General features: G+C 38.4%; 4 protein-coding genes, 3 long non-coding RNA genes and 2 pseudogenes across 17 annotated transcripts in view; 5 read left to right on the forward strand and 4 right to left on the reverse strand.

Moving 5' to 3' along the window:
* Window positions 1-15,117: 15,117 nt before the first annotated feature.
* On the forward strand, window positions 15,118-38,740 carry LOC101008437 (calcium-activated chloride channel regulator 1-like). Of its 2 annotated transcripts, XM_031650480.1 has the most exons (14): window positions 15,119-16,096; window positions 17,239-17,379; window positions 17,589-17,736; window positions 18,445-18,553; window positions 20,508-20,688; window positions 24,165-24,392; window positions 25,530-25,754; window positions 29,382-29,559; window positions 30,728-30,828; window positions 31,171-31,395; window positions 31,692-31,962; window positions 32,521-32,685; window positions 33,530-33,769; window positions 37,794-38,740. In XM_031650480.1, exons 1-14 carry the CDS (start codon window positions 15,863-15,865, stop codon window positions 38,132-38,134), a joined length of 2,787 nt encoding a protein of 928 aa, XP_031506340.1. In that variant the 5' UTR covers window positions 15,119-15,862; the 3' UTR covers window positions 38,135-38,740. The 2 variants fall into 2 exon arrangements, with proteins under 2 accessions (XP_031506341.1, XP_031506340.1); XM_031650481.1 differs by lacking the exon at window positions 33,530-33,769 and having other exon boundaries at window positions 15,118-16,096.
* A 47,442-nt stretch (window positions 38,741-86,182) lies between these two features.
* LOC110744162 lies at window positions 86,183-87,461 on the reverse strand (annotated as a pseudogene). The gene has a single exon (XR_002524415.2). The product of XR_002524415.2 is annotated as a mitochondrial import inner membrane translocase subunit TIM50 pseudogene (transcript).
* A 41-nt stretch (window positions 87,462-87,502) lies between these two features.
* On the reverse strand, window positions 87,503-88,646 carry LOC103886468. The gene has a single exon (XR_004176068.1). It is a non-coding gene; the product is annotated as an uncharacterized LOC103886468 (long non-coding RNA).
* SH3GLB1 (SH3 domain containing GRB2 like, endophilin B1) lies at window positions 88,554-133,217 on the forward strand. Of its 4 annotated transcripts, none has more exons than XM_021943605.2 (11): window positions 88,554-88,976; window positions 100,255-100,396; window positions 104,025-104,153; window positions 107,074-107,207; window positions 108,873-108,965; window positions 112,941-113,027; window positions 114,553-114,576; window positions 119,063-119,152; window positions 119,532-119,632; window positions 127,221-127,449; window positions 128,146-133,217. In XM_021943605.2, the coding sequence occupies exons 1-11, from the start codon at window positions 88,905-88,907 to the stop codon at window positions 128,251-128,253; spliced, it is 1,209 nt and encodes a 402-aa protein (XP_021799297.1). In that variant the 5' UTR covers window positions 88,554-88,904; the 3' UTR covers window positions 128,254-133,217. The 4 variants fall into 4 exon arrangements, with proteins under 4 accessions (XP_021799297.1, XP_003892198.2, XP_021799299.1 ...); XM_003892149.5 differs by having other exon boundaries at window positions 112,941-112,979; XM_021943607.2 differs by lacking the exon at window positions 114,553-114,576.
* Window positions 133,218-136,894: 3,677 nt separating this feature from the next.
* On the reverse strand, window positions 136,895-144,494 carry LOC103886474. The gene is made up of 3 exons (XR_002524418.2): window positions 141,443-144,494; window positions 138,780-139,022; window positions 136,895-138,051 (listed from the first exon to the last, which is right to left on the reverse strand). It is a non-coding gene; the product is annotated as an uncharacterized LOC103886474 (long non-coding RNA).
* Window positions 144,495-188,679: 44,185 nt separating this feature from the next.
* LOC116268872 lies at window positions 188,680-217,686 on the forward strand. The gene is made up of 4 exons (XR_004176070.1): window positions 188,680-188,759; window positions 191,266-191,365; window positions 193,991-194,089; window positions 216,603-217,686. It is a non-coding gene; the product is annotated as an uncharacterized LOC116268872 (long non-coding RNA).
* Window positions 217,687-232,914: 15,228 nt separating this feature from the next.
* On the reverse strand, window positions 232,915-283,807 carry SELENOF (selenoprotein F). Of its 2 annotated transcripts, none has more exons than XR_002524419.1 (5): window positions 283,663-283,807; window positions 272,214-272,381; window positions 251,156-251,219; window positions 238,479-238,528; window positions 232,915-233,800 (listed from the first exon to the last, which is right to left on the reverse strand). XR_002524419.1 is itself a non-coding variant. In XM_003892151.4 (5 exons), the coding sequence occupies exons 1-5, from the start codon at window positions 283,325-283,327 to the stop codon at window positions 233,669-233,671; spliced, it is 489 nt and encodes a 162-aa protein (XP_003892200.2). In that variant the 5' UTR covers window positions 283,328-283,642; the 3' UTR covers window positions 232,915-233,668. The 2 variants fall into 2 exon arrangements, 1 of the variants encoding a protein (XP_003892200.2); XM_003892151.4 differs by lacking the exon at window positions 283,663-283,807 and adding an exon at window positions 283,253-283,642.
* A 57-nt stretch (window positions 283,808-283,864) lies between these two features.
* On the forward strand, window positions 283,865-485,627 carry HS2ST1 (heparan sulfate 2-O-sulfotransferase 1). Of its 4 annotated transcripts, XM_009212248.4 has the most exons (8): window positions 284,298-284,395; window positions 366,753-366,911; window positions 442,057-442,295; window positions 453,348-453,433; window positions 466,812-466,950; window positions 472,157-472,254; window positions 477,725-477,882; window positions 478,780-485,627. In XM_009212248.4, the coding sequence occupies exons 3-8, from the start codon at window positions 442,107-442,109 to the stop codon at window positions 479,007-479,009; spliced, it is 900 nt and encodes a 299-aa protein (XP_009210512.1). In that variant the 5' UTR covers window positions 284,298-284,395; window positions 366,753-366,911; window positions 442,057-442,106; the 3' UTR covers window positions 479,010-485,627. The 4 variants fall into 4 exon arrangements, with proteins under 4 accessions (XP_009210497.1, XP_003892199.1, XP_009210512.1 ...); XM_009212233.3 differs by lacking the exon at window positions 366,753-366,911 and having other exon boundaries at window positions 283,865-284,395; XM_003892150.5 differs by lacking the exon at window positions 366,753-366,911 and having other exon boundaries at window positions 283,865-284,395; window positions 478,783-482,512.
* A 19,313-nt stretch (window positions 485,628-504,940) lies between these two features.
* Window positions 504,941-506,428, forward strand: part of LOC110744164 — a 5,582-nt pseudogene continuing 4,094 nt past the window's right edge. The window contains exon 1 of the transcript XR_004176071.1: window positions 504,941-505,963. The product of XR_004176071.1 is annotated as an uncharacterized LOC110744164 (transcript). The remainder of the gene's footprint in view (window positions 505,964-506,428) is intronic.

The raw sequence follows: 506,428 nt of genomic DNA on the forward strand, positions 1-506,428 counted from the left end.
ATCACACATCTAAATATGCTATCTAATATTATAAAACTTCCAGGAGAAAACTAGAGAAAATCTTCCTGACCTTAAAGTAGGTAAATGTTTTAGGCAGAACATTAAAAAAATAAAATTTTCAATAATGGAACTTTATCAGAATTAAAGTCCTCTGCTTTTCAAAGGACATCATTAACAAAATACACACACACACAACCATAAATGTCTTTTAATAATAAGATGACAATAATAATAAGATGCTCAATAATAAGATGACAAACAGTGGAACTAAAATTTGGCAATATATTTGAAGAAATACTCTATTAAAAAAGACATACAAATAGCTAATAATTAAATGAAAAGATTTTCAAAAAAATTTGTCATCAGAGAAATGTAGATTAAAACCACAATGTAAAATTGCTATGTAGCCATTACACTGTACAAAATTTAAAAGACTGGCAATACAAAAATTAGGCAAAAATATGGATCAGTTGGAACTCTCATACATTGCTGGTTAGGCCTGGTGGCTCACACCTGTGAGCACTTTGCGAGGCCAAGGTGGGCAGATCACGAGGTCAGGAGTTCAAGACCAGTCTGGCCAACATAGTGAAACCCTGTCTCTACTAAAAATACAAAAAATTAGCCGGGTGTGGTGGTGTGCGCCTATAATCCCAGCTACTTGGGAAGCTGAGGCAGGAGAATAGCATGAACCTTGGAGGCGGAGGTTGCAGTGAGCCAAGATCACACCATTGCACTCCAGCCTAGGTGAGACTACAAGACTGCATCGGGGAGGAGGGGGAAAGATATGCAAATAGCTAACAATCAAATGAAAAGATTTTCAAAATAATTCGTCATCAGAGAAATATAAATTAAAACCACAATGTAAAAGTGCTGTGTAGCCATTACATTGTATAACATTTAAAAGACTGGCAATACGAAAATTAGGCAAAGGTATGGATCAATTGGAACTTTCATACATTGCTGATAGGAGTGTAAAATAGTAAAACTACTTTGGAAAACAGCAATTTCTCATAAAGTTATACATATATTTGGTATTCTACTCTACAATTCCATTCCTAAAATTACCTGAAAAAAATGAAAATATGTCCATTAAAAGACTTGTACACAAATATTCATTGTAGCTTTATTAGTAATAACCAAAAAAAGTAAAAGGAAAACTAAATGTTCACCAGTTGGTGAATGGATAAGCAAAGTGAAATAGCATTCATGCAGTGAAATGCTGTTTAATGATAAATAGTAATGAGCTACTGATACATGCAATAATATGGATGAATCTCAAAAACATTATGCTGAATGAAAGGAACCAGACATTAAAGAATACATACTGTACAATTCCATTTATATGAAATTCTAAGGCCGGGCAAGGTGGCTCACGCCTGTAATCCCAGCACTTTGGGAGACTGAGGCAGGCGGATCATGGGGTCAAGAGATCGAGACCATCCTGGCCAACATGGTGAAACCCTGTCTCTAGTAAAAATATACAAATTAGCTAGGCGTGGTGGCATGCTCCTATAGTCCCAGCTACTCAGGAGGCTGAGGCAGGAGAATTGCTTGAACCCAGGACGTGGAGGTTGCAGTGAGCCAAGATCGCACCACTGCACTCCAGCCTGGTGACAAAGCAAGACTCCACCTCAAAAACAAATAAATAAAAAATCAAAAAAGAAAAAAGAAATTATAATAAGTGTAAACTAATCAATAGTGACAGAAATTAGATTAGTGGTTGCCTGAGAGTGGGGATAGGGAAGAAGGATTGATTAAAAAGGGATACAAGTGAACAGTTTGGCATAATGGAAATGTTCTGTATCTTAACTGTGACCATAGTTACATAGGTACATAATTTTCCAAAATTTACAGAAATATATGCTTTAAATTGATTTTTTGTATGTAAGGTACACTTTAATAAAGTTGATTTTCTTTTTTTTTTTTTTTTTTTTTTTTTGAGATGGAGTCTTACTCTGTCGCCCAGGCTGGAGTGCAGTGGCCGGATCTCAGCTCACTGCAAGCTCCGCCTCCCGGGTTCACGCCATTCTCCTGCCTCAGCCTCCCGAGTAGCTGGGACTACAGGCGCCCACCACCTCGCCCAGCTAGTTTTTTGTATTTTTTAGTAGAGACGGGGTTTCACTGTGTTAGCCAGGATGGTCTCGATCTCCTGACCTCGTGATCCGCCCGTCTCGGCCTCCCAAAGTGCTGGGATTACAGGCTTGAGCCACCGCGCCCGGCAATAAAGTTGATTTTCTAAAAATATCATTCTGGCTGCCATGATGAAATTGGATTTTGGCCAGGCAAGGTGAAAGCAGGTATGCTAAATAAGAGGCTATTGCAGAGATAACAGCAGCTTGGATTAGGGTGTTAGTCACAATGATAACGGTTAATGTGTAGATAGCATTTATTAGATGCCAGGAACTATTCTGTGTATTTTTCAGGTAGTGATTCATTAAATCCTATGAAATAGGTACTATTATAACTCTAAGGTACAAGAAGCTTAAGTAACTTGTGAAAAAGCTCATAGTCTGGGTTCAATTCACAGAATTAACCATTATGCTCTAGAAGATAGATTCAGAGCATATTTTGAAAATACAGCTGCCATAATAAACTGATATATAAGATGTGCTATGTAAATTCAAGAGAAGACTCAAAGATGGTGATGCCATACTGAGACGAGGAAAACTGGAGAAGGATTGTGTTTGTAGGTTGTTAAAGGAAGAGGCTTCCATTATGTATCTGAAAGCAAAATCTGACTTTTTGTGTGTGCTAGATAAAGAAGAGCTGTGTTTCTAGGCGAAGACTCTGAAGAAAACAAACTACTGATATATTTGATTTGAGGAAACATAAAATATTCAAAATAATGAAAAACACTTAAGAGGGAGTGTTTAAAGATTGATTAATCATAGGATTGATGGCCATAAAAGTGTGGTCATTGGAGTGAGGCTGTTGCTCCTTTGGCCAACTTTTTTTTTGAGACAGAGTTTCGCCCTGTCGCTCAGGCTGGAGTGCAGTGGTGTGATCTCGGCTCACTGCAACCTCCACCTCCTGAGTTCAAGTAATTCTCCTGCCTCAGCCTCCTGAATAGCTGGGATTACAGGCATGGGGCACCATGCCTGGCTAATTGTGTTTTTGTATCTTTAGTAGAGACAGGGTTTCACCATGTTGGCCAGGTTGGTCTCGAACTCCTGACCTTGTGATCCACCTGTCTCGGCCTCTCAAAGTGCTGGGATTACAGGCACGAGCCACCGCACCAAGACTCTTTGGCCAGCTTTTACAGGTGTGTGCTCTGGTAAGAAGCTGACATTGATCTATGAGATTAGTAAAATCTGTTGTTACTTTTTTACTATAACCAAATATCATTCCATCTCTTCCTAACAGAATAAGTATTTATTATTGTTAATAAGGAGATAAATTTTAATGCTCTATTTAATGTATGTCATGTTTGGGATACCCGTTAGCCATCCAAGTAAAGATGTTCAGTAGATAATAGGTTATGTCAATCTGGAATTTCAGGTACACATCAAGTCTGAGAGTTATCGGCCTATAAATGGTATTTACAACTACAGATTGGATGAAAACACCTTAGGGAGAGAATGTATCTAGCTAGAGACGTGGATGGGGAGAGGTCTCTAAACTTAGCAGGATACAACAAAGTTGTATGACAATAATGATCGGGAGGTCCATAAAAATCCTAAATATTTCATGAAGTATTACAGTTAAATACAGAAAACATACAAGTACTTTAAAGAGTAAAATTGACCCAACTTTACTTGAAAATTCTGAGAATTAAACTGCAAGTAAGTCATAAAGGAAACATGTTTATAAAAATGAAATTTAATGATAGCATTCAGTACACACTCCATACCTGGCATTATATAAGCACTTGGAGAATGAGATGAGTGGGAAGACTTCTCTCATGAAGCTTTGAATTCATCCTTCCATTCATTCTATCAAGAAATACTTAGCCAATGTCTTTGAGGTAACTGATACATGCTTAAGTCATGGGATATAAATGAACAAGACAGACATACTCATGAAATTCAATGGAAAAGATAGCATTAATAGATAGTACTGATAGGTGGATTAATAAAAGATAGAATATACCATTCAAGTGCAACATATAGGATGCTATGGGCACTTTTATATCAGGGAGAGCTAACATAATCAAGGAGTCATAGAAAGTTTCTCAGAGGAAGTAAATTTTTAGCTAAAAATTTAAAGAAGAAATGAGTAGAGAGTCACTAAGAGTGTAGAAAATAATGCCCAAGGCAAAAGGAACAGCACGTGTAAAAAGTTTGAGAAGAGAGCCTCAAGCAGTTGAGAAATAGAATAATCTGACCAGATGAGACTGAAGGATTAAGTATGCGGGCTGTGATAAGGTGGGGTCCTTGCAAGTCTCGCTAAGGATTTTAGACTTTATCATAAGGTAACTGGGAATAACACAGTAAGAACTTGTTTTCCAAAGCTCACTATTGTAGGTGATATAATACATACAACTAAAAATGTCTGTAGAATCACAGAGGAGGGAAAGACTAATTGGTCAGGTGGGCTTCCCAAGAAGCAGCATTTTAGTTGAATTTTGAAGAATGTGAGAGATTCTACCAGGCAGCAAAAGAGAAAGGGCATTACAGAAAGAGGGAATGACAAGGACAAAGGCACAACCATCTTAAAAAAAAAAAAAAGAGCTGGGCATGCTGGGAACAGGGAGAAACCATAAAGTATAGCAGCATAAAGTGGCATGAACATAGTGAAAAATAAGGCTAAGAGGCACAGTCCTAACATTTGTGTACAAATGGAACAATGTGTGGCACAAGGAACATACATTTAAATATTTAAAAGTTATAAATCATGTTAACAAACAAAATTTGTTCTCCTCTCTACATATCTTCAAATTCAAAATATGGTGGATGACAGGCTGTGGAGTACAGATAAATACGATAAATTTACTTTTATACAGGCCTTTATACTTAACAGTCCAAGCATTATATCTTTATAGGAGTTTAACAAGTCACTCCAGTTCTAAATCAAAGTTCATGAACTGTATTAGTCCATTTTCAAACTGCTATAAAGTTACTACCTGAGACTGAGTAATTTATGAACAAAAGAGGGTTAATTGACTCACAGTTCTGTATGGGTGGGGAGGTCTAAGAAAACTTGCAATCACTGAGAAAGGGGAAGCAGTCACCTTCACAAGGCGGCAGGAAAGAGAGAACGAAGGAGGAAGTGCCGCTTTTAAAACCATCAGATCTTATGAGAACTCACTATCACTAGCACAGCACAGGGGAAACTGCCCCCATGATCCAGTCACCTCCCATTAGGTCCCTCCCTCAACACATAGGGATTACAGTTCGGATTACAATTCAAGATGAGATTTGGGTGGGGACACAGAGCCAAACCATATCATGAACTTTATGATTAAAGTTACATAAATCTTATCAGAAAACAATAATTAACAGTAAACTTTTGGGTTCTAGGACCAGTTTTTTTTTTTTTATGATTCCAGTAATTACTGTGTATCTGATATGAATAATTAGATATGAACACAAGACTGTATAAGACTGGAAAGTTTTCAGACTCTTTATTAAATATGTGAAAATGGAAAACTGCCATTGAGTGAGGTTAACTCCACTAGAATCTTACAGGGACTTACAATGGTATCTAAACAAATTCTTTACTCTGCAAATTCATTTATTTAATGTTTCTACTCTCTTCTCATGCTGTTTTCCATAGCACAAAATTAGGTATCCAGTATTTAGGCCTTCTTGATGTTTTTAGGATGTTTTTGAATTTTTTATTGATATATCATAGTTGTATATATTTTTGAGGTACATGTGATATTTTGATACATGTATACAATGTGTAATGATCAAATCAGAGTAATAGGGATATCCATTACCTCAAACATTTATCTTTTGTGTTGAGAACACTATAATTCTTCTCTCCTAGCTTTTTGAATTATGTAATAAATTAATGTTAAGTATAATTTCTCGATAGTACTATTAAATAATTCATTCCTTCTATTTAAACGGCATTTTTGTACTCATTAACCAATTTTGCCTTAATTTCAGTCATATATTCTTAACCCTTCCCTGAGTCCAAGTTCATTTCTCTCCCTTCTCTGCACACCAACTCACTTATTTTAACATTTAAATTAGCTATTTATATATATAGTTTATATGTAAACTGTATATAAATAGTTATATATAGTTTATAAATAGTTTGCCTATAAACTATATATAATTTATTTAAATGTTAAAATGAGTGAGTTGGTGTTCAGAGAAGGGAGAGAATAAACTATAGATATATATAAATCTACGGAAACTAAATTTCAAAAAGGGAAAACTGTTCCTATAGGAGGCATGGGCATAAAGATAGGGTGTGTTTTAAGCAGAGGAACTCTGCTGAAGGTAAGGCAAAGCCAGCAGAACTTTTAACAAACATGCACACTGATGTAACGGATTGGAATCTATAGGAGCCCCAACTGCAGAGGTAATCCTGCCTACCTATCAGTTCTCTCCATGAGACTTTTGTTGAGTAAGCAGCAGCACAATAGGCTGGTGGCTGGGGTGGAAAGCAAAAAGTCTTAAAGTGCTTAGGTCTCAAAATCCTTTTAGAGGGTGAGCCCTGTAATACACACAGAACAGGTAACACTCTCTAGATATTTGAAACTAGAGGTGAACTGAAATTACCTAAAGCTGCAACTCAGCACTGACTCAGCTTGACTCCTCACAAAGAAAGGGCACACTTTTCCTGGGAAGAAATAATACTTACTTGAATCTCTATAATTATTTTTAAAGCAATTAGGTTTAAGCATATAAATTTTAAAATGTCAATATCAGTGCATGTAATTTTTTAAATGGGAGACATGTGAAGAACTGGGAAAATATGAACCATAATTAAGAAAAAAATTATAAATATGTTAAAGAAATTGATGAAAAAATGAAGAATTTCAACAGATAAATTGAATCTCTAAAAAAAAATATATCTCAAGGCACAGCCCACTTTTTATAAATAGGGTGAGGGAATAGGAGAGTTCAAAGTGTGGCCTTAGGCTATATCCTTTCCAGGTACCTCAAGATTTGACAGCTTCTGTAGACAACCCCTTGGCAAGGACATCAGCATATAGAAGTGTATGCTAGTCACAGTGGTTATGATAAAACTCATCTCCAGTGACTCTGAGGACAAAGAAGATCAAGGAGAGGAAGGATTTAGCTTATGTTATTTCAGATATGCACCTGCAAGACATACCTAGACTCTTTCAGGGAAAACTACTTAGACTTGAAGAAAAACTAGAGGTCAAGTTTGGAAAAAATGCAATTTCAATTTGAGTTGTTATCATTAGTGTAATCACATTTATATATATATGGTATCTAGCTCTTTTTCTATTTAGAATTAATAGACTTATGATTAGGAAACATCACCTTAAACATACTATACATAAAGCCCAACAAAGAAATTACCACTGGGAATCTTTTGAACTTACCTTCTGGCATACATCAGACAAAAAATTGGAAAAGCAGATATCATGGGAAACAGATTGAAAAATAAGCAGAATAAGGTATCACGTGACAGTAGAAAACTTCTTGATATCTGCCTCCTGACGACAAAATAAGTACATTTCCCACCATGAAATTCTCAACCTTCTCCATATGTATCGACATGCTCTGCCTTCTCACCTATTTCAAATGTTCCAAATTCTTTCCCATAATGTCCTCTCTTTAGCCCTACATCATCAAATGTTGTTCTCCAGTGGATCATTCCCATCATTATAGTTGCTACAATAGTTCCTATCTTAAACTACCTCTCTCAGCTACTGCCCATTTCTGTTTCTCTTTGCAGCAAAATCCCTTGAAAAGATTTGTCTATATTCACCATCCTGCTTTATCACTGTCCATTCTCTTCTAGACCTGTTCCTATAAGGTTTCTTCTTGTCAAGTTTGTTAATGATCTATATCTTGGCAATGCCAATAATACGTTTTTATTTAATTTCTCAAAAAATCGACTACTCCAGCCCTTCTCCTCCTAGCCTGTCTCATCTCAGTGAACAATAGTATCATACATTCAAGGCTAAGGTAAAAAATGTAAGAGTTATCTTCTTCTCACACATCACACCAAATCAAGTCCTAACAGCACTACCTCCAAAACAAATTCAAAATCAATTCTTCACCTTTTCCATTGTATAACTGTAGCCCAAGCCACCATGACTTCTATATGAACTATTAAAAGAACTTCCTAACTGATTTTCCTGACCCAGTTCTTGGCCTCTACCACCTTTTCTTCACAAGGTTATTATCCTGAGGCACATATCAGGTTATAGCACTGTCACTCTTAAGACCCTTTTAATGTCTTCCCGTTATACTTAAAGTTCAGCTCCTTTCCATGACTTTCAAAGCTCTATGTGATCTAGCCTCTGCTTATCTTTCTGTCTTCACCTCCCTCCTGCATTGCATTTCAGCCACACTGGCCATCATTATTTCACTCAAATATGAAAGCTCATTTTTCTCTCAGGGACCTTATACTTGCTGCTTTTCTGCCTAGAATATCCTTTCCCTAGATATTCACACTGATAACTCCTTCTCATCACTCAAGCCTCAAGCTAAATGTCACTTCTTGATTGAGGCTTTCTATGTTTATTATTCCCACTAGAATATAAGCACCTCGAGTTCGAGGTCAGGAAACTATCCAACTTGCAAATTACTTTATTTTCAACGCCTGGAATAGTGACTCACAGGCACTAGATAAATACTTGTTCATAAACTTAACTCCTTTAGAATATTTTGAGCATTCATTATAATTATAAAGGCCATCGACATATGTATATTAAATGTTCATGTACCAAATCCTGTGCTTTGTGCTAAAGATAAAAAGACAAATAAAATTCTATCTAGAGAGTGACATCAGCAAGATTGTGGGATAGAAGGTGCCAACCCTCAACTCCCCAGAGAAGCACCAACTTTACAACCACCCATGGATAAGAATACCTTTCAGGAGCTCAGGAGTCTAGCTGAGATGTTCTACAATCATGGTGGAGCAAAAATAATTCAATAATATGTGCATTAAAGTAGGTAAGAACAGTTACATTTTATGCACATCACCCCCTACACAAGATGGCACAGCTGAGTGCCAAGGAAGAACCCCTTGGTTGATGATTTCTCCCACAGGTGGAAATGAGGGCAAAGTGAGCACCCAGCTCTCCCAGCATTGAAGGTTGAATCCAAGAAACCCAGTTCTATCTTGTCCCATCCAGAACACTGAGGGGATTAGCACAACTGAATTATCTGGCAGCAAGAAGCAGTGTAAAGGAGCAGAAGCTCAAAGCAGCGGGCACACAGATCTCAATAATTGGCCACAGATGTTACTGGCTGGCCTGTAGACACCACCCATGAACTCTGTGGGGGTGTATCATATTTGAACCCCCAAATTGACTGACATGTCACAGCACTCCATGCACACACTCCCACCACCACCACCATCACCAGTACCTTGCACTCCTCCACAGATGGCACCCCAGGTTCCCCTGCAGACAGTACATGTGCTCCCCTGAAGATGGCAAACATGAGCCTGCAAAGACAATGCACAGATATCAACAGATGGCTCAACTCTGCTAAACTTGGAGAAGGTACACAACTTTGATCACTCCAGATCACAGCCCTAGTGAGAGGAGGTGCCAGCTGGGCTTCCTGGATCAAGTAGGGGCTCAGAAAGCTGTGAAACTCACTCATTTCCTGCATTCAGACTTACTTTGGTCCTGGATGAATAATATTGAAGATACCTGCTTAAAATATTCCTAACACCCAGATTTGTGCATGTGTTTTCTTCCCCAAGAAAGCTATAAACAGTGAAAATTTTGCTAAAAGCTTCCCTGTGTCCTCTCTTCCTCCTTCCCCAAAACTAAAAACGATGTTAACTGCCCATTTCTCTGTGACCAGCAGACTTTACCTATGCTCCCAATTCCAATTCCTTGTAAACACACTTTGTAAAATCCTATAAAATCCTGTCTCCTTTGCCATGCCGCTGCAAGGTCATAAAGTAGATAAAACCTAAGCTGCAATTCCAGTTTTCCTCAAAAGGAAATGTTCTAAGACATGTCACACAATAACTTACTGCCTTTGTTTCTCACTCTGGTAACATCTTCCCTCCACCTTAAAGAGTTTAAAAGGCAACTGCATAATCTAACTCTGGCTACCCATTCGGGACCCCTTCCACGCTGTGGAAGCTTTGTACTTTCACGTTGCCCAGTAAAGCCTACAGTTTTTTCTATCAGTCCGTGTCTCTATCACTCGCTGCGGGCAGCTGCCACACCAATTCTTTGGCCTGACTAAAGGCAAGGACCTTTGGTGTTACACTAGGAGAAGTAAATGGAAAGTTCTTACTTCCTGGCCTGGTTTTATGGGATCAAGGGAAAGCATACAATCCTGACACTATCCCCCAAGAAGGAATAAGAACAGTAGGGGGATACATCAATTGAAATGGTCTGGGACATCTCCAGATCTCTAGCCAGGCTGAATGGTGCAGATTGTTCTCTCCCAACGCCAGTAATCAAAGGCTTGAGAAGTTTACTCCTTCTTCAAATGAGAAGGCAACAAGGCAAGGCTTCCAAGAACATAAAAAATCAAGGAAATATACCACCAAAATAATAATAATAAAGCTCCAGTGGCTGACCCCAAAGAAATAGAGATACATGAATTGCCTAAAAAGAATTCAAAATAATTATCTTTAAAAAGCTTAGTAAGCTACAGGAGGAAAAACTAAGGGATCATGATGGATAGGAGGCAGGACTAGACTGCACCTCCCCCACAAACAGAGACTTGCATTGTGAACTTCTGCTCCAAAACTACTGCAGGAATAAACCAGAAAAGCTGAGAGAACCCACAGACCCTCTGAAGGAAGCAGATTGCTCCTGCAGGAGCCAGGAGACACCCCAAATACAGTGAGTGCCCAAGCTGTGGAAGTGGGAAAGGAGGATTGTCCATCTGCAAACACACACCCTCACTGGGGAACCTGAAGGTCTGGATCATGGGAGAAGATTCTGGCCTTACCTGGAACTGAGTTAATTTAGAGAGTCAAGCTAAATACAGAGGTAGAGGAAGCAGCAGGAGAAGACCCTCTCTAGGTCCCCTGGAGAGCCGTTTCTGCCTTGTCCACAGAGGTCCTTGGAAAGGGCTGTCAGAGGTACTGGGAAAAGACCACAAGGAGAAGGAAACCTCTAGCTGAACTTTGTAACAATTCCAACCAAACACAAAGTCTCCTGGCCAGAACTCTGGGGAGGGCATGAATCCAGTGTGCAGACTCCTCAGGTGGGAAGGCACGAAAGTCCTGCTTACTTTCACACATGGGAGGCTAGTAACTTGGGGCAAGTTCTCAGTCCTGCTCTTCCACTGCCTGGAAACAGACTTGGTGTCTTTTGGGGGCCTGGGGGCACGATGGAAGTGAGACCAGCCTTCTGGGTTGCTTGGGAGCTGGGTGAAGCCTGTGATGCTAGCTTTCCCCTACTCTCTGACAACCTGAATGACACAGCAGAGGCAGCCATAATCCTCCTGAGAACATCATTCCATTGACCTGGGAACCACAGCTCCATCCCCCACAGCAGCCGCAGCAAGAGCCACCCAAGGAGAGTCTAAGCTCAGACACACCTAGCTCTGCCCCCACCTGATGGTCCTTCCCTACTCACCCTGGTAGCTGAAGACATCAGCATTCTATGAAGCCAGTATCTTCCTAATACCAAAACCAAGAAAGAATATAACCAAAAAAGGAAACTACAGATCAATATCTCTGATGAACATAGATGCAAAAATCCTTGACAAAATACTAGCTAACTGAATCCAACAACATATCGAAAAGATAATCCACCATGATCAAGTGGGTTTCATACCAGGGATACTGGGATGGTTTAATATACACAAGTCAATAAATGCGATACACCACATAAACAGAATTGAAAACAAAAATCACATGATTACTCCATAGACACAGAAAAAACATTTGACAAAATCTAGCATGCCTTTATGATTGAAACTTTCAGCAAAATCAGCATACAAGGGGCATACCTCAATGTAATAAAAGCCATCTATGACAAACCCACAGCCAACATAGTACTGAATGGGGAAAAGTTGAATTCATTCCCTCTGAGAACTGGAACAAGACAAGGATGCCCACTCTCACCACTTCTATTCATATCGTAGCCAGAGCAATCAGACAGGAGAAAGAAATAAAGGGCATCCAAATCAGTAAAGAGGAAGTCAAACAGTTGCTGTTTGCTGATGATGTGATTGTAGACCTAGAAAACCCTGAAGATTCCTCCAAAAAGCTCCTAAAACTGATAAAAGAATTCAGCAAACTTCCAGGAAACAAAGTTAATATACACAAATCAGTAGCTGTCCTATACACCAACAGTGACCAAGCTGAGAATCAAATCAATAACTAAACTCCTTTACAATAGCTTCAAAAAAATAAAATAAAATACTTAGAAATATACCTAACCAAGGAGGTGAAAGACCTCTATAACAAAAAGTACAAAACACTGCTGAAAGAAATCATAAACGACACAAACAAATGGAAACACATCCCATGCTCATGGATGGGCAGAATCAATATTGTGAAAATAACTGTACTGCCAAAAGCAACCTACAAATTCAATGCAATTTCCATCAAAATACCACCATCATTTTTCACAGAACTAGAAAAAACAATTCTGAAATTCACACGGAACAAAAAAGAGCCCACATAGCCAAAGCAAGACTAAGCAAAAAGGACAAATCTGAAGACATCACATTACCTGATTTCAAGCTATACTGTAAGACCACAGTCACCAAAACAGCATGGTACTGGTATAAAAATAGGCACATAGACCAATGGAACAGAATAAAGAACCCAGAAATAAACCCAAATACTTACAACCAACTGATCTTCAACAAAGCAAACAAAAACATAAAGTGGAGAAAGGATATCCTTTTCAATAAATGGTGCTGTGATAACTGGCAAGCCAGATGTAGGAGAATGAAACTGGATCCTCATCCCTCACCTTATATAAACATCAACTCAAGATGGATCAAGGACTTAAATCTAAGACCTGAAACTATAAAAATTCTAGAAGATGACATCGGAAAAACCCTTTTAGACATTGGCTTAGGCAAGGATTTCATGACAAGGAACCCAAAAGCAAGTGCAATAAAAACAAAGATAAATAGCTGGGACTTAATTAAACTAAAGAACTTTTGCACGGCAAAAAGAACAGTCAGCAGAGTAAACAGACAACCCACAGAGTGGGAGAAAATCTTCACAATCTATACATCTGACAAAGGAACTACTATCCAGAATCTACAATGAACTCAAACGAATTAACAAGAAAAAAAAATCCCATCAAAAATTGTGCTAAGGACATGAATAAACAATTCTCAAAAGATACATAAATGGCCAACAAACATAGGAAAAACTGCTCAGCATCACTAATGATCAGGGAGATGCAAATCAAAACCGAAATATGATACTACCTTACTCTCCCACAAGAATGACCATAATCAAAAATGAAAAAATAATAGATGTGGGCGTGGATGTGATTAAAAGGAAACAGTTTTATACTGCTGGTGGGAATGTAAACTAGTACCACCGCTAGTACTAGTTTTGTAAACTAGTACAAAACAGTGTGGAGATTCCTTTAAAAATTAACAGTAGAACTACCATTTGATCCAGCAATCCCACTACTGGGTATCTACCCAGAGGAAAAAAGTCATTATATGAAAAAGATACTTGCACACACGTTTACAGAAGCACAATTCGCAATTGGAAAAATGTAAACCAACCCAAATACCCATCCATCAACGAGTAGATAAAGAAAATGTGGCATAGATATATGATGTAATACGACTCAGCCATAAAAAAAGGAATGAATTAATGGCATTTGCTGCAACCTGGATGGGATTGGAGGCTATTAATTCTAAATGAAGTAACTCAGGAATAGAAAACCAAACGTCGTATGTTCTCACTCATAAGTGGGAGCTAAGATATGAGGATACAAAGGCATAGGAATGACACAATGGACTTTGGGGACACAGGGGGAAAGGGTGAAAAGGGGGTGAGGGATAAAAGACTACAAATTGGGTTCAGCATATACTGCTTGGGTAATGGGTGCACCAAAATCTCACAAATCACCACTCAAGAACTTACTCATGTAACCAACTACCACTTGTTCCCCAAAAACCTATGGAAATAAAAAACTTTTTTAAAAGAAAAACTGTTACCCAACTTTTGGCTTCCTGGCACTGTGTTTGTAGCTGTCTTACAGAATTTTTTCTTACTTCATCTTCTATTTTAATTTTTTGTATTCTAATCAAATCCATGCAACAAATTGTCAAGTTCTTTGGAAGCAGTGACTGTGTTTTACTCATTTCAGTACTCTCTAAAGAGCAGAGCACTGGGCCTGGCACATAGAAGCACTCACATATTTTTCATATGAATTATAAGGAATAAGGAAAAGAAAAAAAATAAATTTATTGAGGTTTATGTACCAGCACTTATAATGGGTGCTTTCCCATAGGTTATTTCATTTAACGTTCAAAACATTTCTTCTAGATAGCTATTACTGTCCTCATATAACAGTTAATGAAATTGAGATTGATAGGTTACACTCAGAAAAAAATAATCTCTTTCTTCCAAAGAAGAGTTTACAATCTAGTAGGGAGATATACTATGTATATTAATAATAACAAATGCTATACAGGTAGTATATAAATATAGTGGTTCAAACAAGTACAAAGGAAGTAAGATTACTTTTAGTGCAAATGATTTGGGAAGATTTTACAGGTAAGGCCATACTAAACTGAACCAACAAGGATAGGATACTGTCAATAGATGGAGATAATCAAGAGCATTTTTTAAAAGGTTATAGTTTCATTCTGACAGTTTTTCCTCTAACCATTTCTCAGGCAAGCTCAGGCAAGTTCGTTCACCTGTTAAACACTGGAAGACTATATTTTAAAGTTTTATAAAATAACAATGAAAACATAGAATTTAATTGGCAAAAATTTACAGCAAGCTTTGTATTCATAATATATAATATTTAACAATAACGGATACTATGTCTTGAATGCTTACTAGGTGACAGAAGTCTTTTATGGAGTACTTTCCATGGATTATCTCATTTAATTCTTCCAACATTCCATAATTAGTCTGATATCACAGAAAAGAAATTAGCCTTAAAAAGAGCCACACAACTCTTACAAAGAATAACTTGATTGTTGAGTGACCAAGGCAAGAGTCAGGTTTACATGTATCTGACTGCGGAGCCAGCTCACAATGCTGAGTACAACTCTTCCAAGCTAAGGAAGATTTGCATTCAATCCAAAAAAGAAAGCTTAATTGAAGCATATTAAGTATCAGTTACACATGTATGTAAAACATTCAATGCTATCTGAAAACTGAAATAAATATACAACTAGTTATTGTAAAAGATAAAAATAAAATTCCCTTTAGCTATTCCCAACCACTGTGCTTATATTACTCCCATAAAGAGTGAATATAAACCCTTAATCCACTGCCACTCCTACTCCAATCCCTTTATTCTTTTTTTAAACCAGGCCTTTTAATCTACTGTTTCCTGGTTCTTTTAATTATAGTTCCTCATCCCTCCAGATTGTACTTCTTTATAAACAAATACCATCTCTAATACTATTTGATGGTGATTATGATGACAATTATGATCTCCCACCATTATGATGACAACTACACAATCTAAAAGAATTACTCAATCCAATGAATATTAATGCCCAGCTGTCTTAGAAAGTATGATAAATGTGTTCAGCATAATCCCTATTGCTACTTAGCAACTCCAAGATATTTTAGTAATTTACTATACTAACTTTATGCAAATATTTTGGTCTTGATGCAAATTCCTGAGTTAAGCAGATACATAAATGCCCTTTGTACATTTCCAAAAGGTTTGTTGCAACGTGCAAAAATGGTGTTCAGTCTGAAGGTGATTCTCTTCCTATCCTTGCTTCTCTTGCCTGTATTGAAAAGCTCGCAGGTAACTTTAAATAACAATGGATATGATGGCATTGTCATTGCAATTAATCCCAGTATACCAGAAGATGAAAAACTCATTCAAAACATAAAGGTAAGAGAAAAATTTATTAGCCACATATTTTTGTTTCAATAAGTATTTTCAACTCATGGTGCGTAGGTATTCATTGAGTGATAACTTTCCAAAATTGCTTCAACAGCATTTATCATTTATATAGCATTTATCTAAACTGTCAGATTAATACCTGCTTAGTTTAAATGTGTTTTATTATATGTTAATACTATTGGCCATTCCCCAATGAATTATTAAAAGGCTGAACTAATATTTTTTTTCAACTAGTTAAGCTAACAGAAAGACATTACAGCAAGTAGAAAATTATTCTCAAATTTTATCTTCATAAAGTTACTTTTATAAAGTTTAGCTAACTAATCTACACTAAAGCCCTAGAGTTTTATCCTATACATTTTTTCAGTTGTTCACACTTGTTCAAACTCTGGAAAAGTAAAAAGTCATATGTATCTTAAAGAAAAAATGACACATTTTTAATGGATGTACCTTCTTTATTTGTATTATTCAGTATAATAAAAAACACTTTATACTTATCACTTTAATATATACTGTCTTCTTTGATCCTCCCAATATCTCCATGAGGAATTCAAAAACAAGAATTATTACCTTTGCATAAATGAAGTGATTTGTAAAAATCTCACAATAAGTGCCAAAACTGGGATCTGAAGCCAATGAAACCTAGGTATCTCTATTTTCATTTCTATTTGGTAAAACTTTGCCTTTTATGAAAACACTACATAGGAGAAGATAACCAAAAATAAATCTAGCAAATTATTTTTTCAATTGACATCAATTACAATAATCTACCAAACTTTAAACTCCCAGTTTATCTAAACAACCAGAAGCAACTCTGTTTGATCAAATAAACAACTTTACCAACAGGCTCCCAGTCTTAATCACCTTGACATCTCACCCAACACCCTAATTTCCATCTCCAACCCATCATGCTGAATGCAGGTAAAAAATTTTAAAAGGTGGTTTTGAGCATGTGAAAATAAGGAGTTTACAGACTGAAGAACTATAGAAAACTTCAATGTATTTTTCAGTTAGTTTTTCCAAAATGTTCAGGGAAAAGAGGCTTAGATTTGCTTCATCTAGTTATATATGTACTGTTATATTCATTTCACTGTGAAATTATTACCACAAGGTATTTTAAATTTTGTCAGGAAATGGTAACTGAAGCATCTGCTTACCTGTTTCATGCCACCAAACGAAGAGCTTATTTCAGGAATGTAAGCATTTTAGTTCCAATAACCTGGAAATCAAAATCTGAGTACTTAATCCCAAAACAAGAATCATATGACCAGGTAGGCTATTTCATCTAACTCCTAAACTGCTTTTTTCCTCCTGTGCTTTTAAAAACTTAATATCTGTAATTGTTTAATAATTACTAATCACTAATTTAGTGATTAGTAATATAACTTTTCTTAATGTATATGAAAAAAGTCCTGTTTTCTAAAATCTCTTGTTTCTATTGCTCTTGGAATTTGTTTTTGTTTGTTCTTTTGCTTTTTAGGCAGATGTCTTAGTTGCTGATCCTCACCTGAAATATGGAGATGATCCCTATACACTTCAATATGGACAATGTGGAGATAAAGGACAATATATACATTTTACTCCAAACTTCTTGTTGACTAATAATTTGCTTACTTATGGGCCTCGAGGTAGAGATATCTAAGATGTACTTCTGTTCTTATTTCCGCTGGTGGAAAAAAAATAACACTATGTTTAATGGTATTTTTTAAAAAAATGTAAAGAAGCCAGGCACAGTGGCTGACACTTGTCATCCCAGCAACTTAGGAGGCTGAGGTGGGAGGATCACTTGAGCCCAAGAGATAGAGACCAGCCTGGACAACAGAGTGAGCCTTCAGTCTCTAAAAAACTAAAAGTAAATTTTAAAAACTAGCCAGGCATGATAGTGCATACCTGTAGTCCCAGCTACTTAAGAGGCTGACACAGGAGGATCACTTGAGGCTAGGAGCTTGAGGCTGCAGTGAGCTATGATCATGCCGCTGCACTCTAGTCTGGGCAACAGAGCAAGAGCAAGATTCCGTCACTTAAGAAAACAAAACTAAGAAGAAAAAAATAGGTAGTAAATAATACCTTTACTTGAAAATATGCTAGTTATGTTCCTAATTATATTTCTTTGTGCGTGTGTCTGTGTGTGCGTGTGTGTGTGTATGTGTGTGTTTAATAACAAAATGCGTCATTTATTGGCACCAACTCATTTCAACTTTTTTGGCCTAATAAAAGGCATCAATTTCTGGAGTACCTTGACTCAATTAGGTTGGGGAGAGGTTTAAGAGAAATATAAGGAAACTGTCTTAAAATATTGTAACTATAAATGTATAAGTGGCAGTATTCTCTCACAGGTAGAGTATTTGTCCATGAGTGGGCCCATCTCCGGTGGGGAGTATTTGATGAGTATAATGTGGACCAGCCATTCTATATTTCCAGAAGAAACACTATTGAAGCAACAAGGTATCATTGTATTGAGCAAACCTGTTTTCAAAATGTTTTACTTATGACTCTTTAATTTTCTATGCTAGGCAAACAAAGGCTATCTCAGGTAACTACCTGAGAATGTTCAAACAGTTCATTGCAATATCCAACCTGCCCCATCATGTATGCCACCAATTAAATCTAGAGATTCTACCTTGGCATCAAGATGAATCAAAAACAGGAAATAATTTCAGTATTCACAGGGACTGTGCTGTAACATGTTATGGGCAGAGGAGAAAGGAAAAAGCTGTAGCCTAAATCCCAACATATCCGAGAATAGGTATTCAACCCTACCCACTCTTTTGCTACACTTGATTCATCACTTTTTAAGGTAAATCTGTTTCACTGAAATCAGTTAGGCTGCTAGAGCTTCTTTGTAAATATCGTATTATACTTTTCATTTAATCTTGATCTTCAAGAAAAAGTACTTTTCATAAGGATAAGGTAGTAAGTTGATTTTTTAAAAATATAACTCTAAGTGCTGCAGGCACTATTACAAATAGATGAGATGTTTAAACTTAGTTAAAAATATCAAGCATATAGAGTATTTAAAGAATATTGAAGAACAATGGAAGTTATGTAACAGGAAATAAGTCTTTGCGATGAAAAATGTATTCGAGGAAAGAGGGGTAATGGAAAAATGCCTCTCGTCATCTCCATTGTGTTGTTCGCTTGATCTCCACTGAGCTTCCTGCAGTTTTTCACACAGCCTGGGCTCCTCTCAGTGCAGGACATTCATTTCTTTCAACCTCATCCCACACAACTCCTCACTTACTCAAATAATGCCTGTTCATCCTTTAAGATTCCGTTTAAATATTTCTTACTTAAATGTCTTTCCTCTCCCTCCATTTGGGATTAAATTCCCTTAAGAATGCTCCCACAGCATGTATGGGCTTCTCTCACACGTATGTCGCTGGGCAGTAATTGTCTATACAATTTTATTCTCCCCATTAGACTTTAACATTCTTAAGAACTGCACATTTTTTTAATCCTCTGGTCTTGGACCTGGCGTATAGTAAAAGCTAAACAAAGAATGTATCAAACAACACATTTTTTATAAATTCATGAAAAATAAATGAGTTTCCTTATAATCAGTCATAAAAATAGATACATTAGTAAAAACAAGTATCTAAAACATTTATTGAGCTCCCACTGTGCGTCAGGCACTTTCAAGCAGTGAAGTCTCGTCATATGTAAGTTTAATTTTCAGGCTTACTCAAGAACTAACCCTCTGGGAAATATGACTCACCATGTCCCTAAATTCTTGCAACACAAATTCATTAAAATTGATTAATGTCATGAAGTTTAACATTAACACAGAATGGTAGGATATCCTGCATATAAACAGAAACTTTAGAATCCTGTCCCTGTACCCTGCCCCCTATTCCCTGCCAGGGACTGGACAATTATTTTTACCATAAGGACCAAATGGCTTGAAGGCACAAGCCTTTTCATGCAGGGTTTAGTTTTATTTCTTCCACCAGTTTAGTGAAGTGGTTCTCAAAATACAGATTACAAAATGCTATAAACACAAAACTGTGAATACCACATATGGAAATTGAAAAGGATTTTAAGCATAATATTGACTTTCCCTTTCCTATTAATAAGCAATTCCACTGTACCTTTTAACTCATCTAATCTTTACAACATCCCTCTGATTAGGAATTATCATCTTTAGCTCAAAGTCACAAGGATAATAGATTTATTGATCACAATGATCAATGCATGTTTAATAAATATGAACTGACAACATTGTTTCTATTGAAACTGATTACAAATTGAGGTAGAATATTGTGCCTATTTCTGTCAAAATGTAATGTTTGGTACATGATCCATGGCAGTTGTCACTGAAGGAAAAATTTTAGGATGTTGGTCTTCACTCATGATTTGCCAAGTCTTCATATACATATATAATCTAATTCTTTCCTCATAGATGTTCCACTCATATTACTGGTGTTAACATGGTTTTGAACGAATGCCAGGGGGGCAGCTGTATACAACGACCATGCAGACGTAACCCAAAGACGAGGCTGTATGAAGCAAAATGTACATTTATCCCAAACAGATCCCAGACTGCCAAGGAATCCATTATGTTTATGCAAAATCTTGATTCTGTAAGTACCTTTTTTCCAGTCTCTCAAAGGAATCCATGGGAAAAAACATTAATTAGAGAAACTGGATTTTCTACTGTGAAATTATGGGTATCAATAGAAAGGCAGAAAATTACTCAGGCAATTAATTAGAGGTCATTTTCTCTGGCATGTATCAGGGTGTCTCTGGAAATTACCCTATCTTTTCTTATTAACCTATTTCTTTTATTCAAATGTAGCACTGTAGCCTTCTCACTGGAGTCACACAATAAATTCTTAGAATACATCTCTTCCTTCATTGACTTCTGTGGACTTCTGTATAGAGTTACAATTTTACTTTTAATTTGTTTTCTAAGTGTTAGCCATACTACTTTTCTAAAGTAATTTATAATGTAGCTTTGAAAAGGATTGACATTTTAGATTTTCCATTACCTTCACACTAAAGCACGCCAAGCTATTGCAAAGTGGTATTGTGAAAATACATAGGGCTCTTCCTCCACTGAACAGACTTAAGAAAAAAAAAAATCACAATTACCAATGTGTCTAACCAATTAAATAATAACACACCACAAAAAAGTTGAAAACTAACGTTTGACCTGAAATATCTGATTTAAATATGTAAAGCTTAGTGCATAAGAATAGGTACCTTGGAGTCTTGGAGTCAGATAGAGCTGATATCGAAACCCAGTCTGTCATTTTAAAGCTATGTCCACTGTGGGCAAACTGCTAAATCTGAGATTTAGTTGTCTTATCTTTCATATAGGAATTATAATACCTACTTCACATAGTCATTCATGTTGGGTTTACAAGAGCTAATGTAAAGTATTATCATAGTGTTTAGCACAAGTTGAATGCAATATAAACTTTAAATTTTTAATTTTTAAAATGTGTTAAATATTTGAAAAATAACCAGTTGTTTCTTCCCATGGATAAGCCTAATCTTAATTAATCCAAACATATTGTACTTACCTAATGAACATTTCTAAACATATAAAAATATTTTAAAATATGAAATATATGAAACTTATCAAAAAGAACAAATCAAAACAAAGTACACTACCTCTAAATAGTGGGACTAACTTACTTCAAAGAAGCAAATTTTTACATACCAAATTTTCACAGGTATATGCCATATACCTTTCTTTATAAACCTCTGTATTTGTTGGTAGTGATTGGTGTTTTCATATACCAATACCAAAACAGTTCTTTAGACAGAAGTTTGTAAAGGCCTAGTATCTCTGATAAAATTTAAAATTCCTTTGGACCTTCGGGCATTAATGATAAAAGGCTTGACTACATTTGACACTTGAGTCAGGAATGTTCCCTTTTATCTGCTAAATCTGGAGCAATGCGTACAAATAGATATCAAATCATGTGACAGAAGAGGATAACTACAATACTGTATGTACTGCCTGATCCATACTATAAATTCCAAAAGCATTTGACTATCAGGAGATAACTCACGCTGCCTACATGGTACCTAAATAATACTGAAGAAGATTGTGGAGCTGAAATATGGAGGGCAACTAATTATATAAGACATGGCCCAGAGATAAAATGGTTACATTTCCAGAATAATACTAACTTCTAATGATCATAACATAAATATATTGCATAGTATCTGTACTGAGGGCATGAATTCAGAGCTAGGAAAGATATGATCTAATATGTTGAATAGTCATCCTTATTATTTATGATTCTTATTTCATGCCTAGTATTTACTGCATTAAGAACTGGGAACACAGATATAATTAAAGATGACTGTTCTTGAGAAACTCAGTTTAGGGAGAAAGAGATATGATAAAATAAGTATATATTATTAAGTGGGAAGACACATAGAGATATGACCCAAGTGTTATGAAGCAGTAACCATTGCCAACTGGAAGACAGAAAACAGTTTCTGAAGAGTGAGTTTTGAGCTGGGATTTGAGAAAAGTGAGTATGTATTTGCCAAAGTGAGAAGGGGAAGAGTATTCTATACAAAGAAACAGATTTACAAAAGCAAAGAGTGGAGTAAGGCAGGAATGCTGTTCATGATTCTGGAAGCTCAGCATTGCCTAAATTATTTGCATCATGGTCATTAAGATTTTAACATTTATTAGAACAATTTTCTGGCAGATAACAGTAAAAGAACTTGAGAAAGTGGTGCTTTTTCTGATTTGCACGAAATTACCATTTGGGCTAGCAAAGACCCTAATGAAAGTTTCTGACATATTTTAAGGATATAAAGAAATCCAGTATGGTAGAAGCAAAGAATACACGGTGAGTAAGAGGCAGGAAATGAGGTTGAAACAAAAAATGGGGACATACAGAGCTAAAGTGTTTGAGTTTTATCCTCTCGGTTTTAGAGTGGTGATAAGTTTAATTATTTCAGGAAGGTAATCCTACTAATTGTAAAGGATGAGATAGAGTGAGCTGATAGTGGAGGCAAGGGAGACCAGTTGGAAGGCCATGGCAACAGGTAGGTAAGAGGCCCAAATAAAGGCACTGGCAGTGGTAGGGGAAAGAGGAACCAGGTTTGATAGACATTTCATAATAGCAAGACTTGGTTATGAATCACTGCTTTGATTGTAAACTACATTTTTCTCCCATCCAATATAACCCCATTTGGGAAATGTATCAGCCATATCAGAAACAAAACAAATTCATAAAACTTAGATAAAAGGTATTCAAATGTAATAATTTAGTTCTTCTAATTCTGAGCTTACATCTGGATATTTTACATTGGGAGGGCATTAAAATAATGAAATGACACTACTAAAAATATTTCTTGTAAGCTGAGGCTCATCTTGCAGTAGCAAGATGAATTCCTTCTTGGAGACCACATTTTTCCAAGTTACTACGTTTTCAATACTTAAAACATTTTCACAGATTCTATAGTAATGAAATATTCATTGGCAGAATTACTGGATGCAATTCACCACTTGCCTCTAAAAGACAAATAATTACATTTCCTCATTTTCTCCCTATACTTTCATTCCTTTTTCAGGAGTATTACTTTATGTCAAAATTTGCCAGAGCCAGTAGCGATCCAGGTTGTAGAATAGCTGTCCTCAAGTTTTTTGATCAACTATGATGATATGGAACATACCTAGACAATTAAAGAAGGCCATTTTCTCTATACCATTTTTAGGAGGTAGCTAGAAATTATCACAAGCCCTGTCCCTTTTTCCTCAAACTTAATTCAAGGCTTGAGCTCCCTCAAAGTTTAGAAGGGAAAGTAAAAAGTTAACATAAGCAGTCGTGCCAGCTGCCACAATGCTCCACTGATGTTTCTATCTATAGCCAAAAGAATCAGCAAAAATCTTTACCAGTACATATTGATAGCTTTACCTTGCTTCTGTTCCATTCAAGTATGCAAATGGATGTCAGAATGTTAGATTATAAAGTAGTTTTTAACAGGAGATAAAATCTGTGGAGGCTATGTATGACAGATAACTACATATTTGATGCCTCACAAGTTATTGTAATCTTGTCTTCTAATTGATTTTTTTTTCCAGGTGACTGAATTTTGTACTGAAAAAACACACAATAAAGAAGCTCCAAACCTACAGAACAAAATGTGCAATCACAGAAGCACATGGGATGTAATCATGAGCTCTGAAGATTTTCAGCATTTATCTCCCATGACAGAAATAAATTCACCACCTCGTCCTACATTTTCATTGCTCCAGTCCAAACAGCGTGTAGTCTGTTTGGTACTTGATAAATCTGGAAGCATGTATAGAGTAAGATAGTTTTTGGTTAACTGTCTTAAATTATTTAAGTATTTAAGCTACTAGAAATATAAGTATTAAGTATTTAAGCTGATGGAAATATAATCTTAGGTTCAGTTCTAGTAACAAACATACATATGTATTTATGTTCTAATAAATTTTAGCACATAATTTTATATAGATAAGTACTAGAAGACAATATGCCAACAGAAAAATGTAGGCTGGGTGCAGTGGCTCACATCTGTAATCCCAGCACTTTGGGAGGCCAAGGCTGGTGGATCACCTGAGGTCAGGAGTTCGAGACCAGCCTGGCCAACATGGTGAAACCCTGTCTCTACTAAAAATACAAAAATTAGCTGGGAGTGGTGACACATGTCTGTAAACCCCGCTACTTGGGAGGCTGAGGCAGGAGAATGGCTTGAACCTCGGAGGCAGAGGTTGCAGTGAGCCAAGATTGCACCACTGCACTCCAGCCTGGGTGACAGAGCAAGACTCCATCTCAAAAAAAAAAAAAAGTTGTTATATTAAGGTATTGGATTATGAATCATTTTTATTCCTTAACTTTTAGTTCTAACTAGAAAAATTACAGCCAAGCAAGAAAATGAAAATCATCCATAATTCTGTCATTGAAAATATGATACTTTAGTCTTTTCTTTGCTAATGTATTTGCTTTCCCTCTTCAAAAATATGATTATATTTTATATAATGTTTTATAATCTGATTTTTTTACTTAATATATCTTTAATACTCCCCACGAAAAAAAAAGATTCCATGACATAATTTTTAATGCTTGTATAACATGCCCACACTATAATTAGGCAAGCAATCCCCTGTTGTTGGACAGTTGGGAGATTTACACTTGCTATTATTAAAATGAGCATCTTTGTATGCATTTTTAAAATTATTTCTTTAGGAGAAATTCCTCAATGTAAAACCATTAAATAAAAAGGTATCGATTTTTAAGGCTTTTTCAAATATAACTGAATTTTTAAGATTTTCTTTAAATTTTTTAAATAAAATGAAGAAGCTAAATTTTAAAATACAACCAATCAATTATTATCATGATCTATGGCCTATAAATGATTTATCGTTCATTAATCCATCAAGATTTGGAGAGTCTTGTGAGTTATTCACACCTTTTTCTTACAGGAAGACCGTCTCTTTCGAATGAATCAAGCAGCAGAACTGTACTTGATTCAAATTATTGAAAAGGGATCCTTGGTTGGGATGGTCACATTTGACAGTTCTGCTGAAATCCAAAATAATCTCACAAAAATAATTGATGAGAACACTTACCAAAAGATCACTGCAAACCTGCCTCAAAAACCTAGTGGCGGCACTTCAATTTGTGGGGGACTCAAAGCAGGATTTCAGGTAAAATAAAATATTTTTAAAATATCATTTGCCATTTACTATCATTTTTAATTTTCTCCAATTACCTTTGCACAAAGGACAAGCATTCATGGGCCCCTCAATTAATATTATTATGACCTGATCAAGGTAAATCATTTATGAGAAGAAAAAAATAACCTCTCCTAGTATCTGTTTACAGCCAGACCCTCTCTGAGGGTGGCTATTCCAATGACATACTCCTGAGGTGCTAAGTGCACTGCGGAATGGTTAAGTAAGGGGGGAAAATTTCAGGGTGCACACAATCATGGTTTTATTGGAGAGCTCCCCATTTCTCGAACACTCCCACAGTCTGAGTTTCAAGGAGCAGAAAAAAATGCCACTGAGGGGATTATGGAAAAGGGAAATGAGTAACATTTCCATATGATGGATAAAGAAAGACCCAGTTTATCAAGTTAAATTGAATTTAAAAATCACAAAGAGGCTGGGCGCGGTGGCTCATGCCTGTAATCCTAGCACTTTAGGAGGACGAGGCAGGTGGATCACCCAAGGTCAGGAGTTTGAGACCAGCCTGACCAACATGGTGAAACCCCGTCTCTACTAAAAAACAAAAATTAGTCAGGCATGGTGGTGCAGGCCTGTAATCCCAGCTACTCTGGAGGCTTAGGCAGGAGAATCACTCGAACCCAGGAGGCAGAGGTTGCAGTGAGCCGAGATTGTGCCATTGCACTCCAGTCTGGGCTACAGAACAAAACTCTATCTCAAAAAAAAATAAAAATAAAAAATACATTAAAAATTTTAAAAAATTAAAACGTCACAAAAATAAGCCAGACATGGTGGGTCCCCCTGAATCCCAGCACTTCGGGAGTTTGAGGCAGGCAGATCGCTTGAGCTCAGGAGTAGGAGACCAGCTTGGCCAACATGGGGAAACCTTGCCCCTACAAAAAATAAAAAAAATCAGTTAGGCATGGTGGTGTGCGCCTGTAGCCCCCGCTACTTGGGGGACTGAGGTGGGAAGATTGCTTGAGCTCTAGAGGCAGAGATTGCAATGAGCCATGATCATGTCACTGCACTCCAACCTGGCCAACAGAACAAGACCCTGTCGAAAAAAAGAAGGAAAGGAAAGGGAAGGGAAGGGAAAGGAAGAAAGGAAAGGAAGAAAGGAAGGGAAGAAAGGAAGGAAAGAAAGGAAGGAAAGAAAGGAAAGATCACAAAGATAGAAGCAGCTCTGTAACCAGTATAGTACCTAACCTAACAAATATAGATTGAAGTTTAATGTAATTAAAATGGTGAATTCGAAAAATTGGGAGCACTCTTGGAGCACTATACCCAATTGCCTCCAGTACTCATTTGAATTGCTTCCAACCTAACTTTCATTTAAGCCTATTTATTGTCATGCTTTAAGTCACAAAAACAGAAAACTACTTCCTTCACTGACCTCTCCTTGCCTCAAAATGGAGCTTGCTAGTCTTATCCAGGCTATTGATTAATACTACATCTCAACTTTCTTCATTGTGTCTGTGATTAAATGTGTTCGTTTAAGAAGGCAGGACCTGGATGCAGACAAATGTGGTATCTTGGCTCTAATGTTTATTAGCTAAATGACCTTGAGTAAGTAACTCAACTCAGAACATCTGCTTCCTCAACCAAGATAATGTGGATTATAATAGTACCTATCTCATTTAATTGCAGGCATTATGTAAGATAAATAAATCCTTAAGAAAGGTTTATTGTTATGATAATTATAATTCTTACTATATATGTTTATTCACTTCTAAAATATGACAAGCACTGTAAATTGGGAATATGTTAGAATGTTTACACATATTGGTTCATGTATTTTTTAAAACATATTTTGATATATATCTTTTTTTTTTTTTTTCTGAGATGGAGTTTCACTCTTGTTGCCCAGGCTGGAGTGCAGTGGCATGAGCTCAGCTCACTGCAACCTCCGCCTCCCAGGTTCAAGCAATTCTCCTGCATCAGCCTTCTGAGTAGCTGGGATTACAAGCACCCGCCACCATTCCCAGCTAATTTTTTGTATTTTTATTAGAGATGGGGTTTCATCATGTTGGCCAGGTTGGTCTCAAACTCCTGACCTCAGGTGATCCACCTGCCTCAGCCTCCCAAAGTGCTGGGATTACAGGGATGAGCCACTGTGCCTGGTCTTGATATATATCTTATGATACCTTGACCACAAAGTCTATCACTGAATAGATGGTGTCGAATCACATTCAGAGCTATAAACAGCTCTTAATTACTTATATAATAAAAATAATCAATAAATAAGCATTTTACTTACAAAATTCTAACAATAATAGCATAATAGCTAACATTTACTGATCATATTATATGTTATTGCCTATGCTAAGCGCTTTAAATGCATGGTCTTATTTTACCCTTACCATTACTCTGTAAGTTGAGTAATATTAGTATGCCCGTTTTGCAGATAAGAAAACTGAAGTGCAAAGTAATTAAATCTTTCTCAGTATCATATAGTCAAAAATTGGCAGATGTAAGATTCAAAACCTGGTCTTTCTGACCCCAAAGTCCATAAATTTAATCATTACACTAATCTATGTATAAAACTCTGTTATAAATGTATATAACCCTTACATACATGTATGTACTATATAATATACATGTATATACTTTAATATAAAGTCTTGAGAAAAACTAAACACTAGCTATTCTATTTAGCAAATGGCAGAGCTGGAATTTACTCTCAAGGTATCTAACGCCAAATCTCTTGGTAGGACTTAGGAAAAGATGAAAAGAAAAAAAATACATTTGTAATAATTGATTCTTCTTTGTGGTAGGTCAAAGTGTTTTTGTCCAGGGAATCCTGAGATTCTTCAGAAGTGATCAAATAAAATGTGTTTTTAAAGCACATAGTACACTGTTTAAATTTGCACACCCACCTTTGGTCATGACTTTCCAAATAATATCTAGTCTGCAGTCTTTTAGAACTGCCTGACTCACTTGCCTCCACCCCCCCACCTCTTAGATAATACTGACAACAATAATAGCTAATATTCAGTGAATACTTACTGTGTGTCAGGCATTGCTCTAAGTGCTTACTTTTCCTCTCTTTGGTAGCAAAAGTATATTTGAGAGGATTAGAAGAAGTATTGACACTTTAGCTTTGAAAACTTACAAGACCACTGTAAATTACACTCATTTCCATATGCCAACTCAGACTGAAATGACTTCGCTGAGTTTCCTTTTGCTTACTCTGATGCAAGGACTAGAAGAACAGGTTTACTCTTATTTTAAATAGATTAAGACATGGGCCAGGCACAGTGGCTTATGCCTGTAAACCCAGCACTTTCGGAGGCCAAGGCAGGCAGATCACCTGGGGTCAGGAGTTCGAGGCCAGCCTGGCCAACATGGTGAAACCCCATATCTACTAAAATATAAAAATTAGCCAGGCATGATGGTGGGCGCCTGTAATCCCAGCTACTTGGGAGGCTGAGGCAGGAGAATCACTTGAAGCCGGGAGGTGGAGGTTGCAGTGAGCTGAGACTGCACCATTGCACTCCAGCATGGGTAACAAGAGCAAAACTCAGTCTCAAAAATAATAGATAGATAAGTAGATAGATAGATAGATATGACATTCTACAATTAACAACCTGGCTTTTTCATTATCAGGCAATTTCCCAGAGTAATCAGAGTACTTCGGGTTCTGAAATCATATTACTAACAGATGGGGAAGATAATCAAATGAGCTCATGCTTTGAAGAGGTAAAACAAAGTGGTGCAATCATCCACACCATTGCTCTGGGGCCGTCTGCTGACAGAGAACTGGAGACCCTGTCAAAAATGACAAGTAAACTTTTGGAATATAGTTTGAATTAAAAAATTAATTTCTAGTCTCTCCCATTCCAGGAGCTCTTTCTCTACAAATCTGCTTAAAAATTTCCTATCCTAAAAATTAATCTTTGTCCCTTCTTCATCCTTTAGATTAAGTTCTTTTCCTTTTCTTCCACTTCATACACCAGTTTTTTTCTGATGTTATTTACCATTTGCTGTCTTCATTCCCCACTTACTTTCTGCCAATGCTACTAAACAGAAACTTCTTTCTCTATGGTTACTCAACTGGAAGTCAAAAATTATTGCTTAATTCCAAAATACTACTCAATCACACAGTAGGGATTTTGACAATCCTCTTTTATAGATGAGGAAATGGAAACCTAGAGAGTGCAAATGATTTGCCAAAGGCCATAGAGTCCTGATTATCAATTCAGAGCTCTTCCATCATACTACCCTATTCCTGCTTCACCAAATCTTGCTAAATCTTAGTTTGAAACAGTTCTGTATTTCACCTTTCTATACACAATCCTTCTACCACTGCCATTATAATCCAGCTCTTACAATTCCTTGACTGGGATACTTCAATAACCTTCCAGCTTATCTTTCTGCCATTTATCAATTCAATAAATATATATTGATTGTTGTATTTGTGGCAGTCACTTGTGTTAATTCTTGCCCTCTGCAATCTATTCTTTCCTAACTCCTTACACCTAAGTAATCTCTCCCTTCATTAATTTCTACATTATTTATTTCCTTCACTTAATTTTTACTTTATTGTAGACTGTAATTGTCTAATTGTTTTGGTGTACCTTAGACTCAACTAGAAAATAAACAGCCGGTTCAGAAGAACTATCTTAAATTTCATTTTTATAACATTATTTAGTGCTTACACCAGTTTTACCAATGCAGCGGGCACTTACATTTGATGACTGATTGATGTAAAGACAATACAATTTGGCTCATTCTTTAAAGTTTCTTTTAATCTTACTTATCTTTCTTATTTTGAGCAAGGTTTTAGTTATTATTGTAGGATTACATAAGGGACACTGATATACTGAAAGTTCACAAAGTGCTGGGAAGTTCATCTTTTGTAAGTTTAAAACAAAATTTTAAAATAGATTTTAAAGTGTATTGATGAGAGCAAAATAACAAATATGACTTTTCCACTTAAAATTCAATTTTAGGAGGACGTCGCTTTTATGCCCATAAGGACATAAATGGCCTTATTGATGCTTTCAGCAGAATTTCATCTAGAAGTGGCAACATCTCTCAGCAGGCTGTTCAGGTCAGTGTAATAAAAAAAATTATTTTCTTTCTCACAGTTGTAATTTATATTATCCTAATTACTAACTCCTATTTCTCTAATAATTAGTTTGCCCGAAAATATTTCAAATATGCAGAAGAAAAACATCCTTACTGAATTTGATTTTCCATAACACTGAAAGCCATTTTTTCTCTTGAATTTTTCTATTCTCTTTATTTGGAAAATTATTTAAAATAATTCTTATTCTAAATTGAAATCTTAAAAACAAATTTAAAGTTACTCTAAACTGACTAAACTCAGAAATTTCATTAACTATGATAACAAGTGGATTTCATATGTTTATTGTTTTTATTTATCCAACAGTTGGAAAGTAAAACCTTGGATATCCCACGGAAGAAATGGATAAATGGTACAGTGCCTGTGGATAGTACAGTTGGAAAAGATACTTTCTTTGTTGTCACATGGACAATACAAAAGCCAGAAATAATTCTTCAAGATCCAAAAGGAAAAAAATATACTACCTCAGATTTCCAAGAAGATAAACTAAATATTCGGTCTGTCCGTCTTCGAATACCAGGTATTGCAGAGGTAGGTCTATTATTTTATGTTCTCTAAGCTTTCTTAATCAACTTCTATTTTTAAAAGATGAAAATGACATAAATAACACCTTATACATTGCCAATATTAAAATGATGACAGATCATCTGTAATAAAGAAATCAAATTGAATAATTAGGGATTCATATTCATACTGTTTGTGAAATTCAATATTAAAAATCATGATTATTATTCTGTTTAAATTTGTAAATAATTTTGTATTCCAAACAAAAAGTAGGAAAATATTACCAAAGCTCTCAGATATATATATTTTTTTTAATATTTCAGACAGGCACTTGGACTTACAGCCTTCGAAATAATCATACCAAATCTCAATTGCTAACTGTGACAATGACCACTCGAGCAAGAAGCCCTACCACACTCCCAGTAATTACAACTGCTCACATAAGTCAAAATACAGCTCATTATCCTAGCCCAATGATTGTTTATGCACGAGTCAGTCAAGGGTTTCTGCCTGTTCTGGGAATCAACGTAACAGCCATTATAGAAAATGAAGACGGACATCAAGTAACATTGGAGCTCTGGGACAATGGCGCAGGTAATAAGAATCTGCATCAACTTCCACTAAACTTAAAATCCTCCTATCGTTCTATGACCTAGAAGTCAATATTTCCTGTATTTTCTAATGAATCACATTTTTAAGTAAATGAATTTTAATCCTAATGTTTTAAAAACTTTTTTCTCAGTTATCTTGACAACTTGTAGACATAGCACATATGCCATTTTTAAATTTTATGAACAATTTTACTTTTTCCATGGAACTTAAGAGCACAATTTTTCTCTATTTTCATTAATGTCAGTGTTTCATATATGCTTTCTCCAGTTGCGTTTTCTTATTTTGATAAGGATTTTTTATGAAATAATAGTAACAGCTAATATTAATTGAATGCCTACCATAAATTAGACTTTTCCAAAAACACAGAGTTAGCAAGTGGCCCAAGCTTTCAACCAAAATAGTCTGACTCCAGAATTCATGTACTTAAAACACTGTGCTACATACTGTCTCCCAAATTACTAACATTATCAGTGTTCATAAACAGATATGACTGTCATTTTTACTTTATTGGATGACTAATTTTTACATTTCATTATCAAGGTGCTGATACTGTCAAGAATGATGGCATCTACTCAAGGTATTTTACAGATTACCATGGGAATGGTAGATACAGTTTAAAAGTGCATGCCCAGGCAAGAAAAAACACAGCTAGGCTAAGTCAACAACAGAATAAAGCTCTGTATATACCGGGCTATGCTGAAAATGGTAAGTAGCACTAAAATAGAAATGTGCCAGCTGTTTAGATAAATTGCACATGGCAAACATTGAAAATATAATGTACTACAGAAAGCCCAAGTATATAACGTTGTAATCATCTGTATGTTTCAAAGCCATATTGTTATTAGTAGACCTAGCAAAGACCTATGTTTCCACATATTTTGTTCACATCCCCCTGAGTTCATTTCATTTACATTGAAAAAAAAATATTTAGCATCTACTATGTTGCAAGCACTGTGCTAGGTGCTAGAGCTACAAAGACAAAACATAATCCTAGTCCTCAAAGAATTTGCAGTCAAGTAGTAGAGACAGATAGGTTGAAAGATAGTTTTAACATAGCATAATGTTTCCTCATCAATTTTAAAATATCAATAAACAAGCTTTTTCTCAATAAAAGCTGTTACTTTTTCAAAGTCTGCCATCAATCAATATCAATCCTCTACAGCTACAAGATCAGCTTGCACTATGAATAGACATGGCGGCTGGGCACGATGGCTCACACCTGTAATTCCAGCACTTTGGGAGGCAGATGAGGGTGGATCACCTGAGGTCAGGAGTTTCAGACCAGTCTGGCCTACATGGCGAAACCCCATCTCCACTAAAAATACAAAAATTAGCCGGGCGTGGTGGCGGACGCCTGTAGAACCTGCTACTCTGGAGGCTGAGGCAGGAAAACTGCTTGAACCCAGGAGGCGAGGGTTGCAGTAAGCCAAGATCACACCACTGCACTTCAGCCAGCCTGGGCGACAGAGAGAGACTCCGTCTCAAAAAACAAAAACAAAAAAAGAGTAGACATGAAAAAATGAAATATTACAAAAGTTTTTCTTGGTAGGAAAAATTATACCGAACCTACCCAAACCTGAAGTCAAAGAAGATGTGGCAGAAGCTGAAATGGAAGGCTTCAGCAGATTCTCCTCTGGAGGGTCGTTTACTGTATCAGTAGTGCCTCCTAATGGTAATCATTCTCAGGTGTTCCCACCTGGTAAAATTGTAGACCTGGATGCTAAGTTTCAAGGAGATCATATTCAACTTTCATGGACTGCCCCTGGCAAGGTCCTCGATAAAGGAAGAGGTAAGTTTGACATTATATTTTAAAATATACTAAAAGAAATCCCATTGACTTTCATTTCCTGAGAATTTTCTAATGTTCCGTTTATAAATAACATTTATGAACTGTCTACCAAAGGCCATTTTTTATTTTCAGATGTGAAAACTAAAGCTGTAAGAGTTAATTGGACCAAGTTCTTTCTATATTTAGTAATTTACAATTCTAACCCAGTCATATCAGATTCTATTATGCCAAATTGTCTGTCAGAAATTGAAGCAGCTTAGAAATTAAGAGGACAGTTAACAGCTTTCTGTTGCATTATCTTCCCCCAAATTTTAAGTATTTCTGTACTTGCACAGTTTCATTCATTTATCAACCTTCTGTTGAGCTTTCACCCTATTAGTATTCCTAAGAAATGATCTATACTCTCAACAATCAATTAAGTACAAAAGACACACAAGTAAACATATAATTACGTATAACAAGACATATGCTTTTATAAACAGAGAATCATGTGGCAACCCATAGGTGGGCCACAAACCCCTAGTTAGAGGCTAAAATCAGAGTATATCATAAAGCCTTCCCAGAGAAGACTACCCCTGAGTATTGAAGAATGAGAGTAGTTACCCAAGAGAAGTGAAGGTGTCCACGGAGAGTGTTCATGTGCACAGAAATTCACTAGTTTGAAAGATTTGTTCATGGAGTTTGAATAAAGTTCAAGGTCAAAAGATCTCATTTATTCAAAGTTCCTAATAATAAATGACCCTCATTCCAAAAAGTTTAAATTACTTCTATCATTGCTTGAAATTTAACTGAATTCAATCAGTATTTATTGAATGCCTACCATATTCCAGTATTGTGTAGGTTAGTAGGTTTTTATGGGATAATGCCAGTCTTGCTGTTTTCCCTTTAAGATTGGGAAAATGAAAGCAATATGCAATATACATATACATAATACCTCAGAGATTGCTAGTGCTAAAACACCAGTGTTCAGTACTCTTTCTCCTGGGTTACAATAAACCCCTCATTGTACATGCTCAAAAGAAAAGATGCTTCTTAATCTTTCACTATGTAGCATTTTCAAAGCTGCATTTCTTATCATTATTATACAAGAAGAAAATCATTCTAAAGTCAGAGGAAACATAGAATATGCACAAACAGAGCTTTTGTATTTCAGTGTTGAAAATCTTATGACAGCTTTTGAAATACCTTATTTTCTCATGGTATGACCCTTAAACATATGGCAGAATAAAAAAAAAAAGTGAAAAATACCATTGCCACTGAAAAAGCCACAGATGAAATTTCTTAACCAAATATTTAGTTCTATAGTGAATTCAGTAAAACCAAACTTTCAGTTCAAGATTGGGTTAATAACAAATATCCCTCATGCTGATTATAAGAACTAAAAGTAGCAGTAATGTATAATCACAAATGCCTAAAATAGGTGGCATCTAATCTTGTCTTTCCTTAGGAAGAACAGGAAGAGGTTGTGGTACCTGTTAAATGTTACCTGTAGATATTCCAAAAGTAAGGTAGTCGCAGTTTCTTAAAGAATAAATGAATGTCTATGTAAACCCAAACGAAGCACTAAATTACCTGGGACACAATTTCCACACCTGTCAAATATACAAATTAGATTAGATCACCTAAAATTACTAAAACAAGTAGATATAATTCTAATATTTTATGATTTTCTAATTTTATCATGTTGGGTGTCAACAACTGTATTGTTGGTCAAGTAATTAAGGAGATCAAATACATGTCAACACAGGACCAGGTACCCTGAGTGATACGAAGAGTACAAAACACAGTCTTTACCCCAAAAAATAATAAGATCTAATCAGAATGAAAAGTTGAACCTCTACTAAAGTATCTGAAAAACTCCATTCCATGAAACAGAAGTTCATGAAGAGAGTCATCAGGGTGAATGAAATACTTGGATGGAACTTCATGCAGTTGGGCTTGGTTGGACCTTAAGGAATGAATACAATTTGCATACATATGGAGAAGGAGGCACAACCCTTTTGGAGAGAGAAAGAACAAAATTATATGAGCAAGGTCAAGAAAGCAAAATTTCACAATGGAATATTCTAATCAAAATAAGGAATAGATAGGTGGAGAGGAGAGAGAGAGAGAGAGAGAGAGAGAAAGAGAGAGAGAGAGAGAGAGAGGAGACCTACCTAAGTGGAACACAGGGTTTTTGTGAAGAATAATAGATGGATTGATAAGGCCTATTTAAGAGGAAACTAAATGTTAAGCAGAGGACCTGAATTCTTTTTAAAAATACACTAAAAGTTATTCACCACACACTTGAAATACCTTCGATATTTAATGGAAAAATTAAAAACAAAGTCCTTACTTCAAAAAAGAACACCTGGTGTTTTATTTTTCATCACATTTCAGAATGTGAGAATATATTTTTACATGAATGGTAGATATTGAAAAGCAGTGTAGAAAGAAATATTTATGTTGGCATCTTCTTTTCCTTTCTTGATAAAATAACAGCCAACATTTCAAACATTTATTAATTTATCGTTTATTAAATTGTAGTAAACGTGCATCATGCATTATCATCTATAATTCTTACCACTAGAATAGTAGGCACTTAATAAATATTTGTTGAATAATTTGAATAACTGAATCTCTATTTTAACAGATAAAAAACTAGATATAAGAAAGCCTAAGGCCGGGTGCAGTGGCTCACGCCTGTAATCCCAGCACTTTGGGAGGCCGAGGTGGGCAGATCACAAGGTCAGGAGATAGACACCATCCTGGCCAACAAAGTGAAACCCCTTCTCTACTGAAAAAATATATATATATACAAAAATTAGCTGGGCGTGGTGGTGCATGCCTGTAATCCCAGCTACTCAGGAGGCTGAGGCAGAAGAGTCTTGAACCAGGGAGCTGGAGATTGCAGTGAGCCGAGATCGCACCACTGTACTCCAGCCTGGTGACAGAGCAAGACCCTGTCTCAAAAAAGAAAAGAAAAAAAAAAAGAAAGAAAGCTGAAATATATCTCTTTTTATTACACAGCTAGCAAGTAAAATTAGGGTGCTACTTAAGGTCTGTCTAGGTCCTTAGCACATACATACTTTCATTTTTTATTCTTATATTTTTACATTTTTAATTTTTGTGGGTACGTAGTAGGTGTATATATTTATGGGGTACATGAGATTTTGATCCAGGCATGCAATGTGAAATAATCACATCATGGAGAATGGGGTATCCATCCCCTCAAGCATTTATCCTTTATGTTACAAACAACCCAACTACACTGCTTTAGTTATTTTTAAATGTATGATTAAGTTATTATTGACTATTGACTATAGTCACTCTGTTGTGCTATCAAATAGCAGGTCTTATTCATTCTTTCCAACTATTGTTTTGTATGCATTAACCATCCCCACCTTCTCCTGCCCAGTCCCCCACTACCCTTCCCAGCCTCTAGGAACCATTCTTCTACTCTGTATGTCTGTGAGTTTAATTGTTTTGATTTTTAGATCCCACAAATAAGTGAGAACTTGCAATGTTTGTCTTTCTGCTTAGCACGTGTTTAATTAGTACACATTCCAGTCTCTCTGCCTCCTTTTGCTGGTTATCCTTATCCCTGTTTCCCACTCCATTTATCATCTCTCTTTCTCCTCTATCCTATTACTTTCTCTTTTAACTTAATAAGAAATGACACAGAGATAGGGTACTGAATATCTTCACTATCCTAGAATACTATTATGTTCCTTGTTCTAAAATAAAAAGTAGATGCAACTCCTTATATTTCTCTTCCTAAAAAGGAATCTAGATTCTGACTTTTTAGTATCATATGATTTTGAATTAAAATTTCCTGGGATTAGAGAATTCTACATTTTAAGAAAAACTGTTCACACATTTGTCCTTACAATAAAGATGGAATAACCAGACAAAAGCTAATGGGATTTCCATAATTAAAACCTAATATGCTTTTTCTGATAGGTTTCTAAATGTAAGGCAGTGTGGTGGCAGCAAGGCCATCCTAGTGATTTTAATATATCTGAAGTATCTATTTGTTTTCCAGCTGACAGCTACATGATAAGAACAAGCAAACATGTCCTGGACCTCCAAGAAAATTTTGATAAAGCTGCTTTAATAAATACTTCTGGTCTGATACCTAAGGAGGCTGGCTCAGTAGAAAATTTTGAATTTAAACCAGAACCTTCTAAAATAGAGAATGGTACCACATTCTATATTGCAATTCAAGCCATCCGTGAACCCAATGTCACCTCAGAGGTTTCAAACATTGCACAAGCAACTAACTTTATTCCTCCACAGGAACCCAGCATTCCTGATCTGGGTACCAATATTTCTGCAATCAGTTTGGCAATTTTTGGATTAGCTGTAATTGTATCCATATTTTAAACTAGAAATTATAATGTTATACATACTTGGTAAACATTTATTTAGAATTTAATTTACTATACTTATTGTCTAGTATAAAGCTCATTATAATATAAAAGTGAATATTAAAAAGTTGTAAGTTTTCTAATTAATTAATACTACTTGAGTTGTGAAATGTTAATCAAAATGAGTATATCATTTCTTGTCTTTGAATAATCCATTCATTAATTTTTAATATGAAAAGATACATATTTGTACTTGTAAGCATTTTAAGAAACATTTTTAGAGTGTGCTACAGATTCATTTGGTATACTGACATCAAAATGTATCCAAGCCATTTAAAAAATATTTGTATATACATAGTAGCAAATAATTTTATAGATTTATTTGTATCACATTTTTTATTACAAATGAATACTTCATGTTTATATAAGCTATAATTGAAAGGACTAGTAGTAAGTAGTAAGGAAGTCAAATTTGATTTTTTATCATTGATTATAAGTGGTATATTTGTTTTTTGTCATTGATTAAAAGTGATTTTAGCCGTAGGCCTGAAATGACTAGCAAAAATCGCTTTCTATATGAATTGTGGAACATCATAATAAAGTTATTTCTATGCTGATGCCATCATTAGGTCCTAAGACTATTACCAAGAAGCTTGATTGAGACAAGGATTTTTTCTTTTTCCTATTACTGTGTCCTCAACATTTAGAATAATAATTGACACATAGTAGATATTCAATAAATATGTTTAAATAACTTAATGAATATTTTCATAACCTCAAAAAAATTCCAAATTTGACTTCATTACATTAAAAAAAACCACAAAGTATCATGTGCACATGGTATTATGAGGACTTCATATAATGAACACTAACCCCTTAATAACATTGTTGAGAATCAACACATAAAGTTTCAGAAAGTTAACTATTAATAGAATGTAAAAACTATCTAATAAAAGGTAAATTGAGCTATTAATATAGCAATGGGGTGAGTTTTCTTAGAAAGAGAGAGAACACCACATTGGTAGAAAATCCTTTGTTTATAGACAAGAAGATTATTGAAACTCTTTAGATATCTGAAACAAAGACACTGTATATATCTGGAAGAGTCAAGAAAAAAATGATAAATCATTAGCAAACCAAATCCAGAAAAAAATATGAAAAATAATAATATATCATGACCAAGTTGAATCTATCTCAAGAATCCAAATGTGATTTAATACTAGAAAATTAAAGTAACTTACTACATTAACAGTTTTTGTTTAGTTATATGATTATCTCAATACATGCAGGAAAGTATAATTCAACCATCATTCTTCAGTCAAAATGAAACGTATGAAAATTATTAACCTGATATTTTAATCTTAAAGTCAAAACCTCACCTTTTAAAAACAAATAAAAACGGCATTAAATTTTCAAGTAGAGATAAAAAATTATACATCAGAGGGTGAGACTTCTAAAGTCCTAAGAAAATAAATCACTTAAGCATCAGTAAATAATAAAAAAAATTATTGATTATGAAAACCTCAAAGAGTCAGGAGATAGTTAACTTATTCTTAATACATGGTCACTATACTGAATAATTTATAGAGCTTTAGAAGTTAATAAGGGAAGATTCCTATGCAATAAAAAAATAGAAGATACAATAATTCAAAAGAAAGATATAAAATTGTAATTACTTACAGATGAGATTGAAATCCAATAAAATCAACAAATAACTAAAATGAGAGAATTATGAAAAATTCCCAGATACAAGATCAATTTACTAAAAATCAATAGCACTAGTCTGATATTTACAGAGCTTTGAAGTTGTCACTCCCATCCTCACAACAAGAAAAAAAAAGCTGAACTGAAAAATAAGAATTCTTCTTAGATTCATCAGAAAGTTGAAGTCACACTGCAACCTGCTACAAAATATTGGAGAGACAGAAAAATATAGAATCACAGCTTACGAGGAGCAGAAACCCAGTAGCAGAAACCTGTCAGTGAAGCTAATACCAGTAGGAACACAAACTGTAAACGAAGATGTGCCAGAGGCTAAGCGTGAATGAGGCTGAGCGTTAAAAACCCTCAGAGGCCTTAGAGAGACCTCCACACTTCCCTGAGTTTTTCTTCCAAGAACTCCATGAAGTTTTCAGAATGAGGATTAGAGAAAAATCCCCTCAGACTTTCAACATGAGAGAGTAACGATTTTGAAATACACACAAAGTGTCCTGTTCTTAGCAAAAGCCTGTCCTCAAGGGAAACTGTTTTACCAGAGTCTGACTAACTTAGGTTTTACAAGAGCCTAACTAGCTCGGGAGAAGAGAAATACCCAACTCCAATCTCCCCTAGCCTTCCTTGTCGCAGAGGAAGATACTCAACTCTGAAGCCCTCTAACATTCCTATCTGATCAAAGAGGGGGAAAAATCTGGACACTAAGAAGGAAACAACAGACACTGGGGCCTACTTAAGGTTTGAGGGAGGGAGGATGGTGAGGATCAGAAAACTACCTAACAGGTACTATGGTACTAGATTTATTACCTGGGCAATGAAATAATCTGTACACCAGGACCCTGTGGCACACAATTTACCTATGTAACAAACCTGCACATGTATCCCTGAACCTAAAAGTTAAAAAAAAAAAAAGCAGAAAAGCATTTGTGAAGGCCACGGCCCAGGGAGACAAGCACAATAAAAGACCGAGACCTATTCCGTTCCAAGATGGCCGAATAGGAAGAGCTCCAGTCTGCAGCTTCCAGTGTGATCAACACAGAAGGCAGTGACTTCTGCATTTCCAGCTGAGGTACCTGGTTCATCTCACTGGGACTGGTTGGACAGTGGGTGCAGCCCACGAAGGGCGAGCCAAAGCAGGGTGGGCATCGCCTCACCCGGGAAGTGCAAGGGGTTGTGGGATTTCCCTTTCCTAGCCAAGGGAAGCAGTGACAGACTGTACTTGGAAAATCGGGACAACCATCCCCCCACATACTGCACTTAACCAATGGTCTTAGCAAACGGCACACCAGGAGATTATATCCCACACCTGGCTCAGTGGGTCCCACGCCCATGGAGCCTTGCTCACTGCTAGCACAGAGGTCTGAAATCGACCTGTGAGGCAGCAGCCTGGCAGGGAGAGGAGTGTCCACCATTGGTGAGGCTTGAGTAGGTAAAGAAAGCAGCTGGGGAAGCTCAAACTGGGCAGAGCCCACAGCTCTGCAAGGCCTGCTGCCTCTGTAGATACTACCTCTCACAGGCAGGGCATAGCTGTACAAAAGGCAGCAGAAACTTCTGCAGATTTAAATGTCCCTGTCTGACAGCTCTGAAGAGAGCAGTGGTTCTCCCACCATGGTGTTTGAGCTCTGAGAACAGACTGCCTTCTCAAGTAGGTCACTGATCCCCCTGTAGCCTAACTGGGAGACATCTACCAGTAGGGGATGACTGACACCTCAAACAGGCAGGTGACCCTCTGGGATGAAGCTTCCAGAGGAAGGATCAGGCAGCAATATTTGCTGTTCTGCAATATTTGCTGTTCTACAGCCTCCGCTGGTGATACCCAGGCAAACAGGGTCTGGAGTGGACCTCTAGCAAACTCCAACAGACCTGCAGCTGAGGGACCTAACTCTTAGAAGGAAAACTAACAAACAGAAAGGAATAGCATCAACATCAACAAAAAGGACATCACACCAAAACTCCATCGGTAGGTCAACAGCATCAAAGACCAAAAGTAGATAATAACCACAAAGAGGGGAGAAAACAGAGCAGAAAGGCTGAAAATTCTAAAACCCAGAGGACCTCTTCTCCTCCAAAGGATCGCAGCTCCTCGCCAACAACGGAACAAAGCTGGATGGAGAATGACTTTGACAAGCTGACAGAAGCAGGCTTCAGAAGGTCAGTAATAACAAACTTCTCCGAGCTAAAGGAGGATGTCTGAACCCATCACAAGAAAGCTAAAAACCTTGAAAAAAGGTTAGATGAATGACTAACTAGAATAAACAGTGTAGAGAAGACCTTAAATGACCTGATGGAGCTGAAAACCATAGCACAAGAACTACGTGATGCATGCACAAGCTTCATTAACTGATTCAATCAAGTATAAGAAAGATTATCAGTGATTGAAGACCAAATTAATGAAATAAAGTGAAAAAAGAAGTTTAGAGAAAAAAGTAAAAAGAAATGAATAAAGCCCCCAAGAAATATGGGACTATGTGAAAAGACCAAATCTACGTTTGATTGGTGTACCTGAAAGTGACAGGGAGAATGGAACCAAGTGGGAAAATACTGCTCAGGATATTATCCAGGAGAACTTCCCCAACATAGCAAGGCACGCCAACATTCAAATTCAGGAAATACAGAGAACACCACAAAGACACTCCTCGAGAAGAGCAACCCCAAGACACATAATTGTCAGATTCACCAAAGTTGAAATGAAGGAAAAAATCTTAAGGGCAGCCAGAGAGAAAGGTTGGGTTACCCACAAAGGGAAGTCCATCAGACTAACAGTGGATCTCTTGGCAGAAACTCTACAAGCCAGAAGAGAGTGGGGGCCAATATTCAACATTCTTAAAGAACAGAATTTTCAACCCAGAATTTCATATCCGGTCAAACTAAGCTTCACAAGTGAAGAAGAAATAAAATCCTTTACAAACAAGCAAATGCTGAGAGATTTTGTCACCACCAGGCCTGCCTTACAAGAGCTCCTGAAGGAAGCACTAAACATGGAAAGGAACAACCAGTACCGGCCATGCAAAAACATGCCAAATTGTAAAGACCATTGGTGCTAGGAAGAAACTGCCTCAACTAATGGGCAAAATAAACAGCTAACATCATAATGACAGGATCAAATTCACACATAATAATATTAATCTTAAATGTAAATGGGCTAAATGCCCCAATTAAAAGACACAGACTGGCAAATTGGATAAGGAGTCAAGACCCATCAGTGTGCTGTATTCAGGAGACCCATCTCATGTGCAGAGACACACATAGGCTCAAAATAAAGGGATGGAAGGAGATCTACCAAGCTAATGGAAAGCAAAAAAAAAAAAAAAAAAAAAGCAGGGGTTGCAATCCTAGTCTCTGATAAAACAGACTTTAAACCAACAAAGATCAAAAGAAACAAAGAAGATCACTACATAATGGTAAAGTGATCAATTCAAGAAGAAGAGCTAACTATCCTAAATATATATGCATCCAATACAGGAGCACCGAGATTCATAAAGCAAGTCCTTAGAGACCTACAAAGAGACTTAGACTCTCACACAATAATAATGGGAGACATTAACACCCCACTGTCAGTATTAGATCAATGAAACAGAAGGTTAACAAGGATATCCAGGAATTGAACTCACCTATGCACCAAGCAGACCTAATAGACATCTACAGAACTCTCCACCCCAAATCAATAGAATATACATTCTTCTCAGCATCACATCGCACTTACTCCAAAATTGACCACATAGTTGGAAGTAAAGCACTCCTCAACAAAGGTAAAAGAACAGAAATCACAAAAAACTCTCTCTCAGACCACAGTGCAATCAAATTAGAGCTCAGGATTAAGAAACTCACTAAAAACTACACAACTACATAGAAACTGAACAACATGCTTCTGAATGACTATTGGGTAAATAACTAAATGAAGGCAGAAATAAGGATGTTCTTTGAAACCAATGAGAACAAAGACACAATGTACCAGAATCTCTGGGACACATGTAAAGCAGTGTGTAGAGGGAAATATATAGCACTAAATGCTCACAAGAGAAAGCAGGAAAGATCTAAAATTGACACCCTAACATCACAATTAAAAGAAGTAGAGAAGCAAGAGCAAACAAATTCAAAAGCTAACAGAAGGTAAGAAATAACTAAGATCAGAGTAGAACTGAAGGAGATAGAGACACAAAAAAACCCTTCAAAAATCAATGAATCCAGGAGCTGTTTTTTTTTTTTTTTTAAGATCAACAAAATTGATAGACCACTAGCAAGATTAATAAAGAAGAAAAGAGAGAAGAATCAAACAGATGCAATAAAAAAATGATAAAGGAACTATCACCACCGATCCCACAGAAATGCAAACTACCATCAGAGAATACTATTAACACCTCTATACAAATGAACTAGAAAATCTAGAAGAAATGGATAAATTCCTAGATACATACACCCTCCCAAGACTAAACCAGGAAGAAGTTGAATCCCTGAATAAACCAATAACAGGCTCTGAAATTGAGGCAATATTTAATAGCCTACCAACCAAAAAAAGTCCAGGACCAGATGGACTCATAGCTGAATTCCACCAGAAGTACAAAGAGGAGCTGATACCATTCCTTCTGAAACTATTCCAATCCATAGAAAAAGAAGGAATCCTCCCTAACTCATTTTATGAGGCCAGCGTCATCCTGGCAGAGACACAACAAAAAAAGAGAATTTGAGACCAATATCCCTGATGAAATTGATACAAAAATCCTCGATAAAATACTGGCAAACCGAATCCAGCAACACATCAAAAAGTTTATATACCACTATCAAGTCTGTTTCATCCCTGGGATGCAAGGCTGGCTCAACATACGCAAATCAAAAAACGTAATCCATCACATAAACAGAACCAATGACAACAACCTCATGATTATCTCAATAGGTGCAGCAAAGACCTTTGACAAAATTCAACAGCACTTCATGCTAAAAACTCTCAATAAACTAGGTATTGATGGAATGTATCTCAAAATAATAAGAGCTATTTATGACAAACCCACAGCCAATATCATACTGAATGGACAAAAACTGGAAGCATTCCCTTTGAAAACTGGCACAAGACAGGGATGACCTCTCTCACCACTGCTATTCAATATAGCATTGGAAGTTCTGGCCAGGGCAATCAGGCAAAAGAAAGAAATAAAGGGTATTCAATTAGGAAAAGAGGAAGTCAAATTGTCCCTGTTTGCAGATGACATGATTGTATATTTAGAAAACTCCATCATCTCAGCTCAAAATCTCCTTAAGCTGATAAGCAACTTCAGCAAAGTCTCAGGATACAAAATCAATCTGCAAAAATCACAAGCATTCCTATACACCATTAACACACAGAGAGCCAAATCATGAGTGAACTCCCATTCACAATTGCTGCAAAGAGAATAAAATACCTAGGAATCCAACTTACAAGGGATGTGAAGGACCTCTCCAAGGAGAACTACAAACCACTGCTCAACGAAATAAAAGAGGATACAAACGAATAGAAGAACATTCCATGCTCGTGGATAGGAAGAATCAATATCGTGAAAATGGCCATACTGCACAAGGTAATTTATAGATTCAATGCCATCCCCTTCAAGCTACCAATGACTTTCTTCACAGAATTGGAAAAAACTACTTTAAAGTTCATGTGGAACCAAAAAAGAGCCCTCATTACCAAGACAATCCTAAGCAAAAAGAGCAATGCTGGAGGCATCCCACTACCTGACTTCAAATTATACTACAGGGCTACAGTAACCAAAACAGCATGATACTGGTACCAAAACAGAGATATAGACCAATGGAACAGAACAGAGGCCTCAGAAATAACACCACACATCTACAACCATCTGATCTTTAACAAGCCTGACAAAAACAAGAAATGGGGAAAGGATTCCCTATTTAACAAATGGTACTGGGAAAACTGGCTAGCCATATGTAGAAAGCTGAAACTGGATCCCTTCCTTACACCTTATACAAAAATTAATTCAAGATAGATTAAAGACTTAAATGTTAGACCTAAAACCATAAAAACCCTAGAAGAAAACCTAGGCAATACCATTCAGGACATAGGCATGGGCAAGGACTTCATGACTAAAACACCAAAAGCAATGGCAACAAAAGCCAAAATCGAGAAATGGGATCTAATTAACTAAAGAGCTTCTGCACAGCAAAAGAAACTACCCTCAGAGCGAACAGGCAACCTACAGAATGGGAGAAAATTTTTGCAATCTACCCATCTGACAAAGGGCTAATATCCAGAATCTACAAAGAACTTACACAAATTTGCAAGAGAAAAACAAACAACCCCATCAAAAAGTGGGCAAAGGATACGAATAGACACTTCTCAAAAGAAGACATTTATGCAGCTAACAGACACATGAAAAAATGCTCATCATCACTGATCATCAGAGAAACGCAAATCAAAACCACAATGAGATGCCATCTCACACTAGTTAGAATGGTGATCATTAAAAAATCAGGAAACAACAGATGCTGGAGAGGATGTGGAGAAATAGGAACACTTTTACACTGTTGGTGGGACTGTAAACTAGTTCAACCATTGTGGAAGATAGTGTGGCAATTTCTCAAGGATCCAGAACTAGAAATACCATTTGACCCAGCAATCCCGTTACTGGATATATACCCAAAGGATTATAAATCATGCCACTATAAAGACACATGCACATGTATGTTTGTTGTGGCATTATTCACAATAGCAAAAACTTGGAACCAACCCAAATGTCCATCAATGATAGACTGGATTAAGAAAATGTGGCACACATACACCATGGAATACTATGCAGCCATAAAAAAGGATGAGTTCATGTCCTTTGCAGGGACATGGATGAAGCTGGAAACCATCATTCTGAGCAAACTATCACAAGGACAGAAAACCAAACACCACATGATCTCACTCGTAGGTGGGAACTGAACAATGAGAACACCTGGACACAGGGCAGGGAACATCACACACAGGGGCCTATCATGGGGTGGGGGACAGGGGAAGGGATAGTATTAGGAGAAATACCTAATGTAAATGACAAGTTACTGTGTGCAGCAAACCAACATGGCACATATATACCTATGTAATAAACCTGCACATTGTGCACATGTACCCTAGAATTTAAAGTATAATTAAAAAAAAAAAAAAAGACTGAGACCTAATCATATGACTACACAATGCTTCTCCTTCCCTCACACCTTGCCAACACATTTTTAAGCTACTGTGTACGAACAGGAGATTATAGATGAAAGAACTAGAAGCCTCAGACCCAGTTTGAGACAGAGTCTCTAGGGAAACCCAAAGACGAGGGAGTCAAAAACAAAACGTTAAGGAAAATTTTTGCCTCTGACACAGCTACAGCAAACAGTGAATATGGTCTAACTGCTAGCCAAATAACATAAAACTTCACACTAATGGACTATTTATGACAATTTTTTTTAGCCAATATATTATATCAGGCTTTAAACAAAAAATTACAAAGCATGTTAAAGTCATAAAACAGTCTGTTCTACTTGAAGAGCATCTTGAAGAAAAAAAAAATCAGGACCAGATTCAGATATGTCAGAAATTTTAGAATTAACAGATGAAGAATTTAAAATAGTTATGATTAGGGAGGAGGCAGAGCAAGATAGCCAAATAGAAGCCTCCAGCAATCATCTCTCTCAGAGGAAGACCAAATTGAACAACTATCCACAAAAAAGGCCCTTTAGAAGAACAAAAAACTCAGATGAGCTATAATAGCACCTGGTTTTAACATCATATTAAGGAAAGGGGCACTGAAGGAGGTAGGAAAGACATTCTTGAATCGCCTACCCCGCCCCTCCCCAATTCCCTGGCAGCAGCTTCATGGCACAGGGAGAGAATCTGTGTGCTTAAGGGAGGCAGAGCACAGTGATTATAGGACTTTGCTTTGGAACTCAGTGCTGCCCTGTCACAGTGGAAAGCAACATGGGGCAGAACTCTGCCAGAGCCCATGGAGGAAGTATTTATACCAGCCTTAGTCATTGGTAAATCTTCCATCTCAGTAGTTGGGACCTGAGTACCAAGGCCCACCACCATTGGCTAAAGGGCTCTGGGTTTCTAAACAAATTTGCAAGGCAGTCTAGGCAACAAAAGACTGGAATTCCTGGGCAAGTACTGGTGCCATGCTGGGCTCAAAGCCAATGGACTTGGGGAATATGTGACCTACTGAGACACCAGCTGGGGGAGCCAAGGGAGGGCTTGTGTTACTCCTTCCCCAACCCCAGGCAGTGCAGCTCACAGCCCTGGGAGAGACTCCTTCGCTCTGCTTGAGGAGAGAAGAGCAGAGAGTAAAGAGGACTTTGTCTTACAACTTGGATACCAACTCAGCCATAGTAGGATTAGAAATGAGGCAGAGGAGGCCCCTATTCCAGACCCTAGGTCATGGAAACATGTTCAGGTAACATGGGCCAGAAGGGAACTTGCTGCCTTGAACAGAAAGAACCAGTCCTGGCAGAATTTATCACCTGTTGACTAAAGAGTCTTTGGGCCCTGAATATTCAGCAGTGGTGGCCCGGCAGTACTCGTTACAGGCCTTGGGTGAGACTCAAGCCTGTACTGGCTTCACGTGGTAGCTATGGGGGAAAAAAAACCTCCTTCTGCTTGAGGAAAGGAGACGGAAGAGTAAAGGGGACTTTTTCTTGCAACTTGCATACTAGGTTGGCCACAGTGGGGCAGAGCACCAGGTGGGCTCTTGGGAGTTTCTGGTTACAGACTTTGGGTCCAGGATGACATTTCTAGACCTGTCCTGGGACAGAGGGGAACCCACTGGCCTGAAAGCAGAGACTCAGGACTGGCAGAATTCACTGCAAGTTGACTAAAGAGGCCCTGGGCCTTTGATAAATATCAGTGGTAGCCAGGCAGTACTCACCACAGGCCAGGGGCAATGGTGGCCATAGGAATAGGCCCCTCTGCTTAAGGAAAGGGAAGGAAAGAGTGGGAGGGACTTGTCTTATGGCTTCAGTGCCAGCTCAGCTGCAGTAAAATAGGGCACCAGGTAGATTCCTAAGGTTCTCTACTCCAGACTCTGGCTCCTGGGTGGCATCTCCAGACCTGCCTGGGGCTGGGGGAACTCACCACCCTGAAGGGAAGGACACAGACCTGGCTGGACGCACCCCCTTCTGATTGTAGAGCCGTTGGGCCTTGAGTGAATGTAGGCAGTAACCAGGCAGTGGCCACTGTGGGCCTTGAGCTATACTCAGTGCTGTGCTGGCTTTGAGTCTAACCCAGCACAGTCCCAGTGGTGGTGGCCACAGGGCTGCTTGTATCACCCCTCCCCCAGCACAGAGAGAGAGAGAGAGACTCCATTTGTTTTTGGGAGAGTAAGAGAAGAGAACAAGAGTCTCTGCCTGGTAATCCAGAGAATTCTTCTAGATCTTATCCAAGACCACCAAGACAGTACCTCTACAAGCCTGCAAGAGCTGCAGCATTACTGAGCTTGGGATGCCCCTTAAAGCAGATATAGCTTCAGTGACCAAAGACTTACATCACAACACCCAGGTCCTTTTGAATACCTGGAAAGCCTTCCCAAGAAAGATAGGTACAAACAAGCTCCCAGACTGCAAAGACTATAATAAATACTGAACTCTTTAATGCCCAGACATCAAAGACCATCCACAGACATCAGGACCATGCAGGAAAACATGACCTCACCAGACAAACTAAATGAAGCACCAGGGACTAATCCCAGAGAGATAGAGATCTGTGACCTTTCAGACAGAGAATTCAAAATAGCTGTTTTGAGGAAGTTCAACAAAATTCAAGATAACACAGAGAAGGAATCAGAAACATACTCCTATAAAGACACACATAGACTAAAAATAAAGGGATGATAAAAGATATTCCATGCAAGTGAAAACTATAGCTATGCTTATATTAGATAAAATAAATTTCAAGACAAAGAAGACTACCTCAACACATTTAATAATCAAACCCTCGAAGGTCAAGGATAAAGAAAGGATCCTAAAAACAGTAAGAGAAAAGAAACAAATAATATACAAAGGAGCTCCAATATGTCTGGCAACCGATTTTTCAGTTGACATTTTACATACCAGGAGAAGTGGCACGACATATTTAAAGTACTGAAAGAAAAAATCCTTTATCCTAGAATAATAAATCCAGTGAAAATATACTTCAACAGTGAAAGAGAAATACTTTCCCAGATAAACAAAAGCTGAGGGATTTCATCAACACCAGGCCTATCCTACAATAAATGTTAAGGGGAGTTCTTCAATCTGAAAGAAAAGAACTGTAATGAGCAATAAGAAATCACTTGAAGGTACAAAACACACTGGTAATAGTAGGTACATAGATAGACACAGAATATTATAACACTGTAATTGTGGTGTATAAACTATTCATGTGTTGAGTAGTAAAAGACGAACCTATCAAAAATAAAAACTACCACTACTTTTCAAGAATAGACAGTATAATACAGTATAAATAGAAAGAACACAAAGTTTAAAAGTGGGAGAATAAAGTTAAAGTGTAGAATTTTTTAGTTTTCTCTTTGTGTGTTTGTTTTTTGTCTGTTTATACAATCAGTGTTAAGTTGCCATCAGTTTAAAATAATGGAGTTTATAAGATATTCTTTGCAAGTCTCATGGTAATCTCAAATCAAAACATATACAACAGATACACAAAAAATAAAAAGCAAGAAATTAAAACATGCCACCTGAGAAAATGATCTTCACTGAAAGGAAGACAAGAAGAAAGGAAAGAAGGAAGAGAGGACCAAAAGACACCCAGAAAACTAATACCAAAATGACAGGAGTCATATTATCAATAATAACATTGAATATAAATGGACTAAAATCTCCAATCAAATGATTGAGTGACTGAATGAAAACAAAACAAAACAACAACCAAAAAAAAAACAATGACTTGTTGCCTACAAGAAACACAGTCCCCCTGTAAAGACACATATAGACTGAAAAATAAAGGGATGGGAAAAGATTTTCCATGCAATTGAAAACAAAAACAGAGCAGAGCAGCTATACTTAAATAAAATAAATTTCAAGACAAAAGTTATGAAATAAGACAAAGTCATTATATAATGACAAAGGGGTCAATTCAGCAAGAGGATATAACAATCATAAATATATATGCACCTGACACTGGAACACCCAGATATATAAAGCAAATATTATTAGAGCTAAAGACAGAAATGGACCCCAATACAATAATAGCTGGAGACTTCAACACCTCACTTTCAGCATTGGACAGATCTTCCAGACAGAAAATCAACAAATAAACATTGGATTAAATCTGCACTATAGACCAAATGTACCTAATAGATATTTACAAAACATTTCATCCAACAGCTGCAAAATACACATTCTTCTCAGCACATGGATAATTCTTAAGAATAGACCATATGTTAGGCCAAAAACAAGTCTTTAAAAATTCAAAAGAAATGAAATCATATCAAATATCTTTTCTGACCACAATGGAAAAAAACTAGAAATCAATAACAGAAGGGACTTTGGAAACTATACAAATACATGGAAATTAGATAATATGTTCCTGAATGTCCACTGGGTCAATAAAGACATTAAGAAGAAAATTTAAAAATTTGTTGAAACAAAGGAAAATGAAAATATAACATACAAAGTCCTATGGGATATAGCAAAAGCAGTATTAAGAAGAAAGTTTATAGCAATAAGCACCTACATTGGAAAAGCAGAAAAACTGCAAATAAGCAACCTAATCATGTAGATTAAATAATTAGGTAAACAAGAGTAAATCAAACCCAAAATTAGTAGAAGAAAAGAAATAATATCAGAGAAGAAATAAATAAAATTGAAATTAAAAATACAAAAGATCAAAGCAAAGTTGATCTTACTTTTGAAAAGCTAAAGTGACAAATCTTTAGCCTGACTAAGGAAAAAAGAAAGAAGACCTAAGTAAATAAAAATCAGAGATATAAAAGGAGACATTACATTTGAAACCACATAAATTCAAAGGATAATTAGTGAGTACTATGAGCCAGTATATATGACAATACATTGAAAAACCCAGAAGAAATGAATACACTCTTAAACACATACAACCTACTAAGATTGATCCTGAAGAAATCCCAAACAAGATTAGATGAATAACAAGTAATGAGATTAAAGCCATAATAAAGTCTGCCAGGATAGAAAAGCTCAGGGTTTGTTAGCTTCACTGCTGAATTCTACCTAACATTTAAAGAAATACCAATCCAACTCAAACTACTCCAAAAAGTAGAAGAGGAAGGAATACTTCTAAACTCATTCTATGAGGCCAGTATCACCCTAATACGAAAACCAGACAAAGGCACACCAAAAAAACACTGCAGGCCAATATCCCTGATGAACATTGATGCAAATATCTTCAATAAAATACTAGCAAACCAAATTAAACAACACATTAATAAGATCATTAATCATGACAAAGTGGGATACATCCCAGGGATGCAAAGACGATTCAACATATGCAAATCAATCAGTGGGATACATCATATCAACAGAATGAAGGATTAAAACCATATGATCATTTCAATTGACACTGAAAAAAACACTTGATAAAATTCAACATCCCTTCATGTTAAAAAACAAAAAAACTTAAAAAACTAGGTATAAAGGACATACCTCAACACAATAAAAGCCATATATGACAGACTATACAGCTAGTATCATACTGAAAAATGAAAAAGTGAAAGCCTTTCCTACAAGAGCTGAAACAAGATAAGGATGCCCATTTTCATCACTGTTATTCAACGTAGCACTAGAAGTCCTAGCTGAAGCAGATGAGTGAAAGAAATGAAGAGCATGCAAATTGGAAATGAAGAAGTCAAATTATCCTTGTTTGCAGATGATATGATCTTAAACTTGGAAAAACCTAAAGACTTCACCAAGAAAACTATTAGAACTGACAAACAAATTCAGTGAAGTTGCAGGATATAAAATCAACATACAAAAATTAGTAGCATTTCTGTCTGTCAACAGCAAACAACCTGATAAATCATGAAAGTAACTCCATTTACAATAGCTACAAATAAAATAAAACACCTAGGAATAAACTTAACCAAAGAAGTGAAAGATTTCTACAATGAAAACTGTAGACCGGCTGCGGTGCCTTACGCCTGTAATCCCAGCACTTTGGGAGGCCGAGGTGGGCAGATCACGAGGTCAGGAGATCGAGACCATCCTGGCCAACATGGTGAAACCCTATCTCTACTAAAAATAGAAAAATTAGCTAGGTGTGGTGGTGGGCACCTGTAATCCCAGCAATTCAGGAGGCTGAGCCAAGAGAATGGCTTGAACCCAGGAGGTGGAGGTGACAGTGAGCCAAGATCATGCCACTGTACTCCAGCCTGGTGACAGAGAAAGACTCTGTCTCAAAAAAAGAAAAGAAAAGAAAAGAAAACTATAAAACATTGATGTAAGAAATTGAAGGTAATCAAAAAATGGAAAGACATTCCATGTTCAAGAATTGGAAGAATCAGTATTCTTGAACTGTCCATACTACCAAAAACAATCTACAAATTCAGTGCAATCACTATCAAAATACCAATGACACTCTTCACAGAAATAGAAAAAAAAAATCCTAAAATTTATATGAAACCAGAAAAGACCCAGAATACTCACAGCAATCCTAAGGAAAAAGTACAAAATTGGAAGAATCACATTACCTGACTTCAAATGTACTACAGAGCTACAGTACCCAAAATAGCATGGTACTGGCATAAAAACAGACATGTAGACCAACAAAATGGAACAGTGAATCCACAAACAAATCCATGCATCTTCAATGAACTATTTTTTGACAAAAATGTCAAGAACATACCTTTAGGAAAGGACAGTCTTCAATAAATGGTGCTGTGAAAACTGGATATCTATATGCAGAAGAATAAAACTAGACCCCTATCTCTTACCATAGATGAAATCAAATCAAAATGTATTTAAGGCTTATATCTAATACCTCAAACTATGAAACTAGTGAAAGAAAACATTATGCAAACTCTCTATGACGTTAGACTGAGCAAAGATTTCTTGAGTAATACCCCACAAGCTCAGGCAACCAAAGCAAACATGGACAAATGGTATCAAACCAAGTTAAAAAGCTTCTGCACAGCAAAGGAAACAATCAACAAAGTGAAGGACAACCCACTGAACAGGAAAAATCGTTTGCAAATTATCCATCTGACAAGAAATTAATAACCATAATGCATCAGGAGCTCAAACAACTCAACAGGAAAATATATATAATAATCCAACCTAAAAACTGTGCAAAAGATCTGAATAGACATTTCTCAAAAGAAGACATACAAATGGCAAGCAGGTATATGAAAAGGTGCTCAACATCACTGATCATCAGAGAAATGCAAATCAAAACTACAATGAGATAGCATCTTACCCCAGCTAAAGTGGCTTTTACCCAAAACATAGGCAATAACAAATACTGACAATGATGTGGAGAAAAGAGAACTTCCATACACTGTTGGTGGGAATGTAAATTAGTACAACCGCTATGGGAAAAAGTTTACAGATTCCTCAAAAAACTAAAAATAGAACTACCATATGATCCAGTATCCCACTGCTAGGTATAAACCCAAAAGAAAGGAAATCAGTATATTGAAGAGATATCTGCACTTCCATTTTTACTGCAGCATTATTCACAATAACCAATATTTGGAAACAACCTAAGTGTCCATTAACAAATGAATGGACAAAGAAAATATGGTAACTACACACAATCTCAGCCAAAACAAGAAGGAGATCCTGTCATTTGGAACAACATAGATGAAACTGGAGGTCATTATGTTAAGTGAAATAGCACAGAAAGACATATTTTGCATGTTATCACTTATTTGTGGGAGCTAAAAAAAAATTTAAAGCAATTAAACTCATAGAGATATAGAGTAGAATGATGGTTACCAGTATCTGGGAAGGGTAGTTTGCAGGGTTGGGGAGTGGGGGTGGTTAGTGTGTACAAAAATATAGCTAAAATGAATAAGAACTAGTGTTTGGTATCACAACAGGGTGACTATAGTCAACAATACCTTATTGTACATTTAAAAATAACTAACAGAGTATAATTGGATTGTTTTTAACACAAAAGAAAAATGCTTGAGGTGATGAATACCCCATTTACCCTGATGTGATTATTACACATTGAAGCCTGTGTCACAATATCCCATGTACCCCATAAATATATATACCTACTATGTACCCACAAAAATTAAAAATGAAAAAATATAATAATAAGTTTTAAATGGTAATATTTGGGGTAATCAACACGATTTCTCTGAAACAAAAGTTAAATAGGTATGATTAGGCCAGGTACAGTGGCTCATGCCTGTAATCCCAGTGCTTTAGGAGGTCAAGGCAGGAGGATTGTTTGAGACCAGTAATTAGAGACTGCCCTGGGCAACATAGCAAGACTTTATCTCTACAAAAAAAATTAGTAAAATAAAACTATTAATATGATAAGTAAGAGCTTTAATGGAAAAGGGAACATATGCAAGAACAGAGGCAGGGATAATACAAGCAGAAACATGGAAATCCTAAGAAAGAATCAAAATGAAATGCTAAAAATAAAAAATACTGTAACAGACATGAAAAATGTCTTTGACAGGCTCATCAGCAGACAGGACACAGCTGAGAAGCTGAGAAAAGAATCAGTATGCTTGAAGATATGTCAATAGAAACTTCCAAAAATAGAAGAAAAAAAAAAAACCTTCCAAAAGTAAGAAAGAGAAAAAAACAAGATGAAAAGATGAAATAGAATACTCAAAAACTGTGAAACAATTATAAAACACAGGTCCACAAAACTCAAAGACCACCCACTACAATAAATATCAACAAATCCACATATAGGAATATCATAAGCAAACTTCAGAAAACAAAGACGAACTCAAAATCTTGGAGAAATGAAACAGAAATAAAAAAGACCTTACCTATAAATAAACAATGATTAAGAATTACATCATGCTTCTCTTCAGCAATCATGCATGCAAGAAGAAAGTGGAGTGCACATTTAAAGTTCTGAAAGAACCAAAAATAAATTCTTTTTATTTTTTGGAGATGGAGTCTCACTCTCAGTCTCAGCTCACTGCAACCTCTGCCTCCTGGGTTTGAGCTATTCTGCCTCAGCCTCCCAAGTAGCTGGGATTACAGACATCCGCCACCACACCTGGCTAATTTTTGTATTTTTAGTAGAGGCGAGGTTTCACCCTGTTGACCAGGCTCGTCTTGAACTCCTGACCTCAGGTGATCCTCTCACCGTGGCCTCCCAAAGTGCTGAGATTACAGGCATGAGCCACTACGCCAGCACCTACCAACATAGAATTCTGTACCTAGCGAAATTATTCTTCAAAAGTAAAAGAGAAATAAAGGTTTTCTCAAGCAAAACTGAGGCATCTGTCTTGCAAGAAATGTTAAATGGAATTTTGTGGTGCCCATCCTTCAAGATGGCCTCCAATGATTCTTGCCTCCTGGTACATATGCCATTGTGTAGTCTCTTTTCTTAAGTGCATAGGTCTTCAGACCGAGAGAAACTGTACTTGAGGAACTATACAGAAGGAACTTCACCTGCCCCCAGGACTAATTTAGATGAGATTTTGGACTTCAAGCTAATGCCATTATGGAATGAGACTTTGGGGAGACTTGTTAGGAGAATGAGTAAATTTTGCATGTGGGAGGGACATTAATTATTGGCAGCCGGAGGATGGACTGAGGTAGCCAGGTTCCAAGATGACCCTCAATGATACTTGCTCCCTTGTGTTGTCCTCTCCACACTGAGGAGAACTGACCCATGCAATCAATAAGATAGTTCAGGAATGTTGGAGGGTAACTTCCAATGTTAGGTCATAAATGACAAATGACATTGCAGCCTCCACCTTGCTGTCTCCTAGATCACTTGCTGTAGTGGACATAAGCTTCCATGTTGTGAGGATATTCAAGAAGCTCTACCAAGAGGTTTATATGGCAAGGAGCTAATGCTGCCAATTGCCAGTATCAGCTTGCCATCCATGTGAGTGAACCATCTTGGAGAAGAATATTCTACCCCCAACATCAAGCCATCAGAAGACTATAGACCCAGGAAACATCTTGACTGCCAACCTCATGAGAGATCCCAACTCAGAACTACCCAGATACGGTGCTTCTGAATCCCTGATTCACAGAAGCTGAGAGACAATAAATATTTGTTGTTGTTTTAAACTACTAAACCATGGGGTAATTAGTTATGCAGCAATAGGTAATGAATTCAGATTTCAATAAAAATTCTAGGACATTTAGCAACCACATCGTCCAAATTATACAAAATAAAGGTTCATGAAAATCTAATTTGATTTTGAAAAAGATTAGTAAAATAGAGAAATTTCTTTCCCAAGTACTAATACAATCTAGAAAGTAATGGTAATAAATACAGCATGTAATTATACAGAAACAGCAACATAATTGAATAGAATAAAAATTCAGAAAGTAAAAATAATGTCTAGTAAAGGTAGCACTATAAATCAATAGAGAAAAGAAACTAATTTCCAGAGAGCATTAGGAAAACTAGCTCAACATATAGAGAAGAGTAAAATAAGTCATGTGATATACACACATGAATTCCATTTGGAATAAAATGTTCAACTTAAAAGGCAATTTTTAAAAACTAATAATGGAAAATGAAGGAAACATATGAGTGAGCTTAGGGCTAGAAAGACTTCTTAAGAAGGACCTCAAAGCACAAAATACTAAGTCCCCCAAAATGATGGGTTTAATTACTCAAAATTAAGAATTTCTGCTTGCAAAGGATACCATAAGCAAAATTAATGACAGACTAGAGAAGATATTTGCTATATTTAAAGCCTACTAAGGAATTAATATTTAGCAGGTATAAGGAACACCTGCAAATTAACAAGGAAAAAGCAGGAAACCTCAATGGAAAAATGGATAGAGGATATACGTAGGCAAATCCTTTAAAGGGAAGCCTAATGGCAAGTAAGTATTAAAATCCAAGAAATGTGCTAGTAATCAGAGAGATGACAATTGCAACAACATTGAGATACGATTTAATATCCATCAGATGCACATAAACTTGAAAATCCAGAGGAAATGGATAAATTCCTGGAAAGACACTGCCTCCCAAGTTTGAACCAGGAAGAAACAGTAATCCTGAACAGACCAATAAGAAGTAGTGAAATTGAATCAGGAATAAAAAAAAAAACCTTACCAAACAAAAAAAAGTCCTAGACCAGGTGGATTCATAGCCAAATTCTACCAGATATACAAAGAAGGGCTGGTACCAATCCTACTGAAACTACTCAAAAAAATTAAGGAGGAGAAATTCCTCCTTAACTCATTCCATGAAACTGATATCATCCTGATACCAAAATCTGGCACAGACACAACAGAAAAAGAAAACTACAGGCCAATAACCCTGATTAGCATAGATGCAAAAATCCTCAACAAAATTCTAGCAAACCAAATACAGCAGCACATCAAAAAGTTAATTCACTGTGATCAAGTGGGCTTTATTCCTGGAATGCAAGGATGGTTTAATTTATGCAAATCAATAAATGTGATTCACCGTATAAACAGAATTAAAAACAAAACCCATATGATCATCTTAATAGATGAAATAAATGCATTCAATAAAATCCGACATCCCTTCATGATAAAAAACCTTCAGCATAATAAGAAACATACCTCAAAATAGTAAGAGCTGTCTACAACAAAACCACAGCCAAAAACATGGGCAAAAATTGGAAGTCTTTCCCCTTAAGGAAAAAGATGGCCTGGTGCAGTGACTCACGCCTGTAATCCCAGCACTTTGGGAGGCTGAGGTGGGCAGATCACCTGAGGTCAGGAGTTCAAGACCAGCCAGGCCAACATGGTGAAACCCCGTCTCTACTAAAAATACAAAAATTAGCTGGACATGGTGGCAGGTGCCTGTAATCCCAGCTACTCAGAGGGCTAAGACAGGAGAATCTCTTGAACCTGGAGGCAGAGGTTGCAGTGAGCGGAGATCACGCAGGTTGCAGTGAGCTGAGATTGTGCCACTGCACTCCAGCCTGGGCAACAAAGAGCAAAACTCCATCTCAAAAAAAGAAAAAAAAAAGAACTGGAAAAAGACAAGGATATCCATTCTATCCACTCTCACCACTCCTATTCAACATAATGCTGAAAGTCCTAGCTAGAGCAATCAGGCAAGGGAAAGAAATAAAAGGTATCCAAATAGGAAAAGAGGAAGTTAAATTTTCTCTCTTCATTGACAATATAATTGTATACCTAGAAAACTCTAGAGATTCTGCCAAAGGACTCCTAGACCTGATAAACAACTTCAGCAAAGTCTCAGGTTACAAAATCAACATACAAAAATCAGTAACATTTCTATATACCAATAACATTTAAGCTGACAGCCAAGTCAAGAATGCAATCCCATTTACAATAGCCACACACACAAAAAAATACCTAGGAATACATCTAAGCATAAAAGTGAAAGATCTCTGCAAATGGAACTACAACACACTGCTGAAAGAAATCATAAATGACACAAACAAATGGAAAAGAATTTCATGCTCATGGGTTGGAAGAATCAACATTGTTAAAATGGCCATACTTCCCAAAACAACCTACAGATTGAATGCTATTCCTATCAAATTACCAACATCATCTTTCACAGAAGTGAAAAAAACTATTCTAAAATTCATATGGAACCAAAAAAAATGAAAGAAAAATATTAGCAACTCAACAACAAAAAAAAAAATGGGCAAAGCAGACAGTCAATTTCAGAGAGAAGGGAAATTAAAAAGCCAATTACCTAAAGAAATGAGTCTTAATCTTGAAGATAATTAGAAATGTAAGTTTTCTTTTAAAAGTATAAGTAGATACTATTTCCACCCAATTGTAATATCAATCAAACTTTTGTGAAAATGGGAGGACTTTCTCCTGGAGATAATTTTGTTGTATTTGATAAAATTAAAAATATGTGTGCTACGTACAACTATATCCCTATTTATTTGTGTTCCAGGATATGTGAAGAAAGACATTAACTATAGCATATTTTTAAGAGTGAAGACTGGAACAATCTAAGCATCCAGCAATAAGGAAATTGACAAATAAAATGTGGTATATTCATGTTATGAGCTTCTATAAAACAACTAAAAGAAATGAACTCTACCTGGGCACGGTGGCTCAAGCCTGTAATCCCAGCACTTTTGGGAGGATCACCTGAGGTCAGGGGTTCGAGACCAGCCTGACCAACATGGAGAAACCCTGTCTCTATTAAAAATACAAAATTAGCCAGGCATGGTGGCACATGCCTGTAATCCCAGCTCCTCGGCAGGCTGAGGTGAGAGAATCGCTTGAACCCAGAAGGCGGAGGTTGCAGTGAGCCGAGATTGCGCCGTTGTACTCTAGCCTGGGCAACAAGAGTGAAACTCTGTCTCAAAAAAAAAAAAAAAAAAAAAATGGATTCCATCTAATCTATATTAAACAAATTTCAAATGTATAATACTGTATAAAAAAATTACAAAATGATAGGTACAATATGCTATCACGTACATAAATTACAGCATAAGATATACTATATTTGTCTGTAAATATAAATAAGTAAGAGTATTTTAAAAACTGGACAGGAAATACATTAAACTCTTCCTAGGGGAAGCTTTGAGTGAAGGGCAGAAAGGTGAATGAGACTGAGTGTTGGATTAGTTACCTAGATCTTAAGCTTAAACAATAATGTTTTAGCCCATAAAAAAACTAAGTTATGATTTTAAAATTTGTTATTTCTATATGAGAAGAATGAAAGTTTTTGTTACACTATTCTTAATATTTTTCTGGGTTTTTAAAATGTCTTAAAAGAAAAATATTTTTCACTCCAGCCCCATTAAATAAATTTACAAATATTTTCAAAATATAAACTTGAATTAAGGACGTTAGCTATTGTGTCTGCATATCTCAATGCAGTTCTGAATATTTACAGGGTATACTGTATAGTAAAAATGAGGAAAATAGTCTATGACATGACTCTAACAAGAGTAGTATATATACTTTCCTTAGTAGGCAGATGCTTGAGCAAATTGTAATATGATTTGAGCTGTATTTTTAGAAGTATTCATCTTGAAAACTTGTGTAAAGGAAAGTGAAATGGAGAAATAATTTTGGATTCTATTAAAGGAGTCTAGGCCAGAAGTAGTGTTAGTATTAATAAATGATAACAAGTAATAAACATGGAAGGAAAAGAGTAAATCTGTTTTCTCTCTCAGCCTCCTTTACTATCGTATCAAAGCACTAACGCTACTTTAAAAATGTTGATTAAGTGCAAGATACATTATGTCAATTCTTAACTCTTCAATGGAAATGTTCTCATTAATTTTGAGAATTAAACAATTAGTTTTTGTAAACTGTCCATAGATAAATTTTAAGCCATTCAAGTATGAATTTGACATTGCTATTTTGTATATTAATCTACCATGACCAAAACATGAGAGGTTTGTAACCCATAGTATTTACAAAATTAACATCTACTGCTCTTAGATTTAGACATTTATAACAAAAAACTTTTTAAAACAAGATATATTGAACTATAACTTATCACATGCCAGTCACTGTAGTAGCATTTTCTGTATATTTTTCTATTTAATCTTTACTTCAGCATAGCAAGGTAGACATTATATTATATCCCCAATCAACTGGGACCTGAGGCTCGGAGATGTGAAATACCTTGCCCAATTTCAGACTGAAGCTAGTAAGTGGTGATGCTGATATGCAAACCCAGACCTAATTCCAAATTGTATGCTCTTTCCACTACCATCCTAATCTCTTCCGCTGGCCAACATCATTTATTTATCTCATAAATGAAATCCCAAGTTCCAAGTGGTGTGAATGTTGACAAGACTATTGTTATTAAAACATCCTTATTCTTTCAAAATAGGGAGTTATTTTTATTTAAAATGTTTTTATAAATAATTTTGATAGGTTATACTATCTGTTTTAGAGCCTTTAAGAACAGCTATTTAAGTTTTTTAAACCCTAGTTCTCAAAAGGAGGTTAACAATACTATTTATCTCACAAGACTGTTTTATTAATGAAGACACTTTTAATTACTGTCATAACTTACTAATGGAGATTAAATGAGATAAAACATATAAAGTGTTTAGCAAAGTGTCTGATATATAGTTGGTGTTCAATAAATATTAGCAGTTATTATTTTTTATTATATTTTATAAGTATTTTATTATTGGGACAGTGCAAGTCTTTGATAAGAAACCCAAAATATCTATAACCTTCTACAGCACAAGAGGATTATATCCTTGGTACTCAATATACAATCATGGAGCATCCATAATCTTAATTTCAAATGTATCTACAAAAACATTACCTCTCTTCATCAAATTAACAACATGAGAATCATCTAACCAGTCAACTAAACACTGGAATCATACACAGTACTTTAATTTTATAACAATTAATTTTTTAGGTTAGTCTGACATCTAGTGGAATTATCATAGTCATTCAAAAGATTTAAAATACATACTTTAAAAAAACTAACAATATTCTATTAAGTAAAAGATCAATATCTAATGTAATCTTTAAAATAAAAAAGGAAAAGAAATTTGAGTAGTGCCTACGTGTCAGGTACTTCCATGAACCTTATCTCATTCATTTGTTCAGAGTAAGTATTTAGTGCCTGCTATGTGCTAGGCTTGTATTACATAAAACATTTTTTAAAGCAAATATGATTTCTGACCTTTTTGAGCTTATAGATTAGTAGGGATTAAATTACACAAATTATTATATAAATGAATATAAATTGTGTTTAGAGACATGAAGGACTTACAAGGGAATCACTAATTTAGTACGGAGTTTAGGAAAGGCCTCTCTAAGAAAGTGATGAGCCAACTCCTAAATAATGAGCAGCAAGAGAGATTTAAGGCAGCAGGAATAGCATAGGTGAAGGTCCTGAGGTGGGAAAAGATTTGTTACCTAAAGGAATTTAAATAAGGGCAGTGTGGTTACAGTTGTGAATAAGGGAGACAGCTGTACTAGATGAGGTGAGGAAGGTAGGTGGCAGTAGGTTAAACAGGGCCTTGTGAAAGTGTTGGCCATTTTGGGGATTCATGATTTTATCACTTTATGATAGGTATAATAGAAATCATTTGAAGTACAGTCATCCCTTAGTATCCACAGCGGATTGGTTCTAGGACGCCACTTTTCCCCCTTGAATGCTCAAACCCCTTATATAAAATGGCATAGTATTTACATGTGCCATACCTATACATACCCTTTAAAGAGATGATACGTTAAATCATCGCTAGATTACTTATAATACCTAATACAATGTAAATGCTGTATAGTTATTATACTGTGTTGGTTTTCATTTGTATTGTTTTTATTGTTATGTTGTTGTCTTTAATTATTCCTTTGTTCCAAATATTTTCTATACCTGGTTGGATGAATCTGTGCTTTCAGAGCCCATGGATATGAAGGACCAATTGTGGTTAAACAAGGAGAGATAATGAGGTATATGGTTTTTTAAAACACTCTGGCTCCTATGCAGAAATGAAATGTAAGAGGATGAACATGAATGTAGGGAGAAAAATTAGGACCATTTAAGAGAGTATTTCAATAGTCCCAACAACAGATGGTTTTGGCTCAGACTATCATGGTTGCTGTCCGTAGATTCAGATCTTAGTGATGAATTGAATATTGGGAGGGAGGGAGGGATGAGGAGCCAGAGAGCATTGAAAATAATCCCAGATTTTGATCTTGAACAACTGAGTCGATGGAGGTATTAAGATGAGTAAGAGGGGAGAAATAATATCTTTAAGGATAAGATTAAGCTTTTTTATTTTTTAAATTTTATTTATTATTTTTTAACACAACATCTTGCTCTGTTGCCCAGGCTGCAGTGCAGTGGTGCAATCTCAGCTCACTGCAACCTCCGCCGCCTGGGCCTGGCTAAGTTTTGTATTTCTTGTACACATGGCGTTTTATCATGTTGCCCAGGCTGGTCTCAAACTCCTGCATTCAAGCAGCCTCCACCTGCCTCAGCCTCCCAAAGTACTAGCATGAGCTGCCATGCCTGGCCCAAGCTTTTATTATCAAGGTACATTTTTCAAGGTAAACTGATTAGCTGGCAGCAAAGAGGTCAGTCTAGGCAGTCTGTCCTTGTGAAGGTTGTCCAGGCATAACAAAGAAGACAATTTCAAGTGTATTGGATTATTCCCAAAACCTGCAAGTTTACTGAGGAGCATAGTGGAATAGACTGTCCTAGGATTATGTCTATCAAGACCCTTCCATTCTCCACCTTCGTTGAGCCAGGCCTGCATCATTTCACTCATCAGTATTTCTCAACTCCCTCCTTTTGGTCAAAACAAACTCCAAAAGATGCAAATTTTACAATGAAAGGTTCAGTACCTTTTGACTTAATATTATCCACCTGATATCAACCTAAAATAATCAATGTGAAATCTTTAGATTCCATTCATTGTTCTAGGTGACTAGAGAAGCCAGGACAAACCATACAGGGTCTACAGGCCAGGTTACAGATTTTGTTCTTTATCCTAAGACTAATGAGACATCACTAAAGGATTGAAATCAATAGAGTAACTCGATGAGAATCTTTATTTTAAATTTTCTAAAAGTTTTTATGGTATTTATTAGACAATTGGAAAATTGCTCTCTGGATATTTTCTAACATTAAGGAACTGTTGTTAATTTTATGTGTGATAACGGTTTTGTGGTTACGTTTAACCAAACAAAAGAGTTCTTATCTTTTAAAGATGTACATGGAGAAATGTTAATAGATGAAATGAAAACTAGAAGTCATCTGTGTATAAATAGATACATATAAATAGAGACAATTTTCTGTTTTAGAGTGAGAAGAGTTATGAAATGTATCTTGAGGAACTTCGTCAATTAAAGGCCAGAAAGATGAGGATAAGCAAAGAAACCAGACTATCTATTGAAAGGTAGAAGGAAAATCAGAGAAGTGTTGTCATGGAAACCAAAGAAAGAGAGATTTCAAGAAAGAAATAATGCATACAAAGTTAACGCATTAACACAGCACCTGGAATATGGCAAACATTCAACAAATACTGTGTTTATTATGAGGATGATTGAGAAGCAAGTGGTACAGAATATCAAGTGAAGGTAAAAGGTCAAGATGGTAATCACCGGTATCTTAAAGAGAGTAATTTCTATGGAGTGGTAGGATAGGAGCAGAAACTACATTGGAGTGTTTCAAGGGTAAATGGGAGGTCCAGATATTGAGACGATAATTGGAGATAATTTTTTCAAGATGTTTCACTGATGTGGGAAGGAGATAAACAAGAAAGTGGCTGAAATAGGGTTGTGATAGTAAGTAGAAGCAGTATTTGTGTTTGTGACAATTTTGAGGAGGAGAAGTTTAAAAATAGGAGAGACTGGCCGGGCGCGGTGGCTCACGCCTGTAATCCCAGCACTTTGGGAGACCAAGGCAGGTGGATCACGAGGTCAGAAGATTGAGACCATCTTGGCTAACATGGTGAAGCGCTGTCTCTACTAAAAACACAAAAAATTAGCTGGGCATGGTGGCGGATGCCTATAGTTCCAGCTACTCAGGAAGCTGAGGCAGGAGAACAGCGTGAACCCAGGAGGCAGAGCTTGCAGTGAGCCGAGATCACACCACTGCACTCCAGCCTGGGCGCCAGAGCGAGACTCAGTCTCAAAAAAAAAAAAAAAAAAGAAAGAGAAGGCGAGACTGAAATGCCAGTAAAAATTCTGTAGAAAGGGGGAAAATGAAAATATAAAAGTGAAAAGGGATAAACATATGTGTTTTAAGAAGGTGGGAGACATAGGATCCAGAACACAGAAGGAAAGGACTGTTCTTTGATGGACAGAAAGACATCTGTTTTATTGTAACAGGAGAGAAGGAGAAATGATACGAGCAAATGTAGAAGGTTGAAAAGGTTCTGTTTTCATTCTCCCTTACCTGGGAAGAAATTTCTTTGGAGTATTTCTCAGAGCCCTTTTAGTGTCCAAATCTGTGGAATTTCCTGTTCTTATTGTCTTGTGCAATATTTTATATTATAGATCATTACTTTTAAAAAACTTGCTCCTTTTAAAAATATATTTCAAGCAGACAAAAGTCTAAAAATAATATAATAAATGCCCACGTATACTAGCTTAAAAGATACAAAAGAAGTGTCAATTCCTTTCTCTTTCATAAATAATTATTATGTTGAATTAGGTGTTTATCATTCCCACACTTGTTTTTATACTTTTATTAATTACATGTATCATATCTGTATCAATAGTATATAATGTACATGACTACAGATATAATAAATATAAATATATCTTTAAGCAATGTAGAATATTGGCTGAACTATTTTAGTTTTCAATGTCAGTCAGTCTATAAGAGGTAAATCTTTTCAGTCTGAAAAGTGCCGTAATTTGGTACTCTTAATTGATAGTTTAGTGGGCATCAAATTCTAGGTTTATAAGTTTATTAGTTTTTCCTTAGCTCTATGAGGATACTATTTCCTTAACTTCTGGCTCTTAGTATTATTCTTGAGAAATCTATTATTGCTCTATTGCTGACCTAATTATTTCTTTGTAGGTAATCTATCTTTTATATCTGATTTCTTTCTAGATTTTATCTTCGTCATTACAGCACTACAATTCACTGCTTTCACAATTTCAATGTGCCTCAGATGTACTTCTTTTTATTTATTCTGCTTCAGATTCTTTGTGAGACAGTCTTTCATCAATTTGGGGAAATTATTAACCATTATCTCATCAAACTTGTCTCTCTCTCACTCTCCTTTCTTATCTTGCTTTCTGAAAATCTTGTTAGATAATGTATTGAGGGTTCTCATTCTATCCTCATTTTTCTTAATCTCTATTTTTCATTCCCTATTTCTCCATACTGTCTTCTATATAATTTCCTCAGAACTATCTTGCATTTACTAATCTCCCTTCATCAGTATCTAATATGCTGTTAGTTAGTCCATTAAGTTTTCATTTTAATGACTTTATTTTAAATGTATAGATGTTCAATTTTTTCTTTAAATTGAATTTTTTTTTTATACTTTAAGTTCTAGGGTACATGTGCACAATGTGCAGGTTTGTTACATATATATACATGTGCCATGTTGGTGTGCTGCATCCATTAACTCATCATTTACATTAGGTATATCTCCTAATGCTATCCTTCCCCCCACCCCTTCCCCACAATAGGACCCAGTGTGTGATGTTCCCCTTCCTGTGTCCAAGTGATCCCACTGTTCAATTCCCACCTATGAGTGAGAACATGCGGTGTTTGGTTTTCTGTTCTTGTGATAGTTTGCTGAGAATGATGGTTTCCAGCTGCATCCATGTCCCTACAAAGGACACGAACTCATCCTTTTTTATGGCTGTATAGTATTCAATGGTGTATATGTGCCACATTTTCTTAATCCAATCTGTCACTGATGGACATTTGGGTTGATTCCAAGTCTTTGCTATTGTGAATAGTGCCGCAATAAACATACGTGTGCATGTGTCTTTATAGCAGCATGACTTATAACCCTTTGGGTATATCTCCAGTAATGGGATGGCTGGGTCAAATGGTATTTCTAGTTCTAGATCCTTGAGGAATTGCCACACTGTTTTCCACAATGGTTGAACTAGTTTATAGTCCCACCAACAGTGTAAAAGTGTTCCTATTTCTCCACATCCTCTCCAGCACCTGTTGTTTCCTGATTTTTTAATGATTGCCATTCTAACTGGTGTGAGATGGTATCTCATTGTGGTTTTGATTTGCATTTCTCTGATGACAAGTGATGATGAGCATTTTTTCATGTCTGTTGGCTATATGAATGTCTTCTTTTTTTTTTTTTTTTTTTTTTTTTTGAGGCGGGTCTTGCTCTATCACCAGGCTGGAGTGCAGTGGCGGATCTCAGCTCACTGCAAGCTCCGCCTCCTGGGTTCCGCGCCATTCTCCTGCCTCCAGCCTCCCGGTAGCTGGGACTACAGGCGCCCGCCACCTGTGGCTAGTTTTTTGTATTTTTTGGTAGGGGCGGGGTTTCACCGTGTTATGGGATGGTCTCGATCTCCTGACCTCGTGATCCGCCCGTCTCGGCCTCCCAAAGTGCTGGGATTACAGGCTTGAGCCACCGCGCCCGGCCATGAATGTCTTCTTTTGAGAAGTGTCTATTCATATCCTTTGCCCACTTTTTGATGGGGTTGTTTTTTTCTTGTAAATTTGATTGAGTTCTTTATAGGTTCTGGATATTAGCCCTTTGTCAGATGAATAAATTGCAAAAATTTTCTCCCATTCTGTAGGTTGCCTGTTCATGCTGGTGGTAGTTTCTTTTGCTGTGCAGAAGCTCTTTAGTTTAATTAGATCCCATTTGTCGATTTTGGCTTTTGTTGCTGTTGCTTTTTGTGTTTTAGACATGAAGTCCTTGCCCATGCCTATGTCCTGAATGGTATTGCCTAGGTTTTCTTCTAAGGTTTTTATGGTTTTAGGTCTAACATTTAAGTCTCTAATCCATCTTGAATTAATTTTCATATAAGGAGTAAGGAAAGGATCCAGTTTCAGCTTTCTAATTATGGCTAGCCAATTTTCCCAGCACTATTTATTAAATAGGGAATCCTTTCCCCATTTCTTGTTTTTGTCAGGTTTGTTGAAGATCAGATGGCTGTAGATGTGTGGTATTATTTCTGAGGCCTCTGTTCTGTTCCACTGGTCTATATCTCTGTTTTAGTACCAGTACCATGCTGTTTTGGTTGCTGTAGCCTTGTAGTATAGTTTTTTCATTTTGTTTTGTTTTGTTTTTTGGTTTTAAGGAGTGGAGAGTTTAATAGGCCAGGAAGAAGGGAGAAGGCAGAAGAAAGAATCTCCCCTGTACAGAGACCAAGGGTGGGGAGGCTCCAAAGCCAAGAGAGGAAACCCCAAGTACAATGGACACCAGTCAGGTATATATGCAGAGGCTGGAGGAGCTGGTGTCTGATTTGCATAGGGCTCAGGAGATTGGTTTGACTAGGCATGTCATTCACGTAGCCCACGAAAAAGCTGGTCCTCCCATCCTAGGCTTTTAATATGCAAATGTACGGCACCATGATGTTCTACACAAGTGGGGATACATGGGGGCAGCAATGTTGCCAGGAACAAGTGGGGCAAGGGCAAGAAGGCCACAGGAATTACCATGTTTGGGTGGACCCAGTTTCTAATAGCCTGCATTTGCATATCAAAGGTTGCCGGCCTTGCTCTAAGAGGAGGGGCTTTACAAGAAACATTTCCAGAGATACTTTAAAAAATGAAAACTTCCCAAAGAACCCTTTTCCTCTCTATTTGCCTAAAATAATTTCTTAATAACTCCTACAACATTCCTCCCCACCAGGGAGAGGTCACAGTAATTGCTGTTAGGGGGTTTGGAGCAACGACTTCTTCTGGCTACTTGCTGAAAAGGGGCATCGAATGGGGAAGAGCAGCTAGGGCTCCTCCTGGGGTGGATCTAAGGGTCCTCAGAAGAATAGCATGTCCATGTGGGGTTCAGTTTGCAGCACCATTTGGAGTTTGATTGCTTCTAGGTGAGAAGAAACAATTCGAGTTATAGTATTGAGTATACAGGGTCCAAATATCAAAACAAGACATATAAGCAAGAGAGGGCTTAATAAAGGGCTTAACCAATTCCATAAAGAAGATGGGAATTTATTAAAGAGGGATTGTAGTCATCCAGGGCTGAAGCTGGCATTTTCCCTGAGCCTGTCAATAATTTTGATTTGATCTTTAAGTAACTGTAGATTTTTCTCTACTTTACTAGAGGTGTTAATCATCACTAAACCCAATAAAAAGTCCTAGCAAATTCAGTAATAGTAAAACTTTTATGCTTCCTTTTTGTCAGTAACTATTATTCCTGCTATAAGGATAATAATTAAGCAAAATACAACAGCAATGGAAACTCTGTTCAATATTTCAGTTAGATGGTGCTACCATGTATAACCCTATTGCAAATAGTAGAGTGAGTATAGCAGTTCCCACAAGTGTGGTGTAGTAGATAATTTCCACATAAAATTTTACTTGCCAAGAGATAGAATTTCCCTTTGGCGGTCTGTGAAGCTTTGGTTTTATTTTCCCAAACAAAGAAACCTCCAGGTTATGGGTACCCTACTTACTTTCATTACCTGGCAGAATTTGCCGTATAATTGCCCAAAACTAGTATATTGATTCAGATTTTTACATTACCCATCCCTTTTTATTTCTTCCAAGCTACAGAAGATTACTACTTTATTCACAGGAATAAGAAGGATTAGTTTAAAATGTACGCAAAAATCTTAAAAACAATTGAGACTAGGATTTAATGACAAATGTATGATAAGCTTTGGAGCAAAATTTTTCTCTCCAGTTCTCATTTTTGGTAAAAACTAATTATGAATAAACTTTAGTCTTATACTTGGCTTGATTATTTGCATGAAGTGCAGTAAGAATGGTTATTTCTACGTAGGTCTTTTGGATTGGCTTTGATGAAACTCTGTTCCACAAGGAATCTTAGATAAGACCTTTAAAGTCGAGCCCAGACATGGATTTGTGTCCTCAAATACCTGTGAGTTGGGTGACCCTCTCTTCATGAGGTCCCAAGATAAACTCAAAGCTTCCAGACCTGTTAGAAAGTGACATTCTTTATTGACCACAGGTTAGAAACCCTGTGCAGGGACTGTATAGACAAGGTGTGAGGCCAGTTCTTCAAGGGGCTCTTATTGACTCTGCACATCAAGCTTGATTCCTTAAAGGGAAACACACCGTTTCAGCCAAAGCCTTGGTAAAATAACCAGTTTATCCAATTGTGTCCTGTTGACAAAGAAAAATGGATTCTTATTGCACCGATGCAAACAACTATATTGCCACAAGTTAAGAATACTTACAGGTAGTCTCCAAATTTTAGAGGAACCAGGTGGAGAAAAATGAACATGCTCCAAATTTTGTTTACAGTAGTATACCTTATTCAATTATTAACGGCCATAACTAGTTTAAACTAGTTTCCTTGACTCTGAAAAACAAAACAAGGATCAGCAATATTCCAAGCAAAAGTTGAAAAGTTTGCTTAAACTTTTTGAATGCAGTCCACTTAGTTAACTCTTGTTTTGCTTAAGAGTTGTGAACATGTCAGTTCTGTACCTGTCTTTATTTTTACAGTGTCTTGCTATTTTCCTCAGGTTTTAATCTTCCTTCACTTTTCATTCTATGTATCTTCTATTTGAAATCTTATTTATCACAGCTATGCAAATGACTCCAAAGTCTCTATCTTTAACCCAGTGTTCTCTCCCAAGCTTTAATCACATATTTCCAGTTGCTTTCTAGATGTTATTAGATGTCTTATAACTCACGCTGTGAGGTTTATCTGACTACTCAAATAATGTATCCATTCTGTGACTTATGATGACACTCACCTCACTTGACACTTGGCAATAGCCGGTGTAGGTTCTCTTTGCATGTGAATAAGACTGCATGTCTCTGAGTACAGGAATCATGTTTTGTGCTTCTTAGAAGACTTCTGGATATCTTTAACCCTACCACGACCACTTGAATACTTCCCAAGCCAGACTTTCTTAGATTCAACTTTCCATGTCATCTCACATATGCTCATCATTTAACGAAAAAGATTATAACTTACATTGCTGTCCTTCATGGAATTTAGCATAGGAGTTGCTCATAGTAGGTATTTGTTAGACGATCAGATTGGAAAGTAACCGGCAAGCGGATCCTTTTAAGTTTTTCTTTGGTAACTTAAGAGCTTAAACTTATACCACATAATTTGGTGACGTTGTCTCCTTACTTCCATACCTCAAAGCGTCAGTAAATAAACAGATATTTACCTTTCAGGACAAGAAGCTAATTGCTAGTATGAGTCATATTAACCTAAATTCTAACAACGTGGGCCAACCTGTTATTTTACTTTTCGTTTTAGTCTTCATCTCAAGTCACAAGGTAATATCAGTAACTAAAGCATAAAATAAAATTATAGTCAAGCTTTATTTTCAAGTGGAATGAATATTCAGTCCTCAAAGTAAAAACATGGGCATAATGGGCAAGAAGCTCTTTGAAAGAGAATAGCATTGCCAGTAGCCTAGCACTTTTATTCAGGACTAAAGAGTGTGGTGAACTAAATGATTCCAGGATCTTAAGTGTAATAGGAAATAAATTGTGTCATTCTGAGATGAGGAGAAGTTTTGGTTTGTTGGCTAACATCTATGGCAAGGCAGGCAGATTGTGTCAAAGGCTCGGTTGTTTTGTTTTGCTTTATTTTTCATCCGAAATGGAAAGAGATTTACCCATTATATCAATCGTTAAACATGAAATACTACATAAAATTAATTAGATTCCTTACACATATTGGGGGGAGAAGAGACTGTTTTGTTTTTCTCCTTTTCTCTGCCTTTTATACAATGTATACATTCCTGTTGTAAAACACAAAGGCAGATTTTCAGTATATGGGATTAAATATGAACTTTCCTCTTTACCTTCCCAGTCCTTTTCCTCTCCCCAGTCTTTCTCTATATGTACAATTCTGTATCAGTGTGGATGTGTGGATATGTATTTATATCATTTCATAATAAAATGGAATCACACTGTAGGTATACTGTATGACTTTCTTTTTTCTCTTAACAATATAATTTAGAATTTTTCCATTTCAGTACAGATTTGTCTCCATAATTCTTTTAACTTTTCCATAGCATTTCACGTTGTGAATGCACTATACTTCGTAAAACCACTTTCTTACTGATTAACATTTCCAACTCTTTGGTATTAAAAACAGTGTTGCACAAAAGGCTTGTATACTTATCTTTGTACAAATATGCTTTAGATAGATTCCTATAAGTAGAATTGCTGGGTCAAATTTAAACTTTAATTAATATGCCAAATTACCCTTCAAAATATCCTTATCGATGTGCACTTCCTCAAATAGTGTTTGGGAATGCTTGTTTTCCTACATACTCCAATAACACTGGACGTTACTGGCGACTCACTGCTTAACTGAAAGTAAAAATAATAAAAGCCATGTAAGTTGGTAGACAGACAAAGACAAGATGAAGGAAAAAAATAAGTTATAATTACCTCATCTTTAACATGGTAAGTTAATAGATGATGTCCAAGATTAAAACAGGTGGTTTAGAAAAAAGAAAAAGGAAGAAAACCTCACATAAAATGACTCCAAGAGGGGTCTTGTAGGATCTAGTACCTCTGTGGGAAAGACATAACATGAGGTTTATTCATTTTTTACTTGTCTTTTATTTCTGCTAAATTTAAATTAATTTAATTTAATACCTTTTATAACTTTCTCTTTTTCTTCTTCCTCTGTGTATGTCTCTCTCTCTCACTCAATTTTCATTGTATTTACACACATAAACAGATATCACTGGCTGTTTCTGGATAGTGGTACTTGGATTGTTGGCTGCTTTCTTCTTTGTCCCTTTCTACGCTTTTTGAATATTTTAATGAGTATCCATCATGTTTATTAAATCAATAAAGGTTTTACTCTGAAATCCAAAAATAAAAACATGAAAGAAATGTTATACGTGTGTGTATATACACATACATACACATGTTGAAAATCCAAGAAGTACAGAAAGATACAAAATAAAATGTGAAAGCTTCCTACCCTTCCCACTCCTTACCTCATATCTTCTCCCCAAAGGTAACTACTATATGTAGTTTCTTAAAATTATTTTTATTTAACAAGTTATGCATATACAAAGTACTTACATATCCATAGAACACATATTCCTTTTTATTTACACTAAATCACCCATACACTGTTCCATACACTTTTTTATTAATATAGTATCTTGGAAATCTTTATACATCAGCACTTACAGACACACGTCTGCTGCTGTTCTTTGAGGCCCCATTCATATATAGTGTTTTCAGTACATCTATGAGTCGTGAATTCCAGAAGACCAATGAGAGTACAAAGTAAATGGTTTTTTAAAACTGCCAACCACTTATGGTGAACAAATGACAGAAGGAAAAGGCAACCCATAGTTTCTCCTCCTTTCAGCCCTTCCTTACTCATCATCAGCATGCCGAAGGTAGAGTATTGGTGGAATATGCACATATCAAGAAATAAAAATTTTAAAACTTGAGTTAGTTTCGTGCTGCATTTCCACTCTTTTAGTAAGAACAAAATATATATGCATGCATGTACTATGAAATACAATTTCAATGATGATACATACATTTTAAACGCTGTTTTTTTTAATCTTTTTTTTTATTTCAATAGGTTTTGGGGTAATAGGTGGGGTTTGGCTACATGAATAATTTCTATAATGGTGATTTCTGAGATTTTGGTGCACCTGTTACCCGAGCAATGTACACTGTACCCAATGTGTAGTCTTTTATGCCCCACCTCCACACCAACCCTTTACCCCGAGTCCCCAAAATCCACTGAAACATTTTTATGCCTTTATGTCCTCATAGATTAGCTCCCACTTATGAGTGAGAACATACCATGCTTGGTTTTCCATTCCTGAGTTACTTCACTCAGAATAACAGTCTCTAATTCCATCCAGGTTGCTATGAATGCCATTATTTCATTCCTTTTTATGGCTGAGTAGTATTCCATGGTATATATACCACATTTTTTTTATCCACTTGTTGATTGATGGGCATTTGAGCTGGTTACATATTTTTGCAAGTGTGAATTGTGCTGCTATAAACATGCATCTGCAAGTATCTTTTTCGTATAATGACCTTTTTTTCCTCTGGGTAGATACCCAGTAGTGGGATTGCTGGATCAAAGGGTAGACCTACTTTTAGTTCTTTAAGGAATCTCCACACTGTTTTCCATAGTGGTTGTACTAGTTTGCATTCCCACCAGCAGTGTAAAAGTGTTCCCTTTTCACCACATCCATGCCAACATCTACTTTTTTTTTTTTTTTTAATTATGGCCATTCTTGCAGGAGTAAGGTGGTATTGCATTGTGGTTTTGATTTGCATTTCCCTGATAATTAGTGATGCTGAGAAATGTTCTTATATTTGTTTTAAAACTGGCATGGGGGGGGCGGAGCAAGATGGCCGAATAGGAACAGCTCCAGTCTCCAACTCCCAGCGCCAGCGACACAGAAGACCGGTGATTTCTGCATTTTCAACTGAGGTACTGGGTTCATCTCACTGGGGAGTGCCGGGCGATCAGTGCTGGTCAGCTGCTGCAGCCCGACCAGCGAGAGCTGAAGCAGGGCGAGGCATTGCCTCACCTGGGAAGCGCAAGGGGGAAGGGAATCCCTTTTCCTAGCCAGGGGAACTGAGACACACAACACCTGGAAAATCGGGTAACTCCCACCCCAATATTGCGCTTTAAGCAAACAGGCACACCAGGAAATCATATCCCACACCTGGCCGGGAGGGTCCCACGCCCACGGAGCCTCCCTCATTGCTAGCACAGCAGTCTGTGATCTACCGGCAAGGCAGCAGCGAGGCTGGGGGAGGGGCGCCCGCCATTGCTGAGGCTTAAGTAGGTAAACAAAGCTGCTGGGAAGCTCCAACTGGGTGGAGCTCACAGCAGCTCAAGGAAACCTGCCTGTCTCTGTAGACTCCACCTCTGGGGACAGGGCACAGCTACACAACAACAACAACAACAACAACAAAGCAGCAGAAAACTCTGCAGACGCAAACGACTCTGTCTGACAGCTTTGAAGAGAGCAGTGGATCTCCCAACACGGAGGCTGAGATCTGAGAACGGACAGACTGCCTGCTCAAGTGGGTCCCTGACCCCTGAGTAGCCTAACTGGGAGACATCCCCCACTAGGGGCAGTCTGACACCCCACACCTCACAGGGTGGAGTGCACCCCTGAGAGGAAGCTTCCAAAGCAAGAATCAGACAGGTACACTCGCTGTTCAGAAATATTCTATCTTCTGCAGCCTCTGCTGCTGATAACCAGGCAAACAGGGTCTGGAGTGGACCTCAAGCAATCTCCAACAGACCTACAGCTGAGGGTCCTGACTGTTAGAAGGAAAACTATCAAACAGGAAGGACACCTACACCAAAACCCCATCAGTACATCACCATCATCAAAGACCAGAGGCAGATAAAACCACAAAGATGGGGAAAAAGCAGGGCAGAAAAGCTGGAAATTCAAAAAATAAGAGCACATCTCCCCCGGCAAAGGAGCGCAGCTCATCGCCAGCAACGGATCAAAGCTGGACGTAGAATGACTTTGACGAGATGAGAGAAGAAGGCTTCAGTCCATCAAATTTCTCAGAGCTAAAGGAGGAATTACGTACCCAGCGCAAAGAAACTAAAAATCTTGAAAAAAAAGTGGAAGAATTGACGGCTAGACTAATTAATGCAGAGAAGGTCATAAACGAAATGAAAGAGATGAAAAGCATGACACGAGAAATACGTGACAAATGCACAAGCTTCAGTAACCGACTCGATCAACTGGAAGAAAGAGTATCAGCGATTGAGGATCAAATGAATGAAATGAAGCGAGAAGAGAAACCAAAAGAAAAAAGAAGAAAAAGAAATGAACAAAGCCTGCAAGAAGTATGGGATTATGTAAAAAGACCAAATCTACGTCTGATTGGGGTGCCTGAAAGTGAGGGGGAAAATGGAACCAAGTTGGAAAACACTCTTCAGGATATCATCCAGGAGAACTTCCCCAACCTAGTAGGGCAGGCCAACATTCAAATCCAGGAAATACAGAGAACGCCACAAAGATACTCCTCGAGAAGAGCAACTCCAAGACACATAATTGCCAGATTCACCAAAGTTGAAATGAAGGAAAAAATCTTAAGGGCAGCCAGAGAGAAAGGTCGGGTTACCCACAAAGGGAAGCCCATCAGACTCACAGCAGATCTCTCGGCAGAAACTCTACAAGCCAGAAGAGAGTGGGGGCCAATATTCAACATTCTTAAAGAAAAGAATTTTAAACCCAGAATTTCATATCCAGCCAAAATAAGTTTCATAAGTGAAGGAGAAATAAAATCCTTTACAGATAAGCAAATGCTTAGAGATTTTGTCACCACTAGGCCTGCCTTACAAGAGACCCTGAAGGAAGTACTAAACATGGAAAGGAACAACCGGTACCAGCCATCTCAAAAACATGCCAAAATGTAAAGACCATCGAGGCTAGGAAGAAACTATATCAACTAATGAGCAAAATAACCAGTTAATATCATAATGGCAGGATCAAGTTCACACATAACAATCTTAACCTTAAATGTAAATGGACTAAATGCTCCAATTAAGAGACACAGACTGGCAAACTGGATAAAGAGTCAAGACCCATCAGTCTGCTGTATTCAGGAGACCCATCTCACACGCAGAGACATACATAGGCTCAAAATAAAGGGATGGAGGAAGATTTACCAAGCAAATGGAGAACAAAAAAAAGCGGGGGTTGCAATACTAGTCTCTGATAAAACAGACTTTAAACCATCAAAAATCAAAAGAGACAAAGAAGGCCATTACATAATGGTAAAGGGATCAATTCAACAGGAAGAGCTAACTATCCTAAATATATATGCACCCAATACAGGAGCACCCAGATTCATAAAGCAAGTCCTTAGAGACTTACAAAGAGACTTAGACTCCCATACAATAATAATGGGAGACTTCAACACTCCACTGTCAACATTAGACAGATCAACAAGACAGAAAGTTAACAAGGATATCCAGGAATTGAACTCATCTCTGCAGCAAGCAGACCTAATAGACATCTATAGAACTCTCCACCCCAAATCAACAGAATATACATTCTTCTCAGCACCACATCGTACTTATTCCAAAATTGACCACGTAATTGGAAGTAAAGCACTCCTCAGCAAATGTACAAGAACAGAAATTATTACAAACTGTCTCTCAGACCACAGTGCAATCAAACTAGAACTCAGGACTAAGAAACTCAATCAAAACCGCTCAACTACATGGAAACTGAACAACCTGCTCCTGAATGACTACCGGGTACATCACGAAATGAAGGCAGAAATAAAGATGTTCTTTGAAACCAATGAGAACAAAGATACAACATACCAGAATCTCTGGGACACATTTAAAGCAGTGTGCAGAGGGAAATTTATAGCACTAAATGCCCACAAGAGAAAGCAGGAAAGATCAAAAATTGACACTCTAACATCGCAATTAAAAGAACTAGAGAAGCAAGAGCAAACACATTCCAAAGCTAGCAGAAGGCAAGAAATAACTAAGATCAGAGCAGAACTGAAGGAGATAGAGACACAAAAAACCCTCCAAAAAATCAATGAATCCAGGAGTTGGTTTTTTGAAAAGATCAACAAAATTGACAGACCACTAGCAAGACTAATAAAGAAGAAAAGAGAGAAGAATCAAATCGACGCAATTAAAAATGATAAAGGGGATATCACCACCGACCCCACAGAAATACAAACTACCATCAGAGAATACTATAAACACCTCTACGCAAATAAACTGGAAAACCTAGAAGAAATGGATAATTTCCTGGACACTTACACTCTTCCAAGACTAAACCAGGAAGAAGTTGAATCCCTGAATAGACCAATAGTAGGCTCTGAAATTGAGGCAATAATTAATAGCCTACCAACCAAAAAAAAGTCCAGGACCAGATGGATTCACAGCTGAATTCTACCAGAGGTATAAGGAGGAGTTGGTACCATTCCTTCTGAAACTATTCCAATCAATAGAAAAAGAGGGAATCCTCCCTAACTCATTTTATGAGGCCAACATCATCCTGATACCAAAGCCTGGCAGAGACACAACAAAAAAAGAGAATTTTAGACCAATATCCCTGATGAACATCGATGCAAAAATCCTCAATAAAATACTGGCAAACCGGATTCAGCAACACATCAAAAAGCTTATCCACCATGATCAAGTGGGCTTCATCCCTGGGATGCAAGGCTGGTTCAACATTCGCAAATCAATAAACATAATCCAGCATATAAACAGAACCAAAGACAAGAACCACATGATTATCTCAATAGATGCAGAAAAGGCTTTTGATAAAATTCAACAGCCCTTCATGCTAAAAACGCTCAATAAATTCGGTATTGATGGAATGTACCTCAAAATAATAAGAGCTATTTATGACAAACCCACAGCCAATATCATACTGAATGGGCAAAAACTGGAAAAATTCCCTTTGAAAACTGGCACAAGACAGGGATGCCCTCTCTCACCACTCCTATTCAACATAGTGTTGGAAGTTCTGGCTAGGGCAATTAGGCAAGAGAAAGAAATCAGGGGTATTCAGTTAGGAAAAGAAGAAGTCAAATTGTCCCTGTTTGCAGATGACATGATTGTATATTTAGAAAACCCCGTTGTCTCAGCCCAAAATCTCCTTAAGCTGATAAGCAACTTCAGCAAAGTCTCAGGATACAAAATTAATGTGCAAAAATCACAAGCATTCTTATACACCAGTAACAGACAAACAGAGAGCCAAATCATGAATGAACTTCCATTCACAATTGCTTCAAAGAGAATAAAATACCTAGGAATCCAACTTACAAGGGATGTAAAGGACCTCTTCAAGGAGAACTACAAACCACTGCTCAGTGAAATAAAAGAGGACACAAACAAATGGAAGAACATACCATGCTCATGGATAGGAAGAATCAATATCGTGAAAATGGCCATACTGCCCAAGGTAATTTATAGATTCAATGCCATCCCTATCAAGCTACCAATGAGTTTCTTCACAGAATTGGAAAAAACTGCTTTAAAGTTCATATGGAACCAAAAGGAGCCCGCATCTCCAAGACAATCCTAAGTCAAAAGAACAAAGCTGGAGGCATCACGCTACCTGACTTCAAACTATACTACAAGGCTACAGTAACCAAAACAGCATGGTACTGGTACCAAAACAGAGATATAGACCAATGGAACAGAACAGAGTCCTCAGAAATAATACCACACATCTACAGCCATCTGATCTTTGACAAACCTGAGAGAAACAAGAAATGGGGAAAGGATTCCCTATTTAATAAATGGTGCTGGGAAAATTGGCTAGCCATCAGTAGAAAGCTGAAACTGGATCCTTTCCTTACTCCTTATACGAAAATTAATTCAAGATGGATTAGAGACTTAAATGTTAGACCTAATACCATAAAAATCCTAGAGGAAAACCTAGGTAGTACCATTCAGGACATAGGCATGGGCAAAGACTTCATGTCTAAAACACCAAAAGCAACGGCAGCAAAAGCTAAAATTGACAAGTGGGATCTAATTAAACTAAAGAGCTTCTGCACAGCAAAAGAAACTACCATCAGAGTGAACAGGCAACCTACAGAATGGGAGAAAATTTTTGCAATCTACTCATCTGACAAAGGGCTAATATCCAGAACCTACAAAGAACTCAAACAAATTTACAAGAAAAAAACAAACAACCCCATCAAAAAGTGGGCAAAGGATATGAACAGACATTTCTCAAAAGAAGACATTCATACAGCCAACAGACATATGAAAAAATGCTCATCATCACTGGCCATCAGAGAAATGCAAATCAAAACCACAATGAGATACCATCTCACACCAGTTAGAATGGCGATCATTAAAAAGTCAGGAAACAACAGGTGCTGGAGAGGATGTGGAGAAATAGGAACACTTTTACACTGTTGGTGGGATTGTAAACTAGTTCAACCATTATGGAAAACAGTATGGCGATTCCTCAAGGATCTAGAACTAGATGTACCATATGACCCAGCCATCCCATTACTGGGTATATACCCAAAGGATTATAAATTATGCTGCTCTAAAGACACATGCACACGTATGTTTATTGCAGCACTATTCACAATAGCAAAGACTTGGAATCAACCCAAATGTCCATCAGTGACAGATTGGATTAAGAAAATGTGGCACATATACACCATGGAATACTATGCAGCCATAAAAAAGGATGAGTTCGTGTCCTTTGTAGGGACATGGATGCAGCTGGAAACCATCATTCTTAGCAAACTATCACAAGAACAGAAAACCAAACACCGCATGTTCTCACTCATAGGTGGGAACTGAACAATGAGATCACTTGGACTCAGGAAGGGGAACATCACACACCGGGGCCTATCATGGGGAGGGGGGAGGGGGGAGGGATTGCATTGGGAGTTATACCTGATGTAAATGACGAGTTGATGGGTGCAGCAGACCAACATGGCACAAGTATACATGTGTAACAAACCTGCACGTTATGCACATGTACCCTACAACTTAAAGTATAATAATAATAAATAAATTTTAAAAATAAAAAATAAAAAAAAATAAAACTGGCATTGTAGGGCTGGGCACGGTGGCTCATGCCTGTAATCACAGCACTTTGGGAGGCCGAGGCAGGCAGATCACAGAGTTCGAGACCACCCTGGCCAACATGGTGAAAACCCGTCTTGGCCGGGCGCGGTGGCTCAAGCCTGTAATCCCAGCACTTTGGGAGGCCGAGACGGGCAGATCACGAGTTCAGGAGATCGAGACCATCCTGGCTAACACAGTGAAACCCCGTCTCTACTAAAAAATACAAAAAAACTAGCCGGGCGAGGTGGCGGGCGCCTGTAGTCCCAGCTACTCAGGAGGCTGAGGCAGGAGAATGGCGTAAATCCGGGAGGCGGAGCTTGCAGTGAGCCGAGATCCGGCCACTGCACTCCAACCTGGGCGACAGAGCGAGACTCCGCCTCAAAAAAAAAAAAAAAAAAAAAAAAAAAAAAAAAAAAAAAAAAAAAAAACGAAAACCCGTCTCTACCAAAAATACAAAAATTAGCTGGGCGTGGTAGCAAGCACCTATAATCCCAGCTACTTGGGAGGCTCAGGCAGGAGAATCACTTGAACTCGGGAGGCAGAGGTTGTAGTGAACCGAGATTGTGCCACTGCACTCCAGCCTGGGCAACAGAGTGAGACTCCATCTCAAAAAATAAAACAAAACAAAATAAAATAAAATAAAACTGTTATTGTACAACATGAAGATATATGGTAAAATTCATTCTAATAACTTAAATTATAATCTTTACTTTGTTTATAAAGACATTAAACAGCAAATAAAAAATAATATGACAAGTCAAAAGAGAATCACAAAATAAAGGAAAAAGTTTTATTTTAATACTTTTAACAGCACTTTCCTTTTGCTCTTGAACAAAGGGCTCCATACTTCTGTTTTGCATTGGTCCCTGCAAATTATGTAAGTGGCCCCATTTATCAATCTAAAAACTGAAAGGAAGTTTCAGTGAGCATGGGAGACTTTCAATTCTTGCCTTACAGCAGCATGGCAGACATTGATAGTTGCTTACCCTATAACTATTCTCTTTCTGCCTTGCTAACAGAAATCCCATTTTGTTCAGGATGACAATAAGTGCTGTCTAAAAAATAAAGAAAGATTTAAAAATAAAATACTAATTTCTATTATGATTGTGTACTTTCAACTGAATTTATATGTATCGATACCAATAGATAGATAGATATGCATTTTTGACATGGATTTTTTTAAAGATATAAAAAATTAAAATACTTTATTTTTTAACAGGGCACATTTCCTTAATCAGTCTCTAATGCATTTATGGAGAACTAAACGACCCAATTCTAGCTAATGAGATGTGAACCAAAGTTTACTGTGTGGGGTTTATGAAAAAGCTGTTTTCTTGATTTAAGGAGTAAGAAGCAGACTCAGTTGACATGTGCCTTTGCCTTTACTTTTCATCCTTTTTCTGACTTAAAAACATATTTAATGCCTAGAATTACAGGAGCCATCTTGAGACATGAGGATGAAAGCTACCTGATAAGAATAGAAAAACAAAAACACAGAGGACTGCCTACCTCTGAACTTCTTAGAGGGTGAGAAAATAAATCAGTATTTGGGTAAGTCACTACAGTTAAGTTTCTGTTACTTAAGCTGAACACAACCAATCCTTAACCAATACAGACTAGATAACATGAAAACTCTTCTACTACAAATACTTAGAAATGCTGGGTAAAGAGCAGCAAAATAAATAAATAAATTAATAATAATGCATACTTGAACTTACAAAAAAAAAAAGACAGGGAAATATTCAGGTGGCAGAAATAAAAAAATAAACTAGACACCAGGGTCTTGAACACACAATATGACCTCGTCTGGAGTGGGGAAAGGATTGAATGAGGATGGTGCTTGAATGTTTAAATCCATGTGGGGATAAATGGATTTTTAAAATGTGATATATGTATACAATGGAAAACTATTCGGCCTCTAAAAAGAAGGAAATCCTGTCATTTGTGACAACACAGATGAATCTTAAAGACATTATGCTAAATGAAATAAGCCAGGCACAGAAAGATGAATATTGCATGATCTCACTTAAATGTGGAATCTAAAAAAGTTGAACTCAATAGAAGCAAAGAGTGGAATGGTGGTTAGCAAGCGCTGGGAGAGAGTGAGGGAGCTGGATGACGTTGGTCAAAGGATATACAATTTCAGTTACATAGGAGGAAAAAGTTCAAGAGATCTATTGTACAACATAGTGACTGTAATTAACATGTTGTATTCTTCACAATCACTAAGAACTGACTTTAAGTGTTCTCACCATAAAAATAAGTATGTGAGGTAATGTATACGTTAAGTCACTCAATTTAGCCATTCCAAGATGTATACATATTACAAATCAGGTTGTATACAATACAGTATATACAATTTTCGTTTGTCAATTTTCATTAATTATTATTATTATTTAAGATGGAGTTTCGCTCTTGTTGCCCAGGCTGGAATGCAATGGCGTGATCTCAGCTTACTGCAACCTCCGCCTCCTGGGTTCAAGTGATTCTCCTGTCTCAGCCTCCCAAGTAGCTGGTATTACAGGCACTCACCGCCACACCCGACTAATTTTTGTATTTTTATTAGAGACAGGGTTTCACCATGTTGGCCAGGCTGGTCTCGAACTCCTGACCTCAAGTTATCCACCCACCTCAGCCTCCCAAAGTGCTAGGATTACAGGTGTGAGCCACTGCACCCCGCCTTTATAATTTTTAAAAATACATGGTAACTTGTGATAAGACCATGGGCCCTTGGTGCAAGCAGAAATCAGTTAAGTGTGAGCACACCCTGTCCCCCAACTTCATAACCTCACACACACACAAAAGTTAAAAACCCATGAAATTCTGTACCCTCAATGAAATGGTAGACTAGATAAAACTCACTCCCTGGCATAGCAAGAAGCTTTTCTGTCATGGCACAAGCTCTGAAAGAGAAAAAAAAAACAAGGCAGATCTATCTCCCTTGAGAATTTGAATCATAATTTGTACTCCCATTGATCTGGGTTCAAATTTATAATATCTGAATGATCTTAGAACTTCCAAGCCAAGAAAGATATTCATATAAAAATTGCTCACTAGTCAGTGATAACCTTACAGGTCTCTGACAGAAGAAACATTTTTTTTCTACATCACTAAAAATGAGCCGGAAAAAAAAAAAAAAAAGGAATCAATGTACGAAGCAAAAGGAATCAATCCACAAAGAATAAAAGTCATCAAATATACAAATATAAGTGTTAGACCCCTAAATGCAAAAGGATTTATCTATATGATACCATTTATGCAGTTTAAATATATAACATAGTAGTACCCTTTATAGATAACATACAAATTCAGTGAAAGTACAAAAACAATAGATATTAATCATACCAATTTAAAAATAGTGGCTAACTCTGGGCAAGGAATAGTGTCAAGAAAAGCCTGAAGAATTGATCCAGACTGAATCTGAGCAACATGCCAACTGGATGCAGCACATGATCTTTCTTGGCTGGGATGTTTTTGCTGTAAAGACATTGGAATAATTGGCAAAATTTGAGTGGGGTTTCTAGGCAAAGGGTACACAGAAGTTTTTGTACTATTCTTGCAAGAGTTTTCTTAGTTTGTAAATTATTTCAAGTTAAAAAAAATTGTTTTTAAAAAGAGGATAAAAATGAGAAATAGGAAACAGTTTCAGAGAAGAAATTGCCAGAATAGATCAATTGGTGGTGGGAAATAAGAGGAAATAATCAAAGGGGACTCTGATTTCTGGCTTAGGTGATTCGGTGTGTATGATTCAATTTATCAATATAGGAAACCCAAGAAAAGAATTTTCAGGAAGAGCAAACTACAAAAGACTTGCCACTGGAAATATTGAATCTATGGATAAATAGGTAGTTGGAAATGGAGGTTGGGGGTGATGGTGTCACAAAAGAGCTTAGCACTGTAAACATCTTGATTTGATTACTTTCTTCACTTACTAAATCATTTGGGAATTCACTATGTTTCCAGTGCAAACCATAAAATATATAAAAATAAATAGGAAATGGACACTGCCCTTAAGGGACTCATATGTGGTAAGAGAAATAGAATCAATCTGTAGGCAAAGGGTAGAGAGTGATGGAGCAAGTTCCAGACGGTGACAAGTTAGTTCTCAACCTTGGTCACTCATTAAAAACACCAAGAGGAACTCCTAAAACATCCCAATGCCCAGTCTGCACTCTGGGACTGGATCCAGGCATCAGTGGTTGCTTAAACTCTCCAGGTGATGCCAATGTGCAGCCAAGATTAAGGGATCAGTGGCTCTACTCAGAACACCTGAGGCAACTATTCCTTTGAAACATTTGGCAATGATGGAGGAAAGAGTGTGGAGAGAACAGGAGGTGGAAATAAGGAAATTTGATTCAAGAGGCTTCTACCAAACAGAGTGATGATTTATACTTTCTCTGTAAAGAAAGTGAATCAGCTGGGCGCGGTGGCTCACACCTGTAATCCCAGCACTTTGGGAGGCAGAGGCAGGCGGATCACTTGAGGCCAGCAGTTCGAGACCAGCCTGGCCCACATGGTGAAACTCTGTCTCTACTAAAGATATAAAAAACTAGCCGGGCATAGTGATGCATGCTTGTAATCCCAGCTACTTGGGAGGCTGAGGCAGGAGAATCCTTGAACCCAGGAGGCAGAGGTTGCAGTGAGCTGAGATCACACCATTGCACTCCAGCCTGGGTGGCAGAGCAAAACTCTGTCTCAAAAAAAAAAAAGAAAAGAAAAAAGAAAAAAAGAAAAAAAAAGGTATCAAAGGCTAAGAATAAGGATATATGAAAATAAGGTAAGTGTTTTATGGAGAATGGGGAAACAGGATTATAGCTACAGAGGGTGCAAAAGAAAGAAGTAACATTGTTGTTTTTCCAAGACTGGGAAGATGGAAACACTTGAGGATGAGGATTCAGGTACAACACCGTGTCCACCATTAAAGGGGAAATTTATTATTATTATTATTATTTTTTTTTTTTTTTTGACACAGCGAGGGTTTTTACATTCTCAGACCAGGGTGAAAAATCCGCTGTGATCCAACAAAGCCCCTACTCTGTGCTTGGCAGCCAATCAGCCACTGTGGGATGGTGACCTGAGAGTCCCGGACCTCATCCTGATGCCCCCATCTGGAGACTCTCAGGACACAGCAGGTGTGGCGTCTGGGATGTACTTTATTGGACAGTGGTGGCCCAAGTTTTGGTCTGGAAGCACTGGGGCTCTGGACCCCCGGCACTGAGTTTGAGGAGGCCCGGAGTTCAGGGCTGTTTGGAGCGAGACCACAAGCGGCTGGTGAGGGAGCCGAGGAAGAGGTTCTGCTTCTTGGACTTGGAGAGCTCGGCCAGGCGCTGCTGCTCCTCCTGCTCTAGCCGGCTTTGCTGCTGTTTGAAAGCTGCCAGTGGATCATCCTCCAGGGCGTAGTGCTCCAGTACGTTTCGCACGTCCTCCACACCGTTCAGTGCAATAGTCTTGAGGAAGGCAGACAGGTCCAACAAGACCCGGTCGTCAGGGTTGCCGTCCCAGGGCTGCAGGGCGACGCCATTATAGGGCTGCAGGCGGAAAGCTTCCTTCTTGCAGTCCACAACTACTACTCGAGGTGGGTCCCGATTCAGACATGAAATGTCCTTAACATGGTGTCCATTCATGTATCTTGTGGCTTCCCGGAATAGGCGGTAGGAGATGAAGCCGTGGGGGTCCACGCTATCAATGAGTGGAAACGTAGTCATGCCAGTCTCTGACGTAAAGATGACAATTTCATATAAAGGGGTGAGCTGCTGGAACAAGGTCTCGATGCCTGGGCGCTTCTTAAACCTCCAGCCAGTGGCCAGCGACCACTCAGGATGCAAGAGGACGCCGGTGAGCTCCAAAACGAGCGTGTAGGGTGGCTGGTAGTACGGCTCCTGCAGTGGGTCTGGGAGAAGGCAAGGGCCGGTGGGCTTGATGATCATCTGTCTATAATCTTTGAAATATTTGTATGTCCGGCGCAACTACTGTACCAGAATTGGATCATTGTGGAACTCATGAGGAATCTTGGCACCATTTTCGTCCACTGGGTTGTTTCCAAAGATATAGACGACGCTCACGGTCCCACCAGCTCCAAGCAGCCCAGCAAGCCAGAGCGCAACTTTTTTGGCATAGCTGGGACCCTCTGAGCCTGGCTGCTGCTGTGGCCCTTGTGCCTTAGTGCCCCCGCGTCTCCGGATCTCTGCGGCCTGATCTGGGGCCCGGAGGGGCGGCGTCGCCAACCTCGTGCACAGTCCCAGCGAGCCGAGTCGGAGCCCGCTCCGCAAGCGCGAGAACAGCGCTGCTGAGGCAGCCATCTTGCCAAGGGGAAATTCTTTAATGGGGGTCACGGTGGTGTGATCCTTTTATAGAGACGAGCATAGGTTACGGCAAATATACCTACTTTAAAAACAGCGCTCTGGGAAGAGGGTAAGTGCTTTTCCACATAAAGATCTAAAATAGACAATAAATGAGAAATAGGATTTTTTTATTATAAATTTATTTTTCCATATTTCTGGAAAATTAGAGACATGGAGTATTTCAAAGCTGGGAGATTCCATTATATTGGAGTTACCTTAGAGAGGGGGCTGTTTCTGCCACCACAACAAAGAATGAAACAACACAAATATTTACATGTTTTCTTCTTGTCCTCATAATGCTTTTACTGCACTCGTCTTTTCACATCTATTGCATCTGTGACTGTGGTTTCAGTGAAACACGGAAGCCTGAATGTGAGCTCATTTCATTGCCTGCTGCACAACCACACAAAACAGAGAGCATTTTCTTATTCTTGAAATATGATAGCAACGTCTCCTTCCATGCTTGTACCTGTTTTAATTCCTTTCAAGCAGAGGCTGTATCGTGAAGGATGCTTAAGAAGTTAATTGGAATGACAGGATTTGGAACGGATGTCATATCATATTCTCATTTGTTATTAAAATTAGTCACAATTAATTGTTAAGGGCTATGCTGTGTCGCTCGCCATCTTTGTGTCCTCCACCTGGCACTTTGCTTTCACACAGTAGGCAGGTAGTGTTGAGGTCCCGGAAGGTTGTCAAGTAACCGACCGGGAGCTTGAGGGCAGGACACTGTCTTGTTCAGCGTGGTATCTCCGACACTCGATTCAGTGCCTGGCACACAGGAGGTATTCAGTTATGCTAAATGAATGAGCAACCGGCTCGGTGGGGGACAGTAAATCCAACCCTATTCCGCAAACGTTCGCTGTGCGGCATCCAGGCCTCAGGGACCAAGTGGGTCGCGCGGTGCCATACCTGTCAGTTCAAATTTCCAGATATTGTAATTCTATGCTGTAATTCCTATATTTACTCTTAAAACAAAAAGAGAAATGTGCGTCGCGTTCGCTCTGGGTTCTCGGAGGTTAAGTGCAAGCACGCAGAGGCGCTGAGACCCTGCGGCTCTCCCTCGCCGCTTCCTCCACAGGAGCCGGGCGGAGCTCCCAGCGCGTCCCGGGGCTGCGCCGCCGCAATCCTCAAGGGGTCGCTGTTCCCGCGATAACCTCGAGAAAGGCTCCACCCCGCGGCCCGCGCTCGCTTCCCCCTTGGGGCCCGGCTCCACACTGCCGGGTTGCGGGTCCATCTCCGGCTAGCCCACGGGTCCCATCGTCGACGTTAGCGGCCGCTCTCCGGACCGACTGACCCATCCTTGGCGCCGCCGCCGCGGGCGCTCGTTCTCCTCCCTCGCCCCGCCTTCATCCACCCCTTTCACGGAAACGACAGCTGCGGCAGCGGGGCTGGCGCCGCCTCCCTCCACCTACCACGTCTGCCCTCGCCGCTGTAGCCCTGCGTCCCAGCCCGGCCGCGGCGCCTCCGCCTCGCAGCCGCTAGGTCAGCCGGCTCCGCCGGGCTGCCGCCCAGGATGAACATCATGGACTTCAACGTGAAGAAGCTGGCGGCCGACGCAGGCACCTTCCTCAGTCGCGCCGTGCAGGTACCCTGGTGCTGGGGGGAAAAGGGGTGGCGGCGCCCGGGAAGGTTGAGGGAGGGAACCCCAGCCCGACGCAGCGCCCCTGGCCTCGCCGACCACCCAGCGGGCCTGCTGCAGCCAGAGGCCTAGGAGATGGGCGCGGCCTGGTCCCCTCCCCGGGCCCGGCGGCGGTTTTCTGTCCCGCTCCTGCCCAACCGCCGCTCCACGGGAAGCGAGGCGGGGTGGGGCCGGCCGGGAGCTTCCTCCCACCCTGCACGACACTAAGGCTGCACTGTCCGCCTTTCTAATCCCACGACGCCAGTGCTCCACCCCGGGGCTGGCGGAGGCTTACGAGTCCGTTGGGGTAATCGAGACACAGGCCATTCCTGCACTACCCCCCACCCTTTCCTTTCATCTCTCACCCTCCCCTCCGAGTCCAAGAAGGGAGTTTCCTTTTCCTGTCCTTCAACCCAGAGAGCTGCCAACACAGTTTCCTCCGGCCCTCTTTCTCCCTGAAAGGACTGTCCTGGGCTTGGCAGCCCGCGGGGGAAATGGAGATCACCAGTTGGCGTTGAGGCTTTGCCAAGACCACGAGAAACCTAGGGTTGGGGGGTTCTCACTCTTTTTCAAAATGGGAAGCACCGGCTGTAGATCAAGGAGAGATGCGGGGAAATTTTTATGGCTATAGTCACAGTAGTATGTTTCAAATACACTTTAAGGGAAGAAGTTGACCACCTCTCGATATTCTGCAATCAAGGAAGTGTCAGTACTAAGGAACTTGGGCCGTTTCCCACAGTCATCACCCACATTATGCCAACTCAGTAAATCTGTGAACAGATGTAAATTTCACAACATGAATTGTAAACAATCTGTTGTTTAAGTTAATGGCATAGTCACGGTAGCAACAACTTTCTCTTTCGTAAAAAGAAAACAAAAATAATTTTCTAATATGCATACCAAATTGGTGCTGAAATGTAAATCTATTCTGTGGCTTTACTACTTTCCTTGCCTTTGCCCCAATTTTGTTGGCACAGTTGATCCTACATTGCACTATCTCTGGCAAAAGAATAGTAGAGCTAGAGCAAGGTGATAGCTGCCTGTATTATGAAAAACCTGTCAAGCACTTCGCAATGCATTTGACATATCTCCAGTCTTTTCCATAACTTTGCCAGATAGATGTTATTAACCCCTTTAATGTATGTGAGGAAGCACCCTTACTGAGGTTAAGAAACTTACACAGCTAGTAAATAACCAGGTGCTGTCTGACCTAGTACTCCAAGCTGCTTTTTCTTCCGGGATAAGCATTCCAGATTTAAGATAGCTAGAATAATAGAATGTTGTGGCCTAGAGAGACCTTAAAAATCATCTGGTACAATCTGAGCATTTCCATATCAACAAGCAAGTAACACTTTAGAGATGGGAAATTCCTTCTAGCTTTTGATTTCTAAGTTCTAAAATCTGCATGGTGAGTAATAAGCTAGCTGCCTTAATCCTTTTCTTCCCTTCCTTCCCTAAAATATGATATATTGTAAAGACATTGAACCTTTATAGTTAAAATAATGTTTTGATTTAAATTCACTAGCTTCTAATAGTTCAAAGACAAGGTGCAAGAAGAATGAGTGATTGAGGGTCTGAAATGAATTCTGATGTGTGAGACACTTGTACACTTTTAACATTGACTGCAATAGAGGACTAGAGCCTGTGGGTTTTTTTTTTTGTCCTAGTGCTCATTACCTGTAATTCTAGATGCTTATGAGGATTTGACACTATATAATGCTACTCTTTTAAATACAGTTAAATATGTTTCAGACATATAATTCACACCCCTTAAAGAGGACACATTTACTAGAATTTAGTCTGATTTAAATTGTGGATAGACTCGATTTAAAAAATTAAATCTAGCAAAGCTCTCAAAATGTGTACTTCCCGAAGAATTTTAATTCCTTGTTTCAAATTCCTTAGGAAAAAGTTTTAAAATTTTTGCTAATCTGTTAGCCATCAAATAATTTTCTTTTCAGTCTTAAATATTTAAGTGTCTACTGCATGTCTGCTTGCGGCTACTATGGGCACTGGTGATACAGCAGTGAATAAAATCAGCAAAGTGTCTGCCCTCCTGAAGCTTACATTGTAGCAGAAGATAAGCTTGTAAATACATCAGGTGGTGATAAAAATCATGGCCAGAAGAATAGAATAACGGCAGGGATGGTGGTTGTTAACATCTTTATTATTATTTTCTAACATTAGTATTGTGGTATAGATAGGATGGTCAGGGCAAGTCTTTCTAATAGGATGAAATTCAGGAGACCTCAAGGAAGAGACAGACCTAATTTTTTTGGAATAAAAGTATTTCAGGCAGCAGGAAGAAGTACAAAGACTGAAGTTACAGGGGCATTAAAGAGACCAATGAAGGAACTGTGGACATAATACAGGTAAAAGGCGATTGTAACTTAGATTACAGTGGTAGCAGTGAAGATTCCAAATTATCCAGTGAAGGTTCCAAATTATCCAGTATTGGCTGTTAGATTGGCTGAGAGAAAGATGAGTCAAGGATGACTCCAAGGTTTTGGCTTGAGCCATTCATTAAGGGAAAAATTTTTGAAGAAACAGGATCCTGTAATGTGTCCGCAGCTGTTAGAGATACATACTGAAATATTTATGGATAAACTTATACCATATCCGAGATTTGGTTTTTGTAGGGGTTTTTTTTGTGTTTTATTTTTTATTTTTTTTGAGACGGAGTTTCGCTCTTGTTGCCCAGGCTGGAGTGCAACGGCGCAATCTCGGCTTATTGCAACCTTTACCTCCCCAGTTCAAGCGAATCTCCTATCTCGTCTTTCAAGTAGCTGGAATTACAGGCATGCACCACCACGCCAAGCTAATTTTGCATTTTTAATAGAGATGGATTTTCACCATGTTGGTCAGGCTGGTCTTGAACTCCTGACCTCAGGTGATCCACCTCCTTCAGCCTCCCAAAGTGCTGGGATTACAGGCGTGAGTCACCACACCAGTTGAGATTAGCTTTTGAATATTTCAGAAGAAAAAAAAAAACAGGTCACTGAAACAACATTAACAGAATGTTGATAGTTGTGGAAGGTTGGTTATGGGTTCATGAGGTTTCATTGTACTGTTACACTTTTGTATGTTTGACATTTTCCACAATACTTTTTTAAAGATAAAATTTGTAAGAAAAAAAAGGATGCTTCTAAAACAGAACGTGTGAAATTTCGAATGCTATGTGGTGGTTTTCAACAAAACACTGCTCTCTCATCTCAGTATTTATTTCGTCCCTGAGTTTCCGTATTAAATTGGATTGACATCAGTATAATGCCAAAGTACCAAGTTGCATGCTAAGAATAGCTTAAGAGCTATGCCAGTATCTCTTTATAAGCAGTAAGAATAGTAGAGAATTAAACGTTCATGTTTATAAATAATAATTTTCATTCAAATCAAATTGTACCCTAAGGAATATGCCAATCTTTGGTTGGCCAATGCCATACATTGTTTTCCATTTTACTTAAAAATTCCTAAGTTAAAAATTAAACATGTTTCTTGTTTTAAAAAAAGGTCAGATCAAACTAGTAAAGCACATAGATGAGTCCCATCACCGTTCCACTTCCCTCCTTTTAAAATTTGTTTTTAAGCCTTGGTACTTTAAAAAGAATGTTAAACTAGAATGTATAAATGAGTAGGAATGTTTATTCTTAACTAGCCCATTTGGGTGCTTCTTTGTAAGTACCTCAAGATGGTAAAATACAAAAGTATCAGGTAATTCACCCTTGCTTAATTGTTATTTTACTAGAGTTTTAAATGCCATTTGTTCTTTGAATCCATCTTTTTAGTCCAAACTTCTTAGTTGAGCATTAAATACTCCCTTACAATCTGGTTCTTTCTCTCACTTATATAAACACTGCATTCCAAATTATTTTTTAATTTTCAAAATATCTTGTACTTATTTTAGGCTTTTGTTCATATAGTTAAACTCCTCTTAAGTGTCCTGTCTGCCTATTCTTTCCTTTCCTTAAGATACAACTTTATTCATCTCCAAAATGGAGAGAGTAAAAAAAAAAATTAAAAAATAAAAGTAAAATACAGAAACTTTTTTGAAGATATAGCTTTAAATCCATCTCAGCTAATAAGGCTTCTTAGACCACAAGAGCTTGCTGTGAAATCCTGATTCATTTTCAATTCCGAATGAATAGGTGGCACTTTTCTTCTAATGAACTATTGTGTTAGATCTCTTGGAACTCTAAAATTCTGTTACTCTTTCACATCTTTAATAAGTTTGTATGCGCTAAGGCATCAACTCTATTTCTTATTCCCCTCTCACAACATCTAACATGGTTCATTTTAACTTTTATATCATTTTAGCCAGGCAAATTACTATCCATATGTGAAGTTTAATCTTTGAAGGGCAACAATAAGCATGTTAAATAACAGTATCTTTATTAGAATTTTCTAACATTGTGTTTGCTGACCTTGCAATTAACTAATACCAGTATAAAATAATAAACCATTCAACCTGTATTTAAATTGAGTACCTCCTAGGTGCTTGGTGTTGAAAGATACAAAGCTGAATGAGACCCTGTTCCTGCCCTCAAAGACTTCATAGTAATAATCTCAAATTTGTCATAAATATTCTTTGTAGTAAATAGCCATTTTGTGAATAACTCTTTATTTGATAAATCTTTCAAGTGGATAAAGGAACAAGAGATGTGTTTTTAATTCAGAATTCTTACTGAAGCAAAACTTTGCTCACCATCATTAAAATAAGGGCATAGACTTTCTAAAAAGAATTTTTCAAATCAAATTACTTAGGGAGTTCATTTTAAATTTTCTAACACTTCCTCTAAACTGATTATTAAAGTCATGCTGTGAATTTCATGACCACCACCTATTTTCTAAGGAATATAGTTTTTAAAATATAGTTTTAAGCTTGGCCTTGATCTCCCATTTATTTCGGCAAGTGTCATGGTGTGTCTAAGCTAAGGATGTAAAGATGAATATGATGTTGCCATTAACTAGCTCCTGTCAGACCATCGCTGGAGTTCCAGCTTGGCCAAATAACTCTGTCAAGCGCTTCTGAAATCCTATTTCTTTTATAGAATTCACACTGTGACAACTTCACCATGTTTCTTAAATTCTAATAAATAAAATATGTCACATTCGAAATCCATACCTTTTCTTGTTACATAAAAACTTTGCATGTTTAGTGTTACTTAAAACTGTTTTCATATCCTTTGGTGCTATTTGCATTATTTTAGTTAAGTAGATAGAAGATAGTTTGTTAACCTGATGTTAAAATTCACACTTATGTACTACATGAGTAAGGTAATTAGAAAATCTATAACTTCTTTTTTTTTTTTTTTTTTTTTTTTTTGAGACAGAGTCTCGCCTTATTGCCCAGGCTGGAGTGCAGTGGCATGATCTTGGCTCACTGCAACCTCCACTTCCCAGGTTCAAGTGATCCTCCTGCCTCAGCCCCCCTAGTAGCTGGGATTACAGGCATGTGCCACCATGCCCAGCTCAATTTTGTATTTTTAGTAGAGACGGGGTTTCACCATGTTGGCCAGGCTGGTCTCGAACTCCTGACCTCAGGTGATCCACCTGCCTTGGCCTCCCAAAGTGCTGGGATTACAGGCATGAGCCACCACACCCGGCCTTTCCTGAAAGTGTTTTTAAAGTAATGACAGAGCTACAAATTAATCCTAAAGTCTTAACCACACCCAATTGATGTACTCCTAGTTGCTTTGCTACTATATTTAAAATGTTCAAACACCTAAGTCAATTTCTTTAATGTTCTTTGGAGACCAACTTACTGAAAGAACCTCGACACAGATAATGTATTTGAAGCAAAACTCCAGCACAGTGAAGTAGCAGTAATAACAACTGACATTCCTAAATGGGCAAAAGAAGAAAGTAAAGTAATGCAACATGCACTAAATCAAGTGATACATATTTAAATAATTATGAATGAGTTTAGAACAGCGGTTCTCAGTCTTGGCTGCACTTAAAATACTTGGGGAATCTTTGTAAATGCCAATATATTAGCTGCACCCCAGTCCAATTAAATTAGAATCTTAGGGGTTGGATCAGACCAGACATCAGTGTTTTCTAAGGCTGTCTCAAGTAATTCTAAAGAACAGCCAAAATTGAGAACCAACGGAGAAAGATCCACTTTAGTTTACTAATACATTATTCAGAGTCTGAGTTACATATTTTCCAAGAAATTTAAATTTCTTTTAGAATATTACTCTTTAGTAATACTGGTGATTAGAGTTTGCGTTAAATAGATGTCTTTGATCACACCTATTTTACTTGCAGTGTTGTTTTTTTTTTTTTTTTTTCCTAAAAGTAGAGTTTGGAATCCAGGCTCCTTATTTAATAATGTGGGTATATGTGCCTATCCTGTAGTAAAATTTTACTTGCAGTGTTGTTTTTTTTTTTTTTTTTTTCCTAAAAGTAGAGTTTGGAATCCAGGCTCCTTATTTAATAATGTGGGTATATGTGCCTATCCTGTAGTAAAAGAAGGATTACAGTGCCTGGTATAATGTAGCCAACTCAAAGACAATTCTTTCTGCAAAGCAATATTTAGAGAAAATATATAAAAGAGAGGGGATTAAACTTTCTGTTCTTATGTCACTTTGCTGTATTACAAATGAAATACGAAAAAAATTATGTATCAAATTATATTTTAGAAAACATTGAGTTTAATAACTTATTAAGATGACTTGTTTACAGTTTGCCTTTTATTTTAGGTTGTTTACACAAAAGTTCTTAATTATTAAACTATACTGCCATCTATTCATTAAAAGATATGCTTAAAATCAACTAGTTTCTGATTAATACCTATTATCAAGAGATTACAAAATTAGTAATGATTTTGAACTTGAGATGTTGCAAACTAAAATTTTATGGCTTAATTTACAATTTTTTAGTAACTTAGGATCTTTTTTTAAAAGAAATAATAGGTCTTTTGCCCTTCTGAAAAGAGTGCCATTACTGTAATTTTGTTTTGTGTCAAGGCAGTATTCTAGTAGATCATAAAATCCTTGAGGGCGGCTGGGCGCGGTGGCTCAAGCCTGTAATCCTAGCACTTTGGGAGGCCGAGACGGGCGGATCACAAGGTCAGGAGATCGAGACCATCCTGGCTAACAAGGTGAAACCCCGTCTCTACTAAAAAGTACAAAAAACTAGCCGGGCGAGGTGGCGAGCGCCTGTAGTCCCAGCTACTCGGGAGGCTGAGCCAGGAGAATGGCGTAAACCCGGGAGGCGGAGCTTGCAGTGAGCAGAGATCCGGCCACTGCACTCCAGCCTGGGTGACAGAGCGAGACTCCGTCTCAAAAAAAAAAAAAAAAAAATTCCTTGAGGGCAAGAAGCACATCATATGCTGATCATCTTGCAGTAGAAGAAAATATATATAAGCCATAAATATTTTTGATTAGTAGTTTAAATATTAATTTAGTTGAGATAACTCATAATGTCTGTAGTAGATGCATTATTTACAATGCTTTAGAGAAAATGTATTAAATATTGTATTTGTTATCTTAATACAGTGTACTTCTGATTAATTATGGAAAAATCCTTTTGCTTCCACAATGATAAAATTGTGGGGAATATTATGTATTTTACAATTATATATTTAAGTAATAAGATTTAAATTTATAATTTCAATTCTAAAATGTGATAGAATTAGCAATGTCCTTATTTTGTGTCTTCCTCCGCTTTATTCATTCATGATAGGATTTAATTTACTTTTAATTTTGGTGAGTAATTATTGAATATCTTGTAGGAAGCAGAACTGATCTGGAGGAGAAAGCTGTCCAGAGTGCTGTGAACAGACATAGGAGAAAGGAAGCACAGAATATGACTGGATAATAGTAATAAGAATAGAAAATACTAATTTTGGAAATCAGCAAGTATTTACTGGAAGGGTAGTATAGTATGATAAGACTATGACTCAAACAGATGTGACACTGAATCCCAATGCTGACACCTTGGACAAAGTGTTTAATCACCCTGAGCCTCACTTTATTAATCTCTACAATTATTCTTACCTATATTTTAAGATTCTTTCTAGTATTTGATGTAGAATGCACAGCTTAGTTAATGGAATTTTTGAACATACACTACGCCTTGACACAGAAGTATAAGAAAGATGTAAATGGTCTTGTTGAAAAAATAAAACATTAAAAAAAGATATTAGAAAATAAGACTATATATAATGTGCTGAAATGTGAAACATAGAAACATTGTCATGTGACCCTTCCCACAGTACTGCTATTTTTCAAACAGGTTTTCTGTAATCAGACTATCTCACTCATGTGTAAGGGTTCCATATATCTTCTGAACTAGAATAGTTAAAAAAAAGAAGAAGAAAAAACCTACTAATTGTATGTTTGTAGAATCTTTATCAGTTTACATATTTTCTTTCTTCCTCAGACTCATACAAATAAATCACTTCGTGCAAATACCCATCTTTGCTCTGTTATACTTTCATATTGTTTTTCACTAAAAGAATATTTATTTAATGAGATACCTGGGAGGCAGTATCATGAGAGTCACAAAGAAAGTATTAAATAATTAAGCAAACAGTCCTTTTCATCTGAAGATTGAAATGTTTTATTTTCCAAATAATTAACTTTCTAATTGCTGATTTTCCTGAAATACTGTCAGAAGAAAACTTGCCCTGAACCCCAGTTTGTATCAGATAAATTCAGTGACTATTTTATTTTATATTTATTTATTTTATTATTAACTTATTAATTAGAGATAGGGTCTTGCTCTGTCACCCAGAATGGAGTGCAGTGGAGTGCAGCTGGGACTACAGGTGTGCACCACCATGCCTGGCTAATTTTTTGTATTTTTTTGTAGAGACATGGTTTTGCCATGTTGCCTAGGCTGGTCTAGAACTCCTGAGCTCAAGTGATCTGCCCGCCTCAGGCTCCCAAAGTGCTGGGATTACAGGCGGGGGCCCCTGCTCCTGACCATAAGTACTGCTTTTAAATTATTGATGTGTTGATTTTTCTATTAATTTATTATTGGTTATTAACTGTAAGTTAAGGATTTCTACAGATAAATTAATATTTAATATGTGTGAGGATGATGCAAATGAGCTTAAAGAAGTTGTGCAACTGGAAGATAAATCATCAGGACTATACACTCTTTCCTTGGATCTTAACGTGGTTCATATCATTCAGTCACAGGTCGTTTGTTACCTACTCAGAGATACTGTTTCTCTAACTACCCCCATCTCACACTCCTCAAACTCTTGCTCCCCTGTCTAGGCCCAAGTTGCCCATCCCTCCCCCACTAAAGCCTTCCATGATTCTCCTGCTCTCCCTGAAGAATGAATTCTTTTTCTGTACTTGGATTTTTTATGTCATTCAGAAACAATAAAACCAACCATGTTGGTCCTCTTTACTGTCTTCGTGTCTTTATATCCTTATTTATCTATTGTCTGCCTTTGCCGTTAAAATGTAAGCTTCCTAAGAACAGAAACCTTGTCTGTTTTGTTGGCTGCTGAAACCCATGTATTTACAAGAGTGCCTAGCACATATGTAGGTGCTTAGTAAGTTGAAGTATTTGTTGAAGGAATAAACAAAATGAACAAACAAGTGGATAAACTTGCTTATTAAAGGGAAATTTATGCATGCAGTTTCAATTTTTAAGGTGCTAGAGAATTTTTTTTAGATCATTCTTTATAGGTGATGTTCACCTGAGTGAAAGGTATTCCCTTTCTTCCCTTCCTATTGGTCGCTGTATCTGGGAGTTATTTTATCTAGCCATTGGTGGTAGACTTTGAACATGTAAAAGTCTAGTAGGAGGTCTGTTGCTTAGAATCTCCAGGGATCTGTAAAGACTACAGGGTTCTCTCCTAAGAATAAGGTTGCATAGTTTATCCAGCTGACCTTGGGATCAGGGTTTGCTTTTGCTCAGTGCCCAATCCTCCAGCTACACTGCAAGTTTATGGGCTTAGGCAATAGCTTTGGAACTGTTATATCTGGTTCCATCCACTGGGTCAGGGGCTGGCTATAGACCATTCTCAATAAGACCCAAGGCTTTACAAAAGCTATTTAAGCTGTTATTTCTAGCCCCTAAAGAGGAAGCCTCAGTGGAGATTGTAACCAGAAGTCTAAGAATAGAATTCTAGAGGACCCTTCAGCTCAAGGTGCTGATAATAACCTGAAAGTATTAAACCAAGAAGAAAGATACTGAAAGAAACAATAAAACTCAGAAAATAGAGTAGCAAAAGAGATTTTTAAGAAACAAAAGGAGAAAAAGGCAAGGTGAACACTGTTTTGTCAGCCATAAGTGAGTCATTACTGAGCACAGAATTAGTGCTAGTGATATACCTGTGTTAAGATGAGAGAAAGCCACATATTCTAGGGGAAAATAATGCATGATAAACGGCTTGAGTCATCACCTCTAATGTTTAATTAAAAGTATCCAGAAGGCTCTAGATCTACACAGAATCCTTTTACCTCTTTATTATTGTATAGGCAATGCTACCTTTTCTCAAATACCAGTATATTCAATAATAAAAAGTGATTGTTGAGTATGTTTAACCACATTTTATGGTTAAAAGATGTCTTCATAGTATGAATAGGATATGTTCCAAAAGTTAGTCTATAAATAAATTGCTGGAACATATCCTCAGCAGCTTTATAAATGACAGGTTTTATGGTATGTTCTGGGAAACTATCTAACTAGGTGTTATTAAAGAGCTAATAAGACATAAACCACAATAAACATTAACAGCTCTTTTAAAACTTAATAATTACAAGGCACCAAAGTGATCTGCATACACAATCATACTTAATCCCCCAAACACTATAAAATATGTATTGTCTCTCTTTTGTAATAGAGGGTACTAAAGAAAAAATATTCAATACATTGCTCAGGTCACACAGCAAGCAACGAAGTTAAGATTTGAATTCAGATCCAACTGACTCAAAGCTCTTACTCCTTACCATTAATCGTAGTCTACCTAGAATAGGTAGTTGAAATAGTTGCACGCTTTATATACCAAGAAGTACACTTAGGTTTTCTATAGAATTCATACCATACATTTTAGCAGAACTAAAGGTATGTGATGACTGTAAGGTAAGGTCATCCACAAAAAAGGTATGGATAAATTACATAGGAGCAAAAAAAGTATTCATAAGCAGTGGCTTACAAAGCTGGAGTATGATTATTTGTATGTTTAGGATTGTTTAGCTTTGAATTTGCTTTTTACTTATTGATATGGTTCCCTAAAATTTATTTGCAGTATATTTAATTTTTGTTTTACAACCAATAACAGTTCACAGAAGAAAAGCTTGGCCAGGCTGAGAAGACAGAATTGGATGCTCACTTAGAGAACCTCCTTAGCAAAGCTGAATGTACCAAAATATGGACAGAAAAAATAATGAAACAAACTGAAGTGTTATTGCAGCCAAATCCAAGTAAGAAACTCTACCTATTGTGTACCTTAAGTACTATTAGTGGGTTTTTTAATGTAAAAAAAAAAGTTTTAATGGCCATCTGAAAACATAGGATTTTTTTATTGTAGCTTCAGGGTCTGTGGGGTTTTTTGTGTGTGCTTTTGTGAAGAGGAAGTGATATAAACAGTTACGTACCTAACAAATTTTAAAATGACATTTTTTCAGTCTTTTATAGAATCCTTATAAAAAAATCTCACTTTTAGGCAGTGACTTTGAATTTTAAGATTTATGAGGAGGTGTATATATAAATATGTTTTCCTTTTTCATCTAGGGAAGAATTGTCCCTAGATAATTAAGACAAAGTTATATAGATGCTTAACTAGGTACCATTTTTTCTGTTTAAGTTTTCGTGTGTGTTTTTTTTTTTTTTTTTTGAGACAGAGTCTCGCCCTGTCGCCCATGTTAGAGTGCAATGACGCGATCTTGGCTCAGTGCAACCTCCACCTCCCAGGTTCAAGCAATTCTCCTGCCTCAGAGTCCCAAGTAGCTGGGATTACAGGCATATGCCACTGCGCCCAGCTAAATTTTTTTTTTTTTTTTGTATCTTTAGTAGAAATGGGATTTCACCATGTTGGCCAGGCTAGTCTTGAACTCCTGACCTCGTGATCCACCTGCCTCCCAAAGTGCTGGGATGACAGGCGTAAGCCCCTGTGCCCAGCCTATGTTTAAGTTTTACATTTTCACGTAAATTACTTCGTTTGATTCAAACAACTACTACATTTTCAGATTAGTCAACTCAATAACATTGCAGTTAAGGTGCACAATAATTGTTTAGTGAATGAAACTCATGAGTTAGCATCTTGTCCAAGGCAGCATAGCTAATTAGAAGTGGAAATTGGACTAGAACCTATCAACATCCAGTCTTTTCACTGTGAGCTTTGCATATCAAAACTGAAGAACAAAGGTACAATGTATGCTTTCCTTCTTTTTTTCCCCAATATTTGGGATCATGTTGTGATATGACATATGCTTGCTTTTAGATACTAACTTAAACTCCAAGCACTATAAATACTAGCAGTTCTCTATCATTTTAGTTAAATGGTAGTGACTTTTTAAATATGCCTTTTGGTTGAAAAACTTAACTGTTAAGTTCTGTGCTCAGTACCTGGGTAACAGGTTCATGTGTACCCCAAACTTCAGCATCATTCAATACACCCAGGTAACAAACCTGCATGTGTACCCCTTGAATCTAAAATAAAAGTTGGAAATAAACAAACAAAATAAGCTTTTTGCACTTTGAGTGAGTCCTAATGTCCTTGGACACCATGTAATATTTTTTATTCATTTAAGGCCATTTAAATTCTACACTCTGGCACTTTTATTAAAAGTAATGGACATTTTTCCTCTTGTTTTAAACATATTTTTCTGATTGGCAAATAAGCTCATTCACAATTGGTAAACAGGGAAATAAAATACAATTCCCTCCTGCCCCTGTTTTGTGCCAGGAAGTAGTAATAAGAATTGTTTTTGTTTTTTGTTTGTGGTCTAGGTTTTTTGTTTTGTTTTGTTTGAGATAGAGTCTTGCTTTGTCACCCAGGCTGGAGTGCAGTGGTGCGATCTTGGCTCACTGCAACCTCTGCCTCCTGGGTTCAAACAATTCTCCTGCCTCTGCCTCCTGAGGGTCGCTGGGATTACAGGTGTCCACCACCATACCCAGCTAATTTTTGTATTTTTAGTAGAGACAAGGTTTCTCCATGTTGGCCAGGCTGGTCTCGAACTTCCGACCTCAGGTGATCTGCCCACCTCAGCCTCCCAAAGCCTGGGATTACAGGTGTGAGCCACCATGCCCAGCCAATGCTCTGGTTATTAAGTTACACAGGTTTTGAGTGGCCAAACCCAACACTCTTCTTCTTGTAATTCCTGTGTTGTTTTCAATGTATGATGATCTGGAAATGGGTTTTTCAAAAATATGTTATGCAGAAATATATATTACATTGTAGCAGAATTGCCTGCATGTTTTAAGATTTTATTGTAACCTATTGAAATTAAATATTTATTAATATACCAAATATTTTATTAACTGAACGAAGTCAACGTAAGATTCCGTTTTAAACTTTTGACCAGATAGGTGGAAAAGCAGTCAAAATTAAGAATCAGAGTCAAAACACAAAACTTTTTTTTTTTTTTTTTTTTTGAGACAAAGTCTCACTCTTTCATCCAGGCTGGAGTGCAGTGGCACAGTCTCTGCTCACTGCAAGATGCGTCTCCTAGGTTCGAGTGATTGTCCTGCCTCAGCTTCCTGAGTAGCCGGGATTACAGGCATGCGCTACCATGCCTGTAATTTTTTTTTTTTTTTTAGTAGAGACGGGGTTTCACCATGTCAGCCAGGCTGGTCCCAAGCTCCTGACCTCAGGCGATCTGTCTGCCTCAGCCTCCCAAAGTGCTAGAATTACAGGTGTGAACCACCACACCGGGCCAAAATGAAGTTCTGAAATTTAACTAGTATCTTCTAAATGGTTATGTTTTAAAAAGCTCTTTTTGGTTTTAACTATTTAGAGATATTTGTGCTTTAAAACTTCTGATTTTGTACTAGAAGCTACCACAAAAGCAAGAATTATTGCCATACTCTATTTTAGGTATTATAACTAAGCCTTTTACCAACTCCTGAAGTGTTCTGTTACTGGTTCAGCTCATTTTTGAAATTTTCAGTGCACTGTGTGAAACTTCCACATGCGTAGGAATCTATGTGAGGTACTTAGAGGGAACCTATTTGACTTAGCTTCGATTTATACTTAATCATTGTTTCTGGAAACTTAAGCCATTTTCTCATTTGTTCCTGAAATACCTCTAGGTTGGACAGCATTGTAAATGTTAATGTCTTTGGTCTTAAGCATTTTGCTAACCAAGTGTTTATTCAGCTTTTATTTTTTCCCCCCTTCCATGTGTTCTAATGTTCTGTTATTGCATTTAACCTTTTGTATTTTAAACTTATTTTTAATGGTGAAATATTTTGAGTGAATGCATGCTCAGAGATAATATCTATACACTTGTGTACTTTAAACATAAACTAAAGCCAAGGCATCATATTGCTGATCTGTCTGTAGACTATTCCACGCCTGGATTGTTCTATTCCTTAAGCACCTGTGTCTATATTTAGACTCTAGGCAAGAAAAAGAGAGAGCAAATGCTCATGCTAAAACTGTCAGATGTAAGTCTTTGGTTCTTCTAGGTACTTTATATCTGTATTTTCCTAGCCAGAAATCCTGATTTTGAAATTATGAACGTACATTCAGAGTAAAAATTAGAGTTAAAATGCTACAAACAGGGCAAAGACACCTTCAGTAAATATTAAGTGAATGAATCAGTCCTTTTCTGGAACTTAAAATCTTGTAGAATACTCAAATAATTATTTTATTTTATTTTAAAATGCTTTTGTGCCAAGATATTTTATCAAATTTCTAAAATATAATTTATTAGTTATATAATAGTCTAACATAAAATTTAAAATACATATTTATTAAGATATGTGCTGGAATGAATGCTAACTTTATATTTAGGAGACGATAAATGGCTGCTGATAGGGGAAAAAAACAATCTTTTAATTAGTTTTGCTTTTAGAAATCGTTGGTAATTTTAACCTTTCTCCTAGATGCCAGGATAGAAGAATTTGTTTATGAGAAACTGGATAGAAAAGCTCCAAGTCGTATTAACAACCCAGAACTTCTGGGACAATATATGATTGATGCAGGGACTGAGTTTGGCCCAGGAACGGCTTATGGTAAGTAAAAAGCAAAAAGTTCTGTTAAAGGATATCTTTATGTTTAGATAGAGATGTCATTAACATATTAGTAGGCCGGGTGCGTGGCTCACGCCTGTAATCTCAGCACTTTGGGTTGCCAAGGCAGGCAGATCACGAGGTCTGGAGATCGAGACCATCCTGGCTAACACAGTGAAACCCTGTCTCTACTAAAAATAACAAAAAATTAGCCGGGCGTGGTGGCAGACGCCTGTAGACCCAGCTACTTAGGAGGCTGAGGCAGGAAAATGGCGTGAACCTGGGAGGCGGAGCTTGCAGTGAGCCGAGATCGAGCCTCTGCATTCCAGCCTGGGCGACACAGAGAGACTCCGTCTCAAAAAAAAAGCAGAAGAACTGGTTTTAACTTCAAATTTATGTTAAAAATTTTCGATGAAGTGAGAAATATAGGCAAATGTATACAGTTAAATTTATTATTTAATATATTTAAGCATATATTTAGTTATTCAGAGAATTCACATCTTTTTTAGTTCTAAAAAGTTAAATGAATTCTTCACTTATTCTCCCAGTGATCTTACAATACCTATGTTGTAATACTTATGATATTGCAATTATTGTTTGCATATGTCTCTTCATTTTTTGAAAAAACTTTCTTAGGGCTTATTTTATGTTAAAGGTACTTGGCACATAATGCTTGAATTAATCAGTGCTTTTGTTATAATTTTGCAATAATATCAGTAACCAAAAAATACTAACTATTGTTATCTCTGGATGTTTGGATTACATTTCATTTATATTTTTCTCTTATGTATTTCAACTTTTCTATAGCCATGGTTTAGTTACACTAGCTCTATTAGTTGCTGTACAGACTTTAAATGTATAGCCCTGAAGCTCAAAGTTACACATCTTTATTGTCACTCTGATCTGATTTTCTCATAACATGAGATTTTCGGTAGCTTCTTTTCCTGTTGTTTATGTCTGATAATAATACTCTTTATACATCTGCAAGATAATGGTCTTTGGGTATGAAATGGTAGGTAGATTAAATCAATTTCTACACATAGTTCTGATTTACAGAATAGTTTATACATTCTAGGATTAAATGAATTTTAAACTTTAGTAGTTATCTTTATATAAGAAGTAACCTAAATATTGTTGAATGCCACTAATCCATTGACAGGCTTTTTTAGATACACAACTTTGAAACTTCTACATTGTGTTCTTCAAAATCTACTTTTTAAGTCTGAAAATGCTTAGAACTTCAAAATAAAATTATTTCTGAATTTTAACTGTTAATTTTTAGAAATACGTTACACATTAAACAGATGTTTTGTTGCCTGCTTGTGCCAGGCTCAGTTAGATGCTGGGATCGTAAAGTTATGTGAAAGAGACCCAGCAGCCCCTTCCTTCACCAGACTGAAGAAGGTTTTAGCAGAGCATGAACATTAGTAAAGGCTTCTAGATTTTCTTCCCTTTTAAATCTGCTTAATCTGTTTGCACCTCTAGTAATTCTAGTGAATGTACTCTGGTTATCAGAATTGGGCTTTGTGAACCTATTACCTTATTAGTAATTAATAACTAAAAATTGAGTATCGCAGGCATGGGCTAAGCATTATATAGTATATATATTTACATATTAAGTAAATTTTCATTTATATCCTGCTTTTAAGATAGATTTTATTACTTTCATTTTAAAGACAAGGAAACAGGTTTGGAGAAGTTAATAATTAATCCACAGTCACAGCTAGTATAGTAATTCAAATGAAGATCTATTTGTATCCAGTGAGGGAGCTCTTAACTACTATCCGTATTACCTTCCTTATCAGTCAGATCCAAGCTTATTCTAAAATGAAGGGATTAAGAACCTCGGAGCTAAAGCTTATTCAAAGTAGAACTAAGAATGGAACTCTGATCTTGGGGTCTCCTTTCTTTCTACTCTATTTTCTACCTCTACTTTTCTACTGTACTTACCCTATTTAAGTATCAGAGTATATGTATTGCAAAAGGATGGATTTTTTTTTAACTTAAGATACCAGTATGCACTATTATTTATAGACACTTGAGATGATAACTGCAAGGATGTAGAAACAGAGGACAAATTGTTACTTGATCTATTGGAAGCATTATTCTTTTATAAGTATAACCATAGTCACCCCTCAGTATCCATGGGGGATTGGATCCAGGCCCCCCACCCTGAGGATACCAAAATCCATGGATACTCCGGTGTCTTGTATAAAATGGCATAGTGTTTGCATATAACCTATGCACATCCTCCCTTGTACTTTAAATCATCTGAATGTAAATGCTGTATAAATAGTTGTTATGCTATATTTTTTTAGGGAATAATGACAAGGGAGAAAAGTCTGTACATATTCAGTACAGAGGCAACCATCTTTTTTTTATTTTTTATATATTTATTTTTAAATAGTGACAGGCCCCGCTGTGTTGGCCAGGCTGGCCTTAAACTCCTGGGCTCAAACGATCCTCCTACCTCAGCTTCGAAGTAGCTGGGACTACAAGCACATGCCACCACTGTGCCTGGCTCCTCAGCCATCCTTTTTTTTTTTTTTTCCCTGAATATTTTTGATCTGTGGTTGGTTGAACCCATGGATGCAGAACCCATAGATATAGAGGGCCGACTACACTATTTGAGCTGTGACCATAAATATTTTGGGGTATATCTGCCTTCTTTAGTCCCATTGGTAGAATTGGTACAATTGCCTATACTACAATAGGAAGTTTATCTTTGTCTCCTTCATTTAGACACTTATACTCTTAAATTTACTTTTGAAATAAAACTACCTTAATTACAGTTAATTCTATTTGATTTTACTTACAAGTGACAGCTAACTTTTAAACAAACCAAATTGCTGATTTATCTTACATGATTTTATTTTCTGATATTACCAGACAGCGATTTTTTAAAAATGTTTTTCCTTTGCAGGTAATGCCCTTATTAAATGTGGAGAAACCCAAAAAAGAATTGGAACAGCAGACAGAGAACTGATTCAAACGTCAGCCTTAAATTTTCTTACTCCTTTAAGAAACTTTATAGAAGGAGATTACAAAACAATTGCTGTGAGTTGAAAAGTGTCCGCTTTATTTAGTAAAATCATTTAGATGTATATTTATACTTTTTAATGAATAATTTGGCCTCTTCATGACTGTGCAGATGTAGTGGATTACAAAATTAAATAATCCAGGTCGGTACATGTTCACCAGAACACAAAATTAAACCAAAATAAAGGACTACTGATACATTTACTCCATTTGTGTGTCCTACAATGTTACTGAGATGCCTTTATCCCTTTTCATTCATTACCAACACTAAAATCTACAGAGAGGTTCCTGGAATGATTATGAAAATACGGTCTAAAATATCACCATAATATATACCATGTAGCTCTTCATTTTTTAGGATTTTAATTTATTTTCTTAGTGATAGAGAATGAAAATTTTCTAAGATTTTTACAAAGCTGCTATTATAAATACTTCAAACTTTAATTTACAAATTTCTTATTACAATATATTATTGAATATTATAGAAACTTTCTGTATGTTCACAATGGATTTGTTTCTGTATAAATAAGTATTTGGCCTGAGACAGAAGAACTACCAAGTTAAAGTATGATTTAAAAGATACTAGCAGCCGGGTGCGATGGCTCACGCTTGTAATCCTAGCACTTTGGGAGGCCTAGGTGGGTGGATCACTTGAGGTCAGGAGTTCGAAACCAGCCTGGCCAACATGGTGAAACCCCATCTCTACTAAAAATACGAAAAAATTAGCCAGACGTGGTGGCAGGTGCCTGTAATTCCAGCTACTCGAGAGGCTGAGGCAGGAGAATCGCTTGAACCCTGGAGGCAGAGGTTGCAGTGAGCCAAGATCGCACCTCTGCACTCCACCCTGGGGGACAGACTAAGACTCCATCTCAAAAAACGTAAAATAAAATATAAACTAAACTAAAATAAAATAAAAGTTAGCTTAGTGCAATGAAATTTGACGTATGGAATCTTAAGATTAAAGCAAACTGAATTATAATAAACTTACATATTATACAGAAGGTAGAAATTCCCTGAATAATTCTAAGATACTATACTAATGTTTATTCATTATTCTGTAAATTTGAAATTCCATTTTGGAGTGGTTGGGTTGCATTTGGTGCTATGACACATTGATTAAGTGCAGCCTGCCCAATCCTTGAGGTGTAGAACACCAGGCATCAAGGAACCTCGCCCCAGGCCTATGCTTCCTTCTTTCTAGGCACCTTCTGGATAATCTGTAACAATTTGAAACAGTTTTTCAATCTGGCCACTAATGACATTTTGGGCTTCACGATTCCTTGTAGAGATAGACTTGTGGAATGTTTGGCAACATTTCTGGCTTCTGGCTAGCAGAAGCCAGTAACATCCCTCCACCAGTTGTGACAACCAAAAAGGTATTGCCAAATGTTCCCGAGGCGGGATAGGATCACAAAATATTAAAACTGATATTCCTTTGTTTCCATCATTGGCTGCCATCTTTCCCAGACATTTATAATGTTTCAATTATTTTAAAATTTAAAACAGTAACAAGGGGATGGAAGGGAGGCCAGATACCTGAATGGTAACTTTATAGCCAAGTTTGTAATCATAGATCTTTATCAAATGATACATATGTTTACTAGGGAATAATACTTTAAATGTGTATGCTCTTACAAAATTTTAGCATCTTTAGCCTTTATTTTTTCTTTTCTATATTTATAGAAAGAAAGGAAACTATTGCAAAATAAGAGACTGGATTTGGATGCTGCAAAAACGAGACTAAAAAAGGCAAAAGCTGCAGAAACTAGAAATTCAGTAAGTAAATAGAAAAATATTTTTGATTAATAACTTTAAGATTTGTAAAATATTTTGCTAATATATCATGAAAGATACAGACTATTAACTTTAGGGTCTTGTTTTTGTGCTCTCTAAACAAATTTATCAGAACTTAATACATCCAAATCAGTGCAAAGTAGTCGTATCAAAAAGGTGATGTGATATGGCCAGGCACAGTGGCTCATGCCTGTTATCCCAGCACTTTGGGAGGCTGAGGCAGGCCGATGGCTTGAGCCCAGGAGTTTGAGACCAGCCTGGGCAACATGACACAGCCCTGTCTCTCTACAGAAAGTACAAAAATGAACGGACATAGTGGCACCCACCTGTAGTCCCAGCTACTCAGGAGGCTGAGATGAGAGAATCTCTTGAGCATGGCAGGTGGAGGTTGCAGTGAGCCAAGTTTGCACCACTGCACTCCAGCCTGGGCAACAGAGCCAGACCCTGTCTTTAAAATAAAAAATATATATATATATGTATATGTATATATGTGTGCATATGTATATGTGTGTATATATGTATATGTATATGTGTATATATGTATGTATATGTATATATATACACACACACGTGATATTTAGCTGTACAGCTGCTACTAAAAAACAAAAATTATGGTAGCTCCTAATGTTGTGTCATGTTTTTTTAAATATCCTCAGTGGTGACAAGTATTTTTGGAGATAGATTTATTATCATTGGAAATAGCAAAAAAGATAGTAATTAAGATGAGACTCAAGTTTGAGAATACTTGTATTTGACTTAAACATTAGTTCACTTCCCTTTCCACACACTGCTCAAACTAACTAAAAGAATGTTTACCAAGAATAGTTCCAAAACCATTCAAACGAACAGTGGTAGTATGGACTTTCAGGCAACGATGTTGAGTGAGAGGAAACTCATTTGGATAAATAAATTGTAGTATATATTCCAGAAAATCTCAGAATATTGAGTAGGTATACATTAAATATAATAATTAAATTTTTCTTTAAAGATTTATCAGCTTTTTAGTTAATCCAAGTTATACTGTCTATATTGTCATTCCAGAATTTGAAAACATCAGATTTGAATTGTAATAACTTTAAAATAGTACAAAATAAGCCACGTATGAATTTTTTAGAAGAAGCTAATAAGTTAATACTTAATTTGAGCTATGGTATATTACCCCGCCTTCTGTTTTGAAGTCACTACCACTGCCAACATCAAGAATCACTGCCTTCATGAGCATACTACCACAGTGCTGGTACTGTCTTATAGTTCTCTTGTTTGGGGGATAAAAACGTTGAAAATTGGTTTAGAGTGAAATTTAAAACTGATTAACTTGGTATTGGATAGTAATGTCTTATGAGACTACCCCAATACCTTGTATGAGCAGAATAAGTTATTTTTTTCTATGTTTTTTTTCTTTTTTGGAGACACTGTATTTAGTTACTGCTAGAGAAGAGCTATCTTTGATAAGACATTAATTCCAAATTTACTGGCATTTTCACTTCACGGTTTGTCATTACATCATCACCACAAACAGCAAAACTTCCCTAAACAGACTATCTGCAGCATCAGAACTTTGAAAATGAACACTATAGATAGCAGGAGACATTGAATTCTTTTATTAGTTTCTAGTTGCTAATAATGAATTTGAAAAGTAAATTATAAACTCGTTTTTAAAGATAATAATTTCATAATCAGGAACAAACTTAAGGATCGTTTGGAAATAAATATTTTAACTGGGACAGAATGTCTTTATTCAAGATGCCTACATGTGCCCAGTGATAATTGTGGAATAAAAATACTGTTACCAAGTTTCAGGACAAAACTTTGTTTAATAAGCACTATTATAGGAATGACAGTCTGTTTTTCTACCTGGAAAAGTTCCGGAAAGCACATCTAGATTTAAAAGTGTACAAAGTCCTTTAATATTTCTAAATTATTTTACCACTATTAAAATATATAGGACCTAAATATAATAGTAGACCAATTTTGAGAGATGTTTCCCTTTTGAGATATCTGGAAAAGATCTTGGCAATTTTTCTCTGCTGTGTATTTTTGAGGATAAAGGTTTTTTTCCTATGGGAATTTATGTTTAAAGTAAAAGATGATACAAATGATTTTATTCAGTTCAACAATTTTATTTATACACAGCTCTTCTAGAACTTATGTATTACATAAAGCAAAATTTAACTCTAGCCAAAAACTATTTTTTTAGTCTAGACAGAAAGTTCACTTTCCTGATTTTAATTGTATTTTTCCTCTAGATAACCAACTCGTTTTTCTTCAAACTTTATAGCAGTAAGTCTGAAATACTTTGGGAAGAAAAAGTTCTCTTAGTTTATTATTAAATAAAGCCTGGAGGTATGCCTGTATTTGGTGATCCTTTTTTCCCCCCTGTATTTCTCTTCCATTTACTTGAAGAATCACTAGGAGTTTGGGTTTGCTTTTTTTTCCTTCTTTGATACATTTCCTGGTTCCTAGTTGGCAACTGAAGTGGTTAATCTAACCTTAGACTTACTTTGATTTCACGTCTTTATAAATTTCCATGGATTAATTATTTTGTAACTAGTTACTCTGTCAGTAAGGTTTGGGATCTCTCCATATTGGCACTTTTTAAATAATTTACTTACTAGTTTCTTGTGACTTTTTTTGAGTTCTATGTTTACTAGATGCTAATTTTGTACAGGGTACTCTACTGAGGAGTTCATAGATAAATGATGTAAAATATCTGCTGCTCTCAGTTCACTATATGGTATAACAGATCAAACTTTTTCATGATTTAGCCCTATCAGTAAAGAATTTCTGCTTGTATCTAATATTGCTGTTTTATCAGTTAGCATACTGAAGAATGGTAAAGCAACATCAAAGGCATTTCTCAGAAATATACCAATTAAGCAGAAAGCCAACTTTAATGTTTCACAATGAACAAAAACACAGTTTCGAAAAATAGATTGTTTATATGATAAAACATACCAGAGAAGCAAGAACAAAAATAATTACAGGTTGAGTATCCCTAATCCAAAAACCTGAAATCTGAAATGCTCTAAAATATGAAATTCTTTGAGTGCCTTTATGATGCTCAAGAGAAATGCTTATTGGAGCTTTTCACATTAGGGTTGCTCAGCCAGTAAGTATAATGCAAATCCAAAACCAGAAATTTGAAACACTTCTGGTCCCAGGCATTTCACCTAAGGGGTACAAAACTGTAATGCATTTCAATTATAAGGCACCTACATTTACTAATCCAATTTTAGTCTAATCTAAACTTAAAAATTATTTTACAGTTGTAGTAATGTTAAAGATAAAAATCAGCCGGTTTCAAAGCTCTTCGGTGTTTAGTGGTTTAGGCCTCTGTTATTTTGGGACATCCAAATTTGATGGAAAATATTTCTTTAACATCATACAGCAAACTTAAGCATTTCCACAGCAGTGTAAATCTTTAATCTGTAAACTCAATAAACTTAGAGCACCATCATACAGCCTTTAAGAACACATGTTTGAATTTAAGGTTTATTAGAAATACAAGGATTGACATGCCTTTAAGACTTCAGAGTATGCCAAGACCTGGCTGAGGCTGATTGAAAGAGAATGTGGTTGAAGGCATCATAAATTCATAAAATAGAAATGATCTTTGAATAGGAAAATTTGGGGTAGGCAGAAGGACTTTCTTAGTGAAAATTTAATAAAAATTGTAGGTAACTGACAGTTTTAAAAATGATACATTTTCCCTAAATGATTCTCATTTAAAGTCAAGCATCAACATATTTTTTTGTTTTGAAAATTTGAATATTGGGGAAAAAAATGAATAGGCACCACTATATGCAGTTTCATAAAACAATAAATGTAGTGGGGTTTTTTTAAGTAGAAAAAATATTTGATTTTACTTGTTTAATGTGTTATTTATTGTGCAGAAGTAATTTGTTTCACTGTGTTCATTGGTATAATGTGTTCTTTGTCTCTTACTATGAACTTAAGCAACTAAACTCAGCTCGCCTTGAAGGAGATAACATTATGGTAAATTTCTCTTACATGCTCAACTTCCTGCATGTAAAATGGCTGAAGGTTTGTTGGCCTACTGTGTTTTCTACATCTTGAATAAAGTGCCTTCTCTTGCTATTAGCTGCATGTAAAATTCTGAAATAATTGAAACCATGTATTCATTATCTTTAACAACAAAAATATGAGGAAAAAATACTAGCTGAAGTGATACTGGAACTTTATATAGTGCCTTTTTGCACTGAGTAAAAGATGCTAATTTAAGCTGGCATTTATATTTTCACTTTTGGCAAAGAAAATTAACAAAATATACTTAAAGAAAGGTGTAAGGTAAACACTTTGACTTTGCTGCTCAGTAGCTTCAAGATTTACCTTATTTTCACCCAAACTCAACATAGAATTAATTTCTTCTGCCATTTCAGGCCAAGACAGACCCCATTAGATTAGGTACTCCTGTAACGGCCAGGCTTGTTCTCCATCCAGTGCTAACTCACTTACAAAAGTTTTGGTGGAATGGTGATAGCCTTGGGAAAGAATAGAGAATGCAGATTGTTTTATGGTATCCAATGTATATGTTGAGCTTAGTTTGAGAAAATGTTTGAACTATTAGAAGTTTTTTATTTTAGTAAAATAGAAAGTTGTAAAATCTGAACATAGCCAACAGTTGTGCACATTAGCCAATAAAAATGTATAGATATAGTGTGTTTTATTTCTAGATATATTACTTCATTAGAAGTATCAAGGGATCTGCAGTACAGCTAATAAATTGGCAATTAATTGGCTGCTTTCATTCACTAGCATTAAACTAAAAGCAGGAAAGTAATAGGAAAGATTATTGTACAGAATATATAAAATGCATTTTTGTTTTTGTTTTTTTAAAAACTAATTACTGAAGCCCTGGCTGAATTAGGGCTTATCTTAGATAGCAAGAGAATGCATTAATGTGTTTCCATTGTCCTATCTATAGGTAAATGAAAAGGGTGAGAATATTTCAGTCATTGCTAATTTAACATATAAAGCATAGCTTTTCTTTTTGTCTCAGGTAAAAACATAATTAAAAACAATTAACAGGACTTTGTTTCATTAATCATTTGTTTTTACTATTAATGTAACCTACTTATAGTAAAATATATTTACAGCTGGTAATTTTATATTTATTATATCTCCAGCTTATTGTTTCTCTCCAAAAAGGCTGTATCAGCAGCCATTAATCCTTGCTTTGCTTCATTTCCTAAAATTTTATAATTTATACTTAAACGAGAAATTCGAAATCATTTAGTCCAAATCTCTAATTTTCCAGATGAGAATACTGGAGCTAAGAAAGATTAGGTGTTCTCAATTTGAGAAAACTATTAATTTATAGATTTAGCGTAAGATTTTAGAATTGATAGTAATGATACATATAAAAGTCATACTTACACAGTATGTTAAACTGTACTGATTTAGTTACTACTGTGTTTAATCTATTAATATTATTCTGAAAAAGAGTATGCCATTTAAACAAGTATTTATATTTATCTATACTAAGTTGTAGAAAATAAATTCCAACTTTCATGCTCTATATTTTTCTCTAATTTTTAATGCTGGCTAGATTTGGGCAGAGGAGGTGACAAAAGTAAGTAAATTATTAAACTACAGAACTATGAAACAAGAATTTAGTTGACATTGATTCAGTAAATATTTATTGGGCAACAACCATGGGTCCAGTCACAGTCTATGTTACTATACCTTATAAAATCTGAAAATGATGGGTATGTTCAGGTCTCTTTAACTAATAGAAGCTCCACCAAGCAGTTGAACAATGCTGCAGAGATGTGGTCTGCACACACACTGATAAATCTTAGATACCTGTACTAAGTGGTAATCTTACAGTTCCTTACTATAGAAGGCAGGCGAAATGCTTGTTAATTATTTTTTATGACAATTTTTAAAATGTAAAATATAGTTAACACCATGTCCTGTATCTTCAGAGAATGGGATGTATCATATTTCGCACAAATGAATTTTTTTTTTTTTTTTTTTTTTTGAGATGGAGTTTTGCTCTTGTCGCCCAGTCTGGAGTGCAATGGCACAATCACAGCTCACTGCAACCTCTGCCTCCTGGGTTCAACCAATTCTCCTGTCTCAGCCTCCCAAGTAGCTGGGATTACAGGTGCCTGCCACCACGCCTGGCTAATTTTTTGTATTTTTAGTAGCGACAGTTTTTTTCACCATTTTGGCCAGGCTGGTCTCGAACTCCTGAATTCAAGTGATCCACCCACCTTGGCCTCCCAAAGTGCTGGGATTACAGGCATGAGCCACCTCACCCAGCCACAAGTGAATTTTTTAGGTAACTGAAGCTTGTTCTCTCCAGCACCAAAGCTAATTTTTCTCAGTCACATTAGTTGAAAAATCTGTAAAAATGTATTTTACTGCTGCATTAAATATAGGATAGCAAGTATTTGATTTTACTATAGTTAAGGTCATTATTAACATTTATTATACTGTTAACAATTGAATTTGTTGTTTTTCAACTATGTTGTCTCTTCCCTCAGTATCAGACTTGTTTCTTGTAGAAGTTGTCTGTGACTGCTGCTAGCAGTTCTTCTGTCTATGTTACCATTTCTAATCGTCTGTGGGCTGGGAAAGCAAGTAATTAAACAACAATTTAAGGGATAAAATTAGAAACTGTAGTACATGCAGACTTGTTTCAAATGCTTTTTGAAGTTTTCAGAAGCATTTTTCATTTCCTTCTTATGTTAGGGCCTACCAAACTCTGACATCTACATGAGGATAACACTGGGGGCTGAGGACAGGTGATGATTGTGGCCCCTGACAAGTAATAGCTTTATAAACTTTAACTTTTCTTTTCTGGCTTTGTAGGATTGATTATACAGTCTGTTTTATGCATAGGTTGTAGAGCTATTGATTCTATGACTTGGATCTCCAGTATGAAATTCTTACCTTAAGCTCTTATCCCCCTTTGTGAAGTCTGTTCATCAATTTAGTTATAGTTCCACACTGGATTCTGATTTCTTCCTGAACTTCTAGCATGAAAAGGGGCAGAGCAACACAGAAGAGAATATAGGTTGAACAAAAAACCTAGAATGTCTTCCTCTTTGGCGTAAAGATATGCCAGAAAATTTGACTTGATTTTGCAGTCTCAGCAAGTTTAGGAAATAAATTGATACAATACATGGGAAGAAACTCATGAAACATATTATATACGTATATATAAAATCTAAAGAAACCTATCAAAATGGATTTGAGGGGTTTTTTTCTTCTACACGTCACTTCTGACATTTTTATAATTAAAATATATAAATGACCGGGCGCAGCGGCTCATACCTGTAATCCCAGCACTTTGGAAGGCCGAGGGGGGCAGATCACCTGAGGTCAGGAGTTCAAGACCAGCCTGACCGGCATGGTGAAACCCCACCTCTACTAAAAATAGAAAATTAGCCAGGCGTGGTGTCCCAGCTACTTGGAAGGCTGAGGCAGGAGAATCCCTTGAACTTGGGAGGTGGAGTTTGCAGTGAGCCGAGATCGGCCATTGCACTCCAGCCTAGGCAACAAGAGCAACTCTGTCTCAAAAAATAAATAAATGAAAATGTATAAATGTTAAAACTTTATATTCCTGGAGTATTTTAAGATTTTAAGCCATATGAATAGTAGGCAACACTGATCAAGATAGTCACAGCAAATGCCTCAGAAGCATTACCAAAATTTATGGCTTACAGAAAACCCAATCATGATATCATGGGCCAACAGATTCTTGCCCATCTTCCAGTTACGTTTAAAAAAAACTCTTCTAGCTTACCTAACCCATGTTATGCTATCATGTAGTCTAGTAGCAGTTATTTTTAGCAGTAGAAAGTCTTTTCCCTTGAGATTTTTTTAGACGACAGAATATCAGCCCTTTCTTATCTATCTTTCTAATGTGGATAATTTTCTTCCAAAGTAAATTGATTATGCTAAACCGAATTTAAAATTTTTTAGCCTCTCAGATCAATTATGAACAGTTATATATGCCAGAAGTATAGATGATTTGGGACATTTGACTATTTGAAGCCACCCAACATGCACTAAAACTTATTCCAGAAATGAGATGCATTTTTCCCTATCATCTACCCTGTCTAAATAAAGTCTAGATTGTACAGAAGGACCTCCTAAGCTTTGTAACATGGTGCCCTTCTTCATGATTAAATGTTACTCAAACCTAGAAAGCTGATCCCTCATCCTTAATGAGATCATTTGATATTTTTTATTCAGTGTACTTAGCATTAAAGTATTATTTCCACTTTAGTCTCAATCTTCCTGGTCACCTTAATCTGATACCTAGTTTTTTTGCTTACATCTTACCTAGAAATAATGTCAACTAGTAGGATTTTTCTGCCATTTCTACTAAAGACCATTAAATCAAACCATACTTTCACAATCAAAGACCTATATGGGACTAGCCTAGTTTACTTATGAAGTGCATTTATTTTTGATTTGCTGTATTTACTTCTGTCACTCAAAGCCTTTTTGTATTCAAGCAGAACAGTAAATAGTGCATGTGTAACATTGATGTGATTGGTTTTCCTTAATGCTCTCCTTAGGAAGAACATTGCTTCTTTTTTTCTTCTGGGACTTTTTTCTACTTCATACTAGCTTCCAAATGAAGCTTACTTTGTCCCTGCTATCAAAAAACCATGGGTTCTGGTTTTAGTCAAGTAAATTCAATTTCGACTTTTGACTTACTAATTCAAGCTTATTTCCATAAGTCCAAGCTAGAGGTCAATTCTTAGTCCCCCCTGCTGGGGTTGTTGCCAGTGGGCTGTTACAGCAACTGATTATCTACTTTGCTGCTTCTTCCTTGTAGACTGGCTTACTAGGTTAACTATTGCTAACAAAGGGTGAGGAGAGGGAGAAGAGGCCTGAAAGAAAAAAGTTCGTACCTTGTTGTTGTTGTTTTTTTTTACTTTTTATTACATCTTGGAAATGTCATAAAGCATTTGCACAGGTGGAAAATGCTATTTGTGCTGGAGAGATAGTCAAACATATCATTATAATGATGATGTTACCAATGATAATGCCCAGTGGGGAATAAGCTAACTATTCCGAGTAAGCTGTGAGATTTTATTTCTCTTTCCCACTTATTAACAACCAACTCTGACTAAAGATTTGAGAAAATGTTTTTTGCCACTATTTGCTATTTTTAGATCTTGTTGATTTTTCAGTGAACTGTTTTGTCACAGCAGTAAGCCTCTTTTATCAGATGGTTGAAACCAATAGTGGCATACTATTATTTACATCTCTTCCCAGCTCCACAGTATGTGACTTCACCTTAGTAGCTGGAAATCAGCTGTGGTGGTAGTATTTATGTCATGAAAATCTGGATATGAGAGCTTTTTTTTTTTATTTCTTGGAGAAGAATTTAACAGCATACCACTGATTGAAGTTCAATCATAACTTAAAAAGCTTTTTAAAACCCTAGTGTATCTTAATAGATAGTATTCTGCTTAAGGCATTTTTTATGCATAGTTTGAAAAGAAAATTTAAAAGGAAGACATTTAAAATGTAGGACAAAAAATCCTTTGAATGAACCTGAAAACTGTGGTGCTAGCAACAAGTGTTTGGCAACTAAACCCAAGGTGAAAATCCTATGGCGTCACTCTAAAGTCTTTTGCATTTGAGACTGAAGACTCTTTCACTTCAAAGTAAAAACTATAGTAATAATTGAGAATTTTTTGCAGCAATATTATTTTATACTTGTAAAAGTGGTCATCTTAAAATTTTGTAAAATATTAAAATTTAGCAAAGTTGACACTAGAAAATTTATGAAAATATCTTGACTTTCTCTTAGTAGTTTTTCTAGGCTCTTAAGAGTGTATTATTAAGCTTTAGTGTAACAGATTCTTTTGAGTCAAGTACTGGAATCAGTTGTCCAGGTGAAGTAATACAGAAAAGCTAAGGTCTAGAAACCAGGGAACCATTTTAGATACAAAGCAGAATTGGGGAATTGCCAGATTATAACTTGAGGTTTGTTTGGGGCACTTTTTTTTTAACCGTCTAAAATAAATGTATATAAGATGGACTGAGTCTTCTGAAGAGATTCTAAAACTATATTCTTATTTAAGTCTGAACAGGAATTAAGAATAACTCAAAGTGAATTTGATCGTCAAGCAGAGATTACCAGACTTCTGCTAGAGGGAATCAGCAGTACACATGTGAGTATTCATTCATTGAAAATTCATCTGGAACAAGACTTTAGTAGTCCTAAGGCAATTTTGGGAGGAAAAACTGAACTTCTCAGTCATTCATCAAGGAAATTTAAATTGTTACTTTCCAATATATCCGAAGAAATATTTAAAATTTTTGTTTACATCACCTAGTTCTCCCACCCTCATTAAATATACAGTTGGTGTTTATTGGCTAAGCAGAGTTTGCTAGTGTACTGTTCACCAAGGCCAATCTTAATAAGCCTTGTAGTAAAATGTTAGATACTGGTGAGTCTACCTCAGTACAATATTGTGGTCTGTCTCCCCCTTGCATTTGCCATTTAAGTTGACTATAGAGATAGGAACTGACTATAATTTTCCTTCACAGGCCCATCACCTTCGCTGTCTGAATGACTTTGTAGAAGCCCAGATGACTTACTACGCACAGTGTTACCAGTATATGTTAGACCTCCAGAAACAACTGGGAAGGTGATAATTTACTTTTCACATGTAAAGAGGAGAAATTCAAATTTTTGCATATGAACTAATAGTAGGGACGAAGATTAGAGGAATTAAAGGCTCTTACTAGCTTTCTTAGAAATAGTTTTTTTTTTTTTTAGGAAAGTCATTATCAGATTTCTGAGGTAACAGAGTATTTTGAGCTCTTCTGGCACAGAGGCATGTTAACAGGGGTGAGAAAAAAAAAGTAAATACCTTTTCAGTGCTGTAAGGTTAAAAGTGTTTCAAAGTTCACTTTTTTCCTGCTACTAATACTTTTTGCTATTGGTTGAGGAAGATACAATTCAATTGACAGTTACCCTTAAACATAAACTAATTTATACTTACTCGTTACTCATTTGTTTACTATATTGAAAAAAAGAAAAGTTTTAGAATATTTCGTAAGACCTCATATCTACCGATGTGATTATTTTGAGTATGATAATATACTTTAAAAGCAAAATGATAGTATGTAAAACACATAGCTCTGTCATTCATTCATCAAATATTTATTGACTGTCTGCCATGTGCCAAGCACTGTTACATATTCTGGGGTAATATCAGCAAACAAAACAGGCAAAGATGCTTGCCTTTATGGAGCTCACATTATAAGGTGACACTGAAAATAAAATAATGTTTAGGGCAAACATGGTCTCTGCTCTCGCAATACTGAGCCTAGGTAGAAATACAAAGCAAGCCATTGGTAGTCAGGCCATGTAGTTGGCAGAAAAATAGAAGGTGCCTGGTATTATGAAGGTATCTAACTGTGACTGAGGTACATCTAGCAGAGTTTCCCAGGTGAAGTTATCTTGGTAGGAATAATCTAGATGAAAAAAGGGACAGGGATGAATATTCTAAGCAAGGAAGAATATGTATATAAAAAAGCCACAAGAAAGAGAGAGTAGGGCAAGTTCAGGGAACTGACAGTAGTCCATTCAGGCTGGAGCATAGTGTTCAAGAATGGAATGGTAGATGAATCTAGAGGAGTTAAGCAAGGTCATACCATGAATGGCCTATAAGTAAGTTGTTGTAAGGAGTTTGGAATTTATATAGTGAGGAACCATTAAAACAGGGGAGCGATATGTAGCATTTGAAGGAAGAATATCAAAAAATCGTTTCAGGGGATAAGGTAAATAAAGTTACTTTGGTGTTTGTTTCTGCACATTAACACTTCAAAACTTGGCCTATAACAAAATTGGGCACATCCATGAAACCAATTTTGAACCTCAAAAATGAATTGCAGCCTAGTCATTAGTTATTTTAACAGGATATACAGGAGCATTTACATATCTGTATATTTGAGGTTTTATTAGTGGTAATATCTCAAGGCAGAACACCATTGTATCTTCACATCATTATAACTGTTTTAAGCCCAAGAAGCCTTAGTACTTTTTTCCACTTTATCCTGAAACTCTGGAAGTGCAGCATAGGGGTTGCTTATACTTGCATTCTACTTAAAGCCACCCTATGCTTAGGACTCGGCCATTTAAACAAAATCCAGTTATTACGTTATTACTGCACTTTGAGATAAGCTCCAGCAATACAAAGTAAAACCAGTGCTACTGTTCTAGAAGAGAAAGTCTAGCTTATCTCTCCACCCTCAATTATATTATTGCTAATGACCAATGACACTGGGGGAAGTTTTTAAGATAATACATGGAAATATTCAAATATAGAACTTCACAAATCATCCAGCTCCACACTAACACATTCAAAAGCTATTTATGAAGAATAGAACCAGATTGTATTGTTAATAGTTGCAATAACAGTACCAACAGGTAGTAGAAGTAACTGAATAACAGCAATCACTTTGGCTGAGCCTAAGTTGTGCATAGGTGCTCTACCAGACACCTCATGTGTATTATTTTTTTTTTTTTTTTTTTTTTTTTTTTTTTTTTTTTTTTTTGAGACGGAGTCTCGCGCTGTGTCACCCAGGCTGGAGTGCAGTGGCGCGATCTCGGCTCACTGCAAGCTCCGCCTCCCAGGTTCAGGCCATTCTCCTGCCTCAGCCTCCGAGTAGCTGGGACTACAGGCGCCCGCCACCACGCCCGGCTAGTTTTTTGTATTTTTAGTAGAGACGGGGTTTCACCATGTTAGCCAGGATGGTCTCGATCTCCTGACCTCGTGATCCGCCCGCCTCGGCCTCCCAAAGTGCTGGGATTACAGGCTTGAGCCACCGCGCCCGGCTCATGTGTATTATTAACTTTATAATCCTCACCACCAAATGAGGTAGGTACTATTATTATCCATATTTTAAAGATGAGAAAGCAGAAGTACTAGTCACAAGATCAGCAATTTTTTTAACAATTGGAAGGCTTTTACATATCACGCTCCAGTGGCTTAATTGACATTTTTGTAGAATGAGTAATTGGTATGATTTTTTTAATGTATCAATAAAAGTTCTTAGAAGGCAAAAGTGGCCTTTCAGTTCATTTTTTAAATCTTAACTCTGCAAAATTGACATAGGTAGACTTCAGTGGCTAATCAAAGGCTAAAATCATACTAGTAGATTTGAAAGTAAAATATGGTTAGAGAACTAAAAAAGCTACGTGTATATACATATTCATATAAGTAGAGCTTTTTCTTTCAGAAATGTATGTATTTAATCTCTGCTGAAGAACTGACTTCACTAAGGAAGGGATACTAGGAGAGGTGGTTAATTTTAGAGAGGAAAAGCTATATTTAAAACTATTTCTTCTTATCATTAAAACCCTTTATCCATCAGAGAAACATTTGCTTTTCATTTTTAAAATGCACTGTTCCAGATGTGGAGGATATAGTATATAAATAAAATAACCAAAATTCCTGCCTTCCTGGAATCTACATTCTATATGGAGGCAGAAGGGAGCAGAAAAGCAGTATGTATATAAATTATATAGTATATTAGAAGGTGAAAATGGTGTACCGAAAAACATAGCAGGAAGCTACTTCGGTCTGAGTAGAGAAAGATGTGAGAAAGCACGCATGCAGGCATCTGAGAGATGCTCCAGGAAGAGGGTGCAGCAAGTACAAAAACCCTGAGAGCGTGACATAGCTGGTATGGTCAAGGAACGGCAAGGAGGGCTTGGCTAGAGACGAATAGAGGAAATGTGGAGCCAAAACATATAGGGCTTTGACTTTGGTCTTTACTCAGAGATGAGGAGCCTTTGGAAATTTTGAGCTGAGGAGTGACATAATTTTAGGCTTTAACAGAATCATTCTGGCTGCCACATTGAGGATAGGTGTTGGGTGGAAGCTGACAGATCTGTTTCAAACTTACTGCAATAATGTAGTGAGTAATTCAGTCAGAAGTTGGCAGTGGCTTGGATCGGGGTAATTGTGGTAGATAGGATGGAAGTGGTCAGGTCCTGTGGGTGGTTTTTTTTTTTTTTTTCTTTTTTTTCTTTTTGAGACGGAGTCTCACTGTGTTGCCCAGACTGGAGTGCAATGGCACAATCTCTGCTCACTACAAGCTCCTCCTCCTGGGTTCACACCATTCTCCTGCCTCAGCCTCCCAAGTACCTGGGACTACAGGCACCCGCCACCACACCCGGCTAATTTTTTGTATTTTTGGTAGAGACAGGGTTTCACCGTGTTAGCCAGGATGGTCTCGATCTCCTGACCTCGTGATCCACCCGCCTCAGTCTCCCAATGTGCTGGGATTACAGGTGTGACTATGGGTGTATTTTAAAGTCAGAAGGATTTGCTTGACAGACTGTATGTATGTATATTGAACACAAAGATGTCAAGAATTATTGCAAGGTTTTGTTTTGTTTCATTTCATTTTGTTTTTAAGATGGAGTTTCAGTCTTCCAGCCCAAGCTGGAGTGCACTGGCGCAATATCGGCTCACTGCAACCTCTGCCTCCTGGGTTCAAGGGATTCCCCTGACTCAGCCTCCCAAGTAGCTATGATTACAGGTGTGGCCACCATACCCAGCTAATTTTTTGCATTTTTAGTAGAAAAGGGGTTTCACCATGTTAGCCAGGCTGCTCTTGAACTCCTGGCCTCAGGCAATCCACCCGCCTCAACCTCCCAAAGTGCTGGGATTATAGGCATGAGCCACCGCGCCCGTCTGCAAGTTTTTGACCTAAACAACTGAAGGAATGGGGAGTTGTGGTTAGTTAAAATGGGGAATGCCAGAGGAGGCAAAGATTTCAGGGATGGAGGTGTGGGAAGTATGTCAGTTACATTAGAAGCCCAGTTTTAAATACGTTAAGTTTGAGATGTCTGTTAAACATTTAAGTGGAGGTATCCAATTTTAGGATATGCAGGTCGGACTTGGATTGGGGGCGGGGTGAATTAGAGAAATTAGAGAGTTGTCAGCATATCAAAGATATTTAAATCTGTGGGACTAGATAAACCCTCGAAGAAGTAAGTATAGAGAAAAGAAGAGGATCAGGGACTGAGCCCTGAAGTACTCTAGCATGGAGAGTTGAGGAACAAGGCAAGGAGGATGATAAGGAGTGAGGCAGTGAGGTAAAATGGAAACTAAGAGTATGGCCTGGAAGCCAAGTGAACAACGTGTGAAAGTGGGAGAGAACGGTCACTGCATAGGTCAAGTGAGAGGAGGACTGGGAATTGACCATTGGATTTAGGAACATTAACGTCATTGCTAACCTTGACGAGTGGTTTTGGTGAAACAGTAGGCACAAAGTAATGTTTGTAATGTAAGAGACTGGGAGGAGAGGAATTGTAAGTTTAGGTAGATCTTTCAAGAAGTTTTGGTGTAAAGAGGAACAGAGGAATGAGGCAGTAGCCAGAGGAGAAAGGAGTGTCTAGCAATTTTTTGCTTGTTTTTTAAGATAGGAGAAATAAGGACATGTTTGTAAGCTGATGGGAATGATACAGTAGATGGAGAAAATATGATAATGTGGGAGGGGAAAGGGAAGAATTGGTAGAGTGATATCCTAGATAGGCAAAAAGGAATGAGATTTTGTGCACATGTGGAGGAATTAACATCAGGAGCATAGACAGCTCATTAAAGAGTTTCCTGGCCGGGCAGTGGCTCATGCCTGTAATCCCAGTACTTTGGGAGGTCAAGGTGGGCGGATCTCTTGAGCTCAGGAGTTTGAGATCAGCCTGGGCAATATGGCGATACCCTGTCTCTACAAAAAATACAAAAATTAACTGGGTGTGGAGGTGCATGCCTGTAGTCCCAGCTACTCAAGAAGCTGAGGCAAGAGAATTCTTTGCTTAAGCCCGGGAGGCAGAGGTTGCAGTGAGCCGAGATTGCACCACCGCGCTACACCTGGGCAAAAGGAGTGAACTCCTGTATCAAAAAAAAAAAAAAGAGTTCCTGATTGTTCTTTTGTGGCTCACGCCTGTAATCCCAACACTTTGGGTGACCAAGGCAGGTGGATCACGAGGTCAGGGGTTCGAGACCAGCCTGACCAACATGGTAAAACCCCGTCTCTACTAAAGATACAAAAATTAGCTGGGCGTGGTGGTGGGCGCCTGTAATCCCAGCTACTCAGGAGGCTGAGGCAGGAGAATCGCTTGAACCTGGGAGACAGAGGTTGCAGTGAGCCGAGATCGTGCCACTGCACTCCAGCCTGGGCAACAGAGCGAGACTCCGTCTGGGAAAAAAAGGAAGCAAACTCATCAGCTGAGTGTAATGGTTATGGGGAGAACTGGTGAAATTTTGAGGATGGGCAAGAGGGTATGAAATAGTCATCAGGGGAATGGAAAGTGAAAGTGAATGGACTAGAGAAATGTTGTATCATTGCCTGGTGGCATGTGGACGCACTTGAGGTTCCTAATCATAAATTGAATGTAAAACAAAGCTTTTCTGTGTTTCTCCTGTTAAAGTAGATGCATGGATACTGAGCAGGTAAATAGGTTTTTACCAAATGAGTACAATGAAGTGAGAGGCATAAGAAATGAGAGCATATGTAAGGGGTTATTATAATTAACTATGGACATGAAGGTGTTGGTAGGATCATAGACCCTGGTAGGCTTGTTGATGTGAGAGCACTTGAAAGAAAAAGGCGATGGTCAAAGAATGGGATAGTAGAAACTATTATTATTGGAAGGGTTGTGGTTACTGGAATTGGTAAGATCTAGATGTGACTGTGGGAATGGGTATAAAGTCAATAGAAGAGTTCGAGGATCTAAGAGGCTGAAGTGTTGGAAGAACTGTCCATATGGATACTAAAGTCACCAAGAATTAAGATACAATGTCAAGTGAGCCAGGTGCTAAAATCTTCTAGAAATGAAAGTAGGGGAATGAGGCATCTTTAGGTGATTACAACAAGAGATACTGGGTATCTCTAAGTGATGGGAATGATACAATAGATGGAGAAAATATAATGTGGGAAGGAAAGATAACATGATAAAATATGATAATATGATAAAATATGATACTGTGGGAGGGAAAGATAATGTAGTGTAGTCGAATAACATGAAGTTGAAGGATTGGCCAGAATTGTTTACAGAAAAGAGTCTAAATAACAGTGATGAAGAACATAAGACTCCTCCATTGACCTCTAAGTTCAGTGATGAAAGAGTAGTAAGGGAGATAAACACTAGCACAGGAGGATGAAGGGAAGGTTTAGAGAAGAGGTTAAGGATACAGGGAATTTTGCTGATGCCTGAGATGATTTCCAGATGGTATAGTGGTCATGAAGAGAAAAGGGGACTTTTCTAGTTTAATGAATTGATTAAAACTTAACGAATTTTCGTAGATAATTTTTTAGCTTAGAAATGGTTGAATTAGAATGATGTCAGACCAGCTATTTTCTACTGTTTTCTATTTAGTATTATTGGGGAAACTAGCCTTAAAATAAACTGAAAATTCTAATTATCTTCAAATTATTTATGAGCACATTAATCACAAAAATCACTGATTTCTAATAGAAAATTTTTCTAAAAAATAGAACAAATGAACTTGTAAAATATGTCCCGTTCTACCATTGAGTCTTCGATTTCATTGAGATAATTAGCAGTCATATTATTTGAATGTCTGCCTTCTCACTGTGTGTATGTCCTTAAGGGAATAGTATCATTTCATCGTTATGTCTTCTGCTTCTCATAGTCATGCTGAACATGTAGATACAAATAAATAACATTTACATATAAATGACAATAAATATTTGAATAGGAAAATGTGAATGGACCAGTTTATGAAAAAAGGGTTTAGTTATTCAAATATTTCTCAAAGAATCAAGTTGAAAAAGCCTCATACTTGTAGTATCTAATATTTAAGTAGTTTTTCATCAATATTTTTATTTAATAATTCATAAAGAAAAAATTAAGAAAACATTCTAATGGAAGCTTTTGGGCAGTGCTTTCAAAATAAACCATAATAAACCATCTATTTTTCCTGGGGAAAAAAATACAGCCATTAATTTTAAGTTAATATTACAAGGACAGTTTTGAAACAAACTTTCAAGGATTTATATTTGAATACCACCTGAGTTGTCTCTAGTATAATTGGCCCAAGAGGGAAAAGGAAGATAGATACACTCTGTCATTGAAGTAGTATCTGTAAATCTTTTCCAATGTGAAGTTTGGTAGAAAGTAAACAGCGCCACCAAGTGGTGGTATTAAAGAACTTTAGTCACTTGGAAATAGATAATTCACTGTTTTCTTTTCAACAGTTTTCCATCCAATTATCTTAGTAACAACAATCAGACTTCTGTGGCACCTGTACCATCAGTTTTACCAAATGCGATTGGTTCTTCCGCCATGGCTTCAACAAGTGGCCTAGTAATCACCTCTCCTTCCAACCTCAGTGACCTTAAGGAGTGTAGTGGCAGCAGAAAGGCCAGGGTTCTCTATGATTATGATGCAGCAAACAGTACTGAATTATCACTTCTGGCAGATGAGGTGAGTATTGTGGGTATGAGAAGGAAAATATATCAGGAATTGACATACCTTCTAATATTATAACAAAATGCAAATTCCTCATTAGTTATTTGGAAACAGTTTCATAGATTACAGATAGTTATATTAACATAAAATTTTAATTAATATTCTTTAATGTAATAGAATATCATAGAAATATTTAAAACTTTTAACTGCCAAATAACTTGAAGATGTATAAAACTCCCTCCAATAAAATCCTTTATCTAGGCCAGACATGGTGGCTTACACCTGTAATCTCAGCACTTTTGGAAGGCCAAGGCAGGGTGATCACTTGAGGCCAGGAGTTCGACACCAGCCTGGGCAACATAGCGACACCTCATCTCTATAAAAAATATGAAAAATTAGCTGGGCATGGTGGTGTGCGCCTGTAGTCCCAGCTACTCAGGAGGCTAAGGTGGGAGGATCGTTTGAACACGGGAGGTCAAGGCTGCAGTGAGCTATGATCATGCTATTGCACTACAGCCTGGGCAACAGAATGAGACCCTGCGTCAAAAAAAATAGTAACAACAAGTAAATCCTTTGTTTTTCAGCACAATTGATGATAATGTTTAAAGTCCTTTTGGTGAATTATTTAAACAGATTAAATACAAATCTGATTGTTTTTCTACATGTTTATTTTTTAATGTAGTTAATGACTGGAAGTATTTTATTTTGCAGGTGATCACTGTGTTCAGTGTTGTTGGAATGGATTCAGACTGGCTAATGGGGGAAAGGGGAAACCAGAAGGGCAAGGTGCCAATTACCTACTTAGAACTGCTCAATTAAATAGGTGGACTATGGAAAGGTTACCCATCATGACATTGTATTTATATACAATTAACTCTAAATAAAGCAGGTTAAGTATCTTCCATGTTAATGTGTTAAGAGACTGAAAATAGCAGCCATCAGAAACCGGCCTTTCTGCCGATAAAGTTGCATGGTAAATATTTCATTACAGAATTTATGTTAGAGCTTTCATGCCAAGAATGTTTTCTTACAAAATTCTTTTTTTATTGAGGTTTCACTAATAAGCAGCTTCTACTTTTGAGCCTCAACTTAAAGCAGAACTGTTTTCTACTGGATTTTTCATTAACAGCAAGCTTTTTCTTTTATGTAAAATAAATCTATTGTGAATTGATATCAGTGACTCATTTATTAGGTATAATTAATAGCCAAAGAATAAAATTAAAATTTATTTTAAACTTTCGGTCTTAAAAAGAGCTGTAGGATATAAACCTCTTTTGTGAAAAGTAGAATTTTCTGAATACTTTCATACACAAAAACGCAGTTATACTATGTTTACCTGGTTTTCCAGCAGAAATCAAATAATCAATACTATGTTTTGATGGGTTATTTTGAGAGTTGTTTGGTTTTTTAAACACTACAGAATGGTTTCTTTTAAATTTAAGAACAACTAGTTCTTGAAAAGCAATACCATATTTCTCAGATAAATTTGTTGTTAAGGTTCTAGAAAGTCTAGGACAAATTTACTTCATTAAACAAAGTTTTTAAGATTATTCAACTGGCACAATTCAATGCATAATCGGGATTGGATCCATTAATAACATACTGTGGTAAAGAGTAAAGAGAATTTGTTCTTATTGAACAACAAATTTGTATAAAAATATGGAATGATGCAACTACATTATAAATTGTATACGAACAAAATAAATTTTGGGTCACTCAGCTTACTATTAAAACATTGAAAACTTATTAATGAACACAGGCTATCTTGATGAGGATCTCTGGTTATGAAACACATACTAATGAAATTATTAGTGACACATTGGAAGCTAGAAAATTGCTGTTTGGGCCATTGCTATAAATTAGCAAATTGGCAGATTTTTTCCATGGTAGGATTTCTGTTCTTATTCATTCATTCAACAAACATTTGTTGAGGGCCAGATACTGTGCTGGTCAACTGGGGATATTATCCTGAACAATATGCACACAATTCTTGCCCCCGCAGAGCTTAAAGACCATTAAAGGATACAGAAACTTAAACAAGCAATTGTCCTATAATAGGATTAGTGTTGTGATGGGGAAGATACAGGGTACTGTATTTGGGAGTCACATAACTCCAATTTTGGGAGTGGGAGATGGTTTACGGAAGAACTGTTCCAGATAAAGAGATGTGTAACCAAGACAGCATAGCACATTCTGTCAACTAAAGTAATTTACTCTAACTTAAGCATGAAGTACAGAAGTATAGTTCGTTTATTGAGGGAATGTTAAGCTATTAAAATGATACTTTTTGGTACTTTAAAAAAAATGAACACTTAAACACCATTTTAAAATTTTGTGTTAAGAGCTCCTAATAAGAGCTTGGTAAACATGTTGACAATTTAACTCACAGTCTCAACTTTAAAAGTAGTTGTTACCCTTTTATTTCTGTGTCATGAGACAAAATCTTCTGCAGCAGTGTTATAGTTGTACAAGATGTTTTGACTCACTCTGAATTGCCATATTCTTAAACCCTCAAAAGCTGCTCAAGCTGGTCAGTTTTCTATAAAACCAAGTAAATGAAATTTTCTCTCCCTTGAGAAAGGAAGTTCTGCAGCCTAGATTACCATCTATTATGTTCTATAAGTCCAGATTTAGGCTTTGAAAGATCATACCAAAACTTCAGGTTGACTTAAACAGCAACTGTAAATTAGGTTTATGGGAAATATAGTAATACAGGGGAAAGAATATCGGTAATGGAGTGAAATGGTCCTGGGTTCAAATCCAGTCTTCCTCACATACTGTGCTTTTTAAGCTTCAACTCAGATGTGTAACTGCCTTTTCCTTACCAGTAAAATGAGGACAATAATTATGACACCCTAGAGTGGTTGTGAAGATTAAATAGCAAATGTTATCTTGTATTTCAGGTGCTTTTTAGGGAAAAGTCTTGGCACATAGTAAACACATCCTGTAAATGCCAGTTTCCCCTTGTTAGCCGCTGTGGCACTCTGACCTACCAAGTCTATAGGTCTTGCACATCGCTGTGTACCGGAGATACCTCTTTTACATCTGGGCTCTGTTTACTCTCTCTCAGTCCTATCCTCCACCCTCTTTAAATCAGACCCCAAGTTTAACCTTCCCACAGTCAGTATAAATCATTTTTCAGAACTTTCAGCTTTCCATCAAGTGAAAGTTGATCTTAATTACCCAGTAATGTACAGAAGCCCTCAATAATGTTAAGCTTCAAAGGCTTCTGGTACATTTGTCTACCACAGAACCACCACAATGTATGTGCTTGTTCTTAGGTTTATTGCTTTTTATTTTAATGGGGTTTGGTTGTTTGGGTTTTATTTTGGTTTCGGCTTAAAGTCAAGTTTAGTTTTTACTCAAGTAAAGGCCTGTGAAGTTTCTTAGGCGTGGAAGAAAAAGCTTGGAAAGCCTATTAATTCATGGTGCAATTCAGAATTGTTTAAGTTCTGTGCCACTGAGCTTAATCTAAAAGTATAGTGACATGTAAAGCATGCACACATAAATGAAAAACTAAAATAATTGTAGGCTCTTCTACAAATGGAAAAAAAAAAAGTGATTGGATTGTGTCTACCTTTTTCCTCAAAGTAATCTAACCTAAAAGGTCATGGTGTCAAAACTTTTTATGGTGCTAATCAGAAAAGTTCATGTTGCAAGAAATTGGGTCTCAAAAATGGGAATGTGCCTCCTCACTCTGCGTCACATGGGAAATAAATCCTGAGGCCAGGATCACCAGTGGGGTAGAGCCATCTTCGTAGTCTCTTGGTATCCTCCCCCTGAACAAAGAACAAAGTGAGACTGGGAAGCTAGTGTTGGGAAAACATTTCTGTGGTAAATTGTGGAGTAGAGAAGACAATGGAGGGCAAGGCAAAAACCCACAGACTTGTTTACCGATAGAGGCCCCACTCACCTCCATGCTGACAGAATTCCGGAAAAATTCCTTCCCTATATCCCAAACACCTGAAATTTTGAAATATTGCCCTACTATATAGCACTTTAAGCCTCGATGAGGTGCCGTAATGGAGAGATAGCTTCATAGCTTAGCCTATAGCCAACTTTACCTCAGGACCTCTGGATAAGATGAAGTGGCTTTTACCTCATGTGAGTCTCAAATGCTGGAGAGGGAGTTCCACAACCACCCGTGCCTTTTCTCCCATATTATGCTCATTAGAAAGTCTACTCAGGGCTGGGTGCAGTGGTTCATGCCTGTAATCCCAGCACTTTGGAGGCTGAGGCGAGTGGATCACCTGAGGTCAAGAGTTCGAGACCAGCCTGGCCAACATGGGGAAACCCTGTCTCTACTAAAAATACAAAAATTAGCCAGGCGTGGTGGCATGCACCTGTAATTCCAGCTACTCGGGAGGCTGAAGCAGGAGAATCATTCGAACCCCAGAGGCAGAGGCTGCAGTGAGCCAAGATTGTGCCACTGTACTCCAACCTGGGCGATAGAGTAAGACTCTGTCTCAAGGAAAAACTAAAAAGAAAAAAAGTCTACTCAATAGAGCAGTGATTCGCAAAGTGCGAGACCCCGGACCGGCACTATTGGCATCTCCTGGAGACTTGTTTAAAATGCTAATTATTATTTTCAAGAACTTTCTACCTTCATTTGTACTTCTTTTTTTTCAAGGGCTCATAGAATCAGTCTTCCATGTGACAGCTTTTTAAATATTTTAAGACAAAAACTGAGTCTTCTAATCTTAATTGTGTTCTAGCAGTAGTCATTGTAATTATAGTTATTTTTATAATTTATTTTTTAGTGTATATCTATCACTCTGGAATGTAGGTTCCCTGAGATAAAAACTATAATTCTTTTTATGCCAGTTACATTCCCAACTCTTAGCACAAGACCTAGGACGTAGTATGAACTCAATAAATATTTGTTGAATGAAAGAAAAATGCAAATTTTTAAGCCTTTTCAGAGACCTACTGAATCAAACTCTGAGAGTGGAGCCCAGCAATCTGTTGTAAAAGCTATTTGAGTAATACTGTTGCACTCTAAAGCTTGAGAACCACTGCAAGAGAACTAAGAGAACATGCATTTCACCTTTAGGCCTATTCTCTGACATCACTTGAAAAATCCGCTCTGCCTTCTGTAACCGTTACCAACAACATTGTCCTGTCCATGTAGGGGAAATTTCTGGGCTATATTACAAGTGGGTATGAAGGTATAAGGATATACATAGTGGGAAGTATTGCTTAGAATGCCAGTACTTGTTTGCTGTGGAAGGTTTCTAGGAATGGATTGCTTAATCTAAGCACTACCACCGTCCACGTTTTCACTTAACACAGTGCCTTTTAATTGGTGACTAACGTCAAAACACCTTAACAAACCGTTAAAACAGTATCAGAAACCACGTGTACATCCCTGTGCCTCTTAGATTGCTAAGTTCTGCTCTCGTTCTTACTTCAAAGGACATTTCTTAAAGAATTGTTAATGCTTTTTTATAATACAAGTCATAGCCATGTTAGCAAAAAGAAGAAAGATTTGGTGAGAAAGAAAAATCACTGAAAATTCCATCATCCAGGGAGAACCACTGTTATTTAAGTATATGGCCTTCCAGACTTTTCTGTGCATTTATAGATTTTTTTAATGGGATCAAAGTGTACATACTGTTTTGTAACTTTTTTTCACTCAACAATACCATGACTGTCTTGCTGTATCAAGTATATTTCTACATCTCTTAATGGCTGCATGATATTCCATCGTATGTGCCACATTTTATTAAACTACTGTTGAATTTTTAGGTTTCCAACTTTCATTAATAAAGTGCTTTAAAGAACATTGTCTTGATAAATCTCGTATGTGTTCATATTTTCTGAAGATAAATACTTTGAAGTGGAATTGCTAGTGAAGAGGGTATGCCAGTTTTTAAAAGCTTTTGTTACTGCCATGTTGCCCCCTAGAAAACTTTAAGCAATTTATACTTTTATCACCAGTATATGAGAGAATACGGTTTCTTTTGGAGGGCTTCCAACTAGAATGTTCTTGGAGTCTTTGGTTTAAAAATAAAGGGTAAGAGGGAGATTAAAAGATCCTGCAAAATTAAAAGACCAGTCTTAAATTTTTCTTAAATTATGATATTTACTGTTCTTCTCTCTTTATCATATATTTTGTGTTACTTTGGAAATGTTTGTAGTACTAGTTGCCTCTTGCTTTTATTCAGTCTCCTGGAAGCATTATTACCTTTCTGATGCTTGCAGAGACAGTAGAAAAACAATCTTAAGTAGACTTGAATCTTGAAGTATCTTTAATGCAGGTTTACTGTTTATGGATTTAGGGAATGTAGCCCTAGTGGGGAAAGTAGGATTTTGGAAGGTAGGCAGAACAGTGGCTCTCCCACTTGTTTGCCTGGTCTTTTGTGAGTCATTAAACCTCTCCCACTTTGAGCCTGCTTACTCATCTCTAGAATGAGAATAATATAAACCTACCTTGTAGCATTGAAAGGATTAACCACTCGTGGCTGGCACCTAGTGGATGATAATATAGCTTACTAGGATTTATAGATAAGTATGTTAGAGCAGTTGCTATTGTCAACCTCTGGAGTAAATATCACTGCCACTGCCAAAGAAAATCTTCCTTGAAAGCTGTCACAGTGAATGGGCATTGTCTTGTATGTCCTTATACCTACACAATCCTCATTCTTAGGGAATCCGGCTCATTTTTTCCAGTCAGGTATTCAAGTAATCTAACCGATAAAACTCTCAGACAAGATGTATAGTGGAAGATTTCAACATTACCATGCTTAACAACAGTATACGAAAGTGGTAATCAGTCTTTTTAAGTGGTGAGCCTTGCCAAACTGCCCCTTCTGATACTCCCCCACCCTTGGCCCACAGCTGATCCTAGTGCTTCCGGGGGCTGTACCTCTACGTGAGAGCCTCACACAGGACAGGTGACTCAGCTCAGTAACGGTATTATTAATTAGCTAAGTCTCAGTCGCATCTCCAGGACTGGAGATCACAGAATTGATTCATCTATAGTGAGGGAAATTTATTTAAAGAAGTATCTGAATTATAAAAGTTGCTTAGCAGTATTCAAAAAGATAGATGGACCAGGGTTGAACGGCAGTAATCATAGCAAAACTCCAGGGACCAACCCATTTTAATACTTGGATGAACCATAATACATTTAAATTAACATCTCTTTGTTGATTGTAACTCAAACTACTCAACCAATAAAGAATTAGTAGTAAGATAACTTAAGGGGATTGTCAGTAAGGAAGGCTATACAGGAGACTTCAGGCTTACGGAACAAGATGAACAACTAATTGGAGGTGAGAAGAGATGGACTACCATTATAAACAACTCTTCAGAGTCTGATGCACCAGGGTTTGGGACACATGTTTCTGCTTAGTCTCATGTTCTAGTAAAGTTCTCTGAAGCTTGACCTGTAGTAGGCAGTTCCCGACAACCAGGCATTTTGACACCTGCTTGCCTTTTCTATATAGTTTATTGTGTTCAGCTTCACCTGAAGATCCTCATTTGTCAAGAATAAACTCAAACACTCATTCCTCTATGAAGAGATTCTGGATTCTGCAGGCAGAATTGCATACACACACACAACTATGACATGCATTGCCTTGGATCACAATTACTTGCCAACTTAGTTCCAGAACAGGATTTTGTGTCCCCTGACTCCTAGCACACCTAAAGCTGAGTTTTCGCAAGCTCATAGCTTGCTTACAGCGTTGTGTTTACAAAAAAAATCAATGATTCAGATTTGGTGCTATTATGTGTATTTGCCCTAAGAAACATTGGCTCTTTCGGACATCAGTATTACAGAAAGCACATATCTACTTTGCTTGGAGAGTAATCCCCACAATCTATCATCATGGTTATTACCTCATTGGCTCTGGTTAATTCTACAGTGCTCATCACTGACTCGTACTTTGCAAAACAATAATTTGTTACAGCTTGGACTTTTGCTGGCCACATCTATACTTCAGATTTAGGGTCAATCACCTCAAGGTTGGATTGGGATATTTCCATTGTTGAGCTTTTCTATATAGATGTCTTCTGTAAAATGGGCTAAATTGCCTTCCTTTCTCCTTTTCTTGCCTCTTTTCCACCTTGCCTTTTTCCCATTTCTATACATTCTCCCTCTCCCTTCTTTCAAAAAATTTACATGAGAAAATGTATAATAGAAGATCTTGCTCAATTGATATTTGTAAATGACAACTCTGACCCAGATTTCTGAGAACCAAAGAAGGATGTATGATCCGGCTTCAGATTGACTGTTCGCATATAGAAACACGCTGGTTGCTCAGGAGACAGCTACTCATAAAGAAACACTCATCAAGAGAGCACTGAGACACCAACACCAAAGCAGAGTTAAGAGGCCAGAGTGCTGGCACTGATTCATGGATTAAATCTTATGTGGCTGCTGCATTGAAGTTTTCATCAAACTGAGAGTATAAATAGGCACAAAATTACTCACATTGACGCCCGGAAACACAATGTCTCTGAGGCTTGGCCTGTCAGATCATCAGCAAGTGGAGGATTCCCCTCCCCTGCGTATGTTTTAGAATCTCCAGAGACACATCCACAAGTCAATCCTCTTCTTTCTAGCTGCTAGTAAAGAAGGGCCTTCTATCCTAGCTCATACTCCTAACCTAATTCCCTCAAAAACTTTCTGCGGTCACTGCCAGTGAATCAGGTTTAGTTGGTAAAATTGGAAGGTCACCACTGGCATCTGATAGAGCATTCTACAGAAGTGGGTATGGAATGCTGTTTTAATTCATATCGTTTAACTGGAGGCAATAAGGTTGCTCATCAAGATTCAAAATCTTACCTCAGTTACATGTCAAGAGTTTTCCTCACTGATACAACAGGGGCCCACTGCCTAGGCAACCACGCGATGACAAGTATGTTACCCAGCCGTGCTTCTTGCTGACTTCTAACCCGCCCCCTTCTTCAATGCTACCTATAGCCCACAGTGCTTGGCTCACTGCTGCCTCAAACAGAAAGTCAGAGCTCTGTGGCATGATGAGAGCCATTTCTTCCCTATTAACGCTCCATTGCAGACTTCCCAGAAAGCACAGCTCTCTTAAGGGCAAGGGCTCTTTAAATTTACACACACAGAGCCAATTCTCCCAGGAGAAAGCCCTCACCAGATTGTGTGGTGAAGATAAATTCCACTGCTGGACACTTTGCAGTCCCGGAACCAAGGCTCCCCTTTGTCCCATAGCTCCCCTTGGTGTCAGGGAGCTGCTCACCTGCCTATTTCTACCTTCATGATAAAGTCCCTTTTAAGGGCTGTGTTACTTTATCCCACACTCTGGCATTGATTAGTACCATCTCATGACATCCATATGCTTTAATATATTTGGAGCCCAATGTTAGGAGTAATAGTCTTACTCTATTCCTAAGCTATAAAATGTTACTATTACTATTCTGCCCAGAATGTTTTATTGCAAAACCACCTAGCACAGAAATTGACTATAGACTTTGGAATCAAAGAAGCAAATTTTCAAATCTCAACTCTACCACCTTATTAGCTGTGTGTTCAGTAAGTGATACAACCTTAACCTGTTTCTTCATCTGCAAAATACAGATTAAAATGCTTACCTCCTGGGTTTGTAGCAAACAGTACTTCTCAGACCAGCAGCATCAGCATCACCTAGAAATTTATTAGACATGCACTCTAAGGCAGCTACTGAATCAGAAACCCTAAGGATGGGGCAAAGCAATTTGTGTTTTAACAAGCCCTCTTGTGATTTGATGCATGCAAAGTTGGTGAAACACCAGTTGCGAGGATTAAAAGAAATAAAGCACATAAGGGCTAGACTCTGTAACTGGCATATAGTAAATACTTAACAATTTCTAACTATTATTATTGTCACTATTAGAATTTCTAAAGTAATGAATGAACTACACACTTTTCGGGCAAAGTTTCATATATATTTCTCATAACAAAGCTTTTCATAGACGTTTGGCAGCTGAAGGCTGGAGGCTAAGATCTCAAGAATATGGAGTACAAATCCTTATACTTTAACCAATCATGTAGAAAATGAGTTTAAATTCTTTTCACCAAAAAGTAACTGAAATCTATATAGAAAGTCACTGCGCCTCTGCAAAAAGAGAAAAAAAAAAAAAAACAGTACTTGGAGAAAGGGTCAAGATTTTTCTCAGAAAACAGTCAGGGTCTGCTTCTACACATGGAAAAATGGGACAATTGAAGCTTCAATAATGGAGCTGCCAGCCCCATTATTGCCACAACTATTGCCACATCATAGAATATCACCATGATCATATTCACCCGAAGTTTTTCAAAGCATATGCTTCCAATTGCATTGTATGACTATAAAACAATTTCTATCATACACTCAATAAAATGACCAGCTTCATTTCATGTAACTTCCTGATGAATGCCTCAAGATAAATTTGTTTTATAATAACCCTAGGAAACTAAATGAATTTACCTTCTACCCAGGCTGTTTGAATGTAAATCAATTACATGTCACAGAAGACTGAAATGATTGTGGTTTTAGAATCGTCCATAAGCCATTCTTTCTGAGAGCATTTACCCAGCAAGTCCAGTAGAAATTAAATTTGTGGTTGTGTACCTTCAGGCAAATTATTCACTTAATTTCTCAGCCCCACAGATTTTTGTATCTGTAAAATAAAAGGATTGAACCAGATGATCTCTAAGATCCATCCAGCTCTTGCATTGTACCATGTTCTAAACAAGCCAAAGTTGTTCATGTTTTAATTAACTGTAAATTAACTTGAACAGCATGCACAGTTCTACTGGCAGCTCGTTGATGGGGTTGTTTTCTTTATATTTTAGAGTATAAAGCTCTTCAGTCTGAACTTTCTAGAAAAGGCTGAATAACACTTTGTGAGAAATTTTTTAGAAATCCCTCTCTACCTGGGCTGACTTAGACCTCAAAAGGACGAACTTTGTGCTCAGACGTTCTAGTGGATTCTAATGAGTATATATGAACAGTGGCACTCACAGTCTTAGGCATCATTGGGCTTTCACATCCCCTTGGAAAAAGTTGCTAACACTTATTGAGCACTTTATGTGCTTTACCTTCTTGAAACCTGTCAAGAAAGTATATTTTCCCCATTCTACAGACAAGAAAACAAAATTTAGAGAGCCGCACAGCTAGAGAAATGGCAAAGTCGTCTCACTGCTTGCCTTCCCAACTCCAAAGCCCAAGCTCTTAATCAGTGTGGAACACAGACACCTATTTTTGGAGTGTGCCGCCTAAATATGGTCAATGGCTCATTATTTTCTGCACTCTTCCCAGGTTAGTAACTTTCCTTGGGGCAGAAAAAGTATTGCTCTTAACATAAGGTAGCTATAAACTGCTGCTTAACCAACTAAAGAAACCTACAAAGGTCGTCAAGCCAAGCAGGGAGCTGCCAGTCCCATCACTGCCACAGCTGAAAGTGCAGAGAAATCAGTGTTGGTTTAAGTCAGAGCTGCTCAAAATGCAGGCCCCAGAATCTGTCAGGGGTGGACTCTGCCGTCCTGTGGTTCAATAAGCTCTCCAGGTGATTCTGATGCACATGTTTGAGAGTCACTTGTTTACATATAGCAGAGAAGCCACCTGTCTCTCACCTCAAAGCTGACTCACCTGCAGAAACAATGAAAGAGGGTAATGACAGGCCCCCCCCAACATTACTCCAAGCTATCAAATTAAACTAAAACGTAATATCACTTAACTGACTCTATGCAATAAATAGAGCATTCATTAATGAGTAATTTGGTAAGCACGTGAGCATGCTCAGGATATAATTTTTCCAGGAACAGGGAAAAGAGCCCATGGATTGGAAGTTTATTTTGAAATTCAGCTGTAAGGGAATATGTTCTATGTATCTTTCTTTTATCAAGGTAAGAAAGTGATATAATTTTATTGTTTCTTTCTAGCCAGTGTCTCAGTTTCCACTGAGGAGTTTATATACCCTATTCGGCAGGACAAGAGCACATTATTTTAAAAAATAGATGCCAATCATTGGCATTTACCACATGCCAGTCACTGTGTGGGGTGATTTACACATTCTCTAATTTCATTCTTGCAACAATGCTATGAGGTAGAGATTGTCCTTCCTCTGCAGATGAGAAAACCAAAGTTTAGATAGAGATATTAAGTGTAAATCTGCTGAGCTCATTTCAAGGCTCCTCAGTCTCTAGAGAAAATAGATTTTCTGAGTTACATCTCCCTTTTCTTTTTTCTCTTGATACTAATGCATCATTCCTTTATTCCAAGACTGTCAGGCACAGGAAGCCAGCACTCTAGACCTCCCTTCATGGCCCATTCCCACTTTTCCTTTGACTCCCAGCATGATGTCCACCCTAGCTAATTTTAAGACCATTTTCTGCAAACTTGAGCTCCCCAACACCCAGATAGCTGAGCTAGGTGGGCTGCTGAGACTAAAGGATCTATGGGGCCTGGGGAAAAAGAATGCCCTGGAGGGAAAAGAAGAAGGGCAGTAGGTAGCAGAAGGCATGGCTTGGATGGGGGAATTGTGTCAACAGTGATAGTGACCATGAACACACTGAACAACTAGCAAAGAGAATGGCTGATAATATGACTGTTCAATGGAGGAACTAAGGAAAATATGGTCATATTTGTAAATAGTTTATCAATTTTGTTTCACTGCCATACAGCACAACAACTAGGGTGCATATTATTAAATGGGTTGGATTAACTTTCTGGGTTTGGATTATTTTGCTGGAATAGTGACTTCTTTATTACTGTAACAATGCTATACTATAGAGTTTACTGAACACACAGCACAACTATCTGTTCACTACTTCAGAATTGGAGAGATCACTGGTCATATCTGTATTTCCCTAATTTGGAGAACACATATCCACCAATGGTGCATACATTCCAATGCAAAATGCAAAAACAATGATCTGAGTTTGGTAATAAACCCAGAAACTTGTTAAGCTCTTATCAGCCATGTGTCTGTATTAAAAACCACCTGGCTGCAGTTGAAAGATAACCTTCTATTTTCAGTCATTTGCTATATTTGCGGTAGCTTCACATCACTGATCACAGGGACTACAGTAATGGGCAGGGTGGCTGAGCAGGGATTCCTTTGCCTGTCTTCCCCAGTCCGTTCCCCAGTTCCTCTCTCCCAAAAGTCCTATCAGCAGAGACCTTGCAACCTGAGGCAAAAAGTGAAAGAATAAAAGCTGCAGTAACTTAAGTACTTGCTGCATATCAGACACTGTGCTTAAAGTGATTTACATTCATTATCTCATTTTAACAACCTGAGAGTTGGGTACGACTCTTATCTGTGTTTTACAAAAGCGGAAGTGAAGGCTCTTAAATCACATAGCCTGGTAGAGTGGTAGAGCCTGGGCTTTGACCCAGGCCTCCCTAATTCCAAAAGACTTGCTCTCAGTATCTACAGAAGACTCCCCAATGCACTATTATACCACTTAACTTGGCCAATGGCCAGTGTTTAAAATGGATAGGAGCAGAGACTTACCCTTTCTGTAACCAAGGTAGAGTACAGCCTCTGAAATACAGCTGAGCAAACAACTCAAGCACAGTTTGGTGTTCCTGCCCAGTGGGTGCTATTCCAGGAACTGATATCCCTTCCTTCATGTTCCTTAAACCCATGTGGCACCCACTATTATGGTATTGACAATGGGCTGAGAAGCCCCTTCTCAGTGTAAGCAGGGACTCTTTCTAACCTCATCCCTGCTATAGGAAATGAGCACCTCTTCTGTTCTGTCTCCAGTCTACACAGCTCTATCAGTAACTTATCCAAAGGTTCTTTGGAAAGTCAGCTGATTGGAACACAGAGTACATTTTATATAATACAAATGGTGATGAGGCTCTTAGGTCACTGCACCAAAGCCTACTTAATCTGTCATGTGCCGGAAAATTGATGGTGCAGCCGAACCCAGAACAGTGCAGAGTTGTTGAAGACCCCTAAATTTCTCCAAGCCCAGGCTTTTCTATGATCCTCTAGTTCCAGGGCAGTAACCAACATGTAGTAGGACATTAATAATAGCTCGTGTTTTCTGAGCACTTACCATGTGATTGATGGCGCTGTACACGCATGATCTCACTGGACCCCGACAGCAGCTCTAGGCAGTAAGCACAATTGTTAGCCTCAAGTAACTGAGGCGTAGAGAAGTTAAGTGACTTCCCAAGGTCACAGAGTTGATAAGTGATAGAAGCAGGATTAGAACCCAGGCAGTCTGGATCCAAAGTCAGCGTGACCAACCGCCCGTGGACCTTTAGTTGCCTGAAAACTGGGAAGAGGACCCGAGGCTGGGCAGAGGCTCTGCTGTGTAGGCAGCTCCCACAATGCACACATGGAAATCACACACACAAGCAGGTAGGGAGTGGGCTGGACAGGAGCTCTGGTGAATCCCTCCACCAAGGTGAAGGAGAGTATGACAGAGACATCCACACATGCTTCAGTGCCTCTAGAAGAGGAAGAGGTCCGTGAACAGGAAGGTGTGTCCATGGGGTGGGCCAGGGAGATGACAGGAGAACAAATGGCTTGCTCCTTCTCCACAGTTTCTACTGCTGCTCTGAGGCATGACCTTGAGCAAGTTCGTCCCATTCCTCTTAAAGGGAGGGCCATAATAGTTCCCAACTCTAGAGTCTTTGTGAGGATTGAGTGAAATAATTCACTTTGCATGGTGCCTGGTGCCCACTCACTTATAACATCCTCTTGTGATTAAGACCATTGTCATTACACCACAATGTCATCTGACTCCGAACACAGCCAAAGCCCACGAAAAAGCCCTTCGCAATTGGCCTTGCTAAGACAGGCTTGAGGGGAAGGTGGTTTCCCCCCTACACTAGGATGCAGGGTTGAACGGCAGCCACGGGAGCCCTCCTCCCTTGCCTGGGGAAAGTTCCGGTCTCCTTTCCCCACCAAGCCCTTACTAGCACCACCACCAAGATGCATAATGAACTGGCTTGAGTCCCACCTCTTCATTTCCACTTCTCTACTCTCAGCAGCTAGGGCTAAGAAGCTGTGAAATGAAGGAATGCCCATTGGCAAGAGGAAAGTGGATGCCAAGTCAAGCAGGCCCTGAATAGTCAGCCTGGAGAACTGGCCATAATTTACTATAAAACAGTCTCTCCTGGTGATGAGGGGTGGGGCAAGAACAGAGGAGAGAAAACAGATGCCCCTTGAAGTTTTTCACCAAAAATCTAATGAGCCATGACTTATGAATGCGATGGTGTTTTGCAATCCACACTGCAGTTCTTCATGATGTCTAGGTCCAGAGCCAGCTCTCTTCTGAGAGGAGGGTTGCTATCTTTACCACCACTGGCAAAACAAAAACAAACAAAACTAAACGCAAGATGGTTAGGTCCTAAACTTAACATTTAGTTTCCCCATTTCTGTTATATATTAGCTGAGGAGGCTTTTGGAAGACCGAACAAAGACATTATATGTAAATCAATAACAATTTTCGTTTTATGTTCAAACCATGAACACTGACTAGCTAATTTTCATGGCATCCCTATAAGTGAGTTTTATGATCCTGCTCCAGTTCAATTCTTCAATACTGTAATAGCTTAGATGATTTTTTAATGTATTTCCATAAAATGATTTTTGCCAGCATCTTACATTTTCATCAGATTTTCTTGTCGTAGCTGGATACGGCTGACACAGAGAGTTAAGTGTTGTGAAATGGAGCAGACAGACAAGGATGGAGACTCAAACAAGGCATTGGCATGGGCCAACGTGGAGGGCTGCAGGGAGCAGGCAAGGGGGCATGACCCAGCTAGAAGTGCCTGGGAGAACAGCCTGGTGGTTGTCAGCACAATCTACAAAAGCAATAGCATAGATTAAAAAGCAGGAGCCCAGGCAAAGGTCTTAACAGCTGAGGATATAGGACATGTGACCACTGTAGAGGATTGTCCCCAAAAAGTGGGTAGACATACCCCTTACTCTTACCTCTATGAGAGGAGTGTCCTCGGCTACCCCGTTGATGATGAACTCTGCCACGTGCCTTTCTTGGTCCTATGGGATGTTAGTAGGCATGATAGGCAGAGGCCTGTGATATGTTTGCGCAGTTGGGCTTGCCCTCTTGGGCTTCTGCCAGCACCATGAGAAATGTCTGCCCAGGTAGCACTAGTTCAAACAGGATGAGAGACCTGTGGAGCAGACCTGGACCACACCCACAGCTTAGAGCAAGCCAAGGTAAACACATTTATCAAGCATATTACTAATGCCTTCTCATCCTTCTAGTTGCAACTTACATGTCACTGTCTCAGAGGTCCCTGTCTGACTCTCCTCCAGGCTAAATTATGCCCCGGTGTTAACTGTGTTTCAACGAAAGAAAAGAATTAATTAGGAAGAATTATTTGCTTATATGTTTGTTTCTTCCATTAAATTACATTCTTTGAAAGCAAGGAGCATATCTTATATGCTTAATATATTCTAGAGACTGTGGACTGTGCTAGAGCTCAATGAAGTCTATTAGGCACTTAGTAAATATTTGTAGAATGAAATATAGAAAGCACTCCTGGAGGATGAGGCCACAACTACTACAGTGATGACATAGAGCTCTTCTCTCAAGGAGCTTTGCATCTACAGGGCCAGACCATCAGCCACTGCACAGTGATAGGCTAGAGCTACTTAAATCCTTTCTCCCTGTGGTCAGAATTGACCTGAGAAGGTGTCCAGTTAGCTATTGCCATGGAACAAATTATGACAAAATTTAGTAGCATCTAGGAACAATTACTTTTACTGTCTCTCAAAGTTTCTGTGGATCAGGAATTTGGAAAGAACTTAGCTGGGTCGTTCTGGTTCAGGGTTTCTAATGAGATTGTAGTCAGGTGGTAGCTGGAGAAGCTGGAGGCTCGCCATACATCTCTTTATTCCTGTGATCTCAGGGATACTTCCTGTGGTCTCTCTGCACAGGTGAGTTGGGCTTCCTTCTAGCATGGCAGCCTCAGGGTGGTTGGACCACTTTCATGGTGGCACAGGACTCAAGTGCAGGTTTTACAGCAAGCAAAGTGGAAGTTGTATCACCTTTTTCTTTTTAATGTGGTTAAAATCATGTAACATTATCTGGGCATGGTGGCTCATGTCTATAACCCCAGCACTTTAGGAGGCTGAGGTGGGCAGATCACCGGAGGTCAGGAGTTCAAGGCCAGCCTGACCAACATGGTGAAACCCCGTCTCTACTAAAAATACAAAAACTAGCCGGGCATGGTGGTGGACGCCTGTAATCCCAGCTACACAGGAGGCTGATGCAGGTGAATCGCTTGAACCCAGGAGGCAGAAGTTGCAGTGAGCTGAAATCATGCCTCTGCACTCTAGGCTGGCTGACAGAGTGAGACTCCACCTCAAAAAAAAAAAAAAAAAAAAAAGTAACACAAAATCTTCCATCTTAACCATGTTTTAGTGTATGATTCACTAGTGTTATGTACATTGACATTGTTAGGCATCCAATCTCCAGAAATTTTACATCTTGCAAAACTGAAACTCTATGCCCATTAAACAACAACTCCCCATTTTCCTCTCTCCCAAGCCCCTGGAAACCACTGTTCTACTTTCTGTTTGTATGTATTTGACTATTTTAGATACTTCATAGAAGTGGAATCATGCAGCATCTGTCTTTCTGTGACTGGTCCACTTCATCCAGCACAAGGTCCCTGAGGTTCACCCATGCTGCAGCACGTGACAGGATATCCTTTTGAAGGTTGAATAGTATTCCATTGTGTGTATATGCCATATTTTCTTTATTCATCTGTTGATGGACATTTGGGGTGCTTCCACCTGTTGACTATTGTGAATAATACTGCTATGAATACAGGTGTGCAAATATCTGTTCAATTCTCTGCTTGTTGCATCACTTTTTATGACTTAGCCTCAGAAGTCACAAAATAATACTTCTTTCAATGTCAGAAACCCACCCATATTTAAAGTGAGGGAGCAGAGGTCCCACCTCTTGAGGTGAGGTGCATCAAAGCCACATTCTAAGAGGAGCATGTGGAGTAGAAGATACTGTTATAGCCATCTTTGGAAAATACAGCCTTCCACGCAAGGATCCAGCTAGAAATGGAGGGGAGCAGTGGGAGGGATTAGGGAAGTGTTGTCAACCTTCAGAGGTTGGCATTCAGACATCTGCCATACAAATGAAGGTCATAGGCAAAGACCTTGCTGGCCACCAGGCTGCATCTTATACAAAATAGCACTCCACCACTTTCTATCTCCTTACCCTGCCTTATTCTTCATTCTTACTCTGATACCTTCTCCTCAGTACTTAATTGTCCAATTGCTTATTATATGTCCCTCTCCACTAGAATATAAATTCCAAAAGAACAAGAACTTTGTCTTTTGCTGCCATATACCAGAGTCTAGCATGGTAGCTGACACAGGGTAGGCACTCGGTAAAATTTCATTAAATGAATGAATGGATTCGAGAACGATGAAAATTTGATTTAAGTTATGTGTTACTAAGTGGAACCAGGGTCATCTGGTGTAGTCAGACAAACCTGCACGTAACTCCTAGTCTCACCCCTTACTGTCTGTGTAGCCTTCAAGGAGCTATTTAAGAAGAGAAAAGGGTGGGTAGCAAGGTAGCTGATGCTGAAACTCATCATCAGTATAGTCACGGCCAATAGAAACTTGGGGTCAAGTGATAGAATATTGACCAAGGGACCCCTCAGAACCCGTGAAGTCCTGAAGTCCACCTCCCTCATTCAGCAGAGGAGAAAGCTGAGGCCCAGGGAAGTGATTATTCCTACCCAAGACCACACAGAGGCAAGACTAAAACTGGGGATCCAAAGTCCTCTGACTCATCAAACGATTGGGTCCATCAAAACTCGAGGTTGCAAGTGATAGAAATGTATCCCAATAACTAGCCCAGGCACAAGGAGAAGTTTAAGCTCCCCCGTGTTTTCTCATGAGTGCGGCAGATGCCCTTGTTGCCCTGCATCTCATCCCCTCACCCACACCTGCAGCTGTGATGAATAGCGTCACTTCGAGTGGACCCTGCCTCTGTTCTTCCACCACAAGACTTTCTCGAAAAGCACAGGAGCCCACTCAGCCCACACTCATGTTCAGCCAGAAAGAGAGAGTAGTCAAAGCCCCCAAGGACAATTGTCAACCAAAGAAGAACAGGAGCCATTAGGCAAATGCCCCAACCTTCCCTCCTATGGGTGGACAATTCTGGAGGCTTCAATGGTCCCTGCAGAGTTGAGCCCCTTTAGCCTAAAGCAGTGACCTTGACAATGCACACTTGATTGACTGTTTCCTTTTCCTTGTGCACTCTCCCTATCTCCTCACACCTGCTTGCTGGGATCTCCTCACAAATACCTACCTTCCTCTGTAAGTCCTTGACTTGGCCTCTGCTTTAGGAGAAACCTAAACTAAGAGGTCAGTCTATTGGTGATGTAGCAAAAAATAGAGTATGTCTTAGTTATGCAGATATTGATCATTAGGGATACAGAAGGTAGAGGTTGACTGAGATAACATAAATAGTGCCTAACCCCAATGCCTAACCATCATAGATGCTTACTCAATGTTACCATAGTTTATCTATTCTAAGACGCACCCGTCTTTCACATTTCAACATTTCTAAAAACAAGATATACCTTAAAATCAGCGAGATCTTACAACTATAATTGGCAGTATTTTTTTCTTCATTGGTGATATATAAATATTGGATGCACCTTGCAATCATTGTCATTTTAGAGTCTTAGGTATTTTATAGTTCTCACTCAGTTTCTTCCTGCACTGTGAATCAGGGAAATGAAATGAATTGTCAAAGTACGAAGGCAATGTGTGGAACAGAGCTAGTCAAAAGACCCGTATTTCCCTAAAGCATGATAAACCGGAAACTCCCCCAGCCAAGAGGGAAAGAGACTAGGGGAGTCTGAAGGTCATCCAGGTATACGTTGAGATTCCACTCCAAGCAAATCAACAGAGACTGCGCTTCGTTCATCCTTAGCACCTGAGCACCTGGCTCAAGGTAGAGTCTAGAAAATGTTTGTGTACAGAAACAAAGTGAGTGGGATACCGAGATGGTCTGTCCTGCCCATCCCGGAAGCTCACTTAGGAGGTGGAGCAGGTAGGGCAAAGAATGGGGGGCACCTTTGGAACACCAGGAATATCAGTGTGCTGGTCCAACTAAAGAGAGCCAGTCTTTCGGTATGGCCTCTCACACCAGGGAGAGGCTCTCACTTGAATGGGTACATGCTGGGGGCTACAGACCCCACAGGGTGTAGCTAACTCGCATTCACTTCATCGTCTACCCTTTTTTCTCACTTCATATGCCTCTAAGGGCTCCCCACACAGGGCTCCCAGTACCTTTGTCTTTCTCCTTCTGGTTTGCAGCCTTTTCCCTTCACAGGTTTATCTGATGACCACAAGCACTTTAGAGTCTAGCCTTTAAACTTTTTTCTTCCATCAACACAGTCAGTCACTCTGTGTCCCACCTGTTTAGGCTAAGACCACTCCATAACAAACCTTATGGATGCATCTGGCATTCAAGGTTGATAATGAGTTACCCCTGTGAAGAACCTTTATATCTTAGGGTCATTCTATGCCTTAAGTTCATAATGACAAACATATGCTAAGTGTTCCATAGTGAACTCACAGGGGCACTGCAGGACATTTTAAATTTTTTCAAGGGAAGCCCAGACACATCTGTCAGACCCTAAACAAATACTACTATTAAGTTATTTAGACTTACTTAGTAAACAAAAGAGTTAGATATTTATTTTGGCTTGTTTCATGAAAGAAGTATTGAGACACTAAATGTGCTGTAAAATAAAAAAAAGTTTGGGAACTTATTTTCTTTCTTTCTTTTTTTTTTTAAATGAGATAGGATCTCGCTCTGCTGCCCAGGCTGGAGTGCAGTGGCAAAATCATAGCTCACTGCAGCCTCCACCTCCCAGACTTAAGTGATCCTCCCACCTCAGCCTCCCAAGTAGCTTGCACTACAGACATGCACCACCATGCCTGGCTAATTTTTTATTTTTATTTTTGGAGAGAAGGGGTCTCACCTCTGTTCCCCAGGCCAATCTCAAACTCTTAGGCTCAAAGAATCCTCCCACCTCAGCATTCCAAACTGCTTGGATTACAGGTGTGAGGCACTGCGCCTGGACAAGTTTGGGAACTTCTACCTTAAACCAAAAAAGTAAGTAAGGGTAGCATTTGGAGCACCATAAAAGGCCTTGGGAAAATAATCGATGGGCCAAAGAACCCCTTCAGGAGCCCTAACTCACACCATGTAGGTAGGTGTCACTCTTCCTGTGGGTCAAGATCCCCAGCCTTGTCACCAAATCCCTAGTCCCATCTGAGGTGACACCTAACTTCAGGATTATCTGTCCCAAAAAGTGCAATCTGACCATGACCCCATAAACAAAAAGGCATGTGCTTAGGAATTACGCACTTCAGTGGTCAGAGCTGGTAAGAGCCTGCCCTTTCAGCCCTTCTCATTGCAGGAAGGAGCAGGAAGCAGCAGGATCCAAGATCCATTTCCATATGGCCTGGCCTTCCCAGACCATGTTAAATGACCTCCCCTTTTCTTCTACTATGCAAATCCCATCTTTTCTTTAAGATCCAGGTATGTAACATAGATATTATGTTTATTCTGAATCTGAATTCTTCACTAAAATATAAGCTCCATGAAGGCAGGGACTTCATTTGTTCACAACCGTATAACCAGTACCTATAAGAATGCCTGCTGGCCGGGCGTGGTGGCTCAAGCCTGTAATCCCAGCACTTTGGGAGGCCGAGGCGGGCGGATCACGAGGTTAGGAGATCGAGACCATCCTGGCTAACCCAGTGAAACCCCGCTCTCTAATAAAAAATACAAAAAAAACCACGGGCTGCAGGTGGCGGGCCTGTAGTCCCAGCTGCTCGGGAGGCTGAGGCAGGAGAAGGAGCGTGAACCCGAAGGCAGAGCTTGCAGTGAGCTGAGATCCCGCCACTGCACTCCAGCCTGGGCGACGGAGCCGAGACCCGGGCCTCAAAAAAAAAAAAAAAAAAAAAAAAGAAGAATGCCTGCTACAAAGTAGGCGCTCAGTAAATATACTGAATAAATGAACTATAGTCCATGAAAGAATTAAGCCTTAATGTCCCATTTATTCACTATGTGAATTAACTTTTCTACTATGCTTCATGAATGGCACTAGCTATGTACCATTCTTGGAAGAATTGAGAAGATAGTCATTCAAATCAATTTCTATGTACTATGGTTCAGGTGAGGAACCGCTGTTGAGAAAGCCTGAGTTCATGAGCAAATTAATGGATAAAAAGACCTACTTCCTCCAGGTAACCTCCTCTCATCATCCCATCCACATGATGTTGTAACTCTCCCTGGATCTATTAACTATGTCTTGGATTGGAAATGGTTAAGAGTAAAAGGCTCCTGCTTAATGACCAGTGTGCACTTAGGGATGCTCAACCATCCCTGCACGGTGACTTCTGGGACCCCACAGTGAATGGTTCTGTAAGCAGATCCAGCCTTTCAAAGGTTTCACAAAAGAACACTCCCACAATGGAGGCTGCAGTCTGAGTACTGTCTGGTACTGATAAGACTGCCTGGGAATGCCCTGTCCTATCCTTCCCCAAATCAAAAGCTCTTTGAAAGGCAGCCAAGCATTTGAGACCAACCAAGCAGTACTAAGTGCATTATCTTGTCTAAGCAAAGCATGAGAAGTAAATTAAGATCCCTGTTGACCTCACTGACTTAAAAAAAAAAAAAAAAAAAAAAAAAAAACTCTGCTTTTACCTAATATATGATCATGGCCTTAAAGAGAATCTCCTCCCTTCCATTAAAATTGTATTTAGCCTAAGGAGATTCAGTGCCCTCTGCAGTGTTATTTTATTTCTTTTTTAAATAGTTTCAACTTTTATTTAGATATGGGGGCACATGTGCAAGTTTGTTACATGGGTATATCATGTGATGCTGAGGTTTGTGATACAGATGATCCTGTCACCCAGATACTGAACATAAGACGCAACAGTTAGTTTTTCAGCCTTTGCTCCCTCCCTCCCCCGTATTAGTCTCTAGTGTCTATTATTGCCAGCTTTATGTACTCAATATTTAGCTCCCACTAATAAATAAGAACATGTGACATTTGGTTTTCTGTTCTGGCGTTAATTTGCTTAGGATAATGGCCTCCAGCTCCATCCATGTTGCTGCAGAGGACATCATCTCATCCTTTTCTATGGCTAGATAGTATTCCATGGTGTATATATATCATTTTCTTTATTCAATCCACTGTTGATGGGCATCTAGGTTGGTTCCCTGCTGTTGTGAATAGCGCTGTGATGAACATACAAGTGTGCGTGTCTTTTGGTAGAATGATTTGTTTTCTTTTGGATATATACTCAATAATGGGATTCCTGGGTTGAATGGTAGTTCTGTTTTAAGTTCTTCAAGAAATCTCCAAACTGCTTTCCACAGTGGTTGAACTAATTTACATTCCCATCAACAGTGTATGAGCATTCCTTTTTCTCCACAGCCTTACCAGTATCTATTATTTTTTTGACTTTTTAGTAATAGCCATTCCAATAGGTGTGAGATGAAATCTCATTGTGGTTTTGATTTGCATTTCTCTAATGATTAGTGGTGCTGACCGTTTTTTCATATTTGTATGTCTTCTTTACAGAAATGTTCGTTCATGTCTTTTGTCCACTTTTTAATGGGGTTGTTTTTCGCCTGTTACATTGTTTAAATTCCTTATAGATTCTGTATATTGGACCTTTGTTGGCTGCACAGTTTATGAATATTTTCTCCCATTCTATAAGTTATCTATTTATTCTGTTGATAATTTCTTATGTTGTTCAGAAGCTCTTTTGTTTAACTAGGTCCCACTTGTCAATTTTTCGTTTTGTTGCAATTATTTTTGAGACCTTAGTCAGAAATTCTTTCCTAAGGCTGATGTCCAGAATGGTGTTTCCTAGGTTTCCTTCTACAATTCTACAATATAGAATCTATAAAATATAGATTGAGGTCTTATACGTAAATCTTTAATCCATCTTGAGTTAGTTTGTACATGGTGAATGGAAAGGGTCCAGTTTCATTCTTCTGCTGGGGTCCAGCTATCCCCAGCACCATTTATTGAATAGAGAGTTCTTTCCCTATTGCTTATTTTTGTCAATTTGGTTGAAGATCAGATAGTGGTAGGTGTGCAGCTTTATTTCTGGGTTCTCTATTCTGTTCCGTTGGTCTATGTGTCTGTTCTTGCACCAGTAGAATGCTGTTTTGTTTATTGCAGCTTTAGAGTATAGTTTGAAGTTGGGTAGTCTGATGCCTCCTGCAGTGTCATTTTATAAGGACAATTCTGTTTCAACTTTCTCTGGTCATTTCTAAACCAATTAATAGCAACAGGAATGGGATTACTATAATTAGCTTAGACTTATTGACTCTATCCTAGGAACAGGGGATGAAGTCTCTTAAATCATATGTGGAAAAGGTAGATACCTGAAAAGAAAATGAGTGTTCTCTTAGCTGGGAAGCATGGCATGGACTGACTATGCAATTAGTATGCATCATGAAAGACTTCATAGACAATACAGACTTTTAAGGTAAAGATAACAACTTTAATGTTGACCACATTCAATACTAAATGTAAAAAAACAAAAACAAAAAAAATCTATTATCATCTCTGGCCTGCCTTTTCAGATGTTCTCTGCCACCTGCAGTGACCCAGTGGTTAAAAGAAGAAGAAAAAAAACCTAGTTGTTTCCTTGAAGTGTTGCTTTTTAACTACTGCATATCATTTATGTGTGATTTATATATCAGATTTCGTGCACATAACAGCACAGTGGAAATCAGTGACAAATAAATAGTGATTATACACCAGATCGAAAGTGCAAAGCTATGGGCAAAGCATGATAGCTGGACAGAGAAGAAAGTATTTACTTTCAACTGGAGGGATTGGGGGATGACTCCATTGAAGAGGTGAAGTTTAAGCTGATATCAGCAGGACTGGCAAGCATTTCATCCTGCAGGGATGATGGTGGCAAGAAGCACAAGGAAGAAAGCGTAAGGAATGTTTCTGTATAGGAGTAGGAAAGTGTGTTCATTTTCTATTACTGTGCTAACAAATTGCCACAAACTTGGTGGCTTAAAGAATACAAATGTTTTGTATTACAGTTCTTTAGGTCAGAAATCTGACTTGGGTCACACTGAGCTAAAATCAAGGTGATGGCAGGGCTGCATTCCTTTCTGGAGGCTCTGAGGGAGAATCCTTTATTTGACTTTTCCAGGTTTTAAAGACTGCTTGCATTCCTTGACTTGTGGCCCCCTTCCTACTTCTTCAAAACCAGCAACAGTGTATTGAATGCTTTTCCTGTTGCCATCTCTGGTTCTCTGTTTCTAAGGACTTGTGTGATTAGATTGAGACCTGGACAATCCAGTGTAATTGTCCTATCTCAAATCCTTAACCTTAATGACAGTTGCAAAATTGCTTTTCCAATTGTAAGGTAACATATTCACAGGGTGGATTAGAAATGGACATCTTTGGGGGCCACTATTCTGTCTACCACAGGAAGGAGAGCAGCTGGCTCAAGAACTGGCCCAGCAGATGGATTAAGGAGTGTGGAAGGAGATGGAGGTAAAATTTCTACATTTGTTATACTTCTGGGTCTAGAATTTTTTGATAATGGAACTTTCTACACTTTCAATGCATATTCCTTTCATCCTGTAGATCAGATTGTTTAGCCTAGAGCTTCCTCAGAAACCATATGTTACTTGTGTGCTTCCCCTTTCCAGCTCAGTAATACAAAAAAGTAGTATTCCCTCCGCTAGCACTACCCCTCTGTCAATTAGAATAGGTTAAATTTTTCTGCGATAATTAACAGTCTCCAATTCTCAGTTGCTTAAGACAGCAAAAGCTTATTTCTTACTAATGCAACATGTCCACCACAGGTTGACTAACAAGCTCTGCTCCAAATCTCCTCACTCCAGATCCCAGACTGATAGAGCAGCCACTATTTCAAACATCACCAGGTGCCACAGCAGAGGGAATGAAAGTTCTAGAGGGTCTTACGTCAGCTTTTATATGCCCCAGCCTGGAAGTGACACACATCAATTCTACCCACATCTTATTGCCCTGAACGCTTCACATGACTCCACCCGCATGAAAGGTCCAAGAAGTATAAGCTTATCATGTACACACAGGCAAAGAGCTAGAAATGTGTGAGCAGCATTAATGATGCTACAACCCCCTACTTTAATTTTTACACGAATGGTACCCATATTCTTCCAATGTCTTGGTGACCTTTTTAACTGAACTCTTACAGTCAATCAAATGTTAAGTCCTGTCCAGGCATGATGGCACACACCTGTAGTCCTGGCTACTCAGGAGGCTGAGACAAGAGGATCCTTTGAGGCCAGGAACTGCACTTCAACCTGGGCAACATAGCAAGACTCCAAGAAAGGAAGGAAAGAGAGGGAGGGAGGGAGGGATGGATGGATGGAAGGAAAGAAGGAAGGAGGGAAGGAAGGAAGGAAGAAAGGAGGGAAGCAAGGAAGGAAGGAAGGAAGCAAGGAAGGAAAGGAGGAGGGAAAGAGAATGTAAGGGAAAAAATGAAAAGAAAGACAGACAGACAAAAATATCATGTCATGTCCACTCTTGCTTCAACGTGTCTCTCCCATCAATCCTTTATTTTCCACTAGCACTATCACTATTTAGTTCAGGCATAAAAGTATACAGTACTTCATTTTCCAAACTTTTTCACTATGATCCATAGTAAGAAATGCATTTTACATTGAGACAAAGTACAAACACACACGTGCGCGTGCACACACACACACACACACACACACACAACTGAAAAGTTACTAAAGTTACTCTGTTCTATTCTCTTTTTATAATGCTGGTTATGATTCATGTATTACCAATAGGATGGATGGATGGATGGATGGAGGAGAGATGGAGGAATAGACAGACAGATGACAGATAGATAGATAGATAGATAGATAGATAGATAGATAGATAGATAAAGAGGGATTGATTAGAGAAATTGGCGTATGTGATTATGGAGGCTGAGAAGGTCTGTGACAGGCCATCTGCAAACTGGAGAACCAGGGAAGCTGGTAACATGGCTCAGGCCAACTCTGAAGGCCTCAGAACCAATGAAGCCAATGGTGTAACTGACAGTTTGAGGCCCAAGGCCTAAGAACCTAGGGGTCCTAAGAAATTAGGGGGCCATTCTGGTACAAATTCCAGAGTCCAAAGGCCAGAGAACCTGAAGTTCTAATGTCCAAAATCAGGAGAAGGATGTTTCTGTTCCAGAAAAGAGAAAGTGAGAGAGAGCAAATTCATGTTTCCTCTACCTTTTTGTTCTATCTGGACCCTCAGCTGATTGGATGAGGGTGGATCTTCATTACTCAGTCCACTGATTCAAATGCCAATCTCGTCCAGAAACACCCTTACAGACATACACAGAAACAAAGCATTGCCAGCTATCTGGACATGCCTTAATCATAAGCCACTAACGAGTTGTGCCCTACAGTTCAATAGACAACAAAGTAAAATTCCTATGTACTTTAGAACTAAACCCGCTTCAGAAATGACTTCACAACTCTGCTTAAACAGATTTAGGCATCATCTCCTCAGTTTTCAGACTACAACAGTGTTTCCTATCCCACAGGTAAGAATTAGCTTGATGACTAAAAGTCCTTGGTACCTAAAACTACATAGCAGTATTAGTCCTTTTTTCCTAGTTTGTCCCTCTTCACCTTTCTTTTGGATTTCTTTTGTTCATTTTTTCATTCATTAATAAAAAGTTTATTTAGATCCCATTGCTTGAGGGGAAATGTGCTAGGCACTGGGGCTACAAAGATAAATAAGACATAATCCATGTTCTTGAAAAGTTTACAGACTAATAGAAGAGACCAGTTGTAAACAAATGATTGCCATGATATGGCAATCCTATAGCAAAAGAATGGAAATGACTTTATCGGGATTCGGAGGAAGAACAACACACCCTGAGAGAAGATGAGACAGATTAACATTGATTAAACTCTGCTTTGTTCACGTGGCTTAAAATCTAGATTTCCCTATGGGGCTTTTAAAACTTTTTATAACCTGTCTTATTGCATGTTTGATCTGCCCTCCTTCTACTCCCCAGCAAGTGAGATACTAAATTTTTTCGGGCTAAGACGTGACCAACATTATTGTATCTGCCATTCCAATGGTTGTTGTCCTGAGACTAAGCTGGTCACATTACCATCTCTCCACTCATGTTTGGTACAGCCTCGAAATCCTTGCATATCCTGTTGACACTGAATAAATAACCAGACAGCCTTTCTCTGCCTTTTCACTTTGAACCATCTTACCATCCTCTGAAACCCAGCTCAGTTCTAGCACTTCAAGAAACCTCCTCAAATTGCTCCAGCCTAGACTAGCCCTCTAAGAATCTCTAATGCAGTTGTCAAATTTTCTTGCATATTTCCTTAAATTTTTTTGAAAAGTAATCTATGTGCACTCTACACAATTTTAAACTAAAAAAATGTTAATTATAAGCTTAATTCCCAACATGTTCTATGATGCATACAGGCTCTGAATATATACTTTTTGTCAAAATCTTGGAACTTTATACTAAGATCAATTTATAGGCAGCATCCACCATAGAACTTGGCAAACCCAGTCATTGTCAAACCAATAATCTAAATCAGACTTACTTTGTGTCAGAAAAAGTCTTACTTCATTTTTCAATTCAAATAAGCATACTTATGCTCATCCATGGGACAATCATCTCACTTTTAAATTCTAATTCAAAGATGAATGGGTGGATAGACGGATGGATGGATGGATGGATGGATGGAAGAATGGATGGATAAGCCCTCAGAATCTTGCCAAGAGTTTCTCTCTTGATAACAATGAAAAGTTCCCTTCAATATTTCCTTCTGGCACCCATGTGACTCGCCTCAGGAGTGATTCATCCTGAAATTCCATCCGGGAATTGTTCCTTTGCTTAGTGCCCTGGGCAATCCACATTAATAGGACTTAGGATGGATGAGAGGTTTGTCTCTCATTAATCAAAAAAAAAAGATTTTTTTAAAAGGAGGTGAGAAGAACCAACCAATCACAGACTTGGCAGATCAATCTTAGGAAGAAGTACAGTTGGAAATTGAGAATATAAAAATTAATTTCCTTACAAGTAATTTAAGGGCCTCATGGAAAGTCATTTGTTCTCCTCCAAAGGGTAGGCATTCCCTTTGGGTTGAAGACCGCTGCCCGGAGGTCCCCACAGGGAGGCCCAAAGTCTAATTCCACACATGGACTTGTGTGAGTCTAAGCATTAGAGCTTGCCAGCCTTCTGACCCACTGCTTAGTTTTAGGAGACCCCTTCAAGGTCATGTACTCAATTCCTCTCAGCTTTATGTCACCTGTTCATTGTGGCCTATTTTCATTTTATTCCTTAATGAAGTTCTAAATTTCTCTTTTTTAAATTAAATAACCACTTTCATGTTAGTTTTCTGTGATTATGTAATTGTAGTTTAGTTTATGTAATCATTTTTAGTTAAAATTTCTTATTGATACATAATTATACATATTTATGAGGTACATGTGATATTTTGATAGATGCACACAATGTATAATTATTAAATTAGGGTATTTAGGATATCCATCACCTCAAACATGTACCATTTCTTTGTGTTGGGAACATTTCAAATCTCTTCTAGCTATTTTGAAATATACAATAAATTACATTAACTATAGTCACCCTACTGTGAACACTACTGTGAATGGCTATCAAATACTAGAACTTACGCCTTCTCTTTAACCCCAATTTCTTGAATGAAGAGGCTGTGAAAACTTATTTTAGCTTCTCTCCTCCTTCTCTCAAAAAAATTCCTGGCCTGGGCATCTTTTTCCTGGTTGAAAGGTGTCTAGATAACCACCTTGGTAGTTTCGGGTGGATTGGTGAACACATAAACTGGATTTGGAGTTGGATAGTCTTACATAAACCTGTGGGAATGCCTGAGTAACTTTTCTCCCCCCCAAAGACCACGCACCCCTCTGTAGAGATAGGAGTATTTCTGGTAAAATATGCTTCTAGTTGCAGGTTGATTTTCAGCCTGCCATTTTATAAAGCCCTCCTAGACTTGCTGGAAACATGGAAAATGCTGTATCTGCTCTAGTCTACAGCAGTACGACACCAAGCAGTCCACTGAGTTCAGTTCAGCCACAGTTATTACACTTTGTGCACCTACTAAACAAAAGAAAAACAGAGGATTTCTGTCTTTGAAGAGCTCACAGATTACAGGTAAATCCAGGGTATAGACATATAATCGCAGTTATCATGGCTGCCAGGCTAACCACCTTCCCAGGGACTTAGGCTGCTGAAAGTCTTAGAAAAGGACTGTAAAATCTCCTAACATCTGAAAGTGGCTAAAAGAGGTATTAGGAGTTGATCACTTGGCTCCACTCTCTGGGACTTGCCCAACACCAGCCACCATGACAAGCATCCAAGTTAAATTCTCACTTCAAAATCTAATACCTGCTTGAAGAATTTCCCAGTTGCCTCTTAGCTTTGCTTCATGGCACATTCTTGGTAAATCAAAATTCTAAACAAATTTGTCCTGTCAACAAGGGACCATTTACCACTCCATAAATCAACCCAGATTTTTCATCCTGCTCTACTGTATGTCATGGGTAAAGTATTCTAAGTGATCTTTGAAGCATTTGATCTCTTTCTTGAGAGAGACAGCTTTGGGACACGATTCCCAATCTTCTGGGGCAGGCAGGTGCTCTCAGACTTTGGTTCTGAAGTAATGGTGATAGCTGTGGTCTTCACTGCGCTATAGGTCAGTTGACAGGGAGGTTGCTCTCCTTCCACCCTGGGGCTCTTGGTTACCCTTGAAGGAGAGGAAGTAAAATTCTTCTTATTTTAATGACCTAATCAGAGGGGCTGAATCAAAATACCACTTGGCAATGCCTCGGTACATGATACTCTAAGGCTCACATGAAGGAAAGGGTAAATAGTTTGTACTTTTTATCTAAATAAACATTTTCTGAAGTCACAGCACAAAGAGTAGACTACAAGTGCTAATATCCATGGATATAATATACAAAACAAGATTAGTACCTGAGCTCAGGAGGGAGTATTTGTACTTAAAACACCTAAAACATCAAATGAATGAGTCAGAACTTTAGCCTTCATTCTATCTGCCTTTGTAAAACACATCTCTGACTTCTCCGGGTAAACTTGATCTGATTCAAACTGGAAACAAGGCATCTTCTGGCCAAGATCTTCTCCTTCTTTCAGATTAAACAGTCTGAAAGGAAAAATGGGATTTTCCCCATTTTAAGAGAATAAACATGTGTCTCTGAGGGGAAGAGAAAATGAAAACATTCTATCAACTAGCACAGCACATTGAGGAACAGCCAGGTGCAAGCCCAGGGCAACAAGACACATTTTCTCATTCTCCTTCACTACCACCGTCCTTTCCCAAACCCTGCACTCCCTCTCCCCAACTCCATCCCCATTAAAAAACAGCAACAAACCACTCTGATTAATGACTAAAGAATAAGAGCAGGTGTACAATCTTTATACATTTTAGATTTGGATCAAATTCACTCTTCTCAATTCCTCTTCCTAAAGCCCCACGGATAATCCTTTGCCATCTGCCCCTCCTCCCCTTTCCTTTCTGAGGCTGCTAATGAAAGTGCAGTGGACAGGACTGAAGAAGTACTTGAGCTGGCTCTCTCTGATGGACCCCTAGCTATCTCGTGCCCCCGCTTCCTGCTGGCAGAAAGCAATGCAAAGTGACTGCTGTAGGAGCAGCTGCTGAAGCTCATTTCCCTCCCCCGACGCCTGTCACATTCTTGGGCAATATTTCAGAAGCTTACTCATCCTGCCACTCACTTCCCCCGCCCCCATACCCCTGCCCCCAAACAAGACATTAGGAAGGAAACATGAGAGATTTTATTTTAGCCTAATTGAGCAATAGCCCTTACTTCATCTTGAGTAAGATAAATGGGCTGTCCAACTTCACTTCTCACTTTATCTGTAATGAGGTTTTTCTCTCTCAACTGTTTACCAAAGTATTAAAAAGCACTTTGTAGCGCCGGCTGGTATATTCCATCAAAGAGAGTCAATAGAACAGATGAAGACATATGAGAAAGTCAGGAGATAAGGTACCTTTTATGAAAGTTCAGATTCCAGACCTATTAAAAAGAACCACTTCCCCCTCTGTGAATTCAGGGACGAAAAAAACAACCTTTTCCCTCTTTGGCAGTGAGGTGGTTTTTCATAGCGTAGGACAGCACCTGGCAGGTTTTCCCAGAGTCTGACCGAGGTGAATAATTAACTGTAGTCATTAATGTCCAGGTGGTAAAAAACTGCCAGAATTGTAAGATCCTAATAGGCCATTAACATCTCTATACTGGATGCACTTTTGTGGACTCTTCCTCTCACCAGCAGCGATGAAACGCTGTTCTGTTCTTGCTCAGGTTCTGTCTCCAGCTATTCTGGAAGAGTCAGTCACATTCAGATGTTAAAAGGTACAAGATAGGGAGTCCAAGGAGCAGACCCTGCTCAGGATTTTGATACTAAATGCTGTGTGACCTTAAATGAGTCACTAAATCTCACCACTATATAATTTCTTCCCTTACAAAGTAGGCAGGAACTATCTCATGCTGATAAGTGTTCGGGTAGGAGATCTGTTTGATATATTGAGATTTTTACCTAAGAATTAAGTATGGATATTTTGTTGCATTATAGCCTCAGTCCTGTTTGTAGCTGTCATTCAACAACGTAAGGGCCTACTATGCCTGTACTTGTGGTAGGGAGGAAGACAAAACGTAAACCTGAAAAGTGAAATAAAAGGCACAGCCCTATTGGAATGGGAAGCCAAATTTCTACTCCTCATTCAAAACCTCATGAAGTATCTCTCCCTGACTGCCTCCCCAGCTATCTTGGCAAACAGTGCATTCCATAGATGATCAGGGCCTTTATCACCTCGTGCAGTCATCTGTCTTTTCAACCTCCTCTGCCAACCTGTTATCTTCTAAAAGAAAGGACAGTGTCCTATTCATTTCCTTATACCCCCCCATCCCTAGCATAGTTCCTGAAATATGGTAAGGCATGCAATATTTCTACATAAGTGGATGGAATGAATAAATAAATGCCAAATACAGACCATAAGATCCAAAAGAGAGGCAGCCATGGTGGATAGAGCCCTGAAATAGGAGCCAGAAGACCAGGGTGCAAATCATCAACTTACTCTTCCATGAAAGTCTGACTTTGGGCTCTCTGTGACCCACATCTAAAAAGTGCTAATGCCCAAACTGTACAGGGTGATTGTGGAAATTAGGTAACATGCTGTAAACAAAATTTAGCTCCCTTATCTTGTACTCCTTTTCCCTAAATAGTTGGAATACAGCACTGGAGTCCAAGTTGCAACCAAGGTGCAACTACAAGTTTCTAGGTTATCCAAGAAGAAAGAAGTTGTAAACCACAGGAGTAGATGAATTCTCAAGGAGGAAATGAAGAGAAAGAGGCTAATAACAATATTCACAAGAATCCCACAATTACAGGGCTGCAGAGATCATGAGCTAAAGAAAAGACTGAAGAAAGAGGCTATTGTGTCATGCATCTAATTCAAGAACAGTATGGTGAAATCTACGGAATGTCATAACAAGTTCCAGGAAATAAAAGACTAATTCATTATCCATGATTATTTTGGCTTCTAGACCTTAAATTTGGGTCATTATTTAAAGCTCTTCTAGTTGGATGACCATAAAAATTCTCAATGCTGGCCAGGCGCGGTGGCTCACGCCTGTAATCCCAGCACTTTGGGAGGCCGAGGTGGGCGGATCACAAGGTCACGAGATTGAGACCACAGTGAAACCCCATCTCTACTAAAAATACAAAAAATTAGCCAGGCGTGGTGGTGGGCGCCTGTAGTCCCAGCTACTCAGGAGGCTGAGGCAGGAGAATGGTGTGAACCCGGGAGGCGGAGCTTGCAGTGAGCCAAGATCACGCCACTGCACTCCAGCCTGGGCAACAGAGCGAGACTCCGTCTCAAAAAAAAAAAAAAAAAAAAATTTCTCACTGCATTTTCAACAGTTTAACAAAAATGGAAGACAAATTTTATGAAGGGAAATGGAACTTATGAATATATCCTTTTTCTCTTTTTTCCTTTCCTTTTTTTTTTTTTTTTTTTTTTTTTTTGAGACAGGGTCTCAGTCTGTCATCCAGGCTGGAGTGTGGTGGCATGTTCATGGCTCAGTGCAGTCTCAACCTCCGAGACTCAAGCAATCCTTTCACTTCAGCCCTGCACACAGCTGGGACTACAGGCACGCACCACCATGCACCACTAGTTTTTGTAGAGACGGGGTTATACCATGTTGTCCAGGCTGGTGTGGAACTCCTGAGCTCAAGCGACCCACCCACATCAGCCTCCGAAAGTGTTGGGATTACAGGCATGAGCCACCACGACCGGCCAAACATCCTTTTTAAAATGAGTCATATGAAGGCTTTTTAGGCCCAGGCATGGTGGTGCATGCCTGTAATTCTAGCTACTCAGGAGGCTGAGGCAGGAGAATCACTTGAATCCAGGAGGTGGAGATTGCAGTGAGCCAAGATTGCACCTCTACACTCCAGCCTGGGTGACAGAGCGAGACTCCATCTCAAAAAAAAAAAAAAAAAAAGACTCTGTCATGCCTTCCCTGTGTTTCCTTACCATTGATTTTTTGTTTTTAAGGTTGAATAGCATTTCACTAGAAACAGACCCCCATTAACTATTCCTTAATCCATACACTTTTTTTTTTCTTATAATTAATTTAAATAAAAATCCAATAAATTAAGAGCTCCTTCAGAGCAAGAACTGTGCTTATGTAGCTTAATATTTCAATCAACCCAAGGCCTGGCAGATAGTTGTATCCAGCTACATTTCTTTCTCCATGTCCTTCAGGAAGTCCTGTCTAACTCTCTGAAAGCCAGACCTCCTGGGTCTGCAACTTCCCATGGTCTCTAACTGGGCAACCAATATTTTTAGTAAAACCATTACTAGTTCCTACCATGTTCCTTCTGGCTCAGAGAGGTGCCACTTTCTTTTCTTAATTTTCACAAAACATCTATTGTTTAATCCCGCCAAGCTTTTAAGTAGCTTAATACCTGTAGACATAGTCAAGAAATATGTTTAAGAACTAGGCTTACTTCTAGGCTTCACAAGAATGAAGCCATGTGTTTTTGGGATTTGTTTTCTTACTTTTCCTCATGTGAGTCAGGGTGGACCTAATCCCATCATTCCTTACAGTTACATGCTCATCCTGGGCTTGCCCCCATGTCTGAGCAGAAGGCATCAGCACACAGGCAGTTAAAAATGATGTGTGAAGAGAAGAGAACCCACAGCACCTTGTTCTCCGGAGACCTCTCCTGGGGTGAGGTGGCCATAGGGATGAGTGAAGACAGTGGTTTCACAGTTCTCTCACTTCCATTCTCTGATTCTGCTGCAGAGTTATCCCAAGGCTTGGCTTGATCCCTGGATTCAGCCCATTAGCAACCCATGGACACACTGAGTCTCACACCCTAAGCAGAGCTCTCAAAGGCAGGCACAGAGTCAGGCACTTAAGTCAGGCCTCTTTGGGCAGCCAAAGAGTCTCATGACCTAACAGAATTTCAGGCCTATCCTGGAGGGCCTAGTCAGCATAGGCAGGGAATGACTTTTTTCTGATCCCAGGCTCTACCTTGTTTTTCTTTTGGAAGTAGAAAGAATCATGTTCTGGTTACCTTCCAAAGATCAGAAACCATCATGACTGACATTTATACCAAGTGCAATTTATAACACACTTTTGCAATGAATTCCCACAATAACTTCCATTTTTCAGTTGCAAAAATGGCTGCACTACAAAGTCAATTGACCTACCCAAAATCACCTAACTGGTAAGTGGCCATGTAACAAACTCTGGTATGTTTGACTCCTGATGGCCTTGCTCCTCCCATTGCACTACCCACATTGCTGTCTATTCAACAAGTATTTATCAAGCCCTGATGATGCCAGGCCCCCGGCCAAGTTCCACGATATACTAGTGAACAAGCAATAGAGCTTTCACTTACACAGGGAAGACAGAGAGTCAATAAACACATGCTGAGAAGAACAATTACCACATAGTGGTTAAAAGTTTAGGTTCTGAACCAGATGCCTGTGTTTGAATTTATACAGTTTTGTTTTATCTTAAGGAAGTTAATTAGGTTTTCTATGTCTTAACTTCTTCATGGAGATATAATATTACTATCAATCTTACAGATTTTGAGGACCAAATGAGTTAATATGTGTTAGTGCTCATGATCGGTGCCCAGTATGAGTCATGATAACAGGAAGCTCTGAAAGAAACGGGGTCTCTTACCCTATGGGAATGTGGATGGGGTAGGGATTGGTGAGGTTTAAGAAAAGTTTCCTGAAATCAATGTAGTCTAATCTGAGGCCTGAAGGATGAGTAGGAGTAAGGTCTGTGGAGGCTGAGTGCATGTGAGACAGAGAATATTGAGAGGTGTGGAGGCAAGTGTAGGGTGGAAGAAAGAGCTGGCAAAGAACAGCGCGTGCATAGGATCCATCAGACTGTAAATTGAGCCCATAGTTGCCACATCTCAGCGCTGGCTCCATTCCCAGATCTTACTAAAACACTTGTCAGGGTAAAGGGTGGGGAGTTTATCAGAAAGAGAAAACTTAAGGCTTTTAGCCTTTGTCTTATCTCAGTGTCTCCTGCTCCTTCTCCCTCTCACTTTCTCAGCAACATACAATGGGAAGAGCACCAAACTCCAAAGGTAACACTGGACTGATGCTGTGGCTCCATTTCCTACACCCATGACCCTGGGCATTCCATGTTTTCTCTAGGTCTCAGATTCCTTCTCTGTAAAAAGTGGTAACACCAATTCTTCCTTCAAGTGCTCATAAAATATGGAAGTTGCACAAACCTACTCAGGTTGAACTCTCAACTTTGTTATTGTGTGACCTACAGTAAGCTACTTAACCATTCTGAACTTCAGTTTTCTCATCTGTAAAATGGGAATGATAAGAATAATGTCTCCTTGGGCTTATCTCCCCAACTTTTTATTTTGAAAATAATTTTTTTTTTTTTTTTTTTGAGAGGGAGTCTCGCCTGTTGCCCAGGCTGGAGTGCTGTGGCCGATCTCAGCTCACTGCAAGCTCACCCCGGTTCCCGGCCCATTCTCCTGCCTCAGCCTCCCGAGTAGCTGGGACTACAGGCTCAGCCACCGCCCGGCTAGTTTTTGTATTTTTAGTAGAGATCAAGCCACCGTTAGCCAGGGTGGTCTCTCTGATCTCCTGACCTCGCCCATCTCGCCTCCCAAAGGGATTACAGGCTGGAGCCACCGCCACCTCGCTAAAAATAATTTTATAATAAGTTTAAAGAATACCTTTTTATAACCTTTTATATAGATTCACCAACTGCTGACATTTTGTCATATATTTGTTCATCCCCTGTATATGTATGTGTGTATTATGACATTGTGATATTTCTGCCCCAAATATTCCCAAGATAAATCTCCTAAGAACAAGGAAATTCCTTCTTACATATCTACCATACCATTATTACACCTAAAAACATTTACCACATTTAAAAATACCATCTAATAAGCAGAATATATCCAAAGTTACTCAATTATCTTCAAAATGACTTTTTATGGCATTTTAAAACTCAGAATCTAATCAAGCTTCATGGACCACATTACCTATTATATCTCTTTTGTCTCTTTTAACACTTTCCTGGTTATTTTTTTGGTGGGACGAGGAGGTTCATGACATTGATTTTGAAGGATTTATGCTAGTTGTATTCAAATTGTCCCCAGATTTATATGATTATTTCCTCATTATTAGATTTAGTAAAATGTTCTGGCAAAAGTGACTGCATAGGTGATGGAGTTACAGCAGCAAGATGGTAGAATGGGAAGCCCCAAACCTATTCCCCATGGAGACACTGGATTTAACAACAACATACTGTCCAAAGCCTTTGTGAAAACTTCTCAGAAACAGTTCGAAGTTGCAATATCCCAGGCAAGCTCAAAACCAAAACACCACATCCAAATGGTTAAGAAGAACCATTTCATTTCAATTGCATCAGCCTTTCCCACGCTGGCAATAGTGTATTGTAATTGGGAAAGTATACAGCTTACACCTTCTCCCTTGGGAAAGAAAAGAGAAGACTGAACATGTGTCCAACATTCTGGCTTCTAGATGGCTGGCCTTGGTCTTATTTCTCATCTACCTGACCCAGAGTACCAACCAAATAAGCATATGTTGGGTACCTGAGGGCCACAGAGAACAAAGTAGAAATCATCAGCTTGGACACAATGCCAGCCGGGGTCTGCACATTCCAGACAAACACTAGAGGGAACAAGATACTACAAACTCAAAGGCAAACAGGAAGGGAGCTGTGTCACCTGTAATCCCAGCACTAGACAGGCGTGTGTTTTCGGGTCAGGAGTTCAAGAACAGCTTGGCCAACATGGTGAAACCCCGCCTCTACTAAAAATACAAAAAAATTAGCCGGGCACAGTGGTGTTACCAGATCCCAGCTACTCAGGAGGCTGAGGCAGGAGAATAGCTTGAACCCGGGAGGTGGAGGCTGCAGGAGCCAAGATCAGGCCACTGCACTCCAGCCTGGGCAACAATAGCAAAACTCCATCTGAAGAAAAAACAAAACAAGTGAGCAAACTTCTCTAATTGTAAAATTATACAAACAAACTGGAGAGAAGATATAACCCCACAAAGGTTTCCTTAGAGACTCCAGAATTGCTAGCCAGGATGATGGGTAAGGTTCTCCTTACAGAGTCACACTGCACCCCTGCCAGCCCCCCACCCAAAAAACAGCACACAAAGAAACAGGCAACATGGTGCAATATATAGACACATATATATAAATATATATATATACACTCATATATAAATATATATAAATAATTCAAAATAATCTTTAAGAAGCTCAATGCTCAAGAAGACACAGATAGACAACTAAAATAAAATCAGGAAAACTACACATGAACAAAATGAGAAATCAACAAAGAGATAGAAACCATAAACAAGAAACAAACAAAAATTCTGGTGCTGAAAAAAATACAATAATAGAGTTCAAAATTCAGTCAATGACTCGGGATCAAGCAGATAAAAGGACAGTGAACTCACAGATCACTGGAAACTATCAAGTCAGAGGAACAAAAGAAAATGAATGGAAAGTGAAGAAAGCCTAAACAGCTTATATAACACCATTAAGTGGACTAATATACATATTATGAGAGTCTCAAAAGAAGAGAGAAAAGGTAGAGCTTATTTGAAGAAATAATTGCCAAAACTTCCCACATCTGAGGAAGGAAATAGACATGCAAATTCAAGGAGCTCAAAGAATTTCAAATAAGAAGAATATGGTCAAGGCCGGGTGGCTCAAGCCTGCAATCCTAGCACTTTGGGAGGCCGAGACGGCGGATCACGAGGTCAGGAGATCGAGACCATCCTGGCTAACATGGTGAAACCCCGCCTACTAAAAAATACACAAACTAGCCGGGCGAGGTGGCGGCTTCTGTAGTCCCAGCTACCAGGAGACTGAGGCAGGAGAACATGCGGAACCTCGAAGGCGGAGGCTTGCAGTGAGCCGAGATCCCGCCACTGCACTCCAGCCTGGGTGACAGAGCAGACCCGCCTCAAAAAAAAAAAAAAGAAGAAGAAGAATATGAAGAGGCCCACACTAAGTGACATTGTAATCAAACTGTCAAAAGTCAGAGTCAAAGAGAGACTCTGAAAGCAGCAAGAGAAAGCAACTGGTCAAATACCAGGTACCTCTCATAAGATTTTCAGCAACTTTGTATCAGCAAAAAACATTACAAGCCAGAAGTGAGTGAAATAATATATTCAAAGAGCTGAAACAGTCTGGCATGGTGGCTCATGCCTATAATCCCAGCACTTTGGGAGGCCAAGGCAGGAGGACTGCTTGAGCCCAGGAGGCTGAGACCAACCTGGACAACATGCAGGAGATCCCATCTCATAAAAAATTTTTTAAATTGCTGGTTATGTTATTACGCTTGTGGTCCCAACCACTGAAGAAGCTGAGGTGGGAGGATCATTTGAGCCCAGAGGTCAAGGCTGCAGTGAGCCATGTTTACACCACTACAATCCAGCAAGTGAGCAACAGAGCAAGCAAGACCTTGTCTCAAAAAAAAGTGCTGAAAGGAAAAAATAAACTACCAGCCAAGGATACGATATTCCCAAGAAACTGTCCTTCAAAAATTAAGGATAAATAAGTATTTTCACAGATAAACAAAGCTGAAGGAGTTCATCACCATTAGATATGCCTACAAAATTGCTAAAGGAATCCCTCAAGTTGAAATTTGAAAAGAGCACTAGACAGAAAACATAAGAATAGGAAAATATAAAGATGATAATCCCTGGCCAAATGTTGATGAAAAGAGAGCAGATTTGACATACTTATCAGGCACAATATAATTTCATAAAGAAAAAATATTATGTAAGGATAAAGGGTGATTTCACCAGGAAGATATAACAATTAAAAATGCACCTAACCACAGAGCACAATAAATATAAAGCAAATATTGACAGAATCGGAGAGAGATAAAGTACAACAATATCAGTATATTTCATCTCCCATTTTTTAATTATTATTATACTTTAAGTTCTAGGTACATGTGCACAATGTGCAGGTTTGTTACATATGTATACATGTGCCATGTTGGTGTGTTGAACCCATTAACTCGCCATTTACATTAGGTGTATCTCCTAATGCTATCCTTCCCCTACCCCCTCTCCACAATAGGGACCCAGTGTGTGATGTTCCCCTCCTGTGTCCAAGTGATCTCATTGTTCAATTCCCACCTATGAGTATGTTCACCTATAGGCTGCCTTTCTGTTCTTGCGATAGTTTGCTGAGAATGATGGTTTCAGCTACATCCCTGTCCCTACAAAGGACACCTAACTCATCCTCTTTTTATGGCTGCATAGTATTCCATGGTGTGTATGTGCCACATTTTCTTAATCCAGTCTGTCATCACTGATGGACATTTGGGTTATTCCACATCTGCTATTGTGAATAGTGCCGCAATAAAACATATGTGTGCATGTGCCAATTTCCCACTTTCAATAATGGATTAAATCAACCGGACAGAAGATCAGTAAGAAAAACAGATGACCACACCTGTAATCCCAACACTTTGGGAGGCCGAGGCAGATCAGGAGGTCTGGAGACGAGGCCATCCTGACTAACACGGTGAAATACCATCTCTATTAAAAATACAAAAAAATTAGCCAGGCGCAGTGGTGGGTGCCTGTAGTCCCAGCTACCGAGGCTGAGGCAGGAGAATGGTGTGAACCTGGGAGGCAGTGAGCTTGCAGTGAGTCGAGATTGTGCCACTGCACTCCAGCCTGGGCGGTATTGTAAGTAGATTCCATCTCAGAAAGAAAACAGATGACTTGACCAACACCAAAGACCAATGGGATGTGACAGACATATACCAAATGTTCTAACCAACAGCAGCAGAATACACAGTCTTCAGAAATACATACAACATTTTTTAGGATAGATTGCATATAGCCACAAACAAGTATAAGGAAATTTAATACCAAATATTTTTTCCAACCAATTATTTTTTCTAACCACAATGAAATGAAACTAGAAATTAACAGCAGAAGGAAAACTGAAATTATATAAACATATGGAAATTAACCAACACACTCTTTGAACAAACCAATGAATCAAAGAACACCTCCCAAGGGAAATTAGAAAATACCTTGAGATAAATAAAATGAAAACACAACATGCCACAAGTTAAGGATGCAGCAAAAATAGTACCAAGAGGGAAGTTTATAGTGGTAAATGCCTACATTTAAAGAAAGGACCCCAAATCAACAACCTAACTTTGCAAACTCAAAGGACTAAAAGAGCAAACTAAACACAAAGCTACCCAACGGAAGGAAATAAATAAAAAATTAGCACATAAATAACAAGACAGAAAAACAGGAAACAACAGAAAAATCAAAACTAAGAGTCGCTTTTGGAAAAATACAAAATTGACAAACCTTTTAATTAGAATAACTATAAAAACAGAGAAGACTCAAATAAAAAATCAGGAAAATGAGATGTTATATCTAATGCCACAGGATTAAAAGCAGATCATAAGAACACTACTAAGAACAATTGTATATGCCAACAAACGGAATAACCTAGAAAAAATAGATGACTTCTAGGAACTTATGATCTACCAAGATTGAATGATAAAGAAAGAAAAAAGTTGAACAGATCTGTCAATATTGGGGTAATAATAAGGTTGACTTAGCAGTCAAAAACCTGTAAAACAAAGAAAAGCCCAGGATCACAGATGGCTTTACTGAGGAGCAACAAATATTTAAGGGAAAGTTAACATCAATTCTTCCCAAACTCTTCCAACAAATTAAAGAGGAGGGAACATTTTCTTTTTTATTTTGTCTTTTATTTTTTTTATTTTTTGAGACAGAGCCTCGCTTCCACCCGGCCTGAGTGCAGTGGCGGATCTCGAAGAGAAGGAACATTTTCAAATTCATTTTATCAGGCTAATATTACTTGATACCAAAATCAGACAAAGATACTAAAAGAAAGGAAAAACTACAAATATGCACAATGAATATTAATGCAAAAATCATCAACAAAAATACTCTTGTAAACTGAATCCAGTAAATACAAAAGTATTACATATCATGACCAAATGAGATTTGTAGAATATAAAAGTGGTTCAACATATGAAAATCATCAATATAATGCACCATGTTAACAGAATGAAGAGCAAACCACATGATCATCTCAATTGATGCAGGAAAAGCATCTGACAAAATTCAATAACTTGCATGATTAAAACCACTCAAAAAACTAGGAATTGAAATTAGCTCAACATAATAAAGACCATATACTAAAGCTTCACAACTAACATTGTGTATTCAAAGGTGAATAAATGAAAAGCTTTCTCACTAAGATCAGGATTAAGGAAAGGATGCCCAATTCTGTCACTTCTAGTCAACATAGTAGTGCAAGTCCTATCCAGAGAAATCAAGCAAGAAAAAAGGATTATGAAGCACATGAATTGAAAAATAAAAGAAGTGAAATTATTTATGTTCATAGAAGACATGATTTTATCTGCAGTGAAAATCCCAATGATTTCAACAAGAAAAAAAACTGTTAAAACTATTAAACTAATTCAGTAAAATTAGGATACAAAAAATCAACACACCAAAATAAATTGTGTTTCTATACACTACCAATGAACAATCTGAAAAGTAAATTACGAAAGAATACCATCTATGATAGCAATCAAAAGGAATAAAATGCTTAGGAATGAACTTCTGGAATCCTCAGGAGGTGAAAGACTTGTACACCGAAAACTACAAACATTACTGAAAGAAATGAAAACACAAATAAATTGAAAGACATGCTGTCTTCATGGATAGGGAGAATACATTGAATCTGTAGATTGTTCGTAGCTGTTATACCCAGACCCGCTTGTTCCCCCAAAGAAGACCAACAGAGTCCAGGAGTCAAAGCCAAGCTGCAAGGGTCTTTCACTGGGTGCTGAACTTCTGTCCCTCCATTCCACAGCCGCATAAGAGGGTCTAACAATGCGAAGTGCTTGCTTTTATAGCCCGGATGTAAACAGGATGTAAAGTTGTTAGGGGAACAAGGTAATTCTCTCGGTTAGAGCATTACAATTGGTTAATATTATATTTCAGCATTTTATTGGTTCCCGCTGTCCTTATCGAGATTTTCCAGGTGGTGTTTTTCTGAAGTTTGAAAAGAAATATGGAGGAATGTGTTTGTGCTGGGCTCAGGGAGTTGGGAGATATGGAGGAATGTGCCTGGTTTTGTTATAGCATGGACATTTTAATATTGCTAAACCAATGTTAATATTAAAATGTCCATGCTACCTAGAGCATGCTACAGATTCAATGTAATCTCTATCAAAATCCCCATGACATTATTCTTGCAAGAAATAAAAAGTTCTCAAACTCCTATGGAATCTCAAAGCGACTCCACAGCCACAACAATATTGAAAAGAAAACAGCCGGGCGCCGTGGCTCGCTTCCGTAATCCCAGCACTTTGGGAGGCCGGTGACGGCTGATCACGCAGGTCGGGAGATCGAGACCATCCTGGCTAACACGGTGAAACCCTCGCCTCTCTACTAAAAATACAAAAACTAGCCGGCTTAGGTGGCGGCCGTAGTCCCAGCTACCGGGAGGCTGAGGCAGGAGAATGGCGGAACTCCGGGAGGGCGGAGCTTGCAGTGAGCTGAGATCCCGCCACTGCACTCCAGCCTGGCGACAGAGCCAGACCCAGCCTCAAAAAAAAAAAAAAAAAAAAAAAAAAAAAAAAAAAAGAAAACAAAGCTGGAGGCCTCACACTTTCTGATTTCAGAAAATATTTTTAAGCTACAAAAATCAAAACAGCTGGGTACGGTGACACACGCCTGTAATCCCAGCACTTTGGGAGGCCGAGGTGGGCAGATCACGAGGTCAGGAGATTGAGATCATCCTGGCTAACACAGTGAAACCCCGTCTCTACTAAAAATACAAAAAATTGGCTGGGTGTGGTGGCAGGCGCCTGTAGTCCCAGCTACTCGGAAGGCTGAGACAGGAGAATGGCGTGAATTCAGGAGGCGGAGCTTGCAGTGAGCCAAGATCGCGCCACCACACTCCAGCCTGGGTGACAAAGCAAGACTCCATTTCAAAAAAAAATGGTATGATACTGACATAAAAACAGACATAATGAACAATGGAACAGAATAGAGAACCCAGAAATAAACCCTAACATATATGGTCAAATGATCTTCGACAAGGGTGCCAAGTATACATAATTAGGAAAGGATAGTCTCTTTAGCAAATGATGCCGGGAAAATTGGATATCCATATGCAAAAGGATGAATTTGTACTCTTACCTTATGATATGGTTTGGATGTTTGTCCCCTCCAAATCTCATGTTGAAATGTAATCCCCAGTGTTGGAGGTAGGGCCTGGTGAGAGGTGTTTGGATAATGAAAGCAGATCCTTTATGAATGGCTCAGCACCACCCCCTTGATCATGAATGAGTTCTCTGACCTCACACAATAGATGATTGTTTAAAAGCATGTGGTTGTTTAAAAGCATGAGGCAGGAGAATGGTGTGAACCTGGGAGGCAGAGCTTGCAGTGAGCCAAGATCGTGCTACTGCACTCCAGCCTGGGTGACAGAGTGAGACTCCATCTCAAAAAAAAAAAAAAAGCATGTGGCATCTCTCTCACTCCTGCTTTTGCCATGTGACACCGCCTGCTCCTCCTTTGCCTTCCACCATGATTATAAGCTTCCTGAGGCCCTAACCAGAAGCAGATGCCAGCACCACACTTCTTCCTGTACAGTCAACAGAACCATAAGCCAATAAATCTCTTTTATTTATAAATTACTCAGCCTTAGGAATTCCTTTATAATAACACAAAATGGATGAATACACTTTACACTATATACAAAAATTAACTTAAAATGTATTAAAGACTTGCATGTAAGATCTGAAACTATAAAACTCCAAGAAAAAAAATATATATAAGGAAAAAAATTTATGACATTGGATTTAATAAAAATCTCTTGGATGTGACACGAAAAGCATAAGCAACAAAAGAAAGAATAGACAAATGGAACTACATCAAACTTTAAAACTTCTGCTAGCAAAGAAAACAATCAACAAAGTGAAAAGGCAACCAACAGAATGGAAGAAAATATTTTCAAACCATGTATTGGACAGGGGGTTAAGAGCCAGAATATATAAAACACTCCTTCATCTCAACAACAACAAAAACAAATAATTCAATCTTAAGATGGACAAAGGACTTGAATAGCTATTTTTCCAAAAAGTTACACAAATGGCCAAGAAGCATATGAAGAGATGCTCAGTATTACTAATTATCAAGAAAATGCAAACAAAATTACAATGAGATATCTCACACCGATTAGAATGGTTGCTATTACAAAAACAGAAAATAGCATGTGTTGGCAAGGATGTAGAGAAACTGGAGTACTTGTGCACTTTGGGAATTCAAAATGTTGCAACTGTTATGGAAATCAGTATGGAGGTTCATCACAAAGTTGAAAATAGAATTACTATATGATCTGGTAATTCTACTTCTGGGTATATATCAAAAAGAATTAAAAATGGGATGTCAGAGAGTTATTTGCACATCCATGTTCATGGCAGCATTATTCATAATAGCCAAGAAGTGGAGCAATCTAAATGCCCATCACTGACAGATTAATGAATTAAAAAAAATTTGGTATATACATACAATGGAAAATTATTCAGTCTTAAAAAGGAAGGTAATTTTATCATATGCTGCAGCATGGATGAACCTTGGGACATTATGCTGGGTGAAGTGGGCCAATTGGAGGATAGATACTGATGGTTCCACTTAGGTGAGGTATCTAGAGCAGTCAAGCTCTTAGAAACAAAAGGTAGAATAGTGGTTGCTAAAGGTTGAGGAGAGGGAAAAGAGGAAAGTTGTTTGTAAATATACAGGTTGGTTTTGCAAGATAAAAAAAGTTCTACAGATCTGTTGCACAACAATGTACATATAGTTAATGCTATTGTACTGTACACTTGGGAGTGGTTGAGATGGTAAATTTGTGTTGTGTGTTGTTTACCATTTTGAAAAAGAAATACTGCATGGGTGATGTGTACTTCCCTTTGAACCACATCAGAAATCATATGATGCCAGATTACCGTGTTATTTGTGATTCATTGTTTATTTAGCTTGTTTTTAGGATTCAGTGAGTTAAGAAAGGGAAAGAACAGTACAGTGGCAGTCAACCATGCAGTAAGAGACAACTGTTATAGTGATGACGATTTTTTGTTGAACGGCCTTCCCTGTGTGAAACTCCTTGTTTCTTTCTTCCGTCACTGTGGTATAGGCTTCTCAGGAGAACTGCCCACAATCTTGTGGTTGTATCTGTCAAAGTCTCTAGTTTTTAGTCTGCGCATAAAGGCTCTGAATCATTCCGGTAACAAGATAACAGCATGTTCCCAGAATAAAGATCTCTGAACTATCTTTGGAGTTAGTCTGACCACTTCCCTATGGGAATAATTGATCTAGTAATGTCCTCATTTATCTGAATGCTGAGTAATTTTTTTTAACATGAAGCAATCAGTCTTTCTTAGCCATCTAAATTTAGAATCAAAGACTTCATCAGGGCTAGAATAGGAGATTTCTTCATTCCCTCAATCAGCAAACATATCAAGAACTGACCAGGCACTGGCACTAAGACATAGTCTTTACCCCAGAAGCTTGCAGTCTCATGAGGGAGACAGGCTTCCAAGCCGGCCCTCACAGAGGAGTGCAATGCTGAGGGCAGTTCCGTATGCACGTCATGGAGCTGCGGTACCGGGGCGAGGGACACAGGAAAGGTTTGTGCCCAAGTCAAGAACCATCAGTCACACCACTGTGCTCAGATTTGGTCCTTGTGTGACTTCTTTCTATCCCCTATTTAAGTAAATAGATTCACATAGAAAATAGACTAAAATAAATAATATCCAGTTAGCTGAAAGACCACTCACAGAAGTGAAAGAGTTGAATTATGTAGGTGCCATGAAAATCGGCAATGGAGAATGGGAAGGAAGAGCACAGACCCTGAAGTCAACTGAACTGTCCAACTTTACTGCTCTCTTAAGCTTTCTGTGCTTCAGTTTCCTCATCCGTAAAATGAGACAATAATGGTACCCACTCACAGGGCTGTTGGGGGGTTACATGAGGTTCCATGATAAAACACTTTCCCCTAGCAAGCATGAGCAATACCAATGTTAGTTGATCTTTTCATTATTTGGGTATAGACATAGTCTTTTTTTTTTTTCTTGTCAACCAGGCTGGAGTGCAGTGGTGTAACCCCGGCTCACTGCAGCCTCATCCTTCCGTGCCCGAGCAATCCTCCCACCTCAGCCTCTCAAGTAGCTGGGACTACAGGAACACACCACCATGACTGGCTAATTTTTTTCTATTTTTGTAGAGCTGAGGTCTTACTATGCTGCCCAGGCTGGTCTAAAACTCCTGGGCTCAAGTGATCCTCCTGCCTTGGCCTCCCAAAATGCTGGGAGTATAGGTGTGAGCCCAGCCCAGACATGATCTTTAATTTATATATAATTTAAAATATAGTAGTAAGGCCCTGGCTTCCTATGGGGGCAGCTGGAGAATTTCTCCTGCTAAAACTCAGAGGCAGCCAACGCCTGTGTAGAGAGCCATGGCAGAATTCCCTAATGGCAGAATTTGAGTCATTTTATACTTGATTCATGGATGATTTGGGCCTAATTTGCTAGTCTTTATTATCCCCTGTGGTTGAAGACAAAATTACTTTCCTCATACACCCTAGAAACCCAATTCAGTGGCTTTATTCTCCTCTGGAGTTGCACTTACAAAAATCTCACCATCATACTTTTCTAATTTAGTCCAGATTTCCTTGTGGTACTGTAATTTTGTTTTATCAAATTTTGCTTCAAATAAGTAGACATGCACCAGAACCTGGATATCTTTTAGCTATTTGATTGTTCTGGTAACGAGGTTTGACCAGAAAAGAACTTGCTAGGCCATATTTAAAAATCACAGATGTTATGGAATCATGGTGTGGAGAAAAGAAAGCAAATAAACTATTTTCTAAAATAATTTTAGGCCAGGCACAGTGGTTCATGCCTGTAATCCCAGCACTTTGGGAGGCCACGGTGGGCAGATTGCTTGAGGTCAGGAGTTTGTGACCAGCTTGGCCAACATGGTGAAACTCCGTCTCTACTAAAAATACAAAAATTAGCTGGGCGAGATGGTGCACACCTGTAATCCCAGCTACTCGGGAGGTTGAGGCAGGAGAATCCCAGGAGGTGGAGGTTGCAGTGAGCTGAGATGGCGCCATTGCACTCCAGCCTGCGTGACAAGAGCTAGATTTCATCTCAAAACAAAGGAAAAAAAAAAAGGATTTTAAACATCACAGATCCGAGAAGGCACTTAAAATTATGTCAGTCCATCACATTGCCTAAATGGTGCTCTCATCTTTTAGAAACTTTATCAGAAAAACTAGTAAGTTGGACTTCATCAAAATTAAGAATTTCTGGTCTTCAAAAGACACTATGACACTATACTGTATCTGATAGAGGACTTGTATTCAGAATATATAAAGAACTTGTAAAAATATATAAAGAACTTGTAAAAATAAACAACCCAGTTTTGTTTTGTTTTTACTGAGACAGTGTCTCACTCTGTCACCCAGGTTGGAGTGCAGTGGCGCGATACAACCCAGTTTTTAAAATGGGCGAAAGATTTGAACAGGCACTTCATATACACACACACACACACACACAAAATATACACAAAGGTATACAAATATACACACACACACAAATGGTAAATAAGCATAGGAAAAGATGGTCATCATCTGTAATCATTAGAAAAATGCAAATTAAAACCCAGTGTGCTACTACCACACATCTATTAGAATGTCCAAAATTAAAAAGAGTGACCATATCAACTGTTGATGAGGAGTTAAACTGGAAGCCTCATACATTGCTGGTGAGAATATAAAATAGTACAATCTCTTTAGAAAGCAGTTTGGCCATTTCTTTAAAAATTTAATACATTCTGGGCCAGGTGCAGTGGCTCATGCTCATAGTCCCAGCACTTTGGGAGGCAGAGGCAGGTGGATCACTTGAGGCCAGGAGTTTGAGACTAGCCTGGCCAACATGGTGAAACTCCACCTCTACAAAAAATACAAAAATTAGCTGGGCATGGTGGTGCATGGCTGTAGTCCCAGCTACTTGAGAGGCTGAGGCACGAGAATGGCTTGAACCTGGGAGGTGGACGTTGCAGTCAGTCAAGATTGTGCCACTACACTCCAGCCTGAGTGACAGAGTGAGACCCTGTCTCCAGAAAAAAATAATTATTATTATATATTCCTTCCACATGATCCAGCCATTAATTCCTGGGTATTTACTCAAGAGATCTGAAAGTGTACGTCCATACAAAGACTTGTACATGACTGTTTATAATAACTTCAGTTATAATAATCAAAAACCCAAACAACACAATGCCTATTAACAGGTGAATAGACAAACTGTGGTATAGCCATAACCCTACATTGACACATTATTATGTTATAGAAGTGTATATATATGTCAAAGCTTTTCAAATTGTATACTTTAACCGTGTGCAATTCATTATATGGCATTTGTATTCCACAAATGGAACATTATTCAGCAATAAAAAGAATAAACTATTGGTAAGTACAACAACATCTTCTGAAAGAAGTCAGACAAAAAAAAAAGAATACAGAATGCATTATTTCATTTATATAAAACTCTAGAAAACATCACTAATCTTTAGTGACAGAAAGCCAATCAGTAGATCCCTGGGGATGGGGAAAAGTGAGTGTGGGAAGAACTGGCCCTGGAGATAAATAATTACAAAGTGTCAGAAGGCAACTTTTGGGGTTGATAATCCTGATTGTGGTGATGCACTTTTTTTATAAAACCTTTTTTAAATAGGCTTTCTTTTTAGAGCAGTTTTGTGTTCACAGCAAAATTGAGAGGAAGGTAGAGATATTTCCCAGGAAGGTAGAGAGATTTCCCACACCACCAGCACACACACATATGCATATCCTGCCGGGCTATTAATCTCCCCCCCAAGTTGTAAGAAATGCACCGCTCTGCATCTCCCCATTCACAGCGGTGCATTTCTTACAACTGATAACCCTACATGGACATGTCATTATGGTGATGGACTCTTTACAAGTGTATACATATGTCAAAGCTCCTCCAATTATATACTTTAACCATGTGCAATTCATTATATGGCAATTACACCTCAATAAAGCTGTTTTTAAGAAGAAAAATTATCAGAGGGTTTACACCATTTCAATTGGAGAACGGGCTTCACTGTTTTCATTAATACTCAGTCTGTTTTACCTAATACCTAATTTACTATGCACCACAAATACAAATAAACTCATTGCATATTTTTCTCTTTTTTATATTTCTGGTATTACCCTCAGCAGTTAGTAACTACAGTTCTAGAAATCTGTTTCCACCCTCATAATACATCTCAACAGCTGCCAGTGGGTGGAGGCTACCCAAGCCCCATAGCAACTGCTCAAACAGCTGAAGGAAGCTTTAGGGTGGAGAGTGGGGCCAGGCCAGAGCCAGTGAAAGCCACAGGCAGGGAGAGTGGCATGCACCTGCCACAGGACACCTGGCTGACACACAGCCATGGGTACAGGTAGGGAGGACTTACATACACAAAAACCTCATGTTTGATGGCATTTCAGCTCCTTCTCTCTCCTGTCCTATTTGACCTCTTAGACTTTGTAACCTTTTGGGAGCCAGTTGCATTTATCTGTCTGCCATGCCGGAGACTTGCTCACAGACAAGGGCTGGTTAGCAAGCCTGTCCCTTTGTTCCTGAGAGGCAGAGAAAGAATCTTTGACCCTGGTTTCTAAGCACAGTAAACAAAGGCCTTCTTGGCTGCCAGTAAGCTCAAAGTGCTCATTAAGCAAGAAGTTTTCTGGCCAGTGGTTGAAATGACATCATGCTTCCTCCTGGAATCCAACTAGAGATAAAAATCAGGTCATTCAATTTACAAAGAGAGAACGCTCCCTTCTGCTGCCAGCACTGGGGGCTGCTGGCTTTCAAAGAGATCAAGGGAAAGAAGAGCCTATTTGAACCCAGGCTTTGAGATGGTCTCTGAAACTACCTCCACTTAATTCCTCATAATATGCAAAGAAATTCCACTCCAAATGTCCTCATGTCAGACGGCAGCTTAACTTTGCTGATTTTTCAAACTGAGTGTTTAACCAGATGTGGCAGTGAGCAGGCAGGTAGGTCTTATTAGCTGATAATGGAATAGGCCTTCAGGCTCTCTAAATATAAGAAGATGGAAGAAATGGATTATCTTTATCTTTTGACACCACTGATCAAAATTTGAAGTGGGGAAGAAAAAGGTATTGTGGTCTTAAAGATGTCCATTGAGATTCTTTTCAGAAAAAAAAAAAATTAAGTACATTTTTCAGAGGACAGTGATCTATGCCCTGTGTTATATTTTCTCTTTCTTTATCTCCTTTCCTTCCTTTCCATCCTCTCTTTTTCTTTCTTTCTTTCTCTTTCCTTCTTTCTCTCCCTTTCTTTCTTTCTTTCTCTTTCTTTCTTTTCTTTCTCTCTCTCTCTTTCTTTCTTTCCTTTTTAAGGCCACTATAGGGCTAGTTAAAACAACCAATGGTCAGCAATTTTCTAAAAATCCAAATGAGGGCTGGGTGCGGTGGCTCACACCTATAATCCCAGCACTTTGGGAGGCCAAGGCAAGTGGATCACTTGAGGTCAGGAGTTTGAGACAAGCCTGGCCAACATGGCAAAACTTGTCTCTACTAAAAATGCAAAAATTAGCTGGGCATGGTGACAGGCGCTTGTAAGCCCAGCTACTCGGGAGGCCGAGACAGGACAATCGTTTGAACCTGGGAAGTGAAGGTTGTGGTGAGCCGGCTGAGATGGCGCCACTGCACTCCAGCCTGGGCAACAAGAGTGAAACTTTTGTCTCAAAAAACAAATAAAATTAAAAATAAAATGAACCGACCAAGCATGGTGACTCATGCCTGTAATCCTAGCACTTTGGAAGGCTGAGGCAGGTGGATCACCTAAGGTAAGGAGTTCGAGACCAGCCTGGCCAACATGGTGAAACCCCGTTTCTATTAAAAATACAATAATTAGCTGGATGTGGTGGTGGGAGCCTGTAATTCCAGCTACTCGGGAGGCTGAGGTAGGAGAATCACTCGTACCCAGGGGACGGAGGTTGCAGTGACCCAAGATTGCACCACTTCACTCCAGCCTGGGTGAAAGATTAAGACTCTGTCCTGACCCCACCCAAAACAAATTAATGAATCTAATATAACAGATGTTTTCCTAAAGATTCTTTCCCAGTAAGGAAAATATGGACACATCTGTAACCAGTTTGCAGATCCAGAATTTCTGGATAATTTCATCAAAATACTAGATACATTTAATAAAAACTAAAACAGAAAACGAAACTCCTACATGATAAAGTTTGTTTTGATAATTTACGTTGTTTTATTCAGTATCAAAATGTGCTGCATTTGTAATTTTTAAAATGTCTTTAAAACATATTTTGTTGTTCCAAACAAGTGAAATGAGTGTTTCAAAATACAAACACACACACATTTCACAACTTACTGATCTGCACTAAGAATGTCACATTCATTAGCCCACAGATAACTTATAAGCCATCATAAAAGTCTCCTTTTGGCCAGGCATGGTGGCTCACATCTGTAATCCCAGCACTTTGGGAGGCCAAGGCGGGCAGATCACCAGAGGTCGGGAGTTCGAGATCAGCCTGGTTAATATGGTGAAACCCCGTCTCTACTAAATATACAAAATTAGCCAGGCATGGTGGCACGCACCTGGAATCCCAGCTACTCAGGAGACTGAGGCAGGAGAATCACTTTAATCCGGGAGTCAGAGGTTACGGTGAGCCAGGATCGTGCCACTGTACTCCAGCCTGGGAGAAAGAGTGAGACTTAGTCTCAAAAAAAAAAAAAAAAAAAACAGTATCTGTTGCTCCAAAAATTATTCCAAACTTGGAAACAAGAAAGACAACTGGGTGACCTTGGATCATGCTAAGCCCCATCTAATGTGAGTAGGGTCTAATATTGTTTGACTTACTAGTACTAATTAACCAGGGACCCAGACCCTTTCTGGTCTATAAAATTACAGTTCATCTCTGTAGAAAACTGGTAAGTTATAATAATATTTGTTCCTCCAAGTGATAACATAACTCAAAGGTTATGATGTAATTCCCCTGTAGGGCATTAAGCAGTTTTATATCTAATTTAGCAGTCTTATTTCAGCATTCCTTTTTTCACTGACTATATACATTGAATCAGCTTTGTTATCCTGCCAGTTCCCTCATAAATGAATTCAATAAAACCTTGACACATGCATCTATTTGTATGAGAATTATCTTTATAGCAGTTTGGAAATTATGCTTTGATAATCTACAGCATGTAGCAGAATATGAAATAGCAGAATGATCCCATTTTAAACAAATGAGTCTGTCTAGTTTGGTTTCACAAGAAGTAGACCCTAGGACATAGATCTGAGTAGAATAGCTTATTTTAGAGGTGCAGGGAAGGGAAGTGAGGAAGTGACAGAGGGAATGGAAGGCAGCCACCAAAGGGTGGTCACTAAGCCTGCTACCATCCTGGGCAGCGATGGAGCTCAATCCACAGGGAAACTGCAGGACAGAGTAGAAAATATGTGTGTCAGAATTATCCCACTCAAACTGTGGAGAGCTCGGATATTTATACACCAATTCCTGTAAGTATTAATTGAGGACTGCTCCTGGGTATTAACAATTCCCCAGCACTTCCTGCCACCTACATGGCAGCTTTTCTCAATGCTGGAGAAAGTTCTTGTGCATGAAGAGACAGACACAAGCCATGGGAAATCTTGGCGTTTACTGAAATGGTAGCTCCAAGGGATACAGACAGGATACTCAAGACCTTTTTTAAAAAATAAATAAATAAATAAAACATTCCCATTTAGTGGGAAATAATGTTATACTCAAGATCACAGAACCCAAGTTCAATGCACCAACTTCCTCATGAAACAAAGGAACTCTTTTTTTTTTTTTTTTTGAGATGGAATTTCGCTCTTACTGCCCAGGCTGGAGTGCAATGGCATAATCTGGGCTCACCGCAACCTCTGCCTCCTGGGTTCAAGCGATTCTCCTGCCTCTCAGCCTCCCAAGTAGCTGAGATTACAGGTACCCACCACCACACCCAACTAATTTTTGTATTTTTAGTAGAGATGGGGTTTCTCCATGTTGGTCAGGCTGGTCTTGAACTCCCAACTTCAGGTGATCCATCTGTCTCAGCCTCCCAAAGTGCTGGGATTACAGGCGTGAGTCACCACGACCGGCCTAGGAACTCTTTTTCCTATGATAAAATATCCAGATTTGATTCTTCATCAAAGGAGTTTTCCTCAAGATTAGACAACTGCAAAGTAATCAGAACATAAGGCAGCTGCTTTTCTAAAATAAATCTCTATTTCCAGACAGTTGAGGGGTCTTGAGTAGTACATTTGCTATCAGAAGTAAATGTATTAACTATATATGATGGTAAATGATCTTTTTGCAACGTGAATGGAAATTTCTGGTCAAATATTTCATTATGTCTTCTTTAAGGTATATTTAGAACATTTTATAATTAAATAGAAGCCTTTACAAAGTATTGGCCTAAATCCTAAATTACTTTCAAAAGTATTGATTTAATGTGAGAAAAAAAAAAAAACCCTGGCCGGACGCAGTGGCTCACGCCTCTAATCCCAGCACTTTGGGAGGCTGAAGCAGGTAGATTGCCTGAGATCAGAAGACCAGCCTGGCCAACGTGGTGAAACCCCGTCTCTACTAAAAATACAAAAAACTAGCCGGGCGTGGTGGCAGGCACCTGTAATCCCAGCTACTCAGGGGGCAGAGGCAGGAGAATTGCTTGAACCCAGGAGGCGGAGGCTGCAGTGAGCCAAGATCACAACATCACACTCCAGCCTGGGGGACAAGAGTGAGACTTCGTCTCACCAAAAAAAAAAAAAAAAAAAAAGAAACCAAAACCAAAAAACACCACTAACAAATATTTTTCACCCTACAAGAGAATTTCTTGGCCTGGTACCGTGGCTCACGCTTGTAATCCCAGCACTTTGGGAGGCCGAGGCAGGCAGACCACGAGGGTCGAGAGATCAAGACCATCCTGGCCAATATGGTGAAAACCTGTCTCTACTAAAAATACAAAAATTAGCTGGGTGTGGTGCCGGGCGCCTATAACCTCAGCTACTCGGGATGCTGAGGCAGGAGAATTGCTTGAACCTGGGAAGCGGAGGTTGCAATTAGCCGAGATTGCGCCACTGCACTCTGGCCTGGCGATAGAGCAAGACTCTGTCCCGAAAAACAAAAAACAAAAATCAGCCAGGTATGGTGGCGGATGCCTGTAATCTCAGCTACTCGAGAGGCTGAAACAAGAGAATTGCTTGAACCTGGGAAGCAGAGATCGTGCCACTGCACTCCAGCCTGGGCAACAGAGCAAGATTCCATCTTTAAAAAAAAAAACACACACACACAAGGAAGACTATGAGGCAGGAGAATTGCTTGAACTCAGTGATTCGAAATTGTGCTACTACACTCCAGCCTGGGCAGTGGAACAAGATTCCATCTCAAAAATAAACAAACAAAAAATAAAAGGAGAACTTCTAGATACCAAAAAAGAAGGAAGACTATGGACCACACCATATGATTTATAAAATGGAAACTTCTACGTTCCTAGATTGCTAAAAAGCCCAGTGTGAGCCTGGGGGAACTTTATGAAGGGTCCGGCTCAGGTGTGCTGCTCTGCGGCCTCTGGAAGACCCACGCTGAGGCCACATCGGCATGGTAGTGTCCTGTGCACCCAGAAAGTGAGCAAAAATACCTCCCCTCAAGTGACATGGGCTCAAAATTAAAAATACTTCAACTCAAATACTTGCTCAGAATGTTCTGTTTGCTGAACACCAGATTATCTGGGTCAAAACCCAAGCCTCCAGTTTATAACTAGAAAATGAGTGTTCCTCAGAGTTCTACCCAAATCACAAGGGCATCATCTCCCACACCACCTTATTTGCATCGCTACTTGCACATACGCAAACACATATACTGCAACCAGAACTCAGGACTTCCCCTTAAGTCCCTTCTTCTCTCCCCATGTATTCCCGAAATGGGAACTCCATGTAGGCCCATGCCACACTGTCAGTTGCAGGTGCCCACAGCAGCCACCGTGTTCTTCTGCCTGGCTCCCACACCATTTTGTGTGAGCAGCTGTCATCAGCCTCACCCCCTCCCAAGTCTTACGGAGAATCACTAGAAAATAATTCCTGTAGTTTCTTCTAACCAAAGACACCAAGTTGGGAAGAAGATCTATCCCATCTATACCATTCATCACTCCTCCTACTTCTCCTCCTCTTTTTTTTTTTCTCCTCCTCCTCCTCCTCTCTTTCTTTCTCAGCTTGCTCCTCTCAACCTGGCCCTCAACCATAACTCTTCTCTCCTTCCTGATTTACAGAGCTGAAGTTTCCTGGCACATCAGGGGATGCAAAGAGTTACAAATGGCAGTGTGAGAAAGGGCCTTTAATACATCTTTCAGCGGTGCTGACCTGCAGCCAGAATTTACCAGCTCTTCCTCTGTTCTAGTGCCATTGATCACCAAAGCAACAAGAAATATCTGAACTAGAGGCAGCCACTCCAGTTTATCTGATTTCTGTGTTGCTATTGTTCAACAAAAACCCTAATACAAATCAAGCACTGTGTAATGTGGGTGTCCTAAGACCAACACAACTCTTTTCTTCTTCTTACTATTACTACCTTAGTTCAGATCACCAACACCCCCCTCACCTAAATTACCTCAATGCCTCCATTTTCCCCAATCCCAACATATTCTCTGTATTGTTCCCAGAATAATCTGTCCAACGAAACATCTGATGGCGTCAATGTTGTAAAGAAAAACACGTTCTCTTTTAAAATCTTTAATACATTCCCTCAGAACTCACAGCAAAGTTCCAACATGGTGAAGCTTACAAGACGCTTTGTGATCTAACTTCTGCTCATTTTCCCAGGCTCGTCTCTTGTCCCTGGCCTCCCTGGAGATCTCCAGATATGCCCCCTTCTCTCTACTCATGCTTCTCACAATTATAGGAATACACTCTTCTCATCCCTTCATTTGTTAATTCTCATTAGTCTTCAAAGTCTCAGCCTAGACATGAATTCCTGTAGGTAGCTTCCCCTAACTCAAGGCTGGGTCAGAGCCCCTCCTGGAGTTGACACCTTTGGAAATATCTAATCAGCCCATGAGCCACACTTCCCTCTTCAAAAACTGAGCCTCACTTGCCCACTTCCCCAATTTACAGTCACTGTCCCCAGAGCCATGTTTTTACTATGACCTTGCCAATTAGACCAGGGTTAAACCCTTCATTGAAGAAAATTAGAATTCCCTCCCCAAGAATTTGGCACAGGGACAGGCCATCCAGCCTCCTGGTCAGGCTTCAACATGTAAACCCGGGAAGGAGCTGTGGGGTGTTCATATCCCTCTGTGGGGACAAAGAAGCATGAGGCCAGTCTGCAGAGAAGAGTGCAGCCCACCAGCAGAGAAAGACGACTTCTGGGGCTCCCAATGACTCTCCAGTTCCTGGTTCTGTAATAGTCCTATTCTGACATACTGCTACATTTTTATTTTTTTAAATCCTCTCTTTTGTTTAAGAGAGCTCAGTTGTTTTTTCTCTAAGTCGAAGTCTTAATACATCCTTCCTGTGCTCATTTACCACATGCTTCAATAGCCTGTTCACTAGTTTGTATTTTTCACTGGCAGTTGTAACCTCCTTAAGGACAAATGTTTTATTCACTATTAATATATCTCACACACACTATTCAGTACACCATAGGTATTCAAAAATTGTTTATTGAATTAAGGTCATAGTGAATACTTACTGCATGCTGATGATGTACCAGGCACTACTGTATTCACTCACTCAATTCTCACAAGAAGAAAAAGTAATTACTGTTTTGTTTTGGGGATGTTCTCTCGCTGTATTGCCCAGGTTGGAATGCAATGGCACCATCTCGGCTCACTGAAACCTCCGCCTCCCGGTTTCAAGCAATTCTGCCTCACCCTCCCCAGTAGCTGTGATTACAAGCGCACTCCACCACCCTCAGCAGATTTTTGTATTTTTAGCAGTGACAAGGTTTCACCATCCTGGCCAGGCTGGTCTTGAACTTCTGACCTCGTGGTCCACCTGCCTCAGCCTCTCAAACTGCTAGGATTACAGGCATGAGGCACAGCGCCCAGCCCTAATTACTGTGTTTTTTATACCTACTTTGCAAATCAGAAAATTAAGGTGCAGAAAAGTTACTAGCCCAAGATCACAAAACTAGCAAATGGAATTTAAGTCTACACCATTTAGGTGGGATTTAAGACAAGCTGAGAATTACGCGTATGCAATCTGACTCCAGAGACCACGCTCTTAAGGAGGCCTCACCCTGCTTAATAGAAGAAAGAAAGATGCAAGTCACAGTACCTTTTCCTGAGTAGCTTATAGCATTCTTTTCTTTCTTTCATATGGTTTGTCATGGTTTTGTGACACCCATTTGGTACCGTATCTTATGCAGTCATGCTGGGTCCGGAATTGGCGGGTTCTTCGTCTCACTGACTTAAAGAATGAAGCCGCGGACGCTCCCGATGAGTGTTACAGTTCTTAAAGATAGCGTGTACGACGTTTACTCCTCCTGATGCTCTGACGTGCACAGAGTTTTTTCTTTCTGGTTGGTTCCTGGTCTCGCTGACTTCAGAAGTGACGCTACATATATTCGGGGTGAGTGTTACAGCTCACAAAGACAGAGCAGACCCAAAGAGTGAGCAGAAACGACACTTACTACACACCACAAAAAAAAACAAATCTTCACCTTACTGCTGCTGCCGAGGGTGGCTTGCTTTTATTCCCTTATTTGGCCCCACCCACATCCTGCTGATTGGTCCATTTTACAGAAAGCTGATTGGTCCATTTTACAGAGCACTGATTGGTCCATTTTACAGAGCACTGATTGGTCCATTTTACAGAGAGCTGATTGGTCTGTTTTGACAGAGTGCTGATTGGTGTGTTTACAAACCTTTAGCTAGACACAGAGTGCTGATTGGTGTGTTTACAATCCTTTAGCTAGACACAAAAGTTCTCCAAGTCCCCACCCAATTAGCTAGACACAGAGCGCTGATTGGTGCATTTACAATCCTTTAGCTAGACAGAAAAGTTCTCCAAGTCCCCACCTGACCCAGAAGCCCAGCTGGCTTCACCTCTCAATGTCTGATATCTATATTCTTCCTCTGTGTCACTCTAGTTATCCTATAAAAATGTCTCATCTTCCTAGCTATATTGGAAGCTCTTTCTCTGAGGTTAGGGACTGAGAAGTACACGTCTCACTATTGCCCTTACATTGGTTGAGGTGCTTTTATTTGCAAATAACAAAAATCCCAACTAAGACTGATTCAGATAATCAAGAGATTTTATAGATGTTTGCACTGAAAGGTCCAAAGGTAGATCTAGCCTAAGGTAAGGATTGATTCATGACTTCACATCACCAAGGACCTTGTTTCCTTTCTTCCCCCATTTCTGGCTTCCTCCTAAAGATGACTTTTGGAGTGGTCCTCCAAAAATATCTGCCAACAGCAATCAAGATCCTTTTCTTCTTTACTCTTATTTAGCATAAAAGAAAGAGAACTGGCCGAGCGTGGTGGCTGACTCCTGTAATGCCAGCACTTTGGGAGGTTGAGGTGGGTGGATCACCTGAGGTCGGGAGTTCGAGACCAGCCTGACCAACATGGAGAAACCCTGTCTCGACTAAAAATACAAAATTAGCCGGGCGTGGTGGCGCATGCCTGTAATCCTAGCTACTCGGGCAGCAGAGGCAGGAGAATCACTCGAACCTGGGAGGCAGAGGTTGTGGTGAGCCGATATCGTGCCATTGCACTCCACCCTGGGCAACAAGAGCGAGACTGTCTAAAAAAAAAAAAAAAAAAAAAAGAAAGAGGACACTTGTTTCGATATTCCTAGCAAATTATTATGATTTACTTCAAAAGACATACCCAGTAATTACTGAATCAATCACCATGACTGTGTGTGTGTGTGTGTGTGTGTGTGTGTGTCAGAGAGAGAGAGAGAGACAGAGACAGAGAGAGAGAGAGAGATGAGTTCATCGGTTTAGCCCAAGACACCTGGTGGGCCACATAGAATGTGCCCCTAGAATAATGTGTGGTGTTCAAACCAAAATGGAAGTGGGGGAGAAGCGGGACGTAGAACCTCAGGATTGGCAGAAGCTTTGAAAGTTGGTCAGTACAGCCCCTCTTATAATGCTTCTACCTCCTAGAATAATCATTTTCTTTGAACAATTCAATCTTTTAGAATACTGATATCTGAATCTAGACCCTAGTAGTAGGTTCAAGTTCACTTAGAATAAGCCTAATCTCTTCTCCATGAGAATGCTTTTCTCATTGGAGCATGGCTGTCCTGCTTTCCTTCAGCGGTTCCAAGTGGCAGAGTTTCACACTCTTTCACCACCTGCTTATTGCACAGAAGCCCCCAGGAAGCCCTGATGTTGGGAAAACTGGGAGCTCCCAATATAATGAGCTTCCTTGATGACCTTGGCCACTCCCACTGCTCTGGGCCCAGTTCGTGTAGGGAGCAGGAACAGTTCTTTCTCTCTACGGTGGCCCATGAGGCCCTGTCTGAGGCTGCTGATCTTCCTACTGCAACACATCAGGGCTGGCAAGTGTTGAGCTTTCGGAAGCATATCTGTGAGTATTTTTCCGTCTAACTCGATTTGTTGCTCTCTGGAGAAAAAGGAAGATGTGACCACAGTTCTTTCTTTTGTTGACACCCTGGAACAGATAGAAATGTCTAGCTGTTACAGAGAGTAAACTAAGGAAAGAAAGCCTTTTGTGGCTTCAGAAGCCATTTGCAGAGGGCATGAGTGTTAACACACACCGCTTAGATTCAAAAGCCCAATTTGGTCCTCAATTAGCTTCTCAGGATTGTTTCTCCTCCCATGAGCGTTTCCTTGGCTACAGTTGGAGAGAAGAGAAAAAGTAAAAAAGGGAAAAAAAACGCATAGCCTCAGAGTGCCGTGCAGTGCAGGGAAAGCAGAGTTCACCAGGAGAGGGGGCAGCTGTCTGCCAGGGGTGCCTCGAGCCGCTATTGATTTGCCAATGAGATTCCCTGGCTGGAAGCTGAACTTATTTTGGGTTCCAAAGCAGGCAAGAAGAGGAGAGAATGGGAGTTATCAGGCTAAATGAGACAGCAGAGGAGGTGTGTTTTGTTTGAAGCACCCTCACTCTTGCTTTTTAAAAACTGAAATACAACTGTTGAAGACAAGAATGAAGTGCTAGGGCCTAGTTCTTTTTTTTTTTTTTTTGAGATGGAATCTTGCTCTGTTGCCCAGGCTAGAGTTCAGTGGCGCGATCTCAGCTCACTGTAACCTCCTCCTCCCAGGTTCAAGCGATTCTCCTCCCTCAGTCCCCTGAGTAGCTGGGATTACAGGTGCCCGGCTAATTTTTATATTTTCAGTAGAGACAGGGTTTCACCATCTTGGCCAGGCTGGTCTCGAACTCCTGACCTCGTGATCCACCTGCCTCGGCCTCCCAAAGTGCTGGGATTACAGGTGTGAGCCACTGCGCCCAACCAACGAGGTGCTAGTTCTAACGCCGAGCAGCAGAAGGCAGGGCTCCTCCTGTTTCACAGTGTGGAAAGCAATGAGACGGGGCCTGCCTTCTTGGTCCTGAGCATATTCAGCTCATTGGCTTTTTGGAAGGGGAAACTGAGACATTTTGCACCAGTCTGCTGCTTAGGATTCACAAGCCAAAGCATTCCATCTTGAAGCAAACGATGACAGGGTTCTGGATGGCATCATGCTCTTTAGGAAGTTCTAGTGCCCAAACGTAGGCCCTCCTTCACTGAAGGCAGAAAATTGGATTTTGTGTATGTGTGTCTGGGTTGGGGGGTGTTGGTGATACTGTTCCCATCACCACCACTTTACTGTATTTGACGCCTCCTCCCAGAGTCTTCACTCACTGTTCTGGAAGTGCCCATTTCTCCCTCTTTGCCCTCGATTGCATTTAGCATCCTAGCAGCTGAACTACAATTTTTTAATTATTAGGTTGATAAAAAAGTAATTGCAGTTTTTGCAATTACTTTTAATATTTCTCTTCACAAATCCTGTACGCTTTTGGAAGGGAGGGGCTGACACTTTTGAGCACTCTCCATGGACCAGGCCTAGGGGCAGGTAGTTTTACATCCACTTCTGTGAGATATTTACACCTACCCATATTTTACAGATGAGGAAGGTTCAAGTTGTTCACCCAAGACCCCAGAGCAAATAGATGTAGAGCCAGGATCCTTACCCAACCCTCTCTCTGCTACGCCAGCAGGCATTATCTCATATTTGTTACATTACCATCAGCATGTGTTAGGTTTGGAGTAATAGTCACTGATTTTTTAACAGTACTTTTTAGTTTTTAATTTTTTTTAGAGATGGGGTCACACTCTGTGGTGCAGGCTGGAGTGCAGTGGTGCGATCATAGCTCATTGCAACCTCAGACTCCCCTGGGCTCAAGCAGTCCCTCCACCTCAGCCTCCCAAATAGCTAAGATTGCATGTGCACACCACCAAACCCAGCTTATTTATTTATTTATTTAATTTCTGGTATTCTCGTTCACTTGGTTACATTTGTATAAAGTTCTGATTGCTGGTTGCTCAGATAACAAGTGACAAGGCAGAATTCTTTAAAGCATTAAAGTTCCTTAAACCTAAAGCTAAATCTTGAATACATTATTGAATTATTTAATATCCTGATGGCAAACAGATTGATAGCTGCACATTTGGCATGTTTTGTTTTTTGGATTTTATTTTTCATTGCAGATTTATCTGGCAGTGTAACAGTAAATTTTGTAAACTTGCATCAGGTTTATGAATAAAGAACCACTGAAAAATTTAAAAACAAACAAACAAAAAAAAACAAGTTTCTCTATTGCCCAGGCTGGTCTCCAACTCCTGGCTTCAAGAAATCCTCCTGCCTCAGCCTCCCAAGTAGTTGGGATTACAGGCACAAACCACCTTACCAGTTCACTGCTTATTAGCTTCGTGTTTACCATGTCTATCAGAAATCTGATTTGAAATTAACTAAGAGTATTTATAAATGGAAGAGCATGAGAAATAATTTTTACAATGTCTGTCTTAGTTCAGGCTACTACTATAATAGAATACAATACACTGGGTGGCTTAAACAACAAACTTTTTTTCTCACAGTTCTGGAAGTTGGAAAGTCTGGCAGCAAGTCACTGGCAGCAGAGGATCTCTTCCTGGTTTGCAGATGGCCACCTTCTCATCATATCCTCACATGGCAGAGGTAGGTGAGAGCCAAGCTCTTGCATCTCTACTTAGAAAGGCACTGATCCCACTCATGAGGGTTTCACCCTCATGACCTAATTACCTCCCAAAAGCCCTACCTCCTAACATTATCACACTGGTGATTAGGTTTGTTTTTGTTTTTTGAGACAGAGTCTTGTTTTGTCGCCTAGGCTGGAGTGCACTGGTGCGATATCGGCTCACTGCAACCTCTGCCTCCCAGGTTCAAGCGATTCTCCTGCCTCAGCTGCCCGAGTAGCTGGGACTACAGGTGCGCGACACCACACTCAGCTAATTTTTGTATTTTTTAGTACAGACAGGGTTTCCCCATGTTGGTCATGTTGGTCTTGAACTCCTGGCCTCGTGATCCACCCACCTCAGCCTCCCAAAGTGCTGGGATTACAGGCATGAGCCACCGCGCCCGGCCTTGTTTTTTTTTTTTTTTTTTTAGAGTGAGTCTCGCTGTGTCACCCAGGCTGGAGTGGAGTGCAGTGGCGTGATCCTGGCTCACAGCAACCTCCACCTCCTGAGTTCAAGCCTCAGCCTCCCGAGTAGCTGGGACTACAGGCACATGCCACCATGTCCAGCTAATTTTTTGTATTTTTAGTAGAGACAGAGTTTCACCGTGTTAGCCAGGATGGTCTTAATCTCCTGACCTCATGATACGCCTGCATTAGCCACCCAAAGTGTTGGGATTACAGGCGTGAGCTACCACGCCTGGCCAGTGATTAGGTTTTAAGATATAAATTCAGGAAGGATACACTCAGTCCATAACAATGTCTAATGATATCTTGTAACTCATTTCATATTATTTACTTGTCTTGATAAACTACACACTAGTGTATTTCCAGTTCCACAGATGAAGATAGACTTCCATCTCCAATTTCCATCTTCTCTTAAGGCTTTATTTCAGTTGTACCTGTGAGTAATGGAAATGGCTCTTAACTCATTCTTCTTTGAAAATAATGGACATACAGTAGTTTTGCCACTATGTCAACAGACATATATTCTCTCTCTCTGTCTGCGTGTGCGCGCGCACGCGCATGTGTATGTGTGTGCATCCAGAACTTCAAAAGCAGTTATTATCGGCCATGCTGGGGGCTTCACCTTGATGTTGACTCAGAGGTAAGTACTGTTGCTCCATTTAGCAGTTGGAGAAACTGAAGCTCAGATGATTTTGACTTGCTCAAGGTCACGTAGCTAGGAAGAGGTCACACTGAGGCACAGACCAGGTCTGATTACAAAGTCATGCTCTTAACCACTGCATATACTGCTGCCTCATTTCCCACAGCAGCGGTCAGCAGCTTCTTAAGAAGAAAGAGACTAAGAAGGGTCAAAGATAAGGGATAGCATAACAAATAGAAGTAGTTGACAGACAGTATTTTTAAGATTGGGGGAGTATGGGGGAGTATAGAAAAACATTTCCCACATGTAAAACTATAAAATGACTTTCCGCATATTAAACCTTGTGCAAATAGTTTTGTGACAGCAGTGACTGATGGAAAACACATTAACATGGAGAACCAGCAGCAAGTTAATAATCTGAATTTTAAAGAGGCTTTTTTTCTGACAGATTAGAATCATCTTATAAATTTTTAAGAAATGTGAATAGGTGTCTGACATGAACGATTAAAGGGGAACTATTTAGTATTGCAAAATGAATTAAACCTCTAAAATGTCACCACGCAATTATGAGTAGAGGCAAAACTGCTAAAACTGGAGTAATAAATTGGGAAATTGCCACTTCCAAAAAGAAAAGGAAAATTTTGAAAGTTATTCTACAAACAAAATGCTCTTAATGGGGATGGGTCTGGAAGGCAGGGGTCTAAGCCTTAAGGGTAGGCATTGATAGGATGTGCAACCTGAGCCTCCTAACAGGCACTGTGGTCTGGCAGAGGGAAGGGAACAGCATCGTGATTGGAACCATGGCTTCCTCTTTCTCTTTCTCCTCCCGTGACTCCAGCTGTGCTCTTCCTTCTAGACATGCAATTTCTGTTGAGCACATTCACTGTTTCTCATGGGTGTGATGGCTCCATCATCATATATTTAATAGTTTTCCAAAATCAATACCTCTTCAATGTAGTGCTTTTGAAATCATAGTTCTCCACTGAAAAGTACTCATGATGGTACGTACTTGATAACAACTTCACCCACCAGGGAACATATTATAAAGCGGGCTTGAGAGCATGGTTATAACACAGGGTGTCCATTTTCTTCATCTGCAGCTAATTCTATGGTGTGGAAATACTGCTGACACCAAGAACTTCATTCTGTAATTTAGAACAGAAAAAAAAAAAAATCCCAACTATCCGTATTTCTTAGGAAAGCATGTTAGGAAGGAACATAGGGATTATTCACAGTTCTGAACTCATTGTGAGGGGCAAAAATCACAGATATTTGTTAAATGTCATAATTTTTCTTTCCTCAAATGGTTATTCTTCATGGACGTGAATTTACTCAAATATTTGATGGAAAAGGAAACTGTGGTATTTCAGGCTGACAGTTTGAAGGAGTCTGGGAACTGGAGGGTTTGAATTCAACTCTAGTGAAATAAATGCCATGGTGGTTGATTGGGAGAGTATTTAAAACCTTCTCATACTGATTACCTCTTGTTGTCCTCTCCCAGATACCTCTCCGAAGATGGAGCTTGTCCGGTTTTGGACGGATGGTTTAACAAATTATCAACTAGCTACATAGTAGGAAGCCATTCAAAAGGAAGACGTAGGTAAGTAGTTTTCACGCCTTTTTAAACCAGCTAAAAATCTTCTGCAGAACCCGAAATCACAGAGGAAAGTAAAGAGAACAGCTTTGCTGTAATCCAAGAGGGGGACCTGAAACGCTGTCCATGTGTTCTCTTGGGTGCTATGGGCCAGACACTTCTATATCCCAAGTTTTCTGGAGCACAGTTTAAAAACCATATTAGCCGGGCGCGGTGGCTCAAGCCTGTAATCCCAGCACTTTGGGAGGCCGAGACGGGCGGATCATGAGGTCAGGAGATCGAGACCATCCTGGCTAACACGGTGAAACCCCATCTCTACTAAAAAACACAAAAAACTGGCCAAGCGAGGTGGTGGGCGCCTGTAGTCCCAGCTACTCGGGAGGCTGAGGCGGGAGAATGGCTTAAACCTGGGAGGCGGAGCTTGCAGTGAGCTGAGATCTGGCCACTGCACTCCAGCCTGGGCGACAGAGCGAGATTCCGTCTCAAAAAAAAAAAAAAAAAAAAAAAAAAAACCATATTATACATCAACATGCAATCAGTGATTTCCTTTAGATGATGAAATTAATCTCTCTTTCATTTTTTCTCTCTGTATTTTTTAAATTTCCACAAAATATATTTTTATAAATAGCAGAAAGTAATAATTTTTTTCAAGCGACATATATCAGGATCCCGAAAAAAGTACAGAACTCAGGTTTCTGACTCTTACTGGGGAACAAATAAGTGACAAAATAAAGTGATCCATTTTGGGCCATGTGAGAACAGAGGATTGTAAGAGCGGGATATTTGGTCTTTCCTAATTCAAAGGCTCATGTTTACTTTTCCTTCACCTGGAGATAGCAGGGATAAACAGATGTTTATTTTAACTCTGCCCTAGATACCTTGCAATAGCTTCCAGTGAATACACTGGCCAGATATGCTCTCCCACTGTTTAAGATTGAAGAACAAGTCTGACTTCATTTTGGGAACTCTTGTTACTTAACCTTATGGGCACTGAGGGTGGTCACTTTTAGGAGAATGATGTAAATTACCTGCAGCATTTCTGCCTGAAACCTGTTCCACCCTTTCTTTTTCTAACATGCCATCATCTCCTTTTAAACTCTGAATCTCTGCCAACTCCTTTGTTCAAGTACTCCTTATTCTAGAGCTGTTTCCTAGGCTGGCTTTCCAGTCTTCCTGATTTCCCAGCAGGCTACAGCCAGACCACATCTATCATTTGATGGAGTTTACACTGATAGTGAGCTCAAAAAGTCAGTGTAAGGCCGGGCGCAGTGGCTCATGCCTGTAATCCCAGCACTTTGGGAGGCTGAGGCGGGCGGATCACGAGGTCAGGAGTTCAAGACCAGCCTGGCCAACATAGTGAAACCCTGTCTCTACTAAAAAATACAAAAATTACCCAGGCATGGTGGTGCATAGCTGTAGTCCCAGCTACTCGGGAGGTTGAGGCAGGAGAATCACTTGAACCTGGTAGGTGGAGGTTGCAGTGAGCCGAAATCGCGCCACTGTACTCCAGTCTGGGTGACAGAGCAAGACTCTGTCTCGGGGGGGGGGGGGGAGGAAGTCAGTGTGATGGGGTCATCCCAAGAGCAAATAATCCACTAGTTATAAAAGTACCTACTTTGGAGTCAAGCAGTCAGACCAAAATCTCTGCTCTGCCATTTCTATGCTGCATGACTTCTGCCAAATTAGTTAATCTCTGTAAGACTCAAGTTTTTCATTAAAAAAATAAGAATAATAAATAAAACCTGCCTCACAGCATTGTGTCACAGGCTTCCTATAAGAATTAAATGAAATCATTTATATAGAACACTTGTCACAACTTGTGGCATATTTTTTAAGAACTCAAATGATAGCTATTTATTATTATTATTATTATTATATGCTTAATATTTCTATTCTAGATTCTGGAACAAGGGAGGTGATGACGGTAGGGAGGAAAAGATCATGGACTTGTCCAGGAGACCTCAATTCTACTTGCTCAACCTGTGTGCTGTGAAGTGAAGCTATTGTACTAGATGAGGATCTCACCAGACAGGGTCCCAGTAAGACACAGATGGTGAACTTAATGAGTGAATTAAAAGGAGTTTAATCAAGGGATTATTTACAGAGGTGTGGACAGGGTTAAGGGAGACCATGAAGCATCCAGGGATTCACATCAGCAAGGAGCCACTGCCACCCTTGATCCCCACCTGAATGGAACAAGGGTAGGGAATGGTGTTCCTAGAAGCTGGTAAGAGTTGGAGCCCTGGAAGAGAGCCAGCCCACAAGAGCTGTATAGAGGAATTCAGGCACTACAAAAACCCTAGCCCAGCAGGAAAAAGCAAAGGAATATATTCCAGATTTGTCTCTCCTCTGATTACTAATCACTGATGGTATCTTGCTAGTTAAATCCATCAGAAAACCATGGTATGTGGAAGTCAGTGTGCTGCACAGAGCAGGGCAGAGAAGGGAGGGAGAGTAGGCAGAGAGAGTAACCAGCCTGGCAGATTTATGATTCTGAAAGTCTCAGAAAGTCCACTACACTAAGCTGGTCTGGAAGAATGCGTTAGGTAGGTGCAATGGCTCAGCAATAGATACCCTAACTCCTCCCAGGAAAACTGCGAACCCAAATTGCTGAGCTTAGGTCGGGAAATGGAGATCCCAGATATCCCTTGGGATGTGAACTATGGCTCCAAGAATCATGAGAGGCAGCTTCAAAGAAGCACAACCTAAACTACAAACCAGGCAGACGATCCAACAGAGATGTCAGGCTGAAGGAGCTGAGTAGAGACAGAATTCTGAGAAAAGGATAATGCAGAGCCCTCAAGTAACTAGTGATTGATGATGACGTTTGGAATACAAGTACGGGGCTGGGACTGGGGACTTTCTGAGATACTAAAGTGCATTTGTCAGAGCTCTTCAAGGGCCTCTGTGGTTCAGGAATAGAATGGTATACAATTCATTTGCTCATTAATTAATTACTTAATTCAACAAGTATGTAATTTTTTAAATTGAGATGGGGGTGCAGTCTCACTATGTTGCCTAGGCTGAACTTGAACTCCTAGGCTCAAGCAATCCTCCCACCTCAGTCTCCTGAGTAGCTGGGACTTTAGGTGTGTACCACCATGCCTGGCTCCAACAAGTATGTACTGAATTATCTTGTCTGTGCTAGGCAGGGGGCCAGGTGCTAAGGCTAGAGCAATGAAAAAAACACCCTGTCCTGAAGGAGCTCGACTAGATGACTCCTCGAATAGGGTCAACAGCCAATCACAACACAGTATGTATGATGAGTGGTCCTGAGGGATCAGAGAAGAAGGACATAACACTAGTCTGGGTGGGTAAGGAGAGCTTCTCAGGGAGGGGATCTCTATGCTGACCCTGAATTCTGAATTAGCCAGAGAGGGCAGGGTCAGAGAGGGAGGTGGGAACAGCTGGAGGAAGCTCCCATGTATTTAGGGGACTGCTAACAGTTCAGTAGAGTAAATGGGAAGTGACAAAAGTTGAGGCTGGAGGGGTAGGCAGAGGCAGATCCTAATAAGCATTTTTTGTTAGGGTGAAGACACTGAAGTCAATGGACAGGGAAGTGACATGATCAGATTTGAATTTCAGAAAAATCATTCTGGTTCCAGTGTGAAGGGCAGAGAAAGGGAGACTGGGCACAAAATACAGGGAGACCAGTAAAAAAGATGTTTCAACTATCTGAGAGAGAAACCATGATGTTTAGATATGCCTGAACCAGGGAGTACTAGTGGACATGAGTGAACAGACTCAGACACATTTGGTGGAAAAGCTGGCCAGGCTACGTGGCTGTCAGGATATCAGGATGAGAAAGAGGGAGAACTCTAGCTTGGTCACTGGGTTGCTGCTAATGCCAGTCACTGAGAGTCAAGCTACAGATGAATGAGGCACAGCTGGGTAGAGGGCTATGTGGGAACAGTTTGATAAAGATGTCTCTCTCTTTTTTGTGTGTGAGTCAGCATGCTTCATATGATTGAGAATAAATCATTAAACAGATTACACTTCATGTTATATTCTGAAAGTTTGTATTACCCCAAAATTCATATGTTGAAATATAATCCCCCGTGCAAAAATGACTGAGATTATTAAGAGGTGGGATCTTTAGGAGGTGTTTAGATCATGAGGGTGGAGCTTTCATGAATGGGATTAGTGCACTTATAAAAGTGGCCCAAGGGAGCTGTTGGCCCCTTCCACCATGTGAGAATACAATGAGAAGGTGCCATCTATAAAGAAGTGGGCCCTCATCAGACACCAAATCTGCTAGAGCCTTGATTTTGGACTTCCCAGCCTCCAGAACTGTGAGAAATAAATTTCTGTTGTTTATAAGCCATCTAGTTTATGGTATTTTTGTCATAGTAGCCCAAACATACTAAGATACTTCATAAATGTGTTAATGGTATTGCTGGGCTGGGGTCAGGGGAGTGTCCCCATCCTATAAGACTGGGAAACACTGAATTAAATGAAGCTAAACAGTTTTTGTTATCTCAGAACTTCTCAGAGTAATTAATAGCCTAGGGCCTTTGATGTCCTAAACAGGATATCACTTGCTGTATTTATCAAATCTATTTTATCCCCATCCCCCCACACCACCACACAACACCTATTTATATCCCTTGTAAATGAATTTCTCAGAACAGTGTTATTTAAAGTGTAGCCCAAAGACCAGCTTCAGTTTGCAAACTATTATAGTCTATGACAAGATAAGTACAGAAATTGAGACTGTTTAGAAAATTTTAAAAGCAATTTTGTGTCTTTGAATCTAATACAAAATCTAGGTTTGTATTTTGTATGTCTGCTTTTTCATCTTATTTTTCTAGTGAGTTATTTCTTTGTATTTTACAAAACTGTCAGCAAAGGATTAAAAGTTAAAAACAACAACGACCACACACACACAGACACACACACACATACACACACAAAAACAAAACAAAACAAAACAAAGCTGGTCCTTTACCACTGGTGGTTTGAGTGTCTCAGAAGGCCCTATGGAAACATGCTAGCTCAGTGGCTCTCAAATATGGCTACCTGTTTTCATATCCTGAGGAACTTATACAGATCTTGGGTTCCACCCCCAGAGAGTAAGACATAATTCATCTGGGAAGCAGCCTGGCACTGGGATTTGGAAAGATCTCTAGATGATTCTAATGTGTACCCAGGTTGAGAATCAGTGTGGCTCAAGGAAAAGCTCAGGTTCCAGGGTGTTCTTGATTGTACTCTCACACACCTGTACAAGGATCAAGGGGGAATTGGGAGGTGGCGGAGTGGGCCCTGGCTGCACAGAGGAATCACCAGGACTCTTTAAAATGGACTTAGTCCTGGGCCCCTCCTAAACCAATGAGATCAGAATCTTTGCTCATAGTTTCTGGGCACTGGTATTTTAAATAAATGATTCTAGATCATTCCTAAGGCAGCCAGGGTTGAGAAAGATTGGATTAGGAAGTCTAGTTGCAGATGGAACAGTGTGAAAGTCATCACAATAAAAATGTAGCCATTAATGTTTTTTAAAAAAAGCCTTGACAGGCTGGGTGCAGTGGTTCGCACCTGTAATCCCAGCACTTTGGGAGGCTGAGGCAAGTACATCACGAAGTCAGGAGTTAGAGACTAGCCTGGCCAACACGGTGAAACCCCGTCTCTACTGAAAATACAAAAATTAGCCAGGTGTGGTGGCACGTGCCTGTAGTCCCAGCTGCTCAGGTGGCTGAGGCAGAAGAATTGCTTGAATCCGGGAGGCAGAGGTTGCAGTGAGCCAAGACTGCACAACTGCACTCCAGCTTGGGCGACAGAGACTCCATCTCAAAAAAAAAAAAAAAAAACCTTGACAAATAGAGCCAAGGAAGGCCATGTAGAGAGGGTTCTCATGCTTGTGTGCCTGATAACAAAAAAGAGTCTGGAAAAAATACAACCTTACACAAAAGCCATCACAACGTTATACGAAAAATATTTCTGCAAGGGCATCTGCCCAACAACTGCCTGTCCAACCTCAAACTGGCATCATCCTTGTTATTGATCTTTGTAGCCAAGGATAATTATTTCAAAACAATTAGGTAATCCTTCTCTTTTTTTCCTTCAAAAACCTTTGTCTTCCTTTACCTCCCTGAATATGTACATGGTTTACTATGGTACGCATATTCCCATTGCAATGATCTATTCCCAAATAAATAGCTTGTCTTTTAGACAGTCTCTCTCTGTAATTTAGGTTGACAACAGTTAAAAATGGAGAAGTCAATTCATTGCTTCCCCCAGGGCCTAGAGTCAGTAGACCTCGGGATTCCAAATGTTTACCTTTTCTGGGTCTACAAAGCCAGGCAGCCATGGCTGTACCTGGGGTGTTAGGGGTAGAGGGGGCACTCTGGGCCTCACCATAGAGACTAATGAGAGGTTGAAAGGTTCTGGCACCCAAAGTAGCCTCTGAGTTCTTGCACCAGCCTCCTTCCTGCTCCTAGCTGATGCTATAACTTCTGGGAGGAAGTTAAGCACCACTTACACTTATTTTCCACGGAACCAAAGTAACTGAGCGGCAGGTTTTCTGAGAGAAGCAAAAAGGCGTGGCTCTTTATGCCTAAAGTTGTAGCCTTTGTGCTAAGAAACTACTTTCAGCCCTTGTGACAGCTGCGTTTCGGCATGTCCATTACTTCCTAATGCGTCCCCTGGAAGAGTCCAGCTGTTTATTTCCATCAGTCACTGAAACAGACGCCTTTTACTTGGGAAAAGCACAAATGCATTAGGACTTTGTGTCTAAAAGGAAGAAAGAGAGAGGAAAGGGGAAACACATGCAGTGTAAACAGTGGCTCTGACATTTGCTGGTAGAAGTTGGGGGGAAATGATTACAGCTATTTAACAAAAATTTGTAGGAGAGTGACGGGACAGGCCTGGAAGCAACTGAATATGCCCATTTTGTTGCCATGCCGCTAAGTATGATAACAGTGATTTCTCACAATGAAACTCTGGAACATACCATTGTCTTGCCTATGTGACTGTTATGGTCTGAATGCTCGTGACCTCCCAAAATTTGTATGTTGAAACCTAGTCCCCAGTGTGGTAGTATTAAGAGATGGGGTATCTAGGAGGTGATTAGGTCATGAGAGCAAGTCCTCACCAGTGGGACTGGTGCCTTGTGAAAGAGACCTGAGGGAGCTTGTGTGTCCCTCCTGCCATGTAAGGACACAACTATTAATAGAAAGCACCAACTGTGGTGAGAGAAACCTCACCAGACAGCACATCTGCTAGAAACTTGATTGTGAACTTCTCAGCCTCTAGAACTGTGAGCAACACATTTTACTGTTTATAAACTGCTCAGTCTAAAGCATGTTTTGTTATAGCAACATGAGTGGACTAAGACAGTGGCCAACATCAATTTTACCGAATGCTACAGGACAGTAATATTTGAAATTGTCCTGAAGTACAGCTTTGTATTGAAATCCTTAGTTCAAAAAAATCTATTATAAACAATATGAAACTCCAAAACCAAAGAAATGTTTAATAACAACAAAAGCTCAATAAGTAAGATCTCCTTACAGCAGGACACTCAGCCTTAGAGACATTAAGAAGGTGTCATAATTTGGTTTCTAGTTTGGAAAGCTCACAGATGATTTGGACTATGTAGATACTAGTCATTGTTTATGTCTGTTATGTTATAAACTGTTCAATAGTTGTAATTTTGCTATTGCTGTTTTACACAACTTAATCATTTATCCAAAAACCTCAAGTACTTACAACGTGCTAGGCATAAACAGCCATCATGTTAGGCCTGGGTTTCAATCCATAAATGAGCAAAGCAGGCATGGTTGTTACCTTCATGGAGTTCTTCTTTTAGTGGAGAAAATAACCATCAAACAAAGAATTTATTATGATAGTGGTAAGAGGTCCATTAAAAATGTACGGGACTGGGTTGGGTGAGATGGCTCACGCCTGTAATCCCAGCACTTTTGGAGGCCGAGGTGGGTGGATCACGAGGTCAGGAGATCGAGACCATCCTGGCCAACATCGTGAAACCTTGTCTATACTAAAAATACAAAAATTAGCTGGGCATGGTGGCACGTGCCTGTAATCCCAGCTACTCAGGAGGCTGAGGCAGGAGAATTGCTTGAACACGGGAGATGGAGGTTGCAGTGAGCCGAGATCGTGCCACTGCACTCCAGCCTGGGCATCAGGGCAAGAATCCGTCTCAAAAAAAAGAAAAAAAAAAAAAGAAAAGAAAAAGAAAAAAGAAAGAAAAGAAAAAGAAAAAACAATGTACGTGCTTGGCCGGGTACAGTAGCTCAAAGTGCCTGTAATCCCAGCACTTTGGGAGGCTGAGGCAGGGAGAATTGCTTGAACCTGGGAGGCAGAGATTGCAGTCAGTTGTGCCACTGCACTCCAGCCTGGGTGACAAAGTGAGACTCCGTCTCAAAAAAAAAAAAAAAAAAAAGGCCAGGCACGGTGGCTCACGCCTGTAATCCCAGCACTTTGGGATGCTGAGGCAGGTGGATCACAAGGTCAGGAGTTCGAGACCAGCCTGACCAATATGATAAAACCCCATCTCTACTAAAAATACAAAAAAAATTAGCCGGGCGTGGTGGCACATGCCTGTAATCCCAGCTACTCAGGAGGTCGAGGCAGGAGAATTGCTTGAACCTGAGAGGCAGAAGTTGCAGTGAGCCAAGATCTTGCCACTGCACTCCAGCCTGGGCGACAGACGGAGACAGAGGGTCTCAAAAAAAAGAAAAAGAAAAAAAAAATGTATGTGATTGGTGAGGTGCAATGGCTCATGCCTGTAATCCCAACTGCTTTGGAAGGCTGAGGTGGGAGGACCACTTGAGCCCAGGAGTTTGAGGCTGCAATGAGCTATGATCACACCATGGCACCCCAGCCTGGGTGACAGAGCAAGACTCCATCTCTAAAACTAGACAGTAAAAACTAGGCCAGGTGTGGTGGCTCATGTCTGGAATCCCAGCACTTTAGGAGGCCGAGGTGGGCGGATCACGAGGTCAGGAGTTCGAGACCAGCCTGGCCAACATGGTGAAGCCCCGTCTCTACTAAAAATACAAAAATTAGCCGGACACGGTGATGGATACCTGTAGTCCCAGCTTCTCAGGAGACTGAGGCAGGAGAATCACTTCAACCCAGGAGGCGGAGGTTGCAGGGAGCCGAGATCATGCCACTGCACTCCAGCCTGAGTGACAGAGCAAGACTCCATCTCAAGAAAAAAAAAAAAAAAGAAAGTAAAAACTACAAAAGTACACAATCATCTCTTTGCTTTCCTTCCCTTAGAAAAAAAACTTTTGCCTCCCTTTCTCCCTTTCCCTCCCTCTCTCCCTTCCTCCCTCCCTTCCTTCCTCAAAAAGCCATTAGGTAGACCCAAACAAGGCAGGCAGAGTGGAGGAGACAGGCCTGAGCCGAGATAGCCTATACAAGAAGGAGCGGCAGTCCAGCAGGGCCAAAGAGACCAGCTAGAGGTCAGGCGCAGTGGCTCATGCCTATAATTCCAACACCTTGGGAGGCCGAGGCGGGCAGATCACTTGAAGTCAGGAGTTTGAGACCAGCCTGGCCAACATGGTGAAAACCTGTCTCCACCAAAAAGTACAAAAATTAGCCAGGCATGGTGGTGTGCACCTGTAGTCCCCAGCTACTTGGGAGACTGAGGCAGGAGAATCACTAGAACCCAGGAGGCAGAGGTTGCAGTGAGTTGAGATCGTGCCACCACACTCCAGCCTGAGCGACAGAGTGAGACTGTCTCAAAAAAAAAAAAAAAAAAAGAGGTCACATACAGGAAGATTGGGCAAATACATAAATATATCAAAGGTTAATCTAAGCCAGATTTCTCACAAGAGAAGCATAAATATGGAAAGAAGAAAACCTTGAACAAACCCTTGGGTGTTGAATTGAAATTAGAAGTATTGAAAATTCTTGGTTTTCAATATATACAAATAGAGAAATAGAGATGTAATGTAATAGAGATGTAAATGTGTGCATATACATACATATACATACAGCTCTGTCAACTGAAAAGAACTGGGAGCCATGAGTACACCTACTACCCAGATGTTGATTTGCAAACCCCTCTCTCCACCAAAATGAACCAGGCCTCCTTGGAGAAATGGCTGCTTCCAGGACTGGGGCAGGGAAATTACAAGATGAGTCTAGACTATCTATATTTTCATGGCCAAAAATAAGGAGGTGTTCAAGCAAGATGAGGACATATTAAAAGGACACAAAAGGCAGCTTGAAGGGGCTCCCACTGGTCAAATCCACAACAATTCATACATCAAAAAATGCCAGTAGTAATAAAGCATAATCTATTGAACCAAATAAGAAACCCATGAGTCCACATTGGTATAAATAAATGAATTACTCAATAAATGGGGAGAAGAGAAACTTCCTTTGTGTATTAGAAAGCCTACTAATAAATGTAAAAGGAGTTATAGAGTTAGAAAATCACCATTTGGCATCAGTAATAATTATAGCAATAATTAGGCAGGAAGCATCAAAGGATGCTAAAACTTATGCGTGAAAGTGGGGTAAGTAACAGGAATTTCCACAGTCTCAAAGTTGCAGAGGAGCGGAATCATAGCCCCTCAAAGATGTCTCCATCCAAATCCCCAGAACCTGTGAACATGACAAAAGAGACTTTGTGGGTGTGAGTAAATTAATAATCTGGAGATGGGGAGGTTGTTCAGGTGGGTCTGATGTAATCACAAGGGTCCTTGTGAGTGAAAGAGAGCAGCAAGAGAATCAGAGAAGGAGATGAGATGATGAAAACAGGAGTCAGAGTCTGAGAAAGATTTGAAGATGCAACACTGCTGGCTTTGAGGATGGAGGAAGGGGCCAAGGAATAGAAGCTGGAGGAAACAAGGAAACAGGTTCTCTTCTAGAGCCTCCAGAAGGAACACAGCCCTGCTGACACCTTGATTGTTGCCCAGTGGGACTCCTTTCAGACTTATGACCTTCAGAACTGTAAGATTATTAAAATTGTGTTGTTTTAAGTCACTAAGTTTGTGGTAACAGGTTGCAGAAGCAATAGGAAACTGACACCATTACAAAAGAAAAAAAAGTAACTTCACAGTGGAAAAATCTTGACAAATACTATCTTAGTGAAAGTAACCAAAATTAACACCATCAGAAACAGGCCAATAAGGGTGTACTACCAGATAAGATGCAATGAAAACACACAGCATCTGTTATTATTTTAGTCAACAAATGCATAAACTGAGGCATAAGACAACATCAGACGAATCCAAATTGAGAGACATTTTACAAAATGCCTGGCATGTAACTTTTTAAAATGTCAAAGTTATGAAGGTCAAGGATAGGGTGGCAACTTACAGATTGAAAGATACTAAAAACAAACAAAAAATGACAACTGGAGCAATGTATGACTCTGGCCTGATTCTTTGCTACAAAGGAGCTACTGAGACAACCGAAAAAATGTAAACAGATACTGGGAGACGGATCAAGGGGAATTCTTTGTACTGTTCTTACAACTTTTCTATGTAGAACTGTTTCCAAAAAAAATTTTTAAGTGGATGATTGTCATGGTAATACGAGTCTTGCGCAAGCTTAACGGATAAAGAATGTCAGAGGATTGGTGGAGATGGGCGGGGGATATGAAACGTGAGGCTGGACAAGACAGCACATTTTAGGATGGAGATAATGGCCTGAGAGTGTTTCTGATTTGACCGGTGAGGCCCTTGTTCCTGAATGGAAATTAGGCTAGATTCGCCTTTGCCTGAGTCCCTTAGCTTTGAAACTTGCCAGGTTGGCCTGTTTGCTAACACTGCCCCCTCAGGTTGCCCCCGAAGGTGCCTCAGAAAACCGTACTGAGGCGCAGTTAGAGCCTCATTTAGAAACTCGGAAAATACCAACGTGATGATTATTTCAACTTAATACGGCCAGCAGATGGCAGCAGGCAACTCAGGGAAAGAAAGCGAGAGACCCGGAGATGGGAGGTCCGTGGTTGCTGCTTCAGCTCAGCCAGGAGAGAGCAAAGGCCGACTGGCTCATTGAGTTGGTGGCCATCTTTGAATTAAAGGGTTCCTGCCAGGCAACAGAACCTCGGACGGCCCAACCTTACTCCCTGGACATCATGGCGGAAAGAGGAGGACTGAGGGAAATTTCATTGTGTTTTAAAGAAAAAAACGTTTACTTTTTCCTAATAATATAAAAAAGAAAAAGAGAAGCCATCCTTTAATGGAACCTGAATTAGATGCCTCGAGAGTCCCAAACATTAAGAACAGAAAGAGCTGGATTCACGAGTCATGGGGTCCAAAGTGGCATCAAGTATTTCGGACAATGATAATAAAAATAGAGCCTCAGTTTATTTACCTGTAAAATGGGAACAGAGGATTTCGCAAATCAGATGAGTCAATATATGCAGAGAGTTTGCTTTTTATTATTTATTTTTATGAAACAGGGCCTAACTCTGTCATCCAGGCCACAGAGAGTTTAGAATAGTGACTGGCATGTGGTCAGCACTTAATAAAAATTACCTGCAATTATTATTATTTACTGAACACTTACTGTGGCCCAGGCATTCAGTTAAGTGTTTTATGTATGTTATATTATTTATTTCTTACAACAGTCTTGTACTATATATTTTATTAACTCAATTAAAAAATTTCAGGCTCAGAAAATTTAAATAATTTACACATGTACCAAATGCCTATTAGGGACACTGTGGATTCAGCAGGAATAAGGACAGACATGATCCCTGTCCTCCTGTAACAACCATCTGTCTAGTTGAGGGTCATACAGCTAGCCAGAGTAGAGTTTGAACCCAGGTGTCTCTTGCTCCTCTTTGGCTGCCTTCCATAATAAAAAGAGTGAATTGGCCGGGCATGGTGGCTCACACCTGTAATCCCAGCACTTTGGGAGGCTGAGGTGGGTGGATCACGAGGTCAGGAGATCAAGACCATCATGGCCAACACGGTGAAACCCTGTCTCCACTAAAAATACACAAATTAGCTGGGCATGGTGGCTCGTGCCTCTAATCCCAGCTACTCAGGAGGCTGAAGCAGGAGAATCACTTGAACCAAGGAGTTGAAGGTTGTGGTGAGCTGCGATTGTGCCATTGCACTCCAGCCTGGCGACAGAGTGAGACTCTGTCTCAAAAAAAAGTGAACTTTTACCGAATACCCATTGTGTGCCAGGAACTTTACATACTATTTAGTTTACATATTCCCCAACCCAATGAAGTAAGAATTATTGTCACCACCATTATACATATGAGGAGATATTAAATGCTTTGCCCAAAGACCATGCCACTAAGGAGCAGGCACATCTGTTATGTATTTGAAGTCCATACTCTTTCCATGGCAACACACTGTAGATGCTTCCTAGGGTCAGAAGGGATCTGCACCAGCATCATCCTCATTCTGTCCACAAGTTACATCAAAGTCCCACCCAGGAAGGTCATGCAATCAAAATGATATATTGGTAGTAAGGATCCTCTGAGATCTTCAGATTCAACTCTTTGAGCAACATTTTTTTTTTTTTTTTTGAAACAGAGCTTCGCTCTTGTTGCCCAGGCTGGAGTGCAATGGTGCGATCTCAGCTCGCCACAACCTCTGCCTCCTGGGTTCAAGTGATTCTCCTGCCTCAGCCTCCTGAGTAGCTAGGATTACAGGCATGCGCCACCTCACCTGGCTAATTTTGTATTTTTGATAGAGACGGGTTTTCTCCATGTTGGTCAGGCTTGTCTCAAACTCCCGACCTCAGGTGATCCGTCCACCGTGGCCTTCCAAACTGCTGAGATTACCTGCGTGAGCCACTGCGCCTGGCCTGAGCAACGTATTTTAAAGTAGACACAGAAATCCCTATCAAAACTGGCACAGCAAACAAAGGGAATTTATTGGTTAAAGTAATAATTGGTTGATTGATGAAATACTCAAGGAATACTTCAGCTTCAGAAATGTCTTCATTGGGAACGAATTTCTCTCTCACTGTATCATTGGATGCTTTTCTTCTGTGCTGGCTCCATGCGTAGTCCATTAGAAAGAGAACTCTCACAGTTGAGTTCTAACTAGATCTTTGCCACATTCAAACACAAATCCTGGGTCTGATTCTCATTGCTCTAAATTGGGTCACATGCTCATCACTGAACCAATCACTTTGGCCAGTTGGGGCCTACCCTTGAAGCTGAAGCGTGTCAACCTCTCTCACACCTGATGAGATTTAACAGCAGGGAGGGGTTATTCTCCAAATACAATTTGGGGTATCTTTCTACTCAAAGGATGAATGATTATGGTGGTTGAATGACAAAAACAACAGATGTCTCCTACATCTACATTCTAATCAAACTGAACTATTTTGTAGTGTCTAAGGCACATTCTGTACTTTCCTTCTGGCAGGCTGTTGGTCACATTCTTCTCTTGATTAGTACACATTGTTCTCTTGGAACACTTGATTTCCACCTTCCAATATCTCCCAACCAATCCTCTCTGGCCTTCACAATTTAAATACTGTCTCCTTATTTCCAATGGATATAATCCCTTCTTTCTCTGAGTGTGAACACCTCTCACAATTCTCTTATCTTCCCGTTATATTTTAGTTATTTGTATATTTGTCTTAACCCAACCAATCCTAAATTTTGAGTTAGATTCCTTATGTTAATGACGAAGATGCTTATAATCTACAGAGGAAGGAATTATATTTAGAAATTTTAATCAATAGCAAAGATAAATACCTTAGTAAGTTGCTTAAAATCTAAATCAGTAGATTCCAAATGAATGAGCATTTACTGTAATTGCAGACAGATTACATTTTAACAGTAAAATTTATTTTCAGATTAACTGAAGTTGACCACCACATTTCCACTGCAACCCTTACTGAAAGATTTGACACTGGGCCATCTTTAGTGCTGTGAGATATCCCAGTGTCTAAAAGTGAATCATTCTGGACATGGGTATTCCTCCTTGAGTGAGTGCAATAGGTAAATTCCTCAGTTATTTGTCTTTCCCTCATGGGTCTGTAAAATCCTTCACACTTATGCTGGACTTATATCTCTACAGCCAAACAGTGCTTAGAATATTTTGGGCACTCCATAAATATTTGTCAAATGAAGGAGTGAAGGAATAAAAGCAACAATGATTGAGAAAAGTATGTGTTTATGTGTTTATCCTTTTAGATGTTTTGAAAAACAATCTCCAGATGTTAGTTTATTTTTCTGTCTTTTGCCCACTTCTGCTGAAAAAGGAGCACTAAAATAATTCCTGATGAAGGGTTTTAGGTCACAGGTTGAAAGAATGCTAGGGCTAAAGGAAATATCCACTGCCCACTGTTCCTGGCAGTTAGCAGACACTAAAGTGGTGTGAGAATGGATATAAAAGAAGGATAGGTGACTTTTACTATGCATAAAAACATAAATCCTGAAGTCCTAACAGATTATATAGTCAAGGTTCTGATGGGCCACTTAAAATTGCTAGTTATTTGGGGTCATATGTTGCTGCCACAAAAGTTGGGGTTTAACTGGCATTTATGTCCTTCTTGTAACAAAGGAAAAACAAGTACCTCCATAAGTCTTTGCCTTAGAGCAAGCAGTCCAATAAGAGACCAAAATACTCACTTGAATCTCTGCAGGACAAAATGATCCCAGAGGCTGTCATCCTCAAATATTTAAGAACCCCGTAGAAGAGTTCTTATTTAATTCATGTAAAAACAGGGCAAGGGTGTGTTGTGTGGAGGGGAAGGATGAGCTCTTTAGAAAAGACAGGCCCAAATGTTCCTGTCAAGGGAATTTATCACCCTTATTAGGAAATGACTTTGCTATATGGAAGAGCTCATGTTCCTTCGATCAGGGCTGCTTGTTCTATTTTTTCTGACTAATTTCTTGCAGTTACTCAGACTTTCCTGGAATTAAGCTGATTTATTTGAAAGCTGAACACTGCAATCCTGATCTCTAAAACATGCATGGAGCTTCTGCTGGAAAGGTGTTAGATATTATATCTGAGTGTCTAATTATAAGGAGTTTCGGTATTCACTGAGCAACCATAGGTGCTAGGAGTAGCAAAGATCCTAACAGTCAACAGCATCTTTATCTGAATATTGAAAGAATATTGCCAATGTGGGATACAATCATAGGCTAAATTCTATAACACAAACTTGAAATGCCATCCCCATTAAAATAGTAGATTAGTGTGGGTTAGAGAATTTGAGGAAGGCCTCAGGAGGACATTCCAGGTAGAGAGAATTATTAGGACAAAGACCCAGCACCCTGAATAGGATTTCATTTAATTTAGCAAGTACTGGCCAGCCATGGTAGCTCATGCCTGTAATTCCAGCACTTTGGGAGGCGAAGGCAGGATTGCTTGAGCCTAGGAGTTCAAAACCAGCCTGGGCAAATAGCGAGACCCTGTCTCTAATATTTAAAAGAAAAATAGGCCGGGCGCTGGTGGCTCACGCCTGTAATCCCAGCACTTTGGGAGGCCGAGGTGGATGGATCACGAGGTCAGGAGATCGAGACCATCCTGGCTAACATGGTGAAACCCCGTCTCTACTAAAAGTACAAAAAATTAGCCGGGCATGGTGGCGGGTGCCTGTGGTCCCAGCTACTTGGAAGGCTGAGGGAGGAGAATGGCGTGAACCCGGGAGGCGGAGCTTGCAGTGAGCCGAGATCGCGCCACTACACTCCAGCCTGGGAGACAGCGATACTCCGTCTCAAAAAAAAAAAAAAAAAAAAAAAAAAAAGGAAAGAAAAGAAAAAGAAAAACAATTAGGAATTATTAAAAAAAATAAAAATTGTAGAAACAAGTTTTAAATTAAAAAAAAAATTAATAACTGTTGGCCGGGCGCATTGGCTCTCGCCTGTAATCCCAGCACTTTGGGAGGCCGAGGCGGGCAGATCACAAGGTCAGGAGATGGAGACCATCCTGGCTAACATGGTGAAATCCCGTCTCTACTAAAAATACAAAAAGTTAGCTGGACGTGGTGGTGGGCACCTGTAGTCCCAGCTACTCGGGAGGCTGAGGTAGGAGAAAGGTGTGAACCTGGGAGGTGGAGCTTGCAGTGAGCTGAGATTGCGTCACTGCACTCCAGCCCGGGCGACAGAGCGAGACTCGTCTTAAAACAATAAAATAAATAAATAAATAAATAATTTAACAAGTATTTATGAAGCAGCTCCTTTGTGCCAGACACTGGACTTAGCCCCGTGAATACAATGGTAATAAGAGAAATACGGTCTCTGCCCCTGCAGCACTTACAGGTTAGTGGGGTATACATGGAACATCAGAGGAGTAGATGGAATATATTTGTGTTGACTGTTAAAGGCTAGTTGGAGGGAAAGGGCAGGCCAGTGAACTGGAGGAGGATGGATATGACTCAACTGCTTCAAGGGAGCACTTGATGGGAGTGCATGGTATTTTTGTCTGTGGTACAGAGGGGAGCTTGAGGTAGGGGCAAGTGGAGAAATGGACACCAACATGAGTGTGGGAGTGTGGTGGGAAAGCCTGAACTCAGGCTTTGTGCTTCCTTCTCTGTCTGTTTTTATCTGGTACTCCTGCAACCTGAGTCCTCTTTAATTAATTAATTAATTAATTAATTTGTTTTTGAGATGGAGTTTTGCTCTTGTTGCCCAGGCTGGAGTGCAATGGCACGATCTTGGCTCACCGCAACCTCCGCCTCCCAAGTTCAAGCGATTCTCCTGCCTCAGCCTCCCGAGTAGCTGGGATTACAGGCATGCGCCACCACGCCCGGCTAATTTTGTATTTTTAGTAGAGACGGGTTTCTCCATGTTGGTCAGGCTGGTCTCGAACTCCTGACCTCAGGTGATTGGCCAGCCTCGGCCTCCCAAAGTGCTGGGATTAAAGGCATGAGCCACTGCACCTGGCCGAGTCCTCTTTTATTTAGTGAGCTTAAGGCAAGACTGTTTCACATGTTTAGAACCCTGCAAAATGAGGAACATTGGTTCTTGAGCCAAACTGAACTGCCTCTGCTGAGCTGTCGATTACACATCATGAAGAAGAAGAGTGATACCTTTAGAGTGTCAACGAAGAGAGTCAAACTCTGTAAAATATTTAAAGAGGTTTATTCTGAGGCAAATAGGAGTAACCATGGCCCGTGACACAGCCCTCAGGAGGTCCTGAGAACATGTGCCTAAGGCAGTCAGGGTTCAGCTTGGTTTTACACATTTTAGGAAGGCATGAGACATCAATCAAATACATTTGAGAAATACATTGGTTTGGTCCAGAAAGGCGGGACAATTCAAAGCGGGGTGGCAGGGGTGGTGGGGGTGGGGCAGGGGGGTGGGTTGTTGGTGGGGAGGTTTCCAGGCTATAGGTAGATTTAAACATTTTCTGGTTGACAATCAGTTGAGTTTGTCTAAAGAGCTGGGATCAACAGAAAGGAAATGTTCAGGTTAAAATAAAAAATTGTGGATACCAAGGTTTTTTTGAAATCTCATAGTGGCTGCCCTTAGAGACAATAGATGACAAATGTTTCCTATTCAGAACTTTTAAAAGGTGATAGACTCTCAGTTAATCTCTTCAGGATTGGAGGGCCTGGAAGAAAAAGATCTAGCTATGTTAATAGAGATTATTTACAGATGCAATTTTTCCCCACAAAGGATGGCTTTGCAGAGCCATTTCAAAATATGGCAAATAGACATGTGTTTTTGGGTAAAGTATTTTGATTTTCTTCTTTGTCCCATAATGTTATACCAGAGTCAGATTGGAAAGTAAGTCATGACATATAGAGTTAAATAAAACCCATCTCATGAGAATTTATGGTTTGCAGGGCATGACTCCCCAGACCCCTCAGACAGGAATTTGGGCAAGATTTTAAAAATCAGAGCTTAGTCCTCATTAGTCTTTGCTCCAAGAGAAATTCCTCTGGTGTCTTCATAACAGCTTTCACAAACATGAGAAGTACTGTGTGAGGTTGTGCATCATTTCAAGAATGTTCTCAAGCAAATACTTTCTGATTGTTTTTTATATTGTGTACTCTGCAAAAAAAAGCACCTTCAGATGTTGGTTTTTCATTCAGATTCTTTATTAAATCAAATTTTCTCATAGGAACGTTGAACTTTAGTGAGAAAAGATGTTAAATAAATACATATTTCTGGTTGCTAAACCTAAGAAAATAATCTTTCAGCATTGCATAGGCAGAGCATAAAGAAATAAGATTTCGGCTGGGCATGGTGGCTCACGCCTGTAATCCCAGCACTTTGGGAGGCCAAGGCGGGCGGATCACGAGATCAGGAGATCGAGACCATCCTGGCTAACATGGTGAAACCCTGTCTCTACTAAAAATACAAAAAATTAGCCAGGCATGGTGGCGGGCACTTGTAGTCCCAGCTACTCTGGAAGCTAAGGCAGGAGGATGGCAAGCCGGGGAGGCGGAACTTGCCGTGAGCTGAAATTGCGCCACTGCACTCCAGCCTGGGTGACAGAGCAAGACTCCGTCTCAAAAAAAAAAAAAAAAAAAATGTATATCATGTTGGGTGACTTAGGACCCTGAACTCAAATTCAGGAATGATTACTGACATATTCTGCAGAGGTTAAGTGGTACACAAAACACCCTATAAATGGGTCCTGTCCTCAGAGTCTTGGACAAGAAGACCTGGTTTCTGAGAACAGCTCTGTTATTAAAAAGCCATATAGCTTAGTCTATGAAAGTTTTTTGGCCACGATGGTATTTAAAAAGCTTTTAGTTGTAGGTGCCTTCATATGGGGTATGCATCTTCTCTTTGCCAGAGTCCCCACGCTTACTATTAATTATATCTGACTTTCATGTTACTTGCCTGGGCTAGTCCCTGCTACCATTTGAATTTCTTACACTTGACAGGAGTGGGGACAATGACATTAACCCTGGGACAACTGCAGCACTCCTGGGGTAGGTTCAGGAGTAAGAAGTAACCAATGAAGAAAGATGGAAGATCACTAGGAAAAAAAATGCTGTTTTGGAAACAAAAGGTCTTTCAATACAGAGGTGAAATTGGTACAGAAAGTTCAAATAGAGGCCTGGCAAGGTGGCTCATGCCTGTAATCCTGGCACTTTGGGAGGCCGAGGCGGGTAGATCACCTGAGGTCAGGAGGTTGAGGCCAGCTTGGCCAACATGGTGAAGCCCTATCTCTACTAAAAATACAAAACATTAGCCGGGTGTGTTGGCACATGCCTGTAATCCCAGCTACTCAGGAGGCTGAGGCAGGAGAATTGCTTCAATCCGGAAGGTGGAGGTTGCGGTGAGCCAAGATCACATCATTGCACTCCAGTCTGGCAACAAAAGCAAGACTCCATCTTAAATAAAAACAAAACAAACAAAAAACAATACAAAGAAAGTTAAAACAGAATAAGAACAAAGGGTTGGCAATTAGGAGATTATTGGTAGCAAAGGAAAGTTTCAGTGGTACAGTTGGGACAAAAACCAGCCTGAAATCATATTAAGCAATGTGAGAGGTTCAAATAGGACTAATAAGTAGTGTAATTTTGACTATAAAGTCACAATTCAGAGTTGGAATCCAACCCTCCCACTGATGTGTAGCAATCATCACCAAGTTAATGCATTTCCAGAAAACATAAACTTTCAGTGATGAATCTTAGCTATATTGTCATACTGACTCAGGTTGATAGAAGGATCTTAATGGGGTCACTGGGGAATATAAACGAGATGCCAAGTAGAAAACATGTTAATGTCTTGGCACAAGGAAGCCCGAGGTGTTCTAGAAGCCGCTAATGCATTTTACATGATTGCTTAATTTCAGGAAATCCTGACTCACTGCCCCTATAGGGTAAGAAGCAAAGGCTGGTCTCAATTTACAATCCTACACACCAGTTTTGAGTAGAGCTTAGATTATTCCTGGCAGCAATATGTCTGTTCAGTGCCTATTTAAATTTGAAAATGTTTTAGTATATGTATATTTTGTTTTCTTTGAGAAAAAGCAGGCTGTATTTGAAATGTTCTGAAAACCACTGTGACTAAATGGGTAAGGTAACGCCTCCTCGCTTAACTTTTGAATGGACGTGGAGTGCCATCATCAAATCTACAGTCAGACCACTGAGCCCTTGAAAGATGGTCCAGGTGAAGCTTGAATAAAGAAAAATAAGAAAACAGTTAGAACTAGCTTGTTAGCATTGGGTGATGAAAGAAGTGGAATGCTACAAATAATGTCACTGAAAATGCACCCATTTTATTATTGAATGTTCCCAATAATGCGTTCATAGTAGTTATTATGAACCCTACTTCATATAGGTGAATAACAGGGAAAGGAATAATTAGACAATTTAGCTAAAGTCACATGGTAAACCAGTGAAGATCCAGGGTTCGACTTCAAATAGGATCAGTGTCACTCCAGATTTGTCCTCCATCTACTCCCTCTCCTACCTTCCTCAGCAACGATTCCAAACCTTCCTTACAAGCCCATCACGCAACCCTTAGCTGCTCTCTCAAATTCTGATGAATGGCCTTGTGTCCCACATGGCTGAGAAAGCTGAGGTCCTTCCCTTTATGTGTTATCTGGTTGTGCACACTCTTGCCCATCCTCATCTCTCGTCCCCCAGGCTCTCTTCCTTCCATGTGAAGCCAACCGCCCAGGCATTTGACCCATTGCCTCTCCCACACACACACGTTTTTTTTTTTTTTTGAGATGGAGTCTCTCCCTGTCACCCAGGCTGGAGTACAATGGTTCAATCTCGGCTCACTGCAACCTCCACCTCCCGGGTTCAATCAATTCTCCTGCCTCAGCCTCCCAAGTAGCTGGGACTGCAGGTGCATGCCGCTATGCCCAGCTACTTTTTGTATTTTTAGTTGAGAGGGGGTTTCACCATGTTGGCCAGGCTGGTCTTGAACTCCTGACCTCATGATCCGCTTACCTCGGCCTCCCAAAGTGCTGGGATTACAGGTGTGATCCACCGTGCCTGGCCTCCCACACACTTTTATTTCTCCTTCTTCACTGGTAACTTCCCCTCAGCTTGTCAACATCTCAAGTTTTTCCCAGGTTAAAAAACTCTTCCTTTGATTGTCAAAGCCAATCTGTCTGTTCCCTGTCTTATTCAAATTTATCCAGTTGTCTCTACTTCCCGCCTCCCCATTTCTTTCCAATTCACTTATCTCCCCACTGCCCTGAAATCTGGTTTCTTCTGAAGTGTGTCCCTCCACCCCCATCCCAAAATTATATGTGGAGGTCCTAATTTCCAACACCTCAAAATGTGACTATATTGGGAGACAGGGTCTTTTTTATTTTATTTTATTTTTTTGAGACAGAGACTCACTGCGTTGCCAGGGTGGAGTGCAGTGGCACAATCTCAGCTCACTGCAACGTCCGGCCCCGGGGTTCAAGCGATTCTCCTGCCTCAGCCTCAAGAGTAGCTGGGACTACAGGCATGCGCCACCCTGCCCAGTTAATTTTTGTATTTTTAGTAGAGACAGGGTTTCACCATGTTGGCCAGGATGGTCTTGATCTCTTGACCTTGTGATCTGCCCACGTTGGCCTCCCAAAGTGCTGGGATTACAGGCATTAAGCCACTGTGCCCTGCCAAGATAGGATCTTTAAAGAGGTAATTAAGTTAAAATGAGTTCACAAGGGTAGGCCCTAATCCAATATGACTGGTGTCTTTATAGGAAGTGATTAGGACACAGATGGACAACCATGTAAGGCCATGTGAAGACACTGAGAGAAGATGGTTACCTGCATGTCAAGGAGAGAGGCCTCAGAGGAAACCAACACTGCTGGTACCTTAATCTCTGATGTCTAGCCTCCAGAACTGCGAGAATATAAATTCCTGTTGTTTAAGCCACCCAGTCTGTGGTACTTTGTTATGGCAGCACTGACAAACTAATCCAGGCAGTTTGAAAGAGTTCTTACTAAGGTCACTAATGACCTTCCAATTGTAAAAATCATATTTTCAGTCCTTATTCTGTTGGAATTTTCTTCTGTATGTGACATGAAAGACCAATGTATTGGTGTCCCTGATACTCTTTTGGGCTTCTTCATAACCTTTTATTTGTTTCCTTTCTTTTCCACGGGTTCTTCTTTCCTTCTCAGACATTGACGTTCTCCTGGATCCAGTGCTACACCACTGCTCTTAACATTCTTCTCTAGGATGATCTCATCCTTTCTTATGGTTTTAATATAGCGGACTCAGAAATTGGAAGGGAGGCTCTAAAATTAGTGTGTAAGGCAAAAATATTGCATGTAAATTTACCCTTGAAAATTCCTTAGAAAAGTACAACAAAGTGGCTTACCTGTTAGTGATGTGAGGAACTGAGATGAAATGAGGGAAGAGACTCATATTTTCCATTGCAAACTCACTTTGGTGCATATGCTGAGTGGGGAAATTATTTTATTTAATTTGTTTTTCTGTCTTTCCATTTTGCCATCTGTGTTTGATTGAATTTGCACAGGTTAAATGTACGTGTGATGAATTACATTGTACTGGCGTACTTGCTTATTCTAAACTTCTCCCTCAGACCTTTCTTCTGAGCTTCAAACACATACAGCAACTTCCACCTGAACGTCTCCCCTTGGAAATCTCAGACTTCATAAGCTCAAATTCAAAAAAGACGCCTTCATTTTTCCCTTAACTGGCCCTTTGTCCTGAATTCTCAGTGTGAGCATCCATGAATCAGTTAAGTCATCCATGATGTTTCCCTTTTCCTCCTCATCGAAAAAAAGAGATTGCAAATAGATCTGTGGGCCATCAAGTTTGGCTTCCATTGAAAGAATTTAAATTTGTTGCCACTATTTAAAAATGAGGATGTTTTGCATTTTTAAATGCCAAATTCTAGATTCTTTTGAAAAACTAGAGTATTTGGTAACATTGGACCCATACTCCAGTATAGCCAAGGTCAGCCAGAAGAGAGAAGCAGCAGCTGTCTTTTATTTTTTTCTTTTTTTTTTTTTTGAGATGGAGTTTTGCTTTGTCACCCAGGCTGCAGTGCAGTGGTGCGATCTCGGTTCACTGCAAACTCCACCTCCCGGGTTCAAGCGATTCTCCCATTCAGCCTCCCAAGTTGCTGGGATTACAGATGTGCACCACCACACCTGGCTAATTTTTGTATGTTTTAGTAGAGATGGGGTTTCACCATGTTGACTGATTGGTCTTAAACCCCGGACCTCAAGTGGTCCACCTGCCTTAGCCTTCCAAAGTGCTAGGATTAAAGGCGTGAGCCACCACACCAAGCTGCAGCTGTCTTCTTTAGGTAGGGTATGCCCTGTACATCTGTCACTACTTATAGTCTTTTCTTGTGTCTCTGCACTTGTTTATGTTACCTGACTGGCTTCTATAGGCATTTTAATTTAGAACTCCCAATATACTTTCATATTTATCTTCTCCTTTCAGTCCTTACTGATATCCTGCCCCATCTCCATCATTGCTTTCTTGGGCTACTGAAATAGCCTCCAAACTGGTCCTTCTTCCAATTCATCTGCAGCAAAACCCATTTAAAATACATATCTGATCATGCCACAATGCCACATACTTGCTTGGGAGCCTTCAGTATCTCTCTTCCTACAATGGTGTTTTTCAAAGTACAGTCTAAGGACTTTCTTTTTCTTTTTTTCTTTTCTTTCTTTCTTTCTTTTTTTTTTTTTTTTTTTTGAGACAGAGTCTCCCTCTGTCACCCAGGCTGGAGTGCAGTGGCGCAATCTCGGCTCACTGCAAGCTCCGCCTCCTGGGTTCACACCATTCTCCTGCCTCAGCCTCCCTAGTAGCTGGGACTGCAGGTGCCCGCCACCACGCCCAGCTAATTTTTTTTTTTGTATTTTTAGTATACATGGGGTTTCCTCTTGTTAGCCAGGATGGTCTCGATCTCCTGACCTTGCGATCCGCCAGTCTTGGCCTCCCAAAGTGTTGGGATTACAGGTGTGAGCCACCGTGCCCGGCCAGTCTAAGGACTTTCTATACTGCGATTACCTATGGTGCTTGGACAAATGCAGATTACTGTGTGCAACCCAGACTTACCGAACTAGAAGCCCTGGGATTAGGGCCTTAGATTCTGTACTTTTTAGTAACTTTACAGGGAATACTAATATACTCTAAATTTTGAGACCTACTGATCTACTGAGTGGAGCCCTAGCTTCTTAATATGCATTGATGAGTTCCTGAGAATTCCTTTTTAAATTTAAGCCATAATTTAAACATATTAAATTTTGTCCTATAAAGAAAATATGTGATGTGTTACTCGATAAATAATCCCTTAAAAATGTAGTTCTTTTAAAAATTTTTTAGAAAGTATGGGTGACATGATCTTAATGTAGGACAGACTCTAATACCAACAGCTGATAATTCATAGCCGTGGAAGAAGGGTACATTGAGAAGGTCAAAATCCAAATAAATCTTTCAACTCATACTTGTAGAAATCTTAGAGGGCTTCCCCTGGACAAGAGCACACAGATCCAATATACCCAGTGGTCATGAGAAAAATCAACAAAATGCCAAATATTAAAAAGAAAGGGCAGAGGGTCAACCTTTACAGATGACTGGCACCATGAAGTGTAAGATGCAGAGGCAAATTTAGATCCCATTCCAGGACAAGGCACAGGGAGGGAAGAAATAAAAGTCAATTGCCAGTGGAAGAAACCACATGGAATTAAAAGAATCCCCAACTGTTGGTACCCTTTTCTCCAAATCATGGCTACTTACCGGTACCATAGTTCTAGGCACAGTCATATCACAATGGAAACCTGAAGATGCCACTGCTTTGCTCTTGGTAGTGATCTATTGAAAATGAACCCGGGAGGTGGAGGTGGCGGTGAGTGAAGAACCTGCCATTGCACTCCAGCCTGGGCAATAAGAGCGAAACTCAGTCTCAACAAAAACAAAAACAAAAACAAAAAACCAAAAACCAAAACAACAACAACAAAAAAAACAACTGAGAACAAATCCTTTAGCATTCTCAAATACACCCACTTAAGAACTGAGGTGTTAGATTATGTTTTTTTTTTTCCCTAGTGTACAAGTAACTAAGTAATGTCAGACAGGATAAAATATCTGGCTACACTAAGGACAAATGACAGCCATCACTTCCTCCTGTTCCAACAGACAAATAACTCTGTTGAAGAAAATTACCTTAATTTGACAAGAGGTATTTCTTCCAGAGCTATGCTGATTTATTACTTGATAACTTTTCCACTTCTGTTTGCAAATCCATTACAAAACATATTTTCCCCACTCTTGTTCTGCCTTTCAGAAACTTCTGAACCAGTCAACATCACTGTTTATACTCAAAAGATACAGTTTTTTTTTTTTATCTGTTAGTCTCCTCTTGTAAACAGTGTTGGGTGACTCATTTAATCAGTTTTGCGGGTATATACTATGTACAGCTAAATGTAAACATAATCCCATACATTACTGCAAATGAGGACACCACCACCATGTTGGCAATGGCACTTTGGTTAGGTGGCTATGAGGAGGAGACTGTCAAAATTTTGTCCAGTATCACAGACTGATTGTGTTAGTCCATTCTCGGGTTGCTGCAAATAAATACCTGAGACTGGGTAATTTATAAAGAAGCTTAATTGGCTCATGGTTCTGCAGGCTGTACAGGAAGCATGATTCTGGCATCTGCTTGGCTTCTGGGCAGGCTTTAGGAAGCTTGTAACTGTGGTGGAAGGTGAAGCAGGAGGAGGCACTTCACATGGCCAGGAGCAGGAGGAAGGGAGAGATGGGGGAGACGCTACGTACATATATATATATATTTTTTTTCTTGAGCCAGGGTCTTGCTCTGTTGACCAGGCTGGAATGGAAGTGGTGTAATCTTGGTTCACTGCAGCCTTGACATCTGGGCTCAAGTGATCCTCTCACCTCAGCCTCCAGAGTAGCTGGGACCACAGTCTTGCACCACAACGTCTGGCTATTTTTTTGTATTTTTGGTAGAGATGAGGTTTTGCCATGTTGCCCAGGCTGGTCTTGAACCCCTGGACTCAGGCAATCCACCTGCCACTGCCTCCAAAAATGCTGGATTACAGGCTTGTGCCACTATGCCCGGCTGCTACACACTTTTAAACAACCAGATCTCATGATAACTCACTCAGTATCATCAGAACAGCACCAAGGGGATGGTGCTAAACCATTCATGAGAATTTGTCCCCATGATCTAATCACTTCCCACCATGCCCTATCTCCAACATTGGGGATTACAATTGAACATGAGATTTAGGTGGGGACAAAATCCCAAACCCTATCGCTGATAACCTCTGAACATAGGTTGTATACAGAGCCTCTAACAGTCTAGATTTACATTGATCTTTTCCTTGCAAATTTTTATAAGTTCAAGTTAATCATTAATGCACAGAATATACAAAAGGTGAATTCATGTTCTCTAGAGAAACAGAGCCAACAGAATCTCTCTATTTTTTTCCATATCTAAATACATTTTAAGATTTTTTTTTCTATTTTAAATAATTGGCTCATGCAATTGTGGGGATTGGGAAGTCTGAAGTCTGTACTATAGTCCAGCAGGCTGGAAATGCAGTTAGGAGCTGATGTAGCAGTTTTGAGTCTGAAAACTGGAGGGAGGGCCAGCAAGCTGGAAACTCAAGCAGGGTTTCTATGTCGTAGTCTTGAGGCAGAATTCTTTCCACTTTGGGAAAGCTCAGTCTTTATCCTTAAGGTCTTCAACTGATTGGATGAGGCCTACGTTATAGTGGTAAACTGCTTTTATAAATGTTAATCATGTCTAAAAAGTACCTTCACAGCAACATCTACATTAGTGTTTGACCAACAGTTGGGTACCATGGCCTAGCCACAGTAACACTTCACAAGAGGGAATGTCAAACTATTTAAAACAAATCACTGGACTCATGAATATGATGCTCATTTACATCACCTACAGATAAGGAGACCAGATATACAGTATTATTGACTTGTGTAGGGAGGGGAGTGGGCAGGTATCCTATACTAGTTCTACTTTAAGGTTGACAGGGTCTTATGTGAAGATAAGTTAGAGATGTTTATATAGCATTGGAATTTTTTTTTTTTTTTTTTTTTCTGAGATGGAGTTTCGCTCTTGTCGCCCAGGATGGAGTGCAGTGGTACGATCTTGGTTCACTGCAACCTCCGCCTCCTAGGTTCAAATGATTCTCCTGCCTCAGCCTCCCAAGTAGCTGGGATTTCAAGCGCCTGCCACCACGCCTGGCTAATTTTTTTTTTTTTTTTTTGAGACGGAGTCTCATTCTGTCACCTAGGCCAGAGTGCAGTGGCGCGGTCTCAGCTCACTGCAAGCTCCACCTCCTGGGTTCACGCCATTCTCCTGCCTCAGCCTCCCAAGTAGCTGGGATTTCAAGTACCTGCCACCACGCCCGGCTAATGTTTTTTTTTTGAGACGAAGTCTCATTCTGTCGCCCAGGCCAGAGTGCAGTGGTGCGGTCTCGGCTCACTGCGAGCTCTGCCTCCCGGGTTCACGCCATTCTCCTGCCTCAGCCTCCCAAGCAGCTGGGACTACAGGCGCCCACCATCACGCCTGGCTAATTTTTTTGTATTTTTGTAGAGACGAGGTTTCACTGTGTTAGCCAGGATAGTCTTTATCTCCTGACTTCATGATCCGCCCGCCTCGGCCTCCCAAAGTGCTGGGATTACATGTGTGAGACTCTGTGCCGGGCCCCAGCTAATTTTTTGTATTTTTAGTAGAGATGGGGTTTTGCCATGTTGGACAGGCTGGTCTCGAACTCCTGACTTCAGGTGATCTGCCCACCTCGGCCTCCCAAAGTGCTGGGATTATAGGCATGAGCCACCACGCCCGGCCTGGAAAGTACCTTACGAAGCTGATGAAGTTGCTTTGCTCTAATTAGAAATCTAGGAGGCCAAAAAAAAAAAAAAAAAAAAAAAAATTCTAGGCGGCAACGTCTTGTTTTCAGTTAATCACTGATGTGCCTGACCAATGGATGTCACTCAGAATTTCTCAAACAGTTCTAAAAGCAAGTCTGAAATGAGAAAAATGCCCCTTAAGGCAAAATAAACGTGTATGTGTGTGTATATATATATATCACCCAAATTCACTGAGCTGTAGATGAGTAGGTGCTGAAGTTTCCAAACACGGCTCTAAGATTTTTTTGACACCGCTCCATTCAGTCTATGTCCTCTTCTCCTGAGTCTAGCCTTTGTGACTGCTTGACCCATAGAAGATGGTAGAAGTAACACTGTGCCATTTCTGGGCCTAGGCCTTAAGAAATTGGCAGTTTTCACTTTCTGCCTCTTAGGATGCTTACTTTTGGAATCCAGTCACCATGCTGTGAGGAAGCCCAAACTGCTTAATGAAAAGGAACTGACAGCCAGTGTCAGTGTCAGTTGTGTGAGTAATCCATCTTGGACAGGCATATGCTAGCCCCAGTTGAGCTACTCCAGCCAATCACAGATAAGGGCTCCTCACTGAGCCCTGCCCAAATTAGATTTGTAATGCAAATAAATAATTGCTTTTTAAATTTTTGAGACAGGGTCTCATTGTGTCACATAGTCTGGAGTGCAGTTGTGTGCTTACGGCTCACTGCAGCCTCAACCTTCTGGGCTCAAGTGATCGTCCCACCTCAGCCTCCCGAGTAGCTGGGACTACAGATATGAAACACCAAAACCAGCTAATTTTTTATTTTTTGTAGAGGGGGGGTCTCACTGTGTTGCCCAAGCTGCTTTTGAATTCCTGGGCTCAAGCAGTCCTCTCACCTTGGCCTCCCAAAGTGCTGGGATTACAGGTGTGAGCCAATGCCCACCTAATGTTTTAAACCAGGGGTGTCCAAACTTTTGGCTTCTCTGGGCCACATTGGAAGAACTGTCTTGGGCCACACATAAAATATGTCTAATACATAAAATAGTCTAACAATAGTTAATGAGCAAAAAAAAAAAAAAATTGCAAAAAAACTCATAATGTTTTAAGAAACTTTATGAATTTATGTTGGGTTGCATTCAAAGCCATCCTGGGCCACAGGTTGGACAGCTTGTTTTATTTATTTGTATTTATTTATTTATTTATTTGAGACGGAGTTTCACTCTTGTCACCTAGGCTGGAGTGCAATGGTGTGATCTCGACTCACTGCAACCTCCACCTCCCGGGTTCAAGTGATTCTCCTGCCTCAGCCTCCCAAGTAGCTGGGATTATAGGCAGGCACCACCATGCCTGGCTAATTTTTGTATTTTTAGTAGACACAGGGTTTCACCATGTTGGCCAGGCTGGTCTCGAACTCCTGACCTCAGGTGATCCATCCCCCTCAGTCTCCCAAAGTGCTAGGATTATAGGTATGAGCCACCGCGCCCTGCCACAAGCTTGTTTTAAACCATTAGGTTTGGCCGGGCGCGGTGGCTCACGCCTGTAATCCCAGCACTTTGGGAGGCCGAGATGGGCGGATCACGAGGTCAGGAGATCGAGACCATCCTGGCTAACACGGTGAAACCCCGTCTCTAATAGAAAAATACAAAAAACTAGCCGGGCATGGTGGCGGGCGCCTGTAGTCCCAGCTACTCGGGAGGCTGAGGCAGGAGAATGGCGTGAACCCGGGAGGTGGAGCTTGCAGTGAGCTGAGATCCGGCCACTGCACTCCAGCCTGGGCGACAGAGCGAGACTCCGTCTCAAAAAAAAAATAAAATAAATAAAAAAATAAAAAAATAAAAAAATAAACCATTAGGTTTAAGGGTGTTTCTTAATGCAGCAGTAGAAACTAGACCAGAAGAGGCTTGACTGGGCTCTGGGCTGTGCCTGTGCAGGGTAAAAGGTTGATAGTGTGGATAGGCAAGGGACAGAGCTGGACAAGATTTCATTCTACATGGAGAAGAACTGAATCCTGTATTGTTGGGCTAAAATGAAGAGATATGGACTTAAAGAAGACAAGTTATTCAGGCTGGGTGTGGTGGCTCACACCTGTAACAATCCTAGCACTTTGGTTGGCCGAGGCGGGTGGATCACCTGAGGTTGGGAGTTGGAAACCGGCTTGGCCAACATGGCAAAACTCTACTAACAAAAATTAGCCAGGCGTGGTGGCAGGCGCCTGTAATCCCAGCTACTTGGGAGGCTGAGGCAGAAGAATTGCTTGAACCCAGGGCAGGGAGGTTGCAGTGAGCTGAGATCGCTTCGTTGCAATCCAGCTTGGCAACAGAGCCAAACTCTGTCTTAAAAAGAAAAAAAAGATGACGACGAGCTAGTCATTGTTCATAGGAGAAGGTTAGGCAGGAAAATGTAGATATCACATCAGTTTGAGCTATGGGTCAGTATCCAGACATTCAAGTTAGAAGTAGAAACACAATTCAGGCCAGGAGAATAGATTTTAAAATCCGGTATGGCAAATAGGGTAGTCTACATGGGCACATGAGGATTCATGATCTGGGAGATCAGGCAACAGGAATCAGGGAGTTAGGTCAAGTCTGAATGCAGGAAGAGGTAAAACCAGCCCCAAGAACCCTTTGTATTAGTTACAGTGGGGATGGGGACAGAAAGAGTGAAGATCTTAGATAAGAATAAAATTACTCCAAGAATGGAGCTCCATGGTCTTTCAATGAGCCTAGAATTGAGACTAGTATTTAGCTCAAAGATGAGGGTGGGGGATAGTGGTAGAATCAATGACCAAGTATGGTGTGAACTAATAGGTACTTACCATTAGTTAACATAACTAGTGAATAAAGATTCTTTAAGCATATTTGAGCATATTAAAATGAACATTGGGATCTCAAAAAATTTATAATTTATGCTTAGGTTTGTCTTTTTTTTTGTTCTCAAAGTAAGCTGATGAGTAGTTTTAAAAAGAAAAGAAAATTGTAGGCCGGGTGCAGTGGCTCATGCCTGTAATCCCAGCACTTTGGGAGGCCAAGGCGCACAAGGCTGAGTTCCAGACCAGCCCGACCAACATGGTGAAACCCCGTCTCTACTAAAAATACAAAAACTAGCCAGGCGTGGTGGCGTGTGCCTGTAGTCCCAGCTACTCAAGAGGCTGAGGCAGGAGAATCGCTTGAACCTGGGAGGCAGGGGTTGCAGTGAGCTGAGATGAGCCATTGTAACTCCAGCCTGGGGGACAGAGTGAGACTCCATCTCAAAAATAAATAAATAAAATTAAAAAGGCAAATTGTAGCTGGAAAGGGTAGTGGGGAAGTGGTGGTTGGGGAATTGGGAAGGGTTAATGGGTATGAAATAAATAGAACAAGACCTAGTATTCGCTAGCACAGCAGGGTGACTACAGTAAAAAGTAATTTATTCATTTATTTATTAATTATTATTATTATTTTTGAGATGGAGTCTTGCTCTGTCACCCAGGCTGGAGTACAGTGGCACCATTTCAGCTCACTGCAATCTCTGCCCATCGAGTTCACGCCATTCTCCTGCCTCAGCCTCCCGAGTAGCTGGGACTACAGGCGTCTGCCACCACGCTCGGCTAATTTTTTGTATTTTAGTAGAGACACGGTTTCCCCATGTTAGCCAGGATGGTCTTGATCTCCTGACCTCGTGATCTGCCTGCCTCGGTCTCCCAAAGTGCTGGGATTACAGGCGTGAGCCACGGCGCCTGGCCAAAAATAATTATTGTACATTTAGAAAGAACTAAGAGTGTAATTGGGTTATTTGTAACACAAAGGATAAATGCTTAAGATGATGTATCGGGTGAAACCCTGCCCCCCAATATTTATCGTGGGTTCTTTTCTATTTCCTAGGCATCTCGGCTGGTTTGAGAAATAAAGGGAAAGAGCACAAAAGAGAAATTTAAAGCAGGGTGTCCGGGGGAAACATCACACCTCAGCAGGTTCCATGATGCTCCCCGAGCCGTAAAACCAGCAAGTTTTTATTAGTGATTTTCAAAAGGGGAGGGAGTGCATGAATAGGGTGTGGGTCACAGAGAGCACATACTTCACAAGGTAATAAAATATCACAGGACCAGGCACGGTGGTTCACGCCTGTAATCCCAGCACTTTGGGAGGCCGAGGCAGGCGGTTCAGTAAGTCTGGAGATCGAGACGATCCTGGCTAACATGGTGAAACCCTCTCTCTACTAAAAATACAAAAAAAATTAGCCGGGTGTGGTGGTGGGTGCCTGTAGTCCCAGCTACTCAGGAGGCTGAGGCAGGAAAATGGTGGGAACCTGGGGGGCGGAGCTTGCAGTGAGCTCAGATCATGCCACTGCACTCCAGCCTGGGCAACAGAGCAAGACTCTGTCTCAAAAAAAAAAAAATAAATAAATAAAATAAAATATCACAAAGCAAGTGGAGGCAGGGTGAGATCACAGGACCACAGGATGGGGCAAAATTAAAATTGCTAATGAAGTTTCGGGCACGCATTGTCATTGATAACATCTTATCAGGAGACAGGGTTTGAGAGCAGACAACCTGTCTGACCAAAATTTATTCATCCTAATAAGCTTGGGAGCGCTACAGGAGACCAGGGCTTATTTCATCCCTTTGGCTTTGACCGTAAAAGGCGGTCACCTTAAGGGGGCCGTCTATAGACCTACCCTCAGGGTGCATTGTCTTTCTCAGGGATGTTCCTTGCTGAGAAAAAGAATTCAGCGATATTTCTCCTATTTGCATTTGAAAGAAGAGAAATATGGTTCTGCTTCGTCCGGCTCGCCGGCAGTTAGTTCAAGGTCACCTCCCTTGTTCCCTGAACATCGCTGTTATCCTGTTCTTTTTTCAAGATGCCCAGATTTCATATTGTTCAAACATACATGCTCTACAAACAATTTGTGCAGTTAATGCAATCATCACAGGGTCTTGAGGCGACATATATCCTCCTCGGCTTACAAAGAAGATGACGGGGTTAAGAGATTAAAGACAGGCATAGGAAATCATGAGGGTATTGATTGGGGAAGTGGTAAGTGTCCATGAAATCTTCACAATTTATGTTCGGAGACTGCAGTAAAGACAGGCGTTAAGACATTATAAAAGTGTTAATTTTGGGGAACTAATAAATGTCCATGAAATCTTCACAATTTATGTTCTTCTGCTGTGGCTTCAGCCGGTCCCTCCGTTTGGGGTCCCTGACTTCCCACAACAGTGATGGATACCCTATTTACCCTGATGTTAATTTCATGCCTGTACCAAAATATCTCACGTAATCCATAAATATATATACCTACTACGTAACCACAAAAATGAAAAGCAAATTGCATACTAGAAGCTCCTAAAGAGGCAATTGGTCATTAATGAAAGCACTAGATAAAGCACTTTGTTTGCATAGGCATAACTGAGTATCTGCTGATTGTTCAAGACCTTTAGAGTTGATCTTATTAGATTCTGTCATTCCCCTGCTTAAGGTTTTTTCCATTCTGGTTTTATTCTAAAAGTAACTTAGTATACAGCTAAATTCTCAAGATGGGATGAACCGTATCCTCTTTGCTCACCTTTTCAATCTCGTTTTCCTACCACTCTTTCCCCTGGCTCACTAGGTTCCAGACATGTTGCCCTTCTTTCATGTATGTGGAAGTGCTAGACTTTCACCTAAGTCAGGGTCATTGCACAGGCTCCTCCCTGACTGGAAGGCATTTCAGTTTACTTTTTCCCTGGATGGCTTCTGTTCATCTTTTAGGCCTGTTTAAATGTTACACCCTTAGACATCTCTAAACTCACTTGTGCCCCCTTTGTAATTCTCTCCTAGTAACTTTTCTTCATTGCTTTTCATGTAACTGTAATTGTGTATTTGCGCTTCAGTTGTTCAGTGGTTGCCCCTCCCATTACAATACGACCTCTACCAGATGTGACGACATAATGGATTTTTTCATGACTGAAGCTCGGGAACAGGAAAATGAGTTAAAATCCAATAAAGTGAGAGAAGGCAGAAGAGGCAAATTGAGAAAATTAAAGATACCTTTCAAAGAACTGCAGTCTCACAACCTTTTGGGGGAGGCAAACTGCTTTATTACATCTAAATGGTCCCAGATGATAAGATTGTAAAATAATAAGTCTTTTCTTCATGAGTGATCAAGAAACCCTAGAATGTGCAGAAGTTGAAGCTCTCATACATTGCTGGTGGGAATACAAAATGGTGTAGCCACTTTGGAAAAGTTTGGTAGTTTCTCAAAAAGCTAAACAGCACAACTCAGTAATTCCACTCCTAGGTATCTAAGAGAAATGAAAACATTTGCACACAAAAGTCGTACATGAAAGAGTATAGCTGCATTCATAATAGCAAAAACAAAAAAATCCCTAAATGTCTACCAAATAAATAAAATGTGGTATATCCATACAAAGGAATATTGTTCAACTATAAAAAGGAATGAAGTATACGCTATACTGTGGATGAGCCCTGAAGACATGCTAAATGAAAGAGCCAGACAAAAGGCCTAAGTGATTAATTCATTTATATGAACTGTGCATGATAGGGACATTTAGACAGAAAGCAGATTAGTGGTTGCCTAGTGCTGGGGAAGTAGATGTGAGGGTGAGCACTAATAGGCATAGGGTTTTTGGGGGGGATAAAATGTTCTAAATTTAAACTGTGGTGATAGTTGCACAATTCTGAATATACAGGTTGAGCATTCCTAATCTGAAAAATTTGAAATCCAAAGTGCTCCTAAATCTGAAACTTTTTGAGCACCAACATGACACTCAAGGGAAATGCTCACTACAGCATTTCAGATTTTTGGATGAGGAATGTTCAACTGGTAATGCAAATATCTCCAAATCTGAAATTCAAAACACTTCTGGTCCCAAGCATTTCGGATCAGGGATACTCAACCTGTCTTAAAGTCATTGACTTGCACACTCCAAATGGGTGAACTTTTTATGTGAATTGTATCTCAGTAAAAATGTTTAAAAAGATGGTCAGGTGTGGTGGCTCAAGCCTGTAATCCTAGCACTATGGGAGGCCAAGGTGGGCACAGATCACCTGGGGTCAGGAGTTCAAGACCAGCCTGGCCAACATGGTGAAACCCTGTCTCTACTAAAAATACAAAAATTAGCCAGGCATGGTGGCAGGCATCTGTAATCCCAGCTATTCGGGAGGCTGAGGCAGGGGAATCGCTTGAACTCGGGAGGTGGAAGTTGCAGTGAGCTGAGATTGTGCCATCGCACTCCAGCCTGTGGGACAAGAGCAAGACTTTGTCTCAAAAAAACCAAAAGTAAAACAAAACAAATTTACAGATGACTCTTGTTACCTATGGTCAAGTCCTTGGAGCCAATGAATTAGTGAATGCTGAACCACTGCTTCCAGGAAAAATACAGAGGTTCCTGGGAACCTCTCATCACTGATTTCCATCCATCAATCAATATGTAACATTGTTTTTATGTTGTTTCTGTTTAAAGACATATTTTATATTAATATATTAAAATTGAATGGCCAATAGCACTATGATTCATGCCTGAATAAAGCTATCTGGAACACATATTTTTTCTGGAAGCTCTTCCTATACTCAGAATACCAGATAGCACTTTATTACTAAGCTTGGGGGTCATTTTAAACAGTAAAACCACCAACAAAAAGCACAAAAATGTGAAATATGTGGCACTAAATACTGTTAAAAGGACACTCATTTGTAGCGAGAGTTGAAACAATGGTGTCACCTTGTTCGACCTCAGCTGGGAACATGTAGATTGGGCACTCAAATATTTGGATGCTCTGTGCATACTGTGAATGACTATGGAAGTGCTGTATTACGGGGTTACAAATGCATTTTAGCGAACAGGTGAATTCAAAAAAGGAATCTGTGAAACATGAGGATAAAGTATATAAAAACCATTTCTACCAAATTTTCTTTTTTTTTTAAAGTTCTGAATTTCAAGGTCTAAACTTCAACCTCTTCATACAGCTGGATAGATAAAATACAGTATTTGAGATATATGCTTCAGGACTGGGTAAAAGGAAAAGTCTGTTTTAGAGACCTTAATCCTTAGTTTTATTCCTTCAGTATTTCTACATAACCATGTTTCAGGCTGATTCCTGAGTCAAGGGACAGTTCAAAGGTTAAAGTGTTGTTTACATTTCATCAGCAAAAGTCTATTTTGAATTTTTGATCACAAATGCAGGACCTATCCTCCCCAGAAAGAGTCCTCTGCCACAACAGGGTTTAATTAAAAGGCACTTTAATTTTCAAATAAGAGAAATACTTACATCTGATATGTAAATATAGTTATATCTGAACTCTCTATGTAAGTATATTATCTGGAATAAGTTGCTCATATCTGGAATCTGTACTCTTACTTCCCATGTATTTGTAGATGTTTTCATATACTAGCTACTCTGCCAATTTTAACGTCTAAAGTTTTGCAGTATTTGCTTTCAAAATTTTATTAATTTTAATTTTAGAATGGCTTTCAAGCCTCAACTCCTCTTAAAACAGACATCAGTTCTTGCTCATAGTTCCTTGTAAGAGGCTTTTGCCAAATTCAGAAATTTAGAGATAATTTAACTCTGTTAGGTTATAAGTAACACAATTTTGGCAGGGGGAGCAGTCATAAGTATCAAATGACTATTACACATCGTGTTTGTGAATATGAATAAGCCTAATCAAATGTCTGATTTTGGCTACAAAACTGTACTTTTTGGATCAGTATTTATACCCCTTTATTGGTAGTCAGCAGTTTTGTTTCTTTAAAAAGATGTTCTTTGATTGGTGAAAAACAATTGGAATTGGCTGATTAACTTGACTTCCCAATTAAAACAGTGGGGTTTTGGTAGACACTCTTATTCATCAGCTTGAGAACTTGGAAGCACTAAGATACCGTGGCTCTTCAGCCTCTTTGATCTCTCATAATAACTTGAATACAATAGACTTTTTAGGCCTCTCTTCACTTAAAAAAAAAAAACAAAACTCAATGCCAGATATTCATTCAACTAGCTCTTCCTGCCTAGAAACCAGTCCAATTAGTTCTCTGTGCTAATGGCAGAAGTTTTGAAGTTTCATTCTTCAGTCCCACTATTGTTTTGTATGTGGTGGCAACTCTTCTCTTGCTGTTTTTTCCACTGTCTGTAACTGGCTTATTCTTCCTCTTGTTCTGAACTAGTAATAACCAGTGGGGATTGGTGGCACATTTAACCAGGGCCTTGTACTATCAAAAAGATGGTCCTCTCCATTGCTATAGGTGATCAAAAGTAGAAGTCTGCCAGGATTTCTTATATTATTTTGATTAGCCAAATTACTTAGGGCTTGTATTTGTTATCTTGCTGGCTTTAAAAATATATTTCTTAATTTTAAGAATTACATAACACAAACCACTAGTAAAGATCTCTATTAAAAATAAATACTTTATAGGCCAGGCTCGGTGGCTCATGCCTGTAATCCCAGCACTTTGGGAGCCCAGGTGGGAGGATCACCTGAGGTCGGGAGTTCAAGACCAGCCTGATCAACATGGAGAAACCCTGTCTCTACTAAAAATACAAAATTAGCTGGGCGTGGTGGCGCATGCCTGTAATCCCAGCTACTTCCGAGGCTAAGGCAGAAGAATCGCTTGAACCCAGGAGGCAGAGGTTGCGGCGAGCTGAGATCATGCCATTGCACTCCAGCCTGGGCAACAAGAACAAAACTCCGTCTCAATAAATAAATAAATAAATACATACATACATACACACTTTATAAACATTCTCTGATAGAGCTGCCTTTATAGATTTCCAACTATCCTTCATTTAAAAAATTTAATTCAAAATCAACAGTTAGCAAAGTTTCTAGATTATTGAGAATTTATCCTGAGGTAAAGCCGACAGAATACAGTATCAGACCAATTTGATACATCTTATGAAGAAGTCACTTTGAACCAGACAGAAGGTTAAGTAAAGAAAATTAATTAATATAAAAATTCTATATCATTAAGAGATATTCCTTAAATAACATACCAATGAAAATGTGTTCATAAATGAAAAAACTTTGAAAAATAAAATCAGACAAATATAAAGCACTATTACCAACAATAAGATGTTATAAGTTTTAAATATTACAGCCATTTTTATATTTTTGCTTAAAAAAGGGCTTATATTAAAAAAATGCACTGAAAAACATCATTTTTACACATGAAAGAACAAACCAGAAGAATTCCAAATTCAGATAGATTTTTGAAACTTTTTATTTATATTTTGGTCTTACAAATGATCACTTTTAAATGGACTTTTCTGTAAGAATGTAAAACTCAAAAATTTGCCAAGTATGTATCTGATCCACACAAATCCTTAGGAAGGTTTTCTGTGTAGTCTTCATTAACGCAAATCTTTGTGAATGTTTCACCCTTACTGTAGGATCTTGAATATGTTTTACAATAACGAAGCTACAAAGTTTTTAATGCAGTGCATTCATTATAAACTATAAATAACATTTGTATTAAAAAGAAAGCTGCATAATACAAAAATAGGAGAGACTCTGAGGAGCAGGCAATCTGTTGAGGCTCAGTATATCTTATTTGCTTTGTAGTCTGCTGTCATTTCTTTCAAAGAGCACACAGCACATGAGGCATAGTAATCATCTGTCTTGTTAACCTCTCTAATTTAAAAATCTGTTGTTCGTAAAACTGGACCAATTATCACAAACTATCATTTGCATAATTAACCACAAGTCTGTTACAAAGCATTTTGTTAGTGGTATCAACAAATGCAGGAGGATGGAAATTTATAAAAAATGGGTTTTGTTAAGCTTGCCAACTCCTTAGATATCATGGACTATACTGCCATTTCACGATTTAATTAGATGTTTAATGCCTCAAGTAAAAGACTGATCAATGGAAGCAAGCAAAACTAAATTATTTTGTAGGAGCTGTAATATTTCATTTGATAAGGTAACAAAAGGATAGGACAAAATTTAAGCAAGATTTATATGCGTTCCAACTTTTCACTCAGGAATTCTTCTACACTGTCTGTGTTCCATTTGAGAATGCTTAGTTCTTCAGCAATGTTCCCATTGTCATCCAAAAGCTTTAATATAGGGTCTGAACCACGGACATACTACAAAAAAGAGGGACATCATAATTACTTTCTGTTCAGAAAGAGCCTTCTCAGCCTCAACTAAGACAAAGCAATTCAATTCAGTTTAAATTAAGTAATTAAAAAAAAGCTTTTAGATATGACAATAAACAAGTCTTAAAGGAAATCTTTAAGGAGAAGAGTTTTACAGGATTTCGGAAAAAAAGGAGAATTTAAAAAATCATTAATTCATTCATTCATTCATAAGAAAGGGTCTTGCTCTGTCGCCCAGGCTGCAGTGTAGTGGCACAATCTCAGCTCACTGCAACCTCCGGAGACCTCTTGATTTCAAGCGATCCTCCCACCTCAGCCTCCCTAGGACTACAGGCACGTGAAATTATTTTACTTTGAAAGAGAAAAATATATATTAGTAGCAAGACAGTTTATTTGGGATTTGAGCTTATTATTGAAACTAACAAATATATAATGCCCACATGATACTCTCAAATGAATTTAAAACTGGATGGAGACATACAAGTTCAAAATAATTGAGAAAATGATGGTATAAGAGCAATGTTTTAAAGTAGGCTGTGCATATAAATTTTCAGACACAGAAGCAATCACACACTGGATCATACATTTTCCTTGGCGTAACAAATCTAATGATTTTAGTTGTAATCAGTTTAGAATTAGGCTGGGTTCTCGAAACTTCATATCTATTAGTTGTGTCCGGTATTTCTCCAGAGAGCTCTGAGAAATTCTAATTCTGGGTAAATATGACAACAGCCATTCATTAAGAGATCAAATAATTCAATTTTAAATTAAGTAGCATTGGATAACTAAAAATGTAGTTATGTAGTTCAGCAGTGATGACAGAGTTCTTACAACTTCTTTCCAGAAATATGCTTCAGTTTATCTAGGGTATTCTGGGGTTGTGAACTCCAAAGATGGAGACTAGCTCTGATGTGATTATTAACACTTGGTATATTCCCAACCCACTTGTGGAGTTTAGAAAAACAGGCCATCCAGGCTAATGAATCAATATAACATTACTACTTAAACATTTTGGTCAGGTTTTTTTTTTTCTGAGACGGAGTTTCGCTCTTTGCCCACGCTGGAGTGCAATGGCGCCATCTCGGCTCACTGCCACCTCTGCCTCCTGGGTTCAAGCAATTCTCCTGCCTCTGCCTCCCAAGTAGCTGGGATTACAGGCCCCTGCCACCACAACCAGCTAATTTTTGTATTTTTAGTAGAGATGGGGTTTCACCACGTTGGCCAGCTTGGCCTCAAACTCCTGACCTCAGGTTATCTGCCCACCTCGGCCTCCCAAAGTGCTGGGATTACATAGGTGTGAGCCACTGCACCCAGCTTGTCAGGTTACTTCTTAAGTTAAAGATGTTTTTTTCTTTTTTGCTTGGATTTGAGATCCCAATATTAAAAAACTGATGCCGGGCGCGGTGGCTCATGCCTGTAATCCCAGCCCTTTGGGAGGCCGAGCCGGGTGGATCCCAAGGTCAGGAGATCGAGACCATCCTGGCTAACACAGTGAAACCCCGTCTCTACTAAAAATACAAAAAAGGAGCCGGGCGTGGTGGCGGGTGTCTGTAGTCCCAGCTGCTTGGGAGGCTGAGGCAGGAGAATGGCGTGAACCCAGGAGGTGGAGCTTGCAGTGAGCGGAGATCATGCCACTGCATTCCAGCTTGGGTGACAGAGCGAGACTCCGTCTCAAAAAACAAACAAACAAACAAACAAAAAACTTACTATAATCCCAAAAGGAAATAAGAAATTAGATAGAATATAGTTTTAAAAATCCTCAACAAAATATTAGCAGTCAAATCCAGCAATGTGTATAAGGAATTATATGCCACTATCAGTTGCAAAACACTTATCTGATAAAGAACTTGTATTCAAAATATACAAAGAACTCTAAAGTTCAGCTTACCAAAAGGCAAAAAACAAAAAACCTCAAGTAAAAAGTAGGCAAAAAAACACAGACAGACAAACAGGACCACTCAAACTTAAAAACTTCAGTGCATCAAATGAAACAACGAACAGAATGAAAAGACAACCCAGAGAAGGGGAGAAAATATTTGCAAATTATATATATCTGATAAAGGTTTAATATCCAGAATAGATGGAACCTCCACAACTTAACAACAACCACCAAAACCCAATTATAAAATGGGCAAAGGACTTGAATAAACAATGTTCCAAAGAAGATAAACAAATGGTCAACAAAATGTTCGACACCATTTATTTTAAGAAAAATGCAAATCAAAGCCACAATGAGATAGTACGTCATACCTATGAGGATGGCTACTATCAAAAAGCAGAAAATAACAAGTGTTGACAAGGACACAGAGATATTGGAACACCTGTGCCCTGTTGGTGGGATTGTAAAATGGTGAAGTCATTATAGAAAACAGTATAGAGGTTCCTCAAAAAATTAAAAACAGAATTACCATATGATCCTGCAATTCCGCTTCTTGGAATATAGACTCAAAAGAACTAATGGCCTTGAAGAGGTATCTGCACACCCAAATGTCATAAAAGCATTATTTACAATAGCCAAGGGATGGAAGCAACTCAAATGTCCACTGATGGATGCATGGATAAAGAAAATGTGAGCTGGGCATAGTGGCTCACGACTGTAAATCCCTGTTCTTTGGGAGGCTGAGGCAGGAGGATTGCTTGAGCCCAGGAATACAAGACCAGCTTAGGCAACATAGCAAGACCCCATCTCTATAAAAAATAAAAAAAATTTAGCTGGTCATGTTGGTGTGTACCTGTGGTCCCAGCATCTTGGGAGGCTGAGGTGGTAGGATCGCTTGAGCCTCAGAGGGTGAGGGAGCAGTGAGCTGTGATCACATCACTGTCCTCCAGCCTGGGGGACAGAATAAGACCTTGTCCAAAAAAAAAAACTGTGTATGTATGTGTTTGTGTGCGTGTGTGTAGTGGAATACTATACATTCTTAAAAAGGAAGGAAATCCTGTCACATAGTACAACATGGATGAACCTTGATCCACATAAATCAGTCATAAAAGGACAAATACTCCACTCATAGTAAGTATCTGAAGTAGTCAAAACTATAGAAGCAGAGAACAGGTAGTTGTCAACGGCTGGCAGGAGGGCGGGGGTGTTGGTGGGCACAGAAAGATTAAGTGTTTAATGGGTGTACAGTTTCAGTTTCACAAGATGAAAAAGTTATAGAGACCTCTTACACAACAATATGAAAATACTTAATACTGGACTGTAGTATACTTAAAAATGGTTAAGACTGTACATGTAATATTTTTTACCACAATTTAAAAAAAGAGAGCAAAAGATCTGAACAGACATCTCATCAAAGACACACAGATGGCAATAAACACATGAAAAGATATGCAAATCATGTATCATTAGGGCACTGCAAATTAAAACAACAATAAAATACTACCACATACTTATTAGAACAACTAAAATCCAAAACAGTGACAAAACCTAAAGCTGGTGAGGATGTGGACCTCTTAATCACTGCTAGGGCAAATGTAACATGATGTCATCACTTTGGAAGACAGTTTTGCAGTTTCTTACAAAGTTAAACAATCTTAACTGTATGATCCAGCAATTGCACTCATAGTTACTTACCTCAATGAGCTGAAAACTTCTGTGTACACAGAAATTACACAAAAATATTTATATTAGCTTTACTCAAAATTGCCCAGAATTGGAAGCAACCAAGATGTCATTCCACAGGTGAATGGCAAAACTGGTATAACAGAGTAATATTCAGTAATAAGAAGCCAATCTGAAAAGGCTACATATTGTATGGTTCCAAATATGTAACAATCTGGAAAAGGCAAAATTATAGAGATAATAAAAAAAATCAGTGGTGGCCAGACGCAGTGGCTCACACCTGTAATATTACCCAGCACTTTGGAAGGCTGAGGCGGGTGATTCGCTTGAGGTCAGGAGTTTGAGACCAGCCTGGCCAACATGGCAAAACTCCATCTCTCCTAAAAATACAAAAAAATTAGCTGGGCATGGAGGCATGCTCCTGTAATAAAGCTACTCAGGAGGCTGAGACATGAGAATTGCTTGAACCCAGGAGGTGGAGGTTGCAGTGAACCAAGATGGTGCCACTGCACTCCAGCCTAGGCGACAGAGCAAGACTCCGTCTCAAAAAAAAAAAAAAAAAAAAAAAAAAAGAAAGAAAATCAGCGGTTGCCAGAGGGTGGGGAAGAGGGAGAGGGAGAGAAATGACCTGAAAGTGTGAAGGATTGGAGATTTCTTAGGGCGGTGAAACTATTCTGTATGATACTGTAATGGTAGATATGTAATATTATGCATTTGGCAAAACTCCTATAATCACATAACGCAAAGAATGAATGCTAATGTGAACTATTAAACTTAATTAATATATCAATATTGATTCATCAATTGTAACAAATGTACTATACCAATGCAAGATGTTATAACGGGAAAAATGAGGGTGGGGGTGGGGGCCAGGGAGTGTATGGGAATACTCTTTCCTTTGCGTCCAAATTTTCATAAACCTAAAACTGCTCTAAAAAATAAAGTCTATTAAAAAAATTATTTTTCAGTGAAAGTAAAAATTTAAATTGATACATAATATCTGTACATGTTTATGGGGAAAATCATTTATTCAAATATCTACTTTAATTATAAAATAAAGAAATTAAGGCTGGAAAAAAGAGATTTCCATTACAATCACCTTACCTTGATTTGTAGTCCTCTGAACAATTTGGGTTTATCACTCCTAACGAAAGCTTATAAAAAAAGAAAAAGATTCAATAGTTCACTTCCAAATCCAAGCTAGCTAAAAAGATTAATATAAAAGTGGAAATAAACTTAACAAATCAAGCATTATATCCTATATGAAAAAAACGAAGAAAATTTAAACATCTATGGATAAATGGAGAGACATACCATATTCTCCAATATTTGAAGACATTAATTGTTTCAAATTAATAGAAATCCCAAATTCCAATAGGATTTTAAGGCTTGACAAAAATGATAGCTCAATTTTAAGAGTAAATGTGTAAGAATAGTCAGGGCAGTTTTTAAAAAGTAAGATATGGAAAGAGAATTTGTTCCACTGTTTATTAACACACTATGTGATACAGATACCGTAACAGAGAAAAGAATAGAATAGGAAATTAAAAGAGATAAAAATGTCTGTGAGAATTTTTTAATGTGCTAAAGCTATCAAATCAGAGAGAGGGAAAGGGGAAGGGGAGAGGGAAAAAGAGATATATGTTTGCCTGGCGGTGTGCATGGGTTATTCGATAAATACTTCTGAGAAAACTGCCAAACTGTTTAGAAAAAAATAATCTCAGAACTAATAATCAGTCACGATAACTGCTAAAAAGGAGAGGTTAAAAATACTACCAAAGCCTACAGCACAGAGAAAAATATGGAATATAAAATTCTACTCCTAAGTATGACCCAAAAGGAAATGTTTTATAGATATGCCTATGTAAAAATGGAAACATCAAGACAGCAAAACACCACCATAAGCAAATTAAAAAATGACAAACTGAAGAAAATTATCTCAAATATATAAAAGGGCTCTTACAAATAATTAAGAAAAAACACTATGTATAGCAATATGTACAAATATACAAATGGTCAATAAACATTTGAAATAAATGTTCAACTTCACATATAATCGAAGAAATGCCCAAACAATGAGGTACTCACATTCAGAATTACAAAGATTAAAAAGAATACTAAAGGGTAGAGAGGGAACAGGGAGATGGATTTTGCTGGGAATGAGCTATGGGAGGAATATTATGGGTACATCCTTCCTGAAGGATACTCAGCAAAATCAACCACGAGTCTTAAAATGTACATAGTTTGTAAACCTGCAAGTACACTTCTGGGACTTTCTTTATTCTGAGGAAATAACTTATAAAAAGTCTTGCTAACCAAGTCTGAAAATTTGGAAATAATTTAAATGTGTAAAATGATATTGGTCAAATAAATTAATATGAACCACATAATCATTAAAAAAATTATGATCTATATTTAGTGACAAAGAAAACTTATATGTGTAAAAAGCAAGGATTTTCCCTGTTTCTTTTTCTTCAATTTGTTTCCTATTGTTGTTTTAAAAAGGTGAATATTTTCATGTGCAAATGAAAAAGCCCTAAACAAATCTTAAAATATATACAGTGGTTCAAAAAACATTTACTGTTATTATTTTAATAAAGGCCTATACGTGGGGCATTTATTTTTATTTTTATTTTTTTTGAGATGGAGTCTGGCTCTGTCGCCCAGGCTAGAGTGCAGTGGCCGGATCTCAGCTCACTGCAAGCTCCGCCTCCCGGGTTTACGCCATTCTCCTGCCTCAGCCTCCCGAGTAGCTGGGACTACAGGCGCCCGCCACCTCGCCCGGCTAGTTTTTTGTATTTTTTAGTAGAGACAGGGTTTCACCGCGTTAGCCAGGATGGTCTCGATCTCCTGACCTCGTGATCCGCCCGTCTCAGCCTACCAAAGTGCTGGGATTACAGGCTTGAGCCACCGCGCCCGGCCACGTGGGGCATTTATTCGGGAAAGTTTTAAATGAATGTTTTCCCGTTTTGGATGCTATCAATCTATAATTTGCCAATTTTCAATAATGATCATGCCTAATTAATTCAAATTAAAAGGTGTGTAATACATTTTCCTTTGTTTCTTTTTTTTTTTTTGAGACGGGGTCTCACTTGGCTGAGCGAGGGGTCAGGCTTGGTCTTGCCCAGGCTGGAGTGCAGTGGCGTGATCTCGGCTCACTGCAACCTCTGCTTCCTGGGTTCAAGCGATTCTCCTGCCTGAGCCTCCTGAGTAGCTGGGACTACAGACGCGGGCCACCACGCCTGGCTAATTTTTTGTGTTTTTAGTAGAGACAGGGTTTCACCATGTTAGCCAGGATGGTCTCGATCTCCTGACCTTGTGATCCGCCTGCCTTGGCCTCCCAAAGTGCTGGGATTATAGGCGTGAGCCACTGCGCCCGGCCTGTAATACATTTTTCTAAAATAAAAGCAATTGTTTCATTTAGATACTTGATCATTCTTAATACCAGTTATTGATCATTTGCATAATTCTCATCTTAGATTTTATAGTGACACACATACTTTTGAGTTTTTACTTTAGAATTAGATAGCAATAGTGCTATCAGTTTGCTTCATTATGAGAGTCTTCACATATTTGACTCAAATATCTCACCTAATACTCCTCTACAAAATTTATTTCAAAATAAAACCAATTATGCTATTCTGGCTTATTAAAATATCGTTTTCTATTAACTTTATCCTTTAGGATTTTTCCAGTATTCCACAAACTCCTGAATCCCCAAACAAAAATGATCTTGTTATTTTTATTGCCTTTTATGCTGTTCTGTTCCTCTGGCAAATGCTATTTGCATGTCTGTGCAAAATACTGTGTAACACGCAGTAACTGTGTCTACATGCCTTCTCTACTACATAAGAAACCTGTAAAAGGACTATTCTTACATATGTTGTTTTGGATCCATAACAGAGCTTAGCATACTTAATAGTTCACTTATTAAAATGATTTAACAGACTGCAATAAGTGAACAAATTTAAAAGGAATACTAAGATGAGTCACTAATTACTATTTTCATCAGTTCTTTCCTTTTCTCTCTGCTAAACACAGATCCATAGCTTCCTAATTTTGAAAGAGAGGATCTGTTAAATACCTTGTAGCAGCAAATCACATTTTACAGGCAGTAAATAAATCTTTTAACAAATATTTGAGTACTCATTATATACACATGGCATTCGATAAGCTACAGGAGAATATAAGGAAACTGAGTTCTTTAATGTCAATACATCTACAGTCTGCTTAAACAGATCTGCAACAAATAAAAAGAGGTGATCATAAAAACAATGTCGTTAATTTAACAATTGACAATAAGTACTCTAAGTTCAGAGAAAGGAGATCTTAGTATGTTAGAGTCATAAGTAAACAAGAAACAAAATAAGAACTGAGAATTTATGTTCACTTGAACATAAAACAGTCCTTCTTTTGACATAATTCTAAAGGATTCAAAAGAATTTTATCTCTTACTACTTCAAATTACTCCTAAAATTTGATATTTCTTAATAGTCACAATAGCCCCAAAGTCAACTTCAAACGTTTTAGTGAAGAAAGTAAACTGAAAAAGTATGATAAAAATGTATGCTAAGAAAGGCAACTGTGCTGGTGGATCTTCAGCCAGTCAGGAAAAACTACAATTCCTCAAGTTCAATGATTTTGGCCTCCATTTTATTACTAAACCTACCACTGTATTTAATTTCTCAATGTAAACATACATCATGGCACAGTTATGAATGAGAAAAAACCCTCTAGATGTTTTACAAATTATAAGCAAAATAAGGATGGTGAATTTTAAAATTGTATAAAAAGATTGGTATTTGAATACATAATATTATTTGTTGTATTCTTGACTTGATCATATTGTAATCACATGTCATGTGCTCTATAGCTGCATGAGTCATTAAATATGCAAATAGCAAATAAAGTCCAGAAAAGAAATAATGGAGCTTAAGGCAACCTTAAAGATACTTTTTTTTTCCTTTAAAAGATTCTGGAGGAGGGCAGCTGGAATATTTTACTAATAACTTTCAGTATACAAGAAAAAATACCACCATCATTTACCATCTGGGTTCAGTGAACTCTGTTTATTTTTGTATTTTTAAATGATTTTATGAATAATTTTACAGAAGAATAAAGGGATAGTGAAAAACAAATCTATTCGAAATTTTAATAAGAATTAACCACATAAATTCAAACATTTATTCCGTATTTTCCTGATTTTGAAGGTAAATATAACCAAAATGAGCATTATGCTTTCAAGGCAACTAACTGCTCATTGACAATCATGCATGAAATTAGAGCACAGCCACGCTGTAAATATTGATTTCAGATTCCAAATACATTTCTAATAGGCTCTAACTTATTTTTACTCTGGCTCTTTTTTTTTGTTTGTTTGTTTTTTTGAGGTATAGTTTTGCTCTTGTTGCCCAGGCTGGAATGCAACTGGACGATCTTGGCTCACCGCAACCTCCGCCTCCGCGTTCAGGCAATTCTCCGGCCTCAGCCTCCCGAGTAGTTGGGATTACAGGCATGCACCACAACGCCCAGCTAATTTTTTTTTGTATTTTTAGAAAAGACGAGGATTCTCCATGTTGGTGAGGCTGGTCTCGAATTCCCAACCTCAGGTGAGTCACCCGCCTCGGCCTTCCAAAGTGCTGGGATTACAGCCGTAAGCCACCGAGGCGGGCAGATCACCCGAGGTCAAGAGTTAGAGACCAGCCTGGTCAACATGGTGAAACCCTGTCTCAATACAAAAATTAGCCAGGCATGGGCTGGGCGCGGTGGCTCACGCCTGTAATCCCAGCACTGTGAGAGGCCGAGGTAGGCGGATCACCAGGTCAGGAGATCCAGACCATCCTGGCTAACACGGTGAAACCCTGTATCTACTAAAAATACAAAAAAATAGCTGGCCTGGTGGCAGGCGCCCGTAGTCCCGGCTACTCTGGAGGCTGAGGCAGAAGAATGGCGTGAACCTGGCAGGCGGAGCTTGCAGTGTGAGCCAAAGTCGCGCCACTGCGCTCCAGCCTGGGCTACAGTGTGACTCCGTCTAAAAAAAATAAATAAAAAAAATACAAAAATAAAAATAAATAAAAATTAGCCAGGCATGGTGGTGCATGCCTGTAGTTCCAGCTACTTGGGAGCCTGAGGTAGGAGGACTGTTTGAACCTGGGAGGCAGAGGTTGCAGTGAGCCGAGATCCCGTCACCGCACTCTAACCTGGACAACAGAGCGAGACTCCGTCTCAAAGAAACAAAACAAAACAAAACTATTATTTCCTTTCTGACCTTGGTAATATATTGTTTATTCACTCACTCTTGATTTTTGAGAAAATTCATTCAGGATATTGTCAAATGAGGTTTCAGAATCTGAGCTTCTGCTCATATGGAACAATTTTATTATCATTAGAGTCTAGAATAGGACTTTCTAATAGAACTTTCTGAGATAATGGAAATATTCTTCATCTGTTCTTTTTGGTATGGTGGTTACTGAGCATCTGAAATGTAGTTAGTGCATCTACAGAACTGGATGTTTAATTTTATATAATTTAAAAAAATTGGGCCGGGACGGTGGCTCATGTCTATAATCCCAGCACTTTGGGAGGCCGAGGTGGGCAGATAACCTGAGGTCGGGAGTTCGAGACCAGCCTGACCCCATGGAGAAACCCCGTCTCTACTAAAACTACAAAAAATTAGCTGGGTGTGGTGGTGCATGCCTGTAATCCCAGCTACTCGGAAGGCTGAGGTAGGAAAATTGCCTGAACCTGGGAGGTGGAGGTTGTGGTGAGTCAAGATCACACCCACACCATTGCACTCCAGCCTGAACAACAGGAGTGAAACTCCGTCTCAAAAAAAAAAAAAAAAAAAAAAGAAAATATTTAAAACAGCCATGTTTGGCTACTTGGTCACTCCAGGTCTAAAGTGTTATTTTATCTCTTTGCATTCATTTTCTGATTCATTTAATCATTAGAGGCGTTTCTGTCAATTTTCTTCTCTGCCATTATGGGCAGAAAGCAAAAAAATTTCAAATTCTCAAATATGTTCAATGAAAGCTTAAAAAAAAAAAAGACTACAGAAATGGTGTCATACTATGTGGGTCACACAATAAAATCAAAGAATGATTCCCCGCTAATGTTTTTTTTTTTTGCTGTTGTTGTTTAGTAGAGATGGGGCTTCACCATGCTGGTCAGGCTGGTCTCAAATGCCTGACCTCGTGATCCGCCTGCCTTGGCCTCCCAAAGTGGTGGGATTACAGGCGTTGAGTCACCTGGCCCAGCCACCAATTTGGAGATTTCCAAAGAAAATCCAATCACCCTAATTTCCAGAAAATGTTCCTATGTCAATTTAATTATTTGTCACTAATAAAGGCAATTTTGTAAATAACACTCAAAGTGATCAAATAAACAGAAGTAATTTAAAAACAGATTAAATGTTTCAGCTTTTCCCTTAGGATTGTTAGCAAGCAACCCATTCATGCTGCCCCCTAGAAGAGCTAGGTTTTGCTATATACACTGCTCAGAATGTCAAGGGACTCTCATAATTCAGAGGCTCTTTAGAGCTAACTTTAAGGAGTATTAAAAGGGATTATTTTTTAAAAAAAGTATTAAGGAGTATTAAAAAAAAAAAACCCCAAAACCCAAACCCACATCTGTCCTCCTCCTTGTTCTATAAAGAGGGTATATGTGGAAATGGGGAGATAATAAGGAAGTATATGTTCTGAGGTTAAAGAAAAATGTTTGAATTATGTTATTTTCAAAATCACAAACCCGTGAAAATATAAATGAAAAAAGAGACAAAATATACTCGGACAAAATATAATCCTGTTGATTAGCCAGAAATATAGTCATGTTGAAACAGGATTATATTTTGAGATGAAATATCCTGTTGATTAGAGTAAGTACATTCGAATCAGAACATACTCTAAATAACAATGTCATACCATATCCAGAAATGTCAATATAAAGAGAATGGCAACAACAGACAACCTAATTCTCAACTGCGTTCAACAAAAGCTATTGAGTAATCAAAAAAGTATTTCTAAAACAAGAAAACTGGCTGGGTGTGGTGGCTCACACCTGTAATCCCAGCACTCTGGGAGGCCAAGGTGGGCAAATCACCTGAGGTTAGGAGTTCCAGACCAGCGTGGCCAACATGATGAAACTCCATCTCTATTAAAATACCAAAAAAACCACAAAAGTTAGCTGGGCGTGGTGGCGCATGCCTGTAATCCCAGCTACTTGGGAGGCTGAGGCAAGAGAATTGCTGGAACCTGGGAGGTGGAGGTTGAAGTGAGTTGAGATCATGCCACTGCACTCTAGCCTGGGAGACAAAGCGAGACTGTCTCAAAAAAAAAAGAAAAAAAAAGAAAAAAAAAAAAAGAAAATATACTATTATATACATTTGGAGTAGAAAATTGTGTCATCCATTAGGACAATTTAGAAGCACTTGAAAACAGAAAAGGACAACTTAAGAGAATTTAGGGAGACTGGAGGTACAAAATGAAGACAAGACAAACTAAAAAAATTATGATTTTTACGAAAAGATGAGAACTTTTTATGAATGTTTGAATCCTGTAAATTCATCAAGGGCATATAACAAATGGAAACACAGGCTTTTCTCCAGATTCTCAACTGTTAAAGGTGGGGGCATCCCTTGAATTAGAAAACTTTAATAAATCAGTGCATTCATTCCATAAATACTTGAATTCCTCTTAATACCAGGTGCAATGTTACATAGGTTTTGGGTGTATCAATGATTAAAAAACAAAAAACAAAACAAAACAAAAACAGAACACAAACTTTGAGCTCTAGCTTGAGAGAGGCAAAAGACCAGTATGCCAAATATAATCTTATGTGGGAGGTGTTCTGGAACATAAAAAGAAAAGTAAAACACTGTTTAAACCACCCAAAAACAATGCTGGAGCCAAATTTTGAATGAACTGGAATTTGCCACAAGAATTGGGAAGGAGCACAAGTTAGCAAGAATTTTCAGTGTGTACAAACACACAGAAGTCAGAGCTCAGAGAATTGCAAATAGTTTTGCATAAACTAGAGATGTGAATCTAGAAATGAGAAACTATGTCATGGCGAGTCTTGTATGTCATTTTGTATGTGACAGAGAACTATAAAGGATTTTAAGCAAGAGAGAGATACAATCGGATTTGTCTTATGAAAAGGGTCTCCACTGGCTGCTGTGTTAAAGAGGTAATGAAGTAAGAAAAGGGAAAAGAGGCAGACTAGATAATAAGTAACTAATCCTTTTGGATAAAGATGTTATGGCCCTGATTGAAAATACAGAAAAAGAGAAAGGGACTATGAAGGTTATTACTGAGGGAGAAGAGACACAACATGGTGACTAACTGGATATAAAGTGTAAAAGATCAATCATGATTCCTGTGTTTCATGCTTATGCTTTTGCCTGATCATATTGCCATTTATAGAAATAGGGAAGATGGTATACTTTTAATAGAGAAGAGGATTAATACAGTTTTTGGACATGCTGGGTTTAAAGCCTTTCTATTAAAAATGTGGACCACAGTCTGTAGGACTGTAAGAAATACAGAATCTCAGGACCCATCCCAGATTTATAGAATTATACTCTGTAGTTTAAGAAGATCCCCAGGTGATTCATATATGTATATTGGTTTAAGGTGCCTATGAAATAATCTAAATGGAAATGTCCCATGGAAGTAAAAAATATAAGAAATACAACTTCTAACAAAATAAAACTTTATGTAAAGATATAGATTGGGAGTCATCAGATAAGTACTGTAATTGAAACTGAGCGAGTGGGACACCATTCGGTAAAGTCAGAAGAGAAGAAAATCTGAAGATAATAGACCCTCACTAACAATAACGTTTGAAGTGCGGGCAGTAAAAGAGATGCTAGAACAGAAGAGAAAGATATGTTGGAAGTAGGAGAAAGCTAGGAGATCATGAAGTCACACAAGTGAAAAGAGTTTCAAATGCTAGGGCCAAGTAAGATTTAGTAGTCAGGAGGTAAAATGGTAGAAAGAGAAGCACCATTATGGTACTTTGAAAAATGGCTAGAGGTCAATATACAGAATTTTGCATACGAGAAAGGTTGCAGTTATAATATATATTGACTTGAATGTTTTTTTAAAGATGACCAATGTATGAGTATATGAATGTTTGATGGTTCATAATTGAAACTTATTATTAACCAAGCAGCAAATATAAGATACAATAACAATACTTACCACTTAACATCTTCATTACTGGAATAGTGATTGACATACAGTAAGCATCAATACACATTTATAGAATTATGGAATGATTTACTCTGTATTTGCTGGTGCCAGACACATACTACGTGATTTACATGTTATCTCATTAATCCTCAGAACAGCCCTATAAGGTAGATATTAACCTATTATACCTCAACTGTAACCCATTTTATAAACAAGAAAATCAATGAAGATAATGCTAATGGATCAGTATTCTTTCCAGCAAAACTCCAATGTAGCAATGCAACCTTAAGCATGGCTACCAATCAATCGTAGTTGGCATGAGAAGCAGGTTGAGTATCCTTAACTGAAATGCACGGGACTGTAAGTGTTTTATTTTTTTGGATGTGGAAATACTTGCATATATAGAATGACATATCTTGGGGATGGGACCCAAATATAAACCTGAAATTCATTTATGTTTCATATATACCTTATACATACAGCCTGAAGGTAATTTTTTGCAGCATTTTTAAAGTTTCATATTTTGGAGCATTCTAGATTTCAGATTTTTAATTATGAGGATGTTCAACTTGAACTACATTACTTCAAAACTCCTTTTTGTGTCTGAAGGTTTATGATTCTAATACAGAGGTTGCCAAACTGAGGCCCATGGGCCAAATCTGTCCTGCTTGCTTTTGTTAATAAAGTTTTACCAGAACACAGTGCATTCGTTTAAGTACTGTCTATGGCTGCTTCCGTGCTCTAACAGCAGAGTTCGATAGTTACAACAGAGCTCATGTTGCCTATAAAGCTGAAAATTTTTACTATCTAGTTCTTTACAGAAAGTTTGCCAAGCCCTACAAAATTAGGAATAAACCACATTACTTTCTGAGAGACAGCCACATTCTTTACACAGAAGACTCAAGCGAGAGAAAAAAAAACATGATTACTTAGGATGTCACCACACGTGAAGTGACAGAATACTAGAATCAACTATGAGAAATTATTATAGACAGGCTTCTATACTTAAGCAACTAGAATAAGGAAAAAAAGTTATTTTAGAAGGCATATTTGGAATTGACTAAGAAATATGATCTGGGATTTTTTTTACACAACTCTGAGTGGTTTAATGTGGGTAAAACATACCAAAATTTAAATTCTTCCTTTTTCTGAAATAATTTAACATTAATTTACTCCTGTTTCATGAAATGGCTAATTTAAATTAAGTGATCTTAAAAATTGACAATGTATTATAAGCTAGAGTATAATGAAGATTATCATGATAATCCCAGAAGCTACTTGATGTTGAAGATAAAAAATATGAAGCAGTGGCCGGGTGCAGTCGCTCATGCCTGTAATCCCAGCATTGGGAGGCCAAGGCAGGCAGATCACCTGAGGTCAGGAATTTGAGACCAGCCTGGCCAATGTGGCAAAACCCCGTCTCTACTAAATATAAAAAAAATTAGCCATGTGTGGTGGCATGCACCTGTAGTCCCAGCTACTCAGGAGGCTGAGGCAGGAGAATCACTTGAACCCAGGAGGTGGAGGTTGCAATGAGCTGAAATTGCACCACTACACTCCAGCGTGGGCAACAGTGAAACTCTGTCTCAAGAAAAAAAAGAAAAAAAAAAAAAGAGAGAGAGAGACAGAGAGAGAAAAGAATATGAGGCAGTGATGACATGAAAGTTAGTTTGGTATTTGTAATTACTGCTTTATAGCAACAATTCTCCATGCTGTATTTCAGAATATCTTTAAGATGGAAATTCTGAGGGTGGGAATTTAATGGTTTTATCACAATTATAACAACTTTTCATGGGCTCAGAAAATACTGATATTATATATAATATTAAATACAGTTACACATTATGGAATTAATAATTTTTATTTTAAGCAAGTAGATAATTAAATATTTATACATAGCATTAAAATTCAATTGTTTTCAAAAGGAAAAGACAGTATGATATATGTACCCTAAGGTTTGATAATTTACATAATATGTATTACCATAGATAATAAAATCTGATATCATAACTAGGAAGGCTAATCACAGTATCAAAGTTACTCTTGATTCTCACGAAAATCTAAGTTATAAAATGTTGTTTTTAATAAAACAAGTAAGTAAAATCAATGCAGCTAAAAATCAATTGCTAAACCTTTCTAGAAATAAGAATGCTCACACCATCATTCAGAGAATGGATACAAAAAAGCCAAAACAACTGTGGTACAATTCTGAATTTAAGTGTTTGAGGCAAAAACAAAAAAAAAACAGAGTAAGAAATTTTTTCCTCAAGCAAAAGTAATATCTTCTTTGCTATATTAGAATGTGTTACTCTAACAAAGACTGTTTTTGATTAGATATATATCTGCTTTGGGCCTCATTAAGTGTCCCAAGTCAAACTTCTATATTACGTATCTGTGCCAAATGATCAATATTTTATTATAAACAATTCTAGATCAGCAATAAAAAGCATGTGCTAATACAGGCAATTTTATAAAATATTAAATCCAAAAAATTCTCTTGCCATTAACTAAATAAGGCAAGAAATCAGGGGAATGTCAGCAAAAATCGAGGTAGAATGAGGTATGTAAATTAAATACTTATCTATGTATTTAAAAAAAAAAAGAGAAAGCATTATTACCTTCAGACAAGTTCAGTTTCATAAAACTGATTTTCAAAGTGACATGCAAGGACAGAAGACAAAAGCCTTAGTTCAAGCCTTTCTTGGTAATGCAAAGCTCCTCATTATTGTCTGATGTCAACCCAAAGAATATACCTTCACAATTATCCTTTAACATGTTTATCCTTAAAATTCCCTGTAAAGATATATACATATGGCTTTCTCTCTTTTGTATTTCAAATTCTTTGGCAATTACTTCTTTCTTTGGTGATTTGTTATTTTGTACAGGTCTACTCTTAATGCAATTGTTCCACACAAATCAATTCACATTTAAAATACACTACAATGGTGTGCTACTTAAAGAAATTACACTTACATCTGGTAAAGGAAAGGCTCTTGCAAAATTCACACCTGGCAAAGGAAAGGCTCTTCTTTTAAGAAAATAACTCCTTCATGTGTTGTATTTTAAATCTAAATTTTTCTCTTCTTTTTTTTAGAGACAAAGTCTTGCTCTGTCGCCCAGGCTGGAGTGCAGTGGCGTGATCTTGGCTCACTGCAACCTCCACCTCCCGGGTTCAAGTGATTCACCTGTCTCTGCCTCCCGAATAGCTAGGATAGTAGGCATCCGCCACTGCACCCAGCTACTTTTTGTATTTGTAGTAGAGACAGGGTTTCATCATCTTGGCCAGGCTGGTCTCGAACTCCTGACCTTGTGATCCACCTGCCTTGGCCTCCCAGAGTGCTAGGATTACAGGCGTGAGCCACCATGCCCGGCCTCTAAATTTCATATATTGTTTTCGCTTAAAATAACATAGCATTCACCAATTACTTTAACAAACCACCTCCATGAAAACAAATGTGAAAAAAATACATATTATTGTTGAGAAAGTATAATCCTAAAAATTCTTATTCCTGGGAATATATAATGAAAACAATTCACATAAAATGTTGATTTTAAATGACTGAACAGCTTACTGGAGTAAATTTTATATACCTTGGACTTGAGGGAACCTTCCCAATTTTCATCCACAAACTTCAAGAATAGCTCCTGCGTACAGCTACAAAAGGAAAAACAGGAATTTAAAAAATTTGTATAAATTAAAAATGTACTTGTAAAATAAATATAAATTTTCACAGCATAAACACTACAGTTAGCAGATATATAGATCAAAGAAATGTCAAAGCTGGTTAGCTAGACAGGACCATGCAGTTCCGGTCTAACAGAAGAGAAGATGGAGGCCCAAGTATAATAAATGATAGAGGAACTTCCAACCTACTTCAATTACTCTTAAACCTAGTCAAAAAGACTGAAGTAGATACGGAAATTTAACAATAAACTTTAAATAGGTAAGATATCCTAGGAAGCTCTACAAAATATTAAATATTTCCTACTTTTTTGTTTAGGGTGATAAACTGAATATAGGTCTATATCATCCAAGATAGTTACTTAATAAAAATTCTTTCTGGTTGCTTTTAAGTGATCTAAGTTTTAAAATTAAAACAACTGTTACAGAAAGTACTATGTAGAGATATTATAAGAAAAGCAGTAAAATCTCATTATAAAGAACTCAAATGCAAATATTTTCCTTTAATGAAATTTAGCTGAAATGGATTCAATGGTAAATATCTCTTTTCTACAGAACCTGCACATTCACTTTATAGTAAAAGCTCATTATAAAAAACTCAAATGCAAATATTTTATTGCAATGAATTCAGCTGAAATGGATTCAATGGTAAACATCACATTTTTTTGTAGTTGCAGAGCCTGACTATTCTTTTTATAGGGCAGGAATATACTTGGAAATGTTGTGACCATAAGAGAAGGCTGGCAATTTTAAGAACAATCATATCCATTTCATTTCTTCTTGGCTTTTAGATTTGTTTTTTATGGAGGTTCAAGAAAGATGGACTTTACTTTTTCAGGTTCTAAAATTTAATTAAATTTAATTTTTTAACTGAATTTATTTAATTAAAAAAAAATGCCCTATGCATGTTTATTTAAAATAGTTTGGAAAATACAGAAAGGCACAAAGTAGTGATTTAAACACCACCTTAATGTGACCTAAAAAGATAATGATTCTTAACAGTTTGATGACTTTGGGCTAGATCAATTCTTATGTTTTTGGGGAGTCACTGACCCTTCTGAGAAGCTGACAGAATTTTGCTTTAATGCAGGCTGTTCATGGACTCTGAAACCAATGGTGGATTTCAGATTAAGAATTCTGATGATCTCTAAGGTTCACTGCAGCAATAAAACTTTAAGAATAGGTTAATTTGGCTGGGCACGGTGGCTCATGCCTGTAATCGCAGCTCTTAGGGAGGCTGAGGCGGGTGGATCACGAGGTCAAGAGATTGAGAACATCCTGGCCAACACGGTGAAACCCTGTTTCTACTAAAAATACAAAAATTAGCTGGGTGTGGTGGCAGGCGCCTGTAGTCCCAGCTACTCATGAGGCTGCGGCAGAAGAATCGCTTGAACCCGGGAGGCGGAGGTTGCAGTGAGCCAAGATCACGCCACTGCACTCCAGCCTGGCAACAGAGCAAGACTCTGTCTAAAAAAAAAAAAAAAAAAAAAAAAAAAAAAACCTTAATTCTATGCAATAAGTTTCTTTTGAAAAAGATTTGGCTAATCTTGGTTAGAACTCCAGAAAAAAAATATATTGAAAAATAAGGCCATATTACCAATAAGCTAATGAAGCGATAGTCAACATTACTAGAGATTAGGGAAATGCATATCAAAACCACAATGAAATCCCACTTCACACCACTGAGATAGCTATTATTTAAAAAAAAAAAAAGAGATGAGGATGTGGAGAAATTGGAACCCTTGTACACTGCTATTGGGAATGAGAAGTGGTCCAGTGGCTATAGAAAATGGAATTGCAGTTTTTCAAAAAATTAAAAATGGAATTGCCATATGATCTGCGATTCTACTTCTAGGTATATACTCAAAAGAAGTGAAAGCAAGGCATCAAACAGATATTTATATACCCATGTTCACAGCAACATTATTCACAATAGCCAAAAGGTGTTTTCCCACTCATGTGTTCATTAACAGGTGAATGGAAAAACAAAATATGGTACATACATACAACAAAGCATTATTCAGCTTTTAAAAGGAAGGAAATTCTGACTGGGTACAGTGGCTCACGCCTGTAATCCCAGCAATTTGGGAGGCCGAGGCAGGCGGATCATCTGAGGTCAGGAGTTTGAGACCAGCCTGGCCAACATGGTGAAACCCTGTCTCTACTAAAAAATACAAAAATTAGCCAGGTGTGGTGGCAGGTGCCTTAAACCCAGTTACTTGGGAGGCAGAGGCAGGAGAATCGTTTGAACCCAGGAAGCGGAGGTTGCAGTGAGCTGAGATAAAGCCATTGCACTCAAACCTGGGGGACAAGAGCGAGACTTCTCTAAAAAAAAAAAAAAAAAAAAAAAAAAAAATTCGGACACATATTACAACATAAACGAATCTTATTACAACATTAATGACATCTTGCTAAGTGAAATAAGGCAGTCACAAAAGGACAAATGTTTAAATGACGTAACTACAGTAGTCAAAAATTCAGATATAGAAAGTAGAATGGTAGTTGTCAGTGGGGGCAAGGAATAGGGAGCTATTGCTTCATGGGTATAAAATTTCAGTTTGGGAAGACTCCGGGGAAAGATGGATAACACGTATGTACAACAATGTGAATGTACTTAATACCATAGCACTGTACACTTAAAAATGGTTAAAACAGTGAATTTTATGTACATTTTACTATAATTAAAAGCATATAAGGCCATATTTAGATTTGGTTATTAGAGTTATCTTTTGCTTATAATCCTTTAGAAATTCTTGGTGGAGATTCTACTACCTTATCTAATAATATTTCTCTACACCACTGCTTCTTTATACATGATACATGTGGGAAATGATAGTGATTGTACGGAGCACTGGAGTAAAAGGATGAAGCAGCTTTTAACTGCGCAAGACTAGCCTAGGAGCCCTGCTTACCCCAGGCCCCACTTGGCTGTCTCAAGGGCTCAAGGACTCAGTATCTATCTTAGCACATCCATAACCCACTCATGGGAAGCTTGTCTATGCACCACAAAATATCAACTGATTAACCAAAAATATTAGAAACATACCCTTTAATGAGCAGGCAGCTCAGATGTGACCTTTTTCAAAAAAACTTTTGTTGATTTCCTAGTGTCAGGTAGTGATTTTCCTAATAAACTTTCATAGAATTTTGTTCTCATCATAATGTGCATCAAATAGCCTATAACTTGACAGTAGACAGGAAATGTCTTAATTTCCCCCAGAACCAGACACAAAGCTTCTCAACACAGGTGTGCTAAAGGGAGAGAACTATTCATTTAACAAAATTAAATGTCTTTTTTTTCATGACAAAACTTCAAAAATATTTCAAGTTCCTTTGACAAAGTTTGTAGAGCAGTTCCATTCCAGGGTAAAAAAAGAAAATGGATGGAACTCAAACTTGCAGAACATTATTAAAAGTCAAATTCTAAAAGCATTAATCTGTGTTGTTAGCTGGCATATACACACACACATATATATACACATATATATACATATATACATGCACATACACACATATATATATGATCTGTGGTGTTCATAGGAAAATATTTGTTTTGCATGGTGAATAAATAATTTAACTACAGATTGTAGTAAATTTAAAATGCTGTATAATCCTAAGTATCTTTGGCACTACATACAAATTCACACACAATGAAATAGATGCTACTTATAAATAGTAGAAATTCTCTAGTGCATGCAAAAAAGACAAATAAAGTTAATTCCTTGATTTAACCAAGTTCCAACCTCAGTATTTTTACTTTTTAAAGTGACTAGCATAAAAAAATTTTAATCTTCAAACATTTAGTGAAAAATACCATTACAAGAGAAAAATCAAAAGAAGCAAGTCATATAACTTCTAACAGCAAGTTGGTAGGCCTTTTTAAAAATATGAATTCGAGTCTTACTTGTATAGACAATCTAACTCTAGGCCATTATTGTATTAGGACTAGGGAAATATAAGAAATCATTAGGAAAATATGGGAACGATACACAAACTGCATCTTTTCCCTTTGGAGTCTCTATTTCCATGTAACTTATGACTGCCAGATTTTCCTAAACTTCTGATATGGTTCTCTGGGTGGGGGAAGCAGAAATATCTAACTACCTCAGCTCTATCACTAATGTGCCTTAGTTGCAACAGCATTTTAAAATATGCTAATTTCCCATTTAAAAAGGTGATTTTTATTCATTAGTCTTCGGAAAAATTCCAGCTCTGTGGTTAGTCGATGTTTTCCCAGTTTAAATATTTTAAGTATTACAGGTACTACATGTTGAACATCCCAAATCTGAAAAAAATCTGAAATCCAAAACACTTCTAGTCCCAAGAATTCCAGATAAGAGCTACTCAACCTGTACTGAGATTAGTAAGGGCTTAAAGTGAGGTTTCACATGTAGAAAAAGGCCACACTATTTCTGTAGCTATCTTTGTTATAATTAAGGTCCAACTAGTTGCTACAAAAATGTTCAGAAAGTTGGTCTATGCTGTTTCTCACCAGATAGCTAGAGTCCAAAATAAGTTCATTTATAACACTGAACAAAAGTGACACTTGTGAATTACATAAATTTTCTGAATTTCTTAAAAAAGGGCAGTATTTGTTAACTCTTGTGCCATCATCATACCACTACCACTACCACCACCACTACAAATTTATAAACCTGTCCAAGTCAGAAATACTCTACCACTTTCCAGTACAAAGCACTTCAAGTATTTTTGTTGGTAACAATAACCACAGCTCTAAAGAAACATGACCTTAAGAAAACCTTGATAAACTAATTATTTAGGTTGAGTCAAACTAAGTATCAAATTTTCACACGGCATGGTATAGTGAAAAGAGTTCAAGTTGTGAAATCAAACATGTATGTGGTCCAGTTCTGGCTCTGCCACTTACAAGCAGTATGCCCCACCTTTGGGTAAGTCATCCATTGAGCTTCAGTTTACTGTTTGAACAAAAGGGTTAGTTACCTTCCTTCCAGAGTTGCCAGAAGAAGTCACCAAAAAAAGCGAAAAGCCTGGATTTTTTAGATGCTCAATACATAACATCTGTTATTATAACCTTAATACTTCCACAGTATTGGTTAAGTTCAAGTTGTGTACATGAAGCCATTTTCATGTCTACTTAATAGAATTTTCAGTTCAGGGACTATTCAGGGATATCATTCATCGTTCGCCTGTAATGAAAACGGCCACTCCAAATTTTCTCAAGCTTTCAAATTCAAACTACCTTAGAGGAGAGTTCTCAACCCTGATAGTACAATAGAATCACCTGGAAATATTTTGAAAATTACTCATCCCTAAAACCTACCCTAGATAAACTAAATTAGGATATCTGGGGGCGAGATCCATGCATCAGTATTTTTAATTACTACTAATAGTACTTTAATGATTGTAATGGGCAGGCAGGGATGAGGAACACTGCCTTATAGTATATTATACTAATAGGACAAAAATTGCAAAATGGTAAAACAGTACGCTTTTTGCTCAACAGATTAACCACATTAATCTGAAAAGGTAAACCATATAAACATTGACTGAAGAAAGACAAATGTTACAGTACTTTTTTTTTTTTTTTCCTTTCCTTATGAGGTACTGCTTGTAGCTATTGATTCTCCTTTTGGAAACTCTCTATTTTATTTAAAATCAAAATGTTAGTATTAAAGCAATTCCACAGTACCAACAGAAAAAAACTTTTAAGATATTTTAAAAACTGTAATTAAACTTGGTTTTTATCCTCCTAAAGTGCTACTTTTGTTTATATTAAAAGTTTTTCAAACCTTGTGAATATAACCATTAGCATAATAATTACGAATGCTATGTAGCAATATGAAGAAAATGCTGTTAGGTGAATAAAAGCAAACATTTTTACTGCTGAAGAGAATTCATATCTGAGGAGTAACTGTATTTTATACGTCTACTGAAGGTTCGTCCTTAAATAAAATGGAGGGATTTTAAAATAAGGAAGCATGGCTATAGTATGATAAAAGCTGAGCACTGTATTATTTAGATATTCCAATGAAAAATCAATTATCATACACTCAAGTATAAATGAGTCACCTTTCCAAACACTAATAGTATCCAGTATAATTTTAAAAAGTTGTACAGCGGAAACATACATCATACAGAAATTATTTTTAGTAAAATTTGGTCAGCAAATTCTCAGGGAAAATGTTATCACCTAAACCATGTTTGGTGATCTACTGGTGTTTTAAATTTGTTGTTCATCATCAGGTCTTCCCCATATTTTCTGATTAATGACACTTTCATACTCACTTTGAGTGATGGCATTCTTACTTAGAAACAATGGATGAATACTGAGGATTAGGGGAAAAAAATCAGCATAATTTTAACAAACAAACTATATATTTAAACAAATATAATTCTTCAATACTATACTTGAGATAAAACTACTATTCATCTTGGAGTGCTTTTTACTAAATTCTGAAAAAATACAAAGCAATGAGTTTATGCCTAAGGAAACTCACTAAGTTTAAAACTTATTTTACTATACCATTAAAGTGTTATTCCTTTTTGTATCTTTAGTTTCTGCCTTGAGACTGAGAAGAAAAGTTATAAAACAAGCAAGTAATATCTACCTTAATTTAAACTAGGCTCTACAGATGCTAAGAATACACTGGAGGAATCTTTCCATAAAGACACAATGTTGAACTAAAAAAATCAATGAAAATATACAAAAAAAAAAAAAAACCTAAAATATGAAAATGACATCAATGCATTTATATCAGACCATTCTAACTACGAAATCTGAGGGAAAAAAGGATTAGGTTTCTTTCAATATGGTGATGACAAACAGGAGTTCTAATAGAATTTACATATACACCTAAAATAAGGGGTAAGACTGTAATGATGAGACTCTTATTAAGAAAAAAAAAGGTAGCCCCCACCCCTATGTATACTTTAGCTACAAGTATGAATGATCCAGGGTCATCACTTGGGAACAATGCGTTCAATTCTGTCAATACTTAGGAAATATCGCATGATGAAAAAAAAGTAACTTGAGAAAATGAGAATGTGGCCACTATACTTTCTGAGATCCAAATAACCAAAGAATTGGTAAAAATGACTCAAAGCTGCCAGAGGCGGTGGTTCACGCTTATAATCCCAGCACTCTGGGAGGCCGAGGTGGGTGGATCACCCAAGGTCAGGAGACCAGCCTGGCTAACATGGTGAAACCCCGACTCCATAAAAATACAAAAATTAGCCGGGCATGGTGGCGGGTGCCTGTAATCCCAGCTGCTGGGCAGGCTGAGGTGGGAGAATCACTTGAACCCGGGAGGTGGTGGTCGCAGTGAGCTGAGATCACGCCACTACACTCCTCCAGCCTGGGCAACAGAGTGAGACTCCATCTCAAAAACAACAACAACAACAACAACAACAACAACAAAAAGCCCTCAAAGCTTGAATACCATAAGAAGTGGTTTTAAATAAAACCAGCTAGCCCCTTGGTAATACTAAAAGTATTTTAGAAAATGGAAAACTGAACATGAAGGTCTTAAAAATACATGGAAGCAAGGCTGCCTTTCAGAAGAAATCATTTTTAAAAAAAAATTTTTTGTAGCGATGGGGTCTTGCCATGTTGCCCAGGTTGGTCTCAAACTCCTGGACAAAAGTGATCTTCCTGCCTTGGCCTCCCAAAGCGTAGGATTACAGGTGTGAGCCACCGTGCCCTGGCAGAAGAAATAATTTCTTTGCATTACTGCTGATATTATCCCTCCAATACTGAACAACCACTACTTGTCATAAAAAGAGAATAGTTAAGATCAACTTTTTTCTTTTTTGAGACAGAGTGTCGCTCCTGTTGTGCAAGCTACAGTGCAGTGGTGCAATCTCGGCTCACTGCAACCTCTACCTCCTGGGTTCAAGCAATTTTCCTTCCTCAGTCTCCCAAGTAGCTGGGATTACAGGCTTGTGCCACCACGCCTGGTTAATTTTTGCCATGTTGGCCAGGCTAGTCTTGAAATCCTGACCTCAGGTGATCCACCCGCCTTGGCCTCCCAAAGTGCTATGATTACAGGTGTGTCCGGCCAGTTATGATCATCTTTAAGAAAGATTATAAATATCTGAAAACAACAAGAAACAAAACTACTAGAACAAATTAAATTATGGTATCTCCCTATAGATAGTAATCATCTAATATATTTGAACTTTAAAACGATACAAAAATAAAGCTATAATAATCCAAGAGTTTCAATATTATACAACATTTCAGAGCAGCAATATAAAACTAGAAAAAAAAAAAAAAGAAACGAGGCCATTCCACACATTTAAAATTTTTGCTTTACTCTGTCAATATACTATTTTAGAATTCATTATGGCAGCCAAATAAAATTCATGGCCTTTTAAATTAAAACTTTTTTGTTCAAAAATAAAACTACTGGCTGGGTGCGGTGGCTCATGCCTGTAATCCCAGCATTTTGGGAGGCGGAGCTGGGTGGATCATGAGGTCAGGAGTTCAAGACCAGCCTGGCCAAGATGGTGAAACCCTGTCTTTACTAAAAATACAAAAATCAGCTGGGTGTGGTGGCACGTGCCTGTAATCCCAACTATTTGGGAGGCTGAGACAGGAGAATCACTTGAACCTAGGAGGTGGAGGTAGTAGTGAGCTGAGATCGCGCCACTGTACTCCAGTCTGGGCAACAGAGCAAGACTCCATCTAAACAAACAAGCAAGCAAGCAAACAAACAAACAAAAAACTATTTACAGCCAAGGGGTATACTTTATTAAAAGTTATTCTGTTGCTGCCCCTTCTCCCATCCATTACTGCCTTAATGGGCAATAATCTTGTAACTAGCTGGTCTCCTGTAGCTCTCGTGTTAAGGTTACCAGTTTCTCAAATAAGAACACTAGGAAGCATCTCCAATTACCCCTTTTCTCTCCAATTCAGTGTAATAAATCCAATGAAATAAATTTATTGCCTAAATTCATTTCAAATCTGTCCCTTTTCCATTTTTGCAGCCAATGTGTTGGTTTAAGCCCTTGTATCTTGCCTCTGGAAAATGGCAATTTAAATTATTTTTCTGGCGTAAATATTCCCCTCTGCCCTATCAACTACTGTTCACACCAATGAAAGTTATTAAAATACAAATCTGATATCGGTTTACTCTTTGTAATCCTTTAATTTTGTCCCCCGCATATAGAATAAAGCTCAACTTCTTATGAAGGTATATAAGGCCCTCTATTATTTGGCCCCTGCTTACCTAATCATCATCTTCTCTCATCATAACCCAGCTATCTGATTTATCTTGGATGGCCATACTCTCATAGCTCTGTGCATTTCCACTAACTTTTCCTTTTGCGAGAGAAAAGGCCCTCTCGCAACCATTTCCAACTTACTGTATAAGCAAGTGGTGATATTTACCTGACCTGTCAAATGGTTATGCCTCTTCTAAGAGCTTTCATAGCATACATGCATGTTTTGTTTATAGCACGTATCTCATTGAATTCTTTTAAAAAAATCAATGCATGTGGACATAATAAAAAACAGTATAAAAGGTTATAAAACAACAAGTAAACATCTCCTCTGCTTCTACCCTCCACTTAATAACTCTTTTTTTCCACTTGGAGACAGAGCTCACTCTGTTACCCAAGCTGGAGGGAAGTGGTGTGACCATGGATCCACTGCAGCCTCAACCTCCTGGGCTCAAGTGATCCTTCGGTAACCTCAGCCTCCCAGATAGCTAGGACCACATGTGTGTGTCATCACACCCAGCTATATATATATTTTTAAATTTTTTGTAGAGATGGAGGTCTTGGTCTTGCCATTTTGCCCAGGGTGGTCTCAAACTCCTGGCCTCAAGTGATCCTCTCGCCTTTGCCTTCCAAAGTGTTGGGATTACAGGTGTAAGCCATCATGCCTGGTCTACTCATTAACATTTGAACTGTTTTTAGTTCTGTTGGTCACTTCCATAAAGATTAATATGGTTGTATCTATAGTTCATGAGATACCAACTTTAAGAGCTCTATTAGTTCTCCTTTCCTTCCAACTTTCATTTATTTTATTTTTAATTCTTTTAGTGGTTACCTTCGTAACATTAGATATTACATTTTCATCCAACAAACAGAATATCACATCGACTGTGTTCTGGCAGTCCAGTTTCCATGCCTATTTTTTCTTTTTTAGATGGAGTTTTATTCTTGTTGCCCAGGCTGGAGTGCAATGGCACGATCTTGGCTCACTGCAACCTCTACTTCCTGGGTACAAGTGATTCTCCTGCCTCAGCCTCCCGAGTAGCTGAGATTACAGGCATGCGCCACCACGCCTGGCTAATTTTGCATTTTTAGTAGAGATGGGGGTTTCTCCATGTTGGTCAGGCTGGTCTCCAACATCCAACCTCAGGTGATCCGCCCACCTCAGCCTCCCAAAGTGCTGGGATTACAGGCATGAGCCACCACACCCGGCTTCCATGCCTATTTTTTCTACTCCTTGAAGACAAGAGTCTTATTTTTCTTTGATCTTATCGCAGGAAGAAATATTTAGTGTATAAATGGAAAGTTTATTTTGATTCTGAGGTGGTTATGTCTAGGAAATGTAGTTGTAAGGCAGTCTGAATTATTTTAAGGGTTTATTTTTGTTTTGAGCATTATAATCTACAAATGTGGCAGAAAGTTGTAATATGTTTAGATAGAATCTGATCCTAATTTGTAATTATGTAAAAGAACTGACTGCATTTATATTTCATATTAAAAGCAGATATAAACAATTTTAAATAATATTTTGGGTTCAATTAAATAACTTCATAAAATAAACTTTCAAACTTCTGTTATACAAATACATGAAACATACGTTGATAGCCACTTAATTCACTGTATGACCTCAGGTAAGATCTCTATGCCTAAGACTCAACTATGAAATAAAGATAATAATGGAATTTACCGAGTTGTTGTGAGGTTCTATAAATTAATTCATTTAAAGTGGTTGGAACAGTACTTTCAGATAACAACTTAATGAATGTTAGTGGTTTTTATTTTTAAATTATTTTACTTAATTATTTTAATTAATTAACATTTATGTTATTATTTAGTTTTTTTTTCTTGAGATGGAGTCTCACTCTGTTGCTCAGGCTGGAGTGCAGTGGCGTGATCTCGGTTCACTGCAACCTCCGCCTCCCAGGTTCAAGCGATTCTCCTGCCTCAGCCTGTGGAGTAGCTGAGATTACAGGAGCCTGCCACCATGGCCAGCTAATTTTTTTGTATTTTTAGTAGAGACGGGGTTTCACCATGTTGGCCAGGCTGGTCTCAAGCTCCTGACCTCAGATAATCCGCTCCTCCCGGGTCTCCCAAAGTGCTGGGATTACAGGCGTGAGCCACCGCCACTGGCCTATGTTATTATTTAGTATTACTGCTACTCAGGAGTCTTAGTGATCCTTACATTGAATGTGAACTGCTGCCAAACATTATTCATATGTTTAAAAAAAGCTTCTTTGGGAATAACGCTTTTATATTATAATTAGAATAACATGTTAAAGACATTTAGATTTTTGTTTGCTTTGAAGATATCAGTCCATGTACTGATGCTTACAGACACACAACAAAAGTGAAGCTATTTTAAGCAACTGTGAAATTTCTTTAGCAACTACAGTTTCACGCACAGTTAGCTTAACCTCCAATTCATCCTTCTATGTTTTACACATCAGTAGCATTCTCTTTCTGACAGCCTGAAGCTTAAAAGTTGCCATTGTCTTGAATAATGCTGTTTAAGCTGACTTATGAATTACTCTGCAACTGGCTACACAATAGCCATGAAAATTGAAAACAACTAAATGTTTTGATGCGTTTTTATCCGAATTAAGAAAAATTATGTGATTTATATAACATGTTATCTCGCTGGGCCTTAAATAAAGCCCAATTTGGGGACATATTCTTGAAAAACACCAAGTGACAGGAGCCATTAAAGTCTGTGGTAAACTGAGAAATAAGGATTTGGTGCTTTTAAATAAAAACTAGTAACGAAATTCTATTAATATTGTTAAGTATAAATGGCAAAAGGGGCCTTCAGAAAGCTAGCCCAGTGTTTTATACGGAACTCATCCAACTTCTTTTTTTTTTGAGACGGAGTCTCGCTCTGTCGCCCAGGCTGGAGTGCAGTGGCCGGATCTCAGCTCACTGCAAGCTCCGCCTCCCGGGTTCCCGCCATTCTCCTGCCTCAGCCTCCCGAGTAGCTGGGACTACAGGCGCCCACAACCGCGCCCGGCTAATTTTTTGTATTTTTAGTAGAGACGAGGTTTCACCGTGGTCTCGATCTCCTGACCTTGTGATCCGCCCGCCTCGGCCTCCCAAAGTGCTGGGATTACAGGCGTGAGCCACCGCGCCCGGCCCCATCATCCAACTTCTTAAAGTAACTCTGTGAAGCAGGTCTTACTATTAACATTTTCAAAATAAAAGGTAAAATAGCATAGAGGTTTAAAAACTTGGGGCTCTAGAATCAAATAGACTTGAGATAAAACCAGGTTTTGGCATCTAATTGCCAGCTAACGGTAGGCAGATTATACCCTAGTTTCCTCTTCTATTAAATAAGGATAATAGTATTTACATTATAGGGTTCTTGTGAGGATTAAATAGATAATGCAGGTAAAACACTTAGCATATAACCAGTGTAAAATAAACACTAAGGTAAGGCAATGTAATTATTATAACAAAACTGAAGCTCCTGGGGTTATTTGCTAGCCCAATCACAAAGTCAGGAAGTAAAGAAGCTGAGATGAAAATTAAACTCTCGGCCGGGGTATGGTGGCTCACGCCACCCATAATCCCAGCACTTTGGGAGCCTGACGTGGGTAGATCACGAAGTCAGGAGATTGAGACCATCCTGGCCAACATGGAGAGGTATATTTAGTCTCTACTAAAATACTAAAAAAAAAAAAGGTAGCCGGGGACGGTAGTCCCAGCTACTCAGGAGGCTAAGGCAGGGGAATCGCTTGAAGCCGGGAGGCGGAGGTTGCAGGGAGCCAAGATTGCACCACTGTACTATACAGCCTGGTGACAGAGCAAGACTCCATCTCATAAATAAATAAATAAATAGAAAATTAAACTCTCTCAACAATTCTTATAAAAAGAAAGAGATAAACTTCTAATGAGGTATACATGTTAATTAATATTACTTCTGCACTGTCTCTGGCCTGTTGGAGTGCATGCAAATATCAAGGCAGAGTGTAATACACATAAAAAATGATAATGTTACTATATAAAGCAGGTGACTTAAAATTAGTCCAGTTCCAACTAGGTAATGGAATGGGAAGTGGAGGGCATCCAATTATATTCATAAATTTATGTTATACACTGCTTAGATCCACTTATTCAATTCTAGTATAATAAGATTAATATTGAAGATAAGGATTTTTGTTATTTTCCTATTATCTGAAAAGTAGATCTTTAAATGAAAACAAAAGGCTTTTATCAAATCCCTGACCTGTTGAATTATTTGCCAGAAAAAGTAATGGCATGATTTGCTGATCTGCAGCGTATGCTTCTACTGGTATTTTGTGAAGGGGACCAAGATGTTTTAAAACTCAGATAAATCTCTTCTCAACCTGGAAGTCTTTTTTTTTTTTTTTTAATATTACTTTTAAGCTTTTCTCTTCCCAATTTTTCTTAAACCTTTGAAATCTGTTACCAGGTGATAGGTTTACACATATAAATAAGTAAGAGAAGAATGTTAGTAGAAAAATTTGAAATAATTGCGATTAGTTTGATAGCTTGTTTTGCTTTTTCTAATAAAGTAATTATTTTTATATTACAAACATATAGCTCAATTTATTTTCTGCTATAATGTTACTTCTAATTTTAAAAATATCATTGTTTCCTCCTGATCTGTCATCTGAATAGTGAAAACCAATAAATATTTTTTTCTAAACTGACTTTAAAATATGAGTCTCCTTCAATTTTCTGACTAGGTTTGTCACAGAAAATTGAGCTCCACCTTGACAACTGGGTGTGTTGGCTTATGCTTGTAATCCCAGTGATTTGGGAGGCCCATGGGGGAGGAGAGCTTGAGGCCAGGAGTTCAAGACCAGCTTGGGCAACATGGTGAGACCTTGTCTCTACAAAAATAGAGAATTAGCTGGGGGTGATGACGCATGTCAATAATCCCAGCTACCTGGTAGGCTGAGGCGGGAGCATCACCTGAGCCCTGGAGCTGGAGGCTGCTGTGAGCTATGACTGCACTACTACATTCCAGCCTGGGCAACAGAGGGAGACCCTATTTCTAAAACAACAACAACAACAACAAACAAACGAACAAACAAAAAACTAGAGAAAATTAAGCTCCACTTTAACAATGGTCTTGAGAAATTTTTTTATTAGCACAACCTTTTTTCCTCCAAATGCAATCTTTCATACATTTTAATGTGATCAAAATGGCACACATTTATAAAGTGGAAAATTTGTAGTATTTTCCTCTTAAAATACGTCAATTGAAAGGACTTAAAAATTTGAAACTAGGATTATGTTTGACATAATTTATTTCTGTATTTTGTTTCACACAAGTAGTTATAAATAGTAAAAATTTTCATACTAATTCTGCAAGAAGATATTTCCTCTTGATTCAACTAATCCAGGAACTTGAAAGTGGAATAATAGAAAACACTGCTCCAAATTTTTATCACTGGCAAATCTGATCATTTATATTTCATATCTATTTTCTTTTACCCTACGTTGTCAATAGCAATTATTATCATGCTATTCTGAGTTCTCCAAATTTCCTATTCTTTCTTGCTTTTATCATCAGCAAACCAGATTACTATTACTACTATTACTGCTGCTGCTGTCATCACCACCTGCAGCAAGTATTTACCTACTACTTGTTATACGCTAGGCACAATTTTAAGCAATGTATGCATAGTAACTTATTTAATCCTCATAATCACCCTAGGAGACAGGAACTATAATTATCCCCAATTTATAGTTATAAAAACAGACACACAGTAATCAGGTAATTTGTCCAAGAACACTCACTGAGTAGCAGAGAATATCTGAATCTAGGCAGTCTGGTTCTATAGTATATCTTAACCACTAGTCTAAACTTCTTTGTATTTTAATCAAGACTGAACAATAAATTAGGTGGAAATAATTTGTTTATTATTTCACAAAGATAAGTAATTCAACTAAGTGAATTCTTATCTCCAGAGGTGCTCCGGTTTGGTACAAGCTTGACCTTCAGAATAGTAGTTCAGAAATAAGGCAAGTGTAAACACAAAAGACTAAAAATGCTAAAACCAATTAAAACAAAATATTTTGAAGGAGGAAGAAAGAAACCACAAGGACCTTGGGAAACCAAGATCTAAAAAAGAAAAGGTACTAACTAAAGAAATAGGGGAATATAGGCTAGGCACGGGGGCTCACGCCTGTAATCCCAGTACTTTGGGAGGCTGAGGGGAGTGGATCACCTGAGGTCAGGAGTTTGAGACCAGCCTGTCCAAGTTGGTGAAACCCCGTCTCTACTAAAAATAAAAAAACTAGCTGGGTGTGGTGGCAGGCAACTGGAATTCCAGCTGCTCGGGAGGCTGAGGCAGAACTGCTTGAACCCACAGGAGAATTGCTTGAACCCGGAGGTTGCAGTGAGCTGAGATATTGCCATTGCATTCCAGCCTGGGCAACAAGAGCAAAACTTTCTCTCAAAGAAAAAAGGGGGGAAGGGAGGGGCAGATACAGTTAGGGAGAAAAAAGTTCTAAAATAATGTCTGAAAGCAGCTGAAATCATTGTTATTAAGAACCTTGAGTAAGGAAATAATTTAAAAAAAAGCACCTAGCAGCCATAAGCAAGTTCAAGTTCACAGAATTTGCAAGATTATAAAAATATGAGAAAAATAACCCACTTATTTAACCCACTAAAATACCACACATCTTAGAAAATAGTAAGTAGTTCAAAAATTCTAACAGAAAAATATTTATATGTATCCCAAGAAAATCCCAGGAAACAATTTTAATCTCATGGTCATGTACACTTTGAAAAATTATCTATTAAGGTGAGTGGTCACATTGGAATCACTAAAAAGTTGTGCTAAATAATTAACATTATCTCTTTTTAGATAGATTTGGGATGCTTATGGCATCCTTGTAAGTAAAATGTAGAAATGGGAGATCTATATTTGTAGTTAGATAATTATAACCAAAGAGTGTTACCAGTGGATAACTGCCAACATGGAGACAAGTTTCCTTATTCTTTTAGTTTTATAAAAATAGATTTCCGGATATAAGTGAAATATATGAAAAATATATTTATCAAGTAGCTACAAAGTTAAGTATATTTTCAATATAGCTTTTAAAAAATCACCTTTTCCAACTTGTTCTTAGTAAAAACAGCCTTATTCAAGGGCAAGAACTTATGAAATACTGTGTGCTAAAGGCTGGAGATTTATAAACATTTAAAAAAATCAAAGAGTAGGCTGGGCATGGTGGGTCACGCCTGTAATTCTAGCACTTTGGGAGGCCGAGTTGGGTGGATCACCTGAGGTCAGGAGTTTGAGACCAGCCTGGCCAACATGATGAAACCCCGTCTCTACTAAAAATACAAAAAATGATCTGGGCGTGGTGGCCGGTTCCTGTAATCCCAGCTACTCAGGAGGCTGAGGTAGAACTGCTTGAACCCAGGAGGTGGAGATTGCAGTGAGCTGAGATTGTGCCATTGCACTCCAACCTGGGCAATAAGAGTGAAACTCTGTACTGGTGGTGGGGGTAAAATCAAAGAGCGTTACTTTTTGGGAGAGAAAGAAAAGCAAAACAACAGATACGATATAGTGTAAATCAAAGTATCCCTAAGTGCTTTGGGAATACAAAAGTGTAGCTAACATAACCTGGGAGTGATAGTGGTGGTGTGTAAGGTTGGGGAGAAGTCTAAGAAGATGGGAAAGCTGAGCTAAATCTTCTAAGTCATCTAATGTAAAGGTGGTTTACTCTAGTAATTGAGGAATAAAGATATAAAATATCTAGGGAACTGCTTACCTAGTACCTACCTCTGCTCTTTACCTGAGAACTGCTTTATCTGTCTGCTTTCCAATATACCATTCTACACAGCTACTGTGCAGCTAATAGGTTCTTGTGTTATTCCACAACCCTAGCTAATAACTGGTTAGTGATCCAACTAGGACAAATAGCAATCCTTGTCAAAAAATATTTTTTGAAAGCCAGTAGTGAGACAAAGAATAAGCAAAAGCAAAAAAGAGGCTGCAAGAGCCTGTCAGTCTCCGATTTTTAGCTGCTCCTTCCTCCCAGGGTTGCTGCTCAATTGTGGAGTCCAAGAGTCAAAAGATTAACTACTTTCCCTAAACCAGCTAAAATGTTGGACAAGGAGGTTCAAATACAAGATCAATGGGAAGAGTTATACTCAACTGGACTGGGTATCTTTACCCTTCTATCTTAAGACTCAATATATAAAGCTATAGTCACTTATATTCCTTAGTAAATACTAACTGTATAAAAACAGTACTAAAATTTAAGTAATTTTTGTTTCATTAGTTTACATTTTCTTCAAGCTACAAATTAGTTATGATTTTTACAATAAGTCAACATCCTTACCAATGTCTGTAAACTATACCTGGGTTGTAAGCAAAGCTATTTAAAACAGTAGTAAAATAACTTACCAAAAATCTCATTCTAGCTTGTATTTGAGATGCTGAGTAGGTCTTTTATGATCAAAACTCAAGGGAAGGGAGACCAAATAAAAATAGTGGAATATCAATCAGCAGAATGACAAAGGGTTTCAAAGTCATTTTCTGCTTTTATTGGGAATAATTTATGGCAAAAATTTTATGCTTCTGGCTACCAAAGGCTAAATTCACTTTGTTAAAAAAATGACCATTAGTAAAAATGAGTCTCATCCTTGGATAGACCTATATAAAGCATCCAACTAATTAAGAACCAAAAATGAATGTCCTAGTAACATTTTAAAATTATATACAAATAGCTAAAGCATTCTATATAAACTACAACTTTCTCTTCTTCTTCTTTTTTTTTGAGACAGAATCTCGCTCTGTTGCCCAGGTTGGAGTGCAGTGGTGCCATATGGGCTCACGGTAACCTCTGCTTCCCGGGTTCAAGTGATTCTCCTGAGTAGCTGGGACTACAGGTGCGTGCCACCACACCCAGCTAATTTTTTGTATTTTTAGTAGAGATGGGGTTTCACGGTGTTAGCCAGGATGGTCTCAATCTCCTGACCTCGTGATCCGCCAGCCTCGGCCTCCCAAAGTGCTGAGATTACAGGAATGAGCCACTGCACCCAACCTGACTTTTTAAAGAATTTATACTCACAATGATTCCACATGCACAGAGCTATGTTTAAATATATACATCTTTTACGAGACAGGGTCTCCCTCTCCTGCTCAGGCTGGAGTGCAGTGGCATGACCTCAGCTCACTGCAAACTCCGCCTCCCAGGCTCAAGCTATCCTTCCACCTAAGCCTCCTGGTAGCTGGGACTATGGGTGTGCACCACCACACCTGTGGCTAATTTTGTGTATTTTTTGTAGGCAGGGTTTCACCGTTGCCCAGACTTAAGTATTTTTTTTTTTTTTTTTGGGGGCGAGGTCCTGCAAGCTCCTGTCACCAGGCTGGGTGCAGTGGCGGATCTCAGCTCACTGCAAGCTCCTTGCACTCCGAGGTTCGCCATTCTCAGCCTCAGCCTCGGTAGCTGGGACTACGAAGCCGCTCCTCGCCCGAGCTAGTTTTGTATTTCTTAATAGAGACGGGGTTTCACCGTGTTAGCCAGGATGGTCTCGATCTCCTGACCTCGTGATCCGCCCGTCTCGGCCTCCCAAAGTGCTAGGATTACAGGCTTGAGCCACCGCGCCCGGCCTGACTTAAGTATTTTTAATGTAAGGCACTAGTCTACATATTAGAGTTTTACTTTTATTGACAACTAAATTAAACTGTGATTTTAAATTAAGCCTTAAGCCAGAGTTGAGTGACACAGAAAAGTATATATGTTGTATAATCCACGATCGTGTACCAAAAATCCAGAGAACAATACTGCATAGATTAAATCTAGCACTATTTCTATACTTGCATGTGGTTTGCATCTAAATGGGAGGATTGCCCCAACATGCCATACTTTTATATTTCCAGTAATATTTTTTAAGTGTTTTTTGGTTTCACTAGTCTTACTGAAAAAAGTAAAAAAAACATCACCAGTTTTGTGCAAAGAGTGCTAGTCGATGCTAATAAAAACTACATCTTAGAGATTAGGGGCTAGGAGCAAAGTAAAAAACACTGGATTCAGTGTAAAAGATGCATTAAGACAGGCTTACTTGTACTTAGATACGATAATCACTCCAGCTTGTAATTAGTTGGGCATATATTAACCAGCAGATCTACTGTTATTGCTGAGCTGCAACTGCTGAAATGTGTTAAGATACAACATATAGCTCCATTAATAATGAAAACTGAGTAGCAATATAATTAATTTTAGAAGTGCGTGGTGCAAGTTTGGTTCTACTAAACTTATACCAAAAAACTGGGGTATTGTGAAGTACTACTAAGGAAAGGCAGTAAGTAAAAATAGCTTTTACAAGCATTTGGTTTACGGTTTCAGCAGATCTGTTATCAAAGAGCAGACCTCTCAATTTACCCAAATCACAAGGGGGTGCATATAGTAAACACTGTTTATTATAAAACGCCCTTTGTTCTTCAGTCCTTCTGAGTTTGGTGTTTCAGTGAAAAAGAATGTTGGTTGAGTAATGGTACAACCCACAGAATAGCTTAAAGATAAGGAAAGGATGACTCATACAGATTTATTCAGCAATTTGTCCCATGTGAATACCTCAGCAAAAAGAACGGAGGGGCAGCAAAAGGTCTACCAAACTAGTTAAGTTGTATGTCTTAACTCTATTTAAAATCAAGTTTAAAAAACTTGTTTAGATTTTATTTACGTGCAATAAAAAGACTAACTTACACATAAAGAAATCTTCTAAACACTAAAATGTTTTACTGGTGTATGTGAACCAGTAAAGTGAAAAACATGTAAGGCTTTGCAAGCCATTTTTGAGATACTTGGAATTTCAGGTTCAGATATAGAGAAATCAAGGGTTAAATTTTGGCTGCATACTAACATTTCAAAGCTTGCCTGCTTGTTTTTCTTTTAGAATTCCGAAAATGTACTTACTGTTAAAAATAAACCTTTACTACCAATAATAATAACATATCACATATCATTATGTCTGAATGCTTTACAAACCGTAGTACTTCAAATAGAATTCAGCATGTACAAGTCAAAGACAGTATTTAGAAGGAAACAACAGAAATATGCTAACATTTTTTTCTCACCACAAACACAAGGCATCTTACCAATTTAGTTTTAATTGGATATCACAAATGACCTTTACAGTCTACTTTATAATTTAAATAGATCGAAGGGTTTTGATGAAAATATTTAAAAGATGAGCAAGTTCACTATTAATTTGTTTGAACAGCAGGTTTTAAACACAGTAGGTTCACCTGGAGAGACTGGACTACCTATCCTTCTGTTTTCACATGTTAAAGGTGAAGGTAGGTGTCTCAAATTACTAGCAATAGGTGTGTAAAGTAACAGTCCATACACTTTTTAACCAGATTTAATGTTATAATTTATTGTAGACAATTAAGTGCCAGGTATTATGTGCTTTACTTTCATTTCAAGTTTCATCCAACACTGGGTTCGTACTACAAATGAACAAAGGCACCTATTATTTTTTGGCTTCATTTGGCCAGAAGTTAGGAAGACTGGAGAACTATAAGATCCAAGCACGTTATAGGGATTCTACTTCCCCTTTGCTTGACAATCATGGTGGAATGGGATCCTGGTATGCAACCATACTTTTCCTTCATATTTGCTTTGATTGATCTAATAGGCCAGACAAGAAATCAGTTGAGTTTTACTAAAAAGTGTAAAAGCCAGAGGCTTCTTTACACTTAAATTGATTAAGCAACTTACATTTTATCTTATCTCAACTAAACCATCCAATGGAAGGAATATACTAGAAAACAGTACCTTTTTGGTTTCAAATTGTGCTTCCTCCTGACAGCATCCTCTGCAATCAGGATCCAGCTGAAGCAGGTTGAACTGTCCGAGAAGATCACAAGAGCTGCAGAGCAAGTTGCTAGAAAAGCCTAACTCTCTGCATGCCTCTGATGAAAACTCTGCCCCAAAAGCAGAAACCTGAAAATAAAAAATGGGGAAATAAAACACAATTCCATGTTTATATTACAAAGTTTCCCCAAAAGAGAACATGGGGTTGTCAAAAACTAACACATTGAAGACAAGTTACTGAAATGTTTCTTTCGGAGATACATTCTTTTAAATTTTAATTTAATTTTTTTTTTGAAATGGGAGTCTTGCTGTTGTCACCAGGCTGGAGGGCAGTGGTGCAATCTGGGCTCACTGCAACCTCTGCCTCCTGGGTTCAAGCGATTCTCCTCCCTCAGCCTCCTGAGTAGCTGGGATTACAGGCGCACGCCACACCTAGCTAAATTTTGTATTTTTAGTAGAGACGGGGTTTCACCATGTTGGCCAGGATGGTCTTGATCTCTTGACCTCGTGATCCGCCCACCTCCTCAGCCTCCCAAAGTGTTGGAATTACAGGCATGAGCCACCGCACCCAGCAATAAATTCTTTTTTAAACTCTGTAACCTTACACAATAGTCTGGTTTCTCCCACCTCCCCTACAAGCTTTTTTTCTTAAACATCTATCATCTTTCAGCTTAGCTAAAACATGGATTAACAAGAAAACATATATCATTGTTCATGATGTTTATTACATAAATATTTTCTTAAAGATTTATTGTTTTAAAAAGGAATTTTCTTATAAGAAAAAATAATTTTAGTTTCATTTTAAGAACTCAACATCTGTTCACAAGGGTCTATGGAGTAAGATTAACTGTAGGGTTTATCTACAGTCACATTCAGCAGAAGAAGGACAGGAAAGGGGATGGTGTAGGCAACAGCATGCCAGAATTCAAGCTTTTGATTTTAGGTAATAGTGCCACCACTTACAAGATGTGTGACCCTGGGCAAACTATCCTCCCCAAGCTTTCCTCACTCATAAAGTAAGGGGCAATACTTCCTACATAAAACAGATTGCTATGGTTACTTTATATAAATCATTACGTTTAATCAGAGATGATTTAATCAATCAGAATGGCTGACAAAAGCAGGCTTTCAACAATATTCTCTTCCCTCATCCATTCTTTTTTATGTATCAGTGAATGTGGTATACCTCCATTTGTCTGAGGCCAATCCCTCTACTTGCTCTTTGGATTCTATCTTCTCTATCTTCACAGATACTTCATTTCATCAATACCTCAACCTTTAGGTATATTTAAGCCCTATGGTCCTAACTGCTCTTCCCACGTTCTGTCATTTCTGAATTGTTACTACAGCTTGGTTTCTATTATTTTTTCCTAACTCCCCAAACTCATTAATATAGCCTGGTTTCTGCTCCTACTACTCCACAAAATTTGCCCAAAATTACCAAATGCAAAGGTATTCAAAACTGTTCTGCTTCAACTATCCCGTCCAAAAGCTTGTCCTCCTTTTCTTTTCTCTTCTCTGCATCTCTTAAATGCTATTGTTTCCCACAGTTCTGTTTTTGGCTCTCTCTTAGTTTTACATGCCTTCTATTTATTACTGCATATTTATCCATGGCTTCAGATAAGCATTTATTGAAAACTCTTAAATATTTTTTCTTGAATGTCAGGCTTCCAAAGCCAACAGTCCACTCAACATCACATTTAGGTGTTGAATAAGCATTGCAAGTTCAAAATCTGCAACAGTGAAACTTACTTTTTTCTTAAATCTATTCTTCCTAAGGTATTCAGTATCTCGATAAAATGGCACCATTTCTCTGACAAGCTAGTTGCCCAGATCAGTCATCCTACTGACCTACACTCCATATTCTTTGCCATTCTCACAACCAATTAATATATTTTCATAATTCTCTTAAAGAGCTCTCAAGTCTTTTCCTGCCTCAGTGGCTTAAATGTTCACTGCCAAAGCTACTTCTCATTACTTCCTCAATTCCTCCAGCTATAAGGAATTCCTATAGTACCCTGAAGTATAAAAGCCCTACTCAAACACACTTTTGCTCGTAGTCTCCCCTATATTTAAGATTCTGTTTCCACTTCTTCACCTTGTAATATCCTACTTACTTTCAAGAATCTAATCAGTATGGGTCTTTTAGGAAGCGTTCCTGACAATAAATAAATAAATAAGATCTCAATCATTAGCCACAACTTTCTTCGAGAAAGTTGTGCACAGTTGTAAAACAGTACTGTTCATGACACTGTACTATGCAAATATGACTCCTCAACAATACTATGAACTCTTCTGACGGCAAGCATTAAGTTGTTTCTCTGTCTTTCCCTCACTTCTGACAGTTTTCATATACTTGCTGAATACATAAACTGGACAAAGCCACAGCTTCAGGTAGGGAAAATTTCAGATTGACTGCAACTGATTGATCTTCTAGACCAAGGGTCTGCAAACTTTATGCAAAGGGCCAGATAACTATGTTAGGCTTTTGTGGCTATATGGTTTCTGTACATCTATTCAACTCAGCTATGGCAGTGCAAGAACTAGTCACAGATAACACACGAATGAATGAATGAATGAGTGTGTCTGTGTTCCAGTGAAACTTGGTTTTTGTTTTTTTTTTTTTTTTGGGGGCAGTCTGGCTCTGCCGCCCAGGCTGGAGTGATGGCGGGATCTCAGCTCACTGCAGCTCCGCCTCCGGACTCACGCCATTCTCACCACCTCAGCCTCGAGAGTAGCTGGGACTACGAAGCCGCCACTTTCGCCCGGCTAGTTTTGTATTTATTAGTAGAGAGCCGGGGTTTCACCGTGTTAGCCAGAGATGGTCTTGATCTCCTGACAGCTGATCCGCCCATCTCGGCCTCCCAAAGTGCTGGGATTACAGGCTTGAGCCACCGCGCCCGGCCGAAACTTGGTTTTATTTTGCTATTTATGTTAATTCGTTCTACAAAAACAGGGTTGACTGAATTTGGCCCACCAGTTGCAGTGTGTCAATCCTTTTCTAAACTCACGAGGTAGATTAATATCCAGTGGCATTTCCCAATGAAAAGAAAATTTAAGTACTTGTTGGCATATTCACCCAAAATGCTGATTTGATATTTTATACATCTTTAATCCTATCTCTGTAATAATGTCATATGTATATATTTTTCAAAACAGATGAAACATCCCAGCCTAGTGGGAGGGATCTGAGACTTTATTGGTTAATTTGTGTGGTTGATTTCTCTAGTTTAACTATAAGACACTTGCTACTACACTAGTACTTTGGGTAATTTCTCCATCAGTAAAGTGATCTGCCTCATCTATTTCACAGGTTAATTTGAAAATCAAATATGACAATGAGCAGAATGTGTTTTCCAAAGACAAGGCAATCAATATGTATCAAAGGCTGCATCAATGTGTACACATCATTTCACATGTTCTTACAATGTTAGTCCTCCACTGAGAAGTGGGATCTATGTACCCTCCCCTTGAATCTGGGCAGGGGCCATGGCTGTTTTGAACAACAGAGTTTAAAGGAAGTTATGTGATTCTGAGGGTAGGTCGTAAAAGAGCAAACAGCCTCTGCCTGGCTAGCATTCTTTTTCTAGGAACATCAGCTTTGGAACTTAGCCAATCTGCTGTATAGAAGTCTATACTAGAGAGACAACATGGAAGGGCCCATGTAGAGAGCAACTGAAAACTCCAGCTGACAACCAGTATCAGCTACTAGACATGTGAGTAAACCACCTTCAGATTTCAGGCCCTAATGTTTCAACTGAGGTCTGAGACACCATAGAACAGAGAAGCCATCCCTGCTGTGCCCTGTCAGAATTGCTAACCCTCAGAATTTGAAAGCAAAATAACAAACTGTTTTACACCACTAAATTTTAGGGTAATTCTGTTTTGCAGCCATAGTTACTGAAAGAGGCAGAAAGAGTGAAATCACTTTGGAAATTGTGAACTCCGGAAATTGTGAACTCCTTAACAAGCATAAAAAACTGTTACCAAAACCGTTAAACAACAAAATAAGAACCTCAAATGAATAATCATGCAATCATACTACTTGGTTTTATTCTGGCATTTATGGAGCACCTACTGACTGAGCATGACTATGCAAAACATCATGTATTTCAAAGTCTTAACACATCTAGATTCAAATGCCATCACAGAGCAACCTTACTTCTAAACAGGGAGTATTATCATTTATCTCACGGAGTTTTCAGGATTAAAGAAGTGCACAGAAAGCATCTAGCATCCCGCCCAGTACACAGTAGGTACTGAATACATGTTGGTATTAGGCTCACCTTCCACTGTGAAAGCACACTTAAAAATTACAAAACACTATATAAATGTTTTTATCACTATACTAGACATGGGATAAAAGATTAAGTATAGGGGAGACAGAAGGTATCGAGTTTCTTAAGTAAACACTTTTTTCTAGCTGTTCTATCACTGGTTTTGCAGACTTAAGGTTTTGAATTTAAGGACATCAGAAAGTATTTTTAAGTACCTGGCAGGTAAATGCTAATATACGAGAGTTTGATATTACTCCTGCCATCCTTTTATTGCCAAAAGTAACTGATTGGCATTTAAATTTGCACATTAAGAGCAAATATTAAATTTTAGATTAATTAGCCACACTTGAAAGAAAGACAAAGATTCTAAGGACAGGGTTCCTGGCTAGGATAACCATTTAGCTTTCTCTATTTCAAAGCAAAATTGACAAATTAAGTGGCTTGGTTGGGTGCGGTGGCTCACGCCTTTAATCTCAGCGCTTTGGCCGGCCGAGGCGGGTGGATCACCTGAGGTCAGGAGTTTCAGACTAGCCTCGCCAACATGGTGAAACCCTGTCTCTACTAATAATACAAAAAAATTAGCCGGGGGTGGTGGTGCATACCTGTAATCTCGGTTACTTGGGAGGCTGAGGCAGGAGAATCGTTTGAACCCGGGAGGCGGAGGTTGCAGTGAGTTGAGATTGTGCCATTGCACTTCAGCCTGAGTGACAAGTGTGAAACACAGTCTCAAAAAAAAAAAAAAAAAAGGCTCTATTCCCTCCTTCTCCATGCATTACTCATTGTTTTATTTTTCTAGTATTAATGAGTTATTTCTAGATTAGAGTTGGCAGCAGAGAAACCGGATTAACTTTCCTATACCATTACCTTAAAAATCTGATATAGCTATACATTTTGTTACACTTACACCTACATATTCATTGTCTCTTCACTGGTCTTTATAACTCTCTGAGCAAACTTCAAATCTGAGACAAAAGCAAACAGATGGGATTACAGAATGAACTCTATGAAAATGAATACCAGAAACATGGCCATTACAGCAAGCTCTTATAAAGCAGCAGATATCTTGTTAAGTACTTTACATTATTATTCCATCTAATCTTAACCATCTTGTGAAACAGGTATTGTTATCACCATTTCATAAAGAAAAAAACAGGTTTAGGATAGTTAAGGTAATTTGTCTAAGACCACACAGGAAACAAGAAATGACAGCATCAAGATTCTAATTCTAGCATGCTCTCTATGCCCCGAACCACTGACTACCATATTTCACAGAATCCATGATACACCATTATTGTATGTACCACTAATAATAAAAGCACCAACAATTATAAATGTGTGATCTAAAAGACCCAGCGAGATATTAACCTGAGAACAAACAGAGTGGGGGGTATCTCAGAAAGAATGATACACAATTATCATTCTATATCACTTGTTAGTGTAGTGCCTTTTTGAATGAGAAAATATTACATATGATCTGAATGAAGGATTGAATATCATCACTTAGTTCTGGGGAATGCTAGTAAACAACTCCCTTAGACTGTACTAAAGTATCACTTTTCTATTGCTTATTTAAGCATACTCTATGTATTTTCAGATTAAATCATTTTATATCCAGTTGTTATCTCATTGAAATATTGACAAATATGCAGTTATTAACTTGAAATTAAAGCTATTCAGAGGAGTAGATAATGGTAAAAAGTCAACTTGTCTAGTATAAGAAACTCAGAGGTATCAATTAACAAAATATGAGTGCAGTCCCAATGACAGTTTTATCCATAGCAGCATCTCAATCTCAAAGTGTCAAGAAATTGTTCCCTCATCCCCTTTTAATTCCTGTGGGAGCTTCCAAAGATTTCACTACTGCCAACTTCTTATGCCACCTGATCTTTTTTTCCCCTTGGGCCAACTGTGACATGCAGTTTCCAACTTCTTAGTGTTTTTTCAACAATTATCTATACCCCTTTTCATTTTCAAGGTTTTTCTTGCTTTCTTAAAAGCACTAGTTACTACAGAAGAGACATGAATAAACCTTAGGGAAGTTGTAACAGTTCAATAAGGGTGAATTGTCCAGCACTCTCTCTTTTCTGAGTCATTTTTGTATTTTTGAGATGGTTGGGCTTCCTCACTGCTCTACACAAATTGCAAATATCCTGTTGACTTTGATGGCACTGAGCAACAACACAGACAAACTGGGGCCATTTACACTTCAGAGGGATTTAAATGAACAAATACATACGAGACACAATGAAGGGAATATAAAATAAAAATGGTTCCTGTATTCCCTTTGGCTACATTCTAATTGGCACGGGGACAGGAGGAGTGGAGGGATACTGAGACACACACACAGAGCTATGATTTGGCTAAGACCGTGTGGATTTGCATAATACAGTATAAAGTATGATGATACAAGGCCAGGGGTAGTGGCTCAAGCCAGTAATCCCAGCACTTTGGGAGGCTGAGGCAGGCGATCATGAGGTCAGGAGTTCGAGACCAGCCTGGCCAACATGGTGAAATCCCGTCTCCACTAAATATACAAAAAAGTAGCCAGGCATGGGGGTGTGTGCCTATAATCCTAGCTACTCGGGAGGCCGAGGCAGGAGAGTCGCTTGAACCTGGGAGGCAGAGATTGCACCAATGCACTTCATCCCAGGCGACAATGTGAGACTCAGTCTCAAAAAAAACAAAAACAAAAACAAAAACAAAGTATGGTGATACAACATGCAAGGGAGAAATTACATGTAACTTTGCAAGTCTGGAAGTGGAATGTGAGTTAATTTTTGCATTCTATTGAAACATCTTAGTTCAAGGAGAAAGAGATAAAGAAACAAAGGCCAAGAGTAAATAATTTGCCTTAGTTATTAGAAGATAAAACTAAAAAATACATTTCATTAAAAGTAGTGTACTTTCCACTAAATTATACATCATGAGTATGAATTCAATAGGCAGAGTTTGAGAGAGAAAGGCTGCATATGATGGCTGTCTTTGGGAATATTTGGTGGAATGGTGTGGCTGTGGCTGATAACCCAATAGTTTTATTTGATGGCTTACTGTGTTGTAAGTTAGGATGTTCCATCCTGTGGGGGTCACATTCACAAAAAAATGGGTAAGTTGATTCCTGCCTCAAAAGGTTTCAGTCTGGCCGGGCGCGGTGGCTCATGCCTGTAATCCCAGCACTTTGGGAGGCTGAGGCGGGTGGATCATGAGGCCAAGAGATCAAGACCATCCTGGTCAACATGGTGAAACCCCGTCCCTACTAAAAATACAAAAATTAGCTGGGCGTGGTGACATGCACCTGTAATCCCAGCTACTTGGGAGGCTAAGGCAGGAGATTCACTTGAACCTGGGAGGTGGAGGTTGCAGTGAGCCGAGATGGCGCCATTGCACTCCAGCCTAGAAACAGAATGAGACTCCGTCTCAAAAAAAAAAAAAAAAAAAGGTTTCAGTCTAACATTTACTTACTAGCTAGAGTTGCACAGCTACCACAAATTTTTGAATCATATCTAAGGCAAAGTCCAAGCATGTGCATTTTTTAACCTCTCCTCCTTCCAACAATTTTCATCTACACACCTCCAGTTGGGATCACTGATAATAGAGCTCTATGAAGCTTACTGAAGCTGATAATAGTTTCCAAACAGATTTCATACTTCCAGGTTTTCAGACCTTTGCTTGTGGGTTCTCTAATTAATCAAACATTTCACTTATACATCAAGTATTGTATTACTCTGTATATATATCACTAGAGATAAAACAGTCAACAGGAAAGACAGGGTACTTCCCTTTGGGGGTGGGTAGGAGAATGCCAAAGAACAAGAAATTATTAAAGAAAACTATGGAAAGTATCTCAGAAAATAAATACTGATCACCATTGGAGCACATAGAAAGACTCTTAATCCAAACCTGGGGTATAGCAAAGCTTTGTTGGAGGAAGTGATTTCTCTGCTAAGAACAGAAAGAGAGTAAGTAGGAGATAGCCATATTTTTTTGTTGTAGGGTAGGAGAAAGGGAGCAGAGAATGAGAAGCTGGGAAGCGGCTTCTAGGTAATGAAAACACCATGTTCAAAGATCTGGTGAGGGAGAATACAGTATGTGAAATAAGCTAAACAAGTGATGCCAATTCTCCACTTGTACCTTTCTGCTCTCCTAATAGACGTAAATGTTGGGGAATAAGCCTGGACAGACAAACAAGTGCCTCCTTAAGAAACTTTGAGGAAGACAGACTTCACCTTAAAAGCAATAAGCAGCCACTGAAGAGTTTTAATCATGACAGATTTAAGTTTTAGGCAGATTACTTGACGCACTGTAGAGATTGGAAATGAAATGATGAGATGGGAGACCAGTTAAGGAAGCTGTTGTAATTCTAGGCAAAGATAGTGGCCTGAACGTAAGTATTAACTGTGGAAACAGAATTATTAAGTGGACTGGCTTAGAGATTTTTAAGGCTTCAATGACTAATTGAATTCAGAGAGTGAAAGGAAAGAGGATTTAAAATGACTTTTTTTTTTGAGATGGAGTCCCGCTCTGTTACCCAGACTGGAGTGCAATAGTGCGATCTCGGCTCACTATAACCTCTGCCTCCTGGGTTCAAGTGATTCTCCTGCCTCAGCCTCCTGAGTAGGCATGTGCCACCACGCCCAGCTACTTTTATATTTTTACTAGAGATGGGGTTTCACTGTGTTGGTCAGACTAGTCTTGAACTCCTGACCTCAGGTGATTTGCCCACCTCAGCATCCCAAAGTGCTAGGAATACAGGTATGACCAACTGCACCTGGCCAAAAATGACTAATTTTTGGCTTGGGCAATTGGGAAGCCGACAAAGGCAAAGCCAATCATTTAGATTCTGAATACAGCCAGGGATAATTCAAAGGGTGAATCAAGAGGCTGTTATTTTTGAGGAGAGAGATATTTATGGCCTGAATGATTAACAACTGGATGGATTTGAGATATTTAGGAATTAAAATCAGTAAGTTTCAGTAATTCCCTGGATATGAGATATGTAAGGAAAGGAGTCAAATATGACACCCAAATTTCTGGCTTGGATTCTGTGAACAGTCACTGTGGTACACTGTTTAATTAACTCTTATCATTATTACACATGGAATTAGTTAATTCCATAAATTCCTCCTCTCCTGGTATGCACACTTTGCAAAGTGACTCTGTCATTCCTTCCATGTAGAGATGGAATCTATTTCCCCATCCCTGAAATGTGAACTAGTCTTGTGACTTGCTTTGACAAATATGTGATGGAATATATGCGATTTCCAAGGCAAGGCCTTAGGAGGCATTGTAGCTTTTACCCTTTTGGAGTGCTGCCCTGAGAGTGACATGAAAAGAAGTTGGTCTGGCCGACTGGAGGATGAGAGGTCACATGGAAGAGAACCAAGTCCTGGAGCTGACAGCACCAACTATGAAAAGTGGTAACCCTGGGACCTTTCAGTTTAGTTGACCTACTAGGTCAATAAAAAGCATCAATGAGGCCAGGGGAAAACCAACATAGGTGGAGTAGTTCTACTCCACTGACCCAGAACTATGAGAAATCGTGGCTGTTTTAAGCTACCAGGTTTACAGTGTGGTTACACAGCTATAAGACAATTGACAAAGACAGAGGGAGATCAAAAAAAGACAACCTGAAATGTTATTCTCAAATGACCTAAAGATACGCAAAAACTCTTAAACAGTAGAAAGTTTAGGGAGAGGTAGGTGATCCAATAATTCCTAGCACCAAATGCCTGAATAACAAGAGCAATGGAATGTTAATTAGAGAAGTTAAGAATCTACCTTTTGGATAAAGTAGCCAAAGCAAACAGGCAGGATGCTTTCAAGCTCTTTGAGAAAGGAAAGCAGAGGTGTTCACGGAGGACTCCGGGGTAGTCCCTCACACCCTCAACCTTGGATAAGTAAATTAAACCAGCTCTCCTTATTAGAGACTGCCTGAAGAATTAAGCTAGGATAAAAAACGTAAAAGCTTTCAGCACTATGCCTAAAATTTTATTATTCACACAGCAAAACATGGATATGAGAAAAAATAAGTTAAAAGTACACCTTTCCCATTCAAAGGTATTCTGCCTTTCTCTATTCTGCCAATAGAGAAAAATGAAATAAAAAACAATGCCTTAAAGACAACGAACATCATTAAAAAATTAACTTCAAAAATAAATTATACTTTGGTATAGATAGCTCCTTTTACTCCAACAACACTGTTTAAAAGCACAAATCGCACTCAAGCGCAGCCAGCCATAAGTGAATAGCAGAGGAGAACGGAGGTTAAGAGGCTAACAGAAGTGGTGAAAATGAGAGCGCGCGCGCGAGAGAAAGGTAAACAGAAACTGTTCTCCTGGACCAAAGACTTGAAGACTTGCCTCTAAGATTTGGAAGTCTCGTCATGAGCTCTTGCATTTCTGCCCGTTTAAAAACAACCTTCACTTCTTGCCAAGCTTTATTATTTCCCCCTCCCACCTGGTGTGATTTACAGATTGTTTTTAGCTAGAGCCGTACAAGAGAAGCTAAGTACCCAAGACAATCTGAATCAGGAGAAAACTGCTGCCAGAAACCCAAGGCGGGGAAGGACAAGGATCAACCGAGAAATTAAGCCACGTTGCATTCCGGCCGCAGCAGTCATTAAGGAGTCCTCCCCGCCCTTTTCAACCAGGACTGAATGTTGCGTCTTCCTCAGCTGCAATCTCTCCTACTCTCCCTGTGGCAGCTGCGAAGGTGATCTACACTCACCGCTTGAAGCACAGTCGCCAACAACAACCGTAGCCCAAACGTCGGCACCAGCCACCCACTCAGCCCAGCCGCCATCGCTACCTTTTCCGCAGGTTTCTGGCTGCCTAGAAGGACCCCTTAGCTAGGGCCGTCCACTCCAGAGCCTGATCCAAAATAGAACGCTAACGGCCGTTGCCCTTACATCTCTTATTTGGAAGTGACAGGTATTAAATAACGGCATATGAGAGCTTAAAAGTCATCAAATACAAAGACAGTCACTGGGTGCTTTCGATTACCCAAATCAGGCACTTTCCTAAACTCCCCACTTCTTTGCTTCTACGGTCTCCTTTCTTTCATTCACGACACTTCGTCAAGCAGCCAAGAAGCCACGCCTTAGCCAGTTTTAGCCCTGCCTTCTTCTCCAAGTTTACCCAATTGAACGTCGTCTTGATTGAGCTCTGTGGCAGAGGAAACCAACCGTAAACCGAACCAAGAGCGAAGCGCAGGGGCTCTTCGGTCCAATAATTGGACCCGAACGGGAGGAGGGGCGGGGCTTCTGGTTGCCGAGCAGCGTACGCGGATGCGTGCGCGTGGTGGCGGAGGGGGATGGGCGGGGGCGGGGCTGAGGGCGGCGCAGCCGCAGCGCTAGTGGAGGGGGCGCGCGGCCGCGAGCAAAGGAGGGAGGGAAGGAAGGAAGAGAGGAAGGCGGGCAGGCAGGCAGGCGGGCGCGGGGGTCGGGGACTGAGGCAGTAGAAGGAGGCGAGAGCCCGGCAGCCGCTTCGCGCTGTTTGCTGCGCGGGCTTTTGGAGGGGGCGGCCGTTGAGTCGGCTGAGGAGAAGCGCACACCGGCGGCGTTGGTGCTAGCGCCTGGGGGAGGGGGACTAGAGAGGCGAGAAGGGGGGTCGCTGCGGTGGTTCTCTCGCTGTCGCGGTCTCTTTGCCTCGCTCCCGGCTCGGCGGGCTCCTCCCGGCGTCTCTCTCGCCTCCGGGGCCCCGCTCCCCGCCCCCCGCGGTATGTCTTGATCCCGAGCAGCGGGTTTCATGGGGCTCCTCAGGATTATGATGCCGCCCAAGTTGCAGCTGCTGGCGGTGGTGGCCTTCGCGGTGGCGATGCTCTTCTTGGAAAACCAGATCCAGAAACTGGAGGAGTCCCGCTCGAAGCTAGGTGAGGAACTGAACTGCCCCGGGCTGAGTGCTGTGGAAGGGGCCGCGGAGGCACTGCCGCCGGAGCAAGTGGGCGTTTGTCTAACCTGGGGTCTGGCTCGGGGGCTGAAAGAGGTTTCAAAGAGAACCGGGAACTAGGGGCAGCGAGGGCACGAGCTCCAAGAATGGGTTGAATTAAGCTTGAGTGGCGTGCTGGGCTCGCGAGGTCACGGGGCAGAGGTTGCAAGGTTGGGCTTCCCGAGCCAAAGGGATGCCCCGAAGTAGGCATTCCACGGAGAGAGAGTGAGAGAGAAGACCGAACTCAATGGGGAGCGGGTGTTGCTGGTGGAGACAGAAGCGCTCAGTATCGCGTGTTCTCTTGGAAGTCGTACAGAAAGCCCTGGCAATGTCAGACGAGGGGTATTCTAATTTGAGCTATGGGCATCTGGATACGAATTCTTCTGGGGGTTCATGAAGGGATAGGTGCGCAGAAATGGAAGGAGATGCTGGGACGATGGAGAGTAAAATAAATACACTGTAGCGAGTTGCACTCTTGTGCTAGGGGCAGCAAGGGACCTTATAATTGCCAGTTGAGGGGGGCTGGCCGGGTAGTGCAGGAACGCGAGTGAAAAGCTTCATCGGAGTACAGAAATGAGGGTCCGGAGATTTAAAGTCTTTAGTGGCGCTAAACTGATGAATTGGGGCTTGAGAATAGGGATGCCTATGTATGTTGCTTCGCGGCAGTGTTGATGTGAATTTCGAAGAGGAGGGAACGCTGAAGGGGAATTATGTAGTGAAGTTTGTTAAAGGAAAAGTAGGATTATGCGGAAAGTTAACCATGTGGTTAAATACCTTAAAGGGTTAACAGGTGCTTTCATGGGTGAAGGGTTCTGAAGTACAAAAAGTTGGTGCGAAGTTGTGAAAGGCCAGAAAAAAAGCACGGAGAATAGGTACTTTCGGATTAATAGGGAACTTTGGCATTTGGAAGAGCTCAGCATGGAGAGCGAGAGTTAAAAGAATTGACAGTGATAAATTTTGATTTAAAAATGTGCATGGCACTTAAAAATCAACTCAAGAGGATGTAATTTGAATATGGAAAAGTAATGTGAAGTGTTTTTTGCATACTTTCACCTCAAAATCATTTTGAATACCTTTGAGAAGCCAGCAAAACAAAAGAAAACAAAACAAAAAAACCCCAGCAGTATAATTTAGACTAAGAAATAGATGTTACTGTGAATGGATGATTAATTTTTAGGAAAAATGTACCAGAAAATAATTGTGATATACGTACAGCAGCTATTTTGGTACAAGGCTTTGCAAAAGCCTTGACATTTTAAAGAGCCTTGAAAGAAAAACCATCAAGTAAATCTGAATGAAGTGCAACTAAAGTTGGAGAAAAACTAAAAATACTCCCAGTCCTCAACTCTAGAGTAAAATTCGAAGAGATACGCAGTTTATTTACCAGTTCTTTTATTAATATGTATCTTGTATGATGGAAAAAAATGTCCACTTTAAATATTGAAGGTTATCCAGTACGGTTTTTCTTTTCTTTTGTATCCATTTAGCGACATTCAGGGTCATTATTGATCATTATTCTGGTCATTGATCATTATTGGTCATTATTCTGGCGTCATTAATGATCCAGCTCTACAGAAAAAAGAAAAGACTCCTCTTTGGAATTCTCTGGAGTTGATTTCTTAGACACATTACAGTGGGTTAGAATGACTTAAGTTTTTGGTTTTCCTCCTTGGCTAACATTTTTTTCCCCATATACTTGAAAATTGCTTCCATAGACACAATCTGAATAATTTTTAAAAGAAAATTCTCTGAAGATGTATAATGCCACAGTTAAAATATAAAGTGCTTTCTTGTGATACAAGAAAGAAAATTTCATAAAAAATAGTAAATATGCATCAAAATCCTCCTGGGACTACAGGTAAGTCTACCTGGGACTACAGGTGGGTGTTACCATGCCTAGCAGAGGAAACCATATTTTGACAACCAGATTCTGTACTAGGCACTTTTCATCTTAGATACTCGTGTTTAAAGTAAGAACACCATTTAAAGCCATTTTTGGCCAGGCGCAGTGGCTCACGCCTGTAATTCCAGCACTTTGGGATGCCAAGGCCGGCGGATCATTTGAGGTCAGGAGTTCGAGACCAGCCTCGCCAACATGGTGAAACCCTATCTCTACTAAAAATACAAAAATTAGTCAGGCGTGGTGGCGGGCGCCTGTAATCCCAGCTACTCAGGAGGCTAAGGTATGAGAACCGCTTGGACCTGGGAGGCAGAGATTGCAGTGAGCCTAGATCGTACCACTGCGCTCCAGCCTGGGCAAAGAGGGAGCCTCAGTCTCAAATAAAACCAAAAAACAACAGAAAGCCATTTTTGCAGGTGCAGAAACAGGCTTAGAGGTTATATAACTTGCCCAAGACCACATCACATTTAAGTGGCAGAGCCAGGATTGCAACCCAGTTATGTCTGATTCCAAATCAATTGCTCCTTTAATTATGTCCGGTTGCTTAAGACTTTATATTGACATTACGCCAAGATTTAGCTATTTGAATAGAGTTTTAAAATTGTAATATCAATGTTTAATTGCATTTATTGCTAAGAATGAATATCATTCAGAGAAAATTGAATTTCTGACACAAAGGAATTGGTTTAGTGTAACGTCTGCCCCTTGTTTATATTCATGTAATAAACATAATTATGTTACCCAAGGAAACAACTGAAATAGATAGCTTATTTTTACTATAGGAAAAAAAAATCTAGCTGTTTTCCATACGTGCAAAATCACAATGTTAAAAAAGCATTTTTATTTTGGCATTAAAAAAAACCCTATTAAACATTTTGTCCTTAAAAGTAGTTATCATCATTTTCATTGTAGAAGATTCCAAAGCATAGTATTGTCTGATAGTGGCTTTAATATTCCTTGATTTGAGAGTATAGTATTTTGATGGTGAGACCTCTAATAGAGCAATAGATGTATTCAAAACTGAGGTATAGTCATTGACTACTTGGGAAATTCACTAATCAGGAATTCCTGAAAAAAAATTCAGTAATATAGTTTTTTTATTTTTATTTTTTAAAAAACAAATATGGCATTGTGGTGCACATATTACAATGAAGCTTGCTCTTTTTGCCTTGAATGTCATAGACATCTTTCCAGGTCAGTACATATAGATGTGACTTACTCATTCTATTAGTAATAGCTGTATAATACTCCAAAGTATGCATGTATCATAAATTATTAAGCCATTATTCTAGTAACGGACATTCAGTTTGTCCCCCATCTGTCGCGTGTGTGTGTGTGTGTATGTGTGTGTGTATATATACACACACACACATATATACACATATATAATTTTTTGACTTTTTTTTGTTAGTATTATAAACAATTACAGGAAACATCCTTATATATCTGTTTAACTCATGTTGATGTCATTTTGTGCTAGGATGAATTCTGTATGTGAGATTGCTGGGACAAGGATATACATATTTCATAATTTAATAGATTTAAAAATCTACTTTTCAACATTTTTTTTTTTGTTTTTCAGAAGATATAGTAATCTACACTGCCAGCACATGTTCATTGCACTAGAAGATAATCAGCTTCTAATTTTTGCCAGTGTGAGGCTGTGAAATGATATACTGAATTAATTTACCTTCTGATTTCTAGTTAGGTTGAACATCTTTACATATGTTTATTGCCCATTTATTTGTTAATTTTCATTTGTCTATTTTTCTATTGGGTGGTTTACTTATTTTTTTAAATGTTAGAATTAGTAATCCTTTGTCTGTCATAAGTTCTGCTTTTTTTTTCTTTTTTGAGATGAGCCTTGCTCTGTCACCCAGTCTGGAGTGCAGTGGTGCGATTTCAGCTCACTCCTGTCTCAGCCTCCCAGGTAGCTGGGATTACAGTTACTTGCCACCACGCCCAGCTAATTTTTGTATTTTTAGTAGAGACAGGGTTTCACCATGTTGGCCAGACTGGTCTTGAACTCCTGACCTCAAGTGATCTGCCCCCCTCTGCCTTCCAAAGTGCTGGGATTACAGGTGTGAGCCACTGCACTCGGCCTCTTGCATTTGTTTTTGTCCAAGTTTGCCATTTGTTTTTTGACTTTATGGTGTGTTTTGCTCATATAGAAGTTTTAAAATATACACAGTTAAATCTATCAATTTAGGTAAGTCGTTTTCATATGTTGCTTAGGAAGACTTACCCTGAGCCAAGATTGTGTACATTTTCTGTATTTTATTATAGTATTTTATAGTTTATTACATTTGGCTCTTTAAACCATTTATATGTTTACAGAGATTTATCATGATTTTCTCAGTAAATAATTCATTTTTTCCAACTGTATGTTAACATTCCTTCTTTTAATCACATACTAAGTTTTCATATGTTCTTGGATCAATTTTGGATGCTATTTTCCATTAATCAGAGATTCTTTAAACCTCAGGGACCCATAAATAGGCTTCAAGGTGAATTCCCTGAAATTATATACATAACTTTCATCAGATTTGCAAAGGAGTATGTGATTCCTTTAATGGCAAGGATCACAGATATAGTAGATGTTTCATATTTAGTGGACTTTTTTTGTTTTAATAACATAACATGCAGATTGTGAGTTAAATTTAGGAGATAAGCGCATTACTTGTGAAAAAGTTTTTCAACTTCTAATGAAGTTAATACTTCATTGTATTAAAATGTAGACTTAATTTTCTAGTGAGAAATGGAAAAGGACAGGGAATCCAAATGAAAACTATTTAACTGTGACTCATTACCATAAAATGTCAGAATTTGTGGCTGGTGAAAAGTAGTTCTTCCCGAATTTCAAGAGTGCACTTGTTGCTAATATTGACTGGTCGAACAGTGCAGCGAAACGTTTTCTCACATAAATGATAGAATTATGTGCTTGGTAACTTTATTTTCTATAGGGTTTTAGCATTGTAAGTAATTTGTTGACTGTATTCTTATATCCCTATATGAATTTATGAGCACATTAGGAATAATCTTTTACATGGGGAAAATAATTGAGAATGGATTATGTACTCATCCATAGGTGATAATTATGTTAGTCATTATGTTCTTAAAACTCTACTAGACTAAACAACTAATTCCAGGGCCAAGGTTGAGACTGCTTTTTGGAATTTGGTAGTTTTTACAAGTTCCTGAAACCATGCAGTGATACCTGTAACATGTTCCAGAGAATGGTAGATTTCCTTACTTCTGAAATCATTTGGAAAACCTCACAGTAGCTACTGTTTTGAGGACTTTGGGTTAATAGGAATACAGTTATTCTAGAATTGGTAATTGGTGCCTCACTTATTAGTCTTGAATAAGATATCTAGTGCCATGGAGTGGTCACCTGAAACAGTTGATCTCAATTAAGATAATTCCGGGATGTCTGTCCACCACTCTGGAAAGCCTTCTAATAGCTTTATGACACTTAGTGAAATTGAAATAATAATGAATGTTCAAACACTGCTCTCCAGAAAGACCACTTTTGAAGGATGTACTTATAGATGAACTTCATAATCATGGTTCACTATAGCCTAGTTATTTTTAAGAATTACCCACCTACCAGTACCTGTACTTTTGTATTCTGCCTTTCTGCCTGTTAACAATAGATTAACCGTCAATGCTCCTGTTGGGTAATTTGTACACCTGATTCTATTGCCTCACTTACCTAAAGACATGGTTCCAGAAGCTTTCCCTCATTCTCCTGTAACAGTGTATTCTTGAAAATTGCTAATAGAGTAGATTTTAAGTGTTTTCACCATACCAAAAAAAAGTATGTGAGGTAATGCATGTTGGGTGAATTAGCTTGATTTAGCCATCCATGATATATACATGTTTTAAAACATGTTGTACAGATAAATATATATAGTTTTGTCAATTAAAAATTAAGAAAAAAATTAACTATCTTGGTAAATGTTCCAGGTGAGTGTGAAAAATATGTATTCTGTTGTTATTGACTGAAGTGTGCTGTAAATGTCAAGTGGTTGGTAGTATTGTTACGTTGTTTTGTATTCTTGATTTTTTCCTGCCTCTTCATCAGTTATGAAGAGGGGTTTTGAAATCTTTGATATAATTGTGGATTTGTCTGTTTTTCTTGTAATTCTGTCACTTTTTGCTTCATGTATTTTGAAGTGCTGTGATTAAGTATATGAACATTTAGGCTGTCACGTCTTCTGATCGACTAACCCTTTTTTTAATAGAAGATACTGTGTTTATCCTTGGTAATATTCTTTGCTCTGAAACCTACTGCTGTGGTGTTAATGTCTCCCCCAAAATTTACGTGTTGGAAACTTAATCCCCGATGCAACAGTATTGGGGCGGGGAATGGAGGGTGTTTAGGTGATGAGGGCTCTCTCCTCATAACTGTATTAATACTGTTATAAAAAAACTCGTGGGAGTGGATTTTCTTTTTTCTACGTAAGAAGACAGCATTTGTCCCCCTTTTGCCATTTCTACCCCCAACCATATGAGGATGCCGCAAGAAGTCCCTCTCCAGATGCTGGTGCCTTGATTTTGGACTTCTCAGTTTCCAGAACTGTGAAGAAATACATTTCTGTTTTCTATAAATTACCGAGTCTCAGGTATTTTGTTTTAGTACCACACAGTGGACTATGACACTTACTTTGTCTAGTGCTAATACAGACACTTCAGTTTTTTTTTGAGTAGTGTCAGGTGGTATATCTTTTCCCATCCTGTTAGTATTAACCTACTTGTGTATTTATATTTAAAGTGGATTTTTGGTAGACAGCATCTAATCTTGCATCCAATTTCACAATCTCTTTTGTAAATGAAATATTTAGAACACTTAATGTGATTATTGATGTGGTTGGGTTTAAATTTGAGTTGCTATTTGTTTTCTGTTTGTCTTAACTGTTTTGTGATTCCTTTTTTTCTGTTTTTAGGATTAAAGGAGTATTTTTAAATTCCATTTTTTAATTTGATGACTTACTAGCAGTGCTCTTTGCTGTTTGTTTGTTTTTTTTTCTAGTGGTTAAGGGTTTATGGTATTCATGATAGAATTTCATGTGTAGTATAAGAATCTTAATATATTACCACTTTTTTCTGGGTTCTTGCTATCGTCGTTACGCATTTTACTTCTATATATGAGTCCTACAATACATTATTATTTTGCTTTAACTTAGTTATCTTTTAAAAAGATATAAAATGCTTAAAAATTTTTTAAAAATTTACTCACATATTTACCATTCCCAGTGTTCTTCATTGTGTGTGTGTGTGTATGCAGATTTCATGTGGTACCATTTATTTTCACCCTGAAGAATTTCTTTTAACATTACTTACACTTAAAAATGTACTGGTGATGAATTCTTTTCACTTTGTGTGTCTGAAAAAGTTTTTATTTGCTATAGTGTTTGAAGGATATTTTTGTTGGGTATAGAATTCTAAGCTGACATTTTTGTTGTTTCAGTACTTTAAAGATGTTGCTTCATTGTCTTCTGGCTTGCATTGTTTCTGATGAGAAGGTTGCCATCATTCTTTGTTCTACTATATGTAGCATGTCTTTTATTTTTCCGCTTTGCCTACTTTTAAGATTTTCACTAGGTTTTTAATTATTTGATATAATGGCCCTTGTATTATGTTTCTTGTTCCTGGGGTTTGTTGAGCTTCTTGGATCTGTGAGTTTATAGTTTTTATTTAAACATTTTTAAATATTTTAAACATTTTAAACATTTATTTAAACATTTTTGGCCATTATTTCTTCACATATTAATTTTTCTGTGCTGCCTCTCCTCTCTTTCAGGGCTTCGAAATACACTTATATTAGGCCACATGAAATTGTTCCACAGTTCAGTGATTTTCTATTCATCTTTCTCAGTCTTTTTTGTGTGTGTTGTTTTAGATAGTTTTTACTACTAGGTCTTTAATTCACCAATCCTTCTGCAGTATGTAATCCACTTTTAATATTACCCAGTTTATTTTTTATCTCAGGCATGGCCCCCCACCCTTCCCTCCACCCTTCTAAAAGTTCAATCTAGGTCTTTAAAAAATTATCTTTCATTTCTTTCCTTAACATCCTGTATTAGCTCGTTTTCACGCCCAAGACTGAATAACTTACAAAAGAAAGAGACTTAATTGGACTTACAGTTCACATGGCTGGGGAAGCGTCACAGTCATGGTGGAAGGCAAGGAGGAGCAAGTCACATCTTTGTGGCAGGCAAAAAATGAGAAAGCTTGTGCAGGGGAACGGCCTTTTTTTTTTTTTTTTTTTTGAGACGGAGTCTCGCTCTGTCGCCCAGGCTGGAGTGCAGTGGTGCGATCTCGGCTCACTTCAAGCTCCGCCTCCTGGGTTCACACCATTTTCCTGCTTCAGCCTCTCGAGTAGCTGTGACTACAGTCGCCCACCACCATGCCCGGCTACTTTTTTGTATTTTTGGTAGAGATAGGGTTTCACCATGTTAGCCAGGCTGGTCTCGATCTCCTGACCTTGTGATCCACCCACATTGGCCTCCCACAGTGCTGGGGATTACAGGTGTGAGCCACCTCGCCCAGCAAGAACGCCTCTTTTTAAAACTGTCAGATATTGTGAGACTTATTTGCTATCATGGGAACAGCATGGGAAAGACTTGCCCCCATGATTCAATTACCTCCCACCAGGTCCCTCCCACAGCACAGGGGAATTCAAGATGGGATTTGTGTGGGAACACAGCCAAACCATATCATTCCACCCCTGGCCCCTCCCAAATCTCATGTTCTCACATTTCAACACCAATCATGCCTTCCCAACAGTCCCCCAAAGTCTTAACTCATTTCAACATTAACTCCAAAGCCCACAGTCCAAAGTCTCATCTGAGACAAGGCAAGTCCCTTCTGCCTATGCACCTGTAAAATCAAAAGCAAATTAGTTATTTCCTAGATACATTGGGTAAATACACCCATTCCAAGTGGGAGAAATTGGCCAAAACAATGGGGTTACAGGCCCCATGCAAGTCCGAAATCCAGCGGGGCAGTCAAATCTTAAAGCTTCAAAATGATATCCTTTGACTCCATGTCTCACATCCAGGTCATGCTGATGCAAGAGTTGGGCTCCCACGGCCTTGGGCAGTTCCACCCCTGTGGCTTTGCATGATATAGCCCCCCACTCTTGGCTACTTTCACAGCGTGGCATTCAGTGTCTGTGGCTTTTCCAGGTGCACTGTGCAAGCTGTCAGTAGATCTACCATTCTGAGGTCTAGAGGATAGTGGCCCTCTTCTCACAGCCCAACTAGGTCGTGCCCCAGTAGGGACTCTGTATGGGGACTGCAACCCCACATTTCCCTTCCACACTGCCCTAGCAGAGGTTCTCCATGAGGGCCTTGCCCCACAACAAACTTCTGCCTGGGTATCCAGGTGTTTCCATACATCTGAACTCTAGGCAGAGGTTCTCAAACCTCAGTTCTTGACTTCTGTGCACTTGTAGGCTCGACACCATGTGGAAGCTGCCGAGGCTTGGGGATTGCACCTTCTGAAGTCATGGCCCGAGCTCTACGTTGGCCCTTTTCAGCCATGGCAGGAGCGGCTGGGACAAAGGGTGCCAAGTCTCTAGGTTGCACATAACACGGGGACCCTGGACCCAGCCCACGAAACCATTTTTTCCTTCTAAACCTCTGGGCCTGTGATGGGGGTTGCTGCTGTGAAAACCTCTGACATGCCTTGGAGACATTTTCCCCATTGTCTTGGGGATTAGCATTCAGCTACTTGTTACTTACGCAATTTCTTCAGTGGGCTTGGATTTCTCCTGAGAAAATGGAATTTTCTTTTCTGTCATACTGTCAGTCTGCAAATTTTCCTAACTTTGATGCTCTGTTTCCCTTTTAAAACTGAATGCCTTTAATGGCACCCAAGCCATCTCTTGAATGCTTTGCTGCTTAGAAATTTCTTTCACTAGAAATCCTAAATCATCTCTCTCAAGTTCAAAGTTCCACAAATCCCTAGGGCAGGTACAAAAGGCCACCAGTCTCCTTTCTAAAACATAACAAGAGTCACCTTTGCTCCAGTTCCCAACAAGTTCCTTGTCTCTATCTGAGACCACCTTAGACTGGACCTTATTGTTCATATCACTATCAGCAATTCAACAAGTCTCTAGGAAGTTCCCAAACTTTCCCACATTTTCCTGTCTTCTTCTGAGCCCTCAAAACTGTTCTAACCTCTGCCTGTTACCCAGTTCCAAAGTAACTTCCACATTTTGGGGTATGTTTTCAGCAATGCCCCACTCTATGATACCAATTCACTGTATTAGTCCCTTTTTCACACTGCTGATAAAGACATGCCCAAGACAGCAATAAACTAAAAGAGAGAGGTTTAATAGTTCTACATGGCTGGGGCAACCTCACAATCATCGTGGAAGGCAAGGGGGGGGTGGATGGTGGCAGGCAAAAAATGAGAACGCTTGTTTGGGGAACGCCTCTTTTTAAAACCATCAGATCTCACGAGACTTACTCACTGTCATGAGAACAGAATGGGAAAGACTTGCCCCCATGATTCAGTTACCTCCTACCAGGTCCCTCCTACAACACGTGTGAATTCAAGATGAGATTTGGGTGGGGACACAGCCAAAGCATATCACATGCTTTTCCTTTTTTTTTTGGAACAAGTGGAATATTGTTATAATAATTCTTTCTGATGTCATTGTCTACTAATTCTATCATCTGGGTCATTTCTGGGTTGCTTTCTATTGATTTGCTTTTCTCTACATTATGGGCCATATTTTCTTTACGTGTCTGTTAATTTTTAACTGGATGGCAGACATTATTAATTTTACCTTGCTAGGTACTGGATATTTTTCATATTCCTATAAATACTTGCACGCTTTGTTTTGGGACATACTTAAGTTATCTAGAAACAGTTTTGTCTTTTTGAGGCTTGCTTTTAAGTTTGTTTGACGGCACCACAAAGCCTTTAGTCTAGGACTAATTTTGCTCCATTACTGGCAGTCCCTTTTAGTGCCCTTCAGAGTATTCCACCCAGTGCCCTGTGTATTACAAGGTTTTGCCACTTTGGCCGAAGGGAATGCTGGTTGAGTGAATCCCCAAAATTGTTCCTCCTGTCCATTTTGAATGGCTCTTTTTTGGCCTCAGTTTCTTAACAGATATGCACTGAGAGGTACTCTGCTGAAAATTCTGTTTTTGGCTCTGTCCTCTTCAGTACACTGCCTAGCAAACTTCAGCCGCTTTGTCTTTCCTAAAACCTTGATTCTCGCTGCTTAATTCAAGAAGAATGTTGGATCCCTGAATTAGACTGAGTTCTCCCTCCCTGTGCTGTAGCCTGGAAACTCTCTCAGGCAGTCATAGGACTCACTTCATTTCCTTTTTCTCAGGAATCCTCATACTATGCTGATTTCCTGTTTAATGTCCAAAGTCTGAAAATTGTTCTTATGTATTTTATTTTTGTTTTGTTGTTTCAGTTAAGAGGGTAAACCCAGTCTCTTTTACTCCATCTTGGCTAGTGGTAGAAACTGGGTGGATCTTTGATTGGGTGTCCCCGAGTTGACTGAGGGGAAAGTAGTGAACTTGGATCATTTGAATTATACTTGGTAATTAAAACTAATATTATAAATTCAGGGAAAGAATAATGGTTTTATTATGCTTCTTGATTTCTTCATAATCTCTAGTATGGTATTGAGCACAGGCCTTAGCAAGTTGTTAACTGAAAGTTAGGCAAGACTTACCCGTGATAGTCCCACCTTCCTCCTTCCTCATAGAAGTTTCAAGTGTATGTTAGTTAATTCTTTGAAATGTTATCAGTTTTATTCTGACTTTAAGAAACCAGACCTTTTGTATCCCTTTAGATACAGCTGAGTCTAAGAGGAAGACTCTTTCAGACTGGCTGATGAACCATGTGGCTCCAGAAGAGGTTTTTGCTTTTCCTGTTAGTATGGCTTTTGAGCTAATTGGTCACATTCTTGCTGGGCGTGGCTGGATTAATAGTTCTGTTCAGAGGCTTCTTTCCTGTATTCCTTCCAGAATACCTTTATTCCAAGCTAAGTAGTGGGGAAGAGAATCAGGGATGGTAGTGCTAATAGTAGTTATATTGAATATGTTGCATGTATAGAAAATGCATATAGTTTACCCTAAGGTGAATATTATTATTATAGTCCTCAGATGTTCAACGTGGCATGATATAATTCTTGCTAAAGGTAGTTAGGTTGTACTGAACCTGTGAGTACTCGAAAGTGTCAAGGAGAAGTCTTTTAAATTGTAACTGTTGGATTCTCCTGTGGAAAGGTAGTGATTTGAAAATAGTGAATTGATTTGCTACTTATATAGCAACTTAAAACTGGATTTAGAGGGAAAGTAATGTCCACTTTCCTAAATTCCAGTATAAGTTAGGAATAATCCATTAGTATTACCTTATGTTTTTCCATTATTTATTTTTAAATTTGTGATATAGCTAGAAATAAGTGATTTGTACAGGTAAGCACTCAGAAATGACTTTAGAGACTGATCAGATGATGTCAGTTGGGAAAGGAGAGTTGTGTTGGAAAACACCTTAGACTTTTGCTTGGTATGGTTAAGGATTTGAGGTTAAGTGGTTATGCAAGTGCAGACTAACTCTTGGCAAATTTATTTCTAATTATAAACTACGTTTGAGTTGGGCTTAATGAATGTAATTTAGAGATGTTATTGGTTCATTGATAACAAACTTCTGGTATGTAGTCCCTGTATGCTTTGAAGCAAAACAGTATAGGAAATGAGCTAATCAAACTAGTTTTATTTTTTTCTGCTACATAAGTTGGTAGTCTGAGTCTCCATAGCTTGTCTTCAGACAATGAATTCTGTATCGAGTGCTCTGTTACTATCATGCTTTCAAAATAATGCTTTATTACAGTATGTCTTTTAGTTAATAGTAACTTAAAAAAGGAAATCTTTAGAAGAAACTAAACGCACAGCATAAACATTCTAACTAAAATCTTGCTGCAAACCTGAATTTTTATAGTGTATTCAATAGAGTTGCAAATTCTACCCTATTTTTATTCTAAGAGTTTGATGTTTAACTAGGGCTGTTTCTTTCAGTTTCTAAGGTGTGATGTAAAAGGACATAATCTTAAGTTTTCAGTGATAAAAAATATACTATTTTAAATATAGGCAGGAATATTAGAGCTTTGAGTAAAATTGAATTACTGGATTGAAATCAATAAAGTCCTTCTTCAACCTTGCATTTGATTTCCTTGTTCAAGTTTTGTCCATGACAAACTGAAACTGGCTCAGCAGTGAGGTTTGACATGAGGATTCTTGATCTATATTTAGATTTGATCTGTATTTAAGATTCTTGATTTATATTCTGTATTTGGGTGTTAAGAAAGTGCCTCCAATTGCCAGTGTTTTTATTTCAACACAGTTTTATTGCTTTTCAACAAAACATACCCAGCTCTTATAAAGTGTTGGATGTTCCCAGAATGTTATACACCTCTGGCAGAAAAACTCAGTTGTTTCCTCTATAGAAGGGCTGATTAGAAAGACTGGCTTAACGTGATTTTAATGTATTTTAATAGTTTCTGCATTTGTTTAAATAAAATAGAAGAAAACATTCACCATTGTCTCCTAAGACATAAATTTCTTATCTTTCCTTCCTACTTTGAAGGTTAAAACAAAAAAGCAAAGTTGTGTGATGATATTTTAGTGTCTTGAAATGGATTTCTCAGCCATTAAAATAAGGGATATGTGTGACTTTTGCACCTCACCTGGGATTTGTCAGTGATACTCTGACTTGATATGTGCTTGTTCAGGTTTGTCTTATAGATAAGATGCCATTGTGTGCCCTTTTTCTTTTGCCCTAGGTTGGAACTTTGTGTTTAATTAGTAAGCCATCATGACCTCTGAACCTTCATTTGTAACAGACAGTAACTAAAAGTTATGGAGTACTTACTGTATATTTATAAGTGTTTTATGTGTATAGTTTCATTTAATGTAAATGATACTTGTTTTGCTTTCTTCAGAGAATTGCTGTGAAGATAAATGTTCTTCAAATGAGATAATGAATGTTTGTACAAACACTGTAGTTATAAATTGTTATTAATGACAATAATACCTAACTACTTTTTCTTTGCCATTGTTGTCTTTAAGGTTTAATATAGTCTATAGCCTACATTTTTTGGTGCTGTAGTTTTTCCCAGTGCCTCATCTCATAGGATGACACTTGTCTGATAAGTCCAGATAAATCACATGATGTTACATGAGTTATAGATTTGATATTCAGGTTAACTTTTTATTCTTTAATCACTGGCAATTCATATTGTTATTTGTCTCTTTAAAGTAGAAATCTATTTGTTTTCATATAAATTCTAGAAAAGCTTTGACTTTTTGATGTTACTGGACTCTCTTTACTCTTTCCTACTAATCCCTGTGAAATTGACAATTAAAGACAGATTTGTAGAATGCAAATTAAATTTAAATTGTCATGGGAATGTGTATATGTATGTGTTTATGTGCATATATGTGTATAAAATAACTCTTTGGCCTCTAAATTTTTAAAGGATAGTCAAATTAATGAAAGAAGAAAGAACCTAAGCCTATTTCTCCATTTTAGAAAAAGTTTTATGTGATAGTTGCTTTATTATATTGTCAGTTTTCCCATGGTGATTCATTATTATATCTCAAATAGAGGAATATGTTCTGTATCCTTTATTTAAATGAGGAAAGTTCAGCTTTTCTTATCCTTTTAACTCAAATACAGAATAGCATAGGCTGTACATTAATATTTATTGCCAATTTTTTTTTTTTTTGAGACGGAGTCTTGCTCTGTTGCCCAGGCTGGAGTGCATTGCACATCTCAGTTCACTGCAAGCTCCGCCTCCCGGGTTCATGCCATTCACCTGCCTCAGCCTCCCAAATAGCTGGGACTACAGGCGCCACCATGCCTGGCTAATTGTTTATATTTTTAGTAGAGACGGGGTTTCACAGTGTTAGCTAGGATGGTCTTGATCTCCTGACCTCATGATCCTCCCGCCTCGGCCTCCCAAAGTGCTGGGATTACAGGCGTGAGCCACTATGGCTGGCCATATTGCCAAGATTTTGAGGATGACTTTAGAAAAAATGAAATTCTTGAATCTTACACAGCTTCAAACACTATTAACTCAGGTAAAGAGTTATTTGCCATTTTACAATCAGAAATTTTGGTAGACTGAAATGGTAGACTATGAGAGGTAAACTGTGTTGTGATCACCTCTTTTGTCATATATGTTGCTGCTACTTTTTTTCAGGAATTATAGCATTATTCTTAAATACAGGTCAACCTCACTGAAGAATTTAACATGTAGCTGTTGTGTACAATTTGAAGAGTAGAGCAGTGATTTCATTTGCATATTATAATATTTTATGTTTATGGATATCTTTAAAAATTTTCCTAATTAGCAGTGAAACATTTTGAAAGAAATGCTGGATTTGTTGGAAGCTCAGCTTGCATTTTAGCTATACCTTTAAAACTTTAAAAAATTCATTTCTGAATGACTTTACCAATCTAGAATTGAGAAAGACAGAATGAAGAAATAACATTAACCTTTTGCATTTCACCTAACCTTCCCTATCCCCACATGAAGCATAGTACCCCATAGGTGGAAACTGTTTTAATTTTTATTTTGTTTCCAACAACTTAAGCATATGTTAGTCTGGGCTTTCAGGAGTTATCTTGTAGAATAAGATTATTAAAGGACCCTACCATTTTCTAAGTAGATTTTATCCTAAATTTATTACTGCATTGGAAAAGTTGGCTTTTTAAAAAAATTTAACCAATGTCTTATGACACCATCCTCTCCTATTCCTCCCACCGAGTTACCAGTTTAATTTGAAAACTTTGACTTTCCTGCCTATCCAAGTATGCAAGATTTTGCATTGTTCTTATATAAATGAACAAATCTTTGAAGCACGAAAAGTTGAGTATTTGTTTTATGTGCTCTTCATCTAGGTGCTTGTAGTAATGTTGGCACTTACAGGAGAAATTAAGAGATGAGACAGAGAGGTGAAAAAGGGAGTCTTTAAAATAAGTGATTAAATTTTAGGCATTTATAGTATGTGGAGTGAGTACTTTTTGAAAATGACCAGTTAATAGGGGAAAATAACATTTCTACCTTTAAAAAGAATGTTCTTTGAAATGAGAAGTATTTTTAAAAGTTACTTAAATAAGAATAGTAGGTTATTTTAGTTACAATCTCACAAAAATGATGTTGTAGTATGTGACATGAAATATAGTAGTTTTGCCTATGTACATGACATTGAATGTAGTCAAAAGTTTGCAATGTAATTTTTAATTTGAATTGTCTTATACATTATTTCACATTTATTATTCAATTTAATTCTACCTTGTCCTGAAAAAGAGTTGAAGAGATACACAAATGTGTTTGTGTAATGCAGAATGGGTAAAAAAGGCAAATGAGGTAGGAAAAGAAGTCAAAGTATTTGTATAGATATTGAATAACTTATTTTAATTTTGTAGCGCTTTATTTTGTTTTTGTGGGCAGTGAGGTATTAAAGTACCAAAAAGATCTCTATATGTAACCCTTCATATTTGGAGGTAATTTGGAGTGATAGTATTTTTGCAGCCTTTTATTTAAGGAGCCAGGAAAGCAGATTTCATACTTGCATTTTGGTCACAGAATAAAAGTGAAAGTTTTAAATAATAACAAGGATAGTTTGGGAAGATCAGGTATATAATGATAAGAATTGAGTTAGGATTTTGTACCATACATGATTTATGATAAAGCTTTTCTTACTATGATACTAAAGGCTTTGATTGTAAGTTCAAGTAGTTTTCAGTGCAGAATCCATCGTCGTGGAACCTTATATAATAATGACTGTTGAGCACATTTTGACAGAACTTAACGTCATGTTGTTGCTTATTTAGAAAAAAATGCTTAATACCAGTGATCTTTTTATTTTTTCTATCAAGTATAATTTGTTTCTGAGAGGATTAAAAATAACACAGTGAATTGAAGTGCTATTTCTTGGCAGTTTTTAATTTAAGAAAATCTGATAAAGTAGTTTAGAACTTTTCTTTCTTTTTATAGAGACAAGGTCTTGCTTTCTTGCCTAAGCTGGTCTTGAACTCCCAACCTTGAGTGATCCTCCTATGTTAGCCTCCCAAAGTGTTGGGATTACAAGCATGAGCCACTGTGCACAGCTAGATAGCTAAGAGAAATATGGATTAAGTTGGCTATTATAAGTTACAGTTTTCAAATATGATTTAAAATAAATATTGTTAGATTAACATTAAGGGCTAAAGTGAAATTACCAAAGCATGTATTAAAGAAAAATTTGAGGTGATATCACATGTTCTCACATGTGAAAGATATGTGAGAGCTAAAAAATTTGATCACATGAGAGTAGAGAGTAAAAAGGTTGATAACAGAGACTGGGAAAGGTGAGTGGTGGGGAGAATGAAGAGAAGTAGGTTAAAGGGTACAAACATGCAGTCAGAAGGAATAAATTCAATGTTATAATTCCCCTGGTTGTTCATGATATATACCATGTACCATTTCATATAATTCATGTAATATACCCTCTTATTTTATAGGCAAAGCAACAGTAGCCTAAGTCTTGCCAGGGGATAAAAATATTTCCGAATAAATAAAGTGATACATAAATCATATAACTTTCATTTTAGGCTATGGTCATGATCAAATACATTGATTTGTTATTTATAAAATTAAAATTACTGATTTAATAAATAGTGGTACCTGTCTTTTCATCTATCTGTATTAGAACAGCATTAGTAATAGGAAGCAAGCGGGATAGTTGCTAAAAGCACATGCACTGTCAAAAATAAGAAGTGGGATCTCTTTTCAATGGGGGGAGACAGAAGAAGGCAGGAAAAGTACAGCAATCCAGGTTAGGTTATTGTGGTAAACCTTTCTGAGAAGCTTCTTAACACAGTTCTGAAGAAGGTAACATAATTATAATGTGCTCATAAAGTAATGGGGCAAAAAAAGTATTTTTCAAAGTAGTTACTGTGAGGAAGTTATACATTAGAAAATATAGTTGCTAAAAATATTTTGAAATTCTTTATGAAATTGGTTTCAGAACCTTTTAAAACTGTGCAAGATCATTTTTGTAGCCATAGATCAAGATTAAATTTTTTGAATTGTAAAAGTATAGAATATTTAGAGAAAGTGAAAAGTAACCCTTTTTTCACGTACTAATGAAACCATTGTTCTTTGCAAAGTTTTTTCATATGGATTCTTTAGATAATACTTATTTTAATTTTCTCAAGTGTAGATTTTTTGGTATTTATCCCTCTTGAGTTCTTTGAGCTTCATGTATCTGTAATTTGGTATCTGTCAATTTTGGAGAATTAACCACCATTATTCACATATTTATTCTCTTTCTTTTCTCCGGATATTCTCATTATCCATAGTTAACACCTTTTGTAATTGTCCCACAGTTTTTAAATATTTTGTTACTTTTTAAAAAAACTCTTTTTGCCTTTCAGTTTGGGAAGTTTTTATCAACTCTATACCTTCAAGTTCACTGATGGTTTTCTCTGCTGTGTCTAGTCTGCTGTTGTATCCATCAAAGGCATTCTTCATTTCTGTTACTGATTTTTGTTATTTCCATTTCAGTTTGTCTTAGAGTTTCCATGTCTATGCCTACAGTGGCCATCAGTTTTTGAATGTCGTGTAGTTTTTTCCATTAAAGCCCTTAGCACATTAATCGTTGTTACTAAATTCTCGCAGTGATAATTCCAAAATCTCTGCCATATATGAGTCTGGTTTTGATGCCTGTGTTGTCTTTTCAGACTCTTGTTTTTTGCCTTCAGCATGCCTTGTAATTTTTTTGTTTGTTTGTTTGATAAGCTAGATGTGACATAAGGGGTAAAAAGAACTAAGATAAATAGGCCTTTAGTGTGGCCTAGAGGCCTATCTGGCTAGAGTTAGGCTGTGTTTACTGTTTGCTGTAGCTTTGGTGTCAGAGATTAAAATTTCCTCTCCTGTATCTGTCTTTGTCTCCTTTGTTGTCTTTGGGTTTCCCTAATAACTCCTTCATAAGTAGGATCCGAGGCTTGTAGTTATTTAAGCTATAAGCCCCTGTTATTACGCAGGAGCCCTATTGATGTGTGTGTGTGTGTGTGTGTGTGTGTAAAAGTGTTCTATAATCTTATGATTAGCTCTTAATGAGCTTGTGTCTTTGGACTGTGACTTTCATGAGTGCTTTTTAGCTCCTGCAACTTCTGCCTCCCAATGCTTAAGTGAGAAAGTAGGAAGGCTGGGAGGGGGCTGGAGTTTCATATTTCTCTTCCCACAAGTTGGTTAGGTGGTGGATAACAAACTGTGGAATGTGAAACTTCGGATGAGGGGAGGCTAATGTAGCTTCTTTTGAGGGCAGGTCTTTGTTATTGGGAACAGAGATCTCTGAGCAATTTCAGAATGGTTATTTTTTTCTCTCCTATTGGAAGCTAGAGGGAATTTTTCTTTGATCTTCACTTGTAAATCTCTGATGGGGCACCTGGAGATAAAACTCAGGAAAGTTTCCCCTCACACTCTTTCTCCCCCAGCCAGACTGCCCATCCCTGAGTTTTTAATTCTCAAACTAGTCCACATTGAACCTCCAGCAACTTATATGACAGTGTAAATGTTCCCATGGATACTGGCTCCAGCTGTGTGTTTCTCTTGCTGGGGTTTGTGATACCCGTAGCTGTGATTTTCTGTATTCACATCTCTCTCCAGTTTTGGGAGCAGCAGTTTGTCCTGAACCTCAGTTCTCTATTGGGTCTAAGAAGAGTTAACTGATTTTCGGCCAGACATGGTGGCTCACGCCAGTAATCCCAGCACTTTGGGAGGTTGAGGCTGGCGGATCACGAGGTCAGGAGATCGAGACCATCCTGGCTAACACGGTGAAACCCTGTCTCTACTAAAAATACAAAAAAATTAGCCGAGCATGGTGGTGGGCACCTGTAGTCCCAGCTATTTGGGAGGCAGAGCCAGGAGAATGGCATGAACCCGGGAGGCGGAGCTTGCAGTGAGCTGAGATCCTGCCACTGCACTCCATCCTGGGCGACAAAGCCAGACTCCATCTCAAAAAATAAAAAAAATAAAAAAAAAAATAGAAGAGTTACTGATTTTCAGTTTGTTCAGCTTTCTGGTTGTAAGGATGCGAGTGATGACTTCCAAGCTCTGTCCGCGTCAGACCAGAAATCCTTAATGATATTTTAAAAATTGTCAGATATTTTATTTTCTGTGTACCTTTTTGACTGTTTCGTTCTTCATCTGGAATTTAGCTGTGTAGGGATGCAGGGAATAGGATATGTGTCTAGACCATCTGATTATGCTACTTTGTCTAATAGTTCTAGCGTTAGGATTATACTGTTTTAAATTTTTATAGCATTAAATTCTTTAGTATCTGGTAGGGCTAATCTTGCTTTACTTGCCTATTTCTTGTTGCATATGAAGCTCAGAATTGTTTTGTCAAGTCATTGAAAAAAGGAAGTAGGATTATAAATAGAACTGCTTAAAATTAGTAGTATAATTAGAATGATAGTGTTATGATGTTTGGACTTCTCCTCTGGAAATTTATTTCTCTTTGTTGACTCAGATCTTTTTTTATGTTTTGGAGGTTTTGTAGTTTTCTTTTTCTCCTTTTTTTTTTTTTTTTTTTTGAGACAGAGGCTAGCTCTGTTACCCAGGCTAGAGTGCAGTGGCACAATCTCAGCTCACTGCAACCACTGTCTCCAGGGTGTAAGCGATTCTCATGTGTCAGCCTCTTGAGTAGCTGGGATTTCAGGTGTGCACCACCACTCCCAGCTTATTTTTTATATGTTAGTAGAAATGGGATTTTGCCATGTTGACCAGGCTAGTCTTAAACTCCTGGCCTCAAGTGATCTGCCCACCTCGGCCTCCCAAAGTGCTGGAATTACAGGTGTGAGCCACCACACACGGCCTCATAATTTTCTTTGTCTCATTTACAGAAGTTTCTTGTGAGGTGTATTTTCTGCATTTTTAAAGTCCTTTTATTTTGAAATAATTTTTGATTCACATGAAAGTTGTACAGATAGTACAGAGTTCCTGTGTATCCTTCACCCAGTTTTCCCTATCATGACAGCTTATGAAACCGTAATACAGTTATCAAACACAGGAAATTGATGGTGGTATGATACTAGTAATTAAACTACAGACCTTATTTAGCTTTTACCAGTTTTTACCTGTACTCTTTTTTGTCGTATGTATAGTTTTGCTGTTATTATTGCAATGGCCTTCTACTATATTTCTCTCTCTCTGTCTCTCTCTTTGCCTCCTTCCCTGCCTTCTGAAGAGTAAGAATGGTGTTAATTTTCAGAAGCTGCTTTGCTAATAGATTTTAAATTCTGAGTTTTTAGTTGCTTTCATTGAATGTTTTTTACATTTTTAAATTGTTTTTAAAATTTTTCTCTTTTCAAAGGTATTGATCATTGAATTTTTAGGCATGTAACTTTCTCATTTGCTAAAAATGTTATTTTTGTTTCTTTCTATAGCATGTCTTATTGCATTGCATTGGCTAGGCTAGAGTTCCAAATTACGCTTTTTGTGCTGAATTTTTACATAACAGTCTTTGAGTTTCCCTTTAAGAGAAAAATTAGCTACTGTGTACATTATTAGTTGATTTCTCTAATATCTGACATTAAAATTAATCATTGATATGCAATGAATGCTTTACCAAGTTTCAGGAGTTCTAATCATTTCAAATAAATCATGTCATTTAACCCTTACAACCTCCTAAGATAGGTGTCAATATTATCCCTGTTTACAGGTGAGTAAATTCGGTTAGGTTAAATAATATAAGCTCAAGGTCACATAGTTAGTTAGGTGAGAAGCTCAAGGTCACATAGTTAGGTGAGAAGCTCAAACCTGAGTTTTAAGTTTCTTACTCATTTTGCATTTAACTATTCTTTTATATTCTCTTCTATAACAATAGAAAAGATCAATTGTAAACTATTCAGATGAATTTCATTTTACAGCGTACGTTTATTCCACGGAAGTGGCATTCTATGATGGAGTGAATTAGGGCATGGTGGCTCATGCCTATAATCCCAGCACTTTGGGAGGCCTAGGTGGGTGGATCACCTGAGGTCAGGAGCTTGAGACCAGCCTGGCCAACATGGTGAAACTCTGTCTTTACTAAAAAAAAAAAAAAAAAAAAAAAAAGCCGGACATGGTGGTGCATGCCTGTAGTCCCAGATACTCAGGAGGCTAAGGCAGGACAATTGCTTGAACCCGGGAGGTGGAGGTTGCAGTAAGTTAGGATGGTGCCACTGAACTCCAGCCTGGGCAATAGAGCAAGACTCTGTCTCAAAAAAAAAAAAGGAATGGAGTGAATTAATTTCATAAAGAAAATTCAGGTTAAACACTATTTGCAAACTGATATTCCAGAATTTAAATAGACTTTATCAAAATTGTATTTTTTTTTTTTTTTTTTTTTTTTTGAGACGGAGTCTCGCTCTGTCACCCAGGCTGGAGCACAGTGGCTGGATCTCAGCTCACTGCAAGCTCCCCCTTCCAGGTTCCCACCATTCTCCTGCCTCAGCCTCCCAAGTAGCTGGGACTACAGGCGCCCACCACCTCGCCCGGCTAGTTTTTTTTTGTATTTTTTAGTAGAGACAGGGTTTCACCGTGTTAGCCAGGATGGTCTCGATCTCCTGACCTCGTGATCCGCCTGTCTCGGCCTCCCAAAGTGCTGAGATTACAGGCCTGAGCCACCGCGCCCGGCCGTATGTTTGTATTTTAAAGGACCAAAATACTGAGCCTCCACCTTCCTCCCTCCTTCCTTCCAGAGGTATTAATTAAGTATAGCCCCTATTGAAAATCTAAATATGTCAAAATTTACTTAGGTGGATATGGAATTAAGTGTGGGAATATAAGGTAATTAATATTTTATATTTAAATATGAAGGACCATGTATAGTTAGCTTTTTGAAGAACATCAGATACTAACTTTTCTATCATATAAGTTGTATGCATTCTTTCTTATTTGTGATAACTTTACAATGATGTCAAAGTTTCACTGCGACTTAAGGGTGAGTAAATTATAAAACAGTAGAATCTTTTACTTGAAAGAGGCCTTGATTTTACTCAGTTTCCTTCCCATTGTGGGAATGCCTTCCTCTCCTTCATTTTTTCAGCATCTTATTTGGGAGAAAAGGTTTAATTTTTAATTCCTAGCTGCAGTCTTTAACAGTTTTCTTAAAATATGTATTCTTATCAGATTGCCTTTCCTTCTATCTTTTATACATACATAATCCCTTTCAAATCTGAGCCAATCAATCTTTTTTTTTTTTTTTTTTTTCTGGTAGCTATATTGATTTCTTGAGGTACCTTTATCTTCTGCATTGGCATCCATTGGTACCTTCTGTTCCACCTGTCCTACTCTTATTTCAGTGATTTAGATGAGGTAAAATCTGTAAAAATCACACTTGTGCTTGTAGATCTTAATTATATAATAAAACTTTAAAAATGCATTATATTTTTGTCATTGACCTTTATTACATGTGTACTCAGACAATAATCATTGTCTGATATTTAACTAGAGCATGTGTTTAGCATGCATACCTAGCACTGATCTGTTACTGTAACATTCATATTCTGAAATTCTCTGGAAGGAAACAGTAAGGTTATATTGAACATGGTTTTCTATTTTGTGTTTGGAGATGGACTGTATTTAGAGACATCTTCTTTTCCACCAGAAGTTCTGTTTTAAATTAATGAGAAATTGGGTGAACTTATTTTCTTGCTCAGGTACACAGCTTGAAGTTTTGGAAGTAAAGTATACAGAGTCTTTTCTATACAGGAATGGTGGAATTTTCTAGACTCGATTAAAGTACTGTTGCCTAATTTTTTAATGAGAACCTTCTTTCCCAATACTTAAAATGTCAGTACTTGCAATTAAGTTGCTGTGAATAATTCCTCCTGCACATTTTTTCTTCAGCTTTTTCATTTTTCCAAGTTGAGTTTTGAATTTTTGCTCTCTTTTGACAGCTTTATTTATTTATTTATTTTTTGACTAGGACTCGCTACATAGCTTTCGTGATAACTCAGTTATGGAAAACAGTGGGATGGATGTTCAGATGTTATAACTTCTCTTTTTTGTCAGGGATGGGGTGGATGAGTAAAAAGAAAAAAGGAATAAGTCAGTGAATGTTGGCAGGTATTCAGGTATTTCTTCTGTTGTGTCATTCACCTTGGCACAGTTAAGTAACTGCTTATGATAAAGTTTTTCACACAGTCTCAGAAAATAAGGAGTTACAAATAATAATGTGGGTAACTGATTAGTATCCAACTAGCAGTGGTGTCGGATGGATTAATCGATTCTTAGAGAGTCTAGGACATGTCAGAACAGTGTAAATTCAAACTGCTATTACGACAAAGTAAAAGTTACTTTGAAAAATAAGTAATTCAACTGGTAGAAGAAACTTTAAGGGATAGACTAGATTTGGTTTTCTATATGGTCTTTCATTCTGAATACTAATTAGTACTTGAACATATGTGAAGCTCAAGTGTTGTTGTTTTAGAAATACAGTTGTGAAGTGGTTATGCAAATAAATTAAGTTTAAATTTCTTGCCATGTAAAATGTGTAGAAGGACTTATTGAGGTTTACTTGGACTTTTATTATATTTAAGGACAGGAGTTAAATGTAAGTCCTGAAGAAAAAGAAGTGTTTCATACCACACTTATTTCAGAGTAAAGCTTAGTTGTAGCTGTGTACAATAATCAATTGTAAAAAGGTATTTCCATTCCTCTGTTGTCCTTTTGGCTTATTTCTGTTGTCTTATTCAATTTGCTTTGGATTTGTTTTTGCAGTGGGAAAATTAATTTGAGCTGCAGTGTGTCAGGATTACTTAGCAAAAAATTACTGTTTGTTGTCGCACAAAAAAAGTAGATACTACTTAACCTTTTTTACTCCATGTCATGGATATACTTACGTTTTCACCTTGTAGAATACTGAGTCAAGTTTACACTCTTAGGGTCTTAGAGTAGTGGTTTTTGCTCTTGGCTACATGTTGGAATCATGTTGGAAGATTTTAAAAATGCTGGTGCATGGGTCTCACCCTTGAAAGATTGATTGCCTTGGGGTGTGGCCTGCGCCTCAGTTCCTATGTACACTAAGGTTAAGAGCCTCTCTTCTAGAGACTCATGCACAATAATACTTGTTAAAATTAACTCCTAAAAATTGTCATATAGTCATAAGATTAATATATCATGAATGTGTAAAATTATGTTCTTGAGTTTACCATGGTCTTCTTAAAATGAGCAGTGTTAATAATACTACACATATTTTGAGAGGTGTTTACCACATTTGGCCAAAAGACCAAAAAGCTCAGCAATTAACTGCCTAAAGTTGCAAAGCAGGTGGAGAAATAATGTTTTCTTAGTTAGCTTAATAATGTATATGTCAAGGGGATGGATAAGATTCCAGTTAAACTGTTTACTGTTAGCAATATTTTTTTAAGCTGTTTTTGTAAATCCACAGTGTGCCTTCTAGCTTTTTTTCTCTTACTCTCAAAACTGAAATAGGCTTGGTACAGTGGCTCATGCCTGTAATGCCAGCATTTTGGGAGGCCAAGATGGGAGGACTGTGTGAGGTCAGGAGTTCAAAAGTTCAAGACCAGCCTGGACAACAAAGTGAGATCCCTCGTCTCTACAAAAAATAAAAAAATTAGCCAGGCATGGTGGTGTGTGCCTATAGACCCAGTTACTCAGGAGGCTGAGGTGAGAAGATAATTTGAGTCCAGGAGGTAGAGTCTGCAGTGAGCTATGGTCTTACCACTATACTCCAGCCTGGGCAAGAGAGCAAGTCCCTAATGAAAAAGAAAAACAGAAACCTGAAACAGATGATCGAAGTTGCATGTACAAATGTTATTAAAATAGATTCATCATTTGAATATTTAGTTACTATTTACTAAAGCTGCATGTTTAAGGGTTTCTTTAGGTGACTTCACATATACTGTTGTATTCATTAGGCTACGGTAGGAAGTCCAGTTAGATTTAAACTGATACTTGTCCTACTCAGAATAATTTATGTCACCTGAAGAGAGGCTGATGGCTGTCTTCTTATTTCAGCATATTTGGATATGGGAAAATTAATTAAACTGAAATTCACATATGACTTTCGAAATGACTATTGAAAACACACTGGTGACTGGGCACAGTGGCTTACGTCTATAATCCTAGCTAGCCCTTTGGGAGGCTGAGACAGTAGAATTGCTTTGGCAAGGAGTTCAAGACCAACCTGGGCAACATAGCAAGACCCCATCTCTACAAAATATACAAAAATTTACCATGTGAGGTGGCATGTGCTTGTGGTCCCAGCTACTTGAGTGGCTGAGGTAGGAGGATTGCTTGAGCCTGGGAGATGCAGTCAGGCGAGATGGTGGCACTGCACTCCAGTATGGGTGACAGAACAAGACCCTGTCTCAAAAAAAGAGAAAACACATTGGGAAGTAGAAAAGCTGCTCACGAGCCATGTAAATGACATGTAGCCCAAACATCTGTAATATGCTGTAGAACTGGAACAAAATGATATTAAGGATAATTTTAGAAGCATCTTCCTGAATAGTTACTGATCCAGGCCAATTCTTGGCAAAATTATATCATTGGTTTGTATTTGGTCCTTGCCTGTTTTCTGGAGACCCTCCTACTCTGTCCCTAATGCTATGACACTTTCTTTTTCATTCTTTTCTAAAGTATCTGGATTTGTCTTCCTATAAATTGTATAATATTCCTTCATTTTTTCATCTCCTTTGACCAAAATCTTTTCTTAGCCATGGAGTTTTTGTTCTTGGGGAGGGGCTAGCAGGTTGAGAGACAAAGCAATTATACCATTTTCTCCCTGATTATTTACTTAACTATAAACCTGTGTACCTACCACTTGGCTTTATTAAATATTAATATACTTCTACATTTATAAAAAAAATTACAGCCAGGTGCGGTGGTTCACACCTGTAATCCCAGCACTTTGGGAAGCTGAGGTGGGTGGATCAGTTGAGGTCAGGAGTTGAAGACCAGCCTGGCCAACATGGTGAAACCCCGTCTCTACTATAAATACAAAAAAGTTAGCCGGGCATTGTGGTGTGTGCCTATAATCCCAGCTACTCAGGAGGCTAAGGCAGGGGAGTGGCTTGAACCCGGGAGGTGGAGGTTGCAGTGAGCCGAGATTGCACCACTGCACTCCAGCCTGGGCAACAGAGCAAGACTCCATCTCAAAAAAACAAAAACAAAAAAACTACAGCTATATCAAAGCCCCTGGTACCTGCTACTGAACTTGTTTTCCTCCCTTCTGCTCACTGGTAACTGCCGGGTGGAGTTTATCTTTTTCAAAAACATTTTCAGAAACCAAGTTAATCTTTTAAGTAATAAATCAAAATGAGTGAAATTTAGGAGAGAAACGTTTATGGGCAGAAACTTAATACTGTACTTAGAGGTTATAAATAGTTGATAAAACCAGTTCTGCATCTGGATTGTTTTCATCCTTCTCTGTTTGACTATTCAGTGCTAATTGTTTAAAGACTTTCCTAATAAAAAATTGAAAATGCTTGCAAACGTAGGCTATAAGGAGACACAAAGGATTAATTCTACTTTGTTAAAATCTGCTAATGTGTGTTGAAATGTGATTATGGCTTGTCGACAAGGATCCATTGGATGAACAGAATTCAGTGTTTATAGAACTAGATTGTTGGCAGGTACACTTAACTACTGCCAGCATCACTCAAACCAGCCAACTCTTTCATCTTTAGTAAGTACTTTGTCAAATAAGAGATCAGTCTCTTTAAATTTTAGATAATGAATAGAATTCATTTAGACGTTAGTTTACAGTGCAGTTCAAATAGGCTATCTTAGATTATCTTTGTTCTTCTATTTGGTTTAGATTAAAAGTGCTAAAGGAATGCTGAAGAGGGTGGAACAAGAGCATAAACATTTTTGAGAGGGTAGAACAGAGAACATAAACATTTTTGGAGTTCTAAATCTAAGTAAAATTATTTCAGAAATGAAAATATTTTGTATTATTTCTGAGGAAAATCAACTTTTTTGGGGGTACTTTTCTACAGCACTGTTTAGCTGTTTTTGGCAAATGAAAAAGGATCCAGGTAATGGGGTAGAGACAGAGATTTCCTATTTGAAGTTGAGGCAATGAATAACTCCTTGCCCCACTCCAGTCTCCTTAAGAAATAAGCTTTTCTTCATTGATAAGATAAAGTTAATTTTATACTGTTTATTTAAAACACCACCACCACCACCACCATCTCAACTCTTCCCCCAAATTAGCTTTGCGTCTGAACTCTACTTTAGTCAATGATTCCTTTATATTTTTATATCTCTTAGGCTTGAAAACTAGGAGTCATCCTTGATTTTTTTTTTTTTCCCGCTTATCTACAATCATCAAATTTTCTGGAGCTGTCTCCTTGGGACTTGCTTTAAGTTTTACGTTTCATAACAAACATGATAATGTTAGTGGTTTCTTTCAGCTTTAAAATATTATGACCTTTAAGATCTAAAATTAAATGTTGAAATGTAAAATTTAAAGGCTTATTGAAAGAATGTTAATAACTTGTTTAAAAAGTCTTGGTTTTAGATTAGATTCTCCTAACTAAAAGGATCCTAAAAATTAAGGGTAAGATATTTAGAACTTTGTACTAAGTGTAAAGTCTTAGTATTACACATAAATCATTGGGTATTTATTAATATTATTTAAATGTCTGATACTGAGCTTTGCATCTTATGGAGAAAAATCTTTGGATTCCAGTTGAAGCAAGAAGAAATTTATTGTTATATCTTAACCAGCATGTAGGCAACTGGGACCCTTCAGATACTGACACTAAGAGAACTTAATCCCAAAATAAATAAAAATTTTGAATTAACATTCTTTTTAGTCTGGGTGCAGTGCCCCATGCCTTTAATCCCAGCACTTTGGAGACTGAGGCTGAGGCTGGTGGATCATTTGAGCCTAGAAATTTGAGACCAGCCTGGGCAACATGGCAAAACCTTGTCTCTATAAAAAGTAAAAAAATTAGCCAGGTGTGGTGGCAGACACCTGTGGTTCCAGCTACTCGTGAAGCTGAAGTGGAAGGATCTGAGCCCTGGGAGGTTGAGAGTACAGTAAGCAGTGATTACACCACTGCACTTCATCCTGGGCAGAACTAGACCCTATCTCGGGGGGAAAAAAAAAAAAATTCTGGCCAGTCAGGGTAGCTCACACTTATAATCCCAGCACTTTGGGAGGCCAAGGCAGGTGGATTACCTGAGGTCAGGAGTTTGAGACCAGCCTGGCCAACATGGTGAAACCCCGTCTCTACTAAAAATACAAAAATTAGTTGGACGTGGTGGCGGGTGCCTGTAATCTCAGCTACTTGGGAGGCTGAGGCAGAAGAATCGCTTGAACCCGGTAAGTGGAGGTTTGCAGTGAGCCAGGACTGCGCCATTGCACTCCCTGGGTAACGAGCGAAACTCCATCTCAAAAAAAAAAAAAAAAAAAAAAATTCTTTTAAAAGTCACCTTGGCCGGGCGCGGTGGCTCAAGCCTGTAATCCCAGCACTTTGGGAGGCCGAGACGGGCGGATCACGAGGTCAGGAGATCGAGACCATCCTGGCTAACACGGTGAAACCCCGTCTCTACTAAAAAAATACAAAAAAATAGCCGGGCGCGGTGGCGGGCGCCTGTAGTCCCAACTACTCGGGAGGCTGAGGCAGGAGAATGGCGTGAACCCGGGAGGCGGAGCTTGCAGTGAGCTGAGATCCGGCCACTGCACTCCAGCCTGGGCGGCAGAGCGAGACTCCGTCTCAAAAAAAAAAAAAAAAAGAAAGAAAAAAAGTCACCTTGAGACATTTAATGTTATTTATTTCCTTTGTGGCGGCTGGGGGTGATAAATTGCCAAAAGAGATAATAATATATAGGTTGATCTTATTTTAATACCATAAAATTAAGAAAAAAATTATTCGATAGTGGAAGATGTCTAGGAGAATTAATAGGAAGCATAAACAGAGTTTTGAAGACAGGGAACTTTTGAGGGTATAACTTTTGAGGCAGAGTGGGTGATAAATTTGAGTAGATAACTTAGAAAATGTTAAATGCCAGAATGACATAAATGTTTTTTGGCCTAGTGCTTTTAAAAAATTGACATATTTCTCTTTTCTTTTTTTTTGAGACAATCTCACTCTGTTGTCCAGACTGGAGTGCAGTGGCATGATCTTGACTTACTGCAACCTCCCCCTCCTGGGTTTTAGGAGTTCTCATGCCTCAGCCTCCCAAGTAGCTGGAATTACAGGTGTGCACCACCAAGCCTGGCTCATTTTTGTCTCTTTAGTAGAGACGGGATTTCACCATGTTGGCCAGGCTGGTCTTGAACTCCTGACCTCAAGTGATCCACCACCTTGGCCTCCCATAGTGCTTGAATTACAGGTGTGAGCCACTGTGCCCTGCCAAAATTGACGTGCTTTTCTAAATGGTGTCTTGCTATTTAGGAAATTTTATTTTTAATGGTAAAAGCATGTTTGCTTGAAGAAAATGCTGTGGTGCGCCTTTTTCTCTACTAAACTATTCCAGTTCCTAAATCTGCATAGAACCATGAAAAATAATATTTTTAACTTCCTAGACGTTTTGCTTATGTTCATTAACTCAAATTGTCATGAAGCAACTCCTGTGTATACTAGATACTTTGCTGTTTTTACCCTACTTCCATTGTACGTTTAGCTTCAAACGTAAGATTCATTCCTTTGGCCTATTTCTAATTTGCAAGTTGCTATATTCTACTTTCTATGAAACTAGTGTGTATTATCTCTTATATCCCCCTAAATTTTCTTGAGGGTTAATAGTATGTTTCCCTTTGATCACCACCAGCAAGTACTGGGGGTCAGACTGACTCTGAAAGGAGCAGGTATTTGAAGTTCTCTGGAAGGAACATGGGATTTTATTAAGGATTTTAAGAATGGATAGGAATTTGATGAGGAAAATTCACGGCAGACAGGATGGCATGATGAAAGGTGTGAAAACAGAGTGCTCAACATAAGAGATGTAATATGGTAGAAATATAGAATATTGTTATGATATAGTAGGGAATATTATTGGGAAGATGGAGAAAAGATCATCAAATGAGTTTCCGGTCATTTAGTAATGTCTGTCATTTATTGAATGCTTACTGCATATCCAGCTCTGTTAGGCTCTTTACAAAAACATCTAATATTGACAACAGTTTTGTGTGGCAGATATTATTCTCTGAAGAAATTGGGATTTAGAGAGACTAAATAGGTTATAAGACTCATGGAGCTAGTAAATTAGATTTGATTCCACATCTCTTTTAAAATATGCTGCCATCATAAGCCTCTTTAATTAATTGCTTTGTAGTGACCTCTAGATTCTATGTAAGAAGCAACAATCTTGAATTTGTACTTACAGACTAGGCGATTACTTTAACAGGGAAGAACCATGATTATGAATATGCCAGGCATCAGAAGAACTTCTATGAATATGCCAGGCATCGGAAGAACTTCAAATATAAATCTAGTACTACAGGAATGTGAACTGATGGCCTGAAAAAGACTGCATTTATTTTGGATAACAAAATAATTTCTTGGCCGGGTGCAGTGGCTCATACCTGTAATCTCAGCACTTTGGAAGGGTGAGGCAGGTGGATGGATTGAGCCCAGGAGTTTGAGACCACCCTGGACAGGGTGGCGAAACCTGGTCTCTACAAAAAAATAAATAATTAAATAAAATAAAATAACTTATTGGTATCCAAGGCTCTTTAAAACATAATTAAAGTCTCTGGAACAAATGCTGAAAGCTGTGTGTCCAAAGAGGTCTTCGTCACTCTAAGTCTTAAATATTTGACAGTTTAGGTTTGGACGAAGTAAACATTGGGTTTTACTAATAATATGGTTGCCTATTTTGGCACCCTAAATTTAGAAGTTGGTTTTTATGTGTTAAAATTTTTTTTAATCCAAAGGTAACATTGTTTATATCTTCAAAGAATACCAGACTGACGTATTTTTGTTATTATTGTTTAGTTTGGTAGGCTAATAATGTTTTCCATTGAACTGCAACAATTTTAGTAACTGGCAGCATGTAAATTAAAGAATTTTAGAGTTGAAAGGATCTTAGTGATTGTCCGGTGAAGTCTTCTTGCTGTTCAGATAAGGGAAATGAAGCGCTTTTGAATTAGATGAGTGTGACTCCAGTTACTTATTCAATTAATGCTGTTAGAACTAGGATTAGAACTCTTTTTACCAAATGACACTACTTCCAGTGTTTATAAGAGGGTATAAGTAGATCACCACCATAATAGGACATGATTCTGTTACTGGTTATGAGGCTGGCTTGCCTAAAGTAATGGTCTTAGCTGGGTAAGATATAGGTGGTCACATAGCAGAATCTTAGGATTCTTTTTACAAAATACATATACTGACCCCTCTTTGAAATCCACTTGGCTGAAGAGACTGTCAGATTAAGAGCATCTTTAATCAGTAAGCAAAGGCCCCCTGGCAAGAAAAATGTGTAAAATATTCTTGTGTTTTGGAAATAGGTGTCTAGAAAATATGTAGCTTAATAACCTAATTAATGCATATAGCATTACAGATGTGTACCATAAAGCTATCCTTTCCACTGTTCACTAACAAAATACATTTGATTCAGTTACCATATATGTTCTGAAAAACTATTAGTAAAAAACTTAGACTTGTGAGACCTCTTATTTTTTCATATTATTTTTATGGATGTCCAAATTTTCCTTGTCAAGAATTGTGAAGGATCTGAGATTTTATTGCAGGCTAATAAATTAGCCTACTACAGTTTCATGGATAACTGAAGGTAAAAAGACGTGAGTATCAGCATGTTTTGCACCAGTTTCCTGAGCTCCAGCTACCGTAGAGTGACATGAAGTGGGCTGGATGATATCTACACATGCATGGGATGCAGACAGGAACCTTAAGTTGAGAGAACCCACATTTTTGATCCAGAGGGAGACATACTCTTTTATCTTCCAAGGTTTTTGTTAAATGACCACCCTTGAAAAGATAGTCTGGAGCAAAGAGTATGTTTGCAACTTGCGGGACAGGCAGAAATGTGAAAGACCAATGGAGAATTGTCTCCTAATAGGCATTATATTATATTAGACCAATGAGGCCATTGTTTATTCTCAATGTAAATGAAATATGTTCAGAAATTCTTAGTGTGTCAGGAATGTGACCTCTGTGCACTTTGTTTTTAATTCCAGAAAAATATCTGTTGTTTGCATATTACTTGCCCTTGTTTAGTATAATAACATGAAAGTTAACTTGCTTTAGTTTTGATGAAGGGTGTTCTGGTTAATTGGATTTTATTTTTAAATACTTAAATTCCTTTATGCCAAATGGACATACCCTGTTCCTTTGTCCCGTCTCGTTTTTCTTTTTTTTTTTTTGTTTAAAGTCAAAACATTTATTCTCCATGTTGTTTTAATTTCAGCAAATACTTAACAGTGTGCCTATCATAGGTCAGATTCTGAATGCTAGCCAGGCGTATGGATAAGAAAGATTGTGTATTCAGTTATTCAGAGTTATTTCACTAAACATACCATTTGAGGGCAGGAGACACAAGGTAGGCTAAATGTTAGAAGGATGTTCCTGGGAGAGCAAATAGTATGTACAAAGGGTTTGGAGAAGATGAGATAGTCAGAAAAGCATATCCTAAGAAGAAGCAATGTATATGAACATTCAGAAGAGAGAAAGAATGTAGGTTTTGAGTACTTCATGATACTGATATTAACCTATTTTTAAAATTGAACTTCCAAATTTAAACTGTTGAGGTTCTTGCAAAGTATACTCTATCAGGGAGTGAAGTTTGGATTTGATGGATCTCTCGTTGTGCTTACCATATATGAAGCTTTCCATGAAGACTTCTCAAATCTCTAGAAACAAAAAAAAAAAAAAAGAAAAAAGAAAAAAGACTTCTCAAATCTTTTGGGAGTGCAGGGGGAGAAGCATCTCACTGTATATCTTTTAGGGTTAGAATGCTACAGTATAAGAAGTATATTTTTTTGAGGAGACTGCATATGAGTTTGCTGGGGCTTTTTTCATTAGTTATGTTATTTGTATAGAGACTAGGTCTTGCTATGTTGCTGAAGCAGGACTGCAGTGGCTGTTCATGGGCATAATCATAGTGTACAGCAGCCTGGAATTTCTGGGCTCAAGCAAACTTCCCACTTCACCCCCAGCCTAGCTGGGACTACATGCCTGTACCACTGTGCCTGCCAATTTTGCTGTTTAAAGCATAGTGTTCATTCATGTGTAGTTGTCAGAAATGGAATTTTCAAAGTAGAGATTTATTTAACCAGGCCTCTGTTTGCTTAATGACCAGAATTGTGGTTTGTTTTTCACCTGAAAAGTTGATCACTTCCTCCAGTCACAATATGGTCTATATTCTTAAACTGTCCAGTGACATTAGAAATTAATGTGTCATTTATTTTTAATTAGAATAGTAAAGGTGTTGCTACATTCAAAAAATAGTCTAACAATTAGAAGTTTCCATTAGCTGTTGGTTCCCTCTAACTTACGGTTTTAGGCTCTGTTACTAAAATTTTTAGCACACAAAAATGTAGATTACATTAACATTTTAAGTGGCCCTTGTTTTTCTTTTTTTTTTTTTTTATTATTATTATTATACTTTAAGTTCTAGGGTACATGTGCATAACGTGCAGGTTTGTTACATATGTATACTTGTGCCTTGTTGGTGTGCTGCACCCATCAACTCGTCATTTACATCAGGTATAACTCCCAATGCAATCCCTCCCCCCTCCCCCCTCCCCATGATAGGCCCCGGTGTGTGATGTTCCCCTTCCTGAGTCCAAGTGATCTCATTGTTCAGTTCCCACCTATGAGTGAGAACATGCGGTGTTTGGTTTTCTGTTCTTGTGATAGTTTGCTAAGAATGATGGTTTCCAGCTGCATCCATGTCCCTACAAAGGACACAAACTCATCCTTTTTTATGGCTGCATAGTATTCCATGGTGTATATGTGCCACATTTTCTTAATCCAGTCTGTCACTGATGGACATTTGGGTTGATTCCAAGTCTTTGCTATTGTGAATAGTGCTGCAATAAACATACGTGTGCATGTGTCTTTATAGCAGCATAATTTATAATCCTTTGGGTATATACCCAGTAATGGGATGGCTGGGTCATATGGTACATCTAGTTCTAGATCCTTGAGGAATCGCCATACTGTTTTCCATAATGGTTGAACTAGTTTACAATCTCACCAACAGTGTAAAAGTGTTCCTGTTTCTCCACATCCTCTCCAGCACCTGTTGTTTCCTGACTTTTTAATGATTGCCATTCTAACTGGTGTGAGATGGTATCTCATTGTGGTTTTGATTTGCATTTCTCTGATGAAGTGGCCCTTGTTTTTGTAAATGTACTTTGTTCAAGAGAGCTCTGCTATAATTAATTACATGGGTAATTTCATTATGAAAAATTTCTTAAAAAGGTTTATTTAGAGAGTCATAGCAAGGCTTAAATGAGAGTCTGCCTAAAGTACCTGTTCTAAAATTTGGCCTACAGAAAGTTCTCAAAGTAATAGTACTTCTTTTACCATATTATTATTTTTAAAAGCTGATTAAGTTTCGGTTACATGTATTTGCATTTAGGTAGGAAACTTTCCTTAAGAAATTTATTTTATTTTATTTTATTTATTTATTTTGAGATAGAGTCTTGCTCTGTCACTCAGGCCAGAGTGCAATGCCGTGATCTCAGCTCACTACAACCTCCGCCTCCTGGGTTCAAGTGATTCTCTCACCTCAGCCTCCCGAATAGGTGGGATTACAGGCGCATGCCACCACATCCGTCTAATTTTTGTATTTTTAGTAGAGACAGGGTTTCGCCATGTTGGCCAGGTTGGTCTCAAACTCCTGACCTCAAGTGATCCACCCGCCTTGGCCTCCCATAGTGCTGAGATTACAGGCGTGAGCCACTGTGCCCACCCAAGAGTTTTCACTTTAATTTTTTTTTTCTTTTTTTGGCCATACATCTCTACAGAAATAGAGGCTGAAGCAGGAGAATCACTTGAGCCCAAGAGGCAGAGGTTGCAGTGAGCCGAGATAGAGTCACTGCACTCCATCCTGGACGACAGAGCGAGACTCCATCTCAGAAAAGAGAAAAAACGATTCTCTAAACTTACCCTGTCAATACAGTAGCTACTAGCTGTATGTGGTTGTTTAAAGTAAATTTAAAATTCTATTCTTTGGTTCTACTCACCACGTTTCAAGTGCTCAGATAGCCACATGTGGCTAGTGGTTCCTGTCGACGGTGCAGAACATTTTCATCTTTCCAGAAATTTACAGTGGACACTGTTGTTCTAAGCTAATGTTTTCAGTTTTACCCCCAATCATTAGACTCCTTTTATCATAACATTTTAAATAGAATACCATATAAAAAGGTAGTGAGATGCAGTTGTGCTTTTCAGGAGATACAAAATCTACTTCATTTAACCTCCCCATGGCCTTCAGAACACAAGGCTTTTAGGACCCTAGTTGGCCATTTGTTCTTTGTTTTAAACAACTAATAAATGTAGAAGGAATTATAGAAAATCTGTAAATAGAAAAAGCACTATAGAAACATTTGATTAAGATAAGATGCTGAAACCATTTGGTGAAAGATTGTTGGCATAGGATTTGGAGAAATCTGACCAGTTTAACTTAATGATCAAACTTAACATCAACATTATGGGACAGACTGGCATTATGTATTATTCCTTGATGTGGTGCGCTGAGAAGAGTACAACTTCACCTTTGTGGTACTTAATGCCTTTTTTTTTTTTTTTTTGCCAGAACTTATTGAAGAAATAATAAGACAATTCTAAATAGGAAATCTTCATGTCTTGGACCCTTCAAAAATGTTGGTAGTTGGTATCGTGAAAGACTAGATAGACAGACAGACAAAGTTAAAGGAGAGACATGGAAATTAATGTGTTGTGTGATGGATCCTGCATTGGGTCTTGGACTCGGGGACAAAACAGATCTAAAGGACATTAGGGTGACTGGAGAAATTGTAGAATTGATATGAATGGTGTAATATTAAATTTTCTGAGTGATAATTTATTGTGATTATATAGGAAAATACTCTTGTTCTTAATGGGGTACATGTTGACATATTTAGGAATGAAATGTCATGATGCTGCAAGTAACATTCAAATTGTTAACCAAAGAAAAATTGTGTCTGTGCAAGTATGTGTAAAGAGAGAAAGCAAATGTGGCAAAATGTTAACAATTGGTCAGAGACTGGATAATTTAGATAATTTAGATGAACTAGATAATTTAGATAATTTAGATAATTAAATTTAGATAATTTAGATGTATTTTTTTTTACAGCCTTTTAGTAAGTTTGAAGTTTTCAACATAAAAAGTGGGTAAAAGAAATGACCTCTTTATTCTGTCTGCTTAGCAGATAGTTCCAGGAAAAGCCTCTCTCTCTTTCCTGCTACATGATTGCAATAGAATGGATCTGTCAAGTTTCTACAGTCCTTTCCAGAGAAATTGGTATGGAGCTGAACCTCTGATAGAGTGTTCCATTGGATTAACCAAGTAGTAGGAAAGCAGGCATTTAAGGCAAGGAAATACATAAGTAAAACATCTTAGTAGTTTGCATGTTTCAACATTTGTTTCAGCCAGAATTTATTAGCAGTACATGCTTCAGATTTATTCTTTCCTTTTATGGCAAATTGTGAATGCATATGAAAAACATTTACGTATCAGTTCTCTAGCAGCACTCTCCCTCATTCCCCTCATACATAGTCTCAGTGTCTTAAAGCTGGGCAACTACAGGTAGACTCAATTGGAGACTGCCTGTTTCTGCATTCTTAACAATCTGGTGACCCCCTGGATTCACATATTTGTTATAAAAACAGGCATATCTCAGAGATATTATGGGTTCAATTTCAGAGCACTGAAATAAGACATATAGTGCAATAAAGCAAGTGACACGAATATTTTGACTTCTCAGTGCATATAAAAGTTATGTTTACACTATGCTATAGTCTAGTAAGTGTGCAGTAACATTATGTCTAAAGAAACAATGTACATATCTAAATTAAAATATACTTTATTGCTAAAAAAAAAAATGCTAACAATCATCTGAGCCTTTAGTGAGCTGTAAATTTTTTGTTGATAGGAGGACCTTGTGTTGATTTAAATGGCTGCTGACTTATCAGAGTGGTGGCTGGAGGTGGGGGTGACTGTGGCAATTTGTTAAAATAAGACAACAATGAGGTTTAGATTTCTCTGTAGCACGGAGTGCTGTTTGATAGCATTTTACCCACAGTAGAAATTCCTTCAAAATTAGAGTCAGTCTCAAACCCTGATGCTGCTTTATCAACTATGTTTATGGGATATTCTATGCCCTTTGTTGTCATTTCAACAGTGTTCACAGCATCTTCACCAGGCATAGATTTCATCTCAAGAACTCACTTTCTTTGCTCGTCCCTAAGAAGCAATTCCTCATTTGTTCAAGTTTTGTAATGAAATTGTAGGAATTCAGTCACATTTTTAGTCTCCGCTTCTAACTCTAGTTCTGTTGCTAATCCCACCACGTGTAGTGACTTCCTCTACCGGAGTCTTGAACCCCACAAAGTCACTCATGAGAGTCAGAATTCTTCCAAACTTAATATTGATATTTTGAAATCCTTCCATGAATCATGAGTGTTCTGAATGGCATCTAGAATGATGAATCCTTTCCAGAAGGTTTTCAATTTACTTTGCCGAGATCCATCAGAGGAATCACTGTCCGTGGCACTATAGCCTTACAAAATGTTTTTCTTAAATAATAAATACTTTTTTTTTGAGACAGAGTCTTGCTCTGTTGCCCAGGCTGGAGTGCAGTGGTGTGATCTCGGCTCACTGCAACCTTTGCCTCCCGGGCTCAAGTGATTCTCCGGCCTCAGCCTCCTGAGTAGCTGGGATTACAGGCGCATACCACCATGCCCGGCAAATTTTTATATTTTTAGTACAGATGAGATTTCACCATGTTGGCCAGGCTGGTCTTGAACTCCTGGTGTCAAGTGATCTGCCCGCCCTGGCCTCCCAAACTGCTGGGATAACAGGCGTGAGCCAGCATGCCTAGCCAAATAATAAAACTTGAAAGTCAAAATTACTGCCTGATCCATGGGTTGCAGAATAAATGTTGTGTTAGCAGGCATGAAGACAACTTTAATCTCCTTGTATTCTCCATCAGAATTATTGGGTAACTAGGTGCATTGTCAATGAGCAGTAACATTTTGAGAGGAATCTTTTTTTCTGAGCAATAGGTCTCAACAGTGGGCTTAAAATATTCAGTAAACCAGGTTGTAAACTGAGGTGTTGTCAGCTAGTCTTTGTTGTTCCATTTATAGATCACAGGCAGAGTCGATTTAGTATAATTCTTAAGGGCCCTAGGAATTTTCATGTGGTAAATGAGCATTGACTTCAACTTAGTCACCAGCTGTCTTTAGTTCCTAATAAGAGCTTGTTCTTTGAAGGCAGATATTGACTTCCCTATAGCTATGAAAGTCCTAGTTGCCGTCTTCTTACAGTACAATGCTGTTTCATCTACATGGAAAATATATAGTATGTTGTAGCCACCTTCATCAGGTATCCTAGCTAGATTGGGATAACTTCCTACAGCTTCTGCATCTGCACTTGTTGCTTCACCTTGCTTCACCTGCACTTGTTGCTTCACAATGCTGTTTCATCTACATGGAAAATGTATAGTTTGTTGTAGCCACCTTCATCAGGTATCCTAGCTAGATTGGGATAACTTCCTACAGCTTCTGCATCTGCACTTGTTGCCTCACCTTCATAAAATATGAAGCAACATATTTTATGTTATATTTTATATATATAATGTTATATATATATATATAGCATGTCATATATTATGAAGATGGTGTCATTCTTTAAACCTGTACTGGCTTCATACTTTACTTCTGCAGCTTCCTTATCTCTCTCAGCCTTCATGGAATTGAAGAGAGTTAAGCATTTGCTCCGGATTAGGCTTTGACTTAAGGGAATGTGGCCAGTTTGATCTTCTATCCAGGTCACTTAAACTTTCTTCATTTCAGCAATAAGGCAGTTTCATTTTCTTATCATGGTGTATTCACTGGAGTGGCACTTTTAATTTCCTTCAAGAGCTTTTCCTTTGCATTCTCAACTTGACTCTTTGGCACAAGAGGCCTAGCTTTCAGCCTGTCTTGGCTTTCAGCATGCCTTTGATTTAAAGTGAGTGATGAGGGCAAGGTGGCTCACGCCTGTAATCGCAGCACTTTGGGAGGCCAAGGTGGGCAGCGGATAACTTGAGGTCAGGAGTTTGTGACCAGCCTGACCAACATGGTGAAACCCTGTCTCTACTAAAAATACAAAAATTAGCTGGACATGGTGGTGGGTGCCTGTAATCCAGCTACTTGGGTGGCTGAGGCAAGAGAATCGCTTGAACCTGGGAGATGGAGGTTGTAGTGAGCCGAGGTTGTACCACTGCACTCCAGCTGGGTGACAGAGTGAGACTCCTGTCTCAAAAAATAAAAAAATTAAAAAATAAAATGAATGACGTGGGACTCTTCCTTTCACTTGAGCAGTTAGAGGCCATTGTAAGGGTTGTTATTAGGCCTAATTTCAATATTGTTGTATCCCCAGGAATAGGGAAGCCTGAGGAGAGGGGGAAAAATGGGGAATGGCTGGTCTGCGGAGCAGTCAGAAAACACACAACTTGTATTAGGTTCACTGTTTTATGTGGGTATGGTTTGTGACACCCCGAAACAATTGCAATAGCAATAACAAACATCACTGAGTCACCATAACATATAATAATACTGAAAAAGTTTGAAATATCTTGAGAATTACCAAAATGTAACATAGAAAATACAAAGTGAGCATGTACTGTTGGAAAAATGGTGCTGATGAACTTGCTCAGTGCAGGGTTTCCACAAACCTTCAATTTTTTTTTTGTTTTTTTTAAAGGCCGGGCTTGGTTGCTCATGCCTCTAATCCCAGCACTTTGGGAGGCTGAAGAGGGCAGATCATGAGGTCAGGAGTTTGAGACCAGCCTGGCCAACATGGTGAAACCCCGTCTCTACTAAAAATACAAAAATTATCTGGGCGTGGTGGCACGCGCCTGTAGTCCCAGCTCCTTGGGTGGCTGAGGCAGGAGAATCACTTGAACCTGGGAGGCAGAGGTTGCGGTGAGCTGAGATTGTGCCACTGCACTCCAGCCTGGGTGACAGAGCAAGACTCTTGTCTCCAAAAAAAAAAAAAAAAAAAAAACAAAGGGCAGTGTCTGTGAAGTGTGTTGACCTGAAGTACAATAAAATCTATGCCTGTAATATTTGGTTTCGGTTCTTGAATTAAGATTTTATGATAAAAAAGACATTGATTTGAGAGTAACTTGTCCATGCTCAATATGAACACATTGTAATAGGCTTTCCAAATTGTTCAATTATACATTGTTCAACTAGTTATAAATATCCCGTATAGGATCAGTAACCAGTGTGAATTTTAACTACTAATGGTAGTTTTTTAACTACTAATTGTAGTAATTTTAACTACTAATTTTGAACTACTAATTCCTTTCCTCTGGGAAATTGTTGATAATGATTCGTTGGTTAGAATTGGCTAAGTCAAAGCCCCAGTCTGTTTTGTTCCACTTTCTTCTCATGTATGTTACAGGGCATTTTCAGGTTTCTTCTGAATCTCAATAGGGAAAAATGGGATCAGTATAAAATATATATTCAATGAGAAAAGAGTCAAGTTTTTTAGCATTAGGACAAAATATACATCAGAATAGAAAGGCCAGATGATAGGAACATTAGAGTACATATGCTATCTCAAGAGTCTGAAATCCACTTGAGCTCAGGAGTTCGACACCAATGTATGCAACATAGTGAGACATCATCTCTACAAAAAATAAAAATATTAGCCAGGTGTGTTGGCTCATGCCTGTAGTCCCAGCTACTCAAGGGGCTGAGGTGGGAGAATCACTTGAACTGGGGAGGTCGAGGCCACAGTGAGCCATGATCATGAGGTGAAATTTTTTATTTATCTAGAGTGAAATGTACAGATCTTAAGTGTACAGCTTGATAAATTTGAGCTATGAATTTTGTTCTGCATTTCTATGTCTAAAGACAAAAATAATTTCTTAGAGGAGATGAAACTTTTCTTAGTGCTTATTTCTGAAATAAAATTTTTGAATGAGACCTCAATATAGGGAACATTGAGTGATGTCGTGTAGGGATCCCCAACCCTGGGGCCACTGACTGAGCCTCACGGCAGAAGGTGAGGTATAGGCCAGCATTAGTGCCTGGCAGCGACATTAGATTCGCATGGGAATGTGAACTACGCTGTAAACTGCCCTTGCGAGGAGGGATCTAGGAGGCCCTCCTTAAGAAAACCTAATCCCAGGTGGAACAGTTTTTATCCCGAAACCATTCCCACCCACCCCCTGTGGAAACATTGTCTTCCACAAAACCCGGCCCTGGTGCCAGAACGGTTGGGGATGGCTTTTACAGTATACCAAGTGAAATCTCAGGTCATGACGCTGAGGTGCAGTTTTTAATGGGAGTGAAGGATGGGGAACTAAATAAATAATCTTCATCCAAAAATAAACCTATAGTATATAAAGAAATTGGACACTTTTTGGCTTCTTTTGGTTTCCTCGTGATTGAAATAAAACAATAGCAAAAAAATGGCCAGCACGGTGCCTTACGCCTGTAGTCCCAGCCCTTTGGGAGACCAAGGTGGGCAGATTGCCTGAGTCCAGGAGTTTGGGACCAGCCTAGACAACATAGCAAAACCCCCTCTCTACCAAAAATACAAAAAAGTATATGCGCATGGGTGGTGCACACCTGTGGTCCCAGCAACTCGGGAAGCTGAGGTGGGAGGCTCACTGGAGTCCTGGAGGGGCGGAGGTTGAACTGAGCTGTGATCCTGCCACTGTACTCCACTTGGGTTGCAGAGTGAGACCTCATTTCAAAAAAAAATAAAAAAGGGGAAATGGTTGATCTGCATATTCTGTAAATAAAATAGCTAAATAGCTGTCTCTGCATACATATATGTGTGTATATATACATAAGTGAATATATACACACGTGTAATTTCTTTGAACGTATTGTTAAGAATTTGGCAAGGAAAGGACTTCAGCAACAATTGTTTTGGGTTATTTACTAGGAGTGGATCCATTGCTTTAAGGAATAAGTAAGCAAGTGATAATATTGACTCCTTTTCTGAAAATTCCAGATTAAAAAAAGATTTCCTTTTGATTCCAAGATTGTCCCACATTCAGAGGAAAGTAGACTAATAGAGAACCTACAGGCAAAGCAAGGATTTTTCTGAAGGAACAATTCTGTGTTTGATTCAATGCCTGAAAAGGACTCAGTTAAATCCTCAAAGTTCTTTAAAACAGAGCATGGCCTAGATCCTTTTAGCTGGAAAGATAGCTTAAAACAAACGTTTCTACTTGGCCACTATGGCTGTAGAAAAATAACAGTATTGCTCCCATGAAAACCTGATTTTCAGCAGTGTGAACCTGCCCAGAAGGAACTGATGGTAAGAGGTACTTTTTTTTCTTCTTTAGATTATTTGTGCTGCCTGCCCTAAATCACTTTCTGTGATCTGACTTTTTTTTTTTTGGCTCTGCTACCTTGATTTTATGTTATTAGAAAACCTGTAGCTTAGTTAGGGGAGGACTGACTTCTTTATAGGTTGCCACCAATAATACTTTTCCACCAGGAAAAATATGTTACCCTATGGTGCTTAATGCATCTCTGTTGTAACTTACCTGCATTTAGAGAGGTTTATACTTATACATGGTTTTCTCTTTACACTTTGAGTAAGTAACATTTTTTTGCTACACAAATCCTTGCTAGTTGAATTTAAGGAGTTAGTAGCATATATTCAGTAATTGCAAAACAGACCTTCTTTCCTCACCCCTGAATCTTTGGACAGTAAAAATACATTATATAACATTGAAATCATTCATAATTTAGTGGTTTGAAATTCCAGATGGTAATGCTGTGAAAAGACCTGTCACATTTTGTACCTTCTATTATGAAGAGGGTTATATTAATCACAATTAGCAAGTGAGCTGTGGGCTCCAAGTTGTCAAGTGAATTTTTAGATAATGAACAAGTTTCTAGACATTTATAGTCTTAAGTTTCTTGAATAAATTTTGTCATTTTAAAGAGCAAGAATAAATTATTGAAAACAATTTCTGAATTTAAATTCTTTACGTGAATTATTTAATTTGACAACTTAATTCTTACATAGGTAAGTAATGTTAATCATCCCATTTTACAGAGAAAGAAACATGACTCTCATAGGACAAATGGCCCATCATATGTTTAGCAAGCGATAGAAACCAGATTTAAACTCCAGCAGTCTTATGCTTAACCACTTTGCTGTGCTTCTCAAAATGTGTAGAATAAACACAATTGCAACGTGTGATATGTCAGCTCTCTCCTAAGACTGAATTGCTAAGGTTTCTGCTCTTTTATTTTACTTCTCTTTTTACTTCCTAATCCCCAGTTTGTGCTTGTTTTAATAATAAAATCTAGAGGAAATAAAACTGCTGCAGTTAAATATACTTGGATTGACAGACCAGATCTTCTATTTATTTGTAGCTACATGGCAAGTTACTTCATTTGAGCTCACTTAAAACAAAACGAAACAAAACAAAACTGTAATAATGTACTAATAAGGGAGTTAAAAACATAATGTTTTGTTGTGGATAGTATACAGGTATAATTTTTAAAGTATTGAAATCATTACCTGGAAGATATTAAAGGTTTTTTGTTGTTGTTGTTGTTTTTGTTTTTGAGACAGGGTTTCACTCTAGTCACCCAGGCTGGAGTGCAATGGCGTGATCTCAGCTCATTGCAAACTCTGCCTCCCGGGTTCAATGATTCTCATGCCTCAGCCTCCTGAGTAGCTGGGATTACAGGCATGCGCCACTACGTCCAGCTGATTATTGTATTTTTAGTAAAGTCGGGGTTTCACCATGTTGGCCAGGCTGTTTTCGAACTCCTGACCTTGGTGATCCACTTGCCCTGGCCTCCCAAAGTGCTGGGATTACAGGTGTGAGCCATTGTGCCTGGCTAAAGGTTTTATATATAGGTAGCTACAGTTGACCCTTCAACAATGAGAGGATTAGGGGCATCAGTGCCCGTGCTGCACAGTTGGAAATCCACATATAACTTTTGACTATCTAAAAAACTTAACTACTGATAGCCTACTGTTGACTGAAAGGCTCACTGATAACATTAACAGCCAGTTAACACATATTTTGTATGTATGTTATATGTATTCTATACTGTATTGTTACAGTAAAGTAGCTAGAGAAAAGGTTATTAAGAAAATCACAAGGAAAATAAAAAGTATTTCCTGTTTACGAAATGGGAGTGAATCATCGTAAAGGTCTTCATCCTTGCTGTGCTCACATTGAATAGGTTGAGGAGGAAGAGGAGGAGTTGGTTTTGCTGTCTCAGGAGTGGCAAAAGTGGAAGAAAATTCTTGTGTAAGTGGACCTGTGCAGTTCAAACCCATGTTGTTCAAGGGTCAACTACAGTATTTGTAATTAACATTATGCATATTGTTATCTATATTTCTACTTTAAAAGCTAAATGTTTCATTTTTTAAAATCTTCATGATTCTACTACACATTTAAGGAAGAAATTATACCAGTTCTCTACAGTCTCTTCCAGAAAATAGAAACAGAGGGAATACTTCTTAACTCAGCATTACTCTAATACCAAAGAGTACTTAATACCGAAGACAAGAAAGGAAGACTAAACTACAGACCAAAATCTTTTGTTAATATAAATGTAAAAATCCTCAACCAGATATTAGCAAATCAAATCCAAAAATGTATAAAAAGAATTACATACTATAGCTAAGTGGGATTTGTTCCAAGTATGCAAGCCTGGTTCAACATGTGGAAATCAGTTCATGTAATCGATCACATCCACATTCTAAATAAGAAAAATCATGTGATCATATCAGTAGATGCAGAAAAAGCATTTGATAAAATCCATCATCCATTCTTGATCAAAATCTCTCAGGAAACTAGGAATGAGGGAAAATTCCTCAACTTGATAAAATCTACAAAAAACTTACAGCTAACATCATATTTAATAATGAGAACATAGATCCTTTTCTGTTATAATTGGGAAAAGGCAAAGTTGTCCCCTGTCACTACTCTTCAACATCATCCTGGAAGTCCTAGTTAATGCAATAAGACAGGAAAAGAAAAAAGGTATCCAGATAGAGAAGGAAGAAATAAAACTTAATTCAGAAATAACATGTGGTATATGTAGAAAGTCCCAACAAATCACAAGTGCTCTGGAACTAATAAGTGATTATAGTAGGTTGGGCACAGTGGCTCACGCCTGTAATCCCAGTATTTTGGGAGGCCGAGGTGGGTGGATTGCCTGAGGTCAGGAGTTTGAGACCAGCCTGGCTAACATGGTGAAACCTCGTCTCTACTAAAAATGCAAAAATTAACTGGGCACGGTGGCACATGCCTGTAGTCCCAGCTACTCGAGAGGCTGAGGCAGGAGAATTGCTTGAACCTGGGAGGCAGAGGTTGCAGAGAGCTGAGATCACGACATTGCTCTCCAGCCTGGGCGACAGAGCAAGACTTTGCCTCCAAAAAATATATAATTAAAAGACTATAGCAATGTTGCAATACCATTTATATTAGCACAAAAAAATTTAAATCCTTAGGTATAAATCTTGCAACATATGTACAAGATCTATATGAGTAAAATGACAAAAATCAAAAAAATCGAAGCTCTAGTTAAACAGATATTCCATGTTCATGCTTAGGCAGACTCAATATTGTTAAGATGTCAAGTTCTTCCCAACATGATCTATAGATTCAGTGTAATTTCATTCAGAATCCTAGCAGGTTATTTTGTGGCTATCAACAAAGTTATTCCAAAGTTTATATTGGTCAGAGACCTAGACTAGGCAACACACTATTGTAGGAGAACAAAGTCAGACTGACACTACTGTACTTAAAGACTTATGAAGCCACAGTAATCAAGACATCGTGGTATTGTTGAAAGAATAAATAGATCATTGAAGCAACATAGTGCATAGATAGACCTACACGAATATAGTCAATTGATCCTTGACAAAGGAGCAGAGACAACTCAAGGAAAAACGTTAATTTTTTCCACAAGTGGCACTGGAATAACAGGGTATCTCATTCCCCTCCCCTCCACCAAAAGAAAAAGAATCTAGACACAGACTTTATACCGTTCACAAAAACTACCTCAGAGTGAATTGTAGCGCTTAATGTTAAGCACAAAAATATAAAACTCCTAGAAGATAATAAAGTAGAAAATCTGGTGACCTTAGGTTTGGTGATAACTTTTTAGACAAAACACCAAAAGCATGCTCCATGAAAGAAAGATGTTATATAAGTTGGACTTCATTAAAATAAAATAGGTATGTTTTGTGAAAGATACTGTTTAGGGAATAAAGAGATAAGCCACAGGCTGGGAGAAAATCTTTGGAAAATACATACTTGAAAAAGAACTGGCATCCAAAAATATTCAAAGAACCCTTATAACACAGTAACAAATGAACAGTACAATTAAATAGACAGAAACATCTGAACCTCCTTGAAGAAGATACACAGATGGCAAACAAGCATTTCAAAAGATGTTTACCCCACATCATTAGAGAACATGCAAATTTAAACCACAGTGAGATACTGTATACGTATTAGAATGATGAAAATTCCAAACACTGACAATACCACATGCTGGTGCATATGTGGAGTAATGGGAATTCTCATTCATTGCTGGTGGGAATGCAAAATAATAACCTTCAGAATGCCCATACATGTTTGTAGCAACTTTGTTTGTAATTGCCCAAACTTGGAAGCAAGCAACATGTCCTTCAGTAGGTTAATGGATAAACAAACTGTGGTACCTCCATACAATGCAATATTATCTAGCCATAAAAAGAAATGAGCTGTCAGGCCATGAAAAGACAGGCACAGATTCTATTAATAATAATAATAAAAAATCTCCTTGGAGATTGAGGTTACAGTGAGCTATGACCATGCCACTGCACCCCAGCCTAGGTGAACAGAATAAGACTCTGCCCATTAAAAAAAAAAATCCTTGAACTGTACAAGCAATAAAATGAACTACAGATGTAATGAATATTACAAATACAGTGGTGAGTACAAGTTCGCAAGGGAAAACATACACTATGATGAAATTTTACTATATTGTTTAAAGAATATTGTTTGAATAAGAATATATTGTTTATTCGATAAAACAAGAAAAGCTAAGAAATGATTACTGGAAGGACAGTTTTTATCTCTGGAAGGGAGCATCAAGAAGGAACACTTGAGAGATTTCTGAGGGTGGTAGAAGAGTTTTATTTCCTATCATCATGATGGTGTGTTATTTAAGTACTCATTTTCTAAGTCTTTAAATTGTACATATTTTTCTTCAAATACGTTTTTTTAATTGAGGTGAAAAATCACATCACAGTCAAATAATCATTGTCAAATGTACTTTTCAGTGTATTCATAATGTGCAACCAATAGCTCTTTCTAGTTTCAAAATTTTTTCATCACACTCCAGAAACACCCTATAGCTCATTAGGTAATCATTCCCTAACCTCCCCCTACCCCTAATCAACCCCCTATCCCTACCTATGAAAGATCATAACTTTTAATCTGCTTTTTCTCTATATGGATGTGCCTGTCCTGAATGTATCATATAAAAGGAATCATACAATATGTGACCTTTTCTGTGTGGCTTCCTTCATTTAACATAATGGTTTCAAGATTCATCCAAGTTATAGTATATATGAGTTTTTATTTTTTTGATTAATATTTCATTATATGTATGTAACTATTCACCCACTTAGCACCAATGGACATCTGGGTTATTTTCATATTTTAAGTATTATAAGTAATGCTGTCATAAATGTTCTGTACATCTAGTTTTATGTATTACAATGTATGTAAGATACATATTGTGAAAAAATTAAGAAGGAAAAAGATCTTGTTGGGACCATATGCATTACCAATAGTGGCATTTTGCTAAATATTGAGAAACACAAAGATGAATTAAGCATGATCCTTACCCTCAAGGGTATATATGGAATTTTGTTGTGGAATTACCAAAACATTCATCTAACATTGCACATTTTAGAGCATCATTGTAGAATTGAGGCTCCCCCTTGAAGTAGTTTTAAGGTAATACAAATTGAGATAACACAGATAATTATAAAATATGAAGTTTGGACACAGATGATTGGGTAAGATACTTGGCTTGTCTGGATGCTGTGTTCAGCCAGACAGCTGCGATTTACAGGTGAATTACAAAAAACAAAAAAAACTACAGCTATGAGATTCCTAATGATCACTGAAGAGACAGACTGTACAATAAGAGATTTTTTTTTCAAAGTAAATATAGATTATAGATAGTTGCAGATAAGTTTTTGAATTGGAACATAGTTTTATTTTTTTCCCAAGCATCCTCTAAAAGATACGAAGTCATATATCCATTGCCTAAAGTCAGTAAGTTCCATAAGTGAAAATAATTGATTTCTTCAATTGATCATTGATTTCTTCTCTTCCAAGGTAGTAATTCTTCTCCAGTCCTCAACCCCTAGAAAAAGGTGGTAGTATAGAAAGAGGTGGTATTGCTGTATTTATTTTTGGATAAACTAAAAGCAGGGGGCTAATTCTCTATTAGTAGCTTAAAACAAAAAGTCCTGAGAAAGTTTCAATATTTTTTTCATATTTTTATGTCAGAAGGTACAGAAAAATTCTGTTTATTAAATCTTAAAGCTAAATATTTTTAAGCATATTCTTTAGTAATTGTTTTCTTTCTACACACACGTATATTTATTTATCATGAGTAAGTGACAGGTGATTCAGTGCCAGTCTGAGTTCTTAAAGGTTACAGAGTTCAGTTTATTTGTTTTTATTGTTTTGTGGTTAGCAGCAATAATATTAGTAATAGTAGATATACTGTCTTCATATGTGAAGACTGATGATGTCCCATGTGCTTAGAGCTATGTTTCTAGTAGTCATGGTAGATTTGCACTCGTTTACTCATACTAGATCTTCTTTAAACATTATACATTTGTAGTATTACTGATGATGTGTGTAAATGACTAAATGATCTGTTAGCCAAGATTAGGTGTGTCTGGGTCATACTTTAATTGATCCCCTTAATTTTAGCCCTGTTTCAAAAAGGATTTTATGCATCTTTCAGTAATACAGCAAGACAAAGTAATTAGCTAAGTAAATCAGGATAACTGGAAAATGAGCACAATTGAGTGGCATTTTATGCCTGGTACTTTTCTGACCATCTACTGGCTCTCTTGTTCCTTCAGCTTACCCTGTCTGGGGGCTTATCTCTGCTTGGTTCTTTACTGTTCATTCATTAGTTCCCACTTGAGGCATGGCATTTATCCCAGAATACTTGAATCTTGGTGGGCTTTTCCCCGCTCTGCACAGCTCCTAAGGGACTAAGGTACTAGGACCCCTTATTTTTTCTTTCGTGACCTTCCAGAATAGTTGGTTGCTGCCCTCTTCTGGCTGAGACCTTAGGGTGTTATTGAGCAAATTTTAGTTTTTAATCCTTTTAATTCCAGCAGTATTTTGGATAAACCAGTTGTTCTCAACCCTGGCTGCATATTAGAATCACTCTGGGGAGTTTTAAGAAAACTGCCAGTGTGTGGCCCACTTTTGGAGGTTCTGATTTAATTGATCTTGGGGTAGAGGTGGGAGGCTGGTATTTTTTTTAGGTGATTAAAATCTCTAGCCAGTGGTTAAGATCTAACCACTAGGATAAATGACCCTTGGAATCATGAAGGGCTTGAGCTACTTAGATATAGTCCTCACATTTTTAGATATCATAATGGATTTTTTAAAAATAGCATTAAAGTTAGAAATACAGGAGTATTTCTACCCTATCAGAAAAATAGTTTATACGAGGAATGATATGAATAAGCAATAGGATCTAAGGTCTTTGTAGTATCTACTAATACCAGAAGAGATTTTGGGAACATACTTTGTGTTATCATTTGCCTGTTTGGTTTTCTAATTCTCAATTTTCATTTCCTCTTTTTCTGTTTTAAGGACTGAGCCATAGGCTTCAGCATGAGTTTGGCCATTGACAGATACTAGTGGAAGATTGGAGGACCGGTAGAAGGGAGAAGCCAGGGTATTTTTTGGTTGCCATCTCTGGTAAAGGCTGTTTCTCTCGTAGTGGCTTCTTGTCCTTTGTGACTTTAGCTGTTATCAGAGAGCTCCTCCTTCCATGGTCCAAATGTGTGCTGGAAAATTTCCTGTGTTAGTAGCTATGTCTTCTCTGAAATATATGGAGAGGTTTCTGTTTTCTTAATTGGACTCCTATTTGATATACCCCCGTAAATACTACAATGTGCTTCTCTTTCCTCTCTTCTGTATTTCTGCCTTTCCTCCTATCTCCTCTTTGGTACTTTTCCTACTCCAGTGATAGCCACCAGAATTCTGAACAATGTTTATAACAGTTAGGGTTAAGGGGCTTTGCTCTTAAATGGGAGTCTCTAATTTTATGGAATGTTCTAAGTTTTACTTTGTTACTTTCTGAAACTTGTAAAGCATTCATATGATATTATTTGTTAGTTGGATTAGAAACCTGATGGGAAATAAATCTTTAATATGAACTTGTTGAATACAGTTTGTTAGTAGATACAATTTGTAATCATCATCCTGTTTTGGTTGCTTTTTTTTGTTTTGTTTTGTTTTGTTTGAGGTAGAGGTCTTACTATTTTGCCCAGGTTGATCTTGAACGCTTGGGCTCAAATGATCCTACCACTGAAGCCTCTTGAGTAGCTGGTAGATTACGGGCACACGCTATCATGCCCAATTTATCACTTTTTTAATAATGCTTTTTGTTAATTATTTTGTTAAGAATACTGTTGCAGCTACCTGTTTTTAACATTTTGACCCGTGATACAAATCTCTCTTACTAAACTTTAGTTTGATAGAGTGCATTTCTTTTTTTTTTGAGACGGAATTTCGCTCTTGTTGCCCAGGCTGGAGTGCAATGGTGTGATCTCAGCTCACCACAACCCCTGCCTCCCAGGTTTAAGCGATTCTCCCGCCTCATCCTCCCGAGTAGCTGGGATTACAGGCATGCGCCACCATGCCTGGCCAATTTTGCATTTTTAGTAGAGATCGAGTTTTTCCATGTTGGTCAGGCTGGTCTCAAACTCCTGACCTCAGGTGATCCGCCCACCTTGGCCTCCCAAAGTGCTGGGATTACAGGCCTGAGCCACTGTGCCCAGCTTATTTAGTCTTTGAAGGAGTATGAGGATCTTTAGTTTTTAAACGTGGCGTATTAACTAGCTCTTTATTATGTAACCATTTGTACTGTATTTCTTATTTTTAAAAATTTCAAGAGCTTTTGGGGTGCAGGTGATTTTTGATTATGTGGATGAATTATATCGTGGTGAATTCTGAGATTTTAGTTTACCTCTCACCAAAGTAGTGTACATTGTACCCCATATGTAGTCTTTTATTCCGCACTCCCCTCTCCTTCTTCCCCTACTGAGTCTCCAAGTCCATTACATCACCCTGATTGGTTTTGCATACTCATAGTGTAGTTCCTACTTACAAGTGAGAACATAGGGTATTTGGTTTTCCATTCCTGAGTTACTTCACTTAGAATAATGGCTTCCAGTTCTATCCAAGTTGCTGCAGAAGACAACTTGCTGCATTATTCTGTTCCATTTTATGGCTGAGTAGTATTCCGTGGTGTATATATACCACATTTTGTTTATCCACTCATTGGTCATTGGGCACTTAGGTTGGTTCCATACCTTTGCAGTTGTGAATTGTGCTTCAACAAACATTTATGTGCATGCGCCTTTTTCATGTAATGACTTCTTTTCCTTTAGGTAGATATCCAGTAGTGGGATTGCTGGATTGAATGGTAGACCTACTTTTAGTTCTTTAAGGAATCTCCATACTGTTTTCCATAGAGGCTGCACTAATTAATATCCCCACCAGCAGTGTGTAAGTTTCCGTTTTCACCACATCCATGCCAACATGTATTGTTTTGTGACTTCTTAATGGCCATTATTTCAGGAATAAGGTGATATCTCATTGTGGTGTTAATGTGTATTTCCCTGATGGTTAGTGATGTTGAGCACTGTTTCATATGTTTTTTGGCCATTTGTATATCTTCTTTTGAAAAATGTCATTTGCCCACTTATTGATGGGATTATTTGTTTTTTTCTTACTGATTTGTTTGAGTTCCTTGGAGATTGTGGATACTAGTACTTTGTCAGATGCATAGTTTGCTATTATTTTCTCCCATTCTGTGGGTTGTCTGTACATTCTGATGATTATTTGTTTTGCTGATTTGCACTATATTTCTTTTGATGTGGGATTTATTTAGATGTAGGCTTTGCATGATATCCAAAGCATACATAATATATGTATTTGGTAACAGAGTTTTTGAAGTCTTGGCAAAAAGGTAATGAGTTTTGTGTGGTTTTGGCTTAGGTCATCTTTGGATTACTTGTTTCTCCAGTCCTTTTTTTTTTTTTTTTGAGCTAGGTCTCTGTCACCCAGGCTAGAGTGCAGTGGCACAGTTGAACCCTCCAGGCTCAGATGCAGTGGCACAGTTGAACCCTCCAGGCTCAAGTGATCCTCCCTCCTCAGCCTCCTGAGTAGCTGGGACTACAGGTATATGCCACCAGGCCCAGCTGTTTTTGTTTTTTTTTTTTAAATTTTTTGTAGAAATGAGGTCTCACTATATTGCCCAGGCTGGTCTCGGGACTCCTCCTACCTCCGCCTTCTTAAGTAGTGGATTACAGGCTTGAGCCAGCACACCCAGCCTCTGGTCTTTATGAGTAGTTCCTCTGACTTTCTCTGTTATTGCAGACTGTTTAAACGTCTTTACTTTAATCATTTGTTTTAAAAAAAAAAAAGCTTCATGCTGCTAGATTTAAGATGCCAAGAAATCATCTTTTGGGGAATTTAACTCTGTTAAAAATGAATGTTGTAAACTAATTTTATTCTCTCTTATTTGTGTGGAGACATAAAATGAATCATTAGTACCATTCAGCTGAGTAGTGTAGAAAACGGATTTTTTTTTCTTTGCTGAACAAATTGAATAAAAATTTTTCATCAAGTTATTCTTTGTACCAATTCCATGTAAGGTTGCTACAAGTATATGATTTCTTGACATATATGCATGTCAAAGTATGTACTAAGTATAAAGTCATACTTAATACTTTATCTTAATACTTTACCTACAGAGGTTTTCACTTAAAAGCCTGTTCTTAAAGTTACATTAATCTTTCAGGTTTAAAATTGCCTTTCAGGTTTAAAATTTTACTTCTTAGTTCTAAACTGTTACAAGTCCCGGGTTAGGGTTCTTCTGAAACCTCAATTTGGATTTTAGGATACGTTTTCTTTCTATGCCTTTTCTTTCTGAAGCACACATTTTTAACTTGTTTATTGAGCCTTTTTCTCCACTTCTGACTTACGGAAGTAGCTTTATAAACAAGTGTGTGCCTGTGTGTCTGTGTGCATGCGCCCGTGTGGAATTGCAGCGTGAGTCATTCCTTCTCAGCTAATTTCATGCAATTCCTTTCACCCTGAAGGTTGGAATGATCTAATGGTTTTCTAAGAGCTAGACTTTTATAATGTTACACGTTAAAACACATAAACACATAGTTACTTGTATAGATGTTACTGAAATTTAGAATTATGATCATATGAAATAGAAGAGTTAATTTTACAAATTTATCAAAACAATTTGGAGTTGGCTTTTTACTTTTAGCTGTAACTTGTTTATTGACATGACTGAGTTGTATAAAATATTTTTAATTAAAAGTATTTAGTTGGGGCCGGGTGCGGTGGCTCACGCCTGTAATCCCAGCACTTTGGGAGGTTGAGGCGGGTGGTCACCTGAGGTCGGGAGTTCAAGACCAGCCTGACCAACATGGAGAAACCTTGTCTCTACTAAATATACAAAATTAGCCAGGCATGGTGGCACATGCCTGTAATCCCAGCTACTTGGGAGGCTGAGGCAGGAGAATCACTTGAACCTGGGAAGTGGAGATTGCAGTGTGAGCCAAGATCGTGCCATTGCACTCCAGCCTGGGCAACAAGAGTGAAACTCCGTCTCAAAGAAAAAAAATGAGTATTTAGTTAAAGAGACAACTTTAACATTTTATAACAGAATGATTGTATTTTTTGTTTTGGTTATTCATCCTAACAGTGCACATTTTACAAGTAAAAATGTATTAATGCAAATAAACATGATTAAAATAGTTTCCTCTGTAAGCTATCAGTGCTGGGAAGAATCTACAAGATGTATAGGTCAGTTGTGAATTAAAAAACTGAATCAAAATCTGCTTAATGAAATATAAATTAAAAGATTTTAAGCATAATTTTAATTTATAATTTTTTTTTTTGGAGACGGAGTCTTGCTCAGTTGCCCAGGCTGGAGTGCAGTGGCGTGATCTCAGATCACTACAACCTCTGCCTCCCAGGTTCAAGCAATTGTGCCTCAGGCTCCTGAGTTGCTGGGATTACAGGCGTTCACCACCATGCCTGGCTAATTTTTGTTTTGAGACGGGGTTTCACCATGTTGGCCAGGCTGGTCTCAAACACGTGACCTCAAGTGATCCGTCCTCCTTGGCCTCCCAAAGTGCTGGGATTACAAGCATGAGCCACTGTGACGGGCCTGTAATTTTTATTTAATTTTTCCGATGATGGCATGAGTGAATGTCCACATTTAAAATTATTTTGGTTCACACATGGCCTTTGTATATTTATGAGAAAAAATTTACAGAAATAAATTAAGGGTGGTACAGAAATGCAGATCTGGAGGACTTAAAATATACATGAAAACTCCTTTATTTGATATGACAGAATAACTTACAGGTCAAATATTTTAATATTTGTATATGTAATAGATGCCAGTTAGCACGTTTGACAAGTTTCTCTTTTACGGAAAAGACCCCAAAATGTCTTCTACTGATGCCAGATCAGTTGATTATCTAGGGATAGATACCTGAAATAAGCTAGACCAATTTGATTTTCTTACTTAGGAATTACTTTATTGACTAATTTTATTAGCTCATTCAGTCAGCAAGTATTTGTTGAAGGCCTGTTATATGTTTGGTTGCTAGAGATACAATGATGGAAAATTCAGGTAAAGTTTCTGCTCAAAGAAATTAAATTGGCGAGACATGGAAATAGTGTCATCCAAGAGGGAAGGTCTATAAATTTTTGCTGTTAAGGCCTATAGAACTCCTCTGATTCCGGCCATTACATAAAAACAAACAAACAAAAAGAAAACCTTGGTGGTTTAGTTCTTTCTTCAGTTCTCTGAGCTACCCCAGCCAGCATCCTTCTAGTCTTTACAATAAAACGGACCACCTCCCTCTTACTCTTATTTTTAATTTCTTAAATTTGTTTTAAGCCAAAAAACCGTAACCAATATATAAATTGGACCTAGGGTGGGGTTTTATTATGAACTCAGTCGGATGGTTAGATGTCTAGTCTTACATCTAACAGATGTGGAATTTGAATAAAAATGATAGCGTCTTTACAATTCCAGTCTTAGAGTAGGGAAATGAGCATTTCACAGCAGAAAGTTTTGTTCTGAACAAAACAGAGTCCATTGTAATGTATATCTATCATATATACTGCATGTTTGGTTAGGACTTGAAAATTTTATTTTGTTGCATCATGTTTTTGGTCAAGAATTTGTAGGAATTTTGTGCAACAAGAGGTTATAATGTTAATGCTTGTTAATATTCTGATGGAGGTTGAGGTCTTCATTCTTGAAAGAAAAAAATGCAAAAGACTCTGATCTCAGAAGATATGAAAACTATCACTTTCAGAATTACTGGCTTTGTGTTTTGAACTAGCTCTTTCAAGAGCTTAACCTTCAACTTTTTGTATTTGTCATAGTTTGTTTATTAAATGAATCACTATGTCACCACATTCTATACTGATTTACATAGAGAAGATGTTCAGTAAATGTTGGCATGATTTAAATTTTACAACAATTAACCATAGAGTTTCATCATAAGATTGATTTAAGTGCATTCATTATTGCAATTGCAAGGTTATGAGTTGTTAGTGTTTCAGAAAAATTTTTAAGGACCCCTTTTAAAAAACTTTTTGCGTTTACATTATACCCCCTTCATCCTAGGTTTCACTTTCTCTAGTTTCAGTTAGCCAAGGACAACCTTGGTCTGAAAATTGATGAGTACAGTATAATAAAATACTTTGAGAGGGGGAGAGAGAGAGCATTCACATGACTTGTATTACAATGTTATTATAATCTATTTAATAATTACTATTTTTTTAAGAGATGGAGGTCTCATTCTGTTGCCTAGGCTGGAGTGCAGTGATGTAATCATAGCTCGCTGTAGCCTTGAACTCCAGGGCTCAAGCCATCCTCCTGCCTCAGCCCCCCCAAGTAGTTGGGATTACAGCTATGAACCACCACACCTGGCTATTTTATTATTGTTGCTGTTAATCTCTTATTGTGCCTAATTTGTAAATTAAACTTAATCATAGGTATGTATAGGATAAAACTTAGTACATACATAGTATTCAATATTTTTTGCAGTTTCAGGCATCCACTGGGGGTCTTGGGGCACATCCCTTGGGGATGGGGTGCTGGGACTACTGTGTTCCTTACACAGTTTCATCTAATGTTAACATTTTGCATAACCATGGGACAGTTATTAAAACTAGCAGGTTGACATACATATTGTTAACTGCAGGCCTTATTTGAATTCCACGTGTTTTTCCTCTAATGCTTTTTTTCTGATCAGCTTATAATCCAGGATTGTGCATTAGATTTAGTTGTCTTTATTCTGCAGTCTGTGATAGTTCTGCAGACTTTTTGTCTTTTATGACTACACTTTGAGTTTGTACAATGTACTCTCATGGTTGGGACAGAGTTACGCATATTTGACAACAATATCACAGAAACAATATGTCTTTTATTATGGGATTGGTTCATGATGTATGTCTTCTTTACTGGTGATACCGACCTTGATCACTTGTTAAGAGGGTTTCTGCTGGGTTTCTCCATTGTAAAGCTATCTTTCCCTTTGCAGTTAATAAATTTCTTGGGAGACACTTTGAGACTAGGCAGATAAAATCTAAGGATCTTTCTTTGTTCTTAAAATTTTTTTTAATTTGTGTAAATTTATGGTCTTCGTTTTTCTTTTTTTTAAATCTAATTACCAAGACCTATGGATTTATCATTCAAAATGAATCTTTTTTTTTTGATCAAGTTTAGATCAGTTTCCTTAAATTCATTTTATTCAACAGTCAAGTGTGCAAAAACGAAAAATGCTAGGGATGAAAAAATGAACAAGATCCAAATCTTGTAGTATCACCTAATAGTAGGACTTGGCATTAGACAGATCGGATATCAAACCCTAAATTCTAATCTTGGAGTCCTGTGAAGTTGTGCAAGTTGCTTACCTTTGTTGGGCCTCAAATTACCTCACAGAATTATTATTAGTAAGGGATAAATATGAAATTCTAGAAAAGGCAGAACTAGACTACAATGCCAGTACATTGTTGGTTGCCTTGGGCTAAGAGTGGGAAGTTGACCCAAAGGGAGCTGAGGAGCTTTTGGGATGAAGGAAATATCTTCTATCTTAATTTTTTCCCAAAACGTTATAATGTACTTTTGAAATGAGTATATTTTATTGTAGGCAATTTATATTTTAGTGAAATTGATTTGAAAACCACGCTGGTTCTCCTTGAACCCAGTTTTCCATTTAATGGGATAAAATATGATATGTAGAATTCATAAGTCTTAAGGTTTTAGAAATCAGTCATCTAGCTCTCCCTTATCCAGAGGAGTCTTGTGACAATTTAGCATTTGCAGAGCAATTTAAGAGTTTAAGTCTATAGTTGTGACACATTAAGAAATATATTTTTGATCCTACCCCCAGATCCTGACACAGAGAACATGAAAGCCCTTATAATTTCCTGAGTTGTAGGAGTACTGTCCTATATTCTATTTTAATATTTGGTCATTGAACCTGGTTCCTGTCTCAGAACTCCTAAATCCCTTTAAATTTGGGGGGTGATAGTAGAGTCTTTTGTTCTAATGGTGTGACACTTGGGCTCCTGCATAGCTTCAGAATGGGGGCTGGTCACCAGAAAGTCCACACTATAACTAGAACCTTGGAAATTCAGCCCCACTGCTGTCTTCTGGAAAGGGAAGAGGGACTGGAGATTGAATTAATAATCAATTATACCTACATGATGAATGCTAAAAATTATTAAACTGTGGGATTTGGAGAGCTTCTAGGTTGCACTGAAATGCTGAGAGTGTGGCGAGTCCAGAGAGGCCATGGAAGTTCTATGCACGGTCTCTACCTTGCCTTACACATCTCTTCCATTTGGCTGTTTTCTGAGTTGCATTCATTATAATAAACTGGTAAATGTAACTAAAGTGCTTTCCTGAGTTTTGTGAGTTGTCATAGTAAATTATCAGACCTAATGGAGGATGTCATGGAAACCTCTGATTTATAACCAAGCCAGACAGAAGTTTGTGGATAACCTGAGGACCCCTACTTGGAATTGGCATCTGAAGTGGGAGCAGTCTTGTGGGACTGAACCTTTAAGCTGTGGGTTCTGCACTAACTCTGAGCAGAATTGAGTTAAATTGTAGGGCACTCAGTTGGTGACTGCAGAGAAATGGAGAATTGCTTGGTGTGGAAAACCCACACATTAAGACCCACTGGTGTTTAAACAATGTTTTCCTTTAGTAGTCATCGCATTTTGGCATGTCTTTAAGTCTGAAACTCTCAAGTTATTCTTTTCTTCTTAAGTAGATTCAAAACTCAGGATCTTTCTGATCTCTTTTGGTCTCTTTAGAATCTTTTAAATTGATTATCTAGGGGGTTTGATTATCTAGAGATTTAAATTGACGGAAGTCAACTTCTTGGGACTCCTTTTGAGTACAGAATTTTATTCTTCCCTTTGTAACCACAGAACTGGCTGGATTCTGCTGAGCTCCTGAAAGTTATTATTTGGTAATCTGTAGTTTTTAAGATCTGTTCGGTTGGCATACCCTTGTGTATCTATATGAACCTTACATTTAATTTATTCTCTTCCAAAGTACTCAAGGACTTTGGTAGAGAGAAAAGTTTTATATGTGTATTTTAAAATCATGTTACTTTCCATGTGATCTAAGTCATTTTCTGTGGAAAAGAGATGAGTGTTTTAAAATTATAGATTTTTCTTTTCTTTTCTTTTTAAGCTTTTCCGATTTTGGTGGTAGGCAAAGGAAGAAGTACTGTTGTAATTTATAGTGCTCAAAATGCTAATTGGCTGCATAAAAAAGGCACCTTAATCTTTCTTTTCTCTGATTGAGATAAAATTATTTGGTTAGCTCTTCCTTAGAAAGACCAAAGGCTGAGGGGAGAAAGCTGAAATGATGACATATAGCTATGTAGATAGTAATATATGTCAATAGAAATTCTGAATCTGTAGATAAGCCTAGTAAATGAGACTGCTTAAAGGGAAGGGCAGGGCTTTTGACTCACATAGTTAGTGTAGTTAATAAAATTTTGTTGATATCAAGATGGCATTAAACTGTTGGATAAATTCTAAATATGTGTTCAATTTAAATCTGAGGTAATTTTTACAGCCTAAGGCATTGTTTGCCTTATACCTTGTACCAAATACTATGGTATTCTTTTAAATGTAACTGATGGCATTTAGTAAATCTTTATATATATTTAAAATCATTATCAATTGGAAAAGTTTATAAATTTTGTTATCTGGTTATACAACTGTGAGAACCTATTTTAAGGGTGAAGTATAGGGGCTAATAACTAAAAATCACCACCTTTCTACTGGCTATTTCTACAGGCTGTAAATTTTGGCCAAATACTTTGGAGGATTTAAATAGTTCTCATGAGGTTCAGCTTTACAAATCCAAATTTAAAGTTGGTATTTTTTGTCCTAATTATCTAGAATAAAACCAAAGTGCACGTTTATTAAATGCATTATTATGATTAGACTGAATTGCTGCAATTTACGTATCTATAGCAGAAACATAGTTTGGAATAATAGATTTAAAGTTTCTGTTTCTATTCAGTGGCAGATGTTACACATTCTGAGTTAGAAACCCTCATGGTAATAGATTTTGATTGAGAACTTGTCAGTCATTGTAGCAGCTGCTTTAGACCACATTTATATTTAAATAGGAGAAAGTGATCTGTTTAGAATTTTTAAAGTTGTTGCCATGGCAAAGTAACTTGCTATTTCATCTTTTTATCTGCCATTGAAGTGATCTACCGGCTGCTTATTCCCAGGAGTAAGGAGGATGAACTGTTCTGTTGGAAAGTTTGTATTAGGACAATGCTGAATGCTTCCTAATGGGATATAAGTTAGAAAGACTAAAGCTTTCAGAAACCATGGCTTTGGTTAGGTATAATTAGAATTGATTTTTTTCTCAATTAAAAACTGGCAAGATAAAGCTAAAACATTTTTAAGAAAAAATATGAGCTTAATTTAACACTACTTTTGACAAATTCAGTGAATAACATATTCAAATTAAATGCTATGAAAAGGAATTTCTTTGAATGAGTCTATTATTTCTATAGCATGAAACACTTTGTAAATCCATCTTTTCTTTATAAAATTGTATATTTTTATTTAAAAAAAAAACATGCCCAGTGTCTTCTGCTGCCCTTTTTTTTTTACTTATTCTCTTGAAAACCATGGCACTGGGCTGGGTGTGGTGGCTCATACTTGTAATACCAGCACTACGGGAGGCCAAAGCCAGAGGACCCCTTGAGGCCAGAAGTTCCAGTCCAGCCTGGGCAGCATGGTGAGACTCTGTCTCTACCAGAAATCAAAAATGTGTGTTGTAGTCCTAGCTACTTGAGAGGCTGAGGTGGGAGGATCTTTGAGGCTGGGTTTTCAAGGATACATGAGCTATGATCACACCACTGTGTTCCAGCCTGGGCAACAGAGAGAAACCTTGTCTCAAAAAAAAAAAAAAAAAAAGAAAAGAAAAGAAAAGAAAAACCATGGCATCATAATCTGGTTTGGTATAAATGATTTTGTGTTTCATATTTACTTTACTTTTATTACATCAAATTTCTTAAAAGGAAGAATATTAGTGCAATTCTTGTCAGGCTAATAATTATACCTACATGATGGATGTTAACCCCATACTAAAGCTTAATCTTTTTCTTTGTTTATATCATCAGACAGTGTATACACTAGTAGTCAAAGCCACACAAATTGAGGGTGATTGGCAAGTGGCAAATTGTCATTTGTCAAGGAAGACCTCCCAAATAAAAGAATTTGACTTTCAGAGGCACACACAAAGGAGTGAGAAGATTTGCACCAGTAGTTGTATATTGTAAGGCTGACATGTCTTTGATTAACTTGAGATATTTTGTATTATATTGTCTTGGCAGCCTTAAGGCATACTACATATTTGTAATGTCATATCCTAAAGTAATGACTGTTGTGACATTTACTGAGACAGAATTATGATTCCTGGTCATCTGAGCATATGGAAGACCATCTAATAAAATATCAAGTCTTGTCCTTAAAATAAAGATACTCACTTAATACCTAAGCAGCTTTTCAAATAGGAAAGGCCTTTTTACCTCAAGCCCAAGAGAAATCGAGGCAGTGTCAAATTTATCAGGTCTTCTTTCTATTCTACTATTTGGTAATGCTTTTATGGCTAATTACTTGAGAGAAATGAGTACATTAGCTGAAGATAACACTTTGTTTTTCAGAGATGCAGAAATATAAAGATACAGAGAACATGAGAAGTTCAAAAGTAACTGAAGGAAAGTTTGGGTCATTGATTTTGTGGTTTCAATACAGTCATGTACCACATAAGGATGTTTTAATCAACAAACAACTGCATATACAGTGGTGGTCCCATAAAATTATAGTAGAGCTAAAAAATTCCTATCTCCTAATGACATCATACCTGTCATAACTTGTAGTGCAACACATGATCTTTTCTATGCCTAGATACACAAATAACCCTTGTGTTACAATTGCCTAAATTTAGTACAGTAACATGCTGTATAGGTTTGTAGCCTATAAGCAGTAGGCTATAGCATCTATTAATAGATTTGTGTTCACACAATGATGAAATCACTGAATAAAGGCGGTTTTCAGAACATCTGTCTGTCATTAGGAGACACATAAGTGTACACAAATAAAATCTGATAAAAATCTTAGGGAACCCTAAATATTTGTAAGTTTTAAGTGAATTTTAAGAATGTATCATGTATCATGCATGTTTTAATGGCTTAAATATTGGGCAATGTCTCAGAGACAAATTCAGATATATCTGTGCTAGGCAAGTTTTACTCAAAAAGGGAATACTCATGAGAAATTTTTAAAGAGGCAGTTTTCTATTTAATAAGTCTGGAATACCAATTTTGAAATCCTTAGTAGTCCTTTTTCTTGAATCCTCATATCCATATATGGCCACAAAGTAGACTCTCTGTATTTGAATAGACTAGCATCTAACTTATCAGATGATACTGTGGTTAAGCATGTAGTAAGTTTGTGGTTGTATAATTTGGCATGTTGCAGAAGATCTGAACATTGAGAATATGTAGTTCATAATTACATTCCAACTGAATAATTACATATATATAATAATAGAAATGGAATTTTAAAAATTAAGAATATAATATATTGATAATGGTAAAATAGATGCAGGACTGTATCTCAGTCCCTTTTGTCTAAAAGGAGAAGTATTTTATTTGAAAAATACTGATTCCTGATTCCTAAGGATTTTTACTTGTGAACCTTTTTTTTTTATTATTTTTTTTTTGAGACAGGCCCTCACTTTGTCACCCAGGCTGGAGTGCAGTGGCGTGATCGTGGCTCACTGCAGCCTCTACCTGGACCCAAGCGATCCTCCCACCTCGGCACCCCAAGTAGCTGGGATTACAGGCACGTGCCACCACACCTGGTTAATTTTTTTGTAGAGATGGGGTTTTGCCATGTTGCCCAGGCTGGTCTCGAACTCTTGAGTTTAAGCAACCTGCCTGCCTCGGCCCCCTAAAATGCTAGGATTATAGGCGTGAACCACTGTCCCCAGCTGCGAATCTTTATTCTTATTTACTTTTCAATTATTTTTCATTGTAATAAAATATACATAAAACTTGTCATTTGAAACAATTTTTTAGTGTATTTTGTTCATTAACATTATGTTCATAGAGTTGTGCAACCATTATCACTATTTACAGAACTTCATCATCATGTCAAACTCAAACTCTATACCCGTTAAACAATAACTTGCCATTTTCTCCTTCCCCCAGCCCCTGGGTAACCACTGTTCTCTCTCTCTCTCTCTCTGTGAATTTGACTATTCCAGGTACCTCATGTAAATAGAGTCATATTAGCACTGGATTTTGTATTCATATTGTTGTGTCCTTTTTCACTTAACATAATGTCTTCAATGTTTATTCATGTTATATAGCATGTGTGGAATTTCATTTTTAAGGCTGAGTACTATTACATTGAATGTATACACATTTTGTTAATCCATTCATCCCTTCATGGACACTTGGATTGCTTCTACCCTTTGGCTTTTTGTGACTAGTGCTGCCATGAACCTGGGTGTACAAATATCTGTTTGAGTGCCTACCTTTACTTCTTCTGACTGTAGACCCAGAAGTGGAATTGCTCAGTCATATGGTAATTCTATCTTTCTCTTTTTAAGGAATTATCATACCATTTTCCATGGCAGCTGCATAGTTTTACATTTCCACCAGTAATGCACAAGGATTCCAGTTAATTCACATCCTTGCTAACTAACACTTGTTATTTTCTTTCTTTTTTTAGTAGCCACCCTAAAGGGCATGAAGTATATTCTTATTTGTTTTTACTTCTGCATAAGATTACCCTGTCTTCACTGGATATACTATTTCTTCTTTGGAAAATCTTGCTCAATATAAAAGACAAATTACTTAGATAAGGTATGGTGAGAAAAAATGTATTTGTTGCATTAAGGAAGAATTATCTCTAACAAGAGAATTGCTAAATAAGTTCATTCAAAAATTGTGTATTGAATGCCTGCTCACTCTTATGTCGGGCAATGTGCTAAGCATTGAGTATACAGTGATAAATAAGAATCATGGCCCCTGCTTTGAGGGAACTTGCATTGTAGTGAGAGAGACGTATGATAAATTAATGAATACAAAATTAAAATATAACTGTCATGAAATGTATCTGACATTGTGCCTTCAAAGACAATGTATACAATATGCGGTGAAAATAGTAATATTAAATAAATAATATATATTGCAAAACTGTATATATACCAACTATAGCCTCATTTTAAAAAATGCTGTGAAAGGAAACAATGTCAAGAAAATGCTAGCAGTGGTTCTAGGATGATCCAATTCATTGATTTTTTTTTTTTCTTAACTAAAATTTCTTTGGTGTGCATATATTGTTAATTTAGAAATAGCAAATAATTACATAAAAAATGAATAAGTAATTTAGGGATGATGTTTAATTTGACTTTCCTGTTGCCAGTGGTGACCGAAAAGTGCTAAGTATTATTGAACATTTTACCTTAATTATGCCAAGTAAGTCCAGGGCTTATTGTGATTTATACCAAGTAAATCCAAGGCTTTTTATGATTGAATGTAAATTTTAGCTCTAGGAAGGTAGTTCTTATTTTTGGTCAGTTTGCAATACTATTAGGATATCATGGACAAAATGGAAAGTATGATTTTAAAAATTGCTCAGTATTAACAAAATTGTCATTTTTGTAAAAAAGAAAAGAAATAGTGGAAAATTCACTATAGTTAGTTCTTTCTGGCTAAAAAGTGTGTAATATATGAGTATATAAAATATGTATTAGTCTGTTTTCACACTGCTATAAAAATACCTGAGACTGGATAATGTATAAAGGAAAGAGGTTTAACTGACTCAGTTCTGCATGGTTAGGGAGGCCTCAGGAAAGTTAGAATCATGGTGGAAGGCAAAGGGGGAGCAAGGCATGGTCTTACGAGGCAGCAGGAGAGGGGTGGGGAACTACCGCTTTTTAACCATCAGATCATGTGAGAACTCACTATCATGAGAACAGCATGGGGGAACCCACTCCCATGATCCAGTCACCTCCCTTGCTCCCTCAACCTGTGGGGATTATGGGTCCCTCCCTCGACACATGGGAATTACAATTTGAGATGAGATTTGGGTTGGGATACAAAGCCAAACCATATCATTCCACCCCAGGCCCCTCCCAAATCTCCTGTCCTCATATTTCAAAACACAATCATACCTTCCCAACAGTCCCCCTAAGTCTTAACTCATTCTAACATTAACCCAAAAGTCCAATTCCAAAGTCTCATCTGAGACAAGTCCCTTCCACCTATGATCTTATAAAATGACAAACAAGCCAGTTACTTCCAAGATACAGTGGGGGTACAGGCATTGGGTAAAATGTTCCCATTGCAACTTGGAGAAATTGGCCAAAACAAAGGGGCCATAGGCCCCATGCAAGTCAGAAACCCGGCTGGGCAGTCATTAAATCTTAAAGCTCCAAAATCCCTTTGACTCCATGTTTCACCTCCAGGGCACACTGATGTAAGGGATAGGCTCCCACGGCCTTGGGCATTCTGCCCTTGTGACTCTGCAGGGTATAGCCCTTGTGACTGCTTTCCTGGGCTGGCACTGAGTGCCTGCAGTGTTTCCAGGTACCCAGTGCAAGCTGTTGGTGGACCTACCTTTCTGCGGTGGCCCTCTTCTCATAGCTCAACTAGGCAGTGCCCCAGTGGGGACTCCCTGTGGAGGCTCCAACCCCACATTTCCTTTCCACACTGTCCTAGCAGAGGTTCTCCATGAGGGCTCTGCCCCTGCAGCACACTTCTGCTTGACCATCCAAGTGTTTCCATACAAGCTCTGAAATCTAGGCAGAGGTTCCCAAACCTCAGCTGTTGTCTTCTGTGCACCCACAGGCCCAGCACCACATGGAAGCTGCCAGTGCTTAGGGACATGCACCCTCTGAAGCAATGGCCTAAGCTGTACCTTGGCCCCTTTTAGCCACAGCTGGAGCTGGAGCAGCTGGAATGCAGGGTGCTCTCCTGGGGCTGCACAGAGCAGCAGAGGCCCAGCTGATGATACCATTGTTCCTTCCTTGGCCTCTGGGCCTATGATGGGAGGGGCTGCCATGAAGATCTCTGACGGGCTCTAGAGACATTTTCCCCATTGTCTTGGCTATTAAATTTGGCTCCTTGTTACTTACGCACATTTCTGCAGCTGGCTTGAATTCCTCCCCAGAAAATGACTTTTTCTTTTCTACCATATGGTCAGGCTACAGATTTTCCAAACCTTTATACTCTGCTTCCCTTTTAAACATAAGTTCCAATTTCAGTTTCTTTGTGAACACATATGACTGAACGCTTTCAGAAAAAGCCATGTTACCTCTTGAATGCTTTGCTGCTTAGAAATTTATTCTGCCAGATAACCTAAATCATCTCTCTGAAGTTCAAAGTTCTACAGATCTCTAGGGCAGAGGAAAATGCCGCCAGTCTCTTTGCTAAAGCATAGCAAGAGGGATCTTTGCTCTAATATTCAATAAATTATTTGTCTCCATCTGAGACCACCTCAGCCTGGACTCCATTTTCCAAATCACTATCAGCCTTTTGGTCAAAGCCATTCAACAAGTCTCTAGGAGGTTCCAAACTTTCCCTCTTCCTGTCTTTTCCTGAGCCCTCCAAACTGTCCCAGTCTCTGTCTGTTACCCAGTTCCAACATGACTTCCACATTTTCAGGAAGCGAAAATTATTTCACTTTCACATGATCTTTATAGCCCTACTCCTGGTAACAATTTTCTGTATTAGTCTGTTTTTACACTGCTGTAAAGAATACCTGAGACTGGGTAATTAATAAAGGAAAGAGGATTAATTATCTCACAGTTCTCTCTCCACATGGTGGGGGAGATCTCAGGAAAATTAAAATCATTCCAGAAGGTGAAGGGGAAACAAGGCATGTCTTACATGGTGGAAGGAGAGAGAGCGCAGGGAAACTGCCACTTTTTAACTATCAGATCTTGCGAGAACTCACTCGCTATCATGAGAACAGCATGGGAGAAATCACCCTTATGATCCAGTCACCTCCCTCCCTCGACATGCGATTACAGGCCCCTCCCTCAGCACATGGGGATTACAATTTGAGATGAGATTTGGGTGGGGACACAAAGCCAAATCATATTAAAATAGTACTTAATTATGAATAACTATTATTGTGAATTGATGTTAAAATCTGATTAGAAGAGTGCATCTTAGCACAGCAATATGGTATATTGCCTAGTAATAGAATAATGCTTCAAGGAGGAGCTCTGGAGAGGGGACAGGGTTCTTCTTAAAAAAAAAAAAAAATTTGGCCAGGCATGGCACGGTGGCTCACACCTGTAATCCCCACCCTTTGGGAGGCCGAGGCGGGTGGATCACAAGGTCAGGAGTTCGAGACCAGCCTGGCCAAGATGGTGAAACCCTGACTTTACTAAAAATACAAAAATTAGCTGGGCACGGTAGCGGGCACCTCTAATCCCAGCTACATGGGATGCTGAGGCAGGACAATCGCTTGAATCCAGGAGGCAAAGGTTGCAGTGAGCTGAGATTGCACCATTGTACTCTAGCCTGGACGACACAGCAAGGCTCTGTCTCCAAAAAAAAAAATAATAATAATTCAACTGAGTAATAACCGTTTATTAGATGCCTGATATTTATCACACATTGCATGAGGCATTAGCATGTAGTATTTAGCATGTAACCTTGTAAAAAGTAGGTAGTATAGATGAGAAAATTGAAGCCCAGGAGAGTCAGTTAATTTTTCCAGAGTCACAAATTAATATGTATATTTGAGGTAAAAAGCAGTTATTAAGAGACAGCCTGAAGGTAATTTCCAATAAGCCCTAGAAATGGATGTTTTCATAGGATTCTGATGTCGTATTCAAAATTACTAGCTACATAGTAATCTAACCTGCCCAGTTTACAAGATAACTAGCTTGGAATTCATTTAGTTTCCTCAACACTTTCCAGGAGGAAGCTTTTCTGAAGAAGCAATCCCTGCATCAAAGTGAGAGAAAATGGAGGTCAGCTGACTAATTAGGGTCTGGATATATAAGAATTCAATAAAAGGAAGGAAAATTAGATATTGTTTAAGATATGCTGAGCTTAATTGTGTTTTCTTATGGGATTTAAGTAGCTTCTGGTGAGTTAAATGTTTAAAAGAAATGTAATGTTGAATGTGGTGGTTCGTGCCTGTAATCCCAGCACTTTGGGAGGCCAGAGGTGGGCAGATCACCTGAGGTCAGGAGTTCGAGACCAGTTTGGCCAAGACAGTGAAACACCATCTCTACTAAAATAAAAAATTAGCTGGGTGTGGTGGCGTGCACCTGCAATCCCAGCTACTAGGGAGGCTGAGGCGGGAGAATCACTTGATCCCGAGAGGCAGAGATTGCAGTGAGTCCAGATCATGCCACTGCACTCCAGCCTGGGTAACAAGAAAAAATCTGTGTCTCAAAAAAAAAAAAAAAAAAAAAAGAAAAGAAAAAGTTATGCCATTTCTTACAGATAGAAGTTGAGTCTAATTGGATAGAAGAATTATTCATTAAAAAGTATCCTGTTAGCATTTATAGGAAATTAAAAAGATATATCAGACTCCCATAGTACCCTAAATGTTTATATCCAGTTATTCTGCTTTGGCTGGGTGCGGTAACTCACGCCTGTAATCCCAGCACTTTGGGAGGCTGAGGCAGGCAGATGATGAGGTCAGGAGATCAAGACCCATCCTAGCTAACACGGTGAAACCCCGTCTCTACTAAAAATGCAAAAAAGTATCCGGGCATGGTGGCGGGCACCTGTAGTCCCAGCTACTCAGGAGGCTGAGGCAGGAGAATGGTGTGAACCCGGGAAGTGGAGCTTGCAGTGAGCTGAGATTGCGCCACTGCACTGCAGCCTGGGAGACAGCCAGACTCTGTCTCAAAAAAAAAAAAGAATATGTACATTTCTAACAGAATAATCCCGATTTCAATCTTGGTATACATTTAAAATTGATTTTCGGAATGCATTTGAGGTTAAATTTCCTCAAAAAATAACAACAACCTATGTTGTTTGCTTGAAAAATACCTGGCAGGAACATAAATGGCAATCTTACTCTCGTTAGTTTAGAGATTTTATCTGTAAGAAAAAATTTTCAAAGACCAAAGCTTCTAAGCCTTTTATGATATTTTACTACATGCTTGTTCCCCCTTACTGTACTTTAATTCATGGTGCTTAAAATTTTAATCTACAGCAATCAGCCAAAGAAACCAACAATTTCTGTTCAACTAGAAGGTAGGAATTGACACCTGTGTTTTTGTTTTTTGAAAAAACACAAATTATTCTTCTTTTATAAAATCACCTAAATTGTATGAGCTTTGCTTGACGTGTTAATGTGATCATTATTACCTGTTAGTAATGGACTAATGAGCTTGGCCTCTTTTTTTTTTTTTTTTTGAAAAATAAAATATTTCTCTCACATTTTCCAGAACAGCCCCAATTTGTTACAATCAGGATTATTTTATCTGCTGTATTTGCTAAGTATTGTTTTACTTTCCTTCTTAGTTTATTAAAAGTGATTTCCTTAAGTATGTGATTTAAGGTTTATCAGTGGGTTTTATTTTCAAGTAACTTCTTATATAAATATTTATCAATGTAAATTTATAACAGAAAAGGTATTTTCTGGACTGTGTTTGTTACAGTTACCCTAGTTATACTTTGTCAGCTTCAGGGCTGCGTTAAGTTAGGTTGGTGTCTTACTGCTTGAAAATTGTTCTTTCTAAACACCCTATTACCCAGCCAGTCTTCTGATTCGCTCACTTGTAGTAAGCAGAATAGTCCCCCTGCCTGCAAGATGTCTGTGTCCTAATCCCTGGAATTTGTGGATATGTTAATGTATGTGCCAAAGGAGAATTAAAATAACAAATGACATTAAGATTGTTAATTAGGTATCTTTAAAATAAGATTATTTTGGATTATTTACATTGTCCAATGTTAATCACTAGGATCCTTAAATTGTGGAAGAGGGAACCAAAAGTGCTATTTGAGAAAGACTTTATTGGCCATTGCTGGTGTTGAAGATGGAGAAGTGGGAAGCATGAACAAAGGAATGAGGGCAACATCTACAAGCTGGTTAAGGCAAGAAAATGGATTCTCCCCCTAAAAACTCCAGAATGAAACAGCCCTGCTGACACCTTGATTTCTGCCTAGTGGGACTAATTTTAGTTTTTTTACCTCCAGAACAGTAACATAATAAATTTATGTTCCTTTAAGCCACCAAATTATGGTAATTCTTTATGACAGTCATAGAAAAATAATACAGCACCTAACTGCCATGACCTTTGCATTTTGTCACTCACCATAGACCTGGGTAGATACTCCCTGTTCTGCCTGGGACTGCTTTTTTCCCCTCCCTGATTTCAGGGCTACTGTTACACGCTTTCCTCCACTATTAAGTGGCATGATCTTAACTCACTGCAACCTCCACCTCCCAGGTTCAAGTGATTCTCCTGCCTCAGCCCTCCGAGTAGCTGGAATTACAGGCGCCTGCCGCCATGCCTGGCTAATTTTTATATTTTAGTAGAGACAGGGTTTTACCATGTTGGCCAGGCTGGTCTCGAACTCCCGACCTCGTGATTCGTGTGCCTCGGGCTCCCAAAGTGCTGGGATTACAGGCATGAGCCACCATATCCGGCCCTACCCAGGGTTCTTATTTGCAGACAAGAGAATCTACGGTAGCTAGTTTCAGCAAGGTATTAAAGCATAGAGAATTGTTAGGAGGGCTAAAGAAGCAGGTTGAGCTTCCAGGAAAGTCTTTCAAAACCATAATGCAGAATCAGCCTAAGGAGCTGATAATAATACTTTCTTCTGAAAGTCACAGAGTCAGGTAGCTCCTACCTCATGTCCAGATCATTCTGGAGATCTGGCTGCAGATTATCTTGCCTCTTCCTTGACCTAAGTCTTCTGTGGTCCACACTGCAATTATCTGGCCCTGCCATTACCTTTCTGATCTTATCTCCTGTTAGTCTCTCTTATTCACTTTGTTCTAGGAACATCATTGTCTTGCTGCTTACAAGTCAAATGGCCCTGTAGCAGGGACATGCTTGTAATCATGGCACTTAAAATTTTAATCTATAGCAACCATCCAAAGAAACCAGCCATTTCTATTCAACTAGAAGGTAGGAATTGACACCAGATAAAATAATCCTGATTGTAAGAAATTGGGGCTGTTTTGGAAAATCTTCCTTTTTACCTTTTTTGTCTGTGACCACTGGATCACCATTCATTTTTTCAATTACAATTCATATGTCCAGGATGAGAGAGACTCACTGTCCATGCTGATCCAAATAAAGGTTGCTAGTCTCTCTCACCTCAGCTCTACTTGCAGTGGGGATGAAGATCTGTGGGAAAATGAAAGGGTTTTCTTTTTCAGTTACATCAAGAAGATGGAAAGTAAGATTTTTTAAAAATAGCCTTTTCTAAACTTTCTGATGACTGGTGGAGATGGTGGAGCCATCATTTGCTCAAACAAGGAAAGATGTAGCAAAGGGAAGACTTGTTATGTAAATTTAAGCCACCGATCAGTGATAAGAGTTTCACTACTCAGGCCTCCCTTTCTTTCTGGCGTAGAGGCAGACACCTTTAAAAATGGAGATTTCCTTTATAGATGTAGATTTCCTTTATAAACATGTTTCAAAATAGCCAGCTAAAAGACAAAGGTGATTTTAGAGACAAATTTAGTTCAGTAGACAGTCTTTGTAACTTAGCTGTGTTTTTTTTTTTATTTTTTGAGACAGAGTCTCGCTCTGTCCCCCAGGCTGGAGTGCAGTAGCTTGATCCTGGCTCACTGCAAGCTCCGCCTCCCGAATTTTCGCCATTCTACTGCCTCAGCCTCCCGAGTAGCTGGGACTACAGGTGCGCGCCACCTCGCCCGGCTAGTTTTTTCCTTTTTCGTATTTTTTAATAGAGACGGGGTTTCACCGTGTTAGCCAGGATGGTCTCGATCTGCTGACCTCGTGATCCGCCCGTCTCGGCCTCCCAAAGTGCTGGGATTACAGGCTTGAGCCACCGCGCCCTGCCAACTTAGCTGTGGTTTTTTAACTAAAATGACTGAGCTTGGGGCTAGACCCATTAACGAATAGGGCAAAGAAAGTATTCTCTCTGCCTGGACTCCACATGGATAGCTCTTATAAAGAATCTGCAAGCCTATTTTACCTGAGGGCTTACCTTCTATTAACAAACATTTTATCCACCTTTATTTTCACATTCAGGGCAGTATAGTAATTTAGCCACAAGGTTTGCAGATTCAACTTTTTAAAATCAACTAGTTGCTTAAGCTTTTTATTTGCCTTTTATAAAGGGGCTTTCAAAAGAAGCAATAAAAATATTGCAGTATTTTTAGAAGCTTCTGCACATCAATAGCCATCCTTGGGTCAGCCAAATTCAGGAGAACTTATTTATTTATTAATATACTTTAAGTTCTGGGATATATGTGCAGAACATGCAGGTTTGTTACATAGGTATATACGTGCCATGGTGGTTTTCTGCACCCATCAACCCGTCATCTACATTAGGTGTTTCTCCTAATGCTATCCCTCACCTAGCACACTAGCCTCCAACAGGCCCCCGTGTGTGATGTTCCCCTCCACATGTCCATGTGTTCTCATTGTTCAACTCCTCCTTATTAGTGAGAACATGTGGTGTTTGGTTTTCTGTTTTTGTGTTAGTTTGCTGAGAATGATGGTTTCCCGCTTCATCCATGTCCCTGCAAAGGACATGGACTTACCCTTTTTATGGCTGCATAGTATTCCATGGTGTATGTGCCACAGTTTCTTTATCTAGTCTGTCATTGATGGGCATTTGGGTTGGTTCCAAGTCTTTGCTATTGTGAACAGTGCCACAGTAAACATATGTATGCGTGTGTCTTTATAGTAGAATGAAATATAATCCTTTGGGTATATACCCAGTAATGGGATGGCTGGGTCAAATGATATTTCTGGTTCTAGATCCTTGAGGAATTGCCACACGATCTTCCATAATGGTTGAACTAATTTACACTCCCATCAGCAGTGTGAAAGCGTTCCTATTTAGGAGAACTTATTTTTAAATGCAGTTCTTAAAATCCAATGTTGTTTATTTGGAACATTCCACAGTAATTTAAGATTGTTGTTTGTATGATTTTGCCTTTTTTTGTGTGAGCATTTGCTGCTTCTGGAGCCTAAAGCTTCTGTGTGTAAATGTAGATTTAGCTGGAAGGTAGAGTACCCCGTTCTTCAGAAATTAAGCATCATGGCCAGGCGCGGTGGCTCAAGCCTGTAATCCCAGCACTTTGGGAGGCCGAGACTGGCGGATCACGAGGTCAAGAGATCGAGACCATCCTGGCTAACATGGTGAAACCCCGTCTCTACTAAAAAATACAAAAAAAACTAGCCAGGCGAGGTGGCGGGCGCCTGTAGTCCCAGCTACTCGGGAGGCTGAGGCAGGAGAATGGCGTGAACCCGGGAGGCGGAGCTTTCAGTGAGCTGAGATCCGGCCACTGCACTCCAGCCCAGGCGACAGAGCGAGACTCCGTCTCAAAAAAAAAAAAAAAAAAAAAAGAAATTAAGCATCACATTTTTACATCGAATCTTGGTTTTGCCTCTCAGATTTCCTTGATCAGCTTAGCCAATGATTTTTCCTACCTAACCTTGCAAGAAAAAGAATCAAAGAATAAATAAATCCCTGTGAATTTTCAAAAGCTACAGTTTACACCCCCTGTAGTATTGCCAGTTTTTGTTTGACTCAGTCAGATATTTAAGGCCTCTAGCCAGATTCAATCCAGATAATTATTGGACCCTGTCCAGTTTCTTTTTTTTCTTTTTTTTGAGACGGAGTCTTGCTTTTATTGCCAAGCCTGGAGTGCAGTGGCACGATCTCGGCTCATCGCAACCTCCACCTCCCAGGTTTGAGCGATTCTCCTGCCTCAGCCTCCCAAGTAGGTGGGATTACAGGCGTATGCCATCATGCCTGGCTAATTTTGTTTTTTTTTTTTTTTTTTTTTTAGTAGAGATGGGGTTTCTCCATGTAGGTCAGGCTGGTCTCAAACTTCCGACCTCGGGGGATCCGCCTGCCCGGGCCTCCCAAAGTGCTGGGATTACAGGCCTGAGTGCCCAGTCGGACCCTGTCCATTTTCTGTTGTGACTTCTGAACCAAGTTCAGATAAAAAATTTGCTCAAACCTGTATAGCTCAAAACCACAAAATCTTGGATTCTGAAGCTCCACTGAGAGAACTTACCCACAGTCTCTGGTTGTTGTGAGAGAGGAATGGACAGAATGGGCCCAGTGGGTACTTCTCTTGGTCACTGGCTGATCTTGGGGCTTGCTAGATGCTCCACTTCATGCCCCACTCTGATGCCATCTGTTACAAAAAAAAAAAGACTTTAGATGAATTTAACAGAGTTTAATTGAGCAAAGAATGATTTGCAAATCCGGTAGCCCCCCTGAAACATGATAGGTTCAGAGTGACTCTAGAGTTCCCACGTGGTCAGATAATATTTAAGGACAGAGAAAGGAAAATGCGTACAGAAAACAGAAGTGAGATATAGGAACTGCTGTATTGGTTACAGGTTGGTGTTTGCCTTATATGAACAGGGATTGAATAGTTAGCCTCCTGTGATTGGCTGAAGCCTTGTAATTGGTACAGTAGTAGGTTATAATGTATTTACACATCTACTTAGGTTATAGTTCACTATATCCAGATACCTTTAGGCTGAACCTAAAATATGTGAGGAGGCAGCTTCAGGCTATACTTAATTTAACGACATAAAGAGCTTATATTTGAGTTAAACATACTAAGCTTATATCTCAAGTGTGCCACTTCCTTTGGTAAGAAGCTTAAACTTTCCAAGGCTCTGTTTTCTCATCTGCAAAATGGAGATAAGACTTGTGCCTCACAGAGTTGCTGTGAGGATTAAATGAGAAAATGTAAGCTTAGCATAGTTTGGCCCTTTACTACTCACATTAACGTATCAATAGAAGAGGATAAAGTATGTACAAAATAATCTTTCTAAGAAAGAAGACACATTTTAGTAATCAGAACAATTAAATATACTTTAAGCCAGGGGTCCCCAACCCCAGGAACCGGGCTGCACAGCAGGAGGTGAGTGGCATTACCGCCTGAGCTCTGCCTCCTGTCAGATCAGGGGCAGTGTTAGATTCTCATAGGAGCATTAACCCTATTGTGAACTGCGCATCTAAGGGATCTAGGTTGCACTCTTTAAGAAAATCTAATCTGAGGTAGAACAGTTTCATCCTGAAACCACTCCCCCCATCCCCCATTCTCCCACTCCCCCACCCTTGTTCTGTGAAAAAATTGTCTTTCTCGAAACTGGTCCTGCTGATTGAAGCCTTAAAAAGAATAGGTTTTAACATTCTCATCTTGCATAACTCATGCACTGAAAATCTGGGTTACTTGGAGTTTTGTAAAACTTTAATTTTCTGTTTCTTTTTTTCTTTTTTGAGATGGAGTTTCGCTTTTGCTGCCCAGAGGCATGGAGTGCAATGGCACAATCTCGGCTCACCTCAATCTCCACCTCCTGGGTCCAAGAGATTCTCCTGTCTCAGCCTCCTGAGTAGCTGGGAATACAGGCATGCACCACCATGCCTGGCTAATTTTGTATTTTAAGTAGAGATGGGGTTTCTCCATGTTGGTGAGGCTGATCTCGAACTCCTGACCTCAGGTGATCTGCCCACCTTAGCCTCCCAAATTGCTGGGATTACAGGCGTGAGCCACGGCGGCTGGCAAGTTTTTTGTTTATATACTGTATAGGGGAAGAAAAATATCTTTTTCTTTTACCAGTCTTAGATTCATTGGCTGGGGCCCTTTACAAGACAGATGCACAAGACAAAACCATACAAATTTATTTAATTTAAGTTTTTTTTTGTTTTTTTTTTTTTGAGATGGAGTCTCTCTCTGTCGCCCAGGCTGGAGTGCAGTGGCGCAATCTCAGCTCACTGCAAGATCTGCCTCCCGGGTTCACGCCATTCTCCTGCCTCAGCCTCCCAAGTAGCTGGGACTACAGGCGCCCACAACCACGCCTGGCTAATTTTTGTATTTTTAGTAGAGATGGGGTTTCACCGTGTTAGCCAGGATGATCTCGATCTCCTGACCTCATGATCCGCCCGCCTCAGCCTCCCAAAGTGCTGGGATTACAGGCATGAGCCACCGCGCCTGGCTTATTTAGGTTTTGTTTTGTTAAGTTTTGTTTGACACAGGAGCCTTCATAAGGAAATGAAGACCTGAAGTAGCTGAACTTGACTGTTTTTATTCTAGTTTTGATGAAGGGGATTGTAGAAGAATTGAATAAGATAAAAAGTATGAGCTAAGTGTAATAAACCGGGGGAAACTTAGCAAGGCCTGTTTTTTCACTTTCTTCTTGGGGTCTGTGTCTATGTTCCTTTCCTCCCAGTGTAGGGAGGGTACCTCTCACAGAAGAGTCTTATGACTGGCATCAAGGGAAGGTCACCAAGTCTTTCCTGTACCTGCTGTTTCTCAAATTCCTTCATCTTAAAGTATTCAGCATGCCAGGTACTGTATTTTGGGGTAGCGTGTCCCAAACCCTCAACAACTGACTTTCATTTCAAAAGCTTTTAAATCCCCTGTGATAAAAGGTGCAGTTTGTAATGTATGCAACCATACTTAGAAATCTAAAAACTGGTAATAGGATTTGGCAGGGGGGTACCCCTATATTGATTACATATGTTTATCTAGTACTTTGATCAAAATTGTTTCCTTTTGAAAAATATAGCAGTGTTGACTTTGGTGGTGGTGGTGGGGGGTTGTTCCTACTTACATGTCTGCTGAAGCATACTATTTTAAGGTTTTGTTTTCTTTATTTATAGATAATTTAAATGCGGACCAGTTACCCTCTCCTTAGAGGCTTTATAAGTGCATTCTTATCAGTAAGATATATATTTACTATATGACTCAGCTAGATTCTATATAGATCATGTCCTTGTATCATTACCAGTACCATATAAAAATGCTATATGGATATATAGGGGAGAAAACATAATTTATTTTGTTTCCTTTTTTGGATTGTTAGTTGAGACATTCTCTTGAAAACAAAAGCCAGATTAACAAAAGAAAAAAGTTTATTAAAGTTTGCTGTACCCATCACTTGGGGGAGGCCTCAGTTCAAAAGTGTGTCTCTTTCAAGGCAGTGGCGTGGGCGACTTGCTTAAATAGTATCTTAACAAAAAGCCAGAAATTCTATATAGTGACAAGACAAAAAAGATTCCTCTTCAGGCTTCCAAAAGGTGGGGTAATATGGGAACACAGATTTACTACTGCTGTCTCTGAGCTGATAAGCAGTGTTGCAAAGGGGGCCTAGCTTTAGGTGAGAAAGGCAGCGAGGAGGGGCTGGCAAAGTGTGCCCTTTTTTAAAACTTTTAACTTGAACTAAAATCCCCAGTATTTTAGAGAGGAAAATTTTGTTTTCCTCCAGATACTTAACAGTTTATAAATGTAGTGTTCTAAGAAGTCTGTTAAAGAAACACCTTAATCCTGCTTCCGTGTGAATTATATTACCTATGAAGCATCATTGTACATTTATGTAAATTCACATTTGCTAAATCACACCGAGGGAAAGCTTAATATAATCATTTCATCATTATATAATCCATTAAGTGTGATTGCATTTCCTCCTGATGCAATTTGATAAACTTGTGTTTGTATAGGTACAAGATAATGTTCCACAGATAATGCAGTTTTTTATACATTTTATTTTCAGTGCTCTTTAGTGGGTGTATGTGTATGCTATGTAGAGAAATTAGATGAAGTTTCTCTTAACTTCATTATGGGCAACAAAATTCCTTGGCTTTGTTACAGTTTACTAGGCCCCGTAGTTAAAACACCTCTGAGTATAGGCCAGTTGTAGAATACAAAAGTACTTGTGATAAGAGCTGTAATATGAGATTGAAATTTGTTACACAAAGAGGTTACTGTCCTTTTTTTGAGGATTCAGTTTCTTTAAAACAAATTAATAGTGACTGTTTCGGGATAGTATAAAGTACAGTTTAATTTTTAACAGTGAAAGAGGCTTTGTAGTGGGGTCTCAGTGGTTAAGTCCAATTGTGGGACAAGTAAAAATGTTTAAGGGTCTTTTTATTACAGAATGAAAGCTATATTGTTTCTTAAGGAATTTAATGAACTAAAAAACGTATTTGCTTAACACTCTGATTGGTAGTACGTCAACCAAATATCTTCATTTAACAGAAAGTACATACTTTTGTTAAATAATGAAGTTTTCTGGAAATCTGTTAACTAAGGATACTTAGAATAGGAATGTGAATATTTCAAATTTCGAATCATCCTTTTCTTATGACAAAACTCTTTTTGTAGCATTACACTGCTTTAGAATAAAGTTCATTAATGCTTGCATAAGAGATACTGTATGTGTCAAGAATAAAAAGTTGGAACTTGATAAAGTTACAGGATTTTTTTCTTCCTTTCCCAACTCTACTGTTTTGTCATTGCTCTTGGAGATGGAAGAGTCTAAACCTGCATGTCTATTTAAGTGTTGAATTTCTTGTTTCTCAATTGGGAAATGAAAGCAAAAATCTACCCTTGATTTTATAATTGACCTATTTGTTTTCAAAAGTATGCACATAAATGTCAAAATTTAAATCTAATGTAAACTATTCACCCTAAGCATTAACCTATCTATGTAAAAATAGTTACCCATATTGCAGGTTTAATTACCTTGGTGTTTAAGAGCCCTGATGAATATTAATCTGTTTACCAGGATATGATCTGGAATTATTTTCACTCTGTGCTATTAGAAAGCTCTTAAAAACACCAACATTATGTTTTATTTCTCTCACTACATAGCAATTCCTGGGCAACATAGAGGTGACATCAAGAGTAAGAGAGAAAGGGGATTAGATGTCGCCACTGGGATTGAGGTGTTAGAAATAGTACGTTTGTTTAAAGAAAGGAAATGAAAATTTTTTTCTTTTTTCTATGCATAAGAAATGAAATTTTGTGGGGTGGGGGAGGAGATCTCTGGTTTGTGATCTTCTTTACTGATTTAATGCATTCTTTCAATATCTATTGGAAGTTATACTATGTCAGTAACTGGTAGATAAATTCTGGGGTTACATACCAAACAAGAGAGACAAGCTTCTGCTTTCTTCGGAGCTTATGTTCTCTTTAGGGATAGCAAAAAAAATAATAATAAGTAAACACGACAATTTCATTGACTAGTAAGTGCTATGCAGGAAACAATAGAGGGTAGAGAGATAAAGGATGATTGGTGGAGTGATTTTAGATTTAGTGCTCTGATAAGGTCTCTCTGAAAAGGTGATAATTAAGATGATGAGAAAGTACCAAGTGGTGGCTGGTTTCTTAAAATGAGGTATTAAATTACCTAGATCAACATATTGGATAAAATATGTAATATTTAAATGCTTTAAACTCTTAAGCTCCAAAATGATACCATTTTTTTAATGATAGCCTGTAACTAGGTGGGGACAGTAGAGAAGGATGGTTTAATGCTGAGCAGAAAAGGAAAACAAAATAGAAAGAGATTTTTAAAAGAAGTACCAAAGGCTGGGTACAGTGGCTCATGCCTGTAATCCCAGCACTTTGGGAGGCTGAGGCGGGCGGATCACTTGAGGTTGGGATTTCGAGACCAGCCTGACCAACATGGAAAAATCCTGTCTCTACTAAAAATACAAAATTAGCTGGGCTTGGTGGCGCGTCCCAGTAATCCCAACTACTCGGGAGGCTGAGGCAAGAGAATCGCTTGAACCCGGGAGGCAGAGGTTGTGGTGAGTTGAGATTGTGCCATTGCACTCCAGCCTGGGCAACAAGAGTGAAACTCCGTCTCAAAAAATAAAAATAGCAACAAGTAGCAGAAATATGGCCATAGACTACCTTTCGTAAGTGTTTGTGTTGCAGGTACATGTAGCCCATCTTGACTGGAGATGGTCCAATCCCTACTGTCTCCCAAAGCAAATGTAAGCCTCTACAGATGAAACATATTATCCTAGACCTCAGTGAACCCCTACAATTACATTTTCCAGCAAGTAGTCAAAGATAAAGCATACGAAGAAACAGACAACTGAAGGAGAACCAGCAAGAAGAGACAGCAGAATTGGAATTCCATAGCCTTGACATATTAAAAATATTAGATACATATTTAAAATAACTATGCTTATGAATTACAATACATATGACGATATCTCCAAGGAAATCACAAAAAGCAGCATAGCAGATTTGAAAAGGAACCAGACAAAACTTTTGGAAATGAAAACCCTAGTAACTGAAATTTAGTAAGCCTGATTCTGTGTTGAGTACTTTGTATCAAATGAATTATCCTACTGAAACCTTATAAACGTTAGACCATATATATATACAACAGCTATTTGAATGCCTTGGAGAGCAACCGGTGTAAGTTCGACTTGAGGGTCTGTGATTCTTGAGATAAGAGAAGCTCGTGAAGTGATCTCCATATTTATTCTGGTCTTTTCCTTGAGGGAATTTTCTAATTCTCAGTGCCAGATGGAGATCAAGCAAAAAGTAGTTTTGCATGGCTAAGGAGCCTAGAGAGGCTGGTAATGGAGGCCTAATCATGGGGCTTGGGGGTGGGAGGAGAACTGCAGACAACTGAATTTTCTGGACATAATATCTGCATATAAGTTCTCCTTTAATTTTGGTAGTTTAATCACTACCAGACCCAGAGCAGGATTTCTGGCAACCCATCTGATAACAGTGACTTTGAGGCTTAAGAGCTGAGCAAAAATTTGAGCAACTTTGAAATACAGATCAAGAGTTCAAATCCATAAAAAACTAGTAAGTGGTACACTGAAGCCGTTATCAAAAAGTATATCTTTTACGATATATTCACCTGTGTAAATTGTGTTCTTAAAAGCTAAGGATGAAAGAGAATTTGTTTGAAGAAATACAGTAATAGGCTAAGGTCTGTGATCTTTATCTTATAAACATATGGAGGAGTAAGGCTGTGTCCCAAATGCAAATACTGCTTGAGGTATTTGAGATTAAACTAAGAAAATACAGTAGTCCCTCCTTATCCATGAGGAATATGTTCTAAGACCCCCCGGCAGATGCCTGAAACCACAGGTAGTACTGGACTCTATGTGTAGTGTCACTTAATCTGATAAAAGTGACTGTGTGGGTGGGGAGGAAAGGGTAGCATATACAGCATGAAGGCACTGGCAGAGGAACAATAATGTCCTGAGTGGGACAGGGTGGTTTAAGATTTCATCACACTACTCACAATAGTGTGCAATTTAAAACTTTTGAATTGTTTATTTCTGGAATTTTTCACTTAATATTTTCAGACTGTGGTTGACTGTGAATAATTAAAACCATGGGTCGTGAAACTGCTGATGAAGGAGGCCTACTGTATTACACCTTCGATCATAATTGTCCACCATCTGAATGAAGCAATATATGATTCTTACTAACTTTTCACTTGCTGTACCAGATTGCTACAGAAGGTAAGACCTACTTAGAGGTCAAGGATATCCTTGTGTTGGTCCATACCTAATTCTTTAAGTCTATTCTTTGTTTTTATCTTGCTAAGGGTTTCCAATATATCTTTGTTCTTATATATAACCAGCTTTTAAATGCTTAGAAAAATTTGATGTAAGTACTACAATGTCCTCAGGAATGACCAGCACAGTTAATGCATGACCAAATACATTCAACATCCACAGGAACATATAGCACTCAGGAGCATGTTTTTAATAGGTCAGTGAATTTTCTATAGAGCTACTGCTGAGAATCATTTTTTAGAGTAATATGCTTGTCTCAAATATGCTTGTCTAAGTCAATAAGTCCATTTCACTAGAAAGTTTACAGGCAGTAAATAAAGTAATACACTGAACGAATTTTTATTGTCTCAAGTGACACAATGTCTCTAGTTTTCTTACTGTTCACAGCAGTTTTACTACAGAAGCACAACAGTCATTCCTGTTCTCTTAGTGGAATTATTCGTGGCTTTTAATAAGGTAGATTTTATTAGGTTTCAAGATCTTGAATTTTTTTAGGCTTCTGTTTCCGTACACACATATTCACATTTAATATGGCTTTCTAAAGTACCTTTAGATCAGAATTCATCTTTACTTTTGCTGTGTTTAAAGCATTTTCTATTGAACTTTTCAGTGAAATTCACTCAATGTAATATTTTTCCACTTTCCCAAAATCTAATTTAATATTAAAGCTGATTTACAGAAATTCATCTAAAACTTTGCTACTCAAACTGTGGTTCATGGACTAGCAATCTTTGGCTATCACATGGGAGCTTATTACCCATGCAGAATGCTCCTCCTTCCCCATGCCGTCGCTTACTGACTCATAATCTGCATTTTAATAAGCTCAGGTGATTCATATACACATTTAAGTTTGAGAAGCATAGATCTACAGATCTAAAAGTTTATTTACTAGTGCTTATACTTAATTTAGTTAACCCTCAAAGGGAAAGAGCACTGTGTTTTAGAAAATGTATACCACAGCATGAAAGATCAAGGTATATTAAAAGGTTTCTAGGAATATCCTAGAGGCTGATGTAATCTGTTCTTTTTGGAAAACAATAATTTTTCTTTTCTTTTTTCTTTTTCTTTTTTCTTTTTTTTTTTTTGAGATGGAGTTTCGCTTTTGTTGCCCAGGCTAGAGTGCAATGGCGTGATCTCGGCTCACCGCAATCTCCGCCTTCCAGGTTCAAGCGATTCTCCTGCCTCAGCCTACCGAGTAGCTGGGATTACAGGCATGCACCACCACGCCGGCTAATTTTGTATTTTTAGTCAAGACAGGGTTTCTCCATGTTGGTCAGGCTGGTCTCGAACTCCCAACCTCAGGTGAATTCACCCTCCTCGGCCTCCCAAAGTGCTGGGATTACAGGCATGAGCCACTGCACCTGGCCTTTTATTTTCTTCTTAGTGGTTTTACCATGTCATTTGTTATATGCCTTTCTGTTTATCTATTAATAATCTAGTTACACATCTTCAGTTTCAGCTCTTTTCTGTAGACTTTTGAAACCAGTGTTTGTTCTCTCTCCCATTTGACTTAATTTCTATATCTGACATTTTCCATATCCAAAAAGAATATATCGTCATTCTTTTCAAATTATGCTTTTTCCCGCAACTTACTTTTGTTAATCATACTAGGTTTTAGGCCTAGTAAAGTCAAGCATTCTCCAAGAGTCTTTTCACAACTTTTCTAGTATACAGTGATTTTTCCTTTCTTTGTTCCTGTAACCCTAGAGTAGGTATGGAATTCATGTCTTTAACCCAACTTTCTATTTCCATGTTATTTGTACTTCTAATAGTAAAGTTTCTGACAATAAAATATGTCCTTGGAATGCCTCTTTGTAGATGGCAGTAATACTCCAAATGATTAAGTTGAAAATAGTTATGCCAAAGAAAGGGAGAAAATAGTTATGCCAGCAAGTACACCTTGTCTATTGGTTGACTGTAAATATTAATTCTTTTGTTTCTGTGTTTTCAGTTAACAGGGTTGGCATGTTATGTAGTAACCAACTCTTAACAAATCTTGACTCATTAAAAAAAAAACTAAATGAAAATCCCAAAAATAGAACAGTTCTTATAAAGCAAATAATGAGTATTTTTACCTTTAAGTACATAAGAAGTGGACTTAAAATTTATGCTTGATGCCTTATCAGATGTACTGGTAATCATTTCTTAAAGCTATATTGGATTATACAAATGTAAACTAATGGTATACTAACTTAAAAAACACAATCTTAAGACTAAGGAACATTGAAGATCATCATCCCCTTATTTTAAGGTAATGGAAACTGAGACAGCATTAAATGCCTGTTTCTAGTATTTCTTACCAAAAAGTATGTACAGCATATCTCTCAGCTTTTGATTTTTAGTCTAAAGTCCAGAAGCTCCAAGATGAAAAATTTCCAAATTATGCTCACTTCAAATAGAGAATATAACTTGGACTACGTGGCATTTGGCATGAGACTGCATGTGAATAATTTTAACACGAAAGACTTCCCGTTCCAAAAAAAGAGTTCCAAAGAGTAGAATGTAGTTGGTAGTTTGCCCTAATCGATTGTTGGGGACATCTAGAGTTGTGTATTTGAAAGCTTGTAAGACTTTGCCCAGTTTCACTCTATGCGTGTTTTCTACTATTGTTTTCTTTATAGGGCATGACAATCATTTTACCTTTTATAGCTGTTGTAAGCTTTAGCTATGTAGCACAGTGGGAACATACACAATTTTGCACTTGGGAAAGTACTACCCTGTTTTCTAGGTTATAATTACTGAAACAATTTTACCAGTTCTCCCCTCAGTTTCTGTTGAGGAGTACCCACATATGCCTACTGTTCTAGAGAAGTTTAAGATACCAGTCCCTCTGAATCAGAATTAATGCCTGCAATATATTGGCTTCCAGGCTTTGTTGCTTTGTATTGGTCATCTTAAGTATAATGGAAGAAAGCTTTTGTTCTTATACAAGTGGATATAACCTTGATAATCTTGTATATCACTTTGAGAAATAGGAAAAATAGCTGAAAAATCAGAACAAAAATATTTTAAAATCTTTATTTTTCCAAAATGCCAAAATGTTCTATGGGGATAATCAGGAGAAAAGAGGTGCTGTATGTGAATACCTTTAGATTTACTGTACACAGGCTAATCCTCATAATCCATTGCTTATCTTTTTGAACCAAGTTCCTATCTCCCCAAAATACCATGTTAATCTTCGGGTTAAATTTTGTTTCAAATCTTTATTTCCTTTGGGGGGAAAAAAAAAAAAGGCTGTTGTAGTGGTTGTTTTCCAAATTTTCCTTGCCTTGTCATTTTTTGTATGGGCTATCTGCAAAGGAGAAAATTTGTAATCTAAATTTAATATAGCTTCAAATATTTAAATGGTTTTTAAAAGTCCAAGAGAGTTTTCCTCTGAAAATTAAAAGATAGAGCCTTCTAGAACTTTAGAGCTCAGAACTAAAGAACTTTAAAAATAAAGTATTACTTTTAAAAAGACTATTTATGAAAAGTTGTTATTGTAGTATTACTGTTGTAGTTTTTTTTGAGACGGAGTTTCACTCTTTTTGCCCAGGCTGGAGTGCAGTGGCACGATCTTGGCTCACCTCAATCTCCACCTCCCGGGTTCAAGCGATTCTACTGCCTCAGCCTTCTGAGTAGCTGGGATTATAGGCATGTGCCACCACGCCTGGCTAATTTGTATATTTAGTAGAGACAAGGTTTTTCCATGTTGCTCAGACTGGTCTCAAACTCCCGACCTCATGTGATCTGTCCACATCGGCCTCCCAGAGTGGTGGGATTATAGGCAAGAGCCACCCCCCGGTCAGGAGTATTGTTTGTCTGTTTGTTTGTTTTTTGAGACGGAGTCTTGCTGTCTCCCAGGCTGGAGTGCAGTGGCGCGATCTCAGCTCACTGCAAGATCCGCCTCCAGCATTCACACCATTCTCCTGCCTCAGCCTCCCGAGTAGCTGGGACTACAGGTGCCCGCCACCGCGTCTGGCTAATTTTTTGTACTTTTAGTAGAGATGGGATTTCACACTGTGTTAGCCAGGATGGTCTCTTATCTCCTGACCTCCTCATCTGCCTGTCTTGGCTTCCCAAAGTGCTGGGATTACAGGCGTGAGCCACCGCATCTGGCCGGACTATTTGTATTTTTAAAATAATGTCTGCTTCTAAATTTTTTGGTAGGTGAGATAACTTTGTATGTAGCTGCTGTTTAGACTCTTAAATGTTAAACCTGGCCAGCCGCCATGGCTCACGCCTGTAATCCCATCACTTTGGGAGGCCAAGGCTTGCAGATTGCTTGAGTACAGGAGTTCCAGACCAGCCTGGGTAATATGGTGACACCCTGTCTTTACAAAAATTACAAAAAAATTAGTGGAGCGTGGTGGTGTATGCCTATAGTCCCAGTTACTTGGGAGGCTGAGGTGGGAGGATCACCCAAGCCTGGGAAGTTGAGGCTACAGTGAGCTGTGCCGTGATTGCACCACTATACTCCAGCCTAGGTGACAAGAGTAAGACCCTGGAGACTTTGTCTCAGAACAAAAAAAAAAAAAAAAAAAGAGTTAAACCTGTGTATCTCAATCACTATGTAGTTTGGTTTTTTTACACAAAAGTCTATTTTTTTCCCTTGCCCTTTGAACCAAAAAAATAAATAAATAAAAAATTTTCCCCCTGCCGACTACCTTGTATAGGTCCCGTTTTTGGTAACCTACAACCCTGAAAATCCTTGACTCCTGATTGGACATTTTGGGAGTCATCTAAAGCCATTTGGGAAGCATTGATCAGTCTAGAATGTAGATATGGAACAATGGCTCTTGCTGCTTTTTAGCAGTGGAACTATTTAATTAAAATCAGTCATAGAAACTTAGGATGTATAAATGTACAACCCATAAACAAACTCCTCTTCTTTGAAGCAGTAGGAGCAGAGGTTGGATTTGGGCCCTATCTACTTGTATAAGCAAGGGGTGTGTGTGGCCCACACCCTGATGACTCCACAGATCCCAGCCCAGACTAGAAGAATGCGTCTGTAATAAGTGATGAATCAGGTGAAGAAGGATCTTTGAATAGGGAAAGCAAAGTATTGGTGCCTTATAAGTTTTGAAGAAACCCTTGACTGGCTGTGATTGAAGTAGGACATAAGATTAAATCAGAAGCTCTTTAAGATGCATTTTATCTGTTTTGTGTTAGGTATGAAATTAGTTGAGGCTAAGATTCAGGAGAAAAAAATAGAATAATGTTTACACATTGTTAACATGAGTATTCATACTAAATGGGATTTTACGTGCAGTTAACTAAAGCTAAAAAATAGTTTTTGAATGTATACAGTATTCATGAACAAAAATCATTTAGTTTTTGTTTTTATGAATAGCATTGTAAATTTCAGTGCTTACGTTACCATTAACCTGTTTAATCAGATGCACTTAGAGTTGCGTATTCTGGGTTTATGTTAGAACAAAAAGTCAATTTTTGTAATTTCTTTTATGCTTGTCTCTTGAATTTTGTTTGATGCTCTTACCTTTATAGACCCTGTCAAATACAGTCAGCTCTCTGTAGCCATTGGTTCCATACCTGGATTCAACCAGTCACAATAAAAAATATTCAGAGAAAGAAAGGATGGTTGCTTCTGTAATGAAGATGTACAGATTTTTTTCTTGTCATTATTCCCTGAATAATACAGTATAACAACCATTTACATAACATTTTCATTGTAGTAGGTATAATGAGCAACCTAGAGATGATGTAAGTATATAGGAGGATGTGTGTAGGTTATATGCAGATATTATACCATTTAATATAAGGGACTTGAGCATCTCCTCTGAAGTTTGGTATTTGATAGAGTTCTTAAAAGCAGTCGTCTACAGATACTGAGGGATGGACAACTGTATGTAATTGTTTGTTTTTTAGTCCCCCGCTAACTTGTTACATTTTTTAACAATAGGATTCTCAATATGTGGCTAAGGAAAATGTTTGTGCCACCAAACATAGCTTCTGAATCTTTTTTGTTGTTCATTTATTGATTCAAAAAATATTTACTGAATACTGGGTGGGCGTGGTAACTGACACCTGAAATCCCACCACTTTGGGAAGCTGAGATGGGCAGATCACCTGAGGTCAGAAGTTTGAGACCAGCCTGGCCACCATGGTGAAACCCCATCTCTACTACAAGTAGAAAAATTAGCTGGGCATGGTGGCAGGTGCCTGCAATCTCAGCTACTTGGGAGGCTGAGGCAAGAGAATTGCTTGAACCCGGGAGGTGGAGGTTGCAGTGAGCCGAGATCATGCTACTGTGCTCCAGCCTAGATGATGGAGGGAGACTCCATCTCAAAACAGATGTACAAATATATATATAAGCCTATGTATCTCAATCACTATGTAGTTTGTTTTTTTTACACAAAAGTCTTTTTTTCTTACTCTTTTGACATATATATATATATATATAAAATTGTTAAGGGGCTGTTTGTCAGAGGAATGCATCATACAGCAAGTTTTGTTTATTAGCAGAGAAATATTTACTCTGTATTAGAGTCACTGTCATCTGAAGAATGACAGAGTAAAATTTTTTGTGCCAGTTTGAGTATATTCCCTGAACTAATTCCATCCATAGTTGGATATGAGAATATAAAAGACAAAATACCTTTCTAGAAATATTCACAGTGCACTCATGGTGAACACTAACACTAAAGTTGCTATAGAGCTTCAAGTTTTTCGGAGAATATTAAGAGTTATAAGGAGACTTAGGAGCCTTATAGTGCATATTCTCAACCAATATAGAAATCCAGGCCGTATCGTTTTTGATAGGCCAGCATCAGTCGCCTACTTAAAATTTCTACAAATGGTTACATTCGTAAAGGACAAGCTATTTCTTTTTTTTTTTTTGAGATGGAGTCTCGCTCTGTCGCCCAGACTAGAGTGCTGTGGCTGGATCTCAGCTCACTGCAAGCTCTGCCTCCCGGGTTCACGCCATTCTCCTGCCTCAGCCTCCCGAGTAGCTGGGACTACAGGCGCCCACCACCTCGCCTGGCTAGTTTTTTGTATTTTTTAGTAGAGACGGGGTTTCACCGTGTTAGCCAGGATGGTTTCGATCTCCTGACCTCGTGATCGGCCCGTCTCAGCCTCCCAAAGTGCTGAGATTACAGGCTTGAGCCATCGCGCCCGGCCACTATTTCATTTTTAATTAGGTCATTCTTGGAAATAATAGTTTGAATAATTAGTTGAACAAAAAGTGCCACTTTTGACCTCTGCAGTTAAAAGTTTATGCCTAATCTAATCAGCCTTCCACAGGATGGCAGCTAACATGTTTAAAGATAGTTATCATGTCCCTCTGATAAGATTTTTTTTTCTTTGTATCAGTATCTTTTAAAGTTGATATCTTTTGCTATGAATCTCATTGAGAAGGGTTGCTTATCATAGTATGAATACCCTTTCGCCCACACAGAGGCAGGATCTTCTTCTGTACATGTTGGTTTTGCTATTTTTCTTGAGCTTTCAGTATTTTGTCTTGTTAGCTCAAGGTTGGTGTACCTTATCCTCCAATTTTCCTAAATTTTCAAATATATCAATCCTGATACCTTTTTAAGCAAAGAAAATATTTGATCTATTAGTGCTATTTTAACTAATTGACTCTTAAATCATTATATTAAATTATAGAGTAAATATTAAGGTATAGCCAGTGAAAAAATTAACTACAATAAAAGACAAAATTGAGTGATATTAGACATTTAGTGTATAAATAAACATCAGTGATTTACATTGTTGGAAAAATAATAACACTGTAAACATGATCTCTGTAGCAACTGTGGCTTCAATAATTAACGATTAAATGAATGTGTATATTTTGAATGCTCTTCCTTTATATATCATCACTTGTTGGATACATAAGTATTCAGATGGCCTTTGTGGCATGTTTAAGAGACTGTCTTTTACTAGGTGAACTGAGATGCTCCTAAATTGTAATTACATAGTGAAAGACCTCACATACCAATCCTTATTCTCCTCAATCATATTACCAAAGTTTGGTGTATTTTGAAGGATTTGCCTATGATAAAATAACTTTTTAGAGTTTTTTTTAAGAATCAGTGTGATGGAAGAAAACAGTAGATTTCTGTTAGCATTTTGTGAGAAGTGGAAGATTACATTACTATAATCTCTACTTCTTCCTTGTAAAGAAAATATCCTCATTACATTTTTGAGTGAAAAGAAAGATTTATTTCTAGAGCCATATTTTTGTATGAAATTATGGTTTTCATAACTTTCTAAATATTAAGTGGAATAAGAGAAATTCTTGTCTAATCTGTTATGAAAACAAATCTTTAAATTTTTTTTGTGAAAATCTTGAAATACACTGGTAAGTTTTGTAATAGGCTGTTTAGCATTCCATTGCAATTTGAGGAAATGCTTACTGTTTTCCTTGTAATGTTTTCCATTACCTTAAAATGCATTAGTATTGCCTAAGGATAGTAGTGAATTAATGAAAAAATTTAGCATTGACATGACCCACTCAGCTTATTTTTTGTTGCCAAAAGGTTCAAAAGAAGACATTTAGTAATGCTGTGAGCCGTGGGAGTTGCTGAGCTGGTTTATTATTACAGCACAACCCAGACATGCAAGATATCCTTAAATAAAGGGCATTGAGGTAAATAATGCACACAGAGCACTTAATAGTCAACGGGACTTGGTTTGCATATATAGGCAATGCTGCCTACTGATTGATGAAGCCTATTATCATGAGATTGTATTTTTATTAAAGGCAACACTTAGTAATTCTGTGCACAGATGATTAATAGCCAAATGGTTATAGATTTTAGTTAATTAGAATGGTTAAGATGAAAATTCTGAATGAAATAAATTGAATCATTTCTTTATATTGATCTATTATACATGAAATTATTAAAGCTTAAGATTGCCATGTAAAGGTAAATCATGCTATGAGTATTCTAACCAAAGTGAATCATTTTAGTCAGTTCTTCTCATGATATTAACATGCTATGATTAATCTAAAATTGATTTCTAAATATTTGCTAACATAAGATAATAGCTTAATCCCTTTATTAGCAATAATTTTTGTTCAGTAGCAGCTGCTGAGTTAGAGCGATAAGGACAAGTCATTGTTAACATTCTGTTGTAGAATTCTTCTAGTTCTTTCATTATATGACTGCTAGTACTTTTTTTCTCTACAGTATGGAGTGAGTGAAATAGCAGTCTTATAAAATAGAAGATATTTTAGACTAAGCGAACAATGCTGTCCATTGCAGTAGGAAGAAGGGTAAAATTCTTTTCTGACAATAGCATAAAGGTTTCTTGGTCAGCAAGTTCTGTATAGGTTATACCTAAATAACCTCTTAATTTCTTTTCTTAAGCCCTGCAGTCACACCAGAAGCAAATGACAATCATTTAGAAACTCAGATTTATCAGTTTATGATATTACGTCTAGTTTTTTTAAAAGTTATATTCTAGAATATAGTTTCATACACGTACTTTCACACACACATATTCATATAACATCCTTAGAGATACATGTATATGTGTATGTGCATTTTCTATTTATATTTTGTGATGCTTGGCTTCCTAACACACGAGTAAAAATATCTACCAAATATTTAATTTGTAGCTCCTGCCACCATTTCTACAATGGTGGGAATACCTAGAGGCTTGGCCTGTAAGTTATTATAGAGGATGCACAGAAGGACACACGCTCAAGCACTGTGAGAGCATTTTATTGGTAATTAATACACTCCCAGCATAGCAAGGCTGGTTAAAATGTGATAGGAGAAACCACCTCCTGTTTCACTTCATACCTGTTACTTTCTACTCATTTTTTTTTTCATCTCAAAATGCTTTGCACCCCTCTGACATTTCTCCAGTAATTCACATCTTTACAGTATTTTTTTTCATTCTAAGGCTACTTCATGACACTTGACTTTACAGTATTTGCAGTGTGACATAGTTTATCATTTATGCACAATGCTAATGTAGAATACCATTTCAATGCCTGTGTCCTTGTCTCTCTTTCATTGAAAAATAATGGCATCAGATTCTCCTTGAAGTGCTGTGTTTATAATTTTCTGTATATTCCTGTGCATTTATTTTTAAATCTTTTAATAGTCTCAACTATGTAATCTTAGTTTTCAGTAAAATAAAATGGTAAAAATCTATCTTCTTAGTTGCAAATTAATCTGAAAGTAAAAATTATTTTTTAAAAAAATTTTATTTGTAATTTTTGTGGGTACATAGTAGGTATAAAATTAATTTTTAATTGTAGCATATAACTAAGAAAGGTAATCAGATTTCGGAATTGCGAGGAAAGAAATATTTTCATAGAAAATTACTTAAATTGGGCATTCTTGGACACTGCTTTTGGTCTAGTCTTCCTGACAAATTTTTTAAGTAGAATGTTTCCTGTGTTAAATCTCAGAGAAGCAAAGTCAATTTACCTGAGATTATATTGAGATATAATCAATATGTAGAGTGACTTAAAAATAAGAAGACAAGTCCAGTAGTAGGTCTTATATAGAAATTTGTCTCATTTCTTTTCACAACTCATGTTCTTAGGGCAAAATAATGTATAACATATACCATTAGTTAATGACTCATATTTAGAATTTGATAATTATATCTAGCACTTGAGCAGAAATGAAGACTGATTTCTTGTGTCATATATTGACAAAACATTTACATACTGTAATATTTTGAAACATAATTACTGAGCAAAAATGACATGAATGTTTTACTTAATTGCATTTGCTTCAGTATCAGTTATCCAGAAATTCCAAGGCAGTTCTTAAGTGAACTTTCTAAATTCAGTAGCAAGTAACCTTTTAGTCCAGCTCATAAATTAATGTTTTGACAATTTATTAGGAAACAATGCAGGATAAAATTGAAAAGACTTGGAATGGGTACAACTGTTTATGTTTGGTTACAGCTTAAGAAGGTTTCGCAAGCCCCATTACAGTAAAAATTCCTCATAAACAGTATTTTAAAATATTAAAATCTACTTGCTAATTCTCTAGCTACCAAGCTACAAAATTCAGAAGGAGTTGTGTTGTGTTGTTTTGTTTTATTTTATTTTATTTATTTATTTGAGACAGGGTCTCACTCTGTCACCCAGGCTAGAGTGCAGTGGTGCAATCATGGCTCACTGCAGCCTCGACCTCTTGGACTCAAGTGATCCCCTTGCCTCAGCCTCCCAAGTAGCTGGGACCACAGGCGCATGCCACCACACCCTGCTGATTTTTGTAGTTTTTGTAGAGATGAGGCTTTACCATGTTGTCCAAGCTGGTCTCAAACTCCTGAGCTCGAGCGATCGCCTACCTCAGCCTCCCAGATTGCAGGCATGAGCCACCCCATACTGGCCCAGAAGGATTTTGAAATTAGAAAATTACTGTGGACAATATTGTGAATTCCTAGCTTGTCACTATTACCTGTGTTATATACAATGTGTATTATGTGTTTACCTTTCCCCATCCCTTTAAACTGTGTATAAAACAGTAAGTGTGATAATTAACCTTCTTTCCAGTAATCTTTGGAAAGAAGTAGGAAAGGTGAACAGGCTCAAATTAAATGCAGTCTCAGACATTGAAGAGACTTCCAAGAAAATGGGAGCAGCTGATCTTGTTATTTGTGGTAGTCCCCTGACATACAGTTAGCCAGTTAGCCAGTACTTACAAACACAGAAATGGACTTCAGGTTGAGTAGTTGCCATGGGTATATACCATTTGACTGTTTTTAATGTCTGTATTGTTTACAATATTGCATATCTCTCTCACTCCCCACATATCATGGTTTATTAGTCAGCTTTTGGTAAACTGTAATAGCAAACAACTCAAAAATTTTAGTGGCTTATTTGTTCTCATGTGTACTTTGTGAATCTGCTGTGTTCTGCTCTGTGCCCTCTTATTCTGATACCTAGGCTAAAGGAGAGAGGGAAGATGTGATAGCAGGACCTGTATCATGACTCTTAAAACTTCTGCTTGAGGCCGGGGGTAGTGGCTCACACCTGTAATCTCAGCACTTTGGGAGGCCGAGGCTAGTGGATCACGAGGTCAGGAGATTGAGACCATCCTGGCTAACAGAGTGAAACCCCGTCTCTACTAAAAATACAAAAAAATTAGCCAGGCATGGTGGCGGGCACCTGTAGTCCCAGCTGCTCGGGAGGCTGAGGCAGGAGAATGGCGTGAACCCGGGAGGCGGAGCTTGCAGTGAGCTGAGATTGCGCCACTGCACTCCAGCCTGGGCGACGCAGCAAGACTCCTTCTCAAAAAAAAAAAAAAAAAAAAAACACACACACACACACAAATAAAACTTCTGCTTGAAACTGGCACATAGCACTTTCACATGTCATTGGTAAAGCAGGTCAAATGAAAGCAAGAAATGTAAGCCTTCTATAGGAACAGGCTCAGTAAGGGAAGGGCAGCTAATACTAGGACTGTAATACTATTTGTCATATAGGAGTTAATATTTCTGTCTCCCAGCTGCACCAACCACTGCCCCATCCCTACTGTTTATGGTAGAGAAGCACATTTTAATTTTTTTAGCTTTTAGATGATTCTTGATTTTCTTCTTAATTACTATTTACATATTATAGAATGAAATTAGGAGATAACAGTAAAATCAGTGACACTGGTGAATGCAGAGAGATTAGTTTACAGAATATATTATGTCATTTATATCCATACTGGTAACTTCTTACTACAAAAATAAATTGACAGTAATGTAGGAAAAACATATTCCCTCCTTGTTTTTTTGTATAGAGTACCATTCTGGTGAAGGAGCCAGTAGAGAAATTTGGATGAACAAATTAAACAGTTTTATTTTTCATGTTAGATATTTTTATATGTAGACTAATACTAGATGTTCTGCTCTTTATAGCCATGTTCATATGGCTATAAATTTGAAATATTTTGAAGTACCAAAGCTTTTAAAGTAATATTTCTTATTTATTTAAAACACAATAAAAGCATATAAAGACACAAATAGATTTTCATGGTTTTACTGTTTTTTTGTTTGTTTGTTTGTTTGTTTGAGACAGAGTCTCCCTCTGTTGCCCAGGCTGGAGTGCAGTGGCATGATCTCAGCTCACTGCAGCCTCCACCTCCTGGGTTCAAGCGATTCTCTTGCCTCAGCTTCCTGAGTAGCTGGGACTACAGGTGTGTGCTGCCATGCCCAGCTACCTTTTGTATTTTTAGTAGAGATGGGGTTTCATCATGTTGGCCAAGCTGGTCGTGAACTCCTGGCCTCAGGTGATCGCCCACTTCAGCCTCCCAAAGTGCTGGGTGAGACATGAGCCACCATGCCTGGCCTCTTCACATTTCTTATAGAAATATATTCCTATTAATGAGTAGCAAATAATTCTGAACATAAAAGTTGAGATTCTGAATTTCCTTCCTGTCAAATCAAAAAGCCATCAGTTCCATTATGTTTTTGTTCAGTTATATTTCCTTTTACTTTTTACCAAAATTTTTTCCTCCAGCATTCTTTTTATTATTATTATTATTTTAATTTTGCCCAGGGTGGAGTGCAGTGGCATGATCGTAGCTCACTGCAGCCTTGAACTCTTGGGCTCAAGCAATTCTGTCTCCACCTCCCAACAGCTGGGACCACAGATGCATGCCACCACACCCAGCTAATTTTTAAATTTTTTTGTAGTGACAGGGTCTCACTATGTTTTCCAAGCTGGTCTGGAATTCCTGGGCTCAAGTGATCCTCCTTGCCTTGGCCTCCCAAAGTGCTGAGATTACAGGCATGAGCCACTGTGCCCAGCTGTTCCCCAGTATTCTTAATGCCACTTGAAAGATTGATTCTATAAATCTTTTCTTTTCATTGTTTAACTCATCAATAATAGAATTAGGGCATTGTATATTGTTGTTTTATAGGACAGCCATCTGTCTTACTTAACAAAATCAGCATAATTTAAATCTTAATTTCATATTGAGCACCTCTGTTAGGGTATACAAGAGTTTTTCTTATTTGGCAGCACAACAGTCCAAAGCAAAGTGACACATTTAAGTCTAAAATATGTACCTTGAGGAATTGATATTGTAACTTTCTTCTTTATGCATGATTTTGGAGATACAAGTAGCATAGCTAGGACATGTGGTTTTATTTATATTGTTTAGTGGCTAAGGAAGGTTAACTTGAAATCTTTTTGTATTTGCATAGTAACGTAATTATCACTTCTCCTTCAGTGTGCATGCAGTGCATTGATTCATGATTAATTGATTCACCTTTCCACAATATTGTCTTCCAGTACTTTCAGAGGATAGAAATTTCCAGTAATGCTTAAAGTGTTCTACTTTTTTTTTCTTCATTTGAGGATTACTTACCCATCAGCATTTCACCTTTTTACTAGCACTTTTATCCAAATCATAGATTTTCCTACCACTGTCAATATTTGTATTAGTCTGTTCTCACGCTGCTAATAAAGACATACCCAAGACTGGTAATTTATAAAGGAAAGAGTTTTAATGGACCCACAGTTACACATGACTGGGGAGGCCTAAAAATTACGGCAGAAGGCAAAGGGAAGGCAAGACACATCTTAACGTGGTAGCAAGCAAGAGAGCTTGTGCAGGGGACAGGCTGTCATGAGACTTATTCACTATCATAAATAAAACAATCAGATCTCGTGAGACTTATACACTATCATGAGAATAGCACAGGAAGGATCCACCCCCAAGATTCAGTTGCCTCCCATGTGTCCCTTTCACAACACATGGGACTTATGGCAGCTACAATTCAAGATGAGATTTGAGTGAGGACACAGCCAAACTATATCATTCTGCCTCTGGCCCCTCCCAAATCTCATGTCCTCACATTCCAAAATGAAACATGCCTTCCCAACAGTCCCCCAAAGTCTTAACTCATTCAGCATTAACTCAGAAGTCTACAGTCCAATGTCTCATCTGAGACAAGGCAGGTCTCCTCTGCCTGTGAGCCTGTAAAATCAAAAGCAAGTTAGTTACTTCCTAGATACAGTGGCAGTATAGGCATTGGGAAAATATAGTCATTCCAAATGGAAAAAATAGGCCAAAACAAAGGGGCTACAGGCCCCCTGCAAGTCCGAAATTCAGTGGGGCAGTCAAATCTTAAAGCTCCAAAATGATCTTTTTTGACTCCATGTCCCACATCCAGGTCATGCTGATGCAGGAGGTGGGCTTCCCCATGTTCTTGGACAGCTCTGCCCCTGTGGCTTTGCAGGGTACAGCCTCCTTTGTGACTGCATTCATGGGCTAGCTTTGAGTGTCTGCAGCTTTTGCAGGTGCATGGTGCAAGCTGTCTACTATTCTGGGGTCTGGAGTACAGTACCCCTCTTCTCACAGCTCCAGTAGGCAGTTCCCCAGTGGAGACTCTGTATGGGGGCTCCCACAGAGCATTTGCCTTCCACACTGCCCTAGCAGAGGTTCTCCATGAGGGCCCCACAACTGCAGCACACCTCTGCCTGGACATCCAGGCATTTCCATACAACCTCTGAAATCTAGGTGGAGGTTCCCAAACCTCAATTTCTGACTTCTGTGCACCCACAGGCCCAACATCATTTGTAAGCCACCAAGGCTTGGGGCTTGCACCCTTTGAAGCCACTGCGTGAGCTGTACCTTGGCCCCTTTTAGCCACGGCAAGAAAGCAGGGCACCAAGTCCTGAGACTACACAAAACAGCAAGGCTCTGAGTCTGGCCCGGGAAACCATTTTTTACTCCTAGGCCTCTGGGCCTGTGGTGGGAGGGGCTGCCATGAAGACATGTCATGCCCTGGAGACATTTTCCTCATTGTCTTGGTGATTAACATTTAGGTCCTTGTTACTTTCGCAAACTTCTGCAGCTGGCTTGAATTTCTTCTCAGGAAATGGGTTTTTCTTTTCTGTTGCATTGTCAGGCTGCTAATTTTCTGAACTTTTATGCTCTGCTTCTTTTTTAAACATAAGTTCTGATTCCAAACCATATCTTTGTGAGTACATAAAGCTGAATACATTTAACAGCACCCAAGGCACCTCTTGAATGCTTTGCTGCTTAGAAATTTCTTCCACCAGATACCCTAAATTATTTCTCTCAAGTTCAAAGTTCCACAGGTCTCCAAGGCAGGGGCAAAATGCCACCAGTTTCTTATGCCAAAACGTAGTAAGAGTCACCTTTATTTTAGTTCCCAGAAGTTCCTCATCTCCATCTGAGATGAGCAGCATTTAATCAAAGCCATTCAACAAGTCTCCAGGAAGTTCCAAACTTTCCTACATCTTTCTGTCTTCTCAGCCCTCCAAACTGTTTCAACCTCTGCCTATTACCCAGTTTCAAAGTAGCTTCCACATTTTGGAGTATCTTTACAGCAGCACCCCACTACCTCAGTAACAATTTACTGTATTAGTCTGTTCTCATGCTGCTAATAAAGATGTACCCGAGACTGGTAATTTATAAAGGAAAGAGATTTAATGGACCCACAGTTCCACATGACTGGGGAGGCCTCACAATCATGGTGGAAGGCAAAGGTGAAGCAAGACATGTATTACTTGGCACAAGACAGCTTGTGCAGGGGAACTCTCCTTTATAAAACCATTAGATCTTGTGGGACTTATTTAATAGTACAAGAACAGCATGGGAAAGACCTGCCCCCATGATTCAGTTACCTCCTACTGGGTCCCTCCCATGACACATGGGAAGAATTATGGGAGCTGCAATTCGAGATGTGATTTGGGTGGGCACACATCCAAACCATATCAGTATTCATTGTGCAAAATGAAATTTTAGAACAGCTATGTAGTGCAAAAGTTGTCAAAATCAAAATGGAATCACTAATGTTAAAAAAAAAAATCCTAACAAATAGAGCTGGAGGAGGCTGTGAAGAGAGGGTTTTCATGCTTACATGCCTGATAAAAAGTGTCATAAAAGACTCCACAAAAACCACAACCATGTACAAAGGCCATCACAACTTTACTCGATAAATACTTCCACCCAAGACATCTGTCCAGCAACTGACTGTCCAACCTCTGATGGTGTCACTCTTGTTATTGATCTTTGTAGCCAAGGATAATCATTTTAAAACATTTATCTTATCCTCCTCAGTTTTCGTTTAAAAACTGTTGTCTTCCTAACTTCCCTAAATACACACATCATTTACTGTGACACAGGTATTCTCATTACATTGCTCTTTCCAAATAAATATCTTTCTTTTAGAGAACCTTTCTCAGTTTGTTATTAAGGTTGACAATAACATGCCTTTACTTAGCAGTAACTTTGTGGGTTTTTTTTGTTTTTGTTTTTTGAGATGGAGTCTCACTCAATCACCAAGCTGGAGTGCAGTGGCATGATTTCAGCTCACTGCAGCCTCCGACTCCCGGGTTCAAGTGATTCTGCTTCAGCCTCCTGAGTAGCTGGGACTACAGGCACACCCCACTAAGCCCAGCTAATGTTTGTATTTTTAATAGAGACAGGGTTTCACCATGTTGGCCAGGATGATCTCGATCTCTTGACCTCATGATCTGCCCGCCTCAGCCTCCCAAAGTGCTGGGATTACAGGCATGAACCACCGCACCTGGCCCTGTTATATTTTATGTTGAGTGTTTCCTTGAAGGGCATGTGGAAGAAAATGCCATAAGGTGACCCATCCTACTTTAAATTTCTAGTTTAGAGTGATATTATTTTGAATTTCTACTATAGAATTGAAAATTAAACCCAATGAAAAGCAATTTAGCTCTTTTTCTTTTTTTTTTGTTTTTATTTTTTGAGATGGAGTCTATATCTGTCACCAGGCTAGAGTGCAGTGGCACCATCTCAGCTTACTGCAACCTCCAACTCCTGGGTTCAAGTGATTCTCCTGCCTCAGCCTGCTGAGTAGCTGGGATTACAGGCATGTGCCACCATGCCCTGAAAATTTTTATGTTTTTAGTAGAGACGATGTTTCACCTTGTTGGCCAGGATGATCCTGATCTCCTGACCTCGTGATCTGCCCACCTCAGCCTCCCAAAATGCTGGGATTACAGGCGTGAGCCACTGTGCCCAGCCTTAACTCTTTTTCTTAATGAAAATGAAGGGGTTTTTGTGGTGGTGTCTGTTTCCTTGTTTGATTTTGGTTATTATATCTTTATATAACTCAGAATTTAAAGCCAAAGGTGCTAATCCACTCTAGATAGACCCAGTTAAAAGCAGAGTGACATAGCTTCCGTGAGTCTTGGTTTATCATCAGGATATTTAACCTTGAACTCATTACCTCTTTACCTCCCATTAGAAACCTGGATGGGAGACATCAGTTTTGGAGAAGATAGGCTGATGTAGTTGTTTTCCACGTTAATCAATCAGTCAGTGAATTAATTAATTCTTTACCATTTCTTGCTCTCTTTCTTTCTTCTCTCCCTCCATTCCTTTCTCTCTCCTGCCTTCCCTCCTTTCAATAGAATTCTTTCTGAAATAAAATTATACAGAAACATAGCACAATCTATTCTATTACATTGTTTATTTCAGAAAATAATTTGGGTTATATGTAATTGGTAAATAAGGGAATAACATCAATATAATATGGAAGTAAAGTTGGTTTATAATAATATTTCCCAGGACTTCCAAGTTGCAGCAGCTATACATAAAACACACTAAATTGAATGTAGCAACCAAGTGCCTGCGGCCCATTCACCCCTGCCCCCATTCTACCTTTTGGCTCTGTTTGGCCATATCCTCTGGACCTGATACCTGTTGGAACAGAGTGTGAGTTGCTATAGGATGGTGGAGGTTTTTGACTGTCAGCTTAGTTTCTTTAATGGTTATTGGTATTTTTTTTCAGCTTTTCACTTCCTTTTTGGGGTCAATTTTTATGACATTTTAAAAGGAACTTAAGCTTGGACATTCCAAGCTAATTTCCAAGATTAGCTTGGAAATGAAGATTTAGGTATTAACATGGGAGTGAATGAAGTTTCTAGGTTGAGGCTGTACAATTAAGAGTGCGGGGAATGAAGAACAAAATTTGTGTCTAGTGTAGCAGCCTCTTTCTCTCTCTCCTTTTTTTTTGAGACGGAATCTCACTCTGTCACCCAGGCTGGAGTGCAGTGGTGCCATCTCGGCTCACTGCAACCTCTGCCTCCTAGGTTCAAGTGATTCTCCTGTCTCAGCCTCCCAAGTAGCTGGGACTACAGGGATGTACCACCATGTCCAGCTAATTTTTGTATTTTTAGGAGCAAGGGGGTTTCACCATGTTAACCAGGCTGGTCTTGAATTGCTGACCTCAGGTGATCCACCCGCCTCGGCCTCCCAAAGTGCTGGGATTACAGGCACGAGCCACTGCACCCGGCCTCTCTCTCTCTTTTTAAAATTACTATTTTCTTCGTATTTATCATATGCCATAGTCTAGCCATTATAACCATGTGTTATATCTACATAGCAAGGAGAAATCTTCTAAGTATTAACTAATCATGCTTGATAGGCATGGTAACAGAAGACAGTGGGCACAGTCATTCATCTTTTGTTTCAACAAGAGTAAACTTGTTAAAAACAATTGGCTGAAAAAAAATAGTTATTTGTATATTTGATGCTTTTTTATTTTTGATTTTTGATATATGTGTCCTTTCTTCTGGCTTAGGCTATGTTTCCAAGGGAAAACAGGCCCCAAATCAGAATATTCACATTTTGTGTTTTATCCATCTATCACCCGCAAAGGTATCTTGAATATGAATGGTTGTTCCCCTTGTTTAAAATCGGGAAAACTGAGGTTTAAGGAATTGACTTTACCTAAGGTTTTCTCATCCTTGACTCATTGGCTTACATCTTTATTTTCCATTTCCCAAGGTAAAACATAGCAGTTTGGAATTCTAGCTGAGTGTCCTACTCATCAATGTAACTGTCACCTCTTTATTTACCCTTCAAAGATAAATAAAAGCCACACACACACACACACACAGAAAAAACATATTTACCCTTCATTGACTGCCCTGGGAAAATGGAGATGAATCCTTTAAATATTTTTCCTTTGCCAGCTGGCAGAGTATTAACTTTTGTCAGTTAAAGGTACTGACACAATGCCATTAAAGGAGAAAGGGAACTTCTTTACTAGTTTTTGAGTGCTTGCAACTTCCCTGGCTCCAAAAGTGCAAAATGGGTCATCTGCACTCAGTGGCCTGTAGCTTGCAGAACCCTATACCCTACCGACCCACCAGGCAGTTTTGTAGCAGAGTAACTCTGCTGCTTTTGCTGCTTATAGCAATAGCGTTTGGCTCCTGCAGTGCATGGAAACCAGCAGCACCTAGCAGCCAGCATTTTCTGGGTGGTTTTATAGTGTAGTGCTTCCAATGAGATACCACCCATGAATGTGCTAAAGGACAGATTTCCAGCAAGTTCTGCTGATGCAGCACTACAGCATCTTCTGGGTCATCCAGTGAGCCATAGCTGTGACCTTTCCAACAAAATCTAGATCTCAGTCTGGGGACATAGTGGTTATTCTTTCTTGGCCATTCCATTTTAGTTCTAAGGGTGGTGCTTGCGCCTTATACTTGCTATTTTATGTTCTAGAGTTCTCTTTACTTCTTAGTAGCCAATCTCTGGTTATTCTAGTACTGTGTTTAGTTATAATAATAATTCTTTATTTTAAATTTTCCCTGTTCAAACTCCTGTGTGATTTCTAATTTCTAATTGGACCTTTACTGATACATTGTATGTTTATAAAATGCATGAAATCTTAGGCATGTAAATTACTAATTATGATGTTTCTTTAGATTGGCATTCTTGAGCACATGCGTCTGGAATATATTTCACCATAATGTTAGTTTTGATGACTGTATTGAATTTCAAAACTGTCAGTTTAGAACCTAGAATTCTAGGTTTATCAATCAGCAATGTGGTATTATGTGGCTAATAGATTAGACTTTCATCTATTAATGAGTTAAAAAGCTCTCCCTGGAATTAAAATCACTTATCACTATATAGTACTTTGTATACATTTATTAATTTCCTTAGTAATTTTATGAAGCAGGTTGCAGGTATCACATTTCTGTAAGAAGGAATTAAGTCTTTAAAGTTCAAATGGTATTCCTTAATATCCTTGGATATTTCTTAACCATCAAATACTGAGTTTACTAGGACATATAGCACTTGATGCGTTAAAACTATTACATGCAATGTCAGAGTTTGTATGTTGTAGATGTCTTTCACATCACTCCTTCTCTGGGCCCTGCCCCAATCATAAACTTGAATAAATTTGTGAAATATCTTTTCAATATTTACTTTTTTCCCCAAAAGCCACAGTACATTAAATAGAATGCATTTATATTCTTATGTCACATTAGCATCACTTTAGCTTACTAGATAGTATTTTGTTTTTAGATGCTTGCAAATGTTGATTTTTCCTCTTTCAGTTTGCAAAACTATATGACAGGAAATCTGTAGCTAAATATCACTTTATGATTTCCATCTGTTCAAGTACAATAGTGTTTATGGCACAGTCCAGATTGCAATGTGATAGAAATATCCTATTATAGCAGATAGAATTTTAAATGATCATTGTACATTCTAATGAGAAAACATTTTTAAACAAGTACTTCACTTAATTTCAAAGCACAGTAATGAATAATACTACAATTTGATGACAGCATCTGCTCTACAGAGTGTGTTTGTGCTGTCAACAATAAAAACTTTTTCTGACTTCCATAGAAATCTATCAGTTTGCTCAAATCTGTACCAATAATGGAAGCCAAGCAGGCAGGGAGATTATTGTATAAATCAGTTTGAATAACCTTAAAATTTTTTGTTTCTATTAGCATGGAGAGTATCTCTCATTATTTTGTGTGATGTGACTTTGGGAGTAGAGCTGGAGATGTTATTTTGGCCTTTTTATTATGTGACAGTAAATTTTTTGCTGAATTATATTTTGAGAGTATTAACATTTACTAAATAAAAACAAACCGCTTTATCACAAGGAACTCTGGCCATTTCAAATCTTGTTGGCTCTAAAGCTGAGGGATAGAAGAAAGGACATTAAAATGATGGTTCCTGGAGTGTCATAAAGTGTTAGTAATTCCAAGGTTTTTAGTTCTCACAGTGTATGTTTGCCTCTATTACACTGATGCAAATGCATCTCTCATGTCTGATCAGCTACTATCTGGTCATTCACTTTTATGCTTCCTATTCTAGTACATGCAGTGCTGAAGTGAATGGGAAAAACCACTTTCCCACATGAATGCTCTACTGCACTTTTATCTCAAAAGGAGCACTGTATTTCCTGAGTTTCCAAAGGATTTTAGATACCATTCTTAATTTAATTATTTTATAGCCCTTTCTAATTAGGTCTGTATTAGTTTGTAAGGGCTGCCATAACAAAGTATGACAGATTGCATGGCTTAAACATCTGACAGTTTTGGAGGCTAGGAGTTTGAGATCAAGGAGGTCAAGGTGTTGGCAGGGTTGATTTATTTGAGGCCCCTTCCCTTGGCTTGTAGATCATCTTCTCCCTGTGTCTTCACATCGTCTCTGTGCATGTCTGTGTTTTAATCTCCTCTCCTATGAGGACATAATTACCTCTTTTTTTTTTTTTTTTTTTTTTGAGACGGAGTCTCGCACTCACCCGGGCTGGAGTGCAGTGGCACAATCTCAACTCACTGCAACCTCCACCTCCTGGTTTCAAGCAATTCTCCTGCCTCAGCCTCCCAAGCAGCTGGCATTACAGGCACCCGCCACCACGCCCAGCTAATTTTTTGTATTTTTAGTAGAGACGGGGTTCCACTGTGTTGGCCAGACTGGTCTCAAACTCCTGACCTCATGATCCTCCCACCTTGGCCTCCCAAAGTGCTGGGATACAGGCATGAGCCACCGTACCCGGCCCGTAATTACCTCTTTAAAGACCTTGTCTGTAAATACAGTTACATTCGGAGGTAGTGGGGGTTAAGACTTCAACATATGAATTGGGGGTCAGGGACGCAATTCAGGACAGATCTTTAGCCCTCAACTAAATGAACCATGACCATAAACAGTTCTGAGCCTCATTCTATAGATACATCAGTTTTCTTCTCTACCTTTCGTTATCAAGTTCCTTAGTACCCCAGCTACTCCTCTTTTCCCATTTAAGATGACCTTTATCCCTATCCCAGACGTTGGCTGGGAAGTTAGTCAAGAGGTAACTTAAGGAATTTAGTGCAGGGTGTCTACCTTAAGATTTCAGTGATTTGCCTTAAATCATGTTCTTTCATTACATATAAAAAAAATTGCCAGCAGGCCTACTCCACTTGTCCTTCAGGTGTGTTTCCCACTCCCAGAATACATTTTGAATTTGTAAGAAGTATGCAGTTTAGACCTTGTTCAGAATCCATACAGTATTGGTTAGTTCCCCCCTCTAGTCAATATTTGTAGGCCCTACAAGCATTCCATGTTCTTCCATAAATCCCTTCTTGGGATAATAAAGTATAGCCTTTTAAGCCAGCTACTCAGTTTGCTTGTCAAATTCATAGTTTCCAAACAAAAATTAAATAAGGCTCATTTGATAGTTGGTAGTTGACAATATTATTGGTGGTGGTGGTGGTGGTATTTATTTATTTTGAGACAAGATTTCACTCTGTCATCCAGGGTGCAGTACAATGGCACAATCACTACTCACTACAACCTCGAGTTTCCGGGCTCAAGGGATCCTCCCACCTCAGTCTCCTGAGTAGCTGGAACTACAAGGTGCACACCACTGTACCCAGTTAATTGTTTAACTTTTTACAGAGACAGGGTCTCGCTTTGTTGCATAGACTGGTCTTAAATCCCTGGCCTCAAGTGATCCTTCTGCCTTGGCCTCTCAAAGTGCTGAGATGATAGGCATGAGCCACCATGCCCAGCTGACAGTGTTATTTCATACCACCGATGATACTTCAGAGATCCATCAACTCTGAGTATACATTTCAACCAAAAGTTTTGTTCTCATTTATTTTATGCCAAATTAGAAAATTATTTCCTACTTCTTATGTAGTTTGCAAGATCACAGAAGACTCTGAAAGTAACACAGTGTTGTACTTTGAGATAATTTATATGTATGGAGGTATCAGGTATACTGTTTTGACCCAGAATTCCCAAAATTCTTTTGAGAAATTAGAAAGGAAAATTAGTAGAATGGGTGAAGTCATCAGGTCTGTGTTGACAGAGATTATTTTAATTTGAAAAAAAAAACCAGTCAGCTGGTATTATTAAGTGGAAAAAATGTAGATCCTTTCATTTTTTAAAGATAATTTTTCATTACATTAAAAAATTCAAGTAAAATGCAAGGTGACCCTTAATAAGGTAGCTTTCTTACCTGTCATATTAATAAGATTTTAAAAGCTGCCAACACACCATTTTCACAGTTATGGGAAACAGACATATTCATATATTGTTATGAGCGAATACAGTCAGTTCTGCCATAATTCAACATATATGTTCCTTGGCTGTGTTAGGCAAAATTGCACCATAAAAAACACAGAGCTTGTGAGAAAAATGAGATTAAGAGCCCAACACTCAAAAACTTCATCACTGACACAAAATTTAAGACCCTAATAAAAATTGTGGCACAGTTTTGAAAATACATGTTAAATGGCCAAGTACATGAATGGCTAAATACAATAAACATAGTACTTTACCTTGAAAAAGACCTAAACTTTGCTTGTGGAAGTGGGCCCTAGAAGGATTGCACCTTGTGAGTTAATAAGGTACCTTTCTTCCTATCATATTAATAAGATTTAAAAAGCTGCGAACACAGTGTTTTCATAGTTATGGGAAAACAGAAATATTTATATACTGTTACAAGAGAATAGTCAGTTGTGCCATAATAAGGAAGAGATAGTTCTTGTCCTCAAGGATCTCAAAATCAGGCATACACAACTCAAAATCTTCCATATTGGAAAGTGATGGAGAAAGGTTATCCAAAATGGGTTGGAAACTTGTAACAGCAAATGTGAATAGTTGTGGCTTGTGACACATATGAACTCATACCTCTGTAAGCTGAGGTGAATGTAGGAGGTACGTATGATTTGTATATGCCTACTGTGCTCTGTTTAGCTAGGTATAATTTTCTACATTCATCTAGTTTCTTGAGGACAAAATCAAGCATAAACAAATACAAAATTTATGTTATGTCCAGATTGTTCCCAGTATGTCAGTTGTGTTGTAACAAATTCAAATTTCAAAGTTAGTGTAATAGCAGAACTGATGAGTTGGTGTAACTTTTATGGAGAATAATTTGGAAAAAATATACAAAATTTTAAATGTACGTGCGCCCTTTTAAAAATCTACAAACTCTAGTTATCCTAAAGATAAATAAGTACTTATGCAAAATGATGTATTTACAAGGATATTCATTGCAGCAGTTTTTTTTTTGGTAATAGAAAAGATCATAAGCATCCTAAATGTCTATTCGTAGATGAGTGGTAAAATAAGTTCTAGTTCATGCATTCTGAGAATTACCATGCTGCTATTAAAGAAAACCACTTACACAAACTGATATGTAGTGTTCTTCAAGGTATGTTAAAAAAAGAAAAAAAATGAAGTAGGGTTTAGAATAGTATGTATAACATGCTATCACTGGCACAAAAATATAATATATCATTGTGTATCTCTATGAACAGATTAACAGTGAGGCATATGCTAGTATCTTGATATACCAGACTTTGAGTTCCTTGAGGACAAGAACTATGTCTTATTTATTACTCTCTCTTCAACAGGTAGCATAGTGCCTAGCTCATATTAGGTGTATGATAAGGATATATTGAATGGGATAAATGAATGTGTCTTAACATTCATGTCTCAGAAAATTTGATAAACACAATTCTAAATGTAAAATTGAAGATTATTCTAAGGTATCGTTTGTGTTACTATTTTTATTTAGAGCAGTGACTTTTGTTCTTATGCTTAGAACGTTACTGCATTTTCAGGTTTTGATTTAAATATATCTTTTGAGGTCATGCCACTGGGACATATCCATAGTAGAAAACAACTAATGAAGAGCCATTGGAGAAAGAGCTAACAGGACAAAGAGCGGAGTTGGCATTAGGAGGCATTATTTAAGTTCTGTTTCTCCAAAGGGCAAAAATAGGACTAATGGATGTAGAAGATACGGGGAGACAGATTTCAGCTTAATATAAGAGCATAGCAATAGTTATTAACAATTTAAAGAGCAGTGTCTTAAAGACTTTTGGTGACAGTTATGCAGAGATTGCTATCCGGATTAATGGAAGGAGGAAGCATGGTGAAATGGAAAGATAAGTAGTCATTTTTAAGAATCAGGGAGATCTGGCTGGGCGTAGTGGCTCACGCCTATAATCCCAGCACCTTGGGAGGCCGAGGCAGGCGGATCATGAGGTCAGGAGTTCAAGACCAGTCTGATAAACATGGTGAAATCCTGTCTCTACTAAAAATACAAAAATTAGCTGGTGTGGTGGCACACGCCTGTAATCCCAGCTAATCAGGAGGCTGAGGCAGGAGAATCTCTTGAACCTGGGAGGCGGAGATTGCAGTGAGCTGAGATTGTGACATTGTACTCCAGCCTGGGTGACAGTGAGACTCCGTCTCAAAAAAAAAAAAAAAAAAATCAGGCAGATTAGGTTTGAGTGCTGTGTCACTTAGGGACAATTGTGACCTTGAGCAAGAAACATAACCTTTTAAATTTCCTTAACTATGAAATGGGGATAATTAAATGTATCTCATGGGATTGCTATGAGGATTGAGAAAAAGTAAAGTACCCTACTTCATGTTATGTTAAGCCCTCAATAAATGGTGACAATTGCCATTGAAATAGGGATACTTTTTTAGGTAGAAGGTATATAGTATTTGGTTTTTTGTTTTGTTTTGTTTTGAGACGAAGTCTCGCTCTGTCGCCCAGGCTGGAGTGCAGTGGCCGGATCTCAGCTCACTGCAAGCTCCGCCTCCCTGGTTTACGCCATTCTCCTGCCTCAGCCTCCCGAATAGCTGGGACTACAGGCGCCCGCCACCTCGCTCGGCTAGTTTTTTGTATTTTTTAGTAGAGACGGAGTTTCACCAGGTTAGCCAGGATGGCCTCGATCTCCTGACCTCGTGATCCGCCTGTCACGGCCTCCCAAAGTGCTGGGATTACAGGCTTGAGCCACCGTGCCCGTCAGTATTTGGTTTCTAAGGTCCTTTTCAACCTGGTATATCCTAAGTTTTATTTTACCTGTTTTAAGTAAGAAACATTTATACATCTGTGTTTCAATTGTATTATACCAAAAATATAATTTTGAATTGTGAGAAATTGTTTATTAAATGCCTGTATAATATACCAGTCATGCTTAATGTATGAAGTTTTATTAAAAGATGATTTGCATTTAATTATCTAAGGTCAACTACCACCGTAGAACAGCCATGGTTCCTTCAGTAAAACAGAAATTCACTATGCATTTCAATGAGGGACTATAACATAGAGAATTGGTTACATAGGTGTCAGAGGACTGAATGAGCAAAAATGAGAGCTCTGAGGTAACTGAGTGATAATAACTGCTGACAGCAGCTAACACTTCTGGAACTGGAGAAGTAAAGAGGAGCAGGGGACCCGCAGACTGGGACTCAAAGACCTGAGGAGATGGTGCTGCCTGGTGGCTGTTGCTACCTGTAAATAATTAGAATGAAACTTGAACCTGGAACCCAACAGTTGTTGCCAAGGGCAAAGCATTTTTGCTTATAGGACACGGACAGGAATATCAGGTAAACAGGGAACACATTTGTCATGCTTTCTAGTCTCCCTCTAGTGTTCCTTATTGGCAGAACCTAGCAGGAAGCCAGATGGCAAATGGGAAATGTAGTTTTCAGATCCTCAGACCTGGGATCACAAAGCAGAGTATGAAACGGTAAATTTGGAATTAAGACACAATAGCATCACAAATGCACAGAAACATCTGTGTAGAATATCTCTTGTATTTTAACACCAAATTTGTATATTTTTCATACAGAAAATTTGCATTTTAAAATCTGTTTTTGTCTAGAAGGAATTTGCCTGTACATATACTTTCCATCAATAATTTAAGATGTGTTCTTTTCAGAAAGGATGACTGAGTTCACTAAGAATTCCACATAATTTGGTTTTCTCCCCACAACCCCCAACTCTTGCTGAAAATTTGATATAAACCTTCATGAGTCTCTGGGAAACTTTTTCCTTCTTTATTGTATGTGATTCTTACAGGAATTAAGATTTGCAGAATGTAACATGAACTAAAAATTAAATTTGAAATATTGGCAGTCATACGTTTATTGTTACTGAGTAAAATTGCTAGTGTGGCTTCAGTTTCTTGCAGTTAAAGCAGGGTGGACTTGTAGAGATAAGGCTATTTCTATGATTTAAAAGATACTGTGTTAAAAAAAGATATGTTCTTATTCTCCTTTGCTAAAGTGAGCCAATAGATTGCACCTGTATTTTTGATTAAAAATAGTTGGGTATTTTTGCAAATTATTTTTTTAAAAGATACTGGTATTCACAGCAAATGTGCAGATATAACTAAGACATCCCCACAGCTCTGTTACAACTAGATATGTTCATTCGATTTCTGGTAGTTACACAGTTCCCACTGAAGTCACCAGTATTTATTGTCCCCTGCCTTCACTGAGATACGTTCATGGGTTCTAATGAGAAATATTTGTAATTGTTCTAAGAGCATGCTTTAGCATGCAACCTTGGTAAAAATATGGTAGGATCATACTTTTAAAACATCTTTTCTTTTGCCTGAGTGCAGGCATTAGGTGAATTATATCACACACAGCACTGTAGTGATTTACAGAAGTTAAATAAATGTTCATAAGTAATCTTAATACCTTTAAAATATTTTAGGAGGCAAGGTTTTACATTATTAAAGTATTCTGAGCATTTTATAAAATTATTCAACATTTATACTTTGGTTATAGTTTTTGTTAAATAGGAAATATCTAATTATATAAAAAACAGAGGATATATTGGCAAAGTTTCTTTATAGCAGTTCTTTTTGATGTTTCTTTTAATATCATTAGTTACAAGGTTTAAATTCTATGCCCTAACTTCAGTGGCATTTCACAGGTAGAGTTTTTGCTATTTTCCAACTTTAGTGAAGCCTGTACTATAGCCTATGGATGAATGGCAACATAAAACTAGGGTCTTCAATTACCAGCTTAAAAAAAGAAGATGTTAAATATAAATATCAGAAAACTTGATTATAAGCACTATTGATAGGAAGAAAAAAAACTTGATTAAAATATCCTGAATATTAAGGGGACCCATTCATTAAGATATTGATTTTAATAGTGAAATTTAAAGTCAACTTGTTTTTCTAATTTATGTTAATCATAATGAACCCTCCATAACAATGTAATACATGTTGGTAATAGTCTGAAGCAGACTGATATATATATAGAAACAATTTCTTCATATTTTTAACTACCTGTAAATGTGAGTAAGTTAACAGTAGTTGAGAGTAGTACAGATTTTTGGTTTTTAAATACCAGTAGATTAGCAGTGTCACTTTTTAAGCACTGTGCAGCTTCCTGTGTTATTCCCTTCTTTATCCAACTGTTACTTTTTCTTGTGAGAGGCTTCCACACTCTATTTGGTATCCCCTTTTTATCAAATAAGGATAATTGCATAATGAAACTACTGTGATTTCATGCCCTTATTCACTGTCTTTGAGTTTCATAAGATAAGCACTATAATTAAAGTCATTTTGCCAACAATTAGTGGGAAGGAAGCATACAGTGGACAACATGTTTTAAAATCATAGAAAGGAGGAATGCCTGATTTTAGAAATCTGAATGAGAACTCATAGCATGTAGAGCTCAGAGGATTCTTCCTCAACTAGCAGCAGATCAAAATAGGTGGTGATATAGTTTGAAAAAGCATATTTAACATTATCACATAATTTTATACTGGGAAAATGAAAATTAAAAAGATGATGTTTTGTAATACAGTCCACATGAGTAAGGTTTGATAACTGGTGGGGGTGAGTAGTTACAGATTCTCAACTGATAAGGGTGGCAATAAAAGACTTTTACATTTATCAGAATGGGACATAGATGTTTTTTCTTTTTTTGGGACAGGGTCTCACTCTGTCACCCAGACTGGAATGCAGTGGCACGATCTTGGCTTACTGCCAACCTCTGCCTCCTAGTTCAAGAGATTCTTGTGCCTCAGCCTCCCAAGTAGCTGGGACAACAGGAATGGGCCACCACACCTGGCTGATTTTTGTATTTTTTAATAGAGATGAGGTTTCACCATGTTGGCCAGGCTGGTCTTGAGCTCCTGACCTCAAGTGATCTGCCCGCCTCGGCCTCCCAAAGTGCTGGGATTACAGGCATGAACCACCACGCCTGGCTGGGACATAGATTTTTAAAATATTAAGGAATGCTGCCTTAGATTGTATCTGGATATCTTCTGGTATTGTTGCCTCCTTTCCTTGTCTCCCAGGTCTGTCATAAGATTTATTTTAAAGGTTAAACCAAGTTCTAGCCTAACAATAGAGGGTAACTAAGTAGACAATTTCACATACACTACTAGACAAGTGATTTTCATGTCAGGAGAACTCCAAATTGAGACTCCCATCTGAGGTACATCTGGGCCACAATTTCTAAACCGTGTGCCAAGAAACTCAAATCCTCAAAAAGGTGACTCAAGGCCAACTCAGAGCCAGGGGAGAAGCTTGCTGGTCTTCCAATTACCCTTCAAATAATTTTTGTTTTTTACTTAGGTTTCAAAAGACTAGGAGAAGAAAATGGTTTTACTGTCTTAAAAAAATTAATTGGGTACCCATTGAAGAGTATCCCAACAAATAGCACCATTTTCTTTCTTGTGGCTGGCATAGCCAGTTGAGGACATTCTGTTTTTTTAAAGAGCTTTTCTCACCATCTTTCCACATGAGACTGATAACATTGTTTCATTTACCACACTGTGAATAAACTGTAGAAAATTAGAAAGTCGGATTAAAACTTTATTTTGGATATTTTAACAGTGGGTATATACCATATGTTGGATACATGTATACATACATGTTTTTGCTCTAAAAACTCTAAATTTTGGGAGAATAGCGACATATTCCTAAAGGAATTTCTAAAGAGCAGGTACTGGATAGTTGAAAAGAATTATAGGAAATGACTAGTGTAAAACCAGAAAAGCTGATATTTTTGAAACTTACTGCCACTGTTCTGTTATTATATTTGTACTAAAAATAAGTTTCTTCTAAAAAGTATAGTTTCTGATTTTCGTTTTGTTTTTAATCTCTACTGAAATCAGAGCCTACTTTATACAAAGGTAGTGAAACAAAATTTGCCCTAGTGTTCTATTCCTGGTTGAAATAACCAGATGTACTTAGTTTAGACGTGAGGAACAAACTTTCCCAAGTGTTATCTTTTTATCTTAATATTTTAATAAATAGTTATATAAATATTAGCAAATCAAATCCAGCAGTATTTTAAAATAATAAATCTGGACCAAGTAGCATTTATCCCTGGAATGCAGGGATGGTTTAGTGTTAGGAATTATACGTAATATAATTTAGTAGATTAGCAGACTAAAGAAAATATTATGTGAGTCATAAACCATGTATGGGCACTTCTGCCACATAGCTGGAATGTTTTAACAGTCAAAAATAACCACCTTCTTTTAATAGTGTCATGTGAATTATTGTTTTTTTGCATTAGAATTTCTGCAGATGGTTTCTATTACTATTGTACTGTTATTCTAAACATTTGTTTGATTTTAAGTCCTTATATCTTTTCTTAATGTCATTCAGTAGGGCGTCAAGAGTAATTCTGAAAAACATGGCCCCAGAAATCTGTAACTTTGGATGAAAAGTTACTTATGGCAAACTGTAGTGAAGAAAACCAAGCAAATTGATGTTGAATGAGAGATAAAATTGTACAAAATATTAGTGATAAAGCTGAGAAAAGGCAACAGTAAAACAAAAATGTTGCAGCGATTATAGATTTATGTGCTCTCACACCATGTCATACAGTTTCTTCTTCCTATGTGAAAATTAATACTCAATACTGAGTTTTGACTTATGTGAAATCTACAGGAATAAATACTTTTCATAAATGAACAAAAAGAAGAGTTACCTAATTCAGCTAGAGCAGGTCAGGAAGATGATGGTAGGGAAAATGACTAGAAAAATTTATACAGATGAGGAAGCCAAAGCTTCAGAAGGTGAATAAACATACTCAAGGACACTTACAAATGAATAAAGTCGAAGTTTAAGTGTGTTGGTCTTAGGAGTAGAATTGAGTATGACTCTATAGTATGCTCACTACTTATTTTGGTTGCTTGCCCAGAAGAAAGATATTTCAGTAAAAATGAAAACAAATTTGTATACAGTTTTCATTTCAGATGCAGAAGAAGCAAAACATGCTAGCACTTACAAATATTAATTTCAACTTGCTCTCATCTATGTTTTTGCCAGTTTGTAGGACTTGCTAAAAAAATTACACAGCCCTGGGGTCCTTAGTTAACCAACACATTCTTGTTACTGACCAGGATGTGCTGGTTGACAGTTTTATCATGTGCATTAAATTAGGAAAAAAATATATAAAAGTTCATTTGGCTTTTATGTGCACAGAATCTTTTCAAATTGTAAAAATAAAATTACCTCTCCACTGGAGGATATCTTGGGCCAGGAGTTCAAGGCCAGCCTGGGCAACGTAGGAGACCCTATCTCTACAAAAAATGTAAAAATTAGTCGGATGTGGTGGTATGTGCCTGTAGTCCTAGATACTTGGGAGGCTGAAGCAGGAGGATCGCTTGAGCCCAAGAGTTCAAGGTTACCGTGAGATATGATCCTGCCTCTGCACTCCAACCTGGGTGACAGAGTGAGACCCTGTCTCATTCGTTCATACACACACACACGCATGCGCATACACACACACACGTGCCTTTCCACTTGACATAAAAATAATGAAGTTAATTCAGTATTTTGAAGAAATTTGAGTATTTGACTTAGTAATATTTCTTTTTGGATTTTTTCTAAGTAACAAATTTATTTGTATATTGAGATATGATTAATCCTTCAATTAATCTAAGTTTAGCCATGTAATGCTTTCTTTCTACTTTGTCTCTTATTCCAACAATAAGAAAGAAAAAATTTCACAGACAAATATTTCTGTTCTTCCAGTGTCCTGACTACAGAGTGGGACTGTAAGAATTTTAGCTAATCTTACGTATGGGGTATAATGTAAAGCAAAACTATACTGAGAGTCAGTTGTTTTATTCTCAGGTTCTATAAACTGAGACTAAGTTGTTTGGTTCTTTAAGAATCAGTATTGTATTGTGTTTCGTTTTGAGATGGAGTCTTTCTCTGTCACCCACGCTAGAGTACAGTGGCCTGATCTTGGCTCACTGAAGCCTTGATCTCCTGGGGTTAAGCAATCCTCTCACCTCAGCTTCCTGAGTAACTGGGACCATAGACTCATGCCCCCCAACCCAGCTAATTTTTGTATTTTTTTTGTGGTGACAGGGTTTTGCCATGTTGCCCAGGTTGGTCTTGAGCTCCTGGCCTCAAGCGATCTACCCGCCTCAGCCTCCCAAAGTGCTGGGATTTCAGGCATGTGCCACGGCACCTGGCTAAGTCTCAGTGTTCTTATCTCCAAAATGGGATAGGCCTTTATCTGTGGAAATACAGCTGCCCTAGCCCTATTCCAGATCAACTAAATCAGAGTCTCTAGAGACAAAACTCAGATATACATGTTTTCTAAAGTTTTCTGGGTGATTCTCATGTTGGGAGTCATCGTTGAGAACCACTGAACTAGATTATTCATAAGACTCATTCTACTCAGAGTGTGGTCCACAGACTGGCTGCCCATATACCAACAGTTTATTGCCAGTCCTCAAGTACACGTGCAGCTAACTTGTGCCAAGATGTAAATCAGCTAAAGCACTAGTGTACTATTTAGTTTGGTTGGCATTCTTATCTTGGTAGCAAGACTATTGATTAAGGAAATAGTAAATTTAATTTACACTTTGGTACAAGCTCCTTATTTGGTCTCAGACCAGCAGTTGGAGTAGCACTTCTCTGAGTTCTTTCCTAGTTCTTAAATTCTGTGACTGAATATGTAATATATGGTTGTTTAAAACTTGCTGATCTAGAGTGTTGTTGCAATACTACTGAACATTATAATAAACAGAAGATTTTATTTAGATAATGGAAATGGAAGAATTTGGAAGGTTAAAAATGTTGGTCACAATTTTTTAAAGAAAAAATGAAATGTTTAGGTGTCAGTTTTCTAAAATGGAAAAATGGAAAAATGTTCCATTCTACCACCATATTATGACTGTAATATTTTATGGCATAATTTACTGGTTTAGTGCGCCATTCTTTCTTCATTGTGGCGAGAGATAATTGAATTACCATGGCTAATTATTAAAAATGATTGCAAAGCAGTTTTAAAATGTAAAAAATTCCATGTGATATTTAATAGGACTTCAATAGTGGTAACTGAAGAAAATTAAGAAAATAATTGCTTATTTAGTTAATCTGTAAACACTATTCTGCAAATAATTCATATGGAATGGATTGTTTATGAGTAGACTGATAATACTAGGCTCACGAGAAAGTTTTGACTATTATAGAAAAACATTTAAAATTTATGGTATGATGTGAAACTTTTGTTTTTTTATTTTTGAGACGGAGTCTCACTCTGTCGCCCAGGCTGGAGTGCAGTGGCGCAATCTCCGCTCACTGCAAGCTCTGCTGCCTCCCAAGTTCACGCCATTCTCCTGCCTTAGCCTCCTGAGTGGCTGGGACTACAGGCGCCCGCCACCACACCTGGCTAATTATTTTGTATTTTTAGTAGAGACAGGGTTTCACCCTGTTAGCTAGGATGGTCTCGATCTCCTGACCTCGTGATCCACCCTCCTCGGCCTCCCAAAGTGCTGGGATTACAGGCGTGAGTCACCGCTCCTGGCCGATGTGAAACTTTTAACTTGTAAACTTACTTATATTTGAAGATAGTAGTATTAAAAACAGTATTGGGTGAGAATTAATCTGTTTTGGATATGTGTTGTGTCAGGTCTCTTTCTCAGACTTGTATAACTTTATTTGTTAAAGGATGAAAAAGAGACCTGAATATTAAAGTGTTAATTTAATACAAAGTTCATTCTGAACCCCAACTATCAAAATAAATTTAAGGTCAATCTTGATTTCTCTCAATATGTTTGAAACTCCCTTTTTTATTATTATGATTTCATTTATAGAATATTATAGGAAATTATTTGCTTTAAAAAGTACCTCAGGACAAGTATTCATAGATTGTTCCAGATCGGCAGTGATAGCTCTTTACTATCAGAGATTAATTTCCAGTGTAATCAGGATTCTCCTTATTCATAGTCCTGCTTATTACCTACCTTGAGTTCTTGTTTTTAGTAAAAATGCATTTTTCTTTTTTCAATTATTTGGACAGTGAAGGTAAGCCTAATAATAGATATTGTTGGCCTAAAAAAACTATGAAATATATATATGGAACCCAGTATAATTAAAAGTTTTGAATAGGCTGTATGATGGGTTGACTCCCACAGATTTTCTGGGTGAACAGCTGACTCAGTTTGACCATGTGTCATTACTGTCATTTGCAAAAAATAGTTTTCTTCCCTTTCATCTGACTCATTCTCAGTCTTTGGTTTTTCTTAATTCATTTAGTGTGTTGTAAACCCCATCTTCCAATCATGATGAGCCTCCAGATTAAAAAATAATAATGATAAATGCCATTGTATAAATGTTTTAATCAATTGTAGAACCTGAGATTATATACATTTATGAATTGTTGTGGACGTTTTCAAAATATACATAAGTAGAATAGTAAAATGGATCCCTACATATTTATAATCAGGCTACAGAAATACTGACTCATGTCTAATCTTTTTTCATCTGTACCTTTCCCCACTGCAGTATATTTTAGACATGATTCCATTGATTCATAAATATTCCTCAAGTGAATTATTCAAACATAGTTGGTGAACTAGAATGGATGAGCTCCAAGAACCCCATTGGGTGCTCAGAAGTAATAGGTAATGAGGAATCTTTGCTAGGAAGAAACACGGAATTTCTGTTAGAGTTCAAAGACCACGTCACATAATAACTACATTACTTAGATTCTGTGCAGTGTATGAAATGCCTTCACAGCAGCTCCACAGTAAGAACCTGAAATTATCTTCTTTCTCTAATTCTTCTATATTAAGTTTTTATTTAAAGTGATTTTTGTTCGTTTGTTTTTTAAACTGATTTTCACTCTTGTCACTCAGGCTGCAGTACAGTGGCAAGATCTCAGCTCACTGCAACCTCTGCCTCCTGGGTTCAAGCAATTCTCCTGCTTCAGCCTCCCAAGTAGCTGGATTACAGGCACCCGCCACCATGTCCAGCTAATTTTTGTATTTTTAGTAGAGACAGGGTTTCACCATGTTGGCCAGACTGGTCTCAAACTCCTGACCTCAGGTGATCCACCCGCCTCGGCCTCCCAAAGTGCTGGGATTACAGGCGTGAGCCACTGCACCCGGCCTTAAAGTGGTAAATATTTTAGTTTGCATAATACTTTGACTTTTGATGACTTATAATTCCTTATATTGAATAACAGTATACCACCACAGTGAGCAGTGACGAGCTTAATGAGGGACAGGAATGGAAAAATTACAGTTTTACTGGTTTAGAAGTTCAGACACAGTAGCTAACATATTGTCTAATGAGTAATATTTTGCAAATATACAAGGATTATTAATTTTTTAATATAAAGATGTAGTAGTAGTTCTTTGGTAAGTCTAAAAAATAAGTAGACCATCTACCCTTTAATTTGTTTCAAAGTGTCAAAACAAAAATAGAATCAATGGTGAGAATGGCTTTCATGAAATACCAGTGAGGAAGGTCACAGTAAATTATTATTTCATGACAAACAAAAATGTAAATTCTTTTACATTGCAAATATAATATTACAAGAGAATAGCAGATTTACAATATACACTTGGAGAATCATTCTAGAGCAGTTGAAGTCTCCCCAGCACCTCACTTCAATTTTTTGTGATCTGTGGTCTCCAGAGTAACTATTATGAGTGGTTTTCCCAGATTCTGGAGGGGAGAAAATAAATTAACAATGGATTGATAACTTTATTGTTCAAACTATAGTAATTATTTTCACTGTAAGGTTTTAAATTATTCACTAAAATTACCCTTGTTTTGTAAATATGCAACCATTCAATGAATTACTTTTGAAAATGCAAATATTGTACTCGGGCTAGTAGAATGAGGCTCTAGGAAATCAGAATCACATTTTGAAAGAATCTTGAGGTCTCAAAGCCTTTCAAATTCTCTCAGTTGAGAAACTGTTACAGTGTTCAATATGTGTATGAAGCTTTCCCTTTTAAAAGACAATAAAAAATAAGTTTTGAATCAAAGAGTAATAAGTTTAGTAATCTTTATAAAATTAAAGAGCCAGATATGCCCATTGTTTTAAGCTAAATAATGGTTCCTTAAATATGTCCACATATTAATCCCCAGAACCTGTGAATATGTCACTTTATATGGCAAAAAGGACTTTGTAGGTGTGATTAAATTAAGGATCTTGAGATGGGGAGATTATCCTGGATTATCTAGGTAGTCTCAATGTAATTTCAAGTGTCCTTATAAGAGGGAGGCAAGAGAATCAGAGTCCTAAAAAAGAAATGTAATGACAGAAGCAGGAGTCTTAGTCAGTGAGAGACAGATTTTAAGATGCTGTGCAGCTGGAGGATGGAGGCTCAGGCCATGAGCCAAGGAATGGAGGTGGCCCCCAGGAGCTAGAAAAGGATTCTAGGGAATAGATTTTCTCCTAGACCCTCCAGAAGGAACATAACCTAGCTGACACCTTGATTTTAGGACTTCTGACCTTTAGAACTCTTAAGATAATAAATTTGTTTTCCCATGAGCTAGTCATTTTGTGGTCATTTGTTACAGCAGCAGTAGGAACTAATTAACCTATGAACAATTTTTAACCTATTGGTATTATAAGCAGTACTTCTAATTATTCTTTTAAATATATCTTTTTTGAAAAACTTATTCTTCTTTAGGATTCAGACTTTTCATGTACTCAGGAAGAATAAATGAGTCCTGTTCTAAGTTACTTTTTTCTCTTGGAGATACCACATAGTTCAGTTCATGGCCTAGAAGATTTTCTGATGTTTGTACATGCCCATGAGAGAATGTATTATCATAATAATTTAGTATGCAGCCTCTTGACTTGATTTTTTACGTATAGTGTAGATCATAATATTTATCAATTTCTTATGCATCTACTATGTATCCAGCATTGATATAGACATCTTCTGTACATAATACATTCCACAATAACCTTGCAAGTTTGATATTATTTTTATTTTATAAGAAAGGATTCTAAGTGTGACCCATTAGTTTGAAATAAATTAGTTTTTGTTGTGTAAATCTTTACCTCCCAATACCGTTGTTTAACAATTACAACAGCTTGTTCAGGGAAGACGAAAGACTTTTTTTTTTTTCTTTTTTTAATTACTACTGTAAGTTCTGGGATACATGTGCGGAACGTGCAGGTTTGTTACATAGGTATACACGTGCCACGGTGGTTTGCTGCATCCATCAACCCGTCATCTACAACAGGTGTTTCTCCTAATGCTATCCCTCCCCTAGTCTTCCACCCCCTGACAGGCAGCTGTGTGTGATGTTTCCCTCCCTGTGGCCATGTGTTCTCATTATTCAACTTCCACTTATGAGTTCCTATGTTAGTTTGCTGAGAATGATGGTTTCCAGCTTCATCCATGTCCCTGCAAAGGACCTGAATTCATCCTGTTTTATGGCCACACCATGATACGTATGTGCCACACTTTCTTTATCCAGTCTATCATTGATGGGCATTTGGGTTGGTTCCAAGTCTTTGCTGTTGTGAACAGTGCTGCAGTAAACATACGTGTACATGTGTCTTTATAGCAACATGATTTATAATCCACTGGTTATGTACCCAGTAATGGGATTGCTGGGTCAAATGGTATTTCTGGGTCTAGATCCTTGCGGAATCACCACATTGGGAGACCAAAAGACTTTTAAGCACTGTTAATTTAATTGGGAAGATAAGAAATACTATTCACACTGAGATCTGAGATGGGCTTTGACAGATAATTTTGAAGATGGGCTTTGAAGATTTTTTGACAGCAACTGGAGGGAGGATATTCCAAGTGAAATGAATACTGAGCAAAGACTCAAAGGTGAGAAAACATGGACTAGGTTATAGGGATGTAACAGTTTGGCTAGAATATTTGTGTAGGGAAAAAATAAAAGATAATGCTGGAGTGACGTGAAAAGTTGTTTAGATATTTCCAATTTTGAAGAATTTTATTTTTAATTCAGTTGATGTACTAATTGTAAAATTACCTTAACCAAACTGATATCAAGATGACAGTGTCAAGATTGCATGCTCTTTGAAGACAGTTCTAATTTGCTGAATGAATGAATGAATGCTGACCGACACATTTTCAAGGAAAACATTGGTATGTTCAATACATGTATTTTAAAACTGAGGGAAGTATGCCCTTTCTGAGAGATTGTCATCAACATGGATAAGTGAAAGGTTTTGATGCTTAAAAGAATAAGCTTCAAATATCTGGAACATTCACTTGTATATATCACTTTATTTCCCAATAGTATTTGTTAAATTAAACCTTAGGTAATAAAGTGCTAGGGTTCTTTTTCCTATTCTAATGAAGTGAATACTATAAATCAATTCATTTGTTTTGCTAATTTATCACATTCATGGGTGCTGACATTTTTTTAATCTGCTCCCAACTTTTGCTTTATTGTCATTGAAATATGCTTTTCTTCTGGTGATGAAAGTGGTACATGAATGTTTAATATGTAATTCTATAATATTGTGAATTCTGCATAAAATATCTCCCTGTGATGTGAAACAGCCATTGAAGTTTGGTGAGTTTATGAGTTGGATAACTATTTTAATTACTCAGTGTATCTTGCTGTTGAAAAGCACAAGTTAAAATGTTTTCATTTCATTTATTCTACATGGTTGTAGTTATAAAATTATATGGCCCAATAAATCTGTACAATAAATGGCCTTTTAATATATATTTTTTAATTTTTAGAAATTAAAAGATTACAGAAAAGTCCAAAGGTTAGTCTGTCAGAATTATCAAACATTAATATTTTTGCATATTTAGCTAGCCTTCTAAAATTATATCAATATGTCTTTAAAAATAGAATCTTTCAAATACAGTTGACATTTTTTTTTTTTTTTACCACCATCTCCAATTCTGATCCTCTGTCTTATATAATGTATTATAAATTGGGTGTGTATGTTCCTAGTACTTTTTTGGTATTTTTACTCATATTTGTGTAACCATACATTTTTAAATTTTTTTTTTGCAGAGATGGTTATCATAGTGAATGTATTCTACAACTTGCATTTTTTCACTCAATAATTCTGATATCTAGCAATCTTAATACTTCCAGATCTAGTTCATTCCTTTAACTGTTATGTAGCATATATCTATAATATATCTCTTACAGATTTTAAATTGTTTGCAGTTATGAGCAGTTCATCTGTCAACATTTTTCTTCATATTTTCTTGTATACACAAGCAAATGTTTTTCTAGTAGGTGCCTAGAAGTAAAATTACGTGGCATGTGACAGTGAAAATCTTTATATTGTTAATGATTAATATACTTTAACCAACAGTTTTTTAGTCATAAATGACTGTAAACTCTTTCTTAATATTACAGTTTTTAAAACTTGTCAAATTTTATTTAGTTAGGTCACAACCATCTGTTTGATCAAGGTGGATTTGGTCTGTTCTGTGACAATATGCTGTGTTCTTAACAATCAGCAGTTACCTCACAATCTTATAACTACTGAGGAAAGTAGTGAAATAAATGGATGGATGCACAGATGGGCAAAGTCTGTCACTACCACTGAAATAATTATTTTAAGTACATGACATATTTAACTGTGTCCATACATTTTATTTTGAGTTTGGGGATGCCATCCTAGAAACTGAATATACATGTAAATAATTAGACTGTTGAATATTATTCCAACAAGTACATTTAGGGTACTGTCATAAAACATTTTCAAAATTAAATGTCAAATGGAAATTCAAATTCAATAAAATTAAGGATTATAAAACTCTAAAGCTAAGCATGTTGTATGTAACAGAAGTTATTCTGGAAAGTCCTGCAAAAATTAGAATTTGCATCCATATTGTGAATTACTGTACTGCTTTAAACAAAACAAGGATGGTATTTATGTTTTGATGTAGAAAGATCTTGAAGATCTATTTAAGTTACATAAAGGCAAGACAAAGCAAAGTACATATTGTCCTAATATTTGTGTAAAAGTGACGTATTTGCTTTAACTTATATATACGTGAAGTGATTTCTGAACCAAAAACTAATAATAGTGATTATGTGTTGTGAAGGTTGGGAATTGAGCAGATAGATACAGAACCAGAGAGAAACTAAAAAAAAAAAAAAGGATTCTGACAGAGAAATTTTTTACATACCTTTTTAAAAATACCTTTTCACATTTGAAGCCTTGAGTATATTGCCTTTTTTTTTAAAAAAAAAAAAGTAATCTATAATTTTAATATAATTTCTATTGTATACAATTGAAAACTATTTTTAAATTTCCCATGTATACGGAAAATATAAATTAGTGAAAACAATCATGAGCCAAATGACAACTTTGGCTGAACCCTGTACTGATATGGAAGGTAATAATGATACGTGGGTTAGTAATAAAGCACCTCTCCTTTGGTAACTGTACGGTTCCAGTTTTCAAAATGGCAATTCATGACTTTCCACAGCCTCTTCCTGTGGTGGATTTCTGGCCAGTTGAAATACAGGGCTTGCTAAAACTTAAAATATCTTGGCAATTCTGGAAAGAGATCATCTAAACCACCAGTCTATGCTATCTCAGCAGTATTACCAAAACCAATTGTTCACTAAGAACTGGTAAGGGCGGGGTGTGGACCATAGGTATCTTTGCTATTTTGGACTGTTAGTTTGCTTCCTAGTGTGCCTCTGCTTATATTTTCTTCCACTCGGTTTCATTGGGATCCTCAGCTATTGAATTCTGTCCTGGTGCATTCCAGCCTCACTGCAAAAGAATAGGAATGAGCATCTAACACATCCATCTCTGAATGCAGAAGAGGTTGAAGTATAATAACCTTATTCATTATTATTACTTTCTTAATGAATTTCTGGATGTTTATTATCTGTCCTTAAATATCCAGGACAGCTGTCATCCATTTATCCTTGTATCAGTTCAATAATCTATTCAGTGAATATCAGAGAGAACTGGGTGACATACTGATTTTACCACTTAATGGCTCTGTGGCACTGGCTATGGTTTTATCCTCACAGAGCTTCAGTTGCTTCATCTTTAAAGTTTGGCCAGTGGTAACTAATTAAAAGGTAGGTAGAAGATACCATATATAAACTTTCTAGACTAAGTGCCAAAGCATAGGAGTCGCTCAAGAGATGGTAGCTGAAAAAGGAAGTTTCTTACAGTTGTTGACAGTGTATGGAGTGACAGTGTTCAGTGCAAGTAGTGTCTGTATTTGTGTAGTCTAATTAGTGGCATTTTAAAATCCCGTTGTAGGCTTTAAAAAAATCTGGGGATTGAATTTTGTTCTTCTTACTATATTAGAAAAGAAGGTTAAGGAGGAACAAAAGTAGTTTCCTTTTAATAGATCCATTAATGGAAAGCAAGCAGATTTCTTTGGAATGAAAAATAATGGAAGGCATTCCAATGGAAGGCTTAAAAGGCATTTTTCCCCATAGAGGACAGTTTAGAGATTTTAAGAAATAAGAGTCTCATGTTTGGGGAAAATTAGAAATAGTACCTCCTTATTCTGATATAATTGAGCAAGAATTGAGGACTGAATTTCCATCTGTCTCTCCCTCTCCCCCATCCCTGAACAGAGAGATTTTTACCTTTCAAGGTCTCAACTTGAGGATTTTTGCTTGATATAAGACTTACATTCTTTCTCATTCCATTCCTGTGAGATTTTTAGAAGTATCCATTTTCCTTCTAATATGCCTATTCTGCCCATCTTTGAAGTACCTTTATCTCTAAATGATGTCTGTATTCACCAATCTGAAGACTGTTCTGACTGGGTTTTGCAGGGGGCTTGTGGTGCATGGGGCATGGGGCATGGGGCATTTTCTTAGCCAAGGTGCTTTGCAGGCTAGGCATAACTTATCCAGGTGAGGCAGGTACTAGAAGGAAGTGAGAAGAATTATGTTCTGTGGCCCTTTCAGAACCTCAAGAATACCCTGGTAGATCCAAGCCTTCTGCTCATAGAATATTAGCAGTAGGAGAGCATGATTTCTGTCATTAGGCACATAAGCAAGAGTTAAGTCAAAAGTCTGGAATATTAACCTTAAAAAGGAAGACTTCGTAGCACAGAGTATCTGTGTATCTCAGGGGGAAAAAAAGCCAGTAGGCATGTTCTGTGACACCTCAAAAAACTGTAGAAGGTAGAGAGTAGTACAATTTCTCAAAAAGTATATATAAATTAAAAAAAGAAGCAGTAAATTGAATTTTAAAAATTAAATGTAAAATATTATGAACCTTCCCCCGCCCTTAACACAATTTTAAGTGTATAGGACATTATTGTTAACACAGCATTAAGCACAATGTTGTACAGCAGACCTCTAGAAGTTTATCTTGCATAACTGACACTTTATACACATTAACAGCAACTGCTTCCCCACCTCGGTTCCTGGCAACCATCATTCTACTTTCTGCATCTATGAGTTTGACTACTTTAGACACTTCATCAATGGAGGCATGCAGTATTTGTCCTGTGACTGGCTTATTTCACTTAGCATGATTTCTCAAGGTTCATCTGTGTTGTTGCATACGATGGGATTTCATTCTTTTAAAAGGCTGAATAATAATTTACTGTGTTATCACACAGTAAATCCATTTTATCCACTCATCTGTTGGTGGACAGTAAAGTTTCTACATATTGGCTGTTGTGTACAATGCTTCAGTGTACATATGGGAGTGCTACTGTCTCTTCAAGATTCTGACTTCAGTTCTTTTAAAAAATTCAACACACAACTACCCTATCCCAGAAGTGGGATTGGTAGATCATATGTTAGTTCTGTGTTTAACTTTTTTAAAAAAGCATTTACCTTATTATTGTTTGGATATGCATTTCCCTGATGATCAGTGATGTCCAGCATCTTCCTATACCTGTTAGTCGTTAATTGAAGTCCTTTGTCCATTTGTAAATTTGAGATATTTGAAGTTTTTTGCTATTGAGTTATAGGAGTTTCTTATATGTTACAGCTATTAATCCCTTATCAGATATGTGGTTAGCAAATATTTTCTCCCATCTTGTAGGTTGCCATTTCATTGTTTCCTTTGCTATGCAGAAACTTTTTAGTTTGATACAGTCATGCTCCTTGTTTGTTTTTTCTTCTTTTGCCTGTGCTTTTGATGTCGTAGCCAACAAATCATTGCCAAGACCCATGTAATAAAAATTTGCCACTATGTTCTAGGAATTTTACAGTTCTAGGTCCTTTGTTTCAGTCCTTAGTCCATTTTTAGTTGATATTACTTGTTAAGGAAGCCATTATTTTAAAAATGAAAAACCCATCTCCTTTCTTATATATACCTCCTCTTGATATTTTTTGGATAGATATACCTTCACTGTGCTAATTATAGAGAAGAAGTACTCTTTTGCAATGCCTACCAGGCATAACTAAACATAAAGACCCTTTTCTTTCAGAACAAATTGACTTCCTGATGAAAAGATCCTATATTATTTAGTGTTTCCAGAATATCAAGATGATAAAATATCATTGGAAATTACACATTTCCACAGTCATCATTGGATAGATTATAATTGGCAATATTCTGTAATTCTGTATATCTGGGAATATGTTAACTGAAATACTTTGTAAAAAGTATATGATTCATAGGAATTTACTTTTCTGTCTTCTTGTTTACAAGCTTTACACCACATGAAAAAGTTAAATGACTACATGCTTCCTAAATGCATGTCTGAAACCTTGCCCTCTCTGATCATGGTGGCCTTTTAAAGTGATGCTAAAGAGGAGCCATGCTATTATTCTTCCTTTCCCCCAGCCCTTCCAAGATTAGATTTTCTCAGAGAAATAACAGACACATCTGGTATAGGGGACCCTTATAACAAATCTTTCTATATAGAGAACAGTTTTATTAATTGTGCCTTCTAATTCAAAATATACTACAAAGTTAAATAAGTGTGATTAGAAAGACTCTTTGTGATAATTCTAAGTATTGTTTGGTTGGGAGATGGGCTGATGGAAAGGGGAAATAATCTAGATTTATTTCATCAGAATTAGTCCTACATTGATGATTCTGGGTAAAAAATAATAAATTATGTAAGTTTAAGAACTATTAAACTTTTAAGATTAACAACATAGAATACAGGGTCATTTTGTAGGTGACTCTAAATTAAGCCTTTAGATTGAATCATTTTATGAGGCCAAATAATCAGTTTAAAGTACCTTATGCTTTACCTGATTTAACAATTGATTAACAAAACATTTTATTCTAAATTTATTGTAAAGCAAGACAGTAATTGGATTTTTTATCCCCAAGAATCAGTTGATGGAGGTGTCTTGTTTACTATAGTCATGTAGTCAGAAGTGAAAAGTAACTGAAGACTTGATTGTTACAGTCCTGTCTTATATTCTATATATGTCTGCGCCCTACCTTAAGTGTGGTCGTTTGGAACTGAAGTAACATCTTTCTTGTTGAAAAATGTGGATGTATATGTCTTATCTGCATTAACAATGCTTCTGAAATATGACCTTACTAAATACATCGTCTTTCCATATATCAGCTTTAGTATTTATCAATAAATATATACAGGAAGCCATGAAATACATGTATAGAAATAAATATTTAATATTTAGTTGGGTGACTATATTTGTACCATATTTTGTGAGAATAAATTTTCTTTGGATTATAATAGTAATGTTTATTTTAGAAAATTTAGAAAAAGTGCTTTTGTATTTGAAGTCTCAGAGCAAGTAAGATGAAATGCTGTAAAATTTATAGAACCATTGAAATGTTAGGCTCGCAACAAATCTTTGATAATCTATATTCAGTTCAGCAGTCAAAACACTGGGGAGGAGAAAGGTTCTGTGGTAGTAAATACTAGCACTATTTAGTCACATAATTTTGAAATGTGGCATTATTTTTGTTATGTAGAATTAGAAGATAAGAAAATAAAGACCGTTAAATAAATAGCAGTAACAGACAGTACTGACATTTTTGGACATTACAGCTCTACTAGTTCTTAGCTTTCTAGTTGACACCGTTACCATTTGTTTATTTATCTATTATTTAACAAGAATGCAGATGCCATTTATTTGGTCCATAAGCGTAGTCACTGAGTTTTACAAAACATCTACTATAAATAACCTGAAGCTATAACAATACACAAAAATTGGCTTCATACACAGACATACCAGGCAGTACAAACTGAAAATGTGAGTAAATTAACACTGTTTTACATTAATGTACATAGTGCCATTTAACATTTAAAAACAAGTTTCAATGCATAGCACTTGATACTTCTTTGAATCTGTTTCAGTCGGTTAAGAGTATAAAAATGGTTAGATCTAGGCTAAAATTCATTCTTCTAGCCAAAAATAAGGTCATAATATTTATAAACAGGTATCAACTTTACTAAACAACAATATTTTGAAACTGTTAATGATACCTAAGGGTATTTACATTAAAAAGACAACATGCATTGTGTTGTTTTTTCTCATGACTGGTTATGCACATACTTTGTTCAAAGGTTTTTTAAAACTATACTCCTGCTTTCAGTATAGCATACTGCAGTGTGTCTAACAGTTCTAGCAAAATGAATACTTTCAAAGGGAGCAGAATCATTTTCAAGTCACTGGTGTCAGTTTTTTCCCTTTGGAACAAAGGACGTAACAGATAATCTGGTTCTGCCCAGATAAATGAGTATTAAGAGGGCTCTGTTTAGAGGCATTTCTGTTCAATCTAATGCTATGACATCATCAAGCTCTTCCTTCTGTTCTGTACGTAACCTCTTTGTACCGAGATTCTTTCTGGTCTAATTTCCTCTTGTGCATTCTCTCTTCTTCACTGACGTCAGCATTCTTTGAAGAATCTTCTTCATCCGAATCAACTATGAGAACATCATCTTGCTCTTGAGCTGTGGAGGTGGAAGGCTGAGTTCCATCATTACTGCCATTGGTTATGCTTTTGGCAACATCTTCAGCTTGTTTTGGCCCCACTTTTTCTGGGGCATCACCAACAACTTCAAATTCAACATCCTTTCTTAGGTCTTCACTATGAAGAATGTTGATCAATAAAGTATAGTCCTGGAGGAAGTAATCTGCTTGAAGCCAGCTGCAATTTCTCATTCCAAATTCTGACAACTTCTTGTGATTATTAGCTTCTGTCTCTCCCTCTTTGGAAGATGTTAGGATTGTTCCTTTCCCATCTTTACTTTGGACATCTGGTGCTACCATAGTGAATTTTTCTTTCACTACCTTGTCTTGTAAGGTGAGAACAGTCACTTTATGGACATTCAGCTGTACAGTCACCTCTGGCTTGCTGGCACATATGTAACAATTGGGGTTGGGAGGATCCAGTGCACAAGGCACAAGAAGCTTCTTTCTTGGGTTTGGTTGTTTATTCAAAACTGTTGTTCTGCACTGGTCTATTTTTCCTGATAAGATCTTCAATCCTTCCAATACTATCAACCCAGCAATCACTGCATTAGTAGTAGCAATAGCAGGAATAATATTCCCTGCCATTGATTTGATATCAAATCTACTCTTCATACTCATACTGAAAATATGCATCCTGAGGTTTGCAGCAGAGGTGACAAAATCCATTGCATATGGGTCATCCTTATCCCATATGAGCTCAGCTCCATCCCCCTTTTCTGCTAAATGAACTCTCAGAGTCTCAGTGCTGTGAGCTCCTCAAGAACCTGGTGCTTACCGGCTTCTCCCAATTGACCTGATTGATCTAGTTACTATTGATGTCACCAACCTCAACAGATAGTTTTTGTTTCAAAAGAAACATGTTGGAAGATCAAAGGCACAGGTTGCCAGGGAAAGTGCACTGCAATTTTACCTGAAAACTAATATCGTTGCCTACCATTACAGCATCATGAACCCTGACTACAATATGGAATTTTTTGATAGTTTTTATTGGTTATGAATGCTTTAGATAACAGAGCTGCCCGAAACCATGTTAATAGAATGTGCCTGGCAGCTGATGTTCCTCTTACTGGAACTGGAACTGCTGGATATCTTGGACAAATAACTACTATGAAAAAGGGTGTGACCAAGTGTTATGAATGTCATCCTAAGCCAACACAGAGAACCTCTCCTGACTGTACAATTTGTAACACACCTTCAGAACCTATACATTGCATCATTTGGGCAAAGTACTTAAGTATCTTCTGACAGAACTGACCCTGAAGCTGCCTGGGAACCAACAGAAGCCGAAGCCAGAGCTAGAACATTCTAATAAAGATGGTGACATTAAATGTATTTGCACTGAGGAATGGACTAAATCAACTGGATATAATCCAGTTAAACTTTTTACCAAGCTTTTTAACGATGACATCTGTTATCTGTTGACAATGGACAAACTATGACGGAAAAGGAAACCTCCAGTGCTGTTTGACTGGGCTGAAGTACAAAGTCAAGGAGAAGAATGCATCAGATCAACAGAATGAACCCCAGTTAGGCCTGAAAGACCAGCAGGTTCTAGATGTAAAGAGCTATGCACGTCGTTTTTATTTATTTTTGAGACAGAGTCTAGGGCTGTTGCCCAGGCTGGAATGCAATGGTGTGATCTCAGCTCACTGCAACCTCCGCCTCGCAGGTTCAAGCGATTCTCCTGCCTCAGCCTCCCAAGTAGCTGGGATTACAGGTGCCCACCACCACGCCCAGCTGATTTTGGTGTTTTTTAGTAGAGATGGGGTTTCACCATGTTGACCAGGCTGTTCTCGAACTCCTAACCTCAGGCGATCCACCCGCCTTGGCCTCCCAAATTGCTGGGATTACAGGCGTGAGCCATCTCACCTGGCCTACCATTACCATTTCTATCCTTATTATTTTTATTTTATTGATTCCCTAGAAAGCAAACATAGGAAGACAGCAACTAGACACCAGGCATGAAATGTCAGTGTATATTTTTGCCTTCACGCATAAGTGAGGGATGTTTTTAAAACCCTTTTTTAAAACTCCACATAGGTAATTGTTTTTACTGTTCACCTTTGAAGTGGGAAGTGTTTTGATAACTGCCACAGGTTGTTGAGTTAATAGCAATTTTGTGGTCGGTAGTTTTTTGAAGAAGCTGCTTTTATAGATTTGAATAAACAGGTAATAGATGAGAATAAAGGGGACAAATATTCAGCCAGGACTTTTTTTTTTTTTTTTTTAAGTAAAGAAGTAGTCATTGCCTGTGACATCTGTATTGAGAATCCAATTTTAAACTCTTCTTAATCCATATTATCTTTAATTCCTACTTGTCAATTCAGGAAGAGTGAGAAATGAATGACTGTACCTCATTATAGGTAGACGTCAGTATGTGTATGCACGGATTCAGTAACTTGAAAAGCCTGTGCCAGATGCAACTATTTAAAAGAACAATGTTTTCAATAATATGGGAGAACTAGCTTGTTTGTAATGTTAAGAGGAAAAGATAAGATTCAAACAAGTTTGTGTGTTATCAACTGATGTTTAATAAAAGCATACCTATAATACTTAGTCTATATTTTCCATTTTGGACTTCCTTTAAAATGTAACCAAAAAATTTAACACCTTTGCAACACAACTTAGATCTCCAGATTTTTCCCTCAAGTCTTTTGCAATTTCTTTGTCAATATCTGATCTAAGACCAGTATTTCCTAGGTCTTTCTGGAGTATCCAATTTGATTTTCATGGAAGCAATAGTCCTCTTTCATTTCACACTCATATGTCTTTGATTTTTGCAGTTACAGTAACAGAGAAAACTGCCATAAACTAGTTTGGGAATAAACAACCAACTAAAATGAGAACTTTATGAAACTAGCAACTAAGTTGTTCATTATCTTTCAATTTGTTTTGCCTATTCCAAATTATTTACATTTCCATACAAGTTTTAGAATTAGTTGGTCAAGTCATACCAAAAAGTGTCCTGTGGTTTTCATTGGGATTGCATGGCATCTGTATATAAATTCTGGGAGAACTGACATCTTAACAGTAGTCTTTTAATCATGAATGTGGCATATCTATTTAGATCTTATTTAATTTTTCTCAGCAGTGTTTTTTTTGTTTTGTTTTTTGTTTTTTTTCCTGAGATAGAGTCTCACTCTGTTGCCCAGGCTGGAGCGCAGTGGCATGATCTCGGCTTACTGCAAGCTCCGCCTCCTGGGTTCATGCCATTCTTCTGTCTCAGCCTCCCGAGTAGCTGGGACTACAGGCGCCCACCACCTCGCCCGGCTAGTTTTTTGTATTTTTAGTAGAGATGGGGTTTCACCGTGTTAGCCAGGATGGTCTCGATCTCCTGACCTTGTGATCCTCCCGTCTCAGCCTCCCAAAGTGCTGGGATTATAGGTGTGAGCCACCGCGCCGGGCCTCAGCAGTGTTTTATAATTTTTACTGTATGGTCTTGTGCATCTTATTGCAAAGTTTGTTTATATTTTTGTGCTATTTTACATGGTATTTTTAAATGTGAATTTCTAATTGTCTGTTGTTAGTAATATACAGTTGATTTAGGTATATTGGTTTTTATATACTGCAACCTTGCTAAACTCATTAATTCTCATAGCTTTTTTGATAGATTCTTTGAGAATTTCTACACAGTCAGTCATGCTGTCTGTGACAAGACAGTTTTACTTCTTGCTCTCTAATCTGTGTGCCTTTCTTTTTCTTGCCTTATTGCACAGGCTAGAGCCTCCAAGACAGTGTTGTATAAAACTGATGAGGGTGGACATTCTTGCCTCCTTCACAGTTTTAGGGTGAAAGTATCCAGTCTGTCTTTCAGTGAAGTATGATACCAGCTGAACTGAAATAAAAGGAGATCCTTTTATTAGTTTGAGGAAGTTCCCTTCTATTCCCAGTTTGCTGAGATTTTTATCATGAATTGATGTTGGATTTTGTTTATGTGCATGTATTAAGATGAATACATGGTCTTTAGCTTGTTTAATAAGGTAAGTTACATTAACTTTTGCATGTTAAATCAATCTGTATCCTTGGGATAAACTACATAGATATGATAATTGTCCTTTCATTTCACTAAATTTTGTTAATTTTTGTCTCTATGTTTATAAGGGATTTCGTGTCTGATTTTGATATCAAAGGCTGGCTTCAGAGACTCAGTTGGAAAGCACTTTTTCCTTTTCAGTTTTCTTCAAGAGTTTGTGTTGATGTTTTCTTGTGTTGGTATTTTTGGTATTGGTATTTTTTTTTGTTTGTTTGGTAGAATTTTCTAAGCCATTTGGGCCTTTTGTTTATCTGTGAGAAAGGTTTGTTTTTGTTTTTTGTGCCAAGGTTTTTTATTTATACATTTGATAGATTTAAAAGGTTATTCTGTTTAGCTATACGTGAGCTTTGTTAATTTTTGTGTTTCAAGGAATTTAGCAATTTATCACATTTATTGGCTACAGTTGCTTATAATATTCCTTTATTGTCTGTAGTGTTTTCTCCTTTGTCATTTCTGATATTGATAATTTGTATCTTCTCTTTTTTTCTTATTAGTCTGACTAGAAGTTTATCAGTTTTACTGATTTTGTTTTTTGGGGGGGCACAAAGAACTAGCTGTGGTTTAGGTCACTGATGTTAGAATTGCCTTCTTTTCTAATATGATCGTGTAGTGCTATGTGTTTCCCTTAAAGCACTGCCTCAGTTACATCTCACAATTTTGATGGTTTTGTTTTATTAGGTTCAAAATACTTTTCTACTTTCCTTTTTGTTTTTTTCTTTGTCCTCTGGGTTACTTGAAGTGTGTTATTTAGTCCAAGTATTTGTGGACATTTCAAATGTCTTTTTTGTTATTTTAAATTTAATTCTGTTTTAGTCAGAACATATTTTGTATAATTTGAGTACTTTCAAATATTTTGAACCTCATTTTATGAGTGAGAATGTGGTCTATCTTATCACATGTTCCATGTACTCTTGAAAAGAATGTGTGTCTGCATTCTGGATGGTGTGTTCTCTAAATGCCAATTAGCTAATTAGTTGATGACTGTTCAAATTTGCTGTATCTTAGTGATTTTCTGTTTACTATCAATTATTGTGAGCATGATGGTGAAATCTTTGATTATACTTGCAGATTTGTCTGTTTTTCCTGTGAGTTTTTAATTCATATGTTTTTAAAACTCTTCTTATAAAGGTACAAAAGTGTTTAGGATTGTTATGTCTTTTTGATAAATTGACCCCTTTATCGTTATGAAATGATCCTTTTTATCTTTGCCAATATTCTTTACTCTGAGATCCGTTTGTCATTAATATGGCTATACCAGCTTTTTTTGATTTGTGATAACATGATATATTTTTTTCCATCCTTTTCCTTTTAAGTTATTTAATGTTTCTCTCATTTAAAGTGGTTTTCTTGTGGTCAGGATATGGTTGAATCTTGCTTTATTATCTAGTCTAACAGTCTGCCTTTTCTATGGTGTGTATGGGTCTAGATAGTACGTTATCTTTTAATGTACAAATATAAAGTTAGTAATTATAAATTAAGATTTAAGAATTTGAGTAATTTGATAGATCCCATCAAGTAATCTTATTCCTAAAATTTCTATTTTCTTTATTTTTTGAACTTTGTTTTATTTAGGCTTATTATTTCTAGATTTTCTTAGGCCACCAAAAAAAAAAGCCAAAATTGGGAAATAAACTGGGAGTACATTAGAAATAAAATGGTCTCCAAATATGAGAGATTATGCTACAGAGACTCCTATAAAATTTTAGCTATAAAAGGGTAAAATGGAGAATGGTACCCACAAGGTCACAAACCAGAGTCAACAAATGTTGACACCTGTGTTGCTTTCTAATGTCTTCTGTTACCGATTTTAGACCACCTGCTCTTATATCACCTTGGGAGCTTTTTAAAAATACAGATTCCCCAGTCCCATGGAATTTGTTATACCCTGTAATCTATTTTAAGGTAATCTAACTTTCTATATGATTCTTAGATTACTCTAGTCTCAGAAATCGTGGTCCTGCACTGGTTATCTGACCACTTTAATCTCTGACTTTTCTGCCACTTTCACTGTGTCCTTCAGAGTCTTGGCGCCATTAGAGGAAAAAACCTCTGAGGATTAGTCAGGTGTGATATACCTAGAATATTATACTAAACAGTCTTGACATGTATGGAGCTTTAGCTTTGACTGTACTATGTGTAACATTAGGTTGGTAGAGATCAAATCACCTCAAACTTTCACTTTTAACATTATCCTTCACTTCCTTTTAATGTTTCTTAGATTGCGGAGTGAAGAACTCTGTCTCCCATATGGTTTAATTTAGTATGTATATATTTTTTTAAGCAAATTTGTGTGTCTGCTGTATACTGGGTAATAATGGTTATCATCTTTCTTTCAGAGAAAGAAGTAGCTTTTAAACAAGTTAGGCTCTCCTCCCGCAAAAAGTCACATTAATTCTACATGGTTTTTTTTTGGTTTTCATGGTTTGATTGGTTCCAGTGTTCAGTTAGAAGGTACTTAAATTTATGTTGCCTAATTCAAATAGATTAATGAGGATGAGGCAGAGTAACTAATAAAACAGTTTTGAGTTACTTTGCCTCATCACCATTAATTTTATCAACCCATACCTTTTCATAATGATTGTAATTTTATTTCTGGCATAGGAAAATAAGCCAAAAATATTAATGGATTTAAAAAGCTAATATATAGGCTATGTAAAGATCAACAAATTATTTTAAAGTAGATATTAAAATGTCTATTGTATAGTAAATGGTAGTCTGCAAGATGAAGAATATTCTACTTGAGAATTTTTTTTCTTACACTTGTTTCATGTAATTAAAATTCAGTAAAACACAGTTAAAACTCAAATTATGGTCCAGCATTAGTTTCCAATTATGGTCCAGCATTAGTTTTTGTCAATTGATACAACTGTCCAGCATTTTACTGGTCATTATTGAGAATATCAATTATCATTGCATTGTGGGCATGTTGAAGTGTCACTAGTAAAGAATTGTAGTTTACAGGATCCTGAATAATGGTTCTTTTTTGTTACACAAGACAAATGCAAAGGAAGACAATTTTTGGAAATCGATGTTTAGAAAAGAACATCTTTAGAATATTAATACCTGTGACTAATTTTTAAAGATTCATTAAAAATACAAATTCAACTGAAAAGCTATAACAGTTTCTCAGAAGATACAGAGCTGTAAAATATAAAAAGTATTAGGCCAGGTGCAATGGTTTACACCATTAATCCCAGCATCTTGGGAGGCTGAAGTGGGCTAATCGCTTGAGCCTAGGAGTTTGAGACCAGCTTGGGCAACATGCTGAAACCCTGTATCTACAAAAAATACAAAAATTAGCCAGGCATGGTAACACACACCTGTAGTCCCAGCTACTCTGGAGGCTGAGGTGAGAGGATCACTTGAGCCTGGGAGGTCGAGGCTGCAGTGAGCCCTAATCATGCCACTACACTATAAGCTGGGTGACAGAGTGAGACCCAGTCCCAAAAAAAATTTTTAACTCACTGTTTTAGTCTTCACAATGGGTAGTGTACAATCTACTTGAGCTTCAGTTTTTAACTAGTGAGCCAGGACTGGAAATTGTAGTTTAATCAGAATTTCTTCATATAAGAGAATGTTCCTAGATTAATATCTTTAACATGGTTCTTGAATTCTTGGTTGTACCCCAAAAACAGTTTCAGTTTAAAAGGGTGTGGGGTAATGACCATGATTCAGAATTAATTAATGTTGCATTTTCAAAGGGTTTTATAACAGTTTATGCTCAAGAACAATGTAAACATTTCACTCGTGCTTTTCATAATGATGGTTACAGCATCCTTTAAGGAGGAACTGACTAGCCTTAGGAGACTTAGTGGTTGGTGGGGAGCAGTGAGGAAGATGGGAAATCCAATTAGTCCAGTAGAATCAGTGCCATGAGTTAAAGGATAATTGACATGATGACCAGAATACCCTCACAACTAGTTTATACCATTAAGTTGTTTTTCACAGATCTAAGCTATATCTAAAGTTCCAGTTAATGGGGTACAAATTAATTAGTTACGTGGAAAAGATAATATTCTGTATCTGTCTTCTTAATAAGCCAACAGAAATGCCCTCTAGAACACTGATTCTCAAAGTGTTCCTGGACCATCATATCGGCATTGGGAACTGGATTGACAAATTCTTAGTCCTTGGAATTAGTAGCTAGGGAATGTGGGAAGGCAGGAATTTGTATTTTAACAAATGCTCCAAGTAATTCTGACGCATGCTCAATTTGAGAACCATTGCTCTAGAATATGATGCATATCAAACTCCAGTGAAATAATAGCACGTTTTCAGCATTGCTAATTCTAATTTTCAACAGCTGCTGCATTAGGTTTTAGTTAATGATATCCAAACCCAGCTGGAGTTGAATCCTAGTTACTTCTTATTCTTTTTACTTACTAGTGAGTGGAGCACCAGGTGCAGTTGTTGAAGTGTGAAAATAATTTAGCTTTGTAGACAGTTCTGGCATTTCTTTCTTGATTTTGAAAATGCTTTAATCTTCTTGGTATGATATTTATTTCAACAATCAAAGCACATCTATTTTAATGGCAGTATGGACTTCTGCTGAGAATTTAAGGAAATCTCTGAATATTCCTACCAGTTTAATATCAAAATTAATATTTTAGCTGAATTACAAAGCTTATATATAATTTACTCCTGTTTTATTTTTCCATCAGTAAGTGCATTAAAAAATGTTTAATGTCTTCCTGACTAATTTACTTTCAACCGTCTTCACATCTTCTAAAATATTATGTTTAGTTTTATTTTGGAAAAAAATGCTAGCAGAGATTTTAGTTAATGCATTCTTAGTAGTAAGGTCCAGCTGTTTGCTTTGTGAGTTACAAAACTCATGAGTCCTTCAAAAAACATTTTAAAGGCATGTCAGTAAGACATGAATGAAGCTAGTATTTATCTGCTGCAGTATACTTTGAGTATTTACAAGTGGACAACGTGGTCAAAAGCACTTAAAATGTTTGTTAATAGATTAGTACATGATCTTGCAGTGATAGTGCAGATTTGTTTTTGGTTGTATGGCACATATGTTCTAGGTAGTGTTGGTAACACAGATTTTTAGAACCAAAAGCTGATGAATTCAAAATTCTCTGTTGATGTTTAAAAATAAAAATTAAAAATAAAGTGAAAAATAAAATTATCTTTTCTTAACTCTATACCTTCATGATTTCATTTACTCTGCCTTTGTGTTGTGACTCCTAATTTCTGTCTTTAGTTCATAACTTTCTCCTGAGATGTGTATCTTCTGTAACCTGCATATTACTACCTGGATGTTCCATGGGCACCTGAAACTCACTGTGTCTGAAACTGATAATCCAAGTCTGTCCCTCACACTAACCCTGTAAATACATATGGAATCAGAATTACATTAATAGCCTATTTTTCATTATTATAATAGGCCAAATAGCCTATTTTGGCCATTACCCTAGATGTTTGCACAGGGCTTCATTCTCCATTGAAATTCCTTTCTAATATTTCTGAAAGTCTTCTAGAGATATCTCGTGGGTTTTTGTTTGTTTGTTTGTTTTTTGAAAAGCAGACTTCCCTCTATGCATAAGCATCGGCTTGGTTACCGGCTTGTCCATAGAACAGCTGTCTCTAATCAAGCATCATCATCTCTGCTGCTTCCCCAAGAGGAAATGCCAGAAAGTACGGGAGCCTTCATGGTGCTAAGATTGATGTCATATTTCATGTAGAAATGGAGAAAGTTCTCCTATGTCCTCACTAATGTCATACTTTATCACTTATGAACCTGCTTTATGTGCCTCTGTGAAGAAATGGCGAACTATATACCGGCTATTCATGCATTTCTTCCTCTAATATGTTTTTATTGCTAGGAAGCAACTACCCATCAAAGATTAAATTTCTCACCACAACCCCTGCATCTAGGCAGAGCCATATGACTAGTGTTTGCCAAGATAATTAAGAAATAGTTGTGCTTTCTGTACTCTATCGGCCAGCTGTATCAAAAGACTTCAAGGTACTGGGGAGAATGGCAAAGTCAGAAGAGGAAAGGAGCATAATTCCTTGAATTACTGCATAAAAGGCCATCTGCCAACCAGGAACACTCACATTGGTACTTGAGCAAGAACTAAACTTCTTGTGTAGTAAACAATCGAGATTTCTTTACAACAGCTGATGTTTCCCTAATTAATACAGTGTCCCCTTTATATTACAAAGCCCTTCTTCAAAACAGCTCCTTAATCATTTCCCTGCATTCCCTTTCTCTAAAAACTCAAACACATAAATATCCGGATATTCATGGGGCTGGGAGGGAACAGATGCCATATTACACTCTAATCCAGAACTTTTCTGCCATTGTGCCTTCCTCATCCTATTCTCTAGACCTGTTAGGCTTGGATATTGTTCTTACACAAGCTTGAAATAAAGCCATTATGAAAATCGGCTCTTTCATTCACCAGCTACATACTTGATTTCTCAGTTAGAACTTCATTGTAGAGTACAAACTATCCTGAATTCCTTTCTTCATCCCCATTTGTTCTTCCTTCCCCAATTCTCAAATTCAGTGAATGGCACCATCTTCCTCCTCAGTAAAGAAGCCTAGAGACAGCACCTTAGCCACTTCCAATCCCTCATCTACTCTTGTCACCTAAGCCTCTATCCCATTAACCTGTCTCCTTCCAGTCCCCATGCTTCTTCCTTATTGCAGTTGCTTTCCTTCAGGTCTTAATCCTCACTATGTCTTCAGGCCATTGATACTCAACTGTAAGCGTTATCACTCTATAAAATGATACTTTGGGGGAAATCTTGCATTGCAGAAGTCCCATATAGGTTACTTAAAACTCTTAAAAAAAAAAATGGCTCTTTATTGCTTATAGAAGTTGTTCTGAAAGTGCAGTCCGTGTACCATAGGGATCCTTAAGACTCCTTTAGGGCTTTCACAAAATAGTTCACAACTATTTTCATAATAATTCTACGATGTTAGTTGCCTTTTTCACTAGTTGATATTTGTCCTCATGGTAAACAGCAGTGGTGGTACCAAACTGTACTAGTAGGCATTGTGTTTTTTTGCTACCTTTCTCTAACAGCCCAAACCCTCAAAAGCCATTTTCACATAAGAATGTCCATCAGAAAGCAATAATTTTATTAAATCTTGACTATTTTGTGTATGTCCTTAATATTCTGTCACAATATGGAAAGTACATCAAGCACTTCTGCATACCACAGTACAGAGATTGTCTTGAGGTAAAGCACTTGTGTGATTGACTTGTGCTGTGGTTTGAATATGGTTTGTCTCTACCAAAACTCATGTTGACGCTTGGTCCCCAATGTAACAGTGTTGAGAGGTGGTGGTTTAAGACGCGTTTGGATCATGAAAAATCTGCTCTCATAAAAGAATCAGTGCAGTCTTGAGGGAGTTAGTGAGTTCTCACTCTCTGAGGACTACGTTAGTTACAATGAGATCAGGTCGTTATGAAGCAAGGTTGCCTGTTTTGTTTGTGCTCCTATTTTCTGCACGTGTCAGTTTCTCTTCCATTCCTCCATCATTTTTTGATGCAGCATGAAGCCCTTACCAGAAGACAGCAGATATGGCTGCCCAGTCTTGAACTTACCAGCCTAAAGAACCAGGAGCTAAAGAAACTTCTTTATAAACTACCCGGTCTCTGTCATAGCAACAGAAAATAGATTAAGACAAGTTGCAAGCTCAACAAGGCAATATTTTTCATAGAACACTGTTTTTACTTGAAAGAATGATCAACACACAAACTATGTTTATTCAGACCTGTGTAGTTGGGAGATATTTTCTCAACAATGAACAAAATGAACTTGTCGCTGTAAGGAAAACAGTTGACAGTATTAGTTGCCAATTATAAAATTCAAAAAACCTTGTATCTGCCACTATGACCATAAGAGTTTCCCAATACTTAGACTTCTCTGAGATTGGTGGTATTATAATGAATGTGATTTTTACAATTGTATAATTTTTGTTATACAATTCTAATGTATTAATATTTGGAGGATCTGTGTAACTCCATATACCAGTATTTTTCAAATGACAGTGCAAAGTCTATCAATATAACAATATATTCACTGATGAACATGAATAGTATATATTCATTAATATGGTTTTCTATCACTTGCAGTTAACTTTTAAGAAATTAATACTAGGTTTTAGTATAGAATTGAAAAAGAATATTTCCAATTATTTGAAAAGGCTACTAAAGTACTCCTTTTCCAACTGTATCTGTATGAGTCTGATTTTCTTCATTGACTCCAACCCAAATAATATATGATAATCTTTTGGAGAAGCAGATATGAAAATCCAGTAGTCTTCTATTAAGCCAGACATTTTAAAAGATTTGCAAAAATATAATGTTACACTGAATTTTTTTGGTTTTGGAGAATTTTTTCACGAAATCATGTCATTTATGCTGACATGTCATATTGTTATTTTAAAGTGAGTTAATGTTTCTTACTTTTAATTACTAATGTGCTGTTGCTAGATGTAACCCACATAAACCAAAGCTCTTTGGTGTCCTTAACAATCGTTAAGTGTATAAGAGGCTCTGAGACCAATGAGTTTCAGAATGCTGGCTTATAGGATATGATTCATATTCCTAGTATGGTGATTAAGACACTGTGATCTGGCTTCTGCCCACTTTTCTGCCTTACGTTTTACCTTGCCCTTTATCTTTCTCCTATCTTCTAAGCTTATTAAGAACCACTTTGAGGGTCTATGTGTTGCCCTCCAAGGACTTTGCTTATACTTTTTCCCTTTGCCTAGAAGGTTTCTTTGTCACCCAGAAGGCACTTTAAAAAAAAAAAAAAAAAAAGGCAAAGTCTCACTCTGTTGCCCAGGCTGGAGTGCAGTGGCACAATCTCGGCTCACTGCAACCTCTGCCTCCCGGGTTCAAGCGATTCTTATGCCTTAGCCTCCTGAGTAACCAGGATTACAGGCGCCCACCACCACACCCGGCTCATTTTTGTATTTTTAGTAGAAATGGAGTTTTACCATGTTGGCCAGGTTGGTCTCAAATTCCTGACCTCAGATGATCCACCCGTCTTGACCTCCCAAAGTGCTGAGATTACAGGCATGAACCACCGCGCCTGGCCCAGAAGGTACTTTCTTATCTCAGTCACCTTCTCTGGATCCTTTCCTAACCATCCCGTTTTTGGGACCTCGATTGCATCTTGTATAAACTTTTTTTTATAACGCTGTACCACCAAACTCTAAGAGTAGGTGTATGTCCAGAACCTGGTGCAGTACTTATAAATTAATAGAGTCCCGTAAATCTTTATGAAATTATTTGATGAATTCAGTGGAAAAAGCTTGGTTATAAATGATCATATCATTCTCACTACTCAAAGATACATAGAACAGTATGGCTATGCTCAGTTACACAGTAATCATAAAAACTGTATTTTGCCGTGCACAGTAGCTCATGCCTGTAATCCCAGCACTTTGGGAGGCCAAGGTGGGTGGATCACGAGGTCAGGAGATCGAGACCATCCTGGCTAACACGGTAAAACCTCGTCTCTACTAAAAATACAAAAAATTAGCTTGGCGTAGTGGCGGGCGCTTGTAGTCCCAGCTACTCAGGAGGCTGAGGCAGGAGAATGGTGTGAACCCGGGAGGTGGAGCTTGCAGTGAGCCGAGATCACGCCACTGCACTCCAGCCTGGGCGACAGAGCGAGACTCTGTCTCAAAAAAAGAAAAAGAGAAAAAAAAAAAAGCTATATTTTTTGTCTTAAGGTAAACAAATACATCTGGGTGAAACTGAATAAAATAGGATTGTGGGAGAATGAGTAAGCATCCTACTCCCTTCCTCCCACCCAGTTGTTACTGGCCTGCTTCTGTCTCTATTTCTGCTTCTTTTGATTTTGTTTGAGCTTGGGGGTGAGTGGGTGGAGGGAGTCCTCCAAAAACACATCTGTACTCTAGAGGAGAAATTGATAGTATAGCTTTATGGAACTTATCTCAGGGTTATGCAATCCATAGGTCCCCTGATTTCAGCTCTCATCAGTGCAGGAATCCTTTTTCCATCATTCTTTGACAGTTCCTCATGCAACCTCTATATGAGTATCTCCAGAGACTAATAACTTACCACCCCCTAAACTGCCTGTGTCTTTACTTTGCACTACTAATTATTTGAAAGCCCATTCTCTCTTGATCCACAGTCATATCTTTTTTTCTGGAGTAATACTACAAAAAGGATTCTGCCTCTTTTTCACAATAACTTTTCAAGTATTTGAAGAGACTGTTAGTCATTTTTATGGATTTTCTCTTAGCTAAGTGCACTGTTTTTTTAAAGAGTTTTTTATGTGGCATGATCCATCCAACTCATTCCCATTCTGGAGTACTCTAGTTTTTAATGTGTGCCTGAAATGACACATAATAGCCCTGTGTGACTGAATACAAATTTCTTAGCAACTGTTCCTTCCTGTGACTTGAAACAGTAATTACTGTGTTGTGGTTAGGAATATAAGCTTTGGTGTCAGACAGATGAGGGTGTGAATTCTGACTTTGTTCCTGACAACTCTATAATTAATATCTCTGAGTGTGAATTCCGTAGTATTACCATATAGGATTATTGTAAAATTTAGGTGAAGTAATGTACATTTAAACATGAACCATTGGCCGGGCACGGTGGCTCATGCCTGTAATCCCAGCACTTTGGGAGGGGAATCATGAGGTCAGGAGATCAAACTATCCTGGCTAACACGGTGAAACTCCATCTCTACTAAAAATACAAAAAATTAGCCAGGTGTGGTGGCAGGCGCCTGTAGTCCCAGCTACTCAGGAGGTTGAGGCAGAAGAATGGCGTGAACCCAGGAGGCGGAGCTTGCAGTGAGCCGAGATCGTGCCACTGCACTCCAGCCTGGGCAACAGAGCAAGACTCCGTCTCAGATAAACAAACAAACAAACAAACAAACATGGAGCATTGTTCCTGGCTCACAGTAAAGGTTCAAAGTAGAAGCACTTGTTACACTGATAACTATATGCCTATTGGCACAGCTTAAAATTGCCATTTTTTTTTTGCAGCTGCTTCACATTACTGTTAATATTATAACCATTATGCTAGTATATTTGTTGTTTATCAGCTTGTGCTACTACTCAGGCTTTTATGCCTTCTCCAATTAGCCATCCCCACATCTTGAAAGCCAGCTCTGTCGTTTTAAGGCTGAACTTATTCAGTGTATTTTCCAGAAGGTTTTTCTCCAATTCTTGGATCCAGAAGTATTTTGTTCTTACTTATGGCATTTGTTACAGTGGCATTTGTTCAATTTCCTACAAGATAGACATTGAAAATAGGAACAGTTCACTTGAAAACCAGTTCGCTTGAGAAATTTAGAAAGAGATGAGGGATAATATGAGATTAATGTCTTAATAAAGCTCAGGAAAAAGGAAAAGCATATATAGTTGGACTCCCCATTTTGTATCAGTGTATTTATTTCAAGTGACTGAGACAAGTAAAGAATGAAGCCTTGAAGTCAGCTTACCTATGATTTTTAACTATGATATTTTGTATTTTAAAAATAGATACTTGGTGCAGGCATTATTGGCAGACAGAAGTAAAAGGCTAGGGTGAACAGGCTATGGGCGTCTGGTAAAATAATTTTTTCCCAAAAATACTATGGCAGTTTCATTCCCAAAAGATGGATGCAGGTAAATCTGACTCTGGTCAGTACAATCAAGGCAAATTGGTGTTTTTCTAAACTGTGAATTGGGAGAGGATTCCATTTATAATTTGAATAACAGGTCTCATCTCTATACGTATGTTGGTATATTTAAAGAAAAACTTAGGCCCTATATTAGACCTACTTCAGACCTTACAATCCGTATCGTAACCCATAAATAAAGAAAACCTTTGTATGTTGTGATTTTTTTTCCCTATTCAAGAATAATACCTAGAATATTATACAATTACTGATTTGGGGAATATCATCAATAATCATGTTGTTTTTGGCTTTGGTTGTGGTTTTTTATAACTTTTAAAATTTTGAGATAATTATATATTCACAGGAAGTTGCAAAGATAATACAGCATGTTTTGCTTTTTAACACCTAGAAGACAACCATCTTCTGTCCCTCTGTTTCACTTATTTACCATGTCTATTTCACAGGAATGTTGCAGGAAACAATTGCAAAATGCTTTTGCAATCCCAAAATAAAATGCATCAAAAAATTTTAAAAGGCATTTGCAAAAAAAAAAAAAAGATATTTCTATGATATTGTAATGCTGTATTTAAGTATAAGGCTCTACCTCTTTCTATAATAGAAATAGACAAAATCTCAGACAATCAGTATAATGTGGAACACGAGCTCTAGAGTCACATTGACCTGGAATGGTGTCCTGACATCAGTAAACAGCTGGTGATCACTTAAAGAGACTCAGTTTTCTTCTTTAATTGGGGATAATAATTCTGCCTCTTAGGTTTGCTTTAAGAATCATGACATGATGTATATAAAACACAACACAGAGCATAACAGATGATATACATAAAACACTTAAAGCATAGTGAGAATTCAGTGTTAGCTATTACCAATACTATTTTTTCATGTAGATGATTAGTGTGTTTCTCAGATTGATAATAAAAGAAGGTTATAACTTGTAAGGATTTCACATTTTTAAATTAATGTAATAACTATAGAAAAGTATAGCCAAACTTGGCAAGTACATTTAGTAAAATATAACTCATATTCCTTTAACGTAGTAACCTTAGCAGCAACACAAAAAGAAAAGAATCGGTGGCTTTTGGATTGATGGGATATTTAACAATTACTTTGATGTTTTTATCTAATAGATCGTCTCAGGAGCATTAACTCCAGTATATTTTTAGTGATAACTTTATCACAGATGAAGTTGTGAAAGAAAATTTGATATTTATTTTGTAATTTTGTAATGTATTTTCAGAATGTTAAGAATTAACATATATTTAATGTGGAAGCATAATGTTTATGTAAAACATATATCTAACAAGGGCCCACAAAAAATTATTGTACATGAAGATACTCAATAAATATTTGTTAAATTGAGAATAAATGACTAATTTATAAACTGTTAAATGTTTTATAATTTCTGTTTTTAATATTAAAATGAACCTGTATTATAAGATCTTAATATTTTGTGAGTACTTATTTTTGGTAGGTTTTTTTGAAGTGAAATAAACATAAATTAGCCATTTTAAAGGGAACAATTCACTGGCATTTGGAACATTCACAATATTGTACAAGCACCATCTCTATCTAGTTCCAAAACATTACTCCAAAGAAAACACCATAACCGTTAATCAGATGCTTTCCATTTCTCCCTCCCCCATTCCCTGGCAACCACCAATATATTAGTATATACTGTTTCATTTTTACCTGTTCTGGATATTTCATATTAATCCAATTATATGTGACTTCTTAACGTATTTTTTATGTTCATCTATATTGTATTACTAACATATATGAGTACTTCATTCCTTTTTATAGTTGAATAATATTCTATTGTTCTGTATATACTACCACAATTTATTTGTTCATTCATCTGTTGATGGACATTTGGATTGTTTCTACCTTTTGGCTATAGTGAGTTAGTGCTTTAAACATTTATAAGTATTTGAGTACCTGTTTTCAGTTCTGGGCCGGTATATACCTTGGAGTAGAATTGCTGAGGTATTTGGTAATTCTGTTTAACTTTTTTGAGAAACTGCCAAACTGTTTTTCATCTTGACTTCACCATGTTACATCCCCTCCAGCAATGTATGAGGGTTACAATTTGTCTACTTCCTCACTAACATTTGTTATTTTTCTATTCTTTTTTTTTTTTTTTTAAGTTTTTGGTTTATCTGTTTTTAATTATAGCCATCCTAGTGTGTATGAAGTGGTACTTTGTTGTGGTTTTGATTTGCATGTCCCAGGGACTAATGATGTTGAACATCTGTTCATGTTTGTTAGTCATTTGTATATCTTCTTTGATTATTGATTAGAGTCTGTTCTTTTCTAAAGTCTGCATACAGTGCTATAAATTTCCCTCTCAGTCCTGCCTTAACTATGTCCCACAAATTTTGATTTGCTTATTTTCATTTTCATTCATGTGAATGTATTTTTAAAATTTCCCTTGACACTTCTATTTATTTGTCTTCTGTTTTTTTTTTTTCACTTCTGTTTTCTTTTTCGGCATTCCTGTGGGTTACTTATATTTTTTTAGAATTGCATTTTGATTTGAGTTTAATGTCTTTATATAGTTTTTTTATGCTTGTTTTGTGTATTTCATTATATAAATGTCACTTGTCAGTTCACTGCTATTATCATTTTACCAATTCAAGTGAAGTATAGAAACCTTACCTCCACTTGTCTTTTTCTTCTCCCTCACTTACAATGTAATTGTCTTAAATATTTGCTCTGCCTTCATTTAGAGCCACATCACAGAGTGCCATAATAATTTTTCCTTTATCTGTCAAACTTGCTTTTGAAAACTCAAGAGGAAAGGGAAAGTTTATTGTATTTACACATATTTTTACTCTCCATTTTTTGTTTGTTCTTTTTGATGTTTTAAGATTTCTTCTTTTATCTTTTCCTTTTTGTTTATAGAGTTTTTTTAAGCCAATCTTTTAGGGTAGGTCTACTGGCAATAAATGCTAATTTTCTTTCATATGAGTTACTTTCCCTTTCATTCCTGAAAATTATTTTCTCTAGGTATATGATTATTTTATTTCAGCCCTTAAAAAACATTGTGCCACTTCCTATTGCCTCCATGGTTTGTGATAAGAAGTATGCTGTTAATCCAGTTTTTTCTTGTAGGCTTCATATAGGTGCATTCAAGATTTTTTTTTTTTTTTTTGTCTTTTGTTTTCGGAAGTTTGATTATGATAGGTCTTGACATGGATATCTTTGGGTTTACCTTATTTGGAGTTTGTTCAGCTTCTTGATCTAAATGTTTATGTCTCTTGCTAAGTGTGTAAAGTTGTCAGCCATAATTTCTTTGAGCACTTTTCAACCCTGATTTCTCCTATCCTTTTAAGACTGTGACACCAATGTTAGATCTTTTGTTCTAGACCACAGTTTCTTGAGCTTTGTTTGTTTTTGTTTTTCCTTTTCTTGGTCTGTTTTCCCACTGCTATTAGGTTCAATAATTTCTTTTGTTTTTTCTTTCAGTTCACTAAAGTTTTCTTCATGTCTTCCATTCAGCTATTGAACCCATTCACTGAGCTTTTTATTTTAGTTTCTGTATTTCCATTTGGTTCTTTCTTTTTTTTGAGACAAAGTCTCGCTCTGTGTCCAGGCTCAAGTGCAATGCCGTGAACTCCGCTCACTGCAACCTCTGCTTCCCAGGTTCAAGTGATTATCCTGCCTCAGCCTCCTGAGTAGCTGGGACTACAGGCATGCACCACCACGCCTGGCTAATTTTTGTATTTTTAGTAGAGACAGGATTTCACTATGTTGGCCAGGCTGGTCTTGAACTCCTGACCTCATGATCCACTGGCCTCGGCCTCCCAAAGTGCTGGGATTACAGGCGTGAGCCACTGCTCCTGGCCTGGTTCTTTTTTGTATCTTCATTTTCTCTGCTGAGATTGTATTTGCTCGAGCTTTCTATTTTTTTTTGTTTGGTTCAAGCATGTTCACAATTGCTCATTAAAGAATTTTTATCATGGCTGCTTTAAGTCTTTGATAAATTTTAACATTCCTATCATTTTGATGTTGGTCATTTCTTGATTGTATTCATTGAGTTTGAGATACTGCTGGTTCTTGGTATGATGAATAGTATTTGATTGAAACCTGAGCATTTTTGTATTATAAGACTCTGGGTCTAATTTAAATCTTCTGTTTCCTTGCTTGGACTCCACTGATACTGCAGAGGTGCCTTGTTACCTGCTGCCTGAGATGAAAGCCCTGACCCTGTACTTGGCCTTCTCTGACATCACTCCATCAGGGATATTGGGTATTGTGAGGGTGGAAGTCTAGACTCCCTACTTGTCCTGTAGAGTTGGTGGTGGGGCCGGTTTATCCTATGAAATTGGCTACTGTAGAGTGATTATTATCTAAGCTTTCTATCTTCCTTTCCTGGTCCTTTGGCTACAGAGAATAGGTTTTTATAGGGACTCTTTTGTCTGTACCTGTTTCCAAGTTGCCAGCTTCTATAGCTCCAAGTCTGGAATATGTGAGGCATAAGTAAAACTTAGGGCAACTCAGCACTGTATTGTCCTCCGGTCCCAGGGGTTCTAGTAGTCTACTGTCTTCTCTTAGAGTCTTATATTTGTTTTATGTATTGTGTGCCAGGTTTTTAGGTGTACTTAGAAGGGGCAATAGTGAAACGTAAGTCTACTCCATCTTCCCTTAAAGTGGAAGTCACTGTTAGCTCTTTTTTATAGGATGATTCATAACTTGTCAGTTTGAATGGTACCATATGCATCCCTTGTTGACTGTCTGGAAACCACACAAGAAAGCATTTGTCGGTGTTCAGAATCTCTGTCTCTGCCTTGCATATAGAAATTTATTTTGTTAGTCCCCCATAGTGATTGTGCTCAGGGAGACTGATTCAAGCTAATAATACTCTTTTTGAGACAGAGGCTTGCTCTGTCATCCAGGCTGGAGCGCAGTGGCGTGAACATGGCTCACTGCAGCCTCAAACTACTGGGCTCAGGCAATCTACCCACTTCAGCTTCCCGAGTAGCTGGGACTACAGGCATGCACCACCACACTCAGCTAATTTTTAAAATTTTTTAGTAGAGACAAGGTGTTGCCGTGTTGCTCAGGCTGGTCTTGAACTCCTCAGCTCAAGTAATCTTCCTGCCTCGGCTTCCCAAAGTGCTGGGATTACAGACATGAGCTACCGCACCTGGCCAGGCTAACAATACTCTTAAGAAAATAATGTATACAGTCAGACAGTTTACTTAATTTGCAATGATTACAAAATATTACTTCCATGAGGATCAGATGGTGTTTGGCTGGGCAGTCAACTCACAGTAAGTGATGGTGAAGCAAGAATTAGTTAAATAGCCTCACAACAGCTTTCTTTTATTTCATCTGTATTACTCCTGATTCCTCATTGTGTATTCATTTTATGGGGAATAAGTTAGACCTGTCAGAGCAGTATGGAGAAACTAGAATTGCCATGGAGTTGAGTGTCCATCCTCAGTTGGAAATAATAGTGCCATTGATGCCTGGCTTGCCTGCAATTTCCATGACTCTTAGATTGCACCCCGTGTGATCTGTAGGCTATACATTTTGTGGTGAGCCTGAGATAGCTGCATAGCAGATTCTCTATACATTTGGGTCTTGAACAATGTGGGAGCTAGGGCACCACTCCCCACCCCTGTATCATCAAATCTGCATGTAACTTTTGTCTTCCCAACAACTTTTTAAAAAATTTTTATCTTAAGAATTTTTTGTTAGTATTATACTTTAAGTCCTGGGATACATGTGCGGAACATGCAGGTTTGTTACATAGGTATGCACGTGCCATGGTGGTTTGCTGCACCCATCAACCCATCATCTACATTAGGTATTTCTCTTAATGCTATCCCTCCCCTAGCCCCCATCCCCCAACAGGCCCTGGTGTGTGATGTTCCCCTCCCTCTGTCCATGTGTTCAACTCCCACTTATGAGTGAGAACATGCGGTGTTTGGTTTTCTGTTCTTATGTTAGTTTGCTGAGAATGATGGTTTCCAGCTTTATCCATGTCCCTGCAAAGGACATGGACTCATCCTTTTTTGTGGCTGCATAGTATTCCATGGTGTATATGTGCCACATTTTCTTTATCCAGTCTATCATTGATGGGGATTTGGGTTGGTTCCACATCTTTGCTATTGTAAACAGTGCCACAATAAACATACGTGTTCATGTATCTTTATAGTAGAATGATTTATAATCCTTTGGGTATATACCCAGTAATGGGATTGCTGGGTCAAATGTATTTCTGGTTCTAGATCCTTGAGGAATCGCCACACTGTCTTCCACAATGGTTGAAGTAATTTACACTCCCACCAACAGTGTAAAAGTGCTCCTATTTCTCCACATCCTCTCTAGCAGGTATTGTTTCCTGACTTTTTAATGATTGCCATTCTAAATGGCATAAGATGGTATGTCATTGTGGTTTTGATTTGCATTTCTCTAATGACCAGTGATGATGAGCTTTTTTTAATATGTTTGTTGGCTACATAAATGTCTTCTTTTGAGAAGTGTCTGTTCATATCCTTCACCCACTTTTTGATGGGGTTGTTTTTTTCCTGTAAATTTATTTAAGTTCTTTGTAGATTGTGGATATTAGTCCTTTGTCGGATGGGTAGATTGCAAAACTTTTCTCCCATTCTGTAGGTTGCCTTTTCACGTTGATGATAGTTTCTTTTGCTGTGCAGAAGCTCTTTAGTTTAATTAGATCCCATTTGTCAATTTTGGCTTCTGTTGCCATTGCTTTTGGTGTTTTAGTCATGAAGTCTTTGCCCATGCCTATGTCCTGAATGGTGTTGCCTAGGTTTTCTTCTAGGGTTTTTATGGTTTTACGTCTTACGTTTAAGTCTTTAATCCATCTTGAGTTAATTTTTGTATAAAGTGTAAGGAAGGGGTCCAGTTTCAGTTCTCTGCATATAGCTAGCCAGTTTTCCCAACACCACTTATTAAATAGGGAATCCTTTCCCCATTACTTGTTTTTGTCAGGTTTGTCAAAGATCAGATGGTTGTAGATGTGTGGTATTATTTCTGAGGCCTCTGTTCTGTTCCATTGGTCTGTATATCTGTTTTGATACCAGTACCATGCTGTTTTGGTACTGTAGCCTTGTAGTATAGTTCGAAATCAGTAGCATGATGCCTCCAGCTTTGTTCTTTTTGCTTAGGATTGTCTTGGCTATGTGGGCTCTTTTTTTGTTCCATATGAAATTTAAGGTAGTTTTTTCCGATTCTGTGAAGAAAGTCAGTGGTAGCTTGATGGGGATAGCATTGAATCTATAAATTACTTTGGGCAGTGTAGCCATTTTCATGATATTGATTCTTGCTATCCATGAGCATGGAATGTTTTTCCATTTATTTGTGTCCTCTCTTATTTCCTTGAGCAAGGTTTATAGTTCTCCTTGAAGAGGTCCTTCACATCCCTTGTAAGTTGTATTCCTAGGTATTTTATTCTCTTTGTAGCAGTTGTGAATGGGAGTTTACTCATGATTTGGCTCTCTATTATTGGTGCATAGGAATGCTTGTGATTTTTGTACATTGATTTTGTATCCTGAGACTTTGCTGAAGTTGCTTATCAGCTTAAGGAGATTTTGGGCTGTGACGGTGGGATTTTCTAAATATACAATCATGTCATCTGCAAAGAGAGACAAATTGACTTCCTGTTTTCCTGTTTGAATACCCTTTATTTATTTCTCTTGCCTGATTGTCCTGGCCAGAACTTCCAATACTGTGTTGAATAGGAGTGGTGAGAGAGGGCATCCTTGTCTTGTGCCGGTTTTCAAAGGACTTCCCAACACCTTTAAACTTAACTATCAATGGCTTACTGTTGGTCAGAAGCCTTACTGATAACATAAACAGTTGATGTTTATGTTATTGGTATATTGGCATATTACATGCTGTATTCTTGTAATGCTATATACTATTTTCTTTTTCTTTTTCTTTTTTTTTTTTTTGGAGACGGGGTTTCGCTCTGTAACCCAGGCTGGAGTGCAGTGGCATGATCTCCGCTCACTGCAAGCTCTGCCTCCTGGGTTCACGCCATTCTCCTGCCTCAGTCTCCTGAGTAGCTGGGACGACAGGTGTCTGCCACCATGCCCGGCTAATTTTTTTTTTTTTTTTTGTATTTTTAATAGAGACAGGGTTTTACCATATTCGCCAGGATGGTCTCAATATCCTGACCTCGTGATCTGCCCACCTCAGCCTCCCAAAGTGCTGGGATTAAGGCGTGAGCCACCGCGCCCAGCGCTATATACTGTATTCTTACAATAAAGTAAACTAGAGAAAAGAAAATGTTATTTAACATACAGGAAATATAAAATATGTATTTTTTTAATTAAAAAAATTTTTTAAGAGATGGGGGTCTAGCTATGTTGCCCAGGCTTATCTCAAACTCCTGGGCTCAAGTAATCCTTCTACCTCAATTTCTGAGTAGCAGTAGCTGGGACTACTGGTGCATTCCACCATGCCAGGCTCTGAGAAAATATGTTTTCTATTTGTTAAGTGGAAATAGATTATCATAAACATCTTCATCTTTGTCATCTTCACATTGAGCAGGCTGAGGAGGAAGAGGTGGTCCTAGTCTTGCTGTCTCATGGGTGCCAGAGGCAAAAGAGATAAAGGAGGTAGGAGGCAGGAGAAGCAGGCACACTCAGTGTAAATTTTATTGAAAAAAAAAAAATCCACGTATTGGACCTGTGCAGTTCTAAATCCATGTTGTTCAAGGGTGAACTGCAATTTATTACTCAAACATGAAGAAAACATTCCGTCAAAATGTATCCTAAGTATTTTGATTATGCTGCCTACATTCTAAGTGCACTACAAATGTGACGTAACTAATAAACTTTCTTCAATGATTTAAGAAAGCCTCAGAAGAGGCTGTACTAACCAGATGCAGAGCATCTTTGCTAAAAAAAAAAATTATAACTGTCTAATACTGACTTAGTAAATAAAGAAAATGACCATATTGAAAACACCCTTACTGATTTTAAGTACTGTCACAGGAGAAGAAAGATAGTAATTTATCATCAATAATAGTTACTGCTATTCAACTGAGATATGGTTTAATATTACTAACAAAATTGTTCTTAATTTTCCATACAATTTTTACCTTTTTATGTAGTGTTAGGCCTAACATTCTATTAATAATTGTTCTATATATTTAAGCAAAATAAAAACACTTGAGAAATAGAAAATGCATATAAATACTATTCGAATGAGGAAAGTAGTGATTCCAATATTTCTACCTTTTCATAATTTAAGACATTTCTAAAATTGTGTGAAATATAGTTTATATAATTTAATAGACATAATGAACCAAGAATAATAATTACTTTTTGAAAACATGTTTGTTTCATGACCCTGCCAGAGGTGTAGCAAAGTTGATGAGGTAATTATAAAACAGTTTTGCAGTTTGTCTCATGTTTTTTTTTACAGATAAAATGAATACCTGCTTATGAAATAACACAAAACAATCTTTTTTTCCAAGTATTTGATTTGAAGAAAAAACTAGTATGAGTAAATTCAGCATTGTTGATTGTAAGTGAATCTTTTTTTTTCTTTAGCGCAAACTTCTACTTGTGTGAGTAGGTGAATCTTTTAAAGGTAATTTCACATATATCTGTGTTGCTGGAAGAAACCTCTCACATTTCTGTCAGCACTTGAATGCCAACAGTCCTGTTGTATTTCCCTTAGTAGAAAAGGGGAGGGTGTTTGGACATAACATTACCATAATAGTTTTGAACTGTTTGAACTTCTAAACAGCTGCGGCAGTTGTTTAGAACATACGGTTCCTTTAAAATTGTTGAATATAATAATGTTCAGGCCAGGTACAGTGGATCACACATATAATCCCAACACTTTGGGAGGCTGAGGAGGGAGGATCACTTGAGACTGGGAGTTCAAGACCAGCCTGGGCAACATGGTGAAACCCCATCTCTACAAGAAATACAAAAATTAGCCAAATGTGATCGTGTGCACCTGCAGTCCCAGCTACTTGGGAGGCTGATGTGGGAGAATAACCTAAGCCTGGGGAGGTCGAGGCTGCAGTGAGCCGTGGTCACACCACTGCACTCCAGCCTGGGCAACAGAGTGAGACCCTGACTCTAATAATAATAACAACAATAATGTTCATAGGTTCTCAGTAAAAATTAGTTGAATTTAATCTAAGACAACTTCCAAATCTTGTATTGATGCTTATAGTATGTTACCTTGATTTGTAGGTTTATTTATAAAGCACTGTTGATTTGAAAAATACTATGGTATGTGCTTCCTTAAAGTTTTCTTATTCTTAGTTTATTTTATGGATTATCTTTTTCTATTTGCCTTTTAAGTATTGGTATTATCTAAGATTCTATCCTAGGGTCTCTGTCTGTGCTACATACTATATATTGTCTAGGCAGCTGTCTGTCTGCTATTTGAACCTTTATTCTCAACTGTACACCTGTATGCCCAATGATCTTATATCTCCTGGATGACCCAGGCTGTCCAACAATGTATTCAGTATTAAGCTCATTATCTTTTTCTCTCCCCATTTTCAGTTCACACCTCCCCCCAGAATAAAAGAGTATGTATATTTGCATATAAATACATAACACATATATATATCTATCTCTCATATATGTACTTCTTTTTTGGAAAGCCCACTGCTAGTAAGCAGCAGGCCTGGAATTTTTAATTCAGGTTTTTTGAATGCAAATCCTCAGCTCAGAGTGTACTCTATGTAACATGGTGTCCATGTCTTTTCAACCAAAATCAAAGATGCATGCTCTGACAATATTTGAAGTCTGCACTTGTTGCTGTAATTATACCACATTGCTTTTCATCTTACTTTATTAAGTTGTCAGCATCATAGGGGACACTAATAACCACACATGTAATGTAAAACTGCAATTATGATAAATATAATGAGACATGTAGTATAAGATAGGTGCATGTATATTTTTTAAAAGATGGCTAGGCGTGGTGGCTCATGCCTGTAATCCCAGCACTTTGGGAGGCTGAGGTGGGTGGATCACGAGATCAGGAGTTTGAGACCAGCCTGGCCAAGATGGTGAAACCGTGTCTCTACTAAAAATACAAAAATTAGCTGGGTGTGGTGGCGGGCACCTGTAATTCCAGCTACTCAGTAGGCTGAGGCAGAGAATTGCTTGAACCCAGGAGGCAGAGGTTGCAGTGAGCCGAGGTCACACCACAGCACTCCAGCCTGGGTGACAAAGCGAGACTCCATCTCCGAAGAAAAAAAAGCTGGAGGGAAACAGATGATTTGTTCTAGTCAGAGCTATCAGATGCTTCCCTGGGTAGCGACTGAGTTGAAATGTAAAGGTTGGGTGGGGAAATGGAAGACTGTTCAAGATAGGTAAGATAGCTTGCACAAAGACTTGGGGGTTAAGAGAGTACATGCTGTATGTGTAACTACTCCTGTGCAGAGTATTTGCAGTCTTGCTAGAGATTGCATGCTCCTCATTTCCTTCTTTCCTCTCCTTTTCTTGCATCCTTATTCATATGTATGTATATTCAAATATATATATATTTGAATATATATTAGAATATATAGATATTTGAATATACAGAGATATATATATATTTGAAACTGAAGTTTGCATTAAATAGAGAATACTAGGAAGCAAAATGTAATTGCTTTGGAAACCACATAGTAGATAGGTGATTTTAGAGGAACCATGAAATTTAAGGGAAAAGCATAGCCATGTGATAAACATAGTTTCTAATGCAACACCGAAAAGAAAAAGGATTTGTGGTAGTATTGTTTCTACTCTTGTTAAGTCATATAAGCATTTATAATCACTGCACCGCTACATTTTTATAAACCAGAGAATAACTAAATTGGGTAATAAATTTCAAAACCTTTTCTTAACTTATAAGTAATTCTAAGTTCATTTTTTTACTGTGAAGTTTAGTATTCCATGCAATCTTTGTGTGAGAATTAATTTAGGCTGTAGGAATTCTATTAGAATATAAAGTGACTTTTGAACTACACTAAAGTATTCTGTGGTCTGTGCTATTCTACACTTGTTGACTCTTTATTCCTTTGTTCTTGATATGCATATGTATTATCCTTCATAAGGAATTCTGCAGCTTTGGTCCTCAAAACATTTCTTCAACAGCTCTTACCCAGTTCTTGAATAGGAAGATTATGTTCCAGGCTGTACAGCTGTTTTAGAATCAACTAGATCCTCTTAGAAACCCAAGCAATTTACCCGTGTTTTCCACATGCCTTGGTTCTTTGCTTTTGTTTTTTGTTTTCTTTTTTGTATCTTTTCTAATCATGGTTCAAAGTTCAGTGTTCATAACTTCCTTATAGTGTCCTTAAAAACTTAGTTTGTATCTGTTTTTCTTTGCAGAAAGGGCTATTGCAAGACATGAAGTCCGAGAAATTGAGCAGCGACATACAATGGATGGCCCTCGGCAAGATGCCACTTTAGATGAGGAAGAGGATATGGTGATCATTTATAACAGAGTTCCCAAAACTGCAAGCACTTCATTTACCAATATCGCCTATGACCTGTGTGCAAAGAATAAATACCATGTTCTTCATATCAACACTACCAAAAATAATCCAGTGATGTCATTGCAAGATCAGGTAATTACCACTTAAGGAATGCCCAAATGTTTTCTAAAACTTCCTCACTCAAATTTTCTAGCTCAAGGGGATAAAGTATTTTAAAGGGATGTGAGTTCTGATCTCAATGGATCATAAGCCTTTTAGAGGAGAGAGCCAGCTAACTTTTGTGTGATTTTACTCGACAGTATTTGACACATTTCCTTGCATATAGTATGTACTCAAATGTTTGTGAAGTAAATGATTAATGAATAGCTTGAATTTTTGAGGAGAAAATTGATGTTCCTCAGCATAGTATCCTTTTAAAAATATAATTTTGGCATGATACCCTGCAATAAAAATTATTGCCTCAACTTATGACAGAGAAATATTTGATGGATACTTGTACTCAATTTTGTCACCAGTCCCTCTTTACTGGATATAGATAGAGATACAGAGAGAGTTTATATATATAGCTTATAAATGTATATATAGTTTATGTATATTTATGTATACATAAAAGCTATAAAATCCTCAAGAACAGGGATTGTGGCTTCTTCAACACTTACCTTTTAAATTCTCAAGAAGTTTTAGATAAACAAATGAATAGATAATTTTGTGAAATGGCTTTAAGAAAAGTAGAGGAAATTATCTTATGAAATAAAATTTGCTCATCTCTTTAATAGTAGTAGCATACATTTCTCCCACACTTGGAGTTTTGATTGCAATTATAAAGTTCTCTCTATAAATATGGAAGGGCATGGGAATTCCACCCCATGAGAAGGAAAGATAATGTTTGAAAATACTACTTAGGATCAAATGCCAAATTGGAGTAGGCTTATTAGAAAGGTGTTCGTGATGGTCCTGTAGTTATAACGATATTTATGTGTTTGAACTTGTTACAGAATTGACTGTTATCTCACTATTTAGCATAACTATAATCCTTACACTTAAACAAGAGAATTACATTGACACATGAGACTAAGGTTGGCTTTCTTGCTAGAGAGCTGTTTATAAAGGCTAGTGTTATATGGTATGTCATCTGCCCATGTAATTTTTGGCTCTTTGCAGGATCCTGGAGTACTGTTTTTCATAGAATCAAAATTCCACATCTATCGGCCAAACCAAATAACTCTTCTATAAATGGGAAGAAACATGAGCTGTTTTTAGCTATGTGTGTCATAAAAACTATTCATTATGTAATATTGTGTATCTCAAGGGCAAGTATCCTAAATATTCTGTTTTTATACAGTGTGTAGTGGGTTTTAAATCTTTTGGCATTATCGCTTTTCAAAATATGCTTTGGTTTAAAAGGAATATATATTCATGCTTAGATAATAATTTCAGATTTATTCAGTAGTACGTTTTAGAAAAATAATGTTAATTTGTTTGTTCAGCATTACAAAGTTTCCTGGTAACTACAAGATGTCTGGCAATGACATCAACCATTATTTTCATGAAATGTAAATCTGGAGGAGCTCACCACATATGACATTTTTAGGCATCATGTAGTATATTTTCCCAGTTGCATTTGGATGAGATAAAACTTCTCTTTTTCTTTTAGTAACTTGTTAGTTATATATAGGATAAAAAGCAGGAGAGAAACATAAATGCTATCTTAAAAGCAATTGGATTACAGAATGACCAACACTTAAAAAATGTTTGTATGGGGCAGAGTAAAAGAATAGTCTTAATCATTAGCTGACATACTTCAAAATACCAGCTGGTAGTTCAAAACCTGATCTTAATTAGGAATGGCTTACTTAACAAATGTTCTTTATATACCCTATCTCCAGTTCTGTGATCTCTTGTTCTATGTAGACACAGTTCTTCAAACAAGTCATATTTACTGCTTCCCTTTCTTTCATGTGACATGTTTTCGTGTTTACTTCACTTTTAATCTAGTAAGCTTCATCTAAATGTAAACTCTCAAAATTGCACTGTATGTTTTGAAATAATTTTTAAATTATTTCATGTTATATCAGAACCCCATCTGATATAACACTTTTATTTTAATATCATGTTTTGTTGTCTGTGTGTACTGTTCTCAGCTACCTTTTTTTTTTTAATTTTTTATTTTTATTTTTGGAGGCAGAGTTTTGCTCTTGTTGCCCAGGCTGGAGTGCAGTGGTGTGATCTCAGCTCACTGCAAACTCTGCCTCCCACGTTCAAGCTATTCTCCTTCCTCAGCCTCCTGAGTAGCTGTGATTACAGGCATGCGCCAGCACACCCAGCTAATTTTTGCATTTTTAGTAGAGACTGAGTCTCACCATGTTAGTCAGGCTGGTCACAAACTCCTGACCTCAGATGATCCGCCCACCTCGGCCTCCCAAAGTGCTGGGATTACAGACGCCTGGCCTGTCAGCTGCTTAAATAAGAATTAAATGAACTATTTTGCTCTTCTTTCTTCTCTAAGAAATAGTTTCTAATCAAGTACAACTTAAAAGATGAGATATTTCTTAAATCTGTTATCTCAAGCTTCCATGTAAAGCTCAGTTTACTCATAAAAATATTTTGAGATATGTTACCTGATCATCCTCTTTATTCCCTCACCTTACAATCTTAGTTCAATCTGCTTGATATCTACCTTTAGCCTCAGCTTTCCTAGACATTTTTTGTACATATTGTATTAGGTATTGTTCTAAACTGTTTATCTGCTTAATTACTTCTCTCAAAAATTTTAGAGGCAAAGCCCAAATATTTTTAGTCTGGTATAAAACCACTCAATGTATAATAGTTATATGTATTCTGCTATCCTTAGAAATAGTTGTCAACTCTGCTTTTGAGTTTTTCATTTATTTATTGTGTATGTAATATACACAAAGGTTGTACTACATTTTTTGGGTAAACACCAAAGAAATAGAAAGCATGGCCACATCCTTGAAGGTACTTATTTAAAATTTACTTGAGAACATAAAACATAAACACAGGGGCTATGAAAACAGTTAAAATAAAACATCACTTTGTGGTGATCTCACTGAAATATTTAACCAAAATGTTCCCTACCAAAATGGTTGATTTGGACCTAATCCTGAAAAACAAATTAATGTTGTAGGATATTCTACAGAACAACTGAATTCTAAAGTGTCAACATCATAACAACCAAAAAAGTTGGAGGGAGGCTTCTGTAGACTAGAGAGACATAGAAACCAAATGTAATGTATGGTCTGATCAGATCCTTGATCAAAAATGATAACATCTTTGTTCATAGACAATAGTACATGCTGAGGTAATTAGGGGTTAAATATGAATGGCAACTATTTGCTTTCAAATAGGTCAGAAAAAATTGAGTATGTATGGGCATACATAGAGAAAAAAGATAAACAAAAGTGACAAAATGTTAATAATTAGTGAATCTGGGTGAAGAGTACAGGGATGTTCACTGTACTATTTTTTCATCTTTTCTGTAGTTTAGAAATTTTTTAAATAAAAAGTTGAAAAGTTAAAAGAAGGATCTTAAAAGATAAACATTTGAGAATATAAGGTATGAGAAACTAAGCAATTAGAATAAGGCATGGACTCAGTCATTAAAGATATTTTTGAGATGGGCTTTACTTAGTTAATAGATAGGAATTGGCAAGAGATGGGTAATCAATCAACTCTTCTAGTTGAAAAATGGAGTTTGCTTTGCTGTCATGTAAATATCTTTACATTAGAGAACATCATGTCTTTAAAGTAGCCATACCAAATACGTGATTAGCAACATCTTTTATGATTTTTCAAAAAAATTCTTTTTTGCTTTCATATGTATAGGTCTACGATTATATTTAACTCCTTTTGTTAAAACATTGGAAATATCTAGAATTTGTATTCTCTGAAGAACAACGTAAATTTTTTTCTTTTAATTCACTCTCAAGCCAACTTTAGGTTATCTGCATTAGAGCCCACGGTTCACCAGGAGTTGCAGATACTTTTCAGAGCAGCACTTTATATGAATTTTCTCCACCTATAATATGTATGCTAATCACTGGTTAAAATGCAGATTCAGATTCAGAAGGATCAAAATGGAGCCCAGTTTTCAATTTCTAAACAACTCCCACTTGATGCCAAAATTAATGCTGCTGGTCTTTAAACTGCGGTTTGAGTAACAAAGATCCAGATGATGATTCTCAGTAGGGATATGGGAAGATGAATATTTTAGTCTTCCCAGGATGGTAGGGTACTTATCTTTAACTTATTATTCCTACCTCCCCTACAAAATCCACATTTCTTACTTAGACCCAGAGGCCCTTTTTAATCTAGCCCTTGTGTGCACCAACTTCTTACCCACTAGCCACACTGGCCTTGTGTTTCATTGAATGCGCCAAGCCTTTCCCATTTTAAGGACTCTGCACTTATCCTTTCCTCTTAGAATGCACTTCTCCTGACTTCTTCAAGAGTTGGCTTCATGTTATCCATTTAAGGTTTAATGACATCCTCTTAGAAAAACCATGCCTTTCCATCCTACGTATTAATTACCTCTTCTAAGTTACTGTGTACCATATCACTCTTGTTGTGTCTTCTCTGGTACTAATCAGCTTACTAACTTGTCTTACATATTGGTTTGTTTACTGCCGGTTTTTTCCTCTATTACAAGATCTTTAAGGACAGGAACTTTGTCTGTCTTGTTCACCACTATATCCCTTATGTTTAGCATAGTGCCTGAGACATAGTAGAAACTACATTTTTTGTTAAATAAATGCTGAATGAATGAACAAATGGACCAACATAGATTTTGATAGCGGTAGATGATAATAATTACTGGCAGAGTGAGCCCCTCTGATTGACAGCAGTATGATCTATTCTTATCTCTCAGCTGGATTGGGAACCAGCCCCCTGCCATATACTCCTAAAATAGGTTGAGCAGCACAGCTCTGAACTTTGGTGAAGATATGTTCAATTACTGCAAACTTTTCTTATATTTTTATCCAACCACTACTTTGTTTTCCTGTTAGTGTAGAAAACTTTCTTCCTGGCTTAGTCTCATAAAAGTACCCACAGCCATACAAGAAATGTTTAAGTAAATGCATCAGTGGGAGTTCAGTATATAGTAATTACTCAAGTTAATAGTAGCATTCATTCAACAGATAGTAATTACAGAGTTGGAATTTGGCCAGAATGTTCAGGATGGCATCCCTGCTCTTTTAGATGGTGAAAACAAATGCTTTTGTGATCACAGATAATCATAATATTGAGGTTGATCTGTTAAGAATATAGGTCAAGACACTACTGTTAGTGAGATGGGTGCTTCTTAGCTTTTTCCTGTAACATCAGTTCAGGTCTGATTCAACTAACAAAAAACCCCAACACCATTACCTACCTATATTGTTTGTGTTTTTCCTTAAGGTCTCTTCTTATTTCTTGCTAGCCCGACTTAAGTCATCAGATCCAACAAAAATCACAGTTTACTCTCTGCTTCAGGCTAGCTGCTTTTCATGTACTATATCTGACTACTGCATCTGAAACATTCTTCTTGGTAGCATATTTCAATCAGAGTATGAAAATTTTCTATGACTTAAGTTACTATAGTGGCCTTATTTCCTCTCCCACGCCAGAGTTTTCAGTGTCTTCAGTCTCCTTAACTTTAATTGATACTATTAAGTTTTGCTCCTTTTTTGCCTATCACTTTACCTTTCATTTGTGCCAAGTATAGTCAGTAAGAATCCATAAAATGAACAGTAGAAGTTTGCTTACCTAATCTCAGTGTCCTCTTCTTACTCCTCTGTATTTTCGAACCTTACCTCAAGGTCTTCGGCAGCATGCCCAAGAGAAATACCAGAAGAAAACAAACTGAAAGACAAAGCAAGTGGTACAGGGAGGTGAGAAGGCAGATCATGACAGAGCAGAACTGGGACTAGACTGATGAGAGAGAAAAGATGAACGTGAAAGAGTAGAGACCAGGAAAGTTATGGAGAACTAAGGATAAATGTTAAACGTGTAAAAGGAGAAGTGGCCGAATTAATACTTTAAAAATAAAACTTTTGAAAGTACTGTTTTTCAAAGGGAGTTACTTATATTATTTCCTTGGAGAACAGTTTTGAAGAGGAGATAAAGATAATATGGAATTTCAGCAGTATGTAAATGATACTTTTTTTTTTTTTTGGAGACACGGTCTTGCTCTGTCGCCCAGGCTAGACCAGGCTGGAGTGCAGTGGTGCGATCTTGGCCCACTGCAACCTCCACCTCCCGGGTCCAAGTGATTCTCCTGTCTCAGCCTCCCGTGTAGCTAAAATTACAGGCACGAGCCACCACGCCTGGCTAACTTTTTGTATTTTAGTAGAGACGGGGTTTTACCATGTTGCCTTGGCTGGTCTCAAACACCTGAGCTCAGGAAATCTGCCTGCCTCAGCTTTCCAAACTGCTAGGATTATAGGCGTGAGCCACCACACCTGGCCAACATTTTCAAATGCTCAGACTGTTTTCTAGATTAGTGTGAATCATGTTAGCCGTATTGACATCATTTATTTGCTTCACACTTTTTTCTTCATAAAGAGAAGGTAAACCTCAGTTCAGCATCTTTTGATTTACTGCAAATTTTAAATCAGCCACAGCTATGTTAATGAAACTTTAACATATTGCCTTAGTTAAATGCTGATGAGATGAAAGAAAAATACATATGCCAGATATATTACATATGTAGCCTTTAGTATGCTTTTAGTTTGAGCTTAGAAAGAAATTCTGTGTGTTTCGAGGACTTTAACAATAGTAGAGGCCAGGTGCAGTGGCTTAGGCCTGTGAGCACTTTGGGATTCTGGGAGGCTGAGGTGGGAGGATCGCTTGAGCCCAGGAGTTCAAGAACAGCCCTGCTAACTACTCTACCAAAAAAAGAAAAAAAAGAAGTTAAATCTTGGCTGGGCGTGGTAGTGCATTCCTGCAGTGCTAGCTACTGTGAGACTTGAGGTGGGAGGACCACTTGAGCCTAGGAGTTAGAGGTTACAGTGAGTTATGATCATGCCACTATACTCTCCGGCATGGGTGACAGAATGAGATTCTGTCTCAAGAAAGAAAAAAAAAAAAGAGAAAAAACAATGCAGTCTAGAAAATTTTAAAGCAATAATAATCACCTGAATTTACCTCAGATAGCGTGAATTTAGGAAGTAAAATTCAAAATCCTACATAGATATTTAGACGTAGTCTCTTGGTTTCAACCAGGAGTACTCAGCAACCCCATTGGCTACCCAAGATAATAAAAAGACAAGGGAGCAAATGTCAAGGGTTATTGTTAAAATGGTTGTCCAGTAAAGAGAGTAGTGATCAGGGTGAATTGGAAGTTGATATGATAATAAAGTTAATGAATGAATTCACAAGGAAATAAACAATTGTGAGAGTTATATCAACAGAGCTTTGAGATGCTAGAGAGGTGGAGTAGTTTTGAATGACTGGATCTGAGAGATTGCCTTAGTAGTGGATAAAAGTTGAGATTTTCAGTGTCCAAGTTGGTTAAAGCAGAATCATGATATGGGGGAGGAAGACAGAGCAATATGACCAAATAGAGGCCTTCAGCAATTGTCCCCCACCAGGAACATCAAATTGAAAAACTGTCCACACAAAAAAGCACCCCCGTAAGAACCAAAAATCAGGTGAGCAATCATAGTACCTAGTTTTAATATATTAAGGAAAGAAGCACTGAAGAGGATAGGAAACACAGTCTTGTATCTCCTACACCACCCCTCCCCCATTCCTCCTGGTACCTGCCACGTGGTGCAGAAAGAGAATCTGCACCCTGGGGATGGGGAGAGCACAGTGATTGTGGGACTTTGCATTTGCATATGGTGCTGCCCTGTCACAACAGAAGGTAACATGGGGCAGAGCTCAGCTGGTGCCCACAGAAGGAACATTTAGATGGCTCTAGCCAGAGGTTAATCTTCCATCTCAGCAGTTAGTATCTCAGTTCCAGCAAGCCCGGCCACCATGGGCTGAAGTGCTCGGGGGTCCTAAATATTGATAAAGGAGTCAATTCAGCAAGAGAATGTAAAATGTTTAAACATATGTCTATCCAACACTGGAGCATCCAGCAAATATTACTAGAGCTAAAGAGAGAGATAGACCCCATTACAATAATAGCTGAAGACTTAAAGACCCCTCTTTCAGCACTGGACAGAACACCCAGACAGAAAAATCACAAAGAAACACCATGCTTAATCTGCAACGTACACCAAATGGACCTACTAAATATTTACAGAACATTTCATGCCATGACTGCAGAATACACATTCTTCTCAACACATGGATCATTCTCAAAGATAGATCACGTGTTAGGTCACAAAACAAGTCTTAAAGAGTTCAAAAAAAAAATTGAAATAATATCAAATATCTTCTCTGATCACAGTGGAATAAAACTAGAAACCAATAGCAAGACACATGGAAATTAAACAACATGCTCTTGAGTGACGAATGGGTCAATAAAGAAATTAAGAAGGAAATTTAACAATTTCTTAAAAGAAATGAAAATGGAAATACAACCTTCCAAAATGTATGGGATACAGCAAAATCTGTGCTAACAGGAAAGTTTATAGCAATCAGTGCCTATATCAGAAAAACAGAAAAACGTCAAATAAACAACCTAGTGATGCATCTTAAAGAGCTAGAAGAGCAAGAGCAAACCAAATCCAAAATGAATAGAAGAAATAATGATGATCTGAAGAGAAATAAATGAAATTGAAACAAAAAAATACAAAAAGATCAGTAATCCCAGCACTTTGGGAGGCCGAGGCAGGCAAATCACGAGGTCAAGAGATCGAGACCATCCTGGCCAACATGGTGAAACCCCGTCTCCACTAAAAATACAAAAATTATCTGGGTGCTGTAGTCCCAGCTACTCGGGAGGCTGAGGCAGGAGAATTGCTTGAACCCGGGAGGCGGAGGTTGCAGTGAGCTGAGATCGCGTCACTGCATTCCAGCCTGGCGACAGAGCAAGACTCCGTCTCAAAAAAAAAAAAAAAGGTTTTTTGAAGAGATAAACAAAATCAAGAAACTTTTAGCCCAAGATAAAAAGGGAGACCTTACAACTAATACCACAGAAATTCAAAGGATCATTAGAGGCTACTATGAGCAACTATATGCCAGTAAATTGGAAAACCTAGAAGAAATGAGAAGCCTTGTGGTAGTGTAGACATTACCCAGCTTCCTGGGCTTTTTTCACTTTGTGTTGAAGGACACACATTGGATGAGATATCACTCATCCTCAGGAGAGGGTTTAGTTTAATATTGACCATTCTTAGGAAGCTTCATTGGAGGAAAAAGAATATTTGAATTTGTACCTGACTCTTATTTCTGCCTAAGTCTTTCACCACAATATATTCCAAGCTCGTACTATGATCTTCCCTGCTATTTAGTTTATATAACACTATTTTTTCAGACCTCAATGTAGCGTCTTTCATTTCCCTCCTACATCACCATGTCCACATTAAATCTCAGCTTCTGGAAAACAGAGGTGAGTTGCTAAATATGTCTTAAGCTCCCTTTAGCCACCATCTTCAATTCCTTATTCTCTTTGCCATCTTTTTTCCTCTCATTTTTAGTTGAAATACTAGAACTGATTTTCATAGAACCAAAGGTTTATAGGAAGTAATGAACCATTAAGTGGCAGCTATAAAGACTTTTCATATTCAGCATATAAAGTATATTAAAGATGTAGGCTCTGGATTATTTAATTTTATATTTTGTTTCTGTTTCATTTGCAATTTGGTATTTTCATTCTGTTTGGTGCCTTAGTTGAAGAATTGGAAAGAACATGAAAACCTCAAATCACATTTATTTGGCTCTTTCAGTTTCAGTGGGGGAAAAAATTGAAAATATCTGCTAAAATGACATGGTATACTTTCTAATGCAACCTAATTTTTATCTGCAGCTCATTTTTGAGATTTTAATTTAAGGATGTATGTGTGTATGGAGCGGCCAAGTAAGGCATATATACCATTTCCATTCTAAAAGCTTCATAATTTCTCTTAGTATGTGAGTTATTAATGCTTCCCCTAAAAGATAAATTCTTCCAGAACTCATTTTTCTCTAGTTTACATTCTCTGACATATAGCTATATCTGCACTGTTTCCCCTCCCTCACCTACCAATAGGCCTTTAATAGGAGGCAGCTATCGTCATTCATTGATATTATTGAGTGTAGTATGAAGTATTCCAGAATATCTCCATGTGACTATCCCTATTCTATGATGTAAGTGAAAGATTGATAAATTGCCAGAATTATGCAATTGACAGTTCTGTGTTTGAGAGGCTGAAGTCATAGCTTGCCGATGCTTTTGGTGCGGTATAGGTTGGTGGACCTCACTGCCCCAATTTTCTGCACTCTATCTAGGTTCTAGAAGAGATTCTTAACCACTTGCTGTTTATCATGCAGAGATTTGCTTATCAAAAATGCATACCATTTTCCATTGAGAAATTGTGTATCACTGCTTTGCAGTTAGTGATACTTAGGTTTATCAAATTCTATATTAACCATTTATTAGACATTTTAAAACATACTTAGAGAATTTTTCATATTAATGTTTGTATACTTTAATTCCAGTAAGTTAAATATTTAGAAATTTTAAATATTTTGACCTGTATTACACCTCTTAATTTTATTAATCTTTTTATCAACAAGCTTGTGATGTCTGCTGTTAACTCTTAAATATCTTCTGATAACCATCAGCTTTTTAAAAATCATTTGGGTTTAAAGATTACTTTTTATTTGTTGAGTCATTAATAAAAATAAACTTTTATGAACAGCAAGCATCTGAGAAGAAAACGTTTGATATGCTAGAATGTCCCTGTATTGCCTGCTTTAGCATGTGTGTTGGTGGGATGTAGATGCAAATACCCCCACAATGACCTTCCTCCAACCCTATGTAAATGTCTTTACAGCATTGTAAAGGATTTCATTGTGCGAGTTTGTTTTCAGAATCATCTTTCACTCTTTTCTGAGTGTAATGATAGTAGCTGTCTCTTTGATGAATTTTAGTAGTTGCTGATTACACTATACTTTCCTTAGTCCTAACCTGTGTTTCAAGCTCTGTAAGAATGGTTTTAGGTTTTTAAATTCCTTACTTGGAAATATTTTGCTATCATCAAATTTCATATTCTTTAAATTGTACATAATGAGTGTGTTCTCCCTTTTTAGGTGCGCTTTGTAAAGAATATAACTTCCTGGAAAGAAATGAAACCAGGATTTTATCATGGACACGTTTCTTACTTGGATTTTGCAAAGTAAGTTACACTAAAATGACACACTAAAGAATGCTTTGTACTTTAGTAACATAAAAAGGAATAAATTCATTAAATTGTTAGGATTTTCTAATAAAAGAATGTACTGACTTGCCTTTGCCAGTTTTAGATCTGTAATTTAAATATATCTTCTTAGTGTTTTACTGCCCTCTAGTGTTCATAAATTGGCAATCCTTATATTAATTATATATTAAGTATTACTCTTTAAAGTTTATTATTGTATGTGCCTTGTACAACCAGAATGACACTACTTCAGGAGAGCTCAAGTTATAACCTAGAGGCCAGATTATGACTTACTACATCATTGACTGAGAAAGTAAAAAAGCTCTTACTAAGTTACTGGTGCTCCAGTGTGTCTGCTTCTCAGCCAAGACATAGTGAAGTATACACTTTCCCTTGGGCTACCTTATTTTAGCTTTTAAATTATGATGTGTTGCCGGGCGCGGTGGCTCAAGCCTGTAATCCCAGCACTTTGGGAGGCCGAGACGGGCGGATCACGAGGTCAGGAGATCGAGACCATCCTGGCGAACACGGTGAAACCCCGTCTCTACTAAAAAAAAAAAAAAAAAAAACTAGCCGGGCGAGGTGGCGGGCGCCTGTGGTCCCAGCTACTCGGGAGGCTGAGGCAGGAGAATGGTGTAAGCCCGGGAGGCGGAGCTTGCAGTGAGCCGAGAGCGCGCCACTGCACTCCAGCCCGGGCGACAGAGCAAGACTCCGTCTCAAAAAAAAAAAAAAAAAAAAAAAAAAAAATTATGATGTGTTATGAGGCTTTTTTAAAAAAAAATTAATGATTTTCTCTTTCTCTCTCCCCCACAACCCCCCGCTTTCCTCTCTTTCCCTCCCTGTCACTCACTCTCTCACTAACTTCTGGACTCAGGTGATCCTTCTGTCTCAGTCTCCCAAAGTGCTGGGATTATAGGCATGAGCCACTGTGCCCGGCCTCTGTCATATTAATAGTTCTCTCAAGAAAGGTTCAGAAAACTATACGCCTGCTCACAGTATTCAAGCACTATGTGGCTTTCTGTAGAGTCTGTGCCATATTATTAATCAGAAAATTAATTAAACGTAATGTTCCAAACATAAGAGTCTTATGGATACATTTGAACTTTTTTGGTAGCACACATAGTACCATTATAGTAAACCTCAAATCCAAATGCTTTCCCTAAGATTCTTCATTAACTTCAAAAACACTAAAAAAAAATTTATTATTTAAGCTTAGACATGTTCATTCAGTTTTTAAATTAGCTATTATGATTTCAGAGTAACACACCTTGATGTATTAGTCAACTTTAAAAGGCATTTTTTATAAAATTTAAAATAAAAGTGATATCCAACTCTCAGTTTTACTTCTTAATTTTGAAAAGAAAAAGTAGAATAAAATATTACTGATTAAAACTGATAATCTTAACTTTTTGGGAAATCATGTAATTAAAAAAGAATCACCCAAATATTACATACATAAAATGATATATTCCTATTTCTAGTTCCTCTCATAGTACTCAAGATCTTTCAATAAAATTGTAGCTTTAAAGTTAGATGTATGTTTTTCTATAAATAATTCATACTGCAATAATGAAAATATTTTATAGCCAGCTTTAAAATAAACTAATTATTTTTTTCTTTGCATAGGCATTGAACCAATTTCATAAGCTTCGTTCATGTGCATATTTTCCCTCAGGGCTGCGTTATCCTTGAATTAAATGTTTTTTACCCTTTCACCTAAATGATTTATTTTTTCCACACACAGCTTGGTTTCTAATAGTCTAGGTTTTCATTATTAAAATTATATATTGAGTGCTTTTGCTTTTGGCAAAGTCTTGTACTTAGAACAAAACTCTGATATATGCTGAGGTTCTTGTAGTTGAAAAAATAAAGCTTTTTGAAGAGATTAATCTCATTTATTAAATGCTGACATGAATTTTTAAGGGTTGGAATACTTTCGTAGTGAGTCTTAAGTTATTTGAAGGGAAAAGTATTGTGAAAATTTTTCATAGATTTTTCCAAGATTTTAAACAAATACCTAAACAAAATCAGCCTAGGTGAAATGTCTTTTGATGTATCTGTGTAGTCAAGAACTGTTGTAGATGTAACTAGTATCCTCAAATATCTTTTAGCTTAATAGCCATATGCTCCATAAATGGGGAAGGAGAGGAAAGAAACATCGCCTTACCAATTTTTAAATTACAGTCGTCCCTGGGGTATGTCCAGGGGATTGGTTCTTGGACTGCCTGAGTGTATAAAAATCACATACGCAAGTCCCTTCGTTGGCCCTGTGAAACCCACAAATTTGAAAGTCAGCCCTTCTTGTACACAGGTTTCACATCTCTCAAATACTGTATCTGTGTCTGGTTGAAAAAAATCTATGTATGAATGGACCTGCGCAGTTCAGACTCGTATTGTTCAAGGGTCAGTTGTGCTTTATTCTTCAAAACAATATTCTTGACTGGCATAGTACTTTGTGGAGTCCACTAAAATACTTGCTTTCAAGAGAAAGTGGTGAATTTGGCAAAATACTTATTTAACACATAGTTTTTTAAAACTTACCTTAGCAGAGACATTAAAACAAGTGTAAGCCCCAAGAAACCTAGGAAATAAGATAGAGAAATAAAAAATGAAAGCTCCTTTCTAGTTTAGCCTGACCAAAATACACATTATATTCGCAAGCTTGTCTATTCAAGCCATGTTTTGATTACATATATTTGTTTTTTACTGAACTTTAGAATAACAAAAATATCTTTTTTACATTTTTGCATTCCTATCCCATCTTGCTCCTTTTTGTCTGAATCTTATTCTTTGATTTTTTAGAAGTATATTTCCTAGTTCTTCCTTTCTATTTTTTCCCTTTAATGTTAGGTTATGTTTTGTTTTCTTTTTAGTTGGTGGATGATACAATTTTAAGATAATGTAGATATAAATTATTATAAATTTGAAAAATTTCCAGTTTAAAATTGTATATAGGTTGAACATTTTCAAAATGTCATAGTATGCAGGAAATATAAAGTTGAATAAGTTGCAGTTCTTGAACTTAATGAGTTCACTGAAATCTTTTTTTCTGTAACTGTCAGTTCATTATGTTTTATTATAAACAGTAAAAATATTACGTATTCCTCCCCTTTTAAATGTATACTATTCATTTTTTAATAGCATCTATTATCCCATTTTGATTTTCTTCAAACTTTAGAAAATTAAAATGTTAGAAGTCTCTTTCAAAAACACTTCTTCGGTAATAAACATTTTCATTTATAATGAATAATAGCTAAAAGAACACTTTTAATGCTGTACTTTCTGTCAGACTCTGCTAAGATTTTTTATGCTCTAACTACCTCAGTGTCACATGTCAGCATCTGTCTTGAGAGGTATTTGAAAATTATTTTTGATATAACAGTTTTATTCAGGCATGTATCAGGTATGTACCTTTGTGGTTGTCCCCAGAAATGAGAATGAGTTTTCACTGCTGTAATTTTGGTTTCTTCATATTGCCTCTAGTATTATTTTCAGAACAAATGAAGTGAATCAGTAAAGAAGCAGCTATGTTGCAACAAGAAACAACTAAATGCTTCATTAGGTCTGAAATTCTAAACAGTAATCAAGTGACATTTTAGGCCTAAATAGAATTAGTTAATATATAGAATCATGTGAGATTGTCCTTTCTACCTAATACTTCTCTGCTAAACCAGATGACGTTTGCCCCATTTTCTACAACTTTTAACAAATATGTCACAACATTGTAGATACTATAGAAAATTATTTTAATCATTCCAGACAATATGTGGGATTGCATTTTTATTAACCTTGTACTACTAGCTCTTTCTACAGCATTGATCCTGTAGACTGCTAAGAGTGAACTCTGAAGTCTGTCTCTGAAATCAGACAGATCTGCCATTAAATCCACTTAGACTCCTTGCTAACTGTGTGATCTCAGCCACATTGTTTCAGATCTTTGATCTTCAGTGTCCTGTTTTTAATTTGAGAATAATTAAAATAATTACTTCATGGGGTGGTGGTGAGGATTAAATGTGATAATGTAGATGAAGCACTTAGTTCTGTGCCTCAGAGCAGTATTATGATTCCTACTATGATTCTTTTTAAAATTCTGTCTTCTTACAGTTAGCATATTGTCTTAACTGGTATTTTCTTCTTCTTGTCTGAATCTCTGCTGGTCCTTATTTCCAACTCTTAGTTAGGCATTGTATAAGACTCTTTCTTGGCCTCCATTATTCTCTTTTGGAAGGTTTACACATTCTAATCTGTCATGACAACCAAACAAGAAACTTTCAAGTAATCTTGGACAACTTTTTTTTATCACCACCTATATCTTATCAGTCATCAAGTCTTTTGAGTGTCTTCTTTCATTTAACATGATGCTTTTGATGACATTCATCTAATTTGATGCACAATATCAGTACTATTTTGCTAAATAGTACTTCATGTATGAGTATACTTCGATTTTTTTTTTAATTCTTGAAAGTCAGTTTCTTATTTATTTATTTATTTATTTATTTTATTATACTTTAAGTTCTAGGGTACATGTGCACAATGTGCAGGTTTGTTACATACGTATACATGTGCCCTCTTGGTGTGCCGCACCCATTAACTCGTCATTTACATTAGGTATATCTCCTAATGCTATCCTTCCCCCCTACCCCCTCCCCACAATAGGACCCAGTGTGTGATGTTCCCCTTCCTGTGTCCAAGTGATCTCATTGTTCAATTCCCACCTATGAGTGAGAACATGCAGTATTTGGTTTTCTGTTCTTGCGATAGTTTGCTGAGAATGATGGTTTCCAGCTGCATCCATGTCCCTACAAAGGACACAAACTCGTCCTTTTTTATGGCTGCATAGTATTCCATGGTGTATATGTGCCACATTTTCTTAATCCAGTCTGTCACTGATGGACATTTGGGTTGATTCCAAGTCTTTGCTATTGTGAATAGTGCCACAATAAACATACGTGTGCATGTGTCTTTATAGCAGCATGACTTATAATCCTTTGGGTATATCCCCAGTAATGGAATGGCTGGGTCAAATGGTATTTCTAGTTCTAGATCCTTGAGGAATCACCACACTGTTTTCCACAATGGTTGAACTAGTTTACAGTCCCACCAACAGTGTAAAAGTGTTCCTATTTCTCCACATCCTCTCCAGCACCTGTTGTTTCCTGATTTTTTAATGATTGCCATTCTAACTGGTGTGAGATGGTATCTCATTGTGGTTTTGATTTGCATTTCTCTGATGGCGAGTGATGATGAGCATTTTTTCATGTGTCTGTTGGCTGTATGAATGTCTTCTTTTGAGAAGTGTCTTCATATCCTTTGCCCACTTTTTGATGGGGTTGTTTGTTTTTTTTCTTGTAAATTTGATTGAGTTCTTTATAGGTTCTGGATATTAGCCCTTTGTCAGATGAGTAGATTGCAAAAATTTTCTCCCATTCTGTAGGTTGCCTGTTCACTCTGATGGTAGTTTCTTTTGCTTTGCAGAACCTCTTTAGTTTAATTAGATCCCATTTGTCAATTTTGGCTTTTGTTGCCATTGCTTTTTGTGTTTTAGACATGAAGTCCTTGCCCATGCCTATGTCCTGAATGGTATTGCCTAGGTTTTCTTCTAGGGTTTTTAATGGTTTTAGGTCTAACATTTAAGTCTCTAATCCATCTTGAATTAATTTTCGTATAAGCAGTAAGGAAAGGATCCAGTTTCAGCTTTCTACTTATTGCTAGCCAATTTTCCCAGCACCATTTATTAAATAGGGAATCCTTTCCCCATTTCTTGTTTTTGTCAGGTTTGTCAAAGATCAGATGGCTGTAGATGTGTGGTATTATTTCTGGGGGCTCTGTTCTGTTTCATTGGTCTATATCTCTGTTTTGGTACCAGTCCCATGCTGTTTTGGTTACTGTAGCCTTGTAGTATAGTTTGAAGTCAAGTAGCGTGATACCTTCAGCTTTGTTCTTTTGGCTTAGGATTGTCTTGGCAATGCGGGGTCTTTTTTGGTTCCATATGAACTTTAAAGCAGTTTTTTCCAATTCTGTGAAGAAAGTCATTGGTAGCTTAATGGGGATGGCATTGAATCTATAAATTACCTTGGGCAGTATGGCCATTTTCACAATATTGATTCTTCCTATCCCTGAGCATGGTATGTTCCTCCATTTGTTTGTGTCCTCTTTTATTTCACTGAGCAGTGGTTTGTAGTTCTCCTTGAAGAGGTCCTTTACATCCCTTGTAAGTTGGATTCGTAGGTATTTTATTCTCTTTGAAGCTATTGTGAATGGGAGTTCATTCATGATTTGTCTCTCTGTTTGTCTGTTACTGGTGCATAGGAATGCTTGTGATTTTTGCAGATTGATTTTGTATCCTGAGACTTTGCTGAAGTTGCTTATCAGCTTAAGGAGATTTTGGGCTGAGACGATGGGGTTTTCTAAATATACAATCATGTCATCTGAAAACAGGGACAATTTGACTTCTTTTCCTAACTGAATACCCTTGATTTCTTTCTCTTGCCTAATTGCCATAGCCAGAACTTCCAACACTATGTTGAATAGGAGTGGTGAGAGAGGGCATCCCTGTCTTGTGCCAGTTTTCAAAGGGAATGCTTCCAGTTTTTGCCCATTCAGTATGATATTGGCTGTGGGTTTGTCATAAATAGCTCTTACTATTTTGAGATACGTTCCATCAATACCGAATTTATTGAGAGTTTTTAGCATGAAGGGCTGTTGAATTTTGTCAAAGGCCTTTTCTGCATCTATTGAGATAATCATGTGGTTTTTATCTTTGGTTCTGTTTATATACTGGATTACGTTTATTGATTTGCGTATGTTGAACCAGCCTTGCATCCCAGGGATGAAGCCCACTTGATCATGGTGGATAAGCTTTTTGATGTGCTGCTGGATTTGGTTTGCCAGTATTTTATTGAGGATTTTTGCATCGATGTTCCTCAGGGATATTGGTCTAAAATTCTCTTTTTTGTTGTTGTATCTCTGTCAGGCTTTGGTATCAGGTTGATGTTGGCCTCGTAAAATGAGTTAGGGAGGATTCCCTCTTTTTCTATTGATTGGATAGTTTCAGAAGGAATGGTACCAACTCCTCCTTGTACCTCTGGTAGAATTCGGCTGTGAATCTGTCTGGTCCTGGACTTTTTTTGGTCGTTAGGCTATTAAGTATTGCCTCAATTTCAGAGCCTGCTATTGGTCTATTCAGGGATTCAACTTCTTCCTGGTTTACTCTTGGGAGAGTGTAAATGTCCAGGAAATTATCCATTTCTTCTAGGTTTTCTAGTTTATTTGCGTAGAGGTGTTTATAGTGTTCTCTGATGGTAGTTTGTATTTCTGTGGGGTTGGTGGTGATATCCCCTTTATCATTTTTTATTGCGTCTATTTGATTCTTCTCTCTTTTCTTCTTTATTAGTCTTGCTAGCGGCCTATCAATTTTGTTGATCTTTTCAAAAAAACAGCTCCTGGATTCATTGATTTTTTTGGAGGGTTTTTTATGTCTGTATCTCCTTCCGTTCTGCTCTGATCTTAGTTATTTCTTGCCTTCTGCTAGCTTTTAAATGTGTTTGCTCTTGCTTCTCTAGTTCTTTTAATTGTGATGTTAGGGTGTCAATTTTAGATCTTTCCTGCTTTCTCTTGTGGGCACTTAGTGCTATAAATTTCCTTCTACACACTGCTTTAAATGTGTCCCAGGGATTCTGGTATGTTGTATCTTTGTTCTCATTGGTTTCAAAGAACATCTTTATTTCTGCCTTCATTTTGTTATGTACCCAGTAGTCATTCAGGAGCAGGTTGTTTAGTTTCCATGTAGTTGAGCGATTTTGATTGAGTTTCTTAGTCCTGAGTTCTAGTTTGATTGCACTGTGGTCTAAGAGACAGTTAATTATGATTTCTGTTCTTGTACATTTGCTGAGGAGTGCTTTACTTCCAACTATGTGGTCAATTTTTGGAATAAGTGCAATGTGGTGCTGAGAAGAATGTATATTCTGTTGATTGAGGGTGGAGAGTTCTGTAGATGTCTATTAGGTCCGCTTTGTGCAGAGTTGAGTTGAATTCCTGGATATCCTTGTTAACTTTCTGTCTCGTTAATCTGTCTAATGTTGACAGTGGGGTGTTAAAGTTTCCTATTATTATTGTATGGGAGTCTAAGTCTCTTCGTAAGCCTCTAAGGACTTGCTTTATGAATCTGGGTGCTCCTGTATTGGATTCCTGTATATTTAGGATAGTTAGCGCTTCCTGTTGAATTGATCCCTTTACCATTATGTAATGGCCTTCTTTGTCTCTTTTGATCTTTGATGGTTTAAAGTCTGTTTTATCAGAGACTAGGATTGCAACCCCTGCTTTTTTTTGTTTTCCATTTGCTTGGTAGGTCTTCCTCCATCCCTTTATTTTGAGCCTATGTGTGCCTCTGCATGTGAGATGGGTCTCCTGAATACAGCAGACTGATGGGTCTTGACTCTTTATCCAGTTTGCCAGTCTGTGTCTTTTCATTGGAGCATTTAGTCCATTTACATTTAAGGTTAATATTGTTATGTGTGAACTTGTTCCTGTCATTATGGTATTAGCTGGTTATTTTGCTCGCTAGTTGATGCAGTTTCTTCCTAGCATCAATGGACTTTACATTTTGACATGTTTTTGCGATGGCTGGTACCAGTTGTTCCTTTTCATGTTTGGTGCTTCCTTCAGGATCTCTTGTAGGGCAGGCCTGGTGGTGACAAAATCTCTAAGCATTTGCTTGTCTGTAAAGGATTTTATTTCTCCTTCACTTATGAAACTTAGTTTGGCTGGATATGAAATTCTGGGTTGAAAATTCTTTTCTTTAAGTATGTTGAATATTGGCCCCCACTCTCTTCTGGCTTGGAGAGTTTCTGCCAAGAGATCTGCTGTTAGTCTGATGGGCTTCCCTTTGTGTGTAACTCGACCTTTCTCTCTGGCTGCCCTTAACATTTTTTCCTTCGTTTCACCTTTGGTGAATCTGACAATTATGTGTCTTGGAGTTGCTCTTCTCGAGGAGTGTCTTTGTGGTGGTCTCTGTATTTCCTGAAGTTGAATGTTGGCCTGCCTTACTAGGTTGGGGAAGTTCTCCTGGATGATATCCTGCAGAGTGTTTTCTAACTTGGTTCCATTTTCCCCGTCACTTTCAGGCACACCAATCAGATGTAGATTTGGTCTTTTCACATAATCCCATATTTCTTGGAGGCTTTGTTCATTTCTTTTTACTCTTTTTTCTCTACACTTCTTTTCTCACTTTATTTCATTCATTTGATCTTCAATCGCTGATACTCTTTCTTCCAGTTGATCAAGTCGGTTGCTGAAGCTTGTGCATTTGTCACATAGTTCTCATGTTATGGTTTTCATCTCTGTCAGTTCTTTTAAGGTCTTCTCTGCATTGATTATTCTAGTTATCCATTCATCCATTCTTTTTTCAAGGTTTTTAGTTTCTTTGTGCTGGTTATGTAGTTCCTCCGTTAGCTCTGAGAAGTTTGATCTACTGAAGCCTTCTCTCAAGTCGTCAAAGTCATTCTCCATCCAGCTTTGTTCCGTTGCTGGTGATGAGCTGCGTTCCTTTGGAGGGGGAGATGCACTCTGATTTTTTGAATTTCCAGCTTTTCTGCACTGCTTTTTCCCCATCTTTGTGGTTTTATCTGCCTTTGGTCTTTGATGATGGTGACGTACTGATGGGGTTTTGGTGTGGGTGTCCTTTCTGTTTGTTAGTTTTCCTCCTAACAGTCAGGACCCTCAGCTGTAGGTCTGTTGGAGTTTGTTTGAGGTCCACTCCAGACTCTGTATCAGCAGCGGAGGCTGCAGGAGATAGAATATTGCTGAACAGCAAGTGTTGCTGTCTGATTCTTGCTCTGGAAGCTTCGTCTCAGGGGTGTACCCTGCCGTGTGAGGTGTGAGGTATTGGTCTGCACCTAGTGGGGGATGTCTCCCAGTTATGCTACTCAGGGGTCAGGGACCCACTTGAGCAGGCAGTCTGTCCGTTCTTAGATCTCACCCTCCATGCTGGGAGATCCACTGCTCTCTTCAAAGCTTTGAGACAGGGGCATTTACCTCTGTTGAGGTTTCTGCTGCTTTTTGTTTAGCTATGCCCTGTCCCCAGAGCGGCTCTTGTTTTCTAACTGGCTGAGCTGAGTGGTCCAGTTGCTATTTTTAATCATGCCCATTATCTGTTATAATCCCTTGTTTCCAGCCCTTTGTGTCTATATAACTGTTCCCTAAGTTACATGTGATAGTTCATATCTGTTTTCAAAATGAGTTCACAGATTATGTCTCATTAAAATCATACTTCCTAATAAATGCCACCGAAAGCCATTCCACACATAGTCATTTTCCTGGACAGCAAAAAGAGTTTTGTAAAATGCCATATTCCCTTTTACTGCTGCCTGGTAATTGCTGTCTGCTCTACATGTCAGGGACTAGGTGAAAGGAGGAAACATTAGTAGGAGATGTTCTTCTGTGAGGAAATTATACCCAAAGGAATGGCTCGGGATGGAGCAATGGCTAATAATGGAGAGGATAGAGAGGATTCCCAGGAATCTCAGTCTTAAGAATGGAATCACTAACCCATTGCCCTGTAATCTCTCCTTGTAGTTTCCTATTAAAAAACTCTCAGCTCTGTGAGCTAAGGGAGCAGCAATGCATTGCTGTTGCCTCCTTACTTTCTTACTACTCAGTGTACTGTCTCACAGAAAGGCACTTTTGTTAGTGGCTGATTCACAACAGTCTCCTCAACCTAATTCTATTAATATTCAGCACCTGTGTGTTGGGCACAGTGCTGAGCACTAGTGATAAAGCCATGAAAAAGAGAGAAATAGTCCCCACCCTGGTGGAACTTCTACTCTAATACCGAATGTGACAGTGCTATGTGTTTGCAACAGTACTGTTTTCTTCTTTTAAAAAAATTGTGAAAGAAATTTTTACTGCACTATTGGTACTATGCCTACCCTCAAGTGGCTTATAATGCTGTTTGGGAGAAAGACTTACAGGAGAAACACTAGTAGGATAAGCTAAGAGTTAAGTTGCTTGATAGCTCTTAGGTGCAGGAGGTGTCAAATGAAAGCAAATAGAACTGTATGCTAGAGTCATCAGGAAGAGAGGTCACAAGATTTTGTTATAGCCCCTCTGTTAATTCCAAAACAGCAGCCAATGACCTTTTAATATGAGTCGTGTCATGGTGCTTCTCTGCTTAAATCTTTCAGTGACCTCCCTCCTGACTCTGTATAAAGTAATGCTTGTAACAGTATGGAAGACCCACACAATCTGCACTCACCCCACCTCACCCCCACCTCTCTTATCTTCTGTGGTATTCCCTTTTTGATTCTACAGGCAGCTTGATCTCCTTGCTCTTCCTCAAAACACCTGGAACTTAGCTGCCTCAAGGGCCTCTTACTTGGAAATCCCATCTTTCCAGAACACTTTCTCCCAGATGTTTGTATGGTACCTTCCTCATTACATAAGACTAGTGATGTCTTCCCGAAAAACACTATTTTGAATTGTATTCTCCCTCACCTCCTTAGCACTCTTTATTCCCTTTCACTGAATTATTTTTCTCCTTTGCACTTTTTATCATCTGTAATATATGCTTATTTATTTGTTTATTGCCTGTCTGTGCCAAGTAGAATGTCAGCTCTAGAAGGACAAGAAATTTAGTCTTTTTGTTCATTGTTGTATTCCTGGTACCTAGAATAGTATTATATCTGGCAATATTAGGTGCATACAAAAAGTATTTTTGAATGAATTAATGTAGAAAAAGAAAAGAAAAATGAGAGTGACACTCAAGGAAGACAGAATAAGCAAAGATATTTAAAGAGAAATAGAATAAGTACTGATACGGGAGGAGATAAAAAAGGCCAACCTAACTATAACAGATAAATGGTTTCTTGTTTGAGGAGAGTTAAAGAAAGTTAGGTCAATAAGGTGGTACCACCGGGCGCGGTGGCTCAAGCCTGTAATCCCAGCACTTTGGGAGGCCGAGACGGGTGGATCACGAGGTCAGGAGATCGAGACCATCCTGGCTAACACGGTGAAACCCCGTCTCTACTAAGAAATACAAAAAAAAAAACTAGCCGGGCGAGGTGGCGGGCGCCTGTAGTCCCAGCTACTCGGGAGGCTGAGGCCGGAGAATGGCGTGAGCCCGGGAGGCGGAGCTTGCAGTGAGCTGAGATCCGGCCACTGCACTCTAGCCTGGGCTACAGAGCGAGACTCCGTCTCAAAAAAAAAAAAAAAAAAAAAAGGTGGTACCTAAGACATAAGGTAAAAGAATCCTAAGACAACCAGCAAAGGAGTTTGGGTTTCGTATCAATACATCAGTAGAGTTATTTCAGATTCGTAAGAAGAGTGATTTAACAAATAATGTTTAGGAACATCCTTTGAGAATTGGTATGGAAGATAGATTGAAAGGGAGAGAAACTGGATGTTAGAAAACTATATTACTGCAGTAATCTAAGCAAGAGGCTGAGTGAAAGGGAAGTGGTAAAGAGAAAGAATGATGAAGACAGGTCACATCTGTGAGAAAGCTTACAAAACAATCAAAACGACTTTGAAATTTTATGAAATGAACTATTATGGAAAAGTAAGAATCAACATAGTAGCTGTAAAATTTTAAGACTGGGGACAAGGGAGTATAATAAAACAGGGAGCCAGTTGTACAGTTCTAGGGTCTGCAAGGGTTGCTAAAGTGAAAGTCTTCAGTGTTCCATCAACTCTGTCATTCCCTAAGAAAATAATGCTGAAAACCTAGTGTCTTTCACTTCTATCTTGTCTTTAAAATCAGCAACAGAAGGTAGATTGATAATGGTCAACTTGTGTTCACTGATGCTGTATCGTTTGATGGTGTTCAGAAAACACTATCAAATCTGGCTAGTTTGATGAGCCAGAAGTGAGAAATCATTGCTACATAGTTAATGCAGATTTGAATTTTTCTGTAGCACCAGATGATCTATTCAGGAATGTAATAAAACAATTTTTAAAATAAGTTCATTTTTTAAAATTATAAATATTAGATTCTTTCCTAGTAATATGTGGGTACTAATTTGAGAAGGGATTTTCTACTTGGGCTTAAAGTATAATGAAGACATAGAAGTAAAATGTTTTATATAATTCTTGCTGGTAAAGTTTAAAATTATTTTTCATTCATTTTTATCTCCTTTCCTTTATCTTCAGACGTAACTTTTAAATTCATATTTCTTGTTTACTATATTCTGACATGAATAATCATGAAATAGTTCCCAAGAGCCACACATACAAATTATTTAAATTAATTCATGTTCTTTTTTCCTTATAGGACCAGTACTTCAGACTTAAACATATAATTTCAGGGCACTCCTAAACAGATTGAAAATGTTAATTTCACCTTTGAAATTTTGTTTTATTTCAGATTTGGTGTGAAGAAGAAACCAATTTACATTAATGTCATAAGGGATCCTATTGAGAGGCTAGTTTCTTATTATTACTTTCTGAGATTTGGAGATGATTATAGACCAGGGTTACGGAGACGAAAACAAGGAGACAAAAAGGTAATATTTTAGTTTTAAGATTTTTATAAAGATAATTGTTTATGAAATGCAGTGAGCAGTGTGCTTTTAAAATTTGATGTTAATTATAAATGTATTACTTGCTTATTGTGGAAATTTTGAAGAGAACCCAAAATATGAAGAAGCAAAATGAAGTTACATAGCTGATATATTGTAATATACATTTTTTTGTGATTTTTTAAAATATTTCTTTTCTAGGGCAGAATCATGTTTTCTTTATGGTTCTGTTAACAATTTTCTGTGCGATTATTGTAATTATTCACTAATATGATATATTTTTGTATATTTTTTGATTCTCTTAGTATTGATGACTGTTTATATTTGTGATCATCAGCTTAAGGACAGTATTTTGCTAAGCAGCTGTTTTTTTCTGGCAAGAAGAGAATAATGGCTCAACAAAGTTCATAACAGGCTCAGATTTTGGTTGTTTTCCATTTCATTGCATTTTCTAGAGTATTACCAGAGTTATATTTCTAAGAAATCAAACTGATTTGTCACTTCTCTGGTGGAAAACCTTTACTGGGACCTCACTGCTCACAGATTAAGACATAGGAGACACAACTAGACACGATCTCAGAACAAGCTCTCCTGTCTGATTTTCCTTTAGGTGCCCAGTGCTTTGGCCACATGAAATGTCACCATCCTCTGAACTTATTGCTTAAGTTATTAATGCTTCATACTTTTTTACACATGTGTTATTCCCTATATTGAGAATGCCTTTCGTTTACTCTGGAAAACTCTTTATCCACCTTTAAGATGTAGCTCAAACATGACCACTTCCATAAAGTCTTTTCTGATGCCTCTAGGCAGTTAGTCATATCTCTTTCGGGGCTTCCAGAGCACTTCATTCAAATCTCTTTCTTTTAAGCATTTATTTTGTGATATTTGGATTACCAGTTTACATACTGTCTTCTCCAAAATGTGGTGAATTTCCTGAAGCATATATTTAATTCATCTTTGTTTCCTCAGAATTTAACATCATACCTAGGTTACCTGTAAGTGCTTAACAAATGGTTGAGTGTGTGAATTCTGCACATTTTAAACCTAAACTATTACACAGTAGCGATGCCAGATATTTGGTATGTTATGATAATTAACACCCAACAATATTTTTTCTAAATTAGTTGTATCCTCTGTGTCACATGATGGGACAGTGGTTTTTTGTTTTGTTTTCCTTTTTAATGATTTCTGGAAATTGCTGTTTCTTTAGTCTCAAAGTTTTAGGCAGAAGGTACTGATCCAGAGATAACTAACCAAATCTGTTTTCTTAAATAATGCTATCTCTTAGCATTATTTAATCTTCTAGAAATATTTATTATGGAGATTCTGAAAAGTTTTATAAAATCTATTAGTATAACTCTTACAACTTACTACTTTATAATTTATTGATATTTATTTCTAAATTCACTTGTGCACTTTCTTTTTATTTTTTGTATTAGCCCTATGTACACTAACTCTTGACTCAGTAAATGTTAGTATCTGTCTCCCTCCTTTGACCAAAGTAATATTAGCGTTAGTGTTGGAAAGGAAAAGATTGCAGTCATGTAGGCCCCTATATCCATCATTTGTCATTGTCAGCCCTGGATAGCATGGTTCTGTGGTTCCTAGCCTGTGTAGTTTGGGTGATTGGGTAATAATAACTAATAATTATTAACAGTAATTATTAACAGTAACAGTATTAACTAATAATAGCTCACATTTACTGTATACTATACCAAGCAGTGTTTTAAGTTATTTCATATGTATTTTTTCAGGTAGCTTGCACAACAATTCTATAGGGTGGTTGCTGTTATTGTCCTCATTTTACAGAAAAGGAAACTGGGGGGCACAGAAAAGCTAAGTATTTTGCACGGTGTCATTCAACTAGTAAATGGTAGAGCTGGAATTTAAAACCAAGCACTCTAATTCCAGAGCCCATAGTCTTAACCTCTCTTATATCCTTTGAAAAGGAGAGAAGAAATGCAACATGTCACTGACATTTTTCTGTGAAACATGTTCCAAAGTTGCGTATTCAGTATTCATGAAAAAATCCAGGCAGACATTTTAACATCGTCTCCCTTTCATGTTTGAAAGTTTTAGGTAGATAGGCCATCCTGGAGCTTTACCTGTTCTTCACCCTGATTATAATAAGGCCTGGGGTTTGTTTTGTTTTGTTTTTTTGTTTTTTTAATGTCATTATGAAATAAACATTAATATACCTGTTTATTTAGATGTAGTGTTGATAACATCAGCAAAATACTATTGCATTGTCTTCTTATGAGGACAGGGCTATCTGTAAATAATTGAATTTATAATAATAAGAAATTACTTTGTTTTATGATAGAATGTACCCTTTCAGTCTTGAAACATATTGGTGATTAGACATTTTTAGTAATTTGGCTTGTTTCTCGTGATACACATGTTGGTTAACCTAATGCTGATATCCTAATGAGTTAAGTGGTGTTTATTGCAAATAACTCCTTAATATCTTTAACTAGCAGGAGTTTTCGTTAAACTTATCTGTAAAGTTGGTAAGACTGCATACATATAACATTTCTAAAGCTGGACAGGTTTTAGAAAGATTGGAGGTTAAAGGGCGGCCATGATTATGTTGGAAATACCTTGCAATGGCGCTTATTCCCAAGAAAGTGTAGATAACTTTATTTCTATAAAATTGTAGATTATTTGCATCTCAAGTGATATTTTGAGGTATATTAAACAGTATTCAGTTCAGCACTTACGGCAACTGTTATGTTTTAAACTGACGTACTCTAGTAATCTGAACTGCTCTGTAGTTACACTTCAAACACATTTTAGATATATGTGCACCTAGGATAGCTTTCACTTCATCTTGTAAAGAATGGAAGGCTTTTGATTTGGGAGATTTCAAATTTGCACGTTTTAGAACTACAGTTTTACTTAATTTAACCTGTGCCCAGCACCTGGAAAATAAGGATATTAAGTAATCCAAAGATGAGCAGTGAATAACTATGTCATTCAAATCAGTGGTTCTCAAACTTTTTGATATAAGAATTCTTTTTATACTCTTAAAAATTATTAAGGATTCCATAAAAGAGCTTTTGTTTATGGCTTTTGTTTTGAGTTATATCTATTGATGTTTACCAATATCAGTAAATTTGCCATTTACTGAAAAAATTTTTAAATATTAAAACACTAAATAGTAAAGCCATCATATGTTAACATAAATTATATTTTAATGCACATAACTATTTCTCCTCCGACAAAAAAATGAAAAGAGTGGCATCGGTTTACATTTTTGCATATCTTTTTAGCATCTGGCTTACTATAGACAGCCGATTTTCTTTTTTTATTTTTATTTTTTTTAATTTTCTGTTTGTTTTGTTTTGTTTTGAACCCTGAGAAACTAGACAGCTGATTTTCATATTTGCTCCTGAATTCAGTTTGTTCAAAATGTTCTTTTGGTTGAATTGAGGAACTCCAGCTTCACACAGATATATAATTGGAAAAGGGAGGATTTTAATAGCCTTTTCAAGAAATTGCGGCTATTCTTTAGTAAACACTAAAACTTGACAAGTGGTAGTTTCAAAAGTTAGTTGCAGTGTAGAATCTGAAACCATAGCAGTGACCTTTTTACACTTTACTACATTAAAATCTGTTGATACGTTTTACACTTGGAATGGATCTTTCAACCAAGCATAATTTTGAAACATCATACATTGGTCATTTGGAACATACTGGTTCACTGACTTATATGGACCTTTCAAATGTTAATGTATTTTGTTATACAGCATTAAAAACTCATATTCATTAATATCACCACTAGTCTCATCAGAAGAGTCATTAAGTATTGGGAGACTGTCAAGCTTATGGTGGCAGATACAAGTTTTCCAAAATTTTATTTTTTGCTTGAAAGCTTAATTTTTATCATTGGCCTATTACAGGATTTCTCAACCTCAACATTATTGTTGTTTTGGGCCAGATAATTCTTTGTCGTGGGGGCTTCTTATACATTGTAGGATGTTTACCAGCATCTCTTACTTCTACCTGGTAGCATCCCCCATACCTCAGCTGTGAGAACCAAAATTGTCTTCAAACATTGCCAAATATCACCTGAGGGTCAGAATAGCTTCCAGCTGAGAACACGTGGGGTATCAACACTGTCAGCTATTCTTTCACCTGACGGACATAGTTTATTCATTTTGAGAAAATACCACCAAATACTCAAATCTGAATAGCTGTAGTTTGGGATATGGTAGATATATAGATACGTAAGGTTTTATTTCTTATTTCTTTTTATGAGCTACAAAATTCGGCACAAATGATAATAAAACCACTTTTTAGAAAATGGCCTAGGCTGGCAAATCTAAGACCATCTAGAAAAATTCAGAAATAATATCAAATGCCTCATGAAAATATTTTATTTCCTCTGTCTTCATCTCTGCTAGAGCTATGCCTTTAATACCCATGTAAATCCCCAAAGCGCAGTCTTTTCAGTAGTCATTTACAAATATTAATTGTGCAAGTGGTTTATATAGCACTATTCTATATGCTCTGGAGGATACAAATGCTACTGCATGATCCATGAATGCTACTTCAGGAAGTTTTCACTGTAGTTGGAAAGACACAACATAACACATAACACATTTAAAAAGCACATGAAACAAGTTATGTAGATAAAGCTATAGACAGACAGACAGACAGATCAACCTATCCTAAGATTCTAAACTAGATCCTAAGAGCTGCCTGTTACAAGGCAGTATGTGATTTTTTTGTTTGTTTGTTTTGTTTTTGTTTTTGTTTTTGAAACGGAGTGTTGCTCTGTCACCAGGCTGGAGTGCAGTGGCTCCATCTCGGCTCACTGCAACTTCCACCTCCTGGGTTCAAGCGATTCTCCTGCCTCAGCCTCCCAAGTAGCTGGGACTACAGGCACAAGCCACCACGCCCAGTTAATTTTTGTATTTTTAGTAGAGATGGGGTTTCACCATGTTAACCAGGATGGTCTCGATCTTGTGACCTTGTGATCTGCCCACCTCGGCCTCCCAAAGTGCTGGGATTACAGGTGTGAGCCACCATGCCCAACCGTGATTAATTTACATGACTTCAAACAAAATAAGAGTGTCTCATCCCACCTACTCTCACCCAATTATTTAACAATTTACCACATTAGATATTTGATAGGTGAGACTTGGATTTATGGCTTACCCATGCTGCTTTGTCTTTGTTCTAGACCTTTGATGAATGTGTAGCAGAAGGTGGCTCAGACTGTGCTCCAGAGAAGCTCTGGCTTCAAATCCCGTTCTTCTGTGGCCATAGCTCCGAATGCTGGTAGGGAGATAAAGTTGGCTCAAATTGATTATCATTCTTATTATCTCTATATCTGTGTTTCATTTCACAAGGGCTAGATGTAGGGAAATCGGTGAAAGACTAGACTAAAAATAACATGTAATTGAGTAATATCTAGTTTTGCAGTTACTTTTAAATGCATTTAAAAGATTCTTCATGTAGAGTAATATCCTAATATCCTTGCATTGTTTTCTCAGATGCTGGTTTTTAATATTTCTTATTTTTGGTGCTATGTTTTGCTGTATTCCAGTAGAGCTCTTAGAGACTGGGAGGTGGTCATAAATCTTATTTTGTCCAAAGCTTACTGTTTTAGCTATTTGTGTTAAATTAAGTAAAGGCTTAGCAGGTTAAAATTCACCTGGTTTTACTGTTAAACTGATTTTGACTTTAAGAGAAACCAAGGTTAAGGGTGTGGTTTAGTTTGCTAGTAAATATCAAGTGGAAAATGAAGATACTTTAATAAAAAATGTATTTCCTCAGAATGTGTTGAGTTTTCAGTTTTTAAAAATAATTTTACATGTTTATTTGTTCTATTCAATCATTTTAATAGGAGAAGTAGGAGAAAAAAGGAACATATTCAAAGTTTCTTCCTTAAACCATAATGAGAAATAAAAGGAATTTCTTCATTATTTGAGATATATTATTAGATTGCTGTGGAGTTTAAGGTCCTACTCAATAAATTACATCAAAGCCTCATACTAGTATAAGAATTGGAAGCCTATAAAGAATGCCTTCTCAATTTTTAACCATTTCTTTAGAACAGGGATTGGCAAACTACAGGTTGTAACCTGCAGACCCAATTTTGGCCTGTCACCTGTTTTTTTATTATTATTATTATTATTATTATTATTATTATTATTAGAGACAGAATTTCGCTCTATCGCCCAAGTTGGAGTGCAGGGGCACAGTCTTGGCTCACTGCATCCTCCGCCTCCTGGGTTCACAGTTCTCCTGTCTCAGCCTCCCGAGTAGCTGGGACTACAGGTGCCTACACTACACCTGGCTAATTTTTGTTCTTTTAGTAGAGATCGGGTTTCACCATGTTGGCCAGGCTGGTCTCGAACTCCTGACCTCAAGGGATCCACCTACCTCAGCCTCCCAAAGTGCTGGGATTACAGGCATGAGCCACCATGCCCAGCTATGTCACCTGTTTTATAAATAAAGTTTTATTGAAACACAGCCACATGTATTTTTTACTTACTGCTTGTGGCTGTTTTCACACTGCAACAGCAGAGTTGAGTAGTTGTAACCTAAACCATGTGTATTAGCTGTTCTTGCATTACTATAAAGGACTACCTGAGACTGGGTAATTTATGAAGAAAAGAGGTTTAATTGGCTCACTGTTCTGCAGGATGTACAAGCATGGCACCAACAAGGGCCTCAGGAACCTTACAATCATGGCAGAAGGTGAAGCAGGAACAGGCATATCACATGGTGGGAGCAAGAAAGTGGGCACTAGGGGCGGGGGTATGGTTCCCAGACTTTCAAACAACCAGATCTTGTGTGAACTGAGCGAGAACTCAGTTATCGCCAAGGGGATGGCACTAAACCATTCATGACAGATCTGCTCCCATGATCCAGTCACCTCCCACCAGGCCCTACCTCCAGCACTGGGAATCACATTTCAACGTGAGATTTGGAGGGAACAAACATCCAAACCATATTATTCTGCCCCTGGCTCACCAAATCTCATGTCTTTCTCATATTTCAAAATATATTCATCCCTTCACAGTAGTCCCAAAGTCTTATTCCAGCATTAACTCAGAAGTCCCAAGTCCAAAATCTCATCTGGAGATGAGTTCCTTCTACCTGTGAGCCTGTGAGATTAAAAAAAAAAAAAAAACAAGTTATTTATTCCCGATACAATGGTGGTATAGGCATTGGATAAACATTTCCATTCCAAAAGGGAGAAATTGGCCAAAAGAAAGGTGCAGTAGGCCCCACACAAGTCTGAAACCCAGCAGGGCAGTCATTACATCTTAAAGCTCCAACATAATCCTTGACTTCATCTCCTGCATCCTGGTGCAAGGGGTGGGCTCCCAAGGCCTTGAGCAGCCCTGCCCCCATGGCTTTGCAGGGTACAGCCTACATGGCTGCTCTCATGGGTTAGAATTGAGTGTACCTGCAGTTTTTCCAGGGAGAGTGTGAGAGCTGATGGTGAGCCAACCATTCTGGGTTCTGGAGGGCATAATCCCCTTCCCACAGCTCCACTAGGCAGTTCCCTGTTTGGGTCTCTGAGTGGGGTGAGGGCTCCAACCCAACCCACTTCTGAAATCTAGATGGAAGCTGCAATCTAGGTGGAATGCAAGCTCCTTCATACTTGCATTCTGAGCATCTGCAAATTTAATACCACCTGGAAACCACCAATGCTTACAGCTTATGCTCCCCCGGACTGGTGGCCCAAGCTATACCTGAACTCCTTTGAGCCAAGGCTGGAACTGGAGTGGCCGGGATGTGGGGAGCAATGTCCCAAGGCTTCTCAGGGCAGCAGAACCCTGGGCCTGTCCCCTTAAATCATTCTTCTCCCCAAGGCCTCTGGGCCTATGATGGGAGGGGCAGCCTGGAAGATCTCTGAAATGCCTTTGAGGCCTTTTTCCCATTGTCTTGGATATTAGCACTTGACTCCCTTTTAGTCATGCTAACCTCCTTAATAAGTGATTGCTCCACAGTGTTATTAAATTCCTTCCCTATTCCCTGCCCTATTCCCTGGAAAATAAGCTTTTCAGTGTGCGTGGTTGCTCATGCCTGTAATTCCAGCACTTTGGAAGACCAAAGTGGGAGGCTCGCTTGAGCCCAGGAATTTGAGACTAGCCTGGGCAATCTCATCTCTACAAAACATAAAGTTAGCCAGGTGTAGTGGCATATGCCCATAATCCCAGCTACTTGGGAGGCTAAGGTAGGAAGAACACTTGAATCCAGGAGGTTAAGCCTGCAATGAGCCAAGATCCAGCCTGGGCAACAGAGCAAGACCCTGTCTTTAAAACAAAAAACAACACAAAAAGGGGGCTTTCCTTCTTTACCACATGGCCAGGCTGTGAATTTTCCAAATGTTTATGCTCTGCCTCCCTTTAAAATACAAGTTCCAACTTTAAGTCATTCCTTTGCTCTTGCATTTTATTGTAGCCTCTTAGACGCAGCCAGGCCACATCTTAAATGCTTTGTTGCTTAGAAATGTATTGCACCAGATGTCCTAAGTCATCACTTTTTTTTTTTTTTTTTTTTTGGAGACAGACTCACTCTGTCAGCCAGGCTGGAGTACAGTGGCACAATCTCGGTTCACTGCCTCTGCCTTCTGGGCTCAAGCAGTTCTCCTGCCTCAACCTCCCGAGTAGCTGGGATTACAGGTGTGTGCCACCATACCCGGCTAATTTTTGTGTTTTTAGTAGAGATGGGGTTTCACCATGTTGGCCACGCTGGTCTCAAACTCCAGACCTCAAGTAATCCACCTGCCTCAGCCTCCCAAAGTGCTGGGATTACAGGTGTGAGCCACCGCACCCAACCAGTCATCAGTCTTTAAGTTCAAACTTCCACAGATCTCTAGAACTTGGACACCGCACAGCCAAGTTCTTTGCTAAGGCATAATACAGGTGACCTTTACTCCAGTTCTCAGTAGCTTCTTCATTTCCCTCTGAGACCTCATCAGCCTGGACTTCTGTCCATATTTCTGTCAGCATTTTTGTCACAATCATTAAACCAGTCTCAGCTTAAGAAATGTCAAAGTTTCCCTCTTCTTCCTGTCTTCTTCAGAGCCCTTCAGATTCTTCCAACCTCTGCCCATTACCCAGTTCCAAAGCCACTTTCCCATTTTCAGGTATCTTTACAGCAATACCCCACTCCTTAGGAACAATTTTCTCTATTAGGCCATTCTTACATTACTGTGAAGGAATACCTGAGATGGTAATTTATAATGAAAAGAGGTTTACTTGGCTTATGGTTCTGCACGCTGTGCAAGCATGACACTAACATCTGTTTGGTTTCTGGTGCAGGCCTCAGGAAGCTTACAATCATGGCAGAAAGTGAAGTGGGAGCAGGCGCATCACATGGCAGGAGTGGAAACAAGAGAATGAAGGGGGAAGTCCCAGTCTTTTTGGGTTTTTTTTAGATGAAGTTTTGCTCTTGTCACCCAGGCTGGAGTGCAGTGGCGTGATCTCGGCTCACCACAACCTCTGCCTCCTGGGTTCAAGCAATTCCCCTGCCTCAGCCTCCCGAGTAGCTGGGATTACAGGCATGCACCACCATGCCCGGCTGATTTTGTATTTTTAGTAGAGATGGGGTTTCTCCACGTTGGTGAGGCTGGTCTTGAACATGAGGTGACCCGCCTGCCTTGGCCTCCCAAAGTGCTGGGATTACAGGTGTGAGCCACCACACCTGGCCCCCAGTCTTTTAAATAACTAGATCTCTAATGAACTAACTGAGCCAAGTACTCAGTTATCACTAAGGGGATGGTGCTAAACCATTCACAAGGGACCTGCTCCCATGATCCAGTTACCTCCCACCAAGTCCAACCTCCAACACTGGGAATCATATTTCAGAATGAGAGTTAGAGGGAACAAATATCCAAACCATATCACTGTGTAGTCTGCAAAACCTAAAATATTTATCCTCTGGCTTTTTATATAAAAAGTTTGCCAAACCCTGCCTTAGAACAATAAAGACTATTGCTCTATTGGGCATTTTTGAGGAGATATTAATTGTATTTCTTCAGTATATTTCATAGATTCACAGAACTGGGAGGGTGCTTAGAAACCAATTAATCATGACTCCCGTCCCCCTCTTTTTTTTTTTAAATAGTTTGAGAAAACAAAATTGAGAAAGGTGAAGCCATCAGCTCAAGACCATACTGCTGCTTAAACGCAGAGCTAGAATTTGGATTAAGGAATATTTGTGCTAAAAAGAACCCAAAAGTAGAGTTTATTTTGGATCAAATCTCTGTTAATAGCATTAGCTGACAATGTAAATGAAAATAAAAATAAAAGATTCTTAGCAGAGCCATTATCTATTTTCTGTTCCTCAGAAATTTCAGAAAACAGCTCACAAAAATTCAAAACTCACACAATAAGCAGTAAACACGAATTGTTTACACTTTACTAGAGAGCTCTTAAATGAACAGAATTTAGTGTAGCTTAAAAAAGTTAAAACACACTAAATCATATAGGAGGGGTATATTTTCTTATATCCATATACATTTTTAAAGTGCCCTTAAACTAAATTGCTCATGTTAAGAGTCCTCTGGTAAACTCTGAATTAGCACTGCATAGTTGAGCAGAAACTGGAGATGGAAGCAAAGGAAATTAGAAACAGGTGTGCCTCCCACAGGATGGTAATAAAAGGGCATTGAGACTTTGGATATACATGTGTTTATCTATTTTCTCTGTAATATATAGTGTCAAAGGCACCAAAAACGCTCAGCAGATTTCACAACCAGGTTTTAATTCCTTTTCTTTGGTTTCAGGAATGTGGGAAGCAGGTGGGCTATGGATCAAGCCAAGTATAACCTAGTTAATGAATATTTTCTGGTGGGAGTTACTGAAGAACTTGAAGATTTTATCATGTTATTGGAGGCAGCATTGCCCCGGTTTTTCAGGGGTGCTACTGAACTCTATCGCACAGGTATATAAAGGAAGGGTTTCTTTTTAAAACTTTCTTTGGTTTCTTTTGTTTGTTTGTTTGCAACTCGTAAATATATGACTTAAAGTTTCTTCAGTGAAACGACGACATTTCACGACAGATAACTCCAGAAAGGCAGGTATCTTGTCTGTTTCTGCTCACTATTTTCTATTGAATAACTGTGAATTAGGTGAAAATTAGAAGGCACTGTAGAAATAGTGGAATGATACAAACTACAGAACCAGCCTTAGAAATGTATAGTATTCAATACATTTCTTGCCAGATGTCAAACATAGGCCTGTGTATTAGTCCTGCCTACTACCATTTTGAAGTAGAGGTGGGATAGTGGAACTAAAGTATGCCTAAGCCATGTTTCAGCAGCCTCAGCTGTATTACGTATCTGAAAGTGATAAGTTAATTATGTTTTTGTTTTGTTTTGTTTTGTTTTTTGCTGTTGCTTGATAAGATGCAGTTATAGAAACTCTTTCCTTGAGGATGCATATGCCCTAGCTTCTAACATAATTTTAGAGAATATAGATTATGAGAAAATAGAATACAGTTTGGCAATAGATATTTTATCAGAAATGAACTAGTCTCAGAGCACCAAGAACTTGAGAATATAGCGTGTGAGGTGACAGCCTACACTTCACTGTGTGCCAATCCTTACATTTACTATTTGACATTTCATTAAGTCTTTACTAGGTTGAGGATTTACATTCTAAAGGACTGAATCATAGCTCTAGTATGATCAAGGTTCCATTTTTACCAGAATTATATAAGACAATTATGTTACCTATTCTTTAATATGTCATATTAACCACCTCTTCAAATAAAGAGGCATTGACCTTTTGTGTGTTCTCCAATAATTATTTACCTTTCCTTTTTTTCCCCCTTTGTAAGTAGGAAAGAAATCTCATCTTAGGAAAACCACAGAGAAGAAACTCCCCACTAAACAAACCATTGCAAAACTACAGCAATCTGATATTTGGAAAATGGAGAATGAGTTCTATGAATTTGCACTAGAGCAGTTCCAATTCATCAGAGCCCATGCTGTTCGAGAAAAAGATGGAGACCTCTACATCCTCGCACAAAACTTTTTCTATGAAAAGATTTACCCTAAGTCGAACTGAGTATAAGGTGTGACTATTGGATTCTTGAACTAAAATTTGACCCTATCTTCACCTTTGTTCTCAGCTCCACAGTCTGGATTGCTGACAGTAGGTGTATATGACAGTTTATATCGAGCCAAATTAGGAAACATACAGTAACATCAAGGAAGTAGATACTGGCTGGTATGTCAGTGTTCTAAGTTTAAGTTTCAGGCATTTTTATTTTTCCTGGCTAAACTTTGGTGAAAGTTATAACCTCCTGCCTGGGAGAAAATATACATCACCTAAAATGAACTCATGGCAGGTCTAATCAAAAGGCTAAATACAATTTCAGAAAAGGTTCTGATACTGTCGTTTTTGATAAAGCATTTTTTCAACTAACCATGAATGAAGATGAGTCCATTTGCCTCTTCTGCCTTCACTGAGGGTTTGGGTTATACACTTCTACTGAATTGTGTTAATAACTGTTTGACAGTGTGTACTTTGTTTTTGTGAGTCATGTCTCATGAAATTTATTGGAATGTTTAATCATATTTGCTAAGAAATGTTTCTGCTGTAGTTGGATTTGCCCATATTTATGTAGGTGGTTTTAATTTTTTAAATACTGATTAGTGTTAAAAATCAATTTAAATGACTAATATGGTAAAAAGATAAAGCGTCAAAGCAGTATTTCTCATTCCTGTCTCCTCAATGTCTAATATTGGGAAGATACTTCAAAGAATACTGAGATTGTCTGAAGTTTTAGTTAAGATTTTTACACATTAATATCAAAAAAGTAAGTTTAGTATTTGTTTCTCCATGGGTTATTTGTAAAGCTGTAAACTGAGATATCGGTGACTCCGTATTATGACTCCATTAGTGAGCGGTGGTATGGGTAGGATTTTCCTACTTCTTCTGTACTTTTACCTGTAGACTATTTTTACTAAGGTGCTTTATAATGTGTTTTAAAGCATTGCATTTACAAAAAAAGGAAAATGCTGTAAATATTGCATATTTTATGTATTTGGACCAAAAGGTTACAAGTAATTAGACAAAAGTGGTTTTGCACCAATTTTATGTCAAGTAAAACCATCAGACCTACTGTTCTTGTATTTCTCATTTAACTTTACTGTTAAGACATCACTGAAATGAACTTCAATAAGCTTTCAATTTTGATACACAGTTCATTATTCATAACTTGAGGCAGTAATTGCAGTGGAAAGAGTACTGGACAAGGAGTCAAAAAACTTGATTTCAGGTCCTAGCTCTACCACTTACCAGCTGTGTGATCTTGGGCAAGTCACTTAACCTCTCTTTGCCTCAATTTCCTCATCTTGAAATGATAATAATACCTGCTGTACCTACCTCACAGGGCTGTTGTGAGGATTAAATGAGATGGCATGTGAAAGCACTTTGAAAATTGTAAAGCGCTATATAAATGTAAGGTATTATTATAGAAACATCTTTAACATATAGTTTCATAGCATTCCTTTTTTAACAAAGAAAGGGAAAAGTCTGCTTGTAAGCTGGTTGAAAAAGTTAATCTTGATATAAATTTGTGTTTGATACATATCCTCCCGGTGTTTTATCTTCCATGTTTCAGCAACGATTGAAATATGAAACACCTGTGAACTCTTAAAGCTTCATGAGCAGCTGCTTGAGTTTAGGAAGTTCCCTGTTAGAAATAGGCTTTGTTAGCTGATTAGGGTCAGGGAAACTTTGCTCTTCAAATTTGAAAGATGTTTCTGTTTTTATTTTACATTACTATTCAGAAATGGTAGCTATTTTATACCTATGGTTTAACTAAATATTTCTGAACAAGGCTTCACAGACTGTAAGCATTTTAGGTAGATTGCCTTAAAGGTTATGGGAGGGCATGAGGGAACACTTCTTATGAGAAAACATTTATAAACAAACTAGAGAAAAACTAAAAGAATGACAGGAAGAATCATTTTAGCACCCTTTCCTCACAATAATATAATATAAAAGTATTAAAAGAACATAGCCAGGCTTTTTATTTTTATTATTATTATTTGGCTTTTTTCTTTCTTTTTTCAAATTGATTTTTATAGGTATTTCCTGAAAGTGTATACAAATTATTTCCTTGCCCAAAAGTAAAGCACCACTTCAGGGTGGGGTTTGACATTACCTGCTAATGAACAAACCCCAGTATGCAAGTTACTCTTGCACCACATGCCCAAATCTTCTTGAGGTGCATTAACTCTTTTAGGTAACTAGAGCAGTACTTTGTGAACTAGATCAGGAGGTAGGTAAACTTTCTGTGGAAGGACCAGAGAGTAAATATTTTAGGCTTTGCAGGCCATATGGTCTCTGTCACAGCTAGTCAACCCTGCCATTGTACCACAAAAGCAGCAATAGACATTATGTAAACAAATGAGCACGGTTATGTTCCAATAAAACTTTATTTACGAAAACAGAAGACATCCCAGATGCAGACCATGGGCTACCAACCATTGCACTGGCTAAATCATTATTTATGGAGAAATCATCTTCGTATCTGTACTCTAGAGGCCTAAAAGAGTTTATATACTTCTAAAAGCTCCTAACATATCCAAAGAATTGCTTTCTGATTCGTGTAGTCTCTCGCACAGATTCATAAACTTTTATGACTTATATTGTTTCCAGGTGGGCATGTTTTCTTTCCCAGTTTAACAGTTCAGAATAGGGGCATTTGTTTTACCATATTTTAGGGTGGGTTAGGAGTATCCTTTCTGGAGACTGAGAAAGGGGTGGATTTAATTCCATCAGGTCCAGTACAGTACTAGGAGTCATAATACTTTATAATCAGTTAAATAAATAGAACCACTGAGACAATAATGTATTTTTTTAAAGTGGCAAATGTGGTTTTCTTTTTTCAGCCTTTGCGCTTTTTCAGTATTTTGACCATAGGGAGATAATTTTTTTATAATACAAAAGTAAATTAACCACTTGGAATTTTAAAGATAATGTTATGTGTGTATGTGAAATATATATATGTATGTTTATTTCCTAAAAGAGGAAAAGATACCTTTCTGTTCAACTTGTATCAACTCCTGTTTTCTAATTGCTGTGAAATGGCAACTGTTGATAAATTATTGTGATTGTTTTAAAATCTAATGGGAAGTAAAATATATTTTGATTTTACCCAACTTTAATCTGTAAAGTAGCACTTAAATATATCTGATAGCAACACTTAAGATATTGCATGGGGATTACTTTCCTGTCATCCATGTGCATTTGTGCAACTTCAAACATATTGGGTGCTTCTGAATTCCTGATGATTGGATTTAAACTATTGAAAATTAGATAGTTTAAACTTACTGATTTTTATAATTTTCTGATCTTAAAATTTGGTTAACGCCTATAATCTGTTGCTTTTTCTCAATATGTGTCCTATTGGAAATTCCTAAAATCGTTGGTGCCATCAGTGATTTACAAACAATATTTTGATATTGCAGATGATTTGCTTACTGTATTTGCATTGTTAGAAAGAAAATAGTTTGTAGACAATGATTCTTTTTTAATAAAATCAAATAATTCTGAAAGCACTAGAGAATTTAACCTAAAGGCTGATTCCCAAATGCATAGCTGGCATTTTAATTTATATTCAAATCTACGTAGAGAACATCTGTGTAAATCATCTCACTGGATTTTCCCATTGGTCATTCCCAAACACACCTATGGTCCTAGAATCCTTAATATGAGAAGCTCCCTGTAACCTTTTATGTAGTTTGCCTTTAAGAGGCCCAGGTGCTTCTCCTTTATGATTTGAGTTGACCTCTTCATAAATTAGCGTTGTTTACTTTCAGAGGAAGCAGAGAAATTGCTGTTACAGTTTTGCATCCGTTTACCCTATGCAGAGTTGCTGTATGATGCCAACTAAACTGCTCTTTAGGCAGCCTTCTGAGGAGAAAAGCAACCCTGTTTCAAATCCACTGCCAATTCAGCTCCTCTGGAGTGGAGCTTACTTTCTGATTACTTGGAGCAGGAATTTTAGAGATTGAAATGAATGATCATTTAGTCAGATTTATCCTGTAATTTCATGCAGCTTTGTGGCCTTTGCAGTACTATTTATAAAATGGACCCTGATGGTGATGAACTCTTTAAAATACATTACTGTTAAGCCTGTGTTGGGACATTGATGCTGTCTATCTGATTTTTTAGACAGTTTTTGTAGCTTTCTATTGAGAGGTATGTGAGCATCTCTGAAGCAGTGTTGAATGTAATTTTGGAAACATGGATTGCGTATTTTGACTTTTATTTTATAAATACACAGCTCAACAGTGCCTTTTTTTCCCCTCATAGTCCTGTTGGAAGATGCTTACTACTTTCTTCTCGCTCCCTGCCCTCCCCCACTCCATTCAGTTGATTCATTTATGCAATTCTGTTTCCAACTTGAAACCATTTTGTCACATCTGTTGGAGAGATAATCACTCCTTTTCCTTAACATTCTGCCAGCTTTCTGATGTTGAAGTGTTTCAGTTGACTACCTGATGCAAAAGCTATAAAATAAACACTTAGTGGGAAGGGGAAAAATGGTTTGGTGTCCTGTTTTAATATTTTCTTTTGTAGCGTTGACACTGATGGACATTTTCCAAGCTGACTCAGTGTTCAGTGTCAACTTAACTCTCAGGTAGTGTTGCCATCAGAAAAGCATGCATCATCATTGGTTTTTAATGATTGTATGGCTTGTGACAATATTTTATCTGGACTGACACGTCTCTGCTGCTTTTGCGTTGTACTTCATCGCTGGTAATAACATTTCAGATAGAAAACTTACAAAGTATATACTTAATTAGAAGAAAAAAGAAAAATAGACAAAGGGCTATTAGAATAAAAAAGAAATGTGAAAGTAACTTAATCTAACATTTATGGCACAGTTTGGACATGTCCATAATTTTTTTTAGAACACACATTTCTGATTTTTTTTTTTCCCCTTAAAAAAGAAAGTCTCAATTACATTGATTTTCAATTCTTAGCCACTGGCTCATTGTTTTGAGCAATGCTTGATTGATTCTATTTATATTATATGATATTGGGTTGATAAGATACCAGTTCAGTGATGAATTTTCTTAACAGAATTTGGTGTGTACTTGCAGTGACAGAACAAAGAACATGGCTTGAGAGTCAAAGGGATCTGCATTTAGCAATGTGATGTCAGTAAACAGGATTGTTGCAAAGGTTGGGCATGATGTATGCAAAGTACTGGGCAGGGTAGGCTAATAACTGCTGGTATTTACATGCTGTGCTGGAATAGTGTTACCAAGCTGATGTGCTGTTCTCACCCTGCAGAATACTAGTTTTGTCATTTCATAAATGATATTTTTATAAATATTTTTGAATGACTGTACTTTTTACTGATTATCTTAATACCACGTCACTTACGTACCTGTAGCATAGATATTCCTGGTTCTGATTCTTGCTGTTCTTTCCACATACAAATCACTCATTTGTACAGATTAAAGGGGGGAAATGCTGAGTGTTCTAAAGAAGATAGGACTTGCTTATTCCAGAAGTGACGGAGTTCATATCTTAGTATATTTGAACAGTAAGGACTGCTAAATAGTACACACATAAAACTCCAGATCCCAGGAGTGAAATGATTTGCACTCTTTAAACAGAAAGGACAGCAGCAGTGTAAACAATAGGCTCTCAAGCTAAAAACTAAGAACATGAAAACCTCTGAGGACCTGACTGCAGTTGTCAAGAAAAGTAGAGACAAGGTTGGGGAGAAGCAGACAGATCTCAGGGCCAGAAACACCAACGTTTGGTGACAGGTGGGATATAATCAATAAATGGGGAATGAAGGCATTAACTTGGGTTCATAACAATGCATCTGTGCAAATTTTCAGCACCCCTTGCTTTTGCCTCAATTAGGCAATGATGATTACCTCCTATGTCAAAGCTTATAAAACAGACGAGCGTTTTCCCAAAGAACCTAGGATCACAAAGAAGGAATTCACTATCTCCCTATGAGATGCTTGGCTTCCTTGCCTCTTTTGCTTTTCCAGATTTTGTGACCTGGATTAGAGTTTAGAAAGAACCCCCTAGAAACTTTTCTGATGTCCTCTGGTTTGATCATGAAGGCTTCTAATGAAACACACCAACTCTAAGTCTCTACCTCTACTTCTCTAAACCTGAAGTTTAAAAATGAAAGTCTTGCCTGGAAATGTTTCACATCATTAACACTGACAGCATTTACAGGGAAATAGATAAAACATATTTGGATTAATTTTCTTTTAGATCAAGGGTGTGGGCAACTAGATTTCTAGAGCCTTCAGCCTATCGGTGATGCTGGAAAAGGATGAGCTATAAGTGCAATAACTGACCCCTGTCTAGGTTTTCTTGCTAAATACGCCCTCCATGAAACAGGCAACCTAAGTATTTTGAACTGTAAGAATGTTAAGAAATTTCTCTCCCTGAGCAGCAGATCCAAGAGTGATTATTCTGGGATTGTAGAATCAGTTCATTCTTTTCTTTCTTCCTCTCCCTCCGCTCTCCTTTCTTTCCAATTTAAAATCACTCAGTCTCTTAGTAGAAACTTAACATCAAAGAACTGTCAAACTTGCTAATTTGTGATTTTTTTTTTAGCATGTGCCGCCTTAAAGTATCAAAGCTTTAACCTGTATCTAATTAAATATTAAAATCTGGCAAAGAGTAGACGTACAGTCCCTAACTGATCTGGCTTCTGAACTTTGTTTTGCTTTCACAAATTGAACCAGTTTGACCTAAATCTGGGTATTTCATGTAGCATCTTGAGAGATGTATTTAAAGTGCTTGTGGCAATAACATTGCATTTGTATCCATTTTGATGATTCTGGGTGCCCTCTTGGTAAGGCAGCCAGGTTGTACTGTAAAACAAAAACAATGTAGAGGTTTCAGTCGTAGGTGTTTGAAACTGTTAGATCTCTCAAAATTGATTAGCTGAAATACACCTTTTCTGGGTAACTGAACTCACCCGTAATTCCATTTGAAGCGGGCAGAGCCTTTCTGAAAATGGCTGATCAGAAATGAGTGACATTTTATTCAACCAAGAGTTACCAGAGACATATTTTTTTTCCTTTAAAAGTAATTTAAAATTCACCAGAGGATTACTAATTAGGTCTCTAGGCATAGCATGGTTATCTGATCAGACTGTCATGCCCATAAACAGTGAAAATGCAGCATGTTGATCCATTCTTGTCTGTTTTTAAAGGAGGCTGTGGACTTTAAACTCCTCTCTCGCAGGCTTGCTCTTTGTTTCGTGTGGGGGCTCTTTGAATAACACCTTAGATGAGAACAATGTTTAAGAAGTAGGCCAGTTATATTTTGCTTTTCTATTTCTACCATGCTAATGGCTCTCACTTGATCGTTTAATCACTGATCCAAATCCAGATGGAATTAGATGCCCCTTCCTGCTGTAGTCCTGCAGTCAGACAGTCTGTAATGTTTGATATGGATCTTCTGAGTGGACAAGATGAGATTAGATTAGTCTCTGTGGGAGCCAGCCCTATTCATTTTCTAAGAAAGTTATACTAGAGGCCTGAGGACTGCCAAGAGCAAAGTGGAAACAGAGCCCAGCCTTTTCCTCTTATCAAGATCCACAGTGGTTCCACATTAAGTAGTGGAGATTCAAATAATGAATTGGATCAGAAGCCAGGAAGGAGGTCCTTGCCACCCACGATTGGAATATGAACTGCATGTGTTACGACTTTATTACCTTTTCTTATATTAATATATGACAAAGACTGAAATCTCTGGCATGGAGTAAGGCAAATTTTACTTTTGTGGGTTTTTTTTTTTACATTTAATATTTATTGAGCCCCCATTGTTTGCCAGGCACTGCACTACAGGCTCTCTGCACCATGAGCTTTAACCTTTCAATAATCCTCATATTCAATCCTTTACAACTGTTTAGAACTTTTTAATTTATAAGGTGCTTTCATTTCACATTTATCCTCTCATTAGATTCTCACATGCAAGGGTAGATACCATTATCCTCATTTTGCAATCGAAACTGACACAGCTAGTAGGTGGAAGATGGGCTCCCGAGCCCTCAAGATTCCTAGTCCATCAAACCCTGATGCCCTTCCTGCTATGTGCCTGTCTCTGAAAGTGAGCAAGGGCTGTAATACAGATTAAACAATTGCAGTGGTTCTTAGGCTATAATCCTATCTCTGGACCAATAGTGTCAGCATCCCCTAGGAGCTTGTTGAAAGGCAGATTCTTAGGCCCCAGCCTTCTGAGTAGGACCTAGCACTATGTTTATTAATAAGCTTTCAGGTGGTTCTGACCAAGACTAAAGAACCACTGGACTAGAGCACCAGTTTACAGATGAGACGACTGAAACTCTAGCTGAGCTTAACCTAGCTAGTTAAGCAACCTAAGGCCTCTCATAACAAAAGTTATGCGTTAGGATGTGAACCCAGGTCAGTCTGGCTCCAACACCATCTGTTTTCTACATTGGACTGCATTATAAATTATATCTTATATATATATTTCATTCTTGGTAAATTCCTCCCTGAAACGTCGTCTTGGGGGACAACAGAGCAGGTCAATGAGAAGAAAAAAGTCCCAATGTGCTCTTCTGGAGTAAGGCAACCAGTGCCACCCCTTTTAATGAGTTTCTATTTTCTTTCTGTGTGAGGTGAACGTTGGGGGCTAAGCCTCAGCGTGGCTAGTAGCGTGCTCAGGAAATTCTGGGACAGAGCCGAGAATCCAAAATGGCTACCCAGACTAAGTGCATTTCATCTGGACTTTCTGGTCCCAGTGTTCCTTGGTCATACTTAATAGTTTGCTGTGATGGATTTAATGGCAAGAGGGCTCCTTGCCCTGGCTTGGCAATATCTGTGGAGCTATGGGTTGACGTAGTGTGGAAATACTTGTGGCTACTTGGAAATCCCTGTTGCTGTCATCATTGGCAGTGCTTACCAGCCAAGATCCATAGTCTGTGGTCACATGCGAACTCTTCCAGTCATGCGGCTTAAACAGAAGTGCCCACCTGTTTCTCACAAATTCTACCTGCATTTTTTTTTTCTTCTTGAAGCAAGAGCCCAGACCAAGGGTTAGTCGATAGCTCAAGGGACTTCCAGGGAAATCAGAACTGATCTTTGTGTATAGCAGTGCCGATAGGCTTCCTTCCACACACTCTGAGAGATCAGCAGGGCAGTGGACTGAGCCTTCAGGTGCAATGTGTTTCCTCCACACATTCTTTTTGAAAGAGGAAGATTGTTGCCCATGTATAGTGTACTTATGTGCTGGCACTGCACCAAGTGCTATGCATTTGTTAGCACTCATTTCATCCCCCCTTTTTTTTGAGAGAGGATCTCAGTCTGTCACCCATGCTGGAGTGCAGGGGTGCAACCATGGCTCACTGCAGCCTCAAACTCGGGTTCATGTCTCAGCCTCCCAAAGTGCTGAGATTACACGCATGAGCCCCCATGCCTGGCCTCATTTCATTCTCTTAATCTTCTGAGGAAGGTACTACTAGCGGCCCCATTTTACAGTTGAGAATGAATTAGAAGTTCAGATGCTTTCTTTTTTTTTTTTTTTTTTGAGACGGAGTCTCGCTCTGTTGCCCAGGCAGATGCTTTCTTGCAGTCACACAGCTAGAAAGTGGTGGAGAGGATTCAAATCCAGGTCTAACTGCAAATTTTCTGCTCTTAACCATCGTGTAGCATAGGCTCTGACAGCTATGACAGGCAGTGGTGGGGGGTTGTTTTGAAAGTCTCGCCATAGGCTGGGTGCAGTGGCTCACACCTGTAATCCCAGCACTTTGGGAGGCCCAGGCGGGGGGATCACCTGAGATCAGGAGTTCGAGACCAGCCTGGCCAACATGGTGAAACCCTGTCTCTACTAAAAATACAAAAATTAGCCAGGTGTGGTGGTGTGCCCCTGTAATCCCAGCTACTCGGGAGGCTGAGGCAGGAGAATTGCTTGAACTCATGAGGTGGAGGCTGTAGTGAGCTGAGATCACGCCACTGCACTCCAACATGGGTGACAGAGTGAGACTCCGTCTAAAAAAAAAAGTCTTGCCATATGTCTTTTCTGCCTCTTTCACACAGCCCCACAGGGCTTGGCAGCAGGAAAAGTGTGACCTAGGGCTATGGCAGTCACCCATGTGAGCTACAGCTATGGCTGCAACTTGGTGCAGCCTCTAACCATGAGGACTGGGAGTTTGGAGGGGCAAATTTAGGCCATTTTGTTTACTTGAAATGCTTCCTCCTAGTCCTCAAATTCATTCCCACGTCAATAAATGGCAGTTAGTTATTCGTGGTGGTGGTGATGTCTAAAGACTAACAGGATTCCCAGATTCAGTGTTGGGAAAATCACCTTGAGTCCCCTTTTCAATGTGCTGGGGAGTGAGTACAGGCCAAGTTCCAGTCATCAGTTCCCAGCGATTCAGCCAGAGTGTCTTGTGAATTCTCCCAGGGCTCTCTGGTTTTAGCAGGGTCTCCATGTGCAAACCTTGCCTTTGCACAAAAGCCACCATGGCAGGAGGTTGACCAAGCTGTTCTGGGGGGGTGAAAGGTGCCGAGCAGTTAATGCTTCCTCCTAAGTGCTGTATGGAGCAGGCTTGGCCCAGATCCAATATGGGCATCCATGCAAAGGCTGGTTGTCTCCCGGTGTCCATGCAGCCCTCCCAGCCATCCCCTCACTTCCCTCTGTGGCATACTGTTTACAGCTGTCTCCCTCCACGTGCCCGAGGGCCTTTCTGCAAAGAGGGGTTCAGAGATATCCAGGACCAGCTAGTCTAACCTTTTCAGGGTGGGAGAGCAGAGCAGAAGTTTTATAGTGGATACAAGGCCTGGAGCCAAAGGAGTAAAACCTCTGCCTCATGGGAGTCCGGGCATGCTTAGGTAGGAGGGGGTGGCAGGTGGGTAGGAGAGCCTCCTGACTCCAGAAATCTCGCTTTGTAAGTGGCACCTGCTCTGAGCTCCAGATATCCCTGAATTTGGTTTTGCCCTCTGTTCTTGCCTCTTCCTGTCTCTCTCCTCCTCCTCACTCAGTCCTTCACCACAACATTCCTTTTGTGTTTAGGGAGATTTCCTAGCACCTCCCTGGCTAACAGATCAGATCCATCTGAGTCACGCCGAGCCTCCCATTTAGTAACTTAGGCCTCTGGAGTCCGGGTGGCCCAGGCTTCATGCCAAACCTGCTACTGCTAATAGTAATGCTATTATAATGGCTTTTATACTTAAATCTCTTTTCTTCTAGGAGCCCCAAGGTCTTTAACAAATGCAAGAATTACACTACTGTCCAAAAAATAGAAACTGAAGGAAAATACATTCCTTATTCCAAGTCTACTCCTTCATGGGCTTACATAGTTGCTTTGAAGGATGGATCTTTAAAGGTTCATAAACTTTGGTGGATGAGTGGGGTGGATAAAGGAGACAGGCTTTCTTATTGCCCGAGGCCCCGCCAGTTTCACCATCTTATCTTTAGTTGGTTTTGTGGCTCAAAGACCTTGAAACTACATCGGGATGAGTCTAATAAACTGGTATCTTAGAAGAAGAGATAAGGTTCAATATGAATAGGTTTGGCTCTCATACCCCCCGAGGTTATGGGTCTAACAGGTGCTCACTGAGCTCAGCTTGTCGTTGCATGGTTTAGGACAGACAACAAAGATGACCTACAACAGATACTTTGAAGGATGGAGTCAGCTTAAAAGGCAAGCATTAGGTTTGGCTACACGCCCCTATCCTTAGCACCTGTGAAGATCTCAGCGTGCAAAGAGAAATACAGATCATGGCCCACTCCTCTATGCCTGGCACTGCTGGATGCAGAGGAAGGGAAGAAGCACTAGGGGTGGGCTTGGCCAGGACCTGCCCTCCTTTCAAGGGTCCAGCCACCTTGTTTAAAGGAAAGAGAATTCATCCTGATGCCAAGCAACATAGCTTCCGATTCTGACTGCACCTTTTCTCACCTGGCATTCCCTCAATGTCCACCAGGTTGCTTGCTTTCTGTTGGAGGAGAAAATGCTATCTAACTTTAAGTATTAAAATCTGATGATCTGACTCAAACTCATTCTTCACACTGATGCCAGAAAGCAAGTTTCTGTCTTCCAGAGAGAAAATTCATGTTGCTTCTTCCCTCAGAAAGTCTCAGTGGCTTCCCACCCACTGTGGGAAGGGGTGCGGCTCCTTTAAAGTAGCGTTCAAGACCTTCTATGCTGTGTCCCTAACTTCCCTTTCAGCCTTGTTTACCACCACAGCTCTCTGGTAGCCTGGACCAACCAGGTCACTTATACATACTTTCATACCTTTCTCCCTGTTCTTCTCCTAGTTCTCTATGGAAATCTTTCTCACCATTCAAGACCAAGCTCAAACAGCATTTCTCTGGGACAGGTTCTTTGATCCTGAAAGTCGGAATTTACTATTCCTGTCACTACACTCGCAAAGCCCATTGCTTGTGCCTATGTTCAATAATAGTGACATGGGAAGCACATGCTTTTTGAATAAAGACAGACTTGAATTTAAGTCCTGGCTCTCTCCCCTGTCATATGCTTTTTAGAAAATCACTAATCTCTAAGTTTCCTTGTTCTACCGAAAGTAAAACCAAAGCCAACTTCACCTTATGTGTTGTAAGAATTGAATGAGGTCATAGCTCTAAAATCCTTGGGAGAAGAACACTGTGGGTGAGCTAAAGGCATCAGCATTCCCTAATGTTGTGTTCTTGGTCCACCTGCCCTTCTTCCTCTTAGGTGGCAAACTCCAGGCAAGGGCGTGTTCTGGCTCTTGACATTGACCCCATCCAACTCCAACACCATGTCTTGTATAGGGACACTCACTAAACATTTACATTGAAAGCACTTAATTTCTCACTTCCTCGGTTTCTCTATCTGGACAGTAGTGAAAACAGCAAAAAAGAACATTCTGGGCTCTAAAGAAAAACTCCCCAAATGCCCCTCCCAGGACGGAGCCTATTGTTAATTGGAAAATAAATAGTTCTCAGCTGAGCACGTCTTTTCCTTTCATGGGACCCCTGCGATGCTGTTTGGGAGACAGTTACAGCTACTTTGAGGAAATAATGACTGCCCCAAACTCCTTTGGAAGAATGTTGGGAAGATAAATGAGATAATCCACCTGACAGCTCTTTGAGCTCTTATGAAAAAGATACCCTTGAAATATAGGATACAGGTGTGGCTTGCTTTGGTATGTGAATTTTGGAAATTTTATTAAAATCTGAACCTACAAAACAGACAAATTAAGGGGTGAAAATTAGCATCGCAAACAGCCTCTTGGCTTGACAGAAAGATTCACAGCAGGATCCCTTTAAATAGCCAGCTCCCCTGGTGCATCTAAAATATGACTCAATCTATAAAGAATTTGATTTACATATACTCAGGAACACTTCTACTACAGAGGAGGAAGCACATATGTTTTTTATAATAAAAATCGATAACTTTGGGGTTTTAAAAATATAAAATATTTCTTTCTTCTCATCATCTTTAATCCTGCAGTTAACACTTCCACTGCTGGGAAGTCGCTCTGAAAAACAGCTGCATGTTCTGCAGAGGCCAGACCCTCACGAGCACAGCTCCAGGAGCGTGCAGGTAGAAAACAGCTGTTCTTGTTTGTTTGTTTGTTTTTGTTTTTGTTTTTTTTTTTTTTTTTGAAACAGAGTCTCGCTCTGTCGCCAGGCTGGAGTGCAGTGGAATGATCTCAGCTTACTGCAACTTCTGCCTCCTGGGTTCAAGCGATTCTTCTGCCTCAGCCTCCCAAGTAACTGGGAGTACAGGCACGTGCCACCACGCCTTGCTAATTTTTGTAGTTTTAGTAGAGACGCGGTTTCACCATATTGGCCAGGATGGTCTCGATTTCTTGACCTCGTGATCTGCCCACCTCGGCCTCCCAAAGTGCTGGGATTACAGGTGTGAGCCATCACACCCAGCCCATTTTTTGAGGTGGAGTCTCGCTCTGTCACCCAGGCTGGAGTGCAGTGGCGCAAGCTCAGCTCATTGCAACCTCCACCAACTGGGTTCAAGTGATTCTCCTGCCTCAGCCTTCCGAGTAACTGGGATTACAGATACGTGCCACCAAGCTCGACTAATTTTTTTTGTATTTTTTAGTAGAGATAAGGTTTTACCATGTTGACCAGGCTGGTCTCGAACTCCTGACCTCAGGTGATCCACCTGCCTTGGCCTCCCAAAGTGCTGGGATTACAGGCATGGGCCACTGCGCCCTGCCGGCTAAAGCATTTTTAACTCACTATAAGATTGAAAGCAAGTAGTAGACCTCTGACATCTGAAAAAGTAAAGGCCAGCCTTATTTAGAAGCGGGACCGTATGTGGCAGGTGCAGGAGCCTCTAGAAATGAGTGAGCTCATTGTTCAACTTTCCTCTTTGGGAGTCTCTCAGGGTGTGTGTGTGTGTGTGTGTGTGTGTGTGTGTGTGTACATGCATGCATGCATAACAGCCAGTGCTTGGAACAATCTCCCAAAGATGTCCACATCCTAATTCCCAGAACCTTCACATATGCTATGTTACATGGCAAGGGGAAATTAAGGTTGCAGATGGAATTAAGTTTGCTAATCAGCTGACTTTAAAATAGGAAGATTTTCCTGGATTATCCAGGTGGGCTCAGATTATCTAGTGTGATCACAAAGGTTCTTAAAAGATGGAAGAGGAAGATAAATCAGTGTCAAGTGATGCCGTGTGAAAAAGACTGGCCTCTTCAGTGCTGGCTTTGAAGATGGAAGTGAGACCAGCCTAGTGAGACCCATTTGGACTTCTGATCTCAAGAACTGTAAGGTTTTACATTCGTTTTGCTGTGAGGCACTAAATTTCTGGTAATTTGTTATAGCAGCCATAGAAAACAAATCTGGTAGTAGGGAGGTGGGTGGTAGCAGTGGTTATTGCAGCTTCACTGCATATTTCATGCTGAAGAGGCCCGTGTAAAATCTCTGATTGTTTTTGTAAACATGGATGCAAATTCATATTCAATTGCTACAGGCCCCATTTGTCTAGAACCGCATTCTAACCAGGAGGTGAGATGCAGGGGAAAACAGAAATATTGTGGGCTGGCCCTTGAACCATCCTGTGTGCCACACAGGAGAAGACCTAGAATTTTCTCTAATGACAATGACTCCTTTCTTCTGGTTAACTTCCCACTTGTAGGTTACCCCACAAAGCCAATGGCACAAGTATGAACAATTCCAGTTTCCTCCCTTCCTTAAAATTACTGTCTCTAGGCCCCTCCTCTGGCTTCAGCAGCTCCCTCTCCATGCAGAGCCCTGGTTCTAGCCGACCAACCATCTTGGAGCTCCTCTATGCCTTCCAGCCCTTCCCTTAGTTCCTCCAGAGCAAGAGGATGAGGTGAGCTGGCTGGCCTGCGTGAGCATATCCTAGAAAACGGTTTCTGTTGGAGGAGCAATGGAACACTGCTCTGCCTTTGACAGCCGCCTGACCCCTGAAGCTTCAACACGCTTGTCTCCCTCACCTGCCGCTGGTGGGTTGCACTCTTGCCACTTCCATTGATGACCCCTTTGCTCCTTCAACTGAAGTCTGCACCCGCTCCCACCTCCTCTCACAGCCTCAGCTCATCCCTGATGACTCAGATCAAGTTTTCTTAGGATGAAATGAAGTGGGGTGAAGCTTTGTCTGCTTCTTAGAGTTCAGGGAATATCCAAAACAATCTAACAGTCACACCACCCTGACCAACTTTGTGACCTCATCCACATGAGGAGAAAGCAAGAATCTGAACAGCTGAAGTGTGCCAGAAACATTATGTTTTGTTTTAGTGAATCAGTGTAATTTCCATTTCAAGTCCCCATTTGGCTTGCTGATTGACAATGTCAGTTACTGCTGGATAGTCTTTCTCTCGCTGGGGATTGTGTCTCCATTGTGGGTGGCTTATTACTATCACAGCAGCGTGCGTGTGTGTGTGTGTGTGTGTGTGTGCGTGCACGCGCATGCGTGCACGCACACACACACACAGAGGGGCCCTCTCACCCAGGTTGTCCGTCCACACTAGCCTCCCAGGTCTGTATCACCCCATCCCACTCTTGGTCACTGATACCCACAGGTTTGTGGCTGCCCTCTCTCACCCCCCACTGCAAGGTCTGTACAGATTTGACTCTTTCTTAACTACTTCTGTGTCCCCTTTTGAGGGCCTGTAGGGAATTCTGCTATGCCTCCATCCCATACCCTACACAACTACTGGGCTGTGGGAATTCTATGGGGCTGTCACAGGCCTCTTGATCTGGGCATACCAGGAATCATTTTCTACTCTGCTGCTCCTGTCCATGCTGGGCACCCAGGAAACAGACAGTGGTGTCTTTGCTCTTCCATCTCAGAACCTCTTTTGTTGTTGTTCTTTTATTCCCCTCCATCCTCCAGGGGGCAGCAGTAATGCAGCTCTTTCTCAGGGACCCCACTGAGGAGTCCTCTCTTTCCTTCTGCTCTCCTTTGGAGACTCCATCTCATCTTGGGTGGTGAGTGGCGTGGATACACCAAATCTTTTGTATCTTTGACAGACTTCACTTTTGAATCTCAAAACCCAAACAGTTGGATGTTGGGTGCTTTAGTTCCACTGGGACAACTTTTCTTTTACATAGAAATGCCACATGTGGGAGGGTCACTACACAACAGTGACACTAGTGAATATGTCCCCGTGTTGTCCCCGTATGTGGCAAATGGGTGCAGGGGGCCACCTGCCACTCGCTGTGCAAAGACTACCCACACCAGGGAAAAGCAGAGCCTGTGCTCCATGAATCTGCAATCATGAGCATCTAAGCTTAGAATATCCCACTCTGTTGCAAGTGAAAACATGTAGGTGTATCTCTTTGGCCCAACTCAGAAGGTAGATGTTTTCTCCCCTTTGTTAATACAGTCACTTGGCTTGGCAGTTTCAGCTTTCTATGAACATTCTTCTGGAAAAGAATCTCAGCTCGTTGTGTAGTTAAGTTTATTCAGCACATAAATCTCTTAAAATCCATGCCCTTAAATGTTTATGGTCATGTGGGATATTATCAGTGTCAGAGATGGGCAGGGTTGAAGGCATTTGGGGTCAGACTACTTTCTTTTAATCTTCTCCAAACATTTTAGGTTTGGCAAAACCTGAATTGCATTTTGCCAAGCCCCTGTGCCTGTAATTTGTAAACCCCTGTGTATTTTCAGGGAAATGTAGTCCATATGTTTCTGATTGATTTACACTTAACTCATCTAAACGTTGTTTTGTTAGTGTTATTTGATGTCCAAAGGGCCTCAGAGCCTGTTTACATCTGTCTAAGCTGCTCGTTTTCCTCCCTGAGACTCAGGAAGATCTATTTTGCCAAGAGTAAACTAAGTCAAATACTGCACCGCCCCTCCCCACCTCCACCCCCCAGGATTGGATCAGACTTGGGTTGAATCTGACAAAGAGCTGAGGAAGTTGCACTGGGCTTTGAAGTTGACCACTCTACCCTACACTTCACCAAGAGGAATCAGAGCACAAAGCCTCCTGCTTGGGGACTGTGACCAACAACATGAATACAGAGAACAACTCCTAGGCCAGGCCAACTTCCCAGCCTGGCCCTTTTCCTTATGGCACTGACATTCAGCTGCAGCTAGCCACCACCGACCTCAAAAGGCCCTTCCCTTATGACTCTTTCATCCAAGCTTCAGTGGGAAGGGTGGAATAGATTTTATACAGTGAATGAAAGCAATCAGGCCTCTTGCTAGATCTGTGATAACAATCTCATAGAGCAAGAGTGTGGTTTTAAAATGAAACAAAAGAAATCCTTAGCTAGTGCCCCATTTCACTGAACTTTAATTTTAGATAGCTTGCATTTGCCTTGCAAATGAGTCCACAAATTACCAAGCCACAGCATTTAAAACCATCCTGCCCACTGCCAGAAGGAGTATGCCTGGCAGAACCGATGAGGCTGGCCCCCTACTGCTCCACCACCGTAGAAGTGAGTTATAGGAGTCATGCTTGAACTGAGATGGCATTCCACAATTTTGGAAACATGATGGCTAGGGATGGGGACAAACTCACTGCAACTTAATGATTCAACATTGAGGGAAATGGCGTTTTGTTTTGAAAGAAGCACGGTGGCTCACGCCTGTAATCCCAGCACTTTGGGAGGCCGAGGAGGGCAGATCATGAGGTCAGGAGATCGAGACCATCCTGGCCAACATGGTGAAACCCTGTCTCTGCCAAAAATACAAAAATTAGCTGGGCGTGGTGGCATGTGCCTGTAATCCCAGCTACTCGAGGGGCTGAGGCAGGAGAGTTGCTTGAACCAGGGAGTCAGAGGTTGCGGTGAGCCGAGATCATTCCATTGCACTCCAGCCTGGTGACAAAGCCAGACTCCATCTCAAAAAAAAAAAAAAAAAGCAGCACTTTAATGTGTATTTGGTTGTTTTCAAGCAAACTCTATTTGGAATGGAGGTATTTGAGACAAAGAGGAGCCAAGTAACTCTATAAAATAATATGACGGGTTGTCTTGTCTATATGCAGAGTTACATCTCAGAGATAATTATTTCATTGGACTTGGAGGACCCTCTGGGAGATTTCTCTCTTTTTTGGACCCCAAAATGTATCAGGGAAGCCAGATTCTAGGTAGAAGGAACATGGTCAAAGCATTTGGGGAAAAGCAGACTGGCCCCTGAAATGTGGGACAAATTAGGAGTTAAGGACAAAGATGGCTAGGACTTCCTAGCTCTAAGGTTTAAGCTTTCTGTTTCTATTTTGTAATTCCCTTTTGCTATCTTTGAGCTTTCAGAAAATTTCGATCAATATTACAGTCTGGTCTTATGTTCTGGGAGACTAAAGGAGGGGTCTGGGTCTATGCAGTGGGGGAGCCAGCGACTGGAGAAGCCAGGGGTGGCTTAGAGGCAGTGGAAAAGTTGTCCATCCAGGGCAACCTGATATGGCAAACAGGCCTGATCTTTGGAATGTGGATGCATTCCTGGGTGATTCTTAGAAACACCTGGGGTAGGAGAAGCCCACTAAAGACTGGCTTTCCTGCAGCCTCCTGGGATAGGAGCTAAGGTTGTAGCTATTTGCATGTTAAGGGAAGAGTCGAGCCTTGAAGGCTGGAGAACTTGGGGACATGAGTATCACATCAGTGTTAACTCTGGTGGGTGGCCAAGTGGCCATATTTGCATGTCTCACTTTCAAACTGGGCAGCAGTGGTGCTAGCACAAGATCCCTCCTGCTGGAGCCTCTGCAGAAGACCAGGCAGCCTGCTCTCCCACAGTCACGTGAGCAGATGTCCTCTCCTGCCTCCATGAACCATCCCATGTGGTTACCTGGATGCCATGATATCCCCCTGCCCCACCGTAGTGCTTTCTCTGAACTGCATTTTAGAGTGAAGCCATCAACCTCCACTGAAGGCTGAGAAATGTGTCTTCTGTAAGCATGTTGTTGAAGCTGTCATTTGCAACCTTAAAAGTCTCCTTTTGGTGGAACTCTAAGGAGACACTTCTTCCTCATCTTTGTATCAGAAGGAGTAGTTCAGCTCCTCGGGGGCTGGCTTCTTTTTTTTTTTTTTTTTTCTTTTCATTTTTAAGTTATAACTTTTTAGAATTGTGGTAAAATGCACACAACAGAAAATTTACCATCTTAACTGTTTTTATGTGCGTAGTTCCGTGGCAGTCAGTGCCTATACCGCTGTGCCACCCTCACCACCATCTATCTCCTGAACTCTTTTCGTCTTCCCAAATGGAAACCTTGTACCCGTTATACAATAACTCCCCATTCCCCTTCTCTACACTTCCTGGCAGCCAGCGTTCTACTTTCTCTCTCTGTGAATTTGACTCCTCTGGTTACCTCCTCTAAGAGGAATCAGACAGTATTTGTCTTTTTGTGACTGGCTTATTTCATGGTTCTGGTTTGTTATGATCACTGAATTCTCTAACAAATCAGATGTCTCTCCTCCCCCCATCTTTTTGCTTTGCCATGGCAGCTAGAAAACAAAGGCAAATCTCTGCCTGATCCAAAATAAGCATATGTGCTAGAAATTTAGCTAACTTTATTTCATTATTTTTTTTTTTTTTTTTTGAGATGGTGTTTCACTCTTGTTGCCCAAGCTAGAGTGCAGTGGCATAATCTCGGCTCACTGCAACCTCCGCCTCCCAGGTTCAAGTGATTCTCCTGCCTCAGCCTCCCAAGTAGCTGGGATTACAGGCGCCCGCCACCATGCCTGGCTAATTTTTGTATTTTTAGTAGAGATGGGGTTTCACCATGTTGGCCAGGCAGGTCTCGAACTCTTGACCTCGTGATCCACCCACCTCGCTCTCCCAAAGTGCTGGGATTACAGGTGTGAGCCATCCCGCCCAGCCCACTTAGCTAACTTTAAAGGAGACTGGTCCATGCAGGCCGTGAAGGTTGAGTACGGTGTTTGCAGTAAGGAGACCTCAAAACCTGTCCCTGCCATTCACTAGCAGCGTGGCTTTGGGATAACTGATTCACCTTTCTGAAACTCCATTTCCTGCTGTAAAAGAGGGATAATAATACCCTTCTTTCAGAGTTGTTGTCAGAGTAAGGGAGTAACCACAAAGTTAATAACACGTTGTTTTTACAATAATCATTATGGAGAAAACTGATTATTAGACATTATCCCCTGAATCCAGCTCTTTGCAGCAACTTTGTGTTTCCTCTCTTGAGTTAATTTTTACAAATCTCAGAGAATTAATGCTGAAGGACTTTAAAAGGTCGTCTGGACCATGGTTCCCAAAGCTGACTGACATCAAAGTCACCTGCAGAGCTTTAAAAGGCATTTAAAGTGGAAGCCGAGGACCCTGTATTTTTCGGTGGCTTTCCTGGTGGTTTGGCTTTGTCTACTGATGGACATTTGAGCTACCCCTGCTCTAGACCCTCTCTCTGCTATTTGCCGAGAACATTTTTCTGCTATTTCAGGCAGGTGAAAACCCATCCCGTGTTTACAGTTTTCACCAAGCAGGACTCCACACCCTGCTGCAGAGTTCACATAGTGTCTGATATCCTCGCAGGGCTCCACTCTTCCTTTTGCATTCTCTGCTTATGTCTCCAAACATGTTGAATGGCTTGTGATGACTGTCCAGCCAGTTTCTTTGTCTCCCAATCTGGTTACTATCATGATCGTCTCCTTTGGGAGATGGATTCTACCATTTGTCTCTTCTCGTTATTCTCCGAGGCTAGAGGTTTGCTAGACTCTAACTTCAACTCTTCATTCCTTCCCCACACTTTCTCCTGTCTGGAGTTTGGGTTTATTTTTCTTCCTGCCTAACTACTCCTAATATACTAAGTCAATAAACAGATTCTCTGTGGTTACATATGGCAAACAGCTGAAATTTACAGTTGAGAGTAAAATTTCCTCATTTGGGAAAAAACCCATCATTTCACAGATTTAGAAAGTGGTCATTCTGATCTCCAGGGCAAATAAAAAGTGTTTTATAACCTTCCACAAAAGCTTATGCCTTGATTAAATTTTTATTATGAATTATTAATTAAACCAAGGAAATGCAGAGGCCTAAACCATTGCTTAAATTTGCTCCAGATTGAGACACAAACCAAAGGCAGCAAGAAACCCTGAAGGGGAGGTTTAATGATGAGCAACACATATAAAACTATCTGCACACTTCCATCTGCCAAAGGCTCCAAACCAGCCATGTAAATGAGCCCATGTGCCCACACCCAGACAGAGGCTGGCAATGGGCCTGGAAGAAACAGGACCTCCTCGGCTTCTCTCTCCTGGGGTCTGTGTTTGGGCCACTGTGCTGTTAGAGACACAGGGGCTTATCTACCTCATGAGCAGCTATGGTTAGAGGGAGCAGCTGGTAGTAGTTCAGAAAAGCAGCCTGGTGTCTTGGAAGCTGAGCCAGAGGTCAGGAGAAGTGGGTCACTGCTCTCTGGAGGGAGTGATTGATCCAACCAGAGCCAACCAATACAGTTGTGCAGGTTACCTGGAGGCCGGGCCCAGTGGGTGCTGACATCCAGCTTATATCCTACCCACCAAGCCTTGCTCCTTGCTGTAGAGCTGCGCCCACTATGAGGAGGGAATACCTTTTTCTGACTTGAACAAGGGAGTCTCATGGCCTTGCTTGGAGGCTGACAGTGTGTGTATGGGGTGAGTGGGAGGGATGGGGCTGCATTCTTCTTTCTCTTAGAACACAGAGGTGTTGTTTGGGCAAGTGGTAGCCTAGAACGGAACCAGTAGATACTGGGGATGCAAAGCTGAACAAGACTCTCATTCAAAGAGCTCAGAGTACCTTGACGAAGCAGACAGATATGCAGAGTATTCTAACATGTGGGGACAAGTACAGGACAAGTGCTGTAACATGTGGGGACAAGTACTGTACCCAGATGGGACCGGACAGTGGGGAATCAGAAGCTTTCTTGGGGATGATGTCTAAAAGAGTCTTGAAAAGTTGGAAGTTAGAAGGGGTTGGGATGAGGGTCTAAAGAGTGAGAAGGCACTGAAGGTAAACAGAACTACGAGATCAAAGTCATGGAGGATGAAGGAGCATGGTCCAAGAGCTCTCAGGGAAGACATGGGGATTCTGTGGGGGTTCCCCACTTCATGTGGTTGCAGTTGAAGACATTTTCAAGTATGAGCAGTTATTCAAATATGAACTAAGTGGGCGATGCCCATTCCCCTCCCCAGTGACCAAGACTGGAGGGCTTGAGAACTCCAAGTTCCCAGCATGATACTTGGCGTCTGAGTGCTACTTTCTTCCCCTTCCTCATTTCCTCCTGCCCTTTCATTTTTAATATGAAAACACTTTAATATGAAAACATAAAATATATACATCTGTGTATCTTTCATAACTTTCAAAAAAGAGCTAAAAAATGTGAAGTGAGGGGTAATAGCATGATGCTTTGGCCATGGTCGGCTCCCCATGATTTTGTGTCCCTGCTTCTGGGCTGGCTTCTTAGAGCGGATTGTGATTGTGCCCCAGCAAGAAGCTGGCCTCTGGATCAGTCACTGCAGAAACAGTCAGGAAAGAGGAGCTTGCCTCAGTAAGCAAAAGCCACCATTATCTGATTCTCTTTAGGGATTCCCTACTCTCTGGATAGCTAGTCATGACTAGAGAAGATTCTGCATGGACACAATATAACATTTATTTGGCTTTTATTTTTACTGAATTCAGTGCTCAAGGACAGTGGCACATTGACAACACTGCTTCCTAGCATGACATCACATAAATAAGTTTGAAGATACTGCTTAATAAGAACCCTTTAAAGATAAGAGAAATGGTAGAAAGAATTGAAGGATGCTATTTCCTTTTTAATATCTGCTATGAGTCATAGTCCGGAGAGAAGACAGAAAGCCAAGGCGCGCAGGGACCAGGCACTAGCACAGGGGTCAGGAGGTGGGCGTTCACAGGGGGTACAGCTCAGATCCCTGCCTTTGCTTTGGCCTGAGGCTGGGCAGACAGGAACATGGAAAGCTATGGAGCTGGTCTGAAGGGTAGGGTGGGGTGGTTAAGCCTTTGCTGGCATATGGCTTTGCAATCTCGTACACTGAATAAATCCATCAGAGCACTGCATCCACTCACCCAATTAGCCTGCACCTCATGAACACCTATTGTGAGGCCAGCACCATGGGGAAACTGAAAGAACCAGACATTCTACCACCACGGAGGAATGACCTCACCCTGGGTGGTAACTCTTCCCTTCTGCTCACCTACCCAAAGGGAAAAGAAAGTGCAAGGTTCCTAGTTTACGTTGAGTTTCTTGAGGGAAAAAAGGCTCTTGGTAAAACAATGCCTTATTCCTTTCCTTTGGAAGTTCCTTCTGCAGAATACAGCTTAATTGTGGGTCCCCAAAAGGCCCCCGAAGAATTAAAAAAAAAAAAGGGTGGTGTCAGGCGAGGGCTTTAGGACATAGAAGGTCACTTTTGGTTGTTGTCCTGTTGAGCCAACTGCTTTACTAACTGGAGTTAGTAAACTCGCTCAAGCTGGAGGGTGAGGGAATGGGTGGGGCTGAGGCTGGAGGTTGGTCAGTAGTTGACCCCCAGTGATCTTGTTTGAGGAAAACTCCTGTGATCCCCCATCAGAATATTTTGAAGGTGGAAGAGTCTTCTGGTGGGAAGGGAGAAGAGTGGGAGGAGGAAATAAGCAACGGGCAGCTTCCTTTCTTGACAGATGGAAAATAAAGGGCCTGTCCACAGCTCGGCGAACTGCCGTGGACCTCCCAGCGGGGCTGCTTTCTGAGGTGATGGTCTCCTCGCTCCTTAGCCAGGCTGGTGGAGCCAGCGACTGACGTTGGAAAGGAGTTGGAGGATGGAGGTTTGTGGCCAGCGAATGAGAGGTGTGGGGGAGGGGGAAGAGGAAAAATGTAAGGGAGGGAGATGGTTCTTCAATGAAACCTCTGGCCTCTTTTAAACCATAAAGAGGTCTGGCTGGTTTGATTCCAGTCCTTAAAATAGCTCAGTAGGATCTTAGGGATTATTTAGGTCAAATCCCTGAGAGGTGAGGAAACTGAGGCCCAGAGGTCCCACTTGCCTTTGGTCATGGGGTGAGTATGTAGCCCAGCAGGGTCCCAGCTCCTGTGAGCTGCGATTCATGCTGTTATCTTTGCTGGGGAGGCCTGAAGTTCCTTTAGCTTGTCCCTGATGAAGCAGAGGAAGAGCCCACGAGGAAAGCATTCATCTCAGAGTTAGGTGATGTTGGCTTTGGGGTCTAGTTGCCCATTTCTTCCACTTGCCAACATCTTTCGCCAGCCTGCCAGACCGGGGCGCAGTACCACCCCCTTGCTGCCAGACAGGTGGCCTGTCCTGGGAGCAGGAAGGGGAGTTCAAGGAAACCAAGGCCCACTGGGAGCCCCCTGCTAGAAGTGCTCTCCCCTTCCTTCTTTTGGAGGTGGCAGTTACTGGGCAGCATGACCCTGAGGAGGAGATAAGCTGCCTCTGATAGGAAGGTTTTATCTTTGAGGTTATTGCAAATGTGCCTGACTTCTTCATCTGGTTCCGTCCGGATCTGAACTGGTAGCCAGATAAACTGTTTGCAGCCCCATTTCATGTATTTATCAAGTCTAAACAATTGTCAGGAGGCAATTATCCTCCCAGGAAGCCAATGGCAGATAAGCAGTGCCCCGCAGTCTGGTTCCAACCATGGAATCCGTAAGTTGTCCCTCCTTGCCCTGTGCAGATTTTCTCCTCTGTCCCTGCTGCTCTAAATTTTAAAGGAGGTTTGATGTTCCAACACATTTGTTTTGGTGTTCTTTGCCCATAGCCCCAAATAAAATCTAATGGTTTTTATAGGTGGATAAATCCTTTTTAAAGGCTCTTTTGTTATCACCACGGGGTTTGTGAGCACTAAAACTGGGTTTTAAGGGATCAGTGAAACCTTAGAATCACCGTTTGCTGTATCTGGAAGGAACTGTGACCACTCGGTACAGCCCCTTCAAGCGGTAGATGAAGAGGTTGAAGCAGGAAGGGATTTGATGGCTTGTGAAGGGAACGTGCTCTTCAGAGTTGGGCAGACGTGCAGCTGAAGCTTGGTCTGGCCACTGATCTGCCGCCCAGCCTTGGGTAAACTCCTGGAGCCCGTTTCCTCACTGATTACATGGCGATACCAATCCAGACTCCACAGTATTGTGAGAGGTAGTAAAACTCCCTCTGGTCAAGGTCACACAGACAGCTGCAGGGCAGAGCTAATACCAGAACCTTAGTATCCGGGCTTCCAGGTCTTTATCCTTTCCATTATTCTGCAGGAGGTCTTCAGGCTACTGTTAAATAAAAAGTAAAGCTTCTACTTTGTCCCACCCAAAATTCTAGTTCAGTGTTTCCCAGACAAAGCACCTCCAGCAGGTCTGAGGCTCAGTTCTATGTGGGGACTCATGTTTATACGATGATAGCATCTATATTTTTTCTGGATGAACTAATAATCGACTTGCCATTGTATTTAGGAAAAACCAGACATCACCTCATGGACGTCTAATTGAAAGGGACCGTCAGTTATTCCATTCATTCTGGCAAATTTTCTTTTTAGCTTTGGTTGCAGCAGGAAGAGAGAAACGTCTGGGGGGCTTTTTGTCTGGTGGAAAGGCATCACTGGTCCACAGCCGAGGACCCCTGGATGACCTATCCCAAGGTCCCAGCCCGTGTCTGAAGTCCCAGGGCTGGTCGCAGGCCGACCTTGCAGCCCTCGCCAGAGCGTTGTCTGCACCTCGGACACTAGGTGGCGCCACAGGAACATCCTCGCGGCCCGAGGCGCGGTCGCAGCCTGGGAGCACTCACCGCGGTGCTGTGGAATTTTCTGTTTTTTCCACGCAACGTCAGGCGTCCTGCTGGCGCCCTCTCGCCACCGTGCCCTCCCGTCAGAAGCCCGGCTCCTAGCCGGGGAAGGCCAGGTGCTGGTCTGCCAGGAGCTGGGACTTGCGCCCCAAGGAGTGTCGAGAGTCTCCAGTGCCGCGCGTTCAACACCACAGGGCCAGGCTGTTTGCTCCCCATCGGTCGCTGCCCCCAGCACCCCGGGTTATTAAGGACTCATTTGCTTGGAGCGGCATCATTACAAGGGTGTGGGGTACTACATATACTCCGTATTTTTCTATTTTCGAAAGGCTGCAGGCGCGATGCACAGTGCGCTTGAACGGTGGGGCCTCGTGCTAGCCGGAGGAGCGAGCAGGGGCCGGGCAGGGGCTGCTCAGCCAGGCGGTCCCCGCGCGGCGGCCTCGGGAGGCCCTGCCGTCGTCCTTCACCCCTGGAGGCGGGTGCGGGGCGCTTCCCCTCCTCAGGGCCCTCAAACCGCAAGGGAGTTTCCTCTTCCCAGTCGATGGTCGTCCTCTCCCATTCCCGGCTGCATCTCCATTTACCCGTCGCCCATTTCCTCTGCCCATCCAGGCTTCTTGGCTCCGCTGGGGTCTCCGTTCCCTTCTCCCGGTCCCCCCGCCAGGTCGCGGCTCCTTTGTCCAGGACTCCGCAGGGGCTTCACCCAAGGGCGCTGGTTTAGGCCGGATCTGGGGTCCCTCGTCACTCCCAGGCTTCTTCCACTTCCGGATTCTGGAGAACCAGGAATCAAGCCCTGCGGGTGCCTCTCCTTCCTCCTTCGTGCTGAAAGCACACTTCAGGCACGCTTCCTGTCCGCGCAGGCATCAGTTCTGACAGTGAGCTAAGAACAAGGAGTTTCTAGGCCGGGCGCGGTGGCTCAAGCCTGTAATCCCAGCACTTTGGGAGGCTGAGGCGGGTGGATCATGAGGTCAGGAGATCGAGACCATCCTGGCTAACATGGTGAAACCCCGTCTCTACCAAAAATACACACAAAAAAATTAGCCAGGTGTGGTGTTGCATGCCTGTAGTCCCAGCTACTGGGGAGGCTGACATGGGAGGATCCCTTGAGCTCAGGAGTTCAAGCTGCAGTGAGCTATGATTGCACTGCTGCATTCTAGCCTGGGTGACACAGTGAGAGCAGGCTCCCCGAAAAAAAAGAAATTGATTTTTAAAATAAATAAATAGGCTGGGCACGGTGGCTTACGCCTGTAATCCCAGCACTTTGGGAGGCTGAGGTGGGCGGATCACGAGGTCAGGAGATCGAGACCATCCTGGCTAACATGGTGAAACCCCGTCTCTAC

Source organism: Papio anubis, chromosome 1, assembly GCF_008728515.1.
Source record: "Papio anubis isolate 15944 chromosome 1, Panubis1.0, whole genome shotgun sequence".
NCBI classification, from domain to species: Eukaryota; Metazoa; Chordata; class Mammalia; order Primates; family Cercopithecidae; genus Papio; species Papio anubis.

Excerpts from the sequence above, each read along its gene's own strand:
- LOC101008437 (XM_031650480.1), top strand. The coding sequence starts at position 15,863 with ATGCAAATTCCTGAGTTAAGCAGATACATAAATGCCCTTTGTACATTT. Across the intron at positions 24,393-25,529 it reads AATCTGGAAGCATGTATAGA|GAAGACCGTCTCTTTCGAAT; the intron begins GTAAGATAGTTT and ends TTTTTCTTACAG. Across the intron at positions 33,770-37,793 it reads GGTCCTCGATAAAGGAAGAG|CTGACAGCTACATGATAAGA; the intron begins GTAAGTTTGACA and ends TTTGTTTTCCAG.
- SH3GLB1 (XM_021943605.2), top strand. The coding sequence starts at position 88,905 with ATGAACATCATGGACTTCAACGTGAAGAAGCTGGCGGCCGACGCAGGC. Across the intron at positions 104,154-107,073 it reads TGGCCCAGGAACGGCTTATG|GTAATGCCCTTATTAAATGT; the intron begins GTAAGTAAAAAG and ends TTTCCTTTGCAG. Across the intron at positions 127,450-128,145 it reads TATCACTTCTGGCAGATGAG|GTGATCACTGTGTTCAGTGT; the intron begins GTGAGTATTGTG and ends TTTATTTTGCAG.
- HS2ST1 (XM_009212233.3), top strand. The coding sequence starts at position 284,272 with ATGGGGCTCCTCAGGATTATGATGCCGCCCAAGTTGCAGCTGCTGGCG. Across the intron at positions 472,255-477,724 it reads GGCCATAGCTCCGAATGCTG|GAATGTGGGAAGCAGGTGGG; the intron begins GTAGGGAGATAA and ends CTTTGGTTTCAG. Across the intron at positions 477,883-478,779 it reads TACTGAACTCTATCGCACAG|TAGGAAAGAAATCTCATCTT; the intron begins GTATATAAAGGA and ends CCCCTTTGTAAG.